This window comes from Syngnathus typhle, linkage group LG10 (assembly GCF_033458585.1).
Source record: "Syngnathus typhle isolate RoL2023-S1 ecotype Sweden linkage group LG10, RoL_Styp_1.0, whole genome shotgun sequence".
Lineage (NCBI taxonomy): Eukaryota > Metazoa > Chordata > Actinopteri > Syngnathiformes > Syngnathidae > Syngnathus > Syngnathus typhle.
In genome coordinates, this window is record NC_083747.1 from 8,493 (window position 1) to 517,970 (window position 509,478).

A 509,478-nucleotide genomic window follows, 5' to 3' on the forward strand; every position below is an offset into this window, starting at 1 on the left:
AAGAGGTTGATTGTTAGATCTAAAATAGGTTGATATATAGACCTAAAATAGACACCTAAATTAGGTTGATTTATAGACCCTTAGGTTGATTTATAGACCTATAGTAGACGTTTAAAATAGGTTTATTTATAGATCTAAAATAGGTTGATTTATAGACCAGAAATAGACGTCTAAAATAGGTTGATTTTTTAGATTTAAAATAGGTTGATATATAGACCTAAAATAGACGCCTATATTAGGTTGATTTATAGACCCTTAGGTTGATTTATAGACCTAACGTAGACGTTTAAAATAGGTTTATTTATATATCTAAAATAGGTTGATTTATAGACCAGAAATAGACGTCTAAAATAGGTTGATTTTTAGATCTAAATAGGTTGATATATAGACCTAAAATAGACGCCTAAATTAGGTTGATTTATAGACCCTTAGGTTGACTTATAGACCTAAAGTAGACGTTTAAAATAGATCTAAAATAGGTTGATTTATAGACCAGAAATAGACGTCTAAAATAGGTTGATTTTTTAGATCTAAAATAGGTTGATATATAGACCTAAAATAGACGCCTAGATTAGGTTGATTTATAGACCCTTAGGTTGATTTATAGACCTAACGTAGACGTTTAAAATAGGTTTATTTATAGATCTAAAATAGGTTGATTTATAGACCAGAAATAGACGTCTAAAATAGGTTTATTTATAGATCTAAAATAGGTTGATATATAGACCTAAAATAGACGCCTAAATTAGGTTGATTTATAGACCCTTAGGTTGATTTATAGACCTAAAGTAGACGTTTAAAATAGGTTGATTTTTAGATCTAAAATAGGTTGATATATAGACCTAAAATAGACGCCTAAATTAGGTTGATTTATAGACCCTTAGGTTGATTTATAGACCTAAAGTAGACGTTTAAAATATATTTATTTATAGATCTAAAATAGGTTGATTTATAGACCTAAAATAAGTTGATTTATAGACCTAAAATAGTCAAAACTAAACTGTCGAGGTAGGGTCATTCAACAAAGTTTCCCAACCCTTATTAATTTGCAAAATCTTGATCTTGGCTCAATTTACTAGACGTTTAAAATAGGTTTATTTATAGATCTAAAATAGACCAGAAATAGACGTCTAAAATAGGTTGATTGTTAGATCTAAAATAGGTTGATATATAGACCTAAAATAGACCCCTAGATTAGGTTGATTTATAGACCCTTAGGTTGATTTATAGACCTAAAGTAGACGTTTAAAATAGATCTAAAATAGGTTGATTTATAGACCAGAAATAGACGTCTAAAATAGGTTGATTTTTAGATCTAAAATAGGTTGATATATAGACCTAAAATAGACGCCTAAATTAGGTTGATTTATAGACCCTTAGGTTGATTTATAGACCTAAAGTAGACGTTTAAAATAGGTTTAATTATAGATCTCAAATAGACCAGAAATAGACGTCTAAAATAGGTTGATTTTTAGATCTAAAATAGGTTGATATATAGACCTAAAATAGACGATTTATAGACCAGAAATAGACGTCTAAAATAGGTTGATTTTTAGATCTAAAATAGGTTGATATATAGACCTAAAATAGACGCCTAAATTAGGTTGATTTATAGACCCTTAGGTTGATTTATAGACCTAAAGTAGACGTTTAAAATAGGTTTATTTTTAGATCTAAAATAGGTTGATATATAGACCTAAAATAGACGATTTATAGAGCAGAAATAGACGTCTAAAATAGGTTGATTTTTAGATCTAAAATAGGTTGATATATAGACCTAAAATAGACGCCTAAATTAGGTTGAATTATAGACCCTTAGGTTGATTTATAGACCTAAAGTAGACGTTTAAAATAGGTTTATTTTTAGATCTAAAATAGGTTGATATATATCCCTAAAATAGACGATTTATAAACCAGAAATAGACGTCTAAAATAGGTTGATTTTTAGATCTAAAATAGGTTGATATATAGACCTAAAATAGACGCCTAAATTAGGTTGATTTATAGACCTAAAGTAGACGTTTAAAATAGATCTAAAATAGGTTGATTTATAGACCAGAAATAGACGTCTAAAATAGGTTGATTTTTAGATCTAAAATAGGTTGATATATAGACCTAAAATAGACGCCTAAATTAGGTTGATTTATAGACCCTTAGGTTGATTTATAGACCTAAAGTAGACGTTTAAAATAGGTTTAATTATAGATCTCAAATAGACCAGAAATAGACGTCTAAAATAGGTTTATTTTTAGATCTAAAATAGGTTGATATATATACCTAAAATAGACGATTTATAGACCAGAAATAGACGTCTAAAATAGGTTGATTTTTTAGATCTAAAATAGGTTGATATATAGACCTAAAATAGACCCCTAGATTAGGTTGATTTATAGACCCTTAGGTGGATTTATAGACCTAACGTAGACGTTTAAAATAGGTTTATTTATAGATCTAAAATAGGTTGATTTTTAGATCTAAAATAGGTTGATATATAGACCTAAAATAGACGCCTAAATTAGGTTGATTTATAGACCATTAGGTTGATTTATAGACCTAAAGTAGACGTTTAAAATAGGTTTATTTTTAGATCTAAAATAGGTTGATATATCGACCTAAAATAGACGATTTATAGACCAGAAATAGACGTCTAAAATAGGTTTATTTTTAGATCTAAAATAGGTTGATATATAGACCTAAAATAGACGCCTAAATTAGGTTGATTTATAGACCCTTAGGTTGATTTATAGACCTAAAGTAGACGTTTAAAATAGGTTCATTTATAGATCTAAAATAGACCAGAAATAGACGTCTAAAATAGGTTGATTTTTAGATCTAAAATAGGTTGATATATAGACCTAAAATAGACGCCTAAATTAGGTTGATTTATAGACCCTTAGGTTGATTTATAGACCTAAAGTAGACGTTTAAAATAGATCTAAAATAGGTTGATTTATAGACCAGAAATAGACGTCTAAAATAGGTTGATTTTTAGATCTAAAATAGGTTGATATATAGACCTAAATTAGACGCCTAAATTAGGTTGATTTATAGACCCTTAGGTTGATTTATAGACCTAAAGTAGACGTTTAAAATAGGTTTAATTATAGATCTAAAATAGACCAGAAATAGACGTCTAAAATAGGTTGATTTTTTAGATCTAAAATAGGTTGATATATAGACCTAAAATAGACGCCTAGATTAGGTTGATTTATAGACCCTTAGGTTGATTTATAGACCTATTGTAGACGTTTAAAATAGGTTTATTTATAGATCTAAAATAGGTTGATTAATAGACCAGAAATAGACGTCTAAAATAAGTTGATTTTTAGATCTAAAATAGGTTGATATATAGACCTAAAATAAACGCCTAAATTACGTTCATTAATAGACCCTTAGGTTGATTTATAGACCTAAAGTAGACTTTTAAAATAGGTTTAAAATAATTAAACATTAAATATGATCATATTTTGGAATTTTCAAGTCTGAACAAGCCGTAAGTTGTATAAATAATACACAGAAGTTGTTTGCGTTTAACAAGCATATTGATCCGTTCATGTGAATTGGTTATTCCTGTACCACTGATAAAGATAAAATTAAGTTGATTTTCAGACCAAAAATAGACGTTTAAAAAAGGTTGATTTTTAAACCAAAAATTGACTAAACAAGGTTGATTTTTGAACCAAAAATAGACGTCTAAAAAAGGTTGATTTTTAAACCAAAAATAGACGTCTAAAATAGGTTGATTTTTAAACCAAAAATAGACGTTTAAAAAGGTTGATTTTTAAACCAAAAATAGACGTCTAAAAAAGGTTGATTTTTAAACCAAAAATAGACGTCTAAAATAGGTCGATTTTTAAACCAAAAATAGACGTCTAAAAAAGGTTGATTTTTCAACCAAATCTAGACGTCTAAAATAGGTTGATTTTTAAACCAGAAATAGACGTCTAAAATAGGTTGATTTTTAGATCTAAAATAGGTTGATATATAGACCTAAAATGTACACCTGAATTAGGTTGATTTATAGACCCTTAGGTTGATTTATAGACCTAAAGTAGACGTTTAAAATAGGTTTATTTATAGATTCAAGATTCAAGAGTTTTTATTCGCCATGTTTGAGCGTGCCAAACAAGGAATTTGACTTCGGTAGAAACACACCCTCTGTTCAACATTTAGGTGACTAACAACATTCAGGACATGTGAATAATGGCAAAAACAGTGTAGACAAATTCAAAAAGGTGTGAGGAGCAGGATGTTATTGCACAGCAATCTCTCTGAGACTCTATGAGTGGTGTGAGTTCATCAGAGCAACAGCCTGGGGGAAGAAGCTGTCTCTGTGTCTGCTGGTTTTGGCGTACCGAGCTCTATAACGCCGTCCGGAGGGGAGTAGTTCAAACAGACTGCAACCCGGGTGAGAAGGGTCTGTAGAGATGTTCCTTGCCCGATTCCTGGTCCTGGACAGGTACAAGTCTTGGATAGATGGGAGGTTGATTCCAATGATCTTTTCTGCAGTTCTGATTGTCCGTTGTAGTCTGTGCTTGTCTTGTTTGGAGGCCGATCCAAACCAGACAGTGATGGAGGTGCAGAGGACAGACTGGATGATGGCAGTGTAGAAGGTCTTCAGAAGCTCTCGCGGCAGGTTGAACTTCTTGAGCTGTCTCAGGAAGTACAGCCTCTGCTGGGCCTTCTTCCGGACAGAGTCTATGTGGCCGGTCCATTTCAGGTCCCGAGAGATTGTGGTTCCCAGGAACTTGAAGGTGTCTGTGGAAAGAATAGTATTACTGCAGATAGTGAGGGGTAAAAGTGGTGAAGGGTCTCGCCTGAAATCCACTGTCATCTCCACGGTCTTGAGCAAGTTCAGCTCCAGATGGTTTTGACTGCACCAGTGGACCAGCCGCTGCACCTCCTGTCTGTACGCAGTCTCATCACCGTCCTGGATCAGTCCGATGAGAGTGGTGTCGTCTGCATACTTCAGGAGCTTCACAGGGGAGTCACCTGAGGAGAAATCATTGGTGTAGAGGGAGAAGAGCAGTGGGGAGAGGACGCAACCCTGAGGGGCTCCAGTGTTGGTGGGTCCGGGTGTCAGATGTGATGCCCCCCAGCCTCACACGCTGTCTCCTGTTGGTCAGGAAGCTGGTGATCCACTGACAGGTGGAGGCAGGCACCGCAAGCTGGATGAGCTTCTGTTGGAGGATGTCAGGGGCGATGGTGTTGAACGCCGAGCTGAAGTCCACGAACAGGATCCTGGCGTACGTTCCTGGGGTGTCCAGGTGGTGCAGGATGTAGTGCAGTCCCATGTTGACCGCATCATCCACTGACCTGTTTGCCCGGTAGGCAAACTGGAGGGGGTCAAGCAGGGGGCCCGTGACCTCCTTCAGGTGGTTCAGCACTAACCTCTCGAACGATTTCATGACCTCAGATGCCAGTGCGACGGGTCTATAGTCATTCAGACCTGTGATGGCGGGCTTCTTGGCTACTGGAACGATGGTGGAGCTCTTGAAGCACGAGGGCACCTCACACAGCTCCAGAGAACGGTTGAAGATCCGTGCAAAGGTGGGCGCCAGCTGCTCAGCGCAGACTTTCAAGCAGGAAGGTGACACGCCGTCCGGGCCCGGTGCCTTCCTGGTCTTTTGTCTCCGGAACATCTGGCGCACTTCCTCCTCGCGGACCTGGAGTGCGGGCGCGGCCTCTGCAAGAGAGTGAGTGGGTGACAACGATGATAGAGGTGTGGACGGAGCAGTTGTGGGGAGAGGTGAGTATGTAGATTGTGTTGCAGGAGGTCCCGTTGTGTGGGAGGACCGATCAAATCTGCAGTAGAACTTGTTTAGCTGGTTAGCAAGTCTTGGGCTCTCTACAGGACGGGTTGTTCGTTTCTTGTAGCCCGTGATGCTCTGCAGACCTTTCCACACCGTTGAGGGATCAGGATTGGCAGAGAGGTGTCTCTTCAGGTTCTCCCCGTAACACCTCCTGGCTTTCCTGACCTCTCGGTTCAGCGTGTTTCTGGTCTGCCTGAACAGCTCGGGGTCGCCGCTCCTGTAGGCCTCCTCCTTGACTTTGCGCAGCCTCCTGAGGTTCGGTGTAAACCAAGATCTAAAATAGGTTGATTTATAGACCAGAAATAGACGTCTAAAATAGGTTGATTTTTTTAGATCTAAAATAGGTTGATATATAGACCTAAAATAGACGCCTAGATTAGGTTGATTTATAGACCCTTAGGTTGATTTATAGACCTAACAAAGACGTTTAAAATAGGTTTATTTATAGATCTAAAATAGGTTGATTTATAGACCAGAAATAGACGTCTAAAATAGGTTGATTTTTAGATCTAAAATAGGTTGATATATAGACCTAAAATAGACGCCTAAATTAGGTTGATTTATAGACCCTTAGGTTGATTTATAGACCTAAAGTAGACGTTTAAAATAGGTTTATTTATAGATCTAAAATAGGTTGATTTATAGACCTAAAATAGGTTGATTTATAGACCTAAAATAGTCAAAACTAAACTGTCGAGGTAGGGTCATTCAACAAAGTTTCCCAACCCTTATTGATTTGCAAAATCTTGATCTTGGCTCAATTTACTAGACGTCTAAATTAAAAACATTAAATATGATCATATTTTGGATTTTTGAAGTCTGAACAAGCCGTAAGTTGTATAAATAATGCACAGAAGTTGTTTGGGTTTAACAAGCATATTGATCCGTACATGTGAATTGGTTATTCCTGTACCACTGATAAAGATAAAATTAAGTTGATTTTCAGACCAAAAATAGACGTTTAAAAAAGGTTGATTTTTAAACCAAAAATTGACTAAACAAGGTTGATTTTTAAACCAAACATAGCTGTATTAAATAGGTTGAATTTTAAACCAAAAATAGACGTCTAAAAAAGGTTGATTTTTAAACAAAAAATAGACGTCTAAAATAGGTTGATTTTTAAATAAAAATAGACGTCTAAAATAGGTTGATTTTAAAACAAAATAGACATCTAAGATAGGTTGATTTTTAAACCAAAAATAGACGTCTAAAATAGGTTGATTTCTAGACCAAAAATAGATGTCTAAAAAAGGTTGATTTTTAAACCAAAAATAGACGTCTAAAATAGGTTGATTTTTTAAACCAAAAATAGACGTCTAAAATAGGTTGATTTTTAAACCAAAAATAGACTTGTAAAAAAGGTTGATTTTTAAACCAAAACTAGACGTCTAAAATAGGTTAATTTTTAAACCAGAAATAGACGTCTAAAATAGGTTAATTTTTGAACCAGAAATAGAAGTCTAAAATAGGTTGATTTTTAGATCTAAAATAGGTTGATATATAGACCTAAAATAGACACCTAAATTAGGTTGATTTATAGACCCTTAGGTTTATTTATAGACCTATAGTAGACGTTTAAAATAGGTTTATTTATAGATCTAAAATAGGTTGATTTATAGACCAGAAATAGACGTCTAAAATAGGTTGATTTTTAGATCTAAAATAGGTTGATATATAGACCTAAAATAGACGCCTAAATTAGGTTGATTTATAGACCTAAAGTAGACGTTTAAAATAGGTTTATTTATAGATCTAAAATAGACCAGAAATAGACGTCTAAAATAGGTTGATTTTTAGATCTAAAATAGGTTGATATATAGACCTAAAATAGACGCCTAAATTAGGTTGATTTATAGACCCTTAGGTTGATTTATAGACCTAAAGTAGACGTTTAAAATAGATCTAAAATAGGTTGATTTATAGACCAGAAATAGACGTCTAAAATAGGTTGATTTTCAGATCTAAAATAGGTTCATATATAGACCTAAAATAGACGCCTAAATTAGGTTGATTTATAGACCCTTAGGTTGATTTATAGACCTAAAGTAGACGTTTAAAATAGATCTAAAATAGGTTGATTTATAGACCAGAAATAGACGTCTAAAATAGGTTGATTTTTTAGATCTAAAATAGGTTGATATATAGACCTGGCGCACTTCCTCCTCGCGGACCTGGAGTGCGGGCGCGGCCTCTGCAAGAGAGTGAGTGGGTGACAACGATGATAGAGGTGTGGACGGAGCAGTTGTGGGGAGAGGTGAGTATGTAGATTGTGTTGCAGGAGGTCCCGTTGTGTGGGAGGACCGATCAAATCTGCAGTAGAACTTGTTTAGCTGGTTAGCAAGTCTTGGGCTCTCTACAGGACGGGTTGTTCGTTTCTTGTAGCCCGTGATGCTCTGCAGACCTTTCCACACCGTTGAGGGATCAGGATTGGCAGAGAGGTGTCTCTTCAGGTTCTCCCCGTAACACCTCCTGGCTTTCCTGACCTCTCGGTTCAGCGTGTTTCTGGTCTGCCTGAACAGCTCGGGGTCGCCGCTCCTGTAGGCCTCCTCCTTGACTTTGCGCAGCCTCCTGAGGTTCGGTGTAAACCAAGATCTAAAATAGGTTGATTTATAGACCAGAAATAGACGTCTAAAATAGGTTGATTTTTTTAGATCTAAAATAGGTTGATATATAGACCTAAAATAGACGCCTAGATTAGGTTGATTTATAGACCCTTAGGTTGATTTATAGACCTAACAAAGACGTTTAAAATAGGTTTATTTATAGATCTAAAATAGGTTGATTTATAGACCAGAAATAGACGTCTAAAATAGGTTGATTTTTAGATCTAAAATAGGTTGATATATAGACCTAAAATAGACGCCTAAATTAGGTTGATTTATAGACCCTTAGGTTGATTTATAGACCTAAAGTAGACGTTTAAAATAGGTTTATTTATAGATCTAAAATAGGTTGATTTATAGACCTAAAATAGGTTGATTTATAGACCTAAAATAGTCAAAACTAAACTGTCGAGGTAGGGTCATTCAACAAAGTTTCCCAACCCTTATTGATTTGCAAAATCTTGATCTTGGCTCAATTTACTAGACGTCTAAATTAAAAACATTAAATATGATCATATTTTGGATTTTTGAAGTCTGAACAAGCCGTAAGTTGTATAAATAATGCACAGAAGTTGTTTGGGTTTAACAAGCATATTGATCCGTACATGTGAATTGGTTATTCCTGTACCACTGATAAAGATAAAATTAAGTTGATTTTCAGACCAAAAATAGACGTTTAAAAAAGGTTGATTTTTAAACCAAAAATTGACTAAACAAGGTTGATTTTTAAACCAAACATAGCTGTATTAAATAGGTTGAATTTTAAACCAAAAATAGACGTCTAAAAAAGGTTGATTTTTAAACAAAAAATAGACGTCTAAAATAGGTTGATTTTTAAATAAAAATAGACGTCTAAAATAGGTTGATTTTAAAACAAAATAGACATCTAAGATAGGTTGATTTTTAAACCAAAAATAGACGTCTAAAATAGGTTGATTTCTAGACCAAAAATAGATGTCTAAAAAAGGTTGATTTTTAAACCAAAAATAGACGTCTAAAATAGGTTGATTTTTTAAACCAAAAATAGACGTCTAAAATAGGTTGATTTTTAAACCAAAAATAGACTTGTAAAAAAGGTTGATTTTTAAACCAAAACTAGACGTCTAAAATAGGTTAATTTTTAAACCAGAAATAGACGTCTAAAATAGGTTAATTTTTGAACCAGAAATAGAAGTCTAAAATAGGTTGATTTTTAGATCTAAAATAGGTTGATATATAGACCTAAAATAGACACCTAAATTAGGTTGATTTATAGACCCTTAGGTTTATTTATAGACCTATAGTAGACGTTTAAAATAGGTTTATTTATAGATCTAAAATAGGTTGATTTATAGACCAGAAATAGACGTCTAAAATAGGTTGATTTTTAGATCTAAAATAGGTTGATATATAGACCTAAAATAGACGCCTAAATTAGGTTGATTTATAGACCTAAAGTAGACGTTTAAAATAGGTTTATTTATAGATCTAAAATAGACCAGAAATAGACGTCTAAAATAGGTTGATTTTTAGATCTAAAATAGGTTGATATATAGACCTAAAATAGACGCCTAAATTAGGTTGATTTATAGACCCTTAGGTTGATTTATAGACCTAAAGTAGACGTTTAAAATAGATCTAAAATAGGTTGATTTATAGACCAGAAATAGACGTCTAAAATAGGTTGATTTTCAGATCTAAAATAGGTTCATATATAGACCTAAAATAGACGCCTAAATTAGGTTGATTTATAGACCCTTAGGTTGATTTATAGACCTAAAGTAGACGTTTAAAATAGATCTAAAATAGGTTGATTTATAGACCAGAAATAGACGTCTAAAATAGGTTGATTTTTTAGATCTAAAATAGGTTGATATATAGACCTAAAATAGACACCTAGATTAGGTTGATTTATAGACCCTTAGGTTGATTTATAGACCTAACGTAGACGTTTAAAATAGGTTTATTTATAGATCTAAAATAGGTTGATTTATAGACCAGAAATAGACGTCTAAAATAGGTTGATTTTTAGATCTAAAATAGGTTGATATATAGACCTAAAATAGACGCCTAAATTAGGTTGATTTATAGACCCTTAGGTTGATTTATAGACCTAAAGTAGACGTTTAAAATAGACCTAAAATAGACGATCTATAGACCAGAAATAGACGTCTAAAATAGGTTGATTTTTAGGTCTAAAATAGGTTGATATATAGACCTAAAATAGACGCCTAAATTAGGTTGATTTATAGACCCTTAGGTTGATTTATAGACCTAAAGTAGACGTTTAAAATAGGTTTATTTTTAGATCTAAAATATGTTGATATATAGACCTAAAATAGACGATTTATAGACCAGAAATAGACGTCTAAAATAGGTTGATTTTTAGATCTAAAATAGGTTGATATATAGACCTAAAATAGACGCCTAAATTAGGTTGAATTATAGACCCTTAGGTTGATTTATAGACCTAAAGTAGACGTTTAAAATAGGTTAATTTTAGATCTAAAATAGGTTGATATATAGACCTAAAATAGACGATTTATAGACCAGAAATAGACGTCTAAAATAGGTTGATTTTTAGATCTAAAATAGGTATATATATAGACCTAAAATAGACGCCTAAATTAGGTTGATTTATAGACCCTTAGGTTGATTTATAGACCTAAAGTAGACGTTTAAAATAGGTTTATTTATAGACCTAAAATAAGTTGATTTATAGACCTAAAATAGTCAAAACTAAACTGTCGAGGTAGGGTCATTCAACAAAGTTTCCCAACCCTTATTAATTTGCAAAATCTTGATCTTGGCTCAATTTACTAGACGTTTAAAATAGGTTTATTTATAGATCTAAAATAGGTTGATATATAGACCTAAAATAGACACCTAAATTAGGTTGATTTATAGACCCTTAGGTTGATTTATAGACCTAAAGTAGACGTTTAAAATAGGTTTATTTATAGATCTAAAATAGGTTGATTTATAGACCAGAAATAGACGTCTAAAATAGGTTGATTTTTTAGATCTAAAATAGGTTGATATATAGACCTAAAATAGACGCCTAGATTAGGTTGATTTATAGACCCTTAGGTTGATTTATAGACCTAACGTAGACGTTTAAAATAGGTTTATTTATAGATCTAAAATAGGTTGATTTATAGACCAGAAATAGACGTCTAAAATAGGTTGATTTTTAGATCTAAAATTGGTTGATATATAGACCTAAAATAGACGCCTAAATTAGGTTGATTTATAGACCCTTAGGTTGACTTATAGACCTAAAGTAGACGTTTAAAATAGATCTAAAATAGGTTGATTTATAGACCAGAAATAGACGTCTAAAATAGGTTGATTTTTTAGATCTAAAATAGGTTGATATATAGACCTAAAATAGACGCCTAGATTAGGTTGATTTATAGACCCTTAGGTTGATTTATAGACCTAACGTAGACGTTTAAAATAGGTTTATTTATAGATCTAAAATAGGTTGATTTATAGACCAGAAATAGACGTCTAAAATAGGTTGATTTATAGATCTAAAATAGGTTGATATATAGACCTAAAATAGACGCCTAAATTAGGTTGATTTATAGACCCTTAGGTTGATTTATAGACCTAAAGTAGACGTTTAAAATAGGTTGATTTTTAGATCTAAAATAGGTTGATATATAGACCTAAAATAGACGCCTAAATTAGGTTGATTTATAGACCCTTAGGTTGATTTATAGACCTAAAGTAGACGTTTAAAATATATTTATTTATAGATCTAAAATAGGTTGATTTATAGACCTAAAATAAGTTGATTTATAGACCTAAAATAGTCAAAACTAAACTGTCGAGGTAGGGTCATTCAACATAGTTTCCCAACCCTTATTAATTTGCAAAATCTTAATCTTGGCTCAATTTACTAGACGTTTAAAATAGGTTTATTTATAGATCTAAAATAGACCAGAAATAGACGTCTAAAATAGGTTGATTGTTAGATCTAAAATAGGTTGATATATAGACCTAAAATAGACCCCTAGATTAGGTTGATTTATAGACCCTTAGGTTGATTTATAGACCTAACGTAGACGTTTAAAATAGGTTTATTTATAGATCTAAAATAGGTTGATTTATAGACCAGAAATAGACGTCTAAAATAGGTTGATTTTTAGATCTAAAATAGGTTGATATATAGACCTAAAATAGACGCCTAAATTAGGTTGATTTATAGACCATTAGGTTGATTTATAGACCTAAAGTAGACGTTTAAAATAGGTTTATTTATAGATCTAATAGACCAGAAATAGACGTCTAAAATAGGTTGATTTTTAGATCTAAAATAGGTTGATATATAGACCTAAAATAGACGCCTAAATTAGGTTGATTTATAGACCCTTAGGTTGATTTATAGACCTATAGTAGACGTTTAAAATAGGTTTATTTATAGATCTAAAATAGGTTGATTTATAGACCAGAAATAGACGTCTAAAATAGGTTGATTTTTTAGATTTAAAATAGGTTGATATATAGACCTAAAATAAACGCCTATATTAGGTTGATTTATAGACCCTTAGGTTGATTTATAGACCTAACGTAGACGTTTAAAATAGGTTTATTTATATATCTAAAATAGGTTGATTTATAGACCAGAAATAGACGTCTAAAATAGGTTGATTTTTAGATCTAAAATTGGTTGATATATAGACCTAAAATAGACGCCTAAATTAGGTTGATTTATAGACCCTTAGGTTGACTTATAGACCTAAAGTAGACGTTTAAAATAGATCTAAAATAGGTTGATTTATAGACCAGAAATAGACGTCTAAAATAGGTTGATTTTTTAGATCTAAAATAGGTTGATATATAGACCTAAAATAGACGCCTAGATTAGGTTGATTTATAGACCCTTAGGTTGATTTATAGACCTAACGTAGACGTTTAAAATAGGTTTATTTATAGATCTAAAATAGGTTGATTTATAGACCAGAAATAGACGTCTAAAATAGGTTTATTTATAGATCTAAAATAGGTTGATATATAGACCTAAAATAGACGCCTAAATTAGGTTGATTTATAGACCCTTAGGTTGATTTATAGACCTAAAGTAGACGTTTAAAATAGGTTGATTTTTAGATCTAAAATAGGTTGATATATAGACCTAAAATAGACGCCTAAATTAGGTTGATTTATAGACCCTTAGGTTGATTTATAGACCTAAAGTAGACGTTTAAAATATATTTATTTATAGATCTAAAATAGGTTGATTTATAGACCTAAAATAAGTTGATTTATAGACCTAAAATAGTCAAAACTAAACTGTCGAGGTAGGGTCATTCAACAAAGTTTCCCAACCCTTATTAATTTGCAAAATCTTGATCTTGGCTCAATTTACTAGACGTTTAAAATAGGTTTATTTATAGATCTAAAATAGACCAGAAATAGACGTCTAAAATAGGTTGATTGTTAGATCTAAAATAGGTTGATATATAGACCTAAAATAGACCCCTAGATTAGGTTGATTTATAGACCCTTAGGTTGATTTATAGACCTAACGTAGACGTTTAAAATAGGTTTATTTATAGATCTAAAATAGGTTGATTTATAGACCAGAAATAGACGTCTAAAATAGGTTGATTTTTAGATCTAAAATAGGTTGATATATAGACCTAAAATAGACGCCTAAATTAGGTTGATTTATAGACCATTAGGTTGATTTATAGACCTAAAGTAGACGTTTAAAATAGGTTTATTTATAGATCTAATAGACCAGAAATAGACGTCTAAAATAGGTTCATTTTTAGATCTAAAATAGGTTGATATATAGACCTAAAATAGACGCCTAAATTAGGTTTATTTATAGACCCTTAGGTTGATTTATAGACCTAAAGTAGACGTTTAAAATAGGTTTATTTTTAGATCTAAAATAGGTTGATATATAGACCTAAAATAGACGATTTATAGACCAGAAATAGACATCTAAAATAGGTTGATTTTTAGATCCAAAATAGGTTGATATATAGACCTAAAATAGACGCCTAAATTAGGTTGAATTATAGACCCTTAGGTTGATTTACAGACCTTTAAGTAGACGTTTAAAATAGGTTTATTTTTAGATCTAAAATAGGTTGATATATAGACCTAAAATAGACGATTTATAAACCAGAAATAGACGTCTAAAATAGGTTGATTTTTAGATCTAAAATAGGTTGATATATAGACCTAAAATAGACGCCTAAATTAGGTTGATTTATAGACCTAAAGTAGACGTTTAAAATAGATCTAAAATAGGTTGATTTATAGACCAGAAATAGACGTCTAAAATAGGTTGATTTTTAGATCTAAAATAGGTTGATATATAGACCTAAAATAGACGCCTAAATTAGGTTGATTTATAGACCCTTAGGTGTATTTATAGACCTAAAGTAGACGTTTAAAATAGGTTTAATTATAGATCTCAAATAGATGTCTAAAATAGGTTTATTTTTAGATCTAAAATAGGTTGATATATAGACCTAAAATAGACGATTTATAGACCAGAAATAGACGTCTAAAATAGGTTGATTTTTTAGATCTAAAATAGGTTGATATATAGACCTAAAATAGACGCCTAGATTAGGTTGATTTATAGACCCTTAGGTTGATTTATAGACCTAACGTAGATGTTTAAAATAGGTTTATTTATAGATCTAAAATAGGTTGATTTATAGACCAGAAATAGACGTCTAAAATAGGTTGATTTTTAGATCTAAAATAGGTTGATATATAGACCTAAAATAGACGCCTAAATTAGGTTGATTTATAGACCCTTAGGTTGATTTATAGACCTAAAGTAGACGTTTAAAATAGGTTGATTTTTAGATCTAAAATAGGTTGATATATAGACCTAAAATAGACGCCTAGATTAGGTTGATTTATAGACCCTTAGGTTTATTTATAGACCTAAAGTAGCCGTTTAAAATAGGTTGATTTATAGATCTAAAATAGGTTGATTTATAGACCTAAAATAAGTTGATTTATAGACCTAAAATAGTCAAAACTAAACTGTCGAGGTAGGGTCATTCAACAAAGTTTCCCAACCCTTATTAATTTGCAAAATCTTGATCTTGGCTCAATTTACTAGACGTTTAAAATAGGTTTATTTATAGATCTAAAATAGACCAGAAATAGACGTCTAAAATAGGTTGATTGTTAGATCTAAAATAGGTTGATATATAGACCTAAAATAGAATCCTAAATTAGGTTGATTTATAGACCCTTAGGTTGATTTATAGACCTAAAGTAGACGTTTAAAATAGGTTTATTTATAGATCTAAAATAGGTTGATTTATAGACCAGAAATAGACGTCTAAAATAGGTTGATTTTTTAGATCTAAAATAGGTTTATATATAGACCTAAAATAGACGCCTAGATTAGGTTGATTTATAGACCCTTAGGTTGATTTATAGACCTAACGTAGACGTTTAAAATAGGTTTATTTATAGATCTAAAATAGGTTGATTTATAGACCAGAAATAGACGTCTAAAATAGGTTGATTTTTAGATCTAAAATAGGTTGATATATAGACCTAAAATAGACGCCTAAATTAGGTTGATTTATAGACCCTTGGGTTGATTTATAGACCTAAAGTAGACGTTTAAAATAGGTTGATTTTTAGATCTAAAATAGGTTGATATATAGACCTAAAATAGACGCCTAAATTAGGTTGATTTATAGACCCTTAGGTTGATTTATAGACCTAAAGTAGACGTTTAAAATAGGTTTATTTATAGATCTAAAATAGGTTGATTTATAGACCTAAAATAAGTTGATTTATAGACCTAAAATAGTCAAAACTAAACTGTCGAGGTAGGGTCATTCAACAAAGTTTCCCAACACTTATTAATTTGCAAAATCTTGATCTTGGCTCAATTTACTAGACGTTTAAAATAGGTTTATTTATAGATCTAAAATAGACCAGAAATAGACGTCTAAAAGAGGTTGATTGTTAGATCTAAAATAGGTTGATATATAGACCTAAAATAGACACCTAAATTAGGTTGATTTATAGACCCTTAGGTTGATTTATAGACCTATAGTAGACGTTTAAAATAGGTTTATTTATAGATCTAAAATAGGTTGATTTATAGACCAGAAATAGACGTCTAAAATAGGTTGATTTTTTAGATTTAAAATAGGTTGATATATAGACCTAAAATAGACGCCTATATTAGGTTGATTTATAGACCCTTAGGTTGATTTATAGACCTAACGTAGACGTTTAAAATAGGTTTATTTATATATCTAAAATAGGTTGATTTATAGACCAGAAATAGACGTCTAAAATAGGTTGATTTTTAGATCTAAATAGGTTGATATATAGACCTAAAATAGACGCCTAAATTAGGTTGATTTATAGACCCTTAGGTTGACTTATAGACCTAAAGTAGACGTTTAAAATAGATCTAAAATAGGTTGATTTATAGACCAGAAATAGACGTCTAAAATAGGTTGATTTTTTAGATCTAAAATAGGTTGATATATAGACCTAAAATAGACGCCTAGATTAGGTTGATTTATAGACCCTTAGGTTGATTTATAGACCTAACGTAGACGTTTAAAATAGGTTTATTTATAGATCTAAAATAGGTTGATTTATAGACCAGAAATAGACGTCTAAAATAGGTTTATTTATAGATCTAAAATAGGTTGATATATAGACCTAAAATAGACGCCTAAATTAGGTTGATTTATAGACCCTTAGGTTGATTTATAGACCTAAAGTAGACGTTTAAAATAGGTTGATTTTTAGATCTAAAATAGGTTGATATATAGACCTAAAATAGACGCCTAAATTAGGTTGATTTATAGACCCTTAGGTTGATTTATAGACCTAAAGTAGACGTTTAAAATATATTTATTTATAGATCTAAAATAGGTTGATTTATAGACCTAAAATAAGTTGATTTATAGACCTAAAATAGTCAAAACTAAACTGTCGAGGTAGGGTCATTCAACAAAGTTTCCCAACCCTTATTAATTTGCAAAATCTTGATCTTGGCTCAATTTACTAGACGTTTAAAATAGGTTTATTTATAGATCTAAAATAGACCAGAAATAGACGTCTAAAATAGGTTGATTGTTAGATCTAAAATAGGTTGATATATAGACCTAAAATAGACCCCTAGATTAGGTTGATTTATAGACCCTTAGGTTGATTTATAGACCTAAAGTAGACGTTTAAAATAGATCTAAAATAGGTTGATTTATAGACCAGAAATAGACGTCTAAAATAGGTTGATTTTTAGATCTAAAATAGGTTGATATATAGACCTAAAATAGACGCCTAAATTAGGTTGATTTATAGACCCTTAGGTTGATTTATAGACCTAAAGTAGACGTTTAAAATAGGTTTAATTATAGATCTCAAATAGACCAGAAATAGACGTCTAAAATAGGTTGATTTTTAGATCTAAAATAGGTTGATATATAGACCTAAAATAGACGATTTATAGACCAGAAATAGATGTCTAAAATAGGTTGATTTTTAGATCTAAAATAGGTTGATATATAGACCTAAAATAGACGCCTAAATTAGGTTGATTTATAGACCCTTAGGTTGATTTATAGACCTAAAGTAGACGTTTAAAATAGGTTTATTTTTAGATCTAAAATAGGTTGATATATAGACCTAAAATAGACGATTTATAGAGCAGAAATAGACGTCTAAAATAGGTTGATTTTTAGATCTAAAATAGGTTGATATATAGACCTAAAATAGACGCCTAAATTAGGTTGAATTATAGACCTTTAGGTTGATTTATAGACCTAAAGTAGACGTTTAAAATAGGTTTATTTTTAGATCTAAAATAGGTTGATATATATCCCTAAAATAGACGATTTATAAACCAGAAATAGACGTCTAAAATAGGTTGATTTTTAGATCTAAAATAGGTTGATATATAGACCTAAAATAGACGCCTAAATTAGGTTGATTTATAGACCTAAAGTAGACGTTTAAAATAGATCTAAAATAGGTTGATTTATAGACCAGAAATAGACGTCTAAAATAGGTTGATTTTTAGATCTAAAATAGGTTGATATATAGACCTAAAATAGACGCCTAAATTAGGTTGATTTATAGACCCTTAGGTTGATTTATAGACCTAAAGTAGACGTTTAAAATAGGTTTAATTATAGATCTCAAATAGACCAGAAATAGACGTCTAAAATAGGTTTATTTTTAGATCTAAAATAGGTTGATATATATACCTAAAATAGACGATTTATAGACCAGAAATAGACGTCTAAAATAGGTTGATTTTTTAGATCTAAAATAGGTTGATATATAGACCTAAAATAGACCCCTAGATTAGGTTGATTTATAGACCCTTAGGTTGATTTATAGACCTAACGTAGACGTTTAAAATAGGTTTATTTATAGATCTAAAATAGGTTGATTTTTAGATCTAAAATAGGTTGATATATAGACCTAAAATAGACGCCTAAATTAGGTTGATTTATAGACCATTAGGTTGATTTATAGACCTAAAGTAGACGTTTAAAATAGGTTTATTTTTAGATCTAAAATAGGTTGATATATCGACCTAAAATAGACGATTTATAGACCAGAAATAGACGTCTAAAATAGGTTTATTTTTAGATCTAAAATAGGTTGATATATAGACCTAAAATAGACGCCTAAATTAGGTTGATTTATAGACCCTTAGGTTGATTTATAGACCTAAAGTAGACGTTTAAAATAGGTTCATTTATAGATCTAAAATAGACCAGAAATAGACGTCTAAAATAGGTTGATTTTTAGATCTAAAATAGGTTGATATATAGACCTAAAATAGACGCCTAAATTAGGTTGATTTATAGACCCTTAGGTTGATTTATAGACCTAAAGTAGACGTTTAAAATAGATCTAAAATAGGTTGATTTATAGACCAGAAATAGACGTCTAAAATAGGTTGATTTTTAGATCTAAAATAGGTTGATATATAGACCTAAATTAGACGCCTAAATTAGGTTGATTTATAGACCCTTAGGTTGATTTATAGACCTAAAGTAGACGTTTAAAATAGGTTTAATTATAGATCTAAAATAGACCAGAAATAGACGTCTAAAATAGGTTGATTTTTTAGATCTAAAATAGGTTGATATATAGACCTAAAATAGACGCCTAGATTAGGTTGATTTATAGACCCTTAGGTTGATTTATAGACCTATTGTAGACGTTTAAAATAGGTTTATTTATAGATCTAAAATAGGTTGATTAATAGACCAGAAATAGACGTCTAAAATAAGTTGATTTTTAGATCTAAAATAGGTTGATATATAGACCTAAAATAAACGCCTAAATTACGTTCATTAATAGACCCTTAGGTTGATTTATAGACCTAAAGTAGACTTTTAAAATAGGTTTAAAATAATTAAACATTAAATATGATCATATTTTGGAATTTTCAAGTCTGAACAAGCCGTAAGTTGTATAAATAATACACAGAAGTTGTTTGCGTTTAACAAGCATATTGATCCGTTCATGTGAATTGGTTATTCCTGTACCACTGATAAAGATAAAATTAAGTTGATTTTCAGACCAAAAATAGACGTTTAAAAAAGGTTGATTTTTAAACCAAAAATTGACTAAACAAGGTTGATTTTTGAACCAAAAATAGACGTCTAAAAAAGGTTGATTTTTAAACCAAAAATAGACGTCTAAAATAGGTTGATTTTTAAACCAAAAATAGACGTTTAAAAAGGTTGATTTTTAAACCAAAAATAGACGTCTAAAAAAGGTTGATTTTTAAACCAAAAATAGACGTCTAAAATAGGTCGATTTTTAAACCAAAAATAGACGTCTAAAAAAGGTTGATTTTTCAACCAAATCTAGACGTCTAAAATAGGTTGATTTTTAAACCAGAAATAGACGTCTAAAATAGGTTGATTTTTAGATCTAAAATAGGTTGATATATAGACCTAAAATGTACACCTGAATTAGGTTGATTTATAGACCCTTAGGTTGATTTATAGACCTAAAGTAGACGTTTAAAATAGGTTTATTTATAGATTCAAGATTCAAGAGTTTTTATTCGCCATGTTTGAGCGTGCCAAACAAGGAATTTGACTTCGGTAGAAACACACCCTCTGTTCAACATTTAGGTGACTAACAACATTCAGGACATGTGAATAATGGCAAAAACAGTGTAGACAAATTCAAAAAGGTGTGAGGAGCAGGATGTTATTGCACAGCAATCTCTCTGAGACTCTATGAGTGGTGTGAGTTCATCAGAGCAACAGCCTGGGGGAAGAAGCTGTCTCTGTGTCTGCTGGTTTTGGCGTACCGAGCTCTATAACGCCGTCCGGAGGGGAGTAGTTCAAACAGACTGCAACCCGGGTGAGAAGGGTCTGTAGAGATGTTCCTTGCCCGATTCCTGGTCCTGGACAGGTACAAGTCTTGGATAGATGGGAGGTTGATTCCAATGATCTTTTCTGCAGTTCTGATTGTCCGTTGTAGTCTGTGCTTGTCTTGTTTGGAGGCCGATCCAAACCAGACAGTGATGGAGGTGCAGAGGACAGACTGGATGATGGCAGTGTAGAAGGTCTTCAGAAGCTCTCGCGGCAGGTTGAACTTCTTGAGCTGTCTCAGGAAGTACAGCCTCTGCTGGGCCTTCTTCCGGACAGAGTCTATGTGGCCGGTCCATTTCAGGTCCCGAGAGATTGTGGTTCCCAGGAACTTGAAGGTGTCTGTGGAAAGAATAGTATTACTGCAGATAGTGAGGGGTAAAAGTGGTGAAGGGTCTCGCCTGAAATCCACTGTCATCTCCACGGTCTTGAGCAAGTTCAGCTCCAGATGGTTTTGACTGCACCAGTGGACCAGCCGCTGCACCTCCTGTCTGTACGCAGTCTCATCACCGTCCTGGATCAGTCCGATGAGAGTGGTGTCGTCTGCATACTTCAGGAGCTTCACAGGGGAGTCACCTGAGGAGAAATCATTGGTGTAGAGGGAGAAGAGCAGTGGGGAGAGGACGCAACCCTGAGGGGCTCCAGTGTTGGTGGTCCGGGTGTCAGATGTGATGCCCCCCAGCCTCACACGCTGTCTCCTGTTGGTCAGGAAGCTGGTGATCCACTGACAGGTGGAGGCAGGCACCGCAAGCTGGATGAGCTTCTGTTGGAGGATGTCAGGGGCGATGGTGTTGAACGCCGAGCTGAAGTCCACGAACAGGATCCTGGCGTACGTTCCTGGGGTGTCCAGGTGGTGCAGGATGTAGTGCAGTCCCATGTTGACCGCATCATCCACTGACCTGTTTGCCCGGTAGGCAAACTGGAGGGGGTCAAGCAGGGGGCCCGTGACCTCCTTCAGGTGGTTCAGCACTAACCTCTCGAACGATTTCATGACCTCAGATGCCAGTGCGACGGGTCTATAGTCATTCAGACCTGTGATGGCGGGCTTCTTGGCTACTGGAACGATGGTGGAGCTCTTGAAGCACGAGGGCACCTCACACAGCTCCAGAGAACGGTTGAAGATCCGTGCAAAGGTGGGCGCCAGCTGCTCAGCGCAGACTTTCAAGCAGGAAGGTGACACGCCGTCCGGGCCCGGTGCCTTCCTGGTCTTTTGTCTCCGGAACATCTGGCGCACTTCCTCCTCGCGGACCTGGAGTGCGGGCGCGGCCTCTGCAAGAGAGTGAGTGGGTGACAACGATGATAGAGGTGTGGACGGAGCAGTTGTGGGGAGAGGTGAGTATGTAGATTGTGTTGCAGGAGGTCCCGTTGTGTGGGAGGACCGATCAAATCTGCAGTAGAACTTGTTTAGCTGGTTAGCAAGTCTTGGGCTCTCTACAGGACGGGTTGTTCGTTTCTTGTAGCCCGTGATGCTCTGCAGACCTTTCCACACCGTTGAGGGATCAGGATTGGCAGAGAGGTGTCTCTTCAGGTTCTCCCCGTAACACCTCCTGGCTTTCCTGACCTCTCGGTTCAGCGTGTTTCTGGTCTGCCTGAACAGCTCGGGGTCGCCGCTCCTGTAGGCCTCCTCCTTGACTTTGCGCAGCCTCCTGAGGTTCGGTGTAAACCAAGATCTAAAATAGGTTGATTTATAGACCAGAAATAGACGTCTAAAATAGGTTGATTTTTTTAGATCTAAAATAGGTTGATATATAGACCTAAAATAGACGCCTAGATTAGGTTGATTTATAGACCCTTAGGTTGATTTATAGACCTAACAAAGACGTTTAAAATAGGTTTATTTATAGATCTAAAATAGGTTGATTTATAGACCAGAAATAGACGTCTAAAATAGGTTGATTTTTAGATCTAAAATAGGTTGATATATAGACCTAAAATAGACGCCTAAATTAGGTTGATTTATAGACCCTTAGGTTGATTTATAGACCTAAAGTAGACGTTTAAAATAGGTTTATTTATAGATCTAAAATAGGTTGATTTATAGACCTAAAATAGGTTGATTTATAGACCTAAAATAGTCAAAACTAAACTGTCGAGGTAGGGTCATTCAACAAAGTTTCCCAACCCTTATTGATTTGCAAAATCTTGATCTTGGCTCAATTTACTAGACGTCTAAATTAAAAACATTAAATATGATCATATTTTGGATTTTTGAAGTCTGAACAAGCCGTAAGTTGTATAAATAATGCACAGAAGTTGTTTGGGTTTAACAAGCATATTGATCCGTACATGTGAATTGGTTATTCCTGTACCACTGATAAAGATAAAATTAAGTTGATTTTCAGACCAAAAATAGACGTTTAAAAAAGGTTGATTTTTAAACCAAAAATTGACTAAACAAGGTTGATTTTTAAACCAAACATAGCTGTATTAAATAGGTTGAATTTTAAACCAAAAATAGACGTCTAAAAAAGGTTGATTTTTAAACAAAAAATAGACGTCTAAAATAGGTTGATTTTTAAATAAAAATAGACGTCTAAAATAGGTTGATTTTAAAACAAAATAGACATCTAAGATAGGTTGATTTTTAAACCAAAAATAGACGTCTAAAATAGGTTGATTTCTAGACCAAAAATAGATGTCTAAAAAAGGTTGATTTTTAAACCAAAAATAGACGTCTAAAATAGGTTGATTTTTTAAACCAAAAATAGACGTCTAAAATAGGTTGATTTTTAAACCAAAAATAGACTTGTAAAAAAGGTTGATTTTTAAACCAAAACTAGACGTCTAAAATAGGTTAATTTTTAAACCAGAAATAGACGTCTAAAATAGGTTAATTTTTGAACCAGAAATAGAAGTCTAAAATAGGTTGATTTTTAGATCTAAAATAGGTTGATATATAGACCTAAAATAGACACCTAAATTAGGTTGATTTATAGACCCTTAGGTTTATTTATAGACCTATAGTAGACGTTTAAAATAGGTTTATTTATAGATCTAAAATAGGTTGATTTATAGACCAGAAATAGACGTCTAAAATAGGTTGATTTTTAGATCTAAAATAGGTTGATATATAGACCTAAAATAGACGCCTAAATTAGGTTGATTTATAGACCTAAAGTAGACGTTTAAAATAGGTTTATTTATAGATCTAAAATAGACCAGAAATAGACGTCTAAAATAGGTTGATTTTTAGATCTAAAATAGGTTGATATATAGACCTAAAATAGACGCCTAAATTAGGTTGATTTATAGACCCTTAGGTTGATTTATAGACCTAAAGTAGACGTTTAAAATAGATCTAAAATAGGTTGATTTATAGACCAGAAATAGACGTCTAAAATAGGTTGATTTTCAGATCTAAAATAGGTTCATATATAGACCTAAAATAGACGCCTAAATTAGGTTGATTTATAGACCCTTAGGTTGATTTATAGACCTAAAGTAGACGTTTAAAATAGATCTAAAATAGGTTGATTTATAGACCAGAAATAGACGTCTAAAATAGGTTGATTTTTTAGATCTAAAATAGGTTGATATATAGACCTAAAATAGACACCTAGATTAGGTTGATTTATAGACCCTTAGGTTGATTTATAGACCTAACGTAGACGTTTAAAATAGGTTTATTTATAGATCTAAAATAGGTTGATTTATAGACCAGAAATAGACGTCTAAAATAGGTTGATTTTTAGATCTAAAATAGGTTGATATATAGACCTAAAATAGACGCCTAAATTAGGTTGATTTATAGACCCTTAGGTTGATTTATAGACCTAAAGTAGACGTTTAAAATAGACCTAAAATAGACGATCTATAGACCAGAAATAGACGTCTAAAATAGGTTGATTTTTAGGTCTAAAATAGGTTGATATATAGACCTAAAATAGACGCCTAAATTAGGTTGATTTATAGACCCTTAGGTTGATTTATAGACCTAAAGTAGACGTTTAAAATAGGTTTATTTTTAGATCTAAAATATGTTGATATATAGACCTAAAATAGACGATTTATAGACCAGAAATAGACGTCTAAAATAGGTTGATTTTTAGATCTAAAATAGGTTGATATATAGACCTAAAATAGACGCCTAAATTAGGTTGAATTATAGACCCTTAGGTTGATTTATAGACCTAAAGTAGACGTTTAAAATAGGTTAATTTTAGATCTAAAATAGGTTGATATATAGACCTAAAATAGACGATTTATAGACCAGAAATAGACGTCTAAAATAGGTTGATTTTTAGATCTAAAATAGGTATATATATAGACCTAAAATAGACGCCTAAATTAGGTTGATTTATAGACCCTTAGGTTGATTTATAGACCTAAAGTAGACGTTTAAAATAGGTTTATTTATAGACCTAAAATAAGTTGATTTATAGACCTAAAATAGTCAAAACTAAACTGTCGAGGTAGGGTCATTCAACAAAGTTTCCCAACCCTTATTAATTTGCAAAATCTTGATCTTGGCTCAATTTACTAGACGTTTAAAATAGGTTTATTTATAGATCTAAAATAGGTTGATATATAGACCTAAAATAGACACCTAAATTAGGTTGATTTATAGACCCTTAGGTTGATTTATAGACCTAAAGTAGACGTTTAAAATAGGTTTATTTATAGATCTAAAATAGGTTGATTTATAGACCAGAAATAGACGTCTAAAATAGGTTGATTTTTTAGATCTAAAATAGGTTGATATATAGACCTAAAATAGACGCCTAGATTAGGTTGATTTATAGACCCTTAGGTTGATTTATAGACCTAACGTAGACGTTTAAAATAGGTTTATTTATAGATCTAAAATAGGTTGATTTATAGACCAGAAATAGACGTCTAAAATAGGTTGATTTTTAGATCTAAAATTGGTTTATATATAGACCTAAAATAGACGCCTAGATTAGGTTGATTTATAGACCCTTAGGTTGATTTATAGACCTAACGTAGACGTTTAAAATAGGTTTATTTATAGATCTAAAGTAGGTTGATTTATAGACCAGAAATAGACGTCTAAAATAGGTTGATTTTTAGATCTAAAATAGGTTGATATATAGACCTAAAATAGACGCCTAAATTAGGTTGATTTATAGACCTAAAGTAGACGTTTAAAATAGGTTCATTTATAGATCTAAAATAGGTTGATTTATAGACCTAAAATAAGTTGATTTATAGACCTAAAATAGTCAAAACTAAACTGTCGAGGTAGGGTCATTCAACAAAGTTTCCCGACCCTTATTAATTTGCAAAATCTTGATCTTGGCTCAATTTACTAGACGTTTAAAATAGGTTTATTTATAGATCTAAAATAGACCAGAAATAGACGTCTAAAATAGGTTGATTGTTAGATCTAAAATAGGTTGATATATAGACCTAAAATAGACACCTAAATTAGGTTGATTTATAGACCCTTAGGTTGATTTATAGACCTAAAGTAGACGTTTAAAATAGGTTTATTTATAGATCTAAAATAGGTTGATTTATAGACCAGAAATAGACGTCTAAAATAGGTTGATTTTTTTAGATCTAAAATAGGTTGATATATAGACCTAAAATAGACGCCTAGATTAGGTTGATTTATAGACCCTTAGGTTGATTTATAGACCTAACGTAGACGTTTAAAATAGGTTTATTTATAGATCTAAAATAGGTTGATTTATAGACCAGAAATAGACGTCTAAAATAGGTTGATTTTTAGATCTAAAATAGGTTGATATATAGACCTAAAATAGACGCCTAAATTAGGTTGATTTATAGACCCTTAGGTTGATTTATAGACATAAAGTAGACGTTTAAAATAGGTTGATTTTTAGATCTAAAATAGGTTGATATATAGACCTAAAATAGACGCCTAAATTAGGTTTATTTATAGACCTAAAGTAGACGTTTAAAATAGGTTCATTTATAGATCTAAAATAGGTTGATTTATAGACCTAAAATAAGTTGATTTATAGACCTAAAATAGTCAAAACTAAACTGTCGAGGTAGGGTCATTCAACAAAGTTTCCCAACCCTTATTAATTTGCAAAATCTTGATCTTGGCTCAATTTACTAGACGTTTAAAATAGGTTTATTTATAGATCTAAAATAGACCAGAAATAGACGTCTAAAATAGGTTGATTGTTAGATCTAAAATAGGTTGATATATAGACCTAAAATAGACACCTAAATTAGGTTGATTTATAGACCCTTAGGTTGATTTATAGACCTAAAGTAGACGTTTAAAATAGGTTTATTTATAGATCTAAAATAGGTTGATTTATAGACCAGAAATAGACGTCTAAAATAGGTTGATTTTTTTAGATCTAAAATAGGTTGATATATAGACCTAAAATAGACGCCTAGATTAGGTTGATTTATAGACCCTTAGGTTGATTTATAGACCTAACGTAGACGTTTAAAATAGGTTTATTTATAGATCTAAAATAGGTTGATTTATAGACCAGAAATAGACGTCTAAAATAGGTTGATTTTTAGATCTAAAATAGGTTGATATATAGACCTAAAATAGACGCCTAAATTAGGTTGATTTATAGACCCTTAGGTTGATTTATAGACATAAAGTAGACGTTTAAAATAGGTTGATTTTTAGATCTAAAATAGGTTGATATATAGACCTAAAATAGACGCCTAAATTAGGTTGATTTATAGACCCTTAGGTTGATTTATAGACCTAAAGTAGACGTTTAAAATAGGTTTATTTATAGATCTAAAATAGGTTGATTTATAGACCTAAAATAAGTTGATTTATAGACCTAAAATAGTCAAAACTAAACTGTCGAGGTAGGGTCATTCAACAAAGTTTCCCAACACTTATTAATTTGCAAAATCTTGATCTTGGCTCAATTTACTAGACGTTTAAAATAGGTTTATTTATAGATCTAAAATAGACCAGAAATAGACGTCTAAAAGAGGTTGATTGTTAGATCTAAAATAGGTTGATATATAGACCTAAAATAGACACCTAAATTAGGTTGATTTATAGACCCTTAGGTTGATTTATAGACCTATAGTAGACGTTTAAAATAGGTTTATTTATAGATCTAAAATAGGTTGATTTTTTAGATTTAAAATAGGTTGATATATAGACCTAAAATAGACGCCTATATTAGGTTGATTTATAGACCCTTAGGTTGATTTATAGACCTAACGTAGACGTTTAAAATAGGTTTATTTATATATCTAAAATAGGTTGATTTATAGACCAGAAATAGACGTCTAAAATAGGTTGATTTTTAGATCTAAAATAGGTTGATATATAGACCTAAAATAGACGCCTAAATTAGGTTGATTTATAGACCCTTAGGTTGACTTATAGACCTAAAGTAGACGTTTAAAATAGATCTAAAATAGGTTGATTTATAGACCAGAAATAGACGTCTAAAATAGGTTGATTTTTTAGATCTAAAATAGGTTGATATATAGACCTAAAATAGACGCCTAGATTAGGTTGATTTATAGACCCTTAGGTTGATTTATAGACCTAACGTAGACGTTTAAAATAGGTTTATTTATAGATCTAAAATAGGTTGATTTATAGACCAGAAATAGACGTCTAAAATAGGTTGATTTTTAGATCTAAAATAGGTTGATATATAGACCTAAAATAGACGCCTAAATTAGGTTGATTTATAGACCCTTAGGTTGATTTATAGACCTAAAGTAGACGTTTAAAATAGGTTGATTTTTAGATCTAAAATAGGTTGATATATAGACCTAAAATAGACGCCTAAATTAGGTTGATTTATAGACCCTTAGGTTGATTTATAGACCTAAAGTAGACGTTTAAAATAGGTTCATTTATAGATCTAAAATAGGTTGATTTATAGACCTAAAATAAGTTGATTTATAGACCTAAAATAGTCAAAACTAAACTGTCGAGGTAGGGTCATTCAACAAAGTTTCCCAACCCTTATTAATTTGCAAAATCTTGATCTTGGCTCAATTTACTAGACGTTTAAAATAGGTTTATTTATAGATCTAAAATAGACCAGAAATAGACGTCTAAAATAGGTTGATTGTTAGATCTAAAATAGGTTGATATATAGACCTAAAATAGACACCTAAATTAGGTTGATTTATAGACCCTTAGGTTGATTTATAGACCTAAAGTAGACGTTTAAAATAGGTTTATTTATAGATCTAAAATAGGTTGATTTATAGACCAGAAATAGACGTCTAAAATAGGTTGATTTTTTTAGATCTAAAATAGCTTGATATATAGACCTAAAATAGACGCCTAGATTAGGTTGATTTATAGACCCTTAGGTTGATTTATAGACCTAACGTAGACGTTTAAAATAGGTTTATTTATAGATCTAAAATAGGTTGATTTATAGACCAGAAATAGACGTCTAAAATAGGTTGATTTTTAGATCTAAAATAGGTTGATATATAGACCTAAAATAGACGCCTAAATTAGGTTGATTTATAGACCCTTAGGTTGATTTATAGACATAAAGTAGACGTTTAAAATAGGTTGATTTTTAGATCTAAAATAGGTTGATATATAGACCTAAAATAGACGCCTAAATTAGGTTGATTTATAGACCCTTAGGTTGATTTATAGACCTAAAGTAGACGTTTAAAATAGGTTTATTTATAGATCTAAAATAGGTTGATTTATAGACCTAAAATAAGTTGATTTATAGACCTAAAATAGTCAAAACTAAACTGTCGAGGTAGGGTCATTCAACAAAGTTTCCCAACACTTATTAATTTGCAAAATCTTGATCTTGGCTCAATTTACTAGACGTTTAAAATAGGTTTATTTATAGATCTAAAATAGACCAGAAATAGACGTCTAAAAGAGGTTGATTGTTAGATCTAAAATAGGTTGATATATAGACCTAAAATAGACACCTAAATTAGGTTGATTTATAGACCCTTAGGTTGATTTATAGACCTATAGTAGACGTTTAAAATAGGTTTATTTATAGATCTAAAATAGGTTGATTTATAGACCAGAAATAGACGTCTAAAATAGGTTGATTTTTTAGATTTAAAATAGGTTGATATATAGACCTAAAATAGACGCCTATATTAGGTTGATTTATAGACCCTTAGGTTGATTTATAGACCTAACGTAGACGTTTAAAATAGGTTTATTTATATATCTAAAATAGGTTGATTTATAGACCAGAAATAGACGTCTAAAATAGGTTGATTTTTAGATCTAAAATAGGTTGATATATAGACCTAAAATAGACGCCTAAATTAGGTTGATTTATAGACCCTTAGGTTGACTTATAGACCTAAAGTAGACGTTTAAAATAGATCTAAAATAGGTTGATTTATAGACCAGAAATAGACGTCTAAAATAGGTTGATTTTTTAGATCTAAAATAGGTTGATATATAGACCTAAAATAGACGCCTAGATTAGGTTGATTTATAGACCCTTAGGTTGATTTATAGACCTAACGTAGACGTTTAAAATAGGTTTATTTATAGATCTAAAATAGGTTGATTTATAGACCAGAAATAGACGTCTAAAATAGGTTTATTTATAGATCTAAAATAGGTTGATATATAGACCTAAAATAGACGCCTAAATTAGGTTGATTTATAGACCCTTAGGTTGATTTATAGACCTAAAGTAGACGTTTAAAATAGGTTGATTTTTAGATCTAAAATAGGTTGATATATAGACCTAAAATAGACGCCTAAATTAGGTTGATTTATAGACCCTTAGGTTGATTTATAGACCTAAAGTAGACGTTTAAAATATATTTATTTATAGATCTAAAATAGGTTGATTTATAGACCTAAAATAAGTTGATTTATAGACCTAAAATAGTCAAAACTAAACTGTCGAGGTAGGGTCATTCAACAAAGTTTCCCAACCCTTATTAATTTGCAAAATCTTGATCTTGGCTCAATTTACTAGACGTTTAAAATAGGTTTATTTATAGATCTAAAATAGACCAGAAATAGACGTCTAAAATAGGTTGATTGTTAGATCTAAAATAGGTTGATATATAGACCTAAAATAGACCCCTAGATTAGGTTGATTTATAGACCCTTAGGTTGATTTATAGACCTAAAGTAGACGTTTAAAATAGATCTAAAATAGGTTGATTTATAGACCAGAAATAGACGTCTAAAATAGGTTGATTTTTAGATCTAAAATAGGTTGATATATAGACCTAAAATAGACGCCTAAATTAGGTTGATTTATAGACCCTTAGGTTGATTTATAGACCTAAAGTAGACGTTTAAAATAGGTTTAATTATAGATCTCAAATAGACCAGAAATAGACGTCTAAAATAGGTTGATTTTTAGATCTAAAATAGGTTGATATATAGACCTAAAATAGACGATTTATAGACCAGAAATAGATGTCTAAAATAGGTTGATTTTTAGATCTAAAATAGGTTGATATATAGACCTAAAATAGACGCCTAAATTAGGTTGATTTATAGACCCTTAGGTTGATTTATAGACCTAAAGTAGACGTTTAAAATAGGTTTATTTTTAGATCTAAAATAGGTTGATATATAGACCTAAAATAGACGATTTATAGAGCAGAAATAGACGTCTAAAATAGGTTGATTTTTAGATCTAAAATAGGTTGATATATAGACCTAAAATAGACGCCTAAATTAGGTTGAATTATAGACCTTTAGGTTGATTTATAGACCTAAAGTAGACGTTTAAAATAGGTTTATTTTTAGATCTAAAATAGGTTGATATATATCCCTAAAATAGACGATTTATAAACCAGAAATAGACGTCTAAAATAGGTTGATTTTTAGATCTAAAATAGGTTGATATATAGACCTAAAATAGACGCCTAAATTAGGTTGATTTATAGACCTAAAGTAGACGTTTAAAATAGATCTAAAATAGGTTGATTTATAGACCAGAAATAGACGTCTAAAATAGGTTGATTTTTAGATCTAAAATAGGTTGATATATAGACCTAAAATAGACGCCTAAATTAGGTTGATTTATAGACCCTTAGGTTGATTTATAGACCTAAAGTAGACGTTTAAAATAGGTTTAATTATAGATCTCAAATAGACCAGAAATAGACGTCTAAAATAGGTTTATTTTTAGATCTAAAATAGGTTGATATATATACCTAAAATAGACGATTTATAGACCAGAAATAGACGTCTAAAATAGGTTGATTTTTTAGATCTAAAATAGGTTGATATATAGACCTAAAATAGACCCCTAGATTAGGTTGATTTATAGACCCTTAGGTTGATTTATAGACCTAACGTAGACGTTTAAAATAGGTTTATTTATAGATCTAAAATAGGTTGATTTTTAGATCTAAAATAGGTTGATATATAGACCTAAAATAGACGCCTAAATTAGGTTGATTTATAGACCATTAGGTTGATTTATAGACCTAAAGTAGACGTTTAAAATAGGTTTATTTTTAGATCTAAAATAGGTTGATATATCGACCTAAAATAGACGATTTATAGACCAGAAATAGACGTCTAAAATAGGTTTATTTTTAGATCTAAAATAGGTTGATATATAGACCTAAAATAGACGCCTAAATTAGGTTGATTTATAGACCCTTAGGTTGATTTATAGACCTAAAGTAGACGTTTAAAATAGGTTCATTTATAGATCTAAAATAGACCAGAAATAGACGTCTAAAATAGGTTGATTTTTAGATCTAAAATAGGTTGATATATAGACCTAAAATAGACGCCTAAATTAGGTTGATTTATAGACCCTTAGGTTGATTTATAGACCTAAAGTAGACGTTTAAAATAGATCTAAAATAGGTTGATTTATAGACCAGAAATAGACGTCTAAAATAGGTTGATTTTTAGATCTAAAATAGGTTGATATATAGACCTAAATTAGACGCCTAAATTAGGTTGATTTATAGACCCTTAGGTTGATTTATAGACCTAAAGTAGACGTTTAAAATAGGTTTAATTATAGATCTAAAATAGACCAGAAATAGACGTCTAAAATAGGTTGATTTTTTAGATCTAAAATAGGTTGATATATAGACCTAAAATAGACGCCTAGATTAGGTTGATTTATAGACCCTTAGGTTGATTTATAGACCTATTGTAGACGTTTAAAATAGGTTTATTTATAGATCTAAAATAGGTTGATTAATAGACCAGAAATAGACGTCTAAAATAAGTTGATTTTTAGATCTAAAATAGGTTGATATATAGACCTAAAATAAACGCCTAAATTACGTTCATTAATAGACCCTTAGGTTGATTTATAGACCTAAAGTAGACTTTTAAAATAGGTTTAAAATAATTAAACATTAAATATGATCATATTTTGGAATTTTCAAGTCTGAACAAGCCGTAAGTTGTATAAATAATACACAGAAGTTGTTTGCGTTTAACAAGCATATTGATCCGTTCATGTGAATTGGTTATTCCTGTACCACTGATAAAGATAAAATTAAGTTGATTTTCAGACCAAAAATAGACGTTTAAAAAAGGTTGATTTTTAAACCAAAAATTGACTAAACAAGGTTGATTTTTGAACCAAAAATAGACGTCTAAAAAAGGTTGATTTTTAAACCAAAAATAGACGTCTAAAATAGGTTGATTTTTAAACCAAAAATAGACGTTTAAAAAGGTTGATTTTTAAACCAAAAATAGACGTCTAAAAAAGGTTGATTTTTAAACCAAAAATAGACGTCTAAAATAGGTCGATTTTTAAACCAAAAATAGACGTCTAAAAAAGGTTGATTTTTCAACCAAATCTAGACGTCTAAAATAGGTTGATTTTTAAACCAGAAATAGACGTCTAAAATAGGTTGATTTTTAGATCTAAAATAGGTTGATATATAGACCTAAAATGTACACCTGAATTAGGTTGATTTATAGACCCTTAGGTTGATTTATAGACCTAAAGTAGACGTTTAAAATAGGTTTATTTATAGATTCAAGATTCAAGAGTTTTTATTCGCCATGTTTGAGCGTGCCAAACAAGGAATTTGACTTCGGTAGAAACACACCCTCTGTTCAACATTTAGGTGACTAACAACATTCAGGACATGTGAATAATGGCAAAAACAGTGTAGACAAATTCAAAAAGGTGTGAGGAGCAGGATGTTATTGCACAGCAATCTCTCTGAGACTCTATGAGTGGTGTGAGTTCATCAGAGCAACAGCCTGGGGGAAGAAGCTGTCTCTGTGTCTGCTGGTTTTGGCGTACCGAGCTCTATAACGCCGTCCGGAGGGGAGTAGTTCAAACAGACTGCAACCCGGGTGAGAAGGGTCTGTAGAGATGTTCCTTGCCCGATTCCTGGTCCTGGACAGGTACAAGTCTTGGATAGATGGGAGGTTGATTCCAATGATCTTTTCTGCAGTTCTGATTGTCCGTTGTAGTCTGTGCTTGTCTTGTTTGGAGGCCGATCCAAACCAGACAGTGATGGAGGTGCAGAGGACAGACTGGATGATGGCAGTGTAGAAGGTCTTCAGAAGCTCTCGCGGCAGGTTGAACTTCTTGAGCTGTCTCAGGAAGTACAGCCTCTGCTGGGCCTTCTTCCGGACAGAGTCTATGTGGCCGGTCCATTTCAGGTCCCGAGAGATTGTGGTTCCCAGGAACTTGAAGGTGTCTGTGGAAAGAATAGTATTACTGCAGATAGTGAGGGGTAAAAGTGGTGAAGGGTCTCGCCTGAAATCCACTGTCATCTCCACGGTCTTGAGCAAGTTCAGCTCCAGATGGTTTTGACTGCACCAGTGGACCAGCCGCTGCACCTCCTGTCTGTACGCAGTCTCATCACCGTCCTGGATCAGTCCGATGAGAGTGGTGTCGTCTGCATACTTCAGGAGCTTCACAGGGGAGTCACCTGAGGAGAAATCATTGGTGTAGAGGGAGAAGAGCAGTGGGGAGAGGACGCAACCCTGAGGGGCTCCAGTGTTGGTGGTCCGGGTGTCAGATGTGATGCCCCCCAGCCTCACACGCTGTCTCCTGTTGGTCAGGAAGCTGGTGATCCACTGACAGGTGGAGGCAGGCACCGCAAGCTGGATGAGCTTCTGTTGGAGGATGTCAGGGGCGATGGTGTTGAACGCCGAGCTGAAGTCCACGAACAGGATCCTGGCGTACGTTCCTGGGGTGTCCAGGTGGTGCAGGATGTAGTGCAGTCCCATGTTGACCGCATCATCCACTGACCTGTTTGCCCGGTAGGCAAACTGGAGGGGGTCAAGCAGGGGGCCCGTGACCTCCTTCAGGTGGTTCAGCACTAACCTCTCGAACGATTTCATGACCTCAGATGCCAGTGCGACGGGTCTATAGTCATTCAGACCTGTGATGGCGGGCTTCTTGGCTACTGGAACGATGGTGGAGCTCTTGAAGCACGAGGGCACCTCACACAGCTCCAGAGAACGGTTGAAGATCCGTGCAAAGGTGGGCGCCAGCTGCTCAGCGCAGACTTTCAAGCAGGAAGGTGACACGCCGTCCGGGCCCGGTGCCTTCCTGGTCTTTTGTCTCCGGAACATCTGGCGCACTTCCTCCTCGCGGACCTGGAGTGCGGGCGCGGCCTCTGCAAGAGAGTGAGTGGGTGACAACGATGATAGAGGTGTGGACGGAGCAGTTGTGGGGAGAGGTGAGTATGTAGATTGTGTTGCAGGAGGTCCCGTTGTGTGGGAGGACCGATCAAATCTGCAGTAGAACTTGTTTAGCTGGTTAGCAAGTCTTGGGCTCTCTACAGGACGGGTTGTTCGTTTCTTGTAGCCCGTGATGCTCTGCAGACCTTTCCACACCGTTGAGGGATCAGGATTGGCAGAGAGGTGTCTCTTCAGGTTCTCCCCGTAACACCTCCTGGCTTTCCTGACCTCTCGGTTCAGCGTGTTTCTGGTCTGCCTGAACAGCTCGGGGTCGCCGCTCCTGTAGGCCTCCTCCTTGACTTTGCGCAGCCTCCTGAGGTTCGGTGTAAACCAAGATCTAAAATAGGTTGATTTATAGACCAGAAATAGACGTCTAAAATAGGTTGATTTTTTTAGATCTAAAATAGGTTGATATATAGACCTAAAATAGACGCCTAGATTAGGTTGATTTATAGACCCTTAGGTTGATTTATAGACCTAACAAAGACGTTTAAAATAGGTTTATTTATAGATCTAAAATAGGTTGATTTATAGACCAGAAATAGACGTCTAAAATAGGTTGATTTTTAGATCTAAAATAGGTTGATATATAGACCTAAAATAGACGCCTAAATTAGGTTGATTTATAGACCCTTAGGTTGATTTATAGACCTAAAGTAGACGTTTAAAATAGGTTTATTTATAGATCTAAAATAGGTTGATTTATAGACCTAAAATAGGTTGATTTATAGACCTAAAATAGTCAAAACTAAACTGTCGAGGTAGGGTCATTCAACAAAGTTTCCCAACCCTTATTGATTTGCAAAATCTTGATCTTGGCTCAATTTACTAGACGTCTAAATTAAAAACATTAAATATGATCATATTTTGGATTTTTGAAGTCTGAACAAGCCGTAAGTTGTATAAATAATGCACAGAAGTTGTTTGGGTTTAACAAGCATATTGATCCGTACATGTGAATTGGTTATTCCTGTACCACTGATAAAGATAAAATTAAGTTGATTTTCAGACCAAAAATAGACGTTTAAAAAAGGTTGATTTTTAAACCAAAAATTGACTAAACAAGGTTGATTTTTAAACCAAACATAGCTGTATTAAATAGGTTGAATTTTAAACCAAAAATAGACGTCTAAAAAAGGTTGATTTTTAAACAAAAAATAGACGTCTAAAATAGGTTGATTTTTAAATAAAAATAGACGTCTAAAATAGGTTGATTTTAAAACAAAATAGACATCTAAGATAGGTTGATTTTTAAACCAAAAATAGACGTCTAAAATAGGTTGATTTCTAGACCAAAAATAGATGTCTAAAAAAGGTTGATTTTTAAACCAAAAATAGACGTCTAAAATAGGTTGATTTTTTAAACCAAAAATAGACGTCTAAAATAGGTTGATTTTTAAACCAAAAATAGACTTGTAAAAAAGGTTGATTTTTAAACCAAAACTAGACGTCTAAAATAGGTTAATTTTTAAACCAGAAATAGACGTCTAAAATAGGTTAATTTTTGAACCAGAAATAGAAGTCTAAAATAGGTTGATTTTTAGATCTAAAATAGGTTGATATATAGACCTAAAATAGACACCTAAATTAGGTTGATTTATAGACCCTTAGGTTTATTTATAGACCTATAGTAGACGTTTAAAATAGGTTTATTTATAGATCTAAAATAGGTTGATTTATAGACCAGAAATAGACGTCTAAAATAGGTTGATTTTTAGATCTAAAATAGGTTGATATATAGACCTAAAATAGACGCCTAAATTAGGTTGATTTATAGACCTAAAGTAGACGTTTAAAATAGGTTTATTTATAGATCTAAAATAGACCAGAAATAGACGTCTAAAATAGGTTGATTTTTAGATCTAAAATAGGTTGATATATAGACCTAAAATAGACGCCTAAATTAGGTTGATTTATAGACCCTTAGGTTGATTTATAGACCTAAAGTAGACGTTTAAAATAGATCTAAAATAGGTTGATTTATAGACCAGAAATAGACGTCTAAAATAGGTTGATTTTCAGATCTAAAATAGGTTCATATATAGACCTAAAATAGACGCCTAAATTAGGTTGATTTATAGACCCTTAGGTTGATTTATAGACCTAAAGTAGACGTTTAAAATAGATCTAAAATAGGTTGATTTATAGACCAGAAATAGACGTCTAAAATAGGTTGATTTTTTAGATCTAAAATAGGTTGATATATAGACCTAAAATAGACACCTAGATTAGGTTGATTTATAGACCCTTAGGTTGATTTATAGACCTAACGTAGACGTTTAAAATAGGTTTATTTATAGATCTAAAATAGGTTGATTTATAGACCAGAAATAGACGTCTAAAATAGGTTGATTTTTAGATCTAAAATAGGTTGATATATAGACCTAAAATAGACGCCTAAATTAGGTTGATTTATAGACCCTTAGGTTGATTTATAGACCTAAAGTAGACGTTTAAAATAGACCTAAAATAGACGATCTATAGACCAGAAATAGACGTCTAAAATAGGTTGATTTTTAGGTCTAAAATAGGTTGATATATAGACCTAAAATAGACGCCTAAATTAGGTTGATTTATAGACCCTTAGGTTGATTTATAGACCTAAAGTAGACGTTTAAAATAGGTTTATTTTTAGATCTAAAATATGTTGATATATAGACCTAAAATAGACGATTTATAGACCAGAAATAGACGTCTAAAATAGGTTGATTTTTAGATCTAAAATAGGTTGATATATAGACCTAAAATAGACGCCTAAATTAGGTTGAATTATAGACCCTTAGGTTGATTTACAGACCTAAAGTAGACGTTTAAAATAGGTTAATTTTAGATCTAAAATAGGTTGATATATAGACCTAAAATAGACGATTTATAGACCAGAAATAGACGTCTAAAATAGGTTGATTTTTAGATCTAAAATAGGTATATATATAGACCTAAAATAGACGCCTAAATTAGGTTGATTTATAGACCCTTAGGTTGATTTATAGACCTAAAGTAGACGTTTAAAATAGGTTTATTTATAGACCTAAAATAAGTTGATTTATAGACCTAAAATAGTCAAAACTAAACTGTCGAGGTAGGGTCATTCAACAAAGTTTCCCAACCCTTATTAATTTGCAAAATCTTGATCTTGGCTCAATTTACTAGACGTTTAAAATAGGTTTATTTATAGATCTAAAATAGGTTGATATATAGACCTAAAATAGACACCTAAATTAGGTTGATTTATAGACCCTTAGGTTGATTTATAGACCTAAAGTAGACGTTTAAAATAGGTTTATTTATAGATCTAAAATAGGTTGATTTATAGACCAGAAATAGACGTCTAAAATAGGTTGATTTTTTAGATCTAAAATAGGTTGATATATAGACCTAAAATAGACGCCTAGATTAGGTTGATTTATAGACCCTTAGGTTGATTTATAGACCTAACGTAGACGTTTAAAATAGGTTTATTTATAGATCTAAAATAGGTTGATTTATAGACCAGAAATAGACGTCTAAAATAGGTTGATTTTTAGATCTAAAATTGGTTTATATATAGACCTAAAATAGACGCCTAGATTAGGTTGATTTATAGACCCTTAGGTTGATTTATAGACCTAACGTAGACGTTTAAAATAGGTTTATTTATAGATCTAAAGTAGGTTGATTTATAGACCAGAAATAGACGTCTAAAATAGGTTGATTTTTAGATCTAAAATAGGTTGATATATAGACCTAAAATAGACGCCTAAATTAGGTTGATTTATAGACCTAAAGTAGACGTTTAAAATAGGTTCATTTATAGATCTAAAATAGGTTGATTTATAGACCTAAAATAAGTTGATTTATAGACCTAAAATAGTCAAAACTAAACTGTCGAGGTAGGGTCATTCAACAAAGTTTCCCGACCCTTATTAATTTGCAAAATCTTGATCTTGGCTCAATTTACTAGACGTTTAAAATAGGTTTATTTATAGATCTAAAATAGACCAGAAATAGACGTCTAAAATAGGTTGATTGTTAGATCTAAAATAGGTTGATATATAGACCTAAAATAGACACCTAAATTAGGTTGATTTATAGACCCTTAGGTTGATTTATAGACCTAAAGTAGACGTTTAAAATAGGTTTATTTATAGATCTAAAATAGGTTGATTTATAGACCAGAAATAGACGTCTAAAATAGGTTGATTTTTTTAGATCTAAAATAGGTTGATATATAGACCTAAAATAGACGCCTAGATTAGGTTGATTTATAGACCCTTAGGTTGATTTATAGACCTAACGTAGACGTTTAAAATAGGTTTATTTATAGATCTAAAATAGGTTGATTTATAGACCAGAAATAGACGTCTAAAATAGGTTGATTTTTAGATCTAAAATAGGTTGATATATAGACCTAAAATAGACGCCTAAATTAGGTTGATTTATAGACCCTTAGGTTGATTTATAGACATAAAGTAGACGTTTAAAATAGGTTGATTTTTAGATCTAAAATAGGTTGATATATAGACCTAAAATAGACGCCTAAATTAGGTTTATTTATAGACCTAAAGTAGACGTTTAAAATAGGTTCATTTATAGATCTAAAATAGGTTGATTTATAGACCTAAAATAAGTTGATTTATAGACCTAAAATAGTCAAAACTAAACTGTCGAGGTAGGGTCATTCAACAAAGTTTCCCAACCCTTATTAATTTGCAAAATCTTGATCTTGGCTCAATTTACTAGACGTTTAAAATAGGTTTATTTATAGATCTAAAATAGACCAGAAATAGACGTCTAAAATAGGTTGATTGTTAGATCTAAAATAGGTTGATATATAGACCTAAAATAGACACCTAAATTAGGTTGATTTATAGACCCTTAGGTTGATTTATAGACCTAAAGTAGACGTTTAAAATAGGTTTATTTATAGATCTAAAATAGGTTGATTTATAGACCAGAAATAGACGTCTAAAATAGGTTGATTTTTTTAGATCTAAAATAGGTTGATATATAGACCTAAAATAGACGCCTAGATTAGGTTGATTTATAGACCCTTAGGTTGATTTATAGACCTAACGTAGACGTTTAAAATAGGTTTATTTATAGATCTAAAATAGGTTGATTTATAGACCAGAAATAGACGTCTAAAATAGGTTGATTTTTAGATCTAAAATAGGTTGATATATAGACCTAAAATAGACGCCTAAATTAGGTTGATTTATAGACCCTTAGGTTGATTTATAGACATAAAGTAGACGTTTAAAATAGGTTGATTTTTAGATCTAAAATAGGTTGATATATAGACCTAAAATAGACGCCTAAATTAGGTTGATTTATAGACCCTTAGGTTGATTTATAGACCTAAAGTAGACGTTTAAAATAGGTTTATTTATAGATCTAAAATAGGTTGATTTATAGACCTAAAATAAGTTGATTTATAGACCTAAAATAGTCAAAACTAAACTGTCGAGGTAGGGTCATTCAACAAAGTTTCCCAACACTTATTAATTTGCAAAATCTTGATCTTGGCTCAATTTACTAGACGTTTAAAATAGGTTTATTTATAGATCTAAAATAGACCAGAAATAGACGTCTAAAAGAGGTTGATTGTTAGATCTAAAATAGGTTGATATATAGACCTAAAATAGACACCTAAATTAGGTTGATTTATAGACCCTTAGGTTGATTTATAGACCTATAGTAGACGTTTAAAATAGGTTTATTTATAGATCTAAAATAGGTTGATTTTTTAGATTTAAAATAGGTTGATATATAGACCTAAAATAGACGCCTATATTAGGTTGATTTATAGACCCTTAGGTTGATTTATAGACCTAACGTAGACGTTTAAAATAGGTTTATTTATATATCTAAAATAGGTTGATTTATAGACCAGAAATAGACGTCTAAAATAGGTTGATTTTTAGATCTAAAATAGGTTGATATATAGACCTAAAATAGACGCCTAAATTAGGTTGATTTATAGACCCTTAGGTTGACTTATAGACCTAAAGTAGACGTTTAAAATAGATCTAAAATAGGTTGATTTATAGACCAGAAATAGACGTCTAAAATAGGTTGATTTTTTAGATCTAAAATAGGTTGATATATAGACCTAAAATAGACGCCTAGATTAGGTTGATTTATAGACCCTTAGGTTGATTTATAGACCTAACGTAGACGTTTAAAATAGGTTTATTTATAGATCTAAAATAGGTTGATTTATAGACCAGAAATAGACGTCTAAAATAGGTTGATTTTTAGATCTAAAATAGGTTGATATATAGACCTAAAATAGACGCCTAAATTAGGTTGATTTATAGACCCTTAGGTTGATTTATAGACCTAAAGTAGACGTTTAAAATAGGTTGATTTTTAGATCTAAAATAGGTTGATATATAGACCTAAAATAGACGCCTAAATTAGGTTGATTTATAGACCCTTAGGTTGATTTATAGACCTAAAGTAGACGTTTAAAATAGGTTCATTTATAGATCTAAAATAGGTTGATTTATAGACCTAAAATAAGTTGATTTATAGACCTAAAATAGTCAAAACTAAACTGTCGAGGTAGGGTCATTCAACAAAGTTTCCCAACCCTTATTAATTTGCAAAATCTTGATCTTGGCTCAATTTACTAGACGTTTAAAATAGGTTTATTTATAGATCTAAAATAGACCAGAAATAGACGTCTAAAATAGGTTGATTGTTAGATCTAAAATAGGTTGATATATAGACCTAAAATAGACACCTAAATTAGGTTGATTTATAGACCCTTAGGTTGATTTATAGACCTAAAGTAGACGTTTAAAATAGGTTTATTTATAGATCTAAAATAGGTTGATTTATAGACCAGAAATAGACGTCTAAAATAGGTTGATTTTTTTAGATCTAAAATAGCTTGATATATAGACCTAAAATAGACGCCTAGATTAGGTTGATTTATAGACCCTTAGGTTGATTTATAGACCTAACGTAGACGTTTAAAATAGGTTTATTTATAGATCTAAAATAGGTTGATTTATAGACCAGAAATAGACGTCTAAAATAGGTTGATTTTTAGATCTAAAATAGGTTGATATATAGACCTAAAATAGACGCCTAAATTAGGTTGATTTATAGACCCTTAGGTTGATTTATAGACATAAAGTAGACGTTTAAAATAGGTTGATTTTTAGATCTAAAATAGGTTGATATATAGACCTAAAATAGACGCCTAAATTAGGTTGATTTATAGACCCTTAGGTTGATTTATAGACCTAAAGTAGACGTTTAAAATAGGTTTATTTATAGATCTAAAATAGGTTGATTTATAGACCTAAAATAAGTTGATTTATAGACCTAAAATAGTCAAAACTAAACTGTCGAGGTAGGGTCATTCAACAAAGTTTCCCAACACTTATTAATTTGCAAAATCTTGATCTTGGCTCAATTTACTAGACGTTTAAAATAGGTTTATTTATAGATCTAAAATAGACCAGAAATAGACGTCTAAAAGAGGTTGATTGTTAGATCTAAAATAGGTTGATATATAGACCTAAAATAGACACCTAAATTAGGTTGATTTATAGACCCTTAGGTTGATTTATAGACCTATAGTAGACGTTTAAAATAGGTTTATTTATAGATCTAAAATAGGTTGATTTATAGACCAGAAATAGACGTCTAAAATAGGTTGATTTTTTAGATTTAAAATAGGTTGATATATAGACCTAAAATAGACGCCTATATTAGGTTGATTTATAGACCCTTAGGTTGATTTATAGACCTAACGTAGACGTTTAAAATAGGTTTATTTATATATCTAAAATAGGTTGATTTATAGACCAGAAATAGACGTCTAAAATAGGTTGATTTTTAGATCTAAAATAGGTTGATATATAGACCTAAAATAGACGCCTAAATTAGGTTGATTTATAGACCCTTAGGTTGACTTATAGACCTAAAGTAGACGTTTAAAATAGATCTAAAATAGGTTGATTTATAGACCAGAAATAGACGTCTAAAATAGGTTGATTTTTTAGATCTAAAATAGGTTGATATATAGACCTAAAATAGACGCCTAGATTAGGTTGATTTATAGACCCTTAGGTTGATTTATAGACCTAACGTAGACGTTTAAAATAGGTTTATTTATAGATCTAAAATAGGTTGATTTATAGACCAGAAATAGACGTCTAAAATAGGTTTATTTATAGATCTAAAATAGGTTGATATATAGACCTAAAATAGACGCCTAAATTAGGTTGATTTATAGACCCTTAGGTTGATTTATAGACCTAAAGTAGACGTTTAAAATAGGTTGATTTTTAGATCTAAAATAGGTTGATATATAGACCTAAAATAGACGCCTAAATTAGGTTGATTTATAGACCCTTAGGTTTATTTATAGACCTAAAGTAGACGTTTAAAATATATTTATTTATAGATCTAAAATAGGTTGATTTATAGACCTAAAATAAGTTGATTTATAGACCTAAAATAGTCAAAACTAAACTGTCGAGGTAGGGTCATTCAACAAAGTTTCCCAACCCTTATTAATTTGCAAAATCTTGATCTTGGCTCAATTTACTAGACGTTTAAAATAGGTTTATTTATAGATCTAAAATAGACCAGAAATAGACGTCTAAAATAGGTTGATTGTTAGATCTAAAATAGGTTGATATATAGACCTAAAATAGACCCCTAGATTAGGTTGATTTATAGACCCTTAGGTTGATTTATAGACCTAACGTAGACGTTTAAAATAGGTTTATTTATAGATCTAAAATAGGTTGATTTATAGACCAGAAATAGACGTCTAAAATAGGTTGATTTTTAGATCTAAAATAGGTTGATATATAGACCTAAAATAGACGCCTAAATTAGGTTGATTTATAGACCATTAGGTTGATTTATAGACCTAAAGTAGACGTTTAAAATAGGTTTATTTATAGATCTAATAGACCAGAAATAGACATCTAAAATAGGTTGATTTTTAGATCTAAAATAGGTTGATATATAGACCTAAAATAGACGCCTAAATTAGGTTGATTTATAGACCCTTAGGTTGATTTATAGACCCAAAGTAGACGTTTAAAATAGGTTTAATTATAGATCTCAAATAGACCAGAAATAGACGTCTAAAATAGGTTGATTTTTAGATCTAAAATAGGTTGATATATAGACCTAAAATAGACGATTTATAGACCAGAAATAGACGTCTAAAATAGGTTGATATATAGACCTAAAATAGACGCCTAAATTAGGTTGATTTATAGACCCTTAGGTTGATTTATAGACCTAAAGTAGACGTTTAAAATAGGTTTATTTTTAGATCTAAAATAGGTTGATATATAGACCTAAAATAGACGATTTATAGACCAGAAATAGACATCTAAAATAGGTTGATTTTTAGATCCAAAATAGGTTGATATATAGACCTAAAATAGACGCCTAAATTAGGTTGAATTATAGACCCTTAGGTTGATTTACAGACCTAAAGTAGACGTTTAAAATAGGTTTATTTTTAGATCTAAAATAGGTTGATATATAGACCTAAAATAGACGATTTATAAACCAGAAATAGACGTCTAAAATAGGTTGATTTTTAGATCTAAAATAGGTTGATATATAGACCTAAAATAGACGCCTAAATTAGGTTGATTTATAGACCTAAAGTAGACGTTTAAAATAGATCTAAAATAGGTTGATTTATAGACCAGAAATAGACGTCTAAAATAGGTTGATTTTTAGATCTAAAATAGGTTGATATATAGACCTAAAATAGACGCCTAAATTAGGTTGATTTATAGACCCTTAGGTGTATTTATAGACCTAAAGTAAACGTTTAAAATAGGTTTAATTATAGATCTCAAATAGATGTCTAAAATAGGTTTATTTTTAGATCTAAAATAGGTTGATATATAGACCTAAAATAGACGATTTATAGACCAGAAATAGACGTCTAAAATAGGTTGATTTTTTAGATCTAAAATAGGTTGATATATAGACCTAAAATAGACGCCTAGATTAGGTTGATTTATAGACCCTTAGGTTGATTTATAGACCTAACGTAGATGTTTAAAATAGGTTTATTTATAGATCTAAAATAGGTTGATTTATAGACCAGAAATAGACGTCTAAAATAGGTTGATTTTTAGATCTAAAATAGGTTGATATATAGACCTAAAATAGACGCCTAAATTAGGTTGATTTATAGACCCTTAGGTTGATTTATAGACCTAAAGTAGACGTTTAAAATAGGTTGATTTTTAGATCTAAAATAGGTTGATATATAGACCTAAAATAGACGCCTAGATTAGGTTGATTTATAGACCCTTAGGTTTATTTATAGACCTAAAGTAGCCGTTTAAAATAGGTTCATTTATAGATCTAAAATAGGTTGATTTATAGACCTAAAATAAGTTGATTTATAGACCTAAAATAGTCAAAACTAAACTGTCGAGGTAGGGTCATTCAACAAAGTTTCCCAACCCTTATTAATTTGCAAAATCTTGATCTTGGCTCAATTTACTAGACGTTTAAAATAGGTTTATTTATAGATCTAAAATAGACCAGAAATAGACGTCTAAAATAGGTTGATTGTTAGATCTAAAATAGGTTGATATATAGACCTAAAATAGAATCCTAAATTAGGTTGATTTATAGACCCTTAGGTTGATTTATAGACCTAAAGTAGACGTTTAAAATAGGTTTATTTATAGATCTAAAATAGGTTGATTTATAGACCAGAAATAGACGTCTAAAATAGGTTGATTTTTTAGATCTAAAATAGGTTTATATATAGACCTAAAATAGACGCCTAGATTAGGTTGATTTATAGACCCTTAGGTTGATTTATAGACCTAACGTAGACGTTTAAAATAGGTTTATTTATAGATCTAAATTACCGTTTTTTTCCGTGTATAGTGCGCAAAATTTTACTAATTTATTGTCCTAAAATCTGGGGTGCGCATTATACATGGGTACAAAAAAAAAAAAAAAAGAATTTTTTTTTTTTAATTCTTTTTTTTTTTTTTTTTTTTTTAAGTCCCAATGATCGTCACACACGCAGGGAGGCAATGGGTCCCATTTTTATAGTCTTTGGTATGGTCTTAACTAGGCTGGATGTAATTTTTTTTGTTGGCGTTGATTTCTCCGACTGCCCATAAACGCACCACCGCGCTTCGTGCGCGCACGGGACAGCAAACGAGCAGGTGATCGAGCAAGCGTCTGATACGAGAGCATTGCGGTCGCATGGAGCGTGTTTGAAGTGAACAGCAGAGAAGAAAGGCAAAGTGTTGTGAAATAAAATGCACAGAACGGATGCGCAAGACACGTCAGCTATATAAAGAGCGAGAGTTGTTTTCTTCCTATTAGTTTCAATTCACAGTTTAATTAGCAGTTTCAATCAGCAAATAACAAAATGCGTATTACAGGTAATATTTTATTTCACAACACTTTGCCTTGTTCCTTTGGTCTCTGCTGTTCATCCTAAAACACAAAGGCGCTCTTTAAGCAATGCGACAGTGAGCGCCCGGCGCGCTGCACCAAATTAAGCTCCCTGCGCAGTGCGCACTGAGGTCCACTTAAATTTTAGAAAGTACATCAGGACTTTAAAAATATCTTCTAAATTTCAGCGACGGCTCTGTCACACTAATCGACCAGCCCGGTGCAGTTGGTCGGTCGGCGGCGCGCTACGGTTGAGCGTTCTCTCGCACGCTTTCTCTCTCGCTCTCTCTCGCTCTCGCACACACGCAAACCGGATATCATACGGAGGCCGCCATTACAGATGCGCAGAACGGATGAGCAAGACACGTCAGCTATATAAAGAGCGAGAGTTCAGTTCTCTACCTAAATCCGTATTACAGGTAATATTTTATTTCACAACACTTTGCCTTGTTCCTTTCTTCTCTGCTGTTCACTTCAAACACGCTCCATGCGCACGGAGCGCGGTGGTGCGTTTATGGGCAGTCGGAGAAATCAACGCCAACAAAAAAAATTACATCCAGCCTAGTTAAGACCATACCAAAGACTATAAAAATGGGACCCATTGCCTCCCTGCGTGTGTGACGATCATTGGGACTTAAAAAAAAAAAAAAAAAAAAAAAAAAAATTAAATTTTTTTTAAAAAAAAAATCATAAAAATTGGGTGCGTATTATACATGGGTACAAGCTTTTTTCCAGCATCAGCATGCCATTTTTAGGGGTGCGTACTATACATGGGGGCGCACTATACACGGAAAAAAACGGTAGGTTGATTTATAGACCAGAAATAGACGTCTAAAATAGGTTGATTTTTAGATCTAAAATAGGTTGATATATAGACCTAAAATAGACGCCTAAATTAGGTTGATTTATAGACCCTTAGGTTGATTTATAGACCTAAAGTAGACGTTTAAAATAGGTTGATTTTTAGATCTAAAATAGGTTGATATATAGACCTAAAATAGACGCCTAAATTAGGTTGATTTATAGACCCTTAGGTTGATTTATAGACCTAAAGTAGACGTTTAAAATAGGTTCATTTATAGATCTAAAATAGGTTGATTTATAGACCTAAAATAAGTTGATTTATAGACCTAAAATAGTCAAAACTAAACTGTCGAGGTAGGGTCATTCAACAAAGTTTCCCAACCCTTATTAATTTGCAAAATCTTGATCTTGGCTCAATTTACTAGACGTTTAAAATAGGTTTATTTATAGATCTAAAATAGACCAGAAATAGACGTCTAAAAGAGGTTGATTGTTAGATCTAAAATAGGTTGATATATAGACCTAAAATAGACACCTAAATTAGGTTGATTTATAGACCCTTAGGTTGATTTATAGACCTATAGTAGACGTTTAAAATAGGTTTATTTATAGATCTAAAATAGGTTGATTTATAGACCAGAAATAGACGTCTAAAATAGGTTGATTTTTTAGATTTAAAATAGGTTGATATATAGACCTAAAATAGACGCCTATATTAGGTTGATTTATAGACCCTTAGGTTGATTTATAGACCTAACGTAGACGTTTAAAATAGGTTTATTTATATATCTAAAATAGGTTGATTTATAGACCAGAAATAGACGTCTAAAATAGGTTGATTTTTAGATCTAAAATAGGTTGATATATAGACCTAAAATAGACGCCTAAATTAGGTTGATTTATAGACCCTTAGGTTGACTTATAGACCTAAAGTAGACGTTTAAAATAGATCTAAAATAGGTTGATTTATAGACCAGAAATAGACGTCTAAAATAGGTTGATTTTTTAGATCTAAAATAGGTTGATATATAGACCTAAAATAGACGCCTAGATTAGGTTGATTTATAGACCCTTAGGTTGATTTATAGACCTAACGTAGACGTTTAAAATAGGTTTATTTATAGATCTAAAATAGGTTGATTTATAGACCAGAAATAGACGTCTAAAATAGGTTTATTTATAGATCTAAAATAGGTTGATATATAGACCTAAAATAGACGCCTAAATTAGGTTGATTTATAGACCCTTAGGTTGATTTATAGACCTAAAGTAGACGTTTAAAATAGGTTGATTTTTAGATCTAAAATAGGTTGATATATAGACCTAAAATAGACGCCTAAATTAGGTTGATTTATAGACCCTTAGGTTGATTTATAGACCTAAAGTAGACGTTTAAAATATATTTATTTATAGATCTAAAATAGGTTGATTTATAGACCTAAAATAAGTTGATTTATAGACCTAAAATAGTCAAAACTAAACTGTCGAGGTAGGGTCATTCAACAAAGTTTCCCAACCCTTATTAATTTGCAAAATCTTGATCTTGGCTCAATTTACTAGACGTTTAAAATAGGTTTATTTATAGATCTAAAATAGACCAGAAATAGACGTCTAAAATAGGTTGATTGTTAGATCTAAAATAGGTTGATATATAGACCTAAAATAGACCCCTAGATTAGGTTGATTTATAGACCCTTAGGTTGATTTATAGACCTAACGTAGACGTTTAAAATAGGTTTATTTATAGATCTAAAATAGGTTGATTTATAGACCAGAAATAGACGTCTAAAATAGGTTGATTTTTAGATCTAAAATAGGTTGATATATAGACCTAAAATAGACGCCTAAATTAGGTTGATTTATAGACCATTAGGTTGATTTATAGACCTAAAGTAGACGTTTAAAATAGGTTTATTTATAGATCTAATAGACCAGAAATAGACATCTAAAATAGGTTGATTTTTAGATCTAAAATAGGTTGATATATAGACCTAAAATAGACGCCTAAATTAGGTTGATTTATAGACCCAAAGTAGACGTTTAAAATAGGTTTAATTATAGATCTCAAATAGACCAGAAATAGACGTCTAAAATAGGTTGATTTTTAGATCTAAAATAGGTTGATATATAGACCTAAAATAGACGATTTATAGACCAGAAATAGACGTCTAAAATAGGTTGATTTTTAGATCTAAAATAGGTTGATATATAGACCTAAAATAGACGCCTAAATTAGGTTGATTTATAGACCCTTAGGTTGATTTATAGACCTAAAGTAGACGTTTAAAATAGGTTTATTTTTAGATCTAAAATAGGTTGATATATAGACCTAAAATAGACGATTTATAGACCAGAAATAGACATCTAAAATAGGTTGATTTTTAGATCCAAAATAGGTTGATATATAGACCTAAAATAGACGCCTAAATTAGGTTGAATTATAGACCCTTAGGTTGATTTACAGACCTAAAGTAGACGTTTAAAATAGGTTTATTTTTAGATCTAAAATAGGTTGATATATAGACCTAAAATAGACGATTTATAAACCAGAAATAGACGTCTAAAATAGGTTGATTTTTAGATCTAAAATAGGTTGATATATAGACCTAAAATAGACGCCTAAATTAGGTTGATTTATAGACCTAAAGTAGACGTTTAAAATAGATCTAAAATAGGTTGATTTATAGACCAGAAATAGACGTCTAAAATAGGTTGATTTTTAGATCTAAAATAGGTTGATATATAGACCTAAAATAGACGCCTAAATTAGGTTGATTTATAGACCCTTAGGTGTATTTATAGACCTAAAGTAGACGTTTAAAATAGGTTTAATTATAGATCTCAAATAGATGTCTAAAATAGGTTTATTTTTAGATCTAAAATAGGTTGATATATAGACCTAAAATAGACGATTTATAGACCAGAAATAGACGTCTAAAATAGGTTGATTTTTTAGATCTAAAATAGGTTGATATATAGACCTAAAATAGACGCCTAGATTAGGTTGATTTATAGACCCTTAGGTTGATTTATAGACCTAACGTAGACGTTTAAAATAGGTTTATTTATAGATCTAAAATAGGTTGATTTATAGACCAGAAATAGACGTCTAAAATAGGTTGATTTTTAGATCTAAAATAGGCTGATATATAGACCTAAAATAGACGCCTAAATTAGGTTGATTTATAGACCCTTAGGTTGATTTATAGACCTAAAGTAGACGTTTAAAATAGATCTAAAATAGGTTGATTTATAGACCAGAAATAGACGTCTAAAATAGGTTGATTTTTAGATCTAAAATAGGTTGATATATAGACCTAAAATAGACGCCTAAGTTAGGTTGATTTATAGACCCTTAGGTTGATTTATAGACCTAAAGTAGAAGTTTAAAATAGGTTTAATTATAGATCTCAAATAGACCAGAAATAGACGTCTAAAATAGGTTGATTTTTAGATCTAAAATAGGTTGATATATAGACCTAAAATAGACGATTTATAGACCAGAAATAGACGTCTAAAATAGGTTGATTTTTAGATCTAAAATAGGTTGATATATAGACCTAAAATACATGCCTAAATTAGGTTGATTTATAGACCCTTAGGTTGATTTATAGACCTAAAGTAGACGTTTAAAATAGGTTGCTTTTTAGATCTAAAATAGGTTGATATATAGACCTAAAATAGACGATTTATAGACCAGAAATAGACGTCTAAAATAGGTTGATTTTTAGATCTAAAATAGGTTGATATATAGACCTAAAATAGACGCCTAAATTAGGTTGATTTATAGACCCTTAGGTTGATTTATAGACCTAAAGTAGACGTTTAAAATAGATCTAAAATAGGTTGATTTATAGACCAGAAATAGACGTCTAAAATAGGTTGATATATAGACCTAAAATAGACGCCTAAATTAGGTTGATTTATATACCCTTAGGTTGATTTATAGACCTAAAGTAGACGTTTAAAATAGGTTTATTTATAGATCTAAAATAGACCAGAAATAGACGTCTAAAATAGGTTGATTTTTAGATCTAAAATAGGTTGATATATAGACTTAAAATAGACGCCTAAATTAGGTTGATTTATAGACCCTTAGGTTGATTTATAGACCTAACGTAGACGTCTAAAATAGGTTGATTTTTAAACCAAAAATAGACGTCTAAAATAGGTTGATTTTTAAACCAAATCCAGACGTCTAAAATAGGTTGATTTTTAAACCAGAAATAGACGTCTAAAATAGGTTGATTTTTAGATCTAAAATAGGTTGATATATAGACCTAAAATGGACACCTGAATTAGGTCGATTTATAGACCCTTAGGTTGATTTATAGACCTAAAGTAGACGTTTAAAATAGGTTTATTTATAGATCTAAAATAGGTTGATTTTTTTAGATCTAAAATAGGTTGATATATAGACCTAAAATAGACGCCTAGATTAGGTTGATTTATAGACCCTTAGGTTGATTTATAGACCTAACGTAGACGTTTAAAATAGGTTTATTTATAGATCTAAAATAGGTTGATTTATAGACCAGAAATAGACGTCTAAAATAGGTTGATTTTTAGATCTAAAATAGGTTGATATATAGACCTAAAATAGACGCCTAAATTAGGTTGATTTATAGACCCTTAGGTTGATTTATAGACCTAAAGTAGACGTTTAAAATAGGTTTAAAATAGTTAAACATTAAATATGATCATATTTTGGAATTTTGAAGTCTGAACAAGCCGTAAGTTGTATAAATAATGCACAGAAGTTGTTTGGGTTTAACAAGCATATTGATCCGTACATGTGTATTGGTTATTCCTGTACCACTGATAAAGATAAAATTAAGTTGATTTTCAGACCAAAAATAGATGTTTAAAAAAGGTTGATTGTTAAACCAAAAATTGACTAAACAAGGTTGATTTTTAAACCAAAAATTGACTAAACAAGGTTGATTTTTAAACCAAAAATAGACGTCTGAAAAAGGTTGATTTTTAAACCAAAAATAGACGTCTAAAAAAGGTTGATTTTTAAACCAAAAATAGACGTGTAAAAAAGGTTGATTTTTAAACCAAAACTAGACGTCTAAAATAGGTTAATTTTTTTAACCAGAAATAGACGTCTAAAATAGGTTGATTTTTAGATCTAAAATAGGTTGATATATAGACCTAAAATAGACACCTAAATTAGCTTGATTTATAGACCCTTAGGTTGATTTATAGACCTATAGTAGACGTTTAAAATAGGTTTATTTATAGATCTAAAATAGGTTGATTTATAGACCAGAAATAGACGTCTAAAATAGGTTGATTTTTTAGATCTAAAATAGGTTGATATATAGACCTAAAATAGACGCCTAGATTAGGTTGATTTATAGACCCTTAGGTTGATTTATAGACCTAACGTAGACGTCTAAAATAGGTTGATTTTTAGATCTAAAATAGGTTGATTTATAGACCAGAAATAGACGTCTAAAATAGGTTGATTTTTAGATCTAAAATAGGTTGATATATAGACCTAAAATAGACGCCTAAATTAGGTTGATTTATAGCCCCTTAGGTTGATTTATAGACCTAAAGTAGACGTTTAAAATAGGTTTAAAATAGTTAAACATTAAAATTGATCATATTTTGGAATTTTGAAGTCTGAACAAGCCGTAAGTTGTATAAATAATGCACAGAAGTTGTTTGGGTTTAACAAGCATATTGATCCGTACATGTGAATTGGTTATTCCTGTACCACTGATAAAGATAAAATTAAGTTGATTTTCAGACCAATAATAGACGTTTAAAAAAGGTTGATTTTTAAACCAAAAATTGACTAAACAAGGTTGATTTTTAAACCAAAAATAGACGTCTAAAAAAGGTTGATTTTTAAACCAAAAATAGACGTCTAAAATAGGTTGATTTTTAAACCAAAAATAGACGTCTGAAAAAGGTTGATTTTTAAACCAAATCTAGACGTCTAAAATAGGTTGATTTTTAAACCAGAAATAGACGTCTAAAATAGGTTGATTTTTAGATCTAAAATAGGTTGCTATATAGACCTAAAATGGACACCTGAATTAGGTTGATTTATAGAACCTTAGGTTGATTTATAGACCTAAAGTAGACGTTTAAAATAGGTTTATTTATAGATCTAAAATAGGTTGATTTATAGACCAGAAATAGACGTCTAAAATAGGTTGATTTTTTTAGATCTAAAATAGGTTGATATATAGACCTAAAATAGACGCCTAGATTAGGTTGATTTATAGACCTAACGTAGACGTTTAAAATAGGTTTATTTATAGATCTAAAATAGGTTGATTTATAGACCAGAAATAGACGTCTAAAATAGGATGATTTTTAGATCTAAAATAGGTTGATATATAGACCTAAAATAGACGCCTAAATTAGGTCGATTTATAGACCCTTAGGTTGATTTATAGACCTAAAGTAGACGTTTAAAATAGATCTAAAATAGGTTGATTTATAGACCAGAAATAGACGTCTAAAATAGGTTGATGTTTTAGATCTAAAATAGGTTGATATATAGACCTAAAATAGACGCCTAGATTAGGTTGATTTATAGACCCTTAGGTTGATTTATAGACCTAACGTAGACGTTTAAAATAGGTTTATTTATAGATCTAAAATAGGTTAATTTATAGACCAGAAATAGACGTCTAAAATAGGTTGATTTATAGACCTAAAATAGACGCCTAAATTAGGTTGATTTATAGACCCTTAGATTGATTTATAGACCTAAAGTAGACGTTTAAAATAGGTTGATTTTTAGATCTAAAATAGGTTGATATATAGACCTAAAATAGACGCCTAAATTAGGTTGATTTATAGACCCTTAGGTTGATTTATAGACCTAAAGTAGACGTTTAAAATAGGTTCATTTATAGATCTAAAATAGGTTGATTTATAGACCTAAAATAAGTTGATTTATAGACCTAAAATAGTCAAAACTAAACTGTCGAGGTAGGGTCATTCAACAAAGTTTCCCAACCCTTATTAATTTGCAAAATCTTGATCTTGGCTCAATTTACTAGACGTTTAAAATAGGTTTATTTATAGATCTAAAATAGACCAGAAATAGACATCTAAAATAGGTTGATTGTTAGATCTAAAATAGGTTGATATATAGACCTAAAATAGACACCTAAATTAGGTTGATTTATAGACCTAAAGTAGACGTTTAAAATAGGTTTATTTATAGATCTAAAATAGGTTGATTTATAGACCAGAAATAGACGTCTAAAATAGGTTGATTTTTTAGATCTAAAATAGGTTGATATATAGACCTAAAATAGACGCCTAGATTAGGTTGATTTATAGACCCTTAGGTTGATGTATAGACCTAACGTAGACGTTTAAAATAGGTTTATTTATAGATCTAAAATAGGTTGATTTATAGACCAGAAATAGACGTCTAAAATAGGTTGATTTTTAGATCTAAAATATGTTGATATATAGACCTAAAATAGACGCCTAAATTAGGTTGATTTATAGACCCTTAGGTTGATTTACAGACCTAAAGTAGACGTTTAAAATAGGTTTAAAATAGTTAAACATTAAATATGATCATATTTTGGAATTTTGAAGTCTGAACAAGCCGTAAGTTGTATAAATAATGCACAGAAGTTGTTTGGGTTTAACAAGCATATTGATCCGTACATGTGAATTGGTTATTCCTGTAGCACTGATAAAGATAAAATTAAGTTGATTTTCAGACCAAAAATAGACGTTAAAAAAGGTTGATTTTTAAACCAAAAATTGACTAAATAAGGTTGATTTTTAAACCAAAAATAGACGTCTAAAAAAGGTTGATTATTAAACCAAAAATAGACGTCTAAAAAAGGTTGATTTTTAAACCAAAAATAGACGTCTAAAATAGGTTGATTTTTAAACCAAAAATAGACGTCTAAAATAGGTTGATTTTTAAACAAAAAATAGACGTCTAAAATAGGTTGATTTTTAAACCAAAAATAGACGTCTAAAATAGGTTAATTTTTAAACCAGAAATAGACGTCTAAAATAGGTTGATTTTTAGATCTATAATAGGTTGATATATAGACCTAAAATAGACACCTAAATTAGGTTGATTTATAGACCCTTAGGTTGATTTATAGACCTATAGTAGACGTTTAAAATAGGTTCATTTATAGATCTAAAATAGGTTGATTTATAGACCAGAAATAGACGTCTAAAATAGGTTGATTTTTTAGATTTAAAATAGGTTGATATATAGACCTAAAATAAACGCCTATATTAGGTTGATTTATAGACCCTTAGGTTGATTTATAGACCTAACGTAGACGTTTAAAATAGGTTTATTTATATATCTAAAATAGGTTGATTTATAGACCAGAAATAGACGTCTAAAATAGGTTGATTTTTAGATCTAAAATTGGTTGATATATAGACCTAAAATAGACGCCTAAATTAGGTTGATTTATAGACCCTTAGGTTGACTTATAGACCTAAAGTAGACGTTTAAAATAGATCTAAAATAGGTTGATTTATAGACCAGAAATAGACGTCTAAAATAGGTTGATTTTTTAGATCTAAAATAGGTTGATATATAGACCTAAAATAGACGCCTAGATTAGGTTGATTTATAGACCCTTAGGTTGATTTATAGACCTAACGTAGACGTTTAAAATAGGTTTATTTATAGATCTAAAATAGGTTGATTTATAGACCAGAAATAAACGTCTAAAATAGGTTTATTTATAGATCTAAAATAGGTTGATATATAGACCTAAAATAGACGCCTAAATTAGGTTGATTTATAGACCCTTAGGTTGATTTATAGACCTAAAGTAGACGTTTAAAATAGGTTGATTTTTAGATCTAAAATAGGTTGATATATAGACCTAAAATAGACGCCTAAATTAGGTTGATTTATAGACCCTTAGGTTGATTTATAGACCTAAAGTAGACGTTTAAAATATATTTATTTATAGATCTAAAATAGGTTGATTTATAGACCTAAAATAAGTTGATTTATAGACCTAAAATAGTCAAAACTAAACTGTCGAGGTAGGGTCATTCAACAAAGTTTCCCAACCCTTATTAATTTGCAAAATCTTGATCTTGGCTCAATTTACTAGACGTTTAAAATAGGTTTATTTATAGATCTAAAATAGACCAGAAATAGACGTCTAAAATAGGTTGATTGTTAGATCTAAAATAGGTTGATATATAGACCTAAAATAGACCCCTAGATTAGGTTGATTTATAGACCCTTAGGTTGATTTATAGACCTAACGTAGACGTTTAAAATAGGTTTATTTATAGATCTAAAATAGGTTGATTTATAGACCAGAAATAGACGTCTAAAATAGGTTGATTTTTAGATCTAAAATAGGTTGATATATAGACCTAAAATAGACGCCTAAATTAGGTTGATTTATAGACCATTAGGTTGATTTATAGACCTAAAGTAGACGTTTAAAATAGGTTTATTTATAGATCTAATAGACCAGAAATAGACGTCTAAAATAGGTTGATTTTTAGATCTAAAATAGGTTGATATATAGACCTAAAATAGACGCCTAAATTAGGTTGATTTATAGACCCTTAGGTTGATTTATAGACCCAAAGTAGACGTTTAAAATAGGTTTAATTATAGATCTCAAATAGACCAGAAATAGACGTCTAAAATAGGTTGATTTTTAGATCTAAAATAGGTTGATATATAGACCTAAAATAGACGATTTATAGACCAGAAATAGACGTCTAAAATAGGTTGATTTTTAGATCTAAAATAGGTTGATATATAGACCTAAAATAGACGCCTAAATTAGGTTGATTTATAGACCCTTAGGTTGATTTATAGACCTAAAGTAGACGTTTAAAATAGGTTTATTTTTAGATCTAAAATAGGTTGATATATAGACCTAAAATAGACGATTTATAGACCAGAAATAGACATCTAAAATAGGTTGATTTTTAGATCCAAAATAGGTTGATATATAGACCTAAAATAGACGCCTAAATTAGGTTGAATTATAGGCCCTTAGGTTGATTTACAGACCTTTAAGTAGACGTTTAAAATAGGTTTATTTTTAGATCTAAAATAGGTTGATATATAGACCTAAAATAGACGATTTATAAACCAGAAATAGACGTCTAAAATAGGTTGATTTTTAGATCTAAAATAGGTTGATATATAGACCTAAAATAGACGCCTAAATTAGGTTGATTTATAGACCTAAAGTAGACGTTTAAAATAGATCTAAAATAGGTTGATTTATAGACCAGAAATAGACGTCTAAAATAGGTTGATTTTTAGATCTAAAATAGGTTGATATATAGACCTAAAATAGACGCCTAAATTAGGTTGATTTATAGACCCTTAGGTGTATTTATAGACCTAAAGTAGACGTTTAAAATAGGTTTAATTATAGATCTCAAATAGATGTCTAAAATAGGTTTATTTTTAGATCTAAAATAGGTTGATATATAGACCTAAAATAGACGATTTATAGACCAGAAATAGACGTCTAAAATAGGTTGATTTTTTAGATCTAAAATAGGTTGATATATAGACCTAAAATAGACGCCTAGATTAGGTTGATTTATAGACCCTTAGGTTGATTTATAGACCTAACGTAGACGTTTAAAATAGGTTTATTTATAGATCTAAAATAGGTTGATTTATAGACCAGAAATAGACGTCTAAAATAGGTTGATTTTTAGATCTAAAATAGGCTGATATATAGACCTAAAATAGACGCCTAAATTAGGTTGATTTATAGACCCTTAGGTTGATTTATAGACCTAAAGTAGACGTTTAAAATAGATCTAAAATAGGTTGATTTATAGACCAGAAATAGACGTCTAAAATAGGTTGATTTTTAGATCTAAAATAGGTTGATATATAGACCTAAAATAGACGCCTAAGTTAGGTTGATTTATAGACCCTTAGGTTGATTTATAGACCTAAAGTAGAAGTTTAAAATAGATCTAAAATAGGTTGATTTATAGACCAGAAATAGACGTCTAAAATAGGTTGATTTTTAGATCTAAAATAGGTTGATATATAGACCTAAAATAGACGCCTAAGTTAGGTTGATTTATAGACCCTTGGGTTGATTTATAGACCTAAAGTAGACGTTTAAAATAGATCTAAAATGGGTTGATTTATAGACCAGAAATAGACGTCTAAAATAGGTTGATTTTCAGATCTAAAATAGGTTCATATATAGACCTAAAATAGACGCCTAAATTAGGTTGATTTATAGACCCTTAGGTTGATTTATAGACCTAAAGTAGACGTTTAAAATAGATCTAAAATAGGTTGATTTATAGACCAGAAATAGACGTCTAAAATAGGTTGATTTTTTAGATCTAAAATAGGTTGATATATAGACCTAAAATAGACACCTAGATTAGGTTGATTTATAGACCCTTAGGTTGATTTATAGACCTAACGTAGACGTTTAAAATAGGTTTATTTATAGATCTAAAATAGGTTGATTTATAGACCAGAAATAGACGTCTAAAATAGGTTGATTTTTAGATCTAAAATAGGTTGATATATAGACCTAAAATAGACGCCTAAATTAGGTTGATTTATAGACCCTTAGGTTGATTTATAGACGTAAAGTAGACGTTTAAAATAGGTTGATTTTTAGATCTAAAATAGGTTGATATATAGACCTAAAATAGTAGCCTAAATTAGGTTGATTTATAGACCCTTAGGTTGATTTATAGACCTAAAGTAGACGTTTAAAATAGGTTTAAAATAGTTAAACATTAAATATGATCATATTTTGGAATTTTGAAGTCTGAACAAGCCGTAAGTTGTATAAATAATGCACAGAAGTTGTTTGGGTTTAACAAGCATATTGATCCGTACATGTGAATTGGTTATTCCTGTAGCACTGATAAAGATAAAATTAAGTTGATTTTCAGACCAAAAATAGACGTTAAAAAAGGTTGATTTTTAAACCAAAAATTGACTAAATAAGGTTGATTTTTAAACCAAAAATAGACGTCTAAAAAAGGTTGATTTTTAAACCAAAAATAGACGTCTAAAAAAGGTTGATTTTTAAACCAAAAATAGACGTCTAAAATTGGTTGATTTTTAAACCAAAAATAGACGTCTAAAATAGGTTAATTTTTAAACCAGAAATAGACGTCTAAAATAGGTTGATTTTTAGATCTATAATCGGTTGATATATAGACCTAAAATAGACACCTAAATTAGGTTGATTTATAGACCCTTAGGTTGATTTATAGACCTATAGTAGACGTTTAAAATAGGTTCATTTATAGATCTAAAATAGGTTGATTTATAGACCAGAAATAGACGTCTAAAATAGGTTGATTTTTTAGATTTAAAATAGGTTGATATATAGACCTAAAATAAACGCCTATATTAGGTTGATTTATAGACCCTTAGATTGATTTATAGACCTAACGTAGACGTTTAAAATAGGTTTATTTATATATCTAAAATAGGTTGATTTATAGACCAGAAATAGACGTCTAAAATAGGTTGATTTTTAGATCTAAAATTGGTTGATATATAGACCTAAAATAGACGCCTAAATTAGGTTGATTTATAGACCCTTAGGTTGACTTATAGACCTAAAGTAGACGTTTAAAATAGATCTAAAATAGGTTGATTTATAGACCAGAAATAGACGTCTAAAATAGGTTGATTTTTTAGATCTAAAATAGGTTGATATATAGACCTAAAATAGACGCCTAGATTAGGTTGATTTATAGACCCTTAGGTTGATTTATAGACCTAACGTAGACGTTTAAAATAGGTTTATTTATAGATCTAAAATAGGTTGATTTATAGACCAGAAATAGACGTCTAAAATAGGTTTATTTATAGATCTAAAATAGGTTGATATATAGACCTAAAATAGACGCCTAAATTAGGTTGATTTATAGACCCTTAGGTTGATTTATAGACCTAAAGTAGACGTTTAAAATAGGTTGATTTTTAGATCTAAAATAGGTTGATATATAGACCTAAAATAGACGCCTAAATTAGGTTGATTTATAGACCCTTAGGTTGATTTATAGACCTAAAGTAGACGTTTAAAATATATTTATTTATAGATCTAAAATAGGTTGATTTATAGACCTAAAATAAGTTGATTTATAGACCTAAAATAGTCAAAACTAAACTGTCGAGGTAGGGTCATTCAACAAAGTTTCCCAACCCTTATTAATTTGCAAAATCTTGATCTTGGCTCAATTTACTAGACGTTTAAAATAGGTTTATTTATAGATCTAAAATAGACCAGAAATAGACGTCTAAAATAGGTTGATTGTTAGATCTAAAATAGGTTGATATATAGACCTAAAATAGACCCCTAGATTAGGTTGATTTATAGACCCTTAGGTTGATTTATAGACCTAACGTAGACGTTTAAAATAGGTTTATTTATAGATCTAAAATAGGTTGATTTATAGACCAGAAATAGACGTCTAAAATAGGTTGATTTTTAGATCTAAAATAGGTTGATATATAGACCTAAAATAGACGCCTAAATTAGGTTGATTTATAGACCATTAGGTTGATTTATAGACCTAAAGTAGACGTTTAAAATAGGTTTATTTATAGATCTAATAGACCAGAAATAGACGTCTAAAATAGGTTGATTTTTAGATCTAAAATAGGTTGATATATAGACCTAAAATAGACGCCTAAATTAGGTTGATTTATAGACCCTTAGGTTGATTTATAGACCCAAAGTAGACGTTTAAAATAGGTTTAATTATAGATCTCAAATAGACCAGAAATAGACGTCTAAAATAGGTTGATTTTTAGATCTAAAATAGGTTGATATATAGACCTAAAATAGACGATTTATAGACCAGAAATAGACGTCTAAAATAGGTTGATTTTTAGATCTAAAATAGGTTGATATATAGACCTAAAATAGACGCCTAAATTAGGTTGATTTATAGACCCTTAGGTTGATTTATAGACCTAAAGTAGACGTTTAAAATAGGTTTATTTTTAGATCTAAAATAGGTTGATATATAGACCTAAAATAGACGATTTATAGACCAGAAATAGACATCTAAAATAGGTTGATTTTTAGATCCAAAATAGGTTGATATATAGACCTAAAATAGACGCCTAAATTAGGTTGAATTATAGGCCCTTAGGTTGATTTACAGACCTTTAAGTAGACGTTTAAAATAGGTTTATTTTTAGATCTAAAATAGGTTGATATATAGACCTAAAATAGACGATTTATAAACCAGAAATAGACGTCTAAAATAGGTTGATTTTTAGATCTAAAATAGGTTGATATATAGACCTAAAATAGACGCCTAAATTAGGTTGATTTATAGACCCTTAGGTGTATTTATAGACCTAAAGTAGACGTTTAAAATAGGTTTAATTATAGATCTCAAATAGATGTCTAAAATAGGTTTATTTTTAGATCTAAAATAGGTTGATATATAGACCTAAAATAGACGATTTATAGACCAGAAATAGACGTCTAAAATAGGTTGATTTTTTAGATCTAAAATAGGTTGATATATAGACCTAAAATAGACGCCTAGATTAGGTTGATTTATAGACCCTTAGGTTGATTTATAGACCTAACGTAGACGTTTAAAATAGGTTTATTTATAGATCTAAAATAGGTTGATTTATAGACCAGAAATAGACGTCTAAAATAGGTTGATTTTTAGATCTAAAATAGGCTGATATATAGACCTAAAATAGACGCCTAAATTAGGTTGATTTATAGACCCTTAGGTTGATTTATAGACCTAAAGTAGACGTTTAAAATAGATCTAAGATAGGTTGATTTATAGACCAGAAATAGACGTCTAAAATAGGTTGATTTTTAGATCTAAAATAGGTTGATATATAGACCTAAAATAGACGCCTAAGTTAGGTTGATTTATAGACCCTTAGGTTGATTTATAGACCTAAAGTAGAAGTTTAAAATAGGTTTAATTATGGATCTCAAATAGACCAGAAATAGACGTCTAAAATAGGTTGATTTTTAGATCTAAAATAGGTTGATATATAGACCTAAAATAGACGATTTATAGACCAGAAATAGACGTCTAAAATAGGTTGATTTTTAGATCTATATAGGTTGATATATAGACCTAAAATACATGCCTAAATTAGGTTGATTTATAGACCCTTAGGTTGATTTATAGACCTGAAGTAGACGTTTAAAATAGGTTGATTTTTAGATCTAAAATAGGTTGATATATAGACCTAAAATAGACGATTTATAGACCAGAAATAGACGTCTAAAATAGGTTGATTTTTAGATCTAAAATAGGTTGATATATAGACCTAAAATAGACGCCTAAATTAGGTTGATTTATAGACCCTTAGGTTGATTTATAGACCTAAAGTAGACGTTTAAAATAGATCTAAAATGGGTTGATTTATAGACCAGAAATAGACGTCTAAAATAGGTTGATTTTCAGATCTAAAATAGGTTCATATATAGACCTAAAATAGACTCCTAAATTAGGTTGATTTATAGACCCTTAGGTTGATTTATAGACCTAAAGTAGACGTTTAAAATAGATCTAAAATAGGTTGATTTATAGACCAGAAATAGACGTCTAAAATAGGTTGATTTTTTAGATCTAAAATAGGTTGATATATAGACCTAAAATAGACACCTAGATTAGGTTGATTTATAGACCCTTAGGTTGATTTATAGACCTATAGTAGACGTTTAAAATAGGTTTATTTATAGATCTAAAATAGGTTGATTTATAGACCAGAAATAGACGTCTAAAATAGGTTGATTTTTAGATCTAAAATAGGTTGATATATAGACCTAAAATAGACGCCTAAATTAGGTTGATTTATAGACCCTTAGGTTGATTTATAGACCTAACGTAGACGTTTAAAATAGGTTTATTTATATATCTAAAATAGGTTGATTTATAGACCAGAAATAGACGTCTAAAATAGATTGATTTTTAGATCTAAAATTGGTTGATATATAGACCTAAAATAGACGCCTAAATTAGGTTGATTTATAGACCCTTAGGTTGACTTATAGACCTAAAGTAGACGTTTAAAATAGATCTAAAATAGGTTGATTTATAGACCAGAAATAGACGTCTAAAATAGGTTGATTTTTTAGATCTAAAATAGGTTGATATATAGACCTAAAATAGATGCCTAGATTAGGTTGATTTATAGACCTCTTAGGTTGATTTATAGACCTAACGTAGACGTTTAAAATAGGTTTATTTATAGATCTAAAATAGGTTGATTTATAGACCAGAAATAGACGTCTAAAATAGGTTCATTTATAGATCTAAAATAGGTTGATATATAGACCTAAAATAGACGCCTAAATTAGGTTGATTTATAGACCCTTAGGTTGATTTATAGACCTAAAGTAGACGTTTAAAATAGGTTGATTTTTAGATCTAAAATAGGTTGATATATAGACTTAAAATAGACGCCTAAATTAGGTTGATTTATAGACCCTTAGGTTGATTTATAGACCTAAAGTAGACGTTTAAAATATATTTATTTATAGATCTAAAATAGGTTGATTTATAGACCTAAAATAAGTTGATTTATAGACCTAAAATAGTCAAAACTAAACTGTCGAGGTAGGGTCATTCAACAAAGTTTCCCAACCCTTATTAATTTGCAAAATCTTGATCTTGGCTCAATTTACTAGACGTTTAAAATAGGTTTATTTATAGATCTAAAATAGACCAGAAATAGACGTCTAAAATAGGTTGATATATAGATCTAAAATAGGTTGATATATAGACCTAAAATAGACCCCTAGATTAGGTTGATTTATAGACCCTTAGGTTGATTTATAGACCTAACGTAGACGTTTAAAATAGGTTTATTTATAGATCTAAAATAGGTTGATTTATAGACCAGAAATAGACGTCTAAAATAGGTTGATTTTTAGATCTAAAATAGGTTGATATATAGACCTAAAATAGACGCCTAAATTAGGTTGATTTATAGACCATTAGGTTGATTTATAGACCTAAAGTAGACGTTTAAAATAGGTTTATTTATAGATCTAATAGACCAGAAATAGACGTCTAAAATAGGTTGATTTTTAGATCTAAAATAGGTTGATATATAGACCTAAAATAGACGCCTAAATTAGGTTGATTTATAGACCCTTAGGTTGATTTATAGACCCAAAGTAGACGTTTAAAATAGGTTTAATTATAGATCTCAAATAGACCAGAAATAGACGTCTAAAATAGGTTGATTTTTAGATCTAAAATAGGTTGATATATAGACCTAAAATAGACGATTTATAGACCAGAAATAGACGTCTAAAATAGGTTGATTTTTAGATCTAAAATAGGTTGATATATAGACCTAAAATAGACGCCTAAATTAGGTTGATTTATAGACCCTTAGGTTGATTTATAGACCTAAAGTAGACGTTTAAAATAGGTTTATTTTTAGATCTAAAATAGGTTAATATATAGACCTAAAATAGACGATTTATAGACCAGAAATAGACATCTAAAATAGGTTGATTTTTAGATCCAAAATAGGTTGATATATAGACCTAAAATAGACGCCTAAATTAGGTTGAATTATAGGCCCTTAGGTTGATTTACAGACCTTTAAGTAGACGTTTAAAATAGGTTTATTTTTAGATCTAAAATAGGTTGATATATAGACCTAAAATAGACGATTTATAGACCAGAAATAGACGTCTAAAATAGGTTGATTTTTAGATCTATATAGGTTGATATATAGACCTAAAATACATGCCTAAATTAGGTTGATTTATAGGCCCTTAGGTTGATTTACAGACCTTTAAGTAGACGTTTAAAATAGGTTTATTTTTAGATCTAAAATAGGTTGATATATAGACCTAAAATAGACGATTTATAGACCAGAAATAGACGTCTAAAATAGGTTGATTTTTAGATCTATATAGGTTGATATATAGACCTAAAATAGACGCCTAAATTAGGTTGATTTATAGACCTAAAGTAGACGTTTAAAATAGATCTAAAATAGGTTGATTTATAGACCAGAAATAGACGTCTAAAATAGGTTGATTTTTAGATCTAAAATAGGTTGATATATAGACCTAAAATAGACGCCTAAATTAGGTTGATTTATAGACCCTTAGGTGTATTTATAGACCTAAAGTAGACGTTTAAAATAGGTTTAATTATAGATCTCAAATAGATGTCTAAAATAGGTTTATTTTTAGATCTAAAATAGGTTGATATATAGACCTAAAATAGACGATTTATAGACCAGAAATAGACGTCTAAAATAGGTTGATTTTTTAGATCTAAAATAGGTTGATATATAGACCTAAAATAGACGCCTAGATTAGGTTGATTTATAGACCCTTAGGTTGATTTATAGACCTAACGTAGACGTTTAAAATAGGTTTATTTATAGATCTAAAATAGGTTGATTTATAGACCAGAAATAGACGTCTAAAATAGGTTGATTTTTAGATCTAAAATAGGCTGATATATAGACCTAAAATAGACGCCTAAATTAGGTTGATTTATAGACCCTTAGGTTGATTTATAGACCTAAAGTAGACGTTTAAAATAGATCTAAAATAGGTTGATTTATAGACCAGAAATAGACGTCTAAAATAGGTTGATTTTTAGATCTAAAATAGGTTGATATATAGACCTAAAATAGACGCCTAAGTTAGGTTGATTTATAGACCCTTAGGTTGATTTATAGACCTAAAGTAGAAGTTTAAAATAGATCTAAAATAGGTTGATTTATAGACCAGAAATAGACGTCTAAAATAGGTTGATTTTTAGATCTAAAATAGGTTGATATATAGACCTAAAATAGACGCCTAAGTTAGGTTGATTTATAGACCCTTAGGTTGATTTATAGACCTAAAGTAGAAGTTTAAAATAGGTTTAATTATAGATCTCAAATAGACCAGAAATAGACGTCTAAAATAGGTTGATTTTTAGATCTAAAATAGGTTGATATATAGACCTAAAATAGACGTCTAAAATAGGTTGATTTTTAGATCTATATAGGTTGATATATAGACCTAAAATACATGCCTAAATTAGGTTGATTTATAGACCCTTAGGTTGATTTATAGACCTAAAGTAGACGTTTAAAATAGGTTGATTTTTAGATCTAAAATAGGTTGATATATAGACCTAAAATAGACGATTTATAGACCAGAAATAGACGTCTAAAATAGGTTGATTTTTAGATCTAAAATAGGTTGATATATAGACCTAAAATAGACGCCTAAATTAGGTTGATTTATAGACCCTTAGGTTGATTTATAGACCTAAAGTAGACGTTTAAAATAGATCTAAAATGGGTTGATTTATAGACCAGAAATAGACGTCTAAAATAGGTTGATTTTCAGATCTAAAATAGGTTCATATATAGACCTAAAATAGACGCCTAAATTAGGTTGATTTATAGACCCTTAGGTTGATTTATAGACCTAAAGTAGACGTTTAAAATAGATCTAAAATAGGTTGATTTATAGACCAGAAATAGACGTCTAAAATAGGTTGATTTTTTAGATCTAAAATAGGTTGATATATAGACCTAAAATAGACACCTAGATTAGGTTGATTTATAGACCCTTAGGTTGATTTATAGACCTAACGTAGACGTTTAAAATAGGTTTATTTATAGATCTAAAATAGGTTGATTTATAGACCAGAAATAGACGTCTAAAATAGGTTGATTTTTAGATCTAAAATAGGTTGATATATAGACCTAAAATAGACGCCTAAATTAGGTTGATTTATAGACCCTTAGGTTGATTTATAGACCTAAAGTAGACGTTTAAAATAGATCTAAAATAGGTTGATTTATAGACCAGAAATAGACGTCTAAAATAGGTTGATATATAGACCTAAAATAGACGCCTAAATTAGGTTGATTTATATACCCTTAGGTTGATTTATAGACCTAAAGTAGACGTTTAAAATAGGTTGATTTATAGATCTAAAATAGACCAGAAATAGACGTCTAAAATAGGTTGATTTTTAGATCTAAAATAGGTTGATATATAGACTTAAAATAGACGCCTAAATTAGGTTGATTTATAGACCCTTAGGTTGATTTATAGACCTAACGTAGATGTCTAAAATAGGTTGATTTTTAAACCAAAAATAGACGTCTAAAATAGGTTGATTTTTAAACCAAATCTAGACGTCTAAAATAGGTTGATTTTTAAACCAGAAATAGACGTCTAAAATAGGTTGATTTTTAGATCTAAAATAGGTTGATATATAGACCTAAAATGGACACCTGAATTAGGTCGATTTATAGACCCTTAGGTTGATTTATAGACCTAAAGTAGACGTTTAAAATAGGTTTATTTATAGATCTAAAATAGGTTGATTTTTTTAGATCTAAAATAGGTTGATATATAGACCTAAAATAGACGCCTAGATTAGGTTGATTTATAGACCCTTAGGTTGATTTATAGACCTAACGTAGACGTTTAAAATAGGTTTATTTATAGATCTAAAATAGGTTGATTTATAGACCAGAAATAGACGTCTAAAATAGGTTGATTTTTAGATCTAAAATAGGTTGATATATAGACCTAAAATAGACGCCTAAATTAGGTTGATTTATAGACCCTTAGGTTGATTTATAGACCTAAAGTAGACGTTTAAAATAGGTTTAAAATAGTTAAACATTAAATATGATCATATTTTGGAATTTTGAAGTCTGAACAAGCCGTAAGTTGTATAAATAATGCACAGAAGTTGTTTGGGTTTAACAAGCATATTGATCCGTACATGTGTATTGGTTATTCCTGTACCACTGATAAAGATAAAATTAAGTTGATTTTCAGACCAAAAATAGACGTTTAAAAAAGGTTGATTGTTAAACCAAAAATTGACTAAACAAGGTTGATTTTTAAACCAAAAATTGACTAAACAAGGTTGATTTTTAAACCAAAAATAGACGTCTGAAAAAGGTTGATTTTTAAACCAAAAATAGACGTCTAAAAAAGGTTGATTTTTAAACCAAAATAGACGTGTAAAAAAGGTTGATTTTTAAACCAAAACTAGACGTCTAAAATAGGTTAATTTTTTTAACCAGAAATAGACGTCTAAAATAGGTTGATTTTTAGATCTAAAATAGGTTGATATATAGACCTAAAATAGACACCTAAATTAGCTTGATTTATAGACCCTTAGGTTGATTTATAGACCTATAGTAGACGTTTAAAATAGGTTTATTTATAGATCTAAAATAGGTTGATTTATAGACCAGAAATAGACGTCTAAAATAGGTTGATTTTTTAGATCTAAAATAGGTTGATATATAGACCTAAAATAGACGCCTAGATTAGGTTGATTTATAGACCCTTAGGTTGATTTATAGACCTAACGTAGACGTCTAAAATAGGTTGATTTTTAGATCTAAAATAGGTTGATTTATAGACCAGAAATAGACGTCTAAAATAGGTTGATTTATAGACCTAAAATAGACGCCTAAATTAGGTTGATTTATAGACCCTTAGGTTGATTTATAGACCTAAAGTAGACGTTTAAAATAGGTTGATTTTTAGATCTAAAATAGGTTGATATATAGACCTAAAATAGACGCCTAAATTAGGTTGATTTATAGACCCTTAGGTTGATTTATAGACCTAAGGTAGACGTTTAAAATAGGTTCATTTATAGATCTAAAATAGGTTGATTTATAGACCTAAAATAAGTTGATTTATAGACCTAAAATAGTCAAAACTAAACTGTCGAGGTAGGGTCATTCAACAAAGTTTCCCAACCCTTATTAATTTGCAAAATCTTGATCTTGGCTCAATTTACTAGACGTTTAAAATAGGTTTATTTATAGATCTAAAAGAGACCAGAAATAGACGTCTAAAATAGGTTGATTGTTAGATCTAAAATAGGTTGATATATAGACCTAAAATAGACACCTAAATTAGGTTGATTTATAGACACTTAGGTTGATTTATAGACCTAAAGTAGACGTTTAAAATAGGTTTATTTATAGATCTAAAACAGGTTGATTTATAGACCAGAAATAGACGTCTAAAATAGGTTGATTTTTTAGATCTAAAATAGGTTGATATATAGACCTAAAATAGACGCCTAGATTAGGTTGATTTATAGACCTAACGTAGACGTTTAAAATAGGTTTATTTATAGATCTAAAATAGGTTGATTTATAGACCAGAAATAGACGTCTAAAATAGGTTGATTTTTAGATCTAAAATAGGTTGATATATAGACCTAAAATAGACGCCTAAATTAGGTTGATTTATAGACCCTTAGGTTGATTTATAGACCTAAAGTAGACGTTTAAAATAGGTTGATTTTTAGATCTAAAATAGGTTGATATATAGACCTAAAATAGACGCCTAAATTAGGTTGATTTATAGACCCTTAGGTTGATTTATAGACCTAAAGTAGACGTTTAAAATAGGTTTAAAATAGTTAAACATTAAATATGATCATATTTTGGAATTTTGAAGTCTGAACAAGCCGTAAGTTGTATAAATAATGCACAGAAGTTGTTTGGGTTTAACAAGCATATTGATCCGTACATGTGAATTGGTTATTCCTGTAGCACTGATAAAGATAAAATTAAGTTGATTTTCAGACCAAAAATAGACGTTAAAAAAGGTTGATTTTTAAACCAAAAATTGACTAAATAAGGTTGATTTTTAAACCAAAAATAGACGTCTAAAAAAGGTTGATTTTTAAACCAAAAATAGACGTCTAAAATAGGTTGATTTTTAAACCAAAAATAGACGTCTAAAATAGGTTGATTTTTAGACCAAAAATAGACGTCTAAAATAGGTTGATTTTTAGACCAAAAATAGACGTCTAAAATAGGTTGATTTTTAAACCAAAAATAGACGTCTAAAATAGGTTAATTTTTAAACCAGAAATAGACGTCTAAAATAGGTTGATTTTTAAACCAGAAATAGACGTCTAAAATAGGTTGATTTTTAGATCTATAATAGGTTGATATATAGACCTAAAATAGACACCTAAATTAGGTTGATTTATAGACCCTTAGGTTGATTTATAGACCTATAGTAGACGTTTAAAATAGGTTCATTTATAGATCTAAAATAGGTTGATTTATAGACCAGAAATAGACGTCTAAAATAGGTTGATTTTTTAGATTTAAAATAGGTTGATATATAGACCTAAAATAAACGCCTATATTAGGTTGATTTATAGACCCTTAGGTTGATTTATAGACCTAACGTAGACGTTTAAAATAGGTTTATTTATATATCTAAAATAGGTTGATTTATAGACCAGAAATAGATGTCTAAAATAGGTTGATTTTTAGATCTAAAATTGGTTGATATATAGACCTAAAATAGACGCCTAAATTAGGTTGATTTATAGACCCTTAGGTTGACTTATAGACCTAAAGTAGACGTTTAAAATAGATCTAAAATAGGTTGATTTATAGACCAGAAATAGACGTCTAAAATAGGTTGATTTTTTAGATCTAAAATAGGTTGATATATAGACCTAAAATAGACGCCTAGATTAGGTTGATTTATAGACCCTTAGGTTGATTTATAGACCTAACGTAGACGTTTAAAATAGGTTTATTTATAGATCTAAAATCGGTTGATTTATAGACCAGAAATAGACGTCTAAAATAGGTTGATTTTTAGATCTAAAATAGGTTGATATATAGACCTAAAATAGACGCCTAAATTAGGTTGATTTATAGACCCTTAGGTTGATTTATAGACCTAAAGTAGACGTTTAAAATAGGTTGATTTTTAGATCTAAAATAGGTTGATATATAGACCTAAAATAGACGCCTAAATTAGGTTGATTTATAGACCCTTAGGTTGATTTATAGACCTAAAGTAGACGTTTAAAATAGATCTAAAATGGGTTGATTTATAGACCAGAAATAGACGTCTAAAATAGGTTGATTTTCAGATCTAAAATAGGTTCATATATAGACCTAAAATAGACGCCTAAATTAGGTTGATTTATAGACCCTTAGGTTGATTTATAGACCTAAAGTAGACGTTTAAAATAGATCTAAAATAGGTTGATTTATAGACCAGAAATAGACGTCTAAAATAGGTTGATTTTTTAGATCTAAAATAGGTTGATATATAGACCTAAAATAGACGCCTAGATTAGGTTGATTTATAGACCCTTAGGTTGATTTATAGACCTAACGTAGACGTCTAAAATAGGTTGATTTTTAGATCTAAAATAGGTTGATTTATAGAGCAGAAATAGACGTCTAAAATAGGTTGATTTTTAGATCTAAAATAGGTTGATATATAGACCTAAAATAGACGCCTAAATTAGGTTGATTTATAGCCCCTTAGGTTGATTTATAGACCTAAAGTAGACGTTTAAAATAGGTTTAAAATAGTTAAACATTAAATATGATCATATTTTGGAATTTTGAAGTCTGAACAAGCCGTAAGTTGTATAAATAATGCACAGAAGTTGTTTGGGTTTAACAAGCATATTGATCCGTACATGTGAATTGGTTATTCCTGTACCACTGATAAAGATAGAATTAAGTTGATTTTCAGACCAATAATAGACGTTTAAAAAAGGTTGATTTTTAAACCAAAAATTGACTAAACAAGGTTGATTTTTAAACCAAAAATAGACGTCTAAAATAGGTTGATTTTTAAACCAAAAATAGACGTCTAAAAAAGGTTGATTTTTAAACCAAATCTAGACGTCTAAAATAGGTTGATTTTTAAACCAGAAATAGACGTCTAAAATAGGTTGATTTTTAGATCTAAAATAAGTTGCTATATAGACCTAAAATGGACACCTGAATTAGGTTGATTTATAGAACCTTAGGTTGATTTATAGACCTAAAGTAGACGTTTAAAATAGGTTTATTTATAGATCTAAAATAGGTTGATTTATAGACCAGAAATAGACGTCTAAAATAGGTTGATATATAGACCTAAAATAGACGCCTAGATTAGGTTGATTTATAGACCTAACGTAGACGTTTAAAATAGGTTTATTTATAGATCTAAAATAGGTTGATTTATAGACCAGAAATAGACGTCTAAAATAGGATGATTTTTAGATCTAAAATAGGTTGATATATAGACCTAAAATAGACGCCTAAATTAGGTTGATTTATAGACCCTTAGGTTGATTTATAGACCTAAAGTAGACGTTTAAAATAGATCTAAAATAGGTTGATTTATAGACCAGAAATAGACGTCTAAAATAGGTTGATTTTTTAGATCTAAAATAGGTTGATATATAGACCTAAAATAGACGCCTAGATTAGGTTGATTTATAGACCCTTAGGTTGATTTATAGACCTAACGTAGATGTTTAAAATAGGTTTATTTATAGATCTAAAATAGGTTGATTTATAGACCAGAAATAGACGTCTAAAATAGGTTGATTTTTAGATCTAAAATAGGTTGATATATAGACCTAAAATAGACGCCTAAATTAGGTTGATTTATAGACCCTTAGGTTGATTTATAGACCTAAAGTAGACGTTTAAAATAGGTTGATTTTTAGATCTAAAATAGGTTGATATATAGACCTAAAATAGACGCCTAGATTAGGTTGATTTATAGACCCTTAGGTTTATTTATAGACCTAAAGTAGACGTTTAAAATAGGTTCATTTATAGATCTAAAATAGGTTGATTTATAGACCTAAAATAAGTTGATTTATAGACCTAAAATAGTCAAAACTAAACTGTCGAGGTAGGGTCATTCAACAAAGTTTCCCAACCCTTATTAATTTGCAAAATCTTGATCTTGGCTCAATTTACTAGACGTTTAAAATAGGTTTATTTATAGATCTAAAATAGACCAGAAATAGACGTCTAAAATAGGTTGATTGTTAGATCTAAAATAGGTTGATATATAGACCTAAAATAGACTCCTAAATTAGGTTGATTTATAGACCCTTAGGTTGATTTATAGACCTAAAGTAGACGTTTAAAATAGGTTTATTTATAGATCTAAAATAGGTTGATTTATAGACCAGAAATAGACGTCTAAAATAGGTTGATTTTTTAGATCTAAAATAGGTTTATATATAGACCTAAAATAGACGCCTAGATTAGGTTGATTTATAGACCTAACGTAGACGTTTAAAATAGGTTTATTTATAGATCTAAAATAGGTTGATTTATAGACCAGAAATAGACGTCTAAAATAGGTTGATTTTTAGATCTAAAATAGGTTGATATATAGACCTAAAATAGACGCCTAAATTAGGTTGATTTATAGACCCTTAGGTTGATTTATAGACCTAAAGTAGACGTTTAAAATAGGTTGATTTTTAGATCTAAAATAGGTTGATATATAGACCTAAAATAGACGATTTATAGACCAGAAATAGACGTCTAAAATAGGTTGATTTTTAGATCTAAAATAGGTTGATATATAGACCTAAAATAGACGCCTAAATTAGGTTGATTTATAGACCCTTAGGTTGATTTATAGACCTAACGTAGACGTTTAAAATAGGTTTATTTATATATCTAAAATAGGTTGATTTATAGACCAGAAATAGACGTCTAAAATAGGTTGATTTTTAGATCTAAAATAGGTTCATATATAGACCTAAAATAGACGCCTAAATTAGGTTGATTTATAGACCCTTAGGTTGATTTATAGACCTAAAGTAGACGTTTAAAATAGATCTAAAATAGGTTGATTTATAGACCAGAAATAGACGTCTAAAATAGGTTGATTTTTTAGATCTAAAATAGGTTGATATATAGACCTAAAATAGACACCTAGATTAGGTTGATTTATAGACCCTTAGGTTGATTTATAGACCTAACGTAGACGTTTAAAATAGGTTTATTTATAGATCTAAAATAGGTTGATTTATAGACCAGAAATAGACGTCTAAAATAGGTTGATTTTTAGATCTAAAATAGGTTGATATATAGACCTAAAATAGACGCCTAAATTAGGTTGATTTATAGACCCTTAGGTTGATTTATAGACCTAAAGTAGACGTTTAAAATAGATCTAAAATAGGTTGATTTATAGACCAGAAATAGACGTCTAAAATAGGTTGATTTTTTAGATCTGAAATAGGTTGATATATAGACCTAAAATAGACGCCTAGATTAGGTTGATTTATAGACCCTTAGGTTGATTTATAGACCTAACGTAGACGTCTAAAATAAGTTGATTTTTAGATCTAAAATAGGTTGATTTATAGACCAGAAATAGACGTCTAAAATAGGTTGATTTTTAGATCTAAAATAGGTTGATATATAGACCTAAAATAGACGCCTAAATTAGGTCTATTTATAGCCCCTTAGGTTGATTTATAGACCTAAAGTAGACGTTTAAAATAGGTTTAAAATAGTTAAACATTAAATATGATCATATTTTGGAATTTTGAAGTCTGAACAAGCCGTAAGTTGTATAAATAATGCACAGAAGTTGTTTGGGTTTAACAAGCATATTGATCCGTACATGTGAATTGGTTATTCCTGTACCACTGATAAAGATAAAATTAAGTTGATTTTCAGACCAATAATAGACGTTTAAAAAAGGTTGATTTTTAAACCAAAAATTGACTAAACAAGGTTGATTTTTAAACCAAAAATAGACGTCTAAAATAGGTTGATTTTTAAACCAAAAATAGACGTCTAAAATAGGTTGATTTTTAAACCAAAAATAGACGTCTAAAAAAGGTTGATTTTTAAACCAAATCTAGACGTCTAAAATAGGTAAATTTTTAAACCAGAAATAGACGTCTAAAATAGGTTGATTTTTAGATCTAAAATAGGTTGCTATATAGACCTAAAATGGACACCTGAATTAGGTTGATTTATAGAACCTTAGGTTGATTTATAGACCTAAAGTAGACGTTTAAAATAGGTTTATTTATAGATCTAAAATAGGTTGATTTATAGACCAGAAATAGACGTCTAAAATAGGTTGATTTTTTTAGATCTAAAATAGGTTGATATATAGACCTAAAATAGACGCCTAGATTAGGTTGATTTATAGACCTAACGTAGACGTTTAAAATAGGTTTATTTATAGATCTAAAATAGGTTGATTTATAGACCAGAAATAGACGTCTAAAATAGGATGATTTTTAGATCTAAAATAGGTTGATATATAGACCTAAAATAGACGCCTAAGTTAGGTTGATTTATAGACCCTTAGGTTGATTTATAGACCTAAAGTAGACGTTTAAAATAGATCTAAAATAGGTTGATTTATAGACCAGAAATAGACGTCTAAAATAGGTTGATTTTCAGATCTAAAATAGGTTGATATATAGACCTAAAATAGACGCCTAAATTAGGTTGATTTATAGACCCTTAGGTTGATTTATAGACCTAAAGTAGACGTTTAAAATAGATCTAAAATAGGTTGATTTATAGACCAGAAATAGACGTCTAAAATAGGTTGATTTTTTAGATCTAAAATAGGTTGATATATAGACCTAAAATAGACACCTAGATTAGGTTGATTTATAGACCCTTAGGTTGATTTATAGACCTAACGTAGACGTTTAAAATAGGTTTATTTATAGATCTAAAATAGGTTGATTTATGGACCAGAAATAGACGTCTAAAATAGGTTGATTTTTAGATCTAAAATAGGTTGATATATAGACCTAAAATAGACGCCTAAATTAGGTTGATTTATAGACCCTTAGGTTGATTTATAGACCTAAAGTAGACGTTTAAAATAGATCTAAAATAGGTTGATTTATAGACCAGAAATAGACGTCTAAAATAGGTTGATTTTTAGATCTAAAATAGGTTGATATATAGACCTAAAATAGACACCTAAATTAGGTTGATTTATAGACCCTTAGGTTGATTTATAGACCTAAAGTAGACGTTTAAAATAGGTTTATTTATAGATCTAAAATAGGTTGATTTATAGACCAGAAATAGACGTCTAAAATAGGTTGATTTTTTAGATCTAAAATAGGTTGATATATAGACCTAAAATAGACCCCTAGATTAGGTTGATTTATAGACCCTTAGGTTGATTTATAGACCTAACGTAAACGTTTAAAATAGGTTTATTTATAGATCTAAAATAGGTTGATTTATAGACCAGAAATAGACGTCTAAAATAGGTTGATTTTTAGATCTAAAATAGGTTGATATATAGACCTAAAATAGACGCCTAAATTAGGTTGATTTATAGACCCTTAGGTTGATTTATAGACCTAAAGTAGACGTTTAAAATAGGTTGATTTTTTAGATCTAAAATAGGTTGATATATAGACCTAAAATAGACGCCTAGATTAGGTTGATTTATAGACCCTTAGGTTTATTTATAGACCTAAAGTAGACGTTTAAAATAGGTTCATTTATAGATCTAAAATAGGTTGATTTATAGACCTAAAATAAGTTGATTTATAGACCTAAAATAGTCAAAACTAAACTGTCGAGGTAGGGTCATTCAACAAAGTTTCCCAACCCTTATTAATTTGCAAAATCTTGATCTTGGCTCAATTTACTAGACGTTTAAAATAGGTTTATTTATAGATCTAAAATAGACCAGAAATAGACGTCTAAAATAGGTTGATTGTTAGATCTAAAATAGGTTGATATATAGACCTAAAATAGACTCCTAAATTAGGTTGATTTATAGACCCTTAGGTTGATTTATAGACCTAAAGTAGACGTTTAAAATAGGTTTATTTATAGATCTAAAATAGGTTGATTTATAGACCAGAAATAGACGTCTAAAATAGGTTGATTTTTTAGATCTAAAATAGGTTGATATATAGACCTAAAATAGACGCCTAGATTAGGTTGATTTATAGACCCTTAGGTTGATTTATAGACCTAACGTAGACGTTTAAAATAGGTTTATTTATAGATCTAAAATAGGTTGATTTATAGACCAGAAATAGACGTCTAAAATAGGTTGATTTTTTGATCTAAAATAGGTTGATATATAGACCTAAAATAGACGCCTAAATTAGGTTGATTTATAGACCCTTAGGTTGATTTATAGACCTAAAGTAGACGTTTAAAATAGGTTTAATTATTGATCTAAAATAGACCAGAAATAGACGTCTAAAATAGGTTGATTTTTTAGATCTAAAATAGGTTGATATATAGACCTAAAATAGACGCCTAGATTAGGTTGATTTATAGACCCTTAGGTTGATTTATAGACCTATTGTAGACGTTTAAAATAGGTTTATTTATAGATCTAAAATAGGTTGATTAATAGACCAGAAATAGATGTCTAAAATAAGTTGATTTTTAGATCTAAAATAGGTTGATATATAGACCTAAAATAGACGCCTAAATTAAGTTGATTTATAGACCCTTAGGTTGATTTATCGACCTAAAGTAGACGTTTAAAATAGGTTTAAAATAGTTAAACATTAAATATGATCATATTTTGGAATTTTGAAGTCTGAACAAGCCGTAAGTTGTATAAATAATGCACAGAAGTTGTTTGGGTTTAACAAGCATATTGATCTGTACATGTGAATTGGTTATTCCTGTACCACTGATAAAGATAAAATTAAGTTGATTTTCAGACCAAAAATAGACGTTTAAAAAAGGTTGATTTTTAAACCAAAAATTGACTAAACAAGGTTGATTTTTAAACCAAAAATAGACGTCTAAAAAAGGTTGATTTTTAAACCAAAAATAGACGTCTAAAATAGGTTGATTTTTAAACCAAAAATAGACGTCTGGAAAAGGTTGATTTTTAAACCAAAAATAGACGTCTAAAAAAGGTTGATTTTAAAACCAAAAATAGACGTCTAAAATAGGTTGATTTTTAAACCAAAAATAGACGTCTAAAATAGGTTGATTTTTAAACCAAATCTAGACGTCTAAAATAGGTTGATTTTTAAACCAGAAATAGACGTCTAAAATAGGTTGATTTTTAGATCTAAAATAGGTTGATATATAGACCTAAAATGGACACCTAAATTAGGTTGATTTATAGACCCTTAGGTTGATTTATAGACCTAAAGTAGACGTTTAAAATAGGTTTATTTATAGATCTAAAATAGGTTGATTTATAGACCAGAAATATACGTCTAAAATAGGTTGATTTTTTTAGATCTAAAATAGGTTGATATATAGACCTAAAATAGACCCCTAGATTAGGTTGATTTATAGACCCTTGGGTTGATTTATAGACCTAACGTAGACGTTTAAAATAGGTTTATTTATAGATCTAAAATAGGTTGATTAATAGACCAGAAATAGACGTCTAAAATAGGTTGATTTTTAGATCTAAAAAAGGTTGATATATAGACCTAAAATAGACGCCTAAATTAGGTTGATTTATAGACCCTTAGGTTGATTTATAGACCTAAAGTAGACGTTTAAAATAGGTTTAATTATAGATCTAAAATAGACCAGAAATAGACGTCTAAAATAGGTTGATTTTTAGATCTAAAATAGGTTGATATATAGACCTAAAATAGGTTGATTTATAGACCAGAAATAGACGTCTAAAATAGGTTGATTTTTAGATCTAAAATAGGTTGATATATAGACCTAAAATAGACGCCTAAATTAGGTTGATTTATAGACCCTTAGGTTGATTTATAGACCTAAAGTAGACGTTTAAAATAGGTTTAATTATAGATCTAAAATAGACCAGAAATAGACGTCTAAAATAGGTTGATTTTTAGATCTAAAATAGGTTGATATATAGACCTAAAATGGACACCTAAATTAGGTTGATTTATAGGCCCTTAGGTTGATTTATAGACCTAAAGTAGACGTTTAAAATAGGTTTATTTATAGATCTAAAATAGGTTGATTTATAGACCAGAAATAGACGTCTAAAATAGGTTGATTTTATAGATTTAAAATAGGTTGATATATAGACCTAAAATAGACGCCTATATTAGGTTGATTTATAGACCCTTAGGTTGATTTATAGACCTAACGTAGACGTTTAAAATAGGTTTATTTATAGATCTAAAATAGGTTGATTTATAGACCAGAAATAGACGTCTAAAATAGGTTGATTTTTAGATCTAAAATAGGTTGATATATAGACCTAAAATAGACGCCTAAATTAGGTTGATTTATAGACCCTTAGGTTGATTTATAGACCCTAAAGTAGACGTTTAAAATAGGTTTATTTATAGATCTAAAATAGACCAGAAATAGACGTCTAAAATAGGTTGATTTTTAGATCTAAAATAGGTTGATATATAGACCTAAAATAGACGCCTAAATTAGGTTGATTTATAGACCCTTAGGTTGATTTATAGACCTAAAGTAGACGTTTAAAATAGGTTTATTTATAGATCTAAAATAGACCAGAAATAGACGTCTAAAATAGGTTGATTTTTAGATCTAAAATAGGTTGATATATAGACCTAAAATAGACGCCTAAATTAGGTTGATTTATAGACCCTTAGGTTGATTTATAGACCTAAAGTAGACGTTTAAAATAGATCTAAAATAGGTTGATTTATAGACCAGAAATAGACGTCTAAAATAGGTTGATTTTTAGATCTCAAATAGGTTGATATATAGACCTAAAATAGACGCCTAAATTAGGTTGATTTATAGACCCTTAGGTTGATTTATAGACCTAAAGTAGACGTTTAAAATAGGTTTAATTATAGATCTCAAATAGACCAGAAATAGACGTCTAAAATAGGTTGATTTTTAGATCTAAAATAGGTTGATATATAGACCTAAAATAGACGATTTATAGACCAGAAATAGACGTCTAAAATAGGTTGATTTTTAGATCTAAAATAGGTTGATATATAGACCTAAAATAGACGCCTAAATTAGGTTGATTTATAGACCCTTAGGTTGATTTATAGACCTAAAGTAGACGTTTAAAATAGGTTTATTTTTAGATCTAAAATAGGTTGATATACAGACCTAAAATAGACGATTTATAGACCAGAAATAGACGTCTAATATAGGTTGATTTTTAGATCTAAAATAGGTTGATATAGACCTAAAATAGACGCCTAAATTAGGTTGAATTATAGACCCTTAGGTTGATTTATAGACCTAAAGTAGACGTTTAAAATAGGTTTATTTTTAGATCTAAAATAGGTTGATATATAGACCTAAAATAGACGATTTATAGACCAGAAATAGACGTCTAAAATAGGTTGATTTTTAGATCTAAAATAGGTTGATATATAGACCTAAAATAGTCGCCTAGATTAGGTTGATTTATAGACCAGAAGTAGACGTTTAAAATAGATCTAAAATAGGTTGATTTATAGACCAGAAATAGACGTCTAAAATAGGTTGACTTTTAGATCTAAAATAAGTCTATATATAGACCTAAAATAGACGCCTAAATTAGGTTGATTTATAGACCCTTAGGTTGATTTATAGACCTAAAGTAGACGTTTAAAATAGGTTTAATTATAGATCTCAAATAGACCAGAAATAGACGTCTAAAATAGGTTTATTTTTAGATCTAAAATAGGTTGATATATAGACCTAAAATAGACGATTTATAGACCAGAAATAGACGTCTAAAATAGGTTGATATTTTAGATCTAAAATAGGTTGATATATAGACCTAAAATAGACGCCTAGATTAGGTTGATTTATAGACCCTTAGGTTGATTTATAGACCTAACGTAGATGTTTAAAATAGGTTTATTTATAGATCTAAAATAGGTTGATTTATAGACCAGAAATAGACGTCTAAAATAGGTTGATTTTTTTAGATCTAAAATAGGTTGATATATAGACCTAAAATAGACGCCTAGATTAGGTTGATTTATAGACCCTTAGGTTGATTTATAGACCTAACGTAGACGTTTAAAATAGGTTTATTTATAGATCTAAAATAGGTTGATTTATAGACCAGAAATAGACGTCTAAAATAGGTTGATTTTTAGATCTAAAATAGGTTGATATATAGACCTAAAATAGACGCCTAAATTAGGTTGATTTATAGACCCTTAGGTTGATTTATAGACCTAAAGTAGACGTTTAAAATAGGTTTATTTATAGATCTAAAATAGGTTGATTTATAGACCTAAAATAGGTTGATTTATAGACCTAAAATAGTCAAAACTAAACTGTCGAGGTAGGGTCATTCAACAAAGTTTCCCAACCCTTATTGATTTGCAAAATCTTGATCTTGGCTCAATTTACTAGACGTCTAAATTAAAAACATTAAATATGATCATATTTTGGATTTTTGAAGTCTGAACAAGCCGTAAGTTGTATAAATAATGCACAGAAGTTGTTTGGGTTTAACAAGCATATTGATCCGTACATGTGAATTGGTTATTCCTGTACCACTGATAAAGATAAAATTAAGTTGATTTTCAGACCACAAATAGACGTTTAAAAAAGGTTGATTTTTAAACCAAAAATTGACTAAACAAGGTTGATTTTTAAACCAAACATAGCTGTATTAAATAGGTTGAATTTTAAACCAAAAATAGACGTCTAAAAAAGGTTGATTTTTAAACAAAAAATAGACGTCTAAAATAGGTTGATTTTTAAATAAAAATAGAAGTCTAAAATAGGTTGATTTTAAAACCAAAAATAGACGTCTAAGATAGGTTGATTTTTAAACCAAAAATAGACGTCTAAAAAAGGTTGATTTTTAAACCAAAAATAGACGTCTAAAAAAGGTTGATTTTTAAACCAAAAATAGATGTCTAAAAAAGGTTGATTTTTAAACCAAAAATAGACGTCTAAAATAGGTTGATTTTTTAAACCAAAAATAGACGTCTAAAATAGGTTGATTTTTAAACCAAAAATAGACTTGTAAAAAAGGTTGATTTTTAAACCAGAAATAGACGTCTAAAATAGGTTAATTTTTAAACCAGAAATAGAAGTCTAAAATAGGTTGATTTTTAGATCTAAAATAGGTTGATATATAGACCTAAAATAGACACCTAAATTAGGTTGATTTATAGACCCTTAGGTTTATTTATAGACCTATAGTAGACGTTTAAAATAGGTTTATTTATAGATCTAAAATAGGTTGATTTATAGACCAGAAATAGACGTCTAAAATAGGTTGATTTTTAGATCTAAAATAGGTTGATATATAGACCTAAAATAGACGCCTAAATTAGGTTGATTTATAGACCCTTAGGTTGATTTATAGACCTAAAGTAGACGTTTAAAATAGGTTTATTTATAGATCTAAAATAGACCAGAAATAGACGTCTAAAATAGGTTGATTTTTAGATCTAAAATAGGTTGATATATAGACCTAAAATAGACGCCTAAATTAGGTTGATTTATAGACCCTTAGGTTGATTTATAGACCTAAAGTAGACGTTTAAAATAGATCTAAAATAGGTTGATTTATAGACCAGAAATAGACGTCTAAAATAGGTTGATTTTTAGATCTCAAATAGGTTGATATATAGACCTAAAATAGACGCCTAAATTAGGTTGATTTATAGACCCTTAGGTTGATTTATAGACCTAAAGTAGACGTTTAAAATAGGTTTAATTATAGATCTCAAATAGACCAGAAATAGACGTCTAAAATAGGTTGATTTTTAGATCTAAAATAGGTTGATATATAGACCTAAAATAGACGATTTATAGACCAGAAATAGACGTCTAAAATAGGTTGATTTTTAGATCTAAAATAGGTTGATATATAGACCTAAAATAGACGCCTAAATTAGGTTGATTTATAGACCCTTAGGTTGATTTATAGACCTAAAGTAGACGTTTAAAATAGGTTCATTTTTAGATCTAAAATAGGTTGATATATAGACCTAAAATAGACGATTTATAGACCAGAAATAGACGTCTAAAATAGGTTGATTTTTAGATCTAAAATAGGTTGATATATAGACCTAAAATAGACGCCTAAATTAGGTTGAATTATAGACCCTTAGGTTGATTTATAGACCTAAAGTAGACGTTTAAAATAGGTTTATTTTTAGATCTAAAATAGGTTGATATATAGACCTAAAATAGACGATTTATAGACCAGAAATAGACGTCTAAAATAGGTTGATTTTTAGATCTAAAATAGGTTGATATATAGACCTAAAATAGTCGCCTAGATTAGGTTGATTTATAGACCTAAAGTAGACGTTTAAAATAGATCTAAAATAGGTTGATTTATAGACCAGAAATAGACGTCTAAAATAGGTTGACTTTTAGATCTAAAATAAGTCTATATATAGACCTAAAATAGACGCCTAAATTAGGTTGATTTATAGACCCTTAGGTTGATTTATAGACCTAAAGTAGACGTTTAAAATAGGTTTAATTATAGATCTCAAATAGACCAGAAATAGACGTCTAAAATAGGTTTATTTTTAGATCTAAAATAGGTTGATATATAGACCTAAAATAGACGATTTATAGACCAGAAATAGACGTCTAAAATAGGTTAATATTTTAGATCTAAAATAGGTTGATATATAGACCTAAAATAGACGCCTAGATTAGGTTGATTTATAGACCCTTAGGTTGATTTATAGACCTAACGTAGATGTTTAAAATAGGTTTATTTATAGATCTAAAATAGGTTGATTTATAGACCAGAAATAGACGTCTAAAATAGGTTGATTTTTAGATCTAAAATAAGTTGATATATAGACCTAAAATAGACGCCTAAATTAGGTTGATTTATAGACCCTTAGGTTGATTTATAGACCTAAAGTAGACGTTTAAAATAGATCTAAAATAGGTTGATTTATAGACCAGAAATAGACGTCTAAAATAGGTTGATTTTTAGATCTAAAATAGGTTGATATATAGACCTAAAATAGACGCCTAAATTAGGTTGATTTATAGACCCTTAGGTTGATTTATAGACCTAAAGTAGACGTTTAAAATAGGTTTATTTATAGATCTAAAATAGACCAGAAATAGACGTCTAAAATTGGTTGATTTTTAGATCTAAAATAGGTTGATACATAGACCTAAAATAGACGCCTAAATTAGGTTGATTTAAAGACCCTTAGGTTGATTTATAGACCTAAAGTAGACGTTTAAAATAGATCTAAAATAGGTTGATTTATAGACCAGAAATAGACGTCTAAAATAGGTTGATTTTTAGATCTAAAATAGGTTGATATATAGACCTAAAATAGACGCCTAAATTAGGTTGATTTATAGACCCTTAGGTTGATTTATAGACCTAAAGTAGACGTTTTAAATAGGTTTATTTATAGATCTAAAATAGGCTGATTTATAGATCTAAAATAAGTTGATTTATAGACCTAAAATAGTCAAAACTAAACTGTCGAGGTAGGGTCATTCAACAAAGTTTCCCAACCCTTATTAATTTGCAAAATCTTGATCTTGGCTCAATTTACTAGACGTCTAAATTAAAAACATTAAATATGATCATATTTTGGAATTTTGAAGTCTGAACAAGCCGTAAGTTGTATAAATAATGCACAGACGTTGTTTGGGTTTAACAAGCATATTGATCCGTACATGTGAATTGGTTATTCCTGTACCACTGATAAAGATAAAATTAAGTTGATTTTCAGACCAAAAATAGACGTTTAAAAAAGGTTGATTTTTAAACCAAAAATTGACTAAACAAGGTTCATTTTTAAACCAAACATAGATGTATTAAATAGGTTGAATTTTAAACCAAAAATAGACGTCTAAAAAAGGTTGATTTTTAAACAAAAAATAGACGTCTAAAATAGGTTGATTTTTAAACCAAAAATAGACGTCTAAAATAGGTTGATTTTTAAACCAAAAATAGACGTCTAAGAAAGGTTGATTTTTAAACCAAAAATAGACGTCTAAAAAAGGTTGATTTTTATACCAAAAATAGACGTCTAAAAAAGGTTGATTTTTAAACCAAAAATAGACGTCTAAAATAGGTTGATTTTTAAACCAAAAATAGATGTCTAAAATAGGTTGATTTTTAAACCAAAAATAGATGTCTAAAATAGGTTGATTTTTAAACCAAAAATAGATGTCTAAAAAAAGTTGATTTTTAAACCAAAACTTGACGTCTAAAATAGGTTAATTTTTAAACCAGAAATAGACGTCTACAATAGGTTGATTTTTAGATCTAAAATAGGTTGATATATAGACCTAAAATAGACACCTAAATTAGGTTGATTTATAGACCCTTAGGTTGATTTATAGACCTAAAGTAGACGTTTAAAATAGGTTTATTTATAGATCTAAAATAGGTTGATTTATAGACCAGAAATAGACGTCTAAAATAGGTTGATTTTTTAGATCTAAAATAGGTTGATATATAGACCTAAAATAGACGCCTAGATTAGGTTGATTTATAGACCCTTAGGTTGATTTATAGACCTATTGTAGACGTTTAAAATAGGTTTATTTATAGATCTAAAATAGGTTGATTTATAGACCAGAAATAGACGTCTAAAATAGGTTGATTTTTTAGATCTAAAATAGGTTGATATATAGACCTTAAATAGACGCCTAGATTAGGTTGATTTATAGACCCTTAGGTTGATTTATAGACCTAACGTAGACGTTTAAAATAGGTTTATTTATAGATCTAATAGACCAGAAATAGACGTCTAAAATAGGTTGATTTTTAGATCTAAAATAGGTTGATATATAGACCTAAAATAGACGCCTAAATTAGGTTGATTTATAGACCCTTAGGTTGATTTATAGACCTAAAGTAGACGTTTAAAATAGGTTGATTTTTAGATCTAAAATAGGTTGATATATAGACCTAAAATAGACTATTTATAGACCAGAAATAGACGTCTAAAATAGGTTGATTTTTAGATCTAAAATAGGTTGATATATAGACCTAAAATAGACGCCTAAATTAGGTTGATTTATAGACCCTTTGGTTGATTTATAGACCAAAAGTAGACGTTTAAAATAGGTTTATTTATAGATCTAAAATAGACCAGAAATAGACGTCTAAAATAGGTTGATTTATAGATCTAAAATAGGTTGATATATAGACCTAAATATACATATATATAGCACCTAACCACATCAGACCTTAGCACCTAGCCTCTTAGCACCTAGCCTCTTAGCACCTAGCCTCTTAGCACCTAGCCTCTTAGCACCTAGCCTCTTAGCACCTAGCCTCTCGCACTTTACTTGTTTGAAAAGCAGTGGGAAGTAAGACTTATTTCATTTATTTAAAGGGAAGAAGACGTCTTTATTTAATGGGAAGAATGGATTTGCTGGGATTCCAAATTTCCAAAATGGTTGAATGAAGTAATTTCAAATGTGATTTCTGATAAATACTAGGTGTGAACACAAAAACTACTGCACAAGATGGCCAGTTTAATTGTTTGAAAAGGACTGTGCAGAAGAGAGACTTATTTCATTTATTTAATGGGAAGGAATAAGACTTATTTAGTTTGTTTAATCTATTTTTGTTCCCAGGCAAAATTGGATATGCTGCAATTGCAAATTTTAACAAAGCACAGTGCCAAATCTTGACTTGAGACCTGCTAGGACGTATTAAACGCTTAGCTAAATTGATAGAAGTTGGTCGTATGAGCGAGTGGAGTAACATGAGATCTATTCTCGTCTACACATAGCACACACAACTTTGGATATTTTGAATGAATGAGTGAGTGAATGAATCTTATTTGTTCATTTAAATGATGACTGTATGAATACTAGGTATAAACAGAAAATCTCCTGCACAAATGGCCAGTTTACTTGTTCGAAAAGGTGTGGGAACAAATAATCTATCCAATTTAAGACAAATGTAGTTACCTCTAACAATGTGTTGCTTTAGCTATTGTTGTCTGTGACCTTCCCATGAATAAAAAGGAAGGACGGACTCACCGAAGACGTCTTCGCCAACGTGCAAGCGTTGTACTTTGTATCCTTCAAACATACAGGCAACGAACACGGTGGAACCTAAAGGAATGAAAGAAAACTTTATCATTTGCCCTCAACCAACATTCGCAGATAAAACACAATGTGACGTGCGGGGTTAGGGTTAAAGGTTGAGGGAGGGGCCCTCGTTTTAAACAACTTTTTTGAAAAGGAGTGTGAATTTATTTAATGGGAAGAAGTAAGACTTATTTAGTTTATTGAATCTATTTTTGTTCCCTGGCAAAATTGCATTTGCTGCAATTGCAAATTTCAACAAAGTATGGTGCCAAATCTTAACTTGAGATCTGATAGGATGTATTAAACGCTTAGTTAAATCGATAGAGGTTGGTAATCAGAGCGAGTGGAGTAACGGTGGTTGAATGAATAAATGAATGTTGAAAGTATTTTAAATTATGACTTTGTATAAATACTAGGTATTAACAGAACATCTACTGCACAAAATGGGCAATTTACTTGTTTGAGAAGGAATGGCAAGAAGAGAAGTATGACTTATTTAATCTGTTTGTTCCCAGGCAAAATTTGATGCGCTGCATTTCCAAATGTCACCACATGATGGTGCCAGATTTTGACTTCAGCCCTGATAGGCCATATTAAACACTTAGTTGAATTGATAGAAGTTGGTAATAAGACAGAGTGGAGTAACATGAATGTTCTGAATTAGACATAGTTTGAATATGCTTTTGAATATTTTTAGGTAAACAGTTTAGCTTCACTTTGAGCATCATTTGAGCAGTCTGATAATCAACCAAATCTTTGAATTGAAGAATTTAGGATTTAAGAGTTAGCTTGTTATCATGTTCAAGGTAATCAGATTTGTTTAAAATTCGAATGGCCTTCTTTTAAAAACTATTCTGGATTACTACTTTGGATCTTTCTTGAATGGATGAATGAATGTTGAAAGTAATTTAAACTATGACTTTGTATAAATACTAGGTATTAACAGAACACCTACTGCGCAAAATGGGCAATTTACTTGTTTGAGAATGAGTGGCAAGAAGAGAACTAAGACTTATTTAATATGTTTGTTCCCAGGCAAAATTGGATGTGCTGCAATTCCAGATTCCACCACATGATGGTGCCAGATTTTGACTTCAGCCCTGATAGGCCATATTAAACACTTAGTTGAATTGATAGAAATTGGTAAGACCGAGTGAAGTAACATGAATGTTCTGAATTAGACATAGTTTGTATATGCTTTTGAATATTTTTAGGTAAACAGTTTAGCTTCGCTTTGAGCATCATTTGAGCAGTCTGATAATCAACCAAATCTTTGAATTGAAGAATTTAGGATTTAAGAAATAGCTTGTTATCATGTTCAAGGTAATCAGATTTGTTTACAATTCGAATGGCCTTCTTTTAAAAACTATTCTGGATTACTACTTTGGATCTTTCTTGAATGGATGAATGAATGTTGAAAGTAATTTAAATTATGACTTTGTATAAATACTAGGTATTAACAGAACATCTACTGCGCAAAATGGGCAATTTACTTGTTTGAGAAGGAGTGACAAGAAGAGAAGTAAGATTTATTTAATCCGTTTGTTCCCAGGCAAAATTGGATGTGCTGCAATTCCACATTTCACCACATGATGGTGCCAAATTTTGACTTCAGCCCTGATAGGCCATATTAAACACTTAGTTGAATTGATAGAAGTTTTTTGAATATTTTTGGGGTAAACAGTTTAGCTTCGCTTTGAGCATCATTTGAGCAGTCTGATAATTGACCAAATCTTTGAATTGAAGAATTTGGGATTTAAGAAATAGCTTGTTATTATGTTCAGGGTAACCAGATTTGTATATAATTATAATGGCCTTCTTTTGAAAACTATTCTGAATTACAATTTTGGATCTTTTCTTATATTACTTTGCAACAATATACTCGGTGACAGATTACACAGTATAATTACATATGTTAATTTGAGAGTGCCCACACTCAATTTACTTATGGTTATGTGTTACATTAATTACTGTTAGACATGAAATAGTGTTGAACATAAATGGAGGAAGAAAGGGGTACTCACGGTTGTGATCAATGAAGCAAGCCTCCAATTGATTTGTATAGTCATTCTTCTTACATTCTTCTTCTTCTAACAGTGGAAAACATACAGCAAACAACGTTGAACCTAATGGAATGAAAATAAACGTTAACATTTAACCTCAACCAACATACGCAGATGCAACGCAACTACGTTTCAGCTAGGGTTAGCTACTCAGCTACACATTGCTATTACACTGGACGCTAGCTACATCGACAACTTTAGTCAAACTTCGCAAAAGTAAATCTCTTTAAACACTACGGCCATCTGCTCCTGGTTCCCGGTTCGGCCGGCGAGTCAAAAAGTTTGCCCACCCCTGCTCTAGACGGTCCAGTTGCAAGCAGAAATTAAAGATATTTCTCTTGATAATCGCCGAGTTTGTATTCGCGCCCACGAATTATAATCTCGGCGGGAGTAGCGCCAATTGAAGTCATATCGGCGTCACATGACTGCAACGTAATATTATCTAAAACGGTAAATTAGAGTTAAATAAAGTTCACTTTTTTATTCAACGCGATCATTTACAACCGTTGACCAGGGAGAATCGTCGAAATTCGGCCTCTGTGGTAGGCCGCAGACGCAGAGTTCGACGTAGCCGGCGCACTCACTCGCTTTTCAGGGCAACAAAAGTACTTCTTTTTAAAAACAATGAGTTGTATTTACCGTGTACGCTCTAGACGGTCCAGTTGCAAGCAGGAAATAAAAATATTTCTCTTGTTAGTCGTCGCTGCGTCGCGTTTCTCGGCATTGCCGCCGTCCTACGTCCAGTTGCAAGCCGCGTCCTCGGATTTGAATTTTGGCGGAAGCTCCACCCACCGACGTCACGTCCGCGTCACATGACTGCGGCGTAATATTATCTAAAACGGTAAATTAGAGTTATATAAAGTTCTCTTTTTTAATCAACGCGATCATTTACAACCGTTGACCAGGGAGAATCGTCGAAATTCGGCGTCTGTGGCTGAAAGCAGACGCCGAGTTCGACGTCCCGCCCAACCGCCACACTCACTCGCTTTTCAGGGCTACAAAAGTACTTCTTTTTAAAAACAATGGGTTGTATTTACCGTGTGCGCTCTGGACGGTACAGTTGCAAGCAGAAAATAAAAATATTTCTCTTGTTAGTCGTCGCTGTGTCTCGTTGCTCGGCATTGCCGTCTTCCTGTCGCGAGCCGCGCGCTCGGATTTGAATTTTGGCGGAAGCTCCGCCCATCGACATCATGTCCGCGTCATGTGACCACAACATGGCTGACATCCTATAGCAACCGCTGTTTTGTTTAGTAGACTTACAGTTGTTATGCGTTGAAATAATGGCGCAAACTCAAAATAGATTTAAATACATTAAAAAAGTCTTCCTATTTAATGACCAGCTCAGTGGCAAGATCCGCCCTTCAACGTCACGTGACCACGGTGTGGCAGACGTCATGACATGAAAAATTATGAATCATAACACACACGACATGTCATATTGTACCAATACATCAGAATGATGAGTTAAAAGTTAAATTCCCAATGATCGTCACACACACATCTGGGTGTGGTGAAATTTGTCCTCTGCATTTAACCCATCCCCGTGTGATCTTAATCCATCCCCGGGGGAGAGGGGAGCAGTGAGCAGCAGCGGTGCCGTGCTCGGGAATCATTTGGTGATCTAACCCCCCAATTCCAACCCTTAATGCTGAGTGCCAAGCAGGGAGGCAATAGGTCCCATTTTTATAGTCTTTGGTATGACTCGGCCGGGGTTTGAACCCACAACCTTCCGTCCGTCTCAGGGCGGACACTCTACCACTAGGCCACTGAGCTGGTCAAATAAGATGATCCTTTATTATTCCCTCAATGGGGAAACTCCTGTGTAAGCAGCAGTACACTTAACATATACACACACACACGCATGTGGAGAAGGGGGTAAAAGATTTTAAAAAGTAAAAGATATATATAATTAAAAAAATATGGACAGTATATACACAATATAAATAAATATTAGATAGAAAAATAGTGCAAAGGAAGAAAAAAAAATGTGCAAAAAATAAAGCAGGTAAAAAGAGTATGAGGTAGACAGATATTGCACGTTAATATTCTTTGTGTGTCTTGACATGTGAAGAGATTGACAATAAAGCTGACTTTTGACTTTTTTGACTTTTTGATTATTGCACGTAATTATTGTCCGTTAGCTACAGTGATAAGCCTGGTTGTCCAGTCTGATGGCAGCAGGGAGGAAGGACCTGCGTGCGATGCCTCTCGCTGGGTCATCGTGGGTGACGAAGCCGGTCACTGATGGAGCTCTCCAGGGCTCTGACAGTCTCATGAAGGGGGTGGGAGATGTTGTCCATGATGGAGGACAGCTTAGCCACCCTCCTCCTCTCCCCTACCACCTCCACACGGTCCAGACTGCAGCCCAGGACAGAGCCGGCTTTTTTCACCACCTTGTCCAGCCTCTTTGTTTGCTACTTGGCACTATGATCATTTAGTAACTGTGTAGCTAAATTCCCTTGTCTCCTAAACATACGCATGGGTCACTGTTTATCTTGGAAATTGGCCGCACATTGCTGCAGGCCGCATTTTGTGTGTGTCGCTGGAATTACCAAAGCCGTGTGTTATTATTTAATAAATGCACCCTGTGTTCTATTTCCTGTCTTACAGTCTTAAGTCACCGAAGCGGAATCCAAATGTGAGAGACCTCCTCTGCTTGCGGTTGGAAGTCACGTTATGAAGACGTCACAGCTTGGCTTTGGCCAATTGATCCCTCAGCTCCAGCCAGGCGAGGGTGGAATAGCTGCAACTGATACTGAGTCCGACGTCAGCGCCACATATACTCCCTGAGTCGACAGCGGCGGAGGCCGAAGATTTCGATGCATTTAATGATTTGGAGTGACACGGATGTTTTGATCAACGTGTTATTTATGTTATATTTATTTGAATAACTGTTCATTTTACGTCAGTTCCTCGTTTGTGTTTATGTAACGTTACAATACCGTATGCGTATCGTTTAGGCTGTTGTTGCCTATTCGTGTCTGTTCTTGATGTTGGATTTTATCGAATTAAGTTCCGCCAAACATGCGACTTACGTTTTTTTTCTTTTTTATTATGCATTTTATGGCTGTTGTTGCGACTTGTACTCCTGAGCGACGGAAAACACTGTAGTTAGCAATCAGTAGACCAGCTTAAAAAAAATGTATGTTGATGTAACAGAACATATGTCTATACACGCGGTTGAAATGAAAGAGTGGGTTGTTAACACAAATGAACATTGAAATATTAAACATTTCTTTGAAGTTATGGACCTTGTGCGTTCTCCATTGAGCCTCTGACCTGGCCAAGCTGTTTCAGAACTCCAGGTCCCAGCCTGACTCGTCATCAGGGGGAGGGCCCTCGGTGTCCAGGGGGAAGTCATCAAAGTTGCTGTTGTCCAACGGGCCGTCCACCTGATGGCAAAAGCGTACAGCGCCGCAGAGCAAAACACCTTGAGCGGCGGGCGGTTTGTCACGCTCGGCATGCCGCGTCTTTGACGACGTCACAGTTGCTCAGCTGTGATTGGGTTAACTGAACAACCGTGACATTATTTTTCTGCAAGCAGCAGCAAAATGCACAAAGCCCTCCGATGGATCAAAGATTTGGCTGTCGCGTCATATTCTTCGAGCTGACTGCCTCTCGGAGCTCACGTGCAATCTTGGCTGGGGCTACCGTGGCGAGCCCTGCAGACGGCAAAGCGCTTCCAGCCCACGCAACCGAGGTGCCTCTAAAGGGGCGCCAACTCACCCTTGGCATAAAGGGACAGTCCAAGGTTCCCTGGCGGAGGCCATCCCAGTTGAAGCCCTCGAACCACCTGATTGCAGGAAGAAGAGGAGGGACAATGAGGGCGCGGACGACCGCCGGCCTGCACGTTATGTTACTCACTTGTGCTTCTGAATGTCCTTTACGCCGTTCTTCTGGTTCCCGAGACGTTCCGAGGGGTTGTCCCTGACACACACACACGCGCTTGCTTACGACGGCCATATTCAGCACTCGAATTCTATCATCTCCTCTACGTCTGCTCCCTTCTCGCCCAAACAGCTCTGACGTGAGCCGACTGTGAACGAGCCGCAGTCGACACCAACTGGCGCCCCGATGAGCAATTGGACGTCAATCCAAACGGAGCGCGGCGGGCGAGAAGAGCGCCCTAAGTGTGCCTTCTGTGAGCGCACAATTTGGGGCCGCTGCGCAAACTGGCCCTCTTGCGACCCCACCTCTCTTAACTAAGAAGGGCAAATACTTGGTAGCCTTTGCTGGGCCACAACCTGCAGAGTCTCTTGATGAGGTTTGCGGCACTCTTGGTGATCTTTTTGGGGAATTCCACCATGTCGATCCCCCTCAAGATGATGTTGTACGTCTTCATGGGGTCCGAGCCGGAAAACGGCGGACTGCGGGACCGACCGGGAAGGGATCAACGCGCTGCCGAAGCCCGCACGATCACGCCAATGCGCACAAGACCGCCCACCCACCTACCTTCCGCTGAGAAGCTCAAAGACCAGGATCCCCAGGGACCAGCAGTCGGCCGAGCTGTCGTGACCTTTGTTGAGGATGATCTCGGGGGCCACGTACTCAGGGGTCCCGCAGAAGGTCCAGGTCTTCTTCCCCAAGCCCACCTTCTTAGCGAAGCCAAAATCCACCTAGCGGCCGGACGCACGCACGCACGCCCGCGCCGCGCCCTCCGTTAGCGTCACGCCGCCGCTGTTGACGAGCGCCTTGAAGACTCACCAACTTGGCGTAGCCTCTGTGGTCAAGGATGATATTCTCCGGCTTGAGGTCTCGGTAGATGATCCCTTTACAGTGGAGCTCCGCCAGAGCCTCGATAACGCACGTCGTGTAGAATCTTGTGGTCCCGTCGTCAAAGGAGCCCCTGGTGGCACAGAAAGGGACAGCACGCTTGCGACGTCGGCGTTTGGGCCCATCTTTGTGACCCGACACCCACCTGTCTCTTAAGAGCGTCCACAGCTCTCCGCCAAGACAAACCTCTAGCAGCATATACAAGTATTTGGGGTCCCGGAAGGTGCGGTACAACCTGCGGACAGGGACGCATTACTGTGCTTCAGAACAGCTGGCGGTGGCCACTTATGAGTAGGGGTGTGACGATGCATCGATATAATGCTCTACGATTTGTTGGCATCGATGCTAAACGTAAACATCGATCTATATCGCCCGTTTTTGACCTCAGACATTAGACGCGACTTTATTTTGAAATCCAGTTCATTGTTGCTTGCTTCCTCTTTCCGGGAGCAGCGCGCGGCGTGTTGTGTTGTGAGCAGAGCAGGCACGTGAAAGGGGAGCCGACAACTACGCGGCTCCTGGGCTGGTGCTATGGCTAGTGTCCAAGAAGACAAGGACATTCGTTCCCCTTTGGGCTTCAAGTCATTCATTTGGAAGCACTTTGTAATTTCCTAAATAAAGAGTTTGCAGTACCTTGTTGATTTTGCGTATGAATTGTTATAAATCAGGATATTGTTCTATATTTATCGTAGAGCACTATATCGTGATGTATCGTGAATGAATCACAGCAGGCTTTAAGATATGAATTGTTATAAATCAGGATATTGTTCTATATCGATCGTAGAGCACTATACCGTGATGTATTGTGAATGAATCACAGCAGGCTTTAAGATATCGGCAAATATCGTATCGTGGTTCTTTGTATCGATATATCGTATCGTGACAAAACCCGCGATTTACACCCCTACTTATGAGGGGAAAAGAAACAATGGGCTTGAGGCCGCTGGCACGCGGGCACCTCAAACCTGCGCTTGGCACCCCACGAGCTGGACTTGTACTTTGCCTGCTTTGGACATGAACGGAGGGACTAAACAGTGACCTGATGATGAAGGGGCTGTTGACTTCCATCATGATGCGGCGTTCCGACAGGATGTGCTCCTGCTGCCTGGTGTCCAGAATGTGGCGCTTCTTCAACACTTTGAGGGCGAAGGAGCGCCCGGCGTCTCTCTTGAGCTGCACCTGAAGGCGACGCGGCCACACGTCACCACGCGTCGGCACCACGGCCGCCGGCGCGGGGACCCACCCACCAGCTCCACGCGGCTGAAGCCACCCATGCCCAAGGTGCAGACCACGGCAAGGTCGTCGAGCGTCACGCCGGAGAAGAAGTCGTCCTCAGCCGGGCACCTGCGCACGTGCGTTAGTGCATCGTTGCCTCGACGTCAATAGAGAGTTCGTCGGCGATGTACACCACTTACTTGGCTTTGACGTGCTCGTCGTCTCCCTGCTGGCGGTCCACTTCCTCTAAGCCGCCGATCAGCTGCCTGAAGGACCTGCGGAACAAAGGAGAGTGCCGTGAGGCAGCATGAACCCGACTGAGGAGCGGCCTCACTCCTTCAGATGATGTGGAAAACACACAAGGACGCCAAAGACTCTGTTTTTTAGGACTCTAAATATTCTTTTGATTTTGCTTTGTGTCGAGCAAGTTTCTGCAAGTTTCTGCCGCATTTGCTTCCGTGAAGGCATGACAGTGGCTGCTGGGATAAACAATGACTACTCAGCCATGCACGATGTTTGCCTTGTCTGATGTGAAAGGATGGAACGTGGGAGGGGGGGGGGGGGGGGGGTTGTAGCCTTTGCATTGGCTGTCTGGAAGAGGGGAATAATGACAGCTGGAGGGAAATGTTCATCTCGGATTCCCAGCCCTGGCCACCCCGGCTTCAAACCAAACCACCAATGCTCACTCTCTGTCTACCACCAGACAGGTGACGGCGCCCTCTGCTGTCACGCTGGCCGTACGCACATCTTCCCTACGAGACAGGAAAGGCAGCACGTTAAATGGATGGCGGGAAGGCACGGGCGACGGCGACGTGAACGGCGTAGCGCGCTTTCACCCTTTCAGCGCTTGCTCGCCAAACCAGTCGCCTTTGGACAGCGTCTTCACCGGCACCTGCTGACCACTGGGGGCGGTCTGCTGCCACACCGTCACCTGCACATGCTCACAAGTGAGATTTTGCACGAAGGAAGCCAAAAGTCATACCTTGTGAGGCCGTGCAAAGTAAAAGTGAGCAGACTTTGCCCAATCCACTTTGGCAGCGCACCTTACGGGCAGGCACGGAACGAGTAGAAAAGCTCACCTGCCCTTCACTAATAATGAAGAAGGTGTCTCCCGTGGCGCCCTGCCGGATGATGTAGTCGCCATTGCTATAGTGAGTCTGATGTGCGCAGACACACACACACACACACACACACACACACGGGGGGTCAGATGACCAGAGAGTGACACGTGCAGGCGGGTCTGGACTCACCTCCTCCAGAACATCAGCCAGCTTGCTGAGAACGTCCTCTGGAAGGGCCTGGAAGGACGGAACGCTAGCGACAGGGAGACGCCACGTCATTTGGACGTCAGGCTGCTGCCATGTCACGACGTCAAGGTTACCTGCGCAGGAAGTCCGTGTACTGGGAATGCTTGATGAGGCCGGTCCTCATCATAATGGTCTGAAAGCCCTGGCGATCAATGGCCCCCAACTTGATGTCAGTCAGAGCTGCACACACGCACATGTGCATGCGCGCACACGCACGCACACGCACACACACACGCTGGAAGATGACGCCTGGACTCCGGTCCTAGCTTCAGGGGGCGCTGTCGTGTGCACTGTGGTGTACCCGTCACTGTAGCCGTGCGCGTGCAGTTGTACAAGATGGCGAGCTCGCCAAAGACTTTGCCGGGGCCGATGGTGCACAGCTTTTTGCCTTCTTTGCTCACCTCCACCATGCCCTCTGTGGACGGACGCAAAAGGGAAAACGGGAGCCGTGACTCGGAAGCAAAAGCTGCAGTGACCCACCCTCCAGAACAAAGACGCTAGATCCGTCGTCGCCCTCCTGGATGACGCAGCAGCCTTTGTCCAGGCTGGTGGGCCGCATGCAGTCCAAGATGGTGAGGATCTGGAAACGGGGCGGACGTCAAAGCGTGAGCAAAACAGACGGCAAGTGGGGGGTGAGGGTGGAGGTGTGGTGGGGGGGGGGGGGGGGGGTTGGGGTCTTCTCACCTGTCCATGTTCCAGATGCTTCATGAAGTCATTGTCCATCAGCGCTCTCTGGATCAGCTCGCTGGACCTGCACGCAAACACACCCTGGCTCCAATGGGGCAGGCACCTTTCTCAGGGCCGGCCTTCTCGGTCTCCCACGACCCCGACAGAGAGGCAGCCTCGGCTTGAGGTAGGAAGCGTCGCCTCTGCGCAACACACACTCCTCACGGCTCTTTTTTTTTTTCACAGCGGAAAGGAATGGTCCGAACCGCAGATGTAACGATTGAAAAGAGTCTGCAAAACACAGAACAAAAATAACATAAGCTCACTCTTTGCTCTTGCAGTAGCTGGTGAGCGTGACGTCGGTGAGTCGGGCAGGATCCAGAGCGCTGGGTTCTGCCGATATGGCCTGTCTCTTGGTGCGCTGAGGCTCATCGAGTGACGGTGCTGGCATTGCTGGAGCGCCACCTGCTGGATGCAACAAAAAAAGGTGAAGAAAATGTTAAAAAAAAACATAACCTCCGCCCGGGCGGACTTCAACAGTTCAGTGACTCAGGAGAACGTTTTGTCACACCTGCGTCGGGTGTCTGTGCAGCGGCAGTATCGTCGGTGCCCGGCATCAAACTACGATGACGGTCCAGCTCGGCCCGCAAATGGCCAATCAGGAGATCTTTGGCATCCAGTTCTGACTCCAGCTCCTCAATCAGCGCGTCTCGCTCCGTCAGCTCCTCAATCTTCCGCTGCAACGCCACCTGCAGGTCACGCAGCATGCCGCCGCCTCTCTTTGTTGCCGCCATCAGCCGAGTGCTCGTGCCCTACAAGAAAGAGACTCTTTGTTGCCGCCATCAGCCTAGTGCCCGTGCCCTACAAGGAAGAGACTCGTGTGCAGTCAGACGCGCGCAGACGTGGTTGCACAGGTCAATCCACGGTTTCCATACAAAGGAGCTGATGAGGAGAGCTTAAGTGTGGCTCGGAATAAAACAACTTAGTGTAGGCGCAAAAATAATAAGAATGCATTCAATTCATATAGTGTTTTTCAAGGATCCAAAGACGCTTCAATGCTCTGTCTGTTGGTTTTCATTCAGCCTGACCAATTCCGGCTTAAAAACAGCCCAGTTTGGTTCTAAATTGGACCAACCCAAGTACAGTGAAACCTTGGCTTACGAACATCTATGTATACTTGGCAACTTTTTGGGGTCTTGAGATGGTTTTCCCCCTCTGAGTCATTGTCTCCTTTTGTCCTCCCTCTATCGTTCACAGAGTCCTTTGACCATGTGTTGGTTGTTGGGTTTCACTTTCAAAGAGGACTAAGTAAAAAAAAAAAAGTTTTTTTTAAAGAGGACGAAACAAACGCCTGCCTTACCTCCTTGTTGTGACTTCAGCACGCTTCTGGAATGAGGATTTGGAAGAATGTTCTGTCGGCGCGTCCTCGGATGAGCTACTCACACGTGCATGCGCACAGGTGACTTTGACAGCTCCTCCTCAGAAAAAAGAGAAAAAAAAGAGCAAAGAATCTGCCACAAATCTTTGCGTTGAAGAAACCGAAGAACTGTGAGCGAAACATTTAGCTTGTGTCAGAATTCATCAAAGATACAAAGCGTGTATGATTTGGCAAAGGATAAACATATCAACCCACCCCGAACTATAGGCCTGGGACCGAGGTCCGCCACAAGCTCACACAACTTCATAGTACATACATTTGTGGTCGGTCACTCAACCGCGCAGAAGAAATAAATATCCTCCGAACCCGATGGTCGACTTTTGTGCGCTGTCTGCTCTGCCGCTAGGGGGCGGCCGCGCGGGAGGGCGAGCAACGAGTGTGCTCCGATTACTCGGACGAAGAAGGCTTCCGCAGACAAATAACATGGCGGCGCCCGAGAGCGGCGAGCAAGCGAGCCAATTGGAATTGTATCCTTGGATTGCAGTGATGTTGAAGCGTCGAGAGTTCTCTTTGCAGTTTCAGCCAAACTAGCAATAAGGTTATCGCGTCTCCGACGTCTCTGGGCCTGATTCTCCGCGAGCGAGCATGGCTTCTTTCCTGAGCGCTGACGTCGAGTCACTCGCACACGTTTCCTTGACCCTCCCCTTTTCTAGCTCGCTGCAAGTTCCCTTCCAGTCGGCGCGCCAGGCCACTGTGGCTCTGCGCTCGCTGAGTCCCGACCGCGAGCCCCGGCGAGGAGGCGTCCGCAAGCGGCTGACGCTCGCCGGGAGTGTGCTCAGCGCGTGAGGAGCCTTCGCCCGGCCCCGCTGCCGTCGCCCGCACGCCCACCCGCCAGTGACCTCTTGTGACCTTTTCAGGAAGTGGCGTGCAGAGCAAGCTCGCGTCCTTCGCGTATCCGTCAACTCCTTCCTGGAGCACCTCGGCCTGGTCTTGGAGACCATGCGTGCCTTTCCCGCCGACGTCGGACAGGATCCTCACAGCGTTCTTGGTCGTCCACCTTCGATGGACACGCGAGGGCCCGCCTTCATGGAAAACTTCAGCGAGCCGATGCTGCGTTCTTGATTTAAAGTTTTTAGCGTTAAGCATGTTTATCCTTTTTTTTCCTAAGTTGATTTCATCGCGCGCTTGATTACTGGCGTCAGCTATTGCCCAAAATGTCGCCACGAGCTGCTGTAGACGCAAGGCAGCCAAGCCAGCGCTCCGTTGGTTTTGCTCTGACCATTGTGCTCGTCTGCGTTGGGGCAGGGTATTTTTGGTTCTTATTTAAATGTTTTTCCCCTGATCTCACGTGTGCTTCATGTGTAAATGTACGTATCATTTTGCTTTGAATAAAAACAGAAGTCGCCTGCCTTTTTCTTTTTTTTTCTGGTTTGCTTCCTTTGTTCAGTTTGTGTCAAAGTACAAATGAAATCGCAGGGGTGTGACGGACCTGCCGAACCGCAAAAGGTGACACCTGGCTTCACTTGAAGTGTCCTGCCGTTTCTTCCTTGGGTCCTTCCCCGTTTCCTTCCGTCCTGGATCAAAAGTCGTCGTCGTTGCAAATGTCCAAGTAGACGTCAAAGGCTTCTCGGTTGCAGTTTCCGTCGGGCGTGAAGACGTACTTGTGGAAGGTGCCGTCCACGCAGATGGCTGCCATAGAGAGCAAAGGAAATGTTAGAGGCAAAATGTGGCCGGTGCGCAGCAAACGACGACCCCTCCCTCGGACCGATGACGGAGTTGACGTTCTTGGATGTGTTCTTCCCGAAGGCGCAGATGCAGGCGCACTCGGCGGGCACGGTGAAGCTGGCCAGCGACCACTGGCTGTCCACGTACTGGCCGATGACGGGGCCCACCTTGCCCACGCGCGCCAACCTGGCAGGCGCACACGCACGTTGAAGAGGGAGTGGGCGAGGGAGCGGGGCGGCGGCCTTACGCGGAGCGGCGGTTAAGTTTGGTGTCTTTCAGGGCGAAGATGTGGACCGTCCCTTTGTCACTGGATGCGCACAAGAAGGACGAGTCGTGACTGAAGTTGAGGCTGTGCAGGTGCGGGGAGGGGACATGGTCAGCGGTGAGCAAACCGACAATTAAAAAAAATAATAATAATAAGGGGGGGGCACGCTTACCAGTAGAGCGTGGCGGGGTCGGTGCCTCGCCGCAGCTCCACCAGTTTGTCGCGGCTGCTGGTGTCAAAGAGGCGTATGAGCGTCCCCTTGCGAGAGGCCGAGGCGGCCACGCTTCCCGGCTGGTTGAGCGCCAGGCAGGCGATCTCGCTCTGGTGCGCGTTGATGGTGAACGGCGCCGACGACGTCCCGGGCTTGCTGTTGGACAGGTCCTGGAGGGCGGGAGCGGACTAATGACGGCGACGCAGGCTCTCCCACGTACGCTTGGAAGTGTGAGGGGCAATTTACCGCCAGCTGCAGACTTCCACATTTGTGTCCCGGGAAAACCAGCAGCTGCTTGTCCAGACTCGGACACAAGTCGCACAGACCTGGTGGAAAAGCAGACGCTAATAAAAGGAAGCCGCGCGACTGACTGGCCGAGCGCTCGCTGGCTCACTCGCTCACCTTTGGAGTTGTCGCGCGTATCAAACTCAAAGAGCTTGAGCGGCTTGTCGGGAAAGCTGTACACATAGATCCTGTTCTTCAACACCATGACGATCCTGGGAGGAGGCAGCCCGCCAATTTGTTTGCTTTCAACGTTTGCGCTCCTCTCGGCCAGTTTAGCGAGCCGCCGCCACTCACTTGTCGTGTCGCATCCGGACCGCCAGCACCGGCTTGGTGAAGGTGAACTCCAGGACCAGCTTGTCTTTGGCGTCTCGGGAATCGCACGCGGCATCCCAGATCAGCACTGAAAAGTCACACCGGTTGGCTTCATGGTCGTGCTCGCCCAATTCAAAAGGCACCCACCGAATATCTCAGAGAACTTGGGGCTGACTCCGCCCCCGACCACGGCCAGCAGGTTGGAGCGATGCAGCATGGAGCACGACGCCACGCTGCCCACCTGCTCGTGATCTGCATAGCAGACGGCGGGCCACGTTAGCAGGCGCCCGGCCAGCGCCGAGCAGCAAGACGCTCACCCAAGTGGCCCTTCTCCATCAAAGGCTCCACATTGTAAATGCGCACACCAGACTCCATGGAGGAGCAGAAACAACCTAAAAGCAAAGCAACGACTGTCACATCTCCAATCCGGTCATGCATTTTCAACATGGCGTGTGGCGTTCAGGACTCTCGGCCTAAATTGTCAGTCTGTGGGAATGGCCCGTTGTCTACTTGGTTTCCAGTCCTTGCCCAAAGACAGCCGGGCTAGGCTACAGCGATACCTGTTCTGCGGATGGACGAGTAGGGGGCACACTGCAAACGATTTTGGAGCGATCTGGCAAAAAATGCCCGTCGCATGTTGATCAAATTTTCTTTGAAACATTGCTCGTGCCTGCAAAGACTGGCTGGAAGCGCGTTACGATTTATAGACCAGAAATAGACGTCTAAAATAGGTTGATTTTTAGATCTAAAATAGGTTGATATATAAGACATAAAATAGACGCCTAAATTAGGTTGATTTATAGACCCTTAGGTTGATTTATAGACCTAAAGTAGACGCTTAAAATAGGTTGATTTTTAGATCTAAAATAGGTTGATATATAGACCTAAAATAGACGATTTATAGACCAGAAATAGACGTCTAAAATAGGTTGATTTTTAGATCTAAAATAGGTTGATATATAGACCTAAAATAGACGCCTAAATTAGGTTGATTTATAGACCCTTAGGTTGATTTATAGACCTAAAGTAGACGTTTAAAATAGGTTTATTTATAGATCTAAAATAGACCAGAAATAGACGTCTAAAATAGGTTGATTTTTAGATCTAAAATAGGTTGATATATAGACCTAAAATAGACGCCTAAATTAGGTTGATTTATAGACCCTTAGGTTGATTTATAGACCTAAAGTAGACGTTTAAAATAGATCTAAAATAGGTTGATTTATAGACCAGAAATAGACGTCTAAAATATGTTGATTTTTAGATCTACAATAGGTTGATATATAGACCTAAAATAGACGCCTAAATTAGGTTGATTTATAGACCCTTAGGTTGATTTATAGACCTAAAGTAGACGTTTAAAATAGATCTAAAATAGGTTGATTTATAGACCAGAAATAGACGTCTAAAATAGGTTGATTTTTAGATCTAAAATAGGTTGATATATAGACCTAAATTAGACGCCTAAATTAGGTTGATTTATAGACCCTTAGGTTGATTTATAGACCTAAAGTAGACGTTTAAAATAGGTTTAATTATAGATCTAAAATAGACCAGAAATAGACGTCTAAAATAGGTTGATTTTTTAGATCTAAAATAGGTTGATATATAGACCTAAAATAGACGCCTAGATTAGGTTGATTTATAGACCCTTAGGTTGATTTATAGACCTGTTGTAGACGTTTAAAATAGGTTTATTTATAGATCTAAAATAGGTTGATTAATAGACCAGAAATAGACGTCTAAAATAAGTTGATTTTTAGATCTAAAATAGGTTGATATATAGACCTAAAATAGACGCCTAAATTAGGTTGATTTACAGACCCTTAGGTTGATTTATAGACCTAAAGTAGACTTTTAAAATAGGTTTAAAATAATTAAACATTAAATATGATCATATTTTGGAATTTTGAAGTCTGAACAAGCCGTAAGTTGTATAAATAATGCACAGAAGTTGTTTGCGTTTAACAAGCATATTGATCCGTACATGTGAATTGGTTATTCCTGTACCACTGATAAAGATAAAATTAAGTTGATTTTCAGACCAAAAATAGACGTTTAAAAAAGGTTGATTTTTAAACCAAAAATTGACTAAACAAGGTTGATTTTTAAACCAAAAATAGACGTCTAAAAAAGGTTGATTTTTAAACCAAAAATAGACGTCTAAAATAGGGTGATTTTTAAACCAAAAATAGACGTCTAAAATAGGTTGATTTTTAAACCAAAAATAGACGTCTAAAAAAGGTTGATTTTTAAACCAAAAATAGACGTCTAAAATAGGTTGATTTTTAAACCAAAAATAGACGTCTAAAATAGGTTGATTTTTAAACCAAAAATAGACGTCTAAAAAAGGTTGATTTTTAAACCAAATCTAGACGTCTAAAATAGGTTGATTTTTAAACCAGAAATAGACGTCTAAAATAGGTTGATTTTTAAACCAGAAATAGACGTCTAAAATAGGTTGATTTTTAGATCTAAAATAGGTTGATATATAGACATAAAATGGACACCTGAATTAGGTTGATTTATAGACCCTTAGGTTGATTTATAGACCTAAAGTAGACGTTTAAAATAGGTTTATTTATAGATCTAAAATAGGTTGATTTATAGACCAGAAATAGACATCTAAAATAGGTTGATTTTTAGATCTAAAATAGGTTGATATATAGACCTAAAATAGACGCCTAAATTAGGTTGATTTATAGACCCTTAGGTTGATTTATAGACCTAAAGTAGACGTTTAAAATAGGTTTATTTTTAGATCTAAAATATGTTGATATATAGACCTAAAATAGACGATTTATAGACCAGAAATAGACGTCTAAAATAGGTTGATTTTTAGATCTAAAATAGGTTGATATATAGACCTAAAATAGACGCCTAAATTAGGTTGAATTATAGACCCTTAGGTTGATTTATAGACCTAAAGTAGACGTTTAAAATAGGTTTATTTTTAGATCTAAAATAGGTTGATATATAGACCTAAAATAGACGATTTATAGACCAGAAATAGACGTCTAAAATAGGTTGATTTTTAGATCTAAAATAGGTATATATATAGACCTAAAATAGACGCCTAAATTAGGTTGATTTAGACCTAAAGTAGACGTTTAAAATAGATCTAAAATAGGTTGATTTATAGACCAAAAATAGACGTCTAAAATAGGTTGATTTTTAAACCAAAAATAGACGTCTGAAAAAGGTTGATTTTTAAACCAAAAATAGACGTCTAAAAAAGGTTGATTTTAAAACCAAAAATAGACGTCTAAAATAGGTTGATTTTTAAACCAAAAATAGACGTCTAAAATAGGTTGATTTTTAAACCAGAAATAGACGTCTAAAATAGGTTGATTTTTAGATCTAAAATAGGTTGATATATAGACCTAAAATGGACACCTAAATTAGGTTGATTTATAGACCCTTAGGTTGATTTATAGACCTAAAGTAGACGTTTAAAATAGGTTTATTTATAGATCTAAAATAGGTTGATTTATAGACCAGAAATATACGTCTAAAATAGGTTGATTTTTTTAGATCTAAAATAGGTTGATATATAGACCTAAAATAGACCCCTAGATTAGGTTGATTTATAGACCCTTGGGTTGATTTATAGACCTAACGTAGACGTTTAAAATAGGTTTATTTATAGATCTAAAATAGGTTGATTAATAGACCAGAAATAGACGTCTAAAATAGGTTGATTTTTAGATCTAAAATGGGTTGATATATAGACCTAAAATAGACGCCTAAATTAGGTTGATTTATACACCCTTAGGTTGATTTATAGACCTAAAGTAGACGTTTAAATTAGGTTTAATTATAGATCTAAAATAGACCAGAAATAGACGTCTAAAATAGGTTGATTTTTAGATCTAAAATAGGTTGATATATAGACCTAAAATAGGTTGATTTATAGACCAGAAATAGACGTCTAAAATAGGTTGATTTTTAGATCTAAAATAGGTTGATATATAGACCTAAAATAGACGCCTAAATTAGGTTGATTTATAGACCTAAAGTAGACGTTTAAAATAGGTTTAATTATAGATCTAAAATAGACCAGAAATAGACGTCTAAAATAGGTTGATTTTTAGATCTAAAATAGGTTGATATATAGACCTAAAATGGACACCTAAATTAGGTTGATTTATAGACCCTTAGGTTGATTTATAGACCTAAAGTAGACGTTTAAAATAGGTTTATTTATAGATCTAAAATATGTTGATTTATAGACCAGAAATAGACGTCTAAAATAGGTTGATTTTATAGATTTAAAATAGGTTGATATATAGACCTAAAATAGACGCCTATATTAGGTTGATTTATAGACCCTTAGGTTGATTTATAGACCTAACGTAGACGTTTAAAATAGGTTTATTTATAGATCTAAAATAGGTTGATTAATAGACCAGAAATAGACGTCTAAAATAGGTTGATTTTTAGATCTAAAATAGGTTGATATATAGACCTAAAATAGACGCCTAAATTAGGTTGATTTATAGACCCTTAGGTTGATTTATAGACCTAAAGTAGACGTTTAAAATAGGTTTAATTATAGATCTAAAATAGACCAGAAATAGACGTCTAAAATAGGTTGATTTTTAGATCTAAAATAGGTTGATATATAGACGTAAAATAGACGCCTAAATTAGGTTGATTTATAGACCCTTAGGTTGATTTATAGACCTAAAGTAGACGTTTAAAATAGATCTAAAATAGGTTGATTTATAAACCAGAAATAGACGTCTAAAATAGGTTGATTTTTAGATCTAAATTAGGTTGATATATAGACCTAAATAGACGCCTAAATTAGGTTGATTTATAGACCCTTAGGTTGATTTATAGACCTAAAGTAGACGTTTAAAATAGGTTTATTTATAGATCTAAAATAGGTTGATTTATAGACCAGAAATAGACGTCTAAAATAGGTTAATTTTTTAGATTTAAAATAGGTTGATATATAGACCTAAAATAGACGCCTATATTAGGTTGATTTATAGACCCTTAGGTTGATTTATAGACCTAACGTAGACGTTTAAAATAGGTTTATTTATAGATCTAAAATAGGTTGATTTATAGACCAGAAATAGACGTCTAAAATAGGATGATTTTTAGATCTAAAATAGGTTGATATATAGACCTAAAATAGACGCCTAAATTAGGTTGATTTATAGACCCTTAGGTTGATTTATAGACCCTAAAGTAGACGTTTAAAATAGGTTTATTTATAGATCTAAAATAGACCAGAAATAGACGTCTAAAATAGGTTGATTTTTAGATCTAAAATAGGTTGATATATAGACGTAAAATAGACGCCTAAATTAGGTTGATTTATAGACCCTTAGGTTGATTTATAGACCTAAAGTAGACGTTTAAAATAGATCTAAAATAGGTTGATTTATAGACCAGAAATAGACGTCTAAAATAGGTTGATTTTTAGATCTAAAATAGGTTGATATATAGACCTAAAATAGACGCCTAAATTAGGTTGATTTATAGACCCTTAGGTTGATTTATAGACCTAAAGTAGACGTTTAAAATAGGTTTATTTATAGATCTAAAATAGGTTGATTTATAGACCAGAAATAGACGTCTAAAATAGGTTGATTTTTAGATCTAAAATAGGTTGATATATAGACCTAAAATAGACGCCTAAATTAGGTTGATTTATAGACCCTTAGGTTGATTTATAGACCTAAAGTAGACGTTTAAAATAGGTTTAATTATAGATCTCAAATAGACCAGAAATAGACGTCTAAAATAGGTTGATTTTTAGATCTAAAATAGGTTGATATATAGACCTAAAATAGACGATTTATAGACCAGAAATAGACGTCTAAAATAGGTTGATTTTTAGATCTAAAATAGGTTGATATATAGACCTAAAATAGACGCCTAAATTAGGTTGATTCATAGACCCTTAGGTTGATTTATAGACCTAAAGTAGACGTTTAAAATAGGTTTATTTTTAGATCTAAAATAGGTTGATATATAGACCTAAAATAGACGATTTATAGAGCAGAAATAGACGTCTAAAATAGGTTGATTTTTAGATCTAAAATAGGTTGATATATAGACCTAAAATAGACGCCTAAATTAGGTTGAATTATAGACCCTTAGGTTGATTTATAGACCTAAAGTAGACGTTTAAAATAGGTTTATTTTTAGATCTAAAATAGGTTGATATATAGACCTAAAATAGACGATTTATAAACCAGAAATAGACGTCTAAAATAGGTTGATTTTTAGATCTAAAATAGGTTGATATATAGACCTAAAATAGACGCCTAAATTAGGTTGATTTATAGACCTAAAGTAGACGTTTAAAATAGATCTAAAATAGGTTGATTTATAGACCAGAAATAGACGTCTAAAATAGGTTGATTTTTAGATCTAAAATAGGTTGATATATAGACCTAAAATAGACGTCTAAATTAGGTTGATTTATAGACCCTTAGGTTGATTTATAGACCTAAAGTAGACGTTTAAAATAGGTTTAATTATAGATCTCAAATAGACCAGAAATAGACGTCTAAAATAGGTTTATTTTTAGATCTAAAATAGGTTGATATATATACCTAAAATAGACGATTTATAGACCAGAAATAGACGTCTAAAATAGGTTGATTTTTTAGATCTAAAATAGGTTGATATATAGACCTAAAATAGACCCCTAGATTAGGTTGATTTATAGACCCTTAGGTTGATTTATAGACCTAACGTAGACGTTTAAAATAGGTTTATTTATAGATCTAAAATAGGTTGATTTTTAGATCTAAAATAGGTTGATATATAGACCTAAAATAGACGCCTAAATTAGGTTGATTTATAGACCATTAGGTTGATTTATAGACCTAAAGTAGACGTTTAAAATAGGTTTATTTTTAGATCTAAAATAGGTTGATATATCGACCTAAAATAGACGATTTATAGACCAGAAATAGACGTCTAAAATAGGTTTATTTTTAGATCTAAAATAGGTTGATATATAGACCTAAAATAGACGCCTAAATTAGGTTGATTTATAGACCCTTAGGTGGATTTATAGACCTAAAGTAGACGTTTAAAATAGGTTCATTTATAGATCTAAAATAGACCAGAAATAGACGTCTAAAATAGGTTGATTTTTAGATCTAAAATAGGTTGATATATAGACCTAAAATAGACGCCTAAATTAGGTTGATTTATAGACACTTAGGTTGATTTATAGACCTAAAGTAGACGTTTAAAATAGATCTAAAATAGGTTGATTTATAGACCAGAAATAGACGTCTAAAATAGGTTGATTTTTAGATCTAAAATAGGTTGATATATAGACCTAAATTAGACGCCTAAATTAGGTTGATTTATAGACCCTTAGGTTGATTTATAGACCTAAAGTAGACGTTTAAAATAGGTTTAATTATAGATCTAAAATAGACCAGAAATAGACGTCTAAAATAGGTTGATTTTTTAGATCTAAAATAGGTTGATATATAGACCTAAAATAGACGCCTAAATTAGGTTGATTTATAGACCCTTAGGTTGATTTATAGACCTAAAGTAGACGTTTAAAATAGATCTAAAATAGGTTGATTTATAGACCAGAAATAGACGTCTAAAATAGGTTGATTTTTAGATCTAAAATAGGTTGATATATAGACCTAAATTAGACGCCTAAATTAGGTTGATTTATAGACCCTCAGGTTGATTTATAGACCTAAAGTAGACGTTTAAAATAGGTTTAATTATAGATCTAAAATAGACCAGAAATAGACGTCTAAAATAGGTTGATTTTTTAGATCTAAAATAGGTTGATATATAGACCTAAAATAGACGCCTAGATTAGGTTGATTTATAGACCCTTAGGTTGATTTATAGACCTATTGTAGACGTTTAAAATAGGTTTATTTATAGATCTAAAATAGGTTGATTAATAGACCAGAAATAGACGTCTAAAATAAGTTGATTTTTAGATCTAAAATAGGTTGATATATAGACCTAAAATAAACGCCTAAATTACGTTCATTAATAGACCCTTAGGTTGATTTATAGACCTAAAGTAGACTTTTAAAATAGGTTTAAAATAATTAAACATTAAATATGATCATATTTTGGAATTTTCAAGTCTGAACAAGCCGTAAGTTGTATAAATAATACACAGAAGTTGTTTGCGTTTAACAAGCATATTGATCCGTACATGTGAATTGGTTATTCCTGTACCACTGATAAAGATAAAATTAAGTTGATTTTCAGACCAAAAATAGACGTTTAAAAAAGGTTGATTTTTAAACCAAAAATTGACTAAACAAGGTTGATTTTTGAACCAAAAATAGACGTCTAAAAAAGGTTGATTTTTAAACCAAAAATAGACGTCTAAAATAGGTTGATTTTTAAACCAAAAATAGACGTCTAAAATAGGTTGATTTTTAAACCAAAAATAGACGTCTAAAAAAGGTTGATTTTTAAACCAAAAATAGACGTCTAAAATAGGTTGATTTTTAAACCAAAAATAGACGTCTAAAAAAGGTTGATTTTTCAACCAAATCTAGACGTCTAAAATAGGTTGATTTTTAAACCAGAAATAGACGTCTAAAATAGGTTGATTTTTAGATCTAAAATAGGTTGATATATAGACCTAAAATGTACACCTGAATTAGGTTGATTTATAGACCCTTAGGTTGATTTATAGACCTAAAGTAGACGTTTAAAATAGGTTTATTTATAGATTCAAGATTCAAGAGTTTTTATTCGCCATGTTTGAGCGTGCCAAACAAGGAATTTGACTTCGGTAGAAACACACCCTCTGTTCAACATTTAGGTGACTAACAACATTCAGGACATGTGAATAATGGCAAAAACAGTGTAGACAAATTCAAAAAGGTGTGAGGAGCAGGATGTTATTGCACAGCAATCTCTCTGAGACTCTATGAGTGGTGTGAGTTCATCAGAGCAACAGCCTGGGGGAAGAAGCTGTCTCTGTGTCTGCTGGTTTTGGCGTACCGAGCTCTATAACGCCGTCCGGAGGGGAGTAGTTCAAACAGACTGCAACCCGGGTGAGAAGGGTCTGTAGAGATGTTCCTTGCCCGATTCCTGGTCCTGGACAGGTACAAGTCTTGGATAGATGGGAGGTTGATTCCAATGATCTTTTCTGCAGTTCTGATTGTCCGTTGTAGTCTGTGCTTGTCTTGTTTGGAGGCCGATCCAAACCAGACAGTGATGGAGGTGCAGAGGACAGACTGGATGATGGCAGTGTAGAAGGTCTTCAGAAGCTCTCGCGGCAGGTTGAACTTCTTGAGCTGTCTCAGGAAGTACAGCCTCTGCTGGGCCTTCTTCCGGACAGAGTCTATGTGGCCGGTCCATTTCAGGTCCCGAGAGATTGTGGTTCCCAGGAACTTGAAGGTGTCTGTGGAAAGAATAGTATTACTGCAGATAGTGAGGGGTAAAAGTGGTGAAGGGTCTCGCCTGAAATCCACTGTCATCTCCACGGTCTTGAGCAAGTTCAGCTCCAGATGGTTTTGACTGCACCAGTGGACCAGCCGCTGCACCTCCTGTCTGTACGCAGTCTCATCACCGTCCTGGATCAGTCCGATGAGAGTGGTGTCGTCTGCATACTTCAGGAGCTTCACAGGGGAGTCACCTGAGGAGAAATCATTGGTGTAGAGGGAGAAGAGCAGTGGGGAGAGGACGCAACCCTGAGGGGCTCCAGTGTTGGTGGTCCGGGTGTCAGATGTGATGCCCCCCAGCCTCACACGCTGTCTCCTGTTGGTCAGGAAGCTGGTGATCCACTGACAGGTGGAGGCAGGCACCGCAAGCTGGATGAGCTTCTGTTGGAGGATGTCAGGGGCGATGGTGTTGAACGCCGAGCTGAAGTCCACGAACAGGATCCTGGCGTACGTTCCTGGGGTGTCCAGGTGGTGCAGGATGTAGTGCAGTCCCATGTTGACCGCATCATCCACTGACCTGTTTGCCCGGTAGGCAAACTGGAGGGGGTCAAGCAGGGGGCCCGTGACCTCCTTCAGGTGGTTCAGCACTAACCTCTCGAACGATTTCATGACCTCAGATGTCAGTGCGACGGGTCTATAGTCATTCAGACCTGTGATGGCGGGCTTCTTGGCTACTGGAACGATGGTGGAGCTCTTGAAGCACGAGGGCACCTCACACAGCTCCAGAGAACGGTTGAAGATCCGTTCAAAGGTGGGCGCCAGCTGCTCAGCGCAGACTTTCAAGCAGGAAGGTGACGTCTAAAATAGGTTGATTTTTTAGATCTAAAATAGGTTGATATATAGACCTAAATAGACGCCTAGATTAGGTTGATTTATAGACCCTTAGGTTGATTTATAGACCTAACGTAGACGTTTAAAATAGGTTTATTTATAGATCTAAAATAGGTTGATTTATAGACCAGAAATAGACGTCTAAAATAGGTTGATTTTTAGATCTAAAATAGGTTGATATATAGACTTAAAATAGACGCCTAAATTAGGTTGATTTATAGACCCTTAGGTTGATTTATAGACCTAAAGTAGACGTTTAAAATAGATCTAAAATAGGTTGATTTATAGACCAGAAATAGACGTCTAAAATAGGTTGATTTTTAGATCTAAAATGGGTTGATATATAGACCTAAAATAGACGCCTAAGTTAGGTTGATTTATAGACCCTTAGGTTGATTTATAGACCTAAAGTAGACGTTTAAAATAGGTTTAATTATAGATCTCAAATAGACCAGAAATAGACGTCTAAAATAGGTTGATTTTTAGATCTAAAATAGGTTGATATATAGACCTAAAATAGACGATTTATAGACCAGAAATAGACGTCTAAAATAGGTTGATTTTTAGATCTAAAATAGGTTGATATATAGACCTAAAATACATGCCTAAATTAGGTTGATTTATAGACCCTTAGGTTGATTTATAGACCTAAAGTAGACGTTTAAAATAGGTTGATTTTTAGATCTAAAATAGGTTGATATATAGACCTAAAATAGACGATTTATAGACCAGAAATAGACGTCTAAAATAGGTTGATTTTTAGATCTAAAATAGGTCGATATATAGACCTAAAATAGACTCCTAAATTAGGTTGATTTATAGACCCTTAGGTTGATTTATAGACCTAAAGTAGACGTTTAAAATAGATCTAAAATAGGTTGATTTATAGACCAGAAATAGACGTCTAAAATAGGTTGATTTTTAGATCTAAAATAGGTTGATATATAGACCTAAAATAGACGCCTAAATTAGGTTGATTTATAGACCCTTAGGTTGATTTATAGACCTAAAGTAGACGTTTAAAATAGATCTAAAATAGGTTGATTTATAGACCAGAAATAGACGTCTAAAATAGGTTGATTTTTTAGATCTAAATTAGGTTGATATATAGACCTAAAATAGACACCTAGATTAGGTTGATTTATAGACCCTTAGGTTGATTTATAGACCTAACGTAGACGTTTAAAATAGGTTTATTTATAGATCTAAAATAGGTTGATTTATAGACCAGAAATAGACGCCTAAAATAGGTTGATTTTTAGATCTAAAATAGGTTGATATATAGACCTAAAATAGACGCCTAAATTAGGTTCATTTATAGACCCTTAGGTTGATTTATAGACCTAAAGTAGACGTTTAAAATAGATCTAAAATAGGTTGATTTATAGACCAGAAATAGACGTCTAAAATAGGTTGATTTTTAGATCTAAAATAGGTTGATATATAGACCTAAAATATGCGCCTAAATTAGGTTGATTTATAGACCCTTAGGTTGATTTATAGACCTAAAGTAGACGTTTAAAATAGATCTAAAATAGGTTGATTTATAGACAAGAAATAGACGTCTAAAATAGGTTGATTTTTAGATCTAAAATAGGTTGATATATAGACCTAAAATAGACGCCTAAATTAGGTTGATTTATAGACCCTTAGGTTGATTTATAGACCTAAAGTAGACGTTTAAAATAGGTTTATTTATAGATCTAAAATAGGTTGATTTATAGACCAGAAATAGACGTCTAAAATAGGTTGATTTTTAGATCTAAAATAGGTTGATATATAGACCTAAAATAGACGCCTAAATTAGGTTGATTTATAGACCCTTAGGTTGATTTATAGACCTAAAGTAGACGTTTAAAATAGGTTTAATTATAGATCTCAAATAGACCAGAAATAGACGTCTAAAATAGGTTGATTTTTAGATCTAAAATAGGTTGATATATAGACCTAAAATAGACGATTTATAGACCAGAAATAGACGTCTAAAATAGGTTGATTTTTAGATCTAAAATAGGTTGATATATAGACCTAAAATAGACGCCTAAATTAGGTTGATTTATAGACCCTTAGGTTGATTTATAGACCTAAAGTAGACGTTTAAAATAGGTTTATTTTTAGATCTAAAATAGGTTGATATATAGACCTAAAATAGACGATTTATAGAGCAGAAATAGACGTCTAAAATAGGTTGATTTTTAGATCTAAAATAGGTTGATATATAGACCTAAAATAGACGCCTAAATTAGGTTGAATTATAGACCCTTAGGTTGATTTATAGACCTAAAGTAGACGTTTAAAATAGGTTTATTTTTAGATCTAAAATAGGTTGATATATATCCCTAAAATAGACGATTTATAAACCAGAAATAGACGTCTAAAATAGGTTGATTTTTAGATCTAAAATAGGTTGATATATAGACCTAAAATAGACGCCTAAATTAGGTTGATTTATAGACCTAAAGTAGACGTTTAAAATAGATCTAAAATAGGTTGATTTATAGACCAGAAATAGACGTCTAAAATAGGTTGATTTTTAGATCTAAAATAGGTTGATATATAGACCTAAAATAGACGCCTAAATTAGGTTGATTTATAGACCCTTAGGTTGATTTATAGACCTAAAGTAGACGTTTAAAATAGGTTTAATTATAGATCTCAAATAGACCAGAAATAGACGTCTAAAATAGGTTTATTTTTAGATCTAAAATAGGTTGATATATATACCTAAAATAGACGATTTATAGACCAGAAATAGACGTCTAAAATAGGTTGATTTTTTAGATCTAAAATAGGTTGATATATAGACCTAAAATAGACCCCTAGATTAGGTTGATTTATAGACCCTTAGGTTGATTTATAGACCTAACGTAGACGTTTAAAATAGGTTTATTTATAGATCTAAAATAGGTTGATTTTTAGATCTAAAATAGGTTGATATATAGACCTAAAATAGACGCCTAAATTAGGTTGATTTATAGACCATTAGGTTGATTTATAGACCTAAAGTAGACGTTTAAAATAGGTTTATTTTTAGATCTAAAATAGGTTGATATATCGACCTAAAATAGACGATTTATAGACCAGAAATAGACGTCTAAAATAGGTTTATTTTTAGATCTAAAATAGGTTGATATATAGACCTAAAATAGACGCCTAAATTAGGTTGATTTATAGACCCTTAGGTTGATTTATAGACCTAAAGTAGACGTTTAAAATAGGTTCATTTATAGATCTAAAATAGACCAGAAATAGACGTCTAAAATAGGTTGATTTTTAGATCTAAAATAGGTTGATATATAGACCTAAAATAGACGCCTAAATTAGGTTGATTTATAGACCCTTAGGTTGATTTATAGACCTAAAGTAGACGTTTAAAATAGATCTAAAATAGGTTGATTTATAGACCAGAAATAGACGTCTAAAATAGGTTGATTTTTAGATCTAAAATAGGTTGATATATAGACCTAAATTAGACGCCTAAATTAGGTTGATTTATAGACCCTTAGGTTGATTTATAGACCTAAAGTAGACGTTTAAAATAGGTTTAATTATAGATCTAAAATAGACCAGAAATAGACGTCTAAAATAGGTTGATTTTTTAGATCTAAAATAGGTTGATATATAGACCTAAAATAGACGCCTAGATTAGGTTGATTTATAGACCCTTAGGTTGATTTATAGACCTATTGTAGACGTTTAAAATAGGTTTATTTATAGATCTAAAATAGGTTGATTAATAGACCAGAAATAGACGTCTAAAATAAGTTGATTTTTAGATCTAAAATAGGTTGATATATAGACCTAAAATAAACGCCTAAATTACGTTCATTAATAGACCCTTAGGTTGATTTATAGACCTAAAGTAGACTTTTAAAATAGGTTTAAAATAATTAAACATTAAATATGATCATATTTTGGAATTTTCAAGTCTGAACAAGCCGTAAGTTGTATAAATAATACACAGAAGTTGTTTGCGTTTAACAAGCATATTGATCCGTTCATGTGAATTGGTTATTCCTGTACCACTGATAAAGATAAAATTAAGTTGATTTTCAGACCAAAAATAGACGTTTAAAAAAGGTTGATTTTTAAACCAAAAATTGACTAAACAAGGTTGATTTTTGAACCAAAAATAGACGTCTAAAAAAGGTTGATTTTTAAACCAAAAATAGACGTCTAAAATAGGTTGATTTTTAAACCAAAAATAGACGTTTAAAAAGGTTGATTTTTAAACCAAAAATAGACGTCTAAAAAAGGTTGATTTTTAAACCAAAAATAGACGTCTAAAATAGGTCGATTTTTAAACCAAAAATAGACGTCTAAAAAAGGTTGATTTTTCAACCAAATCTAGACGTCTAAAATAGGTTGATTTTTAAACCAGAAATAGACGTCTAAAATAGGTTGATTTTTAGATCTAAAATAGGTTGATATATAGACCTAAAATGTACACCTGAATTAGGTTGATTTATAGACCCTTAGGTTGATTTATAGACCTAAAGTAGACGTTTAAAATAGGTTTATTTATAGATTCAAGATTCAAGAGTTTTTATTCGCCATGTTTGAGCGTGCCAAACAAGGAATTTGACTTCGGTAGAAACACACCCTCTGTTCAACATTTAGGTGACTAACAACATTCAGGACATGTGAATAATGGCAAAAACAGTGTAGACAAATTCAAAAAGGTGTGAGGAGCAGGATGTTATTGCACAGCAATCTCTCTGAGACTCTATGAGTGGTGTGAGTTCATCAGAGCAACAGCCTGGGGGAAGAAGCTGTCTCTGTGTCTGCTGGTTTTGGCGTACCGAGCTCTATAACGCCGTCCGGAGGGGAGTAGTTCAAACAGACTGCAACCCGGGTGAGAAGGGTCTGTAGAGATGTTCCTTGCCCGATTCCTGGTCCTGGACAGGTACAAGTCTTGGATAGATGGGAGGTTGATTCCAATGATCTTTTCTGCAGTTCTGATTGTCCGTTGTAGTCTGTGCTTGTCTTGTTTGGAGGCCGATCCAAACCAGACAGTGATGGAGGTGCAGAGGACAGACTGGATGATGGCAGTGTAGAAGGTCTTCAGAAGCTCTCGCGGCAGGTTGAACTTCTTGAGCTGTCTCAGGAAGTACAGCCTCTGCTGGGCCTTCTTCCGGACAGAGTCTATGTGGCCGGTCCATTTCAGGTCCCGAGAGATTGTGGTTCCCAGGAACTTGAAGGTGTCTGTGGAAAGAATAGTATTACTGCAGATAGTGAGGGGTAAAAGTGGTGAAGGGTCTCGCCTGAAATCCACTGTCATCTCCACGGTCTTGAGCAAGTTCAGCTCCAGATGGTTTTGACTGCACCAGTGGACCAGCCGCTGCACCTCCTGTCTGTACGCAGTCTCATCACCGTCCTGGATCAGTCCGATGAGAGTGGTGTCGTCTGCATACTTCAGGAGCTTCACAGGGGAGTCACCTGAGGAGAAATCATTGGTGTAGAGGGAGAAGAGCAGTGGGGAGAGGACGCAACCCTGAGGGGCTCCAGTGTTGGTGGTCCGGGTGTCAGATGTGATGCCCCCCAGCCTCACACGCTGTCTCCTGTTGGTCAGGAAGCTGGTGATCCACTGACAGGTGGAGGCAGGCACCGCAAGCTGGATGAGCTTCTGTTGGAGGATGTCAGGGGCGATGGTGTTGAACGCCGAGCTGAAGTCCACGAACAGGATCCTGGCGTACGTTCCTGGGGTGTCCAGGTGGTGCAGGATGTAGTGCAGTCCCATGTTGACCGCATCATCCACTGACCTGTTTGCCCGGTAGGCAAACTGGAGGGGGTCAAGCAGGGGGCCCGTGACCTCCTTCAGGTGGTTCAGCACTAACCTCTCGAACGATTTCATGACCTCAGATGCCAGTGCGACGGGTCTATAGTCATTCAGACCTGTGATGGCGGGCTTCTTGGCTACTGGAACGATGGTGGAGCTCTTGAAGCACGAGGGCACCTCACACAGCTCCAGAGAACGGTTGAAGATCCGTGCAAAGGTGGGCGCCAGCTGCTCAGCGCAGACTTTCAAGCAGGAAGGTGACACGCCGTCCGGGCCCGGTGCCTTCCTGGTCTTTTGTCTCCGGAACATCTGGCGCACTTCCTCCTCGCGGACCTGGAGTGCGGGCGCGGCCTCTGCAAGAGAGTGAGTGGGTGACAACGATGATAGAGGTGTGGACGGAGCAGTTGTGGGGAGAGGTGAGTATGTAGATTGTGTTGCAGGAGGTCCCGTTGTGTGGGAGGACCGATCAAATCTGCAGTAGAACTTGTTTAGCTGGTTAGCAAGTCTTGGGCTCTCTACAGGACGGGTTGTTCGTTTCTTGTAGCCCGTGATGCTCTGCAGACCTTTCCACACCGTTGAGGGATCAGGATTGGCAGAGAGGTGTCTCTTCAGGTTCTCCCCGTAACACCTCCTGGCTTTCCTGACCTCTCGGTTCAGCGTGTTTCTGGTCTGCCTGAACAGCTCGGGGTCGCCGCTCCTGTAGGCCTCCTCCTTGACTTTGCGCAGCCTCCTGAGGTTCGGTGTAAACCAAGATCTAAAATAGGTTGATTTATAGACCAGAAATAGACGTCTAAAATAGGTTGATTTTTTTAGATCTAAAATAGGTTGATATATAGACCTAAAATAGACGCCTAGATTAGGTTGATTTATAGACCCTTAGGTTGATTTATAGACCTAACAAAGACGTTTAAAATAGGTTTATTTATAGATCTAAAATAGGTTGATTTATAGACCAGAAATAGACGTCTAAAATAGGTTGATTTTTAGATCTAAAATAGGTTGATATATAGACCTAAAATAGACGCCTAAATTAGGTTGATTTATAGACCCTTAGGTTGATTTATAGACCTAAAGTAGACGTTTAAAATAGGTTTATTTATAGATCTAAAATAGGTTGATTTATAGACCTAAAATAGGTTGATTTATAGACCTAAAATAGTCAAAACTAAACTGTCGAGGTAGGGTCATTCAACAAAGTTTCCCAACCCTTATTGATTTGCAAAATCTTGATCTTGGCTCAATTTACTAGACGTCTAAATTAAAAACATTAAATATGATCATATTTTGGATTTTTGAAGTCTGAACAAGCCGTAAGTTGTATAAATAATGCACAGAAGTTGTTTGGGTTTAACAAGCATATTGATCCGTACATGTGAATTGGTTATTCCTGTACCACTGATAAAGATAAAATTAAGTTGATTTTCAGACCAAAAATAGACGTTTAAAAAAGGTTGATTTTTAAACCAAAAATTGACTAAACAAGGTTGATTTTTAAACCAAACATAGCTGTATTAAATAGGTTGAATTTTAAACCAAAAATAGACGTCTAAAAAAGGTTGATTTTTAAACAAAAAATAGACGTCTAAAATAGGTTGATTTTTAAATAAAAATAGACGTCTAAAATAGGTTGATTTTAAAACAAAATAGACATCTAAGATAGGTTGATTTTTAAACCAAAAATAGACGTCTAAAATAGGTTGATTTCTAGACCAAAAATAGATGTCTAAAAAAGGTTGATTTTTAAACCAAAAATAGACGTCTAAAATAGGTTGATTTTTTAAACCAAAAATAGACGTCTAAAATAGGTTGATTTTTAAACCAAAAATAGACTTGTAAAAAAGGTTGATTTTTAAACCAAAACTAGACGTCTAAAATAGGTTAATTTTTAAACCAGAAATAGACGTCTAAAATAGGTTAATTTTTGAACCAGAAATAGAAGTCTAAAATAGGTTGATTTTTAGATCTAAAATAGGTTGATATATAGACCTAAAATAGACACCTAAATTAGGTTGATTTATAGACCCTTAGGTTTATTTATAGACCTATAGTAGACGTTTAAAATAGGTTTATTTATAGATCTAAAATAGGTTGATTTATAGACCAGAAATAGACGTCTAAAATAGGTTGATTTTTAGATCTAAAATAGGTTGATATATAGACCTAAAATAGACGCCTAAATTAGGTTGATTTATAGACCTAAAGTAGACGTTTAAAATAGGTTTATTTATAGATCTAAAATAGACCAGAAATAGACGTCTAAAATAGGTTGATTTTTAGATCTAAAATAGGTTGATATATAGACCTAAAATAGACGCCTAAATTAGGTTGATTTATAGACCCTTAGGTTGATTTATAGACCTAAAGTAGACGTTTAAAATAGATCTAAAATAGGTTGATTTATAGACCAGAAATAGACGTCTAAAATAGGTTGATTTTCAGATCTAAAATAGGTTCATATATAGACCTAAAATAGACGCCTAAATTAGGTTGATTTATAGACCCTTAGGTTGATTTATAGACCTAAAGTAGACGTTTAAAATAGATCTAAAATAGGTTGATTTATAGACCAGAAATAGACGTCTAAAATAGGTTGATTTTTTAGATCTAAAATAGGTTGATATATAGACCTAAAATAGACACCTAGATTAGGTTGATTTATAGACCCTTAGGTTGATTTATAGACCTAACGTAGACGTTTAAAATAGGTTTATTTATAGATCTAAAATAGGTTGATTTATAGACCAGAAATAGACGTCTAAAATAGGTTGATTTTTAGATCTAAAATAGGTTGATATATAGACCTAAAATAGACGCCTAAATTAGGTTGATTTATAGACCCTTAGGTTGATTTATAGACCTAAAGTAGACGTTTAAAATAGACCTAAAATAGACGATCTATAGACCAGAAATAGACGTCTAAAATAGGTTGATTTTTAGGTCTAAAATAGGTTGATATATAGACCTAAAATAGACGCCTAAATTAGGTTGATTTATAGACCCTTAGGTTGATTTATAGACCTAAAGTAGACGTTTAAAATAGGTTTATTTTTAGATCTAAAATATGTTGATATATAGACCTAAAATAGACGATTTATAGACCAGAAATAGACGTCTAAAATAGGTTGATTTTTAGATCTAAAATAGGTTGATATATAGACCTAAAATAGACGCCTAAATTAGGTTGAATTATAGACCCTTAGGTTGATTTATAGACCTAAAGTAGACGTTTAAAATAGGTTAATTTTAGATCTAAAATAGGTTGATATATAGACCTAAAATAGACGATTTATAGACCAGAAATAGACGTCTAAAATAGGTTGATTTTTAGATCTAAAATAGGTATATATATAGACCTAAAATAGACGCCTAAATTAGGTTGATTTATAGACCCTTAGGTTGATTTATAGACCTAAAGTAGACGTTTAAAATAGGTTTATTTATAGACCTAAAATAAGTTGATTTATAGACCTAAAATAGTCAAAACTAAACTGTCGAGGTAGGGTCATTCAACAAAGTTTCCCAACCCTTATTAATTTGCAAAATCTTGATCTTGGCTCAATTTACTAGACGTTTAAAATAGGTTTATTTATAGATCTAAAATAGGTTGATATATAGACCTAAAATAGACACCTAAATTAGGTTGATTTATAGACCCTTAGGTTGATTTATAGACCTAAAGTAGACGTTTAAAATAGGTTTATTTATAGATCTAAAATAGGTTGATTTATAGACCAGAAATAGACGTCTAAAATAGGTTGATTTTTTAGATCTAAAATAGGTTGATATATAGACCTAAAATAGACGCCTAGATTAGGTTGATTTATAGACCCTTAGGTTGATTTATAGACCTAACGTAGACGTTTAAAATAGGTTTATTTATAGATCTAAAATAGGTTGATTTATAGACCAGAAATAGACGTCTAAAATAGGTTGATTTTTAGATCTAAAATTGGTTGATATATAGACCTAAAATAGACGCCTAAATTAGGTTGATTTATAGACCCTTAGGTTGACTTATAGACCTAAAGTAGACGTTTAAAATAGATCTAAAATAGGTTGATTTATAGACCAGAAATAGACGTCTAAAATAGGTTGATTTTTTAGATCTAAAATAGGTTGATATATAGACCTAAAATAGACGCCTAGATTAGGTTGATTTATAGACCCTTAGGTTGATTTATAGACCTAACGTAGACGTTTAAAATAGGTTTATTTATAGATCTAAAATAGGTTGATTTATAGACCAGAAATAGACGTCTAAAATAGGTTGATTTATAGATCTAAAATAGGTTGATATATAGACCTAAAATAGACGCCTAAATTAGGTTGATTTATAGACCCTTAGGTTGATTTATAGACCTAAAGTAGACGTTTAAAATAGGTTGATTTTTAGATCTAAAATAGGTTGATATATAGACCTAAAATAGACGCCTAAATTAGGTTGATTTATAGACCCTTAGGTTGATTTATAGACCTAAAGTAGACGTTTAAAATATATTTATTTATAGATCTAAAATAGGTTGATTTATAGACCTAAAATAAGTTGATTTATAGACCTAAAATAGTCAAAACTAAACTGTCGAGGTAGGGTCATTCAACATAGTTTCCCAACCCTTATTAATTTGCAAAATCTTAATCTTGGCTCAATTTACTAGACGTTTAAAATAGGTTTATTTATAGATCTAAAATAGACCAGAAATAGACGTCTAAAATAGGTTGATTGTTAGATCTAAAATAGGTTGATATATAGACCTAAAATAGACCCCTAGATTAGGTTGATTTATAGACCCTTAGGTTGATTTATAGACCTAACGTAGACGTTTAAAATAGGTTTATTTATAGATCTAAAATAGGTTGATTTATAGACCAGAAATAGACGTCTAAAATAGGTTGATTTTTAGATCTAAAATAGGTTGATATATAGACCTAAAATAGACGCCTAAATTAGGTTGATTTATAGACCATTAGGTTGATTTATAGACCTAAAGTAGACGTTTAAAATAGGTTTATTTATAGATCTAATAGACCAGAAATAGACGTCTAAAATAGGTTGATTTTTAGATCTAAAATAGGTTGATATATAGACCTAAAATAGACGCCTAAATTAGGTTGATTTATAGACCCTTAGGTTGATTTATAGACCTATAGTAGACGTTTAAAATAGGTTTATTTATAGATCTAAAATAGGTTGATTTATAGACCAGAAATAGACGTCTAAAATAGGTTGATTTTTTAGATTTAAAATAGGTTGATATATAGACCTAAAATAAACGCCTATATTAGGTTGATTTATAGACCCTTAGGTTGATTTATAGACCTAACGTAGACGTTTAAAATAGGTTTATTTATATATCTAAAATAGGTTGATTTATAGACCAGAAATAGACGTCTAAAATAGGTTGATTTTTAGATCTAAAATTGGTTGATATATAGACCTAAAATAGACGCCTAAATTAGGTTGATTTATAGACCCTTAGGTTGACTTATAGACCTAAAGTAGACGTTTAAAATAGATCTAAAATAGGTTGATTTATAGACCAGAAATAGACGTCTAAAATAGGTTGATTTTTTAGATCTAAAATAGGTTGATATATAGACCTAAAATAGACGCCTAGATTAGGTTGATTTATAGACCCTTAGGTTGATTTATAGACCTAACGTAGACGTTTAAAATAGGTTTATTTATAGATCTAAAATAGGTTGATTTATAGACCAGAAATAGACGTCTAAAATAGGTTTATTTATAGATCTAAAATAGGTTGATATATAGACCTAAAATAGACGCCTAAATTAGGTTGATTTATAGACCCTTAGGTTGATTTATAGACCTAAAGTAGACGTTTAAAATAGGTTGATTTTTAGATCTAAAATAGGTTGATATATAGACCTAAAATAGACGCCTAAATTAGGTTGATTTATAGACCCTTAGGTTGATTTATAGACCTAAAGTAGACGTTTAAAATATATTTATTTATAGATCTAAAATAGGTTGATTTATAGACCTAAAATAAGTTGATTTATAGACCTAAAATAGTCAAAACTAAACTGTCGAGGTAGGGTCATTCAACAAAGTTTCCCAACCCTTATTAATTTGCAAAATCTTGATCTTGGCTCAATTTACTAGACGTTTAAAATAGGTTTATTTATAGATCTAAAATAGACCAGAAATAGACGTCTAAAATAGGTTGATTGTTAGATCTAAAATAGGTTGATATATAGACCTAAAATAGACCCCTAGATTAGGTTGATTTATAGACCCTTAGGTTGATTTATAGACCTAACGTAGACGTTTAAAATAGGTTTATTTATAGATCTAAAATAGGTTGATTTATAGACCAGAAATAGACGTCTAAAATAGGTTGATTTTTAGATCTAAAATAGGTTGATATATAGACCTAAAATAGACGCCTAAATTAGGTTGATTTATAGACCATTAGGTTGATTTATAGACCTAAAGTAGACGTTTAAAATAGGTTTATTTATAGATCTAATAGACCAGAAATAGACGTCTAAAATAGGTTCATTTTTAGATCTAAAATAGGTTGATATATAGACCTAAAATAGACGCCTAAATTAGGTTGATTTATAGACCCTTAGGTTGATTTATAGACCTAAAGTAGACGTTTAAAATAGGTTTATTTTTAGATCTAAAATAGGTTGATATATAGACCTAAAATAGACGATTTATAGACCAGAAATAGACATCTAAAATAGGTTGATTTTTAGATCCAAAATAGGTTGATATATAGACCTAAAATAGACGCCTAAATTAGGTTGAATTATAGACCCTTAGGTTGATTTACAGACCTTTAAGTAGACGTTTAAAATAGGTTTATTTTTAGATCTAAAATAGGTTGATATATAGACCTAAAATAGACGATTTATAAACCAGAAATAGACGTCTAAAATAGGTTGATTTTTAGATCTAAAATAGGTTGATATATAGACCTAAAATAGACGCCTAAATTAGGTTGATTTATAGACCTAAAGTAGACGTTTAAAATAGATCTAAAATAGGTTGATTTATAGACCAGAAATAGACGTCTAAAATAGGTTGATTTTTAGATCTAAAATAGGTTGATATATAGACCTAAAATAGACGCCTAAATTAGGTTGATTTATAGACCCTTAGGTGTATTTATAGACCTAAAGTAGACGTTTAAAATAGGTTTAATTATAGATCTCAAATAGATGTCTAAAATAGGTTTATTTTTAGATCTAAAATAGGTTGATATATAGACCTAAAATAGACGATTTATAGACCAGAAATAGACGTCTAAAATAGGTTGATTTTTTAGATCTAAAATAGGTTGATATATAGACCTAAAATAGACGCCTAGATTAGGTTGATTTATAGACCCTTAGGTTGATTTATAGACCTAACGTAGATGTTTAAAATAGGTTTATTTATAGATCTAAAATAGGTTGATTTATAGACCAGAAATAGACGTCTAAAATAGGTTGATTTTTAGATGTAAAATAGGTTGATATATAGACCTAAAATAGACGCCTAAATTATGTTGATTTATAGACCCTTAGGTTGATTTATAGACCTAAAGTAGACGTTTAAAATAGGTTGATTTTTAGATCTAAAATAGGTTGATATATAGACCTAAAATAGACGCCTAGATTAGGTTGATTTATAGACCCTTAGGTTTATTTATAGACCTAAAGTAGCCGTTTAAAATAGGTTGATTTATAGATCTAAAATAGGTTGATTTATAGACCTAAAATAAGTTGATTTATAGACCTAAAATAGTCAAAACTAAACTGTCGAGGTAGGGTCATTCAACAAAGTTTCCCAACCCTTATTAATTTGCAAAATCTTGATCTTGGCTCAATTTACTAGACGTTTAAAATAGGTTTATTTATAGATCTAAAATAGACCAGAAATAGACGTCTAAAATAGGTTGATTGTTAGATCTAAAATAGGTTGATATATAGACCTAAAATAGAATCCTAAATTAGGTTGATTTATAGACCCTTAGGTTGATTTATAGACCTAAAGTAGACGTTTAAAATAGGTTTATTTATAGATCTAAAATAGGTTGATTTATAGACCAGAAATAGACGTCTAAAATAGGTTGATTTTTTAGATCTAAAATAGGTTTATATATAGACCTAAAATAGACGCCTAGATTAGGTTGATTTATAGACCCTTAGGTTGATTTATAGACCTAACGTAGACGTTTAAAATAGGTTTATTTATAGATCTAAAATAGGTTGATTTATAGACCAGAAATAGACGTCTAAAATAGGTTGATTTTTAGATCTAAAATAGGTTGATATATAGACCTAAAATAGACGCCTAAATTAGGTTGATTTATAGACCTAAAGTAGACGTTTAAAATAGGTTCATTTATAGATCTAAAATAGGTTGATTTATAGACCTAAAATAAGTTGATTTATAGACCTAAAATAGTCAAAACTAAACTGTCGAGGTAGGGTCATTCAACAAAGTTTCCCGACCCTTATTAATTTGCAAAATCTTGATCTTGGCTCAATTTACTAGACGTTTAAAATAGGTTTATTTATAGATCTAAAATAGACCAGAAATAGACGTCTAAAATAGGTTGATTGTTAGATCTAAAATAGGTTGATATATAGACCTAAAATAGACACCTAAATTAGGTTGATTTATAGACCCTTAGGTTGATTTATAGACCTAAAGTAGACGTTTAAAATAGGTTTATTTATAGATCTAAAATAGGTTGATTTATAGACCAGAAATAGACGTCTAAAATAGGTTGATTTTTTTAGATCTAAAATAGGTTGATATATAGACCTAAAATAGACGCCTAGATTAGGTTGATTTATAGACCCTTAGGTTGATTTATAGACCTAACGTAGACGTTTAAAATAGGTTTATTTATAGATCTAAAATAGGTTGATTTATAGACCAGAAATAGACGTCTAAAATAGGTTGATTTTTAGATCTAAAATAGGTTGATATATAGACCTAAAATAGACGCCTAAATTAGGTTGATTTATAGACCCTTAGGTTGATTTATAGACATAAAGTAGACGTTTAAAATAGGTTGATTTTTAGATCTAAAATAGGTTGATATATAGACCTAAAATAGACGCCTAAATTAGGTTTATTTATAGACCTAAAGTAGACGTTTAAAATAGGTTCATTTATAGATCTAAAATAGGTTGATTTATAGACCTAAAATAAGTTGATTTATAGACCTAAAATAGTCAAAACTAAACTGTCGAGGTAGGGTCATTCAACAAAGTTTCCCAACCCTTATTAATTTGCAAAATCTTGATCTTGGCTCAATTTACTAGACGTTTAAAATAGGTTTATTTATAGATCTAAAATAGACCAGAAATAGACGTCTAAAATAGGTTGATTGTTAGATCTAAAATAGGTTGATATATAGACCTAAAATAGACACCTAAATTAGGTTGATTTATAGACCCTTAGGTTGATTTATAGACCTAAAGTAGACGTTTAAAATAGGTTTATTTATAGATCTAAAATAGGTTGATTTATAGACCAGAAATAGACGTCTAAAATAGGTTGATTTTTTTAGATCTAAAATAGGTTGATATATAGACCTAAAATAGACGCCTAGATTAGGTTGATTTATAGACCCTTAGGTTGATTTATAGACCTAACGTAGACGTTTAAAATAGGTTTATTTATAGATCTAAAATAGGTTGATTTATAGACCAGAAATAGACGTCTAAAATAGGTTGATTTTTAGATCTAAAATAGGTTGATATATAGACCTAAAATAGACGCCTAAATTAGGTTGATTTATAGACCCTTAGGTTGATTTATAGACATAAAGTAGACGTTTAAAATAGGTTGATTTTTAGATCTAAAATAGGTTGATATATAGACCTAAAATAGACGCCTAAATTAGGTTGATTTATAGACCCTTAGGTTGATTTATAGACCTAAAGTAGACGTTTAAAATAGGTTTATTTATAGATCTAAAATAGGTTGATTTATAGACCTAAAATAAGTTGATTTATAGACCTAAAATAGTCAAAACTAAACTGTCGAGGTAGGGTCATTCAACAAAGTTTCCCAACACTTATTAATTTGCAAAATCTTGATCTTGGCTCAATTTACTAGACGTTTAAAATAGGTTTATTTATAGATCTAAAATAGACCAGAAATAGACGTCTAAAAGAGGTTGATTGTTAGATCTAAAATAGGTTGATATATAGACCTAAAATAGACACCTAAATTAGGTTGATTTATAGACCCTTAGGTTGATTTATAGACCTATAGTAGACGTTTAAAATAGGTTTATTTATAGATCTAAAATAGGTTGATTTTTTAGATTTAAAATAGGTTGATATATAGACCTAAAATAGACGCCTATATTAGGTTGATTTATAGACCCTTAGGTTGATTTATAGACCTAACGTAGACGTTTAAAATAGGTTTATTTATATATCTAAAATAGGTTGATTTATAGACCAGAAATAGACGTCTAAAATAGGTTGATTTTTAGATCTAAAATAGGTTGATATATAGACCTAAAATAGACGCCTAAATTAGGTTGATTTATAGACCCTTAGGTTGACTTATAGACCTAAAGTAGACGTTTAAAATAGATCTAAAATAGGTTGATTTATAGACCAGAAATAGACGTCTAAAATAGGTTGATTTTTTAGATCTAAAATAGGTTGATATATAGACCTAAAATAGACGCCTAGATTAGGTTGATTTATAGACCCTTAGGTTGATTTATAGACCTAACGTAGACGTTTAAAATAGGTTTATTTATAGATCTAAAATAGGTTGATTTATAGACCAGAAATAGACGTCTAAAATAGGTTGATTTTTAGATCTAAAATAGGTTGATATATAGACCTAAAATAGACGCCTAAATTAGGTTGATTTATAGACCCTTAGGTTGATTTATAGACCTAAAGTAGACGTTTAAAATAGGTTGATTTTTAGATCTAAAATAGGTTGATATATAGACCTAAAATAGACGCCTAAATTAGGTTGATTTATAGACCCTTAGGTTGATTTATAGACCTAAAGTAGACGTTTAAAATAGGTTCATTTATAGATCTAAAATAGGTTGATTTATAGACCTAAAATAAGTTGATTTATAGACCTAAAATAGTCAAAACTAAACTGTCGAGGTAGGGTCATTCAACAAAGTTTCCCAACCCTTATTAATTTGCAAAATCTTGATCTTGGCTCAATTTACTAGACGTTTAAAATAGGTTTATTTATAGATCTAAAATAGACCAGAAATAGACGTCTAAAATAGGTTGATTGTTAGATCTAAAATAGGTTGATATATAGACCTAAAATAGACACCTAAATTAGGTTGATTTATAGACCCTTAGGTTGATTTATAGACCTAAAGTAGACGTTTAAAATAGGTTTATTTATAGATCTAAAATAGGTTGATTTATAGACCAGAAATAGACGTCTAAAATAGGTTGATTTTTTTAGATCTAAAATAGCTTGATATATAGACCTAAAATAGACGCCTAGATTAGGTTGATTTATAGACCCTTAGGTTGATTTATAGACCTAACGTAGACGTTTAAAATAGGTTTATTTATAGATCTAAAATAGGTTGATTTATAGACCAGAAATAGACGTCTAAAATAGGTTGATTTTTAGATCTAAAATAGGTTGATATATAGACCTAAAATAGACGCCTAAATTAGGTTGATTTATAGACCCTTAGGTTGATTTATAGACATAAAGTAGACGTTTAAAATAGGTTGATTTTTAGATCTAAAATAGGTTGATATATAGACCTAAAATAGACGCCTAAATTAGGTTGATTTATAGACCCTTAGGTTGATTTATAGACCTAAAGTAGACGTTTAAAATAGGTTTATTTATAGATCTAAAATAGGTTGATTTATAGACCTAAAATAAGTTGATTTATAGACCTAAAATAGTCAAAACTAAACTGTCGAGGTAGGGTCATTCAACAAAGTTTCCCAACACTTATTAATTTGCAAAATCTTGATCTTGGCTCAATTTACTAGACGTTTAAAATAGGTTTATTTATAGATCTAAAATAGACCAGAAATAGACGTCTAAAAGAGGTTGATTGTTAGATCTAAAATAGGTTGATATATAGACCTAAAATAGACACCTAAATTAGGTTGATTTATAGACCCTTAGGTTGATTTATAGACCTATAGTAGACGTTTAAAATAGGTTTATTTATAGATCTAAAATAGGTTGATTTATAGACCAGAAATAGACGTCTAAAATAGGTTGATTTTTTAGATTTAAAATAGGTTGATATATAGACCTAAAATAGACGCCTATATTAGGTTGATTTATAGACCCTTAGGTTGATTTATAGACCTAACGTAGACGTTTAAAATAGGTTTATTTATATATCTAAAATAGGTTGATTTATAGACCAGAAATAGACGTCTAAAATAGGTTGATTTTTAGATCTAAAATAGGTTGATATATAGACCTAAAATAGACGCCTAAATTAGGTTGATTTATAGACCCTTAGGTTGACTTATAGACCTAAAGTAGACGTTTAAAATAGATCTAAAATAGGTTGATTTATAGACCAGAAATAGACGTCTAAAATAGGTTGATTTTTTAGATCTAAAATAGGTTGATATATAGACCTAAAATAGACGCCTAGATTAGGTTGATTTATAGACCCTTAGGTTGATTTATAGACCTAACGTAGACGTTTAAAATAGGTTTATTTATAGATCTAAAATAGGTTGATTTATAGACCAGAAATAGACGTCTAAAATAGGTTTATTTATAGATCTAAAATAGGTTGATATATAGACCTAAAATAGACGCCTAAATTAGGTTGATTTATAGACCCTTAGGTTGATTTATAGACCTAAAGTAGACGTTTAAAATAGGTTGATTTTTAGATCTAAAATAGGTTGATATATAGACCTAAAATAGACGCCTAAATTAGGTTGATTTATAGACCCTTAGGTTGATTTATAGACCTAAAGTAGACGTTTAAAATATATTTATTTATAGATCTAAAATAGGTTGATTTATAGACCTAAAATAAGTTGATTTATAGACCTAAAATAGTCAAAACTAAACTGTCGAGGTAGGGTCATTCAACAAAGTTTCCCAACCCTTATTAATTTGCAAAATCTTGATCTTGGCTCAATTTACTAGACGTTTAAAATAGGTTTATTTATAGATCTAAAATAGACCAGAAATAGACGTCTAAAATAGGTTGATTGTTAGATCTAAAATAGGTTGATATATAGACCTAAAATAGACCCCTAGATTAGGTTGATTTATAGACCCTTAGGTTGATTTATAGACCTAACGTAGACGTTTAAAATAGGTTTATTTATAGATCTAAAATAGGTTGATTTATAGACCAGAAATAGACGTCTAAAATAGGTTGATTTTTAGATCTAAAATAGGTTGATATATAGACCTAAAATAGACGCCTAAATTAGGTTGATTTATAGACCATTAGGTTGATTTATAGACCTAAAGTAGACGTTTAAAATAGGTTTATTTATAGATCTAATAGACCAGAAATAGACATCTAAAATAGGTTGATTTTTAGATCTAAAATAGGTTGATATATAGACCTAAAATAGACGCCTAAATTAGGTTGATTTATAGACCCTTAGGTTGATTTATAGACCCAAAGTAGACGTTTAAAATAGGTTTAATTATAGATCTCAAATAGACCAGAAATAGACGTCTAAAATAGGTTGATTTTTAGATCTAAAATAGGTTGATATATAGACCTAAAATAGACGATTTATAGACCAGAAATAGACGTCTAAAATAGGTTGATATATAGACCTAAAATAGACGCCTAAATTAGGTTGATTTATAGACCCTTAGGTTGATTTATAGACCTAAAGTAGACGTTTAAAATAGGTTTATTTTTAGATCTAAAATAGGTTGATATATAGACCTAAAATAGACGATTTATAGACCAGAAATAGACATCTAAAATAGGTTGATTTTTAGATCCAAAATAGGTTGATATATAGACCTAAAATAGACGCCTAAATTAGGTTGAATTATAGACCCTTAGGTTGATTTACAGACCTAAAGTAGACGTTTAAAATAGGTTTATTTTTAGATCTAAAATAGGTTGATATATAGACCTAAAATAGACGATTTATAAACCAGAAATAGACGTCTAAAATAGGTTGATTTTTAGATCTAAAATAGGTTGATATATAGACCTAAAATAGACGCCTAAATTAGGTTGATTTATAGACCTAAAGTAGACGTTTAAAATAGATCTAAAATAGGTTGATTTATAGACCAGAAATAGACGTCTAAAATAGGTTGATTTTTAGATCTAAAATAGGTTGATATATAGACCTAAAATAGACGCCTAAATTAGGTTGATTTATAGACCCTTAGGTGTATTTATAGACCTAAAGTAAACGTTTAAAATAGGTTTAATTATAGATCTCAAATAGATGTCTAAAATAGGTTTATTTTTAGATCTAAAATAGGTTGATATATAGACCTAAAATAGACGATTTATAGACCAGAAATAGACGTCTAAAATAGGTTGATTTTTTAGATCTAAAATAGGTTGATATATAGACCTAAAATAGACGCCTAGATTAGGTTGATTTATAGACCCTTAGGTTGATTTATAGACCTAACGTAGATGTTTAAAATAGGTTTATTTATAGATCTAAAATAGGTTGATTTATAGACCAGAAATAGACGTCTAAAATAGGTTGATTTTTAGATCTAAAATAGGTTGATATATAGACCTAAAATAGACGCCTAAATTAGGTTGATTTATAGACCCTTAGGTTGATTTATAGACCTAAAGTAGACGTTTAAAATAGGTTGATTTTTAGATCTAAAATAGGTTGATATATAGACCTAAAATAGACGCCTAGATTAGGTTGATTTATAGACCCTTAGGTTTATTTATAGACCTAAAGTAGCCGTTTAAAATAGGTTCATTTATAGATCTAAAATAGGTTGATTTATAGACCTAAAATAAGTTGATTTATAGACCTAAAATAGTCAAAACTAAACTGTCGAGGTAGGGTCATTCAACAAAGTTTCCCAACCCTTATTAATTTGCAAAATCTTGATCTTGGCTCAATTTACTAGACGTTTAAAATAGGTTTATTTATAGATCTAAAATAGACCAGAAATAGACGTCTAAAATAGGTTGATTGTTAGATCTAAAATAGGTTGATATATAGACCTAAAATAGAATCCTAAATTAGGTTGATTTATAGACCCTTAGGTTGATTTATAGACCTAAAGTAGACGTTTAAAATAGGTTTATTTATAGATCTAAAATAGGTTGATTTATAGACCAGAAATAGACGTCTAAAATAGGTTGATTTTTTAGATCTAAAATAGGTTTATATATAGACCTAAAATAGACGCCTAGATTAGGTTGATTTATAGACCCTTAGGTTGATTTATAGACCTAACGTAGACGTTTAAAATAGGTTTATTTATAGATCTAAAATACCGTTTTTTTCCGTGTATAGTGCGCAAAATTTTACTAATTTATTGTCCTAAAATCTGGGGTGCGCATTATACATGGGTACAAAAAAAAAAAAAAAAAAATTTTTTTTTTTTAATTCTTTTTTTTTTTTTTTTTTTTTTTAAGTCCCAATGATCGTCACACACGCAGGGAGGCAATGGGTCCCATTTTTATAGTCTTTGGTATGGTCTTAACTAGGCTGGATGTAATTTTTTTTGTTGGCGTTGATTTCTCCGACTGCCCATAAACGCACCACCGCGCTTCGTGCGCGCACGGGACAGCAAACGAGCAGGTGATCGAGCAAGCGTCTGATACGAGAGCATTGCGGTCGCATGGAGCGTGTTTGAAGTGAACAGCAGAGAAGAAAGGCAAAGTGTTGTGAAATAAAATGCACAGAACGGATGCGCAAGACACGTCAGCTATATAAAGAGCGAGAGTTGTTTTCTTCCTATTAGTTTCAATTCACAGTTTAATTAGCAGTTTCAATCAGCAAATAACAAAATGCGTATTACAGGTAATATTTTATTTCACAACACTTTGCCTTGTTCCTTTGGTCTCTGCTGTTCATCCTAAAACACAAAGGCGCTCTTTAAGCAATGCGACAGTGAGCGCCCGGCGCGCTGCACCAAATTAAGCTCCCTGCGCAGTGCGCACTGAGGTCCACTTAAATTTTAGAAAGTACATCAGGACTTTAAAAATATCTTCTAAATTTCAGCGACGGCTCTGTCACACTAATCGACCAGCCCGGTGCAGTTGGTCGGTCGGCGGCGCGCTACGGTTGAGCGTTCTCTCGCACGCTTTCTCTCTCGCTCTCTCTCGCTCTCGCACACACGCAAACCGGATATCATACGGAGGCCGCCATTACAGATGCGCAGAACGGATGAGCAAGACACGTCAGCTATATAAAGAGCGAGAGTTCAGTTCTCTACCTAAATCCGTATTACAGGTAATATTTTATTTCACAACACTTTGCCTTGTTCCTTTCTTCTCTGCTGTTCACTTCAAACACGCTCCATGCGCACGGAGCGCGGTGGTGCGTTTATGGGCAGTCGGAGAAATCAACGCCAACAAAAAAAATTACATCCAGCCTAGTTAAGACCATACCAAAGACTATAAAAATGGGACCCATTGCCTCCCTGCGTGTGTGACGATCATTGGGACTTAAAAAAAAAAAAAAAAAAAAAAAAAAAATTAAATTTTTTTTAAAAAAAAAATCATAAAAATTGGGTGCGTATTATACATGGGTACAAGCTTTTTTCCAGCATCAGCATGCCATTTTTAGGGGTGCGTACTATACATGGGGGCGCACTATACACGGAAAAAAACGGTAGGTTGATTTATAGACCAGAAATAGACGTCTAAAATAGGTTGATTTTTAGATCTAAAATAGGTTGATATATAGACCTAAAATAGACGCCTAAATTAGGTTGATTTATAGACCCTTAGGTTGATTTATAGACCTAAAGTAGACGTTTAAAATAGGTTGATTTTTAGATCTAAAATAGGTTGATATATAGACCTAAAATAGACGCCTAAATTAGGTTGATTTATAGACCCTTAGGTTGATTTATAGACCTAAAGTAGACGTTTAAAATAGGTTCATTTATAGATCTAAAATAGGTTGATTTATAGACCTAAAATAAGTTGATTTATAGACCTAAAATAGTCAAAACTAAACTGTCGAGGTAGGGTCATTCAACAAAGTTTCCCAACCCTTATTAATTTGCAAAATCTTGATCTTGGCTCAATTTACTAGACGTTTAAAATAGGTTTATTTATAGATCTAAAATAGACCAGAAATAGACGTCTAAAAGAGGTTGATTGTTAGATCTAAAATAGGTTGATATATAGACCTAAAATAGACACCTAAATTAGGTTGATTTATAGACCCTTAGGTTGATTTATAGACCTATAGTAGACGTTTAAAATAGGTTTATTTATAGATCTAAAATAGGTTGATTTATAGACCAGAAATAGACGTCTAAAATAGGTTGATTTTTTAGATTTAAAATAGGTTGATATATAGACCTAAAATAGACGCCTATATTAGGTTGATTTATAGACCCTTAGGTTGATTTATAGACCTAACGTAGACGTTTAAAATAGGTTTATTTATATATCTAAAATAGGTTGATTTATAGACCAGAAATAGACGTCTAAAATAGGTTGATTTTTAGATCTAAAATAGGTTGATATATAGACCTAAAATAGACGCCTAAATTAGGTTGATTTATAGACCCTTAGGTTGACTTATAGACCTAAAGTAGACGTTTAAAATAGATCTAAAATAGGTTGATTTATAGACCAGAAATAGACGTCTAAAATAGGTTGATTTTTTAGATCTAAAATAGGTTGATATATAGACCTAAAATAGACGCCTAGATTAGGTTGATTTATAGACCCTTAGGTTGATTTATAGACCTAACGTAGACGTTTAAAATAGGTTTATTTATAGATCTAAAATAGGTTGATTTATAGACCAGAAATAGACGTCTAAAATAGGTTTATTTATAGATCTAAAATAGGTTGATATATAGACCTAAAATAGACGCCTAAATTAGGTTGATTTATAGACCCTTAGGTTGATTTATAGACCTAAAGTAGACGTTTAAAATAGGTTGATTTTTAGATCTAAAATAGGTTGATATATAGACCTAAAATAGACGCCTAAATTAGGTTGATTTATAGACCCTTAGGTTGATTTATAGACCTAAAGTAGACGTTTAAAATATATTTATTTATAGATCTAAAATAGGTTGATTTATAGACCTAAAATAAGTTGATTTATAGACCTAAAATAGTCAAAACTAAACTGTCGAGGTAGGGTCATTCAACAAAGTTTCCCAACCCTTATTAATTTGCAAAATCTTGATCTTGGCTCAATTTACTAGACGTTTAAAATAGGTTTATTTATAGATCTAAAATAGACCAGAAATAGACGTCTAAAATAGGTTGATTGTTAGATCTAAAATAGGTTGATATATAGACCTAAAATAGACCCCTAGATTAGGTTGATTTATAGACCCTTAGGTTGATTTATAGACCTAACGTAGACGTTTAAAATAGGTTTATTTATAGATCTAAAATAGGTTGATTTATAGACCAGAAATAGACGTCTAAAATAGGTTGATTTTTAGATCTAAAATAGGTTGATATATAGACCTAAAATAGACGCCTAAATTAGGTTGATTTATAGACCATTAGGTTGATTTATAGACCTAAAGTAGACGTTTAAAATAGGTTTATTTATAGATCTAATAGACCAGAAATAGACATCTAAAATAGGTTGATTTTTAGATCTAAAATAGGTTGATATATAGACCTAAAATAGACGCCTAAATTAGGTTGATTTATAGACCCAAAGTAGACGTTTAAAATAGGTTTAATTATAGATCTCAAATAGACCAGAAATAGACGTCTAAAATAGGTTGATTTTTAGATCTAAAATAGGTTGATATATAGACCTAAAATAGACGATTTATAGACCAGAAATAGACGTCTAAAATAGGTTGATTTTTAGATCTAAAATAGGTTGATATATAGACCTAAAATAGACGCCTAAATTAGGTTGATTTATAGACCCTTAGGTTGATTTATAGACCTAAAGTAGACGTTTAAAATAGGTTTATTTTTAGATCTAAAATAGGTTGATATATAGACCTAAAATAGACGATTTATAGACCAGAAATAGACATCTAAAATAGGTTGATTTTTAGATCCAAAATAGGTTGATATATAGACCTAAAATAGACGCCTAAATTAGGTTGAATTATAGACCCTTAGGTTGATTTACAGACCTAAAGTAGACGTTTAAAATAGGTTTATTTTTAGATCTAAAATAGGTTGATATATAGACCTAAAATAGACGATTTATAAACCAGAAATAGACGTCTAAAATAGGTTGATTTTTAGATCTAAAATAGGTTGATATATAGACCTAAAATAGACGCCTAAATTAGGTTGATTTATAGACCTAAAGTAGACGTTTAAAATAGATCTAAAATAGGTTGATTTATAGACCAGAAATAGACGTCTAAAATAGGTTGATTTTTAGATCTAAAATAGGTTGATATATAGACCTAAAATAGACGCCTAAATTAGGTTGATTTATAGACCCTTAGGTGTATTTATAGACCTAAAGTAGACGTTTAAAATAGGTTTAATTATAGATCTCAAATAGATGTCTAAAATAGGTTTATTTTTAGATCTAAAATAGGTTGATATATAGACCTAAAATAGACGATTTATAGACCAGAAATAGACGTCTAAAATAGGTTGATTTTTTAGATCTAAAATAGGTTGATATATAGACCTAAAATAGACGCCTAGATTAGGTTGATTTATAGACCCTTAGGTTGATTTATAGACCTAACGTAGACGTTTAAAATAGGTTTATTTATAGATCTAAAATAGGTTGATTTATAGACCAGAAATAGACGTCTAAAATAGGTTGATTTTTAGATCTAAAATAGGCTGATATATAGACCTAAAATAGACGCCTAGATTAGGTTGATTTATAGACCCTTAGGTTGATGTATAGACCTAACGTAGACGTTTAAAATAGGTTTATTTATAGATCTAAAATAGGTTGATTTATAGACCAGAAATAGACGTCTAAAATAGGTTGATTTTTAGATCTAAAATATGTTGATATATAGACCTAAAATAGACGCCTAAATTAGGTTGATTTATAGACCCTTAGGTTGATTTACAGACCTAAAGTAGACGTTTAAAATAGGTTTAAAATAGTTAAACATTAAATATGATCATATTTTGGAATTTTGAAGTCTGAACAAGCCGTAAGTTGTATAAATAATGCACAGAAGTTGTTTGGGTTTAACAAGCATATTGATCCGTACATGTGAATTGGTTATTCCTGTAGCACTGATAAAGATAAAATTAAGTTGATTTTCAGACCAAAATAGACGTTAAAAAAGGTTGATTTTTAAACCAAAAATTGACTAAATAAGGTTGATTTTTAAACCAAAAATAGACGTCTAAAAAAGGTTGATTATTAAACCAAAAATAGACGTCTAAAAAAGGTTGATTTTTAAACCAAAAATAGACGTCTAAAATAGGTTGATTTTTAAACCAAAAATAGACGTCTAAAATAGGTTGATTTTTAAACAAAAAATAGACGTCTAAAATAGGTTGATTTTTAAACCAAAAATAGACGTCTAAAATAGGTTAATTTTTAAACCAGAAATAGACGTCTAAAATAGGTTGATTTTTAGATCTATAATAGGTTGATATATAGACCTAAAATAGACACCTAAATTAGGTTGATTTATAGACCCTTAGGTTGATTTATAGACCTATAGTAGACGTTTAAAATAGGTTCATTTATAGATCTAAAATAGGTTGATTTATAGACCAGAAATAGACGTCTAAAATAGGTTGATTTTTAGATCTAAAATAGGTTGATATATAGACCTAAAATAGACGCCTAAATTAGGTTGATTTATAGACCCTTAGGTTGATTTATAGACCTAACGTAGACGTTTAAAATAGGTTTATTTATATATCTAAAATAGGTTGATTTATAGACCAGAAATAGACGTCTAAAATAGATTGATTTTTAGATCTAAAATTGGTTGATATATAGACCTAAAATAGACGCCTAAATTAGGTTGATTTATAGACCCTTAGGTTGACTTATAGACCTAAAGTAGACGTTTAAAATAGATCTAAAATAGGTTGATTTATAGACCAGAAATAGACGTCTAAAATAGGTTGATTTTTTAGATCTAAAATAGGTTGATATATAGACCTAAAATAGATGCCTAGATTAGGTTGATTTATAGACCCTTAGGTTGATTTATAGACCTAACGTAGACGTTTAAAATAGGTTTATTTATAGATCTAAAATAGGTTGATTTATAGACCGGAAATAGACGTCTAAAATAGGTTTATTTATAGATCTAAAATAGGTTGATATATAGACCTAAAATAGACGCCTAAATTAGGTTGATTTATAGACCCTTAGGTTGATTTATAGACCTAAAGTAGACGTTTAAAATAGGTTGATTTTTAGATCTAAAATAGGTTGATATATAGACTTAAAATAGACGCCTAAATTAGGTTGATTTATAGACCCTTAGGTTGATTTATAGACCTAAAGTAGACGTTTAAAATATATTTATTTATAGATCTAAAATAGGTTGATTTATAGACCTAAAATAAGTTGATTTATAGACCTAAAATAGTCAAAACTAAACTGTCGAGGTAGGGTCATTCAACAAAGTTTCCCAACCCTTATTAATTTGCAAAATCTTGATCTTGGCTCAATTTACTAGACGTTTAAAATAGGTTTATTTATAGATCTAAAATAGACCAGAAATAGACGTCTAAAATAGGTTGATTGTTAGATCTAAAATAGGTTGATATATAGACCTAAAATAGACCCCTAGATTAGGTTGATTTATAGACCCTTAGGTTGATTTATAGACCTAACGTAGACGTTTAAAATAGGTTTATTTATAGATCTAAAATAGGTTGATTTATAGACCAGAAATAGACGTCTAAAATAGGTTGATTTTTAGATCTAAAATAGGTTGATATATAGACCTAAAATAGACGCCTAAATTAGGTTGATTTATAGACCATTAGGTTGATTTATAGACCTAAAGTAGACGTTTAAAATAGGTTTATTTATAGATCTAATAGACCAGAAATAGACGTCTAAAATAGGTTGATTTTTAGATCTAAAATAGGTTGATATATAGACCTAAAATAGACGCCTAAATTAGGTTGATTTATAGACCCTTAGGTTGATTTATAGACCCAAAGTAGACGTTTAAAATAGGTTTAATTATAGATCTCAAATAGACCAGAAATAGACGTCTAAAATAGGTTGATTTTTAGATCTAAAATAGGTTGATATATAGACCTAAAATAGACGATTTATAGACCAGAAATAGACGTCTAAAATAGGTTGATTTTTAGATCTAAAATAGGTTGATATATAGACCTAAAATAGACGCCTAAATTAGGTTGATTTATAGACCCTTAGGTTGATTTATAGACCTAAAGTAGACGTTTAAAATAGGTTTATTTTTAGATCTAAAATAGGTTGATATATAGACCTAAAATAGACGATTTATAGACCAGAAATAGACATCTAAAATAGGTTGATTTTTAGATCCAAAATAGGTTGATATATAGACCTAAAATAGACGCCTAAATTAGGTTGAATTATAGGCCCTTAGGTTGATTTACAGACCTTTAAGTAGACGTTTAAAATAGGTTTATTTTTAGATCTAAAATAGGTTGATATATAGACCTAAAATAGACGATTTATAGACCAGAAATAGACGTCTAAAATAGGTTGATTTTTAGATCTATATAGGTTGATATATAGACCTAAAATACATGCCTAAATTAGGTTGATTTATAGGCCCTTAGGTTGATTTACAGACCTTTAAGTAGACGTTTAAAATAGGTTTATTTTTAGATCTAAAATAGGTTGATATATAGACCTAAAATAGACGATTTATAGACCAGAAATAGACGTCTAAAATAGGTTGAGTTTTAGATCTATATAGGTTGATATATAGACCTAAAATAGACGCCTAAATTAGGTTGATTTATAGACCTAAAGTAGACGTTTAAAATAGATCTAAAATAGGTTGATTTATAGACCAGAAATAGACGTCTAAAATAGGTTGATTTTTAGATCTAAAATAGGTTGATATATAGACCTAAAATAGACGCCTAAATTAGGTTGATTTATAGACCCTTAGGTGTATTTATAGACCTAAAGTAGACGTTTAAAATAGGTTTAATTATAGATCTCAAATAGATGTCTAAAATAGGTTTATTTTTAGATCTAAAATAGGTTGATATATAGACCTAAAATAGACGATTTATAGACCAGAAATAGACGTCTAAAATAGGTTGATTTTTTAGATCTAAAATAGGTTGATATATAGACCTAAAATAGACGCCTAGATTAGGTTGATTTATAGACCCTTAGGTTGATTTATAGACCTAACGTAGACGTTTAAAATAGGTTTATTTATAGATCTAAAATAGGTTGATTTATAGACCAGAAATAGACGTCTAAAATAGGTTGATTTTTAGATCTAAAATAGGCTGATATATAGACCTAAAATAGACGCCTAAATTAGGTTGATTTATAGACCCTTAGGTTGATTTATAGACCTAAAGTAGACGTTTAAAATAGATCTAAAATAGGTTGATTTATAGACCAGAAATAGACGTCTAAAATAGGTTGATTTTTAGATCTAAAATAGGTTGATATATAGACCTAAAATAGACGCCTAAGTTAGGTTGATTTATAGACCCTTAGGTTGATTTATAGACCTAAAGTAGAAGTTTAAAATAGATCTAAAATAGGTTGATTTATAGACCAGAAATAGGCGTCTAAAATAGGTTGATTTTTAGATCTAAAATAGGTTGATATATAGACCTAAAATAGACGCCTAAGTTAGGTTGATTTATAGACCCTTAGGTTGATTTATAGACCTAAAGTAGAAGTTTAAAATAGGTTTAATTATAGATCTCAAATAGACCAGAAATAGACGTCTAAAATAGGTTGATTTTTAGATCTAAAATAGGTTGATATATAGACCTAAAATAGACGATTTATAGACCAGAAATAGACGTCTAAAATAGGTTGATTTTTAGATCTATATAGGTTGATATATAGACCTAAAATACATGCCTAAATTAGGTTGATTTATAGACCCTTAGGTTGATTTATAGACCTAAAGTAGACGTTTAAAATAGGTTGATTTTTAGATCTAAAATAGGTTGATATATAGACCTAAAATAGACGATTTATAGACCAGAAATAGACGTCTAAAATAGGTTGATTTTTAGATCTAAAATAGGTTGATATATAGACCTAAAATAGACGCCTAAATTAGGTTGATTTATAGACCCTTAGGTTGATTTATAGACCTAAAGTAGACGTTTAAAATAGATCTAAAATGGGTTGATTTATAGACCAGAAATAGACGTCTAAAATAGGTTGATTTTCAGATCTAAAATAGGTTCATATATAGACCTAAAATAGACGCCTAAATTAGGTTGATTTATAGACCCTTAGGTTGATTTATAGACCTAAAGTAGACGTTTAAAATAGATCTAAAATAGGTTGATTTATAGACCAGAAATAGACGTCTAAAATAGGTTGATTTTTTAGATCTAAAATAGGTTGATATATAGACCTAAAATAGACACCTAGATTAGGTTGATTTATAGACCCTTAGGTTGATTTATAGACCTAACGTAGACGTTTAAAATAGGTTTATTTATAGATCTAAAATAGGTTGATTTATAGACCAGAAATAGACGTCTAAAATAGGTTGATTTTTAGATCTAAAATAGGTTGATATATAGACCTAAAATAGACGCCTAAATTAGGTTGATTTATAGACCCTTAGGTTGATTTATAGACCTAAAGTAGACGTTTAAAATAGATCTAAAATAGGTTGATTTATAGACCAGAAATAGACGTCTAAAATAGGTTGATATATAGACCTAAAATAGACGCCTAAATTAGGTTGATTTATATACCCTTAGGTTGATTTATAGACCTAAAGTAGACGTTTAAAATAGGTTGATTTATAGATCTAAAATAGACCAGAAATAGACGTCTAAAATAGGTTGATTTTTAGATCTAAAATAGGTTGATATATAGACTTAAAATAGACGCCTAAATTAGGTTGATTTATAGACCCTTAGGTTGATTTATAGACCTAACGTAGACGTCTAAAATAGGTTGATTTTTAAACCAAAAATAGACGTCTAAAATAGGTTGATTTTTAAACCAAATCTAGACGTCTAAAATAGGTTGATTTTTAAACCAGAAATAGACGTCTAAAATAGGTTGATTTTTAGATCTAAAATAGGTTGATATATAGACCTAAAATGGACACCTGAATTAGGTCGATTTATAGACCCTTAGGTTGATTTATAGACCTAAAGTAGACGTTTAAAATAGGTTTATTTATAGATCTAAAATAGGTTGATTTTTTTAGATCTAAAATAGGTTGATATATAGACCTAAAATAGACGCCTAGATTAGGTTGATTTATAGACCCTTAGGTTGATTTATAGACCTAACGTAGACGTTTAAAATAGGTTTATTTATAGATCTAAAATAGGTTGATTTATAGACCAGAAATAGACGTCTAAAATAGGTTGATTTTTAGATCTAAAATAGGTTGATATATAGACCTAAAATAGACGCCTAAATTAGGTTGATTTATAGACCCTTAGGTTGATTTATAGACCTAAAGTAGACGTTTAAAATAGGTTTAAAATAGTTAAACATTAAATATGATCATATTTTGGAATTTTGAAGTCTGAACAAGCCGTAAGTTGTATAAATAATGCACAGAAGTTGTTTGGGTTTAACAAGCATATTGATCCGTACATGTGTATTGGTTATTCCTGTACCACTGATAAAGATAAAATTAAGTTGATTTTCAGACCAAAAATAGACGTTTAAAAAAGGTTGATTGTTAAACCAAAAATTGACTAAACAAGGTTGATTTTTAAACCAAAAATTGACTAAACAAGGTTGATTTTTAAACCAAAAATAGACGTCTGAAAAAGGTTGATTTTTAAACCAAAAATAGACGTCTAAAAAAGGTTGATTTTTAAACCAAAATAGACGTGTAAAAAAGGTTGATTTTTAAACCAAAACTAGACGTCTAAAATAGGTTAATTTTTTTAACCAGAAATAGACGTCTAAAATAGGTTGATTTTTAGATCTAAAATAGGTTGATATATAGACCTAAAATAGACACCTAAATTAGCTTGATTTATAGACCCTTAGGTTGATTTATAGACCTATAGTAGACGTTTAAAATAGGTTTATTTATAGATCTAAAATAGGTTGATTTATAGACCAGAAATAGACGTCTAAAATAGGTTGATTTTTTAGATCTAAAATAGGTTGATATATAGACCTAAAATAGACGCCTAGATTAGGTTGATTTATAGACCCTTAGGTTGATTTATAGACCTAACGTAGACGTCTAAAATAGGTTGATTTTTAGATCTAAAATAGGTTGATTTATAGACCAGAAATAGACGTCTAAAATAGGTTGATTTATAGACCTAAAATAGACGCCTAAATTAGGTTGATTTATAGACCCTTAGGTTGATTTATAGACCTAAAGTAGACGTTTAAAATAGGTTGATTTTTAGATCTAAAATAGGTTGATATATAGACCTAAAATAGACGCCTAAATTAGGTTGATTTATAGACCCTTAGGTTGATTTATAGACCTAAGGTAGACGTTTAAAATAGGTTCATTTATAGATCTAAAATAGGTTGATTTATAGACCTAAAATAAGTTGATTTATAGACCTAAAATAGTCAAAACTAAACTGTCGAGGTAGGGTCATTCAACAAAGTTTCCCAACCCTTATTAATTTGCAAAATCTTGATCTTGGCTCAATTTACTAGACGTTTAAAATAGGTTTATTTATAGATCTAAAAGAGACCAGAAATAGACGTCTAAAATAGGTTGATTGTTAGATCTAAAATAGGTTGATATATAGACCTAAAATAGACACCTAAATTAGGTTGATTTATAGACACTTAGGTTGATTTATAGACCTAAAGTAGACGTTTAAAATAGGTTTATTTATAGATCTAAAACAGGTTGATTTATAGACCAGAAATAGACGTCTAAAATAGGTTGATTTTTAGATCTATAATAGGTTGATATATAGACCTAAAATAGACACCTAAATTAGGTTGATTTATAGACCCTTAGGTTGATTTATAGACCTATAGTAGACGTTTAAAATAGGTTCATTTATAGATCTAAAATAGGTTGATTTATAGACCAGAAATAGACGTCTAAAATAGGTTGATTTTTTAGATTTAAAATAGGTTGATATATAGACCTAAAATAAACGCCTATATTAGGTTGATTTATAGACCCTTAGGTTGATTTATAGACCTAACGTAGACGTTTAAAATAGGTTTATTTATATATCTAAAATAGGTTGATTTATAGACCAGAAATAGATGTCTAAAATAGGTTGATTTTTAGATCTAAAATTGGTTGATATATAGACCTAAAATAGACGCCTAAATTAGGTTGATTTATAGACCCTTAGGTTGACTTATAGACCTAAAGTAGACGTTTAAAATAGATCTAAAATAGGTTGATTTATAGACCAGAAATAGACGTCTAAAATAGGTTGATTTTTTAGATCTAAAATAGGTTGATATATAGACCTAAAATAGACGCCTAGATTAGGTTGATTTATAGACCCTTAGGTTGATTTATAGACCTAACGTAGACGTTTAAAATAGGTTTATTTATAGATCTAAAATAGGTTGATTTATAGACCAGAAATAGACGTCTAAAATAGGTTGATTTTTAGATCTAAAATAGGTTGATATATAGACCTAAAATAGACGCCTAAATTAGGTTGATTTATAGACCCTTAGGTTGATTTATAGACCTAAAGTAGACGTTTAAAATAGGTTGATTTTTAGATCTAAAATAGGTTGATATATAGACCTAAAATAGACGCCTAAATTAGGTTGATTTATAGACCCTTAGGTTGATTTATAGACCTAAAGTAGACGTTTAAAATAGATCTAAAATGGGTTGATTTATAGACCAGAAATAGACGTCTAAAATAGGTTGATTTTCAGATCTAAAATAGGTTCATATATAGACCTAAAATAGACGCCTAAATTAGGTTGATTTATAGACCCTTAGGTTGATTTATAGACCTAAAGTAGACGTTTAAAATAGATCTAAAATAGGTTGATTTATAGACCAGAAATAGACGTCTAAAATAGGTTGATTTTTTAGATCTAAAATAGGTTGATATATAGACCTAAAATAGACGCCTAGATTAGGTTGATTTATAGACCCTTAGGTTGATTTATAGACCTAACGTAGACGTCTAAAATAGGTTGATTTTTAGATCTAAAATAGGTTGATTTATAGAGCAGAAATAGACGTCTAAAATAGGTTGATTTTTAGATCTAAAATAGGTTGATATATAGACCTAAAATAGACGCCTAAATTAGGTTGATTTATAGCCCCTTAGGTTGATTTATAGACCTAAAGTAGACGTTTAAAATAGGTTTAAAATAGTTAAACATTAAATATGATCATATTTTGGAATTTTGAAGTCTGAACAAGCCGTAAGTTGTATAAATAATGCACAGAAGTTGTTTGGGTTTAACAAGCATATTGATCCGTACATGTGAATTGGTTATTCCTGTACCACTGATAAAGATAGAATTAAGTTGATTTTCAGACCAATAATAGACGTTTAAAAAAGGTTGATTTTTAAACCAAAAATTGACTAAACAAGGTTGATTTTTAAACCAAAAATAGACGTCTAAAATAGGTTGATTTTTAAACCAAAAATAGACGTCTAAAAAAGGTTGATTTTTAAACCAAATCTAGACGTCTAAAATAGGTTGATTTTTAAACCAGAAATAGACGTCTAAAATAGGTTGATTTTTAGATCTAAAATAAGTTGCTATATAGACCTAAAATGGACACCTGAATTAGGTTGATTTATAGAACCTTAGGTTGATTTATAGACCTAAAGTAGACGTTTAAAATAGGTTTATTTATAGATCTAAAATAGGTTGATTTATAGACCAGAAATAGACGTCTAAAATAGGTTGATATATAGACCTAAAATAGACGCCTAGATTAGGTTGATTTATAGACCTAACGTAGACGTTTAAAATAGGTTTATTTATAGATCTAAAATAGGTTGATTTATAGACCAGAAATAGACGTCTAAAATAGGATGATTTTTAGATCTAAAATAGGTTGATATATAGACCTAAAATAGACGCCTAAATTAGGTTGATTTATAGACCCTTAGGTTGATTTATAGACCTAAAGTAGACGTTTAAAATAGATCTAAAATAGGTTGATTTATAGACCAGAAATAGACGTCTAAAATAGGTTGATTTTTTAGATCTAAAATAGGTTGATATATAGACCTAAAATAGACGCCTAGATTAGGTTGATTTATAGACCCTTAGGTTGATTTATAGACCTAACGTAGATGTTTAAAATAGGTTTATTTATAGATCTAAAATAGGTTGATTTATAGACCAGAAATAGACGTCTAAAATAGGTTGATTTTTAGATCTAAAATAGGTTGATATATAGACCTAAAATAGACGCCTAAATTAGGTTGATTTATAGACCCTTAGGTTGATTTATAGACCTAAAGTAGACGTTTAAAATAGGTTGATTTTTAGATCTAAAATAGGTTGATATATAGACCTAAAATAGACGCCTAGATTAGGTTGATTTATAGACCCTTAGGTTTATTTATAGACCTAAAGTAGACGTTTAAAATAGGTTCATTTATAGATCTAAAATAGGTTGATTTATAGACCTAAAATAAGTTGATTTATAGACCTAAAATAGTCAAAACTAAACTGTCGAGGTAGGGTCATTCAACAAAGTTTCCCAACCCTTATTAATTTGCAAAATCTTGATCTTGGCTCAATTTACTAGACGTTTAAAATAGGTTTATTTATAGATCTAAAATAGACCAGAAATAGACGTCTAAAATAGGTTGATTGTTAGATCTAAAATAGGTTGATATATAGACCTAAAATAGACTCCTAAATTAGGTTGATTTATAGACCCTTAGGTTGATTTATAGACCTAAAGTAGACGTTTAAAATAGGTTTATTTATAGATCTAAAATAGGTTGATTTATAGACCAGAAATAGACGTCTAAAATAGGTTGATTTTTTAGATCTAAAATAGGTTTATATATAGACCTAAAATAGACGCCTAGATTAGGTTGATTTATAGACCTAACGTAGACGTTTAAAATAGGTTTATTTATAGATCTAAAATAGGTTGATTTATAGACCAGAAATAGACGTCTAAAATAGGTTGATTTTTAGATCTAAAATAGGTTGATATATAGACCTAAAATAGACGCCTAAATTAGGTTGATTTATAGACCCTTAGGTTGATTTATAGACCTAAAGTAGACGTTTAAAATAGGTTGATTTTTAGATCTAAAATAGGTTGATATATAGACCTAAAATAGACGATTTATAGACCAGAAATAGACGTCTAAAATAGGTTGATTTTTAGATCTAAAATAGGTTGATATATAGACCTAAAATAGACGCCTAAATTAGGTTGATTTATAGACCCTTAGGTTGATTTATAGACCTAACGTAGACGTTTAAAATAGGTTTATTTATATATCTAAAATAGGTTGATTTATAGACCAGAAATAGACGTCTAAAATAGGTTGATTTTTAGATCTAAAATAGGTTCATATATAGACCTAAAATAGACGCCTAAATTAGGTTGATTTATAGACCCTTAGGTTGATTTATAGACCTAAAGTAGACGTTTAAAATAGATCTAAAATAGGTGATTTATAGACCAGAAATAGACGTCTAAAATAGGTTGATTTTTTAGATCTAAAATAGGTTGATATATAGACCTAAAATAGACACCTAGATTAGGTTGATTTATAGACCCTTAGGTTGATTTATAGACCTAACGTAGACGTTTAAAATAGGTTTATTTATAGATCTAAAATAGGTTGATTTATAGACCAGAAATAGACGTCTAAAATAGGTTGATTTTTAGATCTAAAATAGGTTGATATATAGACCTAAAATAGACGCCTAAATTAGGTTGATTTATAGACCCTTAGGTTGATTTATAGACCTAAAGTAGACGTTTAAAATAGATCTAAAATAGGTTGATTTATAGACCAGAAATAGACGTCTAAAATAGGTTGATATATAGACCTAAAATAGACGCCTAAATTAGGTTGATTTATATACCCTTAGGTTGATTTATAGACCTAAAGTAGACGTTTAAAATAGGTTTATTTATAGATCTAAAATAGACCAGAAATAGACGTCTAAAATAGGTTGATTTTTAGATCTAAAATAGGTTGATATATAGACTTAAAATAGACGCCTAAATTAGGTTGATTTATAGACCCTTAGGTTGATTTATAGACCTAACGTAGACGTCTAAAATAGGTTGATTTTTAAACCAGAAATAGACGTCTAAAATAGGTTGATTTTTAGATCTAAAATAGGTTGATATATAGACCTAAAATGGACACCTGAATTAGGTCGATTTATAGACCCTTAGGTTGATTTATAGACCTAAAGTAGACGTTTAAAATAGGTTTATTTATAGATCTAAAATAGGTTGATTTTTTTAGATCTAAAATAGGTTGATATATAGACCTAAAATAGACGCCTAGATTAGGTTGATTTATAGACCCTTAGGTTGATTTATAGACCTAACGTAGACGTTTAAAATAGGTTTATTTATAGATCTAAAATAGGTTGATTTATAGACCAGAAATAGACGTCTAAAATAGGTTGATTTTTAGATCTAAAATAGGTGTATATATAGACCTAAAATAGACGCCTAAATTAGGTTGATTTATAGACCCTTAGGTTGATTTATAGACCTAAAGTAGACGTTTAAAATAGGTTTAAAATAGTTAAACATTAAATATGATCATATTTTGGAATTTTGAAGTCTGAACAAGCCGTAAGTTGTATAAATAATGCACAGAAGTTGTTTGGGTTTAACAAGCATATTGATCCGTACATGTGTATTGGTTATTCCTGTACCACTGATAAAGATAAAATTAAGTTGATTTTCAGACCAAAAATAGACGTTTAAAAAAGGTTGATTGTTAAACCAAAAATTGACTAAACAAGGTTGATTTTTAAACCAAAAATTGACTTAACAAGGTTGATTTTTAAACCAAAAATAGACGTCTGAAAAAGGTTGATTTTTAAACCAAAAATAGACGTCTAAAAAAGGTTGATTTTTAAACCAAAAATAGACGTGTAAAAAAGGTTGATTTTTAAACCAAAACTAGACGTCTAAAATAGGTTAATTTTTTTAACCAGAAATAGACGTCTAAAATAGGTTGATTTTTAGATCTAAAATAGGTTGATATATAGACCTAAAATAGACACCTAAATTAGCTTGATTTATAGACCCTTAGGTTGATTTATAGACCTATAGTAGACGTTTAAAATAGGTTTATTTATAGATCTAAAATAGGTTGATTTATAGACCAGAAATAGACGTCTAAAATAGGTTGATTTTTTAGATCTGAAATAGGTTGATATATAGACCTAAAATAGACGCCTAGATTAGGTTGATTTATAGACCCTTAGGTTGATTTATAGACCTAACGTAGACGTCTAAAATAAGTTGATTTTTAGATCTAAAATAGGTTGATTTATAGACCAGAAATAGACGTCTAAAATAGGTTGATTTTTAGATCTAAAATAGGTTGATATATAGACCTAAAATAGACGCCTAAATTAGGTCTATTTATAGCCCCTTAGGTTGATTTATAGACCTAAAGTAGACGTTTAAAATAGGTTTAAAATAGTTAAACATTAAATATGATCATATTTTGGAATTTTGAAGTCTGAACAAGCCGTAAGTTGTATAAATAATGCACAGAAGTTGTTTGGGTTTAACAAGCATATTGATCCGTACATGTGAATTGGTTATTCCTGTACCACTGATAAAGATAAAATTAAGTTGATTTTCAGACCAATAATAGACGTTTAAAAAAGGTTGATTTTTAAACCAAAAATTGACTAAACAAGGTTGATTTTTAAACCAAAAATAGACGTCTAAAATAGGTTGATTTTTAAACCAAAAATAGACGTCTAAAATAGGTTGATTTTTAAACCAAAAATAGACGTCTAAAAAAGGTTGATTTTTAAACCAAATCTAGACGTCTAAAATAGGTAAATTTTTAAACCAGAAATAGACGTCTAAAATAGGTTGATTTTTAGATCTAAAATAGGTTGCTATATAGACCTAAAATGGACACCTGAATTAGGTTGATTTATAGAACCTTAGGTTGATTTATAGACCTAAAGTAGACGTTTAAAATAGGTTTATTTATAGATCTAAAATAGGTTGATTTATAGACCAGAAATAGACGTCTAAAATAGGTTGATTTTTTTAGATCTAAAATAGGTTGATATATAGACCTAAAATAGACGCCTAGATTAGGTTGATTTATAGACCTAACGTAGACGTTTAAAATAGGTTTATTTATAGATCTAAAATAGGTTGATTTATAGACCAGAAATAGACGTCTAAAATAGGATGATTTTTAGATCTAAAATAGGTTGATATATAGACCTAAAATAGACGCCTAAGTTAGGTTGATTTATAGACCCTTAGGTTGATTTATAGACCTAAAGTAGACGTTTAAAATAGATCTAAAATAGGTTGATTTATAGACCAGAAATAGACGTCTAAAATAGGTTGATTTTCAGATCTAAAATAGGTTGATATATAGACCTAAAATAGACGCCTAAATTAGGTTGATTTATAGACCCTTAGGTTGATTTATAGACCTAAAGTAGACGTTTAAAATAGATCTAAAATAGGTTGATTTATAGACCAGAAATAGACGTCTAAAATAGGTTGATTTTTTAGATCTAAAATAGGTTGATATATAGACCTAAAATAGACACCTAGATTAGGTTGATTTATAGACCCTTAGGTTGATTTATAGACCTAACGTAGACGTTTAAAATAGGTTTATTTATAGATCTAAAATAGGTTGATTTATGGACCAGAAATAGACGTCTAAAATAGGTTGATTTTTAGATCTAAAATAGGTTGATATATAGACCTAAAATAGACGCCTAAATTAGGTTGATTTATAGACCCTTAGGTTGATTTATAGACCTAAAGTAGACGTTTAAAATAGATCTAAAATAGGTTGATTTATAGACCAGAAATAGACGTCTAAAATAGGTTGATTTTTAGATCTAAAATAGGTTGATATATAGACCTAAAATAGACACCTAAATTAGGTTGATTTATAGACCCTTAGGTTGATTTATAGACCTAAAGTAGACGTTTAAAATAGGTTTATTTATAGATCTAAAATAGGTTGATTTATAGACCAGAAATAGACGTCTAAAATAGGTTGATTTTTTAGATCTAAAATAGGTTGATATATAGACCTAAAATAGACGCCTAGATTAGGTTGATTTATAGACCCTTAGGTTGATTTATAGACCTAACGTAGATGTTTAAAATAGGTTTATTTATAGATCTAAAATAGGTTGATTTATAGACCAGAAATAGACGTCTAAAATAGGTTGATTTTTAGATCTAAAATAGGTTGATATATAGACCTAAAATAGACGCCTAAATTAGGTTGATTTATAGACCCTTAGGTTGATTTATAGACCTAAAGTAGACGTTTAAAATAGGTTGATTTTTAGATCTAAAATAGGTTGATATATAGACCTAAAATAGACGCCTAGATTAGGTTGATTTATAGACCCTTAGGTTTATTTATAGACCTAAAGTAGACGTTTAAAATAGGTTCATTTATAGATCTAAAATAGGTTGATTTATAGACCTAAAATAAGTTGATTTATAGACCTAAAATAGTCAAAACTAAACTGTCGAGGTAGGGTCATTCAACAAAGTTTCCCAACCCTTATTAATTTGCAAAATCTTGATCTTGGCTCAATTTACTAGACGTTTAAAATAGGTTTATTTATAGATCTAAAATAGACCAGAAATAGACGTCTAAAATAGGTTGATTGTTAGATCTAAAATAGGTTGATATATAGACCTAAAATAGACTCCTAAATTAGGTTGATTTATAGACCCTTAGGTTGATTTATAGACCTAAAGTAGACGTTTAAAATAGGTTTATTTATAGATCTAAAATAGGTTGATTTATAGACCAGAAATAGACGTCTAAAATAGGTTGATTTTTTAGATCTAAAATAGGTTTATATATAGACCTAAAATAGACGCCTAGATTAGGTTGATTTATAGACCTAACGTAGACGTTTAAAATAGGTTTATTTATAGATCTAAAATAGGTTGATTTATAGACCAGAAATAGACGTCTAAAATAGGTTGATTTTTAGATCTAAAATAGGTTGATATATAGACCTAAAATAGACGCCTAAATTAGGTTGATTTATAGACCCTTAGGTTGATTTATAGACCTAAAGTAGACGTTTAAAATAGGTTGATTTTTAGATCTAAAATAGGTTGATATATAGACCTAAAATAGACGATTTATAGACCAGAAATAGACGTCTAAAATAGGTTGATTTTTAGATCTAAAATAGGTTGATATATAGACCTAAAATAGACGCCTAAATTAGGTTGATTTATAGACCCTTAGGTTGATTTATAGACCTAACGTAGACGTTTAAAATAGGTTTATTTATATATCTAAAATAGGTTGATTTATAGACCAGAAATAGACGTCTAAAATAGGTTGATTTTTAGATCTAAAATAGGTTCATATATAGACCTAAAATAGACGCCTAAATTAGGTTGATTTATAGACCCTTAGGTTGATTTATAGACCTAAAGTAGACGTTTAAAATAGATCTAAAATAGGTGATTTATAGACCAGAAATAGACGTCTAAAATAGGTTGATTTTTTAGATCTAAAATAGGTTGATATATAGACCTAAAATAGACACCTAGATTAGGTTGATTTATAGACCCTTAGGTTGATTTATAGACCTAACGTAGACGTTTAAAATAGGTTTATTTATAGATCTAAAATAGGTTGATTTATAGACCAGAAATAGACGTCTAAAATAGGTTGATTTTTAGATCTAAAATAGGTTGATATATAGACCTAAAATAGACGCCTAAATTAGGTTGATTTATAGACCCTTAGGTTGATTTATAGACCTAAAGTAGACGTTTAAAATAGATCTAAAATAGGTTGATTTATAGACCAGAAATAGACGTCTAAAATAGGTTGATATATAGACCTAAAATAGACGCCTAAATTAGGTTGATTTATATACCCTTAGGTTGATTTATAGACCTAAAGTAGACGTTTAAAATAGGTTTATTTATAGATCTAAAATAGACCAGAAATAGACGTCTAAAATAGGTTGATTTTTAGATCTAAAATAGGTTGATATATAGACTTAAAATAGACGCCTAAATTAGGTTGATTTATAGACCCTTAGGTTGATTTATAGACCTAACGTAGACGTCTAAAATAGGTTGATTTTTAAACCAGAAATAGACGTCTAAAATAGGTTGATTTTTAGATCTAAAATAGGTTGATATATAGACCTAAAATGGACACCTGAATTAGGTCGATTTATAGACCCTTAGGTTGATTTATAGACCTAAAGTAGACGTTTAAAATAGGTTTATTTATAGATCTAAAATAGGTTGATTTTTTTAGATCTAAAATAGGTTGATATATAGACCTAAAATAGACGCCTAGATTAGGTTGATTTATAGACCCTTAGGTTGATTTATAGACCTAACGTAGACGTTTAAAATAGGTTTATTTATAGATCTAAAATAGGTTGATTTATAGACCAGAAATAGACGTCTAAAATAGGTTGATTTTTAGATCTAAAATAGGTGTATATATAGACCTAAAATAGACGCCTAAATTAGGTTGATTTATAGACCCTTAGGTTGATTTATAGACCTAAAGTAGACGTTTAAAATAGGTTTAAAATAGTTAAACATTAAATATGATCATATTTTGGAATTTTGAAGTCTGAACAAGCCGTAAGTTGTATAAATAATGCACAGAAGTTGTTTGGGTTTAACAAGCATATTGATCCGTACATGTGTATTGGTTATTCCTGTACCACTGATAAAGATAAAATTAAGTTGATTTTCAGACCAAAAATAGACGTTTAAAAAAGGTTGATTGTTAAACCAAAAATTGACTAAACAAGGTTGATTTTTAAACCAAAAATTGACTTAACAAGGTTGATTTTTAAACCAAAAATAGACGTCTGAAAAAGGTTGATTTTTAAACCAAAAATAGACGTCTAAAAAAGGTTGATTTTTAAACCAAAAATAGACGTGTAAAAAAGGTTGATTTTTAAACCAAAACTAGACGTCTAAAATAGGTTAATTTTTTTAACCAGAAATAGACGTCTAAAATAGGTTGATTTTTAGATCTAAAATAGGTTGATATATAGACCTAAAATAGACACCTAAATTAGCTTGATTTATAGACCCTTAGGTTGATTTATAGACCTATAGTAGACGTTTAAAATAGGTTTATTTATAGATCTAAAATAGGTTGATTTATAGACCAGAAATAGACGTCTAAAATAGGTTGATTTTTTAGATCTGAAATAGGTTGATATATAGACCTAAAATAGACGCCTAGATTAGGTTGATTTATAGACCCTTAGGTTGATTTATAGACCTAACGTAGACGTCTAAAATAAGTTGATTTTTAGATCTAAAATAGGTTGATTTATAGACCAGAAATAGACGTCTAAAATAGGTTGATTTTTAGATCTAAAATAGGTTGATATATAGACCTAAAATAGACGCCTAAATTAGGTCTATTTATAGCCCCTTAGGTTGATTTATAGACCTAAAGTAGACGTTTAAAATAGGTTTAAAATAGTTAAACATTAAATATGATCATATTTTGGAATTTTGAAGTCTGAACAAGCCGTAAGTTGTATAAATAATGCACAGAAGTTGTTTGGGTTTAACAAGCATATTGATCCGTACATGTGAATTGGTTATTCCTGTACCACTGATAAAGATAAAATTAAGTTGATTTTCAGACCAATAATAGACGTTTAAAAAAGGTTGATTTTTAAACCAAAAATTGACTAAACAAGGTTGATTTTTAAACCAAAAATAGACGTCTAAAATAGGTTGATTTTTAAACCAAAAATAGACGTCTAAAATAGGTTGATTTTTAAACCAAAAATAGACGTCTAAAAAAGGTTGATTTTTAAACCAAATCTAGACGTCTAAAATAGGTAAATTTTTAAACCAGAAATAGACGTCTAAAATAGGTTGATTTTTAGATCTAAAATAGGTTGCTATATAGACCTAAAATGGACACCTGAATTAGGTTGATTTATAGAACCTTAGGTTGATTTATAGACCTAAAGTAGACGTTTAAAATAGGTTTATTTATAGATCTAAAATAGGTTGATTTATAGACCAGAAATAGACGTCTAAAATAGGTTGATTTTTTTAGATCTAAAATAGGTTGATATATAGACCTAAAATAGACGCCTAGATTAGGTTGATTTATAGACCTAACGTAGACGTTTAAAATAGGTTTATTTATAGATCTAAAATAGGTTGATTTATAGACCAGAAATAGACGTCTAAAATAGGATGATTTTTAGATCTAAAATAGGTTGATATATAGACCTAAAATAGACGCCTAAGTTAGGTTGATTTATAGACCCTTAGGTTGATTTATAGACCTAAAGTAGACGTTTAAAATAGATCTAAAATAGGTTGATTTATAGACCAGAAATAGACGTCTAAAATAGGTTGATTTTCAGATCTAAAATAGGTTGATATATAGACCTAAAATAGACGCCTAAATTAGGTTGATTTATAGACCCTTAGGTTGATTTATAGACCTAAAGTAGACGTTTAAAATAGATCTAAAATAGGTTGATTTATAGACCAGAAATAGACGTCTAAAATAGGTTGATTTTTTAGATCTAAAATAGGTTGATATATAGACCTAAAATAGACACCTAGATTAGGTTGATTTATAGACCCTTAGGTTGATTTATAGACCTAACGTAGACGTTTAAAATAGGTTTATTTATAGATCTAAAATAGGTTGATTTATGGACCAGAAATAGACGTCTAAAATAGGTTGATTTTTAGATCTAAAATAGGTTGATATATAGACCTAAAATAGACGCCTAAATTAGGTTGATTTATAGACCCTTAGGTTGATTTATAGACCTAAAGTAGACGTTTAAAATAGATCTAAAATAGGTTGATTTATAGACCAGAAATAGACGTCTAAAATAGGTTGATTTTTAGATCTAAAATAGGTTGATATATAGACCTAAAATAGACACCTAAATTAGGTTGATTTATAGACCCTTAGGTTGATTTATAGACCTAAAGTAGACGTTTAAAATAGGTTTATTTATAGATCTAAAATAGGTTGATTTATAGACCAGAAATAGACGTCTAAAATAGGTTGATTTTTTAGATCTAAAATAGGTTGATATATAGACCTAAAATAGACCCCTAGATTAGGTTGATTTATAGACCCTTAGGTTGATTTATAGACCTAACGTAAACGTTTAAAATAGGTTTATTTATAGATCTAAAATAGGTTGATTTATAGACCAGAAATAGACGTCTAAAATAGGTTGATTTTTAGATCTAAAATAGGTTGATATATAGACCTAAAATAGACGCCTAAATTAGGTTGATTTATAGACCCTTAGGTTGATTTATAGACCTAAAGTAGACGTTTAAAATAGGTTGATTTTTTAGATCTAAAATAGGTTGATATATAGACCTAAAATAGACGCCTAGATTAGGTTGATTTATAGACCCTTAGGTTTATTTATAGACCTAAAGTAGACGTTTAAAATAGGTTCATTTATAGATCTAAAATAGGTTGATTTATAGACCTAAAATAAGTTGATTTATAGACCTAAAATAGTCAAAACTAAACTGTCGAGGTAGGGTCATTCAACAAAGTTTCCCAACCCTTATTAATTTGCAAAATCTTGATCTTGGCTCAATTTACTAGACGTTTAAAATAGGTTTATTTATAGATCTAAAATAGACCAGAAATAGACGTCTAAAATAGGTTGATTGTTAGATCTAAAATAGGTTGATATATAGACCTAAAATAGACTCCTAAATTAGGTTGATTTATAGACCCTTAGGTTGATTTATAGACCTAAAGTAGACGTTTAAAATAGGTTTATTTATAGATCTAAAATAGGTTGATTTATAGACCAGAAATAGACGTCTAAAATAGGTTGATTTTTTAGATCTAAAATAGGTTGATATATAGACCTAAAATAGACGCCTAGATTAGGTTGATTTATAGACCCTTAGGTTGATTTATAGACCTAACGTAGACGTTTAAAATAGGTTTATTTATAGATCTAAAATAGGTTGATTTATAGACCAGAAATAGACGTCTAAAATAGGTTGATTTTTTGATCTAAAATAGGTTGATATATAGACCTAAAATAGACGCCTAAATTAGGTTGATTTATAGACCCTTAGGTTGATTTATAGACCTAAAGTAGACGTTTAAAATAGGTTTAATTATTGATCTAAAATAGACCAGAAATAGACGTCTAAAATAGGTTGATTTTTTAGATCTAAAATAGGTTGATATATAGACCTAAAATAGACGCCTAGATTAGGTTGATTTATAGACCCTTAGGTTGATTTATAGACCTATTGTAGACGTTTAAAATAGGTTTATTTATAGATCTAAAATAGGTTGATTAATAGACCAGAAATAGATGTCTAAAATAAGTTGATTTTTAGATCTAAAATAGGTTGATATATAGACCTAAAATAGACGCCTAAATTAAGTTGATTTATAGACCCTTAGGTTGATTTATCGACCTAAAGTAGACGTTTAAAATAGGTTTAAAATAGTTAAACATTAAATATGATCATATTTTGGAATTTTGAAGTCTGAACAAGCCGTAAGTTGTATAAATAATGCACAGAAGTTGTTTGGGTTTAACAAGCATATTGATCTGTACATGTGAATTGGTTATTCCTGTACCACTGATAAAGATAAAATTAAGTTGATTTTCAGACCAAAAATAGACGTTTAAAAAAGGTTGATTTTTAAACCAAAAATTGACTAAACAAGGTTGATTTTTAAACCAAAAATAGACGTCTAAAAAAGGTTGATTTTTAAACCAAAAATAGACGTCTAAAATAGGTTGATTTTTAAACCAAAAATAGACGTCTGGAAAAGGTTGATTTTTAAACCAAAAATAGACGTCTAAAAAAGGTTGATTTTAAAACCAAAAATAGACGTCTAAAATAGGTTGATTTTTAAACCAAAAATAGACGTCTAAAATAGGTTGATTTTTAAACCAAATCTAGACGTCTAAAATAGGTTGATTTTTAAACCAGAAATAGACGTCTAAAATAGGTTGATTTTTAGATCTAAAATAGGTTGATATATAGACCTAAAATGGACACCTAAATTAGGTTGATTTATAGACCCTTAGGTTGATTTATAGACCTAAAGTAGACGTTTAAAATAGGTTTATTTATAGATCTAAAATAGGTTGATTTATAGACCAGAAATATACGTCTAAAATAGGTTGATTTTTTTAGATCTAAAATAGGTTGATATATAGACCTAAAATAGACCCCTAGATTAGGTTGATTTATAGACCCTTGGGTTGATTTATAGACCTAACGTAGACGTTTAAAATAGGTTTATTTATAGATCTAAAATAGGTTGATTAATAGACCAGAAATAGACGTCTAAAATAGGTTGATTTTTAGATCTAAAAAAGGTTGATATATAGACCTAAAATAGACGCCTAAATTAGGTTGATTTATAGACCCTTAGGTTGATTTATAGACCTAAAGTAGACGTTTAAAATAGGTTTAATTATAGATCTAAAATAGACCAGAAATAGACGTCTAAAATAGGTTGATTTTTAGATCTAAAATAGGTTGATATATAGACCTAAAATAGGTTGATTTATAGACCAGAAATAGACGTCTAAAATAGGTTGATTTTTAGATCTAAAATAGGTTGATATATAGACCTAAAATAGACGCCTAAATTAGGTTGATTTATAGACCCTTAGGTTGATTTATAGACCTAAAGTAGACGTTTAAAATAGGTTTAATTATAGATCTAAAATAGACCAGAAATAGACGTCTAAAATAGGTTGATTTTTAGATCTAAAATAGGTTGATATATAGACCTAAAATGGACACCTAAATTAGGTTGATTTATAGGCCCTTAGGTTGATTTATAGACCTAAAGTAGACGTTTAAAATAGGTTTATTTATAGATCTAAAATAGGTTGATTTATAGACCAGAAATAGACGTCTAAAATAGGTTGATTTTATAGATTTAAAATAGGTTGATATATAGACCTAAAATAGACGCCTATATTAGGTTGATTTATAGACCCTTAGGTTGATTTATAGACCTAACGTAGACGTTTAAAATAGGTTTATTTATAGATCTAAAATAGGTTGATTTATAGACCAGAAATAGACGTCTAAAATAGGTTGATTTTTAGATCTAAAATAGGTTGATATATAGACCTAAAATAGACGCCTAAATTAGGTTGATTTATAGACCCTTAGGTTGATTTATAGACCCTAAAGTAGACGTTTAAAATAGGTTTATTTATAGATCTAAAATAGACCAGAAATAGACGTCTAAAATAGGTTGATTTTTAGATCTAAAATAGGTTGATATATAGACCTAAAATAGACGCCTAAATTAGGTTGATTTATAGACCCTTAGGTTGATTTATAGACCTAAAGTAGACGTTTAAAATAGGTTTATTTATAGATCTAAAATAGACCAGAAATAGACGTCTAAAATAGGTTGATTTTTAGATCTAAAATAGGTTGATATATAGACCTAAAATAGACGCCTAAATTAGGTTGATTTATAGACCCTTAGGTTGATTTATAGACCTAAAGTAGACGTTTAAAATAGATCTAAAATAGGTTGATTTATAGACCAGAAATAGACGTCTAAAATAGGTTGATTTTTAGATCTCAAATAGGTTGATATATAGACCTAAAATAGACGCCTAAATTAGGTTGATTTATAGACCCTTAGGTTGATTTATAGACCTAAAGTAGACGTTTAAAATAGGTTTAATTATAGATCTCAAATAGACCAGAAATAGACGTCTAAAATAGGTTGATTTTTAGATCTAAAATAGGTTGATATATAGACCTAAAATAGACGATTTATAGACCAGAAATAGACGTCTAAAATAGGTTGATTTTTAGATCTAAAATAGGTTGATATATAGACCTAAAATAGACGCCTAAATTAGGTTGATTTATAGACCCTTAGAGGTTGATTTATAGACCTAAAGTAGACGTTTAAAATAGGTTTATTTTTAGATCTAAAATAGGTTGATATATAGACCTAAAATAGACGATTTATAGACCAGAAATAGACGTCTAAAATAGGTTGATTTTTAGATCTAAAATAGGTTGATATATAGACCTAAAATAGACGCCTAAATTAGGTTGAATTATAGACCCTTAGGTTGATTTATAGACCTAAAGTAGACGTTTAAAATAGGTTTATTTTTAGATCTAAAATAGGTTGATATATAGACCTAAAATAGACTATTTATAGACCAGAAATAGACGTCTAAAATAGGTTGATTTTTAGATCTAAAATAGGTTGATATATAGACCTAAAATAGTCGCCTAGATTAGGTTGATTTATAGACCTAAAGTAGACGTTTAAAATAGATCTAAAATAGGTTGATTTATAGACCAGAAATAGACGTCTAAAATAGGTTGACTTTTAGATCTAAAATAAGTCTATATATAGACCTAAAATAGACGCCTAAATTAGGTTGATTTATAGACCCTTAGGTTGATTTATAGACCTAAAGTAGACGTTTAAAATAGGTTTAATTATAGATCTCAAATAGACCAGAAATAGACGTCTAAAATAGGTTTATTTTTAGATCTAAAATAGGTTGATATATAGACCTAAAATAGACGATTTATAGACCAGAAATAGACGTCTAAAATAGGTTGATATTTTAGATCTAAAATAGGTTGATATATAGACCTAAAATAGACGCCTAGATTAGGTTGATTTATAGACCCTTAGGTTGATTTATAGACCTAACGTAGATGTTTAAAATAGGTTTATTTATAGATCTAAAATAGGTTGATTTATAGACCAGAAATAGACGTCTAAAATAGGTTGATTTTTTTAGATCTAAAATAGGTTGATATATAGACCTAAAATAGACGCCTAGATTAGGTTGATTTATAGACCCTTAGGTTGATTTATAGACCTAACGTAGACGTTTAAAATAGGTTTATTTATAGATCTAAAATAGGTTGATTTATAGACCAGAAATAGACGTCTAAAATAGGTTGATTTTTAGATCTAAAATAGGTTGATATATAGACCTAAAATAGACGCCTAAATTAGGTTGATTTATAGACCCTTAGGTTGATTTATAGACCTAAAGTAGACGTTTAAAATAGGTTTATTTATAGATCTAAAATAGGTTGATTTATAGACCTAAAATAGGTTGATTTATAGACCTAAAATAGTCAAAACTAAACTGTCGAGGTAGGGTCATTCAACAAAGTTTCCCAACCCTTATTGATTTGCAAAATCTTGATCTTGGCTCAATTTACTAGACGTCTAAATTAAAAACATTAAATATGATCATATTTTGGATTTTTGAAGTCTGAACAAGCCGTAAGTTGTATAAATAATGCACAGAAGTTGTTTGGGTTTAACAAGCATATTGATCCGTACATGTGAATTGGTTATTCCTGTACCACTGATAAAGATAAAATTAAGTTGATTTTCAGACCACAAATAGACGTTTAAAAAAGGTTGATTTTTAAACCAAAAATTGACTAAACAAGGTTGATTTTTAAACAAAAAATAGCTGTATTAAATAGGTTGAATTTTAAACCAAAAATAGACGTCTAAAAAAGGTTGATTTTTAAACAAAAAATAGACGTCTAAAATAGGTTGATTTTTAAATAAAAATAGAAGTCTAAAATAGGTTGATTTTAAAACCAAAAATAGACGTCTAAGATAGGTTGATTTTTAAACCAAAAATAGACGTCTAAAAAAGGTTGATTTTTAAACCAAAAATAGACGTCTAAAAAAGGTTGATTTTTAAACCAAAAATAGATGTCTAAAAAAGGTTGATTTTTAAACCAAAAATAGACGTCTAAAATAGGTTGATTTTTTAAACCAAAAATAGATGTCTAAAATAGGTTGATTTTTAAACCAAAAATAGACTTGTAAAAAAGGTTGATTTTTAAACCAGAAATAGACGTCTAAAATAGGTTAATTTTTAAACCAGAAATAGAAGTCTAAAATAGGTTGATTTTTAGATCTAAAATAGGTTGATATATAGACCTAAAATAGACACCTAAATTAGGTTGATTTATAGACCCTTAGGTTTATTTATAGACCTATAGTAGACGTTTAAAATAGGTTTATTTATAGATCTAAAATAGGTTGATTTATAGACCAGAAATAGACGTCTAAAATAGGTTGATTTTTAGATCTAAAATAGGTTGATATATAGACCTAAAATAGACGCCTAAATTAGGTTGATTTATAGACCCTTAGGTTGATTTATAGACCTAAAGTAGACGTTTAAAATAGGTTTATTTATAGATCTAAAATAGACCAGAAATAGACGTCTAAAATAGGTTGATTTTTAGATCTAAAATAGGTTGATATATAGACCTAAAATAGACGCCTAAATTAGGTTGATTTATAGACCCTTAGGTTGATTTATAGACCTAAAGTAGACGTTTAAAATAGATCTAAAATAGGTTGATTTATAGACCAGAAATAGACGTCTAAAATAGGTTGATTTTTAGATCTCAAATAGGTTGATATATAGACCTAAAATAGACGCCTAAATTAGGTTGATTTATAGACCCTTAGGTTGATTTATAGACCTAAAGTAGACGTTTAAAATAGGTTTAATTATAGATCTCAAATAGACCAGAAATAGACGTCTAAAATAGGTTGATTTTTAGATCTAAAATAGGTTGATATATAGACCTAAAATAGACGATTTATAGACCAGAAATAGACGTCTAAAATAGGTTGATTTTTAGATCTAAAATAGGTTGATATATAGACCTAAAATAGACGCCTAAATTAGGTTGATTTATAGACCCTTAGGTTGATTTATAGACCTAAAGTAGACGTTTAAAATAGGTTTATTTTTAGATCTAAAATAGGTTGATATACAGACCTAAAATAGACGATTTATAGACCAGAAATAGACGTCTAATATAGGTTGATTTTTAGATCTAAAATAGGTTGATATAGACCTAAAATAGACGCCTAAATTAGGTTGAATTATAGACCCTTAGGTTGATTTATAGACCTAAAGTAGACGTTTAAAATAGGTTTATTTTTAGATCTAAAATAGGTTGATATATAGACCTAAAATAGACGATTTATAGACCAGAAATAGACGTCTAAAATAGGTTGATTTTTAGATCTAAAATAGGTTGATATATAGACCTAAAATAGTCGCCTAGATTAGGTTGATTTATAGACCAGAAGTAGACGTTTAAAATAGATCTAAAATAGGTTGATTTATAGACCAGAAATAGACGTCTAAAATAGGTTGACTTTTAGATCTAAAATAAGTCTATATATAGACCTAAAATAGACGCCTAAATTAGGTTGATTTATAGACCCTTAGGTTGATTTATAGACCTAAAGTAGACGTTTAAAATAGGTTTAATTATAGATCTCAAATAGACCAGAAATAGACGTCTAAAATAGGTTTATTTTTAGATCTAAAATAGGTTGATATATAGACCTAAAATAGACGATTTATAGACCAGAAATAGACGTCTAAAATAGGTTGATATTTTAGATCTAAAATAGGTTGATATATAGACCTAAAATAGACGCCTAGATTAGGTTGATTTATAGACCCTTAGGTTGATTTATAGACCTAACGTAGATGTTTAAAATAGGTTTATTTATAGATCTAAAATAGGTTGATTTATAGACCAGAAATAGACGTCTAAAATAGGTTGATTTTTTTAGATCTAAAATAGGTTGATATATAGACCTAAAATAGACGCCTAGATTAGGTTGATTTATAGACCCTTAGGTTGATTTATAGACCTAACGTAGACGTTTAAAATAGGTTTATTTATAGATCTAAAATAGGTTGATTTATAGACCAGAAATAGACGTCTAAAATAGGTTGATTTTTAGATCTAAAATAGGTTGATATATAGACCTAAAATAGACGCCTAAATTAGGTTGATTTATAGACCCTTAGGTTGATTTATAGACCTAAAGTAGACGTTTAAAATAGGTTTATTTATAGATCTAAAATAGGTTGATTTATAGACCTAAAATAGGTTGATTTATAGACCTAAAATAGTCAAAACTAAACTGTCGAGGTAGGGTCATTCAACAAAGTTTCCCAACCCTTATTGATTTGCAAAATCTTGATCTTGGCTCAATTTACTAGACGTCTAAATTAAAAACATTAAATATGATCATATTTTGGATTTTTGAAGTCTGAACAAGCCGTAAGTTGTATAAATAATGCACAGAAGTTGTTTGGGTTTAACAAGCATATTGATCCGTACATGTGAATTGGTTATTCCTGTACCACTGATAAAGATAAAATTAAGTTGATTTTCAGACCACAAATAGACGTTTAAAAAAGGTTGATTTTTAAACCAAAAATTGACTAAACAAGGTTGATTTTTAAACCAAACATAGCTGTATTAAATAGGTTGAATTTTAAACCAAAAATAGACGTCTAAAAAAGGTTGATTTTTAAACAAAAAATAGACGTCTAAAATAGGTTGATTTTTAAATAAAAATAGAAGTCTAAAATAGGTTGATTTTAAAACCAAAAATAGACGTCTAAGATAGGTTGATTTTTAAACCAAAAATAGACGTCTAAAAAAGGTTGATTTTTAAACCAAAAATAGACGTCTAAAAAAGGTTGATTTTTAAACCAAAAATAGATGTCTAAAAAAGGTTGATTTTTAAACCAAAAATAGACGTCTAAAATAGGTTGATTTTTTAAACCAAAAATAGACGTCTAAAATAGGTTGATTTTTAAACCAAAAATAGACTTGTAAAAAAGGTTGATTTTTAAACCAGAAATAGACGTCTAAAATAGGTTAATTTTTAAACCAGAAATAGAAGTCTAAAATAGGTTGATTTTTAGATCTAAAATAGGTTGATATATAGACCTAAAATAGACACCTAAATTAGGTTGATTTATAGACCCTTAGGTTTATTTATAGACCTATAGTAGACGTTTAAAATAGGTTTATTTATAGATCTAAAATAGGTTGATTTATAGACCAGAAATAGACGTCTAAAATAGGTTGATTTTTAGATCTAAAATAGGTTGATATATAGACCTAAAATAGACGCCTAAATTAGGTTGATTTATAGACCCTTAGGTTGATTTATAGACCTAAAGTAGACGTTTAAAATAGGTTTATTTATAGATCTAAAATAGACCAGAAATAGACGTCTAAAATAGGTTGATTTTTAGATCTAAAATAGGTTGATATATAGACCTAAAATAGACGCCTAAATTAGGTTGATTTATAGACCCTTAGGTTGATTTATAGACCTAAAGTAGACGTTTAAAATAGATCTAAAATAGGTTGATTTATAGACCAGAAATAGACGTCTAAAATAGGTTGATTTTTAGATCTCAAATAGGTTGATATATAGACCTAAAATAGACGCCTAAATTAGGTTGATTTATAGACCCTTAGGTTGATTTATAGACCTAAAGTAGACGTTTAAAATAGGTTTAATTATAGATCTCAAATAGACCAGAAATAGACGTCTAAAATAGGTTGATTTTTAGATCTAAAATAGGTTGATATATAGACCTAAAATAGACGATTTATAGACCAGAAATAGACGTCTAAAATAGGTTGATTTTTAGATCTAAAATAGGTTGATATATAGACCTAAAATAGACGCCTAAATTAGGTTGATTTATAGACCCTTAGGTTGATTTATAGACCTAAAGTAGACGTTTAAAATAGGTTTATTTTTAGATCTAAAATAGGTTGATATACAGACCTAAAATAGACGATTTATAGACCAGAAATAGACGTCTAATATAGGTTGATTTTTAGATCTAAAATAGGTTGATATAGACCTAAAATAGACGCCTAAATTAGGTTGAATTATAGACCCTTAGGTTGATTTATAGACCTAAAGTAGACGTTTAAAATAGGTTTATTTTTAGATCTAAAATAGGTTGATATATAGACCTAAAATAGACGATTTATAGACCAGAAATAGACGTCTAAAATAGGTTGATTTTTAGATCTAAAATAGGTTGATATATAGACCTAAAATAGTCGCCTAGATTAGGTTGATTTATAGACCAGAAGTAGACGTTTAAAATAGATCTAAAATAGGTTGATTTATAGACCAGAAATAGACGTCTAAAATAGGTTGACTTTTAGATCTAAAATAAGTCTATATATAGACCTAAAATAGACGCCTAAATTAGGTTGATTTATAGACCCTTAGGTTGATTTATAGACCTAAAGTAGACGTTTAAAATAGGTTTAATTATAGATCTCAAATAGACCAGAAATAGACGTCTAAAATAGGTTTATTTTTAGATCTAAAATAGGTTGATATATAGACCTAAAATAGACGATTTATAGACCAGAAATAGACGTCTAAAATAGGTTGATATTTTAGATCTAAAATAGGTTGATATATAGACCTAAAATAGACGCCTAGATTAGGTTGATTTATAGACCCTTAGGTTGATTTATAGACCTAACGTAGATGTTTAAAATAGGTTTATTTATAGATCTAAAATAGGTTGATTTATAGACCAGAAATAGACGTCTAAAATAGGTTGATTTTTTTAGATCTAAAATAGGTTGATATATAGACCTAAAATAGACGCCTAGATTAGGTTGATTTATAGACCCTTAGGTTGATTTATAGACCTAACGTAGACGTTTAAAATAGGTTTATTTATAGATCTAAAATAGGTTGATTTATAGACCAGAAATAGACGTCTAAAATAGGTTGATTTTTAGATCTAAAATAGGTTGATATATAGACCTAAAATAGACGCCTAAATTAGGTTGATTTATAGACCCTTAGGTTGATTTATAGACCTAAAGTAGACGTTTAAAATAGGTTTATTTATAGATCTAAAATAGGTTGATTTATAGACCTAAAATAGGTTGATTTATAGACCTAAAATAGTCAAAACTAAACTGTCGAGGTAGGGTCATTCAACAAAGTTTCCCAACCCTTATTGATTTGCAAAATCTTGATCTTGGCTCAATTTACTAGACGTCTAAATTAAAAACATTAAATATGATCATATTTTGGATTTTTGAAGTCTGAACAAGCCGTAAGTTGTATAAATAATGCACAGAAGTTGTTTGGGTTTAACAAGCATATTGATCCGTACATGTGAATTGGTTATTCCTGTACCACTGATAAAGATAAAATTAAGTTGATTTTCAGACCACAAATAGACGTTTAAAAAAGGTTGATTTTTAAACCAAAAATTGACTAAACAAGGTTGATTTTTAAACCAAACATAGCTGTATTAAATAGGTTGAATTTTAAACCAAAAATAGACGTCTAAAAAAGGTTGATTTTTAAACAAAAAATAGACGTCTAAAATAGGTTGATTTTTAAATAAAAATAGAAGTCTAAAATAGGTTGATTTTAAAACCAAAAATAGACGTCTAAGATAGGTTGATTTTTAAACCAAAAATAGACGTCTAAAAAAGGTTGATTTTTAAACCAAAAATAGACGTCTAAAAAAGGTTGATTTTTAAACCAAAAATAGATGTCTAAAAAAGGTTGATTTTTAAACCAAAAATAGACGTCTAAAATAGGTTGATTTTTTAAACCAAAAATAGACGTCTAAAATAGGTTGATTTTTAAACCAAAAATAGACTTGTAAAAAAGGTTGATTTTTAAACCAGAAATAGACGTCTAAAATAGGTTAATTTTTAAACCAGAAATAGAAGTCTAAAATAGGTTGATTTTTAGATCTAAAATAGGTTGATATATAGACCTAAAATAGACACCTAAATTAGGTTGATTTATAGACCCTTAGGTTTATTTATAGACCTATAGTAGACGTTTAAAATAGGTTTATTTATAGATCTAAAATAGGTTGATTTATAGACCAGAAATAGACGTCTAAAATAGGTTGATTTTTAGATCTAAAATAGGTTGATATATAGACCTAAAATAGACGCCTAAATTAGGTTGATTTATAGACCCTTAGGTTGATTTATAGACCTAAAGTAGACGTTTAAAATAGGTTTATTTATAGATCTAAAATAGACCAGAAATAGACGTCTAAAATAGGTTGATTTTTAGATCTAAAATAGGTTGATATATAGACCTAAAATAGACGCCTAAATTAGGTTGATTTATAGACCCTTAGGTTGATTTATAGACCTAAAGTAGACGTTTAAAATAGATCTAAAATAGGTTGATTTATAGACCAGAAATAGACGTCTAAAATAGGTTGATTTTTAGATCTCAAATAGGTTGATATATAGACCTAAAATAGACGCCTAAATTAGGTTGATTTATAGACCCTTAGGTTGATTTATAGACCTAAAGTAGACGTTTAAAATAGGTTTAATTATAGATCTCAAATAGACCAGAAATAGACGTCTAAAATAGGTTGATTTTTAGATCTAAAATAGGTTGATATATAGACCTAAAATAGACGATTTATAGACCAGAAATAGACGTCTAAAATAGGTTGATTTTTAGATCTAAAATAGGTTGATATATAGACCTAAAATAGACGCCTAAATTAGGTTGATTTATAGACCCTTAGGTTGATTTATAGACCTAAAGTAGACGTTTAAAATAGGTTCATTTTTAGATCTAAAATAGGTTGATATATAGACCTAAAATAGACGATTTATAGACCAGAAATAGACGTCTAAAATAGGTTGATTTTTAGATCTAAAATAGGTTGATATATAGACCTAAAATAGACGCCTAAATTAGGTTGAATTATAGACCCTTAGGTTGATTTATAGACCTAAAGTAGACGTTTAAAATAGGTTTATTTTTAGATCTAAAATAGGTTGATATATAGACCTAAAATAGACGATTTATAGACCAGAAATAGACGTCTAAAATAGGTTGATTTTTAGATCTAAAATAGGTTGATATATAGACCTAAAATAGTCGCCTAGATTAGGTTGATTTATAGACCTAAAGTAGACGTTTAAAATAGATCTAAAATAGGTTGATTTATAGACCAGAAATAGACGTCTAAAATAGGTTGACTTTTAGATCTAAAATAAGTCTATATATAGACCTAAAATAGACGCCTAAATTAGGTTGATTTATAGACCCTTAGGTTGATTTATAGACCTAAAGTAGACGTTTAAAATAGGTTTAATTATAGATCTCAAATAGACCAGAAATAGACGTCTAAAATAGGTTTATTTTTAGATCTAAAATAGGTTGATATATAGACCTAAAATAGACGATTTATAGACCAGAAATAGACGTCTAAAATAGGTTAATATTTTAGATCTAAAATAGGTTGATATATAGACCTAAAATAGACGCCTAGATTAGGTTGATTTATAGACCCTTAGGTTGATTTATAGACCTAACGTAGATGTTTAAAATAGGTTTATTTATAGATCTAAAATAGGTTGATTTATAGACCAGAAATAGACGTCTAAAATAGGTTGATTTTTAGATCTAAAATAAGTTGATATATAGACCTAAAATAGACGCCTAAATTAGGTTGATTTATAGACCCTTAGGTTGATTTATAGACCTAAAGTAGACGTTTAAAATAGATCTAAAATAGGTTGATTTATAGACCAGAAATAGACGTCTAAAATAGGTTGATTTTTAGATCTAAAATAGGTTGATATATAGACCTAAAATAGACGCCTAAATTAGGTTGATTTATAGACCCTTAGGTTGATTTATAGACCTAAAGTAGACGTTTAAAATAGGTTTATTTATAGATCTAAAATAGACCAGAAATAGACGTCTAAAATTGGTTGATTTTTAGATCTAAAATAGGTTGATACATAGACCTAAAATAGACGCCTAAATTAGGTTGATTTAAAGACCCTTAGGTTGATTTATAGACCTAAAGTAGACGTTTAAAATAGATCTAAAATAGGTTGATTTATAGACCAGAAATAGACGTCTAAAATAGGTTGATTTTTAGATCTAAAATAGGTTGATATATAGACCTAAAATAGACGCCTAAATTAGGTTGATTTATAGACCCTTAGGTTGATTTATAGACCTAAAGTAGACGTTTTAAATAGGTTTATTTATAGATCTAAAATAGGCTGATTTATAGATCTAAAATAAGTTGATTTATAGACCTAAAATAGTCAAAACTAAACTGTCGAGGTAGGGTCATTCAACAAAGTTTCCCAACCCTTATTAATTTGCAAAATCTTGATCTTGGCTCAATTTACTAGACGTCTAAATTAAAAACATTAAATATGATCATATTTTGGAATTTTGAAGTCTGAACAAGCCGTAAGTTGTATAAATAATGCACAGACGTTGTTTGGGTTTAACAAGCATATTGATCCGTACATGTGAATTGGTTATTCCTGTACCACTGATAAAGATAAAATTAAGTTGATTTTCAGACCAAAAATAGACGTTTAAAAAAGGTTGATTTTTAAACCAAAAATTGACTAAACAAGGTTCATTTTTAAACCAAACATAGATGTATTAAATAGGTTGAATTTTAAACCTAAAATAGACGTCTAAAAAAGGTTGATTTTTAAACAAAAAATAGACGTCTAAAATAGGTTGATTTTTAAACCAAAAATAGACGTCTAAAATAGGTTGATTTTTAAACCAAAAATAGACGTTTTAGAAAGGTTGATTTTTAAACCAAAAATAGACGTCTAAAATAGGTTGATTTTTATACCAAAAATAGACGTCTAAAAAAGGTTGATTTTTATACCAAAAATAGACGTCTAAAAAAGGTTGATTTTTAAACCAAAAATAGACGTCTAAAATAGGTTGATTTTTAAACCAAAAATAGATGTCTAAAATAGGTTGATTTTTAAACCAAAAATAGATGTCTAAAAAAAGTTGATTTTTAAACCAAAACTTGACGTCTAAAATAGGTTAATTTTTAAACCAGAAATAGACGTCTACAATAGGTTGATTTTTAGATCTAAAATAGGTTGATATATAGACCTAAAATAGACACCTAAATTAGGTTGATTTATAGACCCTTAGGTTGATTTATAGACCTAAAGTAGACGTTTAAAATAGGTTTATTTATAGATCTAAAATAGGTTGATTTATAGACCAGAAATAGACGTCTAAAATAGGTTGATTTTTTAGATCTAAAATAGGTTGATATATAGACCTAAAATAGACGCCTAGATTAGGTTGATTTATAGACCCTTAGGTTGATTTATAGACCTATTGTAGACGTTTAAAATAGGTTTATTTATAGATCTAAAATAGGTTGATTTATAGACCAGAAATAGACGTCTAAAATAGGTTGATTTTTTAGATCTAAAATAGGTTGATATATAGACCTTAAATAGACGCCTAGATTAGGTTGATTTATAGACCCTTAGGTTGATTTATAGACCTAACGTAGACGTTTAAAATAGGTTTATTTATAGATCTAATAGACCAGAAATAGACGTCTAAAATAGGTTGATTTTTAGATCTAAAATAGGTTGATATATAGACCTAAAATAGACGCCTAAATTAGGTTGATTTATAGACCCTTAGGTTGATTTATAGACCTAAAGTAGACGTTTAAAATAGGTTGATTTTTAGATCTAAAATAGGTTGATATATAGACCTAAAATAGACTATTTATAGACCAGAAATAGACGTCTAAAATAGGTTGATTTTTAGATCTAAAATAGGTTGATATATAGACCTAAAATAGACGCCTAAATTAGGTTGATTTATAGACCCTTTGGTTGATTTATAGACCAAAAGTAGACGTTTAAAATAGGTTTATTTATAGATCTAAAATAGACCAGAAATAGACGTCTAAAATAGGTTGATTTATAGATCTAAAATAGGTTGATATATAGACCTAAATATACATATATATAGCACCTAACCACATCAGACCTTAGCACCTAGCCTCTTAGCACCTAGCCTCTTAGCACCTAGCCTCTTAGCACCTAGCCTCTTAGCACCTAGCCTCTCGCACTTTACTTGTTTGAAAAGCAGTGGGAAGTAAGACTTATTTCATTTATTTAAAGGGAAGAAGACGTCTTTATTTAATGGGAAGAATGGATTTGCTGGGATTCCAAATTTCCAAAATGGTTGAATGAAGTAATTTCAAATGTGATTTCTGATAAATACTAGGTGTGAACACAAAAACTACTGCACAAGATGGCCAGTTTAATTGTTTGAAAAGGACTGTGCAGAAGAGAGACTTATTTCATTTATTTAATGGGAAGGAATAAGACTTATTTAGTTTGTTTAATCTATTTTTGTTCCCAGGCAAAATTGGATATGCTGCAATTGCAAATTTTAACAAAGCACAGTGCCAAATCTTGACTTGAGACCTGCTAGGACGTATTAAACGCTTAGCTAAATTGATAGAAGTTGGTCGTATGAGCGAGTGGAGTAACATGAGATCTATTCTCGTCTACACATAGCACACACAACTTTGGATATTTTGAATGAATGAGTGAGTGAATGAATCTTATTTGTTCATTTAAATGATGACTGTATGAATACTAGGTATAAACAGAAAATCTCCTGCACAAATGGCCAGTTTACTTGTTCGAAAAGGTGTGGGAACAAATAATCTATCCAATTTAAGACAAATGTAGTTACCTCTAACAATGTGTTGCTTTAGCTATTGTTGTCTGTGACCTTCCCATGAATAAAAAGGAAGGACGGACTCACCGAAGACGTCTTCGCCAACGTGCAAGCGTTGTACTTTGTATCCTTCAAACATACAGGCAACGAACACGGTGGAACCTAAAGGAATGAAAGAAAACTTTATCATTTGCCCTCAACCAACATTCGCAGATAAAACACAATGTGACGTGCGGGGTTAGGGTTAAAGGTTGAGGGAGGGGCCCTCGTTTTAAACAACTTTTTTGAAAAGGAGTGTGAATTTATTTAATGGGAAGAAGTAAGACTTATTTAGTTTATTGAATCTATTTTTGTTCCCTGGCAAAATTGCATTTGCTGCAATTGCAAATTTCAACAAAGTATGGTGCCAAATCTTAACTTGAGATCTGATAGGATGTATTAAACGCTTAGTTAAATCGATAGAGGTTGGTAATCAGAGCGAGTGGAGTAACGGTGGTTGAATGAATAAATGAATGTTGAAAGTATTTTAAATTATGACTTTGTATAAATACTAGGTATTAACAGAACATCTACTGCACAAAATGGGCAATTTACTTGTTTGAGAAGGAATGGCAAGAAGAGAAGTATGACTTATTTAATCTGTTTGTTCCCAGGCAAAATTTGATGCGCTGCATTTCCAAATGTCACCACATGATGGTGCCAGATTTTGACTTCAGCCCTGATAGGCCATATTAAACACTTAGTTGAATTGATAGAAGTTGGTAATAAGACAGAGTGGAGTAACATGAATGTTCTGAATTAGACATAGTTTGAATATGCTTTTGAATATTTTTAGGTAAACAGTTTAGCTTCACTTTGAGCATCATTTGAGCAGTCTGATAATCAACCAAATCTTTGAATTGAAGAATTTAGGATTTAAGAGTTAGCTTGTTATCATGTTCAAGGTAATCAGATTTGTTTAAAATTCGAATGGCCTTCTTTTAAAAACTATTCTGGATTACTACTTTGGATCTTTCTTGAATGGATGAATGAATGTTGAAAGTAATTTAAACTATGACTTTGTATAAATACTAGGTATTAACAGAACACCTACTGCGCAAAATGGGCAATTTACTTGTTTGAGAATGAGTGGCAAGAAGAGAACTAAGACTTATTTAATATGTTTGTTCCCAGGCAAAATTGGATGTGCTGCAATTCCAGATTCCACCACATGATGGTGCCAGATTTTGACTTCAGCCCTGATAGGCCATATTAAACACTTAGTTGAATTGATAGAAATTGGTAAGACCGAGTGAAGTAACATGAATGTTCTGAATTAGACATAGTTTGTATATGCTTTTGAATATTTTTAGGTAAACAGTTTAGCTTCGCTTTGAGCATCATTTGAGCAGTCTGATAATCAACCAAATCTTTGAATTGAAGAATTTAGGATTTAAGAAATAGCTTGTTATCATGTTCAAGGTAATCAGATTTGTTTACAATTCGAATGGCCTTCTTTTAAAAACTATTCTGGATTACTACTTTGGATCTTTCTTGAATGGATGAATGAATGTTGAAAGTAATTTAAATTATGACTTTGTATAAATACTAGGTATTAACAGAACATCTACTGCGCAAAATGGGCAATTTACTTGTTTGAGAAGGAGTGACAAGAAGAGAAGTAAGATTTATTTAATCCGTTTGTTCCCAGGCAAAATTGGATGTGCTGCAATTCCACATTTCACCACATGATGGTGCCAAATTTTGACTTCAGCCCTGATAGGCCATATTAAACACTTAGTTGAATTGATAGAAGTTTTTTGAATATTTTTGGGGTAAACAGTTTAGCTTCGCTTTGAGCATCATTTGAGCAGTCTGATAATTGACCAAATCTTTGAATTGAAGAATTTGGGATTTAAGAAATAGCTTGTTATTATGTTCAGGGTAACCAGATTTGTATATAATTATAATGGCCTTCTTTTGAAAACTATTCTGAATTACAATTTTGGATCTTTTCTTATATTACTTTGCAACAATATACTCGGTGACAGATTACACAGTATAATTACATATGTTAATTTGAGAGTGCCCACACTCAATTTACTTATGGTTATGTGTTACATTAATTACTGTTAGACATGAAATAGTGTTGAACATAAATGGAGGAAGAAAGGGGTACTCACGGTTGTGATCAATGAAGCAAGCCTCCAATTGATTTGTATAGTCATTCTTCTTACATTCTTCTTCTTCTAACAGTGGAAAACATACAGCAAACAACGTTGAACCTAATGGAATGAAAATAAACGTTAACATTTAACCTCAACCAACATACGCAGATGCAACGCAACTACGTTTCAGCTAGGGTTAGCTACTCAGCTACACATTGCTATTACACTGGACGCTAGCTACATCGACAACTTTAGTCAAACTTCGCAAAAGTAAATCTCTTTAAACACTACGGCCATCTGCTCCTGGTTCCCGGTTCGGCCGGCGAGTCAAAAAGTTTGCCCACCCCTGCTCTAGACGGTCCAGTTGCAAGCAGAAATTAAAGATATTTCTGTTGATAATCGCCGAGTTTGTATTCGCGCCCACGAATTATAATCTCGGCGGGAGTAGCGCCAATTGAAGTCATATCGGCGTCACATGACTGCAACGTAATATTATCTAAAACGGTAAATTAGAGTTAAATAAAGTTCACTTTTTTATTCAACGCGATCATTTACAACCGTTGACCAGGGAGAATCGTCGAAATTCGGCCTCTGTGGTAGGCCGCAGACGCAGAGTTCGACGTAGCCGGCGCACTCACTCGCTTTTCAGGGCAACAAAAGTACTTCTTTTTAAAAACAATGAGTTGTATTTACCGTGTACGCTCTAGACGGTCCAGTTGCAAGCAGGAAATAAAAATATTTCTCTTGTTAGTCGTCGCTGCGTCGCGTTTCTCGGCATTGCCGCCGTCCTACGTCCAGTTGCAAGCCGCGTCCTCGGATTTGAATTTTGGCGGAAGCTCCACCCACCGACGTCACGTCCGCGTCACATGACTGCGGCGTAATATTATCTAAAACGGTAAATTAGAGTTAAATAAAGTTCTCTTTTTTAATCAACGCGATCATTTACAACCGTTGACCAGGGAGAATCGTCGAAATTCGGCGTCTGTGGCAGGCAGCAGACGCAGAGTTCGACGCAGAGTTCGACGCCACCCCGGCACACTCACTCGCTTTTCAGGGCAACAAAAGTACTTCTTTTTAAAAACAATGCGTTGTATTTACCGTGTACGCTCTAGACGGTCCTGTTGCAAGCAGAAAATAAATATATTTCTCATGTTAGTCGTCGTGTTACTATCCGCTGTGTCACGTTCGCCGCCATGGCTGGTTTCCTACTTTTGGTTGCGAGCCGCGCCTACGGATGAGAATTTTGGCGGAGGTTCCGCCTGTTGACGTAACATCCGCGTCACATGACTGCGACGTAATATTATCTAAAACGGTAAATTAGAGTTAAATAAGGTTTTCTTTTTTAATCAACGCAATATTTTACAACCGTTTAATAGAAAGAATCGTCGAAATTCGGCGTCTCTGGCTGGAAGCAGGCGCAGACGCAGAGTTCGATTTTGGCGGAAGCTCCGCCCATCCACGTCACGTCCGCGTTACGTGAACCACGTGGCAGACGTCTTTTAGTTAATATAACTGCTGTTATATTAACTACACTAATGTGTCACCGAAGTGCTTCCTTACCCGGACCAGCCATTGTCCACCGAGTGTTTTTTTGGAGGCCAGTGAAACAACGAAGACCATTCACCACATCCGCTTATTTGGTCCGGACCAAAAGCGGAGTTGATTGTTTATGTTTGGTGCAGTTCCTTTTCAGACTGTACTTGCAAGTCAAGTATACACAACCACGCTTGACGTTCTGTGTTCGCATTTGACAGCAATCACCACGGCGGCTCACAGAGCACGGACCCGAAAGTGGAGGGAAACTTGCGAGTGCGACGCGCCGCGTTCCTGCTCTGCCCTGGACGGTTTTCTAGCATGTTCTCATTTGGATTTGAATTGATGTGAAAAAAACGTTGAACAGAGGGTGTGATTTACCGAAGTCAAATTGCTTGTTTGGCACGCTCAAACATGGCGAATAAAAAACTCTTGAATTTGGACTTTGATATGGACACTGCAAAATCTTTTTTTTTTTTTTTTTTTCTTTTTTTTTTAGCGGCCCTGAAATGAATCCGGTGTGTGTCACATTGTTGTCCTGCACCGCGATCCAAGGACGCTTGAGTTTGAGGGCACAGAAGGATGGCCGGATGTTCTCCTTCAGGATCTTCTTGGTGACAGCGGTGTGGTCCTGAGAAAGTGCTGCATCTTTTACAGCCACTAGAGGGCAATGTATGCATCATGAGCAATTTTTGAATGGTTTGGGGAATCGAAAAGTTACTAGCGTTGGCGATTTCACAGCCACAATGCGCACAATTGCAAGATATATTTATTATATCGTTTTTCAAACAAAGCTTTTGACAAATGTCAAACTCAGTGCATCACATTAGAAGCATGCATAATTTTGTCTGATGCAGTGATAAGTACAATGGAAAATTGGTCTTTTATTATATTTTTAATTATAATTATTTTTATTTATGCTTGCGCCTCAGACATGATTTTGAACATTTTCAAACATGTTTGTAATATCACGTTCATTTGAAAAGACAGTATTGTAATATCTGAACATGCAAAGGTGAAATGTACACTGATATCCCATTGCTGAATACAAGAGACTCATCTGCACTGCACTGACACGCCCAACCAAATATCCAGATACCTCTTTGATTGACTCAACCTAAATAAAATTTCAATGCAGATGTAATTTCGCAGAGTTAGACCTAACTTCATGGAACATGTAGTCTTTGTGAGAGAGAAAAAATTTTAAGGACGCGCGCGCACGCACACACACACACACACACACTCATACATACATAAATAAGAGAATTAAGTGGAAATATTGTGATGTTTTTCTTATAGTACTCATACTTTTATCGTCTGTCCTTTACAACACCATGTTAACAATACTCTGTATTGAAATTCATTTTAGGATAACAAACTGTTGCCAAATTCTAAGACATGCCTGGGCCTACTTAGTAGCATGTGCGAATAAGAATGATGAAAATCAAGATGACAGTAATAATGGTCAGAGCTGAAAATAAAAAGATAAGAGCGGCAAAGACAGGATCAGTCAACGGTAGGACTTCATTCAGCTCAGACGGGATCATATTGGAGCAACTGAGCATGTAGCCCAAACTCCAACCTACATTGGTGTTCTTCACCTGAAAGGAAGATTTCCCAAAATATATAAATACTATGTACTGCTTGTTAATCATGTCATAGAACTCTTCCTGAAAGAAAGCCTGTCAAGAAGTTGCAGTGTTGTAGCTCATAGATGAGTCAGAAAAGCGACATCTCCGTTCCAATTGCTGTCATGATTTCAAGTGTTTGGCGGTATTGCCAGAAAGCCTCCCAGACACCCAAAGGCAATGAACAGCATACAGAGCCTCTTGTTAGTCGGGAACATTGCCAGCCAGCTGTTGAGGAACATTGCTTGTGTGCGAGCTGCCGTGCCCCATAAGAAGGGCCGTGTCTAGTACTTTGTCTCACACATGAGGAATCCCCATCATTTGAGGCAGCCTCAAAAAAGCGCCAGATCCTTCAGGCATCCGGATGCCAAACAACGGCTGCCTTTCTACTTTTTCATTGCAGATCATTGGCACGTCATCTTTCAAAGGAGTCGTACAATGCGTCTGGAACCGCTAACGGCTAAAGGCCTTATCTCATCGACTTGCTTGACATCACATCCTTCTGTGTACGTCGACGCGCACACAGTGAACGCTGAATAAAATGTACCCATTGGGACTTTTTTTTTTGGATTTGTTGAACTCACCTGTTTTTGAAAACCAATGTCTTTCCACGTGTTGGAGTCAAATTTGTAGCCGTTGGTCAGCAGAGTGAAGATGTAATGACTTGCAAAGCAATAGGTGCGAAGGTAACCGGGATTGACCCATTTCTTTTGGATCTTCAGCTAAAATGGGAAAGAGAAGAAATTTGAATTGGTTATTTTTTTGGATTGGGATGAAAAATGTTTTTCTTCCAATCGGGTTCCTTTAACATTTGAACTCATCCGTCGCGTAGACCGGCCCTGAATTCACACAATTTGTATTCCGACCGAGAAATAACGTGTCGATAAAAACCTCTGTTATGGACTTAAGATGCATCGGACGCATGGTGGTATTCTTTTTGTTGACATTTCTGTCACATTTGTTACATTCTCATTGCCACCAAATTGATATGCACATTCCTACCACTGTTCACTTCAAAACTGTGAAAATACAAACGACAAGATGAGCGGAACGATTTGAACTTCGTAACAGACAGACAAAAGCGGGTCTCGCTCGACCCCATTTGGTTCCTCTGTGACAGTAAAGCTGTTAGTTACCTCACTCCAAGGTGTGTCGCATGACTGGATAATTGCGTTGTTGAATTCATCATACTCTGATGGTCTGATGGTGTCCGTTGTTGTGTTCATCAACAATGCTCTAGCGACATAGAAATAGCCCGCATATGCCTTGAAGGCCCAGACGAAAGAAACAACACCGGCATAGTTATTTTGTGTTATGTCTTTGTGCTTGTGCGTGCGTGCGTGTGTTTGTGCATGCGTGCGTTGACTCTGTGTCTTACCATAAATTCCCCAGTGACAGGCGGCTGCTCGACCCCATTGAAGGAACAGTGAGCCGAGGAACAATTGGTGAAATCAAATATGGATTTTACTACCCTCTCACACTGCTCCGAGGCGCCAGATCCCACCATAATGTATTGTCGATCTGGATTGTAGTCATTTTGTTTCTTTGTGCACTCGGAGTCATAAATGAGCGAGGCCTGCAAGGTTACATTCACGCCAGTGGGGTAGCAGGGATTGGTAATGTAGGCAGGGTCCGACGATTCCTGCGGTGTGAAGGGAAAGAAGAAGAGGTCAACGAAAGGGTTCGAAAGCAATTCAAGGTAACCAGGCTGATGAGAGGATGTGGACATGATGTGTGTGTGTGTCTGTGTGTGTGTGTGTGTGTGTGTATTCTTTGAGTGATAAACAGCAGACTCTTGCACGCTGCCGCTGTACCTGAATGACTTTGTCCAAAACCATCTTCTCAGCTTCATTCTTGCCATAGCAGAGGAAACTGTGAGTGTAGACATTGTAAGGGTAGCCGTACAACTTGACGTGCACGTAGTTAGGGCCGGTCAGCGCTTCGTTAACCGCAAAGGCGATTTGTGTCGACGCACCGCCCAGATCCATTGAGCCCACAGTCTTTGACGTCTGTGGACGAACATAGGTGTTCCATAGGTTTTTCTGCAAACACAAAATAAAGCACGTCGGTATAGGCGCGGCGGCGGTGGCGTCGTCCAACAATCTCAGTCAATGTCACTGCCGCGTTGCAGATCGTACGCTGGGCACATTGGTCATGCGTGATTGGTTTTACCTCCAGAAAGTTCCCCATCAAATAGTTGACAGTAATCCACCCGTACAGTCCTTCCTCCTGACCAGTAATGACCGATGCATTGTGGAAGTCAAAGGGCAGAGATTGGAGATATACCTTCAGACTGTCCAGGACTTCGCTAGCCCGCTTCACATCCTTCTCTCTTACAACAAAGCACAGAAAAAGTCATCAAATGGTGGCAAACGTAACAAAATGATGTGCATGGAAAATGTGGTAGTAACTAGCTACGTTATTCAAAACAAATGGTCTACCAGGAATGGATGAATGCTGGCATCAGGTGGATGGAATCCACAAATATTATACAAATATTACCCACACAATAGTTTGAGAATATTTTGAGAGCAAAACCAACTAAACAAGGACAGGAAGTTCCCGCCTGACGCCAGCGATATGAAACGCCACATTAAATGGGTTTGTATTTGAATCAGGTCCAGAAACACAATTATGAGCACTTTCCTTGATGTAAACACATTACTTGCGTGAATGGGGAGCAAAGCCAATTTGACAAATTTGCTGATTACTGCACACACAATCTGCGGTCCAAACGTGCAGATACTGCTTGTACTTTTGGACTTGAAAAGTGGCCCACGGATTTCCATTTGACCACATTTCATTACTGCGGAACGTGTGCACAAAGTGCGCTAAATGCTGCTCTGTGCACGTTCAATACACATTTCTAGCTCCCTACTGGATACATGCGTTCACACAGTGAGGTCATATTGCTCAATTTGGATTTTTGGGTGAAATCTGATATATACTGATTAGTAGATATTTAAGGAAAGATATTTAAGGTTAACGCTTTGTTGTCGTTTGCTGGCTTTTTACGACGGTTGCCAAAGATCACGCTCAATTGACAAGGCTCCAGAATGGCCCTCAACGGTCACATTTTGACCTAGAATAATAGACAGCGTGAATAATATTTGCATTCACTAGTGCGACCGCAAGAACATTATTTTTTATTTTTTAATTTTTAGATGAAACATTTTTGGGAAATGACAAACTTCTGCTCCACACATGGAATGGGAAGAGGCTCATTAGTGAAACAACGCTGGCAAATCGGGACGTTGTGGTCCGAGACAAAACCGCAAAAGGCACACACACGCCTGGCACACTCACAAACGTACTCCTCTTTGGGCTGTTCCCGTTGGGGGTCGTCGCAGCAGATCAATTGTTTCAATCTCATTCTGTCCGCTTATTCTTCCTTTGTCACACCAAGCACCTGCATGTCCTTCCTCCCCACGTCCATAAACTTCCTCTTGGCCTCCTGGCTCCTTGCTTCTTCCAATATACACGTCCAAAGCATCTCAATCTCGCCTCTCTGACTTTGTCTCCAATCCGTCTCACCTAAACTGTCCCTCTGACGCGTTTGTTCCTAATCCTGTCCGTCTCGTCTTCTCATCGTCTCTGCTCTGTCCGCCGTGTTTCCCAAAACAAAGAAAGTGTTTGAGCAACTGGGAGGGGGGGGGTTCCTTGGTGCTGCGTCGTGAAAAATCCCCACTTACTGCTTACTGCACATGTAATGGTAGTGCTGTGGCCCTCTAATCCGGCGGCGCATGTACATATCTGCTGAGAGAATGCTAAAAAGGTCCCGTAGAATGCTCCCTTGCTTACTTACAGTAACAATCTCATTCCAGCAGTAGCTCCCAAGAACAGAGGGGTTGTTCTGTGCTTTTTAACAGGAATGGCTGCAGAGACATTTTTCATGCAAGCTTTGAAGCCTTCCCATGTTTCTGCATCTTTCTTCGGGTCAATTTTCAAATCAGAGATTGGAACACCTACAAGTACAAGTTTACATATAAGTTCCAAAGTCTTTCAAAATACACACACGCGCACACACACAGCAACATCAAAGACAAACTTGAACAAAACTTCGCACGTGATTCATCTCTACACGACTTTGGACTCACCATGTACGTTACAGTTCAATCTCTCCGTCACCACTCCCGTTTCATTCTCCTTCGCCCCCGGCCACTCGTACAAATAGATGTTGGAGCGAGACGATCCCGAGTCAATCACTATGCCGTACTGCAGTAACAGAAAATGTGTGCGTGTTACTTTTCAACAGCCCAGTTGATGTATGTTTGATCAGGAAAATGAAAAAAGTAAGTCGGTATTTTATATTTTAGCCATTCATCTTGGAGAACCAATGAAATACATAATGCCTTTAGAGCCGCCCACTTTTAATGTTCTCAAAGTAATAATAGCACTAGGATGTAATGACTAATTTGTGCTAATACTTTGTTAGCGCATGTTACAACTCAGTTGCCTAGTGGTAGAGTGTCCGCCCTGAGACTAAGGTTGTGGTTTCAAACCCCGGCTGGCCGGGTCATACCAAAGACTATAAAAATGGGACCCACTAGATCACCAAATGATTCCCGAGCGTGGCGGCGGCGGCACCGCTGCTGCTGCTCACTGCTCCCCTCTCTCCCCAGGGGATGGATCCAAATCACACGGGGATGGGTTCAACGCAGAGGACCAATTTCACCACACCCAGATGTGTGTGTGTGTGTGTGTGTGTGTGTGTGTGTGTGTGTGTGAGAGAGACGACGATGATTGGGACTTTACATCCAACTTTGTTTGCGTGTGCTTGTTTGCTAACACCCACCTCCGTGCCATACTCTTTGGACCCCCAATTGCTCTGGATGACGGCAACAGTTATGAGCCCGGCGATGCTCGCCAGGAGGAGGAAGAGAACTGTGGCTATGCGACACTTGTAGCCCACTTTTCGCTTTGAAGCCATTTCCTGTTGGCACAAAAGAACATTGCGTGGTTCTCACTTCCAAAGTCATGGTGATTGGGATTGAGTTTGACTCAAACGATTACTTTAGTAAAGGCTGATTTGTTTTTCCTGCATTTTGTCTGATGGGTGTTTGAACAGGTATTGTAAGTGTGAGCTGATTTCTTTGTTGAAATTGTTAAATGCGGTTACGCTTAAGAGGATAACAGTGAGCCGTGCTGCTCGGAACAGAAAAAAGGAGTTCACTTTAGAAACATGTAGTAACATGATCTCATTGACTCGTGGCTTCACTGGCCATGAGAATGATATCCAATATGGATCCAAAAACATCTACCTTTACAATAAGGCTGAGGTTGGTTTGACACAATCACAGAGTCATTTAACATTGGGTGGTGGTTGTTGATATTATTACGTTTCTTGTCATGGTATAGATCGATTTTCTACACACTGCGTTTGTTCCCTTCTACAATATTTGGGCTCTTGCGTAGTTTGAAAAGATATCACTCAAACTTGTACAGGCCTACTATATATTCCTTATCATTTCAGAAAATTCATTGCTGGATGATCTAATCCTTTAGCGTGATATAGTACAGTTGGAAATATTTCAGAATTAAGTACATTTGGAAGATAATTACATCTTTGTTAATGCTGATTTCTTTTTCATACACTTATTCTGCTGAGTGTCACTTTGAACAGGTATAGGAAGTGTGAGATGATATATTGTGTGAAAATGCGGTCATGCTTAATAGGATCAACGTGAAATGTGTAGCTCAGGGTGGGGGGAGAGAGAGAAAGCAAAAGAAAGAAGAAGGAAGAAAAAAAAAAAAAAAAAAAAAAAAAAAGAGTTCCCTTAAAGCATGTAGTAACACGATCTCATTGATTCATGGCTTTACCGGCCTCCAGTGCTTTAGTGTTCCTATCTTTGACGTCATTGTTTGTAGAACCCGCCAATACTTGAGGAACATAAATGCCTCTCTGGCAGTCCAACAAGCAAAAGCGACCTTTAGGAGTAGTCGCAAAGCTGATATATACTTGTTGTGTGTGTTCAGTTCATGACAAAGTCTTAGAGAAAACCTTGCGTTTTGTCTTTGAACACCGAGCACTCCTTATTTATCCCTAGTGCCAAGGTGCCTCCAGGCAAATAGGACATATTTTCTTTCACGTGCTGCTCCTTCTGCTTGTAGGAACGGGTCCTCAGGCGTGTGAGGTGTGCCCTATGACAAAATGTGTCCAATAATCCCAATAAAGTGTCTCTGCTGATGTGTGAAGCGCACGAGAGGGTTTCTTACCTTGAAGACCTGCTCGGTGGACGTTTAACAGACAAGGACCCTGAGGAAAAAAGTACAGGCGAGGGCACTGAGGAGATGAGGAGTGAGAAAAAGTGGCCGCCGCCGTGAGTGGGAGAGCTCAGCAGATTCTCTAGCCCGCTCGCAACGGGAGTGGTGTACCCCAACAAAAGACGGTGGTGAGAGAGGAGAAGGAGGCAAGGATGGGGAGGAGCACGTTTTTCACCCCTCCCAGCACTAATACTGCACCATAGCCGACAACAATGAGAAGACTGTGTATTTGTGATGACAAACAGATGCTGGTTCTGAAGTTCACTCATGCAGACAGCAATCAGTGCAAACAAAGTGGAAAGGGAGCCGCACAACTCATTTGGAGTAGGACAACAAAAGCTCTGATTTGTTGTGGCATCTGGAAAAGGGCTCTGTACTCTATTTCAAGCCACGGTGGTGTCAGCTATTTTACCTGCGTGTGTGAGAGATCTTTTTTTGCTATCTTATGACGTCATTTTATTCAAGGATTCAATTCATCTTATTCTCATACCAATGCGCATTTCAACATGATATGGCACAAGAAACAAAATGAGCACGTTCACGGAGATCGTCTGGAGCCAAAATTGTGACTGAAATGGGATTAATTAACCCTAACCCTCCCAGATGACCGAGCCTTTCACCTTATCTCATCAGACATACGTAGGTCATGACCCACAGGTAAGGGTAGGAACGTAGACGGACAGGTATATGGAAAGCCTTGCCTTTCGGCTCAGCTCATTCTTCACTATGGCAGATGGGTACGGTCTGCATCACAGTAGCTGCGCCCATCTTACTTTGCATCCCGCCCTCACCCGTGAACGAGATACGTACGTAGGTATTTATTTTGAGAGGCCCGTTTTGAGGATGCGCTGGTTAAAATGGTCAATTGGCAGCAACACGACAGTTCAAGGTAACAACCAGTGAACTGTGACCTCACAAATCATTTGGGTGATAACAACCAGTGAACTGTGACCTCACAAATCATTTGGGTGAGTGGACCTAATTTTGCGCAGACACTCCATCGCCGCTGAGAGCCGTAAAGCGTGACCGCATCGAGGGCATGACCTTCCATTTCCATTGACTGTAGGTGCGATGCTAGTTATTTTGGTGGTAGTCATAACGTTGGCCAAATGTCACCCAAATAAAGGCTGAAGAAAACAGCACAGACAGAAGACAGCGAGCCAGGCCAAAAGCCATTAGGATCAAGTTGAGACGCTTGAAACATGAGGCTCTCAGTCTGTCTTTCTGTGGACTTGAAGTGCCTCTGTGTGCTAATTGAACTGGCCACAACATGGCCGTAACATTTCCTCTCTGGTCAGAGCGTTTAGTGCATTTTGAAAGCCGCAATGTGGAGCCTCCATGCACGATTAGCAAAAGTGACTCTGGGAATCTGTCCAAATCGCTCCTAATGTACGGTTGCTAATGGGGGAGGTCTGACCATGGCTGGTGGTTACCTTTCCTTTTTTCCATGCTTTGATTTATTGATTTTATATGGCAGATCATTGCTACGTTAAATACATGTGAAACGGTCACAACGTGATTGTGTGAAGGCTGAGGCCATCACACACTATTCGACACAATTAACTTGATTCTTTTGTGGATGTTTGATTGTGTTGTGTATTGATGGGGTCAGTGAAGACGTCCGACCTGGGCCTCTTTCACATATATGTAGATATGTAGTGATATTTTTGCAATTTTCTCTTCACACAGCAGCACAATTGGGATTATTTTTTTGCCCATATGCGACCTGTATCAATTTTGTTTAAGGACGTCCGACCTGGGCCGCTTTCACATATGATTCCAGATCAGATATGCACGTATTGATATTTTTGCCATTCGACTGCAGCCTGAATGTTCTGGACCTCATTCAAGATTCAAGAGATTCAAGAGTTTTTTATTCGCCATGTTTGAGCGTGCCAAACAAGGAATTTGACTTGGGTAAATCACACCCTCTGTTCAACATTTAGGTGACTAACAACACTCAGGACGTGATGTGAAAAATGGCAAACATTCATGCGCTCCGCAGGCGGGTAGACACTACTCGGTCAAGAGAGTGACTGTTATGATTGGCCGTGAACATTTTGGAGTCGCATAATTAATATTAAATTTCACTTTAATTTATTCTCTCTTGAAAACATGAAGCATTAAGTGCACATTTGTGGTGATAGTAGCAATTGAAATGAGAAAAAAAAAAAAAAAGCGACAAAAGACTGTTCATTGATTATGTGCAACAGATGTGACGTCATCTTTAGTGACGTCTCTCGATCAATGCGATCAAAAAGCCTCGCGTCTTCACTTGGTGCACACTGAAATGATGTTCTACCTGACGGAATAGAGTAACCAAATTGAGCCCGAGTACCGTAGTGCAGTACATACACGTAGTAGCTGAGTGGATGTATGAATGCTCCAGAGTGATGGCAAAAGCTCCAGTTGTAGTGCACCCAAATGATTTAAGTGACTAACTGAATAAATGATGGCTATGGTGGCGCCCTTAAACGAAAGGCAGCTGTACAAATCCACAAGAGGTATAGGAACTGACTGACAGCACGCACGCACGCACGCACGCACGCAATCACGCACGGGGTACAGTTCGCACTTTACATTATGCGAATGCGCGACTTCGTGGCTTTATAAGTGACGGGAAAGGGCGGTACCTCTGAGCAATGTGCGTCGCCGAGTTGGAGCGCAGGGGGCGCCAGCCAGCCAGCCGGCGGACCGGCGGGCCAACTGACAGGCCACACGCACCAACCGCTGGCTGCAGGAGGAGTCTGCGGGACACGTGACAATATCCCGTTCTTTTATTTACTATACATGCGCAGGACAGTGCGAGAATGGGAAAGGTTACAGAAGCCGCGTCAAAGTATTGGGGAGGCTTTACAAAGTCTTAATATTGTGAGTGACTTGCTATACTCCTACGCCCTCTAGCGGCCAAGAAAAAACACTACGTGTTGGAATCTAACACTGGAGTTGACATGTATCCCATTTCTTCGTTGTTCGAGGGTGGTTCCGGAACGCATTTCCCGCGAAAATGGTAAATGTTTAGAGGTGAAAATGCCTTATCAAGTGAAGAATCCCTTCAAATAGGAAGTCATTTTAAAATTTCGATGGACGTTATGTTGTACAGTTCTAGTCGAAGCGAAAATGTAACTCCATGTCGTGTCACGGGACATTCAAACAAGGGTCATTCAAACAGACAGACTTGTTGTCACATTTTTAATATTAAAAACAACATCAACATTGAATACAATATGTAATAATTTAACACACTAAGCAATCATGATGTTAATCACAAGTGTCGGCCGGCACCTTGCCTTAAGTTCTACACACGAGAACATCTTGAAAGGGACCCAGGAGGTTGTTGTTGAAGATACACCTGACCCATACCAGGTAGGTGATAAAAGGCTTAATATTTTCGGAAAATGTATAGTTTTGCCGTTGGATGATATAAGGCATGTAGGTATTTTCTCCTTGCTCTTGAATCCACACCTCATACTTAACATCTTTCACTTTGAGATATTTCAGATTCCACGGGCTCTTCCAAGAGATTACAAGTTGCGCCTTGTCAGTGGCTTGGACTGAGGTTTGACAGTGGGCTTCCCTGACCCTGCCCGGATGAATCTTACTGGCAGGTTTGGACTTGTTGAAGTTTCGCATCGTCTTCACCGCCTTCCTGGCAACATCGAGGAGCGAAGGGATATCTATCAGAGTATCTTGGTAGATTCGAAAGAGCCACTCTGGGTTGTCGCAACACAAGTGCCTTTGGACTTCGCTGCTGGCCAAGATTCGCTGCCGCTCTTCCTTCTCTAAATGAGCTATTCCTCCTTGTTCCCGAGGTCTGTCTGGATGGGTAACGGTGTTCTCCTTTTTGCTGTTCCTCCATGAAAAATAATGGAGATCCATGCCCGGAAGCGTGGCCAGGGTTTTGTACGGAGCATACTGCTCTGGATTTATCGCAAAGGGGAAGAGTTCCAGCACGACGGCTCCTCTCGGGAGAAAAAGTGAGGTGATGAGCTGCGCTCCGTGCATGCTCACCAGCACCGAAGCGCCGCTGATGACCCGGACGATGCTGGCCAAAGACTGCTCCTCCAGAGAAACTTTAAAGACTTTCATCCGGAATTCCTGCGCGAGCGCCACGATCAACTCGGCTTCGTTCAGCATTAGCCTCGTGGTTAAGCGGCTAAAGACCACTATGTAGTCGTCCGTATCGCTCTCATCTCCAGGATGACCGGCATGGGCCTCTTCCATTCTCGTGATGTTCATTTTAAACATGAACGCTTTGGAAAACTGCCGAATCTCGTTTCCCGAGACCAGAATGTTAGCTTTGGGCCCTTGTGGCTGAACAAAACCGTATTGATACCAAGTTGTCATCTTGGACAACCCCACGTAGGACTTGGTGAAACAAATGAGCTTTCCAAAGTCTTTCAGCTTTTCTTTGAGAAGTGGCTGCTTGTTGCTCAAAAGTCTGTAGAGGTCAAAGTGGGGCCCTTCACCCCAACCCTCCATGAAGATCAAGCGCGCCCTCTCATCCAGGTCAGAATAAAGTTTCATAGTGTAGAAGGCTGGCAGCAGATCGTCGTGAAAGACGTGCATTAGGTTGTCTGGATTGAAGCGGTTAAAAATAAACGTGACATCTGGCACAAACACGGGCTTGGGCAAGAACTTCAAAGCGGCAGTGGGAAGCTCTAGAAAGTTGAAATACTGGGTATTGTGATCTTCCACTGAGGACATGTCAAGCAGAGCAGGTTGGAAGCGTCTGAAACCCAAGTTTGGCAACATAATGGAGGCGTTTGAATGAAAGAATACAAATTCATCTCCCTCGGTGCAATAGCACAGGTAGTCAAAGCGGCAGATGCGATCCGTGTGCATTTTACTGGTGCACACCATGCGGGTACCGTCTTCACCGAGCGCCTGGAGCGCCAGGTGATAGTCCATTGGAGCATGTGTCAATTCTTCAGAGCTCTGTGTCATGTGCAACTCTTCCTCTAGCACCATAGCATGTTCTCTTAACCTGGAGTACTCCCAAAGTAAAGCTGCCACCACAGACACAAGCAGCCCGTTAAAAAGCAAACCCAAACTCATTTTGCAGCCGACCGCCGAAGCGTGCATCGTGGCCGTCGTCCGAGGTCTTCCGCCGCTCTAGGAATGAGACAAATATCTGCCGGCAGAAGGAGAAGGCGTGCGAGGGATGGGGAAGATGTGGCAGGCAGAGAGGGTGGACAGGGTGCAGGGATGAGATTAGAGAAGGGACGCACAAGCAGAAGACGTGAGCGCTACGAGCAGCTGGAAAGGGCCCTCAAAATAAAAAGCTCTTTCACAAAAAGAAGACCTCTAGAAAAGGCCAAAAATGAGTGGAAATTTGAAAGGAGAATAAAAATGGCCAACGTCCTGCCCCAAAGGCTTTTTCTGCTTTTGGACTGTGACAACTCCAACTTTTGGGAGGATGATTTGGGGGGGCTGTGTAGAGGGGGCAACTAAAGATTGTGTGGGTTTGTTTTAAAATCACACGATGAACTCGTTAAATAGTGACCATTCTTTCCATATGTGACGTGTTAGACAGGCACAAACACGGGGGGGCACAGATACTACCTTTGCTTGGGAAATGCGCAGTCCTAAGTAACCCGACAGCAAAGCCAGCCCTAATGTAAAAGAAAAAAAAGAAAAGAAAGCTCAACTCGTATAACTCCGCTGTTTGCTCACGAAATAGGGAATTATCAATGAAAAACGTCAACCGCGTGGTAAACGATTCATCAATATTGTCTCACCATCTTAGTAGATGATCAACAAACACAGAATCAGCTGCATGCGGCTCATTGATTGATTGGCAAGGCTTGAAAAGGAAGCTTTGACAAACCGCGCGATGGGCATTGCAGCTAACGTTTCGAGGAAAACGTTGGTTTCGGAAATCACGAGTAGTCAAGACAATTAGGCAAAACATTGCAAATTCATCTTTACCTAATGCGGGTCGGTGGACTGGGTGTCGGAGGCCATCTCGTACGTTTCTGCTTCTTCTTCTTCTGCAGGGTTTTTTCTTCTTCTTTCATTTAACGGCGGGAGGCAACCAGCTGATATGGAGCATTACCGCCATCTCTTGGGCTAGAGTGTTCATAGTTTACCAGCCCTCAAGACGAAATAAACGATTGGATAAATACAATCGCAGTTGTCTGTCTCGATGAGATTTTCATAGTTTACCAGCCCTCAAGACGAAATAAACGATTGGATAAATACAATCGCAGTTGTCTGTCTCGATGATATTTTGGACACGGGCTAGTGAAGGCTCGGGGGCCAGCTGCGGCGAAACGAATGATGATTTTCGCTGACAACGCTATACTTTATTATTCTGATAAGCCCATAGTTGCACATACGTGGGCACGCCAGATGAGACACTAAGAATGACAGCATCCATTTCCTTCGGTGGCATTGAGGAGATGGGGAAAAGATACAAATCGGACACATCAATAAAATAACACTATGTTGGGCTCTGTAAGATAACCACTCTGAATTGTCTGAAATGGCCCATGAACTACATACACTGACAAGTTCATCACAAATACATTACAATGTATACATTCATTAGAGACGCCATTTTCAGTTGGATAGTCGATCAGGGTTACACAACACCACCCACATTTTACACAGGACACACATTGCTAAAACACTTGTTTTGGGGTTTGTGTGCGTACGCGTGTGTGTCTGTGTGTGTGTGCGCAAACCAGCTGTTTCACCTGAAATTAGCAATAGTGTGTTTTTCATTTGACATTTCCTATCTGCAACATCTAGTTACCCTAATCATCGTCCAAAAATAATAACAGACATCTTTCGCTTGCCCACGTCATTGAACCGAATCCTGCAGGAGCTCAAAGGTCAGCTGCGTGATGTGCCGCCACGCTTCCCGAATGTGACGAGACTCGGTGGTGCGCGAGCAGATGGCGAAACGCAGGACAAAGCGTCCGCTCAGATAACAAGGCACCAAGTGAATCGCTCTGTTCTTTGTGATCCTCTTCAGCAGATCCTGGTTCCGCTCATTGGAGCCCTTTGAGGGGTGAAAAACAAAACAAACCATGCGGGCATGTGAAAATGCAACCTGATGTCACTTTGGATTCACTTGACTTTGCCCGTCATCACATGTTCAATTCAATGTACGACTTCATCACTTGTGCTTCTTCATTGTCAAACCTTGATATCGTACAAAGGACCGACATTCAACCATGTGCTTGTGAGACTTGAATATTCACACCCCACTCACGATCTCCATATCAAATGAATTGCTTTGACGTCCATATGGGTCGAGCCCAATGGGATCGAAAGGTGTCACCCAACGACCGATTTTAGAGGCGGGCGGGCGGGCGGCCGGTCGGTCAGGCGGTGTTACCTTCAGCCTGAAGCAAACCAGGCCCATGATGACGTCAGCACAGATCTCAAATCTCTGATCTGCTCGTACCAGACTCTCAAACTCCTTGGCCAGGCACACTTGCTAAACACACAAACAAGAGGTTCTACCATTGGCTTTAGAACAACAACGTACGTGTTCATCATTTGCAATGGCTAATCTGCAGAGAAACAAGTCCGGTGAGGTGGGTGCAGCCATTGCAGTTTTTTCTTTATTAAAACTAATAGTGGCTTTGTGCATAAATGTTCCCACCGGTAAAGGCTTCAGACTGACTCCCTCGCTTGATGACCAAGCGTTGCGAATAACATTAGAAAAAGGCACTCGCTCATGTAGCGATGAAACGAGCAAATTGGCGCTTGCGTCCGTGTGTGCGCTCTTTTGCGTCATCTGCGAGTTGAGCATGTGCAATTGAATCTGGGATAACAGGAAATGACTTACGGCTACAGGGTCGCTGTTCATTTCAAATAGAGAGTAAACTCAAAACAGAGCCATTTGCTTGACAGAGCAAATGGAGAGGGAGAGGCGAGGCGAGACAGGCATGGGGGGGGGGGGGGGGGGGGGGCTGGGACGAAACACTACCAAGGGGAAGGAGATGGGCTGAATGAAGAGATGAGGCGGGGCTACGGAAATTCAACTGGAAAAAGAAAGACGAAGAGCAGATGTCATGTCAACTGCTACCAAACTTAATCATTCAACTTCAGAAGAGCATTTGGTCAACCTCACCATCAAGCAACCCCTGCAGCAGTGGGTGAACATTTGCTGGCTCTGCCACTCACTGAGTGACAACGGGATGTGAGAATGAAGACAATTCTAGTTCCCATAATAAATAGGAAAGCGTATCTTCCAGCAAGAAGGACAGAAAGTGCATTGCAATGCTTGCAAATGTGTTCAATTTTACATTTTCATATGTAATCGGACTCTTAATAGCGAAGAAAACAATCCAGGAGGAATGTAAATCAGCTTTTCATGATTCCACAAAGGTCATAATGAGCTTACATGCTCGCTCACAAGCATCAGTTTGCAGACTTTCATAAGCCAATACACAAACTAAGTGGCGGTAAAGAATTATTATTGATTATGCTGATGAATCCAATTCTCATCCATTCTCTTGTCCATTGCCATTGACGCAAGCAAAACCATACAAATGAGGGTGTTTGAAGAGTGCTAATTATCGATTTACATATGCTTTATTGATCCAGGAAAAAGAATGACCTGGCTGCAGACAGGCGACATTTGTCAGGTTCTTTGCCTGATCTCCAAAAAAGAATGTAACGGACTCCAAAAGTCCCATTACCTTACGGATATGAGCCTGTAGTCCGTGGAGGCCGTACATGCGAAAGACAAACCACATTTTGAGGGAGCGGAAGCGTCTGCCCAGTGGAATCTGCCAATGCTGGAAGAGAGAGAGAGAGAGAGAGAGAGAGAGAGAGAAGCACCACATGAAAAGCACCTTTGTCTGTTCTTTTCAGTGTCATTTGGTCATCAAAAGAACACTTTCTTCTTACCCTGTAATCTGTCACTAGCCCTGTTGGTGAAAAAGACATCAGTCACTTGGGATACAGTAAATGAAGGTGTTTCTCCAGCTCACCCTACATGAAATCCCAATATCATGACTAATCATTCTACTTTGGTTTAAGGAAGGGCCGATTGTATAGAAATTGAACTTGAATACAACCATCCATAGAAGGTCGTTTTTGATGACATGACTGTTTTAATAGGTAGCGTGTGTGATATTAACCTACCTGACTCCTGGTTCTCGTGTCTGAGGTAGAGCGGCTCCACTTTGAAGGCTCCGATCATGTCTTGCCTCTTCTTCACCCTGTTGAAAGCAAAAAAATGCTAGTGTTCTGCAACCACATGCAGGCAGGCAGGCGGGCGAGGTAGGCAGGCAGGCAGGCAGGCAGCCACGCAGGCAGGCAGGCAGCCACGCAGGCAGGCAGGCAGCCACGCAGGCAGGCAGGCAGGCAGCCACGCAGGCAGGCAGGCAGCCACGCAGGCAGGCAGGCGGGCGGGCGGGCGAGGCAGGCAGCCACGCAGGCAGGCAGGCAGCCACGCAGGCAGCGACGCAGGCAGGCAGGCAGGCACAGTATTGCCCCCAGAAAACTGCTGTCAGTACTTATTCCCTTCATTTTCACAATCTTGGTCCTCATTGCACTACAATGAAAATGATCCTTCGCACTCATTGTATAATGTGGCTCCACGTTCAGCGAGGGAGCTCACGTTCCAGCGCACACGCTGCCAGCTGCCACGGCCCTTCTTCTGCAATCATGCCCAAGCCAATCGGGAAGCTCACGTAATGGGTGCTCATGAGGATTCATGCTGATGAAGGCAGCTCACCACATGGCAGAGCAGTCAAAGTTGACCAACAGCCATTTGTGTGGGTTCAAGTTGAAAGAGTCTGCAAACTGTAACACAGATACAAATAAGAAGTAAGCGTCAGAGCGCCGTTTGCTTTCGAAAATGAATCCGTACCATCTAAATGTTAAAAGAGCTTGCTATAGTAGGTCGCGTTTACGTATGGTCGCGCAAAGTAAACGCAGCCTCATGCTCGCAGTTCCTTTGCTACATTGCTCCTTTGCACTGAGGCTTTATTCAAAGTGACGCGCACACACATTGCCATATCTTTTTGTTGCCTATCTTTTGCAATATCCTTCCCCTCCCACACGCAATGCGATAAGAGCCAGCGTAAGAAGAAAACAACCTCCAGTGGCAATCAATCCACAAAGGCGTTTTGCTCTCCCCACTGACACTGTACGTACACCTAGAAAATAGAACAGCTCGTATACGGTCGTTGTCTATGCTCCTTTTCAAAAACAAGCCCCTCCGTTGTTGAAACACGCGTGTCGAACAAACCGTGATATATAAAGGTCGAACGCCGCCCCAGGAAATGAATCCGACCTTATCGCTGTGTTTCTACGCAGCTGGGCGGCAGCAGCCTTGACCGTAGACGACACTGCCGAGGAGTACGCTCTCTGAGGCTCCTCCTATTTCACATTACCAATCAAGCGTTTGCTTTCACCGACGGGATGGCGGCGGCCCGCGCAAGTCGCTGCCCGACTATCGCATGCGTATTTGGCACATTTTCCGCACCTACCTCGATGCCGTTCAACAAGGGCCGGAATTCCGGACAGATAAACGCACTCCCAGCATACGCGGCATCAACGTGCATCCACATGTTGTGCTCATTACCTGCAGCAGCCAACAAACGACAATGTCATCGATCGCGTGCGTTCAATGCGTTTACTCGCACCGCGACAATGACACAAGTGCATTGGCTAGACTTGGGCAATCAAATATGATGGAGCGAAAAACAGCGCCAATGTTTCCAAATCCAACTTTACCAGTTCGGTACAGTCATTTGTCAAAAAATGCCAACTCTTGTACTGGACGTATTTCACTTTGGAGAAGGTACCCAATGCGTTGCAGTGAGCAAAACAAGACGAAATTGTAATGACTCCCGAGGTAACTCACATATAGGCCCCAGCTGAGAAATAGGATCAAACGCACATGATGCAGTGGTGCCAAGCGTTGCGCAGAACTGAAAGGCACAAAATGACATTTGAGCATTGGGTGCGTGTTGGACTAGCTTACCATACAACTCAGCATGTGCATGGTTCTGGAAAGCCTTTGCAGCAGTTTTTGGATAGGTTGGATTTTCCACTCGAGGTCATAGCGTATGATCTCAGTAGTAGTAGTAGTCGTTATCAATATCATGTGACACACTAGTCAATAAAACGTGACAGATTTTGTTCAATCGTGCGACCATCAGCCAGCAACATGACAGGCAAAACTACCGGTGGGCATTTTGGCGTTACTAGTTGGCTTCAGAAGGCTACTCCAGTGTCCTCCTCGTACAAGTGTGCGTCTTACATAGAAAGGGATGAGTCCTGCTTCTTTATCCTTTTCCACTATTGTCTTGAGCAATTCACCCGTGACGGCGTACGTGGTGCTGTCTGTGGGGATTTGCTTCATGGTCACGCCTCCGATCAGACCTGCTCGCTCCACAGACGAATGAGACTGCGCAGGAGAAATGTGCAAAACAATGAATGAAAGGATTAACAATAAATTCATCTTGGAGAGTTAAAAGCTGAGAAACGAATGACTGAATGAAACAAACAAATTATTCAATGTATTGGCTCCAATGACATCATATCGCTCGCTCGCTTACTTGCTCGGATGTATATGCCACCAATTTGATGAGGATTTCATGTTCAGACTTTTCAGGGTCCATGGAGTGGACTCGACGGACAGCTTTACAACGTGCGGCGAGCAACGACATGAGGGTCGCTTCGCTGGCCGTGCCCTGTCAGAGACAAGTAGAAGTTTTGAAATTTGCGTCCTGATCATGCAATAGCCGTTCTAAAAATAAACTTGACTAAAATGCGAAGAAAAAAACAACAACGTTGAAGTACAGCAACGGTTCGAGTGATTTTTCTTGTCCCAAGAACATTTGGGAAAATTCCCACGCACCAATACGATTGCAGGTGATCTGCCCAACGTATGGGGAAACCCGGTTTGCCGAAGAACGACATTTACTGCCTTCATAAACACTCGCAATTCTTTCCCACTCTGTCGCTTTCCGTCGCAAGGCAGTCCCGGAGAGTCCAGACTTATACTACACAAACGTTTTAGAATCAAACAGTACAAAAGATGCAACTGTGCGCTAACTTCAATCATCAAAAAGGGGATTCTTTTTGTTTTTTGGACCGTCAAACCCTAGGCAACCATTCATACTAACATCCACAGTCAAATTAGACCGCTCGTGTAAAAAAACATGTTTTGGATTCGTCAGATGGACCTGGGAAAAAACAACGCACACACACACACACACACACACACACACACACACACACACACACACACACACACACACACATGCAATCAGATGGGTCCAAATTCAAACTAGCAAATACTCAACGGTCAGGCATAAGTGCAAAGCATGCTGCTCATGCACGAACGTTTCTTGAAGACATCAAGAGAGCTTTTTCAGGCTATCACCGTCACCGCGCTGTTAATGAAGGTTTCAAAAGAATTGGATGTCAATGTGTTGGTTGTCACGACACTCATTAACTCTGCTGTTTGTGAGAAGAGGCCATTTGTTGCCATAGTGAGCTGAGATGCCCTGCTGAAAAAAAGAGCAGCAAGAGCGACACAACAATAACAGGATGAATCGAATCAAATCAGTCAGCGCACGCGCACGCCCACGCCCACGCACGCACTTCCTCACACACAGGTGGGCAGAATAAAAGGGGCGTGCAACGATCCATCAGCGTGCAATCTCGTGCTTCATCATGAAACCTCTCTCTTTCTCGCCGTCTCTCTCGCTCTGTCTCTCACACAAACACAGACGCACTCACACACAAATGCACACGCACGCATGCACGCACACACACACACACACACGCGCACACACGCACACACGGCATCCTTCAGTGCTGCTTTTGTGTTGAGTCACTCACTGAAGCATTAGTTAGACCATACCAATGAAACGCAGAACAATGTCACTGACGTCTCAGCTTGCCTATGATCCATCCACACATTAAAAAGTAATATCCTGCCCATTTTTAGCCGCTATGTACCAGTTCCATCAACAAAGGATAAATCAATAGACAATAGACCTGAAGGATCACGCAGGAAGCTGGAGCGCAAATGACGAGTAACTAAACACGAGGTCTTCCGTCAGGCAGGGTGTGACAGCAATACAAAGACGCGCTCGTTTAAATCGTCATTCCTCTCACGTGATCCGTTTTGATCGAAACAACACATAATACTTATTTGACAGTGCGGCAAAGCGAGCGCAACAGCAGACGACCTCCGACAGCTTCCCCCCGCTCGGCCGACTATTTAATATAAGATTCGGTCCTTTAGGGATGAGATCACGGAGGCTGTTCCAAAAAGCCAGTCAAAACCTAGAAGTTCAAATAAATATCATGTGAGGTGAGGACCTTCTCCCATTTGAAAATCGTGTCCCTTCAAAGCCTTACGCAACTGCTCGGTGCGGCAAAACAGACAACTTTTTAAAGAAAAAAACTCGATTGCTGGACCCGCTTTCTTAGTGGATGTTTGTGACGGAATGACCTTTGAAAAAGCCACGTAGGGATCACCCGCCTTCCCGGTGGGAACAAACTACCTTTTGGGAGCATGGACAACGGCCATCTGCTTCAAACGTTTAGTTCTCGCATGCAGCAATTGTGGGAGAATTCATTTACCTGGATGACACCTCCTCCGTGACCACAAGTTCCGGCTATGAAAGACTCTGGCAGCTGCAGCATCTTCCCCAGCCAGTCTAACATCACTGTCTCCAGCTCGGTGCAAGCTGGGCTGGAAGCCTGGACGCGCACACAACAATTTGAAAGGTTCAACATGGAGAAAGATGAGCCTGAGAGTTCTGCTTATTGTTACCCAAGAGAATCCAATGCAGCCAATGGCTCCGCACAGCATATCTGCCAACATGGCCGGGTAGGAGGAAGCTGCAGGGAAGTACGCATAGAAGTATGGACTGTGCCAGTGGGTAATCTGGAAGGAAAAGAAGAGGGAAGATCACAGATTCAATGACACAGAAGGTACAGCCGGTACTGTGGTACTGGCGCAATGGAATTGGATTTTGCTCTTCAAATGGCCCGATAAACATCTGAAAGGACACTCCCCCCGGACGGCGTGTTCTGGGCTTTTGTGCATTTTTAGACATTTCGACTGTGCTTTCCTTTTCCTGTCAGTGTGTACAACGGTCGTGGCGTTTCATCAAACATGGCTGTGTTTCTACATCCTGAAAAGTGCAACAGCCTGGAGCCTATCCCAGCTGAACTGGCTGTCAGCCAATCACGGCGCAGTATTATTTTGTAATTTGGGTTAGGGTTAGGCACATAACGACAGTATTATTTATTCGTACACTTTTGTATTTTTGCAATTTCACAGTCCGTACAAGTGTGAGAAGGAAATGAGGAGAAGAAGTGGAAAAAGGTTTACCCCAGGCATTATGACCCGCTCCACATCCTTCATGATCTCCTCATAGGTCTCTGGTTCTAGCGGCGCCTCGGTCGGGATTAAGGAGCGAAGATATCCCGGCTCTACGTCCGGATAGACCGGCCGCTGCTCCACGTTCTCCAAATAGTCGGCTACAAAGTCGACCATCTCCCTTCCTCGACGCCGGAACTCTCCTGCGTTCATGGTATGTCTGTTTGACAAACGCAACGTTCAAGTCCCAAAGCATTTTGGATGGGCATTTATGGCTCCTTCTCTGGGAGTATGGTGAAGTTCCATGCAGGTCAGCTGCAGATCTTTCAGCATTTGTGAAGAACGGCAGTTCCTTTTTGTTCAAGAGTGCCAGGTTTTCTCCATGCCCAAGTGTGTGTGTGTGTGGGGGGGGGGGGGGGGGGGATAAAGAAGCCCAGTGCTCGAGGCAGTCATGGTTCTTCACTGAACGAGTCCCTGAGCGAGACTATTTCAGCAAACATCTTTGCAACAAATGCTGACGTAAAGCCAATATTTGCTGTTTGCAAGCATTGGCCACTCAGTGAGGTATCATCCATCTTAAGAGGATCGGTCTTAATCTTCTCAGTTTTTCACTTACTACATTGAATTCATTTGAAATCAGTACATTTGTTGAGAAGCACAAATTGGTCACATTCTTAGCAAGCTGTGTATTGATGAAGGCCATGCAAATAATGCTCACTTTCAAAAATGGATATCATATTGTGGTTGTCTTTGCAGCCGTCTGTGTACAAATGGAACTCGTATTGAGAAGATTTTCTTCCAATCGTCTCACTTGCTGCATAAGGTTAAACTAAATCGCAAAGTAATACTCGAAGAATAAAAAACATAGCTCCAGTATCGGACTGATAAATGGTTTGAAAATATGGATGAAAAAAAGGATTTTTGCTCAACTCTACTTACAATAATGATCCAGTATCGGACTGATAAATGGTTTCAAAATATGGATGAAAAAAAGGATTTTTGCTCAACTCTACTTACAATAATGATCCAGTATCGGACTGATAAATGGTTTGAAAATATGGATGAAAAAAAGGATTTTTGCTCAACTCTACTTACAATAATGATCCAGTATCGGACTGATAAATGGTTTCAAAATATGGATGAAAAAAAGGATTTTTGCTCAACTCTACTTACAATAATGATCCAGTATCGGACTGATAAATGGTTTCAAAATATGGATGAAAAAAAGGATTTTTGCTCAACTCTACTTACAATAATGATCATGTGTCCAGAACCAACCTGTTGTGTCTATTTCACGATCACAAGGAAAGCAAACAAATACGGGCTTTTTTTTTTGGGGTGATCATACCATTGACAACTTTACATTCCGGATCGCAAACATCATTAAAAAGAAATGTCACAAAAGCATGCAATAGCAAATGAGCAAACCTTGCTTTCGACTTTTGCGTTGTGGTGCAACAAGTGTACTTCACCCTTTCTCCATTTGAGAGCCCATTATTATCCTTACACTAATCTGAAATAGGATTACAAATGCGTGCGCCCGCGCGTTCTTATGTTTTTGCATTGCGTGCGCCTATGTAAGTGGGTTTGTGACGTACGTGTGTGCGCGTGTACTCACATTTCCAGCACCAAAAGCTCCAAAAGTGCTAGACCGTGGTTCTCTTCCTCGCCTTTTGTTCTTCTAAAAATGACAAACGTCTAATTTTTAGTGAGGATGGTTATGAGTAGGTGGGTGGCTGTGTAGTGGAGAGGGCAAGGTAGATTCTCTTCTTTTATCTCGCCACTATCCACTCCCACCCGCAGTGAGCTAGCCAATAGCAGGTGGGATCTAATGGTAGGGGGGAAGAACCCTCCAAAAAACGGATCACAAGCAGATCCTGGAGCAGTCGTCATAGTTGACCTTTACCAAACGCACGTTAACGTTCAACCATGCTTACTTAGCAAACATATTAGTAAGACAACGTGATGGTCATATGATGTCATTCTTAATGTGGTCTATGGAAATCATTATTCAAGGTTTGACTTGGCTTTTATTGACTCATTATAAAGGTGAAGGGCAATCTTTCAGTACCTTTGAACTGTGTGAGGGAGGGGTAGGCTTAAGCTTTGAAAGAAACTTCTCAGGAGCCCAAGTAGATTCCGTCATCTGAGGTCATGTCACGTCTCGGGCTTGCGCGGTTTATTCTGGTTTCACTGGTCTTCGCTGATAATTGTTACATTGTTATGAATGACCAGCAGCAAAATTGAGTTCAGGCGACACTGCAAAAACATATCATCCATAAAGCAAGATTGAACCAAACTGACTGGGCGAGCTGTCATTATTGGAAGGAAGGAAGGAAGGAAGGAAGGAAGGAAGGAAGGAAGGAAGGAAGGAAGGAAGGAAGGAAGGAAGGAAGGAAGGAAGGAAGGAAGGAAGGAAGGAAGGAAGGAAGGAAGGAAGGAAGGAAGGAAGGAAGGAAGGAAGGAAGGAAGGAAGGAAGGAAGGAAGGAAGGAAGGAAGGAAGGAAGGAAGGAAGGAAGGAAGGAAGGAAGGAAGGAAGGAAGGAAGGAAGGAAGGAAGGAAGGAAGGAAGGAGAATCTTATAGATCGCCAAATCGATCTCCAAACTTTAAGGACTACTCAGCCCCAAATCGACTCTTTTTTGGGCTTGTAAACAGCATGAACTAGTTTCTACTAATGCTGTCAATGTGTCCTTGTCATTATTTGGACATTTTCAAACAACGGGGCATCTCTTTGAAAACGTCAATGCATTTCCCCCTACTTTGAACAGTTTTACAGCCATTACTTTTACGCTCGGGTAAAAAGTTGATAGGATATCTTTACTTCTGCGTATGTAACGAACAGGACTACCTTTGACATCCGAGGGGGAAAAAAATCCCAGCGCTGTTCCCCCCAGTGGCATTATGGGAATAATGCCAAATGGAGAGAAACCAAAGAGCAGGCCTACAGTTAAGGGTGGCCTGATATGTTGTCCTTGTCCTTGATATGTGTTCCTGACTTCTGCCACAACTCGCCTATGTTGCCATTGTATTGGCATCCACCTTATTCTTGAAGTCTCGCGTGGGGGAACAACGTTAAGCGTCCAGGTGCTACGCGTTTACCTTGCAACGGGAAGGGGCTGCAAACAGCGACGTCGGCTTAAGTAGTGACTTGTTCCCCCCACAAACTCTGTAAAACATTGTTTCTATTTATTGGGCATGAATGTTGCATGGCGATTTCAACGGTTTGAAAACAACGCTGCAAATCTTAACGACAGCCATCCCTCGTCTTCAGAGCTGTGTGGAAGAGATGTCGCGTGCCCCGCTGCCAGTATTTGCAAAGCTACCAAATAAGGTGTTCTCATCAGAGTTTGCTCAAGGGCATAAATGTTGCATTCACCTGTACGTTCACCGTACAAACGTCTGGAGGGAGGGGACGTGCCGCCTGGAAGCGACCCCGATGAACCCTGACGTCCGTGAGCGTTTGCTCCCTTGGCACTGGCAAGTGTTTTCCCATGGCTGCTCTTCTGGCCTCGTTCTGATTGGCACACATCCCACGGGGGAGCGGTATTGTTCATTTAAGGCAGACTACGTGCTCGCAAAGTCAAAAGCGCTTGATATACTCTGTATTGGGAGGGCTCCTAGGACTAGAGTTTCCATTCAAAGAAGAAGAATTGGATGCGGCCGAGTGTAGCTCCCAGAAAAGGGCGTCACTCGGTTTGGGGGGACTAGGGAAGGACCTGCAGCTGTCATCTATGGAGGCCTGGTTCAGGGGCGGCGGCGGCAAAACAACAGAAGAGGCCTCGTTCCTGGCCAAAGCCTCGCCGGAGCACTGCTGCGTTGGCCACGGACCGTTACACCAGCAGTCCTCTCGCAAAATGTCCGGCAGCAAGGCGCTAGTCTGGCCACCCGCGGGGGGTGGGCAGGGGCGGCCAGAACACGAGGGCAACGCGGGGGGGGGATGAGGTAGCGGAGCCTGAACGACTGCGTGCCGATTGCTCTCCGTCTCTTGCGGACACTGAATTGGACCTGCTGTGGTGTGGGGGGAAACGGAGAAAGGGAGAGTTGTCATTTGATGAGGCCCGAGCCGAGGGCGTCGACCTTGCTTCACTCCTCTGCACGTTTAGCCAGTGGACTGTGTGGCTTTTATTGCGTGCCTTTGATGACCTCATGAAACACGTGTTCAATGCATAAATGTCCTTGTTACAGCATTTTGTTGTAAGCCATCATCAAATTATTATTTTAATGCAAACCCGCGCGCGCACACACACGCCGTTTACTTGTATGTCTATGGTGTAATATGTCTTGTCACCGTGGGATAGGGAAAACGTCATTTCGATCTCTTTGTGTGTCTCGGCATGTGAAGATGTTGACAATAAAGCAGACTTTGACTTTGACCTCACCTCGTCTTGTGTCACTGATCAATGGTCCGAGCCTCCGAATCAGGCCTCTTTGGTGCCTGAGCTCTGAACGGAGACGGGCGATCTCAGAATGCAAAGTCTCGTACGCCTGCTGCATGCTCCTCTCCCTACAGACACGCACGGAACATTTGTTTTCAACACTCTTGCAGTAACGCTCATAATAATAATCATCATCATCATAGTGCTATGGGAGTGAAAAGATGATTCCAGGTTTTGAGTTGGATTTTTACGGTTCCATGGCAAACAAGAAAATGCACTCGGTTGACTGTCCCGTCTATCGCTTTGTGATTTTTTATGAAACGCTGTTGAAAACGATGCTTTTTTGGGACGCTCCAAACATGCATGGAAACTCTTGAAACTTGGCACAGATCAAGCCTGGGAAAGTATTAGTAGTAGTTTATTGGGTGAATTTAGAACAAAATGTCTCAGTCTGAGTTTCATTTTCATGTCGTTTATACTTGGTTTTATACCAGTCGTATCATTTTATTTCATCGTATTTATATATTTATTATAAATGTATTATTTATTTATATAAATGTATTATTCATTTATACAAAGGCCGGTCCGCGGAAATACTTCTCCGTGGTGCAAAAAAGGTCGGGGGCCACTGGTTTACACGGACGGACGGACGGACGGACGGACGGACGGAAAACCACTTCCGTCTAGCCTCAATGTTTTTTGAACTTTGCGGTCAGCAAAACAGTGACGGGACCATTTGGTTAACTGGAACGGAAAGCCCGCCTCTGCTTACTCGCTTGATGCATATTCTTTCCAGAAACTGTCCATTGGGACGTGGTTAAATACCATATACTGTATTCAAATGGAAAAACAAAATAAAAATGACATGAAACTAATCTCTTTGAAAGACATTGGTAAATGTTTGCTTATTGGAGCAAGTGCCAACGGTAAGGTCGTGATGAAATATTGTACCTGGGATTGTGTTCCGAGTTAGGTCCGTTCAGGTCACACAATTCGTCCTATAATGGATCAAAGTAGAGATTCCTTCAACATTTCAGCAGAAGCTGCTTTGGACTCATTGAGGAAAAGGATATCCCTCCCTCCCTCCCTACCTCCCTCCCTCCCTCCCTCCCTCCTCTCTTACCCCTCTCATTTCCAGTTGCTCGCTGTGTTTCAGGGACAAGCGGTCCAGCTCCTCCTGAAGCTGAAGGATTTTTCGCTGAGCACTGACACAGTCCATCTGCCAAGAGTCCTGAGGACTGTTCAAGCTCTTCATGACTGTACAGAAATATCCACATTTATTGTTCTACATAAATATTAGGTGGATACATAAGTAAATGGAAGCGCTCAAGTTCAATCAAATCACTTCGGGTTTGCTTGTCTCATTAGGAATAGAGGGGATCTGTTTTGGAGGACCATGATTTGACATTTGATAAAGCAGGTCAGAGTTACACTATATCACTTTTTAAAATGTATAACTAGGATAGATTAACCAACACAATAACGATACAGTAAATCTTTGTTTGAATCGTATCACTCGCCTCTTTCATGTTAAAAAGTCCATTTCAGCAGGAATCATTCCTGCTGATTTGGTACGGGACCACAATCTACCTTCGCCCTAATATCTGTATCATATCGGAAGTGGGAAATCTAGTCCGAAGAACTATTAGGGGGAGAGTCCGAAACTTTGGACCCAAAGACTTGTTCGAAGATGGACTTAACACCTTATGGAAATGAGGGCATTTCTGGCTTTGGCCAACAAACCTTGGCTGGTCTCCATCTCGGTCCTCAGCTGGAGCAGCTCCAGCTCTTTGCTTTGAAGCTGCTCTGTCAGGAGCCTCTCGCTCTCACTCTTCTCCTTTTTCTGAGGAGACACAGGCAGAACAGAATTGAAGAGAAGAGCAAGGGTGCATCCACCACCATCCGATTCTCAAGTTGGCCACGTGTTACGGCTTTGCTTTTCGAGCTGTAGCTTCATTCGGGATTGAAAAGAAAAAGAAAAGAAACTACGACGTGTCTGCGGTGGTAGGGGACGCTGTCGCACAATACGCAGCCTACAAAATAAATGTAGCACTGCCCTTGGCCCCCATCCAATACACACATGGACACGTTCTAGGGTGACCCCTGTTAATGATCATCAGAAATACCAAGTAGACTGTCAACCCTAGTCATAACAGATGCTACTACGGGCCCTTCCAGGTCTTACATTCACTGCTACTTGAGCACCGAGAGCCACTCCAGCGCTGACATTAAAGTCCACCTTCCCACATCTTCTGCGATTCCTTTTTGAAGAGGCAGCTAATGGTTCATCAATTGAAACAATTCAATTGAATATACTGCCAAGGTTTTGTCCCGTTTTATGAGCCTACCGTTACTCGCTCAATGAACGGCCCAAAGTGCTTTGGAGGTACTTCTACAACAAAATAATGAGAGCGATGATATGTTGCACAATTGTACGGAGGAGGGAATGTTCCCCGTACCAGCACCATGAAGAATGAAAATAATCATGTTTGCAAGATCTTTGTACTGCGATTAAGAAATGCAATATTTCTTGAACCAGGAAAACGCACCAGCTTGTTTAGCTCCATCTGCAGGTCCTCCTTTTCAATATATATACCTCGATATGCGCTGAAGGCCTTGTTGACATATTGGGGACCCTCTGAAACCTCTGGCCGGAAGAGCTAGAACAATGATGCAAGGATGTTATAATAAAATAAATAAATGGGAAAAAAAGCTGATGAGTTCACATATTAATGAATCAACCACCTCCCACCACATCCTATCCCATCTACAGTAAGGAATGAGACCGTTGAAGGGAGATTTGGCACTTTGACTGAAGGTTTACAGTGCTCTTTGATGGGGAAAGCTTTTTGTTTTGTTACTATTCTTTCTTTTAATGGCTTGGCTCTGAGAGTTAATTCAAACTTTATAAAGTTCAACTTTAAACAGCTTCGCTTTTAAAGTATGATAACGTAATGGAAGTTTTTTTGCCACAAAACAATTTTGGATGCTTATTGTATTTTAAAAGTCAGCTTAACTGCCAATGATTTGAGGTGAAACGGTCCACCTATTTGCAAGCCTAACTTCAACCTTGTCTTATATCATACCTTATCCTCCAGCTGCTTAACTCGTTTCCTAAGGAAAGTGTTATCTTGCTCAGTCTCTCTCAGGCGCTTTTTGATGTCCTCATAGGCTGTGACCAGGGCGAAATGAGAAGCTACAGATTCATCGCCGGCGCACACCGATACGGGGCTCTCTCCCGCGGCCGTGTCGGCCGTCTCGTGTTTGAGGATGCAGATGTCATCATCCACAGCCTGATGTTCCATGGCTGTGAAGCAGATTGAAGACCTGTGGGATTAGAATACAGACACTCTTTCAAAGACAAAAACAAAACAAAACAAAAACATTCAGAGGAAGAAATTGTGCCTGCGTCTCATGCACAGAAAACACCGCAATTACAACATACCGTTTACCGGAGGCGGCCATTCCGCCCGAAGGACGGGAGGGACCACCATTTTGAGGACGGACGAGAAAGTTAAAAAAACAAACAATAAAAGGACGGACTGAGGACGGACGGAAGCGTAATCATCTCTAGCCGGTTTAATCCTCTCACATTTTGCCACCACAGGTTGAAACGGGCATAAGTAGAGATGTCCACATGCATTTTGAGGGTGGTTGATCCCTGTTATTTTGACAATCTCTGTACAATGATTTCCAGTGGGAAAATTGTGATCGTTGGGTTGCGCCATATTCCTTAAAAGTGGGCGTTTCTGAAGGCATTCGTTTTTTCATTATTTCTCCAAAATGAATGGATGAAATAGAAAATGCTATTCTTTTACATTTTCCTGATCACAAGCTACATAGACGCGACCAATTACGGAAAATTGGACCATCACCGCTTTTGGTTTGTTATTATTTTCCCGAGGGGAGGCTGGCCTGACCGCAGTCAAAAATTCGACTTCCCCACCTTCCGCGATTGCAGCATAAGCATTGGAAACAGAGAAGCGATAACTCGGGAACATGCTATTGGGACAAATTAGATAAATCCACGGACTTTGCATTCGCGAAGTAGGTTGCCCGCTTAAGATTGAAAGTATTACCCAATAACCAGGACTCTATAGATAATGTAAAGCGTTTGAGATCGTACCAGCTGCGCTAGCGTTATGCTAACGTCTTTTGGCATCAGTAGCATTCAGCAAAAGCAACCATTAGTTTTAAGCACACGACTTACTAACCGTGTTAAAACGCTGTCCTCAGTTAGAGGTCTAGTGTCCACGATTTATAAGGGATAACAGCCGCGGTTTTTGCCAGGAAAAACTGGAAGGTGACGCTGGACACTGGAATGTTGACAGCGCAGACAGACGAGAAAACAAAAACTTCCGGGAGTGACGTCACACAAGAAATATTTCAAAACAAAAGCACTTTTTTTTTAAAGAAAATCGATCGCTGCTCTCAGTCCTGGGTTAATAATGACATTATTTTTGTTCAAAAACGGTTGTATAACGATGGTGGTGACTTACACTACGAAGGCTTTATCTCCAAATTATTAGATTTAAAGAAAAGAAAGCAAAGTGTTTTCCATCAGGATTACTTCATTTTATGATAGGCCACCAGGTGGTGCCAAATCCATTGCTAATCCAGATCGATTCAAGTACAGTGGTGCCTCTACTTACGTTTCAAACCCGACCGCGGAACATTTCTTCAGTTCTATGTTTGACACTTACTGGAAGTTGCGTTTACAAGTTCTGAGATCCGAAATGAATGTTTTTTTTTAAAAAAAATAATCAAGAAACGAGACCGTCGCCATGGAAACGAAAGCCAGTTTGAAGGCTGCTTTCGTGCGCCACGTAAGGGCCGTCGGGTCGCTCCGGAAATGACGTCACGTAAACGAAAATCCGGTCGCTTCGGAAGACGGACGCAGCCTGTGAATTTGGACACAGCAAGTGTCGTGAGGACAGGTCACATTGGTAGAGTTTCGTAATCTTATGAGCGTTCTACATTAATGGAAGCAACAAAAACAGGTAGTCGTTTTTCTGCTATTTTATACGTACATTATTCGCACGATGTTTACCAAGCATTTATGCCGCTATTTACTACGTCCGTGTAGTCAATTACTTAAAGCAGGATAACCAACCCGTATTAAAATGGTACTTCATCGATCCGTGGAATGCAGTTCGTGCAAAGTGCCAATGATCTAATATTGAAACAATACGAACTGCAACTAAATCTCTTTTGTAGCAGAAGCCAATGTATTTTTTGGGGGGCCTCTTTCAGAGGAGATCCACTTAAGACATGTGGAGACAGATGTGCTCATTCCCAAAATGATGAGGGAGAAAGCCAAGGAGCGCTGCGCTGACAGAGTTGAAGGTGCGTGTTGTACTACACTCACGCGTGCATACGTAGGTATACGTGTGGACGTGTCAATCAGTGTGTGCGTATGTATGCGCACACACACGGACATACACACACACACAGACGGACATACACACGTACACGCGCTCACAGCGTGTGTTGGTGAGCCAAGAATTATTTCAGAAGCAGACTACCTTGTACGTTTCACTGGCGTCAAGTCACTGAGCGTAGGCAATCCTTGTATCATGGGATGCGGGAGAGGCACTGGTTGATTAGATTGATGAGATTAGTCGCACTCTCCTGCTCTTCTAAATTGCTTTGGTTTCCTATATGCGTCCTGATGAAAGTGCCACTGTAATAACCAGACTGATTCCACTGATGAATGTAATTATAATGTTGCTTGTTTAGAGAGGATATCGATTTTTGTTTTTTCACCCTGGTCAAAAGTTGCATTTTCCTTCATTTGGTATGATGAATACCAAATCGAATAAGTCATTTTTTTATTCCAATTGAAAGCAAGTATGCTTTGAATTGCAGTCTGCAGATATTGTGTTCTATGTCATTTTTGTTCAATTCAAACCAAATTTTATGCTTGAGTCTTGTTGATCAAAAAGCTTAGTGAGTGTGTGTGTCACACTAATTTTCGGTTAGTCACTCTCTGTGTGTGTGTGTGTGTGTGTGTGTGTGTGTGTTGAGAAGGGAGGATGCCGTCAGCGCTATTGTGAGGACCACATGCTTTCTTACCAGATGTTAAGATGAAATCGCACAAAACTGTCTTCAGATGTTACTTTTCAAATGCATCTAGAAAAGTTCCACACTTACCTCAGTATAAATAAAAGGCCCATATATCTGTGACATTTTCTGGACAAAATTAACACATCATTTTATTTTATTTTTTTAAATTAAAAAAACAAAAACAAAACAGCAATGGGGTTAAAGGGCTGCTTCCCTCTAATGCCCCACTCAGACATATTTTCTTCTGTCCAGCTTTCAACCACTGTTGCAAAGATTCCGGCTTCTTCATGGTGTTCAAGTGTCGAGAAGAGAACGCTGCCTTGAAAGACTGTCTGACACGCCAGTGAGTACTTAGCAGTTCAAACCGTGCTTTTGTTTTATGGTGTCATTTTGCACATGTGCTTGTCCTACACTGTCAATGCAAAGGACTTTCTTTCACTTGTTCATAAGAACTATGACAGTCATGAATATGAGGTGTTGCAATTTTTGTGTCTCACCAGCTACAAAGACCCTGACTTTTTCCAGACGTGTAAGCAGGAATACATCCAGGAGAAAATGGAGTTTGAGCGGACGGGGATCCCTGCAAAGAACAGACGGCAAAAGCTCCCAACAAGCATGTAACCGTGACGACACGTTTGCGCCCTAAGCCCCACCCCCACCCTACCACCACCACCACCACCACTACCATGTTTCCAACTTAAATAGAAAAAAAAAAGTATCTACCGAGATTTGATTGTCTTGTAATTAAATTTCTCAAAATGTTCAGATTTATTCTTGTTATTGTTCAAAGCGAAAGTTGAAATGCCTAGTAGGGCGGCAGCGCATGTTCGCGGTCGAAGGGAGAAGACGACGACAAGAGGAACCGGGAAGAATGCCGCGATGAGGAGCGACAGTTCAGAACAACGGAATGACAAGCTTGCAAATGGAGCAGAGCCGACCAAGCATAGTTCACTGTCAATCAAAGAGGAGCCCAATCATTCCATACCCGTCATTAAAATGTGATTCATTTGATGATTTCATTTCAAATAGCCGGGCAGCACTAGTTTATAGCGACAGAGAACATACGGTCCAATTGACAAACCATTTCTCGCGACAGGACTTGCGTGAGCCGCTCGCATGGCATATGTGAAAAAGCAAATATTAGAAAGCGGAGAATACAGGAGAAGGGTACAAAGACCCCGTTGGTTGTCGCTTGAGGGCTCTGGCCCACATCATTAGAAGCTTTATAAAAGTATAGCAGAAAAAGTGGCAGCAGCCCACCAAAAGAATTGCTCGCCGAGGAAAGAAAATTACTTTTCCCCTCTGCCCCCTTCAGCAAGATGAGGCAGCATTAGTGAAGGAGGTCTTCTTCACCAGCCAGCCAGCCAGCCAGCCAGCCAGCCAGCCAGCCAGCCAGCCAGGCAGCCAGCCAGCCAGGCAGGCATCCGAGGACTTTTGTGGCGGTAGTGAAAAAGCACAGCGTTGCACTCTTCTTACTTCTCCCATTCATTAAGCCAGCAGACCTTTGACCATGCCTTTGACAATGACGCAGCTTTCGCCCCTCGTTTGATGCTCTGTCCTGATGAAGAGGATGAAGAGGGAATTTTGAATAGGAAGGAGTTGCGTATAGAAGCCGAAGAGAACATCTTGTCTTTTCAAGTTTCCCTTCCCCCAGCTTTTTTTCCCAAATCTCATCCTCTCTCTGAGTCTGCTCGCATGATTGTCTGTGTGCAGTTAATTATCCAAAAGGAAAAGTTTGTACCTGTTGAAAAGCTATCCTTGGCTCGTTAATGCCGACAAAAAAGCATCCGTATAGCGGACACCACATGCTGTGGGAGCCTTTCAGATATGGCTCTAATAAGAATGCAGCGAGCTGAAAGCTCTTCTAAAGGCGCACGAGCGAGAAAAAGCTCCGTATGAGGGAGGAAAGAAAAGAAAGGGAGGAAGACATTTTTTACCTTCCCCTCTATAATTACTACAAATGAATAAAAGGCCGAAGAAATGGACATAAAGACTTTCCATCATGACGAAAAAAACGACTAGTGAAGGAAAAGCACAAGATCGTCATTTCCATTTACTGGACAAAAAGAGATTTTTTTTTTTTTTTTTTTACAACATCATGGCAGTAATAAGGCATTTGTGTGTGGCCATACCTGTGTACAATGACATTTGTGGGTTTAAAATGTACTAAAGCACTGTTCAAGAGAACCATTTGTGTCTTCTTTATATGCGTGCTTCACTTGAATACTATTTTTGGATGACGACTGACGTCTCTGACTTAACGCTCAATCATTTCAGGGCCTAATTGAACAAATCTGACTATTAAATCATTGAGGACTTGAATTTGTTGACTGTTTGATAAAGCCGAAAGCCGGTTCCCATTCTCTACGCTTTAGCTTGATGGCGGCTTGGAGCTGCTTGCCGCATATGGCAGTACGCCGCGCGTGACACTCCGACTCCCGCGGTAAGCCACGGCGGAAGGCCACCGCCAAAGCAAGTTGGTTCCGAAAAGAAAGTCCGCACCTACAATGCGGATTTGGTTTGGCCTTTCCTCGGATGCCGTTGTTACATGGCAACGTGACAAATTTGTTTAATGGCTACCTCCAAGCTAACGCAGCCCACAGTCATAGTCATTTAACACGGGTGGAAAGAAGGAAGTGACTTATGACCTCGCTAAAGCAATTCTTTCCATCAACAGCGGCAAACGAGGCCTTTTGAAGACTAGCATTACGAGCCGCCTGTGTCATTCTCCAGCCTTGCCATTCCGCGCGCGCCACGTCTGTCCTCTGACAATATGACCCGCATGACCGCAGTAGGACTAAAATAATGGAAGTCGACAATTGGACTCGTCTGCCGCATTGTGGGCAGCGTAAGAGGGAGGATGGAATATGCCAGTGTCTCGAGGGAGGAATATGCTGTAACTCCTATGTCAAGGCACACCTGCACCTGCTGAAACTCAACATAGAAACAACCATCCTCAACTCGCTCACAGAAAAATACCAGGACCGGACCTGCCTGGGAATTGTACGGCACAGAACTTCAGTTGCAGTATGCATATTCATTATATTTGGACAGTTTTAGGCGTGCAGCAAGGTAACCAAAAAAAAAGTTCTCCGAATGCAGCTGTAAACTACAACCCTCATAGTAGACTTGCACGCTGTCAAAAACAGCTGTTACATATTTGAAAACAAATTGGATGTATTGGCATTCTAGTGACGAGAAACGAAAATTGAGCGTTTGATTAGGTAAAAAAGAAAAAATGGAATTGACCTATTGAGGTTTGATCTTTTGTCGCAACAAGAACCGATTTGAGTTCAATGAGACTTTCAAGCACTTATCAATTCAGACGGCAATTCCAGAACTTCTACGCAAAGCAGATTAATTAACTTCAAGGCTAATACAATACATCTGAACCGTAAACATCTCACAAATTACCTCAGGGGAAGTGATTACAACTGTGGAAAACAATAAATCTATCAATGAATCTAATGAAGCTTAGGCCATGTCACTGGAGTTTGCTTCTCTTTGCTGTCTGTGGAATGTCAGGGCTTCATTGTTCAAATGTTAATCACAATGTGATACCACAGTCAGCAAATTTTCCTATATGGGGGGAAGGGGGTGGGGGTGGGGGTACAGTATGCTGATGGACCTGCCTGCCGATGAGAAAAGACACAAAACAGATCACATACCAGTGAGAGTTTTTGCCCAGGGAAGGAAACAACGCTTCAAATTTTGCACCCACATCAGGCTTGGCAAAAATGATTAATATTATATTAGTTCATTGTGGGATTTTTTTTATTTTGTGGTGCCCTCTAAACACATTCTCTAAAAAAAGCAGCCCTGGTTGGGAGGGCGGCCATTTTTATTTGACTTTCAAATTCGGCGTAGCTTTAACTTTAAAGCTGCCCAAACATGACCCACACAATACTATCATGTCAACACAAGTGATTTTCTTTCGGTCTTCTTACTTATTTACACTATGTCCCAGATGTGTTTTATTTAGCCGTACCATCAACCTTCTACTATGAAGAGTAAAGCATCATTTTGCCAGGCAAATTGTATTAGGATTTAGTTGTACTTTTCCAAGCGTTGGTTATGACATTTTCGAAAATAAAAAAATGACCCCGTTTTTGCATTCAGTTACTCTTGTTGACGGTACGTGTATCACTAAAAGAAAATGTTGGTTTTCTTAATTGATACATGACATCAATTGAATACATTGAATTGAAAAGCTATTGTAAAAGAGCAAAATCCCCTATTAAATGACATCTTAACATAGTGAAAGTCTCATTAATGTCTCTGGTAAGAATGGATGAGAAGTAGTAGTAGCGACCGAGCGAGCCTCAATGTGATGCTGATGATCCTCTCCTCTCCTCTCCTCTCCTCTCCTCTCCTCTCCTCTCCTCTCCTCTCCTCTCCTCTCCTCTCCTCTCCTCTCCTCTCCTCTCCTCTCCTCTCCTCTCCTCTCCTCTCCTCTCCTCTCCTCTCCTCTCCTCTCCTCTCCTCGCCCCTCCCCACAGAAGCCCTGATAATGGGCTGCTTCCATGGGAGCCGGGACCACAATGACAGAGCCGCTGATCCCGTCCAACACAATTTAATGTCAAAGACCGTGAACTCTATTTAACCATTTTATTTAATAGTAATTATTCTCATTTGCTGATGTGCTAACAGGACAGGTGGGAAACATCTCTAGGTAAGTTTCCTTATTTTACTTTTGTATCGATTGATATTATTTCACACATTGGTCATCAATTTCCTCATTTCAAAACACGTGGAATATAACTTACATTTTTAGTTTTCTCTTTGCAAAACTTGATGTTTGTTTGTTCAAAAATATTTGACAAGACAGACCGATCGATCGATCCATCGATGTAGGTTTTCTTCCACGTACGGTACGGCTGTCTGGTCGATGGAACATCACAGGTTTCTTCAAACGGAAAAATAATTGCCTATTTTCCTTTTTCACATCAGGCGATCCCCTTGGGAGCCACCTAGAATGGCATCAGAAAATGAACGAATCAAAAGTCATTAATTGAACGGATGATTTGGGGATTTGCGGCGGCAGGACACAATTGCAGCAGGGGCTCTCCGATAGGGGTACTTCAAGGGCTACGTGAGATTTGAAAATATATTTAAAAAGTAGCACCCAAACAAACAAACAAACAGAAAAAGAGCTTGATCGCAGCAATTTCCTCCCTGCCACCCAGAAGAACAAAAGCCTTTAGTGAATCACAAGCCCAGTCGGTGCCTTCAGAATTGAAAACGCTCAGTTTTAGTTGAGTGCAGCAGTGCCATATTGTGATTGTTGACACTTGCAAGATATTGTTGTCAAGTCTTCTTTTTAATTACTGAACAGATTTTTTTTTACAAATTTCTGCTTTTATTTCAAATGAATTTAATTATATTTGAAACTAGAACAACCATCCCAAAGAGGCCACTTTAATGTTACACGTGTACACATCTTTATTATCATAATGACACATTTTTAGAATAATGATATTATTATTCTTATTGTCTTCTTCTTTTTGAACATTTTTCATTTTCAAATAGTTCCACAGATCCCACTCACTACAAACGGATTCCCAAAAAAACACACTCAGATGGCACAACTCACTATGTAGTCTTTTTTTCATTGTAAAAGGCTTTGTGCTGGTTAGGAAGTACCTGGCTGGAAAAAATATTCCTGAGGGGGGTACGTGATCAAAAAAAAAAAAAAAAGAGGTTAAGAGGGAGGAAACAAGAAAACATCCAGAACAAATTGTTGGCTTTATAAACATATTCTTTTATAGTGTATAGTCGCACAAGTTGTGAGAGTAATAAAATTATTATTATTATTACTCTTATTATTTATGCCTTCTTGTTTTTTATATTGCCTCGTTTACTTGTATGTCTATGGTGTAATATGTCTTGTCACCGTGGGATAGAGAAAACGTCATTCCGATCCCTTTGTGTGTCTCGGCATGTGAAGACGTTGACAATAAAGCAGACTTTGACTTTGACTAATTGTTGGACGGAATTTGCACAAATCCGACAGACCCCACCTTTTTGTTTTTCTCTTTTAGGTGGAACTGCTGGGGAAGAAGCCCCCTAATAGTTCCGTCTGGTAATCAGGGAGGCGATTCAACATGCTCAAGACAGAGTCATTTTCCGCCAAAGGCTCGGTGGAAGAGAGGCGCAAGTCTCCGCTTTCAGGAGGCAAAGAGACGGCGGCGGCCTCTGGCAGCGGCTACGCGGAGGCCGGCTTTGGCCCGCAACGCTACTGCGGTCCGCCCAAGGCCAGCACAGATTCCACCACGACTCGCTCCTTCATTACGTACAGCCCCGGGGGGAGCATCTACGCCGCCCCGTCCGGCACGGCCAAATACCCGACATCTCTCCACTTGGGTTACCCCCCGAGCGCGGCTCTGCGCGGTCACTTCAGCCCGCCCTACCAGATGGGCCAGAGCCTCTACCCGCCGTATAGCGGTTCGGGCCCGGCTCTGGACGGGGCGGGCGCCAGGGCCCACGTCTATCTGTGCAAGCAGCCTCTGTGGCTCAAGTTTCACCGACACCAGACCGAAATGATCATCACCAAGCAGGGCAGGTCAGAGGACGCATGTACAAATGTATTGAAATAGATTCTGGTTTTGGTTCCGGTTCCGGTTCATAAACTGTGCAGAAAGCTTGAAAAGACTTTTGGCACTTTTTTTTGGCAGGCGAATGTTCCCGTTTCTGAGCTTTAACATGGCCGGTCTAAGCCTGACGGCGCACTACAACGTATTTGTGGAGGTGGCACTGGCCGATCCAAACCACTGGAGATTTCAAGGCGGCAAGTGGGTCACCTGCGGCAAAGCGGACAGCAGCAGTCAAGGTACTGCTCGCTCCCACGCCACAAATACCATCATTGGAGACGTAACGTCGGATCCGATCATTTCACAGGGAACAAATTGTACATGCACCCAGAATCTCCCAACACTGGGGCCCACTGGATGAGACAGGAAACCTCCTTCAGCAAATTGAAACTCACCAACAACAAAGGATCAACTCAAAGCACATCGCAGGTAAATCACTATGCAAATATGTCTTTTGAGAGAGATTAACTATATTCACTTTTGTCATTAATTCAAGCAACTAGAGAATAGAAATAGATTCGGGGGGAGATTGCAAGGTCGCAGCAATGAGCCGTTTGTATTTAGAGTGGCAACATTTCTCCAAATGAAACCACTTGTTGGTGCGGCCAACTTGAGGTTTTCACTCAATGCATTTCCGTTATGGTTTCGGTGTACTCACGGGCCAGCCTTTTCTTTTCTCGTTTCTTTTCTTTTCTTTTCCTTTTCTTTTCTTTTCTTTCACTTTGGACCGCCTTGGCTGGTTGAGTCCTGTCCACGACCGCCTCCCTCGCGCTGCACCTTGCGCGTCGTATAGTTTGACAGCTCGTTGTCGTTTCAGTTCACTCGGTCCATAGACGTGCCAAGAAGGCACTGGCATCAGACAATGCTCCAAAAAGGAAGCCTAAGAAGCTTTCAAGTAAGAAAGCAAACCCACTTGAACACAGCGTGGCCATGTGCGCGGACATGGTCAAAAAGTATCTATCCCGCCCCCTGCCTACCTTTCCGGGGCGTCCTTAATACTCAATCAGCCGTAACCATAGTAACCTCGTCCAACGTCCGGAACAACAACAAATCCAATTCACTTTCGACTAAATGGCCTCGAACCGTATTTATGTGTATGAATCGCCACATATATAAATGTATATGTGTCCGTTTTGCCATTTGAAAACGTATGCCTGCATCATTTCAAATGCAGTCGACGACCTCGTCGCATGATCCTCCATTCATTCCAGTCACATTGAAATCGACTCGCGGCTTTTACACACATAAAACAAACCATTTAAATAACTGAGCTCTTGCACAACGCCGTATCCTGAAAAATGCTGCCAAAAGAGTCGGCCCGTGGTTGAATGAAGAGAATTATAAATGTCATTAAAACAACTGCCGTTGGCACCGTCATTTTGTCACTCCGTCTCCGACTCCAGTCCTTGCACATGCACCACAGCCTTTTCAAATGATGACGATGTTTCATTGAAATAAAATCTCATTCAAATTTGAATACAAAAGCAGTTGGGTTGTTGTTGGCTTTTGTTTGTTTTGTTTTTTGCACCATAAAGACACGAGCAATTCGGAATTGTGTCAACTGTAGTAAGAGAAAGAATCATTGTTGTCGTCTGCAGATGATCGTCCTGCTGTCCTTACACAAGTATCAACCCAGGCTTCACATCGTGGAGGTGACCGAGAACGGTGTGGAGGATATCGACGTTGATGCAAAGACTCAGACCTTCGTATTTCCAGAGACCCAATTCATAGCCGTCACTGCTTACCAGAACACTGACGTGAGCAAGGAAACGTCGACAAACAAATGTTTCTCTGGATAAGTCCTTGGTCATAATGTATCGTTTCCCGCAAGATGATACACTACCTACTGTCATTGCTCCCATTCATTCTGTCCTATACTTTATCTGTAGATTACACAGCTGAAAATTGACCACAACCCTTTTGCCAAAGGATTCAGAGATAATTATGATTCGTGAGTATTGATTTGGATTTTCTGTTGCCAAATAGGATCCAAAAATAGAAGCATATTTTCCCTCCGTATTATTTGGCATCTTTTGATTCTTTTTCCCCATGCAGGCTTTTTTTTTTTTCTTTTCTTTTTAACAATCGACCGCCCGCCCGCCCGCCCGCCTGCCTGTCCTCTGCCGCATATTGATGAGCACTTGATTTTCTTTCAGGATGTATACAGCCTCAGACAACGAGCGCCTCACCCCTTCCCCGACGGACTCGCCTCGCGCTCACCAGATTGTCCCCGGTGCCCGTTACAACGTGCAACCCCTCTTAGGGGACCACCACTTTGTCAGCAACTTTCCACCGAGCCGATTGTACGACGGCGGCGGCGAGCGAGCCGTGCCTCAAAGCAACGGCCTCCTCTCGGCCGAAGACGGAGCCTCTCAGCGATGGTTTGTTACTACCCCCGTGCAACACGGGACGAGCGGCCACAAGTACGAGGGCGACTACTGCAGTTCCCTTCTCCCTTACGCTATGAAATCGCTTTCCGTGCCGCCGCCGGCGTCCCACCACCACGGCCTGAGTTACTTCCCAGACTCTCCGTTCAGCCATGACATGCATGCAAACGTGTGGGCCCCCCGGGGAGCGATGACTCCGAGTCTGCCTTGGTCGCCGAGGCCCGGTCTCACTGATGCGCACTGCGAGAAGGCGAAGGCCCACTTGGAGAATGAGCCGAGCGGTGCCGCCGGCTCCTGGGCAGAGCCACAGCCGCCTTGTCTTGCGCTCGACAAGAGCGACTCTTACGCGCCAGCTTGCAGCAAGCGAAGGCATTTGAGCACCAAGGACTCGGCCGTCGACATGAAAGGTGACGACGCGGCGTGTGTTTCCGCCGGCTCCCTTAGCAAGGACGCGCACTCGTCCAAAGCGATGGCCGCTTACTATTCGTTTTACACAGGTTAAGCGTAGTGTGCATGGCGTATGTGGTGTTTGTTTTTGTACTTCGACCTCATTTGTCTGCTATGATACGTGTTTTCTGATGACAAATGAAAGATGCCAGAAACGACCACATATAGTCATGTGTTGTCATTATTTACATAGCCATACCATGAAGTGACTTACAAATATGACTTTGCTTGCGCAATAGGTTGTGTTGAAGCATTTGAAGTATTTAACAACGTTTGGTATGTTGAATTCTAGAATCAATACATTACAGAATTGACATCTATCTCCATTGTGCTTTCCTGTTTATTCTCGACTGAAATCCAGTCTAAAATGTGTGCAGTGTCAAATGTGACGAACATGCTGTGCAGTGTAAACCTTGACGGACGGCACTCATTTGAGATTAAAAAGCCTTTGTCCGAAAAGGGTCGTACGTTTCTCAAAGATCAGACTCCGGTCTCATCTCATGTGTCAAGCTGTCCAGAGAGAAAGCTGATCGTGCGTGCGTGCGTACAGTAGACTTCTGGAGAAACGTGTCGCTTATTGGGACTTAGGGGTAGCGTCGCAGGTAGGCTGTCGTTGGAAATACAAAAAGATCCAGTGGCTCCCTCTGCTGGCTACTTGATGACATTACTTTTACGTGATAAAGTGCAGAATGCGTTCTATTCTTGTGCAGGCCAATATTTTAAAGTATAACACAATGTCAACCTCACACAGATGGCCAACTGGAGTTAAATAATAAAACATTTCGTTCTCTCTCAGCACTTCGATTGCAATAAGGGTAGTAAGAGACATCACCTGACGTCTGTAATGACACAAGAAAACAGCAACGATGAACTTGAGTCGATATTTTATATATAAATTAGGGCTTTATGCATTGCTGCGGGAGGAGAAAATATACAAAACACTTTGTAATATTGCATGACATTTACATGTGAATTTGACCCATTTTCAATAAGTTACAAATGCTTTGTCTTGAATAAAAAATAGAGATCTTTACAAAACATCTGTATATGTACACACAACAGGATTCCTGTACTCTCAAACACGTCACTCGAGTACGGTCATGTTTGAAGATCTGAACCTATTTGTCCTCGGTCATGTTTGAAGATCTGAACCTATTTGTCCTCTGCTTTCGTCAGATGCAAGTCCTCAACCATAAGAAATATGCGCTTTGCAAAATAGATTACATATTGATAATACAAGACCAAAGAATTCCATCGAGTATCAAAACTGTATCAATGTACAAAAAATAACAGCAATGACGGAGGTACAAAGTACTGATCACCTCTGAACAAACAAACATGCGGTTGAAACACGAATGTCGCGCAGAGCAGAAGCTCAGCATTTGACTACACAGCACAGAGTTTGTCGACGAATGCGTCAAATGAAAACGTACGCGTGGATGTATACAGTATTAAAGGCACTGCGATGGCGTAGAAAGGGGCAACGAAAACGGATGGAAAACGTACCCATGGCGCTCCACATCTTTGTTCGTGTTGGTAGGACAATTGTTGGCGGCAGCTGATCAATGAACGAGATCAAAGCCTTGGACTCATGGACGCTTGGTAAAGGTGCTGAGTGGGGCAGCAAATGTGGACATGAAAACAGAATTGAACAGCTGGCACCGCAGTGACTAAATGACGCAAAACCATGAGACCAGAAGCTCTTGTCTCAACACTCACAGAGTGTAGCTAGCTAGCTAGCCCCTCTTTGTCACCAACAGTATAAGAAGGCCAGGAGGCATTTGCGTCTCTTACCTGCCTGCCACTGCAAATGGCAAGGGAGCGAGCGAGCGAGCGAGCGAGCGAGCGAGCGAGCTCAGGATTGGTGAAAGTGGATGTGCTTTGTATGTCTGAGCAGCTCAACCAGAAAAATAAAAGCAAGATACTATTAAGTCCTTCCTGGGGGGCGAGCTGGCGAGCGGATCAAACCATGGTGCAGATGGTGTTGAGGCTGGGGTCGAAGCGGACCACTTTCCCCTCGGCGGCGGCGGCGGCGGCGGCGCCGCCTTTTGCGCCGCTGTTGTACATGGGATTCTCAAACGTGGCCTGTCCGTTGTTGTTCTCGTGCACGGAGCATCCCGTGTACTGCGCTTTGTCCGTTTTCCTGCGGTAAAGAGTTGAGAAACAGCGTCCCGATTAGCCTTCCCACCCAATCAGCTTGCTCGCTGCACTAGGCTAGACGAGGAATGATCAGCAGTGATTACTGTTGAAAGGAGCGCCGCACCGTGCACCGCTAACAAACAGATAGACCGGACCGCACCGTCCAGACGCAAACCCGATGAGATCGCACTCGATAACAAGTTAACCACTATTGCACATGATTGCTTTAAAGAAGCTGACTACGTATTATTGCTTTCAATCTTGCAAGAAAAATGGATGGTACACATCCACTACCTTTGCTTGTAGACGTAAAAGGCCAGTCCAGCTAAGATGAGAGCAAAGAAAGGCACGAGGATGGCGACGGCAACAGAACTGCTCTTGGTGGATGTGTTGACTTCGGGGCTGCTGAACGTAAAATTCTCTCTCACATTCAAACCTGGGAAATGGCCAATAGAAACATGAGGTTGCAATAGAAACATGAGGCTGCAATAGAAACATGAGGCTGCAATAGAAACATGAGGTTGCAATAGCGCGTCGCGTTCAAAGCTTTGGGGTCAGCCGGACAATTGAGTTTTTTCTCACGCATATTTGCAAAGACGTACCGAGTCTCTGAAGGCCAAACTGTCCATAGTCTTTACCCTGTATGAAGCCTTGGTACACAAAGCCGCTGCCCTCGGGCTCAGCTGAAACCTGTCAAATTAGAGGCACAGACAAAGACATGCACTCTTGACGCTTGCTCGGGCGGGTGGCAAACACGGAAAACATGGAGAATAGCGGCCCTCGCCTCCGCAGCGCCCGAGCAATAGCACATCGTCTAATACACACGGCTGCGGTGTCCTTCAGCGAGACAGCCGTCCTCTGAACTACTTCCTTCCCCGCCCAACAGCGTATGTTTGCACCGTCAAATTTGGTTGGGAATTTTGTCCAGCCCAAGGCCTGCCTCGTTGCCGTAGCCCACAGCGAGAGAGAACCTTCGTTTTCATCATAGTCAGCCTTTGTTTATTCTTTTTGGGTCCAGTCAGCTTCTCCCAATGCACTTACAAATCCTTCCATGGACCAGGTCGCCGCCGTGATCCGACTCAAGGAGCTGTGGGCCAGCGCTCTCATGCGGTACAGCGCAAGCGTCAGTCGCGCCTCCTGGTGCTTGTACATCCCTTTGGAAGAAGAGAGAAACATTTCTGATGGGAATTTCATGGATTGAAATGAGGAATGAATTTGCCAACATTTTCTCCTGAGGTCACACAGCGGGCGGGCAGCCTTAATGCTTGCTGCGGGCCAGGGAGAAGACATTTGCATGCCTCTGTCAACAAGGCTTGAAAAGAAAGGCAAGGAAAAAGGAGAAAACTGTCACTGAGCAGCTTGTCAAGCCATGGAGACATCTCACGCGGGAGCTACTGTTGCCATTGACTGATGGACAGTGTGAAAGCCACACACGGACGGACGGACGGACGGACGGACGGACGGACGGACGGACGCAGCAATGGGCGGAGGAAAGTGATTTACTCACCAGAGAGAAGAAACTCCACGCAACTGTCGTTTAAAGTGACGTTGACTTTTCCTGTTGTTGTATTAAAGCTCGTGACTGTCATGGTCATCGGCTGCTTGTGTTCCTTGTAATGGTAGGAGCCTTTCCACACGAAATTGGGAGCAAACACGTCCTCAGGAACTTGTGGAAAAGAGATGCATTCTTTTTCACAGAATCATTTCAATCGTGAAGGTGTACATGCGATCCATTTACAGATACATACTAGCCATTTCACAACAAAGCGCCTGCCACAACATAGAACTAGACTTTAGAGTTTGGTCTGATTTGGTCTCCCGGAGACAAGATTTCACCAACAATGCATCGAGAGCTTAACATACAGTTGCAGATGAGCCAGTTTGAGAAAAAAGCCGGAGAATGAACTCACCATTTATTTTAGGGCTTGGTGTGCCAGGTATTTGTTGGACAGTTTTTTCCTGTGATTTGGACCCAGCTGCAGAAGACAACCAATATATCACAAAGATGGCGGCGGGACTTCACTGACTGCACCATGGAGAGACTAAAAATAGGGCATGCAAACATGGGGCATAATAGGGCTCCGCTGCTAATTGCTGGTGCCTTTTTTCTGGCCTAGCACACCTACCTCTGCACACGGGCACCTTGCCAGTCCAGCTGCCATCAGAGCGGCAGAAGCGGTGCTCCGAACCCCCGGAGAGGAAGTATCCGGGCTGACAGGTGTATACCAGGGTGTAGCCGTGGGAGGCCAGCTCCAGGCCCGCCACGTCCGAGTTGGCCGGATTCCGCGGCTGCTTGCATGAATGAGCTGGATAGATAGCAGGAAGAGGAGGGAAAGCAATCTTTTGTTGCACACTCATCCTCATCAACATTTGCTTTCAAAGGGACTTGCGTGACGCACACACAAGTACTTACGGATACAGGTAGGCTGGGCGCCGGTCCACGTGAGATCTGGTAAACAGAGGCGGGTGATGGAGCCCTGCAGGATGTGTCCCTGTTGGCACTGAAAGTCCACTCTGCTGCCCACCTGAGCACAAAAAAAACTCAATTGGTGATGCAAAAGCCATCTTTCAAACGATTGCCCATTCATATGCCAACCACTTGTGCGGAGTGAGTGTCGTCATCCTTTTTCTTTGGTGGTTCAATATGCATTTGTCAGCAAATCAAGACAAATTGCCCTACTATTTGCATAACACTGATGTGATGCTGCTTTAAAAGGCTGAAAGGAACCTTACCTTAAAACCCGTTGTGTAATTCATGAAGCCATGTTCAGGTACTCCTGGATTTTCACATGTGGTTCTTGTGGGTTCTGAAACAAATAAATGGTGTCCAGGACGAGGAGCATTAGCTGAGTGGTGAGACAAAACCAGTAAAGCAATGGATGATCAACAAATAAGCGTTATAATTGTGAGGTATACTGGCAGGTCATGTAGATATAAAAAGGAGGCGAAAGCAAAAGCAAATGAAACAAAAAGAAACAAACCAAATCAGCTTTTCGCTTGTGTCTTTTTATTCGATTTATTTTTTATTTTATGCACTGATGGGTTGGCACTTTTTAAATTTCGTTGTACGTGTGACAATGACAATCAAGATATATTCTGTTCTATTCTGTTCTGTTCTATTCTATTCTATTCTATTCTATTCTATTCTATTCTATTCTATTCTATTCTATTCTATTCTATTCTATTCTATCATGGCCTGTTAGTTGCGGATACTTTTCTTGGGGTTTCAGGAGGATAGACATGAATGTTTGGTACCAATGCAGCGAGGCTGAGAGCCACTCCAGGTGCCATCCTCCCGGCACATGCGTCTCGTTGATCCCACCAGCACGTAGGGAGCAACGCAGTTAAATGTCACCTCGGACTTAAAGATGAAGCTGGGCCCTTCTCGCCGGCCTTTGGCGGGCGTGCCGGGATCTCCGCAGAACTTGGCTGCGAATTTGAGATGAAAAGAATCCGTTCACCTTTTTGTCACTTGTGTCCTGGCCATGTCCACAAGCTGCCTGTGTGCATGCGCCTGTCTTTCTTTCATGCGAAGCGCCAACGTTGGGCTCGCTTCCTCGAAACGCCATTCAAACAGCATCGCGTTTGCGTCCCGACCCCTCTCTCGATGAGGTTGTTACTCACGCAAGCACTGAGGAAGGTCTCCGCTCCACGTCCCATTGCCCGCGCAGGTGACAACGGCGGGGAAGGACAGCTCGTAGCCTGACACACAGCTGTAACTCACGCTGGTTCCCCATTCCCACACGGAGCCCTCCAAAACACTGTGAGGGATGGAGGGTGGTCTCGCACAGGTCACCACTGTGGAAAGAAAACACAACGCTAGAACCAAGGCTGGGCAGCAAAAAACACAACAACAACAACAACAACAACAAACGAGCATGGCAAGAAGTCAAACGCCTGCTTTAGTGTCAATTTCTTCACATGCCAAGACACACAAAGAAATCGAAATGACGTTCCCACTATCCCACGGTGACAAGACATCAAAGTCAAAGTCTGCTTTATTGTCAACGTCTTCACATGCCGAGACACACAAAGAGATGGAAATCACGTTTTCTCTATCCCGCGGTGACAAGACATATTACACCATAGACATACAAGTAACATACATAGTACGCAATATACGTACATACAACTCCAAAAATAAAAACAAGAAGGCACAAACAATGAATAAATAAGAGGGAGGAATAAATAATAAATAAACAAATAACACAATAACCCTTGTTGTGCACAATGCCATGCCATTGGCCGGGAGTCCAACTTACCCTTGCATGTCGGAATGGGACCGGCCCACGTGCCATTATGGGTACAAGTCCTGGTGACATTGTGGTGCCCTCCGATCATCACAAAACCCGGCTGGCACATAAAAAGGACGTTGTGGCCCACGGCGGTGTCATCGCCAAATCTAAGCCCGTTCGCTGGGACTCCTGGCTCGCCGCACGTGATCACTGGAAGAAATCAGAAAATGCCGTCGGTCGTCCCAGAACAAAAGTCAAAGTCAAAGTCTGCTTTCTTGTCCATTTCAATGCCACTATGGCAGTGACTCAATTCATTGCGTAACCGTCAGTGCCATGTCAATTAGTCTGCGAGTGCCTTTGCACACGTGCGATACGCCTATTTTGCTAAGAAACAACCTTGCTCACATGCATATAGAATTGAGTTCTCCACAGATGTACTCATGGAATTTGTTCAAACTGAGCACATAGCATCTTATAATCAGAGATCATTTATTTCACCTAAAGATAAACAGCAGAATGTGCTTACTGGTTTTGTTTTTTCTTTTGAATATTGTGCAGCTGACAAACTTTGAAAGTGAATTCAACACCATTTGGTGCAGACGATACTCACTTGTGCAGTTGGGCGCTATACCGGACCAGGTGCCATTAGCAAGACATTGGCGTGACGGCTGGCCTGAGAGGAAATAGCCTTCCATACAAGAATAAGCAATGGAGTGGGAGAAGGTTGTACCATCCACGCGGGAAACGCGGCCATGAGCAGGCGTTCCCGGGTTCGCGCACTGCACGGCTGCGAGAAAAGGTGAAAGGCGAGAGAGAAATTGGGCATTCGTTGTGGATAAAAAGAGCCGCCGTTCCAGAATAGGTTCAAATAGTCAATCAAAGGAGCCAAGTCGGATGTTGTTGTTTTTTAAATGCCTACAGTGCAATGGAACCGTGGTTAGAGCACGCCGAGCAGAAAGTGGCTTGACTTTAGACTCTCTTTAGTTTAGACGACGCAAAAGTGACCCCCCAAAAATGACAAACTTTGCCTTTTTTTTTGCTCTCTCAAATTTGAAGGGGTGCCTGGGATCGCTCCGGGCAGTTTCGGCTAGCTGCATTAAATGTTGTTGTTGTTGTTGTTGTTTTCTGAAGCCTTCTCTGCAACTATTGCAAAGAAAACACCTGGGAGCGATGATGGGAGTTCCCTTACGTTTGCAGAACGGTTGTCTGCCTGACCACGTCCCATTGGGGAAGCAGATTCTCTCGGCTGAGCCGTACAACGTGTGTCCCACGGCGCAGGTGAATCGCACCTTGCTTCGCACTTTGAAGTTGCCTGCCTCCCTGCTGGCGTGAGCAGGCGTGCCGGGATCCCCGCAGGTTCCCACCGTGTTGCCTGCGGTGAGAGAGAACCCGACGGAGAAATGAGGGCAAAAAAGGCAAGCTGACGTCCACTTTGCTTCAGTGTACACACACTCACAGATGAACCCTTTTGGTCTGTAATACTGGATGTTTGAGCGGTAGGCGGGTTAGGTCGACCCCACCCCAAAGTGGTTGTTATGTATTGACTTGGAAGTGTTGTTTCTCGTTTGCATATTGCATTGTTTGGTATGCTCTACTTTTTGTTGCCCTTCTCCGTGCGGTGTGGAGGTGTGATTGGTCAGCGGATGAATATCATTGTGATGAGGCTTGTTCAGGAAATAAAAACACGCTAACAAAAGTAACGTGAATCTGTGCTCTTTACAAAGGTTATGTAAGAGAATAAACATAACAAAATTGGCGACGAGACTTAAAAAGGACCCTACAAATGCGGAGGTGGACCGGACACAAGTGAATAGTGCTTCATGGACTTGGTTGTGTGGACGTAAGTTTCGTCTGCTCGCCCCGAATTCTGCTCTGATCAAGCAAGCCGGAGGTGAGGACGGGTGTCGCTCAGGACCAAGGTAAAAGTGAACGGACGCCAAGAAAAGTGAAAAAAAAATAATAAAATGTCCGGAATCTTGGGAAATATGGACATATTTGACAGTTCGGTAGAAGACTGGACAACTTATGTGGAAAGAGTTGAGCAGTACTGCCTAGCTAATGAGATACAGGACGAAAGAAAAGTAGCTGTCCTACTCAGTGTCATGGGCGCCAAAATGTATAACTTACTCCGCAGCCTGGTCGCCCCAGCTAAACCGGCAGACAAAACATTTGATGAAATAATGCAGATAATGAAAAGTCATCTAAACCCAGCTCCATTGGTGATTGCTGAGCGCTTTAGATTTCACAAGAGAAACCAGTCAAGGACGGAGACGGTGTCAGAGTACATCGCAGAACTGAGGAAACTGGCCGAACACTGTCAGTTCAGAGACGGACTTTCAGATGCTCTGAGGGACAGGTTCGTGTGCGGGCTGCACAACGAGAGCATTCAGAAACGGCTTTTGACGGAGGACAAACTCACCTTGCAACGAGCAGTGGAAATAGCTGTTTCAGCGGAGACAGCAGCAAGGGATGCGACGGAGCTTCAAGGTAAAAACGCAGCCACAAGCTCTGTGTTTAAACTGCACACCAAACGGCATAATACCAAAGCAAAGCCCTGTTTCAGATGCGGTAAACAGTCACATGACCCCGCAGAGTGTTGGTTTAAGGATAAAGACTGCCGACAATGTGATAGAAGAGGGCACATACAGAAGATGTGTAAATCAAAGTACAGTAATGCAAAAGATAAACACAATATAAGAAAAGGACAAAAATTGCACAAAGTAGCACAGACAGATTCTGACAGTTCAAGTGAGGAAGAATTGGCTTGTTTAGGGCTGTGTGCTACAGAAGAGAATGACGGTGATGTGATTTGGCTGACACCAAAAATTAATGGAGTGCCATTAAAAATGGAACTGGACACAGGGTCAGCACTGTCGATCATATCATTCAACGACTACAAGAAAATGTTCCCAGACACTAAACTGTCACGCACCAGTGTAAAACTGAAGACATACACAGGAGAAAAGGTTGCACCACTGGGAAAACTCAAAGTGAAAGTGAAATACAGAAACCAAAAGTGCAATCTTGAGCTGTTCGTCCTTAAAGAGGGAGGTGTACCACTATTTGGTCGTAGATGGCTACGACAAATCAAGCTTAACTGGCATGAAATAAAGTCCATGCACATAGCCTCCAAACAGCTCACAGACATGAAGTTAACTGAGATACTGGATAAACATGCACATGTGTTCAGCGAAGGCATAGGAACAATGAAACACATCAAAGCACGTCTCGAGCTGGAAGAAGGTGCAAAAGCAAAGTTTCATAAAGCACGCCCTGTTCCATATGCGCTACGCCCAAAAGTTGAAGCTGAGCTGCAAAATCTCATGGATCAAGGAATAGTATCCAAAGTGGACTGGTCTGAGTGGGCTACACCAATCGTACCTGTTGCAAAGAAATCTTCAGACAAAGTGCGCATTTGTGGTGATTTCAAAGTAACTGTTAACCCTGTCATGCATGCGGACCAGTATCCACTCCCTCGCATCGATGACATTTTTGCATCTCTAGCAAATGGTGAGCACTTCACAAAGATTGACCTCGCACAAGCATATCTACAGATGGAAATGGATGAAAGTTCACGCAAGTACCTCACCATAAATACTCACAAAGGACTATACCAATACAACCGGCTTGTATTTGGTATTACAAGTGCCCCTGCGATATGGCAACGTGCAATGGACCAAGTGCTACAAGGAATCCCAGGTACTCAATGTTACTTGGATGATATTATTGTTACTGGTTGGGACAAAGATTCACACTTGCAAAACTTGAATGCAGTTCTAACAAAACTGGAAGAATATGGTCTAAAAGCAAACAAAAAGAAATGTGAGTTTTTCAAGGAGTCCATTGAGTATTGTGGACACAAAATAGACAAGCACGGACTTCACAAAACGCAAGACAAAATTGAAGCTGTAGTAAAATCTCCACAACCAGAAAATGTCAGCCAGTTACGCTCATTTCTTGGCCTTGTTAACTATTATCACAAGTTTTTGCCAAACCTTTCCACTGTGCTGCACCCACTGAATGCACTACTGCACCAAAAGGCAAAGTGGGACTGGACTAAAGACTGTGAACAGGCATTTACAAAGGCAAAGGAACTCATTATTTCAGACAAGGTGCTCACACACTTTGATCCAAAGCTTCCCCTATGTCTAGCCTGTGACGCTTCACCTTATGGCATTGGTGCAGTTCTATCTCACAAAATGACTGATGGCTCTGAACGCCCCATTGCCTTTGCATCACGCTCTTTATCACCAGCAGAGCGTAATTATGCACAGATTGACAGAGAAGCTTTAAGCTTAGTGTGGGGTGTTAAGAAGTTTAACCAATACCTGTATGGAAAACACTTCATGCTGATTACAGATCACCAGCCTCTTGTTTCCATTTTCAGTCCAAAGAAAGGTGTTCCTGCTATGGCTGCCGCTCGTTTACAACGTTGGGCTCTCTTTCTTGGAGCACACACCTATACCATAGACTATAAAGGGACGAAACTACACGGAAATGCAGATGGTCTCTCTCGCCTTCCTCAACCACTGACAGAGAAGGCTACTGATCCTGCTTTAAATCTTCACATGCTGCAAATGGAACCACTTCCGGTGACTTGCGCTCAAATAAGCAAAGAAACAAGAAACGACCCTCTGCTATCTCGAGTGTATGACTTAACTGTTAATGGCTGGCCAATGCATGCAGATACTGAACTTAAGGACTATTTCACCAGAAAAGACCAGCTTACTGTGTCCCAAGGATGTGTCCTGTGGGGGTCACGCGTTGTTGTACCTCCCAAACTGCGATCCAAAGTTCTAAACTCGCTGCATGATGGGCACATGGGGGTAGTTAAGATGAAGAGTCTTGCTAGAAGTTATGTGTGGTGGCCTGGCCTTGACAACCAAATTGAAACTCTGGTCAAAACATGCAGAGGATGTCACCAGACTCAGCGCTCACCTCAGATTGCCCCTGTCCACACTTGGGAATGGCCTGTTGCCCCATGGCAACGCATTCACATTGACTATGCTGGACCTTTCATGGATCACATGTTCCTTATTGTGGTCGACGCTCATTCGAAATGGCCCGAGGTTTTCACTGTAAAGAAAGCAACTACAACTGTAACAGTGAACCAGTTACAGATGCTTTTTGCACGTACAGGATACCCTCTTCAGCTTGTAAGTGACAATGGTACCCAGTTTACTAGTGAGGAGTTTCAGATCTTCCTGAAAAGCAACGGAATAAAACACCTTACTTCTGCTCCTCACCACCCTGCAACGAATGGACTTGCTGAACGTTTTGTACAAACTTTCAAACAGTCGATGAAAGCCAGTAGGAGGGAGGAAGTTCCACTACAGCAGAAAATCGCCAACTTTCTGCTAGCCTACAGAAACACTCCACATACTACTACTGGACAGTCACCTGCAATGTTGTTCATGGGAAGAAACCTAAGATCTCGTTTAGATCTCCTGAAACCTGACATCCGAGAACATGTTTCAAACAGACAATGTTCACCAACTCAGTTACAAAGGAAACTAAGATCATTTGACATCGGACAAAAAGTATTGGCAAGAGACTATCGTAACCAAGGCGACAAGTGGCAACATGCGGAAATTTTGACACAAACTGGACCACTCTCATATACAGTGAGTGTTGAGCCTAATGTCGTCTGGCGCAGACATGTTGACCAGCTTTTGGACGCATCACCTGGAAATGCCGCTACTCAAACTACGACACCTACTGACCCACAAAACCCTAAGGACAGTACTCCAGCCTCTGACATCACCCCTGAGGAAAACATGTCCACACCGGAGCTAATGGACATACACAAACCAATGACAAACCTACCTGATCCTCCTGGACGCAGATATCCTGAGAGGGTTCGCAAACCACCAGACAGACTTGATTTATAAATGTTGAAAAGAAACAAATGTTCTTTAAAAGAAAAAAAAAAAAAAAAAAAGTTGTTAATATTTGATGTTGAAAATTGTTGTGAATTTTGAAATGCCTCTAAAAAGAAAAGTATACACTTAATAGCACATAGAAACATAGTACTATTATTTTTTTATTTGATGATTATTGGTGCATCAAAGCTGGAAGAGAGGAATTGTTATGTATTGACTTGGAAGTGTTGTTTCTCGTTTGCATATTGCATTGTTTGGTATGCTCTACTTTTTGTTGCCCTTCTCCGTGCGGTGTGGAGGTGTGATTGGTCAGCGGATGAATATCATTGTGATGAGGCTTGTTCAGGAAATAAAAACACGCTAACAAAAGTAACGTGAATCTGTGCTCTTTACAAAGGTTATGTAAGAGAATAAACATAACAGTGGTCGCCAACCAATCGCATGGAGAAACCACCATCACAATCACAATCACGCCTAAGGATAATTCAGAGTGCTCGATTGGCCCGAGGTTGCTGAATAGGCTGAGCTATTGTACATTCCTTTTGTTTGATTTAGATGACCTCCAAAGATATTGCAGTCCAACTTTTGACACATTTGACAGACCCGATGGATTCCGGAGATTTCTAAACAAGTCCTTTGTCTTGCATTGGCCTATGCCTTAAGCTGTGGAAAGTTTTTGATGCCTGTCCCACAGTGTCTCACTTAACAAATGCTTCTTGTCCCACATTTGGTCAGTGTGTATATATACCTGAGCAGTGGGGCAGCGGGCCACTCCAATGGCCACTGAGCTGACAAGTGAGTGACGAGTCTCCTATGAGCTGGCGCTCTCCGTAGCAGGAATATTGCACGGTAGAGCCAAAGGTGAACTTTTTTCCAATCATCACTCCGTGTGGAGGTATACCCGGGTGTCCGCAGTCCACCTCTGCAGCACACACATAAGAATGTCAATGGAAGAAGAAAGGGTTGGAGGAATTTGGGCTATTTCACGGCTCGGTACCCGTTCATAACATAGGCAGCCGCTTCACCATTTCATGCTTCTGAAAATGCCCACCGGATCGCTACGAGAACAAAAAATACACATGCCGCTCGCTCCTTTATTTGATCCCACCAGGGTGCACCTATTGAACGGCTCTTCTTACTAGGACCCTATTGTGTTTATTGTTACTATTATTTTCTCCTCCGTAAACAGCCGAAGCATTGTACATTTCAGAGCGATCTACACAAATACGTAGGGAGGCATACTACGCAACAGCCCACGAGGTCCAAAAATGTCTCTTGGCGATATGTGCTCAACCGAAGAGGAAGTCTGCCATTTGGAATTCCCTTTGAAATTCACCATTGTTTTTGGGCCTTTCGTATTTGAACAAACTCCTCCTTTATTCAACGGTCTTCAAACGTCGAAGCTTCTTACCGATGCATTCGGGCAGAGGTTTGTCCCAGTGGCCGACTGGTAGGCAGGTGAGCACGGAGGAGCCAAAGAGATAATATCCGGGGTTGCAATCGTAGAACACCACGCTGCCAAAGGTGAAGTTTCCGTGCTCAATCTTGCTCTCACGAATTGAATTGGCAGGGATGCCGGGGTCTGTGCAGTTCACCGCTGAATGGAACAAGTCAAGTTGAAGCCCCGAATCACAGTCACATGTGCAAAATTGACAACGAGTCCCAACACGAGAAGAAGATGCCGAATTTGCGACGTAAATGCCCAAACGGTCAGACGCGGGCGACTTTGGCACCTCGCCCAGTTCCGCTCCCCTGCGATGAGTCGCGTCGTTCGCGGCCACAGTGATCCTCTACCGCTGATTACCTGCCGGCGGCCCATCTATCAGAGGATTCGCGTGCCCGTGTTCCGGTGGTACCTTGACATGTTGCGGGCTGCTGGCTCCACTGGCGGTTGGCCTGGCACTGGGCTGAAGAAGGCCCTTCCCGTGTATAACCTTTGTCACAGGAGAAGCGCACCACGTCGTTGTAGTTAAAGCCATCGCCCACGGTGCGTCCGTAGATGGGGCTGCCGGGGTGGCCGCACGTGACGGCTGGGATGGACGAGGAGAAAAGTAAGCCAGCAAGTTATTACGAGGCCCCATAGGGTGGTGTTCACTGACATCTTTCCAGAATTATCATGAGCATCACATTGCTTCCACAGCACAGCACAGCACAGCACAGCACAGCACAGCACAGCACAGCACAGCAGGGGAACAAAGGCTCTGCATTGGATGTGTTTGTTTGGGCAAGTGATGGCGGGCTTGTCTTTCAGAGGCTCAATAGCTAATTATCAGACAACAATTCATCAAATGGACTGATATTAGCCAACAAATTCACTGGGCTGCTGCTTGCTCTCAATCATAGTGACCACTCGAGGGACTCCTTCACAGCCTACCACGTCACGATGACACAGTGTTAGCTGGAGGCAAAAGAAGAGGAAGCCGGCAGGAAACAGCACTACTTTTAGCCGGACAAAAACTTATAGCCACGAAATGTTGAAATTGAGAAGTGCTGTTTCTGTCACATCTCTCTGTTTTCTTTCCTAAGTTAATGCAAGAAGGCCGGAGGCGGAATCCAACCCGCGACCTCTGCGCACACTGTGAGGCGGACGCGCTAACCCGTCGACCGCCATGCCGCCGGTTGGCTCGCATATTTACTCAAATGACCGTTTTGCGCGTCTCCTACTAAATATGCTGGAAATATAGTGTGTATATATATATATATATATATATATATATATAGCTATATATATATATATAGCTATAGATATATATATAGCTATAGATATCTATATATCTATAGATATACAGAGATATACCTGCGTGTACCTTTTTGCCTCCAGCTAAGCCACGCCCCCGCGGCCATTGTTTATTGTTCAGGCGCAAGGACATAAAACAATGTACACAAGGCGGCCCCGCCCGCTGGAGTACTTACAGATACACACTGGAAGTTGTCCAGACCAGTCGTGGTCTTGCTGGCATATCCGGACGGAGGAGCCGATGAGCCGGAATCCGCCGTTGCACTGGTAAACCACTGTGTCTCTGTAGCCAAAGTTCTCGCCGATCACCTGCCCGTTCACGATCTCCTCGGGAATGCCGCAATGACCGGCTTGAGGGAAGAAGAAGAAGCAGCATTTATAGATTTCAGGCAGGACCGTGAGAAACATAACATTAGCAGGACCAATACATGCACATTTAGGTAGGCCGTAAAAAGGCGTCTTCCCCAGCAGTTTCCGTCTTCTGGCCGACTCCAAAGTCCCAAAAGTTTGACGACACTTACCGAGGCAGCGAGTCTCTGTTCCGCTCCAAAGTCCAGACAGGAGACACTCTCTAACAGTGGATCCGGTTAAAACATAGCCAAGGTTGCAGCTGAAAATGGCTGAGGCTCCAAACGTAATCTGGGTCCCAATTTTCTTCCCATTCGGGGGAACGGGCAGGTCGCCGCATGAAACGACTGCAAGAGATAAAGACGTCGAAGGTGAGGGAGAGCACGGAGGACGCGCGGCGACAGCCGACCGCGTTTCAAATCGAAACAATACGATGACGATGTTTATGTGTTGCCTTTGGAATGATCCAATGGACACACTACACTGCTCATCGTTTTGTATTGCAGATACTAAACACACGCAGCCGCTTGCGAGTCCGTGCGGAATGAAACGTTTATTGCGCAAGTTGGCTTACAGCCATCCCTCGCCCAGACAAAATGGTCCGATAGTCTTCACAGGCAGCACAATCAGGGTGTTTAGCAATATGTAGTATGTTTTGCCATTTCAAAATCTATAAGAAACTGTCCTTGAATAAAATACGCATGGAGGTCAGGCTTTAGCACAAAAGTGACTCACTGAAAGTCAAAGAAACACCATGTTTCTCTCAGGCTGAAACAAATCGATGAAAAATAAGCCACTTGAAACAGGGTAACTGCGTATTCATTTCCAAACAGCCATTCTAGTCTACAAAGCTCAGCATACAGTGCGCTTGGATCTCAATAACATTTCTGACTCGTCACCTCCTAGAATTGAATTTGACAGCCCCCCCCCCCCCCTTTATATAAAGAAAACAAACTCACTTCTGCATCTGGGCCTTTCGTTTCTCCAACTCCAAACCCCGTTGGCCAGGCACTGGATGTGAGCGGGACCCATCCGGAAGTACCCCGGGTTGCAGGTGAAGATTATTTTGGTGCCATATTCATAGGAAGAGCCATTGACCACACTCCATTTGCCATGGTCCAGCGAAAAGGAACTGAGACTAGGGCACATTGTAACTGAACCAAAAGCAAAGACATTGGAATTAGTCAAATGTGCTGACATCTGTCGCTCCACATATGGACAGAATTTCCAGGTGCGGTCCAGGCATTCAGGGTGTCTGGTCCAACTCCAGTCCTCGAAAGCCGCCGTCCTGCTTCTTTTAGAACTTTACTCCGACAATAAAAAATAAAAAAGCGGGACAACAATACGGGACCGTCCTGAATTGTTTACAACTGTTGAACTGTCGAGCGAGACGGCAATTAACAACTATCAGGTTGACTACTCTTGTCGGAGATGGAGGGCGTCCACTCAAACCGGAGCCAGTGGCGTTAGCCGCGCCGCACACAAGACGAGCAGCCAAACATTGTTCAGTGGAAACAAGTGGACCATATAGAAAGCATAGAAAGGATTTCTTCCGCTCCAGCTGTGTTTATGATACTCACGGATGCATCTGGGTATTTTGTTGTGGTTGCTCCAGCTACCATCTGCTTGGCACACTGTGGTCGTTAACTCTTTTGAGGACAGCCGGTAACCGCTGTCGCAAAAATAGGTCACCCGTGTCCCGACGGAATAATCGGCAGCAAGAACTCCTCCGTTGGCTGGCGCGGTGGGTACGCCGCATGACACGGCTGCAGAAAAGGAAAGGACATTTGTTAACGTCAACTTTCCTTTCCAGGTTTTGTCAAGTGTGGAAAGTTTGGCAGTTTAGTCAAAGCCCAAACTTGAATCATCAAATGATCTATTTGTGCTGACTTCAAGCAAATAGATGTTGGAGCTATTTCCACACGATAGCAGTAGCATACAGGTACTACCTATCAGAGGACTCGGTTGACTTTCATTCATTATTCATGACATGGTTTACTTGACACCCTCAGATGATGCTGCAAAGCTATTTTCCCCACAATGGATCCACATATTACATGTTACGTGATTGCATGGTATCAGTTGAATGGATGGTGTTTTCCACCTGCTGCCGCTGCTGCCGCTGCTGCTGCTGCTGTTTACTCCCACATGGAGTATGTGTGTGTGCGTGCGTGTACTCAGGCAGACTTAAATGCAGACGTGTGCACTTCAAATGACCCAATCGGGCCAATTGGCGAAAGACAGTTGCAGACTGTGCGTGCCGGTGTAAAATCAGGAGATTGACAGAAGATGGCCAAATGGATTCTTGTTTGCTTTTTGACAGCGGCTGACCATCAAATCAACTTTGCAGCCAGACTCAAGTGTTAGAAGAGCTCACCTTGGCAGGCGGGAACTGGCACATCCCACGTGTAGAAGCCGTAGGCGCTTTTCTTGCATACGGCTGTGCCCTTTCCTATCAGCTTGTAGCCCCTGTCGCAGGCCCAGCGCACTGCGCTGTTAACATGACCCCCACTTTGACTGACCACAAACCCATGTTGCGGAGAGTCAGGGGTACTGCAGTACATGGCTGGAAACAATCAAAAAGTCCAATAAGATTGGATGCGAATCAAACGGCGGGGAGAGCGAGCGCCGAAACAAGCGGGCAAAAAAAAAGAAAAGATAAAAGCCCCAAGGCCAATCGAGTCAAAAGGTGAGCCTTCTTTACAAAATGCATCACGTTGACTAGTCGTGTATCAAATGGAATGGAGACATGGCATGAAAAATGCATCTCTTTTGTGCCTTCCCATTATTATTGATGCAACTCAAATGGAAGAGGAGTCCCAATTGCCTAGCACCACCTGCGTTATTAAACAGACAATAAAGAATTGAAAGCATTTGGAAGGGGAGGAGTGCAAAACATGCAAGCATGTGCTTTCTTTCCCTCGGCTTGCTTTTCACATTGCGTGCGCCGCCTTCCTTTCATACACACTGATGACAAGAGCATATATGACAGAAACTTTGAGAAGAGAAAAGAATCATCAAACGGATACATACTTTGATACTCACCCACATATCGGATGTGGAAACCGCGTCGGTTGGTGCCGTGGTCGGACGACCAGCGCAGCAGGAGCTGATGGCCGCTGGTGGTCAGACGGAACGGCGTCTCCATGTCACCGCTGAGTGACGCCAGGCTCTGGCTGTAGATGTTTGGACCTGCGAGAGGGACGAGTTTTGCGTTTAACCTTTGCTCCCTTTCAAAATGCCCCAAATAGCCAGCCCTCTTGTGCATTTTCAGTTGTTCCCAAGTACAAGGCCAACTTCGGTTACAATCGATTGTTCAACTCCTTTTGGGTCAGTCAATATCCAGTTGGCCGACGGCCATAATGAGACATTTACAAGCACAGCCATGGCAATTAGGGTCTGTTTGATGCCATGAGGAGGAACATATGAGTGGAGGGAGCTCTGCAAACCAACCATCAAATATTTCCAAAATATCAAACTCCTTTTCTGTCTGGAAGAGTTGGAAGTGCAGCGAAATGTTGTAGCCCTTCTCCACACTGATCAGCCAGGAGCACATCTGGAGGTTGGGGTAGTTTTCCGGGTAGCCCGGGCTCAGGATTACTCCCGACGAGTCGAACCGGACTTCGTGAGCAGGGCATTGGACTGAAGAAAAGAAAAGAAAAGAAAAGAAAAGAAAAGAGAAAAAAAAGAAATAACAAGCCAGAAAGTGAAAGAGAAGAACAGGGAAGTATGAAATACTCGTCTTAAAGAACCAACCTTGACACACTGGCGGGGGTCTATCCATCTGGAGTCGCTCTCCAAGCCGACAGGTTAGAATCTCACTGCCTACCAACGTGAAGCCCGGCAGGCACGAGTACCGAATGATGTCCCCTGGAAGGCCGTTGACGCACGCACGCACGCACGCACGCACGCACGCACGCACGCACACACGCACGCACACATAGGTAGGTCAGAGCTACGAATGGGGGGATAAGAGAAACATCCCTTTCTCACAACAGACTAGCTAGCAAACGCAGCAGGCATTTCACATTTGGCACTTTGATTTGAGCGTGGCCACACCGGCGCAGGCCTCCAATGAATATACGTAGATGACAGCGAAAAAAGGAAATAAAAAGTAGCACAGCATTTCAAGAATGGAGGGCAAAGGAAGCAACCTATTTCAAAGTGGTTGTCCTCAGTCAGAAGAGTAGCGTTGGCAACAGGAGGGGGCGGCTGACATGTTCTCAGTTGGTACGCTGCAGAGCGGAGGGGACGGGACACTCATTAGGAGAGAATCGCCATTAGATCAGAAGTGACCACCTTACTCTGTTGAAGATCTTGTGAGTAAGGGGCCTTTAAGATTGCAAAACTTGCTGGTACGAAAGGGAAAGGTACCGTAGTAATTGAGCACAAAAAAGCCGCTGGTACTGAAGTCACTGTGGAACTTGATGAGAATCTGATTGGCAGTGGTGGATACGCCTTCCTGTACCGAGCTGCCGCTGAATTGACCGATCTGAGGTGAGGTCTGGTCGGGTCCGTCCCTGAAGGTAATGGGTGAAACAAGTAAATATAAATCAATCAATCAACCCGTCAATGTAAATACATCAATAAATAACCCGTACATATGAATTTTCAACCAATCATGTTTGCAAGATAACGGTAGGTCAAAGGTCAGCGCTCACAGAAGAAACTTATTCATTCAGGTTTGCTAATTGTGACCAAGAAACCATTGCTTCTCCGATCCAAACGTACTTCAAACATCATATCCTTTTCGTTGCACTAATCAGCTCTTGTTTCATCAGATTTTGCGTCTCTCTCTCTCTCTCTCTCTCTCTCCATCGAACGGAACATCGCGGTGAGTAGTAGTCAATTCAAGGAAAGAGACAGATAAAGCCAGAGCAGGTACTTACCACACAGTGATGTAGTCATAGATTGGCTCAGTGTTGAGAATAGAAAAATGGATGGAGATGCCATAACCGGGAGCTACTCTGACATTCCACATGCAATCCTGGAAGTGCGGGTATTCCGATGGGTGTCCGGGAGAGTATATTGTGCCATTCATTGAGGTTACATTTCCACCGCAGAGAGCTGCGAGTACAAGAAAACATGCCGCCAATTTGATCATCATGCTGGGACAATAACCGCAGCAGCATGTTATTGAGCCATCAAGGGGGAACTGAGCATCGTAAGCACTTGTCACAAATGCACTGCGTGGCACGCCATGGCACGGCACGCCACGCCACGGCACGCCACGCCACGCCACGCAGTGCATTTCGCGGCATGCTTGTCGCACTACGTTGCAGTAGATTGGTAGTGAGGACAAAAAGAAGATGCTTGCCAGCCAATCACCTTCACAGCGAGGTACGGGGTGATTCCACTTTCTGCTGACTCCGTGCAGGCAGGTGAGCGATGGCTCCCCGAGCAACGTAAAACCCGGGAGGCACTCAAAAGTAATAGTCGTCCCCACGCTGTAGTCTTGGCCCATCACCACGCCGTTACGGAACGGCCGTGGATCCGGGCATCTTTGGAGCTCGTACGCTGTTCAAAAAGAATCGGTGAAATGAAAGAGGTGGCGAAAACAATACTGCGCCAGCCATGTTGCAACACTGTCCAATTCTAGGTGCTCTTTTAACATGACCTTTTAGTGACTGCATTTGCCACAGTGAAACCCCCTTGACCTTACCTTGATAGACAATGTGGAAGCCAGGCTTGTTTTGCGAGTAATCACTGTGGAAGAAGAGCGTCGTCTCGTGGGTGGTGCTGAACAGAGAGTTAGGTACCAGTGAGCCGCTGAACCTATCAATTACGCTTCCGCTCTCCAAGCTCCCGCTGCGCACTTCAACATAGTCATGAACTGGCTCTGTGGAGAAGTTCAAAAACTGCAGATGGATGCCTGCAAAAAAGAAGAGGAGGATACTAAAACAAAAAAAACAATTGCCACTGCAAGGCAAGATCCCCAAACATCAATCTGTTTGGGGCTTTTATACGCAAAATGTCTTATCAATCCAAAGTATGAGGGGTAAGAAGGAGCAAGACAATCTTGTAACCCGATTGAATCCTCAAACTGCTGCCACCATCTTAGATTAAGAGAGGACTGAGGTTGCACACTTAGGTGGTAACTGGCCCAAATGGCCCATGTTCTCCATTTCAGGTTCAGGTTGAAATGTACCCTTTAAGGAGATACAGTGCCAACAGTTCTGCGATGGTTAAAAAGAGGAAGATTGATTTTCAAAATGTACATCAAGGAGGCAGCTCTTTTTTCTATCAACAAAATAAGGAAGCGCCATTAGAGAGAGAGAGGGGAGAGAGAGAGAGAGAGAGAGAGAGAAAGAAAGAAAGAGAGAAAGAGAAAGCGAGAGAGAAAGAGAAAGAGAAAGAGAAAGAGAAAGAGAGAGAGAAATAGGGGCACGCTCAGTGTCACACACCAAAGCCAATAGGAAGCCGAACTCTCCAGCTGCAGTCCAGGCTGCTCTGGTAATTCCCCGGAAAGCCTGGGCTGAGTATGACGCCGCTGAAATCGGACATAGAGCCGCCGCACTGAGCTGAGGAAGAGCAACCGAGGAGAGGCAACCAGTCATTTTTTATGCACCGCGCTTCTTGTTACGTCATCCATGGCCAGGCGAGGAGCCAGCCAGACAGACAGACAGACAGACAGACAGATCGATAGATAGATAGCAGCCCAACCCCAGCGTGGGTCAAACCATACGTCAACATTAAGAATTAATAGTTGTCACGCAGCGCGTACGTGCATTATGATGTCCATACGAGTCATCGTTCAGGTTGTCAAGTATGGAGAAGAAATTAGAAAGACGGCTTTTGATACGCTCTGAAATGTCCAATGAATGAAATACCTTACCTAAACACAATGGTACAGGGTAATTCCACCTTCTGACAGGACCAGGCATGCATGTGATATATGCATGACCCTGTTTGGGAAAAGGCACAGAAATGCAACACACTAGCAAGAGTTTGAGTGCAAGCAAACGCATACTGTCGATATTCACTCGCTTCAGCTCTTTAACAATACTACGTTGGGCTAAGTCATCCCAGCTTTGGTGGCATAGCATAGCATAGCATAGCGGCCGGTTGCTTTGTGAATGCTTTCCCCTACCTGTAGCGAGAAGCCTTCATCACACTGGAAGGAAACCATGTCGCCTACATTGTAGCGATCTCCCACTTTGTGGCCGTTCGTGGGGAGCTGCGGTTCGGGGCACGAATCCAAACCTATTGCTTAGGAAAGAGTCACAACACGCACTCATTCGGACGGAGGAGCCAACACCAAGAGAAAGAGACCGCTGGCGGGTGCTTTTTACACAACATTTCATGGTCCCGCAGCTGTTGAACATTGGAGGAAAACCAAAGCAAATGTTTCATGACACAGTGCCTGGCCTAAATGTTCTTTTAATCACATCGTAACGGGGTTTAAAAAGGTTAGCCTGTCATTTCGTGGCTCTAATTGCAATAATCTTCAAAGTTGCCGTGTGAAGCCAAAATCCCCAAAGGCCTGCTTGGCGTGAGCATTGAGCGCCGGGAGATTGATGACACAACAACTTGCCAGGAGAGACATGGAGCAAAAGTCATCTCCGTCCCTGGTTCTGGCCAAATTTGCTAGACATGTCTTTAGCCTGAAAATATGAAAAGATTGGCCATCGGTGCCCCGCCCGGTACCTGCGTACTCCAAATGGAAGCCAGCGGCCGAGACACTGATGTCAGACTGAAAGGTCAGGTAGAGATTGTTTGATGTGCTGTTCAGTAGTTGAGGAATGGTCGTGCCTGGATGGTAGGGGAGAAAGCGAGAAGAGAAAGAAAGCACAGCGCTCACAAAAATGTAATCGATAAAGTGGGTAGGGGAGGACGAGCTTCTTTGGCCACGGTTCGTTCCTCAAAGAGCACGTCAAATGTCATGGGCTGCGAATGGCCACCTTTGTGCTGCTTCCAGGAACTTGTGACTTGCCGTATGACATGCACTTGAATCCGTTTTACCTGAGTAGCTACCAAGCCTCGGAGCATTGGCATCGATACCGTCGAAAAAATCCAGAGAATCCCAATTGTGCTCTGTTGCAAAGGTCACCACTTGAATCTAGAAGAGACGGTCAACAGAAGAGTGAGCCACGGAAGGAAGCAAGCAAATTGCCACCAATGAAAATCAAATTGGACAAAACAAATTGCCACCAAGGAACATCAAACGGGGCAAGGCTAGATCTCACTTGGATGCCGGCTCCCTCTGGAACCGTTATTCTCCAAGCACAGTTCAGATAGTTGGCATATGGCTCTGGGTATCCAGGAGAGAGAATAGTGCCTCTGCGGCCCGTCAGAACCCCTCCGCAGGGAACTGGACAGAAAGAGAATTGTGGGAAGGACACGTGGCTTTGCTTTAAACAACAAAATGCAAGCTGATATCATGGGATTCAGGAAGCGCTGGAAAATCACTCCACTTTATGCCTGAACAGAAGAGAAAGCTGTTGCTGAGGAAGGCTGCCTCTTGTACTCCAAACTGTTTTGGAGCAGAAGTTGACACCCTAGCCCACATGAGCGAATGCCACATCAGGTTCAAAATTGTGTGTTGCACTGTGCATAAACACTTCAGCCTTCAAGTGAAATGTTATCCCCTGCTGGATAATACTATATTTTCTTGGTGACTGCTATCCGTCTTGACTTTTCGCTATTGGGACTTGAACACCTGCTTCTTAGTTACAAATAACATCTGGTTCGGAAACGTGAACACGCCATATAGGCATCAAATTGAAACTTGGGCATTTGCAGAAAGAAATGAACACGACCCTGGGACAGTCATGGCGCAAGTTTCACCACCTCGCTCGGGCACCCTGACGAGACGGCAACACTTGCCACTTTGGAAAACACAATTGTTCGCAGCTCAGCGGGCGAGGGACTTGAGAATGCGTGCACGTGCAAGTGAGCAATATGCAATGTTGAAAGGTCACTGCGAAGCAAATCATTCACAGCCACCTCCTCCAAATGGGCTCCATCGTTCCACCGACCGGGCATGTTTTGGGCATGTGGGAAGAAAGCAGAGTACCCGAAGAAAAGCCCAGCAAGCACGGGGAGAACGCCGGCGGGGCCGCAATGGCAACCGAGAATCCGCCCGCTACCCACCGTGACCGACATTATTTGATGTGGCCAGACAGCGCTGCTTACCGACACACGCGGGGACCGTGCCATTCCACTGGGCCAGCGCGTTGGGCACGGCCTCACACTTGATGGCAGTGGCGCCGTGCAGCGTGTAGCCCGGATTGCATTCAAACAGCACCACCATACTGGTGCCGAAATCGTTGCCGACGCGCTTCCCGAAACGGGGCTCGGGAACTGAGCTACACTGAGAGGAACTTGTTCTGGGGACGGCTAGAAAGAGGGAGGGAGGGAGGGAGGGAGGGAGGGAGGGAGGTAGGGAGGGAAGTAGGGAGGGAGAGAGGGAGCAGAGCAAAATAGTGGCGGGTGGGAGCATGTGCGAAAGAGAGACAATGGCAGAGGGGTTAGGGTTAGAACATGGCAAGTCCCTTCTCGTGCCATGCATGCACCATTGTTTTCTGCTCTGCCTGAATAAGCAGCCAGACTGAAAATCATCCTCCTATGTGCCGCTACGCCGCACACAATCGTGGAATGAGTGCCAGGCTGCCTGGCTGCCTGGCTGCCTGGCTGCCTGGCTGCCTGGCTGCCTGGCTGCCTGGCTGCCTGGCTGCCTGGCTGCCTGGCTGCCTGGCTGCCTGGCTGCCTGGCTGCCTGGCTGCCTGGCTGCCTGGCAATCATCTGCAATAGCAATTAGCCTCATTGAACCTTCAGGCTCAATCAAGGCAGCTCATATCAAAGCTTACCTTGGTAAACAAAATGAAAGCCTTTTGCCGTGTCAATTCCGTTGGAGCTAAACTTCAGGGTTACCTTGTTCCCCGAGCTCAAAGGGAGCGTCTCCCCTGAAACGGAAAAGCCAATGACACACCTCAAATATTTACTTCCACACAATGTCGTTGCTCAATTCCACTTGTTTACATCAAGATATTAGAAATGGAGCTCGTTTATTATAACTGAAACCCCTAAGGTGATGTGATTCTTTTTAACTGGACAACAGGATTCTGGATCCCGGTCGTTCAGAAGAGAACACGCAGATACACGCACGCACGCGCACACACACACACACAAGCACAATACTTACAAATTGTATTGTGTTTTTCTTTTTTTTTTTACCTGAATGGGAACCATAAATCGATGAGAGAAGCGATGAATCCGTCGAGGATCCGTCATAGATCTCAACAACATCACTGGCTAGTGTATGAAACACCACAAACTGCCCAAACAATACTGCAAGCAAAAGAAGAAAAACAAATGAGAATTGCATACCAAGTAAAATGACTGAGGTTTTACATTGAAGTATGTTGTACATGAAGTCAATTTGTGTGTGTGTGTGTGCGGGGGATTATTGACTATACATCCCTTAAACAAGGAGACTCAAGTGAAGTGATTTTTCTGCCAAATAACATTGAGAGAAACACAAGTGCTTACCAAAGTCGCCTGGGACAAAGATGTCATAGACGCAGCTCTGTCCTCTGGTGTAATTATGCGGATAATTCGGGGACAGCACCGTGCCCTCTGAACCGGTGAAGTGGCCGCCGCAGGGAGCTGAAGTGACAGGAAAACAAGCAACAGAGATACACTTCACAAATGGAGCATTTTCAACACCTAGGGAAATCAAGCAATACTCCGCAAACGCACGCACATTAGCATTTTCATCACAAAATGACAACACGGTGTAGTAGCGAGATGCCACAATCATTTTTCATTTGAGAGACTCTTTAGGGCCACTGCGAGCTCCGAATAGACAGGAAGAGCAGCTCGGCTGGCTGGCTGGCTGGCAAGTGCTTCAGCCTTCCAAATAGTATTTCAAAACGGAATACATTCAGCGTGGCTGCGTCGACCAGTCATTACTTGTCCCAAAACATTTCGGATCGGGCCAAAAGTGCAATTTTAAAGTCAAATCCAGAGACCAGTCATGCTATGTCTGGAGTATATTGTCTGTAAGGAAGGGCGGCCAAGCGAGGGAGGGGATGGGGACATTTGCAGTGGCCGCTGAGTTGTTGGAGCAAGTCTTTGCACCACATTGACATTGACGTGTCCCTTTCAAGCATTTGCCCTCTCAAGTGCACACTACACATGCTCTCGAGAGCCGCTGAGATCGTTGTCTTTCAAATCCTGTGCAAACTAGACACTTTGGCTGACAATTTATTGGCAAGTTATGAAGATTCACTGCAAATGAAGGGCAATTCATACAATACTCCTGGTTTTGTCCCAAGCAAACAATCCATTCATACATTTTTAGGAGCGTGACTGCATGGCTTTCCGCCACCCGCATTCCAAAATGTCGCGTTTCAGCGAGAGACTATTTGGTTTGCGTTTGACCCTCTCCCACGGCTTGCTTCCGTGCGCATCCCGTCGTCACGCCGCAGAGCACTTATCGGCGCTCGGCAGCTCTGCCTCGCTCGCTCGCTCGCTGGCTCTCACCTTGACAAGTCGGCTTGCTTCGATCCCATTCCGGTCTCTTGCTGTCGCCCATGACGCAGGTCAAAGTGGAGTAGCCTTCCAAGAGGTATCCGGGCTCGCAATGAAACGTAACCATGGATCCCAGCTTGTAATCGGTGCCCATTTTGGTGCCGTTCATCACATTGCCCGGATCAAAACAGGCCTCCCGCAGTTTGGCTGCCAATCACAAGACGAGGTTCACAAGAGGACTGCTGTGCCAGCCAGTAAACACAAGACGTTTGCAGTAAACGCAAGACACATTACTGCTCCGTATCGCCAGGGATGACCGAAAGGTCAACTCGTTAAAAAACATCAAGAGTTGTAAATGATAAGTGCAGTCTTGCGGAAAACAAAACAAAACATCCATCCATCCATCCATCCAACAATATAGTCAACCTCAAACATGCACAAAATAGCGCACGTGCAGAGCATCTCCACAGTACCTTTGTACTCCAAATGAAAGCCAGTGTAGCTCACAGAGCCGTCGCTACGAAATGCCAGGAACATGAAGTTGGAGGAGCTCTCGATCTTCTCGGGCAGTTTGCTATCCTGAAAAGTGCCAATCAGACGAGCGCTGCTCTCTGGTCCGTCGTAGACGTACAAGAAATCGTAGTTGGGCTCGATACTGAAGCTGCAAGACAATCAAACCAAAAAGAAAGAAATGAATGGAAATGGCTTAGCGCTAATTGCATTTGGGTCCAACCATTTCAAATGGATGCCTCAACCCTTTCACAAAGCGGAAAAATGTTCATGTTTATTTTGCAAGGCAAAAGGAAGAGAAATGAAACATGCGACCAATGCTCATGAAAAAATACTCCAGAGTGAAGTGAAGGACGAGCTCATCTTAGAGCCTGCCAGACTTGCTGCGACGCGCCTAATTCCTGATTAATAATGGAAGGCTTGTGAGTATCATGCAGCATAGTAAATGACTGCCATCTCTTCCTGCAAGGCACACTCAAATGAGGTGATTTCCAGCAGATATCATCCATGGGCTTTTGCAGCATCTCTCACACACCTCTGACGCACGTGTGTTTCTTCTGCCAAAAGACAAACTAGGGCTGCATGGTTCAAATCCCCTCTTGTCACTGAGCTGAATATAGTACCTGATAAAAGCCAAGGAGATGACATAGTCAGAGTGGACAGCGATCAGCCAATCACAGTCTTTACTGTGTGGGTAGGGGTGTGGGTAGTTGGGTGACAGGAGGAATCCAGAAGAGCCAGTCACGTTCCCCCCACAAGGAGCTGCAGAAGAATAAAGAGCAGAGGCAATAGATTGAAGATTTGCAAATATTTAGAAATGCACTTTAGCAGACGCACACTTGCAGCGCTCAAGTAAAAGCAGTTCTTGAGCGCAAATTAGCCAGAGACGTAAATGCGCACAGTGGTGTCGAGTGGATTTGTCCACCTAATTAGAGCAAAAATGAGATGCTGCCATCGGCCCTCTCTCACTCGGTCACTTTGACTCATCGGTCTCCCTGCCTCCCTCCCGATCGCACATTTCTCACCAATGCAGCTCGGTGGGCTGGGTTGCCAGTAGTATCTATTTTCCACTTGGATGCAGGTGATTTTGCTCTCCCCCTGCAATTCATATCCCGAATCACAAGAGAAGGTGACACAGTCGCCAGGCTCCCGCCCTTCCCCTACACGACTGCCGTTCATGGGAACGCCCGGATCTCTGCAGGCGGTGGCAAGAGAACCTAAGGAAAGAAAGGCGGGCAAAAGTAGAGGCGTCCTTCGTTAGCATTAGCGTACAACCGTTGTGGATTGAAGAAAAGACTCACTGGAGAAGTCGATGGCAAAGCCAGACTTGGTGATGTAAAAATCCGTTTCAAACTGAACGGTGACCACGTTGAGAGTGGAGTGAATTCCCTCGGGCAGCAGCGAGCCGCTCACTTCCTTTAGAGACATTTCATTTTCCGGAGGCCCGTCCCACACCTTCAGAATATCGTGCGACGCCTCCGTGTCGAAAGCCAGAAACTGGAGGCTGCCAGAGGAGAAAGAACCGCGTGGTCATCAATTCACGCTTGTGGCAACGACTAAAAGCAGTGGAGCCAAATTAGACTCCAGTCAAAACCAAAATACAACAAATGAAAAAAAAAGAATGCAAATTTGCAGGTGGCAAGCCAATAGCACGGCTGGCTCAACTCGAGCTCCGATAAGAAGCCCAACCTTTTGCTTCAACTCCTCGGCCGCTCGAAAAGTGTCACGTCTGCGCTCCACCTGCACCCTGGCCGGCCAGCCGGCCGATGGGCGCGAGTCGGCGCTCATTGCCTGCCACCTGTTACTCATCGGGGCGTTGGTCAACCTAAATGCCGCCCGCCTTCCACTCGCTCCTTGTCACTTCATAAGCGGAGTTACCTGACAATATTTCCAGAGATGACCTCGATGGTCCACGTGCACCTCAGGTTGTTGTCGTAGGGAAAGGGGTAACCGGGTGAAAGGATGCGCCCTGAAGATTTGCCCTTAAAATTGCCACCGCACTCCGCTGAATGTGAACGCACACAAAAATATATTGGAGATTTTTGTTTCCCCCATCCTTCCAGTCATACATCATGTCGGGCGGGGTGTCTCTCCACTGTACGCCGCACGGGAAGGTCGACGGGCTTACCTATACATGATGGTAGAGCGCTGTCCCAGGCCCTTCTCTCTCCAGTCATGCACTTGAGCGTTTGACTGCCGTGAAGGGTGTAACCTTGGTCACAGCCGTAGGAGACGGCGCTTCCAGCAAAGTGACCCCGGTCGCTGACTTTAAAGCCAAATTGGGGCACGCCGGGTTCGTCGCAATGGGATAGCTCAATACCTGAAGGAGTCATATTCAGGTACGTGAGAAAAAAAACAACGGCAGTGACACATTTGTATCCGTCGCTAATTTGGACCACAGTTTTTCTTCGGTGTTGTTAATGGCCATTGATTGCCAAGTAATGAGGGCATTTTATGATGCTGCAGTAAAGGATAGCTTCTTCAAATTGAATGATGGCTAGAGTGGACTTTTCAAGCCTTAAGCGCCGCACAAATGGGAGGTGCGCTCTCGTTTCAAGGCGGCGGCAGCGGCGGCAGCAGCGGCAGATTTACAGTCTGGCCTTAACGTGAGCTCTTTGCCCATGCCAGATGTTACGGTAGCATTACAAGTGTCGTGCCCAGTAGAGTAAATCAGAAGCGGCTCACATTGAATAAAAACCATGAAGCCAGATTTCATGTTCAGAGGAACAATCAAAGTGGTCATACTATTAACTTTTCCCCCTTTAAATAGCCAGCGAGCGAGCGAGCGAGCCGCCCTCCTAATGAGCTAAAAGACAATCATGGAAACGGCGAGAATTGCATTGGCTTTTGGAATCCACCACGCTGTGCCAAAATGCTTAAGTATTAAAGACGGCAAGGAAGGGTGAGATTGAAATGAAAAGGGTTGGGTTGTTTTTTTTTGCTGCATGCCTTAAAGCAAGGAAATGAAGTAAGTGCAACTTACTATTGTATTTGAGGCGAAAACCTGCGGCTGTTCCTTCCTGGTCAGAGTAGAATTCCAACCACATGTCATTGGAAGTGCTGCTCAGCGAGAGACCTTGCATGGACGTGCCCGTGTATGCGCTGAGGAGTGCGGCTGCGCCGTCTTTACCATCGTACACCTGCCGCCGCGGGCAGAGGAAACACAACCGCCGTTTGTGCCATTCACTCTGGTGGCCATGGCGCAGCAAGTCCAATGTCCCAAATTCAAGGCAGGAGACCAGAAGTCCTCTGACTTGATATTGGGGACAAATTGGGCTGCTGGAATGCATTTTGTCAAGCAGCATTGCTTTACGTAAGCGCAGAAAACATACTATCATTGCCACAAGAGCCCAGCCAGCCCGCCACAGTGGGACGGATGGCTGACACGCGCTACTGATCACACACACACACACACACACACACACACACACACACACCATTAGACATCTGCACTACAAAGACAGAGCTCCTGCAGAGATAGAGGCAAATCTGCATCACTCATTTGATTCATCGACTCATGCTAAGGCTTCCGAGGCTGCAAAGTAGCTTCGGCTTTGCACAAAAAGTCTTTAGCCGTTTCCATGGAATAAAAAATGTCCGTATTCATTTTGAAAAGCTGATCTGGCAAAAGAGAGCAGCACCTTCTTTACCTTGAGGACGTCACCTTGTGCAAGTTGAAAGGCGACGGCTGTGACGTTGATGCCTTTGCCTTTTTCAACATGAATACTGTACACGCATTCGTGGTTGTTGTCGTATGGCGACGGATAGTTTGGCGACAAAAGAACACCCTCATTTTTCCAGATGGTTGATCCGCATTCAGCTGAAAACAAACAAACAAACAAACAAACAAACAAACGCATAATTAACACACAAAGAGAGATAAATGGAGAGTAGGGCAACAAGAGTATTCTTAGCACTAAGCGCCCTTCAGCTCGCTAACGTTTGGAGTGTGAAAGTGGTTGCGATATCTCTTGAGAAATGGCCTAACCAGAAAACATCTCCGTATGATGCGCTGCACTTGTAACTTGGATATCAATGCAATACTGCATCAATGAATACCTCTCAATCAAAATGATGACTATTATCTTTGCAGCGACAGAGATCATACTAGAACTCTCTTTGGATTCATGCTGTGGATAATTGATGGAAAGATCATATCTGTGCTTCCCTTGGTTTGTAGCAAAACACTTTGGTTTCCTCTTTTTCCAATGAGCAAAAAGGAACCGGTTTTGAAGATCCTTGTTTGCTTCAGTAGCATGGGGGGAATCGTGGTGATTTGCTCGCTGCTCTAAAAACGTCTCGCATGAGGCTGGAATTGCTCGATTGTGAGCAATGACTTTGCTAACTTCAATACTCTGATGTAAGACTTTGAGTGGGAAGAGAAGCGATAGATGTATGGGGATTTTCCTTTTTGCTCGATCCATTCCAAGCAGCGGCAGCGGCAGCGGCATTTGTGTCCTTCAATCTAACGTGAATATTTCAAAGTAGGAAGCCAATTCAACAAGGAGCGTTCAGAAGAAGCTTCCCCCGTTGTTTACAGCACAGCCGTGCAACAGTCCATTGCAGTGCGTGCACTTGACCGGTGAGCCAAGAATCCGATTTTGCATTTCACGCAAACTAATTCAGGGTGTGATGAGACAGCAAATGACAAAATGCCTTTGCTATGAAATGTCAGCACACTAGCTCACGAGTCAGCTATTACACGGTGCCTACGGGCTGGATGGATGCTACCGTCCGTCTCTCAAGTAGTAGAGTTGGAACGCAAAGAAGGAAGGGAGTGTACCGGAGAGGAAAGAATGACTGCAACGTACCCACACACCTTGGCAGAGGGGCACTCCACATCCGGCGGCCACCTCCCAGGCACGCAATCTCCTTTGCCCCCTGCAGCCGATAGCCGGCGTTGCAATGAAACAGAAGGGTGTCGCCGATGCCAAAGGCGGAGCCCGCGTGGCGGCCGAAGCGAGGTGCCCCGGGGTCCTGACAGGGCTCCAGGTCATACTCTACAAATCAGGACATTGCAAACTCATCAACTGTCATCCTTGGCTGTTTTCCTAATGCAGTCAATTGGATGGCAAAGGTCATTTGCATAGCTTGGCCGTTCGGTTGGCTTCCGCTGCGCTCTTCCTGTCATTGGACCACATCGCAATCAATGTGGCGCATTTCAAAGATCATGAAAGGTTCAATCTTGAGAGCATGTAAGGACAAAGGATTGCACATGCATACAGACAAAAGAACACACGGTCATTTCATGACTATTCACAAGTTAGTCTTGGCTCGAGCGAACAGCAGGAAAACATTTGGCCGTAGCAATGAAGCACCCTTGCGCTGGCTCGCTGGCTCTCATACCTGAGAAGGAAATGTTGAATCCCTGAAGAGATATGGAGAAGTCTGAAATGAAGCGGAGCTGCGCTTTGAAGTTGCCGTACAGGCCCGCGTTAACCAGAGCCGGCCTCTCCGACCCGGTGAGTCGAGCCAGCGGCTGAGCGAAGCTGCCGTTTTCTGTTATTAGAAGATAGTCGTGGTGATCCTCCAGGTGGAAGGAGTGGAAGGTGAATTGGACACCTTGGAGGGGAAAAGAAGGAAGAGACCCGTCGCAATCATTTACAAACGCATTGTGCGAGCCAAAGGATCTCTGGCCGCGTGGCCCACCTTTTCCATGGCCGACCTCCACGCTCCACGTGCAGTTGAGGGAGTTTGGATAGAGCTCAGGGTAGCCGGGCGAGAGGATGACGCCGCTGGGCCCTTTGATATCCCCGCCGCAAGATGCTGAAGAGAAGATAATGAATGATGAATGCTGCTTGGGGGAGAGGAAAAGTGTAAATGAAGCCATAAATCCCCCACCTGAAGTGAAAGGAGCAATTTGGATGAATAATGCATTTCAGTCACATCACATCCTACTTTGGATTTTACGACTACCTGTAATTCTGCCAACACACCGGTTTTTTTTGTTCCTCCGGCTTGTTTCAACGCAACCTCTCTCTACCCAGACAATAAATCCTACATCTATATATTTCACAAATGTCACTGAAATGTGGTCAGAAAACAGCATATTGCAATGGCCATTAACCGACACAAGCATACTTAGGGGATTCAATCCGTTTCATTGCGCTCATTACTTTCAATGGATTTTCAAGTCTTTCCATACAAATGAGATTAGCTCAATGCGCCATTTAACTCGAGTCAGTACGGGAAGATCGTCCGGTGGCAACCACCCAACGGCGCCCGTCTGGCACGGAGACTCTTTAAAAAAGTCACATTTGCTGTGCATACAGTCTTAGATGTAGGTATGTGCGATTATTGCATTTCTATTTTCTAATTCCAATCACACGGCATGGCATGGCATGGCATGGCATGGCATGGCATGGCATGGCATGGCATGGCATGGCATGGCATGGCATGGCATGGCATGGCATGGCATGGCATGGCATGGCATGGCATGGCATGGCATGGCATGGCATGGCATGGCATGGCATGGGCATGGCCCAGACCTGATTGAACAGCAGTCTAGGCATACCATCACAAGTGGGCAGAGGGTGGCTCCAGAAGTGGTTCTTTTCACAAACAAGTGGTTCTTCCAGGCTTAGCCTGTATCCTGGATCACATTGGAAGGATATTGTGGAGCCAATGGACAGGTCATTGCTAAGCCGCACACCGCTGACTGGAATTCCAGGATCCATACACGAGTACGTGTCCACTGTAACAACTGCAAAAAAGTCAGGCACATGTGATAGAATGTTTCAGTCTTCTCAACATCGATGCGCTCATAACGTTGAGCAAACGGAGTTGTTGTTGTTTTTTTAAATGCCACCATTTTTTTTCCTTCCTTTCAAAAAACATGAGCGGGCGGGCGGCCCTTTTTTTCTGCTTGAAGTCTAAAAATGACGAGCCGTTAACACATTAATATTGAATACTCTACCAAAAGAATTCAAATGGCAAAGAATTCAACGGACAGCGGCTCCCCTGAACACGTCCTCGATCGTGTGTGGCTAATGCGATTACTATTTCGGTTCACTGTTAAGTAGGCCAGATACTCCGATTGTCTGGCTCGCTATTCCCCCGGCCGTCCGTGCTTGTTTTCACACCGTCCTGGTATCGGTAGCAGGAGCTTGCATCCACCGGCCGGCCGCGAGCAGCCGGTTATTGGGAAGCCGTTATTGCTGCTCGCAGTTGAGCGGGTGGCCACTCAACACCCGCCAATTCAGATCCACTTATTTTCCAAGTCTTTGCTTTTTAAAGGTTACGGCAAGCCAGCGACAAACCATAGACATCGTAGATGTCAAACTTAAAGCATGTCGCAGACTCCTTTTGACCTAAGACGAACAAAAAAGGATTTGTGACCTTTAAGGTATCTCCACTTTCTAAAACGATACTCTCATATTTAAAAATGCATGCTTTTGTGAAAATGCAAAGACTGTAAAGTGGAAAGTGCATTCTCGTGCCCATGCAGAGCGAGCGAGCGAGCAAGCGATTGTCTCTTGGTCCAAAAAGGGTGGCTACTCTCTACTGAATTGAACTGAACGGAAAGTTTGTTTCGGTCACCACGAGATCAGATTTAGGAAGAAGGTCATGGCCTGAGGTTTGAACATAGCCTTCGATCCCATCTATCTGACCCCGATATCTCCGAGCTGCTGAGTTGAAAAGGACATGTCATTATTCTCCAGCTCGCTCCATCTTCTGCTTACTGGAGGGCTTTGAAATCACAGATCAATTCTGTCATCACGTCATTGCAAATCAAGATAAGCGGTGTGTCATATCTTATGCTACGGCGCCAATTCAGAAATGGTCTTGCAACGTGTCTGTTCGCAGTTTCCAGAGCCAGTTGGTACATTGAATTTTCCACACGAATGAGTCAAGGATCTCGTCGAAAAATTCACCTCAATTGCAACGCATATTACATTCATGTTGACTCTCAACAGCCAGACAGTCTTTGGCTCAAAATAATTGTGACAAACTTGACTCTAGCTCCTTTCCGCTCCCAATCTGATAAAGAGCAAAGATGGACGCACATGTCACGCACTCGCATTCATTTTGCATTCCGTAGCTGCATGCAAATGCCCTTACCTTCATAGAAGATTTTGAAGCCACTGTTGGATCTACTGTTGTCCGTAGTGAAGAGCAAATACAGGAAGTTGCCGCTACTGAAGAGAAACTGAGGAACCTGGGTTCCATTGAATGATCCAATCAGAGGTGAAAGCAAGTTGGGCCCATCGTGCACCTCCAGAAAGTCATAGCTAAGTTCAGTTTGGAACCTGAAAAAGAAATGGAAAAGAAACAAACGAGCACACATAGTCACCCACTTTTGAAGCCTAATGAATGGCAAGGAATCGCATTTGTCGGGGACCACTTTTCACCTTTTCTACGGCGCTCGTATCGGAATCAGCTGTATTGGCTGGCCAAACAGGGAATTCATATCATATACGTATTTACTGGAGTGAAATCACGGGATGAATGTAAACTCATAAGCGCACTCGGCGGCTTTTGGGCGTAACCACCTGTCGAAGATGATCTTGATGGAATGTCCTGCCTCGGCTTCAATGACCCATTCGCAGCTAAGTGAGTCTTTGTAGTAGCTGGGCCATCCCGGAGAGAGGATGACCCCAGACGTGCCCGAGTAGTGACCTCCGCAGGGAGCTGGTTGGAGGAAAAAGAAAAAGACAACGTTGTGGGGGTTTTTCGGGGTGAACACGGACGGCGGAAGCGTTTTGACCGCCGTACCTTCGCATTTGGGAATGAGGCCGCTCCACATCACCTGGCCTTCCTCCAGATGGCACGTTATGGTGTCGGTGCCTTGCGTCTTGATGAAGCCCTCTTCGCAGGCGACAGAAACGGAGCTGCCCAGTTGAAAAGTGTCTCCGAAGCGCCTGGCATTCAGGGGTATGCCGGGGTCAGGGCACTCGTTATGCCCGAAAGCTTGTAATAAGGACAAAGACAGGACAGGACAGGACAGGACAGATCAGAGCAGAGCAGGGTGCTGTGGTGACAAATGGCTTGCTTCGTGTCGACGAGATAAGCTCAACGGATGGATGGATCTGTCTGTAAAACAGCAAGGAACCCAAAAGCGCTTGTTCTCGACAATAGCTGCTAGTCTTGTGTCTTTGCCCGGGGGCAAAAACCTTTGACGCCACCTATTAATGAGGCATAAAAGCTGAGCCGCGCAACTTTTTGCCACGTTACTCAAACTCTGGATTTGCACGGCATAAAAACACACACACTCCATTGAATGTCATGACCTCTTCTATTAGCGAAAAGCATTTCGCTCAACGCTACAATGGCGGCGTATTTTCCGCCCCATAAGGGGTTCAAAGGCGCAAAGCAGCGCGTGATATATGTACTCACTGCTATATGTGATGTTGAAGCCTCGCCCTGACATGGAGTGATCAGCTTGAAACTCCAGTTGCAGGATGTTACTGTTGGACGTCAGGTGCGAGGGAACTTCTGCCCCTGAGAACCGTCCCAAAATAGTGGCTCCCGATTGGTCGCCGTCTTTGACGGTCAGGAAGTCGTAGGGCGGTTCAAGGTCAAAGTCGTTAAACGCCAGGTGGATTCTGGAGCCGGGCTCGGAGATAATCAACCATACACAGTTCAGGTTGTTCCCGTAGCCTTCCGGATAATCGGGGGACAGCACGGTCCCCGCGGGAGCCGTGAAGTTGGAAAAACAGGGAACTGAATGAGAAAGGCCGGCAAAAGATGAACAAGTGTCAAGTGCTCGCTCGGTTTGCAAAAATCTGAAAACATAGTGGGCAAGGGAGTTACGCGGCAGGGCTCGCTAGAATTTGGACAAGAGCGAGCCCATTGGCTGAGGGCACAGTCCAGATTTGGGTCGTGACCATCGGCAGGCATAGTGTCCGCTGGCCCTGTTTTTGAACCAGGCAGCCATTTACTGCCGCCGCCGCCGCCGCACTCCTTTGCAGTCTATGTATTGCTGTTGATGTATTGGAACGAAATGCACTCACATATGCAAATGGGAATATTTGCAGACCACTGATTGTTGTTTTGACAGGTGATCATCCTCTCCCCAATGAGCTCAAATCCAAAGCGACACTCGAATCGCAAAACGTCTCCATTTAAGAAGCCGCTTCCCTCTTGGTAGCCGTAGAGCGGTGTGCCCGGATCGCCGCAGCTCTCTTTGTCAATTTCTGAGGGTAGAGGCAGCAAATGGGAGAGAGGACCAATGAAGAAGCCGGAGGCATGTTCAGTATGGGCGGCAGAAACCCCAAACTACCTTTATAGTTGATCTTGAAGCCAATTGAGCCCACACTTTCATCAGATTGCAGATGAAGCCACATCTGATGAGACATGCTCACAATCAGGTCTGGGACAAAGCTCCCAGTTAGTCTGCAGAGAAAGAAAACAAGCAAATTGAGTACATACGTCTTGTGTCACATCAAACGCTGTGATGGAATGCAACCTGTACCAGTCAATCTTGAATAAATCAGTCTTTTTAGAAAAGCAACCCATCAAAATAAATAGCATTAAGAATCAAGGCAGTCAGTCGTACAACAGCATTTGCCATACAAAATAAACGCTATCGCAATTAACCAAATGAACCGACTTCACTACTTACACTTGGATTACTGTTTTCGAATCCCCGACTTCCCCTCCGTCACCAATGGTTAGCGAATCATAGCCAATCTCCAAGTCAAATTCTTCAAAGTTGATCTGAATAACCTGGAGGAAAGACAACTTGACTATTTATTAGGACCGGAATATTTGCAAAGGCTTCTCTTCAGAGACTGCTCAATATGTTTGGGATGCATGATCTATCGGGCTAAAAGCGCCGCATCAATCGCTTCCAGACGTTACATTTGTGTCAATGACTTTGAGGATTTTGTGGCCCACACGCCAGGTCACAGCGTGACGGTGTAGCTTGAAGGCATGACAACACCCCACCAGTCTGAGCTCGTGTGACTTGAAAAGCATCATCAAACGTACATACATTTGTCCAACGAGCCCTTTTCTAATCTGTGACCAGATTCGAGACGGCCAAGGAGAGTACGATGCAATAAAGCGGTCAATTCAAAGTGAGCAAACGTAACCACCGAGTAAGTGCGAGTCTCGTGAAAGGCAATGGGGCGTGAAACGCACATTGGGCCCAGCCCAGGAATTAGGTCAACACAATACCCCGTTAAAGGCATACGAGCGGCACACTCCAAATGATTTACATCTTTTATTGACTACCAGTGATATCAATTCATCCCAGAGCCATCCCTTCCCGTACATTGCCTTGAGAATCAGGGCACGAGGGGGAGACAGACAGACAGACAGAGCTTTACTCTGCCTTGACGAGAAAAACTAATGACAGTAATACCGTGTTTAATCTCACAATGCTTTGAAACAAAAACTTCAGCTGGCTAGCACATGCGCTAAGCCTCGCCTCGCTTCGCCTCTTTAATCTTGCATCACCAACAGCAATACCGCATATGTCAAATCACATCAAATCTTGAAGTGCTAATCGCATAAGCCTTAAACAGACAGTCCCTGCCAATGTTGCATGCACGCACGCACGCACGCACGCACGCACGCAGGCAGGCAGGCAGGCAGGCAGGCAGGCGGGCGGTTGTGCGGGAGGGTGGGCGGTTAGGCAGGCAGGCAGGCAGGCAGGCAGGCAGCCACGCAGGCAGGCAGCCACGCAGGCAGGCAGCCACGCAGGCAGGCAGCCACTCAGGCAGGCAGCCACTCAGGCAGGCAGCCACTCAGGCAGGCAGCCACGCACACATGCACACACACACACTCAAATAATAACAAACAGCCTTCAGAGTACATCAGAAGATGAGAGGCACATCCCTTCCCATTATTTTCAAGCGCAAATGAAATACATATCGGCAATCTGCTTATCAAAATTCCTAATTGACTTAGTTTTCCTCAGCTGTCTGTCACGATTACAATATTGTCATGAACCAAATGTGGCTTTTGTCCCTCAGGACAGGGCACCTGCATGGCTGTCTTTTCAACACATGCAATACAACAAGGAATGCATATTAGGAGATGAAAGTAAAAACAACAACAACAAAAAGAAAAGGGGCAAAGGAGATCCTGTCTTGGTACACTACCTTGTTTGGATCACTGGCGGTGATTATCCACACACATTGGGAGTTACTCTCGTATTGGATAGGGAAGTTAGGCGATGTGAATGTTCCCGAAGGCCCCAGGAGATTAGAGCCACACGTTTTCACTGCAACAGAGGCAAAAAAACCTAAGATGAAGGGATGACAGAAAATCAAGAGCCAGCCTAGAAATATTACATTTCCCTTCAACAAGACTAAAGTCATGTGCATAAGCTATGGTCATCATTCTTGTGCAGTCATTTAGTTTGAGCACACAGTGGGACTATTAGCAACATAGCAATTCATCTCATTCTGAAGCCTGCTCCAGGTATTGTCAGGACATTTGAAATGTGAAAAGTGACCATTTAACTTTCCTGTGTGTGCTGTGTGGTGACGCCTGCCACTCTCCTCTCCTCTCCTCTCCTCTCCTCTCCTCTCCTCTCCTCTCCTCTCCTCTCCTCTCCTCTCCTCTCCTCTCCTCTCCTCTCCTCTCCTCTCCTCTCCTCTCCTCTCCTCTCCTCTCCTCTCCTCTCCTCTCCTCTCCTCTCCTCTCCTCTCCTCTCCTCTCCTCTCCCCTCCTCTCCCCTCCTCTCCCCTCTCTTGCTCTCTTCTCCTCCCCCCCTACCCCCTCCCCTCACCCTTGCAGACAGGCCTGTGGTCGGTCCAAGCGGCAAAGACCTCCGCCATGCGCTGGCAGGTAATCGTTTTGGAACCCTGCAGCACATGGTCTTCATCGCAGATAAATTGAACAGTTGCTCCGATGCTGAGGGAGGAAGAAAAAAAGAAACCCATCATTAACACCTGAAAAAGCAATCAATTCCCTTAAAAAGTGACTCCTGATGAAATGTCAAATGGATCATTTATTTCATACCGATGATTACGAGTCAACATCAGCCATTATAGCTTTGTGCGTCGGTAATTGATCTAACGCCATTGCGTTTTTTTGATCGTCATTCGTGAGAGAAAAAAAACTTCCCTTGATCGTATTTCTTATAATAACTAGATTGACTGGGACCTTGACCACAGAGGGCTCAAAAGCTTCATCTTTTTTGAAATAGAAGCGCCATAAGATGATGATATCTTTCAAAAGTCTCGCAGAATTGTAATATTGAAATCATCAAGACCATATAATAAGTTGTCAGGGGAGGAGGCTAACTTCATAGCTGAAAGTGGCAAGAAAAAGCAGGCTCTTGATCCCCAATGTATCTTTTACAAGTTCAGATGGATGTGATAGTATAGCCATGATTGGGGGTGATGTCACAGACGCACGTAAGTACATTTCAGGGGGGAGGTTGTTCTATTTTATTTGATATTTTCCAGCCAGGAAATTCCTTTTCACACAATTTCAGAATGTGCACTTTCAAATGGTGACTCAAGAGAATAAAAACGACTACTCTGTTGAGGCCACCTTGACCTTGAATTGTCATTTGAAAAGCAAGTGGCTGAAAGAGGTCTGCTGCGGTACCTGAAGTCTGAGCCAATCTGTTTGCCATTTTCTGGCTCTCCTGGATCAGGACAGTAATTGGGCAGCTGCTTGACTCCTTCATTCACTGGGGGAAAAGGGACACATTCAAATTGACAAACTTTGCAATTCCACAAACACGGGTACAAGTGGAAAGGTGACACCGCAGGTTGCTGCTGCTGCTGCTGCTGCTGCTGCTGCTGCTGCTGGTTTTAGAAAAATTGCCTCCATCTTTCAGAGTCACATTTGCAAAGGTCGTTTCTTTGGCAGCAAGCTTGCGAACGCGCTTCATATTAAAGCACCGAGGGTAAATGCAACTCTTCTACCCATTATAGAATACGTATGTGGCTGAACAATTCATAATTATAAATAAAACCCACTTCAATCGACAAATGACTAACTTGACTTTTTTTGTCGAGGCCAAAGTTTTAAAACAACCACCCTCATTGCAATACTATTAAATGAATACTAATTGCTAATAAGCGCCGGTACTAATTCTGTCAGTTATTTGGATCACTGTGAGATCCACTTCCATTACAAGAGAGAAAGACACAGCCACAACACAAGCCAATGAAAAAAGTACAAAAAACAGGCAACTTACTTAAAGACAGTTTCTTAGCCGTGTCCTTCCCTGGTAGTAATTTGACCCCTCTGGATTTAAGCTCTCCAGAATTTTTCACTAGTTGAAAGTAACACATACACACACACACAAAGTTTTGTGATGATTAATAAATGAATAAGATGATTAATAAGTGTGTCCTACCTTGATACTGAGCCCTGAAGCCTTTGTGGCGATGGTTGCTCTCTGTCACAAAATGCAGCCGCAGCCAGTTTTTGTTGCTGATGATGGGCGCGGGGATATTCATCCCAGTCAGCCTAAAGACGAAGAGCACGACATGGACAGCAAGAGCGTTTCATTCCAGGAACACCTTCATGACGTCACGTTAGGATCCATAAAAATAGGCTTGACTCGAATAGTACCTGTGCACACATACTACGTACGTGTATACTCAGGCACAGAAACATTTTCGATTTCCAAATTCCCCTCAACTATGAGAAACATTTAGTGCACAAACAACATTGTCGTTTACAAGATCATCACTAATGGGTCCCGTTAGGAGTCTCCATAGCACAACTGTCAAATGATGAGCCCCGAGCAAAAGCACATTTACCAGATTGTTGGCGATTGGGATCCCTCCACTTCGAGATAATCGGACTTTTCTTCCATTTGGAATTCCGTAAACACCAATGAGATTGTATCCCCTGGCTCAGCTAGGACGGTCCATTTACACTCTCCGTTGCTGCCCAGTCCGCTGGGGGAATCAAAGCTGGATATGAAGCCACTGGAACCCCTCAGCGTTCCACCGCACGTGTCCTCCGCTGCCAAAGACAAGGGAAATGTTGATGGAAAGATGGCAACATACAACGTATATATATATACGTATATTGTCTTGGGTTATAGGCTAGGGGTCAGTGCATGTGGGTGCGACCACATGCAATTTGATTTTCAGCCCATTCATCGTTGCTATGTTTTTCTGCCGTACATATAGGATCAGCATTGGCCTAAAATGTCCAGATGTGAACAATAAGATGCTTATCCACTAAGTAGAGTCAAGGTAAACAGCAGAGCCTGTGGTAGTTATTGCAGCAGACCAAAAATAGACTGCTTGAAATGTTCCCAACAGCTGGTGGGTCGAGTTGTGGCATAGCAGTGGCAGCTCCGGCGAGATGAAAAAGCAGCTGATGGTTAATATTTCAGCTGTACATCTTCCAGAGCCAAATGAATAATGTGTCAAATCTTCACAAGGCCTTTTTCCTACTGTGCAGATAAGATTCCATTCATCTTAAGGACGTAAGAAACACTGGAAGTGTAATAGAGAAATTGCGCATGGTTTCTTGTCACCATCTGCCACAAAGCTGAGCTGAGATGAGCTGGGCTGAGATGATGATGTGCCTCTGTTCACTCTTTAAAAGGCAGACTGAGCTCATTTGTGTACACGGGCAACTTTCCAAACAAGTTTGCATTGATAACAAATGGAGGACATCCCCTCTCCCACCCCATCACTCCAAACATTCATTTTAGATCGCTTCATTTTGTTTTCTTCCAGCGGAATGAGTCATGATTGATTTCGAAAGATAAAAAAAACATCAAATAAACGATAGGCTGCTTGACCGTAGAGCCTATGAATCAATTAAGTGGGGTGTTTTGAGGAAATGTCATTTTGACACTGTTGTATCCCCATCTTGTTGTTGTTGTCGGGTTTTTGTTTTTTTTGCATCTTAAATTGGCTGGACGTCATTTTCCAATGATGACAGCAGATGACACTTTGACAGGGAGTCTTACCTCTGCAGATTGGCACGGGGAAGTCCCACACTGACACGCCGGCTGCATTGGTAACACAAGTGAGCAAGGAATGGCCATCCAGGACGTAGCCGGATATGCACCTGTAACCCATCTTGGCGCCTAGACCGAACTGGGTTCCGTTCAGTAGGCCTTTGGGCGGAATGCCCGGGTTGCCACATGAGCTGCTCCCCAGTTCTAAGAAAGAAAGAAAGAAAGAAAGAAAGAAAGAAAGAAAGAAAGAAAGAAAGAAAGAAAGAAAGAAAGAAAGAAAGAAAGAAAGAAAGAAAGAAAGAAAGAAAGAAAGAAAGAAAGAAAGAAAGAAAGAAAGAAAGAAAGAAAGAAAGAAAGAAAGAAAGAAAGAAAGAAAGAAAGAAAGAAAGAAAGAAAGAAAGAAAGAAAGAAAGAAAGAAAGAAAGAAAGAAAGAAAGAAAGAAAGAAAGAAAGAAAGAAAGAAAGAAAGAAAGAAAGAAAGAAAAGAAAAGAAAAGAAAAGAAAAGAAAAGAAAAGAAAAGAAAAGAAAAGAAAAGAAAAGGGTAGAAAAGGCTTAGCGCAATATTCAAGTAGGGACAAGCGGGTTCTGGTTTCCCAGCTGCCTTTCAATGGAGCTGTATGGATATTGCAGATATTTCTTTCTGGAAATTGGATTGGATATTGATCGTCATGAAACTAGACCACAATCAAATGGGAGGATCGTCATTGTTATTATTACGCATCACAATATTGTCCTTGCACATCAGCAAGTCACATTACAATGCTGTTAGTAGTAGTGAAGAGCCAGGCCAGGCCAGGCCAGGCTACGGCTAGGGCATGACGGACGGACGATGAGCAGAAGGTAAAAGAGCAAGGGAAACGGTTCTTTTCACAATGAGGAGCAGTGAAAGTGGTGGGTCAGCTTGTCCGATATGGAAAAGGATAGGCTGAAAACAGTATGGCAGACATCACATCTTAGTCGAGCAGTCGAAACAAAGCTACGGCTCTAGTATTTGATACAACTCTTCAGAGATGGGAAGCTCACTGAAATGAAAATGCGTGCAGGAGAAAGGGCAAGCAAGATGGTCACACAAGTAGAATTCAACTTGGAGCTGTTAACCACCCACATAACGCATGCCATTCCGTTTGCCATCTGCCATGCCATGCCATTCTGGAAGCGCTTGTTGAAAAAAGTTCAAGACCGGACGCCGATTTGCGCGATAGCAGATTGACCGAGTCTATCGTCACAACGCTAGACCGGAGGTGGCCTCGTTAGGAAGATTGGGAGCGGAGCAGCGAGGAGGCCGACCGACCGACCGACCGACCGACCGACCGACCTTTCGGACCCGTCAGCGTGCTCCTTTAAAGCGCTTTAAAGCGCTACGTGGACTTGGAGGGAAATGTCTGTCTCGCCAATTTCAACAAACAATTCAGCTGGCATCCAGCCTGCTGTTTTGGTCTTCTTACCTTCGTAGAATGCTTTAAATCCATGAGCACTTACTGCAAAGTCACTGGTGAGCCTCAGAGAAAAAATGGTGCCAGAACTGGTAACAGGAGGAGGAATGCTAAATCCTGTTAACCTAGGGATAGAAAAAAAGACACACCGTGACCAAAACTACCAAAGGACGGACGGCAGATTGGGATTACGAGGTGAATAAGAACAGACGGATGAGGCCGGAAGGGCGAATGCCATCCGTGCAAATTTGGCTCAAGCGTTCGCACACCTTAGCAGTCGCTCTAAATCATGAATACCTATCACGCGTCTAATGAAAGACAGAGCGGTTGAATATGCACGCCGTTCGGCAATTCAAGCATCCGTGCGTATTGTAACAGACTGCTTCATTACTGCATTTCAAATGAGGTGCAGGTCCAAACAAATCCATTTAGTTTCACAACGTCGTAAACCAGATGCGTTGCCGGCCGGCCGGCCGGCCCTTTGTCAGCGCCGCTCGCTTGTGTTCTATCGACCTTCCGCTCGGCTGCTCTAAGTCAGCTCGTGTGTCGCATGAACACAAGTTGAACATGAAACAAAATGTCTCCTTCGCCGTTGCCATCCCAATTTGTCGCGTGCTTTTCTCTTGCTAATTTGGGGGACATTTGTGTTACCAAACCTTTACAACCAAAGTCAGCCAAATACATAACTGCAGTGTGTGTGTGCGCGCGCGCGCATGCGTGTGTCGAAACTGGTGAATATTTACAGCTTCAATAGTTTCCAATTACAGCGCTGTTCATAGGGTTGATACAAGTCGTAAATAAATGGAGTGAAGCTAACAAATCTTTTTTTTTGCTTCTTCAGGCCAAATCATATTCGCCAGTTGATTTAAGTGCTATGAAACACATTGGTTGCTTTTTTTGCCACACAGTTGCATCTCCAAAGTGTTCATGTCTAAAGGACTGGAGTGCCTTTTCTAATCCAGCCTTCAAATCCTGAGAAGCTTGAACTGGAAAAGCATACTATATCCCAGAGCACTATTCAAAGACAAGGACAATGTTGAAAAGAGTTTCATTGCACTTCGCTCTTATGCAAACGTTTGGGGGTAAAGCAGACAATTCAGGGCTTTCCGTGACAACCAACATGACTACAAAACAACGCCCACTAGCGGCAGGTGGAGGGAACTTCAAAGTGAAGGGAGCAGGTTGCCGTCTTACCTTGTTCTGAAGTTTGCTGGGTGCGCTTGGCCATCGTACAAAGATAAAAAGTCATATTCTTCTTCCACGGCAAAAGATTGAAAAAGGATATGAATCCTGTTGCCGTCTCCCGCAACAATCACCCAGGTACAGTTGGCTCCGTTGGGATAACCGTACGGAAAGCCGGGGCTTTCGATTGTGCCGTTCTTCCCCTTTAAAGTGCCTCCGCATGTGTGGACCAAACCTGGCGACAAATAGTTACAGGCAATGCCGATGAGAGGACAGAAGATGACTGAATGCATTGAGTTGCTTTCGAAATCTAAATACATTGGTGGAGGCCGTGACGCTGCCCCATCTGACGTCTGTGGCACGACAGCGGGTGTTGGCCGAGCTGCTGTCCATCAAGAACAAGCCCGTGCAGCCACAGCACAGCACAGCACAGCACAGCACAGCACAGCACAGCACCGCCAGCATCTGAGGGGATCATTTCTCCCCCATGCCGTGAGACTTTAAGTCGACATGATGGACAGACACCATCTTGGCTTGAATTATGTTTGACACCATGAATGTTTCTTGTTTGTATCATGGATGCTTTGCGGCGATTGTCAGGTGTGAAAGACTACAAGCGCATAGGTCACGTTTCCCTTTGAAGACCCGAAATAGAAATGGTGTCATTTTATTTCGACGTGATTTTGTTTGATCAAAAGACATCTTCCAGATCAATGGCAAGCTGCCTTTTGTGCCTCAGATCAAATGTGGAGTGACGAGAAATCATTCTTTCATCTGCACATCCAGCTTTGCACGCGAGCGAGTGAGCGAGAGCCCGCCAACCGAGACAGAGACCTTAAATTGATGCCCCAGAGTGGAGTTTATCTGCGGAGCTCGGCTGCACCTTCACTATTCATACAAATAAAATGTGCACAACCACAGTCGTGCGTTATGCATGGCTGCCTGCATGGCTGCCTGCCTGCGTGCCTGCCTGCCTGCGTGCGTGGCTGCCTGCCTGCCTGCCTGCCTGCCTGCGTGGCTGCCTGCCTGCCTGCGTGGCTGCCTGCCTGCGTGGCTGCCTGCCTGCCTGCGTGGCTGCCTGCCTGCCTGCGTGGTTGCCTGCCTGCCTGCGTGGCTGCCTGCCTGCGTGACTGCCTGCGTGACTGCCTGCGTGACTGCCTGCCCGCCCGCCCCAGCAGCCTTTGCAATCTGTTGACAGAAGCACATTGTCTGAAACTGGGAAACGAGCCATCCCTCTTACTTACTGTCTGTATTGACAGGCAGGGGTGGAATTTCACGGCTGGGTCCAGTTCCAAATGGCCGTTTGCGCTTTGTGGGAGTGAACACAGCTAGGCGACTTGTAAAGAGGGAGCCCAAATGAAGGAAGATGCAGCACTTTTGCGCGTGCAGCCGTCGTCCACAGAAATAGGGCCCTGCGTCTTGCTGTCAAAGAATGCAAAAATCGCTCACAAAACACACAGCAAGCTTGAAGTGCTGCTCTACTAGCGGGACACGTCGACTTCTCGTCAGCTTTTCTTTTCTGTGCTACGTAACGACGGACTGGTCAATTGGGAGGGTGCATCCCATCCTGAAAGAGAACTCCAGCAACTGTTCTGTAAGTGAAATTGCAGGTTGGTGTGTTGTCGCCATGACAACCAGTGCGCTGCTCTGTGCAGCGGTGTATAAAATTATCTCGTTCCGTGCTGTCAATTCAATTGTCATAAACAAATGATCAAATCAAAGCTATCCGCTTTAGGAGCTTCTTCTCTGTCCGTTTCCAATCATTTTGTTGATTTTGCAAGACTAGTCTCGCTCGGTTCATCAATATCGTGTTAAAAGGCCAATAGCCACTGGAGACAGGTGCACGGGAAATGTGGCAAAACAACCATGTGTCAATCACTTTGTTTCCAAGTGATTCATTTTGACTCCGTATTCAAAAATGATGGTGTGATCAAGAAGAAAGAGAGAAGTCATCCATCCACCGGAGAGTACGAACAATAAACAGTCAACAGTAAATGGATAAACCGAAAAAGAGGGGGAACCATTTGATTGAAAAACACTTGCTGAGGACATCTGGCCATACCTTGAGTATTTTCAATTGTGTCAGCAGTCTGATAGCTAGCTGCCGGTGGTGGTGGCAGTGAGCTACAACTTTCCTCTCTCTTGCCTTGCTCCATCACAGGCGTCCTCATCATCCTTTACCTAGCTGCCTCCCTCCCTCCCTCCCTCCCTCCCTCCCTCCCTCGCTCGCTCGCTCCTGCCTAATAAGTAAGAGAACAAGGAGGATTGGCAGTGGCCCCGAGGTTTGACATTGCCACATTGTGGGTGGTGATAAAAAACGCACTGTGGTTGCCTTGCCTTGCCTTCTACACGCTGGGCCCTTCTACTCTGCATGCAGCGAGCGCATTCTATCCACCCACAACAGTCAGACGTGAGAATTACTCAGAGGGCGAACAATCTGTATGGAAATTGAAATCTGTGGGCACCCATCCTCTCATAGATAAACATCGTGCACTCATAGTCACCACACACTCCTAGAACATCTTTTGGAGAGGGAAAATAATTGAAACGGCTTTGCAGGAGCTGACCCTTTTACAGATGCTTTTTTTAAATTGAAAATGATCATTTTATCGTGCTGCACATCCAAACAGCTTAGTTAATAGGCCTACTTGAATGTATGTATGTACGCATGTACGCACACACACAGGCACGCACAAATATATAGAGTCCAATTTTAGGGACAAGTTACCTCTCGGCCAGCCAGCCACTCACTCTTCAAATGGGCACACCAAGAGACATAATCAGTGAATACTAACACCTGCTTGCTGTTACAGGTCCTCCTCAAACTGGTTCCACAGAACTGTTTAGCTGGGTTTTTGTTTGTGTGTGTGTGTTAATAGTGGCGAGAACCCTTCCAAAAAAAATCTAAGCCTTAATCTGGAAAAAGAGAAATGTACACGACTTGAGCGCACAGGTTAAAAGCAGGGGGAAATGCAGGTCATTGCGCCTGAAATAAGTGCTTCGCCCTCTAATTAAAGTAGCTCGTGCACGTAGGCTATTATGAGACGCTGCATGCTCGAAGAATATTTATTCAGGAGGCACGCTCAAAGACTGCATTGAGCGCCAAAGCACGGAAATGCGTCCAAGAGCAAAAAAGATGGGCAATTTGATGCGCCGCTGAGTGCCGTTTGGATGGAGACGCGCATGCCTGCCTGCCTGCCTGCCTGCCTGCCTGCCTGCCTGCCTGCCTGCCTGCCTGCCTGCCTGCCTGCCTGCCTGCCTGCCTGCCTGCCTGCCTGCCTGCCTGCCTGCCTGCCTGCCTGCCTGCCTGCCTGCCTGCCTGCCTGCCTGCCTGCCTGCCTGCCTGCCTGCCTGCATGCATGCATGCATGCATGTGAGCTGAGGTGAGCGTTACCGCAACGTCGAGCTTGGTCGAGTGAGCGCCTTACCTTTGACACAGGTGAACAAAAGACAAAAGAAGATATTCCAGAAAACAACTCCCGTCCACATCGCGGTGCTTCGGCCACATTGAACGCATCTCCGGCTGGACATGTCGTGCAATTCCATCAATCCCTCGTTGCAAATCCGCGTCATTGTCACACCTCGAACGTTCGAATGCCTAGCCCAAATGCTCCTTCTTCCCGGGAGATTCCCTCTTCTTACAAGGAAAGGCCGCCGCCGTGCTGCTGCTGCCGCCGCCGCCGCCGCCGGGATACGCACGATGAAGTGAGAGAGACTCCGCCAATTTAGGAGAGAACCGAAGCAACCTGGCCGAGGGCTCGAGCATTTCTGATGAGTGGGGCATGCAGCGAGCGCGTGCGTGCGTGCGTCCCTGGGCTCGCGGTGCGGTGCGGTGCGGTGCGGTGCGTCCGCAGTTTTGCACCTGGGTGACGTTGAAGGTGCTGGACGCACACAACACAGTGCGGCGTTGACTATTTGAATGGTGCTTTTATCGATTTGCACTGGTGATGCTCGCCTCAAGCAAGCGAGAGGCGGGAGGGGAAGGGGCTGGGGGGGCGAGAGACAGACAGAGAGAGGGAGACAGATAGAGAGACGTAGTTTGGGGTCGTCATTGTGGGGGTGCTATGTTTGGGACATTTGCATTTCAAAGATAGAGCGACACCTAAACTCGAGCGAGCGAGTAGTGGGCCTCTTCTGCCATCTAGAGTCCCTCCGACCATTGTTGGAACGGAGGCGAGCAGCATGAGAACCCCTCCAGAGTGTTGATTAAAGCAAGCATTTTTGAGCCAAGGCGGATGGATATCTTACAAGGAAAAAAAAGTGGCACACACACATTAGGCCTCTATTAAAAGAATAACATCAAATCAAAGATGCAGTATCCTGTTGTCTTCATGTTAACAGGTGGACTTGCAGGTCCGTTGCACCTTCTGCCATCGACTTGAGGAGCATTTAATACAAGATGCATTCTTTGTTGTGTCGCCAATGACTTGATTAAATAACACAAGCACATGCTTTGCAGTCACAGAGATTGTCTGTCTGTCTGTCTGTCTGCCTGCCTGTCTGCCTGCCTGTCTGTCTGCCTGTCTGTCGCCGAGAGGATATGCGAGGTCAGCAGCTGCACAGTGAAGACCTGCACTCAATATCAGTCAAGTTTTCAATCAATGATGTCGTGCATGGCTTCACTTAGAATATTTCTCCAATAATAATGGCACATGAAAGTACCTCCAAAGAAATCAATATCTCCTGGCGCGCTATTAGCAAGATTTATTAGTGTGAAGTCAGTTGGGGCAGTTTATGAGGACACCTGTAAGTCATGAAAGGTGTGAGTGTGTGAGCGTGTGCGTGTGGGTGCTTTCTTTATGGTTGGAGATTTCCCCTCCTAAATATCTTTTTGCACCAAATTCCGGTTCAGTAAAAGTGTATTTCAGGTTCATTGTGCCAAGTCGGAACCTTTGACGGCCTAAGTAAAGGGACGATGTTTCCAAAGTAGATCTGGCTCGCTCGGGGCCATTGGTGTGTTATGGTGGAGCTTGTGTCTGTACATGTGGTGACTCATTTTGCAGGATGAACATTCAGTTAGTCATTGAGTCAACTTGACGACAAGACGTCACGTGACGTGACAAAGTCAATAAGCGTTTGCGGCCTCGTCGGTTTTCGTGGAAATGCCGAGCTATTCAGACAAATTGGCCAGGTAAAATATGGCTAAATATTACGTCCAATCAAATTGCTGGAGATTTATCTGAGCAATTGGTGTAAAGCAGCGCAACAGCGCTTTACGGGCTTTGTTTATGAGCTATTTCCTTTGACTGATCTATGGTTCATTTTCCAAATCGGTGTAATGTCCAAAACGTGATTTGGGCCCACGTTTGCGAGGAGGACAGCTTGATGTTAATCACGTTCACTTCACATATTCTGGCTGCCTCGCCGAGTCATATGTATGTCTCTTGCTCGGTGGGACTACGTATTTATCTCAAGGTTTCATGCAGCAGAAGAGAACCAGCGTGCGTGTCTCTGCAATGTGAAGCGCAAGGTCCCTGGTGGGGTCGCAGGGGGGCCTGGCCTAGCCTGGCCTAGCCTGGCCTTTGGATGTCTGCAGGCTGGCTGAAGACAGCACACACGCACACAGCCAGCACGCACGCACACAGCCAGCACGCACGCACACAGCCAGCACGCACACAGCCAGCACAGCTTGTCTTTACCGCTGTAATGGACAGGTGAGCGGGCCCAGGAGAGTGAGCTTGGGTCGTATCGATGCCAAAAGCGCTCTTTACTTGCTACTTGATGAGCAATCACATTGCCTCCTGCCTGCCTGCCTGCCTGCCCCTTCATTCGTTGTGTATAGAAGTTCATAACTGCATGTGAACAAATGCGCTCACCAGGGAATGCGGGAGAAATATAGAATGAATTGATCGGTTCAGTCTTCAAAATTGAATTCACTCACTTCAAGTTCATTGAAGTACACAATAGAGATCCATCCATAACGCTAATCATGCAAACCACAGCACTTCTAAGGGGGATTGATCATGCAAGTTATTTATTCTTTCCAAATGATCCACGGACCGACCCGTACTGGTCCGCGGCCCAGCGGTTGGGGACCGCTGCTCTAGCAGGCTTTTAACTGCGACTTCTCAGCAGTGCGCACGCGGTTGATTTTAGGTTCCTTGGCATTGACATAAAAGTCACATTTGCGAAGGGAAAGGAAAAAAAAAGTGAGAGAGAGAGAGAGAGAGAGAGAGAGAGAAAAATGCACTGATATCAACGCAGTATGCCAATGTGAGATTGGAGTTATACTGTCTGGCTGGAGGTTATTAAAGATACATGAGCGACTTTGATTAAAGACAACACTGTTTGAAAAATTCCTCTGGGAATGCCATCATCTCATTTCACGTGTACAGGGAGGGAAGGAAGGAAGGAAGGAAGGAAGGAAGGAAGGAAGGAAGGAAGGAAGGAAGGCGTGTTTTCTTCAGGTAGAAAGTCAAGATTTGAACTGCTCGCGAGCAGGTTATGTTCACAGAGTCTGTTGCCAAGGTGACAGAGTCAGAATTCCTCTGACTGCTCTTTGAAATGGCTAATACCTCTCTGAACAAGACACGAGCGCCCGGCCATGGATGCATGGATGCATGGATGGATGGATGCATGGATGGATGCATGGATGCATGGATGGATGGATAGATGGATGGACGGACGGACGGACGTGCGTTGCAAACTAAGACTGCTACAAGGTCGCAATCTTCTGCGGTACGCTGCTACGTTAGGCTTCACTCAGGTGATTAAGTGTGTTTGGGCCGTTTGATTTCTAGCTGGCAGACTGATGTGTGCTTGTTATGTGAGGTTCATGTCACAGGTGCAGGCAGCAAATCAGTGTGGCAAACTAATGTGCGTGATTGAATGTCAGTGGGCTTTGCTGCTTCCCTCAAAGGAAATAAATAGACAGCAAATGGCAAGCTTCGGGGCCCAGACATCAACATTTGTTACATTCAAAATGAGCTTGGGAAAGAAAAGAAATGTTGTAAAAGGAGTGCGTTTCGTTTGATTGGAATGTGGGCCACTGGGCTGTCTTGTCCAATGAAAAAGACTGCTAAAAGGTCAGTGACAGCCGCTGTGCGCCTCTCCGTCACTTTGTACCTGTGCTAATAGTGTGAAAGAGATTTGGGAACAGTTCAGTTGGCAAAAATGCATCACTGCACTCATAATGTAGGACTGCAGCAACTGTGCTGTTCTTTTGCCTTCTGTTCGGAATGACAGCGAACGACGTCGTGGTGCATGAAGTACAACGAGTGCAAAACCTCAAGGGACACTAGGGCCGTCGTGATCCTTTCTTTTTTTGTTTTTTAATCGGGAAAACGAAAACAACTTGTATTTTATCCGTTCATTTTTGAGAAATCATGAAAAACCCAAAGCGCGGAATACGGCACAACAAGTCCTTCAAAGCATTGAACCTGTGATTGAACTCAAATGAAAGTGAATCCATTGAAGTATGAATGAGTTTGGAAATAGCTTTGCCGCCATTTCCCGGCCGCCATTTCCCGGCTTTGCCGCCATTTCCCGGCTTTGCCGCCATTTCAGAGAGTCAGCTTTATTGTCAATTCCTTCATGCCCGCCGGCTTTGCCGCCATTTCCCAACTTTGCCGCCATTTCCTGGCTTTGCCGCCATTTCCCAACTTTGCCGCCATTTCCCGCCATTTCCCGCCATTTCCCGACTTTGCCGCCATTTCCCGGCTTCAAGGCGCGAGTTTTGTACAGTGTGATCGCGGAGAGCAACCTGTTCAAACAACGAAAGGCTGGCTGCAATCAATCGCCCTGACACCCTGGCGATGAGTTGGAAAATGGATGAGTCCCTGTCACTTTGTTTACACAAAGCACATTCATAAATAACCAACGGAGCCTTCGAGTTCTGCCGGAAAAGAACATTGAATCAGAACGGCAAGAGTCGGAAGGAAACAAATGGAGTAAGAGGCCAATTCTCGACGTTGCCTTTTCCTTGCATAATCGCCACACGGATCGAAGGAAGACTGATGACGACGACGTCGTACGTTACAAGCGAAGCCGAGCGAATGCGTCTCTCGACGTACGATTGAGCTTGTGCGGCAGGACATCCGCCACATTTGATGACGTGAGATCACAACAAGACACTGCAGGCCAGCCCGAAGGCCACGCTCTGCGCCCCGGAAAGCCAAAGGCTTCAACCTGCCGCTGGGATTTGCGCCAGCGACGTGACGGCCATCCCGGATGAACGGCAACCACAACATCTTGGAGATCTGTTGACCTCAAAGGAGAGATAAGGCAGGCGGCGGCAGAAAGGTGGAGTCTTTTGACGAGATGAATGAACTTGGTTTGCGGAGCCAGTTGGATTGCTCGACTTGATCCCGTAAACGCTTCATTCCTGCACGTCTTGCTTTTCTCTCCCGGAAGCGGAATGGTATTTTTACAATGATTTTACATTCTGGAAGGAAGCACTCGGCGCTGGATCTAGTTGCCATGGCAATATGCGCTGAGTGGCAAAAGCAGAGAGCAGAGCAGAGCAGAGCAAAGCCAGAGGAAGGCATTTGTGGGCTGGCTGACAGGGAAATAACCCGTTTCATTCTATTCAGCCATCTGATTCCTTCGATCACAAGTCAGGCAGGCAGGCAGGCAGGCAGGCAGGGAGGGAGGGAGGCACGCTGAAGGATCTTATGTTGGTTTTGGAGCCCTAACAAATGATAGCTGAAGTCAGAGCAGCACAGGTCGTGCTTGCTGATTAAGCGAGAGCAAAGCCATATCCCTGCGACATCTTTTCCTTGGGAATTGGAAGGCGCGCAGACAAATCACGGCCGGCTGTCTGCCTGTCTGCGTGGCTGGCTGGCTGGCCAGCACGCCCGCCCAGGCCCGCCCGCCCGCACAGCTCAGCGTCTCGCTCGCCTTAGTCGCTTTGGCATCGGAACATGAGGATGTTGTTCTCATTTTCACTGACTCATCTCACGGTCAATTTAGCAGGTTAGCGTGGGAGAGGGAGTCGCAAACGGCAGCTGCCGCCGCTGTGGCTCTTTCTCACTAGTGCAGCTCACCAGGGCGGGCGGTTAGGCAGGCAGCCACGCAGGCAGGCAGCCAGGCAGCCACACAGGCAGGCAGGCAGGCAGGCAGGCAGGCAGGCAGGCAGGCAGCCACGCAGGCAGGCAGCCACGCAGGCAGGCAGCCACGCAGGCAGAAAGGCAGGCAGAAAGGCAGGCAGAAAGGCAGGCAGAAAGGCAGGCACTGGGATCACCCGCTCGTCACCACGACGTTGTCCAGTCTTTTACTCCCATCACAACCAGCGTGGACCTCCAGCGCCACGTTTGCCATGCTCGGGGCTCTGCTCAAGCCATTTAAGCAGCTTTTAGAATTCCCCGCACATCCCTCCTTGGCGACGGGAGAAGCCGTGCCTGCCCTCGTCAAGGTCAAGGCTGTGCCGCCTCAGAATTGCAAACAAAGAGCACTCCCGTTGGACAGAAGCCACCTCTCCAAAGCCAATCAATACCTGCGAGCGAGGGATGGCTCCCATCATAAGAGGCATCCATCGTCATCGTCGTCGGCACACCTGAGCAGATACTTTTTAGTGAAGACTTCCCCAGCGAGCGAGCGAGCGAGCGAGCGGGCATCTGGGGATTTGAAGAAGAATTTATTTGTGCGGCTGCTCTCGTCAACATTTATCACTTTGCTCGACTTGTAATTATCGCTAATGACTGCACTGATGGCAAGCAGGGGCAGTACAAGTTATTGCTTGATGAGGTGATGCTGATGACAAGTCAGACATCAGAGGCGTATTAGACGCCGCCCGCCGCGGGTCGGCAACAGAGCCAGCGCCAGAGTCATTATTACGCAATGAACCACACTGGCAGCTTCTTCTTATTAAATGGAGCCGGTAGAGCCATCAGTCAAGCTTCAAGCTGTTGCTGAGCTGAAGGAGACTCCCGTGAAAACGCCTGATGAATGAAAGGCAGAGAGAGAGAGGGAGCGAGCGAGCGAGCGCTGTACACGCAAAGACATTTGATCCGGCCGGCTCAACTCCAAAAGCAGCTCATTGCCGCAGCCGAGGTAAAAATCACATGCGGTTACTCGACGCTTGTTCAAGGACACTACCGCTAACTCGTCAAGGTCAAATTGAAATGAGGTTTGCTTAGGATACTACGCACCAGGTGCGTGCTCTACCTTTTGCTGCTTCCGAGTTCCAGTGGTCCCCAAGGGCAACAACTTGCAGTATCTGGGAGCAAAGTTAGCATTGCAACAGTGGAGTGATGCAGTATTTCACCAAGAAAGAAAGAAAGAAAGAAAGAAAGAAAGAACGAAAGAAATGACTGCTTAGCCAGACACTTCATCTTATATATAATGGGAGTGAATAAGAGGGGAACTGGCTCCATTTGTTTGTGTTCAACAGTTCAAAAGCCAGAAGGTGACGAAGAAGAGCTCGCTCAATCCATTTTATTTCACTAAATTGCGTACAGAAAAGGAATCAATTCTCCAGCTGGCAACAGCAGCACTCCGGCTGGCTCTGGGATTCCTTTTTTGCTGTGTGGGGCCTGCCCTCTTCTCTCCGTTGTCTCATCTAGTTGTGGCCTTGGAGAGCCTCCGCCATGAACAGCTTCCCAAGGTTCTGAGAGGTGAATTCCTTCACGTTCTGGCAGTAGTTGTTAATTTGCCCTGTTGGAGAGAAGCCCAAAATAGCCAAGCAGCCCACACAAATCAAATCAAATCAAATCAAATCAAAAAGGTACAAACCGCAAGTGAGGCAAACAGCCGCCGATCATTTGTGCGCACCCAAGCAGGCCAAAGCGAGAGGAATGGCAAATGTTTGCCAATCAATGTTTTTGCCGTCATCGGAAACACGTCTGTTGCGTGCGATGTGCCGAAACCCCAAAAGATGAGCGTGACAGTTGTGCAGACGAATACGTCTTGCGCAAAAGGCCCACAAGATTCCGCAGGGCCGCCCTGGAAAATGCTGGAAATGGGCTGGGATTTTAGGCCATTTCAATTCAGCACTTTGCCTAGGACCCGTTCGGATCATCGGGACACGAAAAGGCCAGTAGGTACATTCTCTCGTTGGATTATAGCGTGCGTCATGATTTTCCTTTTGACGCTAGAGTCAAGAGTGCAAAGCATGCTCATTCATATTCATGACATGCTCGCTTTACAAGCAACATTCAGATAACCGCGGCGTTCTGAACTTCAATCGCTGAGAGAAGCCAGAGCCCAAATGACAATTACATTTTCCTTATTTCTCCAGCCCTACGTATACACAAGGTAGGTGAGCACAAAAATAAGCGTCTGAGCACAAGGAAATATTTCATTCTCGAGCGTTGATAATACCCACAAAACGGCAAGTCCCTTCTTCTCAAGTGCTATTGTGCTGTACCTGCAATAAGTAGCGTGTCCATGCGAGGTGGCGCCTGGGGGGGCTTGAACATTTTGCTAATGTCCTCCTCCGGCAAGGCTGCTTCTCCTCTGCTCTCTCGCTGGGCGTTCTCCTGCTGTCGCCTCTGGACGTACTAGACGCAAAGACGGACAGAGGCGCTATTAAAGGACGGACGGACGGACGGACGGAGCACAGGCAAACGTTACGTGACAGTGACGGAAGTGGGGAGAGATGAACAAAATGGCTAGACTTTGCGTATGCATGAGCTGCCAAGTTTCCACGGCTCTTTTGCGGAGTGACGACAGACGGATAGCATCTGCTGGACATGGGGTGGCCAGTGACGGCACTAACATGTCTTTGTGTGTGTGCGAGCTTGTGGGCCTGTGTTGATGAGAATTTTGCTGGGGGAGGATGATGACAACCACCGTTTTTTTCCATGCATAATGCGCCGCCATGTAAAATACGCACCCTAAAAATGGCATGTCGATGCCTGTACCCATGTATAATCCGCACCCAAATTTGGACTCCTACTTAAGTCCGTGAATGTAAAATGATTTCAGAAAGAAGATCATCTTTGGGAACAACCGAGTGTTATTCTGCCGGTCAGTATCACTGCGCACGCGCTAGCAAACTCAATAGCGAAGAAATGTTTCGGATTTGTGTAGGGTACATTGTGACAGACGGCAAACGAGCAGGTGATCGAGCAAGCCTTGTCTGATACCAGAGCATTGTGTTCGAAGTGAACAGCAGAGAAGAAAGCGCATCTGTAATGGCGCCCTCCGTATGATATCCGGATTAAAAAGAAAAAAAAAAAAGTACCCATGTATAATGCGCACCCCAGATTTTAGGACAATAAATTAGTTACGTTTTGCGCATTATACATGGAAAAAAACGGTATTTTCATTCTTAGAATAGGTTTAGCATCATCATTATTATTATAATACATGTGCATTCCATTTGGTGTGCGTGGGCGGGCGGGCGGGCAGGCAGGCAGGCAGGCAGGCAGGCAGGCGCTATTGCCTTCATTTGATTGAAAATGCGCTCTCCTTCTGGCTGTGTGCATTCGTTTTTGAACACACCAAATGCTGGAGCTTTCTGATTGACAGCTAATGAAGTCAGAGTATGAAATTCATCTCTGTGATATTGAAAACAGGCTATAAAAGATGACTAATTCAATAGAAAGAGGAGCTTTTACTGCACTGTCCATTTGCTTGAACGCCCCAAAAGTGTATTTGTCCAGCATTTGGAGCATTAGAACCTCCATTTGAAATGGGGAAGAGAAAAAAAAAAAAAAAAACGCCCACTACTTTTGCATCTCCCAAGCTTGCAATTGGGTGCACAGGTGGCTGAGGCGCTCTTTTGTTAGCTGGCCGGCCGGCTGGCTGGCTGGCTGGCTGGCTTCCTTGCGGTTGCGGAGAATTACCTGGTGCTTCTGCTGCTGCTGCTTGCTCACATTGCGGCTGTAGGTGTTGTACTTGACTATGTCTTGGTTCATGTCATCCACCCTGTCCATCAAGAGCTGAAGGCTTTTCTCCAAATGGTTGCTGCAACAAAAGTTCATCACATGTATGACTTGACGCATTCATTAAAGGCATCTTTCCGACAGCTCCGAACCCAGAAGCTAGCCACCCTCTTTCCCGGTTGTTGTTTTTAGGAAACCTTGAAAAGTAGTGACCTTTCCAACCTCGAATACCATTTGGGAATTCAAATACTTATGGTAAACGCTTGTGGGTCACAAACTGCATTTGTAACGCTTCCGTCTGCCAGCGCTCCAAATAACGCCATTGAAGGTCAGAGGACGCAGCAAAACAACAAAGCCCAACTCCCCTGGGTACTGTAAAGCAGAGCGAGGCGAGCGCTATTAGCCGCTCCGTCGTCAAGACTGACATCTCCGAGAGGACGCGCTGACATTTGATATATTGTTGCCATTATCAAAATATTGATCAGGCCTTCTTGTCATTCAAAAGATAATGGACAGACAAAAAGTGTTGCAATCAGGTCAAAGGAGGAATGACTGACTGCGTTCAAGTTGCAAGCTGGACGCCTTTGTCAATCTTTTAAATACGTAGAGGATGCTATTACTAGAACCAATGCCAGTTGATAAAGCGTAGTTACGGTATAATAATAATAAGAATACCTTTTCTCAAGTTGTCCAATGAATAAGAGAAATGTTGACCTTTCATTCTTAGCCATTGAAATCAAATGAATGATCTATCGTGCACCACTCAAGTGCCCGCTGAGCAATAGTTGTTCATGCTCCATGCCGCTAACGCAGTAAGGCCAACTTCAAAATGAAGCTGACCTTCCCAAATCAAATTCCAAGTTCATGATTGTACGTTGATCAGTTTGAACATGAAAATGTCTTTTGATTTACAGAAGACAACGTTCCAACTTGACTGGAATTGAGTTAGGATGCCATTTGATGCTAATAACTCTCAATGTGCTACATTGACACTTTTAGTCATCATTGTGCTAGCTTTTTCTTTTTAGGAGCGAGGAGCGAGCAGCAGCAGCAGCAGCAGCAGCAGCAGCAGCAGCAGCAGCAGCAGCAGTAGCAGCAGCACCAGCAGCAGCAGCAGCACCAGCACCAGCAGCAGCACCAGCAGCAGTTCACAGCCATTTCATGACTCGCAGCAGCTTATTTCTATGAATGATGGCCGACTAACACCCCGGAGCACGGAAATACATTTGTAGAAGGCTGAACAACGGCATTTATCCTGACCGACCTGCTGGATAGACTGAGGAGTTCGTGTTTGTCGGCGACTGTGGACTTGTCCTCCAGCTCCCACATCAGCACGTTGATCAGGTGAGAGTTTTTGATGACAATGGGCACCTCCTCGAACATGTGATCAAAGCCAATGTTAGCCTTCTTCAATCTAAGAAGGGGGGGGGGGGTAATACAAGACACAGACGTTCAGGTCAAATATGCAAATATGTTTGCTTTCATGCTTTATCACGACTCAAAAGAAGACTGGCTCAATGTATCTTTTGTTGCCATTTTGCGAGCCAGCTCGAGTCCCACGCACGTCAACAAATTGAGCGGATGAGCCAAACTCCGCCCTAAGGCACGTCATAACTATTTTGGGGGCCTATCGCAAGAGAGCAATGTAAATGGAGGTAAAAGAGGAGCGGCGCATTTCACTTCACAGATATTGGACTTTGTCACACTTAACACACAATCGCAATATTTCCAAGACAAATGTGATGCTTCAGATTCCACGTTGCTCCTGTCCAACCAAGACTCATTTGATGCTTCAGATTGTAAACTCAAGCCCGCGCCGTGCTCCGTGTACTTGGAGGGCGCATCCGAGTCCATTGTACTCAAAGACAGAATTGGTATTCTTCGAATAAAAGAGATCGACCGCCGCCGCGTCCAAAGACATGTATCACCACTGGCATAATTAACTTGAGGCAGGGCAATTGCATCAATTCAAATCAATCATTTTTGGCGGTGGGGGCGAGCCTCTGAGCAATGGGCGTCACAGCCGACGTAGGCGCAGGAGGCGTGCGTCCGTGCGTGCGTGCGTGGATGGTGACAAACAAAATGAGGATTGAAGAGACCTTGCGCAACGGAGCCGTGGCTTCCCACTACACCAGCACAGCGCGTGACTCAACGGAGCCATGGGGGAAAAGCATCCGTCATCAACTGATGCACACATTGACATACAAACCCTTCAGGTGTGAAATCTTTCTCTTTGCAGATCTCCATGAGTTTGGGCGTGAGCCTGTAGGCCTTCAGAGACAGCGAGCCTTGGGCCGTCTTTATAGGGTCTGAAACGGGGAAAGCCAGAGAGAGACGTCAAACAACTCATCGGATGCTATCCAAACAATACAAGAAAGTGGACTGACCGTAGATGAGCACCACCGACTCCTCGATGGCATGCTGGTAGCTGAACTGGGAGTCCAGCAAGGCTCGGCTGACAAAGGAGCCGTAGTAGGTGGACTGGTACCAGCCGACGTGCAGATGGTCGATGTTGACGTGACGCAGAGAGCGCATCATCTCCATCTGGTACTGGACTGCGAGCAGAAACACAAGAGTGAGGATTTCTTTGCCACCAAACGAGCGAGGGCGGCCATTTGCCCACAAATCATTTGGAGCGGACGGGTGTCTCGCTGTAAGGAAACGGGCTGGTCGAGCGGGCTGGGAAAAGCCCGCTTGGAAGCGTCCTTCCTGCCAGGAAGCGCAGCTTTTCACGCAGTGTGTTGAAAATGATTTACGTTATGAGCTAGCAAATTGTTTGTATTTGACAACCCCGCCATCATTTTCTTAGTCTTTGGCCACCGGGAGCGACGTCTCCATCTGGAGCTGCGAAGGAAGAGGGACAAAAAGAAACATTGGACAAAGTGAAAGGGCTCCACTCGCTTATCAGGTGATTGATTGGTGGTCCCGCCGTTTCATGTCTCTTCTAGAAATGTCCACCACTGACATTCCTTCCGCTTGTTCATTCTGGGTGCTGATAAATCTAGCTATCCCAGTGGAGAAGAGAAAAGACACATACAGACCGTCGCAGGTTACGGCTGGAGGGGACAGACAATCGTTTCAACAGCCGTAGCGTAGCGTAGCGGCAGACAGGCAGGCAGGCAGGCAGACGATATTGGCCAGCTGTGGCCCCCAGCTTCTTGTGACCCAAGCAGAGGTGGAAAGGGGCAACGCACTGCGCTGCGCTGCTGGCTAGCAAGAGAGAGCTCAAGGACACAAATAATGAGCGTACCTAGCTCAATATTGCAATCAGGACATCCCTCTGCCAACATGTTCTTCATTGCTTTCATTTAACTTCAGACATTTGCCAATTTGGGTGACAATCTACAGCACTGCATTTAAAAGCTTTTGCTTTCTTTCCCAATACATTCTTCAAGACACTGGACAAACATTCATTCATTCATTCATTCATTCATTCATTCATTCATTCATTCATTCATCCATGCATCCATCCATCCATGCATCCATCCATCCATGCATCCATCTTCCTCCTCAATGAATCCAATTTGAACGCTAATCACCACCATCCCAAAACGCTTTGTTACTCACAGACTAACTGGAAGCTTAAGTGTTGCTGCCCAGAGGGAAAGCAAAACACAAGCAAGCAGCCAGCATGTAAGTGCATAATTGAGTTGGCTTTGTCGCTCGCTGTTGGAGCAATGAAGCCGACAGACAGTCCCTGCTCTAATAGCGGATGACGCGAGAGGTGAAGCGCTGGAGAGCTTGCATGCTGCTGCAGGCCACAACATTTGGGAGATGAGAGCGGCCGCGTCTTCAAAAGTCAAGCTCCACCTAAGTGTGTGTCACAACACGTTCACGTCACCACATTGTCACTATTGCATGGCCCACAAATGACACACGTGCTTTAACAGTGAGAAAAACATCGGCTGTAGCTATTGTGCGCATGTCTGATGTTTGTAACGAGACATCCCCATCAAAATGGCTCCAGAATTCAATGAAGGAGAGGAGAGGAGAATCATGCAAGTTAGCCATGACAACTCACCTTTACTCTTGGCCACAATGCAATGCAATGCAATGCAATGCAATGCAATGCAATGCAATGCAATGCAATGCAATACAAAATTCTACTTCAAGTAAGCCAGAGAAAAACACCAACAACCCCATAACAGCAGCAAAGTATCCATTTTGGAGGAAACAACATTGGTTGTGGCAAACGATGAGGAGAAGACAAACCCCACATATGGCCTTCAGCAAAGCAGAACAAATATTGACAAGCGTCTCACAAACAGCTCTTTACTTTTGCTGTCAATCTTTTTCCATGTCTCCTCTTCTTGTGCTTGCTTACCCTCTAACTTTCTCCTATTATTGGCTCCTTTTTCATTTTGTCTTGCACTTTCTCTTCTTGTGTTCTACAACATGATGAGACAATGGAGCAGATGGCTAAAAGTGATGGAAATGAAGACTGCACCTGGGGGATCCCATCCACACGTGATTTATATCTGATTCCAAATGAGATCTCTACGCATCTGTGTGCTAAGAGCCAACCTTGCATTTGCACCGCGCAGTCAAAAGGTGACAGCGAGCGAAAATGTTCACAGGGTACCATCAGCGCACTCATCTAATTGGCCTCACTCGGGGAGAACAAGGAAAAATCAATTTCCCATTTGGGACAGGTAGAGTTATTTATTGAAGGGCAACCTCCAAGAAGGACCTCATCACAGCTTCTTGGAAAGCGCACGCACGCACCCACCCACCCACCCGGCCAGCCGGCCGTCTCCAGTGTGTTTACAGCAAGGAGTTGAGGGGTCACGGCATTTTGAATCCTCTGACTTCAATGAACCTACGTCTGCTCCAAATGACAACGTGAAGGCTGACCTTGCAGAAGCTCCTCGGCTTCTTAATGCATTCATTTGCATTTCGACGGTTGTCCAGGTCCAATACGACATGAAGCGAAAGCAGACCACGGTGGCTGCAGCATCTGCACCAGCCACTCTCAAGCATGCAGTGGGGATATTTGTCGACTCGAAACAGCCATCATTGCGATCTCGCAAATCACCACGGTGAAAACATGCGGATTGACTCGGCGAGCTATTCCCTCGAAGTATTCCCTCGGTGTCGACGGCTGTCGGACATGATTTGCAAGGTAACACGAGAGGAAAGTGCAATCTCAGCTCTATAGAAATGGATCAAAAGCCACCCACAGAGCGCCTGGGGATGGAGACTTCTTGCTTCCATTGTATTAGGGGTGACAAAAAGCGGCCCTTTTTGGAGTGCAAACGGCAAATGACGACAACAACTGAATGTCAAATAGACGCAGCCACAAACGGCGCCCACGGATATCATTAGATCGCTCAACACAAAGATGAACCGCGTGCGCCGCCGCCGCCACCGCCGCCGCCGCGTCCACTCCTCTCACTTTTCAGGGTGATTCAAGGGGGCATAAGGATTTAATGAGCAGCAAACGGCTGGCTGACTAGGAGTGCGACGGCAAAATATTGCAGCTTTTGGTCCGCTCTGCACAGGACAATCATGGACCGCGGGCGGGTTTTTACACAGATGCATTTGCAAGCAAAAACCAGCCCAAATCATATCCCCCGCTTGATTGAAGCTGGCGCTACCAAAGGGCGGTCGGTCGGTCGGTCGGTCGGATCAATGAAAAGCCTTTACCTTCATCAAAGTCGGCATCATCCTCAGTATGCTGCGGGAAGGGGAAACAGTTGGTGATCTCCAGCCGATCATCAACCACCAGGCCCAGGAGGACGCCCTGAACCACCTCGCTGCTCTGGCCCTCTTCGTAGTGCTTGATGATCTTCAGCACCACCTGCAGCAGCCAAATAAGAGACAGATTTAAATGGCGTTGTACATGTGTGACAATGACAATAAAGAACTATTCGAGAAAGATAGATAGATAGATAGACTTTACTCAGAGCTTGTTAATTGGACAGGTTCCAATGAAAAGGAGATCTTCAAAATGGAGCGCAATGGCGGGAGCGCATCTTGCGACTTATGTGGCAGGCAAGCAGACTGCTGACAGACTTCAAGTTACAACAAACGCACTTGCACTGTTAACACGGCAAGCGTCTGAGGGTTAGGGGAGCCCTCCAGCGACACCTCTGACAGGCAGGCACATCCTGTGATGCAAGCCGAGACGAGAGCTAGTGTTACAGCGCATGGCTGCACTCTGGCAATTTTTTGTTCGCTACCTGAAACCGACACGTTTGCTGACACTCCAATTGAGGTTACACGTTTTCATTTAACTGCACAAAGTTCTGGCTAATGGCAATGGACAAGGAGTCAAGAAAATCTCATTAGCGCGCTATTGAATACACATTGAGGTAAAATATTGAGATATGAAATGAAGGTCCCAAGACTCCAGGGCAAGTTTAATTAGCAAGATAAAAGGAAGGCAGCAGCTGGCAAGTTCAGCTCCTACGTTGAGGCGCACACACACACACACACACGCTAAACTGCTTTTTGTCCATGGCAGTGTGCATGCGAGTGTGTACCCGTGGAGTGGAGCAGTACATGGAAGCCAAGCTACTTTGTCCTCTGCTGTATAAAAAGGGCTACTACATAGTGGGCTTATCCATCCATCCATCCATCCATCCATCCATCCATCCATCCATCCATCCATCCATCCATCCATCCTATGCTTATGTTGCCACTCAAATTCCCCTCCCTCCTTTTGATCTAATGCATTTTTATGACTCCCTTTAATGACAGCCTATTGTTTGTGTGTAGGGACTGCTTCTTTCACACTGGCTGTCATTAAACAAAGAAGAAATAGATATTGCCCTCTGTTGAGATAAAGAATGTATACACTGACGCCGGATAGATTTTATTTGATGACAACACACTAACACAACATGAATAATGGATTTGCCTTGGTAGAATAATCGGAATTGAGTTGCTCCTGTTCTGTTTGCGGGGTCGCTAATCCCATACATACATTTCAAGAAAACTAGGATGGGACGAGATGTCTGAGAATGAGGGGAGATTTTTTTTTTTTTTAATTCTAATACAACATTTGATATATTATTGATATCTTATTTGATATATTTTTTCCTTTGTTTTTTTTTACATGAATTTAGTGAAAATGCACAAAACGAAATTGCGTCTCATCCGGGTTACCGTTTGTAATGATTTTGGTGACTATTGGGGTAGTGGTGACGTGATGACATGAGATGACTGTTGGCTGCTGAAATGCGTTCATGGCTCCATGTCAAACAAGATGGTACTCGAGTCCAAATTGATCTCTTTTTTCGCGTTTTAAGCAACAGCTAAATAGGTAGCTTTTTGCTAGTTGTGAAACGCACTAGTGGTTGACAAAAACAAGTCAGGTCTATCTCTTCACGTGACAATGCGTCGTAACCATATAGTAATGAAATGATTGATCGGTCGGTCGATCGATCGATCGATCGATCGATCGATCACGACGTTTACTTTCGACGCCAGCAATCAAGAATTTGCATCTTAACGCCACGATGATGACTGCTCCGCATCTGGTAAAGGTGCTACCTTTTTCGAACAACATTTCCCATCAAATAGTGAAACGAAAGCGTTCTGTGGCACATACCAAACCATCGATCTGGATCTGCTTCACAGGGGAGTCCAAAGTGCCACCAGTCGAGGCCATTGCGACGGTAACCTAGTCCACAGCTCTGACTTGGAAACGCTCAACAAGCCGCTACACGAGGAAAAGGGGGACACAATTGAGAACGGACATTTCCGATATGATGTGAGTTTCCTGTTCGTGCAGAAACACACGCCACAAAGTTGAATTCCGAGCACACCGACACGGTATAATCCCAAGAATTCTGGGAATGAAGACTCTTAAAACAATGTCAAGTATGCCATCATTATTACAAAATTATACCTGTTCCTCCCATTAACGCCTTTTATGTCATTTCCTTCGATTTATTTGAATTACATTTACATTGTGATGTCCTGGAAATCAAATCTTTACAGATGTATCACTAGACATTACCCAAAGACTAAAAAGGTGGGACACTGCACGTATCTGTAACAAGTACATTTTCTAGTTGCAAAAAGGTGTACAAGCATAAATGTGAAACACAAAAAAAAAAGCTAAGGAAGTTTAATTGACAAAACTGTCTGAATTTTATAACTAAAGTATGATATTTCTGGCCCCCAGGGAGGAAATTTGACCGATTCACTTGTATTTGGGGGGGGGGGGGGGGGACACACACAAGGAGGTGGAGTTACACTTTTGAGAACTAAAACAGTACCTTCCCATATTATGTACATAGCCGCTGCAGCGTTTCACATGAGTTCTCATGATAGAAACGTAAGATTTACAGGGCTAGAGGGGTACTGTTTCAAAGTAGAAAAGTTAACTTAAAAGCAAATGAATCAAAGCATACAAATTGGTGATGGAAGTGTGTCGTTGTTGTTTTTTATATAAATATAACTGTTAACATTCTTTTGTTTGAACTAAGTGAATACAGCATGAGTCCACCTGAAGTACAGTCAAATCATTTTCAAACATCCAAAAACCTTTCCAACTAACCAACCCCACCTTTCATCTTGGTTGGGGGTGTATGAGAAAAAAACAAAACTGCGCGTTTATATATAATAATAATAATAAAAAAAAAAAAAAGATGTCTGTGGCAATCAGTGTTTTTTCCTCTGTCAATGTTTAAATAAGATGGAATCGTGGTCCAGCGGTGGCGACGATGTCACTGTAAGGCTCCGTCTGGGTGACTTCAATAGCTTGCTGCTTCTTGAGGACCAGGAAACTGTAGAACTTAGCGGCTGCCTGCTTCTTGTTGTTGTTTCGGCATAAGTCAAGCAAGCTGACCGAGTCTGCTCCGGTTTTTGCCATGACGCGCTGCACGGGCAATCACAAGTTAGCAAAGTCATCAACACGAGGTTTTCAGATTTGTACAATGTCAGAACCCGAGCGGCCCCCAATTCGATGTGTACAATGTCAGAAACCTTGGCGACGACCGGGGGGGGGGGGGGGGGGGATCTAGATCCGGGTTAAAACAAATCACGCCAATCCACTGCTGTTTTTTTCACCAATATTGTACTTAGCCATGTGACCATCTCAGTAGTGTTCACAAAAATATCTTGATTGGCTAGCTTCTGGGAATAATAGAAATGCACTATACTGATGTCAGAGACATGGGCTTGAGGTAAAGATGGTCGCAAAATAAGTATTTACATTTGCGCCAATCGGATTATCAATGGAGCTAAAGCACCCGTTGTTGGGAATCGATTTAACTGGTTAAAAGGCTACAAGAATGATTGGAACCAGCCAAGAATGATTTTGTACCTGAAGCCCGTGTAGCATCTGTTGAGTTCTCTTGTTCCATCGCTTCTCTTCCTGGTCCTGGTCTCCAGCCTGACCTTCTTCGTCCTAAATCGAGACAACACAAAATAATCAGGTTGACAAAAAGAATCCCTCTTGCATTGCCATGGCTTGAATGGTGCTTTCTGTTTTGTTGTAAAGCACTCTGGGCACCAGTTGGCTCTATAAATAGAATTGGCTTTGATTGAGCTCCGCGTGAAAGAAAGTTATGCGAGATGGACCGATTCCGGTTGGAAACATGAAGGGTACACATCGAACCTCTTCTTCGTCGCTCTCATCCTTCTTGTCTTTGCTCTTCTCTCCGATGAGGTCCAGTTCAGGGACAAGCTGCGTGAGGTTGACGGTGGTCTCCTCCGGGGGGAGGTCAACCTGCGGCATGTCCAGCCTCTGAGACAAGGCCGAGCGGTCGGCCAGCTGTTGCGGCGGCTGCTGCTGCTGCTGTTCTAAGGCGGCCATCTGAAAGGGTCAAGAAGCCATGCTCAGTCCAAATCCCTCACATTGTGTTCCAAAACAACAGGTGAAGTGTTTTCTTTTCCAAAACTCACAGGCCCGACGGCACTCTCCTTTTCGAGGGTCTTGCGTTTGACGCCACGAGGAGTGGAGGGAGGCGGCATGACCGTCTCGTCCAGGGCTGTCCTGCTGCCTTCCATTGCAGAGGCAGCCAGCAAACTGGGCTCTTCCATGATCGTCTGATCTATATGGTGAACAGCTGTATTGGCTAGCTACTCCTCTAGAATTGTGGAGGAGCCCCCAAAAGTCATCTTACCAATGACATCTCTGTGCTGACCCATGACGTCCTCCCTGGGCACCTCTGGGTTCTCCAGCTCTTTGAGGAATTCATCCAAACTGTCTGCTTCGCCACCCTTTCTCCTTTTCCTGAGCTCATCTGGCACCAGAGGTGTCAGACAGCGTGTGAACATCTAAATGCAGAGAATATTAGCAGAGTAAAAGGGTTATTCAAAAAACACATACAGCATTAGTTAGACAGTGTGACCAAAACAGTTCTGATCAATTATGCACAAACACATTTTTCTCAGTATTTTGAAGACGCGTACGAGGCCGTGAAAGGGGACGGAGGGAGGGAGGGAGGTAGGAAAGGAAGGGAAGGGAGAACACAGTTGACTTTCTCATTCTGTTCCTTAAATGTCACTACCTGGCCAGCAGATCAATGAAAGATGGAACTTGAAAAATGTCCTTTCAAGCGCTTGAACATCCCTATGTTGTGGCAAATGACAATTTGGCTTGCTCTCAAAAACACACGCTCACCCACCAGCCATTTTGGGAAAGTGCGCAGCAAAGTTTTCACTTGACTGGCCAACATTCCTTACCTTAAGCAGCCTGGCATTCCAGAGAGGCTGAGCGGGAAGAGAGAAGAGCTTCTCTACTCCCCCAGTCTCCTTCCACATCATCAGCTTTTTAGTGGGAGGGGCAAGGTCCAACGTGGTCACAATATCCGAGTAGTCCGAGAGTTGGGCTCTGATGGTTTTACTGTCCAATTCCTTCACGCTGTCTACGATCAGCTTCCTCTTACGCTTGGCCTTGGTCTCTTTCACTGAAGAGGAGTTGAGACAAAAATCAGCCACTTTCCATCGTCTGCAGCATTGTTATGTTGTTCAACAGAACCATTTTCAATTCCGATCAGAAAGCGGCTCCAAACTATTTGACTAACCGGTGATGTCGATGGGCTCCAGTGCAAACGCTTCTTCCTCATTATGAACAAGAGTGGTCTGTTCCGTCTGGTCAGCCATGGCCGGCAGCGGCTCCGCCGGCCCCGAGTCCGGGCTGTCTGGACCCGCTAGACGTTGCAAAACGGGAATTAGGACGAGGCCCAGCCGTGTGGTACACGGCTACTCGGAATTCCATTCTCATTTTTGACACAATCTTTATCTCGCCGGCAACTACTTACGTGATTGGAGGTTGTCGAAATCGTCCTCATCGTCTCCGTGATCTGGAGGCATCATGACACTCCCGGTGATGGCCGGAGGGTCGTCGAAAATGCCACCGCCGTCTTCGGAGCTAAGTAGCTTATCCACTGAAAGAAAGATGTCAAAACCACCACTTCCACATCAAGACTAACAGGGGAGCTGCCTTTGGAGAGCTCACCTAACATTCCTCCGTCACTGTTGCCCAAGGAGGCGTCTCCAAAGTCGTCATACTCCATGTGGTTGGATTTGTCGGGCAGATTGGCCGGACCGGGCTCGGGCTCTAACAAAAGGTTGGAGGCCGTAGCGCCGTGCATGATATCCTCCTCGAACGTGCTGGCGTCGCGCATCATCTCCCGGTCGTCCATGCCAAAGTCAGCTGAGGCGAAAAGCAGGTAGGTCACGTGTAAATGAGGTTCTTCTGCTCGAACAAAACGACATTCCACATCAAGAGTAGCGCATCGCCGTTATGACCTACCAAAGTCATTGTCTTGCAAAAGGCTGAGATTGCCAACATCCTCTCTCATGGTAATCTCCTCAACTCTGCTCTGGTTCAGAGTGAACTGCTGGGCCACGTCAATGTCACTGTGCGCAGGACAACAGTTGGCGCAAAATGAGCGGAGACAACTACTCTCAGGAGAGCAGCATTCTTATCTGTCGTTGCCTTTTCCAGATTGTGACGAGAAGAAGCGTGAAGAGAAGACACGGACTTACTCCAGGTCAGGAAGTGGCTGGTCAAAGTCATGAAACTCTTCAGGTAAAGTGATGGCATTGTATGCTGCCTCTCTGTTTTCCTCAGGCAGATCCACCACACCTGGACACAAATAAAAGCCACAACGCTGAAACTCAGCACACCGCAAAAGGAAAGGGCTATCGGAGCAAGTGGATGCCACCGTACCTGGCCTGAAAGCCATTTTGATTTTGATAAAAGCTTCATTGCAGTCAGCCAGCAGGTACTTGGCCTTTCTGTGGTAGATTCTCACCACCCCAAGAAGTAAGTGGCCTGACGTGCGCAACGCCATCTTCACCTGTGAGCACAATACCAAAGAATGCAATATTCCAGAGAGAAAGGGCCTTTGGCTGAACACACGGAATCAAGTGGATTTTGGTGTCATGGTTACCTTGGGCGAGATGATGCTCTCCACACTGCTCTCCAAGTTGCATTCAAACACATGAGCCTTGGTCAGCTTCTTGTCCCAATGGGCCGCCAGCCAAATCTTGGCCAGCGGCCCACGTTTGCTGAGGACAAAGTGGGCGTAGAACATCGCCTTGGTTCCACTGCCTCACACACTGACAATGGCCTAGGCTCACCTGTTGAGCAAAATGGATTCCGTTCAACACAATATATTGCAGCTATTATTGGGACCTGGTCGGATTGAATCATTCCAAAAAAGAAAAGAAAAACTACAAAAGGGGCATTTCAAATGTGTTCAACACATGCCATTGTTTGCCAAATGTGGACGGAATACTTGGAATTACTAGTAGAAGCCCAGGAGAGAGAGAAAGAGAGAGAGACTGTTGTGAGTTCCGACAGCCCAGATGGCAAACGGTAGATTGAGCAGAAATGGAATCATTCAAATGAACAAACGAGTTACCTAACGGTAGATCGATTCAGAGAGCGCTCAAGAGGAAAATGTAGACAATCGCGCCAGCAAATACGTAATCGGCGCCATGAGCGAAATTGGACGCCAAATAGCATTAGCATTAATTACGCGTTCGCGTGTGCTAGACGTTTTCAGCGTGGCTCTTCCGACGTCTTCTTCCCGAGTCCAAAGTGCATTTATTTTTAAAACAACACTACATTGTCATAAGTGATGTTCTAGCTAACGGCTAACGACTCGTAGCACGAAGGAAGGCCTGAATTAGCACTACCGTGCTTGCGTACTCCCCACCTGCCCCCTACCCCCACCGATCCAAAAAGAAAAGAAAGAGAATGGCACAAAACAATAGGCATCCAAGTGAGAACCTACTTACCGGCGGTACACCGATAGATTGTGGAGTTCCACAGATAATGTTCCTTCTCTCCGCGAATTTCTCCCCGTCGTACTCATTAAAACAGAAAAGATGGCGCCAGTCGCCTTCCTCCCGCTCACCGCTGCCCTTTTAAAATCCACAGGATGTTTACAGTCAAAAATGGCGGAGGAGGAGTTTCCTGAGGGGGAGGCAAGGCGCAGTGAGCACTTGCGGCCGACAGGGGGAGGGCAACCAAATCAAGTGAGAATGAAAAAGATTCAAACCAAATCGTTTAGATAGAAAATAGTTCCATTAAAACAATCGTATTCGTTAGTTTATTTTTTGGTATTTATTTTATTCTATAGGGTTTCCATTTTTTGTCAATAGGCAGTTTGATACGAGTTAAACATATTAGGAGGAAAATACAAGTAAAAGCAGCTTGAAACAAACCCATTTTGGATCACATCTTTTTATTTAGACTTGCAAATGAAAAGGCTAGTGTTGAGGCACTGAGCATATGAAATATGGTGAAGGGCTTGTCACTGCTCTCCTCAGGCCGGCCACTGGATGTGAAACAGTGGGTGGAGCGCTGTATCATTAACAACAACAACAACAATAATCATCATCATCATCATAAAAAAACACTAGAACTATAAAAACGCATCCAAAATAGTGTTATCCTCTTCATTTTTAAACGTTCATGAACGTGTGCATAGTACTGTATACTGAGGGGAGGAGTTTCAGAACGCTGCAGTAGTATGTTACTATTTGGAGCACAAACAAAAGAAAAGCATCCAATTCCAAGACGCGGGCTATTCCATTTCTGATTTGTCCATTTTAGGTCTTCGGTGCCTTCAAAGAGAGATGGCGCTGCGTACTCTGCTACTGCCCAAACATGAGAGAGAGAGAGAGTGAGAGAGAGAGGACGAGGTGTGTGCAGTCTTCCGCTGCATCTTGCCGCGTCCCCCCCCCCCCCCCCTCTCTCTCTCTCTCTCTCTCTCTCATCCGTACGTGCTTCTCCACTGATCCAACAGAAGAACCGGACGGACACCCCTTTCTCAGCAACGTCCAGAGAGGGTTATAGTCTCTCGATGTCCCTGTACTTCTTCCTCAGTATGGACACCTGGTCTTTAAAGAGGACCGGGTCGAGTCTCATCTGAGAATGAACCAGCGGCATGGTGCCAAACCAGTGGGCAAACTTGTTCATACAAGTCTGACGCTGAGCAAAATGGTCCGGGTCGGCCCAGCGGGAAGCCCGGGAGCTCTGACGGGATTGACAAAGACAGTCGCGTGTTATTGGGATCCATCAGAACACGTTGTTGGCAAAGAATTTGCTGGCGAGGCTGTACAAATATCAGAATTGAATTGTGACTAAGCCCTCCTTTGAATTTGCAGAATAGCCATTGAAATTGAAAAATTGCTGCCTGCCCCATACTTTTTGGACACTTTGTTTGGAGCGCAGTCGTGAAACAACGCATGGTCTCATTCTCAGCGTTGTGATGAAATTGCAGCCAATTCAATTCAAATTGTACATTCCGTGGGTGGGTGAGGTGGGGTGACGTCAAATTCATCCATTGAATTGAATTGAATTCTGAAATTTGCATAGCTCCGTTTGAGCGTCCGTTACCTGAGCCATCATGGTTTCCTTGTATTGTTTCTTCTGCGTCACTTTGATGGGGGGCAGCTTGGAGACAGAGGACACCAGGAAATTCATCAGAATATCCTCACAGTTTGACATCTGGTCCACCGTGCTCTTCAGACTAGCCGGAAGGTATGTCGTGTACAGGTAGTGGTAGTATCTGAGGACCATACGTACGGGTTGAAGAGAATCCAACCAAAAGTGCGGTGCGGTGCGGTGCAGTGCGGTGGGAGCGGCCATGAGGGCAGGCAGGACTAAGTACTTGTGATAGACGGCGGCTCCGGTCAGCACCATGGAGTAGTCGTTGGTCCATTTGGAGGTGTAGCCCCAACGCTCCTTGTCGCTATCCCAGAAGTGGCTGCGAGCCGGGTACCCGACGATACGATCGGGGAAACTTCGCCACACTGTGAAGGCGAATTCCAACTTGACAAGATGGAGAGAGGCATGAAGAAAACTTGGGATGAAAAATCCTTCAGCACTTTGTAGTTGTGGCCTGACCTCTGCGGTGGAAAGCACAGCATCCTCGTCCAGACCGAGCACTGCGTCCGTGGGGATGATGTCGTAGGGAAGGAAGCGGCTGCTGATAACCTGATCAAATGAGTGGGGGGGGGGGGGATCATTTTTGAACGGAAAATACAAATACATGACGACTACATGTACAATATGAAAGGCAAGTACAACTCCAATCCAAACTCAAGAGGTTAAATGGAGTCAAGGAGTTTTAGATGGTGGACAGACAGACAGGCTGGCGCAGGTGTGAAGCAGCCAGACTATGGATGCTCGTAAAAAGGAATGTGACAAGATTCGGATTTCGTACATCATTTGGATATATAGCCCTTGGAGAATCTGAAGTGAGGATGGTGTTAAGAAGGTTGGGCACTTTTTCAACTTCAATCGGATACCCTTTTACCTTGTTTTCCCCCTCAATGACAATGACAGGAAGTGAGGTGACGGGCCAGCGGTGGTTGGCGGGAAGAGATTTGCCACAGTTCCACACGACTATCACCTGCACAAAGTATTGATTGGTTAAGTCAAATCAAGTCTGCTAAATCTCTTTACCTGCTCAATTGAAGTATGAAGACGCTAATTCGCACACAACTCCAGATGTCCAGAGTCATTTCAAAACACTTTTGAAGAAGAAAATAGCATCAAAATCCAACCGGAGCCTGGCCATCTTTTTTGGCCTCCGCTTCCAAAGTCAAACCGAACCAAATTTCCACTTCCGAACCGATTGGAGTTTGCAAGTAGAGGTACCACTGTACTGTGTACAGGGGTAAGGGCCTCAGAATGCAAAATTCATATTGAGGGCATATAAACAGAGCCAATGATATGGCCATCTTTGACTCACTCACCTGTGCACAGTACTGCGATTTGGCGACAGCTGTGAGCAGCTTCATGACTGGCTGGGACTGCGACACCAGTGGGCTCACTATGTGAATGACAGCTGTAAACTTGGGGGACGTCACCATTCCTGAAAAACACTCACCATATGGCCATGAGAAGAAAGGAAGGAAGACACCCCATTCCAAGTACAGCATAAGAAGACTGGACGGACCTATCTTGTTCTCAATAAAGGCCAGAATAGAAAAAACAAGTCATACGTTGTAATAGGACTTTTTAGGGATCAACAGACTAAAACAGTCAAGCTATGTGATAGTGCAGCTAGTGGTAGAGTGTCCGCCCTGAGACTGGAAGGTTGTGGCTTCAAACCCCGGCCGACTTTCAAAATGAGACCCATTGCCTCCCTGCTTGAAGGGCTGGAATTGGGTTAGGGTTAGATCACCAAATGATTCCCGACCGCCACTGCTCCCCTCTCCCCCAGGGGATGGATCCAAATCCCACGGGGATGGCTTCAATGCAGAGGAGCAATTTCACCACACCTTACTTAGTACTTACCAAGCTTAGCGTAGTAGAAAGGGAAGTCTCCAAGGTAGGTGGAGTACTGGGGCAAGGCGGAAAGACCACCGGGCAGACTGTTCCACATGAGCTTACTTCTGGACTTGTGCTGAAGCACCCGGTCTTGGATGATCTGCGCAGACAAGAAGGATTTGATTGTGGGCCAATGATGGCTTCTATCTGAACAAATCACAGCTTGATCACTTGAAAGAAATAACACTAGATACAAAGAAATCTCTTTTAAAGGCGCTTTTATGCTTTCCTCTTATTTATGTCACGCAACATCTTCTATTAATAGCAAAGCCTTGAAATAAACTGCCACAGATCCAATCCAGTGCGTCATGAAAACGACACGCGACACACTGAACCCACCCGTCCGTCCGTCCGTCCGTCCAAATGCACACGTTTGATGACGAGATGCGCCCTCATATGTATTCTAGTAACTCAAAGGACTGGCAGACATACCTCCAATGTGGTCCAAACTATTTTGTCCACAGAGTTGAAGTAGGCCTCCCAAAAGAATTGGGTATACTGCCTCAGGGAGAGAATCTTCTCCTGGTGAATGGAGCGAAGCGTTGAGGGAACCTGCCATACAAGCAACGAGAAATGGGCTCCCAAACCAGGAGAAAGGAAAGATTGTGCAGGTGGATGGCACGGACGGCTCTCACCCATCCCTACACGCGAGTGAGTCTGACCTGAAGAAGTAGCCTTTCATCACCAATCACAGCGGCCGTCTTCCAGTCAATGATCTCGGAGAAAGGCAATTCCCAGCCGTTACTTAGCGTCACCGGGACACAGGCTGCCTAGGAACGGAAAGAAACAAATGGAATTGAATGAATTGTGCTTGGTTGGCAAAGAGTCGCTCCTCCACTGCACATACGCTCATTTCTGAAATTGCAATTGGTGACATCTTGGGGAAATGATGTCACCATTTGTGAGCATTGGCTCGATTGAATTCAGGGTCTCATTGTTTGACAGAGGAAGAAAAAGGTTGAAATAGCAACGTGTGACCGACCTGCAACGCCTCTAAGAAGCGGAAAGAACCCAGCCGACGTCCTCGTGGAACAAGACAGAAAGTGGAGTTGGAGAGCATCTCTCTGTAGTCGTACCTGCAAGATCAAGGTTGAATTTGGGCTCGAACGACGTCCAATTATATAAAAACAGTCACACCAAAGACTTGTTCCATTTGATTGTTGGTCGTTTTTTTTTTAATAACATACAAGGCAACTTTTTTCAAAAGCCGAAGAAAGCCTAGCAAAGACAAGGGAAGACTCAATGATTCCAACTAGCACTGCACTCACTTGTCATACTCGGCATTGTCTTTGTCACAGCGTGCATCTTTATGCTTGTGCCAGTCCTTCCCGTGCTTGCAAGTGGTGAGAAGGACCACGTCCTCGGCGTTATGCACATGATACAAGGCGTTCCTGGTGTCAGAGCCTATGCCGGTTAAATATCGCTTTCCCTTGAACACCAGCAAGTACTTCCTGAATGGGGGGACGGCGTTGTATCGGAGGTATCCCCGTTCCCCTCCTGTCCTGGGGTGTTCTTTTGAGAAAAGGGGGATGGAGATATCAAATTTGGGCCGAAAGTTCCCGGTGCTGATGCTGGCCTTTGCCAACATGGCCAGGCCAATGTCGAAGCCCAGGTCTTCCGTGTAGTCGGGCCAGGTGCCAGAGTACAAGTTGAAGATGATGTGGTTTTGACCCTGGTTCCATTGAGGAAGACTCTGGACTTTTGTTTTCAGGTTGGGCACGTATTGCGCCGACAGCTGGTCCCTGTCCAGCGTGTCCAAACCGAGGACAAACACACACGCCTGGCTTGGGTCTGGCGTAAAAAACCTGGAGCCTTCAATCGATGACAAAATGTTCCGGTAGCTCTCGGACATTTTCTCTCCCTTCTGCTGGGGATGGATGTAAACTTTGAAGCCATTTCTCTCACAAAGAGAGAAGTCAAAGCAGGACTCCATTCTGCATGGCTTCTCAGAGAAAAGCTCAGGGAGCGAGTCTCTCAGTCTCAGCTCATTCACATCGTCCTTGGAGTCTTGTTCCCCGGCGCTGTAAGGTTCAACGAGCCCGGCCGAGCGACGCCACCGTGCTGCGGGCAATAAAGTACCCGCATCACGCCGGCTCAGACTTCGTCTGGAAAGTGGCACTTGGATAGCCCCGAAACAAAAGAGCAGAAGAAGACACGCGCCGGCAGAGACCAAAATGAAGTAACGTTTTTTGGCCTGCATGTGTTCTACGACGTGAGCCAAGATGTTCGGGGATAGAGCAAGCCAAAGAGTCCCGTCGCTTTACCAACGCTTGTGGGAGAGTTCCGCCGCCATCGCCTTGCAACTTTGCCACCTTCTGCTTCGGATGCCTTTCGCAAGTCCGGCAGCTGATCCAAAGCATGTGGGCGATTTCTACTATTCATTCCGTTTACCCCCAGCCGGCCGGCGGGACGAGCGACATCGACGTATGGAGGGAGCGCTACTTTCAATTTTCAGCCAGTCTCCATTTCGACCAGAAAGCCTATAGGACTCCAAAACCCCCAACGCAGCAAAACCCCTAAACTTACGCGAAAACCACCGAACCCAATGCTCGGTCGTGCACGCAGTTCTTGCAAACCCAACTCTTTGCTCCTTTCGGACACAAGCTAACGTTGGAGCCTCCAAGGTTTAACATCACGCATTTCAAAGGCAAGTGCCAAGAGAATTGCTAAGGCACACATGTCTTGTTTGGAGTTTGCTGACGTCACATGTTTTTAAGTTTTTCCTTGCCCTTTTGGGAGCTTAAGATCAGGGGATGCTTTGAGAATAATTGTCAATTTCTGTCTATGTGAAGCCCTTTGAGACTGCTTGTGATTTAGGGCTATACAAATAAACTTGACTTGACTTGACTTGACATGTTAGGATCAAACGACTCTGGCTGGCCACCAGCAAAGATCTCACAACATTGCCCCGGTTAGCCTGCTAGCTTTGTAAACATCGAAAGGAGCTTATCGTCCGTTTGAAAGTGAAGACAGACTCGCTGATATCCCAAACACATGCCAACTTCTCCTCGGCTCCCCTTGTTGGTACAAAATAATTAATTTCCCAATGATCTCTCACGTCCTTAACAGATTCAGATTGAAATCAGCGTCTCTCAAATTCATGAAACAAAAGTAAGTTGGACACTAAGCAGAGGCAAAGGACCGCCGCTGAACTGGAGGATGTGACGTTGCTCTGCCATGTAAGGTGCGTTCCCTTTCTGCGGGAGCGCGTCTGAAACGGGTGACGTTTCGGTGGAGCGGTCCACAAAACATCACAAAAGTCACACCAAGCGTTCTTGGCACTCATTTGTGATTGATTAAAACGATTATTGACCGTGTTCCGAATGATGATGCAAATGGATTTCACCGAGCAAGAGCAAGTGATGCATTGCAGCAATAAATATCGGGAAACAGTGGATCTCTGTCGCCATCTGGCGAATCATGGTGGAATTTCTAAAGTAAGTGCAATTTCAACACGGCGCCCTCAGCCTTTAGTCTTCAAGAGATATAAAACAACAACAACTTTGGTAGATGTACGAATAACTTTCTAGGTTTGTCTCCAAAGGATCGATTTTTAACGTGGCAATATTTCGTCAATGCTAAATGCAGCACGTGACCGCTCGTGCTTCTGTAGTTTCCGCATCGGCGCGTTACTTGCTGTGAATCAAACGCACCCAACGGTAAGGTCACATGATTGGTCATGAGGAAGTCAACAGTGAATAGGTTAAAGAAAATCCACTGGACGATTGCTTTCCAACGGTGTATTCGACCACTGACGCATATAAAGGTACGTAATGTAAGATATGTGATTCTACTTGTATGAACTGCATACATAGCATCAAAGCGAAGTTGAAGGACGAAGACCTAAACGAGCATAGAGCATTTACGTGATCTCCCTCCTTCCTTTCCTATCTGTTTCCCTTGTGCACGCACAATGTACGTCGTTGAATGAACCTAGTATACACGCATGTAGAGGTACATCATTCACGACTACGAATGGGACTTGTAGCAGGAAGTAAGTAGTATGTATACACGCGCTGACAGAGTGCATTCTTGCTGTTAGTAGGACGCGTTGTTTGTGTCAATGCTGTGTTCAGTCGTTGCCTGTACCCTGTTGGACAGGTGTGGCTCCTCTTGTCTGATGGACTTCTTGGCGGAGAACAACCTGTGTGGCCAGGCCGTCCTCAGGATAGTTTCCAGGGGAAATGCTATCATTGCTGAGCTTCTACGCCTCTCTGACTTCATCCCTGCAGTTTTCAGACTCAAGGACAAGAGCGATCAGCAGAAATATGGAGACATTATCTGTGACTTCAGCTACTTTAAGGTAAGGACTCTCTTTCTCGCTCGTTCTCTCTCGTTCACGCAGCGTGTGACTCCTTGCCACGCTTATGTTGTTCTCGCTATCCACCGGTGGTTCTCCAGGGCCCCGAGTATTACGAGGGAAGGTTAGAGGCCAAACCTGACCTTCAGGACCTGGATGAAGAGTTTAGAGAAAACAATGTTGAGATTCTTTCCAGATTCTATCTGGCTTTTGAGAGCGTCCACAAATACATCGTGGATCTAAATAGGTACGACGTGTCGTGTTGGCGTTGACTTGTGCTCGATCTCAAATAATGACCGAATGTAATATTAGAAATGGACTCTGATGCCACATCTTCTCTGCAGATACTTGGATGACCTCCATGAGGGTGTTTATATCCAGCAAACACTTGAGACTGTGCTTCTAAATGAGGATGGAAAGCAACTACTGGTCATGTCAAACCACTGTTGATTTCACTGTTGAGGTCTGCATTTCTTGAATCTCTCTCTCTCTTTCTTTCCCACTCGTAGTGTGAGGCGCTCTACCTGTACGGTGTCATGTTGCTTGTTATCGAGCACAAGATTGAAGGGGACGTTCGCGAAAGGATGCTGGTCTCCTACTACAGATACAGGTAGCTTTATGACTCCTACATGCAAACGGATACAATTGCCCTATCAAGTTACAGAGCAAGGTTAGACGTTACCGACAGTGGAATATACGACAATGATTACTGTCGTCGCCCCTTCCTTCTATGTGCTCGACGCAGCTTCTTCTAACAGCTGCATTTGACAGGATTCTCGAGAGACTGCTTTGTTTCGCTCACACGTTGAGTATGCGTATTATTGGTTCAGCGCGGCAAGGTCTTCGGCTGACTCCAACATGGACGACATCTGCAAGCTCCTGCGCAGCACGGGCTTCTCCAGCCAGCCTGGAGCCCGACGGCCTGCCAACTATCCAGAGAGCTACTTTCACAGGGTTCCCATCAGTGCCACATTCATCAGTATGGTCATTGGAAGACTGCGCTCCGACGACATCTACAACCAAGTAGCGATGCCGTGCCCTGCGCTGCGCTGCGCTGCGCTGCCATGCCATGCGATCCCATTCGACTCTGCGTTGTAAAGTCAAAGCGTTGTTCCCGCTTCCAAGGTTTCCGCCTACCCTCTACCTGAACATCGTAGTACGGCGCTGGCTAATCAGGCAGCCATGCTGTACGTCTGCCTTTACTTCAGCCCGTCCATACTGCAAAGCCAGCAGGCCAAGATGAGAGAGATCGTGGACAAGTACTTCCCTGACAACTGGGTATGTATGGCTGGTTGAGGCCAGACCTCCTTTTTGGTGTAGGATTGTATTGCTTTATCTTTTGGACATCATTTTCATCTGCTCTGAGCACAGGTGATCAGTATCTACATGGGGATCACCGTCAATCTGGTGGAGGCTTGGGAGCCGTACAAAGCTGCTAAAACTGCTCTCAACTACACGCTGGATCCTGCCAACATCAAAGAGCAGGTCCAAGCCAATGCAATTGCACGGAATAGCAGCGCTTAGGCCAGCTATGAGAAAGTCCAATCTTGTGTCTGGGTAGGCCAGCCGTTACGGCACGAGCATGGAGAGCCTTCGGCCGCAGGTGCGACAGCTGCTGAAGGAAGGCTTCCTCAGAGACGAGATCATTCTGGATAACATTCCCAAATTGATTAACTGCCTACGGGACTGCAACGTTGCCATTCGCTGGCTGATGCTGCATTCGGCTGAGTCGGGTGAGACCAATTGCGTGTCCCCACTTTAAAAATGGGACCCATTGCCTCCCTGCTTGGCACTGGATGGCTTCAATGCAGAGGACACATTTCACCACACCCAGATGTGTGTGTGTGTGTGTGTGTGTGACAATGATCATTGGGACTTTTCACTTGAAATCCTGCCTGCCTGCCTGCCAAATGCTTTGTCTCAATATTACAAGTGCAATACTGAGCAACCGACTGTGTCACCGTGTCACAGCGTATGACCCAAACAATAAGAAACTACGGCAGATCAAAGAGCAAGTGCTGGCTGACTCCAAATACAATTCCAAGAGCCTCTTTCAGCTCCTCCTCGATGCGGCCCAGCTGGAGTTTACCCTCAAGGAGGTGAGCATCTATTCATTATTTGTGCTCAGCATGATCGTCTCCCCTTTGTTGGTTGTTAGTGCACAGCGCGGTAGGTAGCTGATGATACCAAGCTGATGATTTGGGGATGTCATTCTTTTTGGGATTTGGAAAACGCATCCGACTCATCGGCTCCGCATCTCGTGCAGATGTTCAAGCAGATGCTGTCAGAGAAACAGATCAAATGGGAGAGCTACAAGAAGGAGGGCTCCGAGAGAATGACCGAACTGGCCGAAGTCTTCTCTGGCGTGAAACCGCTCACAAGGGTGGAAAAGAACGGTCAGACAAAGGCGTACACCCGTTGTTATGGTGTTCCATCACAAACACAACTTCTCATATTTGATTTCGAGTAATGCTACTTACTACCTGCCAATGAATTGTGACTCGAACCTTTGTGTTCTGTCACCATGGCAGAAAACCTCCAAGCTTGGTTCCGAGAAATCTCCAAACAGATCCAATCGTTGAACTATGAGGACTCTACAGCTGCCGGTAGGAAGACGGTCCAACTCATACAGGCTCTTGTTGAGGTGAGGAAGAGCAGAAAACTTCAATCGTTTTGTTTTTACTTGACATGATCCAGGCAGCCACACAGGCAGGCAGGCAGGCTTCAGGGTCCATTCTAAATGGCGTACTTTTGACCCGGTTCCCAGGTTCAGGAGTTCCACCAGTTAGAGTCCAACCTGCAGGTGTGTCAGTTTCTGGCAGACACCAGAAAGTTCCTGCACCAAATGATTCGCACCATCAATATCAAGGAAGAGGTCCTCATCACAATGCAGATCGTGGGAGACTTGTCGTACGCTTGGCAGATCATCGACAGGTGCGTGCGTACGTACGTACGGAGGCGCCTGCCCTAGCCTCCATTTGCATTCTTCCGATATGGACCTGAGTCATCCATCAGCAGGGGCTGCGCTGCGTGTGATCTTTAGGTTCTGCTTTGGCACAGATTTGCTGACTTTCGTTTCCTCTTCCCCTGAGCAGCTTCACAAGCATTATGCAGGAGAGCATCCGAGTCAGTTCCTCCATGGTCACTAAACTGCGAGCGACCTTTCTGAAGGTGAAGGCGGCCGGCGGAGGAGGAGGTTTCCCTCCCTCCCTCCCTCCCGATGTTGACGTCTTCAAAGCAATTTGCCTGCGTTTGTTTGTGAGAGCAGCTGGCTTCCGCTTTGGATCTTCCATTGCTGCGCATCAACCAAGTCAACAGCGCTGACCTGCTGAGCGTTTCCCAGTTCTACTCGGGAGAATTGGTCGCCTATGTCAGAAAGGTGTGTCATTGCGGTCGGTCATTCGCACCATCCATTGGTGAGCTCCCAACGAGGATTTTGCATTGTATGTATGACAAGGCGACAACGTCTGTATGCTACTCTCATTTTTGTCTTTTACTTGTTTGTTCAATGACGTTCACCTTCAAGTATTGACGTGTGTAGGTACTGCAGATCATCCCAGAGAGCATGTTCACCTCTCTGGCCAAGATCATTAAGCTTCAGATCCACGACATCATGGAGGTGCCCACGCGACTGGACAAGGACAAATTGAAGGACTACTCCCAGCTGGGGGCACGCTATGAAGTATAAAAGCTGATGGATGGATGGATGGATGGATGGATGGATGGATGGATGGATGGATGGATGGATGGATGGATGGATGGATGGATGGATGGATGGATGACTTTGTTGCTCTCACACATTCTACGCACTGATGCTTCAAAAGGAATGCCATCACTCGTCTAACATTTTGCCATTCCTCTTTATGCTTCCATCCCTTCAGGTGGCTAAACTCACCCATGACATCTCCATTTTCACTGAGGGGATCTTGATGATGAAGACCACTTTAGTTGGAATTATCAAGGTTGCTCCTTCTGACCTGGTGTCATCCAATCACAGCCTTCAACTCGCGTGCGGTGTGATGTTGTAGGTGGATCCTAAGCAGCTTCTGGAAGATGGCATCAGGAAGGAGTTGGTGAAGAGGGTGGCTTATGCGCTGCACAAGGGCTTGATTTTCAACCCCAAGGCTAAGGTTAATAAGCACCACACTGGCTTTGAGAAAGAAGCAGGCTTGACCAATACGCTTTGCATTCTCGATCATGGCAGCCGAGCGAGTTGATGCCCAAGTTAAAAGACATGGCAGCCACCATGGACGGATTCTACAGGTCCTTTGAGTACATCCAGGACTACGTCAGCATCTACGGTCTGAAAATCTGGCAGGAGGAAGTGTCTCGAATCATCAATTACAACGTCGAACAAGAGTGCAACAGTTTCCTCAGGGCTAAGGTGGGATTCAGCCATGGCAGCGACGCAGCGCTCCATATTGATTCACTCCCTCCATTCCTCTTGATCAGATCCAGGACTGGCAGAGCGTGTACCAGTCCACTCATATCCCCATCCCGAGGTTTCCATCCGTGGATGAGTCCGCCACCTTCATTGGACGTCTCTGCCGAGAGATTCTCCGCATCACAGATCCCAAGTATGGATTAGGCATTGGGCATCATGATTTTTTGATTTGCTGATCTTGCTGGTCTGGCTGGCTGGCTGTGTTTCACACACAGGCTAACCTGCTACATTGAGCAAATGAACACCTGGTACGACCTGAAGAGCCGCCAGGAAGTGACCAACAACAGGCTGTTCTCAGGGATCCAGAGCTCCTTGGGTACATTTGGCCTCAATGGCCTGGACCGCTTGCTGTGCTTCATGATTGTCAAGGAGCTGCAGGTGACCCGTCGGCGTCCTATACCGTACAAACGGACCCTGCGTGTTCGTCCCAGTCAACTCGGACCTCCGAATCTTCATTTAGAATTTCCTGACAATGATTCAGAAGAGCATTTTGAAGGACAAAGCTGCAGTCGAGGTCTTGAAAGCCGTGCTGATCGCTGTCAATCCGGTTCAGGGCGTTGTAGGTAGGTCATCCGTATGTCGGGATGGGTCCCCCTCAAATACGGGAGACGTTTTCTTTTCTGATAGGGAATGCCAGCAAAGTGTATGCCGGCGCTGTCGCCAAAATCCCCAAAATCTGGGGGCCGTATTTAGAGGTCATCATGAAGGTACGACGTGACGTGACGTGACGTGACGTGACGTGACGTGACGTGACGTGACGTGACGTATCATTTTGATATGAGGCTTTCTGAAAGGCAAAGCTCATTTGGATTGAACCTTTGCCGCAGGTTGGTCAAATGCAAATTCTTCGGCAGCAAATTGCCAATGAGTTGAACTACTCCTGCAAGTTTGACTCCAAACACCTGGCGGCTGCCCTCCAAAACATTAACAAGTCAGTCCGCCGCTCTTTTTTCTCCTACCCGCCGCCGCCGCTGCCGCGTGGAACAAAATAGAACGGCAAACTTATCATCAATGGAGCATTGCAGTACCAACTCTCCACAGTTGAGGGTTCCAATAGACTGGGAAAAGGTCATGAGTGTGGTAGGTTTTTTTTTTTTGCTTTTGATCCTTGCAGGTCGCTGCTAGCAGACATTGAAGCCCACTACCAGGACCCGTCGCTGCCCTACCCCAAAGAGGACAACACTCTCTTGTACGAGATTACAGCCTATTTAGAGGCCGCCGGTATTCACAACCCACTTAATAAGGTTGGTGGAGAGTGCCTTCAGATAGGAGGAGGAATGCTTTTGCCTCAAGAGCGTCACGCAGTTGACCTCAAATCAACTTGCACAATGTTGTGCGCTTTTCATTAGATCTACATCACCACAAAGCGCCTTCCTTTCTTTCCCATCCTCAACTTCCTGTTTGTGATAGCACAGCTGCCTAAACTTCAGTACAGCAGAAAGCAAGGTTGGTTTGGGAGCTTAAGATCAGGGGATGCTTTGAGAACAATTGTCAATTTTTGTCTATGTGAAGCCCTTTGAGACTGCTTGGGATTTAGGCCTATACAAATCCACTTGACAGAAAGAAATGTGCAAAATTCAAGTCCCTCTAGTGGCGTGGAGGTCAATTACACCAAGGCAAAAATGCACGCCTCGTATTTCCAACAGGAATGACATGCAGGAAATCCACCGACCCAGTGGACTGGCCTCCTTTAGTCCTCGGCCTTCTCACGCTCCTCAAGCAGTTTCACTCCAGATACACAGACCAGTTCTTGGCTCTCATTGGGCAGTTCATCCGCTCGATCATGGAGCAATGTACAAGGTAACCAGACAGGCTCAGTTACTTCTCAGCATAGTTTGTCAAATCATCGTTTTCTTCTTTTGAATACAAATTCAGCCAATGTCTCATCTTTGTCCGTGTTTTGCCCTAACTAAAGTCAGAAGATCCCTGACATGCCCTCTGATGTGGTGGGAGCGCTCATGTTCCTGGAAGACTATGTCAAATATACAAAATTGTCGCGCAAGGTAGGTTCTTGTCAAACTCGAAAGCTCTGTCGTCAAGTTGTCCTAACTGTGTCCCTACTTTTGTTTGTCTCTTCAAGGTGGCTGAAGCCCATGTCCCCAGTTTCATATTTGATGAATTCAGAACTATACTGTGAAGATCCAGCCAAAAATACTTTTCTTGCCTTTTGTATGCACTTCCATTTTTATTGTCTTGAAGCACATGTAAGATTGTATTTTTTACATGCATAGATAGATGAAATTGCCTTGGAGTTCCTAACATTACAGCTTAGCATTTTATAACATCACATGTAGTAGATTTGACTATCAAATGTGTTGGGTAAAGGGGCAATAGTGTGTGGGTGGGAGGGGAACCCATCCTAAGAGTTTGTATTCAAAGTTGGCTCATCAGAAAGTTTGAAATGAAACATTTTCTGAACTGCTTTTGCTCACAAGAGTCGCAGCTGACTTGGGGCAGTAGGCACTTTTCCAAAAAAAAAAAAGCCTTGTAATAAATGTGTCATTACAAAAACCAATGCCATTAACAAGGAGTAGCCTTAAAGTCTGTGTTATTTTATCTTCTGAAGTTCGATTAAGTTTGTGACAAACTCAATGTAAATCTTGCAAAAAAAATTTTTTCGCGTACTGCATGTTCTTAAAAGAGCAGTGGGGGCATTACTTTGAAAAGACGAAACGGAAGCCGGAAGTTCAACATCCTGCCCTGCTCTGCTCTGCCGTGAACGAAGGCTTTGCCGCCCTCCCGGAACCGGATCCTGTACTGACGAAGTCATCCCACTTGTTCCTACTTTGAAATTGCGTGCTCAGTTGGTGTCCACGAAGCCGCTGCGAGCATTTGGTGTCTTATCGGAGCGTCGCTAGCATGTATCAAAGTCTGAGCGCCGTACACAGCACTGTGTCCAGTCTGACGGAGTGTCAGGCCGACCTCGCCACGGGAATGGACATCGTCACCTCCGTGGCCTTAGACTTGCTAGAGGACCAGGGTAATAACCAGGGTCTTCTCTTCGCTCCTTTCAAATGTCATTAGTCGTTAAATATTCCATTGCTTCCGTAAAACGAAATGGAAACCCACTTGTTGAGACCATCCTTTATCAAACAACTTGTCATCTTCGCTTCGGAAAACGGACGGTCTGGCAGTCTTGTGTTTTCTCTCTCTCTTAACACACACTTATTCCGCCAACAATTAAACATGTATGTGCTAACCGGCCTGCTCCAATCCAGAAACAAGTGTACAACCACGTTTCTTATCTAGCTGAATGATTATGTCGACTTCATCATGTGTCTGGCGCGCAGATGGAGGAGGGGGAAACTGTGGCCTCGGCGAGATGGAGAATCTCATGTTGGAATGTGCCAAGCTGGACCGAGAAATCGACTGCTTTGTTGACACTGTGCAACGGGTCACAGCGGAGGTGTTCATGCTCATTGGGTTGATTTCAACTGGTTTGGAAAACTCCACTTTTGCTCGATTGGTATGGATCAATGTATTCTTTCTGCAGGTGACCGCACAACAACAAGATGCCTTGTCGAGCATCTCGTCCAGAGTGAAGGAGCGCTTCGCAGAAACAATTTGTGGCCTATCTGACGCAGACCTGCAGACTCACCAGAAAATAATTGCATTTAAGGAAAGCGTCCAGAGCTCGAGCTCTCACAGCCAAGGTACAGAAATGCTTGCTAAAAGTCAAATCATCCATCTACTATATGTTGAAATTGCTTTTCAATTCATTGAACCATCTGATGGTTTGCAAAAGGCTTGGTGCGATGATGGTCATTCAAAGAAAAAAGAACGTGTCGTGTTATTGCTGCGTACGAGTCAAGGGAACTTGACGTGTTGTCATCTCTTCCGTTCGCAAGAGCCAACCCGTTCTTACTAACAGCCATTTATTTGTCACTAGTCCACGCAAAACTGACATGTAAAACGAAAGCAACGTCCGTTAGCTGAATGCGATCACACAGGCATGCTAATCCAACTCAGCGGCGCTATCAATTACGGTCAATGATTAACCTTCAAACAACACACCATCCAGGGTTGGCGTTGTACGAGAACTATGAACAAATTTCAATTGTCACGACGGCATCACGCAGCTTTTTGGAAATCAATGTCTCGGAATACGACGTTGCGCTCATTGTACTACTGCCCAATGTGCGAGTTCAGAGGAACCCAGGCACCGAGCGAGCACATGACAAAAGCGCTTCGCCATTATAAGAGACATTGTCACAACCAGGTGGGACATGATCACTTCATTCTTTGGCCAATAAAGCTGCCTTTCGCCCGCCAATGTTCTCTTTTCAGTCAGCCAAGAGTCAAGGAACATGGAGGAGCTTGATGAGGACCTGGCTATAACGCAGACCCAAGTCAACTTCACCTGCCCTCTCACCCAGGTAGCCTAGCCGACGAGACAAGGAGCATCTGCAACAAACGAAGAAGAATGGTCTACGAAATGGACAAACCACGTCAGCCAGGTGTGCCCATGTTAAACGTGCTCTTTGTGCATCTCATCCAGGAAGACATGATCAACCCTGTGAAGAATAAGAAGTGTAACCATCACTATGAGGAGAAACCTATCAAAATCCTCATTGGAACGAGACGGCAGCAAAAGAAAAAGTGCCGGTGAGACTGATTGATTGATTGATTGATTTGATGATGTCACTGGTGTGATGATGAAATGGAGGTGTGGTGTCATGATCACTCCATGTCGTCTCACTCTTATGCTCCTAGCACATCCTCAGTATCATTCATTTTGGTATCTGCCCTTCAGTTGTCCTGTGGTGGGTTGTGGAAACAAAAACGTCCAAGAGTCAGACTTGGTTCCTGACCACACGCTGAAGAGACAGATCACAGAGCAGAAGAGAAAGAACATCAGCAAGTAAAAAAAAAAAAAGAAACTCCACACTTGAATTGGCAACATTGACCACATAGCTATGTTTGTTTTTTTCTTCTTTGACAAGTTGCTAGTATATTTGACATTGTTCTGACCAGAAATGCATCAATGTTTGTTTTTGGGGTCATTTGTTTTGTTCAAGTGACTTTATATTCCTGCAATACCTTTTATTTATGTTATTGAATTGTAATAAAAGTTGACACTTTTTGCATTCAAAAGAGATTTTGTTGTTGTTGTTGTTGTTTGTCTCGTTGATGGCCAAAGTAGCCACTAGAGGGAGACGTGTACGTGATGACAGATCCAAGACCGCACGCACGTTTCTTCGGGTGAAGACCTCACCTCACCTCACTCTCTGCTTCTGATGGTAACTTCTGAAACAGTGCCAGCTTGTGCCTTCTGCTTACTTTTGGAGGTTAGCGATTACGGAAATGAGGCTAATAGGACCCACGGAACATCATTCATAACACAAGAGTGATGATGCTTCGTTGGACTCGTTCAGGCAGCGGCCCAAATTTCTCATCTTCTTACTGGAGTGTATGTGGCCTGCTAGTAAATGTATTCTTGGGCTTGTAGACTTAAATGTGCATTTCAAACGCCAAGAAGCTCGTATGTAGGCGGACCGTGCAAACGAGGTGGAACATTTGGCGTGATATCAGAGCTGGCCGGGTCCAAACAAAAGCTGTGTTGTGAAACAAGCTAATCTTTTAATAACGTTGCATTAGGCATTTCCAAGGGTCTTAAGTGGGTTGGCTCCCTCCCCCCAAAGCCAACTTGACACTGCTGTACATGATGTAGCTCCATTGAATGTTGTCACAGGAAGTGTGGCTACAAGCACCTTCTTTGTGAGCTGTCAATGCATTACGCCGGGCAATCAAATGTTTTGTGCTCTGCTTGTGGCAATGCTTTGTGGGAGGCAGCATGACTTTGCCCCGGCCAGCGTCAAGGTCAAATGCGAGCTTTTAGATAAGACTCAACAAAGCCAGTCCGCTTTTCGGAAGCTTCCAAGAATCCCATTTTCGCCTCAGAGAAGAGAGAGCACACAATGTAGCAACACTGAAGATAAGTTGCCTTGCACATGCTTGAGGTGCTAGCCGAAGAGTTAAATGTGCAAAGTAAAAACTGATAGCGCTTTTCACTTCTGCTTTTCAAGACGTGCACATTCATGTCAAACTTGAAGTGCATAATGGCATGACCCGCCCCGCCCCAGAAAGTGCACTGTGCCTTTAAATGACGAGAACCTCTCTCTCTCTCTGTCTCTCTCTGTCTCTCTCTCTGTCTCTCTCTCTGTCTCTCTCTCTAACCTTCCCTCGCGGCCAGTAGTCGCTAAACGTTGCCAGAGTTTGCTCTAATTGTGAGTGTCCCACGACGCACTGAACAGCCGTGCCGTGCCGTGCCGTGCCGTGCCGTGCCGTGCCGTGCCGCAGAGTGAAGTCAGTCCCTTAGTGCAAAGAGAAAGGCAGTTGGAAGCTGCTGTACAGGTGAGTGCGACCGGATGAGATTAAAGTGCTCGAGTGACGTGTGTGGCAAGTGTCTCCTGGAAAGGTTTCAAAGTGAGTCAACAGGTGGCTCACCTGTTGGAATCCTTGTTTATCTAGACATGACTCACTCCGGCCGCTTCTATCTCCATGCACGAGACAAGCTGGGCTTAACTTTGCGTGCTCATGTCCACGCAGGTGCAGTGAAGCAGCATTTCCAAGGCAGTCGGGCGGGCGGGCAGGCGGCCGGACCGGACAGGACATGGATTATTGGCGCTACTTTGGATGGCGTTGAAGAACAGGTGGATCCGTCCCGTTTGCACGCACGCGCCAGCCAGCCATCCAGCCAGCCAGCCATCCAGCCAGCCAGCCATCCAGCCAGCCATCCAGCCAGCCAGCCAGCCAGCCAGCCAGCCAGCCAGCCACTCTCCTTTCACCTTTATGGGGAACCAGATGGAGAAACGGACTCATTTAAATTACGTCGGGGTGCCCACATCGGACCCGAATGGTTTTGAGCCGGACGTCGACGACGGCCCGCGCATCGGCGTCTCTTACATTTTCTCCAACGACGGCGGCGGGGACGACGACGACGATGACGACGACGACGACCATTCGGAGCCGTTCCCGCCGGAGGAGCACCTCGCCAAGGACCAAGAGAAGGCTTTCCAACCCGAAGACGAGCTGGAGTGTTCGCTTTACTTCCGAGAGGAGTGCATTTTCCAGAGGAACACCGGAACGGTGACCCACTCCGCGGAGAGTCTACTCAACAAGTGCAGCCCCGGAGACGTGCTGGAGTTCGTGGCCACGGGACAGTACCCGCACTGGGCCGTCTACGTGGGCGACTTCCAGGTGGTTCACTTGCACCGAGCCGAGATCAAGAACGGCTTCCTCACCGACGTGAGCCAGGGCAAGAGAGGGCGCATCGTCAACGGCCTTTACCGCTACCGTGCGCTCCAGCCGCAGGTGATTGTGCGCAACGCCGTGGACCACGTGGGCTCCAAGGACCGAGAACTGTACTGGAGGAACTCGGAGTGCTTTGCGGCCTGGTGTCGCTTCGGGCGGAGAGAGTTCAAAATGGGAGGGGAGATCAGGATCGGAAAACAGCCTTATCGCTTCCAAATGCACTTTTCCGACAAAAAGAGCCACGTCCTGGAGTTCCAGTGCCTGGAGGACGTGATTATGGAGCGCAGGAGGAATGAGCAAATTGGCAAGAATGCTGTGATGCAAGAACTGGCCACTCACCTCAACACAGCTGCAGCAGAAGCAGCGCAGGACTTTCAAGAGGAGCCTTGAGGCGGCGACTGAACCAAGCGCTTTTCTTGCCATTTCTATTGGTTGACAACACACACACACACACACACACACAGCAGGTGGAGTCACAATTGTTTGCATTAACCCTCCTCAGAAGATTCCATTTGACTTTTGTAAGCCACAGAAGCAGCTGCAAAAAAGCCATCCTCAATAGCACGCCCTTCTATTTCTCATGATGGTTCACTCAAAAAGCCAGCGTCAGTATCACACACACACACTTGTATTTTTCTCTCTTTGTAGCTTCATGATGGATCACCTCTCCTCTTTTATCGAGTGGTGCCATACAATGTCTATTTTTTGTCACGTTTTCAATATCTAAATGGTGAAAAGAAACAAATGAAAAGCATTCAAAGGTCCAGGATGAAGAACATTTGCAAGACAACACGTGATACATGAGCTATAGCCCCCAATTTCGGAGGCCTCCAAAGGAATGACTTTCAATACGTGCGGCAGTTTGTTTGGTGAGTGCTGTTAGTTTGAGGCAACACTATGAATTGTATTTGTGTGGAAGGGCTTGTCACAAAAGATTGATTTCCTTTTCATTCGACAGCCAAACGTGCTTATTCCTGTGAACTTTGGTTTGATCTGCCAAAGGTATGAATAATAAATATAAATACATCTCCTCATTGTTTCTATCCAATCATGGCACACAGCTTGAAGTGCTCTTTGGCTCCGTGAATGTCGACAGTGTTTGCAGCCATGACTTACGTAGCACTTTTACGTTTGATTCCAATTGTGTTTGTATGAAGAAAGCTGAAAATAAATCTATATTTGATCAACATACAGTATGTGCCTCTTGTAATCTGCCAAGGATATTTGTTTCATTTTGATATTTGGCAAGGCTTCCCTCCGTCAGGCTGTGTTGTATACCTTGCCGACGGTACTTTTCTTGACATGCATACACATTGCGCTAGCTGCAACTAAGCCATTTCTTTGGAAGCGGCCACATTGAAGGATGGTCCTTTTTCCTTGAAATAAAAAAATAAAATTAAAAAAAAAATCAAGCCGCGAAACTCGTGGAGGGATGTGAACCAGGTCTTCCTTCAATTGTTCCACCAGGGGAAGCTTTTAGTTTGACACGTTGGCTCATTCTTGTCCGACTGTTGGCCACTAAGTCTCGCTGACTCCCTGTGGAGGATTGGAACAAAGCCCACCTCCTCCGGGCAAAAGTGTTCATTTTGGCCCAAATCAAAGCCACCCGCCCAATATTGTCTTTATCTCCAAAACCATTCGGCCATGCATAAACATGTCCCACTACATCCGTACGGGGATGCAAAACTATCTGACAGGATAGCAGGACGTTTGAGAGGCGACTGTCATCGCTGATTCTGCTGGCTCCAGGCAAGCTCCAGGCAGGCTCCAGGCAGGCTCCAGGCAGGCTCCAGGCAGGCTCCAGGCGCTATTAAGAGTTGGTAGAGGTCAAGCCAATTTGGACATTCTCAGTGGTCACGTGGCGGACGCAGACTAAACTTCAAGCGTGGCTGTTTGAAGATGAGCAACGTTTTGGGTTCGTGAATGCATGACGCAAGGCCACAAACACCAAGGCGTTTCCTTTTCAATCTTCACATGGAAATCAAAAGTGCAGCTCCGGCCTTCCTGCGTGGACTTTTCATGTTCTCGGCGTGCCAGCGCGGGTTTCCTCTGGGTGTTCCTCTTTCCTCCCGTCCGCATTCCCAAAACATGCAGCAGGGTGGGCCCATTGAGCTGGGACTGTAGCTGCTTGTTGGTCTTTATGTGCCCTGCCATTGGCTGGCAACAGGGTGACCGGATGTCTACCCCCCAAAGACTGGCGGGATAGGCTCCATCTCCCGAGCGAGGAGAAGCGCTTCCGATAATGGATGGAAAGTTAGGAAATCCCATCTTGCCCTGTTTCCAGGAGAGATAAAGAGGTCGAGAGGAGAAAAGAAAAATAAAAAATTGCATCTATTTCCTGTGGACAGTGGTGTGGCAGAGGTGAGAAATGGCTTGCACACAGAGTGACAGTATAGCAGGCAGGGGCACCCAAAAGAAAAGCACAAAATGTCATCGTTTTAAAGTGGGCAGCTGAGCAGAGCAGAGCAGAGCAGAGCAGCAGAGCTTCGCTTCTATTTACCTCACTTCAACTACGAGTTCATCAAAGAGCAGCGAGCTCCTGCGGCAATTGCAATGCTAACGACGCCATTAGAGCGGAGGAGGATGGGGACTGCGTGTTCCTAAACAAGGCGCACACTTATCTCCACGCGCCTTCCGGTCCATGTTGTCCCACTCGCTTGTCGCCATGCACTTTTTGAACGGTGCTTTTCAAAATCACAAACCATGCTGATGAGCAAGTGGCCAACTTCAAGTCCTGCTTCAGGAATGCGCACGTTTCATTAAGCATCAACCGTGGCAGCTTACTATCTTTGCATCCTGTCCAAATGTAAGCAGCACATTGAACGCCTGCCTAGCTGCTTTCCAGAAAGGCCCACAAAAAAAGGTTTGGCATTTTAGTATACAGGGCTCTCAGTTAAGGCAATCATTCAGGCCTCAGCGGTAGCCGCGTGCGTCTGTCTTCGGAGGTGATCAACGTGAGAGAGGCCTTCGACATATGTCTGATCATTATTGCATTTATTGGCTCCAAAATGTGAGCTTCCCAAAAATCCCATTGACCTTCTTGCGGTCTGTGGGGAAGCTCTCTAATGCCAGTGACGCTCTTTATTCTTCCTTTACTGTGTGTGGCATGGCTGTTGACCTTGTGGTGTGGTACCGATGCTTTTGTGTGAGCCCCAGCCTTCCTTCCCTCGGCTTTGGGCCCGCGCTGCCCGTCTTTACGTCCTAAGCTTCTCTCGGTAGCGGCAAATGGATCAGTGTCGCTATCCCGCCCAGGCACTGCCTGGCAAATTGCAGCTATGCAGAGACTCACCCTTTTGTGCTGGAAGAAGTTGCAAAACACCCTATTGAGGAAGGGCTAAGGGAGAAGGCCTGGATCCTTTGCATTCCCAGAGCCAGATAAGCAAGCGAGCGAGCGAGCAAGCGAGCAAGCAAGCAAGCAAGCAAGCAAGCGCTGCACAGCTCCAGCTCACTTTGCTTATCTTCACTTATCATCAAGGCTTTTTGACAGAGAACAAGATGTTCGCACGTGTTAAGGGGCCAAATGGTGGAGGATTTTGAGGAACTAAAGTCATCTCACTCACAAGCCTGATCCCCTGTTGAAAATTCTCTTCTTTCTGCGACTTTGCCCCGCATTTAGTGAATATTTTGCAGCCCTTTGGAAAGAATTTTTCAATTGTTTTCAAGATAGTATATGCTTGGCCTGGTATATACCCTCCCGCCAGTGTCCCCGCAATCTTAAAAGTGGTCCATTTGCAGTGTGTGTGTGTGTGTGTGTGTGTGTGTGTGTGTGTGTGTGTGTGTGTGTGAGTGAGTGAGTGTGCGAGCTTTGCTCAAAAGCCTACCAAGCAGACTAAAGCAGAGTTATTACTTGTGTGACGTGACAATGCGCTTGCAGCTTGACTTAAATACCATGGGCGTAGTAGAGTCCTTCTTTGAGTCTGTAACAAAAGGGAAGGCTAAAATGTTTCTAGGCCAAGAAGAAAACATTGACACATCATGAAGCGTGAAGAGTTATTGAGGCTGTTCAAGGATAGAGGAAAAAGAGCGGCTGACGGGACACCGACCTGACTTTGATCCCGACGCGGCGTCATCGATGTGACACGGATTACTCGTGCATGCTCTTGTCTTGTGCCTCCCCGTTATTCTCTGTGGCGTCGGGCCTGCCAGTCACCGGCGCCCTCTCCGGGCCGGGCAGGGCCGGAGCGCTCGCTCGCTCGCTCGCTGCGCTGCTCCCCTTTCGAGTGTCATCCCATTCTCTTGGCTTACTGTCATGGAGATAGAGGGGAAAAGGAAGTCAGAAACCATTTTCTAACAGTCACTCTGCCTGAGCGCATTTTCCTTTTGAAACTTTTTACATTGTATTATGTGAGTCACACTTGAAATATGCCCGTCTTAATTGAACGAATTTCAACATCAAAAAGTCACACTAGAAACATTGTGGGGAAAAGCACACGGCGTCTCACTCATGGAATCAAAACACATTGTACAACAAAGCATTCAGACAGTTCCAACAAAACGGCGGCGGCAGGATGGACACATTATTTGCAAGGAGGAAAATGACAGAGTTGAGGGGTTTCAATTTTTCCTTTTGTATTCAATATTTCTTCTCTTTTATTCAGACAATGACGTTGTCATTTTTACTTCTTACCTGTTGTCACGGATCGGAATGGAGCAGGGCGACCAAATGCAGCTTGGACCAGCTTGGTTTATTGAGGGAAAAGGGAAGTGGAACGAAGCATCAAGGGACACAGACGGGAACTAGCAAACTAATAACATGACCGACCGACCGACCGACCGACCGACCGACCAAACGGAACCAGACTCGCTAAGGACAGGAACCAAAAAGACATCAGACGTGAAGACATCAATGATCCGACAGGGAGTGCAGGGCAGACACGACTTAAATACACTACAGGTAACAAGAGACAGGTGACTGTGATTACATTGATTGTGAGGCAACACAGGCAGGGAGGGGAGGGGAGGGGGGAGGCAGGGAGGGGAGGGGAGGGGAGGGGAGGGGAGGTAGGGGTGACAGAATGCAACAGAGATCCATGGTAACCTAGACATAATAAAGCACCCGGTGATGAGACATGACACCTGCACTAGTTTCAATGTCAATCTGCTTGATTTTCCAATCACTTTGGCGTTGGCGTTGGCGTGCACCTTTTCCCACCTGCTCTACCTTTTCCCACCTGCTCTGGCCAGGCTTGCCACTTTAAATAGACCTGCTTCAGCTTCAGCCTGTGCCGCAAGGGGAACACCAATGAATTGACATGCACACGCATGTGCACACAGCGCTAGCAAAATGTCCACGCTGAGCACACGCACGTGCTGTTTGTCTTTTTCAGACAAGACTTCCTGTAGTCACAGAGAGAAGGAGGCCAAGCAAGGGAAAATGACGCTCTGTGCAACAAAGTGCGCCTTTTTTTTCTTTTCATTGTTTTCCCCCCTCCCATGGAACATAACACAAGGTGCACGTGCTGCTTACGTCAAAAGAATTGGAAGCGGCTAACTATAGGCCCTTGAAGACCTACCTCTTCACAGTGGCGCACACTTTGCATTCCTACATGTTTTCCAAGTTGCCCTCGTTCAACACACCCGACCGATTCAATGATCAGGCTCCTGCAGAACGTGAGGATGAACTCATCGTTTGAATCGGCGGCTGTGTTGAACGAGGGAAACTTGGAAAACATGTAGGAATGCAAGGACTGGACTTTGAGAGCCCTGCTTTATGGTGTCTCAACACTAGATGGTACTGCGTTACAACTTGCCTGGCAATCTTGCACCATCAAGTCAGTTCATCTTGAGCCAGCCAAATGGCTTTGGATTTGTTTTGCTTCATTTTCCACACAAGCACCACGGACGGATGGGGATGTCAGGCTCAAAATGTGTGCCTTTACTCCAAGATGTCGTGAAAATGAGAGAATTACAAGCTCCTCTGGTGAGAGACATACGTATCTGGCCTAGTCCAAGGAAAAGGCAAACATAACAACAGCAACAACCAATATGAACATGGAAATGAACACAAGAGTTATGAAAGTGGTCCAATGTCTACCTCTGGTTCATTCCAGATGATTATGCCAACAGTGCAAGTTTGGTGCCAACGTAAATGACGCACTCGTGTGACAGCCAGGACCGCTTGTTGCTTTTCATTCCTCCAGGTTCTTATTTCAGCAAGACAAGACGTCAACAAGGTCGGCGTCATCGACGATCGAATGGCTAAAAAGCAAGCGCGCGGCCAAGGATGCCGGCGTCTGCTCTCCCTCAGGTCACATGTGACTTTTCCACCATGTTGCCAAACAGGCCCTATATTTAGTACAGGAATGTACAGAGAGGCCGGTCGGCCGGCCGGCCAACCGGCCGGCCGGCCTACTGGCCTGCCTGCCTGCGTGTCTGCCTGCGTGTCTGCCTGCCCATCCGCCCGCCAGAGCCAAAACAAGCAGCACGTAGCAAGAGACGGACAGTCACGCGGCATCAACACGAGAGAGGAAAGCAGGGGAAAATACAAGCAAATGTCAAGGCGTCACTTTTGCTCGCTGCAAATGCGTTGAAGGAGCCTCCACAAGTACGAGCAAGAAGGTAAGACTTCAATCCCACGCTGCTGAACAATAGACAGAGGTGGGCACGCGACCTGGGCACCCTTCATATGATGGTCCGGCCGTCCTTGTCATGGGCTCTGGTCCATCGTCAGTGCGTGTGAAGAGCAAAGCAAAGGCAACAGATGAGAAAGCCACTTGGACTCAAATGAGTAGCGTTAGGCGGGGCTGCTTCACACAGCCAGCCCCACTTTCACTTGTCAAGGCTAATCCACATCCAGACAGGCATTGGCACTGACAAGTCAAGTGGGTGGACACAAACTGAGAAATGAGCACTGAAGAGGAAATTGGGCTGGATGGATGGCTGGCTGGCTGGCTGGCTGGCTGGCTGGCTGGCTGGATGAAAGGACACCTCGCTGTGAAATACTACATACTAGGCCAAAGTGACCACTTTCTTTCTTTCTTTTTTTCTTTCTTTCTTTCTCTCTCTCTCTCTCTCTCTCTCTCTCTCTCTCCTCAGGATGGAGCGAGCAACAACGGAGGCGTTCCACTACAAAGACAAAGAGCAGTCGTCCAAAGTGCTCCGACAGCTGAACGGCCTGAGACGCGAGAGGTTGCTGACCGACGTGTGGCTGTGTTGTGGCGACGCAGAGATCCCTTGCCACCGCAACGTGCTGGTCTCCAGCAGCCCCTACTTCCGAGCCATGTTCTGCGGCAACTTTGCCGAAAGGCAGCAGAGCAGGATCCACCTGCGCGGCCTGTCGCCGGCCATCTTGAACGCCGCCGTGGACTACGTTTACACCGGCCGGGCCGCCATCAGCGAGGAGAACGTGCTGGCTCTCGCGCAGGCCGCGTCCATGCTGCACTTGGCGGCTCTTTTGGAGGCCTGCTCCGCCTTCCTTCAGGAGGGGCTGAGCCCCGACAACTGCTTGAGCATGATGAGGCTCTCGGAGATGATCGGCTGTCAGAGTCTGGGAGAAAAGGCAAAGGAGGTGGCCGCAAAGAGCTTCTGCCGCGTGTCTCGTTCCCAGGATCTGCGCGAGCTGTCTTTGGCCGAGCTGCTGGGCTACCTGGAGGACGACGGCCTGCGCGCAGAGGAGGAACAGGTCTTTGAGACGCTACTTGCTTGGATCCACCACGAGCCTTTATCCAGGCGCACGGCCGTCGGCGAGCTTTTTAAGAAAGTGCGCCTTGGCCACGTCCACCCCACCTACCTGTTCCAGTTCATGGCCAGCGAGCCGCTGATCCGCTCCTCCGCCCTCTGCGTGGAGCTCATTGAATCGGTGCGACGCCTCATGTTTTGTGTCAGCGACAAATATTTGGAGGAGCTCCAGCCTCGCCGCCGCACCTACACGGACAATCTGCTGGTGGTTGGAGGGAGGAAGAACAATGAGCAAAGCTCAAGAGAAGCTCTGATGTATGATGAGAAGTGGCAGGAATGGAAGCATTTGGCCAAACTTCCCATCAGACTGTACAAAGCTTCCTACGTGGCCCTTCACGCTGTGGCGTACGTCATCGGAGGCCTGAGCACCGAGGCCAAATACTGTCGAGTGCGCTCCAGCGTCTACGCCCTCTCGCTTAAGACCAATGAGTGGCGGGCGGCGCCGCCCATGCTCCAGCCTCGCTTTAGCCACCAGAGTGTCTCCTACCTGCACTTCATCTTGGTTCTGGGGGGACTGGGATCCGATAGACGGCTCACGGACAGCGTGGAAAGGTAACGGGAGATGGAGACTTTGTCGTCGGAGTCTCGGTGTGGTGCTATCTCTTTTTTTTTTTTCTTCTCCCCCCCCCCGATGGTCTCAGGTACAACAGCATGTTCAACCAATGGGAGTCTATGGCCCCCATGCCCGAGCCTGTGCTGCACCCTGCCGTGGCCGCCACCAAGCAGAGAATCTACATGTTTGGAGGGGAAGATGCCATGCAGAATCCCGTCCGACTCATTCAGGTGACGTTGGCTGCCGAAGCGCTCTTTCCAAATCCCGATGCATGAGCGATGATGCAACGTTATCCTTTGAATGAACAATAGTCCTCTTTTGTTGTCGCTTGCCTTGCCTCCCTGCAAACAAAGCTGCCACGGAGCGGATGGAGCAGGGCGACCGAATGATTGATTCATCGGAATTTCCTTCCTCTTCTCTTCTGTAGGTGTATCACATTGCCAGGAACTTGTGGTGCAAGATGGAGAACAGAACGGTGAAGAATGTGTCCGCTCCAGCTGTTGTGATGGATGAAAAAATCTACATTGTCGGAGGTACTGCAGCGCCACCGATAGGCCCTAGTACTACCTTTGTACTAGTTGACAAGCTGACCGCTTGCTTAGCTAGCAGCCCGTGCTTTGAGCCAGCAGGTGAAGCGGTGACAGCGCCAGTTCCGTCACCGAGTGGGGAAAGCTGTTTTGCAAAACAGCACGCATTGGAGTTGGGTGGCGACCACCTCGATCTACCTAGTGAGCCAAAGCTAGCCAGCAAGAGCAAGAGCAGCATTCCCTTGTTGCTCTGCTGGTAGTAGCTGGTGTCACCAGCCAGCCAGCCAACCAGCCAGCAGGCCAGCCAGCCAGCCATCCAGCCGGCTAGCCAGCCAGCCAGCCAGCCAGCCATCCAGCCAGCCAGCCAGCCAGCCAGCCAGCCAGCCAGCCACCAAGCAGCTCCTGGCTGGCCTCTGGCAACACGCTGTCGTTCTTCTATGACGACTACGGCTTTCACTGCGGTTTTGTCTCGGCAGGATACACCAGGAGGATGCTGGCGTACGACACCAAGGCCAACTGCTTGGTCAAGTGCGCCAACCTGAAGGAGAGGAGGATGCACCATTCGGCTACGCTGCTCCATAACAAAGTGTACGTCACGGGCGGACGCTACATCAACAGCCGGGACGTTGTGGAGGATTCGGACAATTTGGAGTGCTACGACCCAAAGACGGACGCTTGGACGGTCAAAGGGACTCTGCCGTACAAACTCTTTGACCACGGCTCTCTTACGGTGGCAAGCGTGCTTCACGGACCCACCGACTCCTAGCTGAGAGAGCCATTGACAACACAAGGAGATTTTTTAAAAATGCTAGGACCATTTGTTTTGGAGTAGGTCCATTTTCTGATGTACAGTACATTAAAGAAACAATTGCACCTTGACTTTCTAAAGCTATTCTCTTTTCTATGTTTTCATCCAGTCCATTGCATTGTTTCAATTCATTTCAAAACTGTTTTGGGGGGTCTGAAATGGATCAATGGCATTTCAATTCATTGAAATGAGATCCATTGAACTAGTTTTCCTAATGGCGTCATCATTTTGTTGTGTGACCCTGCTATTTCCTTCTTTTTTGCTATGGATGTACTGCAGCCTTGTGTCGGACCTCAGTAAAAGACAATGACAAGCAAATGGCTTCTCCTTCGTAACTGGTTGACTTGCACTATTTGCAATGCGAGTCTCTCGCACATGTCTCAACATGCCTGATGTTGCTAACGCAGAGCCAATCTTGGTTTGGAGCCCAAACAGAAAGAGAAACTGGGGAAACAAGCTTTGGTTTACAAAGCGCATCCATTTCACAGGACAAATTCAAGTCAAGCTTGTGTTTGACGGAGACGTCGCATCAGAGTATTTGTTCATTTCACACCACTCGCTATGGGAAAACGGGGGACAGATTTCATTTCATTGAACCTTATCAGCTCAGTTGAAAATGGATAACATCTTGACTTCTAACATCATTTCTAGAAAGCCATGTCAGCTGAATGCAGGTTGCTTACATTGGCCAGCGACTGGTGCATTGAAAGTCATTGGGTCAGGTTGAAGGCTGCCAGCACATGAACTTCAGGGGACAGTGGCTGGGGGGGGGCTGCCTGCCTGCCCGTCTGTCTAGCTGTGTGCGTGTCATGAGTGTTGGAAAAGTATAGGTGAGCCAGTGTTATTTTGAGGCACAAACAAGAGGGCAACAGTGACACCACGTGAGTGAGTGAGTCATGTGAGCTGGCAGTGTGTATGTGTGTGTGTGTGTGTGTGTACGTGTGTGGTGTGGGCCAGCCAGCAATCGAGGTGTCTCAAAATGTGAACGAGTGATGAAACCCATCCGGGAGCAGCAGCGACAGGTGTTGTGCATGATCAGGATGGAGCAGCTGTCTCATCTGCTCACAACATCACATCAAAAACAGAGAGATGAGATTCACAATTTCCAAACAGCTAAGAGCATTCACAAAGCTCCAGCAACACTATATGTGTGTGTGTGTGTGTGTGTGTGTGTTTCTCAACGTCTGGTGGCGGTGTTGCATGTGGTTGTTTGTGTCAGTGTGTGCCCTGCGATCAGTTCAGTTCCGGGTGCAGCTAAACATGAAAACATGCAGGCACTCATATAGTTGCCCTGGAAAACCCCAGCTGATCTTCTTCCAAGAAGACACTGTTGCACACCGTGTGCTGCTGTTGCTGCTGCTGGGTGACATGTTTTGACAGATTGTCTTATGAATTATGAAGACACTGGAAAGGTCAGTGGTTGTGGACTGAAGGGAATGAGGGCTGGGCTGTCTTAGTGCTGCAAACATCTTGACTTCTCCATCACAATCTAAGTGTTAACAACCTTTTGTCCGCAGTGGGATCCGCTTGAAATACAATGGGACGCCAGCTCCTAACGCCTTCTAAGATAAACAAGCCCACATAATACACAATGTAATGCAATACTCGTGGCAAAGCAACAATTTGATCGATTTATATTAGCACGAGTGACTACACTGCCTGGTTGCATTTCTGACCGTTTTGTTCTCATATTTAGAGGCAGCCATCTTCTTTTTTTTTTTTAAAGACCGGCCACACATATGCCCTGTGAATCTCAGTTCCAGCACATCCTACAGTATATATGAAATAAGGATAAGGAAAAGGAGGCGCCTCTTCTCTTCTCTTCTCTTCTCTTCTCTTCTCTTCTCTTCTCTTCTCTTCTCTTCTCTTCTCTTCTCTTCTCTTCTCTTCTCTTCTCTTCTCTTCTCTTCTCTTTTCTCTTGTCTTCATGCCATTGCGCCGCTTGCTTGCATGCGTCGGCTCCGTCGGAACCACATGACCGAAGCACGTGTTTCTTTGGAACACTTCCGCCAGCAACAAGTCCCTCCAAACAGCTGGCCGGTGGAAATGAACGGGTGTACTTTCAAATAAAACGTTGAATGGGATTGCAAAGTATGAGAGAGCAGGCAATTCGTTGTTCATGCGGTATCTTTCAAGTTCATCGGAGACGGTTACGTAATCATGTCTCAAAGAAAAGCAGGCATAAAAACATTCGCTCCACCGAGGCGACTTGAATTTAGGAGCACGCGCACGTCGTGTCATCAAGGCGTTCGTGTGTGATGTTGCATTTGGGCGTGCGCGCGTGCGTGCGTGCGTGCGTGCGCGTGCGTTTCTCTTCAGCGACGTTTCGCAACGCTCCGGTAGATAAACAAATCCACGTGCTGCTGCAGGCCAGCCAGCCAGCCAGGCCGAAAAGTTTCCGAGGTGGGCGGGGCCACCGTGCTTGCTGCGCCGGCGGCGGCCGAGCGGGACAATATAAGAAGCTGCGCAATGACAACACTGCTTGAACAACAAGCCGTGGAAGAGCAAGTGGGCAACAAAAAAAAAAAAATCAGGGCTCCATCCAACTATCGTTGAGCGAATCCACTCTTTTGTTGGTTTCTTTTAGCATCTTCCCAAAGAAGCGAACGATGCCTTTCCTCGGACAGGACTGGAGGTCGCCGGGACAATGTTGGGTTAAAACCGAGGAGGGATGGAAAAAGACAACGGTGGACAACAACAACAAAAACGACAACAACAACAACAACAAGATCTCCCTTGAGAGGTTTGTCATCAATCTGCGTCACCAAACTGTCATTAGGTTGGAAAAAGATCATGGGAAGGAAAAGTCAGATGCGAGCGACACTTTGAAGGAAAAGAAGAAGAAGAAAAACCAACAAGCCTTCGTTGATGCTTGTGTTCCTTTCTACCCTGCCCTTTTTTTGTTTTCCTTCTTCTGCTAATCGCCTTTCTATTAATAACTCGACAGATGAACGCCGCTTGAGTCACTTTCGAAGGCGACTTGACTTGTATCCCAAACAATTGCGCTTCTCTTACGCGTGACAACATTCCGAGTGCAATCGTCATCCATTTGGACGTGCAAGTTCGGCGGCATATGGGCCAAAAGCTTTTATGGGGCTGAGGCACCACATAAACAATGCAAAAAAGCATGATCGATGAGGTAGCCTCTATGGGAAGAGCATGTGATTGTTGTGCTCATCACTGGCGAACAAAAACAAGCCTTTTTTGAGCAACCAAGTGGAAGGGAATCCTTTCCTGCACCATCTCACTGCTTTCATGTTGTTTGCGTAGCTTCTGCAAAGCGGAGCACGAGTGTTTCAACAAGGAGAACTTGCTGCTTTCTCTGGGCTATGACATGGCTGCCAAGAAGAGGAAGAAAGACCTGATTAACAACAACACCAAGGCCCCATGTGAGTCACTCACCACCTTATCTTGTCTGCATGGTTTTCTTGACTCGGCCTTTATTAAAGAGGTCATTAAAAAGGCAAAACAGGATGGCTTCCGGTTGGCAAAAGCTTTTTTCCCTCCGTGTCGCAAAACTCGGGCGGTCGGGCGGGTTTCAGCCAGGCAGCCAGGCCATTCATGCAAACCATGTCCTTGATTACAGATTTCCACAGGGAAAAGTGGATCTATGTTCATAAAGGAAGCACCAAGGAGGTAAGGCATAAACACATGATGTCATTGCTAATGTCAACAAGTCATCAAGTAAGAAGCTCTTGTTGGTGAAATGATTCCAGCGCCATGGCTATTGTACCCTGGGGGAAGCCTTCAACCGCTTGGATTTTTGCAGCGCCATCAAGGACACCAGGAGGTTCAACTACGTCGTCAGAGTGAGTTCTAATCCTGATGTGTTTCGATGAGGTTCCGCTTTCTAAAGGGTGTGCGTCGCTTATCAACGCTCTGCAGACACTGCTGATGATTTGAACCGAGCCGCTGCGTGTTTGCGCAGATGAGTCATAATGGTTCATGCGAATGGGGGGGGAAATGTTTCCTCAAAGCAGCTCAGCAACAACACTTTGCAAACAATGGAATGCTGTATCATCAAGTGTTGAATATATTGTCCTGATCAAACACGTAAACAACGTCCTAATATCAATAGCGAATTGACGACGACAACCATTGGAAAGCTTCAAAGCCTTATGGTAACAGTGCAGCCAACCTAACTGATGTGAAACATTTCCACACGTGAGTGGCACGTGGGAGAGAGGACTTAAGTGTACAGTGAGGCCCCGCATGGTGCTGCTTGGGACTCTCCTCCACCCAAACCGGACAAGTGGGCTTATCTAGCAGAAGAGCACAGTGGGGGTCGGGGCCCTCACGTAGCCAGTGGGCAGAGGTTCATCTCTTTTTGTCCCTGTCTCTTGAAGCTGCTGGAGCTTATCGCCAAGTCCCAGCTCCCGTCACTTAGTGGTGTGGCTCAGAAGAATTACATGAATATTCTGGAGCGAGTGGTACACAAAGGTGAGCCGTCCTTCTTCTACTTCTCATCCAAGTCGTCAGTGTTTGTTGTCAACAAATGGTGCGGGTGGGCGAGTCTCTCATTGTACCTCCCTCCCTCCCTCCCTCCCGTTGCTGCCGCCGCCGCCGCAGTGCTGGACGACCAGCAGAACGTGCGTCCCATCAAGGAGCTGCTCCAAACGCTGTACGTGTCGCTTTGCGGTCTGGTTCAGGACATGGGCAAGTCTGTGCTGGTCGGCAACATCAACATGTGGGTGCAGCGCATGGACAACATCGTGCAGTGGCAGAAGCAGCTAAACAACATCCAGATCAATAGGGTGAGTGCTGCTGATATTGAGAGACGCTTGGCGGGCGGGCGGGCGGGAGGGCGGACGACAACAAAAAAAACCCAACCTTTCTTTGTGTATTCATTTCCTTGCAGCCCAAAGCAACGGGCATGACGCTAATGCAGCTGCCCGCCAGCCTGCAGCTGAATATCATGGAGCGTCTGTCGGACGGCAGGGACTTGGTGTGCCTGGGCCAAGTGTGTCCGCAACTCGGGAGCCTCGCTGAGGATCGCGTGCTCTGGAAGAGACTCTGCCAGTACCACTTTACAGAAAGACAGGCACGTCAGCACGTCAGCACGTCAGCACGTCAGCACGTCGACTTGACTGCGAGGGGGAAGAGAGCAAATTGCGTTCACCCGCTCTCCATGTTCTCCATCTCGATTGCTTGCTTTTGAAGTCACAGCGTGGTTCTTGTTGCGGCTGTGGTTCGCCGCTTAGCAAGCGCGTGCGCTTGTGAGCGTTCCCAACGCTGCTGACCAGTCAAAGTGTTTTCGTCAAAGTCACGCATAGCTTCCCCGCATGAACAATGTTTTCAGTGCTCTCGCACTGCAATGCATCAGCATGTTTCTTCTGCTTGGAACTTCCTGTATAGTGCAATGTACTTGAGCTAGGAGAAAGCAGGCTTCAGTCACTGGCAGTGTTCACTTCACACTCTGCTCCCTCCCGCAAATGCACCAAGCTAAAGTGTGTTCCGCTACTTTGCGGTGGGCTTGGAGTCACGTTGCCCCTCCCTCCCTGGCTCTCTTAGATCCTAAAGCGTCTGATGGCGTCTGACAAAGGTCACCTGGAGTGGAAGAAGATGTACTTCAAGCTGAGCCGCTGCTACCCCCGCAGAGAGCAGTACAGCGATACCCTGCACTTCTGCTCGCACTGTCACGTCCTTTTCTGGAAGGTAGTCCACGCATTTGTCTTTCACATCCAAGGTGGCGGGCGTATTTCAAGCCTTGTCCTTCCTTCCTTCCTTCCTTCCTTCCTTCCTTCCTTCCTTCCTTCCTTCCTTCCTTCCTTCCTTCCTTCCTCCCTTCCTTCCTTCCTTCCTTGGCCACCCCCATGCAGGACACCAATCATCCGTGCACTGCCAACAACCCAGAAAGCACCACCGTGGCCCTTTCCCCTCAAGACTTCATTAACCTTTTCAAATTCTGATCATCGCCCCAACCCAAAATATGAAGCGTGTACATACTGTACAGGATTTGTTGAAGCCCTTCCGGCAGCTGACGTCAGTCACTCCATGACAGTGGGACAAATAGGCCCTTGGGATTTGACTCTGTTGACGTTTTCCTGGTACGATGCTGTCTCCAATTTCAAGAGAGCCAAAGAATGTCCAAGGAGCGTCCGTCCGTCCGTCCGTCCGTGTGCAATAAGTGGGAGCAGTAGAAGTGGTGGAATGCTTGCGTTCACAAATTGCTTCAGATTTCTTTCTGCCTGTAAAGTCAACCACAATTTCAAGCACGCAGGGAGTTGTTTGCTTTGCCACTTGTACTCCAAGAAATCAAACGTAAGCGACCGAGTGAGTGTCAGTGCACCATGCTGTTTTGTTTTTCTCACTTTTATAAAGATTTGATACCTTTTTCAAATGTCTTGTTTTTGCGATTGCAATGATTTATGTCTGACATTTGTGCCACTCGGTGTGGCTTTTTTGCAAAAACTTGAAAGTGCTGCCAAGGATTAGCAACACAACCATGCTGGCTTGTTACAGTCGGCTCCGCTTTTTTTTTTCTTCTTCAATGGGATTTGGAAGAAGTTTTATCCAGATGTTGTCATTGACCTACATGCTTTTGAGATACATTGTGCTCTGCTGTGTAAATAAACGTTGATCTTTCAGAGGCAATTGCGTGTTTGCGTCGCCTCCGTTTCTAGCGCATGGGCAAAAGTGACGAGTAGAGCGCGCTCCTCTGGATTCATTGAGAACCGCAGGAGTGCAGCATTTTGACCGTGTGCGAGGGAGACACCGACTCATTATTCGCGATTGCATCCGCGTGGTCATCCTCAGCGAGCGCACATGTCGACAAATACGTCAAAGTCGTGAAGGACGGTCAAAATAAATACCACGAGTGCCTTTTGTGGTCTTTTATTGTGTTGTGCACACAGTCAGTCCTCTATTGGAGCAGAGGTTGCTCATTCCAGCATATTTGTAAATGTACAGTACTCACTCCACTGGTATGGTAAGCGAGGCTCTGTGCAGTGTGCCCAGTCCACAAAGACTCGCTTTCCTTCTTTCCTTCCTTCCTTCCTTCCTTCCTTCCTTCCTTCCTTCCTTCCTTCCTTCCTTCCTTCCTTCCTTCCTCTCTTCATGCATTCATCCAAAGCACTCGCTCAAGATATCCTGCAAATGTAGAGTGTGAACAAACAAGTCATGTTGAATGACATTTTTTGGGGGGGGATCAAAGGAGGGAAAAAAAGTTGGCCAGGTTTACCAGAGGTAGTAAATGTCAAAGAGTAATATTTTCCCTTTCAGAGTTCTGAATAATCCACTCAATTGCATCCCAACCCTAAAGAGGCAGGCACACACACACAGAGAGAGAGAGCGGAAAGCAAGCAAGATTAAAAGACGATCGGATCAACAGCACACAGGCTAAAGCGTCGTCGCATGAAGAACGAGGGAACGGCATGCAACGGTGCGTTACCTTCCTGGCATTAGCAGACATCCTCCTTGCCATCATAGCCTCCAGGTAGCTACTCAAGCTCACTCCCTTCACTGTAATGACGGCCTCCTGCGTCAGAATGGTGCTGTGGAGCACACCAAAGGTACGTACGGCCTTCGAGCATTGCTCTTTTGTTTTAAGGCCGAGACAGAAAGGAAAGAAATAGACTTACACCTCAGGGTTGTCTGGGTGAGGTGCGTAAAGCAGCCTCTCATCCACCGAGATCAGATTGGTAAGCGTAATCTGTGGGACAAGGCAACGCTCGCTGTCATCTCAGGACACGGAATCAGTGTTTGGCTCTGGAGATTTCCAGGATCGCTTGTGCCGAGGTCGCTGGCATCAAACCCTTTCAAACGGACTGGCCATTTGCGGAAATGACCCCCGACGGTGATAGCCGAGGATGTACGTAGAATAGAGCTTGGGAAAGATGACAACATTGAGGCCAAAGGCTTGAACGCTTTTCTTACATTTGTCGAGCACAGCTCCATCTTCTTCTCCTCGGGGTCCACGACGGAGTGCTCTTTGACGTAGGTTTGCAAGCGGTTGGTTCCCAGGATCTAGAAAAAGAGCCCACACGTCTGAGAGCAAGCACAGCCGCGCCGACCCGACAGAGCACGGCGACGGGACGGCGGGAGCGCCCACCGCTCGTACGATGGCCGGCAGGCCCCACTCTGTGCTGAGGAGTCGGTGGCTGTGCAGGCGTCCTTCCGCATCCAGCCGGCGCTCCAGCACGTCCACGCCCACCACGTGCGGATTCATGGGGTTAGGGTACTTCCTCATGGCGGCCTTGATCACCGTCTCCCACGGGTAACTACAAACCAGTACCACGCGTAAACGACCTTTCCTCCAATCACTTGAGGTAAGAGAATGAAATGACTCATTATTGTCAAACGAGTCGCTTGTAGTTTGTTGGGCTCGTTCTAATATTTGGGTTACATGACAATAGAAGAAGTGGCTCTCAGCATGCTGCAGCGCACTAGCTCACAAAACTATCATCCATCCATCCATCCATCCATCCATCCATCCATCCATCCATCCATCCATCCATCCATCCATCCATCCATCCATCCATCCATCCATCCATCCACCCGATTAGCTGGGGCTAACTGTGGAGAAGTGGGCTTCATCCTGAACTGCTTGGCAGCCAATCAAAGCGCACATGCAGCAGCTGATTGGACTAGGCACCAGCTAAAACAAAGGCCCGTGAGCCTTTACTGTAAACTGTATTCAAGCAGCACACAGTCCTTTATATATATATTTATTGACACTTTTTCTTTTCTTCCATGTGAATCTTAGCAACTCTCACAGAGTTTATGGCCTTAGTTACCCGTCTCTGTTTTGAGTAATTCTTCATCAAAAAAAAGAAAGAAAAGAAAGAAAGAAAGAAAGAAAGAAAGAAAGAAAGAAAGAAAGAAAGAAAGAAAGAAAGAAAGAAAGAAAGAAAGAAAGAAAGAAAGAAAGAAAGAAAGAAAGAAAGAAAGAAAGAAAGAAAGAAAGAGTGTACCTGAAAGCATGCTCTGTGCTCCAAATCTTCATGTTTTGACCCAGAGTGACGTTGTCTCTTGAGAAAAGCCTCTTGGCCTGCCTGATTTGCCGTCCGTCCGTCCGTCCGTCCGTTCTTTCTGTGTATGATCAGTCAGTAAATTGGGCCCTGGGACCAGCACCATCAGTTCCGTCCGTCCAGATGCTCGTTTGCCTCCGAGCATCAAAGGTGAAGGAGGAACACTTGCAAACGGAGCATCCTGTTCCCCAGAGATGGGCAGGAGGCAGGCAGGGAAGGTGTTACAAACAAAATGGAAAGGAAAACGAGCAGCATGCAGCAAAACCTGCCCAGCGTTTTCGCCATCAAACATAAAGTCAGCCTCAACTAGATGCTCTAGCCAGGCCAGGACTTTCAAAATAAAAGGCTCTTCCTGCCCCTATGGCTACATTTTGGAAAGAGACCCGTTTGATCGCAATGTAGCAAGAAAACGGATATCTAAATGACATATTTAAATGCACTCAAGTGTCCCTGCACCTTTCCCTGATTTTCGAAACTCATGTTATAGTATTGCGCTCCGGGTTAAAAGTTTATTTTGATGCCACAACTGCTGTTTTGTGTTGCACCTCGGTGTGCTTGACGACGTCACTGGGGCCCTTGTGCTGACTGACTGACTGCATGCATGCGGCAGGGCAGACTGGGCAGGGCAGGCACCCTTTTGTGTGCTCATGCTAAGACAAGCCAAGAGCGGAGAAGAGCGGAGAAGAGCGGAGAAGAGCAGAGAAGAGCAGAGAAGAGCAGAGAAGAGCAGAGAAGAGAAGAGAAGAGAAGAGAAGAGAAGAGAAGAGAAGAGAAGAGAAGAGAAGAGAAGAGAAGAGAAGAGAAGAGAAGAGAAGAGAAGAGAAGAGAAGAGAAAAAAAGAGCATCCTTCCACCACCATCCTTACGCATCCAGCGTCAGCTCAATCAAGCTTCGACACGCAGGAACCGGAAAATAGGTGAGACCTTCCAAAATAAAAACAGTATCCATCTCAATGCGTTTGCTTTCCAGAATTCCACTTTATTTTGGAACAAGGACATGGACGCAGCACACTTAAATAGCGTGCGATTGTAACCTACAGACAGAGCTGCTGCGGCGAGAGAGAGCGAGCGAGAGAGAGCGAGAGAGAGAGAGAAAGAGAGAGAGAAAGAGAGAGAGAGAGACACACACACACACACACACACGTTCACGTCTTCGCCATCTAAGTCGCCGTGGATGCCGAGCAATTGATACACACACCCAAAATAGAAAAAAAAATAAGAAAGAAAAAAAGGCACAACGGCCGATTGGGAGGAGGGAGGTAACACTAATGCGCTCGCTTCATGACCTTGCATTGAATGTCATCGTAGACGGATAAACCCATCACGCAAAGGTAATAGGTCATCCTAACCGGTGAAGTGCGGGATAGAATGACATTTTTCTTTTGAATCATTCGTCTTGTCCCCAAACGTTGTAACGACTGTTTATTTGATTTTGAAGCCGGAAATAGCTTAACGGATGCGGTTAAGAGAAGCGTTCATCCTTGCTAGGTGAGCGAGGGAGGGAGGTCGGGCCCGACGGAAGGAGAGAGTGAGTGCATGCCGCAGAATGCAAATGCGCACAATCTAATGAGCTCTATTAAACCTCTTCGAAATGCAACCTACTTGATCCTTTTTGCTCATTTTGGGGTGGAACCCTTGAATCAATAAGACGGACGGACGGATGGATGCATGGATGAATGAATACTGCAGCAGGCTTGGGCAAATGGGCTGTTGGTGGTTGGGGATAGGTGTCACCTTCGTTTTCTTCTTTTCTAATATCTCAAGGCGAGGGTTGACTATCGTCCTTCTCATCCTCCTCGCGTCTGCTGCCCGCTGCCGTCTCATCGACCACTGCCAGCGCTGGAGCAATCCAAAGGGGAAGAGGTTTGACGACAACGGTCGTCCTAAAAAAAGTCTGAATCCTAAAAAAGTCCATCCATTTGCCATGAGTTGCGCCACCGGCGTCATTCTGGAATGTGTTTTCTTCATTTCAGATCAGCAGACATGGAGATTGTCACTCATCTAATCGACGAGACGCTAGAATTCTACAAATGGACCTTAACCATTGCAGGTAATCCAAAGTAATAACCTGGGCAGGCAGCCTTAAGCAGCGGTGAATGCAATGTTGTCCTTCCTCCAGACAAGCGCGTGGAGAAATGGCCCCTGATGGACAACCCGCTGCCCACTCTAGCCATCAGTGCATCCTACCTGCTCTTCCTCTGGCTGGGGCCCAAATACATGAAGAACAGGGAGCCCTTCCAGCTTCGCAAAACACTCATTGTCTACAACTTCAGTATGGTCTTCCTCAACTTCTTCATCTTCAAAGAGGTGAAGGAAGGAAGGAAGGAAGGAAGGAAGGAAGGATTTTGCATCTTGATGATAGACACCTTTCAATGAGTGCGGCGTGTCTTTCATTGTCTGTTTCAAATGATATCTAATTTGGCTCCCGCTAGCTGTTCATGGCAGCCAGGGCAGCCAGCTACAGCTACATCTGTCAACGGGTGGACTACTCCGATGACCCCAATGAAGTCAGGGTGAGTGCAACGTGCACCCTTTCAGATGCTAACAGCAACTGCTGCTGTCAAGCAGAAGAGGCCAAAGCTCAGGTGATCCGCTTGCAGAACAATATGCAGAAAGTAGCAGCCCTGACATGATGACATAACATCCCTAAGCTCTCTTGAAACGTTCCAATCGGTGTGCTGGAGCTAAGGTCTCTTGAAAGGTTCTAATCAGGCATTTGGCTGTCCCCCGCTCAGGTGGCAGGGGCCTTGTGGTGGTATTTCGTCTCCAAAGGCGTCGAGTACCTGGACACGGTGTTTTTCATCCTGAGGAAAAAGTTCCGGCAGGTCACCTTTCTGCACGTCTACCACCACTGCACCATGTTCACGCTCTGGTGGATCGGCATCAAATGGGTGGCTGGAGGGCAGTGTGAGTGGCGGGCATTTGGCCGGGGGCACCGGCTCTAGGCAGGCGGGCGGGGGCACCGGCTCTAGGCAGGCGGGCGGGGGCACCGGCTCTAGGCAGGCTCATTTGGCCGGGGGCACCGGCTCTAGGCAGGCTCATTTGGCCGGGGCACCGGCTCTAGGCAGGCTCATTTGGCCGGGGCACCGGCTCTAGGCAGGCGGGCAGGCCATTCTTAAGCCGGACCTGAGCCTTCGGCAATCAAAAGAATCCAATCAGCCATGCCGGCATAGCACATGGCGAGGATTTGTGTTTCCAAAAATGAGGACTATCCGTACTGAAACTACTGCTTGTTGTCTTTTCAGCCTTTTTTGGCGCACACATGAACGCGGCAATCCATGTGTTGATGTACCTCTACTATGGGCTGGCTTCCTGTGGTCCGAAGATTCAAAAGTACCTGTGGTGGAAAAAGTACCTGACCATCGTCCAGATGGTAAGCCATCAGATCGATCATTTTGTGCGCGTGTGTGTGAGCCAAATGGCCTGCCTATATTTGTCAGTGTTTGATTGGTCAAGGCCTGTGATGGCTTGAGGTTTCATTTCCCCTCAACGGGTCGTTGTGCTTGCCTCTCAGATTCAGTTCCACGTCACCATCGGCCACACGGCTTTGTCGCTCTACGTCAACTGCGACTTCCCCCACTGGATGCACTACTCCCTCATCTGCTACGCCGTCACCTTCATCGTCCTCTTCGGCAACTTCTACTACCAGACCTACCGGCGCCAGCAGCCCAGGCGGGCCGACGCCTCCTCCAAGGCAGGCCGGGCCGTCTCAAACGGGGCCCTCAACGGACTCGGCAATGGTGCGGCGGCGGCGGCGAGCAAAGATGACAAGCCGCAGGAAAACACCAGCAGGAGAAAGAGGAAAGGAAGAGCAAAAAGAGATTAGAGGACGCTGAGGGAAGCTCCATCTGCAGAAGACCTTCTTTGAGCTCATCAGCTCAATGTGTTCATATCAAGACGCGATGAAAGGAGCTTGTGGTGAGCCAATGTTGTTTAGCCAGGAACACATGCAAAGGTCAAATTGGGCAAAATACACTCGCGTCAGATCCAAGGTGTTTCGGATGGGGGGGAAATCCCTTTCTTTCTTTCTTTCTTTCTTTCTTTCTTTCTGTCTTTCTTTCTTTCTTTCTTTCTTTCTTCTTTCTTTCTTTCTTTCTTTCTTTCTTTCTTTCTTTCTTTCTTTCTTTCTTTCTTTCTTTCTTCTTTCTTTCTTTCTTTCTTTCTTTCTTCTTCTTTCTTTCTTTCTTTCTTTCTTTCTTTCTTTCTTTCTTTCTTTCTCTCTTTCTTTCTTTCTTCTCTTTCTTTCTTTCTTTCTTTCTTTCTTCTTTCTTTCTTTCTTTCTTTCTTTCTTTCTTTCTTTCTTTCTTTCTTTCTTGTCTTTTCTTTCTTTCTTTCTTTCTTTCTTTCTTTCTTTTTCTTCTTTCTTTCTTCTTCTTTCTTCTTCTTTCTTTCTTTCTTTCTTCTTTCTTTCTTTCTTTCTTTCTTTCTTCTTTCTTTCTTTCTTTCTTTCTTTCTTTCTCTCTTTCTTTCTTCTCTCTTCTTTCTTCTCTTCTTCTTTCTTCTTTCTCTCTTTCTTTCTTTCTCTCTTTCTTTCTTTCTCTCTTTCTCTCTTTCTTTCTTTCTTCTTAAACATCATTGTACACCGTTTGTTCCCCCTCGCATGTATAAAGCAAGTGTCCCGCTAACGTGCCACAAGTCTTCATCCGGTCCATCATTTGAAAAGATGTCTTCATCCAATCAAAGGACAGACAGCATGTCAAGACCAAGTGGTGCGTTCTTGAGCTTTTGGATTCTTTTGAGCTTGGACGTGATTCTTCCGCTACTTACGGGGGGGGGCGTGTTGGTCATGCACTGCAAAGCTCAACGTGATATCAAAGTGTAAAATATGATACTATTTCTGTATGCGTTGTACGATTTCTATGTCCCGACTTGTGTGTAGTAATGTGATGACGTGGACCTGATTTTAGGATGTTTGATTCTATTTATGGCCTTATTTGATGGCTTGTCTCGTCGACAGTTGTACACCAAAGGGTCCGGTTATTGTTCCAAGAATCAATATCTTCCTTTGTTTTGATCAAATACTTTGAAAGGGTTTACTTTGACATTCTTAGTCCAGGTCTTCAGCTGGCTTGAATGTAAACAAGCATCAAGTGAAAAGAAAAGACAATTCTCTTATCTTTCATTTCTATAAAAAGCACGATGGAGTCACTTCCATACTGACTGATTCTGTGTATGAACAAAGAATGACTGACTGCTCTGTTTATTTCTTTTCCAATTTTCATTTCATTTTCTCCGTCGTTTTTAATTGTCATGTACAGACCTTTTTATGATGATGATGAATATGATGATGACGTCAATGAGAATGCGCGCGTGTTTGTGTTGTGTATATTACACTGCGATTTTTTGTACTCTGCGCCCTGCTTGTTTGTTGGCCACCTTACTTTTGTGTTGTTGTTCTGCTTTTTTCAAGTACAATATTGATTGAAACAGAAAGCCCATATGTGTATATTAAAAAACAACCTTGGATTCCGATTGGATTGTCTACTACTTGATTAAGATAGCAAACATGAGATTTTTTGAATTCAAATTCAAATAAGAGGTTGACCTCTAAAATATTCCTTTCAAAAGGATGCAGGTCACCCCACGGAATTGTCCACAGATGGCCCACTTTGCCATCATTGAACAAAGGTTTCCATGGTAACCAGTAAGCACAGATGTCAGATGCGGGACCCCACTTGCATGCCCCATGCATCCATGCATCCATTGAATGCCAGCGGTCCTTGTCTAAATTTAAACCGACCGGATGGAGTAGCGTGTCATAAAATCAATACTATGGATCACGAACGGGAACGCGCACATGAGCGAGCGCTCTTGATCGGGTGCGAGCGAGCCCTTCCGAGTTCACGCGCCCATCCGTTTGCAAGATAATGAGTGACACATGCAGCCACTTGATCAAATGTTTGCACATGCACCAAGGAGTAGCCAAAAAAATAAAATAAAATAAAATAAAATAAAATAAAATAAAATAAAATAAAATAAAATAAAATAAAATAAAATAAAATAAAATAAAATAAAATAAAATAAAATAAAATAAAATAAAATAAAATAAAATAAAATAAAATAAAATAAAATAAAATAAAATAAAATAAAATAAAATAAAATAAAATAAAATAAAATAAAATAAAGCTACGTTTCCCGTGCAGGCAGGCAGGCAGGCAGGCAGGCAGGCAGGCAGGCAGGCAGACAGGCGGGCAGCAGGCAGGCAGGCAGGCAGGCAGGCGGTCCACCAATGAGAGCGGGCCGCCCAGCCAGCGATGATGTAATTTCATGAATATGCAAATTACCGGCTGGCGGTTGGGAGGCTCTGGAGTGGGCCGGCCGGCCCAGGCGGAATCCCCTCTGCCTGCCTGCCTGACTGACTGCCTGCCTGCCTGACTGCCTTCATCACCACTGAGCTTCAGCATCCGCCCAAAAGGTAAGAAGAGAACATGAGTCGTCGTCCTATTTGATCAGATGGGTGTGAGCTTGCAGAAAGAGCATTTTGGAGTGTCGGTGAACACGTTTAGACCTTCTGGCTTCCAACGTTGACTTACTGTTGCTTTTCACAATGGGAACCCAAAGCTACTAGAAGCGAGCTGCTTTTGTTTGTTTGGAGTACAATTTCATCAAGCAAATACAATCGGAGAATAGACCAATGTTTGGAGCTGAACAGATGATGCTCGGGCAAATGAAGGAAAGTACAAGCGGCTCTGATTTTCCTGAGTACCTGAGTAACAGTGAGTCATCATCGTGCATGTTGGAAAAGAGATGATGGCTGCCGGCAAACACTGTATCATAAAAAGCAGCTCCAAGTCAGGATGAAAGATGAGGTTGCCATCCGTTTGACTTGATTTGGAAGTCAGCATGAAAGACGTGGTTGCCATCCGTTTGACGTGATTGGTTCTCGAACACAAATAGCCTTTGCCTCTTTTGGGTTTGTTCTTGTCCACACCCAAAAGGGAGCTTACCTATGCAATCGCTGCGGTGTTGTGTTACAGCCGCAGACTTAGGGGGCTATGGAGGAGCTGAGCCTCTGACATCATCACCATGCAGCAGCAGCAGCAGCAGCAGCAGCAGCAGCAGCAGCAGCAGCAGCAGCAGCAGCAGCAGCAGCAGACGCCATCGTCGTCCGCCGACATGCCCAGGCAGGCGGCGGACAATAGCAGCCGGAAGCAGGCGCGCTCCTCCTCGCCCGCCGGCCCCAAAGCCAGCACGCCAAAAGGGAGCAACCCCTCCAAGCATCTGGTGGTGGGCGCAGAGGGAGGAGGGCGAAGCAGCCGAGGTCATTCTCCTGTCTCATCGGGCAGGGAGCGGCAGCAAGCCAGCGCGCCCGCCGCTGTTCAGCTGGCCGGTGCTGAAAGCCCCACCTTGAGCCAAACGTCCGACCGCTCCAGCACGCGCCCCCCCGATGCCTCCTGCCCCCCGAACCCCCGCGTGGTGTCGGACCAGCCCTGCGCGAGCAAATCCCCCAAACTGAGAAATAAAAACCAGAAAGGAGGAGGAGGGGGAGGAGGAGGAGGAGGAGGGGACGCCTCTGCAACGACAAAGAAAAGCTCCAAAAGCACAGTCGGCTGCGGAGCAGGCTTCTGGAAGGAGGGCTGCTTGCAGTCCGAGCTGATTCAGTTTCACCTGAATAAAAGCTTAGGGAAGAAAGGAACAAAGATGCAGGCCAAAGCAGCCTCCCCCCCTGAGCCTGAGCCTGAGCCTCAGCCCACCCCACAAGTGGCCCCCCAGCAGGACCAGACGCTGCTAGAGGAGGTGGAACGGCTTGAGGATGAAAATGATGATCTTAAGGTAAATTCGCAGCCCATATTACAACTTGTGCATGCAGTGTCACTGCCCCGCCCGCCTGCGCGATGACTTCCATTTGCTGCATTGTAACCGGGCCGGGCCGGGCCATGCCCTGGCTTTGCTGCGTCAGACCCTTTTAACTTTGAGTTAACTTTGAACTATTGTACGCGTGCGCTATTGCGTTGCAACTGTCGGAGATGAAAAAACAAAACAAAGCAAAAAGAACGACACCAAACATATACAAATCTACTCAAAGGTCCAGTGCGTGAGTCACCCCCAGGGAGGACACTGACATGCCAAATGTGCAACAAAGGTCGCCTTGTCATGAACGGGAAGAGCCGAAATAGTTTGTGCCATTTTGCTGGCGGCACCTTTACTGACTGAAGCCATGGACCTAGCTCGACTTGCCTTGCTGCAGTCAGTACCGGTGCTTGAAAATGCAAGCGCTTTGAATGTAGGTCAGTGCATTCTGTCAACCGCTAGATGGCGCTAAACACGTTAGGAAGGCGTTTGCAGTGCCTCCAAACTATGCCACGTCCAATCTGAATTTGCTGGACGTTTGAAATCGAGTTGTGAAAGCCTATTCAATCCTATCCTATCGTATGTTTGCAAGACTGAAATTGAGGAGATGCGAGCAGAGATGGACGAGATGCGGGACACTTTCTACGAGGAAGACGCCTGCCAGCTGCACGACATGCGCAGGGAGTTGGAGAGAGCCAACAAGAACTGCCGAATACTCCAATATCGCCTGAAGAAGGCAGAGAGAAAAAGGGTCCGCTTCACAGAGAGCGGCCAAGTGGATGGAGAGATGCTCCGAAGTCTGGAGCAAGACCTCAAGGTACGTAGGTGACTTTTTCTTTGCACTGGCCTCCCTCAAGCTTGCATTTGCATGCTCCCCACTAAACAGGTGGCAAAGGACGTGTCTGTGCGCTTGCACCATGAGCTGGAGAACGTGGAGGAGAAGAGGACAAGGACGGAAGAAGAGAACGAGAGGTTAAGGCAGCGACTGATAGAGGTGGAAGTCACAAAGCAAGCTCTTCACAACGAGCTCGAGAAAGCTAAAGAGGTGAGGCCAGCCAGCCAGCCAGGCAAAACAATGGAAGAGTCTGCTAGTTCTGTGGCTGGCTCAAAAAGCGGATGGGACATATGAACGCGTGTGTCCTCCGAGTAATAGCTGTTGGCAGATGAAGTAACATTCAGCAACAGCAGATGATGATGATGACGGTGGTGACGATGATGATGATGATGACGACGTAAACGCTGTTTCCCTTCAGCTGTCCCTGAAAAGAAAAGGAAGCAAGGAGCTGCAGAAAGAGAGGAAGGCCCAGCAGACCCCAACTGAGGTGAGTGACCTGATGGAGCGCAACCTTCGCTACCTTGGCCTTGGATCAATCTCTCCGAGTGAACCGCCTCCCTCACCTCACCGCTAATCGCAGGAAGAAAATGAGGATCTGAAGTGCCAAGTGGCCTTCATCAAAGAAGAGGCGCTCTTGATGAGGAAAAAGATGGCAAAGATAGACAAGGAGAAGGATCGGCTGGAGCAGGAGCTGCACAAGTATCGCTCCTTCTACGGGGACGTGGACAGCCCGCTGCCCAAAGGCGAAGCCGGGGGCCCGCCCAGCACGCGGGAATCCGAGCTCAAGCTCCGCTTGCGCCTGGTGGAGGAGGAAGCCAACATCCTGGGGAGGAAGATTGTCGAGTTGGAGGTGGAAAACAGGGGGCTCAAGGCCGAGTTGGACGACATGAGGGAAGACAGGTAGGTAGGATGAGCTCAAAGACCAAATGATGGCTGGGTTGGGCTGGGCTGGGCTGGGCTGGGCTCAGCTGGGCTGGGCTGGGCCCTTACGCCCGCACGTCCGCACGTCCGTCCGCCCGCCCGCCCGCCCTCGGTGATTGCCAACGCTCATCGTCCTTTGCCCGCTAGTTTGGTGGCCGCCGGAGCGGATGGCGACGGGCGCGGAGGGCAGCAGTGCAGAGAGCAGAGCGAGGCGCTGTCTGAGCTCAGGCAGCAGCTGCAACTGGTGGAGGATGAAGCAGAACTCCTGCGCAGGAATTTAGCAGATGTGGAGGAGGAAAACAAAAAGGTTAGCACCAGAGTGGGCTTTTTTGGGCCTCCCATTTTTCACAATGCCCTTCCTTCTCTTTTGCTTCTAGGTTACAAATGAGCTGAACAAGCTCAAGTACAAAGCTGGATCCCATGAAGCTGGCACCAGACACGGGGGAGGAGGTCTGTTTTGCCTTTCTTCAAAGCAAAAAAGATGTGTTCAGCCCTCCTCCTGCCTGGTGGAATCTCATTTGCACCCTTGCCTTGTTTCCACATGCCAGGAGGAAGCGAGCCGGCTAAAATGGACGCCCTCCAGGAGGAACTCAAGGCAGCCCGTCTGCAGATCAATGAATTGAGTGGCAAAGTCATGCAGCTCCAATATGAGAACCGAGTGCTGCTATCTAACATGCAGCGCTATGACCTGGCTTCGCACCTGGGCATACGAAGCAGCCCACGGGACAGTGATGTTGAGAGCGACGGGGGGCGGGACGATGACACGCCCTCGGGCGTGGGCTCGGCCTCTGCCTCTGGCTCGGCCTCTGGCTCGGCCTCTGGCTCGGGCTCTGGCTCTGGCTCGGCCTCTGGCTCTGGCTCTGGCTCGGCCTCTGGCTCTGGCTCCTCACCTCGCCTCCTGCCACCTCACCGTAAACGGGAGGGCCCCGTTGGAGGCGAGAGTGACTCGGACGAGGTGAGGAACATCCGCTGCCTCACCCCAACGCGCTCCCTCTACTCACCTGTGGAGAGCCGTTTTTTATCCAGAAGCCCGAAGGAGCGGCAGCAAATGATAGACATCCGAACGGAGGCCGAAAGGCTGGGCCGAACCGTGGACCGGCTCATTGCCGACACCGGCGCCATCATTGCTGAGGCTCGGGTGTACGTCACCAACGGCGAGCTCTTTGCTAGCTTGGACGACCTAGACGAAGGCGCTAGGTACGTACGTGTTAGCTAGACGTGCGGCTATACGTCTCGCCTTCCACTGAGGAACGCCGGCTTTGCAGGATCCGAGAGCACGAACTGCTTTATCGGATTAACGCGCAGATGAAAGGCTTCAGGAAGGAGCTGCAGGGCTTCATTGACCGCTTGGATGTTCCTAGACAAGATGACAAAGAACCCGAGGAGCCTCTCTCCGTAAGCTTGATGCGTTACTCTGCAAGCTCCCGAACAATTGATAATTGCAGTGAAAAAATGGTTGCTGGCTTTTATGCTAACCCTTGTTCTCCTTTCCCCCCTTTTTCTTTTTCTTTGCGCTCTCAAAGATGTTTCAGCCCATTATTTTGCTGATCCTCATTCTTGTTCTCTTTTCCTCACTGTCTTATGCCACCATTTTTAAACTTGTATTTCTTTTGACTCTTTTCTTTGTTCTGTAGGCCTCACAACTGAATGTCGTATGTACGTCTTTATGTTTTTTGTCATTTTTATTTCATGTAGCGCTTTGTTCAATTTTCATGATCAATTTGCAAGCACAGCTCAAGCCGTCCGTCCGTCCGTCCATCTATCCGTCCGTCCATCTATCCGTCCGTCCGTCCATCCATCCATCCATCGCTCGTGTCAGTCAAGAACTTTGTAGCTACCGGGTTGAGATCCAAAAGAAGAGTGAGGAGAAAAGGTGGGAAAGTCTTATAGCTGAACATTCAGACATGAGTCAATGGTACGACGACAACGTAGCGTCTGAATGGGAATGAAATGCACAAACCATACATCCTTGCTGATTTCCTTTCAGATTGAGTCCATCTGAAAGTCAACATCACCAGAGAAGGACGCGGATAAAAGTGCCCTCAGGTCAAATGGGGCAACATGTGATCTCAGCCAAATCTACAATCCACACTGGATGGCCCTGTCACCCGATGACACCGGGAGAAACGTCATGTTGGGAAAAAAACCCCCGGCAGAGTTCAACAGAACTTTGTTTCAAGCGGAGGTGGGCCGACGCGTTCCGCAAGCAGATGATTGCCGGCCGGAACCCGAACCGGATCAGTGTTTACTTCCCTCGCGTTGCCCGGGACGTCAGATCAACGGTATCATCGTCAACTGGTCACCTTTCCGCTTTGAACGTAATGGCCGTCGTACGTCCGCTCGCTACCTTCCGAGCATTTTGCGTTGAGTGCGTCGTTGTTTGCCATTTCCCTTTGATAACTTTGCACGCTTTGTTTTGTTTTGTTTGCATTTGAACTCCAGTTTGAAAGCTGATGTTTCTCACGCCATTCTTACAATCCTCTATCTCATTGGACTGGATTGTTGCTGACGTCACCGAGATTGTGCTTTGTTTCCTCTGCCGCGTGGATAGCCGTGCTTACTGAACAAGGACAAGGCCTTATTGTTGGCGCTATTTCGACTCATGAACGGGAGGAACGTGTCAGGACTTGACTCGGCCGACCGACCGACCGACCGAGTATCATATCGGGGCAAAGAATTTCACCCCATCACTCTTAAAGCGATGCCTTAGTTAAACTTGTAATCGAATCAGGACCAAGAGGAATGTTAAACGCATTTGAGTCCCTTCGTCACATCTACTGTGCTCAAGGAGTGGAACAGGCTATACCGCTCTACAAAGGGAAAAAAGAAAGGAAGCCGTCCGTGCACACATCCGAGATGGACCGGAAAAAACGGCTGGCTGTGTGCTCGCCCCTCCCCTCCCGTGTCTGCTCACAATCTACGTAATTGGCGTCCGCGTCACCTGCCTTCTCTCTTGACCAGTAGAGGGCAGTATCGTTGAGACTAGAGTGACAGCTCCCCTTGAAAGGCTCAAATCACCCTCTCTCTCTCTCTCTCTCTCTCTCTCTCTCTCTCTCTCTCTCTCTCTCTCTCTCTCTCTCTCTCTCTCTCTCTCTCTCTCTCTCTCTCTCTCTCTCTCTCTCTCTCTCTCTCTCTCCTCTCTCTCCTCTCTCTCTCTCTCCTCTCTCTCTCTCTCTCTCTCTCTCTCTCTCTCTCTCTCTCTCTCTCTCCTCTCTCTCTCCCTCTCTCTCTCTCTCTCTCTCTCTCTCTCTCTCTCTCTCTCTCTCCCTCTCCTCTCTCTCTCTCTCTCTCTCTCCTCTCTCTCTCTCCTCTCTCCCTCTCTCTCTCTCTCCCTCTCTCCCTCTCCTCTCTCTCTCTCTCTCTCTCTCTCTCCCTCTCCCTCTCCCTCTCCCTCTCCCTCTCTCTCTCTCTCCCTCTCTCTCTCTCTCTCTCTCCCTCTCCCTCTCCCTCTCCCTCTCCCTCTCCCTCTCCCTCTCTCTCTCTCGCTCTCGCTCTCTCGTTACCTGTCTTGTATTTAAGTCCTGTCCGCTTGTCACTCCCCGTCGGGTTGTTCTCGTCTCATGTCTTCCTGTTTCTTTTTGTTCCTGTCTCTGCCAGTTCTATAATATTAATTATAATTCATTAAATTTGTATAGCGCTTTTCTAGAACCCAACGACGCTTGTGTGTCCGGTTCTGTTGAGTTCTTCACGTCCCTAGTCGAGCATCTATCTATCTATAGTTTGTCTTTTGAGTTGGTTGAATAAACCCTGGTCCGAGCTGCATTTGGTCGCTCAGCTCATTCACTCCCTGACATCGCCTCCACTTTCGGAAGGTAAAAAAGAATATTTTGAACAAATTGTCCTTTTCTCTTGGGACGCGCAAGGAACCATTTTTTTTTTTCTTTTGAATTTTTGTCTCCACGCAATTTTCTATTTTCGCTTTAGAAATAAAAAAATGAAAATCATGCCGTTGTTAGTATTCATTTACTTTCTCTTTTCAGACAATCAAGGAGAAAATCAAGCAGTATTTCAAAGTTGATAAGCGAAAATCAGTGGTTACGAGGTCCCGGGCTAACGTTTCTGACAAAAAGTTCAAACTATGGAAATTCTCATCAATTGTGGATCACGTCCTCCGCCGGCAGGAGGTCAATTACCCCACCCCCCTTCGCTAGGTGGCGGTATTGCGCCTGAATGTTGGTTACAAAACGCCATTCAAGACAAGGAGCCAGCTTCCGGCTTCCGGAGGTCGGTTTGACTTTCCAGGTTGGTTCTACACGTTTATACTGCACAAGTGAGAAGTAAACAACAACAAGTGTTTAGGAGGTTCACAGCAAAGAACATGTTTGAACCAAGTGCTGTGTATAATGTAACTTTATGGTCGCATGCTTCGGTTGCTGTTTTACGACACTGCATTGTCGTGAAAGCAATGTAAACAGTATCCGCCCACGTCCGTCATGTGCGTGCCCGCTTCGCTTTGCTGCACAATCTGTTGGCCGCAAAGCTCACATTCTGCTTTTGTTCCCATGCCTAAGGATGATGCTTATCCATGCAGTGAGGCTTCATTTGCTGAGAGAGAGCCATGTGTGTGGCAGATGGTCCAGGTATCCTATTTGTCAAATTCACTGCAGACATCTACTGGTCTCTGCATACTGCTTCAATGTCCCTTTTTAGGTCCTCGAGGATGTGGCAAAGACAGATGAATGACAGCGTATACACCAAGGTGGACTTTGACCAGGAGGAAACAAAGGCCAAGCTGCTGGGCTTCCCTGGAGGTTCTGTTGATCTGTTGAAACAGGAGTGCGGCGGCATTGCCATCCTCACAATCAACAACCCTTCCCACATGAATGCCTTTACCGGTAAGAATCGTCAAGAACCACTATCCTACCTGGACAATGAAATGCGAGGCACCGAGCTTTGTGTTTCGCTTGAAATGTTTGTTTGCTGGTGAGATTTGTGTCCTATAAAATGCAAATGGTGGCGCTGGGTTGAGTAAAGAAGCACTGCTCTTCCTTCTCTCCCAGGTGCTATGATGGTGCAGCTGGAGGAAAAAGTCAGCCAACTGGAGCAGTGGGCAGATGGAAAAGGCCTCATACTTCAGGGTGCTGCGGGAACTTTCTGTTCCGGATCAGACCTTAATGCTGTCAAAGCGTTCTCCAAGCGCCAAGTATGACGGACGACGGCTGAACCTTTTCAGCAGCTGATGGCCACATTTCATCGACTCCGACGCTCACAAGTGATGTGGCTTTTGGGTTGTAGGATGGCATGGAGATGTGTATGTTTATGCAGAATGTTCTAACAAGACTTCTCAGGTAAGGGAGGGGCCATTTTTATGTGTTGTTTCCCCATTATTGAAGCGCAACACTACAGCGTATGTGGCGTTGCCAGTGCAGGCTGCCGCTGATCTCTCTTGCTCTTGTGGAGGGGAGAGCTCTGGGCGGAGGCGCAGAACTTACCACCGCCTGTGATTTCAGGTGCACGCATTAGTTATTCGATGCTTGCCCCCACGAGCGTGGCTTTGCAGGATGCTGCTCATTCGAGTCGGATGATCCTTCTTCTTCTTCCAGATTGATGGCACCTGGCAGTGTGATCCAGTTTGTCCACAAACGCATGGGTTTGGTCCCCGGCTGGGGCGGAGGCGCTCGACTCGTCCGTCTCGTCGGAAGCCAAACGTCCCTCAAGTTGCTCTGTGGTGCGACAAAAGTGGAGCCTCAATTTGGCGTCCAGATTGGGCTGGCGGACGGAGTGCTTGAAGAGACTCGGGTAGAGGAAGGGGTGGGGACTGTCCAGCAGCAGGCTGAAAAGTGGCTCAGTCGCTACACCACGGGGCCTCCCGCAGTCGTCCAGGCGATTAAAAAGGTTGCCTTGTCAGGGAGAGAGCTCCCTCTAGTGGACGCTCTGAGGACTGAGAAGGACGTCCTGGCCTCTGTTTGGGGAGGACCGGCCAACCTGCAGGCACTCGCCACAAAGTCCAAACACAAGTGAGCGAGCGAGCGAGCGCGCGCGCGCATTATATTCACTCATCATTTCCCCTCTGCCAAGAAACAGACGAGACGACGCTAGAACGATGAAATGACCATTTATTAATTTAAAAACAGAAAAATATGCCAAGCGAAAACTGTTAGCCAAAAATGAGATAACCCAAGCATGTAGAATACAAGTTGAAACTTTGCGATTTGGAATGGCATCGTCGTCTCGCTGCCTCGCTCGCACGTTGCACAGAGCCAACTTAACGAGAGCATTTTGCCTGGTGAAACAAAATCTCTCGCTCTCTCTAAACATGCACCCGTTTGGCTTCATTTCAAGATCTGAACAATTTGCCGAGGAAGCACTTGACAGATGGAATGCTGATATCAAATGGGCAATAAAATCATTCCTTCAGTAGCCTTTACCATGTTGTAAGCCTCAAGATGAGTTCACATAGAAAAAGCGCACAGAGAATTTGCTAAATCTGAATTTGGGAGTTAGTGGAGTGAGAAGTTCCATGCGTGTTTCAACTTGGCGGGCAGGCGGGCAGCCGCTCGGTCGGTCGGTCGGTCGCACAGAGCTGCTAGAAAACGCGCCAAATAATGAACGAACGAGAGCCCAAAAGGATGGAATAAATTAACAGAAGAGTAATTGGACGATGCAAAAAGCTCACACCTCAGTCACTGTACACTGACCATCGGGCATTCGGGACCTTCCGCCCGTCGATGACAAAAGAGGCAAAACGGAGTCTGCGCCGCCGGCGGGGAGGAGGGCCCTGTCCTCCGGATGCAGTCTTTGCCGCCGATCCTCCCGCGGCTCCACGTGCTCGCCGTTACCTCCTTCCTCCCCTTGGTGGTGATCTTCTTCCCCGTCGTCGCTCCAATCCAAGGAGGCCGATTCAGAAGATCTGGAGGGTAAAGCCTCGTCCTCTTGGTCTTCTTCCTCTCCTTCCCCGGATCGCTCGTGTAATGGAGTGGGCCTGTGGCCGATTTGCAGTTGCGAGAGGGCGTCCTCCAGAGAGGGGCCGCCGCTGGTGCCAGGTTGAGCGCCCAAGGAAGCAGGGGGTCTCGCAGCGGGCGGAGGGGCCGGCGTAGTAGAAGGGCCGCCGCCAGCCGCCGCCGCCGAGGTGTCGGCGCCGTCGGCAGAGTTTTCTCTCCCTGCCGCCGCCGCCGCCGTGAGAGCCTCGGTGTCCAAACGCAGTCCGGCCACACCCTTCTTGGGAATATCCAAAACATCCCGCTTCATCTTGCGTCTGCGTCCGTGCTCGTTGCGCCTGTACTGCACCATGTTCTCCAAGTCGGCCACATACAAAAAGCCGGCGATGAGCATCTCGGCCGTTTTCTTGCCCTTGGAGAAAGCGTCTTCCAGCTCGCGGCTGGTTCGCACGTCATACTGCCACCAACCGTTGCGGCCCTCATAATACCAGGCGTGATCGTTCACCTCCCCGCCCCGACCGCCTGCAGAGGCTTTCAACTCCTCCGGGGAGAGAAGTGTGGGCCTTTCCAGGAAGTCATCTGGCACTTCCTGTCTGCAGAGAGCGCAGCGCTTGCTCTGCCAGGATGCTCCCTTCACACAGAGGAAACAGAAGATGTGATGGCACGGGAGTTGCACTGGGTGGACGCAGCTCTGCAGACAGATGGCGCACTCTGGTACAGAGAGGGCAGGCGATGTGTTGTTGGAACCGGGGCATGACGATTCAGCGCCGCTACCAGCGGCACCGTTGCTGCCGCTGCCGGCACTGCCTTTCTTACTTGGGGGAAGTGGGCTAACAGGTCGGTCTACTTCCCCAGTACTAGCCATCCTTAGCACGTACTGGGGATTGCGACGAGGAAGAGAGGGTGAAAAAAGGTTACAGCGGGCATAGAAAAAGATTGAATGTATATTAAACTAGCAGTCAAAAAACAATGGTAGCGTGCGTTTACCATAATCTTTCACCCACTAAACTAAACTAAACAAACTTGAACATCAAATATACAATGACCTCCTTGTGGGATACAGGCTAAACCAAGAGAGGGCGCTGAACATGCGTACTCACATCAAGTTCCCTTAATGTTCATGTATCATGCATGAGCTGTGCGGACGGACGGCTAGCCGGCCTTTCCAGATGACACCTATAAAGAAGCCAACCAAAAGATGGTATCAAATTGTTAAAGAACATTTCAGAAAGTGTGAGCGTTTACAAGCCACTCAAGATGGAGTTGATGCTTGCTATTACAAAGCATTTCGACAGCTGTTGGGGAGTGTTCTGAACAAAGGGTCACTCTACTCTGTTCATTGTCGGCTGCCTAATCGCTCTACATAGATGCTGGTGGCCTCTTAGCACTGAAAAGAAAAAAAAGGAAAGCAGCTCACGTTTTTGCCCCGGAAAAAAAGCAGCTTACGTGACCAACAAAAGGCTAGCAAAGTCATAGTAGCATGAACCTCACTGTGTTGTTGAACGACAGTCGGAATGCAGATGAAATGACGTTTGACAAACGATATAAAAAAACGAAAAACCGCGAACAAGTCGCTTGTAACGGCGGACTCTGTGAACGCCGCTGCTTGCTAGTTGTTGCTACAGCTCGCTAGCTCAGCTGAGGGCAGTAATTGGACTCCAGCAAATAGACGGGGTTCATGTGATGGCGCTAGCTTATTTTAGCAGGTCGACATTAACAACAAGGAGCACCTTTCCCCTCGGGTCTCAGTCCAAGCAGCTGCTACGTACATACCGTACTGATTGATATATGTGCTTGTCCGATTCTTCGGAGGATCTCAATTCAAATAAAGAGGTGCCAATCGCAAACGTCAACCCAACAAATGCAAAGGTTTTCGGGCTTTGTTTTTCACCGTATAAAAAGAAAGCTGTCGGTGAGGCGTTCGAGCGAGCTCGAAATCCTCAGCTTCGAATGACGTCACATCCGAGTGCTTGACGTCGCACTTCACTCCAAACTCCAAATGAAGCCAGACGCCGCCGTCCAACATGTTTATTCGTTGGGATACAAATGGAGAGCTACGGAGTGCTGAGGTTATTAGATATCTTTCGGAAAATACGTCGAAGCAGAGGGAGCCAATGCGAAATGACGTGTTGTGCTTGACTTTGACAAACGTCATTCATGATAAGCTGGGCATTTCCACCGACGAAAAAAGGTGTGAAGAAGCGGCTTAGACGGAGATCAACAATGCGTTGATGTTCATTTCGGGACGAGGGTGCGAGCGGAACGAGGGAGGGAGGGAGGGAGGGAGGGAGCGAGCGAGCGAGCGAGCGAGCGCTTCCGCCAGCTGAGTGACGTCGCTCGCTCGCTCGCTCGCTCGCGCTAGCTCTCGCGCGCGCGCCTCCGCCAGCTGAGTGACGTCGGATAACGCGAGATTTATCAGAGCCTAGTCGGGTTCCGTGGTTTCCTGTTCGCCAGCAGCTAGAGGACGTTGGTGTCAAAGCGGAGCCGTTGCTTCTTTCTTTTCCTCCCAGCGTAGCCAAGCGAAGCGAAGACAAAGGAAACCCTAGCGCAATGTTCTCCCACGCCGTAAGACCCACGAGCAGCCTCGCCAGGAGCCTGTCCAGGAGCTTGTCGAGCTCGTCGCCGAATCACGCCAAAGTGGCGGTGCTGGGGGCGTCCGGCGGGATAGGCCAACCGCTGTCTTTGCTGCTCAAGAACAGCCCCTTGGTGAGCCAGCTGTCCCTCTACGATATCGCTCACACCCCCGGGGTGGCCGCAGACCTGAGCCACATCGAGACGAGAGCCCAGGTCAAAGGCTACATGGGTCCCGAGCAGCTCGGTGCCGCGCTCCAAGGTTGCGAAGTGGTGGTGATTCCCGCCGGTGTGCCCAGGAAGCCCGGCATGACGCGCGACGACCTCTTCAACACCAACGCCACCATCGTGGCCACTTTGGTGGACGCCTGCGCTCGCAGCTGCCCCGGCGCAACCATTTGCATCATTGCCAACCCCGTCAACTCCACCATTCCTATTACGGCGGAGGTCATGAAGAAGCACGGCGTGTTCAACCCCAACCGAGTGTTTGGCGTCACCACCTTGGACATCGTCAGAGCCAATACCTTTGTGGCCGAGCTGAAAGGTCTGGACCCGGCCCGCGTCAACGTGCCCGTGGTCGGGGGTCACGCCGGCAAGACCATTATTCCCCTCGTCTCTCAGTGCACTCCCAAAGTGGAGTTCCCCGCCGAGCAGTTGTCTGCCCTGACCGCCAGGATCCAGGACGCCGGCACGGAGGTGGTGAAGGCCAAGGCCGGAGCCGGCTCCGCTACCCTCTCCATGGCCTACGCCGGCGCCCGCTTCACCTTTTCCGTCTTGGATGCCTTGAATGGCAAGGAGGGCGTGGTGGAATGCGCCTTTGTCAGGTCCGAGGAGACGGAGTGCAAGTACTTCTCCACGCCGCTCCTCCTGGGCAAGAACGGCATTGAGAAGAACCTCGGGCTGGGCAAGCTGTCCGCCTTTGAGGAGAAGCTGGTGGGCGACGCCGTCGATGAGCTGAAGGGCTCCATCAAGAAGGGCGAGGAGTTTGTGGCCAAGATGAAATGAAGGGGAACGAACATTGCGGTCGCTGCAACTTGCCACTGTGGTTGACGTTTGCCGTCTTACGTGAAATAAAGGCTCTTCTAGGGCAAAGCCCCGTTGCTTTTCTTTTAGCCAAAGGATGGTCTCGAGTCCAAAGTCCATTTTCTCAATGGGATTTCCCTTTGCAGATGTGAACCAGCTACCAATTCTGCACTGCTCTCATGTCAATTTCACATATTTTCAGAAAACAATATGTAGAATTGAGGAAATAATGCCGGCAATTTCATGCTCATAAATGTCATTGAGTCAAAAAACAACAACACTGGTGATGACCATCAATAAACAATAGGTACAATGTACTTTATGCTTATGTCTTTTTTTTCTGTGAAGAACATCATTTATCAGTGATTCAATCGAGGTACATTAGAGATTTGTGACATTTTCAGAACTTTCTTTTGATTTGGCACTTCCAGACTGTACAAGTCAACCTATTAGAATATCATCTTTCCAATTGATCGTGCGTATCCTTGTGATTGCCCAAAAATTGATGTCAACGTACGCGACAACAGATAAGAAACAAGGCTATGAAACTCATGATGGTTTTATTCCACATACAGGTTCTTTTGATGAGCAGCTCAAGTTTGATTTAAACAGAAAAGCCTCGCAGTGAATTGGATTGACTTTCTTCCACGTCCATCAAATTTGTTTTGCGGCCGCTCGTGCACGTGTTGAGCGCTTGTCCAGATGTTTGGCTTTCTTGAACTTGGAAAACAAAGGTTCCACGACCGGAATTTCTACGGTGACCCTCTTTTATTGTTTTGTCTTCTTCCGGAAATAAAGTACATAGATGGATCTAAAAATGAGGAACGAAACACAACGTGTTCTACATAACGTCTACATTCAAAATCAAAGCATTGTAGCGGGGGGCGTTAAATAAGCGGCGCTTTCTTTCTTTCTGTCTGTCTTTCATTTTTCAAACGAGACAGTGGTGGAAGAGTAGCTAGCTCGGCAGAAAAAAAAACATTGGAAAACATGTGCCTGGCCCAATCCCGCTTGTGCATCAACAGTTTATTCAAATGGTACAGGTAGCAGCGACACCAGCATACAGTTGACAGGGAGGGAGGGCCAATGAGGAGAAGAAGGTTCAGGGGGTGCTAGCCTTAAACATGTCCACGGCCGGCTAGCTAGCCGGCTGGCTAGCTAGCTAGCTAGCTAGCTACTGTACAAGGCCCTCCCCGGGGGAGAAAGGATCCGGGTCACGACCTCGCCGACGCCTATGCTCTGTTTTGTTCCTGTCCTCTTGACGCTCCCCCGCGTCTCCAGCGCTCTCGCGCTCTCCTTTCTTCTCCCTTCTCACCTCCTTGTTCTTGTTACGATTCCTCCGTTGCTTTCGATCATTTGGCCTCCGTCCTACGGTGGCAAAAGACATTTGATTGATGGGATAAAAAAAGAAAAGAAAAGAAAAACCATGCAATAAATACAACACGCCGACATGAGCGCATTTGGACATGATGCCATTGTGTCAAACAGCAAACGGGATGATCAACACAGAATGCGCGCTCATGCGCTTTGCTTTCACCCGAGCTAAGACAAGTGGAAGACGCTAGCTTGCTTGCTTGCTTAACTCTTGCATGGCGTGTATTCCCTCCCAGTGCTCACCTTCACCTTACGTCTGCACAGGCCAGATGGATGAGGATCAAAGCTAGTTGCTTATTGCTCACTCGCTGAGTATTTCAACCTTCGTTGAAAACATTTGCAACGACAACACGGGCAACATTAGAGAATGGAACTTCCTTCCCTCTATCATGACATGCGGTTGCAATCCGTTCTAGATGACGACCAGTAGGGGTCAGTCTTTAACAGCCATTCCATATGAGCTCTTGCTAGCTACACGCTGTCGTGATGATCGCTCCCTCGCTCGCTCGCTCGCTCCATTGTCCAACATAGAAGGCCTTTCTTTCAATAAAGCGCTCCCAGTATCCCGTCTTGCAACATCTTATAAACAAAAGCGAGAGTTTTGGTATGCTGAAGATTTATCTGTGCTTGAGCTACAGTATACAGCAATAATGATAACAACAAGATCCAGTCTCTGTCGGGGAGCTTGGAGACAGGACCAATGCAGAGGCCCTTTCCTGTTGTTGTAGTGCGACTGACTGACTGACTGACTGAGTGAGTGAGTGCAAGTGCAAGTACAAGTACAAGTGCGCAGCACCGCCTGCACGTTGGGCCGCTTGCTTGGCTGCCCACCTTGCATGGGGGGATTGTGAAACTGCTGAAGTCGGCAGTGGGCACACACAGACAGACGCAGGGGGGAGAGGGAAAAAGAGATAAAGGGAAAGACAGAATGGGATTTCTCTGACCGAAGCCCCAACCCTAACCCTAGTCCTAGCCCGAGCCTAGCCCTAGCCTAAGCCTTTGTCCTAGCCCTAAATTGTTGAAAAGGGCTTGTTCTCTTTGACAATGCAATGGTGACCAAACTTGCTCTTTGTGTTTTTGGTCTACTGAAATGCGAGGATTTTTGAGGCTCCCTCCAATGTTGTCTTAAACTCTAATAATAATAAACATATGTGTGTGTGATGTGGTACCATGGATGTACATATTTTGATCCAGCTCTTGAACATATTCTGCAATTGTATCTGGACGGACTGATGGAATCGGCCGGCCGGCCGGCCGGCCGGCGTAACCGGTGCACTGACTCATTGAGGGTCTGCCCCCGGCACTCTATAAACACAGGAAGTACCCTTTGCTCTCATTGTTTTTCCTCTCCTGACACTACAACTATTTACAACAATTTGGTCGGATTAGTCATACTGTAGAGCCCGAGGGGAGGAGAGGAGAGGAGAGGAGAGGAGAGGAGAGGAGAGGAGAGGAGAGGAGAGGAGAGGAGAGGAGAGGAGAGGAGAGGAGAGGAGAGGAGAGGAGAGGAGAGGAGAGGAGAGGAGAGGAGAGGAGAGGAGAGGAGAGGAGAGGAGAGGAGAGGAGAGGAGAGGAGAGGAGAGGAGAGGAGAGGAGAGGAGAGGAGAGGAGAGGAGAGGAGAGGAGAGGAGAGGAGAGGAGAGGAGAGGAGAGGAGAGGAGAGGAGAGGAGAGGAGAGGAGAAAGCTAATTTGTGCCAGGTTGAGATGATTAGTGGAGTGTTTATCAAAAGCAAGATGCACTTAGTTTGTTGGATCTGTTTTCGATGGCTTTTTCTAAACTGTGTTTTGACAAGTGTGCAATGAGCGAGCAACGAGACACCTCTCTCTCCAGGGTTCTGTCAACACGCGGCGCATTCCCCAACGCCTGGCCTGGCCAGTCCAAAAAATGACTGAAGAGTTTTCAGACATGCATCTTGGGACTTTATCGTGATGAATGTGCTATGATAGTTTGGACCTGCATTTATCGAAGTCTTTTTGTATACTTAAATGGCATTTTGCAAGCCCCCTACAGCACTGAAGTATATTAGTCCTATCCGAAAATGTCTGCTGTGTCACTCAAGTTTCATAGCCAATGACTTGTATGTATGTGAAGGAAAGAGTCAGGCTTTAATATAGCACAGGGATACTTGTATGTGTGTAACTGGCACATACGTACGGTATATTCTCATAGGGACACGGGGAAGGGGGTGGCTTTTGGCGGGAGCCGCCGTGCTCGGATTAAAGGCTATGCGCTGGCCAACAAATGGAATGCGGCCTGCGGCAAGAGCTGCCACAATGTCACCAAAAAGCATGAGTGTGAGTGAGTGTATCTGTCCGCGATGCTTTCTATGCACTGTATAGCGAGCACTGTCGTTGGTGGACATGTTTATGCAGGGCTGTGAAGGGTTGCACGTCCACATGCAGAATCAAATAGTATCTCTCATACCTTTGGAGGTTATCATGTTTATCTTATCGGAGTGGACAGCTGTGCTCCACAAAGGTCTTTCTACGATTGAGTTCACCTTATTTTGATGCTTGCAAGGTGTGTGTATGTGTGCGTGCCTAAGTGGGAGTTCAAGCGGGCAGGCACACACTCTGTCTGTCTGTCTGTCTGTCTGTCTGTCCAGCAAGAGAGATATAGCAGGGCGGGGGTGAACAGCAGGTCCATGCAAGGACAAATGAGCCTGCATTAAGTTGAGAGACACGCTGGTGCTGTGTGCCAACATTCACAAGGCTCATGCACTTGTGGATAAGAAAGAAAGAAAGAAAGACCGCAGCGGAGCCAAGCAAGGTCCTCCCTTTTTCCTCATCTGCATGCTCGTCATTTAGGCAATCACATCCAAGTTTGGTTTTAAAGTAGAGCTTCTCAAGCGCTTTTAACAGATAGCACAGAGTGCTTTTGACTCATTCAAATAAGAAGTTGTGTGGTGAAGAAGGGGGGAGGAGAAAAGAGAGAGAAAGTGGAGAGGAGGAGGAGGAGGAGGAGGAGGAGGAGGAGGAGGATGTATCAGTGTCAGTGGGCTGCTCTCCCCCTCAGCGTGTGCACAATGTAAAGAGCCGTATGATGGCAAAACACATCATTAGCTGTCATTCATCACAGACGAGACAACTTGTTCATCACGCAACGGAGTGTAGCATATCAGAAATCTTTCTTTCTTTCCTTCCAAAATCGAGGCCAATCAAGAAGGAATATTAGGGATGATGAATTGTTTTTTCCTTGCCACCAATTTAGTAACACAAAATAGAAAGAATGGGCTCAAGAATATGCAGAGCAATTGCCTTCTTTTCATGCAATCCGACCAAAATTGGATTGGAAAAGCGATTTAAAAAAACATTGGTCTCTCATTCACTATGATGGTCATGATCATTCATTCATCATACTCTCATCATTTGGTCTGTCATAGCTCTTATGCTCTTGTTTTGTCTCACCATGCATGAAAGGTCCAAAAACCATTAAGAGCATCATTTTGATATGCTAGCTAGCGCTGCTCATGATGTTATTCAATATTGCTGCTATATATTTGAAACGGCGCAATTAGGAGAGAGAGAGTGTGTGTGTGTGCGTGTGCGCGTGCGTGTGCGTGTGCGTGCGTGTGTGTTGGCAGCTGTGGGGATAAACCAATACTGATCTGCTGGTTGCCGCGTGCCTCCCTCGGGGAGGATGTTGATGTTGGGCTGGCTGTGTCTGCTCCAGAGTGAACTGCCTTTCTGCTGCTTTGCACACACACACACACGCACACACACACACACACATTTGCATTCACACACACACACATGTTTGTTCTGCAAATGTGAGGCCCCAGGGGGCTGGATCTGAGCTTGTCTGTGATGTGTCATTTAACACGACAGAGACCGACCGACCGACCGACCGACCGACCGACCGACCGGCCGGGCGGCTGGGCGGTTCGGCCGTCCGGCTACACCGCAAGCTGGCAGCTGTAGCCACCGAGCACCTCGGCAAGCACACCCAAAACTAGAGGGCTATCCAGAAACAAGAGGGCCCTTTTCTCTCGCTTCTATGTTTACTCGCCAGCGGTCGCAGTGTTTTCAAACCCCAAGCAGGACATGTGGTGCAAATAGCCCCCATTGCGACATCGTGCTCTCTCCAAGCCCAACTGCCCTCCCTCCCTCCCTCCCTGGCTCCCTCTAAGCACAAAGACAATCCTCTGAGTAAACAGCCATAGTCCTGAGCGGAAGGACTCGCTGCCATTGTAAAAGCAGAGAGGTCTGGACTTCACAATCTTGTCCACGCTCCGAAATCACAACGTGGTCGGTCCGTCTGTTTTCCACATAGCAACTCCATACGGAGGTGCAGATGCATCAATAGCGAGGGAGCGGTGCTCTTCGTCACTCACCCGGACACGTTCTCCTGATGACAACGCAGTCTCTGATCTCCGAGATCTGGGGACAGGGTCTGCCCAAAGGCGACGGGTAGCGCAGGACCTGGCGAGCGCGCGTCTCCCGTCCCCGCTTGAAGCCGCAGGTTCTACCTGAGCGAGAGCAGGGACTCCACTCGCTCCACGCCGACACCTGGCAGTGCGCTAAAGGCAAAAGGAGAAGAAAGACTAGCGTCAACGGGCTTCTCGGAAAAGCAGTGAGCCTTGACGACAAACCTCGCGGCGCGCACTCCATGACTTTGTCGTTGGCTTGGTAGTCATCCGGACACACGCGGTGGCAGCTTCCGTTGAGCTGGTAGAGGCCCGGCCGGCACCTTGCGCACGTGTCGCCGCCGTTTGCGCAGAACTCGCACTCTGCCGGGCACTCTGCAACTATCCAAGCGGCAGAAGGCATTTTACACAGCGGCGGGCAGGCGGGCGGGCGCTGGGATGAAATGCCAAACGCCGCCTTTGTCCCACTCACTGGGAACGCACTCCCTCTTTGTATCGCTGCGGAGCATGGCGTCGGGGCAGCTCTCTCGGCAATCGCCCCGGTGAAGGTAGAAGCCTGTCCGGCAGCGCATGCAGAATTTCTTGTTGAAGCAGGACTCGCACTCGGGACTGCACTCTTGACAGACGGACAGACAGGCAGGCAGGAGGGCAGCCAGGCAGGCAGACAGACAGATGACAGACAGACAGAGCACACGAGAGTCATGACAGGACAGACAGAGCACACGAGAGTCATGACAGGACCAAATATGGCTACTTGAAGTCTTGACCACGTGACCAATGATTTGCATTCAGTCAATTTCTTACTTGTGCACGTGTTTCTTTCTCGCGAGCGAGTGCCGTAAAAGCCCGGAGGACAGGAAGTCATGCACACCCCGATCTGCTTCATCCCAATCCTCTCCAAATGCATAAAGAAGCGCGGCTTGCAGGACAGGCAGCCATTGTAGTCCGAGCAGGTGAGACAGCCCCCCTGCTGGCAACCTGAACTCACTCCAGAGATCTCTGTTGACCACATTTCACAAGTGTGAGACAGAAAGCTCGGGCACCGTGCTCGATGGATACGTGCATTTGCAAAATCAACCTCACAGAGACTAGCAGTAGAAGAGCAAAAAAAGCCAACAATCTTCTCTCACTCCTTCCATCTTCAATGGCCCTTTCTAACATTCACCTTGGGTCTGAGATGAAGCAGGAATGAATCGACGGACGGACGGACGGACGGACGGAAGCCGCTATCTTTGGCAGGCTTCCAGGTTAGCGTGCAGAATGGCTCCGTCGGACGGACTAAGAGTTTAGTCGGCGCTCCATTACACGCTTGCGTCCGTCCACGATTTCACTTTCTGGAGCGAGCGGGCCGAACGGAGCGTTCCGACCCTGGGACGCAATGCTTACCGCTCGCTGTTTTATGATTTCCTGTATCCATTAGTCCTGATAAAACATCCCGCAAATGTGTGACTAATGACGATGATCTGTTAAGTCTATCAATGGGAAGGCCGCACTTGTTGCGGTGCGCAATGGAAGGGTGGGCGGAGTGCTCAACAATGAAGAATCCAAAAAGAGCAGTCCTTGGAGCGTGGAGGGAAGCCTTATGGCTTTGCGGGTGTCATACAAGCAAAGCTGGAGGGGATGTATCCAAACAAGTAGCTCATGCCCTGCCGCTGTGGCAAGAGCTGGACGTCACCTCGGTCGGACCCGTCGGATGATGTGACAGAGTCCCAACACAGCCAAATGGGCCAACCGTGTGTGTGTGGACTATAAATTGGATTTGAGGAGTCCCTCCCGGAGAGCATTCCTCTGCCTCATCATCAGCTTCCTCAGAAGTGAACCTATTCTCGTCTAGCTTGATGAGCTCTTGGAACCTGCTTGCGCGTTCGACAGTTTTGTCAATCAACATGACATCAATATTGAATTAAAAAAAACCATGATCCGGTTTTTTTTTTTGCGGATTGGCCGGGGAAGAAGAAGAAAAAAAACCATCACTGTTCTCTCATTCATTATTACTGGGCATGTGTGGGACAAATGTACAACGTTTCATTCCAAAATAGAAGTTTCCGAGCAGCAAGGCATGAACAGGTACGTCTCCTTGGGCATCATCAATTGAACATCTCCTGGATGAGTTTGGTTTTGCAGCGATGAAGTCATGAGCAGGCTTCAGATTCATCATGTAGTGCAAAGACACTTGCAATCCGCTTGCAATCGCTCCACGGAAATGACAAAAAGTGAACAGCTAGCAAAAGAAATGCAACCTTCTCAGAACGCCCGCCAGCCAAAAAGGCCCATGGGAGCTCCATCGTCAAAAGGTGGCCTCTCACTGGACTCGAGCGTGGGCCCGGCTGGGCTGGGCTGGGCTGGGCTGGGCTGGGCTGGGCAGGGCTGGGCTGGGCTGGCCCATTGTGGCCACTAGAGAGCGACTGCAACCATCTCACTAGCGCTGGCTGCACCACACGCAGCGCAGTAGCGCAGCAGCGCAGCAGCGCAGCAGCGCAGCAAACGGAACCATTCAAAGGCGGCCAATTAAGTGGAGCAGCCTCTTGAGTGACGGAGGCATTACAGTTAGACGAACACTTTTGAAAGATAGAAAGAAAGAAGGAAAGAAAGAAAGAAAGAAAGAAAGAAAGAAAGAAAGAAAGAAAGAAAGAAAGAAAGAAAGAAAGAAAGAAAGAAAGAAAGAAAGAAAGAAAGAAAGAAAGAAAGAAAGAAACCGTGCGCAGTTCCTTTTGTTGCTGTTTGGAGCACTTTAACCATAACATTTATGGCTAGGGGTATTTGTATGGAATAAGAACAACAATGATGACGATCCTAATAATAATCATTGGGATAGTTCATTGACCAATAACACCGTTTTTGTATCCTTTTGTTTTGCACAGGCATTGGAACGAAACCGTTTGGGTCAGCGTCTTATGAAGTGGATGGTGCTACTCACGTTTATGTTGCCAGTGCCTGGAGGTGCTGTACTGCTGGCATCCAGTGTAATCCATGCAGTGCAAGATGATCACGACAAAGGAGATCACTTTTAATTGCATAGTAGCCCAGATAGGAGAGCGGTAGAAGCCAATGTCAATGTTCACCAAAAGTACTAGAATCCCCTGTGGATGAGCCAGCCCTATTAGACACAACGGGAGTGTGGCGATATTTGGTGATTAAAGTGCGCACTGGCCCAATCATGCCTGGGCCGCTTGGACTGTAACATCCTGCACAAGAGTTTCATAGGTGCAAAGACAAAAAGGCACGCATCCAAGAGCCTTCTCCCCAAACAAAAAGCATCAATGTCATCTGGCCAAAAAGAGGAGGGGGGCGGCGGTGGTGGAAAAAAATAAAAAAGACTCAACAAGCCTTTAAGATATTCTATCCACAATTAGCCTCTTCTCGCACTTCTTCTGCGTCCCGGTGAAGGCGCGCCGCGCGTCCTGCCGCGCGCGCCTGGTCCTGGTCCTGGTGCGTCCTGATATGCTGCTGCTGCTGCTGCTGCTGCTGCTGCCACCGCCGCCGCCGCCACCTTTCATTCAGCATCAAAAGTTACGAAATAAAGCAGGACCAACCACTTCTATGGACGCAATACTAAAGTACATTGGGAGCTGAAAGTCGCACGTCCTCTCAGTGGCACACGCATCTAAAAAGTACATCTCCGCCGCACGTTCAGCGCATTTTTGCCATTCGTGCAGCACTCATTCACTCCCCTCCTGCCGTCTCTCTCTCTCTCTCTCTCTCTCTCTCTCTCTCTCTCTCTCTCTCTCTCTCTCTCTCTCTCTCTCTCTCTCTCTCTCTCTCTCTCTCTCTCTCTCTCTCTCTCTCTCTATTGCTCTCCCCACACGAGCTTTAAAGTTTATTTAGAGGGCAAGCCCCCGTGTCAGAAAAGAGAAAGAGAGTGAGTGAGAAAGGGGGAGAGAGAGAGAGACAGAGAGACAGAGAGAGAGACAGAGAGAGTGTTGCAGGCTCTGTAGGCTTCTTGCCTCCCACCGTACATCCGTGCCTTAGAAAATGAAAGTAAAAGAAATCCTCATGATACTCAGTGATTTGATCAAGCTGTAAAAGCAAAGTCTAACAAAATAGTTTGACATTTTTGTCATCCATCAGTGCGGCCTGAGTAATGATGATGAACAACAATTTCTCTGACGATGTTGAATGTGAAAATGTCACACGCCACTCCCTCCTGCCACTATCATTTGACAAATATATGCCTTAAAATAACCTCCATTATTATTTAGTGTGGCTAGTTTCATGAAAGTAACCGTTCCATAAGCCAGACAGCAAAATCAGGACTGAATTTGAACAGTAATACAACTCTGCAAATGCTTTGTGAGATGAAAGACATGTCCTCTAGAGGGAGTCACCTCCATGAAAGCAAGCGCGCACGCCCTCACGCACACAGTGAGTGCAGGCAGGCAGGCAGGCAGGCAGCCAACCAGCCAGCCAGCCAGCCAGCCAGCCAGCCAGCCAGCCAGCCAGCCAGCCAGCCAGCCAGCCAGCCAGGCAGGCAGCCAGCCAGCCAGGCAGCCAGGCGCGAGTGAGCATCACTTCACTGCGTTGTGGACTCACTGGCACTTGACCTCCCCCCTTGCAGAGTTACTGCTCTGTTTGTGTTGTTGAACTGTAGAAGCAGGAAAAGGGGGGGAAAAAAAATCAGCATTCTTTCCCCTTGAATAATGACAGCGAGCACCTATAAATACATCATCGCTCATTACTGCCACCAGAGCTTCAGTCAACAAGCACATTTAGATATGCTTAAATGCAGAGACGTTGACATTCCTCCTTGTTTGATGAAATCCGAGCAGAGGGCCGCCATCCATCCTCATTTGTCTTTAGCGGCTGGACGTGGATGCAGAAAAGTAGCCGTGTCTGTGGCTTCTGGTTTCCCATCATCAGCTCTTTCTCCTTATGGCACCGCTTCCATGTTTGCCAGAAACAGTACACTTAAGCATAGCCCAGACAGATTCATTGTTTTGAACCCTTTCACCTCCTCCGAGCCTGCTTCTCCACATCCGCATTTGATCCTCCATCGTGGATGGATGGATGGATGGATGGATGGATGGATGGATGGATGGATGGATGGATGGATGGATGGATGGATGGATAGATGGATGGATGGATGGATAGATGGATGGAGAGTAGTACAACAAGTATGATTTTTCATTTACAGTCAGACAGCACAACAGTTTGGACAAAGCACGTGAGAGAGACTTGCTCCGCTAGAAAAAGAATTGGAATGAAATGGTGACAAATTGACATTGAAGGTGTTGCAATGAAATCAAGGGGGGAAAAAAAGGCCCAGCCCCAATGCAGCCAAGCCAAGCCAAGCCAAGCCAAGCCTCGCCTCACCTCTTCTACAAATGATGTGGAAGAAGAAGAATGCTTCTCTTTGTGTGTATGTGGCACTTGGGTGCAGAAGGTTAAGGTCGCTTGGTCAGTCCATGTCCAGTTTGGTGAGAGAATCACTCCACACCTGGAATTGAAGTTGGCCAGGTGTTTGAGGGAGGGAGGGAGGGAGGGAGGGAGGGTTGGTGGCAGGCCTCCTGCACAAGGGTGGATGGATGGATGGATGGATAGACGCTCTCCTCTCCTCTCCTCTCCTCTCCTCTCCTCTCCTCTCCTCTCCTCTCCTCTCCTCTCCTCTCCTCTCCTCTCCTCTCCTCTCCTCTCCTCTCCTCTCCTCTCCTCTCCTCTCCTCTCCTCTCCTCTCCTCTCCTCTCCTCTCCTCTCCTCTCCTCTCCTCTCCTCTCCTCTCCTCTCCTCTCCTCTCCTCTCCTCTCCTCTCCTCTCCTCTCCTCTCCTCTCCTCTCCTCTCCTCTCCTCTCCTCTCCTCTCCTCTCCTCTCCTCTCCTCTCCTCTCCTCTCCTCTCCTCTCCTCTCCTCTCCTCTCCTCTCCTCTCCTCAGCACAGGAACCCTTAAGTGACGAATGAATCAAAGGTGACATCTGTTGTGATGCAAGTTGTGTTCAAATATTGAGAGGGTGTTCCTGCTATGCTCGGCCTTTCTTTCATTTTGATCAAGTTGGGATGTCATTCAAAAGACTGACTCCAAACAATTTTTGGAGGTAAAGGTTTGTTGATTCGATTTGCAATCTGCCTTCATATGTCTGTTCCCTCAGTGACGGACGGCATTCATCGCTCAGGGTAAAGTACAACGGGAAAGTCATCTTAGAGGACGTCTGGATCAAATGTTGAAAGCTTCTTAAAGGGCAAGTCTGGGGCAGATTGGATGGATTGAAATCCATCTGAAATGAATTACACTGGCCGTTGCTGGACTTAGGCTAAATGTCCATTTCATTCCATTCATATGACATCTCACAAATCCACCTATGTCAACCTCCTCAAGGATCCCATGCTCTTAATCCTCTGCTACATCGGGGGGGGGAGCAAAATGTCTAGCAGCACGCAATGAAGCTCCTGCAGCTCAACTATGACTCATGGCATTCACAGATGACACGGCCTGCCCTGATCCACTGTGCTGTTGCCAGTTTACGAGTTAGCCCGGGCGGGCTCAGTGCGGACCACCAGTGCACCTCACTGGGCTTGGCCTCACAAGAAGGTTTTTTTTGTTTTGTGTGTGTGTGTGTGTCTTTGTGATGCGCCGTGGTATAAAGCTGCAAAGATCCCTCTGGCAATCCTGCACTGCATTCCCCCAGCATGAAGTCAACTTTGAGGCCAATAAACAGGTCAGCAGAGGGTGCATGAAAATAGACACGCACATAAAGAAAGGATCTGGAAGGTCCTCAAAAATCATCTTCAAATGTTATGATCTGATTAATATAGACCTGGACAAGACAGGTGGTGGGTGGCAAAACAATGAGTGTGTATGAGAGAGAATATGGGATCGCTAAGAGAGATGGGATTATTTCACAGTGAGAGGGATGGAGATGGTGGCGAAGAACAGATAATCACTGAGCGAGCGACGTCAGCTGTATATACAAGGCAAAGCCCCAAGGGCAAAAGACAAGGGCGCTCGCTCGCTCGCTCGCTCGGTGTTTGCGTGTGACCCACCGTGTGTGCGCCTTTGCGTATGGATGAAAGAGGAGACGAGAGTCAAAAGAGGAAGCAAAGTTGACAGCCTGCCTGACCATGGGAGGAACAAGGATTCTTTTCCTTCAAGTGTCAACATTCTGCATTTGTTCTTAGAGGTTGGTTCGATTATACCACAACGGAATGACACTTGTTTTTGTCTGACACGCCCAAAAAATCAAATGGGACCCTCATATTCCCTCGTGCGCTTGGAACCGGCACCAGACATCTGCTCGGGGCTTTCAAGTCCTTGATGCCATTTAATTGCCATCCATCCATCCATCCATGCATCCATGCATCCATGCATCCATGCATCCATCCATGCATCCATGCATCCATGCATCCATCCATCCATCCATCCATCCATCCATCCATCCATCCATCCATCCATCCATCCATCCATCCATCCATGATTAACCAATATGAATAATGAGGAAGCTCTGGAAAGCACCCACAAATGTGTGATGTTAAGTACAAAACATCTGGCAAACGGTGGTAGTAACTCGTCTGCCATCTGGCTGCCATCTTAAGAGCCATTAAGTCATCGTTCCATTTTGGCATATGTTAATGAGAATGAAAGAACAATTCCAATTCACTTGAGCCGAGATGCTTATTGGGAAAAAAACAACAAAAATAAAAGAAACATTTTCTTGGATTTTTAAACATGTGTTTCAATTTGAATTGGATCATTTCTAAAAGGAAAACAAAAGACTTTGAGCTCTAGTTCCTATTGCTTATTGATTTGTATTGACACAGAATGTAAATAAGATCTTGTACCATAAAAAGAAAGAGCGCAGGCAGGCAGGCAGCCAGGCAGGCAGGCAGGCAGGCAGCCAGGCAGCCAGCCAGCCAGCCAGGCAGCCAGCCAGCCAGCCAGCCAGGCAGCCCGGCGCGAGTGAGCATCACTTCACTGCGTTGGCAGGCAGGCGGCCTCAGAGCTTTGGCCCACACGTGTTTCACGTATGTCGAGCACATGGGGCCAGTAAAAGTTGAAGCAAAAGAAAAAGGCCACTGTCAACAGTGGCTGTTTATAAGTGGTGATAATAGCCTCCATATAAACGCAGCGGTTGGTTAATTGTGCATGTGACCACCATGTTGGAAAAAAGGTGCAGGCCGCCGGCAGCCACATCCATGACAAGAAACACAAAAGCATGGAGCATCAAGTGACAGACGACAGCCCATGTGTCTTTGCATTGACACACGCGCTCAGAGTAAAAATTCCACATTGCTTAGTTGTCTTTTTCACAAACTATCGAAAGGCACTTTGCGCGCACGTGCGTCTATTTCCCGTTCTGTCATTTACCTTGGACGGCCTTCATTTGAATGAAGTGCTTGGAGTGGCCTGGAGATGGCTCCGTTTCATCCTACCGTCACCCCCCAAAAATACAAGAGTGCTTCTTGAATGTTCCAAAAGAAATGCCACCTTTGCTCTACTTTAGCCGTGATTTCACGTCGGTGGCTCACTCGGAGCCGAGCCGAGCCGAGCCGGCTGAACCGGCTCCCGGTCCGCTGGGCCGCCCGGAAGGTTGAAATGCCAGGCCGGTGCCAAGTGCTATCTGTGTTGGAGTACATGCCTTTTTTTTGTTGTTCTTTTTACTACGTGCAATCTCAGTTATGAAACAGCCGGTCATCAGGAATGTTTCAACTATTTGAAAAGTGCGTCATAAAAGGCTGCTTTATGGCATTGCTCTGCCAAGCTGTTTACATGATTTCAAAGAAGTCAAGCAAGCAAGCAAGCAAGCATTGCTTAAGGCATAGGGAGTGAGGGAAGCCCAAGAGAAAAGTGATCAAGTCAAGAGGAATGCCAAAAGAGACGCAAGCTTGAAGACAAAGGATTGCATTTGAGAGCATGGCTGGGACATGGTCATTTGAGATGTCCAAGTCAGCTCCAACCGTAGGAAGTGTGCGTGCGGTGCGGTGCGGTGAGCGTGTAAGCCTTTGATGCATTGGGAGTTGAAAAGTGGAGCTGTTTGCCTATTGAGCTTTTGCTTCCACCATCTCAGTTTAGTCAGGCTCCATCCATGGGAGGTGTTCTTTTCAGGTCCACAGGTGGCAGTTGTTAGCAGAGTGGAGGGAGGAGGACTCAGGTGCGGCTCATCAGGCTGGTTAGGGGAAGGCTTTTAAGGAGCGGGCTGCAGGTGCCTCATTCCCCTGCGTGATCTCCTCCACGCTTGGGCCTCTAGCTCGCGCTATTGAATTCTCTGACCAACTATTGTGTGTTGCATGCTCTTAGATTTCCCACGGAACATCGCCGAGATCCACCCCGCTCTGGCCCAACTCCATGGCTGCTCCTGGCTCAGCTCCTCCCGCTCACCCTCCACTGGTATCACCTCCATTAAATACTCATTCCAGTTGGTTTTCTGCATGTGGGTCAGAACAATTGCTAAAACAATGCCAATTTTCTCCGTCAAGCTGCTTTAACTTTGTATTTGTAACCGTCAGTTTCCTCACGAGCACCTCTGTGCTCCGAGGTAGTACGTAAAAGCGCACTGAGCTTTGGAAGAAGAAAGAGGCTTGCTATCCATCATACCTTACCTGTGGGATTGTTTGATTGGACATATTGTTGAGCCCATAGCTACCCGGCTTGGTGCCTTGGGCCCAGCCTTGGGCCCAGCCGTGTCCCGGCGGCACCTGCTGCCGCTGGACCCTGATTCCGCCTCAACCTCAACCTCTGCCTCTGCCACTGCTCGGCCTGAACTCTCCTTTTTCCCAATAAATGTACGTTTGTTTGGCATTTAGTGGTCCTGCCTCGTATCTGCCAGCATTTTGATTCACAACTTCAAATGACTGATCTGTCTTGCCTCTTTTGTAGAAAAGAAATCGTCTACCTTTCCTCGCTTAGTCAATCAAGATGCTCTGACGCTCGGCTCGTTCGCCTTTCATAATCCTCCCACTCTGCCCTCTTCTTTTTCTCAGCGTCATGGCTCATTGGAAAACAAACATCCTGACCTTAAACACGCACGCACACACCCCAGCGGCAGCACCCCCAAGCACGTCTTCAAAAACAATCCTCCATTCCATTCCATTCCATCCCTTTCCCCTTCGCTTCTCTTCCCTTCCCTTCCTCCCCTCGCAACTATCGGGCTCCCCTGTCAGCTAAGCTTGTAACCTTATCCTACCTGCAGCGTATCCGTTACATGCTTTCATCAATGTCAGCCATTTGGACAAGGTCTTAGAGGGCAAGAAAAAACAAGACGACATTAAATGAGATGGAGAGAGTAGCCGTCTGCTTGGTGGTGAGAAGGCAAGCCGGAACGCGGCCGCCACTTGCCGAGTGGCACAGTTTTGGGACGGGACCGTCCGTCTGACCGTGTAACTCTGGATCTGGAACGTTTAATCAGTGATCGAAACCATGCAACTTCAATGAGAAATTGCATTTCAAATGAAGGATGTTACGGAGAGACATGGCGTGTGTGTGTGGGTGGGGGGGGGATTTGTTTTGCTTCCCCTCCGGCTTGAAGTCATTGATGGAGTGGTCGCTTGCGTGGCGAGTGGCTCACTCAAGGAAGTCGGCGCATCGAATGTTTGAGGTCACGGCACCTTTGAACATTTTCCCATTCAAATGATAATTGATTATAAAGTTATGATCTGTTCTCAGCCATGTCAAACCGAAGGGATTTCTAGTTGCAATCTGCACTGACTAAGCCACAGATTTTGTGGGTGGCTTGATCTTTTCAAGGAGCGTGCCTGATCACATGACTCACGTCCGGCTCTGCTCGATGACTCTTTGTGAAGGCGAAAAAGTGTGACTTTCCTTTTTTGGGCTGCATTGTCGACCAACGAGGGAAGCGTGGGAATGGCCGCTGCTGAAGTGGACGCTGCTGAAGTGGACGCTGTCCGTCCCCTCCTGGCCTCCAGGCCAAAGGTGCAACTGTTGGTGGGGTTGGACAACTTCTAGCATCTCTTCCTCCTTTCCTGTCACATGCTCTTTTTTTCTGTCTAACCAAACCTTTAAGGTCTTGTGCTGTCACAATACTCACATTGAGCAAATCAATCATCTTTAATAGCGCAAGAAGAAATAAATGAAACCAATTCACAGAATAAGAAAAGTTACAAAATCGAAAGTGGTGGAATATAAAATTCTAAGTGGATTAAAATCTGACACAGCCTCTGTGACATGGAAGGGGAAAACCCAAAACCAAGGACACCATCTCCAATCATCTAACAAGTGTGATGAACATAATTTAGCAAATATGCTCGCGTCGGCTGCGCTGAATCTCTTTGCATCACTCCTTGTGCACGCTCCACTGATGCTTTGGAGGACTCCCCTACGAACGTCTGGAAGACGGCACAGCACGTACCACGCATGACTCTTGAGCCTGTTTGTTTCCGTTGAGCGTCGAAAGACTATCCTTTCATCTCTACTGGTGTCTGTCGTCACATGAACGCAAGCAAGCGGAACGTGAGTCTGCAGAGATTTACGGACTTGAGACTTGCTGTTCCCGTGCCCAACTGTTTAAGTGGCCTGCCTGCCTGCCTGCCTGCCTGCCTGCCTGACTGATCTCCTTCTGAGATCTTTGTCTACGGCAGATGTGTGTGTGTGCGTGCGTGCGCGCACAACAACACGCCAGCGGTTGGAAGAAAGTTCCACTTGTTGCGGCTCCCATTTCAGATCATACCGTGCATTCTGGTGATTTCTTCAAGCTGTTACTGTTGACGGGCCTTTTAATAGACGTGACTAAGGCTTATTTGTCATCTTCCAGAAGAAATGCTACCAACGCTCCTAGGCACTTGAATTCCCCTAAACTCTTTTCTTCTGACGTGCCTCATTTTCAAATGTTGGGAATAGTGTCGAATGAACATAGTGTGACATCCTACATTTTGCCAGCTGCAAGTAGGCTTTATAGTCACCCTTTGTTAGGATAGTCACAAAGAAAACACTCTCATTGCTCAGGATATGGTTGACTGATGAGAAGCACTTTATATTCTTTTATATGGACGTTGGTTGGTTGGTTGGTTGGTTGGTTGGTTGGTTGGTTGGTTGGTTGGTTGGATGGTTGGTTGGTCGGTCGGTTGGTTGGTTGGTTGGTTGGTTGGTTGGTTGGTTGGTTGGTTGGTCGGTTGGTTGGTTGGCTCACACTGTCCAGGGTGCTGAAAAGGAATGGAGTTGCAATCCAAGAATCCACAAAGCAAACAGCGGAGGCATCTTCATTGTTTCTTGAGGCTGCCTGAGTACGTGATCCCTCCTTCATACAATTGGCCGCATTGTTCAGGAAGAGTCCTCTTATCAGCCAGTTCTGGTCCAGCTTCAAAGAAATGTACACTATATGCAGTCACCATGAACACTTCGCGCAAGGTTCACCGTGCGGATGCTGGGGCATCTGGAAGATCAGTGCGTGCCTGCAGGTGGCTGGGTGGCATGCGTGTTGTCGGTGCTAGGTCATATGGATTGGATCAACAGGTTCAAAAGTCAATATTTACACTTTTGTATCATATTTCTCAAGGTGCAGAGGTGTTGGGGAATGAAGTCAAAATACTTTATTACCTTGCTTCAGTTGAAATTGGGGCTATTTTGCCATGCAAAGACGAAATGTAAAAGCGTCACCTTTCGACTAGCGCCACATGAGCAAAAGAAAACCTTGGACTGGGCTTGCCACTCAATGCATTCTTTTCTTCTTTGCATGGCTTTGATACTTCAAGTAGTTCTAAAAGCATTTCTTTTCGACTTCCATGTCAACTTGGACTTTTTCGGTCTTTTGAAATCTCACCATCCATCTATCCTTCCATGAAGATGAATACTTTTGACACCAACGTCGACATGTCGTCCACTTTTGCACGGGCAACTGCAACTTTTGTCCTTCTTTTCATCCCAAGTATCACCTTGCATCCTGTCCAATGTTCGGTATTGTGAAGAAGGCCGTGTGCAAAGTCAAAAGCAGAGCGCACAACTCAATGGATGGCACCACATGGTTGGAAAGTGTCTGCGCTGGCTCGCGACGCTGTTGACAGTAGGCGCAGCGCACGGCGCGCGGCGCGCGGCGCACAGCCTGCGCACAGCCTGCGCACAGCCTGCGCACAGCCTGCGCACGGACGGCCTGACTCACTGCGCTGACTCACGTCATTTAATGTTCAAATACTGTCAACAGATGTGTCAGTGCGCCAATAGAAGCCGTACTAAAGCTCACACGCATCCAAAAGCGCGCGCGCGCACGCACGCACGCACGCACAACCGCACAACCACATGGCAGAAACAAGAAGCTGCACCCAGCTTGCATCAAAACTGTTTTTCACATTTGATGTCATTTTGTGTGGTGAGGTACACTGCGCTTTTATTTGATCTTTAAAGCTTAACCCCATTAAAGGACATTCTCGCCTAATGCCGGATACTTAAGAAAACAAAGTGTGATTTACAGCGAGTCTCGTCAATTCCGTGATAGGTCATTCCGTGAGAGCTCTTTTTAGATCCAGATTCTCTGAGCGCAAATCAGTCGTCTTCACAGCTTGTGCTCTTGATTTTGCTCCAACTGGAATGAACATATGGAGAAACGTCATGTCTACGAGTGTGAAAAGAGAGATAGTGTCGATTCACTATCAGACTGATCTGAAAAAGGATGTACCCAGCTGGAAATGTTTAGGAATTAAAAATGTATTTTACTTGTATTTGTTTGGCAGCAGACAGCGCGATGGACTGGTGAATGTTCTCGCCGTCTGTATTTCATCTCAAAGAAGTGTCACTTCAACAGATCTAGATGGTCATCCGTATGTATGGTCTACATTCCACTCGGTTGCATGACGGCCACAAGAAAAGCATCCAGAAAATGCACTTTGGTTACAACCATTCATTGGATAGTTGGCTGTCGTAATATATGGTACTATGTCATTGTACAAAAATCCTCGTGGGTGATTTCTGATGTTCATTTGTCTCTTTTGTCATTAGCGCCTTATGCTATTGGTTTTCCTACTTTGCCAGGCCAGGCTGCTCGGTTGTTCCTTCCAAAGGGTGCAACAGAGCGAGCCTAAGGAATCTCCTTAACTTGGAGAAAGTGGCCGAAGCAAACCATGGCGTTTCTTCCTCAAGACTACTTTGTCATGCCTTTTGGTGTGTTTCCTATGGATGTGAGAAGACTGCAAGTGGTCGCCAGCCAGCCAGCCAGCCAGCCAGCCAGCCAGCCAGCCAGCCAGCCAGCCAGCCAGCCAGCCAGCCAGCCAGCCAGTCACAGAGTCGAGACCAACAAGCAGTCAGTCAAACATCCTGAGGTGGAATCCGACGCACACAAGTTAGGTGAGTGCGCGTGCCCCAGTCGTGTGTTTGGATTCCTTTGCTAGCACGATTCACAAGGAATTCCCAAATTCCAGTCTTCTTTCCACGTGAACTAAGAATGGGATTTGATTGTCAGGATCAGACAGCTGCTTACAGAAGAGCTGCTTTCTTTGTTTGAGAACAAAAAAAAGAAGAAGAAGGATCTCTCGTCCAAAAGACACAAGGTGCAAAAGCTGCAGAGACATTCATTGGCCAGCTGAGCTTCAGGCTATGATTGAAGTCATTTGGAGACCAGCTCATCTTGAGCCCAGTACCTACTGTATGCGAGGGGATAGGATTTGGAAGAAAGCGCTCACTTCACAGAGGAGATCTGTGACATCCGATGCTTGGAAAGCTGGACCCAACCAACCTGTCATGGCACCATTTGTTAGCAGAGAGCAGTGAGGAGAGGAGAATGCTGAGGAAAGTTCAGCAGATGAGCATTATCAATCTGAGGGATAAACACAAAGTCAAGTTGAAATCCACTCCTCCATCTATCCACAGCTGATAAGAGATGGGAGGTGAGGTGCTTATTATCATCAGCCGTTCTCAAATTAACTCCCTGTTCAAGCAAACAAATCAGGATGGGGATGTGGAGGGTCCGTCCGTCCGCCCGTCCGCCCGCCCGCCCGCCCGCCCGCCCGTCCGTCCGTCCGCCCGCCTTTGATAATGAGGCAAGCAAGGCGCGCTGTGCAAACGTTTTGCAACACTGCTCCCATGCTGACACACTGGGCATTTCCATTTTCTTCCACGTCATGCTGGAAGAACATTGAGGCATTTTTAGGTCCAGCAGCTGTAGAAGCACACATTCACTTCCTCAGCCAAGGCGGTATGAGCTGGCAGGTTATCTCCATTTCCATCAGGTTAGCCATCCACCCAGTCCGATCAATCTTCACACTGGAGGAGCGCCGAGGCATGTCCGCATCTACGTCTATACGTTTGGACTTTCCACCAACCTACAAAGGGCAGCTTTTTAGTTTCTTTTCTTCTCACGCACTTTCAAAAATGGAGTAAAAAGCTGGCAACATCAAATTGAGCAGTGTTACCTACCTGAACATCCTATGGCAGTGGATTGATTATCTGGGGGGGGGAAATGATGACAGCACACTGGAAAAAGATCTGGCTAGAGTGTTGTGTATGCTTGAAAGGTAGCACAATGCAACATTTTTGAGGACATGTCATTTGTTTGTGCTTGCGTGTGACCTTGAACACCTGGGTGTGTTTATCGTTCTACCGCGTTTAGAGAAAGGGAAAAACAAAACAAAAAAACTGCACCCGTACAGGAGTTGCCGTGTAACAACATGATGCTGCAGGAATTAAATCATTCCAGACATTCTTCTAAATGTCAGACTGGATCAGAATAATAATTAGAAAAATATTGCTAATGCAAATGCACGCTAGGTACTGCCAGTCATTATTAGAAGACCAATACAGGCGATGGCAACTTCACAGCCAGGCTGCACGATTTGTGTGGAGGAGCAAGCATGAAGACATCAAGTCCTATTTTCTTTTGCCAAAGAAATGTGACAATTTCCTAAGCGTCGAAATCCAAAGTAATGAGCAATTTGTGTTTCCAGGAGCAGAATGAAAGGTTTGCCAAGTGTGCTCTTCCGGGTGATCCCTAATTCGGAGCTGGACAGAGAGAGGAAGCTGTCATCTGGATTCAATCAGCTGTCCCGGAAAGTCTCTCTCTCTCGCTCTCAAAATTCACTCTTCAGCCCTTGTCTTTTTATGTGCGCCGCTTTTCCTTTCAGTCCTTCGTCAACATAATAGGGACAAGATGGCCGGCCGGCAGATACATCCACTCTGGTGTTTCATTTGGAGTGGTGCGGTCTGAAAATCATCTCAAAGAAAAAGGCAAAAGGGACTCAAATCGACCTGTTCCCGACTTCCGAACCACACATACCGCATGAGGAGCGAGGCAAGAAAATACACAATACGTTCTGCGGCCGCTGTGAGGACAACTAATTGGCGGCCGGGGACATGATTGATTCTTAAGTTGCCTTGGTGTTTGGCTGGAGAGATCCATTTTGCTGCTTTTCGACTATTTTACGTCACAAACATTTCTCTGTTCCAAGCCTCCGTGTGGAAATGCATCTGGTGTTTTGTCAACACCTCATCCACAAGTTGGGAAATAAATCAGCCAAGGTTAGTAAATGATGGTCAAAGAAAGAAAGACAACAAGAAAAGACAAATGATCTGAAATGCCTCATTCAACTCTGTCAATTTGGTTTTCTCTTTGCTTCCATTTGTTTCAGAGGCGAAAGGAAAGTCATTTACAGTCAGGGTGTCAAAAGGCCCAGTGTGTTGTGTTGGGTTTGTTGTGTTTGGAAAGCCGGCCGCTGCCGCACCGATAGACTTGCATTGTTAATGCTTGGCCAAAGGTGATGATGGCTGGAGAAACAGATGGGAACCATTTTGTCTCGTATCATTATTATTATATTCCCTCCTTAATTCTTTTCTCATCCTTCTCTTCTAGAGGATGTTTTTCCACCTCCTCTTGACTGCTTCTTCATCCTACCTGCACTCACTGACTGTGTGTGTGTGTGTGTGTGTGTGTCTGTCTGTCTGTCTGCGCAAGCCCCAGCAGCCTCGTTAAGACCTAATCTGTCTGTCTGTCAGTGTCTGGTAATTGGAGCTGTTGGGGGGCCATCCGACCAGGTGGGCGGGCGGGCGGGCGGGCGGTCGGTCATGCGATGTGTGTGTGTGTGTGTGTCCTTGTGTGTTTGTGCCGTTGCGTTTGCGCTGGACAGGAATGCAGGAATGAGTGGTTGGTTCCCACGACGCTGCCACCCATGAGAAAGACATGAGTACTTCAAGACATTTCACAGGTGCAGTAAAAGCATTTGTAAATAAAAGTAGTCGAATATATATGTATTTCTCTGCAGTTGTTCAGTGGAAGTGACTTTTAAGATAGGGAGGCGGGCGGATGGGCTCAATTTTGCCGCTCCGTCATTGGCCAGCAGCCGTCCGTCATTGTCCAGCGTTCCTCTTCTCTATATGTTTGTTGCCGCGCTGACCTTGTGTCTTCACAAAAGTGGGCCTCGTTGAATCTTTGGCAATAGATGTGGGATTTAGCGTTAAGGTCAAATGATGAAGCAGCCAAACTTTGACAAATTGCGATTGTTAGGTTAGGGGGAAGCTTTCTTTTTTTTTCTTATGGCACTGTTACTGTTGCTTGTCATTACTATATCAATCTTTTTGTCTGAGAACCTCCTAAAGGTTGTTGGCAAAAAGGTCTGGTTACATCCTAACTTTGCAGTTGTGTGATTTAACATGTCTGTAACCATCAAGCATATTGTTTTTCATTTTAAAGATGCATGAGGAGTCATGCTTGAGTTATGGTGCGGATTGCAGACTCTTTCATTCAAACGACATTTGCCCATACCCTACCACAATCTTTTATTTCATTTTTACTCACTGATTATTCTCTCTCTCTCATTCTCTCTCTCTCTCTCTCTCTCGCCCGCCCTCTGTTTGGGATCTCCAATAATTGATTGTGACTCCTGCGACGCAGTTGCGGTGGCTTGCTAGTTATGTGACTGTTTATCTCCTGTGCACACCACAGTGGGACACGAATGGGAGTGTTGCAAAAATGCATAATAATTGATACCAGCAAACCCTATTCCAGATAAAAGTCCGCAGGGATAGCGTCAACATCCCTTTTGTCAAGAATAATGGCCGGCAAAATCCCAGGCACGCACACGCTGGAACGCTCCAAAATACCCCGGGACTTTACTACAGCTACGATGTAACATTGTGATTGAAGCACCACCATGTTTTGTCTTACGCCTCGCCTTGCGGTGGGTGTGGTGACTTTCATTGTCCCGTTCACTCCTGTTTGCTCTCGTTTGAGGTGCTTTGATTTTGGAGCTGTGGACTTCCCTTTTCTGTGCGCAAGCCTTCTGCAGATGTGGATCTTTTAAGACAGCAACGTTTGGAGAGGCGACAGCTTTGAAAGTCTTGTACTTGGCTACCAGACTTTTGAGGACAGGGCTTCGAGTCTTCATCTCATGTGGTGTGTGTGTGTGTGCTTCAATGCATCCTTTGTCACACGCAAAGTGATTGGCTCGCTCCATGGGAATTTTCCCAGAAGACAATAAGAGCACACTAGCGGATGGCTATCCATGCAGGGGCCATCCATGGGGCCTATCGTACTAGTCAAGCAAAGAAGAGGCGTATGGTGGCCTTGGCTAGAGCAGATCATGTATTCATTCCACTAGTATTGACTTACACAGGTGAAGCGAAGCCAAATAAATAGCAGCTTTCTTCAGCTTTGGAAAACTTGCAATTGTTGTTTTTACAGGCACATTGGTGATGAATGGTCTCGGACAAATGAGTCCATTGATTTAGGTGATAGCTGTTAGGGTGGTGCTCACTCTAACTTCTTTTGCAAGAACCACACTGGAGACAAGTTAGTCGTTTCAGACACCCGCAGGTGGAGAGTTCATTCGTCGCGCGTTCGTGACTTTCTGCTCCTATAATGTAATGTTGTTTGGAGCCTTTTTGCTTTTTGGGTGCAAAATCCCAGCGAGTGAAAAGGACAACCTGTGCATGTGGCCTGTGCCGTGCTGGTACAGTACACACGCATTCTGGCTGTGTCGCGTGTGATTTGATGGATAAATAAATCAAGGAAATTGGCATCACCATCACGCATGGAACAAACCGAGTCCACAGTAAATAAAGTCGAGATGGAATCATAAACAGTTGGCGGCGACGGCGGCAGATGGAGGAGAACACCATCTCCTTTGAATTTGCAGTGAACAAACTGTTGTGTGTCAGTCAGCACTACATGCAAGTTGATAGCCGCAGCTACTGGAATGGAGCTGGGACAATGGCGCACATGGGCCGTCACTTTGTCAACATGTGAAAAAAATCCCAGGGCTGCCTGCCTGCATGGCTGCCTGCATGGCTGCCTGCCTGCCTGCCTGCCTGCCTGCCTGCCTGCCTGGCTGGCTGGCTGGCTGGCTGGCTGGCTGGCTGGCTGCCTGGCTGGCTGCTTGCCTGCCTGCCTGCCTGCCTGCCTGCCTGCCTGCCTGCCTGCCTGGCTGCCTGCCTGCCTGCCTGCCTGCCTGCCTGCCTGCCTGCCTGCCTGCCTGCCTGCCTGCCTGCCTGCCTGCCTGCCTGCCTGCCTGCCTGCCTGCCTGCCTGGCTGCCTGCCTGCCTGCCTGCCTGCCAGCCTGCCTGCCTGCCAGCCTGCCAGCCTGCCAGCCTGCCAGCCTGCCTGCCTCCCTCCCTGCCTGCCTGGCTGGTTGGCTCAGTCAACAGCTGGTATGCAGGAAAGCTGTGAGATTCATTCATTAGACAAGCTCATGCACTACATCATTACTGTCAACAGCTGCTGAGCAGGCCATTGGAGCACCCAAATAACATCATTATCGCAAGGATTCTTCAACAATGTAACCCCCCCCCCACACACACACACACACTTTCAGTCCTCTCCCCTCAACAACTTCAACAACTTCTTGCCCTGGTCCCACCACCCGCACCACAGGGCCACCACCTTTCTTCACACTAGCGAGGTGGCCTTTGACCTTCGGGGACGTGTCAGGGAGAAGTCAGGGGGAGCGCCTGTCAGTCGACGCTGGCTCAGGGGGGTAAGAGAGCGGCGGGTAAAGAGTGAGAAGCGTGCGTCAACCTCTCTTTATGTGCGCCTTTAAGGGGAGGGCTTTTTTTTCTTCTCATTTGCCAACCATTGTTTGGTGTTTACAGTCTGTGTACGTGTGTAAAGCGGTGCAGATGGAGGCGAGATACAGCTCGTTTAGGGGGGAAAGTGTGTGACCCTCTCGTTAATCACCGCTGTCAAAGTGGAAGAGTCAGTTTGAGATTGAATTTGCTCTCAGCTCATAAATCAGAAGCTGAGCGCAGGGAGGCAGGCAGGCACTCACTGGGACCGAGGTGTGTGACGCTCGCCGTTATGGCTTTTCCCCAAAACCATTTGCCATCTTTGAATTGATAAACTGCTCGACAGACAGCGACACTCTTAAAACTCGTGCCCTTTTCAAAGTAGGGCCTTTGCCGCTTCCCGCTTGGAGCCCCAATGTTTTGCTCTCAGAGCCCGATACTTTCTCATCGTGAGAAAGGGCAGGTTAACTGCAGCTTTGTACACTCAAAACCATTTACTGTGTTTATTCATGGTTAGCAGGCCACATGCACACACACACACACACACACACACACACACACTGACTTCAGGTGCTAGGAGATGGTTTACTCCCACTCTCTCATTCCGTGTGTTTGTTTGAACAGGAGGAGGCAGGGAGGGTGGTCATGGGCTGGGGAGGGGGGGATCCCATCCTCAATTACTGGGGAAGAGCTTTTTTACGAGCCTTTCTGGCTCTGCACGCAGAGTGTGAACTAATGAATTTGGAAAAGTCTTTACTGACTCATTTACAACCGACTCCCCATGTTGGCTGGAGCTGATACGTTGAAAGTTGCCCCTCCATCATTTTGCCCTGTCTTATGGAGCATGGCAACTTGAGAAAGTTGCGTGCATGTCGTTTGTGCGTTGCAATCGATCTGGTGGCAAACGCACCAAACGCCTTTGACATGACATCAGCGGCAGAAACGTTGACGTGCTCTGCGCTGGTCGAAAGTCTTCTCTACTTTCAGCCAACAAATTGCGATGGTGCGCTAAAACAAAAAGGCCGGAGCCCCCAGCATTGCACGGCGCAGTCTGCCAAAGTAGCAAAAATGCTCAAGTGAACTTGCCCTGGCATGAAAATGATGATGATGATGATGATGATGATGCCGTGCCAGCAGCCCGTTTTTACGCCACGCTCACAGCACACAAAGTCGAGCCCGGGAAGGGAAAAGCCTTGTAAAATGCTGATGTTTCTTTCTTTTCTTTGTGGTCATTGTGATGTAGGATTGCGACTCATTGTGTGTGTGTGTGTGTCTTGTGTATTTAGCCCTTGAAATTGATAATAGATAAGAAATAGCTCAATAACATAGGCCCCTTTTTACTTCCCAAAAACAATGCACTTGAATCTGTTTTTCTCATTTGAAAGCTTTCAAGGCACTTGAGATGATGTTTCACACCCACTGCATCCATAAAAAGGCATTCAGAGTCATATTGGGCTAACATGCTGGTCTCCAAGGGTGGGCTCTGCTCTGCTTTGCAGTGTCAGGTGGGCAGCACTAAGTGTATTGAATGACTGCAGCGCAAGTTTACAAGCCTAGTCAACTGCTCCAGACATCCTCCCAAAACATACACAGGGTGCTTTGCTTGTCAAACAGACGTCATGCTGTATATGTGCTGCTGCTGTTTCCTATGCGCAAGGGCAACTGGCAGGCCCACAAAACAGCAAGACGTTGACTATGAGAGATCCTTTACGCCGTTCTGATTAGGCAAAACAGCAAGACGTTGACATCGTTTACGGCGCGCTGCCTGCCTGCCTGGGGGCGTGGGGGGGGGGGGGGGGGGGGGACATCCACACATGGTGGAAGATACTGTGGCAATAGTGCATACAAAACTTTGCACTTTCTGTACTGCAGCTATTTCAAATGGCTCCAAAATATGCCTGAGACTAGAGACTAGCCTCTGGGAGCTGTGGAGCAGGAAAAAAAAAAAAAAAAGTGATCTCAGTGAACCCTTGTACATACTTGCCGTTAAATGCCGCACATCAGGATGATACTAAATTCCTGTCCACTTTATATGTCGTCATCGGGATGAAAAATGGTGCGCTGTGTGTACGTCGTACCACGGGGGAGAGTCTTACCGCAAATTCCTGCAAGGAAAGAAAGAAGAAAAAAAACAAAACAAATCAGCACGTTTGAGTTGAGTTTTTCTCAGGCAGGGCAACAACATTGCACTTGGAGGATTTGCTCCATCTTTGCGCCATTGAGTTCAATGAGGTCAAAGGAGTCAGCAGCCTTGGTCACATTGGGCAACATGAACAGGATGACGGACGGGAAAGTGACACACACACACACACACACACACAGAAGTTGTGAATGTGCTTTGGTCACCACACATTTGGCCCAGGCAGTTTCCACCAGGTCTTGGCAAGACTTTCATGTTTTGGTGCACAAACTGGCCGTGTTATGAAACGGAATCTCCCCATTGTAAACACGTTTGATCGCTGCTTTTCAGACTACTGAACCGCAAGTGCTGTGCTCCAAGGTGAACATGCCAATAGGATGCTCTTGCCTTTGTGTGTGAATGCGTTTGTTCTTGTCACCCCAAAACAAAGTCCATTTTTGAACAATACATTTCCTGCGATACTGTGGAGCAAGTTAGCCCGCCAATCATGAAAGTCTGCGTGTAGTTGAAGCCCATTTAACGACATTGATGGGGCATTCTGTAGGTTTAATCACCCAGTGGATTGCTCATCCAAAAATCGGCATCAGCCTCCAAAAACTCTGTCATACGATCAAGACAGTTTGGAAAACGCTGACCAACTCCATAACGGTGTGGCCCTCCCTCCCTCCCTCATTGGATGAGCACATTTGCATGCTTTCAGCATGCTTGTGTTTGAGATCATCGCTGGCTCTCTAAATTGCACTTGAACATGACCATCTATTTCTCCGTTGGCTTGAGGCTTCACCTGATCTTTTTCAGCGTGTCGCAATGGTAATACTATGTGCCGTGCTGTGAGGATGTGTTGAAATGCAAAGTTATGAAGATCAACAATGATTTCTATCAATGGCTTAGCCAAGAGTCCATCCAATAAAGTGAAAGGGCAAGAATTTCCATGTTTCCTGCCCATTTGAGGTGTTCCTTGGGCAACTCCGTTTGTGTGCTTTCTCAGTGTCTTGGTGGTGAATTCATAGTTTGGCTAAATGCAGGATCTGTAATCGGGCCGGTCTAAAAGAGCCTTGGATATTAGGGCTGCTTTATAAAATAGGACATTTCTTCTTCTGCTTTCTCGTCTTGATGGCAGCAAAGCAAAGGCCAACGTTGAGAGGGACGTCTTTTCATTGACATCATATGTGAATGAATGGATTTTGAAAGTGTGAAATGGCTGCAGTCAATGTGGCAGTAACGTGCTCATAGGCTTCTTTGCACGTTTAGGAACACACGAGCTTGACTTGGAATTGAGAAAAAATCAAATCAAATCTGGAGGGCAAAGGAATGCGAGAGGAGGCTGCAGCTGGCAAAGAACCTTTGAAAGTCCCAGCCGTCCGTCCCTCCGTCCGTCTGTGACCATACAAGGCGCTGATGACAAGGCCGAGATGGCATTTGCTGATAGGGGCTGCTCATCAGCAAGGTGCACAGGTGGGCCGGGTTGTGGCCGCAAATAGGCAGAGCCATTGTAAAGTCAACGCGCTTTACGTCCGACTGACTGGACATTTTACGCCACCAATCAAATTGTCGACAACAAGTCATACAGGCGATTGGAAAACGAGCCATGAGTGATCAAAGGCTCACGGAAATACAGAGAAACACATTCAACAAAAGCCAGTAGGCATCAAGCATGCCGTTTGACAGTTGATGGACGGCTGAGACTTGGACCTGAGCGCATCCCAATGCTGTCTTTGTTCAGCCGCAGTACCACATCTTCTGACCTCGGAGCATTTAGTCCCTTGTTTGTCATCGTTAAATAGCACCCAGGTATACGAAGCTCTGACATTGAGAAATACACAGGTGGAGGTGACTTTGGTTCCCAATGCCGACAAGGTCCAAATAAAGCCTCACTGCCTCACTTGCTCGGGGTGGGCCCAAAGCGGATTCCCAGACTGTGACAGACTTTGGCTCTCCTCCTCTAACGTAGCAGGAAGAAACAACAATAGTAATTGGGCTTCATGTGCTACATGCATATGTATATGCGCGCCAAACAGAAAGCCTGCGTACGTGTGTGACTTGATGAAATCCACAAATGCAGCAGCAGCAGCAGCAGCAGCAGCAGCAGCAGCAGCAGCGCCGCTGACGGACGTCTTTGTTTTCTGCCTGCTCCACTTTCTCTCTCTCTCTCTCTCTCTCTCTCTAAAAAGAGCTTTTTAAACAAGTGGTTCTCTCACACGGCCAACATCAACATCTAATAAAGCCCAAAGATAAACATGTCCGGACCTGTGTCTACGGCACAGTTGATTTCGTCCCAAACAGCAGCACTGGCCAACTCCTGTCCGTCCGTCCGTCCGTCCGTCTGCCTGAAAACAAACCTGCTGTTTTTCACATCAGAGCTACACGGACGGATGGCTTTTACTTTAGCGCCTCAGGAAAAGGATGATGTCTGTCGTTATCACATAGCACCACTGCATCACCGAGTAATAGGAAGTAGTACAGTATCAAGTGAGGCCCAAAAAAGTGCAAAGAAATAAAGAATGCTAAGAAAAAAAGCAGGAGGCAAGGCAAAATAACTGTCACCATCAATATAAATGTCACCATCTCAACTTCCGTGTCCTTCATGTCGTAATAGTGAGGAAGTTCTTTTTTCTTTCTTGGAATGGATTTTAGCACAGTGTGTAAAGTGCAGGTCTGCCCAAGCAGTTTCAAAGCGTTCAGTCGAAGTAAAAGTTCATCATTTGAAGAAAAACATGAGATGGCGAGCTTCATAACGTCTGACAGTTAACTACCACGACGACATCTGGCTCCTTCTTCATTGAAAGACACACACACACACACACAAAGCAATCTATCTTTTGAGGATGACATTATTGGGGCTTTGTGAATGAATGCATGTTTGAGGCTATTTTGGCAGTGTTCATTTGAAAAAAGTGGACAAGCACTTGAAGTCTGGACTGTACTTTATACCTGTGCTGCAAATGACTGGCGTTGCTCATTCTGCCAGTAGGTGGGAAGATTAGGAGTCATAGTTGTGGAAACGCAAATCCACGGACAGAGAGAGCGAGAGAGAGAGCCTTGGTGATGTCCAGGGTAGACTTAAGTATGTCATGGCGGTCACATTCCCACTCCTTTGCCTCCCTTCCCGTCCTTGCCACTTTCTCATTGCCCCTCTCAGTGTGAAACACAGAGTTGTTGTGGAGCCACGCAGTGCCGCGGGACCAACCGCCTTTTGTGCTCAAAGCCCCACGTCCAATTTTAATCATCCAGCTCCTTCCACCATTGGCCTTTATCTAATTAAATCTGCACTCGCTGGGTCCTGGCCTATGGAAACGGACGGCATTGTGGGCTCTCTGGACAAGCAAAACAAATGGAGAGCCCAGCATGGAGAGATTAGAAGCAGACCTTCCATGCGGCTTTATTGTGCGCTGTGGAAGAAAAAAACACAAAAAGGAGTGGAGAATGTGGAGCATGAGCCAAGAGATGAGAGAGCAGAAAGACAACACATGATGGCTTCTGTGCTAAAATAATGCATGTGCCTAGTTCATATCAAGCTGTGTAAACTTGCAGATGTTTTAAATGAACCACCAGTGGATGAGGGACGGCAGGCAGGCAGGCAGGCAGGCAGCCACGCAGGCAGGCAGGCAGGCAGCCACGCAGGCAGGCAGGCAGTCACGCACGCAGGCAGGCAGCCGGCTGGGCGGGCATCTTCGAGGCAAACAAATAGACACGCACGCTAACCTCATAACCTGACAGAACACATGCATGCATGCATGTCTGCATGCATGCATGCATGCAGACTACGCCAACAACTACTAGCAGCTACACGCACACACACACATGCACCACGTGTAACTAGATCAGGCGTGACTGATTTCTGCGCTCGTCTTTCTCTTGGAGCATTACCTGCTAAAACAATCGTTCTCTGTCAAGAATAAGATGCATTGAACACAGTCATATATGTATGGCGAAATGGATTACAATGAATGGATTTGCAGTTGTGATCGATAAGTCATCATCTTATCTAGCCTTTATAATGACAGAGGGATATTCTTAATTGTCAAAAAGAATATTGTGGAAAAATAGAGCAATCCCTGTCAGAATGGCCTTTTGCCACATTTGCCAAATGCAACTTTGCAAAAAGATGGAGATGCAGTGAGATCCATTTCAGCAACATAATATGGATGCGACGATGTGAAATCTCCTCCGCAGGGTGCCTCCTTTGGACAGAGGCTGAGAAGCGCCATCATCCGGGAGTGGAGCCGCTCGCTGCTCAAATGCACAGACAAATGAATACGTTTATGTCTCTCTGATAGAAATTCCTAGATACACTGCAAACAATCCCCGAGGGAGGGCCTATTCAATAATGAGATATTCCGAGACGATCTGCCCGTGCCCGTGTAAACAATAGAAGCAGAACTTTGCAAGCGCGGCCCTCGCTGGCTGACTGGCTGGCTGGCTGGCTGGCTCTCTGGCAAATGTGCACTGCATTACGCTCTGTTATGATTACATGTTGTCAAAATCAGGCTACCACAGTGCCTCACATCTTACATTCATTTGGTTTTGTAATAAATATCTAAATGTTGACTTGAGTGAATTGCTTGAAGAAGAGACTCGCATTGTCTTAGCTCATTGAACAAAACCATGTGAGTGAGCTGCCTCTGACAGAATAATGCACAGAAAACAGCTTTGTATTGAAATGTTGACTTCCATGAGGTCATATTCATTTGCTTTGTAAAAAGGACTCTTTTACCTCACAGCAATTGTGCCAGTACTTAGAGAGTAAATCATAAACAAACTAAGGCTAAAGGATCATGTTTTAGCGCCAAGCTCGGGCTTCATCAAGTAGACTGCCTTGTGTGACTGACTGACTGACTGACTGACTGACTGACTGACTGACTGACTGACTGACTGACTGACTGACTGACTGACTGACTGACTGACTGACTGACTGACTGACTGACTGACTGACCGACTAACATTGTTGTGCTCTTGCCAAAACCTCCACGCAGAGTAAAGGCTTCCAAAAGGCGAGCAGTTCAACCATATGTGGTGGAGTTGTTGTTTTGATCCATTTCTTTGGTGAGCCACAGTGCCAAGTCTGGTTAGTTTCACCCAGCTGCTCAGGCTTGTGTCAATTTGTCTCATTTTCAGCTCCTTGCATTGAAGAGCCATAACTCAGGCAGCAAGTGAAGCTCACGCAGATGAATGCATGGTGATGCTCTCAAGCGCAATTTTGAATTCCATGGACCAGCGGCTCATGATTTACTGCCACCTCCCCTGCAGTCTCTCGGAGCACTTACAAGACACATCATTTGTTCAAGACAAATAGATGTCTTCCCTGAAAGCAACTCTTTTAACCCTCCTGAAACAACAGAGAGAGAGAGAGAGAGAGCGAGAGAGAGAGAGAGAGAGGGTGATTTGAGCCTCTCAAGGGGAGCTGTCACTCTAGTCTCAACGATACTGCCCTCTACTGGTCAAGAGACTCCAGATAACAGAAGCCTCACTCTCGGGTCGTGTGAATCCGATCGAGTTTTGGGGCACAATAAATGCCATTAACAGTAGCATCCCCATATACAATTGCATTCTAATTCGAGTGGAAAGATGGAGAGCAGCGGACGTGCAGCGAGGAGGCCGAGCCTTCAGCTGAGCGTGGCTGGCGCCTCCTTTTCGGATAGGCCACGGAGGTAGGGAGGGAGGTGGCAGCTAAGCCCCCCCCACCCCTAAGTCAAATGAAACCTTGCCAATTTCAACGAAGAATTCAGCTGGCATCCAGCCTCTCGGAAGGCGTGCTCTTTACATGGCCGAGCGACGGAACGGAAGGGAACGGAGCGGTGCACCTCCGAACTGCGAGGCGTACGTGCTTCCTAGTGTGCCACGCCAGCCACCTTGTCCCAGAGGGCTTTCTCCAAAGTTCTCCGGACACCTGCGCACACAGAAACTTAGCCTGCATGTGCCAGATGTCAAATTGAGCTTCAAAAAAAGACATGGTGGAGATTTACTTGCACTTGCACACTTTCCACATTTCAACACTTTGCGAGTGAAAATGTCTGAAGCCCGTCCAAGGCCTGCTAATGATTTGGATGGAAAGAAAAAAACAAACAGCTTTTCTGCTGTGCCTGCGTGATAGCCATTTGGGTGCAATTTGAAGCTATTAATAGTTCATTTTTGTAATGAGGGGGGGTCATCCCAGGGCTTTGGGATATTTCCCCAGCAGCTGCTCCAAAGCCCAGCTCAGTCTGGCATGAGCGATAACAATCGGCTTCAAGAACTAAAAGGTCATGTCTTTGGTGAAGAGCGATGGCTACGATGGGGCTGATGGCGAGGGATGTTGTCGGAGTTCAACCCTAAGCCGCTAAAGATGGACACGTTGATGAAAAGAAAAGCTCTTTTGCAGTTTTGGATGCCAAGCCCAGTGGTAGCAAGTGTTGCATTCTTGTCAGGGTTGGTTCATGCTCATAAGTGTTTTCCAAACGCTCGCTAGACCTTCGTCAGCCTGTACTTTTCTTGTCTCAATGGAATTTTGAACAAAGGGGAAAAATGGTTTGAATGGCTTCAAGCAGTCCAATCTCCAATAAATTGCCAACAGTGCACTTCTTTCTAGCCAAGGCTTGCTGATGACATAGAAGTGAAAAAATGCCAGAAGGTTGAAGTTCTTGTGAGGCTCAGATTCCTCAGCGCCCCACAATTAATTCAAAAGTATATTTCTTTAGGGGGCCGCAGAGCTTCTTTTCCCAACGTGATTATGCTTGTAGAAATTCTTTGCTGGCAGCAATCGGACGCCATGCCGGCCGGCCAGCCAGCCAGCCAGCCAGCCAGCCAGCCGGCCAGCCAGCCAGCCAGCCAGCCAGCCAGCCAGCCAGCCAGCCAGCCAGCCAGCCAGCCAACCAGCCAGCCAGCCAGCCAGCCAGCCAACCAGCCAGCCAGCCAGCCAGCCAGCCAGCCAGCATCCTGGCTAATGCATAGCAATCGTAGATGCAAAAGTGTCAACTTGACAAGCTCCACTGTAAGAAGTGTCATTTGGGGAAAGTCAAACATGCACGCGATGTTAAATGTTGGCATTTGGAAGGCTCCAAATGTTCATTTTGGCTGTATTCCTTAAGTGGTTGAAACTGCTTTGGGTCAGCTCGGCTCAGCTCTGTGCATGTTCAGCTTCTAGACTGCTTGTACATGTGATGCATGAGAAAATGGCAAGTTCCAGTAAGCCACATGTTCTACATATCGAGTGAGAACAAAAGCCACAGTAACCACATTAGAAGCAGATCTAATCAATTCCCTTCAGCTATTTCTCTCATCTATCTGAAGGCCATTGATTTTCTGCACCAAAATGGAGTGGATTGTCCAAGCACCTGACGCTGTGTGTGTGTGTGTGTGTGTGTGTGTGTGTGTGTGTGTGTGTGTGTGTGTGTGTGTGTGTGTGTGTGTACTCCATCTGGCCTGACTTTCCATAGCAGTAGCACACTGTACGACTGTGATGCCAAGTGAGCATAAAAAAAAAGCACACGTTCGATTCCCTCACTAGTGATTGAGGACTTGAAAGTCTTCTGCTTTGGTGGAGGAGGAGGAGGAAAGACGATAGAGCCTCGAAACACTTGCGCTTTACATTATGCTTAGCTCCACCGACACTAACAATGTGCTTCTTGTGATCATAGAATGAAGCTAGGCCACTTTGTGAAAACCCGACTGTAGCGTGGCTGGATCATTTGACCACTCAATGGTTGCAATTTGATTTCACAATCAACGTGACAAGTCTTGCCCTGAACTCCCTGAACAATGATGCTTCTTTGGGGGTTGCACACGCATTTCCAAGATCGGGATGGTCGCTGGCTGCGTCCGAAGCCCTGACCGGAGAATGGCCATTCGTATCCCTTGGCTTTCCGCTCTTCTCTGCTTTGAGGAAAGGCCATTTATTGATGACAAGGAGAGCTGTCGTTTGCCAGCTTGGTTGGCAGCAGCTGCGCCGACTCTTTCATATGTACGTAGTACGTATGTAAGTTAACAAACAGCTATGGTTGTAAAATGAACAAAGAAGTTGATTTCCATGTTGTTCTTTTTTGGCCCTCTTTGCATTCCTTCATGTTGTTAGCCTTGGAGCCAGCGACCGCATTTTAAAAGCATCGAGTCGATAACTGCTCTTTCGGATAGTTGTCAAGTCATTTACAGCTCGGCCTTAACACATTTTTCCACTTTTTGCTCTGCTTTGCGGTGGTGGTGGTTGGTGCAGCCTCTGAAAGGCCATCAAAGACTATTCATAGACCATTAAGCGGGAAAAGTTGCCGTCATGCGCTTGCCAAATTGAACACCCTTCCGATAATGGCTGGCATATTTGCCTTCAAGCTGAATAAATGGAGCCAACCTTTTGCATTTTGGTGTGGTGAAGTTCCATCATTTTGGACAGGATTGCAGGAGGGAGGCTGCAGACACATTTGATGCAAGTAAGTTGGAGAGAACAGAGACAAAGTGAAAGCAAAAGTGGAGAAAAAAATAAGCAAGCATTTGCGCTGGCACCAAAAGCAGTACCATGTTGCGCACCATCCAAACTAAACTAAGCATTGCAAAAAGAAATGGCAACTGTTCTTTTTTCCTCAGGTGAACCGTGTTTGAACAAGAATAAATCTCCCTTAACTACACGTCTAGAACAACACAGCTGCAATAGCAAAAGGCAGCCAGTCCATTCCTGGTGTGTCCAGGTCTGTTCCAGGTCCAGGCCCAGGCACAGGCATAGGCCCGGGCCCGGGCAAGGGTGTCAAGAGAGCTGACCCTCACACAGAGCAAATAAAAGTGATTTAGTGCCGCTTGCACCACACTTTATAAAACTGTCCCGGACAGAGTTATGACACCAGCTAACGCATCCGTAGACACACATTCGCACAACAAACACAGATGCAGACACACACACGCTCGCACACACACCCACACACATGCGCTCACACACGCAAGAGTCCGGACTCAAAGATCCATTGATAAATGAAGAGGCTGAATAGGAATTTGATTGCCCGGTAAGATCTTTTCCCATGACAATGTGTCTGTCCTTTTAAGGCAAAGAAAGTGATGCTCATGAAATGATTGAGGCCTGCAATTATTTCGAGATGACAGTGTACTTTTGTGTCAATGTCATCTGTTGTTTGTGTGAATGTTCAGTAAGTACAACAAGTTTGTTCTTTGTTTGTTTTTTGGTGGCCAAACTACAAATGGGTAGGCTGCCAGATTCAACTTCTAAAATGATAATGAGCAGCAAACAAGATGGATCCAGGATTGGGGTGAAAAGTGGGCCTGGCTTTTCATCAGAATCCATTTTTTCCTAGTTTGATGCATCATCATGTTCAAAAGTGAGCTTGAAATCTCCAAGTGTTAGGGATTGTCTGAAATGAATTGCGGAGCTCTCTGAGCGCCACGTTGTTACGGCCGGTTTCCGTGGAAAAATCAATCAATCAATGATCACAGTGACCAGAAAAGACAAACATTGCATCAGCGGTCATTCTCGGACAAGTTGAGCCATAACCTCCAAAGCGTTTGGGCGCATTTGCAGATTGGGCACATTTCATGGCGGACGGCTTCGTTAACTTGGTCAACCAAAGCGGAGCAGCTTTAATGCAGCTTGAAATTGCTCAGTAGAACCCCCCCCACACCCCACCCCCCGTCACCGTGGTGGTGTCGCAACCTTCCTTCTGAATGATTAAAAAAAAACATTTAAACACAGAATTGGAAGAAAAGATACATTAGCAATCAACTGTTGAACTTGCCTTTATCAGCGGTGCTCATTACACTTTGCAAACCATGTTCATCCATTTCATTCAACAACTCAACGGCTATTTCCGTACAAGCCTCCAGCTTAAGATCAAGCAATAAGGACAGCAGCAGCAGCAGCAGCAGCAGCAGCAGCAGCAGCAGCAGCAGCAGCAGAAGAAGAAGCAGCAGCAGCAGCATTGGCCGCCGGCGTGGCCCGTAAAAGGCTGCGATCGGCCGGCGCGCATCCGCTTCCCAAGCTCTCTTCACGTGTTACCAGTTGAGCGTAGCCAGAGCGTTATACGACATTTTATCCAGCAATGCCGAGGTGAAGCAAATGTGCTATGTGTTATCTTGACATGCAACAGAGATAGCAAAGTTCAGCCAGCCATCCATCCATCCCCTGGTTGCCTGCTGCCTGCCGCCTGCCCGTGAGGCTTCAGAAAGTCCTCGTTTGACCAAGGGCAGCTGTTTGGGCAACGGAAAGCTTCCGGGTAGGATGTCGTCCTACAAAGTGCATCAACGAGGAACGTTGCCATGTCCCAAAAGAAAGTGTCAACGAGGGTTTTCAGACACTTTTCTTTAATGGAATGAAACCTGTGATCCACTGGTTGATGCTAAACAATGGCTTTTGGCTTGTCTGATTTGCCTGTGATGGCTGCCACACAAACACATTTGGAAGAGGAGCAAGCAGGCGACGCACGTCCAGCCCTTTCACTTGAAGCGGACATTTGGGCTGAACGGAAAATGGAATCGCATTATTTGTGGTGACGCAGTCTGTTGGTGATGCTGGCTGCAGACATAGGGACATTAGAACGGGGACGCCTGCGCTGTGCTGGGCTGGGCTGCGCTGTGCTTGGCTGGGCTGGGCTGGGCTGGGCTGGACTGGGCTGGGCTGTCCTGGGCTGGGCTGCGCTGTGCTTGGCTGGCGCATAAACCACAAGAGCCAGACAGAAAAAATGGCCAAAATCCCATCTGCAATCAAGTGTCCAATAAATGCCTCTTGTGCTGCATTGGGAAAAAAAGAGGAAACAAATTGGTATTTCTGCAGGATACTAGCTTTGTCCGTATGTCAAAGATGCATCTTTGATGCATGCTCCCTCCTCCTGATTCTTGTTTGAAACGCCAGATACTTTAGCAGTGACTTCATGATGACTGTGGAGCTGGAGGAAATACAAAACAGACTTGGGAATGGAAACCATCAGGGCAAACATTTCTGCCACAACTTCACCCACTTCCAAGGATGGACTTGGAATGCGAGTGTCAAGACATAGAAAAAGTAGTACTTTGATATTATGATTATTTCCTCTTGACTGTGCATCTCCTTAAATGAGCCGGACCTAGGTGAGCAAGCCACTGAGGAGAAACAGCCCTTTCACTCCCTCCAGTGGGCAAAGACATTTGACCTGCAGTTAACCTTTCTTTGATTGCCATTCATGAGCTGATCCATCCATCCATCCATCCATCCATCCATCCATCCATCCATCCATCCATCCGTCCGTCACTGCTTTCTACTTGCATTGCACTTTCACCTCTATCTTTTTGTCATAAAAGAGGTGTGTTGACATAGATGAATAAGGTTAAGCATGTCGATGGCACGATGGGAGACTAAGCTAAATGGCCAATGTCACAACCCCTGTCAGTCGGATTGTTCTGGTCTCTAGTCTTGTCTGTCTGTTGTCCTTGTCTTTATCTTGTCTTTATCTTGTCTTGTTGTTCAGTTCTTCTCGTCCCTCCCTGAGTCTGTTTTTTGAGTTCTCCAATAAACCAAGCTGGTCCAAGGTGCATTTGAACACCCAGCTCCATTTCCTTCCATGACAGGAAGTGATCCCTTTTACTATTGGAAGTTACAAGTGCATCCGTGATATGTGAGAGCACAGAAGGATTTTCTTTCCCCTACCCTACCATGTCTCCTTTGGTTAGAGTTGTTAGGCTAGAGTTGTTCTCGAATGCCTGATGATGAAGATGTCCTTCACCTTTCCATGACACCCATCCACAGCATTGTGCGTATGACAGAGACGGACGGCCACAATTTGGACTACTTAGTCTGTCCTATCATCAAAGCTCAGAGGTGAGAGCACCATTGTGGATAGTGACTTCTCACATTTCCCTTTCAACTGGAGATGGACGGGAGGCAGATCAAAGCCAAAAGACACACACTTAGAGGATGGGCACACATTTCCTACCCTTACAAAGTCAGGTGGAGACCATCATGGATCTTCTCCAACACCAAGTTGGTCAGGAGATTGCAATCGGACTTCTTTTGAACCACTTGATCTTTTGTGCTCGACTTCTCAGAATGTCTTGAAACAACTTGGTCTCTCTGACCTTCCCCTGACATCCAGTGTCCATCTCTGACGATACATCTGCATGTCATAAACTTCCAAGGGATATAGCATGGACGTCTCCTTCCTGACTCAAATGTCAATGCAGAAGGCTTAGCTATTCCTGCTTAGCTTTGGCCATTACTCATCTGTGGGCATCCTGTGGAGATACGTATCAGTAATGACCTGCCAACTCTTTAGGCCCATCTTTGAGCGTTTTCCTCTTCTGGACTTGCATGAAGCAAAGCTGTCAAAGCTTGTTAGCGAGACACTTGGGGTTGGCCAGGTGCTTCATGGCAGAAGCCAGAGCGGGCTTTCAGGGGCTACAGAGGTGCTAGGCAAGCAGGCGAGCAGGCGAGCAGGCTCCGAACCTCAGGCTGGCTGCGGAGCTTTCTCCAATGCAACTCCATACTTCAATCGCCCTTTCTTTTATCTCTCCAGTTAACTTAAGGTGTGCCTTTGCATTTTAGAGCCTTCCCAACAAGACGCCCCCGGCTTCATGAAAGTTTGCCGTCAACATTTCCACTTGATGTGCTGGAATAGAGCCAAGTAGCAGTGGTAATGTTTTCCAGCTGTAGAAAGTTGCTCAGCTTTTGGTTGGCCTGCCGTGCCGGGCCGTGCCGTGCCGTGCCGGGCCGTGCCGTGCCGTGCCGTGCCGTGCCGGGCCGTGCCGGGCCGTGCCTGGCCAGGCCGTACCGTGCCTGGCCGGGCCGTACCGGGCGTGCTACTTTGAAGTCAGATACTTCGTCTGACTGATCGGGTGTCTACTTTGACCTGCTTCCGAGTAAGAGAAAGTGAACAATACTTGGAGCAAATAGTATTTTGACTTGAGAAAAGCTGGGCAAATCTTTGGAAGCAGTTGTAGACATCAGCTGGGCACTGTTATTGCTTCAGTTATTGGGTCATCAACTTAGCAGCTGCTACCGTTCCATCGAAGCGCTTTTAATTCAGCACTAACTTGAAGCGGAAAACTACATGCAGATGGGAGTCATGTTGACTCTGCATGTCCTCCCCTTTGCTTGCTTTTGTGGCTTTTCTCCAGGTATGTTCTGTTGGCTTCCTCCCAAATTCCCAAAACACGCATGTTAGGTTTATTGAATGCTCCATCCATGTGTTGCTGCCCTTGAACTGGTTGGCCATCAGTCCAGAGTGGACTTTATGTCAAGGGCTAGGCTTCCTTCCGCTCAGCAGCTAAAGAACAGGGAACTCATAGGGAGGGGTTAGTGGACGGATCAAATACTAAGTCAAGCCTTGGATCATCTGTCGGTCATGTCCTGAACTTGCTATGACTAAAGCGGCCATATGTATTTGCATGAATCAAAGCTGCAAGGAAGGGATGCCATGATGTCCCAGAAGAACTGCAAAGGCTTTGGCTGAATTCAAGCGCATGCATGCATACATGCATGCATGCATACCATACATTCAGTTTACATTGCGCACATGTGGGCAGTATATTTGAGTCTAATAAGCAGAACCTCGACCTGTGCACATTCAGTGCCCTCTGCAAAGACAACAAATGAAGGTGTGGGTGGATTGCAATAAATTACATGAAGGAAGAAGCAACCCATCTTTCATTTCTGGAACGTTCCCAAAATGATTGATGTTGCAGGACGGCAGATGACACTTTTTGCATCAGTCGTCTTAGTTATACAGCGCGGTCAGTGTCTGTGACGCACCATCTGGCTGCTTCTCAAGCAAAAGCATTGCAACAGTGCAAGATGGGCAAGGCAAGGAAAGGAAGGCAGCTGCATGCTGGCTGGTTGGCTGGCTGGCTGGCTGGCTGGCTGGCTGCCTGGCTGGCTGGCTGGCAGGCTGGCTGGCTGGCTGGCTGGCTGGCTGGCATGGCTGGCTGGCTGGCTGATTGGCTGGCTGGCTGGCTGGCTGGCTGGCTGGCTGGCTCGCTGGCTGGCTGGCTGGCTGGCTGGCTGGCTGGCTGGCTGGCAGGCTGGCTGGCTGGCTGGCTGGCTGGCCGGCTGGCTGGCTGGCCGGCCGGCTGGCTGGCTGGCTGGCTCACCTGTTGAGCATTTTCCAATGTATCGCAGTCCATGTAAGACAATGACACATCTGTTCACACTGGACTGTAAGTCAACTTTCAGGAGAATGACCTTGGATTCTAGCCTAAACTTGAAAAATGTTACCACCCATCACTTTTTAGGACTCTTTGGAGATTCGGATTTTTTGTAAATTAGAAAGAAAAGATAAGAAAATACAAGATAGTTACAAAAAGGCATTTCCTTGTGTGAATGTCCATATCGAATGGAAAGCGCATGCCAGAACATAGACAAATCCATCCATCTTCTGTACAGCTTATAAATCATCATATTAAATATGGCACAAGTATTAGAATACCTGGCACATATAGTCGAGAAGAGAATCCAACAAGCTTGACTGTTAGGCAGAAAGATCTGAGAACATGTCAGCGCGAGAGGTCATGGCTGACAATCCATGCTGTAATTCATCTTAAAAGAGTTGATAGGGGTTGAAGCATTTCCCTAACATGGTTCATAGAAGCGTTTTGATTTGCTTGAAGTTGTGCAGCCTCTTCCGGAATTTTTCAGGGTCCTGGAGGGACCATAGATTTGGGGTTCTCGGCAGAGCGACTGACGCAAGTACCCCGGTCTTCGGTCATGACCTCTTTGGGGCCTCAAGGAAGCGTCGCGAGAGGGGAACACCTATTTGACACGTCGTGCCATGCAAATCATTTGCGGCTTAGTCACAGCTACGCCATAGCACTGCCCCACCTACGTCTATGTTGGCCTTGCGTCCAATTTGAGAAAGATGAGCCGTGTCCAATATTGCGCAGTCCAGCGCTCATCCGCATCACTTCATTTCCAGCTCAAAAATGAGAGACTGCAGGTAGTGTCTTGATTCAAAAGCCACGTGTGTGTGTGTGTGTGTGAGTGTGTGTGCGTGTGTGCGTGTGGCTGCGGCTGTGTGTTTGTGCGTGTTAGGGTTAGTGCGTGGGAAAGGTGCGATGGTGCTGGTCTCGACAGCTCATACGTGAGCGCTTGAATGGAATGGTTGACGCAGCTGGCCAGCAAATGTACTCAAATTCAACTTGTTTTCATGATGTTGCGCAATAGCTCTTTGCTTTTTGCTTCTGCTGGCAGCTTGAAAAAGTGGCTGCTATCATCCTTGCTTGCTTGCTTGCTTGCTCGCTTGTTCGCTTGCTTGGTGCCATGCCTTGAAACCTTCCGCATCACCTTTAGCAGCAGCACCTTGTGTCTGTCAGCTAATCAGAGAGTTCTTTTATGAGATGATGAAAGTAGTCGATTGCATTTTCCCTGCACCAATGCTTGCTAGATTCCTTTTTTTTCCCCCCTCCATGTAAATGATTCTGAACGACGTTTGGAAGTACTTGACCAAAAGTTGATGCACAGATGACAGCTCGGCGAGCTTTTCCTTTCTCAACACCAAATCCCCCTTTTGATGTTTTTTCTTTTTGAATGAGTCGTCTAAATGTAAATTGTTCTGTTTATTTGACTGAACCAGAGCAATCAAATCTGACTTGAGGGTGGAATTTTGGGCCAGAGCTCCTCCCATTAGTGCGTGTCATTTCCAATTGATGTCCACGCATCAGACGATGGATGATCCACAAAGCCTCATGGATGAGGCATTCCTGTCAGCTAAACAGCCATGAGAGTGCGCGGCGGCGGCAAGAACGGTAGACGCGCTCTCTCACTTCCCACAACATTGGCTGCAATTGCACAAGCAGAAGGTCAAGACATTATATATGATATGAAAAGCTGGACAAGGGTGTACATATTTGCCCTCTCCAGAGTTTACGCCTGTTCTCAGGCTAAAAGTCATCGGACAAAATGCCATCAATCTTCTCATTTGTCTTTTAAATCTGGCCAAACTACAGACATTGGTCACTTCTGATTCCATTGCCACTAGTTGTCGTCATAGTTGGGCTTCATGGTTTCCTTTGATAAACAACAGCACTGAGTCATGAGCAGTGAGCACATGCACCGAAGAAAGAAAGAAAGAAAGAAAGAAAGTAAGAAAAGGAAGTTGGCTGACAGGACGTTTAGTGACCCTAACCCTTCTCTTCTCTTCCGGGCTAACAACCTTCTTTGCGAGAGAGAGAGGATGTTGCATGCTCTGCTCTGCTCTGCTCTGCTCTGCTCTGGCTCAAGTGCAGCTCTCTCCATCACTTCAAAAGCAGCAGGGCCTCTCAAGTGTTTGTTTACAAGCTGCACAGCACTGATTACATGCATATACAAGCCGCCCCCCCCCCCCCCCAATCGCTTGAAGGCTTCAACTCTGACATCTAGTGGCACTTGCATTCACGTTCCGATAGTTCCCCTTCAATGGAATCAAGACTCAAGAACAGTTCTCAGTCTACCTTGAAGAGCAAGCAATAACAGCAATCAAAGGCAAAGCAGAGCAGAGCAGGGCTGCTGATCAAAGCCCACACCAATGGAGCATTGGTCGGCCATCATCTTGACGCCCGTGTCGCTTCAGACTTCCTCTCCGATCTTTGGCAACCCCGAAAACCTTTGCCCTCCTCACATGTGGAATTTCCAAACAAACGCCGTGAACCACAATGAAGAAGGTTTCATTGTTGTCCATGTCGTCGCTTGCTGGCCGAGGCGGACGGATAAACCCACTGTTGCAGGTACTCAAAGAAGTGTTAGCTGCGGTGCCAGCACTCAGGTGGCACGGGGGTCAATTACAACAATCCAAAAAGAAAGCAAAAATGGCTCATACTTGCTAGAGAACAGCATGTTTTGCAAAAACCTATTGAAACATGTTTTATTGAAATGCAGGCCATGAAAGAAAACAATCAACAGGAAATTCTGCTGACAGACACATTGCAGGCATCAATGGCTAAACGGGAGGGACACTTTGTAAAGCACCACGGTGTCGACGCACGTGCACGCGCACACGCACACGCACGGGCAGAGAGACAGACAACTTGCATGTGTCATACTGATTGAACAAGACGTTTATTTCTGTGGCATACTGCTAAAACATCCGATATGTCTGGAATGGTGTCAATCCAAAGTAAAAATCTTTTTGGACAGGTAGACTGAATGGCTTGGCTTCGGTTTCTTTTGGGTTGGGTCCCGCCAACAGTCAATATCAGCCTTACTGAGTTTGAACAATTGGCTCCGATTTGTTCTCTTTGTTAAGCCTCTTGTTGAGCCCGCTGAAGTACTTCTCTCGGAAGGCGTTGTGTCCCTGGTAGGCGCTGAAGCAAGAGTCCGACACATGAGCCAGGCTGTCCAGCTCCTGACGGAAAGACAGACAGACAGACAGACAAAGGGGATATACGTCCGCAGGTTGCCTGAATCCAGGAACAAAAGGACACACACACAAACACACACACACACCGTTTGATATCATACCTCTGGTTCTCGGACTTTCTCCATGGTGATTAGGCGACGAGCCGTGTGGCTTGAAAGGATCTGTTCACAGTTGCTAATGAGACGCAGACACGGATGGAGGGGAACCATCTCCTCGCAGTATCTGCAAACATGTCAAGGTGGTCGCCACGATTCATAAAAAGAAGGAAGGATTAACGTCATCTCCGTCCATCAAATAATCCTTCCCGTTCAAATTCAATCAACAGCTTCTGCTTTAGGCCAACTTTCACCCTGGCAAGGTGTGCGTGCAAAAGCAGCCGCAACGGAGACAGAAGCAAACCATTGTTCCGATCATCCGGTCGCGGCTGCAAATTGGGGGGGTGGCCTCGGCTTGGGAGTTTAGCAGAAACCTGATCGCTGCCGTCCGTGTCCAGCGGCCGGCAGATTAGGCCCAAGAGACGGACGGAGCGGAGCGCCTTTGGGCTTCCGCACTGCACATGCATGGGCCTGGCCTGAGACGTTTATTTTGGCAGACGTGGAGTCGAGCACGAGTAGCCGAGGAGGAAAGTGAACATTAGGCCACACGCAGGTGCGGCCACACTCATACATCCGTGCAGGCACAAAGCTGCATTGCATTGCATTTCATTGCTGTTTTGGAGTCAAAAGATGCCCCCTCGTGGTAGGTCATTGCATGACCTCACAGTGAATAGCGGAGGATAACCTCGACGTACGTCCGTAGTCAATCACAGGGGAAGGAAGTTGAGCGCTCGACTGAGTGAAATGCAAGACTTCCTTCGGTAGGAGAAGCAGGAATGCATTTCATTTGTCATTTGCCACCGCCAGTCTCAGAGACATTGCTGGTCCAGCGTGACTGCGGCCGTGAACAATGGTTCAACGCTCACTCTACAAAATAGTTCATCTCTTGAAGAAGAAGAATCATCGTTTACTCACTCTGGCCTATAGACAGGCAGCCAGTAGACCAGCCTCCCTCCCATGACCAGGCGATGTGCGGAGAAGTTTAGCATGTCAGCTAATATTTGACTCATGTGGTAGGACTGGGAAACAGGCACGTGCGACTCAGCGTAGCTAGGATGAAGAAAAGGAGTAGGCACGTATCATTTCCTCCACCTTTTGCTGCGAGACTACTAAACAGACTTACACGCACTCCGCAGCTTTTGCACTTTCCCTCTGGGAGCCTGTTCGCCTTGTGGACTCGCGTATACCGTACGGAGCTGACCGCACCAGACAAACATGGGACACAGCCACACACCCCCAAAAAAGGAAAAAGAAAATTGTCATATAAAAGTGAACAGGATTTCTACCTGTTGAATGCGGCGCAACGTACGATCTGTAATGATGGCATCGAAGAGAGCGTTTTCCCTCCACACGGGCTTGGAGGCATCAGACACCATCACGTCCACGTACAATTTCTCGCTTCCGTACTGTCGTAGGTTGGCTCGGATGTTCTCGTCCGGTCCTCGCCACTTCTGGTCTTTGCGACTCGACCTTCCTGGCAGTTGAATGAGATCCTAAATTCAGTCTGCTACATTTCCACGTGGAGAAAAGAATCAAAGCTTGATGATTACCTTTGCCATGGATAGTGTTGTAATCGATATCGGATCCACACACATAGGCTCCAAAATGGGAACAAGCAACCAAAAGGCTTCCTTGAACAAACCCGAAGAGAGAGAGAGAGAGCGAGCACAATTGCATTCCAAACTGGAATCTTGGCAATATTCGGTACTACTGCCTGAGAGAAACACAGTAGCTCACAGTAGCTCACAGTAGCTCACAGTAGCTCACAGTAGCTCACAGCAGCTCACAGCAGCTCACAGCAGCTCACAAACTCACCGGTGCCGACAAACGGGTCAAAGACCAGATCGTGCTCTTTGACCTTGGCGTGGTTGGCCATGAGGAAGGAGAGACCTGCATCCATGCTGGTGTTTCCGATGAAGTGTCGCTTTTTCACACTGTGAGAACGAATCAATTCACGCTGGCCATCCGCAATCTGCGGGACGGGAGCTTCGTCAGTAACGAGTGCCTCGGATGACCATTATTTGGCCACGTTCCTCCAGATGCTCACCCAACGGCCAAAGTAAATGTAATACGGATGCTGAGGGATGTTGTTTGGGTCAATGCCGTAATCTTCCAGCAAGCAGAAGACATGCTGAGGGTTCTTGAGACTAACCAGACCCTCAAATGGAAGGTAATCCATTGCCTGCAGAGAGAAGAGGCAAGACGCGGACCTATAGAGTGTCATAAAACAGCAACAAAGCAAAACTAAAAGATGTCCATCCGCACCTCCGAGGAGATCCGATCAAAATGATCTTTAACGCCACAGCACCCACCGACTGTCTATTACCGCGTGTATCTGCACTGTTCTTGTATTTTTGTTGTTGTTGCTATCTTCTATCTACCGGGTGAATGGCTGGCCGCACAAGTTGATTGAAATGCAAATCGTTTGATTTCAATGCACATTCTTATTCACACTCACATCGATTCGTTTCACTCGCTCGGTGAAATCCAGGGTTTTGTTGAAGGTGTAAACGTTTATTCTGTAGGTCGAGTCCTTACGCAAGAACGGCAACTGCAACGGTAAAGCGGAAAAGGAACCTTTTAGTAGAAGCAGAAAGTGGATTGAACACACAGCAAAACGTGTGTGTGTGTGTGTACCTCACCATCTTTTCTACTGGGTAGTTCAGTAAGGATGTTCTGAGCTCATTGTGGTTTCTTCCATGGCCCCACAGCTCAAACGCAGACCTCCATGGATGCACAACACATGAGAGAATAGAATGGCAAAGGGTGGAAACATTGTCATCAGTGTAAGCGCACAGCCATGCAAGAATAAAAAGGCGTACTTTGCGCAAACGGATCGAGCCATGACGCAGCAGACGTCATCTTGGCTCAAATCCTCCAGACACCAGAAAGGACACTTGGAAAGAGTTCAAATGATGTCTAACTTCAAATGGAGTCATTTGCACTGTCAGCCATCCTTATTCGAAAATCTGTTGTTACGGATACCTTTTCCTTAAAGTTTTTCCAAGGACTGAAACGTTTTCCTCTGAGAGCCAGCAGAGCCTCGATTTCCTGGAGACATTATATTCAGTCATACATCTCTATTTTCACACTGATAACACACGCCTTTTAGCAGTACTGTATTATGGCACCAGTAGTGATAGAAGAATGATGAGTGACATTGAAGTAAATTGGAAAAACCCCAAAACATCCATTGTTGTCTCACTTCTAAACACATCGTGAACCGCGAGGTCTACGCTTAAATCCTGCTTCATGGAGATAACCTAGGTTATTGCTATTGTTATAGTATTCAGATCCACCAAGTCCGTCCCACAGTAGGCAAAGGTTGACACACTGAAATGACCAAAACGAGGGCTTCGCACCGATTGCAGAAGACAGCAAACACACGACTGCACACTGATCTCGTCTGTAGCTCCGCTAAAAGAACACATATGCATTCTTATCAAAACAGCACGACGGACTTCATGTCACTTTATAGCCATTTACCGGTAACCTGAAGTCCAAGTTGTCTTGAGCAAGATGAAATAAGTATGGAAGGCATGCACCTCGACCGGGGGCTGCCATGTTTGTTGTCACTCAAAATACGCCCGACTAGAAACAAAGCTGGGGAGAGGAGAGGACCCACCGAGTGGTAGAACCAATTGGTTTTTTTTTTTCTTTCTTTCTTTTTTCCCTCCACTCTGCATACCACACGTAAATCTATAACAGCTAGCATATTAGTTGTGTATCCCATTGTACTCAAATGAGTGTATAGGGATTTCATTTTACGGAGTTAGCGCGGCCCAAAGGTTTTCTACTGTGAAAAAGTCAAAGAATAACACCGACTAGTTCATTCCAGGTTGTAATCTGCAATTGGCAGAAGTGCTCTGAGAAACACCAGGAACACCAGAAGCACAAGCCCTTCAGTCCGTCATGCCACCAGGCCCGTGGCAGTGGTCTCCCACAGGGGTCACACGATAACTACGGGAGGGAGACCCCTGCGAGGCTCGCTGACGGCACAACGTGGGGAGGACGCCCGTACGCGCATCAGCGGAGAGGTCCGGGAGTTGTGTCAGGTACTTTGGCGCAATACGTATCCAAAAGAAACAAACGACAGTCGGCTTTAAAAGTAACGAATGAGCAGTGAAATACAGTTGAATCCAGTGTTTATTCAGAATATATCAAGGCCTCTTAAAGTGCATCCATTTTACAATTCCTCCCAATTTCATTCCGTTGACATGCAGTGCTCAACATGCATGAGTAGGCTACGCCGCTGAAATTGACGTTTCTTTTCGGACTTGGTCTTTTCGATAGCATGCTGGAAAAAAAATCAATCCATATTTTTAAAATAGTTAGGTGTTCCCTGGAAAATTGTTCGGATTACTCCTTAATGTTGGGCAACGTATAATGCAATTAATCACCACACCGCTAACTCACAGACAGAGAACGTACTCAAGTGAACATGAACAAGACAATTTGCTTGTAAGCGTTATTATACCCTAAGCTGAAGTGACTTCCTTGTTCCCACACAAAAGGCGCCTGCCTTCTAAATAGTTGATGCCCCAACTCTGGCTTCCAATGATAGCTGAGGTAGTCATGGTCATTTGTTTGATCCTGTATGTCATGATCAAGTGACGATCGAAGTTTCTTTTTGCAAAACAACTCAAGGATGATGGGTCTACCTGGGTCGGCGGTTTTAAGGGTGTATGAATTGGTCGAAAATCCTGAGTTGGTATCACTTCACCTTGGCTTATTTGGGGAGAGGACAAATAAAGAAGATGCATCATGTCTCATCAGTTGTCTCGATTTAAACACGGATATGGACGCAAAGTGGGACGGTACATTTTTCAGCTGCTTTCTTCTTTCGAGTTGAGAAGCTCGATCAGTTGCTCCACCTGGAAAGCATTGCAATGTTTGCAAAGGTACGATTTCTTAACAGCAATTCACAGAGTCTTCGAGGAACGTGCATGCTTTAGGAATGGAAGGGAAATGTTGCGTACCCAGAGAAGCACACAAGTAGCACGGCTTACCGTAATGAACCAGTACGAATTGAGTCTGTAGAACAAGCGCGACATGAAGCTCATCTGGCTGGCGGGAGCCAGCACGTGAAGGTGGAGATGTGCCACTGAACAGAACGGGGGCCAATGGAAGCCAAATCTACAGGCAAAAGGACATTTCATTGAGAACCACTAACCAACTCTGAGTGTGTCGTGAAACGTTTGCTACTCTGCTGTTTCCCCTGTATGGATTTTGAAGCTCCAAGCATTCTAAAATGTACCGTATTGTATTGGATGCCTTTATGTTGCTTACCTGACATCACTAAGATCAGTCACGTTATTTTTCCGCAGGATTTCCTTCCCTATCTCCACCATCTGTTTTACTGTCACAATGATTTGTTATCAGGCGACTGGTCGTTCAAACATCTCTCACGAAAGGTGGGTGGCTTTACCCAGGGGCACGTGTTGTTTGCGGAGCGATTTGCAGTTTCCCACATGCTGGGTCGGGACAACCAGGTAATGGTGCGGGGCTGCAGGCTTGATGTCTCTGAAACACGAGATGTCCTCATCCTGAAGTCAACAATGGACAAGTTGGCTTAACGTACGTGTTGCTGCAGCACAAACAAGCAATTAAGTGATTCATGGAAACAAGACGGACGGCCACAATGTGCCTTCTCGTAAATGAAAGGCACTTTTTAAAGAAGGGCAGAATCGAGGCAGACATTCTTTGGAACCAAACCGTTGAATGAAGGGAGGGGAGGGGAGGGGGGAATAGGAATGACTATGTGGATGGAGGGAAGGAGGAAGGGAGGGCTGGAAGGAGGAAGGGAGGGACGGAGGGTACGTGACTCGACTAGATCGACATGTCGCGCTAGCGAGTACAGTACGTACGACTATTAGAGCCTAGGTATATTCAAATAGTCTCACACAATGGAGAAGGTCCGTGTCCATTTCATGATTAACAATCTTGCAAAAAATACATTTTTTGTCATATCCGTCGGTCTTGGAAACATCCTGCACAGGTTGCGTCAAGTTAACATCGGCCGCCTCCATCTTTGAGCGTCACATAAGACCAAAAGAGAAGATCCCAGAGATCGTCCAACTGCTAAACTCAGGAGAAGCATATCGATAGTCGAAATTGGATCGGATTTCAATACACCAGCGCCACCGCCAGAGGGTGCAAATACAAGCCTTTTGAATGAAGGAAGCCGCTGTAAACACCGGCCTCGATAGATCACCATCGTGGACTCCGCTGCAATGCAATCGTAACAGTTGAACTGGTTTAGCATGTACAATGGTTTAGAAAAAGCAAAAGCAGTCATCAAATCACTCCAGTGCTCTTCTACTTCTACTTGCAGATGTTTCAGCGCCTGCAAATCTGGTTTGTGGACTTCATTAGGCTTGAGCGCCAAGTGGACTTGAATCAAAAGTATTGCATATTGTTGATCATTTTTGTAAATACTCGAGCATCTTATTTGACTTCAATTGAAAACATAGCCATACGATCCCTGCACTTGAACTCGGTGACTGTAGGTCATGTTTCTACAGCAGACATTGAAAACATTAACTAAAGTATGAGTCAACGGCCTCAATAACTTAACTTGCTTGCGCTGCCAGTAAGACAGGTTTGTGTGTGTGTGTGTGTGTGTGTGTGTGTGTGTGTGTGTGTGTGTGTGTGTGTGTGTGTGTGTGTGTGTGTGTGTGTGTGTGTATGTAGAAGAGGAGCGGAAGCCCCTACCTGACACACCTACCACCTACTTGTTGAATGAACTTTAAGCAAAGTGGCTCCATATTTGCTTGCTACTACTGATCAAATCAAATGACTGGACTGAACTGTCAGAGTAATAAGAATAGATTTCGGCCATAGAAAAATGGCTGAACAATGGCTGGCTGGCTGGATGGCTGGCTGGATGGCTGGATGGCTGGATGGCTGGATGGCTGGATGGATGGCTGGATGGCTGGATGGCTGGATGGATGGATGGATGGATGGATGGATGGATGGATGGATGGATGGATGGATGGATGGATGGATGGATGGATGGATGGATGGATGGATGGATGGATGGATGGATGGATGGATGGATGGATGGATGGCTGGATGGCTGGATGGATGGGTGTTGAAGTCCTCCCTCGCAGTCAAGAGGTGATTTGGAGAATGAAGCAAAAATAAGACTTTATTCATATACATGCAGTTATGACTCAATATTGTTAATGGTATACATTTGTCACCTATTGGCCTGACAGGAGCAATTGAAAAATGTTTCACATCCTTGTGGCAACGCAGGCTGACATAAGGGTGTCACCTCCCACAATAGAAAATCGCATTTAACGACAGGATATTAGAACGTAGCCGCTAAACGTTACGATGGAAACTAATTTAAAAAAAAGCAAGTTTGCCCGGAACTGCTGTGCCTCTTTCGGTTGGTCGAACTCTCGGTAAGCCCCCGCCCCCGCCTCCTCCCCCGGGCCTCCGCCTCCTCGCTCGTGCGGCTCCCGGCTGCAGTGCAGTGGCGTGCCGTGCCGTGCCGTACCGAAAGCTCACCTGTTGACTGCAAAACGATCAAGCGAGCGAACCGTAAGCCGACGTGCCTCCTCTTGTCTTGTTTAAATCAAACCGCGGCAGGCGGGCGGGCGAAAAAACAAACGCGTCCGTTGTCGAGCGCGTGAAAGTGAAAGCAAAGTGTTGCTTGTTTGCAGGTTGGAGGGAGCAACGATGAACTTCTCCACATCGGAGTGAAACATACCTTTAACCGGTAGGTTGCTTGGATTCTTTTCAAACAATGACAATTTGACAAGTCATGTTGTGTTCAAGGCAGTTGGCGAGCTGCAACGTGGAGCAATGGTGGCTTGTTGACATGTTGAAGGGGAGGCGGGCGGGCGGGCTTGGGACGTGCTTCGCTTCAGTCATGCACAATCAATCAATGAATTGACTGTTAAAGCCATTGTCAACAAACTAAGTCTAACGGAGGGAAAAGCAAATCCCCGTTCGTGTACATTGTTGTGATGTTTCCATCTGTTTCCAGAATGAGCAAACAGTGGCTGGATGCATATTCAAGTTGAGGTTGAAATCGTCCAGCTTTTTCAGTTTGGTGTGTCTGCCCTGCCCTGAAGTGATTGTCTGTGTCTGAGCCTTTCATCCTAGCCTAGTCTGCTCACTAATGGCTTGATGGTATTCCTTCTCTTTGTTATTGCATCTCAATGATGCTGGAAGGGTGAAATGAAGGACCTGCCGCTGCCACCACTTCCTCCCAAGTTGAAAAGAATCGGTTTGCTTGGCAACAAAGTGTTGACAGAAATTGTATCCATCTGTCAGGAATTGCGACTTTCCCCACCGAGTGTGAATTTCCCCCCCTAAAAGGCAGCCAACTTTTTGCTCCTTGAGACTTCCTTGTCGGTCCCCATCTGATGGACGAGTCCACCGAATTTCACGTTAACTGGTGCCGTGCCATGCCATGCCATGCCATGCCATGCCATGCCATGCCATGCCATGCTCTGCCCACAATAGATGGCCAAGTGACTCCAATGATGAAAAGTATTTCAGGAGCGTATGATGAAAGTCAGAAGTGGAAAATTGCCCTGCTATTAAATGCATGCCCCTTTGTTGAGTGCTCCTGGGTGTCTTGCTTTAGTCACTTAAAACATGGACTCTTTTAGCGTAGGTTAGCATTTAGTAACTCTCACACTCTGGTCTGTTTGAAGCCCCGGGCTGTAATTGTGGCCCGCGCAAAGTATATTTAACTTGTCCCGCAGGTCCCGCTCATTGTCGATGGCCAGGAAGCTATTTACAGACTCCAGCAAAGTTAGCCTTGTGTTCTTTGGAATGGGAAGACCCATTTTGAAAGAATTCATAATAGGCCAGGAGCAGAAAGGCAAATCCCTTTGCCTTCCATCAACGTGGGGTCACCCCAACGCTTTAGTTTGCCTTTGCTCGTTTGGGCTGAGGCGGCAAATGAAGTTGAGCAAGGATGTCAACGGAGCTGGCCGTCAAGCCAATGCGCGAGCGAGCTAACTCTCTGGGCTTTGGACGAGGGAGGGCCTTTCAAACCACGAGCTCCAGCCTTTTAAGTAACCTTACACTGGCAGCGGCCGAGGAGTGGTTGACCGGGTTCAAGACGAGGCGAGAGTTTAACAACCCGAGCGCACCCTTTGCTTCTGCTGTTTTGTTTTGTTTGGTTTCTCTCCGTCACTGTGAGCGTGTGCTCCAATCAGATATTGTTTTGGTTTGCCAGTGAGCAGAGAGCGAGGTCACCAGGCCTCTGTGGATTGTTCCACATTGTGCCTCACTCACTCACTCACTCATTTTTTTTTTTTTTTTGCTGCTTTGAATGCATAGTGACAAGCTTTAATCAGCATTCACGCACGCCACCGACGCTGCTCCTTTGTCCCTCCCGGTGGAATACCGGCTTTGTTTACTTTTTTGCTCCACCATGCCTGGGGGAAAAAAAAGTAGCAGTAGTGCAATCATCATAGTCTATTGTGTAAGTGACAGTGCTGTTGGCGCCCGCGTCACTCGCCAGGCCAGGCCAGGTCCGTGAATGAAAGTAGCTTGAGTATCTGCGGACCGATGTTGCATGTTTGCGCTCTTCAACGTGCAGCAACCTCGTTGACCAGTTTGTGTCACCGTGGCCGCTTATTGCCGACGTGCCGTCGATAATTAGCATTTGCACTGGCTCCTGCTATCTGTGTGGGTCAAGGCCTGCTTGTCTAACACACACACATGGTCGGTGTGGTACTGTGTGTCCATTCCTTCCTTCCTTATCATGTTCTTCAGGCCTCCCCTACAATCAAGTGTCATTATGTTCCCAACAAAGCATTTTCTCCGCTCTTTTGGACTGACTCATCCTTTCTTTCTCAGCAATTTTTGATCCAAAGTCTTGTTGAGTTAGCGCACCGACACAACGCGTGCGTGGACTTTACTCCCCAAATTCCACTGGTGGCGGGCGATGAGTCGCTCGCTATCTGACTGGACTTTTGGAGGAGGTCAGCTGATGTTTGTTTGAGTGCAACCGTCAACAAATCTGTAGACTGCTGCTTATGTGTCGTGATCAAATGATCTTTTTTGTGAGTAGCAAGAGTACAGTAGAGTACTTGCAAGATATGAAATATTGACTTTTGTACCACTGCAAACTTTGTGTGCAATGAATACGTCCCATTGGAGTATGTCAACACCATTGTGGTTTGAGTGCAGGGTGACTCCTGTGATTTTGGCGGCTGGTTAAATTTGGAATTGCGCAGCTGGGATTTCTGGCCCAACCGGCCGGTGAGGTTTCTGCGGGTGAAGACGGCAAAGAGCCGGAATAAAAATACAGCCCCGCCCGGTGAGAAATGTTTCTCCGCGACACGGTCGTCGGAAGCTCCTCGCGACCCGCTTTCTGCCGGCGCCGTACCCTCACGTCTTCATCTGTGGTGTATATTGATCCTGCAACCTAATAAGGGCTGCGGTGATGATGCGTGCGGGCATGGCGGGCGTATTTGGACAATACTATCCGGTCCAAAAGAACTTTGCCACCAGCTGTGCACATGTTGTTTTGTGAGAGGCCTTTCTTAATGTATGTTGTACCACATCAAAAGAGTAAATGGCAACATGTGTGCTCAGAGAGCATGCAGCAGAACCATTTACTCCCAGGCTGATTACAAATGGTAACGCTGCTCAAATTTGAGATATTTGCGGAACCCAAACATAGTCAACTAAACTGCTATTTGTTTGTTATTTTGTTTATTTATTTTTTTAATATTTTGTTAATCTATCTATTTATAAGATTGACCTGGTTTTGAAAAAGCGTATTTTTCAGATCTACTGGCCCATCCTTCCAGGGAACAACCCATATAATATTCTTACTTGGTCATGATGATGCATGTAAGTTTCACAAATGAGGTGTTTATTCGCGTACCATTTGAAATATCATTTTAGCAATGCCTCAAAGCAACACGGAGAGTCCCCGAAGTCAGCGTTGCAATGGGCCGCGTCCTCTGTGGATCACACGTGTGGCCGGTAGCCCCGCCTCCTCAGGGGCGGAGTCAGACACTGAGAGCAGCAGCACAGAGAGCGAGAAGGTGGGCCAGCCGAAACGAGTGATGACCAACTTCATGCTGCTTTTCTTTGCTGTTTTTTTTTTTTATACGCCTCCGTATTAACGTGTATGTTTCTCCATCAGTCTTGCGTTAAAAGGATCGAGGTGGGCTCGCCCAGGGTGGTGTCGTCGCCCTCTAAGCTCCATCAGCGAATCGCAGAACTTGACCAACAGAAGGAAGAGCTCAAGATTGAGGTAAACTAGCCTTTAAATCCAAAAGTATCGTTCATTAGCATGGGAAGTATGGTGGCCATGAAGGCTCAAAAAGTATTTAGTGGCAAAGCTTCTTAAGCAGGGACGTTTGCTAAAGATGCCGTCTTCTCTCCCAGCTGCAGCTGGAGATTGCCCTGCTGCGAGGCGAGCTGCGGACGGAGAAGACGCAGCTGCTCGGCCACACGCGCAAGCTGCAGGAGCTGCGGGAGCTGCGGGAGCCAGCTCGGACGAGGCCTTCCACCGCCCAAAGTCGGCAAACGGTAAGACGCCGTCGTCGGCGGCCGCAGAGTAACGCTGGCTTCTTATCTGGGGGTAGATGATGAGTCAATCAGAGACACAGGGAGTGGGACACACACACACACACACACTTCTTAATCATTGAGTAAATCAGCGGCCGGTGTCGACTGGACCTCTCGGCAGAGCTAACGTACGCTTGCGTCATTTGGATCCAACAGTTTTTGATCTTGCGCCCACCCCGGCCGGGTGTATTTCTTCATATTTCCATTTCCTGTTAGTGTAACGGCTTCCCGTCCTAGCACTTTGGCCCATGTGTGTTTGGGGATGCGAGTACGATGACACCACCCGCTAATGATCCACTGGCATAAACACGAGATGCTATCAAGCAAGAAGGGAGTCGCGCACAAGGGATGTCTGGGGGGGGGGGGGGGGGGGGGCGCTGGCTGGAGGCCCTCCAACGTCTTTGCCGGTCCAAAAGCAGGAGCGCCAGCGTCTGGAGGAGGAGAGGCTGCGGGTTCAGGAGCTGAGGAGGAAGTGCGAGGGGACGCTGGAGTTGATCCCGAGTCAGCCGGAGAGTCAGAGGGAGCGACTCGCGCTTCAGCTGCAGCACGTGAGTCCGAACCCACTGCTTGTGCCCTTTTGAACTCTGCCAGTTCATTTGGATTTTTGTCCATTTTTTCTTACCGTGGCCAGTTTGTAACCCCAACTTGTCGAAATGAAAGGCAAAAAAGGCCTCTTTCCAAGCACTCTGCTGCTCTCATGTTGTGGTGTACCTGTTGAACCGGACTGATGTGCCAACACACACTCTCAGGGTGCGGATTGTTGCTTGTAAAGGTGACAAAGCTGAGAGGTGGAAAAGGCATCAGTGTGTTTTGATTTGAAAAGGTGGCTTCAGAACCGGGTTTGTCGCATTGCTTTGCAGACTCACGCAATGCACACAATGCGCACTTGCTGTCTCTAAACATGTGACGCGAAAAGCCCTAATCACGCTTGAGTTGTCAGGACGGTCGGTCACAGTCAGCCACTGCCAAACATTCCCAGTTTGCAAGCGAGACCCCAAACCCGACTTATCGGAATCCTCATTGAAATCCTCGTCATCTCTCCGTCTTGAAACTTTAATTGGACCTTTGTCACCGCAGGACAAAGAGGCGATGGAGGCGGCCGTGCGGGCCTTCGAGGACTGGGAGTTTCGTGTTCTGGAGCAGGAAAGCGGCGTGGACGGGGGCGAGGAAGACCAGGGCAGCGATGAAGAGAGAAGAGCCGCCTTGGAGAAGGACATCTCCTGCCAGCTGCTCGCCGTCAGCGCAGCACAGGTAAACTTGTTGAAACCTTTCACACCGAGTCGTCACGATACCGTGTACCCATACCAGAACGTCCGATTTCAGGTCATTTTACACATACGTTACATAACGATTCAGCGACGTGTCGAACAACTGCAGTTTAGTGCCACCTACTGGCAGATACCGACATTTGTTTCTTTACGTATCGGGGGCTGCTATCGGTCGGCACTCTTCACGAGAATCGGGATCGGTATTCTCCTGTTCCGACTCGTCATATATATATTTTTTAAAAAACTGGAACTTGAGTTCAAAGAGTTTGCGAAGCTCCGATCCGACGTGAAGAAGCATCCAAAACAGGAGCCTTAAATGTTTTGCCCTCAACATTCTTTGCCGTCGCCAAGTCACACGACGAGGGTCACGCGTGGCCGGCCGTCTCTTACGAGAGCGGTGAAGGCTGAGCCGTGAACAGAAGGATTGTTCGGGGGGGAGAAAAAAAAAAAAAAAGCTGCTGAGCCAGTGTGACCTGGCGGGCAAATCTCCAAACACACTTTGTCACTCACGAATGTATAGAAAGAGGTTAACCGCTGCGACGAGGAAAACATTTTTTTTTCCCCCCTCTCTTTCTGTCTTCCTTCCTTTCTTTCCCAGGAGCGAGTGCAGCTGCTGGAGACGCAGCTGACGGACATGGAGGGCGAGAAGGAGCGAGAGCTGGAAGCCTTAACCAAGCAGAAGCGAGACCTCATGCACTCCGATCACATGGTCAGCACTATTGGCATAATTGAAGGCGTTCCATTTTTAGAAGAACATATATCAGAAAACCATCCGCCGGTCGAATCAATCACTTTCTCTCCCCTTGAGTTCATAAATAGTATTTCGTTCATCTATAATCATATCAAATAGTTGTGTTCTAAGGACTGTGGTTTGACAGTCAAATCATTCAGTGAGGGAGGGAGGGAGACAGGGAGGGAGACAGGGAGGGAGACAGGGAGGGAGACAGGGAGGAAGGGTGAGAGACCGAGAGCGCAACCTGTCTATTTGGAAGAGGCGGAGGGACCAGAATGTGGCCGGCCGGCCGAGGGAAGGAGGGAGTAGCGCGTGCGAGAAAAAGGCAGAGACGGCCAAGCCAGGCCAGGCCAGGAGGTAAGCGCCGAAACCAGCTGGAAGCGACAGACAGCTGGGGAGCAGATGTTTGCAGACAGACGCCAATCAACTTGTCGCTCGCTCGGTTCCGTTTCCTGCAGGCGTGCCGGCGACGACTGACGAGCAACCGCTCGTGCGCTTGGGAGCCAAACTGCAACGGGGTTGCTTTCAGCAGTCCAAACGGGAGTCAGACGAGGCTTCGGCCTTTGTTGTCTAACCTTTAGGACTATTTGTCACCATCCCTTTTGGTGTGTGTTGGTATCCGAGAGCGGGACGACGTGATCAAGGGAACTGTAGCGCGCATTTCATTGGTCGTCATTTCACCAGCAATCTTTGGGAGTCATCTGTAAATATTTAAGACCTCCGTCAAAACAAGGCCTGTTCCGATGTAGAGATGCCACAAGATGGCAGCAAAGCAATGAAAGCAGAGAAGAGCGTCAAGCATCAAAAGCACCAATATGAACACTTAATACAAACGATACAAAATCAGTGTAAAGCCGCGATGTAAAAACAAATCTGAAATGAACTTTAGACATGTTTTTAAGAGGCATCAGAACAAGTGTTTGTTGTCCCCGCAGGTCGCCCAGGAGAAGAAGTCCGTCGCCAATTGCTCGGACGTCAGCGGCTCCGCCCCCTGCGTGATGTCGCTGTCACCTTTAAGCGTTCACAAGCCTTGTCGGGTATACCAAAAGAATGACTTGAGGCGTTTTGGCTTTGCCTTATTTCTTCATTTGTTTTGCGGTAGGAGCCGTGCAAGGATGCCGCCGCCGGCACTCTTCCCCGTCGACGGAGTTTGCACCGCAGTAGCGGCAGACTAAAGGATCGGCCTCTTTCGGCCCAGGGTGAGCCCTCCGTCCTCTTCTGTTTGTTGTGGGCGTGTCTGTTGGGGGGGGCACGAAAGCGAGAAGCCGGATCCACCTGCCCGGCCGGACCACAAGATCCAGTCTGGGGTCGGCGCCTTCCTCTTCCTCCAAAAGAGGCGTTTGAATGTGGGAAATTGAAAATATAGGTTATTTGGCAATGCGCCACAAATGTGACTTTTGTTTCTAAAAATGGACGTACATCTTCTGCCAAGACGCTCCGAATGTCCTTCCTTGTCTCGCAGGCCTGGTGAGGACGCTCCCGGGCAGCGGGCGTCCTCCGGAAGGGTACGCCTCCCCCCTGGCCTCTCCTCCGCCCCACAACGGCCACGTGGCGACGCAGCGAGCCGACAGCGGCTGCGAGCCTTGCGACGGCACGGCAAGCTCTCGTGCCGCCAGGTCAGCTTTGCGCTCGGCTCGGCGCGGCGCACTTGGCTCAATGTTGTTAACTTTCGCCGTGTGTTTTTGTGCGCGTTGACTCTGGCAGTCCGTGTCTGACGGATCTGGTGGAGATGGAGCGCAAGTTGCGGGAAGCCAAAGCACAACGGGAGAGGCTGCTTAAAGAGAGAGTGAGTGGAGTGGAGTGGAGTGGAGTGGAGTGGAGTGGAGTGGAGCGAGCACAAAACCTCAGACGGTGCCTCTCACATTGACAACATGGTGCTTTGTTTTGTTTTCCCCAGGAGGAGCGAAGACAGCGGGAGGTCAACTCGCCCAGACCCCAACCAGCAGAAGCAGACAGCCCGCACAGGCCAGAACCAGAACCACAGGAGAAGCAAATCAGATCTCAGCTGAACTCTCCCGAGGTGAGACAGGATGGATGGATGGATGCATGATGATATTTGTTTGTAATAATCGGAGACAACCAGCTTGGTCTTTGTTTCCATTGCGCGGTGGCTGGCTCTATGTATTTAGCGGCTGCCTCTGTCCCTGTCCCCGGACTTTGACCTGCGCGCCCACGTGGAGTCTTTGGGTCACGGGGTGTCGGCCTGCAACGACCTGCGCCTGACGTCTCGCCGCTGCGCCGGCTTCCTCACCAAGCGAGGCGGCCGCGTCAAGACTTGGAAGAAGAGGTGGTTCCTCTTCGACGTGGACCACCGGAGGCTGGCCTACTACACGGGTCGGCGGAGGCAAAATCAACGGCCGAACGAATCTCGGCCCTTGGGGTTCTCTTCAACTCGTCGGTGGCCATTTGTCTTTCAGATTGTGACGAGAGGAAGCTGAAGGGCGTCATCTACTTCCAGGCCGTGGAGGAGGTTTACTACGACCACCTGCGCACGGCCGCCTCGGTGAGTTGCCGACCGACTATGTGAGTATGCAAACGGGATGATTTGAATGCGAGGAAGACAGAAGTACAGGCCAGGTGACTTGTAATGCGCCGGCGTGGCCGCTAGGTGGGGCGAACGCTCAAAGTTTGGCAGACTGCAAAAGGTACACAAGGAAGCTTGAGTTGGCTCATGTCATGCTTTTTGTTGACTGGCAGAAACGTCCAACGTTCAATTTGATTGTTTTTTGCATGAGTAGATCAAATAGCTTTTTCTTATTACAATTGTCTTTAGAGTGATTTTGTTTGCGCACCAACAATCCTACATTTCATCAATTGCTTTTACAAAAGCTCAAGGAAATAAGGCAATGAGGTAAGAAGCATCCAAGTGACTTTTGTGTAACGCAATCTGACCGGCAGGCGCCTCGGCCCAGCCTGACGTTCTGCGTCAAGACGTACGACCGCCTCTTCTTCCTGGTGGCATCCAACGCCGTCGCCATGAGGATCTGGATGGACGTTATCGTCACGGCCACCGACGAGCACAGCCGCTATTGAGCGCAAAGAGGAAGGAAGGAAGGAATCAAGGAAGGACGACGGACGGACGGACTGTTTCCAGAAAGACAGAAAGACAGACAGAAAGACAGACAGAGAGACAGACAGACACCAGTCCAAACATGAAGGAGCCAATCAAAATTGAGGTGGTTGAGCTCCAATTTAATAGCGTGTGTTTTTACAAAAGTAACTTATTACGTGGCAACTTGTGGGCTTTGCAAATACATCAAGTCATACACTGTTTTTGATACACTATTATATACAGAAAGAATGCTCTTTGTGTTTCTTGTCTTTTTGGGCCACACATGAATGGAATGGAGAGAAAGAAAGACCCGATTTTTGATTGTACTTTTCCTATTTTTATGGCGAGGGAGTGATTTCGCATTCAAACAGGGCTTTTCAAAGTGTTTCTATTCGCCGCAAAAGTGAGCACACCACGTGCCCGTTGAAATGTTCGCAGTTGCGACAGCACTTTGGGCTAGCTGATTTCCAAACATCTTTGGAAAGTGAGTGCTGTCCAAACCTTTCTGACCTCAAAGCAACTTCTGCTTTAGTCACACCATTGAAAGGAGTCAAGTCCCGTCTGAACTCACCACCTCCTTTGGAAAGGAATTAAAGCGATGACGACGACGACGACATTTTCCCTGCATACAGTAGATTTTCTATCTTTACATTTTGTTTCAAGTGTTTCTGTGGGGGCGGCGGCGGCGGCCAGCTTCCTCAAAGTTAACTGCTGGTGTATTGAAACACAGAAACATATTGTGACAGCACTGATGGACCGCAAGCAGTTGAGTTGAAAGGCGTCCTCGCCCAAGGCTTATCGTCCGCTCTAAGGTGTGAAATAAATGTTTGCTTTCAACTTGATCTGATTTCGAAAATCTGCAACCAACCAGACTTTGAATTTTGGGTCACCAAGAAGAAGAAAACTAAAATGGCACACGTCTTTGTCAAGATTTTTCTACTTTGCGTTCTGCTTGAAGGTGAGTCGTTTGTCATTAGAAATGGATGGATGGATGGATGGATGGATGGATGGATGGATGGACGGACGGACGGACGGACGGACGGACGGACGGACGGACGGATGGACGGACGGACGGATGGATGGATGGACGGACGGACGGATGGACGGACGGACGGACGGACGGATGGACGGATGGATGGATGGATGGACGGACGGACGGACGGATGGATGGACGGATGGACGGATGGATGGATGGATGGATGGATGGATGGATGAATGGACGGACGGACGGACGGACGGATGGATGGATGGATGTTTTTTCAGAGCTTTGTTCTGTTTTTATGACTCCTAAACGTTCAAATCCAGCCATACTAGAATGTATCAAAATATTGTTATTGAAAACATGACATGCTACAAAAAAAGGATTTCTCTGAAAAGTACTTTAGAGATCAAATCTTGTTTTTTTCCTTCATTCAGAAATAGTATAAATGCATCATGAGTGTACAATGTGATTTCTATCAGCTCATCTTTTTTTCTTGATCTATCTGGGACACTTTTAATTGTGTTAAAAAAAGAATCATTCTATATTCCAAGATATATCTTGTATTATTACAATGACTTGAATGCTAATGATGATGAAGAATGATTCTCATTTGGGTTTCAGGCAACCTGTGTCAGGAATGGGCGACCATGTTGCCGTCGTCCGTGCAGGGCGTGAGTGGTTCATGCGTTCGAATTGCCTGCAGATTGACGTTACCTGGTCGTTATGATCTGGATTTGGACCGCACTTGCGCCGCCATTTGGAGGCGGGGCTCCAGGAGCGGGCGCTACGTGTTCGACTCCAGTCGCACGAGGGAGGAGAGCGCCTCCCTGGGCTACCTCCGGGGACATCTCACCGGGAATTTACAGGTACGAAGAAATGGAGAAACCATTAAAAAGAAAAAAGATATCATTCTCTACTGCGGGGCCCATGACAACCGGGGCTACAACTAGTTAGAGTTAAAAAAAAAAAAAAAAAGATACTTGTTAGATGACAATAGCAATGTTTTCAAAATGTTCACAAATGTTTCCTTTCAAATAATTCGGGTGGGATCGGCATTGGGATATTTTCATGTTTGGAGCCTACCATGTCACTTCCTGAGAGCCTTTTGTGTGATTGTCAGGAAAAGGACTGCAGCACCATCCTTGAGGACGTCACGTCCAACCACAACGACTATTACTACTTCAGGCTGGAATGTGACAACCGGCTCAAGTTCAACTTTGCCCAGACCGTCCTGTTGGAAATTCAAGGTCGCTTTCAAGTCAGGCTTAGGGATTGGAGCTGACTGTCACTGAGTTTCCAAAGGCAAAGTCTTTGTCAAGCCTCGACTGCGAGTTTAGGGCTTTTAGGGCTTTTTGCTAATGTTACTTTTGAATGATGCTTTCAGGTCTGTATGCGTTCGAGCCTGCATTGCCTGTCTCTTTGCTTTATATCCCAGTTTGAAGGCCGCTTTCAAATTAGAGCTAGGCTTTACGTTTTCAAGTCACGGTCGGGGTTCAAGTCAAGTCCGTTGTGTTTCAAATGAGGTTTGACGCTCAACCTCGGTTAGGATTTTAGCTTCGGGTTCTTGAAATAAGGCTCTGAAGCCTGCCTGAGTTAGGGTGACAAAATGTTTCAATTTGAAGCTTGAGTTCCACTTTCCAAGTATGGCTTGAAGTTTGGGTTTGAGTTTCAATTCCAAACGGCCGAATCTTCTTCTCGCAGACTCAGCGCCCCGGCCCACTATCGCCCCCAGCAAGGGCGAGGTCAAGGAGGGTACGGCGATGGCTCTCGAGTGCTGGGCCCCGGCTTCTTGCCCAACGCTGCCGCCGTCGCTGACGTGGACGCCGCAGCTGGGCGCCGTCTCGCAGGCACGCGTAGAGGCAGAGGGCCAGAGGCCGGCCAGGGTCACCGCAGTCATGAATTTCATTGCGACCTACCAACACAACAACCTGGATGTGACCTGCAGAGCCGCCTACAGGAGACAACCGGGATATACTGAGCTGCTCACAAAAAGAAGACGGATGCTTGAGGTTTTGCGTGAGTTTAAATAGAAAAGAAATGATATCAATGCCAACCATCAAATACATTTGAAAAAAAAAAAAAATCACTACTGCCTGATTTCCTTCCTTTTTGGTGAACTTGAGCAAGCGTTACAAAATGCCTTGCGTGTGTGCGTTATGTGGTGAGTGACACATGAACGTGTAGAAAAAGGAAGTGAAATAGGAGGAAGTTGCATATTCTTTCATCGCAAAGATAAACTGATTCTAGTTGTAGACTTGGGTCAAAGTGCAAGTATCGAAACAGAAAAGGGTCACGTCTCGTCCCCAGTTTTGCTATGTGTCTAGGTTGCCATGGTTTCTGTTGGCCTCGCCACTCCCCTCCCCTCTCCTCCTGTGTCACCTCACTCAATTGTTACCTGTCGTGTATAGAAGTCCTGTCTGCCCCTCGCACCCAGTCAGATCATTGTGTGTTGTTGTCGTCTTTTTGCTTCCTGTTGTCTTTTTGCTTCCTTTTGTCTTTTGTTTCACGTCTCGGTCGGTCGGTCGGTCGGTCAATCCTCTTGTTGTTTTGTGAAGCCATGTCAGTTTGTCTGTGAGTTAGTTTTTTCCAATGGACCAAGCTGGCCCAAGCTGCATTTGGTCGCCCTGCTCCAGCCGATCCGTGACCAAAACCCCTGCTAGAATGGACTTGTCGTTGACACGATGAATGCTAAAAATGATCCCAAATCCAAACAAGTGTATGGGATGAAGTGAAAGAAATGATTGTTGTGTTCAGATGGCCCTAAGAACACATCAGTGAGCTACTCCAGGCCCGTGAGGGCGGGCACCTGGGTCACGTTGACCTGCGACACGCTCGCCAACCCTACTGTATCTGCCTACGCGTGGTACAAAGTGGACGCCGGTCAGGTGACGTTCTTGGGAAGAAGTAAGCGATACTCGGTCGCCGCCACCGAGGACTCGCCCGGTTTTTTCTGCTGGGTGCGCAACACGTACGGAGAGCAAAATTCATCCGTCGTCACCTTGGACGCACAATGTGAGTGGCCTCTAAGATATTCCCTTATTAGGTCAAAAATTCCAAGTACCATTTGACAGGAGAAATGTACAGTTAGAATTGGATGAAGTTTTGAAGTCCTTTACTGCGTGAACAGTCCCTCCCAAGGACACCACGGTGTCCGTGGTGCCGCCCGGCGTCATCCTGGAGGGCACCCCGCTAGTCCTGCTGTGCGAGAGCCGAGCCAATCCGCCCGTGTACAACTACAGCTGGTCCATAAACGGCGGCGAGGACCTGGAGATAGGGGACCTCTTGACCCTGGAGGCCGCCCGGCCCAGCCACAGCGGCGAGTACCGCTGCAAGGCCAAGAACTTGCTGGGCGAGCAAACGTCTGCCGGCGTTCAGTTAGACGTTCAATGTGAGTCTGTCGGATGGACGTGGCCAAAATTGGACTCGTTTGGTTTCTCCATATGTTGTCGACGAAAGCTGCTTCTTCTTTCAGATCCCCCTAAGAACACGAGCGTGTCTGCGCGGCCACAAGGCTCTCTACCCGACGGCAGCGCTGTGACTTTAAGGTGCGCAAGCGTGGCCAACCCGCCAGCCGCTAACGTCACCTGGTACCGGCTGAACGGCGGGGAGAGGACGCTGCTGGGCACGGGACCGGAAATGACCTTCAACGTCAGCAAGCTGTCGCAGGACAAGTTCTATTGTGAGAATGTCAACGTTCACGGGGCCCAGTCGGCGCAGCCAATCGCCTTTGACGTCACGTGTGAGTCACAAGAAACCGGAACTTTGGTGTTTCTCGTGAACAGATTTTCTCCTTCCGTATTGAGTCGTTCCAGAAAAGACCTTGTGCCATTTTGCTGTCTTCTTCAGTCGCACCAGAGATCCTGCGGAGATCCTCCCGTTGCCAGGACGTGTTAGCCCAGACCAGATGTTCCTGCGTCAGCCAGGCCAACCCGCCGCCCTCCCTGCACTGGGAATTGTCCGGTGTGCTCGTCAATCATTCCGACCGACGGCCCATCGCGGAGGAAGCCCTGGACAACGCCACCCGGAGGAGCATCATCATCATGCAGCGCTTGAGCGGTGAACAATTTGAGTCCTCGCTGGTTTGCTTCAGTTCCAACCCGCTGGGATTTGACAGTATCGCCTTCAACATGTCCTCCCCTGCCGCTCAGATAGGTCTGTCTATCTTATTCTGATTGGGTTATGATTGGTCTAATCTGCAATCGCCACTCATTGGGTTTCTTTTTCTTTTCTTTCAGGTGTGCCGGTTCTGGTTGGTTCTGCTGTGGGAGTGATTACCATGCTGATCTTGAGTCTCCTGCTGCTCTTGTACATTTGCAGGTGAGCATGCAGGTGAAGGTCAAAGAAGGTGAAAAATGTTCATTTTTGTCGTTGCTTTGAAGGAAAACCAAAGGCAGCTTCCCAGCCGGCGAGAGACGAGCAGACAACGCCGCAGACTATTTGGTCACCAATGAGGTGAGTCCAAAGTCAGATTGATCAGTCAACAGAATGAAGGCGTGCCAACTTCAAGTTGAACACAGACACACACACACACAAGCTAGCATGACAAAGAGTCATCGATCTCATTAGTTTCTTATGCCATTCCCACTCAATGGCGCCAAATGAAATGCTTTCAGAGCAACACTTCCCACGTCAACGCCATTTACGCAAACGACTTGGCCAAGGAGGCGTCCCCGGACGACGAGTACTTGCACTACGCCCACGTCAACGTGGTCAAACGGAAGTCGATGGACGGCGACGAGATCCGAGGACTTTCCTCCGTCACCGGAGAGTACGCGGAGATACGACTGCGCGCCGCTGGCGAAAGCGACCAAAAGACGCAAGCGGAACCAGAGGAGGAAAAGGTGGCGGAGGTTCCCTCCGCACAGGAAGTGGCCGGCCAAGATGTTGCGGCCTCCACAGAGTCCGAGAGTGACGTAAATGCTCTCTAGACAACCTTTTGTTTGGTTGCATCTGTGGAAAGGGAAATAGTTGTAAGGATTTAAAAATTCGGTTGTTCCTTTTATAGAATTTAGATTTGTCTCTTTTTTCTTTTTTTTCTTTTTATGCATTGCCAGTAACAAAATGTACAGCCTTTCAAAAGTAGCCATAAAAAACAAAGCTGGGAAAAATGTCTCATTTGCCATTTTTCTGGTTTTACACTTGGCAAATCGAAAGCTGAATTGGAGCTATTTTGCTATTGGCCTACTTTGCTCTCTTTGGAGAACTCCCCTTTCTCCGGATCTGTCGCAAAAGTTCTTCAAGAAACAAACAACTCCGTGACGTTTATTGACACACTAACACGCAAGCCAAATGCTGTCAACAGAATCGATTGGATTCGGCCGCAGCGGCACTAACCGAGCGTGAAAGTCAATAACAAGCCAGAAAGGAATTGCAAGTGACTGGTAAGGAACCCTTGTGCACTCGTGATTGACATTACGATGGCCTTCGCAGACAAGTGAGCGTAAGCTACTTGATTGATCTCGTGGGATGTTAGCTAGCGGAGAGTGATGCAAGTATGGTGGAAAAACAAGCTGGCTCCGCAGGGGACAGTTGATGGTCAAAGTCTTGAGAGAATTGCGTCTGACAAAGACAACAACAGTAATCACTGGCCTGGGTCATCATTAGTTATTCCCTCAGGCTGAGATTGTTTTTCATGCGTTACATACACACAAACATACAAATGATCAGGCATGGCGGCGGGATTTTTGTTTTGTTTTTCACGCGTGTTTGTGTACCAAGGGCCTTCCATGCACCTTGTGTTTAAAATCATAACCTAACTTGACTTTTCAATAGAGTAAAGAGCACACTTGCAGATTGGAACTGGCCGAATCACCTTCCACTGATGTTTCTTTCTCCCATATTTTGACATTTTCACATCATTGCCAATAGTGAAGCCAACTGTTTGTTGCAATGCTAGCTCGAACCCCTCGAGCAATGGAGCAAACAGAAACAGTCATGGATTTATAGTCTGCAAAGAGCAACTCATAGTAGTGCCTGCCATATGGTTGTATGATGATTATTTAGGAATCATTTTGTCTTCTTCTTTTGTCTTACACGGACGGCCTCGAGTTGGCCAGGATGGGCTCAGCAGCGAGCACAGCCAAATGGCCATTCAATAGGTGCAGTGTGATCGATCCATTGATTTGTGCTACGACTGCCTGCTTTTAGGAAACTTTCAAAAGCACATGAACGACAATGTGGATTGAGCAGAAGATTGCCTGCCGCAGCGCTCTTTGTAGAGTGGCGCACTTTGGGGAAGGAAGGCAGCAAGGAAGGCAGCAAGGAAGGCAGCAAGGAAGGCAGCAAGGAAGGAAGGAAGGAAGGCAGCAAGGAAGGCAGCAAGGAAGGCAGCAAGGAAGGCCCGACGACCCAACGACTTCAGTGGCTTCCGATTTTTGGGGTTTGGACTGAATGACGACTGTCGGTGACATCAGACAAGTGAGCATATCTGTACTTGTCCACGTCTAAGTTGCCATCAGGATGCCTAAGCTTTCCATCACAAGCAAATAATGAAGCAAGGTCACGACATCAGAAATATGGCTTTTTCATATCAGTGTAACATTGGGCCACGACAAGAAGGTCAAAGTGGGATTGACGAAGGGAAGGCCACAAAGGGAAGGAGCAGAACGCCTCCTGGACGAGACGGCCAATGGCAGGACGCCCCCGCCCACCCACCCCGACCTACCAACGACAATCTTCTTATTTGCGTCTCGGCAGACAAGCACAAGTGGACAGGATGCGAGTCGTCCCGTTCACTCGTCTGGTGATGTGTCTTGATGGAAGGCAACGGCACGCTGATGCTGAGTCTTGATGGCTTCATAGACGTGGACACGTACAGATGTGTTTATTTTCTGTTCTTGTTGGCAATGTATATTCTCATCCTCTGCTCTAACGGCACCATTATTTGTCTGGTCTGGATTCACAGGAACCTTCATGAGCCCATGTATGTTTGCATTGCGTGTTTGTCCCTCAACTCTCTTTTTCTCAGCACTACTGTCTATCCCAGGGATGGGCAAACTACGGCCCGCGGGCCACATCCGGCCCACGGGACCGTTTAATCCGGCCCGCCAACCCTGAATAAATTGTATTATTAAACTTTTTTTTTTTTTTTTTTTTGCTCATTTTGCCTGCAATGACTGCGTTTCCCCAGTAGAAGGGGGAGCGCTCGCTTGCGCATTTACTACCGGAAGCCGTGTCAGAAAGCTCGGTGCACACTCACAAGTGCGTGTACGGACATGGCGCACTCGCGCTCTATTTGTATCAGTCCCGAATTTAGAGCGTGGGCTGTGACGACAGCATTCTTGTAATTCGCGCGCTGAGCTTTCAGATGCAGTTTTGCGCTAAAGCCACCCACAAACCTTCCCCTGGAATCCTTCCGTTAAAATGTCGCCCAAGTAAAGCAGGGTGAACACAGTGCCGAGCGTTTAAAAGAGTTGCCAATTTGGCTCGACGTACGCGACGTGACGTTCAGCCACATGAACGTCAACATCTACCCGTCACAGATCGAGGTAAACGGACCAACACCTCGGATCTCGCCTAAGAATTGCCCCAACAAATTTTACTCCAGACTATGACGCACTATCAAACTTCAACAAAAAAGACAGCGGTGTCTACAAGCCTACTGGAACCTACAAAAGGATTATAAGGAAGGAACACAAGAACTTTAAGAGACTGCTCATATGTGTCAGAGAGGTTCTGCTCTGACAACTGAGCTGAACTTTTGTCTGTTAAGATTGTGCATGGCACAACAGAAAGTTAATGTTCCATGGTTTTTTTTCTATGAAGAACCCAGAGAGAGTTATTTAGTTATTATTTATTTCCTGTTTTTTCTGTGAAGAACTCAGAGAGGGTTTAGTTATTATTTATTTCATTAATAGTGTTATTATTTGTTTCCTGACCTTTTTTCTGTAAAGAACCTGGAAAGGGTTATTAAATAACCGTTATTTGGTTATGTGTGGCTTTCTGGAAAACAATAATTTTTTTAAGCTCCCCTACGATCGTCACACTTTTTCTGTTACAAACTGCCACCGGCCCGCCATCAGAGAAGGGAAAGGTTATGTGGCCCTCACAGGAAAAAGTTTGGGGACCCCTGGCTTACATTAAGGAAGTGTTTCCCGTTTCCTCACCTCTGTTACCAGGTGTTTGTGAGTTAAAACTCTGCTCTGATTTTCAGATACCCCTCACCGTGTTGCCGTTGTGATTACTTTATTTGGATGTATGCTTTCACCGATTCTTCAAGATGATATATTTGGTCAAAATGTTTGCCGTTTGATGTGATCTCATAAGATAAACATCTTTCATTAATCTGACCTGCAAGCACTGAAGTGATGGAGACAGTTATTCATAATAACAATGTCGTATTTTATGAGAATCACTGATAGCAGTTTTTTAGTGATTTTCTTTTTTTTTTAATGCTGTTAATAAATGCATTTGTTTTCAAAAAACCTTTTGGGAATATCCATGCTTTACTACCTACTATAGGCCAAAATCTTTTATGCAATGTCCTTTACAGGTCGCTTATATGACTTCACACAAACACTACGCCCATCTGCTCCTGGTTCGGCCCTCTGGTCCAAATTTAGAACCCAGTTCGGCCCGCGAGTCAAAAAGTTTGCCCACCCCTGGTCTATCCCAAACTCTTTGCGGACGTCTTGTCGAAGCATCAGAGCATTTCTTTGTCCTTTTGTCTGCTCCAGTTTTTTTTCTTTTACTCTTTCGGTGCGTCTGACATCACGTTGTTGTTGGTCATGTCTTACGACAGGTACGTGTCCATCTGCAGCCCTCTTCGGTACGCCTCGGTCATGGGCGCAAGAAGGGTCAGCGTTTTCTTGGCTTTGGCCTGGTTTGTGCCAGGCTGTCTGCTGATGGTGACAATTTCCATGCAGTCCAAACAAAAAATCTGCAGCTTGACTTCGGGTGGAATTTTTTGCAACGGTGCAATGTTGAAGATTTACTGTATGATACCAATGCCAGTGATGGGGTGGACTTTTTTTGGCATCTCAACTGTGGTGCTCCTTCCCGTGTTGCTCATCCTCTTCACATACGTCAAGATATTCATAGTTAGCTATCGTAGTCTAGCCTGGAAAAAAGCCGTGGATACGTGTTTACCGCATGTGATTGTTTTAATCGCAACTGTGGCTTTGGTCCTATGCGACGCCGTCATCGGGCTACTGGGGTCGGTACTTCCCAAAAGTGTGCAACTGATTACGACTGTACAAACAGTGGTGTACACTCCTCTGCTCAATCCAATGGTATACGGCTTGAAGCTGAAAGAAATCCGCAAGCACATCGACAAACTCTTTCGTTCCAATCATGTCGGAGCTATGGCAAATCAGGTGGAATGAAATGTGCCAATAGTTGCTCACTTGTTGTGCTGAGACTGGCGCCCTCTTTTCACTTGAGTCCAATAACGGCCGTGCCGTGCCGTGCCTGCACATGTCTCCGTTTGTCACCTGACTGCCTGCTAATCAAGGAATGGCCTGCATCTGCTGCAGCTCCTGAGGTCCCCTACTTGACCTCTGTGTATTGTGCCAGTGCTTGTCGCTTCGTCTGCTTACCCTGCCCGTTAAAGACACCACTGCTTCTCTGTTGCCGACCGCGCTTTGATCGCCCGCCGCCTGCCCCGGCCGCTTGCGCGGCGGCCTTTGGGCGCGCTTCCGATCGCCGCCTGCCTCCACCACACACCTCGGCGGCCTTTGGGCATGCCTCCAATCGCCGGCTGCCTCCACCACCCACCTCGGCGGCCTTTGGGCACGCCTCCGATCGCCGGCTGCCTCCACCACCCACCTCGGCGGCCTTTGGGCACGCCTCCGATCGCCGCACCCACCTGGGCGGCCTTTGGGCACGCTTCTGATCGCCGCCTGCCTCCACCAAAGCCCCAACCTGCCTGCCTCCGACTACGCGCTGTGCTCTGCTGCTCAGCCACACCAGCCAGATTGTGAATCTAGCGTTCCACTTCCCCTTTCCCCCTTTTCAATAAAGGATCGTGCTGCATTTGGTGGCCCTGTCTCTGTTCCGTGACACTATTTTGTGTGCCACTTCATCAGGTAGTGACTGATTGTTTTCATACCTGCTGTGTAGTCACTCACATTGAAGAACAAGCGTGTGTGTGTGTGTGTGTGTGTGTGTGTGTGTGTGTGTGTGTGTGTGTGTGTGTGTGTGTGCGTGTGTGTGTGTGCGTGTGTGTGTGTGCGTGTGTGTGTGTGCGTGTGTGAGTGACCACAAAATGACAACAATAAAAAGAAAGCTCTGCTGTGTCAGTGACAAGTCGAAAGAAGGAACCTTGCAAAGCAAGAACGCGCGCGCGTGCGCTTCTATTTGAATTGAGCTTTCTCGTTTACCGTAGGCACGCCACCTCACTGTAGTGATGTACATTTTAAGTGAACTGACTCTTCAGAATCAGTTCGCTCAAAAGAATCGTTCACGGAATACGGAAAGAAATAAAAAGACACTCGGTCACAAAGACATTGGGCCATTAGCTGACCTGGTTTCACAATCTGCCTACATTTGTTATTTCGGGGGACACCAACACGTATTACACGTAACGTAAAACACATACGCATATTGTCATATAAACCAATTAACCTGCACCTTCTACACTGCCATCATCCAGTCTGTCCTCTGCACCTCCATCACTGTCTGGTTTGGATCGGCCTCCAAACAAGACAAGCACAGACTACAACGGACAATCAGAACTGCAGAAAAGATCATTGGAATCAACCTCCCATCTATCCAAGACTTGTACCTGTCCAGGACCAGGAATCGGGCAAGGAACATCTCTACAGACCCTTCTCACCCGGGTTGCAGTCTGTTTGAACTACTCCCCTCCGGACGGCGTTATAGAGCTCGGTACGCCAAAACCAGCAGACACAGAGACAGCTTCTTCCCCCAGGCTGTTGCTCTGATGAACTCACACCACTCATAGAGTCTCAGAGACATTACTGTGCAATAACATCCTGCTCCTCACACCTTCTTGAATTTGTCTACACTGTTTTTGCATTATTCACATGTCCTGAATGTTGTTAGTCACCTAAATGTTGAACAGAGGGTGTGTTTCTACCGAAGTCAAATTCCTTGTTTGGCACGCTCAAACATGGCGAATAAAAAACTCTTGAATCTTGAATCTTGAATCTTGAAATGTCCGATCTTTCGGGTTTCATGCGCAAAAATAAAAACAAGGAATAAGACACTCAAACAACAGACAAGTTTGAAAATAAAAGCTGATTCAAATAAGAGTAGTAAAAGTACATTTCAAAATGTGAACTTGCAGTAGCTATATTGGATAACAATATGAATATATGCATGTTATATAAAAACTACCGTAAGTCTTATCAAATAAAGAGAAGCATAATCTCCCCGCCGTTCCCTTCATGCCATAAAGTTAGCCGTTAGCTTGGAGAAAACGAGCAGGGGAAAAAAAGTGGGCTCACTCATTCACTCACACATCCGTTCAGTCACTCACATTCACTGAAAGGATTCCTTCTTTTGAACGAATCGTTCACTCACGATCCAACACGCTTGTCGACACGTGTGCTGCGCGTCGTCGAACGAAAAAAGAAATAACAACGAACTTCACCTTTTGGCACATTTATTTGGAGCCGTTTTTTTATATATATATCTTTGACGGCTTCGCCGGTTGAACGGTCAAGATGGTGAAACCTCAATTCAAGGGGAAAAGCTCGATAAATCGTTCGACGTCCAGTAGCAACCCTGGTAAGTAAGCTAACTTCGTTAGCCACACGGTTTGTTTACATTCAGCCGACTGACATTTAGTGTAAGCTCAAGATCAGTAGGAGAAACTTGCATCATTACAGCAGCAGCAATAGTGGAATCTGGAAATAGAAAATAGCATGCAAAGAAGACAGACTTGTGTTGGAGTGTAGCCCATCATCATTTGAACACACAATAAATCACATGAAATGTTTGTCAATGTAATTGTGTTGTTCCCCCCCAGATCGGGTCACGGGTGGGGGCAGCACCATGAGGGATCGCGCTACCATCAGACGTCTGAATATGTACCGACAAAAACAGAGATGGTAATTGGTTTGTTTTTTGTGTGTGTTTAATTGCATAGAAGCTGCTGCAATGTTGTGACACATGTGCATGACTTGAATCCGTTGTTTTGTTTTGAAACCAGTAACAACCGAGGAAAAGTCGTCAAGCCCTTACAATACCAGTCTACTGTGACTCCCGGGACAGTGGCTCGAGTGGAACCCAACATCAAGTGGTTTAGTGAGTTCAATGGCAGATTTGCTATTGTTACGCGAGTGTATGTTGAAGACCTGTTGTGTCATCCGTTTAAAATGGAAACACCAGACCAACATTTCAACTTGTATTTGTTCCGTACACATGTCAAATTGCCGCGCAAGTAACACAGGGCTTCATTTGCAACTTTTTGTCATGCAGCAAACACTCGGGTGATCAAGCAATCATCCCTGCAGAGGTTCCAAGAAGAGATGGGTGCTGTGAAGAAGGATCCGTACCGCGTTGTGATGAGACCCAGCAAAGTGCCTATGACGCTGCTGCACGACCGAGTCAAAGCGCACGTGAGTGAAAATTCTGGCTCACGTCCTACGACGCAACTTCAAGAGATCCATTTTTGTAGTCATGCCACAACATGGCAACAACCTCTCCTGCTTCTTTTGGCAGAACTCCAAAGTGCACATTTTAGACACGGAGGCTTTTCAGACCACCTTTGGACCCAAGGCACAGCGGAAGCGGCCCAGTCTCGTGGTGACCGACGTCAAGGACCTGTTGGAGCAAGCCCAAGCTTCGTCCTTGAGCTACGATGCCGAAAAGGACAAAGACTTGGTGACGGAGGACACGGGGGTCCGGTAAGGCCCGGTGAAGCGGAATTACTTTTGGGTGACGCAGAATTACTTTAGCGCAGCTTCAAAATACGAATTTCAAAGTCTGCTTTATTGTCCATTTCTTCACATGCCAAGACACACAAAGAAATCGAAATGACGTTCCCAAATATATATATCTACATTTGGTTTGCTACAGGGACGCGGTCCGCGAAGAGATTTTCAAAAAGGGTCAGTCCAAGAGGATTTGGGGAGAACTTTACAAGGTATGGTTGCACGCTAACATGGATCCTGTGCGCTCAATTGGGATGTCGACAAACGGGTGCTTTTTGGCCACTCCAGGTGATCGACTCGTCCGACGTGGTCATCCAAGTGCTGGACGCCCGCGACCCGATGGGCACCCGCTCGCAGAGTATCGAGGCTTACATCAAGAAGGAGAAGTCGTGGAAGCACTTGATCTTTGTGCTCAACAAGTGCGACCTCATCCCTACTTGGGTCACCGTAAGACTTCCCTTCCTTCCTTCCTCCATCTCTTGAGCAGCTTGACTGAAACACGGGCTGGCTCTGTGTTCAACCAGAAACGCTGGGTGGCGCTATTGTCCCAGGAGTACCCCACCCTGGCTTTCCACGCCAGTCTCACCAACTCCTTTGGTAAAGGCTCCCTCATTCAGCTCCTCAGGCAGTTTGGCAAGGTAGACCCGCTCGAAAAGAAAACCTATCAACTGAGAGGTAACTTTTTTTTTTTTTCCTCCCTTGCAGCTCCACACAGATAAGAAACAGATCAGCGTGGGCTTCATCGGTTACCCCAACGTGGGCAAAAGCTCTGTCATCAACACGCTGCGCTCCAAGAAAGTCTGCAATGTGGCGCCCATTGCTGGAGAAACCAAGGTACGCTTTCTCAATGGCACATCAAAAATTAAAAAAAAGATCTACTACTAAGCAGTGGAGCAGATGATGAAAGCAAATAATCCAAATGTGTTTTCTTTGTAATGATCTGAAAATATATCTATTTTTTTTGTTGGGCTTGGTCCCAGGTGTGGCAGTATATCACCTTGATGCGACGCATCTTCCTCATTGATTGTCCCGGTGTGGTCTACCCTTCAGAGGACAGCGAAACGGATATTGTTCTCAAAGGAGTGGTACGTCGGACTTTTCTTTCCTATTTCTTGGAGTGTGTTACAAAACAAAAAGACTTGAGGCTTAAAACCTGCTGCGCTCCTATCTATCCCTCTTCACCAAAGGTCCAAGTGGAGAAGATCAAGGACCCCGAGGAGCACATCGGTGCAGTGCTGGAGCGGGCCAAGCCGGAGTACATCCAGAAGACGTACCGCATCCCCACGTGGAGCTCGGCAGAGGATTTCCTCGAGAAGTTGGCCTTCCGCACCGGCAAACTTCTGAAAGTACGAGCGGGCGCTTGGAAAAGTCTGCGTGAGAGGAAACAATCATCACGTTTTGGTCTAATTTCTCATCTCTCTGTAATCAACTTTTTAATCGATTATTTAGAGGGAAATATTTTTGCTAGTTTTTTTTTCTTTGTACGTTAGGATTCCCCCGTTTTTAATTCTATGAAGTATATGATAGTCATTCGACATTTTGTCTCGTCTCGTGTTGTGCAGGGCGGAGAGCCAGATCTGCCCACGGTGTCCAAGATGGTGTTAAATGATTGGCAGAGGGGGCGGATACCTTTTTTTGTGAAGCCTCCCGGCCCCGACTTTGACCAAGAGGTAAAGCGACGATTTGATGCATATCACAGAATGTCACGTTACCTTTTTTTCCCCTCCGTTTCACAAGGAAGTCGAAGCTCCCCCGTTGGCAGTAGCCAACGCGCAAGAAGTCCAGACGGAGGAGGCCGTCGTCGGCGCTGAAGACGAAGAGCGGCAGAAACGGCAAAAGAAGGAGGAGCTTCACAAGATTTTGTCCAACGTGCGGCAGAACTTCGGCAAGATCAACGTGGCGCCCGAATTCAACGAGGAGGACCTGGTCCCCGTGGAGATGCCCGACCTGGACATCTCCGGCTCGGAAGCCGAGGAGGAGGACGACAGTGAGGAAGAGGAGGAGGAGGGTGGAAAGGAAGAAGAGAAAGCGGGAGGCAGCGAGCCGGCCGCCCAAGAGAATCCCCTTGTCAAGAAGAATTCCAAACAGGTGATCCGCGAGCTGGACGAGAAGATCGCCAAATACAAGCAGTTTCTGGACCGGGCCAAATCCAAACGCTTCTCTGCCATCAGGTCGGTCGGTCGGTGTGAGCGCTCAACCAAATGCTGAAGGAGGAGGAGGATGGCACATTGTTTTGATCCAGTTGAAAACTAAACTCACCTTCTACTTGGACTTCTTTTTTGAACAGGATACCAAAAGCTGATTCGGACAAACTGCTATCTAACATCAAGACCAAACAAACGCAGATGAAAGGTAACTAAGAATCACATCTTTTAACATTGATCAGTATTTATTTTTTTGTGTGCAATACATGTTAACTGAATCTTTTTCCTCTTCAACAAGCGTACATTGTTATTCTTACGCTAGCCTGGCTGTCAAAATGGCTTTTCACTGACACTCTGGTTTTCATTTCTTTTAGTCACTGCTCAGACAAACAGAAAGAGGAAAGCTGACAGCGCCGATGAGGAAGACGGCCAATCCGCCCGACGACCCAAACTCTCGTCCAAAGAGGTCAAGAAGAACATGAAATGCATTTGACTTGTTTCAATTCATGTTTCCACACAACGTCTGTCACAAAAATGAAAAAGGTAACGGGTGGCTTCAAATCTCTGTCTTTTCCTCCCACTTGTACAGAGAAGAGCGATGGATCGCGCCCAGCGCTCCAAGAAAGTCGGCTCGCGCTACTACGAAACGCACAACGTCAAGAACAGGAACAAGGACAAGAAGATGGAGAGCCCAGCGCCAACGTCGGAGGGCAGAAAAGCCAAGAGAGCTAAGCGCTGAAGGAGAGCAATAAAATCCAAGACTTTGAATGATGTTTGGAAGTTACTTCTTTGGCGTGACAATTCCTTCCAGCTGGGCCTGAACGGGAATACACGTATTAGGAGAAGGCAAGTTGTGACGAGTTGCCGTGTTCTACCTTGAGCTGCTGGTTGGTCTTCTTCCAAAAGTGAATCTGCTCCATGTGCTTCTTTTCTTGCGCTTCCCGTTTTTCCTCTTCCCTTTTCTCCTTGGCCACGCATTGGGCGTTGTGCGCATTCAGCCGCATGGTCAGCTCCTCCTTTTCTTTCTCCAGATCGTTCATCTGGAAGTGTAAATGCAGCTCTGTATCATTTTCGATGGAGACACATTATGTTGTGTTGATGCGAAATCAAACTTGTCTTGATTAGATGTCTGCGACTTCAATCGTGATGACGACAGGTGAGGAGAATGGCTTTTGTTTGTGGAAGAGTGGCGATGGGAATGAAGGATGTGCATGCAAAGCGCTAAGAACGCCATACTGGATTCCATTTTTTTTTCCTCCGTTAATACTGCCACCTGCTGGATGTGCGCTTGAACTGCATTTTGTCGAACCAGGCATTAAACTGGTGGGGTGCTTACTCTTTGTCGCATGTCCTCCTTGTCCTGCTCGGCCTGGAGAGCTTTCCTCATCCCGAAGACCACGCTGCTCTCGTACAGGGTCTGGTAAGCGGCCACGGTCGTTTGGATCTCGTCTCGGACGCGCAGCAGCAGGAGGCCCCGCTCGACGCAGTTGATGCTCACCTGCCGGATCAGCTCGTCTCCAAAGAAAGAAAAGGAAAAAAAAAAGTACTGCAGTGACTGACTGCCTGCCTTCCTTCCTGTGGCGTCGTCAAATTGCCACCATTCGTAGTTACCGAAGCACTGAGAGTACAAGTCCCTGCGAATGGGGCAGATGCCCGTTTCCAAGGCCCGCCTCTGCTGCAACTTCCTGTCAAGCGCCTCTTCCAGCTTGACCACGTCGGCCCGTGTACTTGGCGTACTGGACACTCGTTGGGCCCACATGGCGTTGCCCTCCGTCCACTCTCTAGACGGAGGTTACAATGCCAGTTTGTTGGGAAAGGCGTTGCGGGCTGGGCTGGGCTGGGCTGCGCTGGGCTGGGCTGGGCTGGGCTGCACTCACCTGGGGGGAAATATGACGTTGAGGACTTGCTCACTTTCAGGTGACCCCGATTTGGTTTGAGGGGGAGGGGGCACAGGGGTGTCAGCAGGCTGATGTGGGCTCACTTTGAATGGACGCCCCTGCAGGAAGATAGACATACCTTTAAATGTTTTCTGAAAAAGGGCTGTAGTGTTATGAGAATAAAGTCATGTTTTGAAGGAGAAAAAAATAGAAAAAAAGACCGCACCGCAATTTGAGAAGTCTTAAAGCGTAAAACAATGACGAGCACTCAGGACAAACAGGTTGGTTACCTACAATGAATAGTCTGTTCATAATTAGAATTGATCTGTGATTATGATAGCTATTTGTAATTCATGCAGTTTCTCAATTTCACATAATAAATGTGTCTACTTACTTTGACTGATTTCCGAACGGTGCCTTTGCTTATTGAAACAGGAGTGTCATATTTGAGAAGAGACTCTGTGAACTCACTCATCTTGTATGATATGTTATGATGATTTTTTTTTAAAAAAAAAAATTAAAATACAAGCTCCAGCTACACGTTGGTTTCAACTAAAAAAAAAAAGTTCGCGTTGACGTTTTTCTGTCGTTATGGCAACCGTCTCCTGGTGTCCATTTCATTCGATCCGGGTAGGATCGAAAAGAGTAGAAAAAGTAAGATGTTACCATTCATACGTTTAATTTGTATCATCAGTTAAAGAGCAGGTTTTTACGAAAGAATTACATTTTTGTGTCGTGTTTAAGTGAGATATTTCTAAAAAATTAAAAAATGTGTGACTGCAAAACGGAACCATTCTACATGCAGTTATTCGCCGGGGCACATTTAGCTGTTTCTCATCGGAAGCGGAAGTAAAGAATCCATAACGTACATAACTGTTTGATTTCTAGGAAACGGTCATGTACGCTTAAGTTAAAGTGCTCTACAACTTTTTAGGAGAAGTCTTGAAAAGCAAATGGCCAAAGAAAAACGACACAGGAGAAGGGACTCGCCCGAAATGAAAGTTAAGGTGAAACAAGAGAAGCTAAGCCCCGCCAGGCCGCACAGAACACGCCGCTCGCCCAGTGACAGTAACAGAAGCCCACCGAGGAGGAGAGCCAGCAGGTCTTCCTTCTTCTTATTAAGACATTGTGTTTTAAATCGTGTTTTTCCTTCCATAAAACAACAACGCGTGCTACAAATGACAACATGTCGATAGTGTAGCTTAGCTTGCTTGGCTAGCCGTTAGCATTTGTTGCGCAACAAACCAAATGTTACGCTTTCCAAGATTTGTTTTGTATGTTTCTGTTCGGTCCAGGTCGCCTGTTAGGGCAGGCGAACGCTCGGCAGGCAGGAGAAAGAGCCCCCCTCCCCGGCGAGGTAGCAGATCTCCTCGGAGGAGAAGTCCTCATCGCAGTGCTGATGTCAAGTTAAAGCGGGTGAATGAGTCGTTTTCTTCTCAAAATGAATCACAATTACCAAACGAGACTTTTTTATACATATTTTTTCTTCTCAAAACAATCGACCAAGTGACTGTCTCATCTCAAACTTCTTTTCCCAAATCATCCGTCTATTACCAATTGCAACACAGGAGCGTGACGAGCATCGTTCGGGCGGCGATGAGCAGAGAAGAAGAAACGAGCAGCCGGAGGAAAGGCGCAGCAAGTGGGAATCGGAGCGACCTCACGAGAGAGAACGTAACGGCGACAGACGGCGGGAGCGGGACGCGGCCACCTCGCAGCAAGCGGAGCGCCGCCAGCACGACGAGCAGCGGCGGGAAAATCGGGAAAGGCGCGAGGAGAACCAGGAAATGAACTTTGGCCGTCAGGAGAGCGCCAGCAGCAGCCCGACGGAGCCCCCCGCCGACAAGGAGAAGCCCAACTTTGGCCTGTCGGGGGCGCTCACGGAAGACACCAACACCTTCCGGGGAGTTGTGATCAAGTACAACGAGCCGCCCGAGGCGCGCATTCCCAAGCGGAGGTGGCGGCTCTACCCGTTCAAGAACGACGAGCAGCTTCCCGTCATGTACATTCACAGACAGAGTGCCTACTTGTTGGGGAGACAGCGCAAAATCGCCGACATTCCCATCGATCACCCGTCCTGCTCCAAGCAGCACGCCGTCTTCCAGTACAGGTAAGCGCAACTAGATTGGAGTCAAAGCCTTCCTTCCAGTCCAACGACTCTCAAGAGCCTCTTTCTCAGAGTGACGGAGTTCACGCGGGCCGACGGCACCGCGGGCCGCCGGGTGAGACCGTACATCATCGACTTGGCGTCGGGCAACGGCACTTACCTGAACAACCAGCGGATCGAGGCGCAGCGCTACTACGAGCTCAAGGAGAAGGACGTGCTCAAGTTCGGCTTCAGCAGCCGCGAGTATGTCCTGCTGCACGAGTTCTCGGACACCAGCGAGGTGGACGTCAAGGAGCAGCCGGACGAGGAGGACGAAGGCCTGGATGAGTAACAAAAGAGAGAGAGATGTTCCAATTGTATGATGTGCTTGGTCTTTTGTGTTTCGAGACGGGACCTGATGAAGGAAGCGGTCGAGCGTGACCTTAAGGTGGAGCCTTTTTATTTTCTCACGTCAGTCATGTAAAATGACATTTTTCTACTGTAAATAAAGACTGTCAACTATTAAACTGCATCGACCGGATTATTGGCCATGAAATATTTCAAAATGAGTCACGTCCTTTTCATTGTGCCTTGTCTGCCGGATCGGTGATGGGACATTCTCTTCTCGGACTAGCGTAGAAGGGATCAGACGGGGAAATAAACGTGCTGCGTGTTTTCATATTTATCGGCACTATTAATAACCTCCAAAATAAGCACGAAAAATTGAGTCAATGTGTTCTTTTGTCGACGACTCACTCCAGCTCTAAATCAAGCAAAAGCGCTACCCCGAATGTCCACAAGGTGCCACTCGCATTGTGATCCACAGTGAAGCAGCGTGCAGCCTGTCAGTCAGTCTCTTGGCTGCTGCAAGTGCAAGACTGGCAACAAAAGGGGGTTGGCACCATAACTCGTTACATTACGCAAGCGTTTGGATTATTGTGAAAGAACACAATTAGGGCGGTAACATGTGCCGAGCCGAGCTTATTGCGCAACCCGCCACCACACTTCAAGACAATGAAAAGTGACCGCGGGCGGAAGTCAACAACTTCATTGAAACATTGAGTGCCAAAGCAGAAGAAACACAAAAAGCACAGGCATCCGGTTTCAGGATATGCTTCGTCACCGAAGTAGGGTGGAGTTTCGGGAATGTTCGTCAATTTGACACCACCCAAGCGGAGTGGGCGGCGGCCGGTTGGGCGGCCACTCACTCGCTCTAGTGATGTGCATTCCATTTCTTTTAAGTGAATTGAATCCTTAGAATCATTTCACTCAAAGATTCGTTCAAACGAATCGTTCAACGAATCGTCAACACACACACACACACACACACTGATCCTTTTTTAGCTCCTGAAAATGACCAAAAACTTTTCACCTAGGTGCGCTTAACGAGGGTCACTTGGAAAACATGGAACGCGGCCTCGAGGACTAGAGCTTGACACTTGTGACCTTTGACCATGATATTTCCCTAATAAAGTGGCCTGTTATTAAGTACACTTGAAAATGGCGGTGTACCTAATGGACTGTCCGAGTGAGTCCCTCGTTAAGCGCACCTGCGTGAAAAGTTTTAGCTCCTGCAGACCGTGAAAATGACCAAAAACTTTTCACGCAGGTGCGCTTAACGAGGGAATCACATGGAGACTCCATTAGGTACACCGCCATTTTCAAGTGTACCTAATAACAGGCCACTTTATTATCTTGGAAAACATGTGAAACTGGAGGACTGGAGCTTGACACCTGTGACCTTTGACCGTGATGTTTCCCTAAAAAAGTGGCCTGTTATTAGGTACACTTGAAAATGGCGGTGTACCTAATGAAGTGTCCATGTGATTCCCTCGTTAAGCGCACCTGCGTGAAAAGTTTTAGCTCCTGCGGAACGTGAAAGGAGCTAAAAGTTTTCACGCAGGTGCGCTTAACGAGGGTCACTTGGAAAACATATTGGAACGCGGCCCCTCGAGGACTGGAGGTCGGCACCCCTGGTTTAAGTGAAAAGTGCCACACCCGCCCTCACCCCCACTTTCTGATTGGCTGTTTGATCTGTGACGTCACTTGGACACTCCATTAGGTACACCGCCATTTTTCAAGTGTACCTAATAACAGGCCACTTCATTAGGGAATGGTCATGGCCAAAACTTAAGTGAAAGTGAAAAGTGCCACACCCGCCCTCACCCCCACTTTCTGATTGGCTGTTTGAGCTGTGACGTCATTCGGACACTCCATTAGGTACACCGCCATTTTTAAGTGTACCTAATAACAGGCCACTTCATTAGGGAAAAGTCATGGCCAAAACTTAAGTGAAAGTGAAAAGTGCCACACCCGCCCTCACCCCCACTTTCTGATTGGCTGTTTGAGCTGTGACGTCATTCGGACACTCCATTAGGTACACTGCCATTTTCAAGTGTACCTAATAACAAGCCACTTCATTAGGGAAAGGTCATGGCCAAAACTTAAGTGAAAGCGGAAAGTGCCACACCCGCCCTCACCCCCACTTTCTGATTGGCTGTTTGAGCTGTGACGTCATTCGGACACTCCATTAGGTACACCGCCATTTTTAAGTGTACCTAATAACAGGCCACTTCATTAGGGAAAGGTCATGGCCAAAAGTTAAGTGAAAGCGGAAAGTGCCACACCCGCCCTCACCCCCACTTTCTGATTGGTTGTTTGAGCTGTGACGTCATTCGGACACTCCATTAGGTACACCGCCATTTTCAAGTGTACCTAATAACAGGCCACTTCATTAGGGAAAGGTCATGGCCAAAAGTTAAGTGAAAGCGGAAAGTGCCACACCCGCCCTCACCCCCACTTTCTGATTGGCTGTTTGAGCTGTGACGTCATTCGGACACTCCATTAGGTACACCGCCATTTTTAAGTGTACCTAATAACAGGCCACTTCATTAGGGAAAGGTCATGGCCAAAAGTTAAGTGAAAGCGGAAAGTGCCACACCCGCCCTCACCCCCACTTTCTGATTGGCTGTTTGAGCTGTGACGTCATTCGGACACTCCATTAGGTACACCGCCATTTTCAAGTGTACCTAATAACAGGCCACTTCATTAGGGAAAGGTCATGGCCAAAAGTTAAGTGAAAGCGGAAAGTGCCACACCCGCCCTCACCCCCACTTTCTGATTGGCTGTTTGAGCTGTGACGTCATTCGGACACTCCATTAGGTACACCGCCATTTTTAAGTGTACCTAATAACAGGCCACTTCATTAGGGAAAGGTCATGGCCAAAAGTTAAGTGAAAGCGGAAAGTGCCACACCCGCCCTCACCCCCACTTTCTGATTGGCTGTTTGAGCTGTGACGTCATTCGGACACTCCATTAGGTACACCGCCATTTTTAAGTGTACCTAATAACAGGCCACTTCATTAGGGAAAGGTCATGGCCAAAAGTTAAGTGAAAGCGGAAAGTGCCACACCCGCCCTCACCCCCACTTTCTGATTGGCTGTTTGAGCTGTGACGTCATTCGGACACTCCATTAGGTACACCGCCATTTTCAAGTGTACCTAATAACAGGCCACTTCATTAGGGAAAGGTCATGGCCAAAAGTTAAGTGAAAGCGGAAAGTGCCACACCCGCCCTCACCCCCACTTTCTGATTGGCTGTTTGAGCTGTGACGTCATTCGGACACTCCATTAGGTACACCGCCATTTTTAAGTGTACCTAATAACAGGCCACCTCATTAGGGAAAAGTCATGGCCAAAGCTTAACTGAAAGTGAAAAGTGCCACACCCGCCCTCACCCCCACTTTCTGATTGGCTGTTTGATATGTGACGTCACACGGACACTCCTTTAGGTACGCCGCCATTTTCAGGTGTACCTAATAACAGGCCACTTCATTAGGGACAAATCATGGCCAAAGCTGAACTGAAAAGTGCCACAGCCGCCCACCTCCTGATTGGCTGGTTCGTCTGTGACGTCACACGGACACTCCATTAGGTACACGACCATTATTAGGTGTACCTAATAATTTTATGCATTTTTTGAACGCGTCAAGAATGTGTATTTGACTCCTTGCTCTTTATTTTGCGGGACATCAACACATATTACACAAGGTAGAACACAACAGGTTTTAATGTTTATTAAAATAATAAATGTACATTTCAAACCAGCAATCTAACGTGAAATTGCAGTAGATATATTGGATAACAATATTTAGGCGTATATATGCATACACGTTATTTTAAGCGTTATGAAATAAAGATGACCTAAAGAGAAGCATAATCTACCCGTTTTTACATAACGGAGCATCCCTTCATGCAATCACGTTAGCCGTTAGCTTGGAGAAAACCTGCATAAAAGAAGTGCTGTTTCACTGAGTAGTTCTTTCTTTCCTAGGCAAATCGTAAATCGACATTCTGGCTTCCATAGTTGATGCCAGGAGGGAGCCGACGCAACACGTTCACTGATGAACTGGAACTGCAAATAACTCACTTAGTGACTCTTTCATTCGCAGACCCGTTCAGTTCGCGACTCGTTGGTGAACGGGAAGTGACGTCATTTTCTTCTTCGTTTTGTTTTACGGCGAGGTGGCACCAGCTTTAATGCGCATTATCGACACCTACTGGTTGAAGTCATATGAACTGAAAAAAGAACGAATCACTTTAGGAAGTAATCCGTTCACAGAAAGGCAACAAAGGGTTCGTTTTTTTGAACGAATCGTTCACTCACGAGCCAACACTAACTAACGAACTCGCTCACTCACTCACTCACTTACTCACCTGAGGGACTCGCAACAACAAAAAGTTTAAGCAAGTGGCGAGCAAGACACAGACAAGAAAGCAAACCCTAACCCGCAGATGTACACGACGGAGCGGAGGCGCATGAGCCTCCGGCGGGAACCCGCCGCCTGGCTGCAGGCGTCTGCGGGAAGTATGTGGCAAGACCCGCTGGCCATGGAGATGAGCGCCCGGAGCAGCGCCGCCAAGAACGGCGTCGTTTCGCCCCGGAGCCGCGGCCGCGCCGTGTCGGTGGCCTACATCGCCAACGACAGGGAGGCCGAGGCGGACGCCGTGGACTCGGCGGCGGCGAGGGCGGCGAGAGCGGACAGCGCCCCAGCCGAGCGTCACTTGTCCCTGGCGTGTCTGAAGGAGGCGTGTGCCGACTCGCGGGCCTCGTTTCAAAGCATCCCCTTCGAGAGGATCTCCATGGCGACCACGGACGTCCTGGATAGCTTTTACAACGCAGGTGAGGAGTTTGCAAGCGTTTTCGCCAAGCCTATTTGGTTCGTTCTTCTTCCAGTATTTGCATTGAAGGAGCCATGCAGCACCGTTTTGTTGTCAGATGTGGCAGTGGTGGAGATGAGCGACTCGTTCTGCCAAGCGTCCCTCTTTTATCACCTGGGAGTGAGGGAAAGTTTCAGCATGACCAACAACATCATCCTGTACTGTTATAAAGAGGATACAGATCTGCAGGCTGTCAAAGTAACGTGGCTCACTCACCTTGCTAGGATTTGCTTTGTTGACATTGGATTGAATGACCATTGTCTTTGAATCTTGCTGACTGACGTCCGTTGTTTCCTTCTGCGGCGTGATGAGTGTCGCAATGATGAAAGTAATTCACATCAAGTGCCCGTGTGTCATTCTGTACATGTGCAACTCCATTCAGGAGCAGTGCGGAAGCTACACGTTCGTGCCTTACGTGGTGTCGCCTCAGGGCAAAGCCTTTGCCTGCGACGGTACACTGATGACTGGCATCAAAGAGTTGATGCAGACCACGTTCCAGTTGGATTCGCTTCTCACGCCGCTGGCGGAGCGACTCACACATTTGCTCAACACCGTGGATGTGCAATCCAGGTGAGCCAGGTCAGAAATATGGATTGGAATTTGGTTCAATCGCTCATTCCTACGTATGCATCCGAATCATTTGGATTTGCGGTTCTCTTCGATGAGCGTTGGCAGCACGTTCTCTCCCGTTGCGGCCGCTGAGGCAAAACAACGGTCGGACTCTGTATTCTCCTCCAACAGCGAATACTTCAGAGAGTCCATCAGGCACGACATCCGCTCGGCAAGGGAGCGCTTCAGTGGTCAGGCCCTGAGCCAGGAGCTGAATCGCATCCAGATGCGTCTGGACAGTGTGGAGCTTCTCACCCCTGATATCGTCATGAACCTGCTGCTGTCCTACAGGGACATTCAGGTGACACGTAAAGCCTCGATATCACTACGTTTGACCCAAGATGTTAGCTCAGTTGATTAGAGCTCGGTGCTCATGACGGGCGCCAAGGCCAGTCACGGGTTCAATACCCGTACGGGCCATAACGAAGGTCTTTTGTTGTGCAATTGATGTCGTCGTGGAAGCCAGATCTGTATTTGATGTTTCGCAGGATTACGATGCTATGATCAAACTGGTGGAGATGCTGAACAACCTACCCATGTGTCTGGTGGCAAGACATCAAAATATAAAGTTTCACTATATCTTTGCTCTCAACAGGTAGGCAAAGGATTTACAAATCATTCTTTCAGTGCTCTTTTGGCATCATACTAGATCACATTTCCTGTTTTATCATCTCATCTTATCGTACTCCGTTCTGAGTCGTTCATACTTCCTTTCCTATTCTTTTACCGTGATAGGAGGAATCAACCAGGCGATCGTACCAAGGCTTTAGAGGAGGTCCTTCCCATTGTGCAATCAGAAGGCCCGGTGGTGTCCGACGTCTACTGCCTGTGCGGTCGCATCTACAAAGACATTTTCATTAGCTCTGGCTTCAGCGACCAGCTCAGCAGAGATCAAGCCTGCTGCTGGTAGGATGAAAGATTGATTGATTGATTGATTGATCCTATCATGTTCTCTCAATCAATCGCCCTCGCTTTAAATGCCGAGCGATTCATTTGTAGGTACGGCAAAGCCTTTGAGGCCGAACCTACTCTTCATTCTGGTATCAACAACGTGGTCCTTCTGATGGCAGCCGGACATGAGTTTGATACGTCCATTGAGCTGCGCAAAAAAGGTTGGAGTGCTCTCACTTTGAATGTTGCAGTTTACCTCAATTTGAAATTAACAACCAGATTGGATTTTCACTTGTTTGGTTTCTAGGTGTGACTTTAAGTACTCTGTTGGGCCGGAAGGGCAGCCTGGAGAAGATGAAGAACTACTGGGACGTGGGTTTCTACCTGGGCGCTAACATCCTGGTCAACGCGCATAGGAAAGTCATCGAGGCTTCAGAGAAACTGTACAAGCTCAATGCTCCACTTTGGTGAGGCCAATCAAGATTGCCAATCAAGTGGTGCCTTGAGATGAGAGTGTGTGATACTGTTTATTTTCACTGCTTGTAGCAAACTGTTATTTAAAACAATCACACCACTTTGCTTGATGGGAAATGCGAACATATAACGGGAGCAAATGGAATCAAATGTAGGGTCATTCTCATTCGGTGATCATTTGTTCTTTTCAGGTACGTCGCATCTGTGATGGAGACGTATATTGTGTACCAGCAGTTTGCTAAGCCTCCCGAGGTGAAGTCTCCCAAACAGGACACCGTGGACTTCTGGATGGAGCTTCTGTTGCAGTATTGTAAACCCAGCGTCTGCACAGACCGCTGCCCGGTAACAAAACCCTGGCATAACAGTAAACAAGGCCGGTTAGCTGACTTGGTTAGCGTGTGTTGCTAATGACGCCAGAATTGTCAGGGCTTTAACTGGCCAGTCAGAATCTCCTGGAGAGTTTCATATGAAACCTGTTTTTTAGGTGCTCATTTTGGAGCCCACTAAAGTCCTTCAGCCTGCTGTAGTGTCTGTGAGCGAGGGGAACAAAAGTCACACTGTCCAGCTGAAACACGTTACACCCTTCAAGGTACGTATGTGATTGCACCCTCACACACACACACACACACATACACACACAGCTCACTCAGGTCATGCATTTTGTACATTTTTGCCTCGGGCCACCTTGCACAATTGTTACCAAAGTCCTGAATTGGCGAATAGTGAAGGCCAAATGCCAGGGTGCGGTCTTTGTGCGGGACTATGTGTCATACCTCAGGATGTTTACTTTTGCGTGTGTACAAACTGTAGCTGCAAAACACTTAGAAAGGCAACCGTGTCACCTTTTGAAATGTAATTTGTTTCTCTTTGGACTCAACAGAAAGGCTTACATCAGTGGACTTTCCCGGCCGCTGCAATCCGGGGAGTGAGGTATGCTACTGCGTGTGCGGACAACTTTTAGAATACCTCCTTCCGTACGTGTGTGTTGGGTGTGTTCAAAGCCTGCAGCAAAATATGTGCTGGTTGTCAAAGGGAAAACACTTGACTTGTCTGGCCTTAGATGTTGCCGCTTTGGGATGTTGGGAGGGATGAACCAAGGGAAACGTATCATAGAAATGAAATCAATCAAAAAGTACGTCCTGAAAGCAGAGAAGCTTTGTACCTGAGGTTTCTTCTTCTTCCAATATTAGCGTATCATGTTGCTTGACCTCGTTTTCAGGCTAGAAAATGATGTCAGCCGCTTATCTCCAGTATCCTAAGAACAAAACAGGCTGTAATTGACCAATTCAAGTGACAAACGAGAAGCACAACTTTGAACGCTGAGCCTCCCTCCCTCCCAACCCTCCCTCCTCTATTTTGAACGACACTGCAAAGTTCCTTTCTGCCCTCTCCAGCGTTTCAAAGATTGACGAGCGGAGCTGCTTCCTGTACGTGCACTACAATTCGGACGACTTCCAACTGTACTTCCCGTCAGAGCAGCACTGTAAAGAGTGAGTGCTCTCTCCACATATATGGATTCATAAATAGGCTTCTTAATTGGCCACAAGCAACCAAGCAAGCAAGCGGGTGTGGGATGGCAAAGGCAGGCAGCATTCAACTTTGAAGTCAGGTGATCGTTGGACATGGACTTGATACTCCTGGATTCTTGCGTCTCGCTGTTGTCTCCTCAGTTTCTGTGATTTGGTCAATTCCCTGCTTCAAAAAGCTGAGAACACCTCCGAGGAGTTGAATCCTCACAGTGAAGGAATACTTGAGGTTGGTCAGCACCACTCCCGTCGGCGTCCTTTCAGAGTTGCTTGTCTCAAAAACGATCCGTCGCCCTCGCCCCAGTATGTCTACGAGACCAACGAGAACGGCGACAAGGTGGTCCTCGGGAAAGGCACCTATGGCATCGTGTACGCCGGCAGGGACGTCAGCAACCAAGTGCGCATCGCCATCAAGGAGATCCCAGAGAAGGACAGCACGTGAGTGGGTTGTTTCGTATCCCGAGGCACCGTTTAGCAGGGTAACCCAAGTGGCGTGACCAAACTCTCTCCTCACAGGTATTCCCAACCTCTCCACGAGGAGATCGGTTTACACAAGCGGCTGAAGCACAGGAACATCGTCCAGTACTTGGGCTCCATTAGTCAGGACGGTTTCATCAAGATCTTCATGGAAGAAGTACCAGGAGGTTTTTGTAGCTGTTTTGAAACACTCACGAAGAATTGTACTGTTAGCTCAGCTGACAAATCGTTGCCACCGCCACAGGAAGCCTGTCGTCCCTGCTACGGTCCAAGTGGGGCCCGCTGAAAGACAACGAGGCCACCGTCATCTTCTACACCAAGCAGATCCTCGAGGGGCTGAGATACCTTCACGACAACCAGATTGTCCACAGAGACATCAAGGCGAGCATCTGGGAATAAATGGGCTCTTCAAGCTGATACTGGTGTTTGTGTGTGAATGTGCAATTGTTTGCCGCAGGGTGACAACGTGCTGATAAACACATACAGCGGCGTTTTAAAGATCTCCGACTTTGGAACTTCCAAGAGGCTAGCGGGTATCAACCCCTGCACTGAAACTTTCGCCGGTAAGATGCTACAATTTCAGCAAAGTCCATGAATACGCCACGAATTCAAATGCATGGAAATGCTATTCATTCATTCATGTACATCTAAAGCCAGCTATTGTGAAGTCTGCTGCCGCCCTCTAGTGGCCCAGTGGCTGAAGCTAACCAGTGAATCCCATGTTTTTCTTTGGAGAATCCTGATCGATAGCTAAGTCAAGGTACCACCACTGTACCTTTTCATTGACTACCCATCAACAGGAACTCTCCAGTATATGGCACCCGAGATTATCGACCAGGGGCCCCGGGGGTACGGGAAGCCGGCTGACATCTGGTCCCTCGGGTGTACCATCATCGAAATGGCGACAGGCAAAACGCCCTTCCATGAGCTGGGGAGTCCTCAGGCAGCCATGTTCAAGGTAAGGACATTTTGGCCCAGAATGTCACTTCCCATTACAGCGTCACTGTAACACATGTAAACATGGCAATGCTTCCAGGTTGGGATGTTTAAAATCCACCCCAAGGTTCCAGAGTGCATGTCAGCAGAAGCCAAGAGCTTCCTCATGAACTGTTTCGAGCCCAATCCGGATGACCGGGCCACGGCAGCCGACCTGCTCAAGGACACCTTCCTCAGGTCGTCCCCTAGGAAGAAGACCAGAGCCCCGCAGGAGTGTGAACCAGAAGACTCCTCCGCTGGTGGGCCTGCTCGTATTTCCAGGCCTCACGAAACATGGAACTGGTCATTGATATTGTCGCTGTGTTTTCCAGGTGACTACCACCGCAGCCTGTCTGTGCCAGTCTCCATCCGAGTGGAGAACACAGACTCGGGTTCCATCGACCTGTCCTGCTCGCTGGACTTCAGGGGAACACAGCTGTCCGTCTTCAAAGCCAACCATATCTCAGAGAGCCCCCCCGGCAATGGACGGTTCTTGCCGTGAGTTCCTCGACAGTGCACGTTTTATAATCCCGCACACAATCTCATCATAGTGAGTAGTGCCGAGGCGACCGGTCGACTTGACTATCCCGCATTGATTTGGGACTATGATCCGATGCATTTTTTGGATCAATTGCTTTAAAGGTTTGGGTTGGGCTAGCTTGTTGGAGCTACTACTTTTGTTTTCATTCCATCCATCCATCCATCCATCCATCCATCCATCCATCCATCCATCCATCCATCCATCCATCCATCCATCCATCCATCCATCCGTTTGGCCCACGTACGGTGCAGTTTTTGAACAATCCCCGTGTTGTTTGTCAAGAGTGCCGGAGGACTCTGCACTGGACATGAGCAGCCCAGCGTCCACAGGCGAGAACATGGGCTTGTTCATGCTGAGGAAAGACAGCGAGAGGAGGGCCACGCTGCACCGGGTGCTCACCGACGACGTGGCCAAGGTGGTGGCCAGCATACAGGAAGCCTTGCCAGAGGTACACCAATCCAAGAGAACTTGCGAGTCTTCCACGTCTGCTTGGAGTTGATCTTTGTGGCGAAACATTGTAGAAATTGGGTTCTTGCATTTAATGTTGCTTTCTTGTTCAGTCGTGTTGTGCCATCCTTGAATGTATTTATTCATGTAATTAGTTGTAGTCACTGCACTAAAAGCAAATGATCCGTATCTGTTTTTTAATATCTCCTCTAATAGTTTGAGAGGTCATCGCTCACGTCAGACTACATCACCGAGCTTGTTTGCTGTCTACGGGACAACATCTGCTCGCCAGACAAGAAGCGGCTGACCGGCTGCCTGCGGGACCTCCGAGCCACGCTACTATCCGCCGCCATACCTCTCAACAGCCTGCAGGCGGTGCTGTTCAGCTTCCAGGACGCAGTACGTCAGAAAGCGATTCGATGGAGTTGTGGACATGTGATGATCTTCTGCTTTGTGCAGGTGAAGAAGGTGTTGAGGCAAGAGCTGGTGAAGCCTCATTGGATGTTCGCACTCGACAATCTTCTGAGGCAGGCCGTGCAGGACGCCATCACTGTGCTTCTTCCAGGTTGTCTGCAGATTCTGGTTTGAAAAATGCGGTGTTAACCAACGCAATGGGCCCTGATGGGTTGTGCTCATTTACCTTTGTAGAACTGAAACTCCAGCTGCAATCGTCCTTTGAGACAGAGGACAGCACTCCTGAGGATGCGTCGGCTGAGACAAAGTCTGTCCACCAGGAGGCGGAGGAGACAGAACCCCAACGGTCCATGGACCAGATCCCGGAACCGCCAAGCCCCATGGACACCATCCTGGACAGCAACTGCTGGCTCGGTGACGAACTGAAGGACCTCCGACTGGAGACCAGAAGGTGGACCATTCATCACAGACTCAACGTTGAATCCAGAGTTCACGTTTTATGTACTTTTTGTCGTCAAGACTGCTGAGGCTGTTGAGTGACAAGGAGCGAGAGTACCAGCACCTACTGAAGACTTCAGTCCAGAAGAAGCAAGAGGACATTGATGCTATCAGAGGACAGAGTCCAGGTACAACATTTATTTGATTTTTCTTTGGCCTTGTTGGACATCTGCACCGTATTAGTGCGTATCCAGCTCTTCCTTGCCTCGGGGCTTAGGGTTTTCCGCCCGACCGGTTACTGTCACCTGACTCATGATTATACCGGCCGGCCTTTGACATGGTTTGATCTAGATGACAGGTTGACTGCATCCATGAGCCGTGCGGATGTGATGGACATGGTTGCCTGGCTGGAGACCATCCCGGTAGACCAGCACACCATCGAGAAGGTGGCTCCACTCGCAGCGTGATCCCTGTTTGGTTCCGGTCTATTCACTGGATGCATCACGATGGTTTGTTTTTTCCTAGTTGGTGGCTCACCAGTTCACGTTGGACTGTCTTCTGCAAATAGCCTGCAGGGACGACTTGATGTACTGTGGGATAAGGTAAGCAAGCGCACGTGGGGCTTCCTTACTTTTCTTGTACTCAATCAATATTCCTTTTTTTATAGGAACTTCCTTCTCACATGGGAATATTAGGACTTTGTTTTGGGAGCATGACAACAGCTTTTACCACTCAGGCCTTATTTTGGTGCAATTTGAAATTTTGTGAAATGATTTGTGTTTCAGGGGAGGCATGCTGTGTCGCATGTGGGCGGCCATTACGGCTTACAGGAAGGCTCACCCTGACACGTTTGACCAGGACGATGCTCGACGTTAACGCTGATGCTTTAGTGGACAGGCTGGACCTGTTTCGGGTGCTATCACCATGATTTTCTTACTTTTAACTCTGTACATTCCAATGTAAATATTTAACGTCTCAGGGTCTTTTTTTAAATTTTTATATTGCATACGGTGTACCTCATTGTTGACTTCTCTTTACAAGAGCGTCGCTGAATGTACTGACATTCAGCGACGCTCCATCTGGTGGAAACAAATAAACTACGAGCATGCCGCTTACTGCGTCACGTCAATTGAAACTCATCCTTGCTTGTTTCCTTTAAAATGCCGACCTCATTTTCGTAATATTTGTTGTCATTAAGGCGGCTTTTGGTGGTGGTGGGGGTTCAGTCTCCGGCTTTTTCCGAGGATTGGGGACACCACACCCGGCCGGCCGGCCGGGTGCTCCATCTGTGGGATTAGCAACAGCACCCAGATCACATCACATCACATAGCAGCAGTCACGGCATTGTTTTGTATCGGCACCACATCTGCGCTATGGGCTTTATAATGACAACTTTGGATTGTGTGTGAGCAATATGAGCTCATTCATTGTGTCGCTGTCACTCGTGAGTGATGACAACACGTGTCTTGGAATCTTGACACACGCACAAGCTGCCACAATAACAACTTGTTAGTGTGTCTTGTCCAATGAGGAGCTTTTGTGAGGTTCTTCAATCTGTGGGACCAAATGATCTCAATCAATTGTTAAAGTTCAGTTAAAGTCCCAATGATGGTCACACACACATCTGGGTGTGGTGAAATTGCTCCTCTGCATTGAAGCCATCCCCGTGTGATTTGGATCCATCCCCTGGGGGAGAGGGGAGCAGTGAGCAGCAGCAGCGGTGCCGCCGCCGCCACGCTCGGGAATCATTTGGTGATCTAACCCCCCAATTCCAACCCTTTATGCTGAGTGCCAAGCAGGGAGGTAATGGGTCCCATTTTTATAGTCTTTGGTATGACCCCGCCAGCCGGGGTTTGAACCTGCAACCTTCCAGTCTCAGGGAGGACACTCTACCACTAGGCCACTGTGTTATGCACCTTGATTTGTTCTACTTTGTGATTACCCCCCCCCCCCCCCCCCCCGAGATTTCCGAGCTCTTCACCCACTTTAAAAGAGGTTAAGGGAAGCCCCTCCCACTTGCATCTCATTCACATTTTATTTCCTGCCTCTGCTCTTTCCCCCCTCTACTCGGTGGCCATCTTCTCTTTCCATTGTGGGTCGTCATGGAAATGAAAGCAAGTTAGGGGGGGGGGGGGGGGTTGGGGGTCGGACTCAGGGCTTCTATTATTGAAGCGGTTTGGGACTTCTAGCAGACTGGAATGGAGGGATTCATGCTGCCATCAACAAGAGAGTGCACTGGAGCAGAAGGGGAGGGGAAGGGAGGGAGGGGGGGGGTCTGATGTAAGTAAGTACAGAGTGGACGTTTCTTGGCTATGATGTCATAGATGGCTGTGGAATGACATTCCTTTAGGAAAACAACACCTATTAAGACCTACGTGTGAGCAACTTGGATTAGGCATCCAAGTCATCTAGTCCTGCTACGCCATCTTGTATCAAAATATGCAAAAGAGCCCGTTACTTAAGCACACATTCAACATAGCGCCTTCAAAACTGGTTTATCAAGGCAAGCATTGTAGGTGAATTAAATACATGGCTTAGTTTTAGAGGAGTTCTAGGTGGTGGTTGGGGGGCCAACTGTGCTTTCCGTCCCACGATGGATTACAGCCAAGTTCTGTTACACCCCATTATGTCATGTCACATTTAGTTGTGTTTTAATGACTAGGTTTTTGCAAGCGTGCCTTGAATGTCAAATTTCAACATCTCGGTAGGAATCAACGGCAACCTGCCACCGTTTTGTTCACGCTATCAATCCGGTAAATATACAAAAATATCTGTTTCTAGAATTCCGTCAGCCATAGTGTCAACTAATGCGGATTAAAAGAGCAGTAAAGTGACCACTTCACTAAACAGTCAATTTGTGATCTGCTGAGTCGGCACAAAAGTCTCATCAATGTCTAAACAAACCTGACTGACTGATCACTTTCCAAAAACTGTTACTCAGCAGCTTGACCGATTGATCATTGTTCCATTACGCAATAGCACTGACGCACTCCTCCTAATCAATCAGTCAATCAATGTCTTGATAACAAACTTTAATATTGAAAATGTTAACAGAGGTCCGCGTGACATTTGAGTTTGTTTATCTCCACTGCTCCTTCTAGCCATGACTTTTCTCTTCTCAAGTGGCATTGCCCCATCCTTTTGCCTTCATTCCTTCAGCATGTGCACTGATGCAATCACGACGCTGTTCCCCTTCACTAGCACGAAACGTGTGTGTGCGTGTGTGTGTGTGTGGTGCAGCTGCACCTCCAAAACGGAGCTCTTTCATTCAAGGTGGGGGTGGGGGTCACGGTGTTCAACTTCCTGCATGCAGAGGCACTCGCATAGAATGGATGCGTCCCCCTCCCTTCCTTCCTTTACTTGATCCAGTTGCAGTGACAGGTGGCTAAGGAGGGGGATGGGTGATGCGTTTTGGGGTCGAGCACGGCTCAACAGCTGCACAAAAGAGCCCTACCGAGGTCCCCTCTCAAGCGTGCCCATCATCCTCACTTTCGCCGCGCCCCCCCCCGTCTCGGCAGATCCGCAGGTGGTAAATACGAAGACGGCAGCGAGTGTTACGTAACAAAGATGCATTCACATAGTAATTGTGTAGCGACACTTGTTTGAGAGGATGCGGAATACAAAGAGCAGGCTGGCTGGAAAAGCACGTGAATGTATTAAAGCAGGTAATGACGCGTTGACTCACCGGTATTGTTGCAAATAATAGTTGGACGTGACAGACCGTGTTAACTTCATTCGGAAAAGTTACACAAATGTGTTGTCGTACGTAACATTGGAATTTTTGTTGAGACAAATCGATTGCTATGTAGTCGATTCTGGGGGATGTTTGGGTTAGGGTTAACACCCCCACCAACGACACCCCCCCCCACCAAATGTTTTTGGGGAGAACCTCTGCAGTAAAGGCATTTGGAAGTTTGCATTCAATGGGAGCAGCCGACAATGCATTGTTGTTCAGCGGTGGGAGGAACTCATTTAAAGGGGGAGATGGGGGCTCAGTCTCACGAGTAAATTCATTTTTGTGGGGAAAATGATCAAAGTCAGTCCAAAGACTTCAAATATATGAGGCATATATCTTATACAAGGCATGTGTTTTTGCCTTGTACATTCTTAAGTAAAACTTGCTTGATATTAACCTTGCTCCCCCCTCATTGCAATGGTACAGTCCAGTTCGTCCACAGGGGTCAGTCCACCGGAGCTCAGCATCAGCTGCAGCGAAGCGAACTGCGAGGAATTTCTCGCTCTCTGTCTCCATTTTTCAAAATTCTTTATTCACGCCCACTGTTGTGTGTCAATACTTCCAGCCAGGGTTTGTTGTTTGTCGAATCGCTTCACTGCCCGCCCGGTGCGAGAAGGAAGCTACGGGACACCTCTGACAAGTGATTCCAAGTTCTCCCACCCATCCTGCGTGAGGGATGAGCCGACTGCCGGGCGACAAGGAGCCGGTGCTTGGATAAGGCGACGTCAGACTCTGTCGCAACGGCCGCCGAAATGGAGCCAAATTACGGAGCAGCAGAAACAAGTAAGTCGTCCGCTTTATCTTTGTCTACTTTGGGAGGAGAGAGAGGGGTAGCTGCTCGCTCTGAAATGAGCAGAAAGGTCGAGGCTGGAACACTTGCAAAGCAGGATGATGGATAGTCATTGTGGATGCTGGGTGTTGTTTTAAAGAATGTCTTAAGCGTCCTTAACATATCAGTCTCTCTCCAAAGTTTCACCATGAGGTCGCTCATGTGTCTTCCCATCCCCCTTCCTTCTCCTTCTTATGTTCACAAACTAACGATGCATCCTAAATGCTGCCGAGCCACTCAAGGACATTTGCAACTCAGAGATGCAGTGCAAAAACACCCTCTGGTTACAAGTCCGGGTTATCAAGCAACTCATTTCCATCTTAAGTTGTGCAAATAGAAACATGTGACGCCCTCAAGTGCCTCCTTCTCCCCCCACAAAGATAAATTAACCATATCTCCGAGATGATCTCGTGTTTATGCGCGCCCGAGCATTCTGGATCGACACGTCGCCTGCGTCCGTCCGCTAAATGGAAAAGGGGGCGCTGAAGTCACAATGTGACCCAACGACAACAAGGAAACTTCCTTCCTGATGGGAAGTCGAAGTTGGCTTAGGTCGGCATGTTTTGGCGTCCCATCAGAGAATCCAACTCCGCCCTGATGTTGGGAATCTTTGAGGAGGGGCAGTCCAGTTCTTCAGAACAAAAAGCAGGAAGGACGGCTTATCAACGCAAGTTTGCTGTCAAACTAAGCAAGAGAAAATTCAAGAATTACATGTTGTCTATTTAAAACAATCAAATGACTTTGCCGTCGGCTAGCTTAATGTTAGCGCACGACGCGGAACGCCAAAGACGAGCTAACCAAGAGCGTCGACGATCGTACCCACAGTGTGCCGGAACCGCATAAGATAATTCCGACTCCCCAGCGTTCTCGAATGCCTTGCAAGATGCTGCACAGCGGTTAGCGTCATGCTGTCTGGCCCCTTATGTCTGATTTAACAGGCCCGTTTGTTCCACACGGCATGTTGTGTCAGGAGGCATCTGCTTCGTCTCCGTCACATACGAATTATCATCAGTCGTTGGCCTTCTCGCTCCGGGTGAGGACGTCTGGACTTTGAAACGTGTTCTTTCCAACACGTCTGAAAATATCCCCCGACCGAGTGCTCTTCTGTCACCAGACCTCAATCACGGCTATTATTAGAACACTTCCTGTTTGGCTGAAGGGCAGGCAGGCAGGCCTCACATTATGTATACGTTGGTCATCATCAGCCGTTATGTCACTTCACGAGGCCACGTGCGGCTTCGTGTCATCAAATGATAGCGTTTGCCGGCCTTTCACGTGGAGGAGACCAAAATCCACATAATTGTAGCTGTCAGGGTTAATTGTGCAGTGAGGCGATGCATGATCGCATGAGCTTTTTGTCCAAAGTAGCAGAAGGGAAAGGAAGGACTCTTCTGTGTTCCATTCTTTGGTCAACTGATGGAAAAAGTCTCATTGTATTATTTCTTCTTGACAGATTGTCACAATGCAAAACTCAATCGAGCGTTGTCAAGATTTGCTTCAGCTAGCTAATAATCCGAGTCGCATCCTGCAACGGAAGTTTGTGTTCAATAATCCAAGTTCTGAATACAGTCGGGGTGTGCACGGAATGAACACTCAGCTACTTTGGACCTTTAAACAAACGGGCTGGCGTCCATGCTGACTTGTTTGCACTGCGCTTCCTATGTGTCTGGGCCCCTTTGCCCCCCCTTCTCCCCCTTACGTCATCCTCTTTTGGGGGCAGCAGAAGGGACAAAACAGCGGGGGGAGGCTAAAGCGATGAGCTCGTTCATTAGTCCCGTCCGTTTTATCGCCAATGAGATCTTGTGTTTTCCAAGTTGTTGTTGTCGCCGTTTGGCCGATGCCCTTTTTTGCTTCATTTGTATTTCTCATTCCAATGTTCTTGTTTAATTCTAATTGCTGGAGGTGCTTCATGAATATGCCAGGTCTCGTCCAGCGGCGATGCATGTTTAATTTGGACCTTTCCGTTACTTCATCGTTAATGTGCATATTTCTGCGCTCGAATTTTCCGTTGCCGGGAGAGCGCCGCATAAAGCGGCGGAGGGTATTTATAGCCGACCCAGGCAAAACAATATGCCGTGAAATTGGATTTGGGAGAAATCGCTTTCACTGTGGCACAGCGTTAGAAGTTGTTCCAGTTTTAACCAGGGTCTTTGGATTGCCCTTAATGTCAAGGAAGGACATGCTGCAAATCAGCACAAAAATGCTCTCGAAAAATGTATTGTATCTATTTGAAAAATAGTCAACATTTCTCGACTGGTGTCAAGTTATTCGATGAATCGTGTCAGCTAAAGTACAAACATGCAGGCGATTTCTGTAAACCCTCCATGAGTGTTTTTTCTCGACACCTGCTGTCGGTCAACCTGCCAGTTCTGCCGCCGTGAGGTCTGTGCTCATGCATGCATGCATCGCCAGCATCCATGCTGCGGGGGCCTCCCTTCCATTTTCTCCATTTCGGAATTGCTGCTTCGGGCCTCGCTACCTTCAGCTGGAGGGGACCAGTGAACTCACACGATGCGTGCTGAGCATTCCTGAACCTTCTCCGAAGCCATTTGGAGCCCGGCGGGTTCTGATGAAGACACCTTGGATGCTTTTGGTGCACATAGATGAATAAGAACAAAGTCACGAGAGGGCCGCTACCCCCACCTCACCCCACGGCAGAGCGGTCCATCTGCACGCCCTGATGTAAATAAAGCGTGCGACAACAGGACCCAAACAGTTCACGGGTTGTTGATGTCATCATCCTGTTTAGCACACCTGAGCAAATTCATGTGCGTGTTAGACCTCAAAGCAGCACACAAGATTGCCCCAATCTCATGAATGTCCTGGTCCAGCACACATTTGTTTATATTGACACGACTTTCCATCTGTTTTCTATGGCGCCTGGTAAGAGGCTACATGAATCAGGCCTGGTTAGAGTCCCTCTTGCCAAACAGCAGCAGTTTATTTCTCCCAGCTTCCATTCCTCCCTGATCTCTTTGACTTTCATTGGTCGTTGTCTCCGCAACCTCCTCCGTAGCAGCGCTATGTGACATTCCTCTTCGTCACCCTCACACTGGATTGGGACTCTGAAGGGTGGATTGAAAACTTGTCCCACTGGCATCAAAGTGGGCGTTCTTGGGCAAACATCTACTTCTAAAGTGACACTAAGAACCTCAGCCGTTATTCACTCGCGGCGATGTTTTGGCTGCAGCGAGTTGAGACGACAAAGAATCGTCTCTTGTCAGGGAGAATCGCCGCCCGAGGAACGCTTACTTAATAGTGTCACGCTTGTCACAGAGGAGAAGCCTCGCAGAGTCTCGCTCGTCTCTACCGGATGAACTCTTTCATGGGGAAGCTCACGGTGCCTGAAAGCTAGGCCCGGTTCCGGTCTGGGCGGCGGTGATCAGTGAGCGATGACGTCGCTTTTGTTGCATGCGCCTCGATGAGCTCAGACAAGCTTTTTCTTCAGGCCTGCTATCTCGCTGAATGCCTCTAATCATCTGGAAATGAACGGGATTACGCAGATCCCGGTGCCACACCATTCGGAATTTGAAGGCTACCCTCAAACACAAGATGGCCACCAGTACTATCCATGTCCGCTATCCGTTCGTCAGCAGTGACTACGTCATTAAAACAAATCTAAAACATCCAGATGGAACATCCACAGACACTTTTGGGCTTTCGCCGTTTGTGGAGCTTCAAGATTCCAGAAGGAATGCGTCCAATGCAAATGTGTAGCCGGCACAAAGAGCGCCTCTGGAGCGGTCTCCTCGCTCGCCATTGGTTGCAAGTTGTTCAATAGCGCAGCGACGGCGTCGTAAATCTCCCCTGCGATTCAGCGTCCCTCTCGATGTGACGGCCTCCTACCCGTCCGTGTCTGTGCGGTTTTCAGACAAAAATCTCGCAATCATTGACAGACTATGGCCGCGGTGTTTATCCGAACTGGGTTCTCGAGCCGAACACAAGGGGTACAGTGCGGGCCGGACAAAGCCCGGCGTCCCTCCCACGGGGGTGGCTTTTGTTCCGGCTGTCCGATGGCAGCCAAATGAATGTTGAAGTTGGACATTCGGGTTCATTCGGCCTGCCAAGTGTGAGTCATCATCCCTGACAACCCAGCCCAGTTATTGTTCCGTTCAAATCTGATGATACCAACGACTCCTGGGGAGATTAGTGAAGTATCCCCGAAGACATTCTTCGCGACACGTTTGCTATGCAGAGCTGCCGAGAGAGCTGACGTCATTACCTGCAGTTGAGCGGCAAATGGAATGAGGATCAACAGGTTCAGATCCCTCACAACCTGGTCATTTACCCGTTGTTTTCTCTCTGTGATCTTCTCTTTGGATCATCTCGCCGCCACCAAGTACTGAACAAGAAGACGAGGCCCGATCCAGAAGGGGCGAGCAGTCCTCGCATCCCCCGCGACAGAACGGCGTCGCCGGCCAAGAAACTGACCACTCCGACCAAAGCTGACGTGATTCGAAGAACGCCTGGCTCGCCGGCATCACCTGCCCCGCGGCCCAAAAGAGGTAAACACGCCAGGGTTCACTGGGTTCTATCAGACTCATAATGGACTCGCTTGAAACTTTGATAATGCGTGCTATAACGTTTGCACTTTGCCAGAGTGAGCTCAGCTCTCTTGAGGCGAGGTAGTGCTCTCGTGGGAGACCGACCGCATTTGCTTTCAGACTTGCAGCAAATCCAATACAGAGAGGGGATCTTGAAGATGGCTCGCTGCCTTTTATACGGAAATCAACACAAGAAACTGAAACTAGACATGGCAGGAGCTCTTCGGTTTACAAAGGCTTTCCATTCCTGCCTGAATGTTAAAAACTGAAATGCTCCACCCCGTCCGTCCGTCCGTCCGGCCGGCCCTGTAGTTGGCGGTAATACGCACAATGTCCGGTTTGATTTGACAGCGATGATTGCAGGAGAAGTGACAGGTGTTCCCAAAGTGTCGGCAATTTTGGGATACCCTGATTTCCTGCAGCCCACAGGCCTTGTATACTTGTTGTTGGAGGAGTTTGAGAATGTAAGCTGCTTTTCTCTCTGCACTCTGTTCTTTCTTTGATCCATGAATCCATTTGTAGCAGTCGGGTTGACTTTTCTGAGAAATAAACCCGTTGAGTCTCCCCCCCCCAAACGAAAACAAGAATTGACCTCCTTGTCCTTGTGGCTCCTTTTCTGGCGCTGTGAAGCTGGTTAATTGTGGGCTTTTGTGCTCCCCAGAGGAGTATGAAGGGGGAAGGCACTCACTCTGTAGCCCCCTTAATTAGACCAAGTGAATAGTCAGGCGATTAGCGGGAAGAGAGCCTGTTTTTGTGGTCCGTTCCGTGCTCCGTTTGCTTCGAGTGGCACTCTGACTGATTTGATTGTTCCCGCCGTCCATCTTCTCCATGGAAATAATTAGGGAGCAAAAGTGTTTCTGTTTTCGCATTCAATGACCATCAAGCTCAATCGCAAATTGAAAAAGTGTGGGTCCCAGGAAAACAACGCAACTTCCAAATCAACAGCTCTCTTTTGACAGGACGTAAGTGCAGCAACTACTATCTCAGATCACAGGTGACTTGCGGTGACTGTTTGCTTGGAGTCCAAAAGCTAAAAGTCGCTGCAGTTTCCCCATAGCTCACGTGATGTTACGATGTGCATGCAGCACCTCGCTGGGAACACGTGTGGGCTTTCCACGGTCCTATAAATACCAAAGTGGGTCATTTTTTTTCCCCTGGCATATTGTTCACAGTTGACGCCTCTTCTAGGTAGGTGCAGATGTTGCTTTGCGTTTGATGTGGAACATCTGGACAGTGAGATGAGATAGAGGGTCCCCCCAGTGAGACAAACATGCCCTGCCTGCGGTCTTTTGCTTACTAACAACTCATTCAAATTCCACTGGCGCGCGTTAGCATTTGTAGAATCTCTGACCATGAAGTCGTTTCGTCAACTATGTCATCGTATGGTCGTGGATTTAAGCGCTGTCAGTGTAAAATGTGTACTGTAACTTACTGTTAACTTGAATAATAAGTGACAAGCGACATGACGAACGAGCAGTCAAGCTGGACTTGACATATCCTAGAGGTCCTCTCGTTAGGAATGATTCTAGATTTGTCACATTGTTCCACGACTGTCATAACAGAGAGCCACACACAAATGGAAGGCAGGCTCGCTCTGTCAATTGTTTCACATGCTTTTGCTTCTATTTAAAAGGCACGGGAATGCATTCAAATAGTTTGGTATTCTTCAATAATTGACAGTGCAAGTAAGTGGTATTGAAATCTTGACCGAACGCCTAGGATAAAAACGGAAATATACGGACATAGTAGACAATATTACTCAGTAGTCATTTCAGCTTTATGTACTCTGAGGATGCTAAGAAATTGCTCTGGCAGGCAGGCCATAGATGTCGCCGAGGTTGTCCAACCCTACGCTGACTGCATCTCTTAATCTATAAACACCTTCATTTCAGACACCATGAAGTCAGAGGAGAGGCAGCAACTGGCTAAGGAGAGGCGAGAGGAAAAAGCCAAATATCTCGGTAAGAGGCAACAAGGGCGGCTTCGTGCGGGATGAGCGCGCCCCCTGGTGGTAGGGCCAAAACAGGCACTATCAGACAGAAAGCTGCGTGTGTGCTCACGCCCATTCTTGCATGAGCTTGCTTGCCTGTGCGCTCAAACACAATCCAAACTAAGTCACTACTCGATGGCCTGCATTCCAGAGGCCCAACTGTTTGAATACAAAAGAATATTTTCAACAGGAGGCCTTTAGAAATGGCTGATTTGACATTGTTTGAAATCGGAATCTTTTGGTCGCCACCCAGCGCACTGCTTTGCATGATTGACAGCTGCTTGTCTTCTCTCTCACCCCCCCACCCCCCACACCACCCCACCTCCTGCAGAAGAGCTGAGCAAGTTACAAGGTAAGTGACCTTTGTGTACGAGGTGCTTCAGACATCGTCTGTCACCCTGCTCATTTGCTTCCATGTAACCCAATCCAAGTAGATCTTGTGAAGGGTGCTGGGCGATACACCAAAAAGCCAACCTTCTTCTAACAACACTCACTGAGCTGGCATCCCTTAAAAGTTGTCGGTGTTTCCATCTTTTCCTCATGTCGCTGATGTTTATACCGAACATGACCTGGCAAACTTTCACCTTCTGCAGTAGCGAAGGTGCAACCAAGACATTTGTGTCTGTAGCAATTCCATAAGGCGGTGAGAAGTTTAACACCCAACTCTCATATTTGCCACCTTGTTGTGTTGAAAGCACCCGTCACGCTTCTGTTAGTCTGACACGGCCATTTTGCGAAAGAAGCTGAAGCTTTTCACATTGTGACCATCCATGTATCATTCATTCCATTCGGCCATTGATGGATTTCCTCTTCCGTGAGTCATCTTGAACCTTGAATGTCTTCACTGCTAACTTCATTTCTGGCAGAGGATGTTGCAAAAATATCCAGACCAATGAATCCTTGAGCTGTTATGGCAAAGCCCAAAAGTGAGTCACAACTTCTCGTTGCTCCATCACAAAAAAAATTGACTGACCTTAATAATGTTGCCGATCATGCACTCAAGCATAATACCTCCATTGAATCCCTCAAGGGTGAATTCAATTTACACTCCGCTAAAGCTTGATTCCTTCAAGTCCGCCACTTTCACTGGTGTCTTGTGGCCTAATCCAGCCATGTGGATCAATCTAATTGGGGGATCAGCAGGGTCAGGAACCGCCGCCAGATGGGAACAATCTAATACCTTCAGTCAGAGGAGAGATCACTCCAAAGCTTGCGTTGACACCATCATCTTAAAGGGTGGGCCCGTGCAACAAGACTGACTGGACAAGTCTTCGGACTGAATGGACATTTCCAAATGTTTGATTTTGTTTTGCTGTTATAAATCCGTTGTTTTTTTTTTACTTGGCCTGAGGAAATATTCTAATATTTTGAAAGAGGATAGTGGAGTTTTCTGAAGCTGTATGCCATAATCAGCAATATTAAAATAATCAGAGGCTTGCAATATTTCAGTTGATTTGTAATGACTCCAGAATGTTTTTTTAGTTGCATTACAGAAAATAAAGAACTTTATTTATCACAATATTCACATTTTCTGAGACAGTCCTGGAAGGCCTCGCATTCATCCAGGGCTCCTCTGACCTTTTCGGGCCGGTTTCTCGTCTTTCTCCTCACCTCAGCTGCCAAGAAGAGCCAATGGCTGGAGAAGGAGGAGAGGGCACAGCAGCTGAGGGAGCAGCAGCTGGAGGAACGACGCAGGAGGCTGGAGGAGCAACGCGTCCTGGCGGAGAAACGCCGGGCCGCCCTTGAGGAGCGACAAAAGCAGAAGCTGGAGAAGAACAAGGTGGGTGAGGTGACGTCCGCCGGGTTCCAACAGGCGCATCTTCAAAATGGACAATGCGGAGGTGTCCAAACTGCGCCCCGGGGTTCCATTGGCATCCCGCCGTCAAGTTTTTCGCAGCCCGTTGCTCATAATGACAAAGACATTCTTCATCTGGCATATATCTGCTCTCCAGGAACGCTACGAGGCAGCCATCCACCGTTCCGCCAAGAAGACGTGGGCCGAAATCCGCCAACAGAGGTGGTCCTGGGCTGGCAACCAGAACCCCAACCAGAAAGAGAGTAAGTATGCCAGGAGGGAAGTCAATATGAGCCCAGAGGGAATCTGTGCAATGAGGAAGTGGACCACACGTGCCTTTGGGGTGCGCTTGGATTGCATCGATGGCTTGAGAAGCTTTAGTGGCAGTTTGCGTGTGAATGTGTGTGGCGCTCTCTTGGCTTCTCAGGCAGATGCTCTCTCTCCACCGTCAACCTGCCCAAACACGTGGACTCGGCCCTAAACAAGCGTCTCTCCAAGTCCTCGGCCACACTGTGGAACTCCCCCAGCAGAAGTAAGGCTGCGACTGGAATGAGCAAGCACCCACCACCCCAACCCCAAATGTGTCCATCCCAATCCTACCACCGCCTGGGAACCATCAGTGTCATTTCATCCTTCAGTTACTTCCTCCTTGAGTTTGAGTCCAATCGTGCTTGACGGCGGACACGTTTTCCCTGACCGGCCGCTTCCCTTTACGTTTCAGAAGTGAAGTTTGAGGTTCTGCTCGGCAGCTTCTGCATGATTGCGTTTTGTGTGTGTCATCTTGTGCTTGCTTCATTGTGCGGTGATTTCCATTCCCCGTGTCCTGATTATTTTCTTCAATCGAGACTGTACTGTCATATGCTTAAGTCAAGCGAGCGAGTGAGTCAGCATTTTGGGGCGCGGTGGATGGATCGAATATTTCAGGGGGAAAGTGTCGCTGATAAAAATAGACGCCAAGTACCTTTGGTGCTGCTGCTGCTGCTAAAAAAGTTATGAGTCACTGTCTAGACACGCAAACTTCTAACTCAATTCTTGGGCTCCTTTCCATCCTGGAGCACCTTTATCATGTTTTGAGTGTATGCTCGGCTTGAACGGCAATGACACATTCCGATTTTTCACATCATAAGCGATTTTTTATGCACGTCTACGTTTGAGTCAAAACTTGCCATGTGACCAACCGCTCACCACACAATATACCCAGGGCAATCCCCAAACAAGTAGTACCACAACTCACCTGTTGGGGACAGCATGGTGCCACATGGCATCCCGACTGCCCAAAAGAAGCTGAGTCAAACTGACCACTTTAGTACAAGCAATATTTTTGCACAGATGGACTGAAACTCATAACTGCTCAAACTGTCCGTGGGAATGGAAAGAAAAACAGGGTGTGCAAACTATGGCCACCAACTGCGTCAATGTCATTCGTTTAACAACCGGGCATCATCTTGGAAAAAAAGAAATGAACATTCACCAGAGAAAAAGTCTTGCAACTGTACCTTCCAGTGGATATCCGTCTTTTATTTACCACTTTGCGCGGTCCTTGAAGTTTGACGAGGTGTATTGCGGTTCCATGTCCAGAATTGATTCATCAAAAATTGGCTCAGACATCAAACTGGTTCAGGATTCCAAGGAGCCATGTAACGACACAAGAGTTAATGTTGTTCTTTGTCTTTTCTTTCATCTGGCAGCCCGTAACGTTGCCCTGAGCCCCTGGGAGAGCAGCATCGTGGACCGCCTGATGACGCCCACCTTGGCTTTCCTGGCTCGGAGCCGCAGCGCCGCCAGCGTGCTCCCGAACGGAAAAGACGGACGTAAGTCGGGCACCCTGTCCAATCGATACGATTTTGGAGTTGGATTCCATCTTGCGTAACTGGATGTCATCCTCGGCAGAGTCCCCGCTGTGCCCCCGCTCGTCGTCCGCCAGCCCCTTAACACTGTGCGCCCACCAGCGCTGCTCCGAGCGCTGGAGGGTGACGTCCAGCACGCCCGACATCACCCAGCGCCAGCACAGACGGAGCTCCACACCCGTACGCTCCACGCAGAACCATCACACACACACGCACGGTATGTTGATTTACTTCTTCTGTCGTGTGGCACAGATGGACAGAACCAAAAAGGAGAAGAAAGACAAGGAGCGGGAGAACGAGAAAGAGAAAAATGCCCTGACAAAGGAGAAGTCCCTCAAGAAGAGGCAATCGCTTCCCAGCATGAGACACAGAGCAGACCTGAGGTAAAACGGGCAAAAAAAGGATTGTTGCTAGGCAGAATTCCACCCAGCACAAGCTTTTGTGCATTCAAAAATGGACAATTTACAAAAAACAGGATTTTAAAATTGGTAATGCACAGCCGTCAGTGGTATGATCACAAACACGTGTTCCAACTCTTCAGTATGCACGCTTCGTGCAGAGCAGAGATGAAAAAGAAGGGGGGGGGGGCTCTTTCATCCCCAGGCCGCACAATAAATGACAGAGGGATGCAATCCGAGGTGGGGGGGGGGGGAACACATTCACTTCCTTTGGCTGGACGAACAAAGAGCACGAGTGAGTTGTCGGTGCCCGAGGCCAAAACGAGAGTGATGTCATCGCTAATGGCAGAAGGCACTTCAACGGATGATGTCATGTTTCCCCCGCATCGAGTCTCTTCGGGACACAAGCTTGACTTGAAGAGAGTTAAACAAATGGTTTCATCTGGCTCAACTATTGCTTAGCGTGTCTAAAACATCAACTGCCTTTATCGTCCAGTCCGAGTCCGCTATCGAGACCGCGGCCGTCATCGCCCGCCATGCCCAAAGGCAGGACCGCCTCGCCAAGTCCCGCCGCCTCCCCGAGGCCCCCCTCCACACGCGGCAGCCCGTCGACCCCCAAGGGACGGCCCAGGAGGGCGAGGACCCCCGCCAAGGTGGACCATCGCACCTCCTCCCCCGTCCAGCTGGAGCGAGTGAGGGAACATCGCAGGCCAAGCACCCCGGAGAACCACAGTCGGCGTGAGTGGCGGCAGGCATGCAGCAGTAGAACAAGATGTCCCCGTTGTTTACGGTGTGGCCGCGTCCATCAACTCTTGGTCATCTTTTCTTTTTACTCTTCTAGGTTCTCCTGTGATTCCTGCTGTCAGAAACTCAATGGCTTCCAGCAAATCTGCCTCGCCGTCACCCGAGCCATATATCAAGGACGTTCCTTCGGCGGCGGCGGCGGCCCCCAAGCCCATGGCGGGCACCAACAACCCAGAGGAGGCGGCCCGCATCCTGGCAGAGAAACGGCGGCAGGCTCGCGAGCAACGCGTGAGGGAGGAGGAGGATCGCCGAGAGCAGGAGGAGAAGGAAAGGTCAGATGGAGTTGAAGAGTTCAAAGCAAGTTCATCGTGATGGCCCGCTTCCATTTTGAATGGAAAACCGATGTATTTGGACTTCCAGGCTTCTGAGAGAGGAGCGCCTGGCCAGGGAGGAGGAGGACAGGCGTCGGCGAGAGGAAGAGGCGCGAGCCATGGCCGAGGAGCAGCAGAGGAGGGATGAGGAGCAGCGGATGAGGGAGGAGGAGGAGGCCAGGGAGCGAGCCGTGGCCGAGCAGGAGGAGAACGTTCGGCTGCAAAAGCAGGTAGGCACCGACAGAGATTTGAAATTGGAACAACTTGGGAGTCAACCAACCGGTGTCACGGAATGAATGGCTTGTGTTTGGGATTTTTTCTTTTTTACAAATGTTTACGTCATCAAAATAATCAAAACAAGTCAAAGACAATAATAGTATATATTACAATAACATCCTCTTTTCATCTCTTTTCAAAAATCAAGAGAAAATGTCAATTCTCTGCCGCCCTCATGTGGCCTTACAGTCATTACATATTGAGTTGAACTTATTTATTTTGAGAACCTAAGTATGCTCGTAAAAGAAGCACCGAAATATCGCTTCTGCGGTCGGACGAGCCATCACTGTGCAGCCACACCCGGCGTGAGGCGTGCCGACTTGGCTCAAATCTCGGCTCGGAATTAAAAGAAGACAAAAAAAAATCTTGGATTCTGTCCTCAGAAAGAGGAAGCTGAGGCAAAAGCTCGCGAGGAGGCGGAGAAGCAGCGCCTGGAGAGGGAGAAGCACTTCCAGAAGGAGGAGCAGGAGAGGCTGGAGAGGAAAAAGGTAGGCTCGGCCTTCTTCGCCGTCGGCTTTGTTAACTGTTTCCCCGCCAGCCTGGTTGGTCATCCCAAAACGCAGCCATTGACATGACACCGCTATGCCGGGCGGCCGGCTAATGATCACCTGAAAACAAGCCCTCCCTCCCACTGGAGGAGATATCGTATTCTCGGGACAACACCGGCCGGCTCTGCCGATTCCCGGGAACTCAGATGAGTGACGTCTCAAGCTTTGCTGTCAGCTGTCGGCATGTTGTCATTTAATAGAGGCGCTTTCATGAGAGTTAAATATAAACTCTGTGCGCCTGGAGGTCATCTGAGGTCAGAGGGATCGGCTCGCACGGGCGCAAGGGGAGGATGCAAATTGAGTCAATGCTCTGCGGGAGCGTTAGGATCATTTCGCTCCACAAGGGAATTTTGCGATCGGGAATGTTCCGAGGAATAACAACATGAGAATAAATAAATATTGCGGGGAACAAGTTATACTGACAAGCCGCTGTTTATAGTGGAATAATAATGATGATAAAATTGAATTGTGACTTTTCCCAGCGTCTGGAGGAGATTATGAAGAGGACGCGTAAATCGGAGGCAAGCGACAAGGTACGCCGGATGAAAGACACCATTCAGCGTTAAGGAACTACAATATTTACCATGAATCTATTTTCATTTTTCTCTCTGCAGAAGGAGACTAAATGCGCATTGCCAGAGCCGTATCCAGAGAGTGCGAATGAGGTCAAAGGTCTGTGACATCATACGCTCACCGATAATAATGCGATTCTTACCACCGAGTCACGTTACCAACCGCGTCATAATTCAATCGGCCACCGTTAGCGAAGCGGCCTGGTTCGCTCGCTGTGCATTTTTTTGGATTGCATCTTTTTTGATGCTTTGCTTGCCGGCGCCAGGAAGAGTGGGCTCACCCGCATTGACTTTGGAAAGCGTCAATGACAGCAGCGCATGTGTAAAGTTGATGCACACAGCTGCTTTGTATCATAAAAAATAGCGTGAGCGGCGTTTGTACAATGTCCTACTGTTTTATGTTGGGCACATCAATGTTTTTAAATGTCGTATTGCTCTTGTGAAATATAGCACCTGGCGTGTCATTAAGGTGTGCCGATCTGTCTTGAGATTGGAACAAAATCATTTGCCAAGAATTGCATTATGGCTATTGATCATCCAAACTAAAATAGTCCATCTTGCATATTGAATGCATATGCATTTTGCAAGATGGTGTTACATCTTAAATTTGCTTTTCAGAATGCGAGCTCAACCTGGACAACAACAACAAGACGGAACATGGACACAGCAGACAAAAGTGACGTCAAACGCCTTCCTTGTTGCCATGGAACCAAAATCATTGACAATTTCATATTGGTGTGTGTTCCTGCGGCAGCCCCCCGGGCCAAACTCAGCTCAACGGGCTCCAGTCCAGCAGACGCGAGCGCAACGGCTTATCGGCCAAAGTGGACGCAGCGGCGGCGGCGCACTTGGTGGAGGACATCATCATCAACGCCGCCAACGGCGCGCGGGGGCGCTCCGAGGCTGACGGCCACGACATCCTGGCCTACGACGACGGCGGCGGCAGCACCGCCGCCGCCTTTGTGAAGAAAGCGGCGCCGCTGAAAGCGCAGCACGTGGCAGGTAGAATTGGTTTCCAACACTAGCGCTTGAAATAAGGAGCTCATTGATTGAGCTGGGATGGTGACAGGTTTTGACTTGGGCCCATTTCCAGAGTAAAATTCCTCGGATAGCAAAAGTGATGAGGTGACTCGATCCGTGGGGAGCTTAGAAACCCGACTCTGAAGCAATTAAGCGACGAGTCGACAGCTATTTCCAGTAACGCTGCGAATACGTGAGAGGGCTTTTTGACACATTAAACGCTTACTGAGTTACAAATTAGAGAAAGCTGAATGGTTATTTAGAGCAATGTCTTTTCTGTTATGTTGGAAAGACGGGAAAAAACTTCATTTTTCAAGATGTGATTTTTTATTTTTTTAGAATTTCTCAATCCATTTTATTTTATTTTTAACAGAGACTACCTTGCATTTTGTTCGAGAAACCTTTTAGTTTCAAAGTGTCATTTAATTTAGAAATAGTGGCATTTTTTTCAATTCGGAACTTCCATTTGTTGTCTTTTATTTGCGAAAAGCATTTTTTGTAAGTCTTTAAGGACGACAACTCCCCCGACCGAATAAGAGCAATCGGAGAAATTCCTTCGTTTTCAAGGGGAAATGATATTACAATATAGAGTCTTTTAAAGTCCCATTTCTTGAAGATTTGATTGTTTCTTCTTACCATTTGTCCATGTTGCCTCTTCTTCTTCCAGAAGTGCTGTGATCCGGCAGTTGCCGTCAGTGTCCAGCCCCTTTCACACATCCTGTAAGGAAAAATAACAAAAACAAAACATTATTTTCCGCCTTTGGCGCTGAAGTCGGTCGGCGTGTGCGCCTTCATCCTGCGGACACGCTACACATCACTAGCTTGTGTTGAACTGGAGGGGAATATTTTTGGGGGTGTAAATAAATGAGGGAAACAAACAAGCCCACTCACTATTCAAATAGTCATTAGATGCAATCATGATAATAACGTTAGCGCACAGCTTCAACAAAATTGAAGTTACGCAAAGGGCAAATCCGTATCAATACAGATTTATTCTGCTATTTAAAGGCTACAAGATGTTTTTGTTGTGTTTTGTTAATTTTAAATAATGACAAAGGACAAAAGACTCAAGTGTTCACTCGTGTGCTTTTCCGGACTGATTTGTGTGAGCGCGCTCGGAATATACTTGGACGTCGTCAGCTCCATGAGGAGTCGTTTAACACGTCTTATTAAAGACAAAACTCAACTGTCTCCGTTGTTGCATTCATTGAGAGAAGACTAAAAATGCCTATCAACATCCACAGCCCTTCACAACCATCATGGTGTTTCCCATGAACCAGGAAGTAGTCTGCCAACTTTGTGTGTTTTGGAAACAGCGCAGCATCAGCTCTCGTTTCGAAATAGGGTCATTGAAGTCTCGCTAAAGCCTTACATTTAAAGCTGCCTCAAGCTTTCGGCGTGTACATAGTTTTATAGCCAAAGTACAGTAGTTCTAGCTGCAAGTCAATCGGGTCATAAGCCCAAGCAGTTCCAGTCTTCCACACAGCTGACTTGCATTAGTCAAAATGTTCTTGCGTATAGATCACAGACGCCGTTAAATGACCGTACGCATATTCGGTGGCCTCCCGAGAGTGCCAAGATGTGCTCGACTGATCTGGCTAATGCACTTGGAAAGAAGCGGGAAGGGGGCCGGATTATAGGGCTCTATTTTTAGGGACTACTAAGTGAGGCCGAGTTGCGTTGAGCTCTCCGTTGTGCGTCGGGGACAGACGAAGGCCGGAACAATCATAAGAGTGGAATTGCAGCGGGTGGGCTTGGTGGACACAAAACAAGACTTGGCACGTCCATTTTAGGGGTAACAGTCCGAGTGCTCTTGGATGACTCTCGCCCGGAATGCGTATTTCAGGAGTCTGAGCTGGACACGTGCTCAGGAGAGGCGGCGAGATTTATTTGGACTAGCCAACATTTGTTTTGCGAATGATGGCTGTTACCGTTTATTTTGTTACGTGACATTTGGAAGAAAGACAAAGCTCGGGCTATGTTCATGTCGCTACTATAAATAAATTTTAATGCGGTGGAGGTGCGCTATGGGAAATATTCTAATCCGTTCGTCATAAAGGTGTTTAGTCTGATGGCGAGTTGGGGATTAAGGATGCATGGTCAGACGGGGGTAAAAATAGAACCGGACATGTAAAAAAAGGGCAACTTTTGTGCTTTCTGTTTTTTTTGGTCTATTTGTGAGCTCGGTGGGGATGTGCTGACTCGCGCAGACGTGTTATCATAAAACAAACTTGCTAAATCTCAAGGGGACGTCATCTAAATGAACAAAATTATGATCGTGACGCAGCTGTGAGTCACAGATGCTCCCCGCCAATCACGAGCAGCTTTGGGTTTGGCGTCTCGCATTGGCCGTTATTTTTAGCTGACAGGACACGAATGTGAGCTACACGTTAAAGCGAAACCGGCCGTTCGGGCCTTTGGACTCGCGCCACTCGAGGAGCGGAAACTGGATCTCTCGCAGTAACACAAGTTGTCCAATTGTGGGAGAGACTTCCAGATGTTGGTTTCCCCCCCCCCCCCTTTGTTCTTGGACCTCAGCCACCTTTCTTTTTGTCCCGGCGACCACATGAAGACGCGAGGACTCGGCTGTTTCCCGTCGCGATTGCGACTTTGAAGCCTCTTGTTACCAACAACAACAACAACGGCACATTTGCAAAGCATAAATTATTCAAACTCCAAGCAGAGATTTTTTTCTTGTTGCTTTTTTATGATAAAAATGACTTTCATTTGAGCTAGCACATCTGCCTTTGAGTTCTGAGCTTCTGGGTTCAAACGCTTCTTGACGCATTTGCACGTTCTCAAATGATTGATGGCAAAACACCAAACTGGAGCCACCTTCACGTGAAAACATGAAATTTGATTTGTACCAGATAAAATGGCGACATTAAAGCTACAAAAGTGACGAGACTCTCGCCAGAATAAATTCACAATGGCGTGCGTTGGCGTGACACGCGACAACAGCCGGCCGGGGAGGGCAAGATGATCTCGTTTAAAGTAGCATCACGACCCCGAGTTGTCAACGTGGGCAGTCTAAACGCATTCCGTCAAAGATCAACTAAATGAAGCGGACGGACGGAATGGTTCAGCCCGAAAGCCAGAACCAAAGAATGACGTTTTCTTGAAGGCCCAGGTGAGACTCCCGCAGCTGGTCAATGACGTCGTGTTGGCACTCGCTCGGCTTGTTTGCTTCATTAGAAAAAGAAAAAATCCACGCAAATGACTAAGCAGTCACTTTCAACAAGCAAATTGTGGTGATGATGATGAAGTGTTAAACGTTCTGCCCACGGGGACATTGCAGACAGCTGCTTCTCACCCCGACAAGTGGAAAGTAACCTAAGGAGGATTTTTTTTTTTCTTTCAATTTTTAGTTTCTTCATCCTCAGATGCGAGACGACCGCCCGGAGCTTTTACGCCGACTGGGCACATTTTAAACTCAGATCTGCGCTTCAGTCAAAATAACTGGAGGCGGATTGCTGACAGAGCCTGGACGCCTGCTTCAAAATTGCACTATTAAAAAAAAGGGCCAAAGTTACGCACACTTTGTACATCGACTTGTGGAAGGATGAAGGAAGGAAGGAAAGGAAAGCAAAATGTATGTAAGGAAGGTGGAAGGAAAGGAGGATGAAGTCTGGAACGTAAGATGCCAAAAAAAAAAAAAAGCAAAGCAGGATGAAGTCTGAACGTTACGATGCAAAACAAAAAAGCAAAGGAAGGAAGGATGTGTCTTGAACTCTTGCATACTTTGGCGCGCATCTTGCCCGACTGCGAGCAAATCTCACGAGACTTAAAGTGAGCGCTTGTTGGGACGTCCCAGAAACTACTCTTAGGACTTTGAAAGTTTTGCTGTCGTCGAATTGGCTCCAGATGCCATGTGCATTAAATCTAACCCTGGGCGATCACTACAAGAAGGATAGGAAAAACAAAAAGTAAAAGTAAACATGGAGGCAATTCTGGACAAGGCATTCACTTGGAGCGACACTCATTTGTATGTCGCGAGTATTAAAAAGCAGATGGACGCAGCCCCCTAAGCAAGTTTTACGCGGCGACGTGAGCGGGCTCATTAAAAAACAAAAATAAAATCCCGTTACCAATGGCTCACATCTTGACTTTTTAGTGTCTTGCCAAATAAGGAAGTCGTTGGCGAGGGCTGGCACGCACCAGGAAATGTGGTTGGACAAGTGCAAGATGTTCACTGTCGTGCAAAACAGCAAGAAAAATTGATGCCAAACAAACCAAAAAACAAAACAATACTTTTTGAAAGTAAATCTGTTCACAATATTCAGAGTTGAACATTTTTCCTCCAATCAATAAAATGTTTCCCAGTAGCTTTGGTGTAATTGCGAGTAAAGCAGAGCATGTGGTGTTTTCATTGCAGTTTTGACAGAGCTAAACAATTCTAATCATAAGCAAGTGCTGCGGCGTCAGAGGAGCTCCGTCGAGCATGAGCAAAATAAGGTCTTCCCATGCTAGCTGCATTTGCTTGAAATTAGCCTAAATCATCACGGTGAGTTGGGATCTGATTCAAATAGAGCTAGGATGCCATTTTTGCACAAATAGCAGATTGCCAGATTCCCCATATGTTGTTCATCTGGTGTCAGCATTGTGTTGAGAAGACCGCCTGGGGAGGAGAGGGGACGAAGAGGTCCAGACTCCTAATTCGAGCTTCCCCGGCTGGTGTGGACTGGTCATAAAAAACACAATACTCCAAAAGTCTATCAACTATCGAGCCTCCGGGGGATAATTAAAATCTCTGGAGCTAAAACAAAATCCCGCTCGTCTCGGCCAAACAGATCTTTCTCTAAGGAGAGGAACCAAGCCAGGTTTATATGAACCAAGGTCTCGCTCGAAACTGGAACACACAAAAAGTACAGCAAATCCGTGGCGCTTTGGGATATTTGCAGAGTCAAGGGACTTTGGTGTTGTACCGGACGGAGCCTTTTGGACCTTTGCAGCCATTGCAGCTGAGATATGGAAGACTCTTGCGTACAAACAGGAACACTTTGTGAAAACAAGTGTCTTCTCAAAACCAGAGACAGCCAGGTAGACATTCCGTTGATTATTTACGGCCAAGCTCACCATCCTCGAGGACCCCAGGTACCCTCGTTTGAGAACCGATGGAATAGAAGATCGACAAATGGATGATTGATTGGAGTTCTTCAAGTTCCTCTTCAGACCCAGATTTAATCTCCATGATTAGAAGAAAGACTTTCAGAGTTTCCAGCGCGTTTACATTAGTGTAGGGTGTCACTTTAGCTATTCGTAAAAGCGTGGAGCTCCCTGAGCCCCTTTAAGTCTTGGAGGCGACATTGTTGGCTCTCTGGCAGGAAGCCCTCCCGATGAGCATGGAGCATGTGGGTCAACAACATGGCGGCTGTACATTGCTCGAGACAACACACCCAACGCACGTGTCAGCAGACCAGAGAGGGAAGAAGAAGAAAAAAAGAAATGGGAGGGGAAATGCCACTTAACCCAAACCTGGAGTGGAACCAACACCCACAAAAGTGCACCCGCAGAGCAGTCTAGTAGGATACAGAACACAAGAGAACAGTAGTTCTATTCAAAGCTAACCATTTTTTCCTTGGCAAACATGTCAATGGGTTTTAAAGTGAGGTCTTTTTTTCTCTCTCACAGAAATGCCAGAAGAAATTCGAATGAAGGCAGAAAGAAAAGTATTTTTACACAAACCAAAAAATGAGCTGAGCCTGACGGGCATAATATGAACTGGACTATGAAAGTACAAGACAACAAAAATAATGTTTGGTGATATTAAGTTGTAATGGCTTAACCGCATAGCGCTTGACGGGTCCACGGACTGCCTGCCGCATGTTTGACTGCACCGAGGCCTCATGGCAAAAGACACCCTGGCGAGGGCTGGAAACACGAGTCATGCTTCGCTATGTACCTTGGTTTTGAGCTCACCGTTTAGCTCAGTAAGGGAACAAAGCGCTAAACATATTTTTGGAAACAGCAGAGGGGGTGCACTAGGTCACTTGGAAAAGTTATACTGAAGGCAAGTTCCACATCTCATTGTTTGAGCCTCTCACTCTTGGCAATGTGTGTCAAACTCTTTCGTCGTATCATAATTAGTCATAGGAATAAATCCGATAAAAACTGCTGACATCAGCAGCTCTCATTTAGGATGATTCACTTAACACCCCGCAGGCAAAAGGCAAGGCAAAGATGGAAAGTTGGTGTGTGTGTGTTAACACCAGGGAGAGTCAGTCAACAGGTCCAGTCAGCTGGGTGGTTATAGCCTGGCACATCACACAACATCCTGTTTGGCCCACGGTGCGAGGAGTTGCGGGCTTGGGCCTTGCGGCCGCTCGGTTCCAGTGACTCTGCACATGCACAGGAAGTGCTTTTCCTTCGCGAGTTGCTAAAACGCCTTTGCGCCGCCGCCAGCTTTACTGCTTTGGCGGCTAGACGTTTTATGCAAAGGAGACGGCGGGACAAATGCGACTCAGTTCGGCTGTCGGGTCGCAAAAGCCAAAGCAAATGGAAGGGCAGCACTGAAAGGCGGCCAAAAAGGAGTTTGTAGGTACGTTCTAAACAGGAAAGGGTTGAATCTGGGAATTATGTTCACAGAACAGAAGGATTTGCGTTGGGACTGCGAAAACGGTCCAATTGGCAAACTTCATTTCGCGACTTAGCCAAGTGTGGTCCGCGTCGGAAAGAATCGCCAACTCACTACACAAAAGCTCTATTTAAACATTTGCATTTTAAAGAACAGTTGGATTTCAATTTTGGATGATCTATTCATAAAGCCATGAGTCAGCAGGTGGTAGAATGTCCCAAACTTGAGCACAGCTCCCAAATCAGTGAGGCCGGCCAACATCTTTGCGCATCGCCTCTTTTGGAAGGATGCCACGCACATGTTAGCTAAAGGAAACAAATGCAAGCTGATGTACGTTTGTGACTCATCGCGGTAGGCCAAAGAAACATTTTTGGGCTAGCCTGCCTGCTGCTTTATTTATACGCCAGTGTGGCTTTGATTGTTGTTTGTTTTCTGATTTTGTTGTCCCTCGGTATCGAGCCCCCATACGAAGGAAACTCCCTGGGAGCCATCTGCTTCCATTTAGCTGAACAAAAAAGGTTCACTCGTTCGAGGGGGTCGTAATGATTCAAAAGGAGGAGTAGCAATGGGAACAAACAAGCCAAGGTTAATTAGCGCACACAAATGAACATTGTGTCAGTGAGCGATTATGCTAGCCGGCTGGTACGTTAGCGCTAAGAAATGAAAAGCCTAAATGTGATGTGTTTACTGCGTGTCTGTTCACATCTACTTAGACCAAGAGTGTCAACTCGCAGAAATCCACAGCTGCTTGGACTTAAAAAGTTGAAGCATCTCTTTAATTTAGCTGGCAGAGGCCATCTGGGCTCACCGAACGTACTTCAGTGTGGGCGTGCGTGGATATGAAGACCAATGAGAAACAACATGTCATACAACCTACTCACCACTAGGGGGTGAAAACAAAGAAGCAAGCAAATGTATATTTCCTGGTTGTCTTCTCGGGTTCTCACGGAAGTAGCAAAGTGACTTGGATTTTTACTTTGTATCCAAGTACTGAGTTTCATCAAGTGCTTTTCGCCACTTCGGGCTCACTGTAAGTGAAACCGCCAATAGCTCCACGGCAAAGGTTGAGCGCATTTGCACAGACTAATTTTACCCTTGGTAGACCGCAGAACTACGCCTGATCTAACCTAAATTGGTATAGCAAGCGAAATAAAGGTCCAAGAGAAAAAACTGGAGATAGATGGGGTTTTTTTTATGTTGAATTTATTTTTGACTGGTCTAACTGATTGTGGCAGCCTCAGCTGTCGTGAAGGCTATCTTCAATTGCGTCGGTCTGGCGCAGCTGTCCGTCCAAGTGTTTTTCCGCATGCATCACCAACTCCCGCGAGCGCCGTCTTTTATGTCCACCTATGAGTTGAGACTATTTGTATACAACCCAATTATAGAACCTTACTTTTCCTATGCCAACTTTAAAATGTCAATTTGCCCGCACAGTTAATGAAGGCTTTCCCGTAAGCCGCGTTGATTAACAAACCCGAGAGACTGCTACGCGGATCCGGTTGCACCACCCGTTTGTGAAGATGCCACAAAAGGTGCGGCACGACTTAAGCGACCTCTACTTAGTACGGGTTATTAGTACGGTGCCCGTGAGTGGCACTGGTGGGTTGTCTACCAGCAGCACCTGCTGCCCGGCCTCCATTCATCTGACGGCGTGAAGAAGAAAATGACAGCTAGGCAAGCTCGACCTCTTGCTCCAATGGGCTAAGGGTCACACATTTGTCTCGCCATTCCTATTTTCAAATTCCCAAGGTCCTCATTTAATAGAACCTCCACTCTGGAGATCGTTGGGAAACAGTTGCATCACTTGATGATGCACTCTGACTGACCACTAATGTTAGACTGGATCAGAAAACCACCCCATGAGAGCTACACTCCATTTGCAGGAGGTTTAGGTTCAGTTCAAAGAAGATGGTCAGAGAAGAAAACCGGGACACCCGTTTGTGATCTTAGGTGTCAAAACTCTAAATGATAGTGGGCATGCCAAAATCACGTCTGGGACAGAGGCTCCTCGCTATTTGGTATGGAGGAATTGCACGCTCGTGAAGCTGTGCTCTACTTTTATCTCCTCGTTTGCCCACTCATCAAATCGGGATTTTGCTCATAATCGCGGCTCTGGCGGCAGCCGTCTTTGGTTCCCACATTTTTCTAGCTGACGTGCGAGTTTGGACGAGCGCCGATGCCATCCGAGTGCTTGGTCATAATACGGAGAAGGTGATAATTGACTCGATAGCCACGGTGTGTATGGGGGTTGGTGATCACGGAGGACTTCTGGAGCCACGGGGCAGCTGTCTGCCATGCGTGCTCGTCTCCATAACCCCCTACCGCGCCCGCTGTGTTGACAAAGAGGCCAAGCCAGACATCCATCTTGCTTTTTGACAGGTGTCAGATGATCCGGCAGTTGTGGTCGCACTATGGAGTTGGAGGTGGTCTTTTCTTACTTTCCAAACACAGTCCTTGATAGGGGTAAGAGCTGGACCACCAAAGCCAACAATCAACTTCAAAGTACCACAGACGTCAACGTGATCTTGGATCGGCGGTGAAGAATGACTTCAAGTTCGATCGGTAGATGTTAAAATCGGCATATGCGTGTACCCTACTGAGCAAAACGCTTATACATTCTCAACAAAATGTTTTTTTTTTTTCCCTGTTGCCGTTAAAAGAAAGCTAAGCTTATTTTCCCCCAATTAAGGTACCTTTTAGAAACAATCGAGTCTTTTCTTCGGAATAAAGGATGATTCACGGTACAGGCAGTAAGAGACGCTCGGATATTTACAAGCGGTAACAACAACCAGATGCTCCAAAACAGAGGTGGTTTGACATAAAAGGGAAGGATTTACTTACCACACTGCCGGTTTGTTTCGGCTCTCTGCAGACCCCGTACAAGTCTTGATTCGACAACATTTTGTTGGGAAGGCGACAATAGTCTTAGCAGGGATGGTCAAAGTCACACTATGAATTTAAGAATTCTGAATTCCATTTTATATTCTACCCATTTAGATCAAGCTAGTAATAATTCATTTGATTAATTTTCAGAGACGATACCGATGGGGAACAAAAAAACAGACGGTGTACGTTGCCAGCATTGCCTCGATTCTATGCCATTAGAAGAATCACATTTACTGAGTGACAAAAGAAATGCTAAATGAGTTCATAATACCTGAACATTTTATAGCTGGTTGTTCTTCGGCCGAGACTAGACGAGAATGATTCCCGTTGCCGTAAAGAACAAAGACGGTATGTGAAAGTCCGAGCAATGTACAGAACCTCGGCCCGCCGCCGAAGACAACGGCCCCCAAGGGAGTCGAGTTACGAGATGTGCTACCGCAAGACCATTAGCGAGGAGAAGGACACTTCCAACAGGTGGAGAGGATACAAAGTAGGCGCTGTGCGGGGTTGTGAACTCGTTTATCCAAACACACGCGAGAGACGGAGATAGTGTCAAGGGGACTTGCTGAAAAAAGCCCATCGAGGCCTCGCGACTCTCCAGGTTAGCGGTCCATGGTTAAAACTGTCATTTTTATTATGGGGTCAAGGCTGCACACGTGACATGTACTACTTAAAGGGGTCAACCAGTTTAACGACGAATCCGATTTAGGTCAACAATTTCAAGTCTTGAGACTAGCTTGTCTCAAATGCATGAAGCCATCTGCTGTAACAACTGTCGTGCCCATCACAGATGTGTAAGTGTGATGATCTGCAAAGCTGACCGTGTTTGAAAGACGGAGAGAACTTGATGAGTAAAGAAAGGGAAGGATGGCAGGATGCGGTGGCGCAAGCTCTCAGCAGCAGCATTACCAATGCAAATACACACGCTGGCTGGCTGGCTGGTTTTTGTTTGCCTACAGTCCAAACAGAATGATTGTAACAATTTGAGGGCTTTGAAAGGCACACGCTGAATTGCGGCGTATCTGACTTTCCTGCAGCGTAAACACAAACCCTAATGACTAATTAAAGCTTCGAGCGCGGTGGTCTCGTTGGGTCTGTACATTCTGTCTGGCTTTGTTGTGATTTCTGGTCATGAATGCGGCGTTAATCCAGCCATTTCGGTACTACATTCGGGTCAATGAATGAAGGTAAACAAATGGAAATACCGGAGCCATTGCAGGCTTTGTGGAGTTGAATGAAGTGTGCTGATACTTTACTTCAAGAAGGAGGGGGGGGGGGGGTAAACAACATTAACATTTTCCTTTTTTTTTTTAAGTTTGTTCTTCACCCGTAAGCAGAGCAGCTAACAGAGCTAGCATGAATGCTTGAGCAAAAATGTTAACATTCGCATCGATTGACAAATCCGTTACTGAAATTGGAGTAATACTCCAATTAAATTTGTAGTCACGTAAAATTTAACAACTAAAGTGAACTCGTTGCTTGGTCGTCGGGAGCGTTCTAACGTTCTAAGGGATACCCTTGATTGTCAGCCCCAATTAGGGTTGAAAGATTTTCATCGCCACAGTTGATCCTATGTTGGCCGCCGCGCCGCGTAGGGCAGACATAACTTCAACAATACGAAGAACATCACACAGGAAGTGGACATGAACTCTAAGCCCTGCTTTGAACGGCCAACGTGAAGGTACTAAAAGAGGAAAAACGATGAGAAGACGGCTTTGAGCGGAATATTTATACCGGCGACTGACTCTATCAAACAATAACAATGCGAGCCTTCTCAGCCTCCATTTAGCCGTCAACTGATAAGGCAGCCCACTTCATAAAACATGCTCCGATGAAAAGAATGCCCGTCGGTAAAACAAATCCAACGTCAGCGAGTGTTTAACGATGAACGTGGCTGTGTTTTGCAGGCAATTTAGAATATCTCTTAATAGAGGCCTTGAATGACCGAGGCAAATTACAACCGCTCTGCTTGTCGTCTGGAAAGTCACGTTTGAGCTAGCTGACTTTTTGGAGCAAGAATCATGGATGGATGCAGTGACTAATATTGCACAACTGCACTCAATTAGCGACCCTGCTTTCATCTGTGCTCCAAGAGCTGTGACTTTTTGCTTCTAGCGCACAGCAAAAACACTTTTGGCTTGCCACCCTGAGAGTTTTTTTTTTTTGGACAGGAGTTTCTATGTCATCTTTGGGGCGTTCTTGCGGGTGTTTGTTGCTACAGACAAGACCAGGCTAAGTAACGCTCCTACACACCCGCAAGTGTTGATGGAATGAGCCATTGTCTAATTATTGAACTCATTTAAATCGATTCTTTTTTTCTAGAATGGTCATGTTTCATCAATGTCAATGTTTGTCCATTTTTTTTTCAATTTGTTTCATGTAGCATCTAGTGTTTGTTTATTTCTTTTTATCTTTTTGGATGTTTTGGAGATAAATATTGAAGAAATTTCACATTTTTAATTGAAAAGTGATGATATTCAAAATAAATCAAAATGTATAAATATTACAAAAGTTTCAATCAGACAGATTTAATGTATCTTTCTTGAATTTGTTTGATTCTTTTTGAACTTCTTAAGTTGTATTCATGTTATTTATTTTAATTATACTGTATACATGTTTAATATATCCATACAATATAGTATATTTTGAATCACTGTCTTTTGGGATAATCACACACACACAATAAAAGGGAGGGCAGAGGCCACGCCCCCTTCTCGATTGCAAACACACGCACACTCCCACAGACACATGCGTGCACACATGCGAGCAGCCATAAGTGAGCCAGTCGCCACTGCAGATCACACACACACTCACACACACACACACACACACACACACACAAGCAAGGAGCATTACAGTGGGACGACTTAACGCTTTTAGGTGCTGCTGAATATGAGGCAACGTCAACGCTGAGCAAAAACGCTGACCGGTAGGTGACTTCTTTGTGCTCCTCTTAACATTCATCACTTGGGCAGAACATGACACATTTAGCAGGCTGCACTCAATCAGGAGAAAGTGCGCAGTAACATGTGAGCAGGCAATTGGAGAGGGGAAAATGATTTATGAAGTGGGCTGCACCAGTTCCCCTTTGTGGTGAAGAGGAGTCGGGACGAGCTCCAAGAAGCGTACACTGTTAGACTCACTGCGGTAGTTCTCCAAACAAAAAAAAGTCTGGAGACTCGTGGAGAGTTCGGTACTTTTTGGGGCAATCTTAATGGTACCTTTTCAAATCACTCAATGACTGTGGAGAAATTGTAAAAAAATGCTAAAAAGAAAATATTTGGATAAATATCCTTTTTACATTTTGCTTTATCAGGATGGTTGCCAGGCGAATGCAGATTTCACCCACTGCATCGACTGAAAAACATGGTCACATGTTCAAATAGACTCCTTTCTGTCTCATTTGGAATCCACAAGTTCCACTCTATTCTTTGGGGTGACTTCTGTTTAAGAACGTTGGGATGCCCGATTCCATTGGATCTGCTTTGATAAACACCAGCTGTCTGTGCGGCGAACACACACGTACTGCCCACGCACACGCACAATGATAAGGAGTGTCTGTATTTACAGTCTCGTGGTCTACTAATGAGTTTTCGTTTCGGTCCGGTGTCCTGTTGCGTTTTGATCGGACGATAAACAGAAAACCGAGCGTGTCTGTAACATTGAGCTCATGGTTTGGGAGAGGCGGCGTTAGAACACTACACTACATTGCATCTCGTATAATACGGAAAAAATAGTACATTCGAGAGAGGTGAATTTGTGACGAGCAAAATTTACTGTGCAGCATTTTCATTCCTACGAATGCAGACATTTTTGATCAAACTGCCCCAAAAAACACCATCCGAGGTTGCTACAATGAGTTGAAAAGACCCGCCCTTTTGGTTAACACCATCTTATCTCCATGCTGACTACGAGGCCCAAAGGAAAACGCAAATGGCAACTGTGCATGTTTTGCAAGGATCAAGCTATAACTCATGGCCGGCCTGTTGCCGGTAGACCAAAATAGAGACGAGCGACTTCAGCTGATGGCGTCCTTCTCGTGTGCAAACACGGCGACGACAGATGCGTCGGGAAGTGACTCAACGCGAGGATGTCTGGGTGACACCCGGTCGTCCTTTAGCTCTCGCCTCCGCATACAGATTTAGGTTTGACAAAGAAGTACGGCGCGAAACAAGACCTCCTCTGAACTCTCAGCCTTCAGACTGAAGCGAAGCAGTTGTTTTTGTTCAATAAGCTAGCAGGAAGCTGGCTGGCTTATCTTCTCTGAGGCCCTGTTGTCCATCCTAAGCGCTTCAACGTGTCTTGACAAGGGGAGTGAGCGGAAGGCTAGTTGCGTTTTAGTAAAGCCGAGATCGCATGAATTGCAGTGGATTGGCTCAGTGACACTAAAAAGCTGTGTATCGAGTTGCAGCTCCATTGTGGATGACGGGAAATTAAACTACAGCTATTCTGACGTCGGTCTATGAAAGGACCATTTAGATAGGCGATATCTTCGTCCTGGGTTCAAAACATTTTCTTGCCCGGGGGTTCATTATCAGTGCTACTGTCAGTGTCATCGGGTTGTCAAATGTGAGGTAGTTAAGACGATCACTTCTGTTGTAGTGAATCCATTAAAAGGGCCTCGCAAGTGCGGTAGCGCTACGTGTTTTTGAGTAAATCCAGTGTTGACTGGTTAAAAGGGCCAAACACGCAACAGGCTCCCTTAAGAGGCTAAAATCTCCCTCATGAGGTTGCTGACAGTATGTTGGAAGCCAGAGGCCCAGCTGCACATGGTTATCGATTGAGACCTCCGAAACAGATGCAACAACTGTGAGCTTTGAACGACTTGACAAGAAGCAGGTTGTTGGTAGGAATAGTCTCAAGCCTTTGGTACTCTACACTGCATAAACAAAATGTAGCCACCGCAAGGAACCACGCTGGTGGATCTTGAATGATTAAGACCTGTCCTACTCAATTGCTACGATGTTTTGTGAACACAAGAATATTAATAAGCAGGGTTGAGGGACCTGGAGGACCAGGGGCGAATACCAATCGTCATCGGGTGAGAGTAGACAGATAGCAGGGCTGATACCGTGGCTCCATCCTTGCAAACTTTGCATGTGGTAGAAGATAGGAGTTGTCATAGACCCAAAGACAGAAAGGCCAGAGCTAACACAGACGAAATGTGGCGGGGAATTAAGGATTCCAGTTGCAGTTTGGAGGCCATTTTACAGAGGAAGCTTATTGTCCGTCTCTTTTACACTTGCTTTCCAATGTCGTCCAGATGTTCCAGGAGATCTACTGTCATGCAAGTGAACATCTCTAAGGGGGTTCTGATATGTCGAGAGTAAAAACAGTCCACCACTTTACTCCTAAAAAGAGCACATGTGAATGTCACGCTCTTATAATATGCAGACTAAGCGCAGTAGATGCTCCCTTGAGGTTGGAGGCTTCAGGAAATTGCACCCTGAAAGCCAATGACAACAAAGTGCCAGGAACAAGGGGGAGCAGCATGCTCGTGGTGCTTATGAAAGAGGAGCAAAAAGGGGGGGTGGGGGGTTCTGACGGATTGGTTTCGATACTTTCCAAAATAGTAGCAGGGATATACACCGGGAACAGCAATGCCGCTTTTGTAATCTCGGTCGTACGCGGTCGGTAGTTTGAGCCAAAGTCCAGGGAGAGGACTCTGGTGATCCTTTGCAGATCTCGGACCTCTGCAGACCCAAAAATCGATAGATTCCTGTTGCTTGAGTCTTCTGTTATCTTTGTGCAGCTTCCATGTAGAGCAGATTCCATTGCGTTATACTGTTTAACGTGGCGTAAAACAATACATTGGACAGTAGCGGGTTTTATTTGGACCATGTTCAAATGAAAACTGCAGTCACGTGTAATAAACGCAAGGAAGTATTCTCATGTTGAGCTCATGTGGTATTAGCTTCACAATGTCCAGCCAAGTCTGTGTTTTGGGGGCTTGAGAATTCATATTTTCAGATTTATGTATGACAAAGAAATGATCGACTATGTGGTTGGTTGCTCAAAGACCAGCTTCGCTTTTCAGACTCGGCGTGAATTACTGTGCAATTTTCTGCAGCATAGACAATGGTGAGTGGCGGAGTTGACCAAGGCAAGTCCGCCCTTTATGCAAATAAGTAGCAGTGACTAAATAAAAACAGCATGTGGTTGATACTACTACGCAGTGCCTAGCCTGCTCTTTGGAAGCTGCTTGTTTACCCCATTTGGTTTGGTCTTTCATTTTCAGTTTTTTCCGGGGATGCTGGTCTCTTTGGCATTTCTCTCAACTTTCCTTCATTTAACCCGAGAATACCACTGAACCACTTTCAAGAAGGTCTATTGCCTATGTTCTTATTAGGAATGCGCTTTTTTTTTTAAACTCGTGACTGGAATGGATGACCTTTTTTCTTTTATGACAGTAGTCTGAGGTGCCTGGCCTGCCAGCGGGGATGTCCAGAGCCACAAGATCAGCTTCTCGGTCTCGGAGTCACTCGAGGTCCCGATCGCGCTCCCGATCCCGGTCCACCTCGCACTCTCAAAGAAGTCACTCCCGCTCCCGCTCCAGGAGACATCGATACAGGTAGATTTCACCAATTCTCATGACTTTGTGCTTTTGCCTTGGGCTGATAACATTTGAAATATGTTTTCCCAATTGATCTTGCCATTAGTCATCTCTCCATTGATTGGTTAGTCCCCATTACCGGCAAGCATAGAGTCAAAGAGGATTTGAGTAGAGCCCTCCTCCTCTGTTTGGCCCATGTGACACAGTTGGAGTGTAAGCGCAACTCACTGCCTTTAAGTGTGCAGAGCAGCTCAGTGTGCTGCCTTGTGAATCACTCGGTATTCCGATGAAAAAAAGGACGCGGTGAGTTCTTTTTTTTTTTTTTTGCATTGTCGATCTCTTTCACATCTTTTATGTTGCTGTTGGATGGGTGCGTTGGTTTTGGCATACATAGGTGGTTGGTTCAGTCGTATTACTTTTCCATTGATGGCGGAAACTTGAGTACAATAATACTTGTAAAAGATGGGTGGAAAAATTCCGAAAACATTTTAAGTATTGATGTCTACACCAAAGGTCTGGAAGATGATACGTTAATGTATACAGCAGATGTGAACAGTCTATAACGTCAAATGCACCAGGGAGGAGTCTCAAAATGTATCTAGCACGCATATACGACATACTATAGAGATAAGATACTATAGGAGCTTAGCAATAAATTGCAGACTACGGTGTATTTTAGGTTGACGCTGGAGTAATGTACATAAGAGGATCACTACAGCCACCATGTGGACCATTTTGTCACTGCAACATTGGTAGGCCATCTTTACTGCATGAATGGCTACTTACTTAATTGAGGAGGTTCCGGACTAGGAAGGACAGAAGAAGTTGTAGTTAATTTTTGTGTCTGGGGTGAAGTACAGTACGACGGAAAAATAACCAATCCATAAATGAGGTTGAAAAAGTAAAGGGTAAAAATTTTAGGCACAAGTTTTTGAATGTGCCAAGTCAACAGAAAAAATACTTAAAGTACACATACCTGAAAAAGCGACGTTGTTACTTCCCCCCACTGCCCCAATTCAATTAAAGGCACATTTCACTCTTTTGTGTACCAGGCCAGGTGTGGGGATAAAAAGCAGGCTTTGATCACGATTTTTTTGTTCTCCTAGCTCTAGGTCACGGTCTCGATCACGGTCCCGGTCAAGATCTCAATCGCCACTTTATAACCGCGACAAGAAATATCAGAACAGCCGTGAGTTACGGGGATATCACCGCGGCTTCCGGAGGCCGTACAACTTCCGAGGCAGAGGACGGGGCTACTTCTCACGTGGACGATACCAGCGTGGTGGTGGCGGCGGCGGCGGCAGCAGCAGAGGTTACAATAACAACAACAACAACAATTATAATTTTCGTAACAACTGGAAAAATTACAAGCAGAACCCGCAGAAGCAGCAAAAACAGCACCATCAAAACCAGTCCCGAGGGCGACCCTACCTCCAGAAATTCTCTGGAAGCCCCCCTCCTCCAGGACAATCCCACCACACTGACCGATCCCTTTCTCCATTATCAAGGCAATCTCAACATTCTAACGCTTCCTCTCATGGCTCTTCTCCCAAAGCCTCTTTGGTGGCTAATCAGAGTTCCAACAATGTAAAAGAGGAGCTCTTGGCCAAGGAGGCCCAGAAAGAAGGTGCAGATGGGGAGCAATTTGAGGTGGGAGATGCCCAAGGTCCAGGTGGTGGGTCAACTGAGGGGGGCTGGCATATTCTGACTGAATACAACAGCAGTCCAAAGAAAGCCAGTCCAGAAAATCTTGCTGTCAATCTTCAGAACAGCCAAAACTCAAACCAGACTGGCAGCTCATCTCAGAATGACACCAGCAACGGTGCCACCTCTTGGGAGACGGTGTGTAATGCACCAACTACACAAATGTCCCAGGAAGCGCTAAACCAAATGCTTTCAAGCCTTGACATATTCAAGAGCGAGGAATTCCCTGATGGAGACAAAGCAGCCATCTCCATCGCTTTCAGAAAGTAAGACCGATTTTGTTCTTATGTTACTAACAAGCATCACTTCAGTGGTCGTCTGTTAAGTTATGCTAGCGCTCTCTGTTTTTGTTACCTTTGTTTAGGTTTCTGAAGGAGCACAATAAAAAACCCAAACCCAGTTGGGAAAACAAGAGCACAGAGGCAAATACTGTAGACCATGAAGCCGATATAAACGGTCCAGCAGCGGCAGGTGTCGCTGAGCCACCGTCAAAGTGCCACACAGAAGACCTCAACGGCAAAGTGACTTTAAATCATTTACTTCAGGATTCTCCTTCTGCATCTGAGGCGGAGGAGGACGAAATCCTCCGCAAACCTCACTCAAAGTCGCAGAACAAAGACAGGCACAATGGAGATGTTGACAAGGCGAATCCAAAGGTTGCTCATTCATCCAGAGAGCCGGTCGAGGAGTGCTTTGACAGATGGCAAAGCGTGGCCTCCTCGCAGGGACCCGACAGCGAATCCAGCGCTCTCGGAGAGGAGAGGTACAATGCTCTGCGATCGGCTGCCATTGCTCGCCGGGAAATGTCGGGAACCTTTGAAGAGCTGGGTTGCAAACCCATGAAAATATCGAAATCTGTCTCGACGCCATCTCCCGTGCCACTGTTGAGGCGGGACTCTGACAGGGAGATGTTTCTGATGACAGAAGAGGACTCAGCGTTGTTGTCCTTGAGAAAACCTGAGCCCAAGATTAATGTCAGAATGGATTTCCTTGGAGACAGCATGATAGGGTAAGTTGTGCTTTTCCGGTTTGGATATTTTGCTACGAAGCGCCAATTGACTCTCACGATCATTTTGACCGTGTTCAGCACTTCGGAGATTTTAGCTAAGGAGCGACAGTTGTCTCAGGACCTGGTGCAATCGTCAAAGAGAGGTCAGGAGTTCCGCTCCATCTTTCAACACGTTCAGACTGCGCCGATGCAGAGAACTACCGCCGAGCTGTTTGCTCAGCACATTGTGACCATCCTGCACCACATCAGAGGTGAGTTCACAAGTTGATTTCCATCGTGTTTATCATCATCATCATCATTCTACTCAAGATTTGCTTTGCCATCTGGAGGGAAAACCAAAACGTTTCACAGAGTTCATCTTTTTTTGTCGCAGCTCATCACTTTGCCTCTTCCCGAATGACTCTCAATGAGCGATTCACCATGTACCAAAGGCAAGCTGCGGAGAGGGAGAGCATGAAACCCAGAAAAAGCCCAGAGATTCACAGGTAGAGTCGCCTTGAACAACTCTCAGTGTACTGTGGCTTCACCTGCTATTTTAAAAGCAGCTCTCAGGTATATCTCTCCACTGTCCTACCTGAACCGTTGTTTGTTTTCCACCCGGGCAATGGTCAAGTCTCCGTTGTCCTGTCCAAGGTTGTCTTCATAGCTCGACCGAGGCGCACTGTCTTAATGGTTTTGTTGTGTGATCCCTTTGCAGGAGAATTGACGTATCACCAAGTGCTTTTAAGAAACACTCAAAGGTTTTTGAGGCAATGAAAAGCTCAGAGGATGGCACTAACAAGGTGACTGACTATTTTGCACTATGACGTATAAACGGGGGCAAACAAAACGGCACGTCAATGAGCAAGACGGACGCCTTTAGAGTGCTGGCTGGCCCTCTCATGAATGAATGTCAATGTGGCCTTTTGACTTTCTGTCGTGAGTCGGTTATTATGTTGGCACGAGCCTAACCATGAGGCTAATGAATAAGATAAAAGTCAAAGCGTGGATGCTGCCGTCCGTGCCCAAGATGTTCAAGGGACTAATTGTCTTTGTAAGTATCAAAATGTTGGCAATCTCCAAAAAGAGCAAGAAATTGCTACTTTGCTTACAATGACATAAGTTCAGCACTCAAATGATGATTTTAGACCAAAAGCACCTCAAAGCTGGTTCCCATCTTGTGGGCAGCAATTGATTTCAGCATGATTAGAAATCTGGAGTGACTCATTTGAATTGGATAACACACGACTGTCCTACATTGAGTTGATATTTAACTATAGAAGATCTGTGGGTAGTCTATATCCGTGCTGGTGCTGCTGTCGAGTCGTCTCATTTCTTTCCATGAGCACCCCAAAAGAGTGTTTTCAAAGAATCCAGACCTTGCCAAGCTTTGCATGAAGACTATCAACATGGGCTCAGATTGCAAACACAAGCTAAACTTGTACTGTATTTGTATTGTTACCTAGCTCTTGTTCCCATGGACTGATGAGTTGATCTCACAAAGCATCTTGGCAGACTTAACGTCTGCATTCTAATCCAAAATCTGTCCACGAAACTGTTCTGTTTTGCATCGCTCAGGATGTTGGGGAAAAAACAAAGGGTGACCCAATGGACCTTCGGTTGGATATCGAACGGCGTAAAAAGTACTCCGGCCGTGAACGAGATTACGATCAGGACGGGCTTGCTGACTCCCCAGACACGAATCGCGAGAAACCCGAAGAAAAGTTCCCCAAGAAATCCAAGTATGTGCGACAGCGTCATCCTTTTGAGATATTGGAATCAAATTGCAGCGTAATGTACACGTACCGTTTTCTCTGTCGGACCAGTGAGAGTAAGTGCTCTCGCTCCAGGTCATCCTCCTCATCATCCTCCTCAAAGTCCCTTCAGGATGACGTGCCCAAGGCCGAGCTCAAAAGCGACGGCTTTAACAGGGCTCCGACTGAGACCACTGCAGAGAAACAAACAACGTGGAGAGAATTTGTAAGTTCCCTCATCGATACTATCGAGTCGTCAACACCGCAACCTGGAGATTGAGCAACCACGTTACTCTTGCAGCAAGTACGATTTCGCGGAGGAGGCTGGAAGAAGGGAAACCACCCGGGAGACTGCAATCCAGACATTGCAGGAGCACCCAAAAATAAAGACTGGGATAAGGAAAGTCCCCCAAAGAGCAGAGCATACTACTTGGTAGGACACCTTTCTTCCCACATCCAGCTCAGTTCTTAACAATCGTTAACTTGTCATGTATTTCCATTTTTGGTCCTAGCACGATGATAGAGACGCCAAGGTAGAAGCCAGCAAGCAGATGGACAACCGAGGAGGGCTTGGCGGCGGTGGCTTGTCACGTGGATGGCCGAGGTTTATCATACGAAAAACCAACGTCGGGGGAGCCAACATCACGTGGGCCCAAGATAAGTTCCTGGTCAACGGAGAGAAAAGTGGCATGCAGGAAGACCATACAGAACGGCAAAAGAAAGATGGAAATACTTGAGCGTCCACATCTTAAGAGACCGTTCTCAAACGGGATCCGATTCGCATCCACTGGAATAATCGACAAATGCTGATTCCAGAAGTTTAACATCTGACTTCAGTTCTTTCAAGATGACTCACTGGTACTTGACAGTCACCGTGCATTACTGTTTCACATACCTTACCTGGTAGTAGTTTTTTTTGAGTGCACGTAAAAAAAAAATAATAAAAATTCTGCTTTGTGCCTACAACTTGACAGTTTTTGAAATTCAAAGACCGCATCAGTTGGGGAAGGAATGCTGTTGTTAGAAGAATGATGGATTAAACTGTTGAATTGTACGACGCTTTTTCGGTAGTTCTAGTTGTGTCTGATACTGGAGGGATGGATTGAAGAGCACTTTTGTTGGCCTGGATCAGACAAAGGGACCAACTTGTAAGGGGTCATCAAAAAGTCAAGTCATCTGTCAGATTTACAATATCTTAGCATAAAGCAAACTTGGACTTTCGTAACATTGTGGTCACGTTTTGAATTTCTGTTATTCACAGTAGCAGCTTTAGCTGGCTAGATGTAGAAAAGAACACGTCGTCGTGTGGTGTGTCAATGATCTCAAATGACATTTTTTGACACTAGAAATGGTAGAAACACAGAATTAGTATTTTTGTTTGCCAAAGTATCTTAAAATGATGTGTTTACGTCTGCTTGGCTTCCATAGTATACACGCGGAGTGTTTACATGAAATAATTTATATGAATTATAAAGATTTTTCAAAGGTTGTGCTGAATGGTTTTCACTGGGTCAAACGATGTGCATAATTTGCAGTTAGTAGAATGTGTGTTCACCTGGTGTGCCTGTGTTATGCTGGAGCTAAAGGACTTTTGAATAATCTCGGGTGTTTGAAAACTGTTTTATTAAATGGAACACTGAGGACAACAGAGTGTCTGGTAATTGCCTCGTCTCTTTGATTTTCAATCAATTCTCTTCAATGCCAATTGCGATTGTCAAAGGTGCCAAGTATATCAAAATGATTCAAACTGATCCTTTGGTGGATTGTGTAGAATTGATTGTTGATTAATGGTGTCAAAACCAAATGAATGCACAACGCAGTTCTGTTGATCCACTCTCAACTACCTCTCCAATAACATCTGATATGGAAACTGAAGACTTTGTGTTAGGGTGGTGCTCACTAACTTATTTTGCAAAAACCACACGGGAGACAAGTAAGTCCTTTTAGACACCTGCAGGTGGAGAGTCCATTCGTCGCTGTGCGTACAGCGATGATCGAATGAGGTCTAACTCAGGCCTCATGCAGGAGCATTTTTATTGAGAGAAACAGAGTGGGGGTGAGAGTGGACAGGATGGGGTTGAAGCCCCTGGCCTGCTGATAAAAGCATAGCAGGGGGTCTTTTACGACGTTATGTAAACAAAGCAACTTTGATTGCTTCCTCTGCAGCTAGTCAATCAATTCAAAAGGTCGTAGCACTTTGGTCTACTACTTTTGTTAAGAAAGGACAAGATAGGTTAATTATTACAGGTTACATTCCAACATAATCATACGATCAAGATAATCTGTAAACCCTAACACTTTGCATCATGGCAACCAGAAGTGAACTATGTGCTTGGTAGACAGAAACACAATAATACTCGGGCTTTCAAAACATTCAACACCAAAATGTTGCACGAAGCGAGTTCGGCTTTTTAGTTGCTTCAAGATCTCCCCAAAACACTAACTCCTCGCAGGACCTCATGCAACTTTGGCCACCTTCTCCAGAGCTATATGTTGTCAATATTTACATCTCTTTGAGAACATGGTGGTAAACACTTAAGACCTGACTCGGCGTCTCAGGAAGTAATATAAACCTGCCTCACCTGTTTTTCTTCAGCCTGTCACCTCCCTCCCTCCCTCTCTCTCTCTCCCTTCCTCCTTGCAGCTCTCACTCGACCCACCTTTCTTCTCCGGCGTGCAATGATAAGCCCCGGGAAAGGCTGAATGTTAATTTTTGACAAGTAGGAAGGTCGCAGACAACGACATTAGCAAGTCGTGACTCACATCGGACTAAGAAGATAAGGACGGACACAATGGGTGAGCCTACTACTGCTTCTTTTAGAGACATACGATTATTTTGGTTTGCTAGGAATCAGGGATCGAGACGCAGTGATTCAGTGCTAAGTTCAAACCAAATCTACAGCAATGATCTGTCCTGCTTGCCCATCGTGTTATAGAGGTTCTGGTGCTGATCAACTTCGAGGGCACCATGGGGGACGAGATTTCGGTGCGGATGGGAGACGTGGTGAAAAATGTTACAAAGGCCAGTGAGGAAGGTTGGCTGGAGGGCGAGGTCCGAGGGAAGCGAGGCATCTTCCCGGCCAACTTTGTCAAGGTCTGTTCGACGGTGGAGATCTAGGTCCTGGCTATCTGACATGTTAGTTTTTTGGGGTATTCATAGGAGGTGCCTGTTTATTTGATGGGGGACAGCAAGAGAGAACCAAGAAGCATCCGAACAAGTATGCGTCCAAATCTTCTGTAAATCTGCAAAGCAGTACTTGCTTGCTGTGACTTGGTCTTTCTTTCCTCTCTCCAGCCAAGAGGAGGAAACAAGTAAGGACATGCGAGGTGGTGTTTGCCTACAGTCCCTTGAACAACGACGAGCTGCAGCTGGTCGTCGGGGAGACGGTGGAAATCATCAGCGAGGTAAGGTTGCACTCGCTTGGCAGACACAGACACCCGAGTGAGCTGAACAAATCAATCAATCAGGGGAATGCACTTGACGTTTGCTCAGGTGAGAGTTACCGTTTTAGGTACAGTAGTGGCCTTCTAGTGTTTAGATATCCAGGTCAACAGGGGACAGATTAGATCCCGAGGCTACGACGAGACCATTGACGGATGTTTCAGGCTGTTATACAACTACAGTAGGTTTCTGAAGTGTGTGCTGTCTGTCTCTTCAACGTGACAGATTGAAGATGGATGGTGGATGGGCATCAAAAACGGCAGAGTGGGGGCGTTTCCGTGCAACTTTGTCAGAGAGATCTTCGTCGCCCCTAAAGGTGAGTCCAGCAACTACTTTTTGAGCCGAGCAGGGCAAAGACCCTCCTGGAATCATTGCGTTCATTATCATTCAAATATTTTTCTTGGCTCCTTGAAAAGCTCAGCAATGTTTATTGACCTGCATCGGGAAAAGGTTTGCTTTAATGGGGCTCAAGAAGGACAAAGTTTGCCGAATTTGTCTTCCCAGATGGCAAACACAATGACAGCAAAGCCAGACCGAAGCTAAGCGATGCAGTCTTCAGCAAAGAGGTATAGAACTGCAAAGGAATGTTCGACAAGCCAGTCTGGTCACTCCCGTGATGGTGTTTTGATCCATTTTACAGATATCCCAGAGAGCGACGGTTCGCAGCAAAGCAAAAACCGGTAGGTTGCGCTAACAATATTTCAAGGTAACGTTCAAGTGTTTGCAGGCCTTACGTAAGCTACACAGTAGCAAAAAAAAGCAGATGAACTGGTCTATCTATAGCCTCCCCAGCAGCCATCAAGTGACAGGTGCAACATTTCCGAACTGGATTTGTCAGTGAGGTCAGCGATAATCTTGAGTAATACATTTGACGCAGTTTCGTTTGTCTGTGTACTGCTTACGTATTTACCTTGAGGCATCGTGGCTTTTCCAGGACTAAGTTCACATGACTTAAAAGTCCTGATTTGAGTTTCGACACACTTGACAACAATAAGACTTTGGCGATTGACGTGTCGTTTTTCCATACGCTGACAAAATCAATCTCACTCTGTGATTCTCCGAATTCTGAGAGAATATTTGGAAAGTCACTGTAGTTCGATACACCCGTCCGTCTACTTGACGGCCAGTTGTGACCCAATGAGGTCAAGAACCCATTTAACATCGGAAGCAATATTTGTCATCTTTCCTCAGTGGTGGAGTGTTGTCAAGTTATGTTCAACTACAAGGCCAAAGCAGAAGACGAGCTGGATTTGAAGATTGGGGATGTGGTGGTGATACTGAGAAAGGTTCAAAAACATTTCTCTCCTGTTTTGCCAAACATTCTGTTTACCTACAGGTGCCTTTTCTTATCATTTTTTAATCCCCGACTTGTCATTGTGTTACGAACCAGCCGAACCGGTCCAACCTCTCTCCAGAATATCACGTGGCGCAAGATGTGAATGAATGTTTTGATGAATCAAGTCCTTCATGAATGAGACGTTTCAGAGAAGTCTTAAATAAAGCTAAGCTAAGCTAGACGAAGAAGAAAAAGAATATTGAAAAGAATTTGAGATGACTTGGATGGGAACTGACGTGGAGGCTTTTGCAATGTTTACGTTTTGGGACAATTGCTTTCTTTTTGAGAAAGCCATTAGATGTCCCAAAGGAAGCCAAATGCCATTTTCATCCGCCTCTGAAGGAAACCGAAGATGACGGCTGGTGGGAGGGCGAGCTCAACGGACGCTGCGGATTCTTCCCCGATAACTTTGTCATGGTGATACCGCCCATGGACAGTCTGAAGGTGAGTGAATGAAGAATTGACATTTACATAAGGCCCTGAAAAAATACAAACGATCAATTCAAGAGAAATTGCGTTTCTTCTTGAAAAGCTTGTTCATAAATATCCAAGTCGCTGCCAGGATGCAGTGACTCATAGTTTTCTGTTTTGGGAATTGCTCACTCACCAAAAAGTCCCTCAGTGGAAAGTGTGCGTAAGAAAGTCAGAGAGAGAACAAGGAGGTGTGTTGAAAACACAAAGTGTGGCTAACTTGAGGTTTGCTTTTTGTCTGTGCTCTCTTCATCAGGGTGGCAACAACAGCCTACCACCTGCACGCAACATCATAAAGGAAGTGCCAGGTAGGTTTGTGCCACAGCTCACACTCCGAGCCTCACAAGCAGACACAACCAAGACCATATGGTGTATAACCATAAAAAGTATAGTGATAATCAACATTTGCACGTGAAGGTGCTAGGGCAATGTTGTTTTTTTAATGGAGACTATGTTGTTTGGTGGTGGATTGACGCCACAGTTAGTACCCCACCCCAGGAAGTGTCCCAAGGGGCGGGGAGGTGGTGAGTGAGAGGTCACGTGACGTTGTCTGGGAGTCAGTCTTGCAAGGAAACGGGAGGGTGGGGAGGTGAGGAGAAAGGAGGGGAGGGGGGCTTCTCGTCACATTTCCACAAGAGTCACGCTGCTTTGCAAGTGTGTTAGCACACTTGAGAGGAAATGCTGTGAGTACGCGAGGTGGGCTTCCTTTCGCCGCTGCCACGTTGTCCGCCCCGTCGTTTACGCTTCGTGTAAGTGTCGTGCAGGTTTTTGATGGGATTTGGGTTTATATTGGTCTGGATTTGTATCAAACACTGATTGGATTGGAAGCTGAGCTAGGCCACAACCTTTAATTGCTGTTGTGACCCTTGGGAGTGCAATTAATTACGGTTGAGAGCAGTCTTCACCTTTTCAATGTTTGTGTTCAAATTCAGCTTTTGAACTTTGTTTTCGCTTCTGGTTGTGGTGCTCTGTTTAAATGAGTCGGTAGAAACGTTTTTGGAAAGATGGGGGGGGGGGGGGGGGCATGTGATTGGCTAATATTACTGAATTATTTTTGCCAAGATTATTCAAGACCTGGAAAAGTTTCACTGCATGCTATCAATTTTATTTTGTTGCTACTGGAATATTTCCTGAAAAATATCAAGGTTAAAATTTGAAAGAAGCAACCGTTTTGGGCATTTTTAATACATAGGCCTATTTTTTCAAAATCCTTTCTTTTGAATGAAGTAATTTGAACTGTTTTGGTGGAAAGCTGACTTTTGTCAATTGTAACTCTAAATCGGGAGATGGGGGGGGGACAAAAACATTTTTAGTCGCATCTATGACTTTCATCCCCAAACAAACAAACAGGAAGAAAGTCGATTCTCTTTTTCCCCCCCACTTGTTAATATAGTTGAAAAAGTAAATTATTGTGGGGCGGCACGGTGATGCACTGGTTTGCACATCAACAAACTGGTTAGCACAGTTTTTATGAGTTTCTGAAAACATTATTTTTCTATTGAATATTTCAGAAAAAACAGAGAGCCCAGCCATGGACAAAACTGTGCCGACAAAAACAAAAGGTATTGACTAACACACGTCACGGAGTCCAAAGAAAAATGTTTTGACATTTGGTGTTCCTTCGCAGATGAAAAACCCGAGCTGAAGGATTTGCGAAGCAATCCCCCCACCAAAGTCAAGCTTCCGAGTATCAACAAACTCAGCCCGACTCAACTCAAAGACAAAGCCAACAAGGGTTTATCCAAGTGAGCTACTCTTTTCACCTATAAAAAAAAAAAAAATCAAATAATAGCCACGCTTCTTAAAAAAGCAAGTAAAGGTCAGAAGGGAAAATGCCAGGAAGGCTCGGGCTTGGCACCAGGAGGGGAGCCTTAAAAAAATGTTGGTTGCTACGGCGTCCTCGGCAAAGAAGAATGCCAGGATGCCCGACCTTTCGCTGCAAACAGTGGAAAGAAAGTCGAGGATGAGTCAGATGAGGGCCGACCAACCACGCAAGACCGGCCGGCCGGCCGGCGTGGTCCTTCCTGTTTCCTGTGTGAGCGCACAAGCAGAAAAACCAAAACAAAGATGCATTCAAGGGGTTCCTGAAAGTTGCTTCCAAGCGTCTACGTTTGGTACACAATCACGCGAGCCGCAAAATACAGACCGTGAAGACCTTTGAACAACTAAGCCTCTGCGCACCATTGTGAAAACAATTTGACTCTTGCAGAGCCAACGGCGCCGAGTCCCAGCACTCGCCAAAATCCCCCGAGGATAAAAGCGGCGACCATTTCGACGGGGCGGACCCGGACGGCGACAAGCTGAACCACCCCACAGCCAACCGGGCCAAGCCACCCCAGAGGAGACCGCCCACAGGCGCGGCCACCGGAGTGCAGGTGTACTTCGAAAAAAGAAAAAAAAAACCTTTGCCAAGCCTCTTCCTCTGAATTCTGAGTCACTGCTCAACCGTGACGTTCATCGGATTAGAATGGCAAAGTCTTACTTTTACCTGTGTACCATTGTACATATTAGATAAACAGTAGAACCACAAAAAGTAGCGTCAAACCGGTTCAGGGAGAGAATCAATCAAATGTTTTGGACACAGAATCAAAGCTGTTGCCGTCAGAAAACTTTCTTCTATGTCATGTTTAAGGTCATTCGAAAAACTAGCAGGAAATCTTCCAATCAGTGATACCAAATTTTCTCTCCAGACTGCAAACGACTCTGGACCAGAACTGACCAAGAAGGTCCAAATTGATAAACTGCCCGGCTTACAAAAGGTGATCTAGAAAATCCGCAACATTTTGTTTAGAGTGGGCTAAACAGAGAACGTTTTGAATTATTTTTGGGGGGGAATCAGGGTTCAGAGCATCTCAAGCCACCCCCAGCAAAGGTGGACTTCAGACCCAAGAGTCCGCCTCCGCTGCGCCCGGCACCTCCCCGCTTGCCTGCAGAAGTCCAAAGCGTTGCTCAACAGGACGAGGTGACGCTGGCGAGTTTGTGGACAGAAGTCAAGGATCTGCGGATGGCTCTGGAGCTTCTGCAGACGCGACACGAGTGAGTGCCGTGTACTCGGGACCAATCGGACCACTTTTTTTTTGTAGTCGACACCGAGGCGATAACCAATCGATGATATTTTCGTCGTCGACACCTTACGCCTGCTTCCTTTATGTGATCAGAAACGACATGAAGGAAGTGAAGGAAGAACTGCAGGACGAGAGAAACAAACGACTGACACTGCAGGTCAGATGAGCTCAGCTTTTTTTTTTTTTTTTGCAAGCAGCGCCGGCGTGATTATCATCATCACACATTACACCTTTGTGACCCTGTGTGTGTATTTTCCCATGCAGGAAGAAGTACACACATTGAGAAAGAAAAAATAAGCACAAAGCACAAGAGGATCACGCAGAATGCCTGATGGCTGCAAACAAGCTCACGAGGAAGGACTACTTTATCCCTCTTGTTATGTTGCGGGTCAAATGGACCCGTATGGAAAGGTGGACGAGGGTCAAGAAATGATACATTTATTCTGCTGGGCTTACTATTTTATAATCTTACTTTTGTTGAAAATCATCGACAAGAAAATAACCTGCACTGCACTGTGTTATTATTTTGGGGGGCTGATTAGCTGTATATCGGGTCACATTGATCCATGACGGTTGTCGGTAAGAAACACGACCGTTTTACACCATTCACACATATTTATCCTGGGTTTTATTTGAAAACATTTACTCGTTTAATGTAAAATGATATGTATGCAGCTGTACAGAGGAGTAGATGCAACAATTGTGTTCCCTTTTGTTATTCACGTAATATCCACGAGAGGGCGCCATCGGGCTATTAAACATTCCCGTTTGTGTAACTGATGCTTTTGAGGATGTGTGATGTGTGCTCAAGTCAAGTCAAATCAAATCAAATCAAATCAAATCAAATCAAATCAAAAGGGCTTGGGTGTTGAAATATGTTTTCCATTCTTCCTTCAATTTCCATTACAATTGGGTTGTCAACCAGCGTCAAAGAAAGAAGCCACAAAAGCTCCTTTCACACGACCTGCGTGACCCCTTGGAGAGGCGGACTCGAAATGTTTCCATCCTCGGAAATAGCTACTGTAACATCTCACTACGATGTGAAGTGGAAAGTTGGAACAAGGGCTTCGAAGACACTCACCTGACACTCCCGATTAAAGCTGGGAATGTTTTTGCTCCAGATCCCTGTTCAGACAGAAGAAAAATTCACAAACACATTTTTAGAAAAGAACATCTGTAAGTGGCACTCCAAGCTTATTGAATTCAAAACATCACACTATTTTCTGTATACTGTAGTTTATGCTTGCAATTTTTTGTGCTTAAATACATTTACAATGGTCTTAAAACACGATGCGAAATGCGGAAGGGATGTTAATCTGCATAGCGAGAGATCACAAACAGTTGCCGCAAAGTGACAAACGTAGCGTGTGTGTGGAGGCACATCTGGCTAACATCTACAAATGTCTGCACAACTTCCATGGGAACGAATGTTCTATTTTTAAAACAGAGGCATGCTTCCGCTGGGACGAAGGGGGGGTGAAACGGGGTCATGCCATAAATTTCACCAACAGTTTGCAAATATGAAAATGAATGGACTCTGTCTCCCTTTCTCACCACACTGAACATAAGTTGTCTTGTGACAAGGGAAGGAAGATGAATGCGGGGGAGTTTAGAGGGAGAAAAAAAACAACCTTGGGAGATATAAAAAAATAGAAATAATGAAAGAGTGGCTCCAACAGACAAAGGGAAGTTTGTCACAGTGGGACTTCATGGGAATTGACTTCAGGGCCGTTACTGTATGTCAGTGGGGGGCATTGAGGGCGCAACATTGGGATTTAAATGCATGTACTGTGGTTTGACTTGTGTTGATACAGCGGAAGGTCCATTTGGATGGAAATAATGTCAAGAGTTGACGGCTCATTTCATTGTGTTAAATTGGTAGCATGTGTCTGTTGCTACAATTGTCGTCACAAACTCTCATTGACATTAGGCTCTTTAAGACCCAATTGAAGTATTCATCATTTGTAACAGAAGCACCTCTCGAGGACATGAAAATTGTCGTTTAAAGCATTGGCACGTATGCGAAACATTAGCAAAAGAAGAATAAAAGCAGACAACGTGATGAAAGTTGCCTTTGCGTTAGCATTCCAGCTAGCCGTTTAGCTTAGCTAGCTTTGAAATGCTAACACCGCCGAAAATACATTGTTTTATTGGTTAACGTAAGATGAACTTGGACTTAAACTCACATCAAATTTGGTTGGACATCTTGCGTGGTTTCCACATCCGCCTTTCAACAGTGTCCTCACCGTGCCGTAGCGGCCATTTTTGCTGAAGGCGGCCCTATGAGAAATGCATTAACAAGACGAACAATAAGTTGCTGAACACAAAAATTGAAACAAAACAAAACCGCGTTTTTGTTATGACGATACTAACGTCGCGTAGTAGGACAAAAAATAAATGATGTCCGGTGAATGGAGACGTACCTTGGGGAAAATATGTCGTGTACACGCGGCTAAATCAATAAGGGCTCCGACCTGATTAGTCAGTGGAACAACAAGCTGGCTTTCTATTGGCTGATTGACACACGTTTAGTAACTCACTAAACGAAACAAAACTTAAAGAACTAAATGAAACGTAAATGTTGAGACTACAATTTGAATGCAGATTATATGAAATAAAATAAAGACTCAAATAAACCAAAAGTAGGTCAATCACAACCTGATGCGTCAGCACCAAGCAACGCTCGTTTCCCATTGGCTGGCTCAGCTTTCACTGTAGCAACTGCAGCATGTTAGCATAACAGTGGTAATTATAGAAAAATGAAACATAGCTGCACAATACATAACTGTAGAGGGATTTTGCTGCAAATAGAATAGAATCAAATGGACGCACTGAATAAATGAAGCATGCGTGTGACACCATTAGTTTCCTGCCCTCCATTTTGAAGGAAACGACTAATTCTCTGCAATCCCACCATATTAGGCCACTTCCTTTTTAGCAGCCTTGGAAAAACATTCATCTCACACAAGGCTTGATCTTTGTATCGTTGGTCCCACAGATTTTATTAAAAAGATACGTTTCCATTCAAAATAAGGCACATACATAAGGCGGTACATTGAAAATGATTAAAGATGACTGGGCCAACTTTTTTTTAAATAAGCCCGTTTGCCCCTTGGGCACCATCTGCAAATAATTTGATTTTATCTTTAATTTCCTTTTCTTCGAAACCTTCATTTGACTGCATGTAACACTATCTCGGCCCTCAGTTTAAGTGATATGTTTGTGTTCAGACAATCTCATCCGACTCATTTCCTTTATTGCCATCCAGTGGCTCTTCATCGTAGACACGGCGGAAACCTCACTGTGTGCGTGCGTAATCATCTCGATTCATCACAGAAAGTGCTCCCCAGAAAGCTGATGATTACACACATTTTGTCAATAGTACATCACCGTGTGGCCATTTTGTGTCGTCAAGCACCGTATTTCAAGTGTCCTTGGCTCCATTCCTTCTGCATTGTTTAGTCAACATGGATTCATTAATCTGTAACAAGACACTTGCAGCCTTCAAGTCTTAGCGGCTCTTAGTAGTAATGCACTCTCCCGATGGTCCCCGTCCCCGATCCCAAGATGTCCGGCTGTCCGTTCCTCCAGATCTCCCGTATGATGCGCTCGCGCTCCTCCAGCCGCTGGGCCCTCTCCAGCTCCTCGGCCGAGGTGAACACGTTCAGCGTCCCGTCCGAGTGGTTGCTGTGGTTCCCGGCGGGGATCTCCGTGGTGACTGTGGAGGCGGCGGCGGCGAGCAAAGGGGACGGCGCTTCCACGTCGTCCCTCTCGTCGTCGTCTTCCTCGTCGTCGCTTTCCTGGTCCTCGTCGTCCCGCGCGTTTTTTTTCTCCAGCGTGGACGAGGCGGCGGCGAAGGCGGCGGTTCGGATGCGAGGCTTGCAGGAGATGCGGATGACCAGCAAGCAGAGAGTCAGAACCAGTCCGAAGCACACGCCCAGCACAAAGTACAGGCCGAAGCTCTCCGGATTGGCTGAAAAAGAGTTCAAAGACAGACTGTTAGCTTAGCGATACAGTATGTGAGCTCCACTCAAGACTCAAACGTGTTTGTAAAGGCTCGAGAAAGAAATGGCTGCAATATTGCCTCCACAAATGCAACTTACCCTTTATGTGCGCGTAAGCAGCGATACTGTTACTCAGGAGATCCATTTCCTTTTTCTTCACGTCCATGGTGGCGTCTTGAAAGCTACAGAACAGATAGACAACACACACGGTCGGTCGGTCGGTCGCTCGGACTTTTCAACGGCATGGCGAGACGACGGAACATTCCGTGACAAAGCCACGCGGAAGCCTTCGTGTGCCTGCGGGTGGGCAAGATGACGCCCACGAGGGTCAAACAAAAGCTCCACTGTGAGCTCCATGTAATGCATGGTCCACATGGCGGGCGCAGCCGGCCGCGCACTAACCCTCGGGCATGACGCAGCCCTCAAATGCAGGTTAAGGGTTCGTTTGCAGAGGGCCCGATGAAATGTGCAGGTGGTCCCAACATATAGGTTTCGGGGTTACAAACGTTACGTCATCAACTCGCACAGTTTCATATTTACGGATTGGTCCGGTGCAAATATCGACCGTAATTATGACTCGCTCGTCGACAAAATGGCAGTTTGATAAAGGGCTTGTATTGTCGACTTTAATCTCCTCTGCCTTAAAGCCACTTCCTAAAATTCCACTCCCTCGGTCCGATGACATCATAATGAAACTAAGATGAAAACGGGAGGTGGTTGCAATTCTCCTGGCTCATGTTAGCACCAACTTGTGGCCGGCGGCGAAAGAAAATAAAAAACATACGATGACGCAGCGCAAATGGCGTCCCGCTTTAACCTAAGTTGAACCACATGGCACCGAACCTTGCATAGGTAACACGCGTGGCTGAAAAATTGCACGGACGGCATGTTTATGTCTACGTTTACCTCCAAATTTCACCCGCTCACGACCTCGGCCAAAGATTTTTACGCTGATGTCAATGCCAAATGTGATGCGTGTCTTATTTGACTCATTTGGTGGTGGTGGTGGTGGGGGGGGGGGTTGAGGTCAGGGGGGTCCAAGCATCAAATCCACATATGTAGACCACATGTCATGTTGCTGGTGAGAGCAGGGTGGTAAACAGAAGACAGATGAAGCACTCACCACTAAATCAAAGGAGCAAGCCGTCTTCAGCGGCGGCAGCTCATGGTGTCCGTCCGGAGAATACTCGGAGATGGGAACAGATTTGCCAATCCTTTTTTTGTGCCTCGACGCTGGCCGGCGGCTTGTGATCTTTGGTCCTCAGGCTCCACAGTTCATTTGGTAACCCTGAGGCAAGAGCAAACACACACACACACACAGTCGTCAAGCCGCATTAGATCCAGAGTCGCTGACGCGGCCGCAGTGCAAACAGTAGGCGGACTGCAGCGTTCACGTTTCCCAGTGACTCCATGGCAAAAAAAATCGGTCCAGGGTCGAACGACATGTGAACGAGGCCCACTGGGATTCCGATCGTGCTTCTGTCTTTGTCTTCAAATTGAAAATGGATTCATGCTTGTCTCAATGAGGCTAGGAATCATTTCCAAACAGTAAAGGAAGTCGAAGAGTTTAACAACCTGTCACATTTGGAAGGCCAAATATTCAAGTGACAGGCTGTTAAACTTGGCAGCGGTCGAAACACTTCAACGGGAATACCAATGACCGGGAGTTTAGGACCCATGCTGGGAGTGCATGAGTGCCATTTAAAAGAAAAAATACCATCTGATGAAGGTTTAGCGATCTGAGCCCGACTGCGGCCGACTGCAATAAAAGACACCAACTTTAGCGACCTGGTTTTTCAATTAAAGTTCCTTCTCCGGCGCCCCCTAGGGAGCAAAAAGGCCTCGCTACTAATCCACCCTCCATTAAGCAAAAGCAGACCAAGAAGGCATGATTAAACTGAGATCGTTGCTTTTGTTTCAAGGGTAATAAAGTCGCCGAGTGCGGAATTGTTCAAGGTCAACGGTAAGGGTTGCTTGCACACTTTGGCTGGAACGAAGACTCCGAGGCGGACCACAGGGGATCCCTTTCCAAGGCATCGCATTACTAATCACACCACCGTGTTGTTTTGTGGTGTTTTGCTTTTTACTGCTAGGCTAAATTATGAACAGAACCGATCCTCCCCGATCTGGATTTACGCTCAAGCGTGCGTGCCAAGTTTGCTTGGCTATTACAAACACTGGCCGCTTTACAACAATCCCGTCGTTAGAAGCGCAGTAAAGCCTTTAGCGCGCTCTCCATAGCCTGCATTGTTGCGGAATGCTGAGTGCTGCAAAAAAAAAGAGCAAATGTTGTTGTCTTCTGGGAAGAACGTAACAGTTGGCCTCTTTCACGCAGAGATCCTGCAGTCGTGGCGTTTTACGCGGAATTCAGCCAAAGTGGGGAGGTTGCCTTAACTGCAGTGATGTTAGCCTTCCATGCTACCAAAACGAAAAAATGTTGTTGTCGTTCGTCTTCTGGGAAGAACGCAACAGCTTTCACGCAGGAATCCTGCAGTCAGTCGTGACGTTTTACACGGAATCCAGCAAAAGTGGGGATGTTGCCGTAACTGCAGTTGGAAGTTTTGTGGTTGGCGCTTGGACTGGAGGCTCCCATGCCATTAATATCCGTTCCTATTTTGGGTTCCCGCAGGCCTATCGGCTTGTTTTTTCCGAGCTTCATATCCTAAAGTGGAACACGCAAGCGTCCCTTTTCCTGTCAGTGTTGACAAGCCAAATAAAAAGAATAGCCTTAGGTTTGATGGGAGTTCAACTCGCAAAAAGACATGGCTTAACTTCCACAAAATGTTTTGTTCACACCCCAGGAAGAAAAGAGGAAGCGCTATTTTTATCATCCGGGTATTGTTTGCTATCAAGGATGGTCAGGCTGAGCCATCCATCCAGCCAGCCGTCCATAGTTTTGTGAGCATGCTAAAACAACAACGGCTCTGTCATCCAGGACTTCAGCCTCCTAAGCTGAGACCAATAATTTATCCAAGGCCTCCTCAAATGCACTGAAGCAACGAAGAAGTTGGAACTCCTTTGGAATTCACGTCGGGAGTCCAAACGCTTGACGCGTGCACTCGTGAAATTAGATCAGCAGTGTCCGTGTTATTTCTTCATTTTAATAGCACAGAGAACCACCATCGATACTTTGGGCATCTGGAATTTCCATACGGCCACGACAGCGCTTTCTGCGCAAAGCCGACTATAAATAGACTTTCATTCGTCAAAAGCGACGTGTCCGATCGTGAACATCCTGTGTCATCGCGACGTGTCCGATCGTGGAAGCCGAGGTGAAAATTGACAACATCCTGTGTCATCCCTCGTTCCCGCTTTGATTCCACGGCAGCCGCAGAAGGAAAACTCGGGATGCAGAATGGTCCTATAATTGCTACGTGTAAAGTTTTAAAGCTCGACATGCCCATCCGTCCACTTGTCATTTTCATTCCTGACAGCGATGGACAATTGCAAGATTTGAATGAAGCTAACACGCATGGGGTTTTCTTTTTTGTGTGTGATTATTCTGTAAAATCAAGTTCCCACTGCAGGCCAGGCCATGCAAGGCCTTCCAGGCTGTTGCGTTTGGATATGGGACAGGTATGTGGTTGACCCCCCCTCTCCAACCAGACCGAGGTCACGGCAGACTTTCAAACAATCTTATACGTACTACGTACTTTGATTTAGTGACAGAGAGCTAACCTTTGGCTAAATATTTGGAAACAAGCGCATCCGTGTTCTTAAGCGTACCATCGCATGGAGATAAGGACGGCAAATCCCAAATACTACGTACGGTGGAATCACTCAAGTCAAACACCAAAGGGGGCAATTTGGAATGCAACCACCAAAAGGCAAATTCCACTCTAAAGTGGTTGCCGGTCAATCACAGGGCGCATCTCCAGACCATTCACAGTTTCCAAATGGACCTTCCAGGTTTCACGAGAGAAATTGTCACATGCAATACAATGAGGGCGGTGTATCTGGGATAGGTTTCTATTCATAAGGTTTGTTTTCCCAGCTGCAAAAGTTGCCGTTAAAAACTTGAGTGGGTGTGAATCGAAGGCCGCGTGTTTGCTCAGCTCTCGGACTTTGACGCGATTCCACTCCAAGCCGTCACGTTCGATATTTGATCGAAAAAGAACATTATTTGGGGGGGGGGGGAAGAGTAAACATGGATGTGCGCCAGCCTTGAAACTTTTCCATAAAACATAGCCTTGTAAAATCAAGACGCCAGCGTGACGCCAGTTTCTTTCGCAGTCCCAAATCAATTTCCTCGTGTCGTGGGGGAGGGAGGGAGGGAGATAGGGAGAGAGGGAGGGAGGGAGAGAGGGAGAGAGGGAGAGAGGGAGAGAGGGAGGGAGGGAGGGAGGGGGCAACCACAGAGCAGCGCTTGTCCCGCGTGTTCTGCGAGCCCTGGCAGGTAATGGGAGGGTAATGGAGATGTGCGATGGCGCTGGGGGTTAGGGCAAGTGCTTAATGGCGCCCAGATGTTCTCCTGATACGAAGCAGAGCCAGCGTCCGTGCTTTCGTACGGAAATCGCAAGCCGGCTCATTTGATAACTGTTTGCACGTGCAAAAACTGGTCAATGAAGCTAGCAAGTAGCGGATTGTCCAAAATCCTGGCATGCCTTTTGAGACTTTCTGCACGTTGCGACGCATTCCTGATGAGCGTCGGCCTTCGGATCATCGAGCGCTGATCTCATCCGCTACATCGATCTCGGACGCCGTCCAACACGCTGTATCAATTAAAGGGCCGCGGCCGCCGCCTATTGGCCCGTGACACGCAACACGTGTTTGCAGTTTTCTGTGCCGTCTCCTTGAGGGTCTTCGATTGGAAACAATACTGGGAAAAGGGCAATTTTGAAAAGCGCTGTCCATTTTGTCACAACGTTAAGAACGCCAAGCCATGTCATTTGATACAGGAAACCAAAATGATGTCGGTGGATTCAGAGATGAGACAAACATTTCCGCCTTGGTGACTCACTTTTGGACGTAAAATGACAAATACGTACTTCTGAAATTGCATATGATGGAGGAGCCCCATTTCACAAATCAGTCGGACCTGACTGGACATGCTCGCTCCCATTGCTTAGTAACTCAAATCATCAGCATGCCGTCTTGACTTGGCAGAACTTTCTGACTGGCGGGCGGGCAGGACTTTCAACAAGTATCCCCGATCGGTACACGAGCTAAAAAAAAAAGGAGCGGCGCTAACAAGCATCCTCGGGACAAACGAAGACAAGACTGATGGATGGCTTGGCGGGGCTTCGGATTGATTGTTGGGAGGTGAATAGCTCGGGGGGGGGGGGGGTCACGCAGGAGTCAACGGAGGGGGTCACCCAAACACGCCTTGACGCTTGTCCTGTTATCAGCCTTATCTGATTGACTGGAGGAGCTCCACCATTAAAGGAAATATTGGCCTCGGAAAAGGCTTATATTCATTGATGTCTGTGATACTACATTTGCAGTTTGTAAAAAAATAAAAAATGAAAAGGATGGCAGGCAGCGGACCAGTCGCCCGCCCGCCCGCCCGCACCGCATCGGAGTCGGTTTTCATGGCTTTGGCGCCACTTTGTTTGCATTCCAAGTGACAAGTCATCATTCACCACAATGAGCAGCGTGCAGCTGCGCAGGAAAAGCCGTAGCCGGCCGGCCGGCCGGCCGGCGGGCCCAGCGCAAAACGCTGCCTCAGCACGCGTGCTCGCTCACAACACAAACTTAGCAATGAGCGGACGGCCGGCGGTCGACTGGGTCAGCCCTGCACGCTCAGCGCAAATCATCAAAGGTGAGGCAGGATTTTAGACACAAGCACCTTTTGTTAGCTATCGAAACAAAAAGGGGGAGCATTCAAGTCAAGAATGTTTTGTTTAGCTTGGAAATAGTGCCACAGACAGTTTGATGGAGGAGCAAAAGTACTCACCGGCGTGTCCAGCTAAATCACGTCCAAGGCAAACGCTCCAGAGAGCTTCAAGAACGACATGCTTGCCTCCAAAACATCACAAGCGAGCAGCCCTGAGCGTTTCCCTGCTGGCTGGCTGGCTGGCTGGCTGGCTGGCTAGCTGGCTTTGCCACTGTGCTTCAAATCGTCAAGATTGCATGAGCGAGTGTGTGTGTGTGTGTGAGTCTGGGAAGAGGTGGTAACTTCCTCCCCAAGTTGGAGGCTGACTAACAAGACTTCTCTCTCCTCCTCTCTCCTGGCTCGGAGTCCACCAGAGCAGGAAAAACTGTCATACTATCCCCCCTACGTTGGACTCCGGCAGGGGGGGGGAAGAAAAAAAAAAAGGAACAGCCTAAAATGGTCAAGCAAATCAGAGAGGGAGGGGGGGGGGTATATTTGGTGTATTAGCAAGAAAGAAACAAGCTGAGGCCTGTAATGAACGATTAACAAATATCGAGTGACCAAACAGCAATCACATGGTCCGTTGATTGAATGGGAAACTTGCCAAAGGCTGTGTTTTAGGTTTTCTGTGACTTCCATTGTGTGACGGCGTGTCCCAATACTTTTGTCCATCACCTGTTTGTCTCCAAAGCTCTTGAAAAAAGATGAAACTAGAAAGTCAAGGTATGAATGGTGCTAATGATTTTGGCAAGAGTTGATTAGAACCTTTTTGGTTATTGGCAGCGTAGGATGGAAAATGTACTTCAAATGGCTTGTGTGAAATTCAACGAGCAAATCCATCTTTTTTCACACTCTCCATTCAACGTAACAGTGGTGTTGATTTCAAATCCATCTCTTTGAATACAAAGTAATAGACATCTTACAAAAAGAACTTTTGGTGCCAGCCAGCCAGCCAGCCAACATTTACATCGACTTGGGTTCAAGTAGAATAAAAGTCACATTGCCACTCTTTTGACAAATGGAGACTATAAACGTCCTTGGCAGTGAACGACTCAAGTATTGCATTCTATGTACTATGTCTGGCCATTTTTGGGGGGTTTGTTTTTGGGATGTTGACACGATGGTTGGAGTCTTCCAAATAGTAAAACTATAGCACAGTGAGTCATTCTGTGATCAGTAGCGCGATTGGCCCTGAAGCAGATTTATCACCGAGGTCAAGCCGGAGGAGGGCGGATATGCAACAGAGAAGAAAGAAAGGAAGTTCCCGCCAAGAAGAGGAGCTGAGAATGAATCTTCACAAGTAACGAGAGCGCTCTAATTACAGGGAACTTTTCCAGACAAAAGAGAAGCAGCTTGCCCTTTAGCGTTCGCCCCGATAAGCGGCGGCGTGGCATGGCGTGGCGTACAGCAAGGAGCCCACCAATGCGGAGGCCCCCTCCGCAGGTGGGAGATTTAAACAAGATACGAGATGATTGAGAGAGAGGAAATGAAATGCTCGGGAGGCTGATCAAATTCCCGTCCGTGCATGGCTGATGAGAACGTGAGGAAAGGCTGATCCCATCTGCCGTCAAGCAGAAACGGATGGATGGATGGATGGATGGATGGATGGATGGATGGATGGATGGATGGATGGATGGATGGATGGATGGATGGATGGATGGATGGATGGATGGATGGATGGATGGATGGATGGATGGATGGATGGATGGATGGATGGATGGATGGATGGATGGATGGATGGATGGATGGATGGATGGATGGATGGATGGATGGATGGATGGATGGATGGATGGATGGATGGATGGATGGATGCATGGATGGATGGATGGATGGATGCATGGATGGATGGATGGATGGATGGATGGATGGACGGAGTTGCTCAATAAATGCAATTTTGGCATTTCCCACTTGGAAAAAAAAAATGGCCGCTCGCAAGTCAGTTGTAAAACTGCACATTTGACAAGCTAAAGACATTTTTCTCCCCTGTTTTGTCCCATTTGGACAGTGGCTTTTTAAGATCCAGTAGTGGCCTTGGTCATGCGCCGACGGCTGCAATGGGTTAAATGAAAAACACTGGCCGCTTCTATCCAAATGCAAACACGTGTTTCCGGACAACCTTGGCTTACATCCAGCGACAATTAACTTATGAGCCCCAGAACGGGGAGTGACAAGGAAAACGAGTCCAAAATGTTTCTTTGATGAGAATGTCCTTGGAAAGAAATTGTCGGCGGATGGATGGCTCCTCCACACCAGCGCAAGAGAAAAAAGCCCAAAGCAAACAAAACACATGTCTTTGGCGCTGGTGCCGTCCGTCTCATGTCATTAAAAAGCAGAGAGGAGGCATCGGCCAGGAGATCTTTACAGGACAGACACATGGGATTTGGAAGCAGGGAACTCCCGTAGACGCAATCATAAGCTCTTCTCCATCTGCGTGTCGGGACCATCAGAAACAGCGCGTCAAAGCTAAATGTGTCAAGGCGCAATTTTGAACACATCTCCCACACACTGAGCAGTCATGAAGCCTCAAAAAGACAAAAGCTCCGGACGTGGACGGCGTATGTTTAAAAGGTTTAAATTCTTTGGAAGGTGCCAATCTGATTTGAAGCGTTTGGGCCTTGGATGGATGGATGGATGGATGGATGGATGGATGGATGGATGGATGGATGGATGGATGGATGGATGGATGGATGGATGGATGGATGGATGGATGGATGGATGGATGCATGGATGGATGGATGGATGGATGGATGCATGGATGGATGGATGGATGCATGGATGGATGCATGGATGGATGCATGGATGGATGGATGGATTCAGAGTCATTAGACATCAAAGCAAATGTTGTCCCAGGAAAGATCTTTCACGTTTGGCATCAACCTTTCAAACGGCATCTAAAGAGCCTTGAGCGCTCATGTTGGCCGAGCGTGAAAAGAAAGTGGCACTGCCATTTGGAACGCTTGAATATGACAGGGCCAACACTTGCACTGGGTCCATTTGGAAGCAAGACACCAGCCAAGGGCCAGACTAGCAATTATGCACGCCTCCCACAAGCTGCGACGACTTTTGTTTGCGCGAGCCCAGCGGAACTCACTCGGAAGGCGGCTGAAAGCAGCTGCCGAGTGTCTTTTCGCCGGCAGGCATATTTCCGCTTTGGCCGCAGTCCTTTGTCTGGTTCGGACACTCGTCTCTCGGTCTCATTGAAAACACAAACAATTGACCGTCCAAAGGGCCACAGATATTTGGAGAGGATGAAACAAAGAATTCAGCTAGGGCTTCGCACCAGAACCTGGTGGCACACCGCACATGCTAAAAAGAAACATTATCACTGCGCTGAAGCTTTTCGGGTCTTTCCACTTGAACATTTGGCAATAGAACGTTACTTTGGATGAGGGTTGAGGCCCTCCCGTTAATGACACTGCCGTTCAAAATCATTTTGTCCAATTCATGATGTACATCGCAAACCATGATGCCAAAAGTGTTGAATATCATTTGAGCCTCAACTTGTTCATTGCCAGCAGACTTCCTCAGATGGCCATCTGTTTCAGTTCAATTCCACTGTTTTCCGAGCTTGGAACATTCTCCGTTCATTCATCAGGAGTAGAACAAGGGATGGTTTTGCCGAAAAACACTCGTTTCTGCAGAGCAAAGCTTTTTTTGTAAAAAGACAAACAAGATCCAGTCTCATTTGAATACGTAGCTGGCACTGAGTTGTCACGACACGGCCGAGAACGCCGGCTCGCGCCTTTGCGGCTTGTTTCACGGATCCCGTGTTCTCATCCCAATCTTCACGGCTTGAATCATCATTTATCGCCACCTTTTTGTCACTGTAAGGAGTCACTTGTTAGAACGCCACATTCCGCCTCGTGCCTGCCTGCCTGCCTGCCCGCGAGCTATTTTCTGGCAAATGTCTGCTTGCCGAGAGCATCCGGTGACCGTTTTCATCGGGCTCAACAAAAGATGTTTTTTCCCCAGTCCACGTCGGGGTTAACTAAGTGCATGGGTTCCAAACCCAAAGAACCTTCCTGTAGAGCCTGGGTCTTTTGTCGTTCCCTCCTGCAATCAGCGTAAACGCATCCAGACGGGGAGAAATGAGCATCCACACACCCTCCCACGCACTTGCGCTAAAAATACAAGCTGCTATTTACGAGTGCTGAGAGACAAATTCAAGTGAACTGGAGCCTTCCACACAACGCAACTCAGACAAATGGGCCTGTTTTCGCCTCTGCCTCCAACGACATGAGCGAGCAGGTCATCGGATTTAATAGCACGCTCGCACGCACAGCAGCTGATGCCGAGTCGAGCCCCGGTTGCCGGTCGGCACCGAGGGGGGAGCGAGCGAGCGCGTGTCAAAGTGCAGGTTTTACCTGACAGCGCATTCCCCCGGAGGACAGGACCTGACAGGCCGGCGGGAGAGCCAAAGGAACCAGATGTGAGTTTCAGGCGTGTAAAACACAACATTTGGGGGGGAACAAAGGAATGGGACCTTGACTGTCAAAAGCCATTAACCCGTCTCGGCAGAATCCAGCACCAGCAATGAGCTCATGAAACACTCATACCCTGCTGATATCAGGACTAGTCGAATCGATTCATATGAAACGTGATGGTAGTTGAAATATCACATGAGGTTGACTGAACACAAAAACAGCACACACAATAAATGTGAGGCTTTTGTGTTGACTTCTTTCAGCGAGCCAGGCAGGTGGGCGGGCGGGCGGGCGGTCGAGCAGGCAGGTAGGCAGGCAGGCAGCCACGCAGGCAGGCATATGCTTCTTGCCCCCCTGAAGCTTAAGCCCCCATGTAATCGTTCAACACTTGTGAACTTCCTGTCACCACCCTGCCAACTTGTTCCTTTCCCTGCCTCCCTGCCTCCCTCCCTCTCTACATCCCTCCCTCCCTCCCTCCCTCCTTCCTTCCTTCTCTCGCCGCTGCTTGGGAATTGTTGACTCACGGTCGAGTGAAACAACACTTCAGGGTCGGGAGATGTCCATCATCTGCACGGCGGCGACTGCAGCCCGGCCCGGCCCAGCCCGGAACAAACCCCTGCGGTTGTGGTCGACAGGCGTCCGCACTTGGGACAACAAACTGGCCAAAGCGGGGCTAGCGGAGACACTATTGGCATTTGCAAAGGTCAAAGAGTAGTACGTAAATGAAAAGAGACTGGAAAGAGCCCATCTCGCCAACCTGGAGACGACTTGGTGACTTGATGGCAACCGGATGTCTCCCCCACATGGAATGGAGGCTAGCTCGGTTGCCAGGGAGTTGAGGGGAAATACAAACATTAGTTTTTTCCAAAAGCAAGACCTCCGAACAAGCCCTTGCTCAGAGTAATTCGGTCCGCTAGGTCTCCTGGACTCTAGCCGGCTTGACAGGGATTTGACGTACCCAGAAACTTGTCGGAGACTTTTTCCACGTCTAGACCAGAGACATCGTGGAGGCGAATTGTAGCCGCTACGTCTCCTAGAGACGAGCCGGGTTGACAGGGAGTTGTGTTATCCCGAGACCTTTTTGAGAGTTTTTCAAGTCTCCAGGTCTCGGGGATTGGGGCGACATCTCCGCCAGGTCTCTGAGAACTGCTCAGGACCAAAAAGGCATCGCAGAAACATCCTTTCTGTTTCAAAAAGACGTCTAAGTCAAGAATGCGACTGAATCTGCTTTGCCGGGCTGCACGTCCCTTCAAACACTTGACGTCTGTCACCGTCTCCACCTTCGGAAATATAAGACAATTTAACGTAGCGTTCAAAAGTGATGGGAAAACACCCCAAAATGAAGTGAAGTGAAATGAATGGGTTCCCACTTTTGGTTGCATTTCAAATCCAGAAAAACCACTTTTGTACATTCAAACTCATTTGCTACCATTGACAAGCATACGTGACCTAACCTTACTGACGCTCGACTTCCAGTAGATGGCAGTGAAGCACCATTTTCGGTACAGATCAGCCAAGGCGAAAAGTGTTTACTCAAATGTTCGACTTTTCTTGGACCTTGTATCAGTCTCAGCTTTAAAGAATGCTAACGACCAAACCCATTGTCCTTTTTGCATTCTTAGGTCCGTCCGAGTGACTCACGGTTCTGTCACCCGGCGGACCAGAAATAGTTTGGCGCAGCCACTGATGTTTATGCTGGCGTCCTCGTGAACAAGTTCACGCGAGGACGTAGCTGAGGAGAGAACAAACCGGCGAAGGATCCCCAAGTCTTGGATTGAATGTGGGCGACTTAAAAAGATGACATGTGCGTGTGTGTATGGAGAACAATAAACATGAGCAGCGTGTTCAAGGCTAAACACAGAGGACACTTTGGATTCAGCTGCACAAACACTGCAAACACTGCTCGCAAGCACGCCATCTTCCTTCAAGCCAGAAGCGTAGCGACGTTGAGCAACGTCTGACCTTTTTCCAAGGCCCAAACGGCTTTTTGCTGTCTGCACTCAATTCTAACAGAAAGAGATGCTATCTGTGTAATATTCAGACTTTATCCGTGTTGTTTCAGCACACAAGGCCGTGCGCCACTTCCAGCCAAGGAACTAGACTGTATTCTTTGGTTGCATTTTCCCCCTCAGTCATGATCTGGAGGGAAAGGGTAGGCTGCAGTTTGGAACGCTCAAAGTGCCTCCGCCTTGCTGTTAAGCATCACTGGCAAAGCCCATTCTTCTCTTATTCTCCGAGCTGTACATTTTGCGCCCTGACTGATAGCAGAGTGTGAAGGCAGGCGGCGCATTTGGATTCAACAGCTGCGGAAGGTAAACAAAGCGGATCTGAGGAAGCCAAAGTACGGGTACGGCCGACCTTATCGCAACCGCCTTACGACATCTATTGGCTTTCCTTATCGGCTCAGATTGGATGCTTGGGATTACAACCAGAGAGTCCCTCCTTCAAAAAAATACGAGACCACTAAACATTCAGATATAGTACGTCAATAAGGATGCGTGGTACCGTTAAATAGAACACCGCACGGGCGATAACTCAAACGGTTGACACGCAGGCTGATGTCCTTCCCAGAGCAAAAATGGATTTGGCCTTTGTGAGGACCTGATTTTCAAAGATCCCTTTTCCAGTTCACCATCTCCCGTTTGGATCGTCAAGACAAAAAAAAGCAGAAGAAAGAACAGCCTGACAACAAAATCAAGTGGTGTCGCTCAAAAGTAGAAGAAAATACGGCCTGACGACAAGCTTCCAGTATGCTTTTCTGCTCAACGCTCCCCCACACGCAAATATGAAGCAGCTAACCCGACCACAAACCCAAATGGGACGGCGCCCAAGCCCCAACCCGGAGGAATTCACGTTAAGCAGTAGTTTGGGCCAGACGTGTCGAATCTTGGCACCACCAAGGGGAGTCACGGTCGGCTCCGAGCGCAGTAAGTGGCACTCCACCCGGGCCCGGCCACGAGAATGAAAGGCCGCATGGGGTGTTTGTCGCTCAGAATTGGCTCGGGCAGCTTTTAATGAGCACGTCTCCGGTGCCGGGGGAGGAATGCAAAAATAGACATTTCAGTCCGGATTGCAGGTCGGCGCTTGTTGCCGCGTCGCGCTCGTCTCGTTATTATGGCAACAGAGCGTAAACGGCAATTCGGTCACGGCTGGCGCTTGTCAGTTTGGGTGCCGCATCAAAGTCCGGAAGGGAAACGGCGGGCTTTTCATACCGCAATTTGCAGGAGACAACCTGAAATGGGAGATTAGAAGGGACGTGGAAATGCGCCTTGATTAGGGTCGAGAATATTGACCTCAGCAGCGGAGCAAAGAGCATTTGATCGCCATCAGCAGATGCCGCTCGGCCGATTGCATTTATTTAGCGGCGCAATAAATGTCAAAGCCAGTCTGTTGATTTGCGTATACTCAGAGTTAGAGCCTATTTCATATGATTGATTAGTCTTTGTACATTGATACACAGTTTCAATACTGACATGATCAACATGAAGCAAAAACATTGTCTCAAGCATTCTTCTTGTCAGAAAGGTTGAAAGATGACATTCATTACAACCAAGCGCAAGATTACAGTCGCATCGAAACTGTCTGCTGCTGCCAGCCTGCCCGCCCGCCTGCCCGCCTCCCTTCCACCCCCAAGGATGCACTTTTTCAATTTGAAACAAAATCTCCCCAAAGATAGACGTGGGGTTTTCCCCACATGCTTGGAATTTGTTTTTTTACGACACCACATCCGCAAATGTTCCTTTCATCCAGATGAGACCTCTTAAGTTGAAGGCTGCCGAGGTTCTGTGATTTGGAATTGGATTTCTTGGGAAACAAAGTCAGGCTCAATTCAACCACACTTTTTAAGATTTTTCTTTCCTTTATGATCGAGGACCTGCTTCATGTGGAGAGAGCCTTGAGATGAAATCCAGTGCTTTCGAAAGGGTCAAATGGACTTGACTGTGCTGAGTGGGCACATCTGAGACTTATTCCAACCAGCAATGACAGCGGCATTTTTTTTTTCTCCGCAGGCCTCTGTCCTGGCCTGCCCTGACCTGCCCTGGCCTGGCCTGGCCTGGCCTGGCCTGGCCTGGCCCGGCCGTAGCGGAATGTGCACCGTTCCATTGGATTCTGTCGGGTTTGCTGCAAGAGCAGCATAGGCGCACAATAGAGCTGAGGAGCAGACAGTCAATAAATCAGTTGTAAACAAACGGGAAGTCACTCAACTAACTGAAAGCCAAATGTCATTTAAATACATTAACCATCATCGTCAAGCCTAAATTCTAGCGTCAATAGGATTTCAAGTGAAGTGCATTCAGCCTCTCTAATAACGTGGAATGTTTGGAATATTTCCAATCAAAGAACAGGAAAGCAAATTCCCATTTGGGGAGAAAACACATGCAGCTGCTCTGTTTCAAGGGACGGCAGGCAGGCAGGCAGACTGAATGAAGAAAAACATCAGCAGAACATCTGTCATCTCTACAGTACGCCTGCCAACCGTCAGTCCAGTCCTGCACGTCGGAACCGGCTCCTTGCACACACACGCACACACGCACACACACACACACACACACACACGCACGCACGCACGCACACACACACACACACACACACACACACACACACACACACACACACACACACACACACACACACACACACACACACACACACACACACAGGTCTCCTTGTTCACCTGGCATGCCCAACAAGAGCTCCCATTGACAAATTTGACGGGGTCGCCCTCCTGGACGTGGAAGCAGATGTTCAAGGTTAGCGGGATGGATTTGTTTCACTCATTTTCAGACTGATTGACAGATAGTGAAAGAAGAAGGGACAAAAAAGGTAGTCATTCCCTACAGACCGAAATAACTCCATTCGCCTGGGTTCCATAAAACGAACAAAGTCCAAAGCTCCCCAACACACAGCAAAAAATGAAATATCCATCCGAAAGTATTCTCATCAAGTTTTTACATGATTCTTTTCCCAAGATTTCATGCAAAAACTGCAACGTCACCAAAAACCGAGAATCTGTTGATCAACTTTGGTACTAAAAGGCCTCGAGGTGCTTTTCACATCCACTTTCTTTGTCATCGGCAATAACGGCAGGCAAAATGAAAAATGAGTGTGGCCAAAATGAAAAACGAGTCCCGAATTATTATGATTATTATCGTAACAGCTGTTTGTCTGCTTAGCGCCTTGGAAATGGACTGTAAGTGCATTCAGCGGTATTGTCAC

General features: G+C 42.3%; 39 protein-coding genes across 96 annotated transcripts; 22 read left to right on the plus strand and 17 right to left on the minus strand.

Moving 5' to 3' along the window:
• Window positions 1-91,083: 91,083 nt before the first annotated feature.
• On the minus strand, window positions 91,084-98,747 carry LOC133161353 (cGMP-dependent protein kinase 1-like). 13 transcript variants are annotated; one of them, XR_009716075.1, is made up of 23 exons: window positions 98,630-98,747; window positions 97,841-98,081; window positions 97,596-97,737; window positions 97,288-97,354; window positions 97,084-97,183; window positions 96,905-97,018; window positions 96,678-96,783; window positions 96,547-96,610; window positions 96,376-96,453; window positions 96,133-96,227; window positions 95,983-96,048; window positions 95,497-95,571; window positions 95,329-95,425; window positions 95,121-95,260; window positions 94,227-94,316; window positions 94,013-94,154; window positions 93,761-93,924; window positions 93,553-93,675; window positions 93,173-93,235; window positions 93,035-93,101; window positions 92,560-92,700; window positions 91,917-92,094; window positions 91,601-91,850 (listed from the first exon to the last, which is right to left on the minus strand). XR_009716075.1 is itself a non-coding variant. In XM_061289782.1 (22 exons), exons 2-21 carry the CDS (start codon window positions 98,061-98,063, stop codon window positions 92,602-92,604), a joined length of 2,115 nt encoding a protein of 704 aa, XP_061145766.1. In that variant the 5' UTR covers window positions 98,064-98,081; window positions 98,630-98,747; the 3' UTR covers window positions 91,084-91,666; window positions 92,588-92,601. The 13 variants fall into 13 exon arrangements, 12 of the variants coding, with proteins under 12 accessions (XP_061145766.1, XP_061145763.1, XP_061145765.1 ...); XM_061289782.1 differs by lacking the exon at window positions 91,917-92,094 and having other exon boundaries at window positions 91,084-91,666; window positions 92,588-92,700; XM_061289779.1 differs by lacking the exon at window positions 91,917-92,094 and having other exon boundaries at window positions 91,084-91,666.
• A 304-nt stretch (window positions 98,748-99,051) lies between these two features.
• LOC133161358 (EKC/KEOPS complex subunit LAGE3-like) lies at window positions 99,052-100,057 on the plus strand. Of its 2 annotated transcripts, XM_061289795.1 has the most exons (3): window positions 99,052-99,174; window positions 99,361-99,489; window positions 99,565-100,057. In XM_061289795.1, exons 1-3 carry the CDS (start codon window positions 99,131-99,133, stop codon window positions 99,767-99,769), a joined length of 378 nt encoding a protein of 125 aa, XP_061145779.1. In that variant the 5' UTR covers window positions 99,052-99,130; the 3' UTR covers window positions 99,770-100,057. The 2 variants fall into 2 exon arrangements, with proteins under 2 accessions (XP_061145779.1, XP_061145780.1); XM_061289796.1 differs by lacking the exon at window positions 99,052-99,174 and having other exon boundaries at window positions 99,293-99,489.
• Window positions 100,058-100,161: 104 nt separating this feature from the next.
• On the minus strand, window positions 100,162-173,466 carry LOC133161359 (WD repeat domain phosphoinositide-interacting protein 4-like). The gene is made up of 10 exons (XM_061289797.1): window positions 173,400-173,466; window positions 101,763-101,837; window positions 101,593-101,697; window positions 101,428-101,533; window positions 101,251-101,345; window positions 101,095-101,174; window positions 100,810-101,018; window positions 100,620-100,721; window positions 100,413-100,558; window positions 100,162-100,336 (listed from the first exon to the last, which is right to left on the minus strand). Exons 1-10 carry the CDS (start codon window positions 173,449-173,451, stop codon window positions 100,227-100,229), a joined length of 1,080 nt encoding a protein of 359 aa, XP_061145781.1. The 5' UTR covers window positions 173,452-173,466; the 3' UTR covers window positions 100,162-100,226.
• A 2,697-nt stretch (window positions 173,467-176,163) lies between these two features.
• Window positions 176,164-185,026, minus strand: entpd3 (ectonucleoside triphosphate diphosphohydrolase 3). Of its 3 annotated transcripts, XM_061289792.1 has the most exons (11): window positions 184,837-185,026; window positions 184,622-184,761; window positions 183,416-183,553; window positions 182,718-182,835; window positions 182,426-182,585; window positions 180,793-180,952; window positions 180,435-180,662; window positions 179,999-180,262; window positions 179,757-179,885; window positions 179,205-179,342; window positions 177,869-178,593 (listed from the first exon to the last, which is right to left on the minus strand). In XM_061289792.1, the coding sequence occupies exons 3-11, from the start codon at window positions 183,548-183,550 to the stop codon at window positions 178,405-178,407; spliced, it is 1,521 nt and encodes a 506-aa protein (XP_061145776.1). In that variant the 5' UTR covers window positions 183,551-183,553; window positions 184,622-184,761; window positions 184,837-185,026; the 3' UTR covers window positions 177,869-178,404. The 3 variants fall into 3 exon arrangements, with proteins under 3 accessions (XP_061145777.1, XP_061145776.1, XP_061145775.1); XM_061289793.1 differs by lacking the exons at window positions 177,869-178,593; window positions 184,622-184,761 and adding an exon at window positions 176,164-176,346 and having other exon boundaries at window positions 184,837-185,025; XM_061289791.1 differs by lacking the exon at window positions 184,622-184,761 and having other exon boundaries at window positions 184,837-185,025.
• Window positions 185,027-188,062: 3,036 nt separating this feature from the next.
• Window positions 188,063-190,904, minus strand: pomgnt2 (protein O-linked mannose N-acetylglucosaminyltransferase 2 (beta 1,4-)). 2 transcript variants are annotated; one of them, XM_061289789.1, is made up of 3 exons: window positions 190,816-190,901; window positions 190,450-190,499; window positions 188,063-190,018 (listed from the first exon to the last, which is right to left on the minus strand). In XM_061289789.1, the coding sequence occupies exon 3, from the start codon at window positions 189,967-189,969 to the stop codon at window positions 188,176-188,178; it is 1,794 nt and encodes a 597-aa protein (XP_061145773.1). In that variant the 5' UTR covers window positions 189,970-190,018; window positions 190,450-190,499; window positions 190,816-190,901; the 3' UTR covers window positions 188,063-188,175. The 2 variants fall into 2 exon arrangements, with proteins under 2 accessions (XP_061145773.1, XP_061145774.1); XM_061289790.1 differs by lacking the exon at window positions 190,450-190,499 and having other exon boundaries at window positions 190,816-190,904.
• A 266-nt stretch (window positions 190,905-191,170) lies between these two features.
• ddc (dopa decarboxylase) lies at window positions 191,171-203,712 on the minus strand. Of its 6 annotated transcripts, none has more exons than XM_061288986.1 (14): window positions 203,586-203,712; window positions 199,217-199,424; window positions 198,653-198,766; window positions 198,460-198,579; window positions 196,419-196,553; window positions 196,121-196,267; window positions 195,722-195,788; window positions 195,345-195,439; window positions 194,588-194,655; window positions 193,993-194,069; window positions 193,756-193,775; window positions 193,545-193,643; window positions 192,233-192,334; window positions 191,171-191,893 (listed from the first exon to the last, which is right to left on the minus strand). In XM_061288986.1, the coding sequence occupies exons 2-14, from the start codon at window positions 199,415-199,417 to the stop codon at window positions 191,693-191,695; spliced, it is 1,446 nt and encodes a 481-aa protein (XP_061144970.1). In that variant the 5' UTR covers window positions 199,418-199,424; window positions 203,586-203,712; the 3' UTR covers window positions 191,171-191,692. The 6 variants fall into 6 exon arrangements, 5 of the variants coding, with proteins under 5 accessions (XP_061144970.1, XP_061144969.1, XP_061144972.1 ...); XM_061288985.1 differs by lacking the exon at window positions 203,586-203,712 and adding an exon at window positions 200,823-202,230; XM_061288988.1 differs by lacking the exon at window positions 199,217-199,424 and having other exon boundaries at window positions 203,586-203,670.
• Window positions 202,372-207,956, minus strand: azi2 (5-azacytidine induced 2). Of its 3 annotated transcripts, none has more exons than XM_061288992.1 (8): window positions 207,797-207,956; window positions 206,669-206,889; window positions 206,132-206,242; window positions 205,326-205,425; window positions 204,706-204,839; window positions 204,534-204,580; window positions 203,586-203,710; window positions 202,372-203,214 (listed from the first exon to the last, which is right to left on the minus strand). In XM_061288992.1, exons 2-8 carry the CDS (start codon window positions 206,885-206,887, stop codon window positions 202,787-202,789), a joined length of 1,164 nt encoding a protein of 387 aa, XP_061144976.1. In that variant the 5' UTR covers window positions 206,888-206,889; window positions 207,797-207,956; the 3' UTR covers window positions 202,372-202,786. The 3 variants fall into 3 exon arrangements, with proteins under 3 accessions (XP_061144976.1, XP_061144977.1, XP_061144975.1); XM_061288993.1 differs by having other exon boundaries at window positions 202,372-203,211; window positions 206,669-206,909; window positions 207,797-207,955; XM_061288991.1 differs by having other exon boundaries at window positions 206,669-206,909; window positions 207,797-207,955.
• Window positions 207,957-208,423: 467 nt separating this feature from the next.
• On the plus strand, window positions 208,424-210,413 carry cmc1 (C-x(9)-C motif containing 1). Of its 3 annotated transcripts, none has more exons than XM_061288996.1 (4): window positions 208,424-208,582; window positions 208,836-208,928; window positions 209,901-209,991; window positions 210,149-210,413. In XM_061288996.1, exons 1-4 carry the CDS (start codon window positions 208,564-208,566, stop codon window positions 210,267-210,269), a joined length of 324 nt encoding a protein of 107 aa, XP_061144980.1. In that variant the 5' UTR covers window positions 208,424-208,563; the 3' UTR covers window positions 210,270-210,413. The 3 variants fall into 3 exon arrangements, with proteins under 3 accessions (XP_061144980.1, XP_061144978.1, XP_061144979.1); XM_061288994.1 differs by having other exon boundaries at window positions 208,425-208,582; window positions 208,800-208,928; XM_061288995.1 differs by having other exon boundaries at window positions 208,426-208,582; window positions 208,803-208,928.
• A 5,339-nt stretch (window positions 210,414-215,752) lies between these two features.
• Window positions 215,753-219,127, plus strand: eomesb (eomesodermin homolog b). The gene is made up of 6 exons (XM_061289031.1): window positions 215,753-216,210; window positions 216,323-216,477; window positions 216,546-216,667; window positions 217,837-217,995; window positions 218,128-218,189; window positions 218,395-219,127. Exons 1-6 carry the CDS (start codon window positions 215,753-215,755, stop codon window positions 219,125-219,127), a joined length of 1,689 nt encoding a protein of 562 aa, XP_061145015.1.
• Window positions 219,128-219,954: 827 nt separating this feature from the next.
• Window positions 219,955-268,458, minus strand: LOC133160645 (CUB and sushi domain-containing protein 3-like). Its single transcript, XM_061288493.1, has 70 exons — window positions 268,284-268,458; window positions 264,868-265,090; window positions 263,686-263,798; window positions 262,249-262,443; window positions 261,077-261,284; window positions 260,668-260,780; window positions 260,506-260,583; window positions 259,908-259,992; window positions 259,081-259,205; window positions 258,449-258,570; window positions 256,963-257,066; window positions 256,621-256,733; window positions 256,352-256,534; window positions 255,735-256,061; window positions 255,114-255,308; window positions 254,891-255,029; window positions 254,460-254,647; window positions 252,913-253,101; window positions 252,048-252,164; window positions 251,745-251,960; window positions 251,210-251,398; window positions 250,049-250,218; window positions 249,382-249,538; window positions 248,527-248,718; window positions 248,277-248,403; window positions 247,700-247,902; window positions 247,424-247,615; window positions 247,022-247,160; window positions 246,362-246,549; window positions 245,901-246,095; window positions 244,905-245,021; window positions 244,590-244,703; window positions 244,223-244,318; window positions 243,549-243,752; window positions 242,600-242,724; window positions 242,376-242,472; window positions 242,061-242,165; window positions 241,504-241,622; window positions 241,249-241,318; window positions 240,818-240,934; window positions 240,076-240,285; window positions 239,742-239,930; window positions 239,303-239,480; window positions 238,788-238,933; window positions 238,568-238,648; window positions 238,170-238,283; window positions 237,867-238,055; window positions 237,447-237,605; window positions 236,791-236,979; window positions 235,994-236,179; window positions 235,373-235,567; window positions 234,587-234,760; window positions 234,242-234,415; window positions 233,185-233,358; window positions 232,740-232,925; window positions 232,077-232,250; window positions 226,636-226,818; window positions 226,057-226,233; window positions 225,474-225,656; window positions 224,836-225,009; window positions 224,467-224,640; window positions 223,945-224,018; window positions 223,625-223,736; window positions 223,338-223,517; window positions 223,122-223,187; window positions 222,719-222,877; window positions 222,253-222,365; window positions 221,814-221,901; window positions 221,506-221,647; window positions 219,955-221,215 (listed from the first exon to the last, which is right to left on the minus strand). The coding sequence occupies exons 1-70, from the start codon at window positions 268,426-268,428 to the stop codon at window positions 221,035-221,037; spliced, it is 10,818 nt and encodes a 3,605-aa protein (XP_061144477.1). The 5' UTR covers window positions 268,429-268,458; the 3' UTR covers window positions 219,955-221,034.
• On the plus strand, window positions 226,975-231,697 carry LOC133160644 (uncharacterized protein K02A2.6-like). Of its 3 annotated transcripts, none has more exons than XM_061288490.1 (2): window positions 226,975-227,933; window positions 228,951-231,697. In XM_061288490.1, exons 1-2 carry the CDS (start codon window positions 227,411-227,413, stop codon window positions 231,335-231,337), a joined length of 2,910 nt encoding a protein of 969 aa, XP_061144474.1. In that variant the 5' UTR covers window positions 226,975-227,410; the 3' UTR covers window positions 231,338-231,697. The 3 variants fall into 3 exon arrangements, with proteins under 3 accessions (XP_061144474.1, XP_061144475.1, XP_061144473.1); XM_061288491.1 differs by having other exon boundaries at window positions 229,834-231,697; XM_061288489.1 differs by having other exon boundaries at window positions 227,132-227,365; window positions 227,686-231,697.
• A 6,756-nt stretch (window positions 268,459-275,214) lies between the features above and the next one.
• Window positions 275,215-285,338, minus strand: LOC133160705 (eukaryotic translation initiation factor 3 subunit H). The gene is made up of 8 exons (XM_061288625.1): window positions 285,178-285,338; window positions 283,269-283,422; window positions 280,010-280,177; window positions 279,832-279,931; window positions 278,887-279,036; window positions 277,584-277,704; window positions 276,161-276,293; window positions 275,215-275,448 (listed from the first exon to the last, which is right to left on the minus strand). The coding sequence occupies exons 1-8, from the start codon at window positions 285,235-285,237 to the stop codon at window positions 275,354-275,356; spliced, it is 981 nt and encodes a 326-aa protein (XP_061144609.1). The 5' UTR covers window positions 285,238-285,338; the 3' UTR covers window positions 275,215-275,353.
• A 217-nt stretch (window positions 285,339-285,555) lies between these two features.
• On the minus strand, window positions 285,556-290,991 carry LOC133160704 (double-strand-break repair protein rad21 homolog A-like). The gene is made up of 14 exons (XM_061288624.1): window positions 290,832-290,991; window positions 289,979-290,168; window positions 289,756-289,885; window positions 289,572-289,671; window positions 289,336-289,442; window positions 289,039-289,236; window positions 288,842-288,967; window positions 288,605-288,730; window positions 288,264-288,487; window positions 287,702-287,855; window positions 287,481-287,629; window positions 287,194-287,391; window positions 286,900-286,983; window positions 285,556-286,452 (listed from the first exon to the last, which is right to left on the minus strand). The coding sequence occupies exons 2-14, from the start codon at window positions 290,120-290,122 to the stop codon at window positions 286,261-286,263; spliced, it is 1,932 nt and encodes a 643-aa protein (XP_061144608.1). The 5' UTR covers window positions 290,123-290,168; window positions 290,832-290,991; the 3' UTR covers window positions 285,556-286,260.
• A 272-nt stretch (window positions 290,992-291,263) lies between these two features.
• On the minus strand, window positions 291,264-297,559 carry LOC133160425 (exostosin-1a-like). 3 transcript variants are annotated; one of them, XM_061288064.1, is made up of 12 exons: window positions 297,222-297,559; window positions 295,647-297,074; window positions 295,361-295,454; window positions 295,041-295,148; window positions 294,811-294,930; window positions 294,346-294,478; window positions 293,802-293,920; window positions 293,360-293,455; window positions 292,948-293,037; window positions 292,712-292,872; window positions 292,438-292,609; window positions 291,264-292,074 (listed from the first exon to the last, which is right to left on the minus strand). In XM_061288064.1, exons 2-12 carry the CDS (start codon window positions 296,576-296,578, stop codon window positions 291,889-291,891), a joined length of 2,211 nt encoding a protein of 736 aa, XP_061144048.1. In that variant the 5' UTR covers window positions 296,579-297,074; window positions 297,222-297,559; the 3' UTR covers window positions 291,264-291,888. The 3 variants fall into 3 exon arrangements, 2 of the variants coding, with proteins under 2 accessions (XP_061144048.1, XP_061144047.1); XM_061288063.1 differs by lacking the exon at window positions 297,222-297,559 and having other exon boundaries at window positions 295,647-297,125; XR_009715892.1 differs by lacking the exon at window positions 297,222-297,559 and having other exon boundaries at window positions 291,937-292,074; window positions 292,741-292,872; window positions 295,647-297,142.
• Window positions 297,560-297,985: 426 nt separating this feature from the next.
• washc5 (WASH complex subunit 5) lies at window positions 297,986-305,637 on the plus strand. 2 transcript variants are annotated; one of them, XM_061288062.1, is made up of 30 exons: window positions 298,037-298,144; window positions 298,316-298,372; window positions 298,480-298,681; window positions 298,780-298,925; window positions 299,023-299,107; window positions 299,188-299,288; window positions 299,509-299,701; window positions 299,804-299,956; window positions 300,050-300,163; window positions 300,240-300,411; window positions 300,650-300,777; window positions 300,945-301,074; window positions 301,210-301,322; window positions 301,446-301,612; window positions 301,774-301,849; window positions 301,947-302,057; window positions 302,220-302,360; window positions 302,560-302,640; window positions 302,707-302,808; window positions 302,883-303,062; window positions 303,131-303,255; window positions 303,338-303,500; window positions 303,583-303,685; window positions 303,750-303,829; window positions 303,950-304,053; window positions 304,237-304,366; window positions 304,472-304,568; window positions 304,769-304,922; window positions 305,038-305,125; window positions 305,203-305,637. In XM_061288062.1, exons 3-30 carry the CDS (start codon window positions 298,499-298,501, stop codon window positions 305,257-305,259), a joined length of 3,477 nt encoding a protein of 1,158 aa, XP_061144046.1. In that variant the 5' UTR covers window positions 298,037-298,144; window positions 298,316-298,372; window positions 298,480-298,498; the 3' UTR covers window positions 305,260-305,637. The 2 variants fall into 2 exon arrangements, with proteins under 2 accessions (XP_061144045.1, XP_061144046.1); XM_061288061.1 differs by lacking the exon at window positions 298,316-298,372 and having other exon boundaries at window positions 297,986-298,144.
• A 329-nt stretch (window positions 305,638-305,966) lies between these two features.
• Window positions 305,967-308,002, plus strand: nsmce2 (NSE2 (MMS21) homolog, SMC5-SMC6 complex SUMO ligase). Its single transcript, XM_061288066.1, has 6 exons — window positions 305,967-306,102; window positions 306,413-306,528; window positions 306,616-306,775; window positions 307,410-307,498; window positions 307,621-307,727; window positions 307,876-308,002. Exons 1-6 carry the CDS (start codon window positions 305,982-305,984, stop codon window positions 307,985-307,987), a joined length of 705 nt encoding a protein of 234 aa, XP_061144050.1. The 5' UTR covers window positions 305,967-305,981; the 3' UTR covers window positions 307,988-308,002.
• A 1,756-nt stretch (window positions 308,003-309,758) lies between these two features.
• Window positions 309,759-311,565, plus strand: LOC133160426 (protein LRATD2-like). The gene has a single exon (XM_061288065.1). It carries the CDS (start codon window positions 309,759-309,761, stop codon window positions 310,764-310,766), a length of 1,008 nt encoding a protein of 335 aa, XP_061144049.1. The 3' UTR covers window positions 310,767-311,565.
• Window positions 311,566-316,629: 5,064 nt separating this feature from the next.
• Window positions 316,630-320,012, plus strand: LOC133160872 (kelch-like protein 38). Of its 2 annotated transcripts, none has more exons than XM_061288946.1 (5): window positions 316,630-316,934; window positions 317,412-318,605; window positions 318,695-318,836; window positions 319,034-319,139; window positions 319,233-319,539. In XM_061288946.1, exons 2-5 carry the CDS (start codon window positions 317,413-317,415, stop codon window positions 319,391-319,393), a joined length of 1,602 nt encoding a protein of 533 aa, XP_061144930.1. In that variant the 5' UTR covers window positions 316,630-316,934; window position 317,412; the 3' UTR covers window positions 319,394-319,539. The 2 variants fall into 2 exon arrangements, with proteins under 2 accessions (XP_061144930.1, XP_061144929.1); XM_061288945.1 differs by lacking the exon at window positions 319,233-319,539 and adding an exon at window positions 319,610-320,012 and having other exon boundaries at window positions 316,636-316,934.
• A 2,359-nt stretch (window positions 320,013-322,371) lies between these two features.
• Window positions 322,372-326,535, plus strand: fbxo32 (F-box protein 32). Its single transcript, XM_061288947.1, has 9 exons — window positions 322,372-322,684; window positions 323,212-323,330; window positions 323,528-323,577; window positions 323,658-323,750; window positions 324,288-324,381; window positions 324,511-324,695; window positions 324,800-324,982; window positions 325,453-325,596; window positions 325,761-326,535. Exons 1-9 carry the CDS (start codon window positions 322,551-322,553, stop codon window positions 325,848-325,850), a joined length of 1,092 nt encoding a protein of 363 aa, XP_061144931.1. The 5' UTR covers window positions 322,372-322,550; the 3' UTR covers window positions 325,851-326,535.
• A 207-nt stretch (window positions 326,536-326,742) lies between these two features.
• prelid3a (PRELI domain containing 3A) lies at window positions 326,743-329,257 on the minus strand. 2 transcript variants are annotated; one of them, XM_061288950.1, is made up of 7 exons: window positions 328,854-329,257; window positions 327,992-328,160; window positions 327,817-327,906; window positions 327,522-327,592; window positions 327,332-327,434; window positions 327,122-327,196; window positions 326,743-327,030 (listed from the first exon to the last, which is right to left on the minus strand). In XM_061288950.1, exons 1-6 carry the CDS (start codon window positions 328,883-328,885, stop codon window positions 327,137-327,139), a joined length of 525 nt encoding a protein of 174 aa, XP_061144934.1. In that variant the 5' UTR covers window positions 328,886-329,257; the 3' UTR covers window positions 326,743-327,030; window positions 327,122-327,136. The 2 variants fall into 2 exon arrangements, with proteins under 2 accessions (XP_061144934.1, XP_061144936.1); XM_061288952.1 differs by lacking the exon at window positions 327,122-327,196 and having other exon boundaries at window positions 328,854-329,253.
• elovl4a (ELOVL fatty acid elongase 4a) lies at window positions 329,173-332,982 on the plus strand. 2 transcript variants are annotated; one of them, XM_061288949.1, is made up of 8 exons: window positions 329,173-329,826; window positions 330,674-330,801; window positions 330,883-330,959; window positions 331,029-331,216; window positions 331,342-331,422; window positions 331,645-331,816; window positions 332,155-332,282; window positions 332,424-332,982. In XM_061288949.1, the coding sequence occupies exons 3-8, from the start codon at window positions 330,893-330,895 to the stop codon at window positions 332,733-332,735; spliced, it is 948 nt and encodes a 315-aa protein (XP_061144933.1). In that variant the 5' UTR covers window positions 329,173-329,826; window positions 330,674-330,801; window positions 330,883-330,892; the 3' UTR covers window positions 332,736-332,982. The 2 variants fall into 2 exon arrangements, with proteins under 2 accessions (XP_061144933.1, XP_061144932.1); XM_061288948.1 differs by lacking the exon at window positions 329,173-329,826 and adding an exon at window positions 329,870-330,240.
• A 3,453-nt stretch (window positions 332,983-336,435) lies between these two features.
• Window positions 336,436-341,514, plus strand: LOC133161034 (protein SOGA3-like). The gene is made up of 12 exons (XM_061289210.1): window positions 336,436-336,682; window positions 337,293-337,517; window positions 337,587-337,745; window positions 337,954-338,022; window positions 338,116-338,435; window positions 338,604-338,763; window positions 338,834-338,906; window positions 339,005-339,653; window positions 339,722-339,851; window positions 340,190-340,329; window positions 340,444-340,774; window positions 340,899-341,514. Exons 1-12 carry the CDS (start codon window positions 336,551-336,553, stop codon window positions 340,908-340,910), a joined length of 2,400 nt encoding a protein of 799 aa, XP_061145194.1. The 5' UTR covers window positions 336,436-336,550; the 3' UTR covers window positions 340,911-341,514.
• A 1,078-nt stretch (window positions 341,515-342,592) lies between these two features.
• echdc1 (enoyl CoA hydratase domain containing 1) lies at window positions 342,593-344,823 on the plus strand. 2 transcript variants are annotated; one of them, XM_061289083.1, is made up of 7 exons: window positions 342,593-342,698; window positions 342,968-343,036; window positions 343,107-343,291; window positions 343,457-343,599; window positions 343,692-343,744; window positions 343,826-343,906; window positions 344,000-344,823. In XM_061289083.1, the coding sequence occupies exons 2-7, from the start codon at window positions 342,969-342,971 to the stop codon at window positions 344,415-344,417; spliced, it is 948 nt and encodes a 315-aa protein (XP_061145067.1). In that variant the 5' UTR covers window positions 342,593-342,698; window position 342,968; the 3' UTR covers window positions 344,418-344,823. The 2 variants fall into 2 exon arrangements, with proteins under 2 accessions (XP_061145067.1, XP_061145066.1); XM_061289082.1 differs by lacking the exon at window positions 342,593-342,698 and adding an exon at window positions 342,705-342,891.
• rnf146 (ring finger protein 146) lies at window positions 344,496-347,550 on the minus strand. Of its 3 annotated transcripts, none has more exons than XM_061289081.1 (3): window positions 347,226-347,550; window positions 346,435-346,510; window positions 344,496-346,211 (listed from the first exon to the last, which is right to left on the minus strand). In XM_061289081.1, exon 3 carries the CDS (start codon window positions 346,197-346,199, stop codon window positions 345,069-345,071), a length of 1,131 nt encoding a protein of 376 aa, XP_061145065.1. In that variant the 5' UTR covers window positions 346,200-346,211; window positions 346,435-346,510; window positions 347,226-347,550; the 3' UTR covers window positions 344,496-345,068. The 3 variants fall into 3 exon arrangements, with proteins under 3 accessions (XP_061145065.1, XP_061145064.1, XP_061145063.1); XM_061289080.1 differs by having other exon boundaries at window positions 346,752-347,550; XM_061289079.1 differs by having other exon boundaries at window positions 347,108-347,548.
• Window positions 347,551-347,726: 176 nt separating this feature from the next.
• On the plus strand, window positions 347,727-349,245 carry mdh2 (malate dehydrogenase 2, NAD (mitochondrial)). Its single transcript, XM_061289099.1, has one exon. It carries the CDS (start codon window positions 347,885-347,887, stop codon window positions 348,908-348,910), a length of 1,026 nt encoding a protein of 341 aa, XP_061145083.1. The 5' UTR covers window positions 347,727-347,884; the 3' UTR covers window positions 348,911-349,245.
• A 678-nt stretch (window positions 349,246-349,923) lies between these two features.
• rspo3 (R-spondin 3) lies at window positions 349,924-358,351 on the minus strand. 2 transcript variants are annotated; one of them, XM_061289100.1, is made up of 6 exons: window positions 357,588-358,351; window positions 355,475-355,669; window positions 355,143-355,286; window positions 354,896-355,051; window positions 354,638-354,823; window positions 349,924-350,296 (listed from the first exon to the last, which is right to left on the minus strand). In XM_061289100.1, the coding sequence occupies exons 1-6, from the start codon at window positions 357,685-357,687 to the stop codon at window positions 350,103-350,105; spliced, it is 975 nt and encodes a 324-aa protein (XP_061145084.1). In that variant the 5' UTR covers window positions 357,688-358,351; the 3' UTR covers window positions 349,924-350,102. The 2 variants fall into 2 exon arrangements, 1 of the variants encoding a protein (XP_061145084.1); XR_009715975.1 differs by lacking the exons at window positions 354,638-354,823; window positions 354,896-355,051; window positions 355,143-355,286; window positions 355,475-355,669; window positions 357,588-358,351 and adding an exon at window positions 350,546-351,769 and having other exon boundaries at window positions 350,157-350,296.
• A 35,258-nt stretch (window positions 358,352-393,609) lies between these two features.
• trmt11 (tRNA methyltransferase 11 homolog) lies at window positions 393,610-397,617 on the minus strand. Of its 4 annotated transcripts, XM_061289669.1 has the most exons (14): window positions 397,511-397,610; window positions 397,387-397,441; window positions 397,010-397,075; window positions 396,847-396,920; window positions 396,667-396,748; window positions 396,483-396,575; window positions 396,072-396,206; window positions 395,840-395,996; window positions 395,575-395,655; window positions 395,334-395,498; window positions 395,148-395,220; window positions 394,940-395,074; window positions 394,031-394,151; window positions 393,610-393,914 (listed from the first exon to the last, which is right to left on the minus strand). In XM_061289669.1, the coding sequence occupies exons 4-14, from the start codon at window positions 396,867-396,869 to the stop codon at window positions 393,771-393,773; spliced, it is 1,209 nt and encodes a 402-aa protein (XP_061145653.1). In that variant the 5' UTR covers window positions 396,870-396,920; window positions 397,010-397,075; window positions 397,387-397,441; window positions 397,511-397,610; the 3' UTR covers window positions 393,610-393,770. The 4 variants fall into 4 exon arrangements, with proteins under 4 accessions (XP_061145653.1, XP_061145651.1, XP_061145652.1 ...); XM_061289667.1 differs by lacking the exon at window positions 397,387-397,441 and having other exon boundaries at window positions 397,511-397,617; XM_061289668.1 differs by having other exon boundaries at window positions 397,387-397,528.
• A 535-nt stretch (window positions 397,618-398,152) lies between these two features.
• On the minus strand, window positions 398,153-400,087 carry hint3 (histidine triad nucleotide binding protein 3). The gene is made up of 5 exons (XM_061288272.1): window positions 399,928-400,087; window positions 399,453-399,570; window positions 399,314-399,383; window positions 399,034-399,160; window positions 398,153-398,898 (listed from the first exon to the last, which is right to left on the minus strand). The coding sequence occupies exons 1-5, from the start codon at window positions 400,051-400,053 to the stop codon at window positions 398,851-398,853; spliced, it is 489 nt and encodes a 162-aa protein (XP_061144256.1). The 5' UTR covers window positions 400,054-400,087; the 3' UTR covers window positions 398,153-398,850.
• A 1,339-nt stretch (window positions 400,088-401,426) lies between these two features.
• LOC133160536 (pleckstrin homology-like domain family B member 3) lies at window positions 401,427-410,890 on the plus strand. 2 transcript variants are annotated; one of them, XM_061288268.1, is made up of 16 exons: window positions 401,427-401,575; window positions 401,698-401,753; window positions 404,912-405,054; window positions 405,156-405,266; window positions 405,401-405,544; window positions 406,000-406,131; window positions 406,661-406,834; window positions 407,450-407,560; window positions 408,520-408,621; window positions 408,687-408,783; window positions 409,047-409,200; window positions 409,289-409,370; window positions 409,482-409,604; window positions 409,714-409,918; window positions 410,002-410,087; window positions 410,483-410,890. In XM_061288268.1, exons 3-16 carry the CDS (start codon window positions 404,914-404,916, stop codon window positions 410,615-410,617), a joined length of 1,797 nt encoding a protein of 598 aa, XP_061144252.1. In that variant the 5' UTR covers window positions 401,427-401,575; window positions 401,698-401,753; window positions 404,912-404,913; the 3' UTR covers window positions 410,618-410,890. The 2 variants fall into 2 exon arrangements, with proteins under 2 accessions (XP_061144252.1, XP_061144253.1); XM_061288269.1 differs by having other exon boundaries at window positions 406,003-406,131.
• A 144-nt stretch (window positions 410,891-411,034) lies between these two features.
• On the plus strand, window positions 411,035-417,818 carry LOC133160535 (B-cell receptor CD22-like). Of its 2 annotated transcripts, none has more exons than XM_061288266.1 (12): window positions 411,035-411,448; window positions 411,508-411,594; window positions 412,240-412,484; window positions 412,739-412,865; window positions 413,320-413,634; window positions 414,373-414,630; window positions 414,746-415,006; window positions 415,091-415,357; window positions 415,465-415,770; window positions 415,854-415,935; window positions 415,998-416,070; window positions 416,232-417,818. In XM_061288266.1, the coding sequence occupies exons 2-12, from the start codon at window positions 411,546-411,548 to the stop codon at window positions 416,544-416,546; spliced, it is 2,298 nt and encodes a 765-aa protein (XP_061144250.1). In that variant the 5' UTR covers window positions 411,035-411,448; window positions 411,508-411,545; the 3' UTR covers window positions 416,547-417,818. The 2 variants fall into 2 exon arrangements, with proteins under 2 accessions (XP_061144250.1, XP_061144251.1); XM_061288267.1 differs by having other exon boundaries at window positions 411,531-411,594.
• A 39-nt stretch (window positions 417,819-417,857) lies between these two features.
• LOC133160537 (olfactory receptor 1P1-like) lies at window positions 417,858-421,281 on the plus strand. 2 transcript variants are annotated; one of them, XM_061288271.1, is made up of 3 exons: window positions 417,858-418,429; window positions 418,523-418,592; window positions 420,222-421,281. In XM_061288271.1, exons 1-3 carry the CDS (start codon window positions 418,374-418,376, stop codon window positions 420,939-420,941), a joined length of 846 nt encoding a protein of 281 aa, XP_061144255.1. In that variant the 5' UTR covers window positions 417,858-418,373; the 3' UTR covers window positions 420,942-421,281. The 2 variants fall into 2 exon arrangements, with proteins under 2 accessions (XP_061144255.1, XP_061144254.1); XM_061288270.1 differs by having other exon boundaries at window positions 417,858-418,592.
• A 1,801-nt stretch (window positions 421,282-423,082) lies between these two features.
• On the plus strand, window positions 423,083-427,369 carry gnl2 (G protein nucleolar 2). The gene is made up of 16 exons (XM_061289226.1): window positions 423,083-423,309; window positions 423,551-423,632; window positions 423,734-423,828; window positions 424,003-424,142; window positions 424,246-424,430; window positions 424,603-424,669; window positions 424,746-424,904; window positions 424,982-425,095; window positions 425,163-425,291; window positions 425,438-425,542; window positions 425,645-425,803; window positions 426,020-426,127; window positions 426,195-426,628; window positions 426,745-426,809; window positions 426,976-427,067; window positions 427,191-427,369. The coding sequence occupies exons 1-16, from the start codon at window positions 423,246-423,248 to the stop codon at window positions 427,338-427,340; spliced, it is 2,148 nt and encodes a 715-aa protein (XP_061145210.1). The 5' UTR covers window positions 423,083-423,245; the 3' UTR covers window positions 427,341-427,369.
• Window positions 427,279-429,323, minus strand: LOC133161049 (axonemal dynein light intermediate polypeptide 1-like). Of its 2 annotated transcripts, XM_061289229.1 has the most exons (6): window positions 428,873-429,323; window positions 428,479-428,597; window positions 428,213-428,382; window positions 427,938-428,116; window positions 427,477-427,641; window positions 427,279-427,418 (listed from the first exon to the last, which is right to left on the minus strand). In XM_061289229.1, the coding sequence occupies exons 1-6, from the start codon at window positions 428,951-428,953 to the stop codon at window positions 427,383-427,385; spliced, it is 750 nt and encodes a 249-aa protein (XP_061145213.1). In that variant the 5' UTR covers window positions 428,954-429,323; the 3' UTR covers window positions 427,279-427,382. The 2 variants fall into 2 exon arrangements, with proteins under 2 accessions (XP_061145213.1, XP_061145212.1); XM_061289228.1 differs by having other exon boundaries at window positions 427,938-428,382.
• snip1 (Smad nuclear interacting protein) lies at window positions 429,306-431,091 on the plus strand. Its single transcript, XM_061289227.1, has 4 exons — window positions 429,306-429,580; window positions 429,774-429,894; window positions 430,047-430,588; window positions 430,658-431,091. The coding sequence occupies exons 1-4, from the start codon at window positions 429,432-429,434 to the stop codon at window positions 430,914-430,916; spliced, it is 1,071 nt and encodes a 356-aa protein (XP_061145211.1). The 5' UTR covers window positions 429,306-429,431; the 3' UTR covers window positions 430,917-431,091.
• Window positions 431,092-435,240: 4,149 nt separating this feature from the next.
• Window positions 435,241-443,714, plus strand: si:ch211-1i11.3 (mitogen-activated protein kinase kinase kinase 5). 5 transcript variants are annotated; one of them, XM_061289187.1, is made up of 28 exons: window positions 435,242-435,745; window positions 435,842-435,981; window positions 436,166-436,353; window positions 436,525-436,693; window positions 436,881-436,987; window positions 437,128-437,298; window positions 437,392-437,504; window positions 437,591-437,750; window positions 437,949-438,099; window positions 438,242-438,346; window positions 438,638-438,687; window positions 439,152-439,247; window positions 439,428-439,512; window positions 439,588-439,721; window positions 439,800-439,927; window positions 440,005-440,141; window positions 440,218-440,323; window positions 440,561-440,718; window positions 440,797-440,995; window positions 441,068-441,233; window positions 441,559-441,724; window positions 441,940-442,122; window positions 442,183-442,288; window positions 442,372-442,588; window positions 442,657-442,763; window positions 442,927-443,021; window positions 443,101-443,177; window positions 443,361-443,714. In XM_061289187.1, exons 1-28 carry the CDS (start codon window positions 435,358-435,360, stop codon window positions 443,449-443,451), a joined length of 3,993 nt encoding a protein of 1,330 aa, XP_061145171.1. In that variant the 5' UTR covers window positions 435,242-435,357; the 3' UTR covers window positions 443,452-443,714. The 5 variants fall into 5 exon arrangements, with proteins under 5 accessions (XP_061145170.1, XP_061145172.1, XP_061145171.1 ...); XM_061289189.1 differs by having other exon boundaries at window positions 435,606-435,745; window positions 435,825-435,981; XM_061289186.1 differs by having other exon boundaries at window positions 435,241-435,981; window positions 443,243-443,383.
• A 2,378-nt stretch (window positions 443,715-446,092) lies between these two features.
• Window positions 446,093-462,436, plus strand: map7d1a (MAP7 domain containing 1a). 5 transcript variants are annotated; one of them, XM_061290189.1, is made up of 20 exons: window positions 446,093-446,240; window positions 446,877-447,094; window positions 451,481-451,645; window positions 453,577-453,645; window positions 454,006-454,026; window positions 455,291-455,454; window positions 455,627-455,732; window positions 455,897-456,001; window positions 457,158-457,280; window positions 457,360-457,496; window positions 457,569-457,699; window positions 458,211-458,452; window positions 458,556-458,790; window positions 458,879-459,059; window positions 459,489-459,593; window positions 460,136-460,186; window positions 460,268-460,325; window positions 460,844-460,901; window positions 460,980-461,227; window positions 461,913-462,436. In XM_061290189.1, the coding sequence occupies exons 2-20, from the start codon at window positions 447,064-447,066 to the stop codon at window positions 461,921-461,923; spliced, it is 2,241 nt and encodes a 746-aa protein (XP_061146173.1). In that variant the 5' UTR covers window positions 446,093-446,240; window positions 446,877-447,063; the 3' UTR covers window positions 461,924-462,436. The 5 variants fall into 5 exon arrangements, with proteins under 5 accessions (XP_061146173.1, XP_061146172.1, XP_061146176.1 ...); XM_061290188.1 differs by lacking the exon at window positions 446,093-446,240 and having other exon boundaries at window positions 446,759-447,094; XM_061290192.1 differs by lacking the exons at window positions 446,093-446,240; window positions 455,897-456,001 and having other exon boundaries at window positions 446,759-447,094.
• An 11,008-nt stretch (window positions 462,437-473,444) lies between these two features.
• On the plus strand, window positions 473,445-483,350 carry thrap3a (thyroid hormone receptor associated protein 3a). Of its 6 annotated transcripts, none has more exons than XM_061290183.1 (12): window positions 473,445-473,634; window positions 476,944-477,030; window positions 477,116-477,276; window positions 478,365-479,228; window positions 479,327-479,971; window positions 480,050-480,222; window positions 480,345-480,456; window positions 480,669-480,753; window positions 481,529-481,692; window positions 481,777-481,930; window positions 482,006-482,137; window positions 482,217-483,350. In XM_061290183.1, the coding sequence occupies exons 3-12, from the start codon at window positions 477,146-477,148 to the stop codon at window positions 482,439-482,441; spliced, it is 2,685 nt and encodes an 894-aa protein (XP_061146167.1). In that variant the 5' UTR covers window positions 473,445-473,634; window positions 476,944-477,030; window positions 477,116-477,145; the 3' UTR covers window positions 482,442-483,350. The 6 variants fall into 6 exon arrangements, with proteins under 6 accessions (XP_061146167.1, XP_061146168.1, XP_061146166.1 ...); XM_061290184.1 differs by having other exon boundaries at window positions 477,119-477,276; XM_061290182.1 differs by lacking the exon at window positions 476,944-477,030.
• A 989-nt stretch (window positions 483,351-484,339) lies between these two features.
• On the plus strand, window positions 484,340-490,798 carry sh3d21 (SH3 domain containing 21). The gene is made up of 17 exons (XM_061290194.1): window positions 484,340-484,500; window positions 484,641-484,798; window positions 484,865-484,922; window positions 485,000-485,109; window positions 485,372-485,462; window positions 485,651-485,712; window positions 485,787-485,826; window positions 486,338-486,432; window positions 486,825-486,926; window positions 487,210-487,261; window positions 488,465-488,515; window positions 488,581-488,698; window positions 489,163-489,328; window positions 489,644-489,712; window positions 489,793-489,989; window positions 490,112-490,175; window positions 490,283-490,798. Exons 1-17 carry the CDS (start codon window positions 484,497-484,499, stop codon window positions 490,313-490,315), a joined length of 1,470 nt encoding a protein of 489 aa, XP_061146178.1. The 5' UTR covers window positions 484,340-484,496; the 3' UTR covers window positions 490,316-490,798.
• A 2,191-nt stretch (window positions 490,799-492,989) lies between these two features.
• Window positions 492,990-500,220, minus strand: eva1ba (eva-1 homolog Ba (C. elegans)). The gene is made up of 4 exons (XM_061290195.1): window positions 499,919-500,220; window positions 495,146-495,310; window positions 494,122-494,204; window positions 492,990-493,991 (listed from the first exon to the last, which is right to left on the minus strand). Exons 3-4 carry the CDS (start codon window positions 494,186-494,188, stop codon window positions 493,540-493,542), a joined length of 519 nt encoding a protein of 172 aa, XP_061146179.1. The 5' UTR covers window positions 494,189-494,204; window positions 495,146-495,310; window positions 499,919-500,220; the 3' UTR covers window positions 492,990-493,539.
• Window positions 500,221-509,478: the final 9,258 nt, after the last annotated feature.

Bases quoted from the DNA above. Each gene is read 5' to 3' on its own strand.
- LOC133161353 (XM_061289782.1), bottom strand. From the start codon at position 98,063: ATGGCGGCAACAAAGAGAGGCGGCGGCATGCTGCGTGACCTGCAGGTG. The intron at 97,738-97,840 runs GTGTGACAAAAC...TGTTGCATCCAG, and splicing joins TGCACAGACACCCGACGCAG to CAGGTGGCGCTCCAGCAATG. The intron at 93,676-93,760 runs GTAGGTGGGTGG...TCGGTCCCGCAG, and splicing joins TTTGAGCTTCTCAGCGGAAG to TCCGCCGTTTTCCGGCTCGG.
- LOC133161358 (XM_061289796.1), top strand. From the start codon at position 99,293: ATGGCTTCTTTCCTGAGCGCTGACGTCGAGTCACTCGCACACGTTTCC. The intron at 99,490-99,564 runs GTGAGGAGCCTT...TGACCTTTTCAG, and splicing joins GCCGGGAGTGTGCTCAGCGC to GAAGTGGCGTGCAGAGCAAG.
- LOC133161359 (XM_061289797.1), bottom strand. From the start codon at position 173,451: ATGTTTGAAGGATACAAAGTACAACGCTTGCACGTTGGCGAAGACGTC. The intron at 101,175-101,250 runs GTGAGCGAGTGA...CTTTTCCACCAG, and splicing joins TACGCGCGACAACTCCAAAG to GTCTGTGCGACTTGTGTCCG. The intron at 100,722-100,809 runs GTAAGCGTGCCC...GCACCTGCACAG, and splicing joins GACCCCGCCACGCTCTACTG to CCTCAACTTCAGTCACGACT.
- entpd3 (XM_061289792.1), bottom strand. From the start codon at position 183,550: ATGGCTTCAAAGCGAAAAGTGGGCTACAAGTGTCGCATAGCCACAGTT. The intron at 180,953-182,425 runs GTAAGTAAGCAA...CTTTGTTGTAAG, and splicing joins GCTGGAATGAGATTGTTACT to AGAGAAGGATGTGAAGCGGG. The intron at 178,594-179,204 runs GTGAGTTCAACA...TCTTCCTTTCAG, and splicing joins ACATTGGTTTTCAAAAACAG to GTGAAGAACACCAATGTAGG.
- pomgnt2 (XM_061289790.1), bottom strand. From the start codon at position 189,969: ATGCACGCTTCGGCGGTCGGCTGCAAAATGAGTTTGGGTTTGCTTTTT.
- ddc (XM_061288986.1), bottom strand. From the start codon at position 199,417: ATGAACGCAGGAGAGTTCCGGCGTCGAGGAAGGGAGATGGTCGACTTT. The intron at 196,268-196,418 runs GTAAGCGAGCGA...TCTCCTGCGCAG, and splicing joins TGGCATATACATCCGAGCAA to TCTCATTCGTCTGTGGAGCG. The intron at 192,335-193,544 runs GTAATGGGACTT...TTGTGTGTTTAG, and splicing joins TACAGGCTCATATCCGTAAG to CAAGTGTGCCTGGCCAAGGA.
- azi2 (XM_061288992.1), bottom strand. From the start codon at position 206,887: ATGGAACATCAGGCTGTGGATGATGACATCTGCATCCTCAAACACGAG. The intron at 204,840-205,325 runs GTTTGTTGGCCA...ATTTCTGTACAG, and splicing joins CGAGATGGAGACCAGCCAAG to TCATGAAGAGCTTGAACAGT. The intron at 203,711-204,533 runs GTACAATATTTC...GCGTGTCTGTAG, and splicing joins AACTCGGAACACAATCCCAG to GGAGAGGAGCATGCAGCAGG.
- cmc1 (XM_061288994.1), top strand. The intron at 208,929-209,900 runs GTGCGTGTTGTA...TCTTCTGTCCAG, and splicing joins CTGCGCTGACAGAGTTGAAG to CTTTCAACCACTGTTGCAAA. The intron at 209,992-210,148 runs GTGAGTACTTAG...GTGTCTCACCAG, and splicing joins AAAGACTGTCTGACACGCCA to CTACAAAGACCCTGACTTTT.
- eomesb (XM_061289031.1), top strand. From the start codon at position 215,753: ATGCTCAAGACAGAGTCATTTTCCGCCAAAGGCTCGGTGGAAGAGAGG. The intron at 216,211-216,322 runs GTCAGAGGACGC...TTTTTTTGGCAG, and splicing joins ATCATCACCAAGCAGGGCAG to GCGAATGTTCCCGTTTCTGA. The intron at 218,190-218,394 runs GTGAGTATTGAT...ATTTTCTTTCAG, and splicing joins TTCAGAGATAATTATGATTC to GATGTATACAGCCTCAGACA.
- LOC133160644 (XM_061288489.1), top strand. From the start codon at position 228,098: ATGTGTAAATCAAAGTACAGTAATGCAAAAGATAAACACAATATAAGA.
- LOC133160645 (XM_061288493.1), bottom strand. From the start codon at position 268,428: ATGACGCGGATTTGCAACGAGGGATTGATGGAATTGCACGACATGTCC. The intron at 247,903-248,276 runs GTAACTCCGCTT...CTCCTCTGGCAG, and splicing joins ATCTCTGGAAATATTGTCAG to CCTCCAGTTTCTGGCTTTCG. The intron at 223,737-223,944 runs GTAAGGTTCCTT...TTTTGTGCTCAG, and splicing joins ATTACACAACGGGTTTTAAG to GTGGGCAGCAGAGTGGACTT.
- LOC133160705 (XM_061288625.1), bottom strand. From the start codon at position 285,237: ATGGCCTCGACTGGTGGCACTTTGGACTCCCCTGTGAAGCAGATCCAG. The intron at 283,423-285,177 runs GTATGTGCCACA...TGGCTGCTGCAG, and splicing joins AGATCCAGATCGATGGTTTG to GTGGTGCTGAAGATCATCAA. The intron at 275,449-276,160 runs GTACAGCACAAT...TCTCTCCAACAG, and splicing joins GGACACGCTACTTATTGCAG to GGCAAATTAACAACTACTGC.
- LOC133160704 (XM_061288624.1), bottom strand. From the start codon at position 290,122: ATGTTCTACGCCCACTTTGTCCTCAGCAAACGTGGGCCGCTGGCCAAG. The intron at 286,984-287,193 runs GTTCGATGTGTA...GTCTCGATTTAG, and splicing joins ATGAGAGCGACGAAGAAGAG to GACGAAGAAGGTCAGGCTGG. The intron at 286,453-286,899 runs GTACAAAATCAT...TTGCCCGTGCAG, and splicing joins AGATGCTACACGGGCTTCAG to CGCGTCATGGCAAAAACCGG.
- LOC133160425 (XM_061288064.1), bottom strand. From the start codon at position 296,578: ATGCAGGCCAAAAAACGTTACTTCATTTTGGTCTCTGCCGGCGCGTGT. The intron at 295,149-295,360 runs GTCGGTCACACG...TTCCGTTCCTAG, and splicing joins GCTTCTTAGAGGCGTTGCAG to GCAGCCTGTGTCCCGGTGAC. The intron at 292,873-292,947 runs GTCAGGCCACAA...CATCTTGTCAAG, and splicing joins CTGTGCTTTCCACCGCAGAG to TTGGAATTCGCCTTCACAGT.
- washc5 (XM_061288061.1), top strand. From the start codon at position 298,499: ATGGACTTCTTGGCGGAGAACAACCTGTGTGGCCAGGCCGTCCTCAGG. The intron at 299,289-299,508 runs GTAGCTTTATGA...TTATTGGTTCAG, and splicing joins GTCTCCTACTACAGATACAG to CGCGGCAAGGTCTTCGGCTG. The intron at 300,412-300,649 runs GTGAGACCAATT...ACCGTGTCACAG, and splicing joins GCTGCATTCGGCTGAGTCGG to CGTATGACCCAAACAATAAG.
- nsmce2 (XM_061288066.1), top strand. From the start codon at position 305,982: ATGTATCAAAGTCTGAGCGCCGTACACAGCACTGTGTCCAGTCTGACG. The intron at 306,529-306,615 runs GTGTTCATGCTC...TTCTTTCTGCAG, and splicing joins TGCAACGGGTCACAGCGGAG to GTGACCGCACAACAACAAGA. The intron at 307,728-307,875 runs GTGAGACTGATT...TCTGCCCTTCAG, and splicing joins CAGCAAAAGAAAAAGTGCCG to TTGTCCTGTGGTGGGTTGTG.
- LOC133160426 (XM_061288065.1), top strand. From the start codon at position 309,759: ATGGCGTTGAAGAACAGGTGGATCCGTCCCGTTTGCACGCACGCGCCA.
- LOC133160872 (XM_061288945.1), top strand. From the start codon at position 317,413: ATGGAGCGAGCAACAACGGAGGCGTTCCACTACAAAGACAAAGAGCAG. The intron at 318,606-318,694 runs GTAACGGGAGAT...CGATGGTCTCAG, and splicing joins CTCACGGACAGCGTGGAAAG to GTACAACAGCATGTTCAACC. The intron at 319,140-319,609 runs GTACTGCAGCGC...TTGTCTCGGCAG, and splicing joins AAAAATCTACATTGTCGGAG to GATACACCAGGAGGATGCTG.
- fbxo32 (XM_061288947.1), top strand. From the start codon at position 322,551: ATGCCTTTCCTCGGACAGGACTGGAGGTCGCCGGGACAATGTTGGGTT. The intron at 323,578-323,657 runs GTAAGGCATAAA...AAATGATTCCAG, and splicing joins ATAAAGGAAGCACCAAGGAG to CGCCATGGCTATTGTACCCT. The intron at 324,983-325,452 runs GCACGTCAGCAC...TGGCTCTCTTAG, and splicing joins ACCACTTTACAGAAAGACAG to ATCCTAAAGCGTCTGATGGC.
- prelid3a (XM_061288950.1), bottom strand. From the start codon at position 328,885: ATGAAGATTTGGAGCACAGAGCATGCTTTCAG. The intron at 328,161-328,853 runs GTACACTCTTTC...ACTGGTTTGTAG, and splicing joins AGCACAGAGCATGCTTTCAG to TTACCCGTGGGAGACGGTGA. The intron at 327,593-327,816 runs GTAAGAAAAGCG...CTTGTCCCACAG, and splicing joins TGGAGCTGTGCTCGACAAAT to ATTACGCTTACCAATCTGAT.
- elovl4a (XM_061288949.1), top strand. From the start codon at position 330,893: ATGGAGATTGTCACTCATCTAATCGACGAGACGCTAGAATTCTACAAA. The intron at 330,960-331,028 runs GTAATCCAAAGT...TCCTTCCTCCAG, and splicing joins ATGGACCTTAACCATTGCAG to ACAAGCGCGTGGAGAAATGG. The intron at 332,283-332,423 runs GTAAGCCATCAG...CTTGCCTCTCAG, and splicing joins ACCTGACCATCGTCCAGATG to ATTCAGTTCCACGTCACCAT.
- LOC133161034 (XM_061289210.1), top strand. From the start codon at position 336,551: ATGCAGGCCAAAGCAGCCTCCCCCCCTGAGCCTGAGCCTGAGCCTCAG. The intron at 337,518-337,586 runs GTACGTAGGTGA...CCCACTAAACAG, and splicing joins GTCTGGAGCAAGACCTCAAG to GTGGCAAAGGACGTGTCTGT. The intron at 340,330-340,443 runs GTGGGAAAGTCT...ATTTCCTTTCAG, and splicing joins AAGAAGAGTGAGGAGAAAAG to ATTGAGTCCATCTGAAAGTC.
- echdc1 (XM_061289082.1), top strand. The intron at 343,292-343,456 runs GTAAGAATCGTC...CTTCTCTCCCAG, and splicing joins CCACATGAATGCCTTTACCG to GTGCTATGATGGTGCAGCTG. The intron at 343,600-343,691 runs GTATGACGGACG...TTTGGGTTGTAG, and splicing joins AAGCGTTCTCCAAGCGCCAA to GATGGCATGGAGATGTGTAT.
- rnf146 (XM_061289081.1), bottom strand. From the start codon at position 346,199: ATGGCTAGTACTGGGGAAGTAGACCGACCTGTTAGCCCACTTCCCCCA.
- mdh2 (XM_061289099.1), top strand. From the start codon at position 347,885: ATGTTCTCCCACGCCGTAAGACCCACGAGCAGCCTCGCCAGGAGCCTG.
- rspo3 (XM_061289100.1), bottom strand. From the start codon at position 357,687: ATGCAATTAAAAGTGATCTCCTTTGTCGTGATCATCTTGCACTGCATG. The intron at 355,287-355,474 runs GTAAGAAATTGA...CCGTCTGTCAAG, and splicing joins AGAAAGAAACACGTGCACAA to AGTGCAGTCCCGAGTGCGAG. The intron at 354,824-354,895 runs GTTTGTCGTCAA...TTTTGCCTTTAG, and splicing joins CATGGAGTGCGCGCCGCGAG to CGCACTGCCAGGTGTCGGCG.
- trmt11 (XM_061289667.1), bottom strand. From the start codon at position 397,588: ATGGCAGCCCCCGGTCGAGGTGCATGCCTTCCATACTTATTTCATCTT. The intron at 395,997-396,071 runs GTGAGCATCTGG...CCCGTCCCGCAG, and splicing joins ACATTTACTTTGGCCGTTGG to ATTGCGGATGGCCAGCGTGA. The intron at 394,152-394,939 runs GTGAGTAAACGA...ACATGTTTGCAG, and splicing joins CTGCCTGTCTATAGGCCAGA to ATACTGCGAGGAGATGGTTC.
- hint3 (XM_061288272.1), bottom strand. From the start codon at position 400,053: ATGGAGGCGGCCGATGTTAACTTGACGCAACCTGTGCAGGATGTTTCC. The intron at 399,384-399,452 runs GTAAAGCCACCC...TCATTGTGACAG, and splicing joins CAAACAACACGTGCCCCTGG to TAAAACAGATGGTGGAGATA. The intron at 398,899-399,033 runs GTAAGCCGTGCT...AATGCTTTCCAG, and splicing joins ATTCGTACTGGTTCATTACG to GTGGAGCAACTGATCGAGCT.
- LOC133160536 (XM_061288268.1), top strand. From the start codon at position 404,914: ATGCCTCAAAGCAACACGGAGAGTCCCCGAAGTCAGCGTTGCAATGGG. The intron at 407,561-408,519 runs GTCAGCACTATT...TTGTCCCCGCAG, and splicing joins TCATGCACTCCGATCACATG to GTCGCCCAGGAGAAGAAGTC. The intron at 408,622-408,686 runs GTATACCAAAAG...GTTTTGCGGTAG, and splicing joins GCGTTCACAAGCCTTGTCGG to GAGCCGTGCAAGGATGCCGC.
- LOC133160535 (XM_061288266.1), top strand. From the start codon at position 411,546: ATGGCACACGTCTTTGTCAAGATTTTTCTACTTTGCGTTCTGCTTGAA. The intron at 411,595-412,239 runs GTGAGTCGTTTG...TTTGGGTTTCAG, and splicing joins ACTTTGCGTTCTGCTTGAAG to GCAACCTGTGTCAGGAATGG. The intron at 412,485-412,738 runs GTACGAAGAAAT...TGTGATTGTCAG, and splicing joins ATCTCACCGGGAATTTACAG to GAAAAGGACTGCAGCACCAT.
- LOC133160537 (XM_061288270.1), top strand. From the start codon at position 418,374: ATGGAAGGCAACGGCACGCTGATGCTGAGTCTTGATGGCTTCATAGAC. The intron at 418,593-420,221 runs GTCTATCCCAGG...TGCCCACCCCTG, and splicing joins CTCTTTTTCTCAGCACTACT to GTCTATCCCAAACTCTTTGC.
- gnl2 (XM_061289226.1), top strand. From the start codon at position 423,246: ATGGTGAAACCTCAATTCAAGGGGAAAAGCTCGATAAATCGTTCGACG. The intron at 423,829-424,002 runs GTGAGTTCAATG...TTTGTCATGCAG, and splicing joins ACCCAACATCAAGTGGTTTA to CAAACACTCGGGTGATCAAG. The intron at 424,431-424,602 runs GTAAGGCCCGGT...GGTTTGCTACAG, and splicing joins ACGGAGGACACGGGGGTCCG to GGACGCGGTCCGCGAAGAGA.
- LOC133161049 (XM_061289228.1), bottom strand. From the start codon at position 428,953: ATGAGTGAGTTCACAGAGTCTCTTCTCAAATATGACACTCCTGTTTCA. The intron at 427,642-427,937 runs GTAAGCACCCCA...TTACACTTCCAG, and splicing joins AGGAGGACATGCGACAAAGA to ATGAACGATCTGGAGAAAGA. The intron at 427,419-427,476 runs GTAGAACACGGC...ATTCCCGTTCAG, and splicing joins AGACCAACCAGCAGCTCAAG to GCCCAGCTGGAAGGAATTGT.
- snip1 (XM_061289227.1), top strand. From the start codon at position 429,432: ATGGCCAAAGAAAAACGACACAGGAGAAGGGACTCGCCCGAAATGAAA. The intron at 429,581-429,773 runs GTCTTCCTTCTT...TGTTCGGTCCAG, and splicing joins CCGAGGAGGAGAGCCAGCAG to GTCGCCTGTTAGGGCAGGCG. The intron at 430,589-430,657 runs GTAAGCGCAACT...CCTCTTTCTCAG, and splicing joins CACGCCGTCTTCCAGTACAG to AGTGACGGAGTTCACGCGGG.
- si:ch211-1i11.3 (XM_061289185.1), top strand. From the start codon at position 435,358: ATGTACACGACGGAGCGGAGGCGCATGAGCCTCCGGCGGGAACCCGCC. The intron at 442,764-442,926 runs GTACAACATTTA...GGTTTGATCTAG, and splicing joins TATCAGAGGACAGAGTCCAG to ATGACAGGTTGACTGCATCC. The intron at 443,178-443,360 runs GTAAGCAAGCGC...TTTGTGTTTCAG, and splicing joins TTGATGTACTGTGGGATAAG to GGGAGGCATGCTGTGTCGCA.
- map7d1a (XM_061290189.1), top strand. From the start codon at position 447,064: ATGGAGCCAAATTACGGAGCAGCAGAAACAA. The intron at 455,455-455,626 runs GTGGGTGAGGTG...TCTGCTCTCCAG, and splicing joins AGAAGCTGGAGAAGAACAAG to GAACGCTACGAGGCAGCCAT. The intron at 458,453-458,555 runs GTGAGTGGCGGC...TTACTCTTCTAG, and splicing joins CCCGGAGAACCACAGTCGGC to GTTCTCCTGTGATTCCTGCT.
- thrap3a (XM_061290183.1), top strand. From the start codon at position 477,146: ATGTCCAGAGCCACAAGATCAGCTTCTCGGTCTCGGAGTCACTCGAGG. The intron at 477,277-478,364 runs GTAGATTTCACC...TTGTTCTCCTAG, and splicing joins TCCAGGAGACATCGATACAG to CTCTAGGTCACGGTCTCGAT. The intron at 479,229-479,326 runs GTAAGACCGATT...ACCTTTGTTTAG, and splicing joins ATCTCCATCGCTTTCAGAAA to GTTTCTGAAGGAGCACAATA.
- sh3d21 (XM_061290194.1), top strand. The intron at 488,516-488,580 runs GTATTGACTAAC...GTTCCTTCGCAG, and splicing joins TGTGCCGACAAAAACAAAAG to ATGAAAAACCCGAGCTGAAG. The intron at 489,329-489,643 runs GTGTACTTCGAA...TTTTCTCTCCAG, and splicing joins GCGCGGCCACCGGAGTGCAG to ACTGCAAACGACTCTGGACC.
- eva1ba (XM_061290195.1), bottom strand. From the start codon at position 494,188: ATGGACGTGAAGAAAAAGGAAATGGATCTCCTGAGTAACAGTATCGCT. The intron at 493,992-494,121 runs GTAAGTTGCATT...ACTCTTTTTCAG, and splicing joins TGCTTACGCGCACATAAAGG to CCAATCCGGAGAGCTTCGGC.